Source organism: Lagopus muta, chromosome 1 (genome assembly GCF_023343835.1).
Source record: "Lagopus muta isolate bLagMut1 chromosome 1, bLagMut1 primary, whole genome shotgun sequence".
Lineage (NCBI taxonomy): Eukaryota > Metazoa > Chordata > Aves > Galliformes > Phasianidae > Lagopus > Lagopus muta.
Window position 1 is genome coordinate 129,753,137 of NC_064433.1, and position 495,100 is coordinate 130,248,236.

Consider the following 495,100-nt stretch of genomic DNA (forward strand, 5'->3'; position numbering starts at 1 on the left):
CGTGCGAGCTGCAGCACCTCCACCAGTTGAGTACGCAGAGCCAGCCCACAGGGTAACAGCAAGGTGCTGTTCACGACAAAGACTATCTGCAGAAATAACTTCAGATGCTCCAAAAATTGCTCAGTATTTATAAATCTAAAGATATGATACTTTTAGCGTAGAGATATACAGATAATAATGCTGAAATTGGCACCCTAGCACTGCAGTTATGTTTCATGTGGAACGAGCTTGTGGTATAACACCATTCTCATTTCAAGATCTTCACAGTGCTTTTCAGTAGTTTAAAGATTAAATTTTAAATTAAAAATGCCAGCAACGTATGTCAAATAAATTTCAAGCAGCTTTTTCTTTAGAAGCCTATAATGTGATCAATGATTTACAGCTAGTTTCTGAGATATACTCACAGAAGAGGAAGTATTGGCTGAGCACTGATACACATGTATTGGTGAGTAATACTTATTAGATATATAAATAACTATTACACAAAATGTTTTTTATTAAGTCTTTTTTGCCTCTATTATAAGCCAAATTTTAAACAACAATGCATAGGAAAAAGCAGGGAAGAAGGGGTAATTGTCATGCCAGGGCAATCACTTACTATGAGAAACCTAACTGACACTGTCAGGCATGAGAAGGCATGAGAATTACAAGAATGACAGTAGGAGAACGACACAGAAGGAAAAAAAACAAACAAAACCTCACAGAAATATAGGCAAAAGATTACAGAGCAGTAAATGAAAGACAAACTGTAGGGTTGCAAATCTGTGTCTTTAGCATCACAAAAATTAAGGCACAGAGTGGCAGGGGGAACTTCAGGTATTTCATGGGACATGCATTGTTCCTCAAAGAGGGACAGACACGATCAGTAGAAAAACAAATAGACCACTTGTAATTTAACAAGGTTTTAAAGTTCCCTTAATCGCTCTGTTTCCTCCCTTTGCATCTTTCAGAGCAATAATAATTCCTGGCTCTATATACCAGTGACAAGAAGTCAGCTTGACAGCTTCACAGGAATTTGGATTTGAACTAAGAACTCTTCCAGAGGCAGCAAGGACTGCTGCAGGAAAGGGAGGAAATATTAGGAGTATGGCAAATATACCAACCACTGTTGTTGAAGGATGTGGAACTGTAGCCTTTGAGGATATTTAGAATCAAAATAATTATTTGCTTTTTAGGTCTTGCTGAGCCTGAGATAATTTCATGACCATTGTCTGCTGTCATGCAAACTGACACTGAGTGAGTATTCCAGCTGCTTGGTCAGCCAAAGTTCTAACTGTCAGGCCAGTCTTTGTGAAATCTCCAACATTTTGATCATCTGGGGGCACACTGAAGAAGGGAAGTATTGCCAGGAGAACTTAACAAGACAGAGCATCCTTGCTTAGCCTGTCCAAGTTTTATAAACTTTATCTCAAGAAAACTCTGCCTAATTACTTAAGAGTAACAGCTCTAAAGGATATTGAAGCCAAACATCTGGAAAGCTAAATAAGGTAGAGTGAAAGCTAACAAGCAATAAATGTTGCTACCTTGATAAAGAACAAGTGCCTGGGTGGGATTTCTAGCATAATGGGGACTTCCTGGTAAATATGGAAAGTTTCTCCTGGAGATCAAAACAATCCTCTTGGTGCACAGACTGTGGTGGCCACTGATAGGATGCTGTAGGTACTGGTGGATTGTTCAGGCTCAGGTGATTTAAATGACATTGTTGATACTTCTTTTTTTGTAAATATTTTCAAGTTATAGGTGTTCTGCTACTACAAACTGATAGCGGGCAATTTTGTTTAAGAGTAGTAATTCAAAAACTGCAATCAACTATGTTTACAGTGCCTAAAACCATGATGCTACTCTTGGTTTCATGGTTCAGTGCTCAAAGTTTATCAAAAGGAGAGTGGTTCTACACTGAAAACCCTTGAGAAATGCTAGTCTCAATTGTCTGTTTATGAACGTCATTAATTACTGAATGCCCAGGCATAGTAACCACATGGAAAACTGTCAGTGACAATAGCATGATTTCTCCTAAGGGTTTTCTTCTTTGCAAAACTTGCATGCTTTTGCATCAATTCAAATTAATTAATAAGATGATAGATTAAAATGTTCTTTATTCTAAAATTCCAAAAAAAAGCATTGTTGCAATTCTCAAATCTATACTCCTGTTACAGCACTCTTTGGGCCATTTGTACTGGCTTTTTTAGCCATTTACAGAGACCCTGAAAGCAGGTTGTACAGAGTTTTAAAGAGTATGAAAATTACATCTTGACCAATACATGCAAAATATAGCCTATATTTAATATGCTACAAAACTTATTATACTTCAAACACCAGTAAGATATTGAAAGAGCAGTCTGGGCAGACATTATTTGGAAGGATGATGACTGAACTACTATGTTGTATGGTATAGAAGATGTTTCTGAGTTGTAATTCTCTAACAGCTCTGTTATTCTTTTTTCCCATAGAACTTTATCCACTTCTTTCCTTCCTGAATTATGGAGCTACTAGGGATACTGTCTCAGCCGTCATCCCTGCCTTCAATTTTATCATCCTTCTCAGTTCTACAGACTTTTAATCGTTCTTTTCCAAAACTCAGCAATTTCCTCAGCAGTCTGAGTCAAAGTTATACATCTGGGCCATGTTCGTGGCTACTCATTACTGGCACCCAGGTAACCAAATACTGGGACAGTTTACAGAAGTGTAAAAAAAGAGAGACCTACATTGTCTACCATTTCACGTTCCCCATCAGAATAATGTAAGTGAAACAAGGAACAGAAACTACAGCACAAACTTTCCTATATTTTGAAATTTCACTTCAGAAAATCTTTTAAATGATATTTGAAAGAACTTCTGAGGTAAATAGTTTAAGTTTTTCTTGACTCCTGCCAAATGGGATAAAATCTTTAAGCAAGATGTTCCAGGACTTGGCACTCATCACTGTGAATATTTTTTTCTTTACATTCAATCAGAACTTTTGTGTCAACTTGTGCCTGTTGCCTGTTTTTTCTTTGTAGTGCACATCTGAGAAGAGTCTGACGTCAAATCCTCTGCAATCCTTCTTGTGAAAGATAGTAGTTAATTTCCCATTTTGTATCCTTTCTTCAGGCTAAGTCCAACTTCTTTAATTTAATATCTTATGCAGTGTGCTCCAGCTCCATGCATACCAGCATTTCTTGTACTAGGGAGCCCAGGCTGGAGACAGTACTCTAGAAGTGTCCCACATGTGATCAGAAAGGGGAACAACTACTTCCTTTGACCCTCTGACTGTGATACTGCACATACCGCCCAAGATACAGTTCATCTGTGGTCAAACTGGTGCCCTATGCTCAGTGTGATATCCACTGGGACAACTGGACTTTCCTGTTAGCTACTAGCATGTTTTCAAATGCAGTTGCAGGATTTTGTATTTGTCTTTTCTGAACTTCCCACCTGACGCTCTCACTCTGTAGAGGTTGTTCTGGATGGTAGATCTGCACTCCATTTTATCAGTTGTAATTTATAATTACAAAAAACAGTTTATAAACTTGCACAATTTGCAAATATTTTGCATTGTATTCTTTCCTAAAATTATGTCAGTAGGAATACAGTAGTATTTCCTAGTTACAACCTAGAAAAAGCAGATTAGAAACTTGGGACAAACTTTATATTGTGTTCATTCAGTTGTGTATTGGGCCTGATTTCCAGTTGTTATGTGTTGCCATTATTCACCACATTGCCTTTAATTTTCTTATTGTTTTTCTCCCCTTTCTTTTGGTTAAAAAGGAGAGAAGTAAATGAAATCCAAAGTTCTCCCAGCACAGTGAGAAAATCACCCTTTACATCAGTAGATCAGCATCCTCTTCAGTATTTCAGCTTGCCTGCTGTAAAAATAATGACTTCAGCTGAAAGAATATAGTGAATGAAGAACACACCAGAATATTTTATAGTTTACATTGCTAAACATAACAAAACCATAAAAAGCTTCAAAAGTTATATGAATACACAAGACCTTTGCAATAGAATAGCACATTTTGCACTTTATATTCATTTTGACTTCTAATTTGCCTAAAGTCCTGCAGAGGGAAGCATTTATGTTTTGATAAAAATGGTCAGCATACATGTTTAGTGCACTTAGGTGGCCATGTTTGCATAGGCAATAAGAATTTTAGTCTAATTTTATCTAATCTAGATGAGAGAGCTTCAGAGCAAGAGATGCCACGTCTGTGCAGTGAAGGAGGCATTATCTAACAGAATTCTTAAAAGCAACATTATTTCCAGATGCCTTATGCTTATACTGTGTCCTCATTTAAACTCAAATATCAGAAAGCAATTAACCATTTTTATCCTTGCTTCTGGCTGACTGCAGTCAGAATGAAGCTGTCTCATTTTCAGAACATTTGAGATAAAGGGCTAAATTTCCACTTCAATGCGTGGGCTTCATCCCTCCTCCTCCTATTAACATTAGTGGGGATCCCTTCTCTAAATCCCCTGTAGTACACTGAAAATCTCTTTCTGTTTATAACTCGAGGTCATGTTCTTGTTTCTCCCTGGATTGTATCCTGAGGGGATTATTTCCATTTTTATGCCCATGCTTTCATATAAAATAGAAGGACATGGTTTTAACATTTCTAGGCAGTATAATTTACTTTTCATGAGTCTAGGAGCTTCATGATTATTATGTTTCAGTTTTTATTTCCTTTTTAACCTGCTCACACCAAGAAACACTTCTTCTGGCTCTGAAACAACAACAACAACAAAAATAAAGTACACCCTCTTCGACTGTTTATTCACTTTTATTGCTAATTATTTCTATACTTGCCTCTTCAAGACCTGAAATAACAATCTGCAGATTATCTTGACTGACACCTAGAAAGAATACATGGCATTGGACACGTACTCAGGTCTTGTTTTGGTATACTGCTGGGAGTGTCAAGGAAACACTGGGAAGAACTCTCAAATTTCACAGCACACAAGTACTCCTTCCTTGGAAAAGCGTCCTGCTGGGTGTGCATAAGATGTGTTACTGACTTGTCTACTCAGTATGTAATAGCGATTACATGGACAGATCTGCTGATCACAGCTGCCTTTTCAGGTGGAGGAAAGCTGCAGCAAGAGAAAGATGAGAAGCTTTAAGGTTTTAAGAAATACCCGAAATGTCTAGCATGCCTGGAGAGCAAAACAAACATGCCGTGCTCAAAGGCTGTTTACAGCAGTCCATAAAACATGCCTGGCAACTATCCTGGGCATTGATGTCAATTGGATGCTGAATGGAAAGAGGCTATCTTACTCTCCTAAGCTGTTTGCCTACACACCAACTGCATGCATGGTGGGGATGGCTGGCACGTGCTCACTGTTGAATCACGCCTGGGAATCAATTATATGGCACAGACTGATTTGGGCCTGAACTACTCCAGAGAAAGTCCACCTGCCTACTAGTAGAGAAGGCTAAACTGGTATAAACTATCCATACAATTTTCACAGAGACATTTGCTATTCTAGAAGCATGAGAAGAGCAGTGAAGAATGATGGGTCAGTTCAGGCTTTACCTCAGCTGGCAGCTGAGGTACAAAGCTTTTACACAGGGACCCCACTTCGCATATGTGTCCATCCAACAGCATATGTTAATAAGTAAGCTCTCCTACCCTTGTTGCTGTTGTTGTCACTCCTATCTAGCTTAAATCATCCATTTTATGATGAGGACAGACCGTATGTTCCTTAGATTTCAGTCTTCTTTTTAAAAACCGTTTGGGTGTTCAACTGCCTCAAACTTCCAGAAAATTAGCAGAGTTTAGGTCACAAACTACTCAGTTTCATCTGCTCTGTGACTCCCAAACACAGCTGCATCCAGGGGCTGTGCCACAGCTCAGCTGCACAGGACCACACCTGGACCTGTCCCTGGAGGCACTTAAGGACAGGATGGAGGGGGTCTGGCCAGCCTGAGCAGGTAGGTGGCAGCCCTGCTCACAACAGGGGGTTGGAGACAGAGGATCTTTGGGGTTCCTTTTAACCCAAGCCATTCTATGATTCTATGACCCACCCTGCTCCAGAGCAGACTCTCTCTATGCAGACCTTCAGCTTAGCAGCAGTATGCCTTGGTACATCAAGCACCTCTCAGAATACTCACTTCAAAAACTAGTTCAGGGAAAGCGATGAAAAGTATTACTTGAAGTAACAGCTTTATAGAAATATTTAGGATGTTGAAAGAGCTCACTTCATATTACTCATGAATGCAACTCTAATACTGATAAATGGCTAGGGAACCTGTTTGTGATTTTCCACTGGAAAACGGCAACACCACCTTCATACACTAGATTTTAGTTCACTGAACTATCAAAAGTGTTAAGAGCTTGAGTCAGAAGGAAGAGTCCTGATTGATGAATGACTCACACCACGCAGAAAAGTCTTAAATACAGTGATTTTGCCTACCAGCAGTTCTATTTGTTTAAGTAATAACTGCTGGAGCTGGTTGCAAAACAAACATGAACTTTTAAATAGATTAAAAATATTTAATAAGAGAAAGATTTGTTGTATGTATGCCTGAAAGCCACATCCACCATATTTTACCTTGAAGAACAAAAAGATGCTCCTACTTTTCTTCTACTTGCTTCCAAGTAAACACTTGAATTTTTGAAAAAGTGAAGGATTGAAAAAGTGAGGATCACGTGCAGGTAACTTTTAGCCCCAGTTTGAAGCTAAGAGATGTAGTAGCAAACAGTGTTTGTGTTACAATAGTTACCTTATTTCTTTCAGGGAGCTCTGAACCAGATTCATTAGATGATGGAAAAGACTGAAGTGCAAGCCCCTAAAAATCAGGAAAAAGTCACTCATTTTTTGAGGACTGTCGAGAATCACATTTTTGAGACTGAGTATGTTGCTGCTGGCTATTAAAAGTCGCTGGTAGCTGCAGTTACATCGTTCATTTATCATTGTCTTCCCGCACTTCAGAGCATAATTGTTTTTTTTTGCCACATGTTTCAAAGGTTTTGAAGCCAAGTTTCAAGAAAAACCTAGAGGTGCAGGCTTATGACAGCTGTATCCTGATAACGGAACATGTTAAATCCTCAGAGAATGCTGGGAGCTCTTCTTAATTATCTGTACAATGAAAGTCCAACTGATCGCACTTTTCTTCTCCCTTCACATTTTTCATTCATATTATATTATTTTGGGGCATATTCACTGCACTTTAATAAATTATATTCATCAGTCTATTGCAAGTGACATTTTAACTCCTGACTACCTGTAGCACCTGTGGCTGTGTTAAGAGTAACTGCTGTGGTGCTGAAGATGCCACCTTCTATAGCATTCAGGTCAGTTGTGTTGAGCTTGAATTGACAGACCTTGGTTAGCTTTAAAATCAGTGAGGAAACCTGAGAGTTATATCCAGACTGTGAGAGCTTGTACGTGTAACACTCATTTTCTTTCAGTTCTACCCCTATTTTGTCCTTTAAAAGAATACAGCTTAAACAGAGAGCTTGTTATTCCTATTTATTCTTTTCCCGTTATTTCTTGTGCTGTGCTGAAGTAAAGAAAACAAAGCAAAGATACAGAAAAGGCCGGTTAGAAAGTATTCGTATTCCACCTGCTTTCGGTTTTCTTTCTAATACATTCTTTATTACCTGAGATTTTAAAACTTCCTTGTGATAAAAATAGTAAGGTCATTTTTTCAGGATGTCCGCCTACCACTTATAAGTCATCTTTTTAAGGGACTAAACTCACTGCTGAGTATTTTTTGCTTGTAATCACTGAAGGAGATTGCTTAGGGGGATACCAAAATCTCCTTAATTTCAGAGCCTCCACTGGAAACATCCACAGGTTTAATAAGTTCAACAGTGGGTAGAAATGAATGAACTGAATGACCTATTGTGATCCTCTGTATATCAGTTTTCTTAAAATAAAATCAGAATTTTCTGAATTAAATCAGAAAGGTGAAGCAAAAAGGAAGAAAATTTGTCAAGAAAAGAGAGGACAAAAACGAGCACTTCTTTTCTCTTGAGTTTTAAAATGTAGAATGAAAGTCTGAAAAAAAAAAGGCACTGGTTATCCTACAACTTCTATGTGTTATAAACAAGCTCTGAACAAGCTGACCAAATAAAATACTGCCCCTGGAAATCTGCACAGATATTCAACGAAATAACATTATAGATTTGGTTACTTCCTTCCTAGTGGCTTTATTTACAGTGGATTAAAGATGCTTAGAAACCATGTGAAATATCTCAGGTTTGTCATCTTCCTTGTAGAGAGAAGCTCCCACTTGTTTTTCTTCAGATATTCGAGTACTGACATTAAAAAGAGATATAATTCAAAGTAAGTGAGTCAGATTTTTAAGTTTCCTTATCTCCTACAAAAGTAATGTAGCTTTCTACAATATTAACAGTGTGCAGTATCCACATAAGGACAATTGATTCAGCATCTTGCAGGAAAGGGACTTTCCTTTACAAGATTGAACACAGATTTTTAAAGATGCATCATTGCCTCTGTTACTCTTGCTTCACCTTTTTCAGAATTATTTTATGACTAAGTTCTACTTGCTTTACTTCATTAAAATTCTGGAAATCAGGGCAGCAAGCTCAGAGGAGTGCTGCCAGGACTCACTGCTTGTGATTCTAAGACCTTTCTCTGCACACTTGAGCAAGTTCTGCTTCTTCCCTTTGTTTGCTATCAGTGTTTGCACTGTGTTTTGGTGAACATCTGGTCCAGAAAAAAAAAAAAAAAAAAAAAAAGAAAAGAAAAGAAAAAGAAAGAAAAAAAGGGAAGAAGGATAGAGTGAAGGAAAATAGGTCAGAGCTGAACTATGGTGACTTTTTTTGCTATCCCTGAAGAAGGCAGCCAGTTGGATTAGGTGATTTCTGAAGGTCCTTTTCATCTAACCTATTCTAGTCTAGTCTAGACTATAAAGTAAATGTGTGAAGCAATAGCATATGAAATAAATGTGAATTAGATGCTCTTTAAATAGCCTTGTATGTTTTAGTTTTATAGCCTACCATTTATTATAACACCTGTCTCTGTATATTGTCCCATCACTATAATAGTAATAGACCTTACACACATTTTTAAAAAATGAATAATTATAAACAGTTTTCAGTGAAGACATGCTCAGTGGAGACCTGGAAAACAGTAAATAATTCAGGCTGTAAAGCTCATCTCTGAAAAAGAAAGCTATAGTACCAGCAGCATTACAACGGCATTCTAGAAGGTCAAGTGTTCCCATGGACTGCTAAATGAATTCTAGCTCATCTTTTCAGAGAAAGCCTAGTCTTGACATAGACAGGCATGTAATTAACATCTTTGCTACTTAATTTCTGGTTTGTGACATGAGAATGATCAGAAGGTTAGAGCACCTCTCCTACGAAGACAGGCTGAGGGAGCTTGGCTTGTTCAGCCTGGAGAAGGCTTTTGGGTGACTTCACTGCAGCCTTCCATTACCTAAAGGGAGCCTACAAACAGGAGGGGAGCCAACTCTTTGAAAGGGTAGATAATAGCAGCACAAGGGGAAATGGTTTTGAGTTAAAGGAGGGAAGATTTAGGTTGAATATCAGGGGGAAGTTCTTTACAGAGAAAGCGGTGAGGTGTTGGAACAGGCTGCCCAGAGAGGTTGTGGTGCCCTATCCCTGGAAGTGTTCAATGCCAGATTGTATGAGGCCCTGGGCAGCCTGGGCTAGCGTTAAATGTGGAGGTTGGCAGCCCTGCCTGTGGCGGGGAGGTTGGAACTTGATCTTTGAGGTCTCTTCCAACCCAAGCCATTCTGTGATTCTGTGATTCTTAACATGGCTTTTGATGATAGAGTTTTATCAAGTAAAGGTAGGCAAAGCCATCTATCCATTTCATATCTAATGCTGGGAAATGACTTAATAGTTCAAGTTTGTTTAGACTGTACAAGTATGTAAGGGTAATTATTATCCAAGCACTGTATCTAGATGAGAACTGTACTTCAAACTGGATTTAAAATAAACATAATAAATAAATAAATATTGTGAATATAATCTATAGTATATACATAGTGTATGTTATCTATACGTGTATGCTTCATGTCAGTGCAGCACACATGTATATATGCTGTTTCTAAGACATGTAACAGTTTGTCACCCTCACAGGGAGTTTTTGTAATTACATTAGCATTTTGAGTAGGTTTGAATATGTCCAAGACCCTGCAAACAGCTGCGCTGATATCTGTGTGCAATACTCATTTTTTTGTATACTTCTATTATATTCATATCTGTAACCATAAAAAACCTTTTCTGTATTTAAATAACTCTTTGATTCTTGTGGCTGAACTTACCACTTGAGTGAGGTCAGCTGAAGAGGAATAATCTTTCTTCTTTTTAAGATGATAATAATATACTTACTGCTTTATATAAACACACTTTACACAGCCCAGTGAAGCCAAAGAAAATATATTATTGTCTGACCTTTTTTATTTGCAGAAAATTTCAAATCAATTTAATTTTGTATTTAAAAGATTGTTCTTTTTTGGGTGATGAAAAACTAACCCTCCTAGTTGGTTCCTGTTGCAGGAGCCCTAACCCATACAGCCCTCATATTACTTTACTTCTTGCTATGATCCTCAGAAGTGGCACCTTCTGTGTGTTTCCCCACCTCTTCCTCCTGTTTTTTACCTGTGGTCCTCCTCAGATTTTACTTCAGAGTACACTGTTCAGTTATGTAGGATCATTATCCTAACTCACATCCTCACACTCCTCATGGTCAGTAAAACCCATTAACTCCTTGTGCCGGTGTTGTCCTTCAGTCTTCCTTTCACGTTCTTCTGTCTCTCTGGTACTATTTCTTCATAATATCTCCTGGCCTAGACTGCTTCAGGTCAGACCTGTTGTCTGACTCTTGTTCTATATGAGCTTTTCTCTCCCACTATTTTAGCATATCTTTCTACACTTTTTCAAAATTCAATTGATCTTTTCTGATCACAGCTGACAAAAAATATATGCATTCCTTGTACTGTGTAACCTGTAATTCTGCAATAATGCTCGTATTTCCCTGTCTCCTAAACATCTTAAGATATAATTTCTCTTTTTTAAAATGTAACCTTGTGTTGATTTCACATAATTATGGTGTCATTGACTAGTCTTCCCAGACCTCTGCCCCTGGCTCCTTTGCTCCTCCAGAGTCCATCTCTTATGAAGAGAGGTGAAACTGTCCAACATCTTGCAATATTTGTCTAGTCAAATAAAGGAGTAAATGATTAAAGAGAACTGTGCTTATAATTTTCCTAGCAAACACAGTTGAAAAGTAATGGCAATAAAAATAATGAAAATTCTAGTAGGAAAAAATGCAAACTAATAGCTTCTAAAAATCAGAAAAACACTTTAAAGAAACTTGAATACTAATTGCAGGGAAAAGAAGTGGGAAAAAGAAGATGCATTAAAATGGCATAATGATCACTTACTAATTCCGGTTACTCGTCCCACTGGTTAATTGACCCTGTGTATATTCCTCTGTGTTAATCATCACTCATTGTGTATCATAATAGCTAAGAAGACCAGCATTTTCTTTTATTGCTATTTTTAGTAGGGTTTAACATTAGCAATGTTTGAATTCTTTGGTATCTATTAAAATGTCTTTCTGTTAGAAGAGTTTTATACATTTTATTTCTTATCTAATTAGTGGATAGTCGTGTGTAGTACAGTGAAAACTGTGCCACTAGCTACCTATAAATAGATAATGCCAACTTAACTAGTTTTATTGTGACCTACACTCATGAGTAATATTACGGTTGAGTTCCATGGGCTCCAAGTGAAATAGATGAGCAGTAGAAAAAGTAGAGCTGTTTTTGAATGAGATGATAAATATGATATTTTATTCAAAACTGTGCAGAATAAATGCAGCCTGTAGCCACATTAAGAATATTTTTACAGATCCTGATGCAAATCGGATATTTAAATCCAGCCTCATCTTTAGAACGATATTCTATTGTACTCAGAGTACCCAGAGTTTCCAACTGTGTGTGGTTTGTATGCTGGAGAATGCATTACTGCAACTATATTCAGCAGAAGGGATTTCATAATGGAGTTTTAAAATGATCTTAGTCAAGTAAATATATTCCTTTCTGAGTGGTAAATCAATACACAAACAAAACTTTGTGCTAGGAATGGAGCTGTTTCTTTTTGTTTCAGAGATATGAGAAGACTAGGAAAACCTCAGTGAGAACAAAGCACATGACGTTTTTCTAGGCTCAGTTTATCTTCTGCAAGAGAGGTGGGAACCCATATGTGGTCTTGTTGTGAAAGGGATGAACTGAAATATAGAATCAACAAGAGGATGCACAACAAGAAGAAAGTAAAATTTCAGGCTATAAACCTTGTGAAAATACCTCTAAACTTTGACCAGTTTTCTGCTTAACTCCCTGCTAACTTCCTCAGACACATATGACCTGATGGCAGGGATTCTTGATAGGCTAAGGCAAGTCTCAGTAAGGCAAAATCATTATCCAGTTAGTCTTAAGAAGATAGAAGATAGCTTAAGATAGAAGGACTCACCTACTTCAACTGATTAAATGTAAAATGTCTTCGATATTTGCAGAAGAAAACACCTTCCTGTTAACACTTTTCCCAAAAGCTTTTCTCTAAAGCCCCAGACTATCTACTCTCTATTATCTTTCACAGCTTGAGCTATTCTGTAAGGTTAATAATTTAAAAATTACCCCACAAAATTCCTGTCTGAAATTCACATACAATTAATATCAGTTTAATATAAACTGAATGTGTTGATTTTTTTCTCAGACATCACCTAGGCCAGTTTCCTTTTTTAACAGATTGTCAAACAATGAAATATTCTGTTATCAGTGGAGATCCTCTTTAGAGGGGTCTGTTGTGATAAAACAAGGGGAAATAGCTTCAAACTAAAACAAGGTATGTTTAGACTGGTTATAAGGAAGGAGCATTCACAATTTGTGTGTGAGGGACTGGAATAGGTTGCCTGGATAGGTGGTGGATCCTTTGTTTTGTAGAGAAAATAATACAGTTTTGGTAATTAGTAGTAATATGTGAAAAATACATGTAAAATACATAAAGTACACATTTAGAAGTCTTAGAAGAATGGTGCAAAGCCTCCTGGCTGGGGAAACTTTCTGTGCTGTGATGACTGTGCTAATATCTGTACACTGGGGAGTTATTAAGAATTTTTTTCCATTTGTTTTTATGTGAAGTATGAACAACTCTACTTCCTAAAAATAAAAGAAAAAGATTCCTCTAATCATGTTGTTTTTGAGAGAACGCTTATGCAATTAAATGGCCAGAGGAAAAAAAAAAAATCTCAATAACCTTGGTAATAAAGGGATATATCTACATAAAGTGTTTCTGAAGAGGCGAGCTCCAGGCCAGACAGCAACCAGCTATTAACTGTGGTGTTGCCAAGCAACACCATCCTGCTTTCTTAAAATTAAAATGAGTTCCTCTCACATTTCGTAGAGCAATGGGGTTGGAATGGAGGGAACACACAGGCCCTAGAAATGAAAAAAACTGGATCTTTTCAGAGTTACTTATTCCTTGTGTATTTGAATAATTTATGAAATTTCTTATTCAATAACACAAAAATTTATCTATTGTGGACACCACAGTAACATTTGAGCAAGTATGTGAATTAGGTGTAGTACACTAGAATTTCTGTATAGATTTATCGAAATCAAATTACAAATCTTTTCTTGCAGTTACTACACTGCTCTATGTGAGCACTCTTCTCTTTCTGTCATCTATCTCACATTGGTCTGGGATGAAGGTGGTGATAATGGTAGGCTCACAAAGAAAAGACAAATGCAGATGATGAACCTCATGAAACATAAAACATGTAATCATAAAACAACAGCCACGTTGCAGACAAATTTTTTCTTCACAGTATTACCCAAAGAAAATGACTAGTGAAGTCTCTGGATGAAGAATGTGAATTTATAAACTAGAGAGAAGCCTCATAATACACAGGAAAATTAGACTATAAGGAGAAGGCTCTTTCATTCTTGGCTTAATCAAAGAGAATGTAGAACTCTACAGAATGAAAACTCGGATGTGGAGCTGAGCAATGCAGTAGGAATCTCTCTTAGGGATTCCCAGAAAAGGGGGGCTACAGTATACTCCTTTGCTACCTTTCTATAATATCTTTCCATGAATGAGAGCCATTGACTTGCAGGTTTCCCCCAAAAGGTTATACGACATATTTACTCCTCTAGGTCTTGAAGAGAGAAATAAGGTATTCAAAATTGCTTGGCTTCTTATTTCTGGAATACTGGGAATGCACTGGGAGAAATCTGAGACACAGGAGTTTGATTTTTGCTTCATTCTTTGAGACATGAAACTAAAAAGAGACCTCAGAAAACCAAAAAAGTCATAGGGCTAGATTCAGCTATGAATTGATGGTGTCCATGAGTGAGATAGATAGCTAAGCTCTTGGGATGGAGCCAATAGAGGAGATGCACTTTAATGAGTTATCCATCTCTTACTCAAAGGATGGATTAGATGCCAACGTTTGGTCGACTGAACACATGTCTTTAGGCTCCCCGGTCCTTACAGTTCAATTGTCTAAAAATAGATGGCTAGATCTAGATCACCTTTGATGACAAATAGCACCTAGACAGTAGTTCACAGACTAAGTCACACAGACTTGATGATACCTGAATGTTAGGATTAATGCTCCCCATGGCACAGAATTCAGCTGTATGAACAATAGTAACTACTCCCATTCCATGTCTTTGCAGATATCCATCTGACTGCTAGATATCATTCTTTAAGGATACAGTCCTCCATTCTCCTGCCCCTTCATTTTACCCTCACGTCTTGCACCTTGCATGACATCTAAAATGGTCCTGGATGTTTTTGTTCAGGTGGAAGACCCTCTGGCATCCAAAATATTTCTCCACTTGCAAAGAAGCCTGCCAGTTTTCTGAGGATCTGACTAGTGCAACTGTAAAGCAAAAAGTGAGATTCATCTTATTAAACATCAGAAGCTAGAAATGTAGCAGCAGGTTTCTGTTGCTAAGCATACCTGTCTAGGGCCAATTCAAACACAAAGTATTATCTGAACATTCTATGTAGGCCAGGTATGTGTTATAAAGGACCTATAGGAGGACTGGTCTGGAAATGAGGTAGGCTAACTTGATAGGTTTAAAATAGCAAAAAGCACCAGTATTTAGGTAACTGAATTCCATTCTAAGAGTCTAACATTACAATTGTCTACAGTTAAGCAAGATAAACATGGAAGGAGTTTCCCAATTAATTATATCTTAATTGTATTTTTTCTTTAATTTTGAGCTTCTTAAGAAAAGTAAATACATATGTATGGAGAGTATATTCTTTTGATTCTATCAATACCTGAAACTTGTTCAAGATGAGTAGAATTCCATGCGAAGATTTTGTAAACAGCTTTGGTTCATGCAAATTATAGGCTAAAAGCTTGCATTTTGAATGCAGTTGTAAAGGTATTTACTTCAGTAAAAAGGAAAAAAGATGTGCGAAGAGGTGATAGCACAAGATTCACCTATAGTTTTCATAACTATGTAAGCATTACTGTTGTGCTGAATATTCTTTGGAGAGGTTAACAACCTCCAAATCCGTAAGCTAATGAAATTTAATAGTCTAAGATAGAGTGACATTTCTTATGCTGACACTATGTCATGCTCTCTGATCTACTGTGCTGCTTGCACTGCTTGGTAAAGGTGAAAATTATTTCTGATTTAATTCATCTAAAGTTTGCTCCTGTGACGATGTTTAAGGAAGGTTAATTAGTGAGGTGTCAATTACTGTGCAAGCACTATGCAGCAAATGGCAGGATTTCCAGAAGTGAAAAGATACTCAATTTTTGTGCGGCTTGTGATCACAAGTTCTCAGCCGTGTTTTAAAATTGAAAAAACCTAAATAAACAAGCAACAAAACGCTGTAAATGAAAAATAATTGCTCTTTCCCATAAGCAAAACAAAGAAACATTCTTCAGGTGCAGACAACACAGTCATAACTGTATGAGTGGAAGTGACATTCTGCAGTAATTTTTCATTTCATCTGTCAGTTTTCTCCAGAAAACTCTTTCTCTTTTTCTCTTTCTACAGAGTCATCTGAAGTTAACCCCTTTCTTAATGTGCAAAACTAAATAGAATATCTCTGCCTTGACAAAAGTGATTAAAGTATGCATGGGACTTCCATGGCTTTTTTTGATTATAAACTGAAGATCATCATCATATTCTGTTTCCTGTACTGTTATCTAAAAGGGAAAGAGCAGAGGCATCCCAGATGGAAATAGGGTCCTAAAACAAAACAAAACAAACAAAAGAAAAAAAGGTGGGAAAAGAGTATTAGTGTCCCAAAAATTGAAAGGTTCTATTGCAGTGTAGTTAATGTAGGATACATTCATAATGATATTTATGCGAAAGATTCTATCCAACATAAAAATCTCTTGGTTGTTTTTTTTTGTTTGTTTGTTTTTCCTTGGGTGTGTCTGTGTTTGTTTGTGTGAGATGTGAAAAAAATGAGAATGTTTTCAGTCATCACTCTTGACTGATTTCTGTCTTTAACGGTCTATTTTCTTCTGGAAGGAACCAGTAAGTTTTTACAGGAGAGTTACTCTCTTTGGAAACCACAAGATCACAGGGTGGCTGAAGCTGGAAGGCACCTCTGGGGATCATCCCATTGAACTCCCTACTCAAAAGAGGGTCAGCTACAGCCAGCTGCTCAGGATTGTGCTCAAATACAGATCTGACTTGTGCTGATTCCCAGGGTTGGCATTTGAAAGCAACTGTAATACTTCTGTCATGCTGTTCGGGCTTGAACAGGAGCGTAATAGAGAAAATGCTATTAAAAAAGCCTTCAGAAAGTTAGAATGATTCAAATAATGGTTATAATTATCTACACACATATACTGTAAAAAAAAAAAAAAAAAAAAAAAGAGTACGGATGCATATGATTGATTCTCTTAAAACTTATTTGAAACGTCTTCTGAGCCTGATTTATGAAATGCACTACATTCCTTGAATTAGGATAGGACCCTGAATCTTAATTAATGCCACTGCATCTTATTTAGAACTGTCCAGGGGAGGACAGCTCCCTTATATCTTATTTATGTGTTCCTATTTTTAATTATTGTCCTATCCTGACTTCATGGCTTTAATGAAACATTTGGTTGCCCAGTAGAGACAATAAGAGTGCCTGACATTTGCAAATGCCACCTTAATAAACAGCTCAGGTATAATAATAAACAGTCTAAGTATTGTCACTGTCTTTACTAAACATTAGAAGCATGAAAAGTAACTGCGCCTTTCCAGATAGAGCTTATGAACTGTTTTAACCTATAAACAGTGGATACACTGTTCTGCTGACTATTAGGAAACACAGTGTACCCAAAGCTCCCCTTTTCACCGTAACTCCCGTTGATTAATCTTACAGATACATGAAGCTTAAAGATCGCTTGTCTTCTCCAATTACTTCTTCCAAGTACTGTAGCCTTTTCTGTTTGTTTGTTCTTTGTTTTTCTTTTGGCTTTCATAAGTCTTTTAAATATGGGGATCTTTTTGACAGTCGTTTTGTTTATTTTTATTAAAAAAGAAACTTGCAGTTTTCTTCTGTTACCTTATTCTATTTTGTATCTCTCTGACGAAAGTCAGCACCAGTCCAAGACTTATCTTCTCCACTTTAAATTGTTCAGTAATAGGTGTAAATATGGCAGTCACTTCTGCAGGCTATGAGAAGGAGACACAAATTCTCTGGCCTTATGAATGCCATCCCTTGGTTTTCAAAGGTGATTTTGACTTCTTAGTGTAAAGTTGAAAAGCCAAAGCTGTGAATCAGGATAAACACTACTCTGTAGTTTTTTTAAAAGACAGTACCACAGAACTTAAACCTCTTATGGGACAGTTGCTTTTGAATACTTAGAGGAAAAAGAGGTTATTGTAGATGTGCTGAGGGAAAAGGAATTTCTGTGTTCTTTCTTGTGGACATACTACAGTGATGCTGTCAACACAAACTTGCTGGAAGAGGACCAGGAGCTGTAGCATAGCTTTACGCAGTTTAGCATACAGGGATCTCTGCCAGGTGGTGGAGACATCAATATGAATGAAACACACTGGAGAGCAGGCAGCATGAAAGAGCACACAGGAACCTGTTGTTTGCCACTACATAGTAGGAAAAATCATAATACATATAACTAATGTTGAAAACAAAGCAAGTAGACTTAGGGAAATAATATGTAACTAAAATACTAACAAGACTAAAGAGGATTTCCTTTGTTTGATACCATTCCACTTTATGCTGCTGTAAAAACATTGTTCTAATCACACCCTTGGTATCTTTTTGAGGTATAAAAAAAGTAAATATTATTACCCATAATTCACAGAGAGATGAAGCAGGGAGGTTAAGCTACCCACAGCAGCAGCATAGGATATTGGCAGGGGGGACAGGATTATAACAAGGAATTATTGTATTCCCAACAGATCACACCTTGCTTGAAAAACAAATGAAAAGAAGATTTAAAAAGATTGCTGGGGTTAGTGAGGGGAAGTGTGGGCAAAAAATGAAGAGGTCAGTGGCAGTATCAGGAGTTGAAGGTTCTGTGAAGGTAAGAAAAGAAGACAAGATCGCCTTGAAAAATGAAAACACACAGAGTGGTAAACTTACAAGAAGTGAAATATCTCATGGATGTTGATGTCTGCTGATGTCCTTTGACTCACTGCAACAAATCTGTTCCATCCCAAAATCTATTCTGTCCCTTGGTTGTGCCTAACCCAAAAATCACACCCCAGTTCTTTCTCAAACTGCAAAGAGTGGAAAAAAGGATATTTCAGACAAGACTACCAGTAGCAAAAACAAAAGAAAATTTGATCAGAAAATGTATACCTTCTCTTATTAGTGGAAGTGTTTTTTTTATCAGCAGAAATAGACACTCTACATGGCACTGGAGCTTAGTTTGTCCTATCAGAGTATTGGTCAATTAAGTTAATTATAGAACTTTTAACAGCTTCATCAGCTGAGCTATTCTAACTGTTCATCTATATGCTTTAGGCCTGCTCAGACATAAGGTGAAATGCTTTAAACAGAAGAGGAAAAAGCTACAGATTTTTTTTTTCCTAGCTGTATATGATTAAGTCAAAATCAAATTGCATTTACACTCTAAGCTTTTCTGGAGAAAAAATGCACAAGTGTTCATAGAGATATTAAAATTTGTATGTTTACCTCAAGGAATGCTGGGCAATGCTTCTGTATATAACCAAGTGACATTTTCCTGAAATTAAAGCTCTGTCTGGTTAAAGGAAATCTGAAGACATTTCTAACACTTGTCTGCCTCTTTCAGGAGATGTACTGATGTTCTTTTAGCATAGTTTCGTATCACCAGCTGTGTTTCTGTTCAGCCTAATGCTCTTTTTGAGAACATACCAGTTTTCAAAAGTGGAAAATAAAGAAGCAAGGGCAGAAAGACACAGAAAGACCTTGGTTTTGCTGTTAAGACATTAACCACAGTCTGTTAGCTACATTGCACGTCATGTAACTTCCTGCCGCTGACTTAAAAAGGCTTACATTGAAAATACAAGTATTTTGGGATATTTTCCCACATATAAAGATGATCATTTATTAAAATATGTGTAGGTGGAAATGGGGACAATTTTCACTAAGACTATACTGGGTCTGGTATTGCTAGGTCCAGAAAAAGAATTTGCTAAAAGAGTATTATACCATTAATTATATCTTATGTTCTGTTTTTGAAAAATCTAGCATTCCACTGTTGTGGTGTAGAGAAAATTTTGGGAAAAAAACTTTTCCCAGGTACTTGTTGTGAGTATACTTGGTCTAAATATTAAATTCAGGGAAAGAATGCAAAAATGTGTTTCAGACTTCTGCCATCTATACATTGCTACCAACCCAAGAGCCCTTCAGACTTTTACCAATCGTTCAAGATAGCTGATAGAATTTCTATTAAATTTGATTAACCGGCTACTTTCTGTCTGTTAAATTGAATGGTCTGTTTCTATGCTATTGCAAGCTTTGAAATTCCTTTGTGATAGCCATTAATGAAAAAGAAAAACAAGAACCCAGAACTCACTATCTTTTCATCTGTTTGTGGAGAGTAAGCAGAACTGTCTAGAATATATCAAATCTAAGGAAGGTAATTTATATGTATATTTTGAAGCATTTTGCAGCATTTCTCTGTAGAAAAGCAAACAGCTTTCTTTTTCCACTGGAAAGAATGTAATGATTGTGCTCAAGAGCTGAAAACCCTGTGTAATTAAATTGCATCGAATTTGAATGGTTTCTTATGTGAAGTGCTGCCTCCTACAGAGATGAGATGAAGAAGCTGTCACCAAAGCAGGTTCTGCTGCTTTCTTCTGGAGACAAAATTTCTGTTAAATTCAGAGAGAAATCTGTGTGTCCAGTACCCTTCCTAGAAGAAAACTATCTGTACACACGTAACTCTTCAGGGCAGAAGAATAAGCTGCAAACTAAAGTAAAAACATGGCTAGTAAGAATAACTATTCAAGGTTTAAAAACAGCAAAAGCCTTTGATGCATTTGAAGGTTTGGCCTCTGGGAAAATTAACTGTGGAGGAGTGATACAGATTTTGGAAACAGCAGGAAACACGAAAGCGTTTTGGGTAGAAGATAAGCAGCCTGGTTGGAAATGCTGCAGCTGCTTACTAAGTGCTGATCATGACAATGGTTCTCTTGGAATTTTGGAGATGTGTCGCACAACCTCCAACAATAGTGAATCAGAAGACAATAAAATATATCCTACAGAAGCACTGGAAATCTCACTCCTCTAAAATAGCTCTGTACATATGCTCCAGTGTCCATAAACAGACAAGGAAAATGGAGAAAACTGCAAATAATGAGTAAGAATTCAAAGTTTGTTCTTACTTGACTGTAAATAAAGAAACTATGTAAAGTAAGGAGACAATTCTTCAGCTCAAAAACTAAGAAAGATTGTTCTTTTGTTAATAAAACACATATTGAGCAACTTAAAAAAGAAGGGAATTTCAGACTGGATACAAGGAAAATGTTTTTTATGATAAGGATGGTGAGGCACTGGAACAGGTTGCCCAGAGAGGTGGTGGATCCCCCATACCTGGAGACATTCAAGGTCAGGATGGATGGCTTCAAGCACCCTGATTTAGCTGTAGGTGTCCCTGCTCATCGTAGGGGAGTTGGACTGGATGGTCTCTAAAACTCTCTTTCAACTCATATGATTCTATGATTCTATGATGACAGCACTAATGGATTGTGAATAGTTAACACCAGGGCAAGGGTAGGGAATATTTCTACAAGTCAAAGGATCAGTTCAGCACTGCAGTGTTAATCAGTATTGATGCACACTATGTGTAGCTTTGACAAAGTTTGCTTAGAATATCACAAATTGCAGTCTGTAGCATGCATTGATTTGTATTTCAAGCTTTCCTACCAAATCAAATGAACTGTAATTAGGAAGCTGTTTTAGCTGATCACTGTTCATACTTCGTCTTCTAGGATGAAAGTTAAAACGATTTTGTACTTTTGTGTGAAACTACAGCTTGTGTACTCTCAAGAACTAAGATGTGGACTCGTGCTGGGAATGACAAGTTACTCCCAACCATGAGGGTGCTGTTCATTTTGGCTTAAGGTTTGGCTTGTTTAAAATTTTGAAACAGCTGTTTCATTCTTATCTTTGCCTATCACCCCTGAAACATAGTTGTAAAATGAATTCAAATTAAACTGGTAAGAACCAATGGATCTGTTGTCAGCAACTGCGAGACTGAGAGACCCCCCCACGGGATGTGACGCGATAGGCCCTCTCCCTGCTCTATGATTGATGTGTGGCACGTGCCTTAGGGGCGTACACGAAGCACATAGGTTATATAAGCTAGAGTTCACGTGTAATAAACGCCATTTTGCTGTTCATCATATTGGTGTGTGCGTGCAGTCATTTGGTCCTGGCTTGGTTTTAGGTCAGTACCGCAGGAGGCAATGCAACATTGGTGCCCCGTGTGAGGAACCAGTGCGGAACCCACTTGTGAGGATCCCCCTTGCATGAGAAGCCAACTTGCGTTAAAGTCTCCTGCGTGCCTGCGGAATTTCCAATGCCGTAATGAGGTAATTACGGGTTGGCCGTGGAAGACCGTGGTGTTGCGGTATTTCGCCTAAGGGCGTGCCTGCAGCAGCTGGCTGCTGTGGAAGTTCGGGGGTGGTGATAGCCTGTGGTTGGTGGCAGGTCGCTCTCGAATTCGGGACATCAGTGCCGCGCTGGTGATGGATCAAGTTACTAAGTTGGTCCTTCAGTTCTGTAAGGACTATCACAGCAGGAATGCCCCTTCTAAGAAGGACATTTCAGTTGTACTTATTCGCCTGGAAAAGGAGTGGAATCTTCCCTCCTCTCAGGACATTTTAGATCCTGATAAATGGGATCAGTTTACATCCACGCTTGCGCAGCGTGCGATAGAGGAGCAAAAAGCAGCGGAGCTAAAAATCTGGGGATTAATTCTTGGGGCTCTTAAAGCCGCTAGAGAAGAAGATAGAATTCCTGAGACTGCACGCGTTATGATGGGTTTGGAATTTACTAATGCCGAGAGAAGTGGCGCGGGAAGCGTACTTTCTTGCAGGTCCCCTGAGGAAGAGAACACCGCAAATATGCCCTCAGCTATGGCGACTAACATCTCATCCGCACCTTCGGCACCCCCCTTCGCTCCCCCCTCGGCTTCAGCTTCGCATAAACAAGTAGAAGAAGACTGCGCTGAACTGTCTGCACTTTTATCATGCAACACCGGCCAAGTGCAGGAATCCAAGGTCGTTGAAACTCCCCAGCCGTATCCACGACAACCGCTGTATCCTTCTCTGTGTAATCTAATACCACCTGCGGGGGCAGGGAAAGAAGTGAGCTGGGATGGGACACTTGCTGTCTCTTCTCTGGAGGTGGAATGCAGTAACACCCAGGGGGGTGGGGACTGCGGGCAAGGCTCGGGTACGGATTGGTCAAAAGTTAGAGAGGCGGTAGAAGAAAAAACAGCAGAGAGAAAGGGAAGCGATGTAACTTACAGGCACTCGGATGATAACGTCCGGCCAGCACTGTCCACCCTGATCGCGCCTGAAGGAGTAGGTGGCGTGTGGGCAGCGCTGTTTGCTCAGGTTGCACCCGTAGGAGAAAGACAAAATGACGAGAGTTTCTGGACCCACTCCCTACCACAGCATTCAGACCCACTGATTCGACCCACACATCCCTTTACAAGATTGAGTGTGTATGCAACCAATCAGAAGCCTCTACAACAGCCAGTGCATAATCAAAGAGAGATGGGTCTGAGGGGAGGGGTGCGGAACCCGCAGCTTCCAGCTGTGACTGAAAAGGATAGTGAAAGGAGAGAGGTGAATTTGCATTTAGGAGTTAAGAGAGATGCACTAACAGATTGTGGAAAGTTTAGATCTAGCCTGATAGAGGAAGGAAAAGTACTGGAGATCTTCCTGGTAGTAGGGAACGGTAACAGAATCCCAGAAGGGGTACCCCTCAATCGGAAAGACATCACACACCTGATAGATTGTGTAGAGAAACAGGGATTGAAATCACTCCTTGCTTTAAATGCATTAGAAGTCCTGACAGCATCAGGTCTTCTCTTTCCTCGTGATGTAATGAATCTGATGCGCATGGTTTTTAAGCCAGTGCAGTATACAATGTGGGCATCAGAATGGGTTCCCTTCAGGGACAGGTGGCCAGATTGAGGCCTGGAGAACAAGCAACAAGAATTTGCTTGTGAGAGCAATGCTCTCAAGGCTTGAGACATCTGCCTTGATATTGAATAGAATGTTTGTCATTTTTGAGGTACATTCCAACAGGTACCTGAGACAATGTTGGTATATATTGGGAAAGGTTATGTTTGTATAAGGATCTTTGTAATTTCATACTCATAGATAGTGCCACTAGAGCTATCAGCAATCACTCTAATCAGTAATCTCTAATCTCTCTCTATGATTTTACCAGTAATGTAGAATGTGGCTTTAATTGTTTAGCATTGATAACATCACATCAGTTATTGCAGCCCCTTGTTATTTAGGCTTGTATATGTTAGAAGATCGAGTGACAGAAGCCTTGACTGCGGCCGGTTTTGTTATCTCCGAGCAAAAAACTCAGAGGGGACCAGGAATTGAATAGGTCAGGTATAAGTTTGGCCCGGAGATGGTATGACCGATCGGCCTTGATATTCGGCCCCATATTACCAGCTCCATATTATCAGCTCGAAAGGCAAATGGGATCCTGGGCTCCATCAGGAGAGGGGTGGCCAGCAGGGACAGGGAGGTGATTGTCCCTCTCTACTCGGCTCTTGTGAGGCCCCACCTGGAGTACTGTGTCCAGGTGTGGAGCCCTCAGTACAAGAAAGACATAGAGATTTTGGAAAGGGTCCAGAGGAGGGCGACCAAGATGATCAAGGGGCTGGAGCACCTCCCCTATGAGGACAGGCTGAGGGAGTTGGGCTTGTTCAGCCTGGAGAAGAGAAGGCTGCGGGGTGACCTCATTGCAGCCTATCAATACCTGAAGGGAACCTACACCCAGGAGGGGAGTAAACTCTTCAAAAGGGCTGACAACAGCAGGACTAGGGGAAATGGTTTTAAGTTGAACGAGGGAAGATTTAGGTTAGATGTTAGGGGGAAGTTCTTTACTAGGAGAGTGGTTAGGCCCTGGAACGGGCTGCCCAGGGAGGTTGTGGATGCCCCGTCCTTGGACGTGTTTAAGGCCAGGTTGGACGGGGTCCTGGGCAACCTGATCTGAATGTGGATGTTTGGTGGCCCTGCTAGGCAGGGGGGTTGGAACTACATGATCCTTGGGGTCCCTTCCAACCCGGGTGATTCTATGATTCTATGATTCTATGATTCTATGATTACCACACTGTGGGATGTGCAGAAGTTAGTAGGGGCAATCCAGTGGATTCGAGGGGCTTTGGGAATCCCACCTCAGCTTATGAAACCCTTTCATGATCAGCTTAAGGGATCAAACCCGAGGGAGCCTAGGGAACTTACTCCAGAGATGACTGCCGCATGGCATGAAATCCTACAGAATTGTATGAGAGCATTCCTAACGAGATGGGACCCTGATCGGGCTCTCGAGGTAGCAGTAACGAGATGTGAGGCGGGTGCAACGGCAGTGATAGGTCATTCCCTTGATGCTAAGCCCCGACCTCTATGGTGGCTGTTTTCCATACAGCCCACATGAGCCTATACTTCCTGGCTTGAGATTCTAGCAATGTTGCTTAAGAAATCTCGATTGCTGTCACTGCGAGCCTTTGCAAAAGAACCTGATGCAATATATCTACAGAGCTCATTTCGTGATACACAACCACTTCCAGATATCCTTCTTACAGCTTTACAGGGATATGGAGGTGCAATTGAATATATTGACTCTCTGCCTATCTTTGAGCTAGCAGAACCCCTACATGTTTCCCTCCGATGCCACGTTCAAACTTCCCCTCTGGAAGGGCCTACCTTGTTCACAGATGCCTCCTCATCTACTGGACAAGGAGCTGTAGTGTGGCAAAACTCAGACAATAAGTGGAGCTCAGCTATTTTTTGTGACCGGACAGTTAGCGTACAAATATTGGAAGTTATGGCTGTAACAATAGCACTTCGTCTATGGCAAGAAATTCCATGCAATGTAGTTACTGACTCTGCTTTTGCAGCTAAGCTGCTTGCATGCATGGGTCAAGAAGGACATCCGAGTACTACAGCAGCCGGATTGTTAGAAGAAGTGTTGGCCTCTCGCTCAGCTCCCGTGGCTATACTACATGTCCGCAGTCATTCAGAGGTTCCAGGGTTTTTTACAATGGGTAATGCAGTTGCTGACAAGATTGCAGGTACGTCATGCTTCACTGTCAGAACTGCGCATGATCTTCATGCATCTCTTCATATAGGTGCCAAGGCTTTGGCACGAACCTGTTCTATTCCCTTGCCAACAGCTCGTAATGTAGTTCAGGCATGTCCATATTGCAATTCTGCCCCAACTATTGGTGCAGGTGTTAACCCCCGTGGCTTAAAGCCATTGCAAATCTGGCAGACGGACTTCACATGGGAACCCCGTATGGCCCCTCGTCCATGGCTCGCCGTTACTGTAGATACAGCTTCTTCTATGATATCAGTCACTCAACATACAAGGTGCAATTCGACTGCAGCACAAAGTCATTGGGCCACTGCAATAGCTGCTATGGGGTTGCCCAGCCAGATAAAAACAGATAATGGGTCTTGCTTTATCTCAAAATCGACCCAGGAATGGCTGACAGCTTGGGGGATATCTCATTCCACAGGAATCCCTGGCAACTCTCAGGGACAAGCAATTGTAGAACGTGCCAATCGCCTCCTCAAGGAAAAGTTACGCGTCCTGGGTGAGGGAGAAGGGTATCAGAGTGCGATTCCTGTTAAAAGGCAAGCAGAGATTCTATCTAAAGCCATTTACTCATTGAATCACTTTGAACGTGGAGATTGCAGTAGAAGCCCTGTACAGAAACATTGGCAGCCCAAAGTTTTGAGCGAAGGGCCTCCAGTAAAAATAAAAGCAGATAATGGGGAATGGGAGGCGGGCTGGATGATTCTGGTATGGGGAAGAGGCTATGCAGCAGTAAAACATTGTGAAACGGGAAAAATAGTATGGATACCGTCGCGAAAAATTAAGCCAGACATCAGCAAGGAACTAACTGGAATATAAGTCTTCCCTTTACAGCATTGACTCCTGGGAAGGCCCAGACAACAGACGAGATCGGCGAAAGAACAAGAGAAGGAGTCGCTCCTGAACAGCTTACCCACAAAAGAAAGGTGTTCGTGCTAACGAGGTACCAACTGCTAAAACACATCAGAGGCAGTGGACAGAAAGCCTTCATCGCTGTTCACCACGACACAAGAGAGAGAGACATCACATCTTAGAGAGAGCAAAGAAGGACGGAGAACACCACTGATGGGAAGTGCTTCTGGGATGGTTCATCACTGCGACGGGAATGTTTAACTCTGTTTAGCTTTATTCTATATTCAGTTATAGTCGCATTAGGTCTAACATTAATACGCTTAGTGCTTATAGTCATATTATACATATAGGCATATAGGTATATAAGTATATAGTCATACTAGGTATATAGGTATATTACACATATGTAAGTATAGTGTATGCTGAGACAAATGACTCGTATGGCAAATGCTAAGACGAACAAATCAGCATCATCTAAGAATGCAATATATAGTTTTATGTAGAACTCACGTTTAAGATTAAATCATTAGGATTATTAAGTTAATAGGTTGTCATTAGGTTAATAGGTTATAGGGTTATTAGGGTAGGATTATTCTGCGAATCGGGATGTAACGGGGCAAGGCTTAACCGAGAGGACAATGGCATGTATAGGCGCAATGCGGGAATTTCGGGGTGTACGTGGTTAGGGTCCTCTCGAGTTGTAGTAGACTTTCTTGAGCTTGGAGAGGGGGAGATGTTGTCAGCAACTGCGAGACTGAGAGACCCCCCCACGGGATGTGACGCGATAGGCCCTCTCCCTGCTCTATGATTGATGTGTGGCACGTGCCTTAGGGGCGTACACGAAGCACATAGGTTATATAAGCTAGAGTTCACGTGTAATAAACGCCATTTTGCTGTTCATCATATTGGTGTGTGCGTGCAGTCATTTGGTCCTGGCTTGGTTTTAGGTCAGTACCGCAGGAGGCAATGCAACATGGATCAGCTAAAGGGACTGTATAATTTAATCAGTGTGGAATCCAGGAGAATCTCCACCTTCACATAATTTCTTACATTTTTTCTAACTTTTACTTCTTCTCAATGGCTGTGTTCTAATAGGAGCTCAAGGCCACTTCAAAATTGACATCCCAGAAGAGCAGCTCAAACATACGTTGCCTATCCAATTGGTTCATCTTACTTAATGCACCTTGCACTGCAGTACCCTTTATCAGCTGTTTCATAAGTAAAATTTACTTTTCTCCTGTTTGACCATACAATAATGCATCCAGAAAAACTTCTGTCTAAAATTCTGCTTCTCTGCAGTACTCTTATTCAAAACAAAACAAATTCACCAAAAGAAATAATGTGATGAGAAGGACATGTATAATGACTTCATTATCTTAGTGTGTTATGATCTTGTCAGGAGAAAGTTACTAAAACATGCTCTACTAGATGTTGTTCACTTGCAAATTTCAGCAATGTTGTTATAATTACTCGGTTAACTCCTGGAAAGAAAAAGAACAAGAGATGAAAATGACATGATACTCTTTATGTTTAAGTTGCTCAGAAAGGAAAAAAACTCAATGGGTTTGGCCATTGTATCTCTTTAGAGGGCAAAAGCTGTAAGAAGCATTCATGTTAGTGATATTTGTTAAATAAGATCATGCTTTACAAGAAAATCTCTAGATTGTCCATTTACCTCAGTTTGATTAAAAAAAAATACATGTGTGCAAATTGGATTCTTTTCAAGTGAAACTTCAAGTAGTGGTTGCCTAAATGATAATTGTTAAGGTGTCTTCAGCTCAAAGGAACAGTGTGGCTGAAGGAATCCCTTCTGAAAGGGATATAACAGAGATATCAAATACCTGGTATCAACTGCTGCTCTACAGGTCTCCTACTGGAGCACATCACCTGCTGATGAAGTCAGTCACAGACGGAATGGTCAAGGCTGAGAAAGGAGAAAAATAAGCAACTATAGAAAGTTTTGCAGATATAGCAAAAGATCTGTCAGATAGCATTTGTTCGACCTAAGAAAAATTACATCATCTTTAGCAAACATAGAGTCAAAAGTTGCCAGGAAATAAAAATGGGTATAGGTATGGATGTTACAGTAGGATTCCTGTCCTTGGGTTTCTTTAAAAATCAGCAAAAACTTTTACAATGCTGTTTAAAGGGTGAAGCAGTGAGAGCTTGAGGTGAATTGAGCTTAAGGCAGTGGCAGTACCTGGTCCTGAGCTGTGCCTGATGTTTAGGAAAAATATAAGTACTTTTCATCCTTACAAGCCCAAAATATTTCAAAGTGCTTGAATTAAAGACAAGACTAATCAGAAGTCTGCTTTCATATGGGACTTTATGGGCTCAAAAAAATACCTTTATAATTTGGCAAAGCGAGAGCTATGTCAGAGGTAGGTCAGACAAATGCTGGCAAGACTGTTTACTCATGATGTTTACACTGAATTTTAGCAATCTGGAAGAACTGCAAATGACAAATAACATATGGGGTCTGCGTTGGGAAATCAGTTTAGCAGTTTGTTTATTGCTAGCTAAGTGTAGAGAAAAGTGAGTTTCTTCTCACATTTACTTATGACCTTGTTATCCCAGATTTTCTCTGTAGCTTGTTAGAAGAACGGACAATTTCAGCATATTATTTTAGGCTTCTACTTTAAAAACTGAATTCTCTTTAAGGTTTGCTACTGCAAGATATTGCAGGCACTCCAATAGGCTTTGGGGAGTACGGTGCATAAGCACTCAAGTTGTCTGCTCACAGCCAACTTGTTTTTAGCATTTTGTGAATATAAATGCAATGCTTAATTTTGGACCTGAATTAAGAATTAACTATATGCCCTCTCTGCAGGCTACTACCTCAGTACTGCATTAACACTACCAGAATCAGCATCATATTTTATCTATCTCCTTGAAAGACTCATCTTGCAAAAAGCAGTCTGTAGCTGGATGTTGGTCATTTAGATTCTCTACTGTTTCCCCAGGGCGAAGTTTGAACCATTACTAGAATACAGATTTTCTATGGAAAGAGGTAGATATCTCTACCCCATAGGACTTATGTTTCCCTTCAGTAGTGTCAGACTACAATAAACATAAACATAAATCAGTGTTTCTTTCCTTTTCCTATTTGCTCAGCCTCTCTGCTTACCTCCCACATCATTTCTGTTCATGTCCTTGTACCCCATCACTCCTGGTTGTTTGATATGCCTTCCCATTTAATAAAAAAGAGGTTTTGGGAGGAAGACAAAATGGCTGTGGACTTAGATGTATTAGGTAATTTAATACTTTGAGAGTATAATTTGGTGACAAAGTTTCTTCAGTCCATTAGACTAGCAACCCATTGTGCTTAAAGTCATGAAATAATATTACTAAAAACACACACAGATATTCCTATAACAAACATTTACGTACACAAAACATTTTATGTGCATATGCACTCAAATATTTTCTGGAATGTAACTTCATGTATTCAAATATTTTCCCAACTGAAGGCAAGAAAATGTGCTGTTAAAAAGACAAACCAAGTGTAGACATGAGCATTTCATTTCAAACCAAGTGTAGACATGAGCATGCTCACTATTGTAAAAATGATCATAAGATTTTGAAATCTAGCAGTGTAGCTGAAGTATTGAACAAATATAACCACTTGTTTGGTTTTTTGCCATTTTTTGGGGGGAGGAGGAGAAAAGTGAACATAATTGAAATAGATCACAGATTTAAGATGGAGAGAAATTTCTTACTGATGTATAAAACCCAGGACTGTTTCTCTGTGCCTTGTGTACGTCCTGAACACACACCTTGAATATGAAATGACCACTGCTCCAGCTGTCATATTAATGCGACACACAAATAGAGTATTTCCTAGCAACATGGCAACACATCTGTACTATCTCATATAAAGGTTAAAAATATTTTTCCTATGAAAGGGACTTTGATGTTTGCATGCTATTTTTATAGCTATTCATCAGCTTCTCTTCATACTGATTACACTTTTTAGTTAATATATACAAAAATTGTTTCCAGGCAAGTACTAATTAAAGCTATCTTTATGGACAAATAGGAGAACAGAAAGAAAAACAGCTTGAGCCTACAGTTTTCCTTTAACCCTTTCATACACAATTGGGAAATATCTTAAGGATTTTGTAAGGAAAATTTAATAATTCTTGCCTGAAACACATTAACATAATTATTCTTCAAAAATTCCAGTTCCCCAATATTTTAAGTAAATCGGAATTAATATCCTTATGCAAGAGGAGGAGAAACAGATAGATGATAGAACATCAGGGAAGTGTTAAAACTTGAGAAATTCTGGGTTCAGCCAGACACTGAGTCCCACTTGAGTAAGCTGCCAGGGGACTTATCAAGACAAAAACTATGGTTTTTGGGGTTTTTTTAGACAAATGTTTTGCTCTTCATTCAGGAGCAAATGACATTGTGAAATCTATTTCTAAACCACAAACATTGCATATATTTTTCTGACTTCAGTGGAATTGTAACACAAATTTGAAATACTTAATATGTTTCCACCACTTCTTTCAGAGCAGAAATGGGTCTAAAATGAGATTTTCAGTGCTGTTCAAAGCAGAAATTCTGCTTGTTTTAGCTAATTCTGTAATTCTCAAATTCTAGTCTCATTTTGTAAAGAAGCAGAGATAAAATTATAGTGAATATCTATCTATGTGTGATCTGAACAACAGAAAAATTTCAATCAAACTGATAGAGCAGGAGAGTATCTAAGTTACAAAAAAAGGAAGTCAAGTGGAGAATAGAGAGACCATCGGGTTTTTTGCTTGTTTTTGCTTTTTTTTCTTAATGGAAGAAAGGCTAAAAAAAGCCCTCACATCCTTGATTTACCTCATTAGATAATGAATACATGCTTTGCTGTATTTACTCGTGTGGTTTTTTGTTTTGTGACACTTGTTTTTTAGTCCTTGCATAAGTATATACGAGTTGGATTCTCAACACTATCTTCATCAATGAGGACATCTTTATGTCTCTGTGCTTGCTAGAATTCACTCCTAGGGTGTGTTGAATTAGGCTGGAATAAAAGGTATAAAAAAGAATAGGGCTATTTGCCTCATCTTTGTGCTGCTGGGTGACATGAAATTCAGTTTGGTAATGTCTTTGCTGCCCACTTACACAGGAAGATGTCTTGTTTGGGCAAGTTTGCCAGACTTGCATTCTAGGAGCTAATCTGGGTACTGCAGCAACCAGATTTAGAATCATAGAATCATAGATTTACCCTGCATGTGTGTGACTTCTTGATGCCACATCTGTATTGCTTTGGACAAATTCGTTTGGACTATCAAATTTGCCTGGAACTATGTAGTCCTGCATGATCTAGGCTGCCTGTTTGCTTTGGACACATTGTTTTAGTTGTCTGCAAATTTGCTTTCTTTAGGCTGTTGCTTATACTGTGTTCAGAACTGTAAATAACCCACAGTGGGCAGTTTTTTACTACAAGTTAAAAGAGAATCTTGAAATAAAACATTTGAATTTAAATGTTGCCGTTGTTTCAAGGCTTGTGGATATTAATTAGAGATAAAACAAACAAACAAACAAGCAAACAAACAAACAAAGAACAACAGCAACAACAACAAAAACCTTTGAAATTCCAAGACTTGTTTGGTAAAAAGTACTTAGAGTGATGGGTTTGGCCTTTAATTCAATCATATAGCTAGACTAGAAGTCAAGAAAAACCCTAAAAGAACTTAGCCTTGTTCTAGACTATTTGAATTACATGAAGGCTACATGTATGTTTAATAATGTTATAATGGAATGACAGCATTGAGCAGAATTGGGCCAATATTTCTGCAAATTACAAGTGCAAAACTCCTTTTGGCAATGTCATGAGGTAAAAATGCAAGCCCAGATGGCTTCACTTACCATATGAGATGAAACTACTAAATAGAAACCAGCCATATTCTACGTGTGTTAGTAGGTTATAATTCCATGAGAAACACAGCTGCATGCTAAGACTATGCACAACAACATAGGCCAGACACTTTGAAAAAGTTCTTCAGTTTACAAAAAGCCAGTGAAATGATAGATGCGTGTGACTGAGTAAACTGATTGCTTGAGTGTCCAGAATATATAAAATGCAAAATATTTGTATTTCATGTGTTGATTGAATTATTGAAGAAAAAACTCAATCTATTGAAAGTCTTTAACATATTCCACATTATTTCTCCCATATCTGCTTTCTCTACTTTTTCCTCTGCTATGGAAAATGAATCTTTTTACCTTCACTTGTCACACTAGCTAAATAAATTTAATAATTTTTTCATTTTCAGCCTTAAGATTGTGTTCTCCTTTCTCCAAGATTCAGCTCTCTGAAGATACATATCATTTACCTTGCACATGGAGCATAGGCATGTCTTTAAATGCTTTTCTTCCTCATCCAATACGTTTTTTTTTGTTTTGATCTGGGTGAAAAACTCTTACTAGCAGTACATGCAGTCAATATATGTTTGGGTTGATACAACTATCCCGAGGAAAAAAAAAGTAGATATAATGCCTATAATAACAATAATCAATATTCACAGTTCTGGCAACGGGTTAAATCCTTAGAGATATACAGAAATCCTAAATAATCACACTCTGTCCATACTCTCTTATTCTGAGTTAAATTCATCCTAAATTGACCAAAGAGTCAATACTTTTGAAATTTATCAGCTCAAAACAGGGCTTTGTTGAAATAGAAGTTATATGAAGAGCTTCTTTTCTCTGTGTACTTAAAAGCAAATAAACAAACAAACAAACAAACAAAAAACACTACTAAAAATAGCCTGTGTTATTTTGATGTTTTACTACTTGGAGTTCACAAGGTCATGAGGACATGTACCTAAACACCCATACAGTAAGTCAAACTATTTGCTTTTTAGCCAAATCTTCAACTAAAGCATCAAATACTGTGATGTAGCCAATGAAATCACAGCAGGAGATTCCTAAGATTCCCTGCTTTTTTATTATGTTTCTTCATATAGTCTGTCAATTTTTCAGTGGCAAAACAAATAATTTGCATTATTTCAGATGCAAATGTCTTCATTTGGCTGTGTGATTGTAAATCTAGAGGCAGTCTATTTGCATGTTGACAGTTAATCCCATCTTTAAACACTCTACTGAACTGAAATTTCCATGAACCTAAAATTTGTCAGTATTTTCCACTCCCTTGAATATGTAGCTGTCTTATTCATATTCTTTACTTACTAAATGGACTGACAGTGAATAATGAAAATGTGTTATATGGAATTGTATAACATTAGTACACACAGCCCATTTAAAACGGAAAGGTCATTTAATGTTGGTCACTTAATGATAATCATTTGTTCATGTGAGTGTGGAGTATTGTAGGGCTCCTATTTGCCCCCACAATGAGCTGCAATGACTATGACTCAGTATACATTTTTGCTGGTAGCTTTTCATTTCCTTTTTGTATTTTTTGAAAATAAACATTAACTAACAGTTATCTAAGAAAATGCTCTTTTGCTACACTTCTATTAAAACACTGCACTGAGAGAATTCTGACGGCATGTTGTCTTTGTTAATTATGTTTACTAGCATTGTACATTCCAACTTTTTAATGGGCATTTTTCCACATGTCTACAAGACCATGCAAGTCAGTAACTATCAGTGAGTAGCTGAGGTGGTGGAAGAAAATAATTTAGCCCTTTTAATAGTCATAGGTGGCTATATAATAAACATACTATGAATTGAAGTCAAAGGGAAGGTGCAGACAGTGTCTCATTTCTTTCCTGTAATGTGTGGCTTATCTTGTCTAGGCGTATGGGGCCAGGCTCTTTTCAGTGGTGTGCAGCAATAGGACAAGGGGAATGAGTACAAACTGGAACACAGGACATTCCATCTGAACATGAGGAGCAATTTATTTACTATGAGGTTGACATAGCAGGCTGCCCAGAGAGGTTATGGAGTCTCCTTCTCTTGAGAAATTCAAAACCTACCTAGATGCTTTCCTGTGTGACTTGCTGTAGGGAAGCTGCTTTAATAGGGGGTTGGACTCAATGATCTACAGAGGTCTCTTCCAAATCCTACAATTCTGTGATTCTGTGATATTCAGTTAAGATATAAAGATGAGCAATAATGACTGTGGAGAAAAAACGGATTTAGTTTGTAGAGGATATTAACTTTTTTTTTTCGCTCATTTTTCTGCAATTTTTTTTTCTCTGAAGTATGATAAAGTACAATAGATTGTTTTTTAAAGTTTACATTATACTTTGTTTCATTAGGGTCAGTGAAAAGATCATGGCAGTTTATCCCCTAACACTTCCTATTTCAAACTTTCATGCTTTTCAAGTATTTGCAGCACTGCACAGTTAGCTAGTAAAGAAAATATCCTTTGACACCAGTCACTGGTGGGTTTATGTAAATGTATTCCAAAGCTGCAGTGGAAGTGTGATTCAAAGCTAAGTTGAACACATGATTATTTGAATAAATAGGCAAGAATCTTAGCAAATACCAAATACCAATGTAAAGTTAATTCTAAGATAAAGTTAAATATTATAAAGTTGGTTATATCTAATTTGTAAAATATATCTTTATTAGCTTAAGTCTAAGACTTTAATGTATGAGGGTTGCACCAAAAGTAATGCCTCCTATTTTATTATGTTGGCCTGTGATGTCAGATGAAGATGTTGGTGGTACAGCAGTAGAGGCTGAACCTTCCAACCAATACTCTGTTACATCCTGTTGTAATGTAACACATAGCAGCAGAGGGGCAGTCTGACAAAACAGAGCCTGACATTACAGTACGCATGAAGCAAAGGTGTGTCACTGTATTTCTCCATATGGATAAACTGGCACCCCGTGACATTCATTTATGCTTGCTGAACATTTATGGAGACCAAAAAGTGGGTGCGAGCACAATGGTGTTGGTGGGTGGTGTATTTCAGCAGTGCTGGTAGCCACATTTTGGACGTCCATGCAGATTTTTTACAAACGTGAAATGAAGACTCTTTCATCTCTGTTGAAAATGCCTATGGTGGTGACTGCATTGAAAACTAGTGTTTTGTAACTGAAAACTTGTTCTATCTAATAGTGTTACTGCACTCCTTGCATCTGTTGTAGTTTCCACAGAAATAAATAGGAGGCATTGCTTTCAGAACAAGTTATGACTTTTGTCTTCACATTATATCCATGTAAGTAAATTTGAATTCAATATATTACTTTCTTTAAAGTATCTGCCTGCCACCAACTTGAAGGCTGGTTGTATTTTTATATTGATGCTGCTATGGTAATGAAAGATCAAATGGCCCTTCCAGATGCACAACATTTAATGGAAACAGATGCCATTCAAGCTAGTGAAAATGCTGAGGGTCCACAGTGAGCCTGAAAGCTGGACCATTTATCTTTGCAAGAGAAAGAAGGCTATTGCTGTGAGGAATTATCTCCCTCCTTTCACTCTCCGTACTGATCCAGTTCATATTGGAATCAAAGGAAAGCTCCTGTTGTCAAGCTGCAGTTTATAATACAAGTGAGCCTCTGAAATAGAATAAATCTTCCTCTCTTGTTACTTTAGAGCTGGCTGATTCATAAGTGCTGAGTTTTGCTGTCATCTTCCATGCTGTGCAATCCAAAGTCTCACCAAAGCAATTGTACTCATTCCTCCATGCTCAGCCTCTCAACGGAAGTAGGTACCGTGGTGAGATGCCAGAGAGAAAAAAAATAATAATTCAATGGAACAAAATCTATGGTTCTTCTTAGTGTAATTCAAAACACAAGTACTGAAGGGAGAAGACAGAGCACTGAGTGTAGGCTAAGAAGTAAGTTCTTTTTTTCCCTGAAATTAAGGAGATGCATCGAAATCAAAGTAAGAATTACAGATATATTATTGCTAGAGGTTAGGGAAATAAAAAGAAAAATGGATAATATATGCTCATCTTTAAATAATGAACCTACTGAGTGCAAGTTCCAATACAACACTTAAAATGTATGTTTGTCATCTAATGAGTTCCAGATGGAATCAGTGGCTTTATTCTCAGGTTTGCAAACCTAGCTTGATGCTTAGTGCTTTGTTGAATCAGGTACTAAAAAGAAAATGTTTTCAGGACAATAAGATTCAAAGACTGCATAGAAGGAAGAGAGAACATTGCAAATTATCATCTAAAATATATAAAGAACAGCAGTGTGAATCACCATGACAGAAGCAGTGATTACAACCTTCTATCCTACCACAATTATGCAATATTAATTCAGCTATGAATTTTAATTCATTGCAAAAGTATATGTGGCTTGGGAATTACAACTTATCCACTAGAATTTTGTGTGCATATTATTTCATCATTTCATTGTTGGCTAACTCATCGTGCTTACTCAAAAAGTGGGCTCAATTACTTCCTTGTAAGTGTTCCTCAAAACACATACACACTGATTTCTTTTAAAAAATTACCCATTTTGTTTGAAAGATATTTCTACCATCCAGACAGCATTCTGAATATGTCCATCCAAGGAGTAAATTCTAATTTATTCTCTCTCACTCCCTCTTTTTTTTTGTCCCCTCCCCTCCATTTTCTTACACTTTTCCCCATCTTTGGCTCTTCTCCTACATATCAGATAATAAATTGTACAAGTTCCCAAATCTCCTTCAGATAACCTGTACTAATTTTGTTTTTTCTCCACAACACCCATGATAATTTTCTTTTTCCCTTTCTCATTTGTCAAAGTCAACCTGAAATTCTTCGAGTAAGCCAGATTTTCTTAAAAATTGCTCCCTTAACTCAAATTTATTGTAGATGCACCTTATCTACTTGATTACAGTTTGATTGAATTCTTCATTTTTTGAACCATTTTATGAGAATTAAAGGAAAGCAGATTTTTTTTTTTTTTTTTTTCCCAAAGTCACTGACTTTGGAAATGTCATTGACATTCATTATTTGAGGCTCTGGAGAGATTTAAAATCAGGATCCCTTGTAAGAATAAGGGCCCCTTGGGCTTGGAACATGAGACTTAACTGCTTCCTGGATGAATCTATTCGTTTTTTTAGTTTTTTTTTTACAATGTGACATGGACATCTGAGGAGATGGCTCTTCTGGTACTGTCTAGAGAGTGTGAGCTTCTAATCTTGGAACTTAGGTTTCCACAAGTGTAAGGGTCAAACACTGGCTCACTCAGTTTTCACTTTTATATAAGACCTTCTGTGAATGTAGCCCTTTGTACTGTAATGCGGTTATTCATACGATTCATGTTAAGACCATACATAGCATCCTTAGAAGACAGAACTCATGAGTCATTACATCTGTTTTCTGATCTTTATATTCATTTTATGAAGTTTCTCAGTCTATAAATTGGAAATAATCCCAGAAAATGAATAAATGGATTACTCTGATTGCATTTTCAATTAAACTGAGAGAAAGAGAATACGTAGTGTAGTCAATCAGGAAATATTATGCTAATTACTGTAGAGATAACAGCTGTTCATACTCTTCAGATTATTAACACCTTCTACACTCCAGCAGGGAAGCTTCCCATGCAACACTAATCTTCTATGTGCAAACAACTGCTGTTCCTTCAGAAGCAAGTGGGTAATACATTCTTCTCTCTGACAGAACAATAGACAAGCAACAGCAGGCAGAACAGAAGTTTTATGACTTTTAAGATTTTGTTAATGTTATTGGTGCTACAAACTGTACAATACATATGCTACTAGTAGAAAACAAATGTAGTTTTTATAAAGAAGAAATCACATTCAGACTTTTATATATAAGTAAATTACTGGATTGTGTTAGGTGTTATTTTTTTTGTCTCTTTTGAGTTTTCCCTCTTTTCTTTTCAATCCAATTTAAAAGTGATGAATATCCAGCATTAGTTCTAAACTACTTCTCTTAAAATCTAAGATTTTGATTTGGAAAATCAGTTTTGTAGCCAGATTACTATTTTTTCTCTTTTCATTGTCTGAATTATTGAAATAGATTCCAGCATAAAATGTCCAGTCCATGTTACATAGAGGATTCAAAATTAAAAAAAACACACACACATACACATTTATTTGTTGAAAAATCTTTTCCTACCAAGGAATATTTGCAGTGATGTTTTTTTCTGCAAAGTATATGATCTGAATGCTAACAATGTCTGTTCTATATCTCTCTGAATAGTAGTGATTTCTGTGATTTCTCCAAGGCAAAAAAAAAAAAAAAAAAAAAAAAAAAAAAAAGCAACTAAGTTACGGAAATATCAAGTTGAAGAGCTCTCTAACCTGTTAGTTTCATTAAAGTTCATAGAGGAATTTAAAACTTATAAAATCTATCTCAAGAAAGAGGGGAGAAAAAACATCTAGCCTTCCAGCAATTGAGATAATTGTATGATAAAAAAATCCCTTAGTACTATGTACAGATTAGTGAATCACTCAGCAAAGCAGGTGATCTGTGTGCCTCCTTTGGCAAAGCTGTAGGCAGGTGCCTGTGTTCTGGCTGAACATCATCGAGATTAAAAGGTTATCATGCTCCACATCCCCACTCTTCTTCACCATTCCCAGTGGACAGAAAGTATAAAATCAAGATTTCCTGCATGTTTGTTGCGTAAGCAGTCCCCTCTAATGCAGTCCTGTCAAAGTGCTCCACTCCTGCTGTTCTTCCTCCGTGCTCCTCTTAGAGCACTGTTCAGGTGCATGAGCTGTTCTGAGTCATTTTGGTGGCAGCTGGATGCTCCAAGAGCAGATGTGCCAGCAGAAATGAGGGGCTGTGTCTCTTGACAAAATTAAAAGTTTCTAAGTTCTGAGCAGTTCAGTTTTCAGTTATTTGCATTGTTTATAAATATTTCAGTTTCAATGGTACTTCTGGTCAGCCTACAACTAAGGAAAATCATTTACAGTGTGAGTCACTCAGGGTGAATCAGTTTTGCAGCACTCTGAAGTGTTAAAGTGGGTTATCTACACACTCTATCTGAAGCTGAGCTCAAAAAACAGCCAAAAGCCAAATTACCAGTGCTCTTTACCCAGAATCCAGGTACAGAAGGACAGCAATGACGTATGCCTAACCTTTTTAGTTTATGCTCAGGCTTCATTATCTCAGAGATGCCTGATGCAGTAGGCTGTTTTTCTCTGTACATAATGAGAGGTTCCACAGCCCACCTCGAACATGAGGCCACCCTACCTCAGCATTCATAGGAGAGCAGAGAAAGTTTTATTGTTTCCTGAGAGCATATAGAAAAGAAAAAGGAAAATTAAAGGGAAAGAAAGTAAGAAAGAGAAAGAGAGAGAGAGAGAAAAAAAAAAAGAAACAAAAAAGGAAAAGTGAAAAGTGAAAAGTGAAAGAAAAAGAAAAAGAAAAAGAAAAAGAAAAAGAAAAAGAAAAAGAAAAAGAAAAAGAAAAAGAAAAAGAAAAAGAAAAAGAAAAAGAAAAAGAAAAAGAAAAAGAAAAAGAAAAAGAAAAAGAAAAAGAAAAAGGAAGACTTTTCACTCTCTGTGGTGGAATATAGGTATTAGATGTAGACAACCTGGTAGGAGGCTTTTACCAAAATGATAAGTTTTTGGGACAGACAAATCAACCTGAATGTTTTGCAGCTTATCTGACTGAGATTATCTTCACTGAATGTTAGGTGTTTTCAGTGTACACATCTCAGCTAACACGCTGTAAACTCCTTGAAAGGCAATGGTTACTTTTAGAGCAAATGTAATTTGAGTAAATGATAGAGCTAAATTTAGGATGAGGTGAAGTTAAAAACAGGAATGATTCCACAAACTATAAAGGGGGAATAGAGACATTCACTGGTATGCAATGTCAATATTAAAACAGATTAATCCATATTTTGTACTTAATTTACAATAAGCTTTGTTCTAATTTAGCTGAACATTATAATACAGTAGATACATCAGTGTGCAATTCTGTTATAGAAACATGCTGTGAAGTAAGAGCACTTTTAATGGAGAAAAACTTTCACAGAAGGTGACTTTTTGTTAAATATTACCTTAAAATGCCTAGGCTGTTCATTTCTTGAAATTTAAAGTGAAACAAGAAACCCTGTTCCCTCCTGGTTTTAATAAAGGATAGAGTTCTATTAAAAGATTCTGCAAGGCTTATATTCTTTTAGACAGCTGAAGCACTGTTAGAAACAGTTTGAAATGAATCTACTTTTAGAAGTTTGCTTGGATATCCAAAATCTCCAAAGAGTGACTTCCTAGCTTGTTTGCCAGGGATTATCTGGTGCTTGATTTTTGAGTCTAGCTCTTTCCTAGCAATTACTGCTTGAACCAGAGTGTAAAATTAGGCATCTGCAAAATGTGTATCTATTGATTATAATACTGAAGAGGAAAAGGAACTGATACTCTTGAAGAAGTGCTCATCTGTGAGTGCAATAGGAACATGTGACATGCTAATTAAATTATATTTATAGTGCAGAAGTCCTAAATAATGCAATGCTTCTCATATTTCATGTTTTGGATGCGATGTACAGGAAGAATTTAAAATAGAGGGTATTTCTCATAGGTACAGGCAACACCTTTAACTTATACTAAAGCTAGAAGTATGTGATGTTGATTTTCCTACATTTTTGACAGAAAAATACACTAGATATGCTATCAATGTCATTCAAGTCATTAAGGTAAAGACTTCATAATTTGTTGAGGGTTTTTTTTATTTGTTTGCTTCTTATGGGTACACAATCATATTAAAACGAACATACACACACTTCCAAAATTTGAAAGTGTATAAACTTGAACATTTCAGTGGAAAAATGTTACATGTTGTATTTAGGGAAAAGTTATGTGATGTACATCTTCCTCTTTTGTAACCTCTTCCTGTAAGAAAACAAATGCATCTCCTTTTAAGTGTTCCCATGATCACCCACAAATCAAATCAAGTATCCAATCCTCCCATCCTTCTTGATGAAGTTCTGTTCTCCGGGAAACTTATCACATATTATGTTCCATGGTTCAGACTGGTTATACTGGTAGATTTACTATGAGATGAAAACCTTGACAAGGAAGCCTGGAGAGTAAAGAGTCTGGGTAATGGTGTATATGTCAACATTTTACTGTTTCCTTATACCAGCAAGAGCAGGAGTAAGACTTCTTAGCTTTGTGAAGCTGTTTGTGTAGTGTTTGCAAGTCCATATTTGTTTTTTGGTTTTTTTTTGGGGGGGAGGTCAGCTTGTGTTTCCAGTTCATGTCTGAAGCTTCTCTTTATGATGTATGTACTAGCATTCTGTTATTCCATGTGAAATTGGCTGAATGTCTTGTGATGCCTGGGATGGTTTCCAATAGTTGTTTATAATTAGGAACATCTCAAGTGGTGGTGTTTTTTCACATCAGTGGAAAATAGGAAAAATATTTACTTTTATTGCTCATTTAATCATCGGCTTTGCTAAACTGAGTTTTTCGTATATTCCTTTTCATTCTGCTTATTGTGAATTGCTCTTTTTTTCTTTTTGTATTTCTTCTTCCTTCACAAGGATAATGCATAATTTTGTGACATGGCTGGCTTGAAAGTGTTTGTCATAAAATTCACCTACAAGTTTAGTTTGCAATTCCATGGGCTTTAAATTAGCCCTGGTGAAACTGATCATTGAGTTGGAAGTGGTGATTATTTCCACAGTACAATCACATATTGGTGCTGCACTTGCTTTGCTGATTAATGGGAAGGTGCTAAATTAACCAGAGCAACTGATTCATGATGTACAGCTGAGCAAATCTGTCCTCCATGGGAATCTCAACTGTCATGTTAGTAGCTGTCACTCCTGGAAAAAATGGATATCTCTCTGCAAACTAGAAGGATACTGGAGGAGATTATATGAAATAACTGTAAAGATCAGATCTTTTGCTCAAACTCCCACTTTCCAGTTTTTCTGTATGGCATCTGTATGGCATAAGTTTCAGCATCATCCCTTGACAAGGAAAAGTGAGGATATAAATAGTGATCAGTACAGGACAAGACATGACCTGCTCTAAATCCTCAGTGTAGCAAAATCCCCTCTGCTTTCTCAAGGCCTAAAGTTTGGGTCATCTGAGATCAGAAACTGGAAAGACTTTGTCTTCTTGAAGATGACTGCAGACAACAGCAACATTTGTTAGTGGGTTACATTCATATATATACCACACATGCATCTTATCTGTATTCCACCATCTGGGGAAATGTATAGAGACAGAAAGCCTGCAAAGGATTTTTTCCAGGCCTGCCCAGAGATGTATCTTGATTCTGGGAGTATGGAACCTCTTTGTAAATCTAGAGGTGAAGTCCTGACAACTAAAGTTGGAAGAGCAGCTTTGGAAATAATAGTGCACAGATCCACAGAAAGTTTGCTAAAAGCATGCTTCCCTTTGATTTCCTCTGCCACTGCCACCTTCCCTTTCATACAAAGCAAGCAATTATATGGTATTTGGACCACAGATTCAGAGGAAGGTTCGATTCAAACTTCACATCTAGTGAGGGTAGAGTGCTGATGACAGGTCACCCAAATGGGACACTCTGGGATGAGGCTGTTTCTTTTCCAACTGGTCAGATAATGTGTCAGTAGCTAAAAACATGAAGGAGCAAATGTGCATCCAGTTAGGACTTAATGATCTGGATGGGTGGGAATATGCATGTGCCTGTCATGAGTACTGCAATTTTATCAGTGACTTTGAAGTGGTGGTAGAGTGGACTCTAGTCAAGTTTGCAGATGACACCAAATTGGAGAGCTGCCAATATGCTTAACGCCATCCTGATGAACCCAGATAGGCTGGAGGAGTGGGCCAACAGAAACCTCATAAAATTTAACATGACCACAAAAATCCTATCTAGATTCTGTGTCCTATTTTGGGTCCAAAATATAGGAAAGACATGGGCAAACTAGAAAGAACTTAGTGAAGGGCTCAAAAGATGATAGGGTTGCAGTACTTGTACCATAAATGGAAACTTGTACCATGAATGGGGGATAGGCCTTGTTCAGACTGGAGAAGGAATGGCAACAGTTCTTCTATCCAATGCCTATGGGGTATGTGGAGATGGAAGTAGGCTTCTCTCACTAAGTAAGTGACAAACAGGCACATGTTGAGATAACTGAGGAGAAGCTACTCCTTCTGCTCACAGAAGTATCAGGAGCTCTTTCACCTCTCTAATGAAGATAGGCTGAATAAACTAGGCTTGTTCAGCCTGGAAAAGACTAAAGGAAGGGAGATCTAGATGAAATATCAGGCAGAACTTTTTCACTGAGAAAGTGGTGAGTAGCTGGAACAAGTTGCCCAGAGAAATGTGGTTGCCCCATCCCTGGAGGTGTTTAAGGTTGGATGGGGTCCTGTGCAATCTGATCCAGTACTTTACTTGATCTAGTGGCTGGCACCCCTGCCTGTGGCAAGGGGGCTGTGACTTTATGATCTTCAAGGTGCCTTCCAACCCAACACATTTCATGATTCTAGATTTTATTCATTAGGTTTGTGCGCTGTACAAACCCTTTAGGTTTATGAAGGAACTGTATGCCAGTTAGTCTGACTGTAGCTGAAAATTTTCAGGAGGAGAAGAGGAATGCAATTTTGAGACTGAGATCTGAATGGTATTTTAAATCTCTTATATGGAGATATACAAACAAGGCTGCAAGATACCTGGGTTGTGGGAAATTAATCATGCTATCCCCAGCTGACAGTTACAGTGATTAATGTGCAGAGACCTTTCATATCTCAAAGCACCAGCATATTAATCTGATTAATTTAGGCAAGTGACATTGGTTATATACAGTCATATTGTAGCAGAAGTCTCAACTTTGTAATGATAGTGCTGTGTTAATTTACTTCATCAGAAGAGAAAGGGCTTAGAAGAAACCTCACTTTTGACTTTGCTAAAAAACTTACAACTTCCATTTTCTACATTGGAGCTTTTCATAAATAGATTTGATTCTGTGAGTCAAAGCGAAAAATTTAATACTTTTGGTCCTGTTCCCATTAAGTCAATGGCTAAAAAGTTTTGCTCTTTGTGTTCTTTTCAGCAAGTAATTTGTGACTCATAAATTTACTTTGTATTACATGGCAATATTTTCCTGTCACCATGTCACCACCTCAACTCTCCCCACTGTGTGATTTTCTGTGAATGGTTTGTGGCAGATAATGAAGCCACTGAATTTGAAAGTAGATTTATTCTGGCCAAAGCTGTTTGGAATTCTTTCTACTTTCTGATAGGATGATGATGTGAAAGTCAGAATGAAGTGCACCTGAGAGAAAAGATCTCTGAAGATATCACTGTGTAAGCAAGACATATGCCTGAAACAAGTAGAAATTTAGAGATGATAAGGAGGACCTGGAAGAATTTTTGTGATTTAAAACTTTTTTTTTTTTTCTCCATGCAAATGAAGGAATATAACCTTACATCAAGGTTTCTGGCTTGATACTGGTATAATTGAAATGTGGTTTTTCATTGCATTCAATGCAAATTAATTGTACATACAGAGAATAGAAGGAGGAGATGTTTCTGCATCAAATTTACACAAACTAACTGCACACAAATATAATAAAAATAGGAGGTATATATATTTTTGGTTCTGATTCTCTTGATTAGGAATATGTTTGTCATTGATCTCACTGAAATATTTTCACGTGAGTTCTTTAAAACTTTCCAGTCAAATGAAATATAGACATAGCACACATGAGAGTCCTGTAAGTTTGAACTCCTTTTTTGTCAGTGTGCGCAAATGTGCTGTATTGCAAATGTCAATGATTTCTGCAGTCTTCAGTTTTGTGCATGTAGAAGTGCATTATGAAAGAACATTTGAAATTGTGGTTTATAAAGTTAAGGTTGTGGATTACTAAACAGAACTGAATTCAATAATTCTAATGAAAGAGACAAATTTTAATGAATTTGTAACAACAGCAGCAAAAAAAGGAAGAATGTTAGAAACTGAAAGGTAATTAAATCAGAAGAGCAAGAGGTGTAAAATGCAGTAATTTTCTACCTGCACACAAGTGGGTTTATGTGTGCAGTTCTATGGACTGCAAACCTGAAACTGACACCTGCAATGATTGCAGTGGTGAGTTTCAGAGAGACTCTTACGCTTCTGTTTACATCGCAGGATGTTGAAAAGCCCTCAGACATGACTTGTAACTATTGAAAATAGTTGACTCGGGTTTTCTGGCTTAAGAATATTTGAAAGAAAAAGAAAGGAAAAGGTTTATTCTGGGGAGAGGTTGTTAGAAAAAAGAGGATTTGTGGCAGAATAAAGGTTCCTTCCATATAGTATTATTTTAACTAAAATTTAGAGAGAATACGCAAGGTTAGAACAGGCAAAAAGTCATTCTTTTCATGATACTCATTTATAAACTACTGAGGAACATCTTGCCTCAGAAAACTGGGTTCAGAATTGTAGGTGGATTCAAAAATCTCGGTAGATCTGACGAAATGAGTAGAAGGGTGCACTGAGATTAACTCTACCTCAGTACATTCCTGAGCTACAAATAACTTGTGATGATATGGCCGTTCAGGGGAGATGTCTTTGTTCTTATAAAGGTTTATTATTCCCTTTTACTCTTCACTAGGTGCTTGATACTGGGATAGATGGAACTTCAGTCTGACTCCACATAGCTCCTCCAATTGTATATTTGCATGTGTCCCATGTAATTATCCTTTTTTCTGCTTTTGGATGACAAAAGATCAGCTGGTGTACCCTGTGGATATTCAAGGTACACCTGAAGTATGATATCCTCCATGGAATTCTCAGTGTATTTACTCAAGTTCCATAGGAATTTCTACAGAAGTAATGTTGACTGGGGCTCTGAATGGCATTGTTTTATAGAGCATATAATGACAGTAGTTCAAAAACACATGGTTGCAAACTACTGATTTGGTACAGAGGAATAGAAGGATCTTTACTTTTTATTGATATGTGCATAAGTTTGTCCTGGTTTTGTCTGGGATAGCGTTATTTTCCTTGCAGAAGATCTTATGTTATAGTGTTTTGAATTTGTGATGAACACAGTGGTGATAACAAACCAGTTCTAAATGTTGTGGAGCAGCACTGCGTGGGGTCAAGGACTTTTCAGCTTCTTGTGCTACCCTTGCCAGCAAACAGCTGGAGGTGGGAGGAGACACAGGCAGGCAGTTGACCTAATAGACCAAGGAGATATCCCATACCATACGTCATCATGCTTAGCAATAAAAGCTGAGAAAAGAATGAGGAAGTGAGGCATTTAACATGATGGTATTTGCATTTCCAAGAAACCTTCTTTCTTAGAACTGGATGAACACCTGCCTGCAGATGGGAAATAGTGAATTAATTCCTCTTTTTGCTTTACTTCTGTGCATGGCTTTTGCCATAGTAACCTCAACCTACAAATTCTTGCACTTCAGCTTTTCCTGTTCTCTCCCCCATCCCAGCTGGGGAGAGTGATCTAGTGGCTGTGTGGTACGGAGCTGCCTTCTGCAGATTAAACCACAACAAAGCAAGTGTTTCATACTACTAAGAACTTACCAGTTCTGTACATTCAGAGAAGAGTTGTTGATTTGGGTAGTAAATTGGCACTCAAGAGATCAGTGGAGGGGACAGGAATTTCAGTTTGTCCTCCCATTCAAACAGCCACTCCTAAAAAATGAAATAATTGACTTTACCCGAAACAAACTTCTGACCTCTGTAAGTAAATTTAAAGCTGAATTAAAAAATTATTTTCATTTAAATCTGAGAGTAAGTTAAACCAAGAATTTTCTTAAGCAGAAGACCTGGTTCTCAGTTTACATCCCTTCTCTTTTTTTTTTTTTTAAAAAAAAGTTCTTGATGTTTTTATCCTGTAAAGTGATACATTCCTCAAAGATTTTTTCTATCTCTGGCTCTACCCATATCAGATACCTCTGTACAGACCAATATCATCATAACATACTATTTTGCGCTTAATAACACAAGAAATAATGTTGTTCTCTTTAAGACAGAGAAAAGTAGATTAATCATCAACAGGTGTAAACATCAAAGATCACAGAAATTATTGTGCTTTGATGCCACGTATTTTCCTCTGTACTATTCATTCTATTGTTCATTTTCCTTGTAGTTGATGAATTGGAACAAGCATGTCTAAGACATGATTAGGCTACTATGTTAGATAACTCTTCAGCCAAGTGCAAATATCCAAAAGCATTATCTTTTTACCATTTCTAAGCAGTGGCAGTAAAGGAAAAATCTAGTCCTTAAACCAATAAGCATGACATACATGTTAGCAATGTTGACAATAATAATTCCAACAGACTTCTTATCTAACAAACCTGCAGTAGTAGCTGTGCAAATTTGTTAAAATATTAATGTCTGTGGAAGTTATATCACAAAATCACAGAACTGAATGTGTTGTAGTGTTTTGAATTTGTGGAACGGACATCCGGAGATCATAGAGTCCAGAATCCTTACTAGAACAGGTATCCTACAGAAGGTTGCAGAGACAGATGTCCAGGTGAATCTTGAGTATCCCCATAGACAGAGACTCCACAACATCTCTGTGCATCCTGATTCAGTGTTCCATCACCCTTAGCGTACAGAGGTTTTTCTGTGTGTTTGTACAGAACTTCCTATCATTTCTAATGAGATAAATGATACTTTTTAATTAACAGTTCTGTGTATTTTCTTTCTTTCTTTTTTTAAAAATTTTTCTCTAGCCATAATGACTCATTTTTTAAACAAAATGTGAATTTTCAGATAACAGTGCTGTGGTGTTATCACATCAAGACAGTCCTGTACATACACACACACACAAAGAAAATTACAGTAATTGTTAGAAGTCTCCCTTTCAAGGGAAATAGAAAGATTAATATGGATAGGAAGCCCATTAATTTGTTAGTTTTAAAAAGTCCTTTCCTGTAGTCTCCTGATAAATTTAGTCCATAGTGCTCTGGACTCCCTGGAGTAAGAACCAAAGTATCAATGACTACTGGGGGTACAAGTGACTTCTATGTCTTTGAGTTCACAAAATCCATCCTTAGAAATGTACTGTCTATCAAACATAACGATCTAGCAGTGCCAAGCTCCCTTCTCCCATCCCACGCTCCCCAGGCCAGAGCTTGCTGTGCAGGGCTTCTAGAAGCTGTTGGATATTTCCAAAACCTGCTGTGCACAGTGACAACTACTCATGCTGATAGAAAAGAAGAAATAAAATTGCCTCTGGATAAACACCTATTCATGGAAACTGCAAAGAATAAACTTAATTAGTGTTCTGTGCTTAAAGGACCCATTGTTCTACCTGGAATAAAGACTCTTTGACCATAATCTCCCTAGCAACCATGGCACTGAATGCCACAGCTCCCCATGAAAGGTCTCAGGGTACATCCTGTTTTGTCCAATCTTTTTAATCACTAATCCTTCCCAGCAGCATGGCAAAGAGCAGGTTCAACATCCCTTTAAAACAGACCACTGCTATGCTAAAATTAACTGCTGATGTTGTCTCTGCCAAGTGCAGGTAAAGAGTTGAAAGGCTGAGGAGAGCAAGATGAGATGGAGCTGAGGCTTTGATCTTTATGCATTCACATCAATTGCATGTGGACTGAGTGCTCCACCATAACTGCACTGACACATCCTACTTGCTTACTGTAGCGTGCCAGGATACAGGATGCAGCCAACCTTTTCTGACAGCAGGTCAGCCAGAGGCACCTAGATGTGTCAAAGCAGTGCCCTGGAAGTTTGAATCAGAGTAATACACTAGAAGAGACAGAACTACTCCGACAGTCCTGTCCCCATAAGTGAGAAGCACAGACTGTTGAGAAATCTTGAATTGTGTGCAGCCACTGGCAAATACATGTTTCCTTACAATGTCAAAGAAAGTAAATGGAGTATGGTGAACACGTCAGTAAAGGCACGGTGCAGCAGTTTGCAGACAGGATATGCAGGAAGATCACTGTCACCATGGTTTTCAGTGGTAGTTGTAAGATCATGAGGAGCTCCACTGTAGAATCCAGACAGCAGAAAGTCATGTCTACTGTGTCCCATGTGGCCTCTCCAGCCAAAGGAAGCGATGCAGTCACCCAGATGGGGCTTCTGAGGAAACATGCAGCCACTGAGGTCTCACTGGTGCCTGAGCCTTTAGTCAAATCCTAATGGCAGCAGTGAATACATCTGTGGGAGCTTGAGCCCAGGTTGAAGATCTGCTCAGGCAGGTAATGGAGCTTCAGAAGGAGGTGAGCAGGATGAGAAGCATTATGAAGTTGTAGAAGGAGATTGATAGTGGAATCACAGTCTACCATGCTGGAGACAGACTTGTCAGCCACCCACAGCACAAGAAATATGGGTTCCTCTACCCTGTCACAAGAGAAAAGGCAAAGATCAAAGAGTCCAGCAGGAATAGAAGCAAGTTTCTTCTCGAGGCAGCAGACAAGCCCTCTCTCTGTCTATCTTACTTTCCAAGGTGTTTCTTACATCAGAGGTATGAGACTCTGGAACTCGAGCAGGCAAATGACAGTGTGGATGAAGGTCCATTGAAGTTGGAAGGGTCACCTAGGACAAGTCATCCCACTTCTCATATCAGAACAACCTCCATGAAGAAAAAGTCTGTTGTCATAGGGAATGCTCTTCTGAGAGGAACGGAACACTGAATATCCACCCAGACACAACCCGTAAGGAAATCTGCTGCTTCCATGGGGCCTAGATATGAGATATCACTAGAAAAGTCACTCACTTGATATAGACCTTTTATTATTATCCCAGATCATATGCACAGATGATTTTTTCCTCTATCTTTCCAGTACCAAGGTCCAAGATTGGAAGGCACAGACATACCCAATAGATTAATACGTAGCTCCAGGGCTGGTACCAGGGCTGGTACTGATGCATTTGTGGATTTCTTGACCATGGGAAAGTCTACATAGCATAGGACCTGCCAGAATCTGATGGAATGCACCTTTCTCAAATGAAGAAAGGGATTTTTGTGCAGGGGGCAGCAGGTCTGATTGATAGGCTGTTAAATTAGATTTGAAGGGGGAATGGGGGGAAAAAAGAAACAAAGAAAAAAAAAAGGTCTGCTGGTTGTAAACCATGCAGAAAAAATGCATAAAAAATGGCATGCCACAATCAGAGGAATTGCATATTAACGGATTTTGGTGAACCAAACAAGGTTCAACAAAGCAAAGTGCAACGTTTTTGCACTCGGGTCAGAGTAATCTCTGATATGTATACAAAATGGAATAAGAACTCCTTAGAAGCAGCAGTGTATATTCATGCAGCCCTACTGAAGATAATTTTTTTACTCTCTCTCCATTGTCATCTAACACAAGCAACATTTACTCTCAGTTTCGGCCATAATACATGCACACACACAGAAATTATCTGCAGAATTATATTTGTATAGCTGCAGCTTTTCTGTGAGCTGATAAAAATCAAGAATGACGTAACTTATTTGGAAATAGCAAAAAATGTGTCTCTTTTAGATACTCAAATATCTGAATCTGAAGTACTTTGCATGGGAAAGGTTAAATTTTAATAATTTTTTAAATAATTTTTTAAAGCTCTTATGTATTCAGTTTTGGTTGCATTAATTCATATTTACACTTTTTTCTCTTTTTTGTGTGTGGAAATTATTTTTGTTAAAAGCAAAAACATGTAAAGCATTACTGTAAATGGGAGTACAGTAAAAAGATTGCTTTATAAACTTGTTTGTGCATTAGATTTCATTGTTGTCTTTGCAGAAATAGACCTGAAGTCAATTTTCATTGTCAGTTTTATATTTCACATGAGATTAGAGAAAACACATATTTCCTAAGTTAGAAAATATGTTTGCAACACCACAGAAATGGTCACAGACAATCAAAGGTATGAAAACAACTGAAGCTATTTTTTTATAGTACTTTTGTCAAAGATGGACTAGAATCCACAAAGAGAATGCTTCTTGGAACAGCAAAATGTAATAACGTATTTTCATTCTTTAGATAAAATAGAATCACTCAGGCTGGAAAAGACCTTAAAAATCATCAAGTCCATAATACCATACTAACCACACTACCCTAACAACCCTCTGCTAAATCATGTCCCTGAGCATCCAAACAGTTTTTAAACACATCCAGGGAAGGTGACTCAACCACCTCCGTGGGGAGTCTATTCCAGTGCTTAACAACCTTTTCTGTAAAGAAGTACTTCCTGATATCCAACCTAAACTTACCCTAGCACAACATGAGGCCATTTCCCCTCATCCTGTCACCTGTTAACAGTGAGACCAATCCCACTCTCGCTGTAAGTACCTCTCAGATACTGGAAGAGAGCAATAACCCCTCAGCCTCCTTTTCCCTAGAGTGAACATCCCCAGAGTCTTCAATCTCTCCTCAAAGGGCATATTCTCCAAGCCCTTCAGAAGCCTTGTTGCCCTTCTTTGAACCTACTCCAGTACCTCAATATCCCTTCTGTACTGAGATGCCCAAAACTGAACACAGTGCTCGAGATGAGGACTCACCAATGCCAAGTACAGGGGCAGGACTACTTCCTTAGTCCTGCTCACCACCCTCCCTAGTCCTGCTCACCACACCATTCCAAGCCAGGATGCCATTGGCCTTCTTGGCCACCTGGGCACACTGCTGGCTCATATTCAGCCGATTGTCTATCAGTACATCAAGGCCCCTTTCCATCAGGCAGCTTTCCAGCCACTCCTCTCCAAGCCTGTAGGGTTGCCTGGGGTTGTGAACAAAATGCAGGACCCAACACTTGGCCCTATTGAAACTCATGCAGTTTGCCTTGGCCTGTCAATCCAGTTTATCCAGGTTCATCTGTAGCACCCTTCTCCCCTCAGGCAGATCAACACTCCCTCCCAACTTGGTGTCATCCACTCAATCCCCTCATCAAGATCATTAATAAAGATGTTAAGTAGAAGTGGCCGCAGTACCAAGCCCTGGGAAATTCCGCTCGTGAACGGCAGCCAACTGGATTTAACTCCACTGACCACAACACTTTGGGCCCTGCCATCCACCAGGTGTTTCACGCAGTGGAGTGTGCACCCATCCAAACCATGGACAGCCAGGTTCTCTATGAGCATGTTGTGGGGGACAGTGTCAAAGGCTTTACTGAAGTCCAGGTAGACCACATCGACAGCCTTACCCTCATCCACTAAGTGGGTCACCTTGTCATAGAATGAAATCAGGTTTGTCAGACAGGATTTACCATTCGTAAGCCCATGCAGACTGGGTTGACCTTTAATTTAAAATATGCAAAGTATCTTGCAGCATTGCATGAAACAGAGAAGAATCCAGTAAGCCTTTGGTAGTAACACCTATGCATCTTTTAGCAACTTCACCAGACAAATGCAGTTGTGTGAGGTTGACTTCTCTACAGCCTTACTCTATGAAGGCAATATGTACTGTGAGCATATGATGTAAACTGGACAGCATCTGAACCAGGTGTGAGAATCCTTCTTTGTTTTTCTGGCTCAAAGTTTGCTTCCTTAGGTATTTTGTTGAGGAGGCAAGTGATGGATGTTGTGTGGCAATCAACATTGCTGTGCGGACAATTTTACATCTTTGGAACTGTTTGCCTTCGGAAGATAGTGCTCAGGACTGTTTACTGGCAGAAGATCTAGCCTGTTACCAAATAACTCCTGTTTGCTATGGAAGACTGAGGGACAATGCCATTGTATCCTGAGAAGGCAAGATACAAGTTGGTGCCTCCCTGCTCCCCCTTATCTGCTGGCAAGGCCAAGAAGATAAGAACAAAGGAGTTTTCTGCTGAGATCCCAGAGCCAGGAGCTGCCACTCAAAGGAGAGCTGACTCAACCACTTTGGATTTGAGCTGTCACTGCAAAGACAGCTGACTCAACCACTTTGAAACTATTGAAAAAGGGCCATCATCATCATGGTCGTGCTTCGTCGTCGTAGTCCTTCGTCGTCGTTGTCAACAGGACAACTCTGCCTGACAACCCACCGCTACTGAAGATCAAAGACTGAACTACGAACCTCGCTGGATCCATAGTGGTGACTATCTCCTTCTTGCTGCCTATAAAGACCCCTTGCTTCTTCTTTTCTATCTTTTCTATTGCCCTCCTTCCCTTCCCTCATTAGCCTAATCCATAATAGTGTCCGTTCTCCCCTTCCCCATTTCCCCTGATTAAGATTTGTAATAAACTGGTTGGACCAACATTTGAACCGTTGCTTCTTAATCTCACGCCGGGTATATAGATAATAAAAGAACCTCCTCTCCCTCCTATAAATTGGAGCGAGACACCAGGAGTTCATGTAGAACTGAAATTGTGAAGGATTACATATACTACAGTATGGACAACTCAGCTCCTAAGAGAAAACACGACCAGATTTGTCCATGATAACATAAAATTAGACTAAATCAATTATCAGTAAGTTACTACTGAATCTTACACTGTGATCCCTATCGTCATCAGATCCTCTTTTGCAGAACTGCTGCTTGCTCAGTCATCCTTCAGTCGTTGTGGAATACTTTAGACTTGACTCTATTGTATTTCATAGTGTAGTTTTTTGACTTTTAGTTTAATTTTTGTGATCTTTATTGGTCACAGTATACTGGGCCAGTTTTGACTTTTAAAGTTTGGTTCAATACTCCTTTTGGGGAAGGGAAATAGTTCAGTTATCTACAGAATCACCAGTGTTATTCTGGAGAACATTGGTATAGTTTACCTACATTAGGAAAATTGTCATTTTGTTCTACAAAATACAGCTTGGAAAAATGGCATTATCTGTACAGGGAAAGGTTTTTCATTAGAACGCTCCTCCCAGAATCAATCCCTGTTTCCTATTACCTATACCTATTACTATTATTGTTGTATGCTAAATTGATTCCTCTAGGTGTTTTCAGACATTGTATAAATTTGCCTTTATAATTTATTGTTATTATTTAATTATTAATATTATTTAATGTAATTTATATATTATCATCAATAATTCACGAAATCATTGAAGTTACACATCAGTGTAATAACATATATAGCAAAGAAATGAAAATTAAATGTTAATATCATTTACATCTATGACTATGGCTGGGGATGTGGATCAGCTGACTCAAGCTTTTGTTTCTGTACATATGTGAGCTTACTCCAGCAGAATGTGGCATTATTACCAGCTTATTTTAATATTTCTATTCCATGTACATTAGGAATGTATAAAGCTTTCAATACAAGTAGGTATTTGAATATGTCTTTGCTCTTTGCAGGTAGGTGGGACATTTGTCTTTTCACAGTGGGAAGCCCTCGGGCAGTTCTGATGAAATTCCAATACTGAATGAAATAATCAACCTTCAAAGCTAACATCAAATCATGACCTCAGTGTAATAGAAAAGTTTTAAGGGATGGAATTTCAAGGTAAATGCACTGCTGTCCTGGAATGCTTTCTCTACATTTTTTTCTTTTTTGTTTTGCTTTGTTTTTATTTAATTTTTTCTTTTATATGAGGAGAAGTTAGACTAACCTCAAAATCTCAAGCTATTTTTTAAAAAGAAATTACAATTTTTGTAACTACTTCTGTTACTTTTGATCTTTTTGTTTTGTCAATAATGCAGAGGAAAAATTTCCCATGAGAAATTCTACTTCTGTCAAACAAATTTGTTGATTTTTTAAATTTAACTTAAAGTCAGTAATTATTAACATTCTGAGAAGAAAATCATTACCTTTAGAGATGGAAAATTTCTCCTATGATTTTTACTTCTGAAGCATTGTTCATTATTTCAGATATACTGTGGTTTATATCTTACTTAAAACATGCTAAGTGCTAAAGTTTCCACTGCTCCTAATTAGAGAGTTTTTTCCCCTGCCCATTTTTCACACCATAAATGACACTGAGGAAAGAGGAACTCTCTTCTTGCACAATTTGGAGAAATTTTTGAAAAATTCCTGCTTAAAAGAAGAAGACTGGAAGTGGTATTTTCACCTCAATGGGCAACTGAAATCCATCACAACCACTCTGTCTTCAAAGGAACTGGGGAGGGAGAAAACATGATGGAAAAAAAGGCTTACATGTTGAATTAAGGATAGTTAAATTAAAAGATAAAGGGAGAAAAAAATAAATGTGTGAATGACACATGGAAGCAAAGAGAAAGAAGAAAACAAATTTTCTCTACTCCCATTAGAACATGATGGTTGTCCACGTCTTGGGCATCCAGGCCTCAATACATGTAGTGGTTGTTCAGGACAAAGGATGTTTTCACAATGAGAGCCCCTCCCTTCTCCTTCCCATTTCCTAGCTCTTATTGCTGAGTGTGATTTCATATGGCATGCAATATCCCTTTGGCCAATTTAGGTCATCTAAATTGGCACTCGATTGGCTGCTGTGGGGATAGTTAACACCTTCCCATGCTCAGGCTCAAAGAGATCAACCCACTGTATAGATACCCTTCTCTCATGGAAGGTTCATTTTAATTAGTTAAAACCATACAAGTCCTGCAGTACAAATGTATTTTCTTTCTCTGCAGTGTCCTTCTGGTCTCTTTCTGTGTGATGACTGATGGCTAGATAAGAGTAGGACACAATGCATCCAGGGATGACTTCTTCCGGGACAATTATTTTTAGCTGCCAAGGAAAGACATCCAGGACTCTGCAAGTAAATGTTTCTATTTATAATCAGCATCCCTTTCTCCAGCCGAGCACTCTAGTTTAAAAGTCAAGTGATGCTTGATGCTACGTTCAGATTTAAAAAAAAAATAAAAAATTACAAAATCATTAAAATCCTAAATGCCTGCAGAATTTACATTTAATGAAATGCAGATGCTTTTTCCTTAATGTCCTTCTCCAATCCAAGTTGGATCTGGTGAGTTCTAAAATATCATCCAGTTACCACAAGAGGACATTAATGATTTATAAGAAATTGTCTACTGTCTGTACGTTTTGCATATATTGTACGTAAATATCTTGCCTTTTTTTTTTGCACATAATTTTTTTCCAGGCATCAACAGTGAAAAGGAAGGCATACTGGGGCTGGTTTTTTTTTTTTTCCCCATACATGTGGGAAGACCTCCCAAGAACTCTTTGATTTTAACACAAGAGCCAACGCTTATATTTCACTGGACCAGGAAAAAAGCAAGGTCAAACAGTCTGACAACATATTTATCAATTTAAGAATTCAAATTTACTATTGATAGCAGTGAGAAGTAGCAGAACATTGTATTGTCCTCTGCTTTCCACATTCCTACAGAACTGAAGAAGCTTTTATTTCATTATGCTACTTGACAAACTGCTTTGGAATCCACTGGCTTCCTTTGAAATCTGTCAAACCCTCCTACCTTTTAATTAATTTCTGTGTTCCTTTCCTCTTGGGAGAGAGAATAAAACTTCATATATTCTTGAGCAAACTATAAAATGCTGCTGTTTAATCCTCTGGACATCTGTAAAACTAATTTACTTTGATAGCTTCTTTTTCTTTCCCTTACTCCTCCCATGTATAATTATATAATTAGATGCTTAGAAAAACATAATATTTATTTGATATTAATTACTTTCAAGTAAAGATCAATGAGCTTTGGGAAATGTTCAATGCTGCACATGCAAGAATGTCTAAGAAACCAATGGTGCATGGCCCTTCAGTATAGTGGAAATTCAAGTAATGACAACGTGAATGTGTCCTGTGAGTCACTGAGGAAAAAAACAAAACAAAACAAAACAAAACAAAGCAGAAAACAACAAAACATTTCAGAGATAAATAAGGAGCAGTTTGGTATGCAAAATGATGTGCAAACTGTTTTTGTAGATTAAATCTTTGATCTTTGTAATATTAACAGAGAGTGTGGGTTACTTCACTGGTGTTTTCACTTTGAACTAGAAAAAGTAGATGTGCATCGGAGAGTGGTTACCACCACTGGTAACCTCTCTGGGTTTCTATAGTTACAGTGGAAAAGCACAAGTAAAGAGATAAGAAAATTCATTAGTTTTGAAGATTATATGCTTTCTTCCTTGCAAGAAATATGTGTGTGACTGTTTCTTCATTGGAGAAAATCCCACTGGAGTTAACTATTTTCTCATTAGCAAATGAAGGAGAACTTTAGAAGTACTAGGATATTACATGGAAGTTCTCCCAAAGGAAAAAAAGTATGACATGGCAGCCAGACTACCTATAAGAAGAGAAATGATGAAATTCCTCTCTCACGTTCCAGTTTGACACATTTACATGGCATGTGTAACATGTTATTGTTACACATGTACATGTGTACTATGTTATTTCAACCAATTCCAAACATTTTCATAGTCTCTGTATAGTTCATTAAATGTGAATTTCTATAAGGACAATGAAAATAAAGTCAATAGAATTATTCCCACAAAATTATTAATATTCTTACAAGTTCTGCAGGAACAAGGCACGTTAAAAAAAAAAAAAAAAAAAAAAAACAAACCAAAAAACTGTATTTAAAACTCTGTGGAAATACAAGAAAAACTGTTCAGAGCAAAAGCTAGACAAACAGCATGAGAACCAAGGACACCTCTAGAAGAAGAAAGAATGTCTCACGGTTGCAGCATCTGATGGATGGACTCAGATGTGAATGATCCAAATCGTTTATTACAAGTTCTCATGTCACTTATATACCTTGACAAGTTTTCTTTTTCTGGCTTTCCCATCTACCCCTATAACTTTCCCATCCACCTGTACATGTCAACAGAGCATTCTACAAAATACTCTTCAACCGTTCACGCAGGTGCTTATCCAATCAGAGCCATGAGACTTTCCTTCTTCTTCTAGAGGTGTCCATGGTTCTCATGTTGTTTATCTTGTTCCACAGCTTCTGCTCTGAACAGTTTTTCTTGTATTCCCATAACTCTCCATGACTATAATTGAGACAAGGGTTATTTCACAGAAGTATATTACAAATGTTAAGGCTCTTCTCTTAAATTATGTTGTGCAGTAAAATTAAATCAAGTTTTGAAGACTATTATCATTGAAGGATAAATTTAAGAAGGCTAGAATTAAGTCACTTTCTAATTAATAGATTCCTATATTAGTTACTTTTAAAATGCATTTCAGTTTTTACTGCTGTAAGTAGCTATTTCATGGTCTTTATTTGGCCACAGCAATCTTACGTACAGAGGAAAGTCACAAGAAAATTGGCGGCAAAGGCAGGATAGGAATTTAAGCCCAAATCTTATACAGACAATCAACCTTGTAACAAAACTGTTTTCTTCCTAAACTCATATGGAGAAAAAGCGTAGGGGCTTAACTGTATGTGAATAAATGTGCATACTGAATTCCATGGGCTTAAGTGGTATGCTTGCTAATGGCTATGGGCATAAGTCTTTTTAAGACTAAACACTTAAAATGCTGTGAACCCCTTTCAAATACTAGCTCACCACATCTGTACTATCCTTCCTACTCCCATGAGAGACTTCACTGCTTGTATATTTTTGCTTAACTGCACCATACTTCTGTACATCATATTTAATTGTTTATATTTTTGAAGTTGTTACTCACTTTGCATGATTAATTTTATAATTTTTGCAGAGAAAATGCTCAGGAAAATTATGCTGAACTTAAAATTATTAGGTTGAATTGTATGGCTTGTTTAGCTCTATAGGTCAAGTGCACAAATGTGATCTCTGAAAGTGCAGATGAGTCACTATTTGCTACCCTATTACTCATCATTCTCATCATTTATTCTGGAATAATACTGGTTCTCTGTTGAGAGAAGGAAAAAAAATCTGAACTATCTTGTGCACGGGTGCAACTCCAATCTCGATAGTATACATGCTGTAGCAAGGGTTAATGCTAATCATGTGTAGAAGAATTTGCAAGATCAGTAATCACATCTTCCCTCAAAGCATAAAACTACTACTTTTTCTTAGTGGGTAGAAGAGTATATAGTTCAAGATCTCTAAAATGTTAAGTAACTCATTTTGTAAGAGCCAGTTAGAGATATTTCAAAGAAATTGCTTTATATGTGTTGTGCAAGGAATGCCACTTTGAAAATATTAACCAGGCTCAATTTAGATGTTTCACACTGGATAGATCCCCATATGACTTCTAAATCTTAAAAAAAAATGTATAGACATGTTCTTTAATTGGTTCAGCATTAAAGAAAGAATGGAAAATCATATACAATTTTAGAGAATAAAACAAAATATACTAGCTTTTTACTATATATTCTTTTTCCTCACTAGAATTAAAATGATTACAGAGGTAAAGAATTTCCCCAACTGAACTAAAAACTTTATGTAGACTATTTAAAAATCCCATTTTCAGAAAGAAAATTGTCACTTTACAGACTTGCTTCTTCTAGGGAATCAGTAATCACTATCTAGCAAATAACATACTAAACACACTCATCTGCAAAACTATCAGTGTAAAAAGAATAACTTACTATACGGAAGACATTGCAATAAAAGCAGTTATAGTCTTTACAGAATAACTCAATTCATTCAAAATTCAAACCTTACAGCCTAGAAACATGAATTATGACAACATCTCCACACAGTGATTTCTCTAATATACACTGAAGCAAAAAATGCAGTGTGGGAAACCAGCTCCTGGGAAACCAGCTCCTTAAATGTAGCATCACAGAATCATAGAATCATGGAACTACTGAGGTTGAAAGGAACCTCTGGAGATCACCGAGTCCAACCCCCTGCTAAACCAGGTTTCCAACAGCAGATAAGATGTAGAATTACAAGCAGTCATGGTAGAATAAGAATATTAATAATGTAAAAGGAAAATATTTCAGGAGACAATCCCTTTCTATTTATTGTTTTCCACTGAAGAATTTTTTCCTTAGATGTATCAGAAATTAAAATTAAATTTGCTTCACAAATCTTGAGTGTTTAGGTTACATACCAGCAACAGGCAATGGAAAGACTTAAGTGTGAAAGCATAGGCTTCCCTCAATAGTAGCTGTAGTTAGAAAAGGGCATATTCTTAACCTATGGACTGTTGGTGTAGTTTAGGTATCCGTGATTTCCTTCAGAATTCCAACCTTTTGTTAACTGAGATTTATGTCATTTGGGGCATGTTTTATTAACAAATAATGTACTTAATGAGTAATGAGAACATATAGAGTACATTTTGAAAAGAAAATAACTTTCATGGCTTTTTGCTGTCAGATAATTTTGTGTTCTGTGCTTTTAAAGATGGCTATTTAATAATTGTCCTGTGTTAAATAAAATAGGCATCATGATTTGAAATTCATGACAGTACAGGACGCAACAGAGTGTCAGTACTATGTGATACTGATTTTTTTCCCCTAAATTTAAAGCCACAAGAATTCTCAGGTCACCTCTTCTGACCTGTAGTGTATAACGGGAGGAGCCTCAATTACAGATTGGCCTTCCAGTTACCATTATTTAAACAGTGCAGGTAATTCACAGATATTATAAGTGAATGTATTGGGCAGGTGTTCTTTCTGTCCTGCATCTGTCACAGAATGTCTGTCTTAGCATGGTAAAGCAGGCAAGTGTATATTATGTAGGTAGTACAGGTGCAGATGGAAGAGGGATGAGAACAGCAAGCCACTGAGAAGCTGGAAGAGGTTGCACAAATTTTCTTAGGTATATACTCGCAAATCTCTGAATAACCAAATCTCTGTAAGAAACCTCAGACCTCTCATAGCCTATTTGCCTGTATCCACTATTATTGAACTCTAGTCTTAAAGTAAATTTTATTTATGATTAATACTGTAACAAACAGTGATGGGGAAGAAATTTCTGAGATTAAAATAACAATGAAACTTATCTGATATAACCAGTGAATCCTGGCTGATCCACTATTAATTCAGCTATGATAAGGGTGAAAATTATACACCATGATCAACATTTTTTTTTTCTCAATAATTTTCATTCTTATTGTGTTTATTCAAAATAATTAAATAGCTGTATGAGGCCATGGAACTGTGTCTTCATGTTCAAAAAAACAAATAGAAGCAACAATTGTTTTGCTTGGCAACTATTGTATGGCAATGATGAATGTAAAAACAAAGCTGTTAGAAACAAGAATCAAAACTGAAGCCCTCTTCCCATCTGTTTGCCTCTGTTTGGAAGAGGTTAATATGGGGGCACCAACAAAAGCTAAATGTATTATTACGAATAGAAACAGTACTGCTGCTATTAATTTATCTAGTATCTGCACCATTACTGTTTGTGCAAAGTGAAGAATATTAGGAATCCACTCTTGCAAAATGAGATTCCAGGAGGCTGTGAATTTGCTGGATACCAGTGTGTGAGGCTTTGCTGCTTGTGCCAGGTTACCCATACAGCTAAGGCTGGCATCGACATGAAGAAATCCTGCACTACTGAAATTGCACCCATTGGTGTCCAAATACAGGATAACATACAGTTCAGTCTAACCTGAGGGTAGCTATCCCTGCCAGTTTCTGAGCTATCTAGGAATGAGTCAGCTCCAATCAAGATGTTTTTAGGCCAAGTTGATGTGTCTTGCTGACACAGATCTTGCATGACACCATACGCAGCAGCCCTTACTTCTGTGTCAGAGTTGATTTACATCTGACCGTCTCAAAACAAACATAGGTGGAGAAGCATTTGTCTACTCCGTCCACATGTATATACTGTCATCTTTCTATAAATACAAAAAAAAAACCAACAAAACATGTGGAGGCATAGACCATTTACGGTAAAATGCACTCCGAATAGTCACAGTTAATCAGGAAAGATGTACTGAGTAGATTCACTCTGATGGAGTCTCCCTTGGGACAGATTCTTCTTAGCTGTTCTCATTAATGCCTTTGCAATGTGTCTGACAGCTAAGGAGTGTGGACATGCTGGGGTGCACTGCTCAATATCACTTGTAAACCTTTTATCTTCCCAGACAACTTTGCTTAGCAAAGAAGCCTCTTGGCTTGCAGATAGTTTTGGAGATAGTTTTGGACCTTGTCAAACTTATACAGAAGGTGTCCATAAAATGACAAAATAAAAACACTATCAGGTATAGACTAATATTGAAAATCTGCTTGCTTTCTAGACTTAAATGCAAATCTGCAGTACTTGCAGAGAGAAACAGCTCTTTATGTTTTTGTTTCATTGATACTCCATTCATGGTCTGCTATCCCCATGAGCATACTCAAGAATTCAAGCCTTGTGGGAACCTAGCTCTTGTTTTATCTGCAAAGGAAGTATTTCTGGATGAATTTTGTCATAGTTACAGAGCACTTCTTGTTCAAGCACGGTTTTTAGCTTTACAACTTTCAAGGCTTTAATAACATCTTCTACAGTTTCTATGTGCCAATATTCAGCCAGGCAGGGCAGGGAGGGAGAAGTCAAAGAGGGGGATAGGGTCTGGAATTCAAACAACGTTTTAGAAGATTGTAGTCAATTTGGATGACATTATTCTCACTGGGTTTTAGCAGTGGATTTTGTGCAACTTGGCACTTGCTTGGATATCTCAGGCTAGTCATCCATTTCACTTGTGCTGTTTGTAATAGCATCCCTTCCTTGTACTTGCTGTTTTTTATTCCTCTGTGTCATTTTATCCCATAGATAATCTCGGTGCAGGTTTTGGTTGCACACACACTGTGTTGGAGAATTGTTCTTTAGTCTAGCGATAAAGGGAAAATGTTATGCAGCAGGGTGTACCTTTTCTCCCTCGCTCTCCCATCATCTGCCAAACAAATGAAACTTAATGAAGTCTGAATAGATGAGCACGAGATAAAGGGGAAAATGCAAAATGTTAGCAAAGAATAGCATCAGATAGTTTCTGAAGGTCAGTTACCTGAGGAGAAAAAATGCAAGAAAAGCACCAGACTATTGCTCAATAGAAATGGAAAGCTATTACCAGATGGCTAGTAGGGTGGTTAGAAAGAAGGTCAGAGTCTTCACTGTCTATTTTGGCACCAGTGTTCTCTAAAAAGGTCAATAGTAATCAGGTAGCAAGCTTAAAAAGTACAAGTTAGAGAATGTGAAAAGTTATCCCACATCATCTGAGTGACTGAAGAACTTTAAAAACTGCCATTTAGTTCTTGTAGTTACTTTTAAAAGCGTGAAGGAGATGGAGTTGAATTAAACATAAATGATACTGGAAAAAGACAATTAAAATGCCTGTCTTTTTCAAATGGAAAGCCAAGAGAAAAAGAAAAAAGAATGAAAAAAAAAAAGGAATTACAGGATTAGATACTTTCAATTTACAGAAAATGTATTGAAATATCACAGAAACACAGAATAATAGGTGTTGGAAGGGATCTCTGAATATCATCAAGTCCAACCCCTCTGCAAAAGCAGTTTCCTACAGCAGGCTGCACAGGAAAACATCTGGATGGGTTTTGAATAACTCCAAGCTCTCCAGTGAATATCTCCACAACCTCTCCAGGCAACCTGTTCCAGTGTTATGTCACCCTCATAGTAAGGAAGATCTTCCTTATTTTTTATATGGAACTTCCTGTGTTACAGTTTCTGCCCATTGTTCACTGTTCTATTGTTGCACACCATCAAAAAGAGTTTGCCTCCAAGTCTGAGCCCTTGTTTCTGGCTCAAAACTTGCTTTCTGAGGAGTTTCATGTGATAAGACTCTGACTTATCCTGGAGAGGAGAGGTGGGTGTTGTCATGTGGCAGTCGGCATCACTTCGTGAACAGTTTTACATTTGAAAGCATTTCATTGGAGCTGTTTGCCTTCGGAAGAGAGTGCTGAGAAGTGTTTACTGGCAGAAGACCTGTCCTGTGACAAAAACTCCAGCTTGGAGAGTTTGGGGAGACTGGGGAATGATACCATCATATCCTGCGAAAAACAGGATGCAGGTGGGCACCTCTCTGCTCCCTCTTATCTGCTGGAAAGACCCAGAAGATTGGAACAAAGGAATTTCTGCTGAGATCCCAAAGTCAGAAGCTGCCACTCCAAAGAGAGGTGCCTCAACCATTTTGCACTTATTATAAATAAGTTTGTAAGGTTTTCAACAGCACAACAACCCCTGACAACTCATCATTACTGAAGATCATTGTCTGAATTATGAACCACGCTGGACCCATGGTGGTGACTATCTCCTTCTTGCTTCCCACAGAGACTCCTTGCTTTTATTTCCTATCTCTTTTCTCTCCCCATCTCCTTAAGCAACTAGGATTTGTAATAAACTGGTTGAGCTAACATTTGACACTTTGTGTCTTAATCTTACTGTTGGGTATATATATATTAAAAGAATGTCCTCTCCTTCCTATGAACTGGAACAAGACACCCCATTAACTTGTCTTCTATGCATTAGATATTTATGAATAGTAATGAGGTCACTTCTCAACTTTCTCCAGGCTGAACAGTTTCAGGCCTCGAGCCTTTCCTCAAATTGGAGATATTCGAGGCCCTGATTACCTTTGTGGCCTTCTGCTGGACTCTTTCTAGGACATCCCTGTCTTTTTTGAACTAGGGAGTCCAGAACTGAACACAGCTGTGTCCACAGCTGTGTGGACACAGTACTCCAGCTGTGACCTAACGAGAGCAGAGTAGAAGGGAAGGATTACCTTGCTTGGCTGTTGGCCTTCTTGGCTACAAGGGCACACTGCTGGCTCATGGCCAACCTGTTGCCCACCAGGACATCCAGGTCCTTCTCCAAAGAGCTCCTCACCAGCAGGTTGACCCCTAACCTCTACTGATCATGTGGTAAATATAATAAAGGAAATCTTATGTAAACACCTAGAAGATGAGAAAACTATCAGGAAATATTTTTTGAAGGCAAGTTAGAAGAATGTTTAACAACAAATAAATGAGTGGACCTACGAAAGTAAAATCAGACCTCCAGATATTCCAGGCCAGTTGGCCAGTTGAAGAAATAGCGCACCTCACATAGCATTTCCACAAGAACAAGGACCAAGTGCAACCTGAAGGCAAAAGCTGTGGTTTGCACAAAGGCAGAGTGGAGAACAATTGGCCAGGCATCAACACTGAATGAAGGTATGCCCTTGCATGTGTAAACAAGGCTGTTATGTGCAAGAAACTTGAATTAACTTCCTGTTTGTTCCTGGTAATATGTGAGTGGATCTTGGAGGACTGTTTATTACATAGTTTAAAAAAACCCACACATTAAGAGAAGTGAATTGCAAGTATAATTTAGAAAATATTTTGAATGGGGAAAAGGTAAATAAAGGCTTGGTGTCCTTTGTTTTAGAACAGAAATATCTTAAAACAAAGATGACGTGGAGTTTCAAAAAGTTAAGTATAAAGACAAAAGGAATATAATTTCACTTTTTATGTGAAAATAAAAAATGAAATTGAAAGTCTTTAGTGAACATATGCCAAGACTGACATAATTATAGCTGAGCCTGCCTTGGAAGGGGCAAAGGTTGGGTAATCTTAGTGCTTTCTAGTTCCGTCGTTCACAAACTCTATCCCTGCATGTATATCAAGTAAAAATGAGATATTAATTTATTATTGATGGTGCAATTTTAAAATTGTTTTGTTTAAAAGCAAGATTTTCCAGCATAAATAATCTGCAGCATGCATGCCTTTTTAGAGCTAACTTAGAGAATAACTATATAAATTGAATAAGTCATCATTTCCATGTCTGATCTCAGCAGGACATGACCAGAATCAATGTAAGAACCTGACTCAGATCTTTAGAAAAGCTTCAATTATTTTGGATTGATTTCATTTTAAGGCGTTACAGTCACACTGTGATTAATGGCTCTAATAATGGTACGGTTTTTCAGTAGAACTGTCACAGTCAGTCCATTTTTAAAGAGGCCCTTTGGGCTTTATTTCTGAGAACAAATGGGCAGCGCTGACCCACCAAGAAAGAAATTAGTAGTAACTCTTAACATTTCCACATGTATTTCCCTCCCAAAGCTTCCCACTGACACATATCTGTATTATCATCCATTTTGAGTGCTTTTGTCTAGATTCTCACCACTACACAGTGTCCCAGCTTGAGGGTGCAAAATTTCTCTATTTTTTGAGTCAAAGTGGGGACACGAATTCACAGTGCTTCTATGTTTGGGTATTGAATATTTGGAGTGGGGCTTCTTCAGGAGCTGCTATTTTAGGAATGCAACTCTCTGCATCAGGAATGCAATATTTGCTTGGTCATGAAGAGAGAGGGGCACCTGTGCAGGAACACGAAGCCTTTCCACTGAGTCAAAAAAGCAAAGTTTTAAATGGATTGAACTAATTTTGAAGCCTCTCACGACGTAGAGAAGAGATATATTTATTTTATCTATCTGCTAACTTACCAGTTAGGCATTTATTTTGCTTTTCTGCTCTTTGCATGGACACAGAGCTGTCTTTCTCACTGTGGGTAGAATATCCCTGACTGAGGCATGCTCTGAGCATTCTCTGTAGCAATACAGGCTGAGGAAGGTTTAATAATATTTCCAAAGAATTTAGGAGCTGTGACTGTGCTTTGTTTCCAAAAACTTTGTGTATTTAAGTCTTGGCCAGTGTTTGCCTTCTGGCAGCTCTGTACACGCCACATGGCAGTAACTGAAGAATTTGCTGTGTAAGATAACTGCCAAACATTGTTCTTAGATGCATAGCAATGGTTTGAGATGATTAGTTATGGCTTGTTCCGCTGGTGAAGCAGGGAATTTGAGTCCTTAGGCATTCCAGGCATTCCTGGTGTCTCTCTGAAATTGGCTGTGCATCACCAAAGCAGGGGACTGGGAGCTTGGCAGCCCTTGGAGGACTTGGGCTTGGGTTGTTCATTTATGATGTTACTGGTAGTGGTTCCAGCTGTGACTGTCCTGGTCCTCCCATTTGGGGTCTATGGGAGAAGAAAAGGGCAACAGAGCAGGTGTATTATTCGTGCATGGTTTCTGAACATTCAAGAAAGCCTTTGCTAGAAATTGGATATGACCTACATCTTTGCTCTTTCCATTTTGAGTTAGTTTGAGTGGGGTTTCATGTGCTGTACTTTTGACTCCTGAAAATGTAACTAGTTGCTGAGACTCACTTAATTGCAGAAAGAGACAAAAAGGGTATCTCAAGAGGGCATCTTTTTCTTACTTATTCTGGACTCCTGTCATGAGGTTGCAATAATTCTCTCCGTAAAGATTAATATAGTGAGACCCCCAGTGACTGCCTTTGTTGGCTAAAGTGCTGTACATACACCACCTGTTCATTTACACCTTTTTGTCTTTTTTTAGATAATACCCTTCACCTTCACAGGTCACTATTTTCCACCTTTTTTTTTCTTCTCATGCTTTCACATATTTCCTATTCTAGGGATCTCCCAAGATCTGCAGTATTCTAAAATATCAGTTGGTTAAGTGCTGTGTGATAGAAGTGGCATCCAAGATGAATCATTTTTGACATACATTAAAATTATACAGGAATGTATAAGTAAATCGTGACTAATACAGGAATGACACACTGTCAGCTGCTCCTCATATGATCTGTGCTCCAGACCCACCCCAGTTTCATTGCTCTTCTCTGGACACATTCCAGGGTCTCAATGCCTTTTTTGCAGTGAGGGGTCCAAAACTGAACACAGTACTCGAGGTGTGGCCTCACCAATGCTGAATACAGGGGGATGATCACCTCCCTGCTCCTGCTGGCCACGCTATTTCTAATGCAGGCCAGGATGCCGTTGGCCCTCTTGGCCACCTGGGCACACTGTCGGCTCATGTTCAGCTGAGCATCAACCAACACCCCCAGGTCCCTTTCCTCTTCAAAGTCATCCAGCCTCTCATTCCCAAGCCTACAGCACTGCATGGGGTTATTGTGGCCAAAGTGCAGGACCCAGTACTTGGCCTTGTTGAACCTCATCCCGTTCACCTCAGCCCTGTGATCCAGCTTATCTACATCCCTCTGAAGGATCTCCCTACCCTCAGGCAGATCAGCACCACCTCCCAACTTTGTGTCATCTGCAAACTTATTGGGGGTACACTCAGCCCCTCATCTAGGTCATCAATAAAGATACTAAGCCAGATGGGCCCCAGTACCAATCCCTGGGGGACAACACTTGTAATGGGTTGCCAGCTGGACTTAACTCCATTAACAGTGGTACCTATTGGGCACAGCCCTCTAGCCAGTTCCTTACCCAAAGAAGGGTACATCTGTCCAGGCCATGGGCAGCCCCGGAAAATATTGTGGGACCCCGTGTCAAAGTCTTTGCTGAAGTCTAGGTAGACTACATCGACAGCTTTCCCTCATCTACTAGGCTGGTCACCCAGTCGTAGAAGGAGATGAGGTTGGTCAAGCACGACCTGTCTTTCATGAACCTGTGCTGGCTGGGCCTGATCCCTTGGGTGCCATGCACATGCCATGTGATCTCACCCAAGATGATTTGCTCCATAACTTTCCTTGGTAGCAAGGTCAGGCTGACAGGCCTGTAGTTCCTCGGATCTTCCTTATGGCCCCTCTTGTAGATAGGAGTCACATTGGCAAGCCTCCAATCCTCTGGGGCCTCTCCAGATAACCAGGAGCACTGGTAGATGGTGGAGAGCAGCTTGGCAACCACTCCCTCCAACTCCCTCAGCACCCTAGGATGAAGCCTGTCTGGTCCCAAGGACTTGTGATAGTCCAGATGGAGGAGGAGTTCTCTAACCATCTCCACCTGAATCACTGGGGGTGTATTCTGTGTAGCATCCCAGACTTCTGGATCAGCGTGTAAAATGCCCTGAGGATTTGCTTATTAAAAGCAGATGTATAAAAGGCATCGAGGACATCAGCCTTCTCCTTATCCTCCTCAGTGGTCACATTCCCCATTGCATCAAGTAAAGGATGGAAATTCTTGGTTCTTCTCTTACTGTTGATATATTTGTAAAAGGATTACTTGTTCACTTTTACTGCAGTGGCCAATCTGAGTTCAAGTTGGGCTTTTACCTTCCTAGTTTCCTCCCTGCATACCTTAGCAAATTCCTTGTAGACTCCCCAAGTAGCCTGTCCCTTCTTCCAGAGGGCATAGACTCTCCTTTTCTTCCAGAGTCTCAACAAAAATTCCCAGTTCATCCACATTGGTCTTATTCCCCTTCAGCTCACCTTACAGCACTCAGGAACAGCCTTTTCCTGTACCCCTTTACCCTTCAGAAGCAACTCCCAAGGGACCCCTGCAAGAAGTATCCTGAACAGGTCAAAGTCCACCCTCTGGAAGTTCAAGATAGCAGTTTTGCTAGTCACCCTTCTGACATAACCAAGTATAGAGAATTCTACAATTTCATGGTTGCAAGAGGCAAGCTGGATGTAACATACATTGGATGTGTCTGAGGTGGATTCAGGAAAGGGTCTCAGCGGCCTCTGCCAAGCAGGGAGAGAACTTCAAGCTTCACTGTGGAGCTCTAGTGTGAGAGTACCATGGGGTTTGAGGCTGAAAAAAACCAAAACTTACAGGCACTGCAATGGCATGGCCATAGCAGTGTCGTGCTGTTCTGATTAGCCTCATGTGAGTTAATTAACAAAACTATAAACTGGATGCTAGACAGGTGGTGCCTCCGGTCCTGGTAGAAACTTATTCAGAGACTGTTTGGGGGTTATCTGCATCAAGCACCATTATATCCTTCAAAAGATAGTAACCTAATGCCTTTCTCTGACCTTCTTCAGTGCCACCAGATCAATGAGGACTCAGTCAGCATAGTCCTACAGAGCAGCAAGGTCATGGGCAGCGGTGAATGGAAGTCATCAGTGTATCAAGAAAAGTCAGGGAGCGCGGCCCTGTGCTGAGCTGGTGTTGGTGTAGGGGCAGCACTACTATGGGAGCAGGGACTGGGGAGCTGCTCAGAGCATGGGCTGTCTCCAGCAATAGCTTTTATACAGCAGGCTTCACTGCGGATGGAACTGGTGCCCTCACCAGAGGCAAGCACTACAGCTCTGCTGTTCTCTCTTATGCCCTGTATTGATCTTGCTTGTCTCCAAAGAAGTTAGGATTAGCAGCAGCAACTGGAGCCCTGCTCTGTCTCGGATACTTTTTCCCCTGGAAGAATGGAATTAGTCTTTTGAGTACAGTCTAAAATATAATCATATGGGAGTTTTTCTTATAAAACTTTCTAGTGAAAAAGAAAAAGGTTGAAGACATCATTAAAGTAAAAGCCTTCCTTAATACCTTATATCAACATGGCCTTTACAGTTTTCATTTTCTTCCTTCCCTGCTTATACAACTTCTCAAGAATTTTTAATGGCAGTCATTACTGTGGAACAGAGACCAAAACCACAGTTCAAAACCCTGAACCATTTTTACCTTGCTGCTATGTCTAGTTATCTTGTAAACTTTGTTACGATGTTGGTTCCAATAGGTTCTGCTGAAAGTAAAATACTACAACACAAACAATTCCAATTGCTGGAGCTGAGCCTTTGCCTGCAGCTATCAAAGTGCTCTGCAGTTGCATACAACAAAGCTTGCTGAAGCCAGGGGCAGAGCATCATAAGCACATGGTGGATTTTCCCAGTGTTACTCAACATATCCATCACAGAAACAAGGACAGACTTCCACATTTCCCCAGTGCCAGTTCAGAATCTTAATTCTGGATCATGATGCCTACTTATGAATTGCTTGCAGACATTCACAGAAATTTTTAAATGGATGTAAATGTAATATATGTATTTAGCATATTTATAGTATTATTGTCCCTATTTCTATGTTTTGCAAAGTTTTGACTCTGGTCCAGACGCTGTTGAGATTATTCTGAATTGTTTCTGGTCAAAACGTAAGAGAGGACAACTTTGGGTCCAATTTTATGAAATCAGAGAGCGCTTATTTAGACATATGAACAATTATCAGCCAGCTTACTTCAGTTATCACCAAACTTTGAAATACGATAGCTGAAGCACCACTGTGGTTCAACAGTGCATGTGACCTCTGAAATTTACCCTTTCTCTTTTTATTTTATTTTATTAAAAAAAAAAAAAGCACCAAAAAACCTAGGACAAAATATGAAGTTTCTTTGGCCAGTGATTTTCTTTGTTTTCTGAAAATCAATGTTCATACCACCTCTCAGGGGGCACATTTTCACAGGGCAAGGATAGATTATGTTTTTAATGGGTTCTGTGCAGCAAGTGTGGCAGAGCTTATTATTATTCTCTCATAGGGTGCATTGAAAAGTAACACTTAATAAAAAGGACCACAGGAAGCCAACATCAAGTGGTACCTTTTATTAAATGCAAAGCATCTGTGGCTTACACAATTTGGGAAAAGTGAAACTCAGTCTCATCTTTTGTCTATTCTTTTAAATACATCAGGGAAGGAATTACAAAGCTACTTAGAGCCCTAAAAGCATAAAGACGTTCAAAACCACCGTAGGCACTAGAGCATCATCGTAGAGCCCTTTTCAGATGCCGGTTATCCTAGAACCAGCCACATCCTTCTGGAGTATCCAGGACTGTGCAAGACAGGAGGACCGAGTGTCCCTGGACAAAACAGTCCTATTTGAGATTATAGGAGAAAGAGATATTAGGTTCAGCAGATGTGACTTTAACTTTAGAATAGGTTGGACAGATCTCTATACTTCAGTGAATTCAGATTTACTTCCCAGTTCAAACTGGGTGCTTGGTTCTAGGTGTCCAGAGCCATTTGGACTACTCTGAGGCATCTGGCCTGGTATTCAGAAGTCCTTGCAGGGGTCCTGTGTGATACCAGCTCCTGCCTTGCAAGAGTCTCAAGTCTCCACGTTTTTTACTCCAGAGCACCTCGGATGGCACCAAATGTGGGCAAATGACTCAAATTCTCCATTGACCATCACAGAAGCTTAAACAATCAGGGTGTAAATCAGTTGTCTAATACTGGAAAGTTCATGGAACTCCTTTTTACAAACAAAGAAATCTCACTAAGCCTCCAATCTGCCACAAAGGCTTGAGCCCTTTGTCACACTTATCACCCGCATACAGATATTTCCAGTGCTCCAAGGCATGCCATATAGCTCTATGTTTTAGCAGCTGAACTGTGATCATTGTTCATATGCTGTAGGCTAATATGACTGAAACTTAAATGTAATGGTCTGAATTTTAACTTCAATCCCATATTTTTATCTAATGATGAGAGCACTGGTGTTGATAATTTTTCAGGGAGGGTGATCCTCCCTGTGTGGGTTATTGGTATGGAAGCCAAGTGCTGTTTTCTCTATTTCTCTGTTCTCGGTCCTCCACAGACACAGAGGGTTAACTGCAGAGTGCAGCAGGAAGCAAGAGGTAGTTTTCATTGCTTTGGATTTGGGTGGGTAGATTGCAACATATACTGAGCCTTCACATAGGAAGTAGTATCTGGAAGTGTGTTTTTTTCCCAAGGTACCAAGACAGCTACAACCAAAGGGTCAAGTTGGTCCTGCTGCTTTTTTTTTTTTCTATTCTTGCAGGAAGTTCTCTACTGAAATTATGAGGGGGTACATTGAACACTTGGCTTGGTGAACATCATTCTCTTCCAGTTAACCCTGTTAAAAGGACTAGAAGGGTAACTTCGGTTCCAAAAGGTGTAATTCCAGTGTCTTCACAAGCTTGAATGAAGAAAAGTAAAAGATCTTTGAAGGAATTTAGGGAACATTTAAAAACTTTTTCTGAATGAAGGATAGGCTGCAATGCAATCAGGTGATCCCAGGGGTGAGACATGCAACTGAGAGTTATTAAAAACGGTGCTGCTTCAGTTCATTGCAAGACAGATCAGGACATTTTAGCAACTCAAAACTGTTTTCAGGAGTTTCAGAAATTTTGTGAAAAAAAAAAAAACTTCTGCTTGTAACCACTAAATCAGTGAGCCTGAAACACTTCATTCAAGCATTTCAGATTTAGCATAGTTCCTCGGGAGGATTTGTGCCTATCTCAGAGCTATAGATCTTAGAAGCCTTGGCATCCCACGATCTTATCAGATGTGGGCAGGAGAATATTGAAACACCCTGAAACTCCTTTCATAAATCAGTGTAACTGCTATTTTTAGTCAAACTGACAAGAATGTCATATTCACAGAGCCATTACTGGTTCTGGTGAGTCTCTGCTTCATTGGATATTTTTATAAAATTTGGGCTTAATCTGATTTGAATTAAGATCATGTGTCAAAAACTTCTTTGTTCACCGGAACTTTAGTTTTATTAGCCACTCTGAGATAGAAAATCATGCTGGAAAAAGGAGGTCTGATTGTAATTGAAATTAATAATCTCTCTGCTTTTACTAAGCTGTGTCTGCAGTCATCAAGCACTTAGGAGCAGTATGCATTCACTTGTGGGTAAAACCCTCCTGTTCATCTTATTAAATCACCCAAAGCCAGCCTAAGGTATATGAAAATAATTGGTTCAGTCTCAGTATCTCATGTAAAGCCACACATCGAAGGAAGAGTGACTGAATATGCTTCACATTTATTTCATTAGAAGTAGCAAATAAACAGGAATCAACTCAAAAAGGACACAACAGTTAACTAATCCTACTACAAAGTCTTCCACATCAGTTAGGATTTAATCCATGCAAATATCAAATTACAGTTGAAATAAAATCATGTAACAATTTATCAGCATCACTAGCAGTAAATCCTCAGATTAGTCAAAACCATCAAATGAATGCTGCACATAATCACTCCTAAGTCCTAAAGTTCAAGGAGGCAAACACTCATTTAGTTCCAAAACACAGTCGACAACAGCCACGGCTTAAATCTTTTTCTAGGTAAATATTTCAGCATAAAAAGCAAATGAGCATGACTCTACTACAATTTCAGAAGCTAATTAATATTTTCTTCTTGGAAGTTCACCATCAAGTACAGATGCTGATCAGCCTGTTTTTTCTCCCTTCCCTCTCAGGGAATATTGCAAGGTATTTTGATGAGCAAATATATTAGCAGTTCTCTCACTGATCCACCACTTACAAAAATCTAGGAAACTGACAGTATTTGACTGTAAAGAAACACATTTGGATTTATTGAAGAAATATTCTCTGGTGACTTCATATATAATTATAATTCTATTTTAGAGAATGCTATAATGATTTCAAAGATCATCCTGATTTCCCTCCTGCTCCCTTCCTCCCTTCCCCATCATTAAAAAAAAAAAAAAAAGTTAAATAGATATTATAGATAGGTATTCAAACATTTCAGCTCATCTTTGTTTAGTCTTTGGCACAGGAAACTGCCACTACAGATGAACTTAATTGGTGGTGGATGGGTGGATCATCCTTTCACCATCTTGTAATAACTTCCTTGGTCTTCTTTGCAATAGGGATGTCACGTATATTAGACAGCAGGATCTGATGTCAATATAGTGACTGCATTGCACTCTGTTTCTAGTTGCAAAACTGTCCTTTGAAACCATCCCATCTCTTTCACATCTCCTGACTTTCTTTCAGAAACAAAATAAAAACATCAGGTACATTTTGGAGAAAGGAATCAAGTTTCACTTCAGCAGACTCTTCACGTGGTTGTCCAGCATAGCACTCAAGGAGCCCTCCAGAGAGCAGTCCAATAAACCCATTCACTAACTTCACCTCTGTCAAACATCTGCATACACATCAGAATAAATCTGAATACACCTATTGACATCTGTCAAAAATATCTTCCTTAATAAGAAAAAATTAGAGCAGACTGACTAGATGTTAAGAAAACATCTCTTACTTTAAAGGGCACAACCTTTTCTGCCCTCTAGAATCACAGAACAATTTAAAAATGATAATTAAACTAAAGTCATTGAAAATTATGTCTACATTTGTCTAAGGACCATTATTTTCATTTATCCTAAACAGTTTGTTACATGCTATCATAGAATCACAGAATCATGAAACGGCCTGAGTTGTATTCCTTTCTCTTTCTTCTTTTGTCTCTCTTATTTTTTTTATACAATATGTTTCATCATGTCCTGAAGGGAATCTTGGGTATTCAAAATTCATTTGGTTTTTATATTTAAAATCTATATGCTTAGTGCTTGCTTTGTGAAATTCCACAGCTTTGAAGCTGTGCTACTGTGGCCTGCAAAGAAATTGCAGTGCTATAAATAAGTGTTGCTAACAGAATTGAAATGATGTGCCAGAAGCAGGAATTCATGTCCAGATTCATACTTTTCACTGATATTGCATGATTTCTGAAAGCACAGCTGGTCTAGATTGGGTTTAGCTACCCTGACTTTACAGTACATAATTTCTAATTAAGGAATGAATAATACAGGAATACAAGCAAGCTCTGCAGTTTGAGTTCAGCATTTTCTGTTCTCTTTCCATTGCTGTGTGCTCTATCCACAGCTCCTTTGTGTTTACTATCCTCTAAGTTCTATCATTGTTAGGGAATCCCACTATAAGTAGGGAATCTTAATATTTTTAATTGTATGAAGGCCATCTAACATCAGATGAGGTCAGCGTGGTTTCTTCATCAAACCTTCTTTTACTTCTTTCCATTTTGATAGTGGAGGTGAGTGGATGTGGGTCCCTTTGCAGGTGAAAGGTGTGGAAATTTTAGACTTTAAGAGGTGAACTACTATGGACAAGGGGAAAAAAACACCTGCTCATCTTGCGCATTCAGGAGTGGGTTCTCAGTTCTGGGTTTTGAAAGACACAAAGACAGTGCCTAGCAAACCCAATTCTCATATCTAAGCTCCAGAGATGAGGTCAGAAATCTTACTCTACTTACTTTTCTTCTATACCAGAATTTAACACTAGGTATTTTCCTGATTGCGATCTTTGGATCACATCTACCCTACTGTACTCTTCAAGCACTTACTAGGAGCTCTAGAGACTTTGTGCTACAGCTCAGACTCAGACATGTGAAAACATAAATGCCATAATGCAAAAGCACCAAAATTTTCTACTGGATCTGGTCCAAGGTATGAATTGGAATAAAATTTTACCAAAGTATCACTACTGAAAAGACCACTCACACAATATAGGAAACTCAGTTGTATCCAGACATTTGCATGAGAATATATTTTACATTTTAAAGGAACTAAGTCAAAATTAAAGTGAAATTTTCTCTCTGTAACATTTCAGTCAAGCTTTCCCTCACCAAGTTTCAGCTGAAACTGCCAAGAGTCTCAGTCCTCGACAGAAATTACTTGAACTGAGAACAGAATGAATGGGTTCAGGTGCAAAATTTATACTGCAGTGCAGTAAAGAAAATAGAGTGCTATAAATTCAATGTTTCCCATCCCTGTGAATAACACAGACAAAGGAAAAAATGTAGCTCTGTCATATCGGCCTGCATGAATGATGGGACAGTTGCACTGATCAGATGTTCAATTAGACATGTTTGTTTGTTCCTGACTTTTTAAAAAACACCAGTAGTCGTAAGGTAAAGAAAAACACCTATCATTTACTTTAAAGGTTAAGATTTGTCTTAACCATGAACAGTGAGTACTTACCTGGAAAAGATTTCTAGTGGAAACTGACAAGAAAAATAAACGGTTCTGGTAGTGATAGGCAGATCTTTTGGACCATAAAGCCTTCTCTGTTTAGCTGGATCTTCATTAGAGGCCTGACTTCTTCTACTTACCCAATCACAACTATCGGTCCTCAATGACAGAGTGCTACTCTCAAATAACAGTGATTTGAAGCAGAAGAAAGAAAAGACAGATATCTCTGCTGCACTGACAGAAAAAATGGAAATGCTCTGATGCAGATAAGACGCTTCCCCATCACATGAGCTTAAGAATGTGCTTGCACAGATAGGCAGAGGCAACTGCATTGCTTTTGGCTTTCCAAGTAAATGCTCTTCAGCTATAGGTGTTGTTTAACAGCTTCTAGTTTTTGGCTCACAGAGCGGTGTGCCAGGACCTGACACAACCCCACACCTGTGCTGCTGCAAGTTACCTTTCCTCTGTACACACAAATCCTTGGTCTGTTGTCAAGGTGAAGCCCCAGCTTGGGACATTTAAGAGTCACCAGAGGAGCTGCAGTGTTCACTGGCAGACACTTGCCAAGGTACTATTCTTTATTCTTCAGCCAAATTGGGCCACATCAAGGTGTTCCTGCTGTTTGGATAGCTCTAAATGACAAAGAAGTGCAATATATCCCTGTGAGTGACATTTGATGCTTATGAGGCAAGTCTCCCAAAGGCTAATGGCCTTTGCATTTACCAGCTGAACCAAGAAGGTGATTCAAAAGTTCTCAAAAGATTACCAAAATCTTGAAAATAAACATTTATTTTTTGCCAACTATGGCAAAGCAATTTACATTTGTCAGATTTAATAGAGAGACTAGGAAAACTTAGCACAGTGATTATAGGTATGGCCTGAATAGAAGGCATGCATTCTGATCAGTTTTACTTCCATGTTTAATGAACTGATGGTCCTAGGATTTAAAATTTTATTAATTAAAAACTACAATTACTGGTAAGCAATTTTTTTCTTGTTATTATAACCATTGCCCCTAAATGGAGTCATTGCTGAGAGTCATGTTCCGTGCTGTACTCAGTCACAGGGTTTGGGTATGCAAATAAAACTAAATAGTGCTATCTCTTTCCTAGGTTAGAAAGAAAACACAGTTACTGCATCAATGACAGCAATAAGTAAGGACTACCAGTTAAGTTCATTTTGAAAGTATTACTCCTACAGGACAAGATATTATAATATGGAGGAATGAATAGCTTCTATACGCTGCCACTGATATTTCAATCAGCGTTAAAGAAACACTTGGAAATAGTTTTCTGCGGAAAGGTAGAAAATGTTCAGTTAGTATTGCTCAGTCATTTTAAGGCACAGTTCTCTTTCAACAGTATATAGCTCTCAGCTACAGAAGTATAAGGAAGCCTCTAGCCTTTAAATTGTCTTTAAGTGAGTTTCCTGTGGAGATAAAACAGAAAAGTAGCTATAAAATCCAATCTTGATAATGGATTGCTGGATTAGTAGCTCCCCAATGAATTTTGCAGCCACCATGATGTTAGTTATCATTTTGACAGTTACTATCCAATTGCTATTTAGAGATATAAGTATTATAACATATTGATACAGAAATTAATGACTGAGCTAGATTAGCCCTTAACCTTTGTACTGAAGTGGGAAACTTTTAAAATTTAGGAACATATTCTGAGTTGACATATGTACCTTTATATCTGTCAAAGACAAGAATAGGTTTTGATATAATTGAGGAAGTAGGTTTTAGCTACTGTGGAAACCAAAGTATTTCTATTTTATTTGTACTGTATGGAGATTCATATTAAAAAACATCTGTTGGCCAGGAGGCACATGTAGACTACATACACGTCTGGGCTGCAGACCTGGCTTCATGGAGCTCTTGTATGTCATTCTTGTGACAGTTGTGCTCTCCTCATACACTTGTAAACTAATGGCTGTGACAATCAGAAGAAAAAAAAAAAAAAAAAGAAAAAAAAAGAATTAATTTTTTATGCTTGCATTGAATTGAATTAATTTGGGAAGGCTCCTAAACCAGAACTATTTGGGAAACAAAGTGAAGGCTCTGAATAAAGCCTCGGTAGAAGAGATAAAGGAACAAGCAAAAAAATTAGTTTTTATAAATTTCACTGCTTTTTCTTGCAATTCATCCAATGCTTTATTGGATGGCTTTTGGCTTTAGATTACAATTGATTTTATAATACAGTACGAGCCTACTGTGGCACAATTTTTTTTTTGGAAAGGATTTCAGGTTAGGTTCAATTAAATACTATGCAATAGGCCTATATGAAAAAGCAGAAATACACTGATAAATACTTATTACTGAGGAAGATTCAACACAGATATTCTAAAGGGAAGAGACATCTCACAGAGTTACTACATTACATTGAAGACATCGCTATGGACAACAAGAGAATTAGATGGCCTCTAGCTGTTATTAGATCTTAGGAAAAGCATTCAAAATGGTGAAAAAGATAGAACTCTTCAGTCATTACGTGGCTAAACTAAAGATTACAAAAAAGTATTGTGGATAATAGTTCATAGGTTTTCAAAGACATCTTCAATGAAGATATGGGAAAAGATTGCACAATGAGGTTTGAAATGTAAAGGGGACAGCTCTTCTTTGGATCCTTCTTAGGTCAAAGACTGCTGCTGAACGAAAAGATTCATCATGCAAGTCTCTTGACTTGAGATGACTTGTCCTATGCTTGGCCAAAGTGTCCCTATGTCAGCCACTTTTTTTCTTCAGTGTGAAAAATCAAGACTGGGAGAAAAGGGCGAAGTGTCAATAAGGAGGTCTGGAGTTGGGGCTGTGCTATTCCCCCAGTCTGGCAACGACCTCCTTCTGGGCAAGACAATGGGAAGCACAGAGGTGTAGTACTTCCCAGAGGTCTGTTGCTTAGGACAGTGATGAGCAGGCTGCAGCAAACTTTGCAGTGTGAAGCAGTACTTAATGATTTGAAGCTGTACATAATACTGATAAATCAAGATGCAGATAAGTAATGACAACGATATATTAATATGTTAAATAATTTCAGAATTGCAAGCTATTATTCTGTTGAGACAACATTTGGCATATTAACATTTTGTTGAGCTCTGAATTTGTCACCAGTAAGTCCAATATGTTAAATCTCCTTTTGTTTCTCAGACTGTTTTGCAATTAAAAATATGATGTTGTTTTGTGTCTAATTGCTGGCATGAACTGAAATGAAGAGGGATATTTTCATTTGAAATGAATAGAAATCAAGATTTGTAGATAGCAACCACTTTCAGAAAGCCCTTGGTAACGGTATGGCGAAGATTAAAAGTGTTTACTGTGGAATAGTTTAAAAATTGTATTATTGTTCTAGATAATTTTAGTCTTCAAGCACAGACAAGCTGTGTCATGCGTTGGTTGTACCTCTTTTTAAACATCAATCTGGAAAGTATATACTAGAGAACCTTTTTCAATTATTCCAATCTGGAAGAAAGTGGACAAGATAAGTTATTTTGATTATCTATTAAAATCTTTGGTCCTTAGTAGTTTATCTTCTACTATTTTTTCTGATTTAGTTTCCAGTTATGGCAAGAATTAAAGAATTACTTTTTCCTTATTTTTTAAATTTTTGTTTGATTGTTTGTGTGTGTGTGTAAAACCAGACTAAATAGTAAGAGATTTTAAGGGTTATACTTTCAGAGTAAGACCGAAACTTCTGGCACTGCGGCTTGAAATGAAAGCAATTCTTTTCACAGACACACTTTTATATGTTCTTTCATTAAGCTCGGTAGAACCACTCAGTAGCTGTTTCAAACATGTCTTCTGCTTGCTTCAGCATACAGTTTTTCTTGGTGTTAGTACCCAGTATTTTTTCATCTGAATTACACTAATTCTTTCTCTGAATCACTGAAGAATAGGTAAATTATGATGTCCTAATAGTATAAGTCAGTGTATTGCATGTAAATACAAAATTAGGACTTCAATCCTGATGTGAAATGATGGCACAACAAGAAGAAGAGGAAGTGCTAGAATTACAAATAAACATGACAGTATTTAATTAGTTAATGTACTAATCAGTTCCTTAGGATTTTGAAAAATCTAAAACAGTCTGGTACTGACAGATGTTCAATTGCTGCACCCAGGCTTTGAAAATATTACAGCTGCATCATGAAAAAATAAAATAAAATAAAATAAAATAAAATAAAATAAAATAAAATAAAATAAAATAAAATAAAATAAAAAAGATGTAAATGCAAATGTGTGCAGTCAGAGGCTATGTGTAAACCTCCACATGCAATATTATTTGCTGCAGTTCCAATCAGAGTGATTCTGTTGGACGAAAATCATGAACACTGGGCCATTAATCTTACAGAAAAAAGGGTCACCAGCAAATCTGACCTCCACAGTGCCAGCAAATGAAATGTGGATGCAGTAATTCTGGATGCCTCAGGACTGCTGATTGCAGAACCTTCATGCCTCATAGTAATCCTGAGATATGCCATTTATTCTATCCTATCTGATACGACCTCTGGGACCTGGTTTTGACTTGTTTCCCTTCCCCCATCTGACTTCCATCTGATCAGATCTGTTATTGAAGATTCTCATAACAAGTAGTGATTAAATTCTACACCTATCAAAATTTTCTGATTTCCCAGATTCCTACTGATTAAGGGAGCTGTTAGCTTTTTCAGCTACATTGCATAGATCTGTGATCTGTGTAATTGTGATCAAATTTTTATCAGGACATGAAATACTTCTCAAGATGTACAGATAAACTCCCATTTGGAAGGTACTTGAATTCAAACAGCACTGATAAAATGAGATTGAATGATTTGCTGTTGACTTCTTTATTGATCATTTCTGCTCTAGTGATTTAGTTATGCAGTGTATTAGAAGCTAATTATTTTCTTGTAGCACTTAAAATGCTAATGAAATATGGACCAGTTGCAAGGCAATTTCTTTCATGCACTGAAATGACAGATTGACAGGCACCAAAAAATCTATCTAAACCTCAGCCCTGCAGAACAGCAAGTGAAATTTAGTAAAAGCCTTTTTTTCTCCCTGTAAGCTGCTTTATGCTAAGAAATATGCTTGAAGTGTGACTGATATGCTGAAGGCTGACATGCTGAGTACTGATGACAGAGAAGTTGACCCTGATTTTGATTCTTGCCATGATATTCCTCTTTTTTAATGTTTCATGTCCTTGTAAAGTAGATTTTTCTGGGAAGCTCCCTAGAGAAATACTCTTTGGAAAAAAATATCCATTTTCAAATACAACCATATTGTTATTGTAATTTAACTAAAAGTTACATGGCTAAAACAGTGTACACTCCTCTAGTTTACCTATGTCTGTTTTCTACTGAATGTTTCACTGCTTGGACTTCTCATGTCTTTTAAGGAATCATTGAGGAGATTGCTCATTGAAAATTAAATTTGAAGTAACTAAGTCACCCCAAAAGCCCAACCGAGTAGTGCATGGTCTTTTTCTTTCCTATAGCGCTTGCAGTCAGTGCTAACCAGAACTGAGAAAGGAATTGGGTATCACAGCAAGTATACACTGAAGTTTGTTTTTTGCGGATATATCTTTTCAGAAGGTTTGAGGAATATGAAATTGTCTCATTGTTAACAAAAAGTCATTTTTTTCTCCCAAGGTATTTCTTAATTTCAGTTTCAAAACACAAGATTTTTTAAAACAACAATCTGACAATCTTTCTGAGCTTGAGAAAGTGCCAAGCATCACCTTTCAAAAAACAGAACTTCCCCAAGATTTCTCAGTCTGGGTTAAGAATTCTGGTAATCAATCCCTGCTAAGAGAAATTTGTTCTGGATGGGAACCAACAGAAAGGATGTCTGCATTGTTTCATTTTCTTCTAGATAAAAGAAATAGAATTTGTCCACAGACTTACTCAACATGCCTGGTCTGTTGTGGCAGGAGGAGTGTTAACAATACAAGCAAGCCTCAAAAACAGTCAATGATTTGAGAAAGAAAACATTAACTGCACAATAACCAAAATATTGCTTTGAGCCTTTGGGCCTGAGAAGTGACTCTCTTAATCATTTAGCCTAGAAACATCAAAAGAGAAGGCATAATATGTATTTGAAGAGAATAAAAATGTCAGTGGGCAGTTTAAGATCATCTGGGCCATCGTAAGAGCATCTGTGGCACTTTGTGCAGACTTCCTTTACATGCAAAGGATATTGTACAATATTACATAATTTTAGAAGGATTTAAATTATCTCTTGCTAAGAGGAAACAAAAAAAAAAATCTAAGATTTCTGCTGTTGGCAAAAAAAGGGATGGTGGGGAGGTCTAAAACAGGAATGGCATCACCCAAATATTCCTAGCAGCTTCAAGCAACAGAGTCAAAACAGCAAAACGATATTATTCTATCCCAAGTCCATTTGACTGCTGCACATCCTAAAAATTTTGTTATTCGTGGTAATGGTCCGTTCATTCTGCGTTGTTTTTTTTTTTTAAGAGTTTCTTTTTAACTAGTTAACAGGGCCTCACACTTTGAATCTGTTTGCAGATAACACCAGTGTTGATGAAATGTATGGTCCTGTACATACCACACCTGCACAAAGCAGTGGAAGTAAGTCACTAGTGGGAGCTGTATAGCCCTGGCAACTTCATGGGGCAAGAGAATGAGGCAGACCTCCTGTTTTGTCTTTCTTTATGTGTGCTGAGGAAATTACCTCTTTGAATTTGTGTTTTTTTTTTGTCAAATAAAGGTTTTTTTGTTGTTGTTTTTTTGTTTTTGTTTTTGTTTTTGTTTTTCCCCAAACATCTCATATACTGGTTCTTTAATCTGTAACATAACTTTTGGTAGAAAAAGTCAAAATATTAAGATGGAGAGAGATTTGATTTAAGTAGATCATTTTGTTAGAAAGAAAAAATATTACGTCTGGGTAGACTCTTTTTTTTCCCTGTTTCCTCATTAGGAAGGTGTTGGATTATTGTGTAACAGAAAATAGCTTTCCTCTCTGATACCTCAGACCCACAAGTTGTTAAAATACTATTTGCAATTGTGTATGATGCATTAAACGGGTTAGGAAAAAAATCTTACAGACTGAGCTACATCACATCTCCAGCACATCTATGTTTTTTTCCATCTGTGAAAGACAACATAGGCCTCCCATAAAGTTCATCTTTGGGAACCACAGATTTCATTACTCATGTAAGATTAGATCACTAAAGTTGTAGATATGGGCATTTAAATGAACATTAACATCTTGTATGCCTATCAGAAATTAAAAACCAGACACTTTATTTATAAGCCCTTGTATGACTTATATTAAATGACAGAGGAAAACTTATATGTTGCCTAGAGCACCTATTTCGTTGGCAAAGAGGTAAACATTGAAATCAATATTTCAGACTGCAGGCTTTTCCCAAGAAGACACTCATTTCCATTATTATTGAGCTAGAAAGCTGTACTGCCTCAAGTTTTCTTTGACTGGCAGCTTCAGTGGCTTGATCAAAAACAAAGTGATGTGAGAAATTCTGGAGGGAAAACAAAAGGATTCGTCTTCTTTTTCTTTAAGTGTTCTGATGCTTTGAATACATTTTGCCTTGTTCTTCTCTTAAGCACAAACGTTATGAGTTGGGGACATCTACAACCTAAAACCGCAGAATAAATTACATTTGCATTTTGTTGGGTCAGTGCTGAGTAGTAATGGAACTGAGAAGAACTGCATGAATTGTACTTGATGCTGGTATGTCTTGTTTTGTCCCAGCTTGGTTCCCAGCCCCAGCACACGTAGAGAGCAGCAGGGGCTCTATGCCCTTGGACCAGAAAATCCACTCTGGGAATAGCTTTTCACATTTGGCTTTTTCTCTTTTTCTGCCCAACACATGCCTTTGGAAAATCAATTGGAATCAATAACAATAACGGCAACAGCAATAATAATAAGAAATGGGGAAAAAATGCAACTAGTTTGTTGTTAACTTTGATTTTATCAAGCCCTTGATTTTTTGTTCAGTCATACCCAGTCATAACTTGCATACATTATTTGAATGGATAATTAATTAATTCTTCTATACCTCAGAGAATTTCTGCCATTGTCCTTGCATTTTTACGAACTCACTGTTCACACCCTTTTTGGAATAAATGAATTGCCCATTGAATTCAAATTGTGCTTTGTAGCATACCTATTATTTAGTCTTAAACAAATATCAATAAATGCTTTCTTGGAAGCTTGATTTTGTTCCTCCAGCCTCTGGCAAAAGATTAGACTGCTGTAAGCTTAGACTCTTATCACTAAAGTGGATTATACTATGCAAATTTCACCATCTGACCATCTGCTGGCTATTAACATTTTGCACCACTTCAGTATTAAGCAGTTAAGTGGTGAATTTCAGCAAATAATTCCCATATACACACCAGGTAAGCGTAATTTACACTAAAAACAAACTTGGAATAGGGAATCATGTTACATGCTGTCAGTTATCTATAACAAGAGAACTTCCATCTCTCTATTCTTGATTTTCAGACACTGTTATTAGCACTTACGTTTCTTGCAATTAAGGACATGACCAGAGGTGTACGTATGCACTGCATCATTAGTGAGAAATCTGGCACAAAAAGTGCTCATTCATTCAAGCCGCAAGTATAAACATTTTGCATTCAAGAGCTGCAGTTAATAAACTCTAGTAAGTATTACAGACACAGCTCCACAAGAGTAAAAAGAAACAAATAACTTCCACTTTTGTAATTGCTTTCCTTACTAAATAAAAACTTGTTTTTTTTTTTTAATTATTATTATTTATTTATTTTGTGGATGTGAAAGCAGCAGGCTGCTAATCATATTGCTGTTGGCAAAAGATAATTTGCATTAGTGAATTTGTTACATAGTTGATGGAATGCCAGGATAGGACAGGTCGTAATTCTCAGAAACAACAGAAGATAAGAATTACAAAGCTCCAGAGGCGTATTAGGAAATATAATGCAAGCATTAACAACTCCGTGTGGACCAGATTTTTATAGGTATATGTGCTGCATATGGAATACATAAAATCAGTATTTGCTTTCATTTCAGTATCTTAAATCAGAAGCAAGAATACTGGTTGGAATTATCAGTATTTGCATAGTATAATTAAGTGAAGAATTTAGAACAAATCTTGGGGAAAAAAAAAAGGAATATATTTTTTTCTCATTTACTACCTCATCATGTCATTACTGCTTTTTCCTTCTGTAGTACTATCATATTATATATACACTGTTAAAATGAAAGTCTCTTTATTATGAAATTCTAGCTGATATAGAATCACTTGTTTTTCCTTTGAATTAAGGGAGTACTTCATTGTGCTCAGGTGTTCATACTCATGATTTCTTTTGCCCAATAAAATACTGTTTATTTCCCCCCCTCCTCAAAGGTGAGGAGGAAGAAGAGCTAGGGTAGGTAATGCACTTTGTCACTGAAGAGAATTCATAGAATCATAGAATCACAGAATGTCCTGGGTTGAAAAGGACCACAATGATCATCCAGTTTTAACTCCCCTGCAATGTGCAGGATCGCTAACCACCAGACCAGGCTGCCCAGAGCCACATTCAGCCTGGCCTTGAATGCCTCCAGGGATGGGACATCCACAGCCTCCTTGGGCAACCTGTTCCAGTGTGTCACCACTCTCTGTGTGAAAAACTTCCTCCTAATATCTAACCTAAACCTGGATTCTGGGGCACTGACAATATTTATGGCTCCAAATTGACAAGGGCTCTCAGTGTCAGTTACAGATATTTAAAGTCACACAGTATAATCAGATCACTAGTCTGACTTCTGAAAAACACCAGCATTATGCTTCATCTATTTGCCTGTGTTCTCAAGCTAATAGCTTGCATTTAGCTAACTGGAAATATCACCAGCCTCACTGTGAAGACTTCAAAACTGCTATCTCTGTTTTTTTTCTCCCAGCTGCTAATTCTATGAGCTTTCAAAAGTTTGTGCTGTATCTTGAAGTTATACGTGTTTACAGATTTTTCTTTCTGTTTCAACTTATTTCTGTCCTTACCACCTGGGATTCACCAGTGCATCAAACAAAGGCTCTCCCTTTTGTGGTAGGACTAGGGATCCACTAATCCCTTCTGTATGGGCAACTGTGGGACTAGATCATCACCAAGGTTCCCTTCCAAATCATACATCCTATAGTTTTGTGAAATACCTTCACGAGGTAGAGACCAGGCAAGGAGCACAAAGTAAAGTCCCCTCAGCTCAGAAACAGATGCACAGGTACAAAACCAGGTCTGTGAACCTGTAAGACATAAGAAATTGTTCAGGTGAATATTTTAGCAGATTGCGAGCCCATGAATTAAAAACTTTAAACAGCAAAACAGATGTGTGGCTGGATTGAGACTATTTGCCACCTATGTAACGTTTCATTCATCATAGCTGCAGGTCTGCTGAGCAATCAGCTACCAGACAGGCAAGGGTCACGCTGCTTCTGGAAATGCAGCTGTGAATGTGAGGTCAAATGCAAAGGGCCCTAAATTTAGTTGCAGATTGTTTGCAAGCTCACAGTATGGGGTGAGGTTCTGGGAAATAAGATATTCTTAAATCATGATGACACTGACCTGTAATTTCCTTTTTCCTAAACAGAAGAAATCCAGAAAGTCAATAATAATATATTTTTAATCAAAATTGACATAGATTCAGGAAAGTGCAGAAAAAACTAGCATGTCATCTCTGGTTAAGCTGTAAAATTTCTCTTTCATTCCAAACAAACAAACAAAAAAAACCCCAAACCAAACTCCACCAAGATAAAATTAAAGCATATAACAAAAAATATAAAGTGGTCTAAATAAAAATAAATAAAAATTCCATCTTCCTCCATACTGATCTATATGATAAGAGAGTAAGTGTATTTTTTCTTAATATAAATTAATGTTTCTTTTTTAAATTCTCATCAGATTATTACTCACACACTAAGTCACCAAAATCTAGTGTGCAGAATATATTCAAGTATTAGTTGCTACTTGTTTACATTATTTCTAGTTTATTTCCTGGATTCTTTTGTCAGGAAAAATTAAAAGTTTATTAAAATTGAAAGAAGCTCCTTATAAGCTTAAAGTTGGAGTATGCTTCAAGTATGCAACAGGAAAAATGTGCATGTGAAATTAATTCAGATATACGAGAAAGTTCAAAGAATTAATAGGAAAAAAACCATGATTTTCAGAGCATGTACACTCTAATTGGCTTGAAGCTTTTTTGAGAATCTGAAATTCTTTCAACCTTATCAGAAACCACCTCCACAATATATTAAAATTGTCTTCCCTTTGTGATGTGCCTGCTTACAATACTTCTTTAATCAAACACTGCAAACCACTTTAGCGAAGTGAATAGATCTGTACGATGCTTTAAATTTATGCAGGTCATGAGGGCCCATAAATTCTTTATGCATACCACTCTCCCTCTGTGCTGCTCATCCTGCTTGGGAGAGAGTCAAACTACAGATAGCTGAATCGTAACTCATACACTTTGTCTTGCTGATGTGAAAGTTTGGGGAGAAACAAACTAAATCCTAGGACCTAAATACGAAATAGCTGAATACAGAATAGCATTTGGGGCACTGCCAGTGCTTGTGAAAATGTTCAAGAGTAGACCAAGGCCATGCATCACACCAAAAGACAGACAAAAATCACCATGATCCAGCTGAGCTGTTATTTCAAGTGGTTCTTGTAAATGAAATGGGGGAAAGCAAAATAGGAACCATGAGCATATAACCAATGCTTGATCGCTCTTCAGCACACACACTGTTGCCAAAGTGATAAATCTGAGCAGCGAGCAGTTGAGCAGTCAGCAGCTGAGACAAAGACAGTCTGCCCTCTAATAGGAAAGCTCCACTGTATATGTATATGTCTGTGTGGAACAGAGCAGTGATTTGTAGCCCTCACAGACAACATCTCACCAGATAGCCTGGGGCTCCCACCTACTTGATGTACATAAAGGCTCCAGCAGATTCTGCTTCTCTAAGTTCGAAGTGTGCAAAAGTCCAGTGTGGCCATGGGCATTTTGCTCTTGACCACTCTCAGAAATTTCCCTATTCTTTCTCCGAGTCTGATCATGCATCTTTTAACCTCAGCAGTTGCTTCATCCTCATCCATCTTCAGGTTTTTCTCTTCAGTTCTATGCATTTTCAGTCTTGGGCTGGCAAACATTGCTTTCTGAGTCCACTCATGCTTATGTATGGTAACTGTTCCTTAAGCCAACTACTGTTAGACAATTACAAAACCATCCTCAAATGGGAACAGAAATCAATGTTTATTAATAGGGCAACCCGAGCTCTCTGCAGTGCACTTGTTGACTGGAGTCAACAGCAAGTGCAACTGCTCTGGGCTCCAGGTAGTGAGAAGGCTCCTAGGAAACACTGTGACTGCAGGGAACGCCATAGGCAAATGGGAAAGAGAGAGCACACTGATGAGTACATCACCAACTCTGTTTTTCTTTCTGCTTTTCCTAGTGAAGTAAAGCAAAAAGTTAACAAGGATTACTACTTCGGATTAATGATTGCTGTGGACAGTACTGGTCTTGCAGACGTGGAATAACAAATATTCTAGTTGAGAACAGATTACTGTGAAAAATAGCACCCAGAAATGTGGTTAGAACTATCCTGAACCACTTCATTGTAAATTAATGAAACTCCACATCAGTGGAGTAGCTTAATATATATACATATATTTTTACTACAGAAAATTGGATGCAATGCAAATGGGTGATAATCAGAGACATGGGTCATCTTGGAGTCCTGGAAGCTTGCTCTTGTGTCCACATCTTTCAGAATAGATATGCCCAGTAGGGAATTGAAAAAGAGATATTAGTGGATCAAAAAATATTCCATATGCTTGTTTTTGCTCTCATTCACCACTCTATCTTGCTTTAAATTGGCAGTGATCTCCAATGTGGGTTCTAATGCGCTGCTTTCCAGTCATTGGAGACACCTTCAGGAGGTATGCTTCACAGACTGAAACAGATATTTAGGATATCCTGGGGACACTCAGTCCTGAGGGAACCAGTTCCCCCCATTGATCACAAAAAGGCTCTGAGAAAATAGTACAAGTGGACAACCAGCCCTTGGATGATTAATGTTAGGTGAAGTGAATATTCTCTGTGGAGACAAGAGGCAAGATCAGTTTTTCATATCACATGAAAGCATAGAAAATGACAGGATCTGCTAGCAAAAGTTTGCAGCTTTAAAGACGTGAATGATTAAAACAAATGTTCCTGGGAAGACACTAAAAAAATTTGTGATTACAAAGGTCCTGATCTATTTAAGATCTGTTTAAGATTATATATTATCTTCATTATAAGTAATATGCTGAAGGTATATTTTCTTAACAGATGCATATACTTATTCTATCTGACATTTAAATCAAATGTATTCTAGTCACCAGGTGTCTGGTATCACACACTTATAGAAGCCAACTGTTCCATAACTACAAAGGCTGAAGGTAATCACATTTAATGACATCTACTGGCTTTGCAATTTCTGCAAAAAAAAAAAAAAAAAAAAAAAAAAGAAAACATCCAAGCACAAAAAGCACCTTTTCTCATACATCCCTGTCGTATTACTGGAATACCACAGGTGGGTATGTTTTACAAACCAGCTAAGAAGCCACTGCACTACAGATGTTCAGAAATAATTAATGGTGTATCTAGAAAGAAATAATTATTTCTTTATTATTTTGTCATATTTTTCAGCAGATTTTTCTGCATAGCAAAATGGGACGTAGATTGACAATGTGAAAATCTGACCAATTTAGATTTAAGCCAGAAACTCCTGAGGAACTCAGCTGACTCCTATATAACCAGCTACAATGGGAAGTCAGTTACCTTGTCATTAAAATATTGCTTTCATCATTCTATATTGCAAAAAGGAAATACCAGTGGATGCAGCACAGTTTTGTTGGTTTTTGATAAAACAGCCAGAGTTTCTGAAGTATCAAAATCTAAGTGATCAGATTGAAATACCAGTTTGCTGTTTTATGTGTTACTTTCAAAGTGGAACTTGGACTCATCCATAAAAGAAATAACTGGTAGATACTCAAATTAGCAAGAAGAGAATTACACTGCAAAAAACAATCTTACAGATGTGAAATGCTTAATGATGAAACTTTAACAAGTAGTTGAGTATAAGATCAAAAATAAAATTGACGATTTCCCTGTGCAGTTTATAAGGCCTCCTTCTCTACACTTCTTCCTTTCGAGCATGATCATATTCCTTCAGTGAGAATTCTCTGACATAAAGGAAAGAGGTATGTTTTTCACTCATAAAATTATTTAGTTGATGTATAACGTTTTACCTTCTGGAACCTATAGATACAGGAAAGGATTTGCTCATGGCAGTTCTGCTGTGGTCTGCAAAAATACTGCTATCTGAGAAAATGGGAAAATTTAAAAATCAATCTCTGATCAGATAATATATCCACTACATTCTAAAAGGGAATGAACACTGAATATACTGTTCCAGAGAGGATATAAAATAGAAGAGGAAAGCAGAAGAAATAAAACATACGTTTTAATTTTAGTAGTTGACATACGGCATTGTTAAAGTAGTTCTGCAAGTTCTTTTTAACAAAGAGTAAATTCACACAATCACAAGTCTTGAGTCATTGCAGATTAGCAGCTTATCGTTTTTCATCTGATATGGGTGTTCTGCTGCCACTGAAAATGACTTCCCCTACATTGAATGGCATAACTCAGTTCTTTGGAGCCATGTGAGTAAACCCTAAGTGCATATTCTCTCAGGAAAAACAAAATATTGTTTTTCGTCTGAGCCTCAATTTATAAATCATCAGTCATGCATTTGTATTTGTATCTGTACAAAGTATCCAGCACTGTGCAGTGAAATATGATTCATCTAATATATATGCCTCCAGGGAAGCTAGGCATCTAGGCTCATGTTAAAGGGGACCATGATACCAGAGGAGGTTTAGGTTGGACGTTAGGAGAAACTTTTTCTCTCAAAGGGTGGTCAGGCACTGGAATGGCTGCCCAGGGAGGTGGTGGAGTCGCCATCCCTGGCAGTGTTCAAGAGGCGCCTGGATGAGGAGCTACGAGAGATGGTTTAGTAGCTTCTGGTAATAATAGGAATGGGAGGGTGGTTGGACTAGATGATCTTGCAGGTCGTTTCCAACCTTGTGATTCTGTGATTCTGTGGGACCATGGTAAAGGGAGAATCAGGTGTTTCTGGACCACCATTCTATTCCTTTCAAAGTAGCCATGTAGAACAAGGTAGGTAAATCATGCACTGACTATAAAGGGACATGAGAGCAACCACCTCAGATGTGGGTATCACTGCAGATTGGGTATCTGTAATCAGCTCATTCCTGACATTACAACTATAGCAAGCATGAGCACAGATAAGAAAAGAAAGTAGTTTAAAATGATGTTTTGGAAGCAGCACCTCTAAAAGAAAAAAAGTAGCAAAGATACATTAACAATGATGGTTATTTTTCCTGCGGGCCTGCATCTTCATGGGCAATTTAATTGCTTTGGCATTACGCACTATAGTGCCTCAATGTGGATTTATTGGCACCGAGAATGAAAATTGAAGCCTAAAACAAGATGACAATAGCCTACTCACCAAGGGCGAAGTGTGCAAAAGGCATATACCTCAAAAAGACTGAAATGCCCTCACAATGAATAACTGAGACACATTTGAACTTTCTGGAGTTCAAATGCACTTGATGGTTGAGACCTTGTACAAAAGTGCTTTTTTATATCTACTTGTAGTCAGACCTCCGCACCTTGCTTAAAACATTGCCTGCACTTCTGAAGCCATTGAGCTGAGATCATCAACCTCTTTGGTATCTTGTTATCAAGAGTATTGTGCTTTTGCTTACTTATGTGTATCCAAAAACAAAACAAAACTGCTACAAATGTTTGCAAGGAAGGTGAGAAACAATCTTTGTTCAGATGGATGCAATGTGCAGCAGAGAATAGAAGATGCACAAGAGATGAGAGAATATCTGAACTTGTAGTATGAAAACCCTCACTGGACAAAGAGTTCATGGTACTCTCTTGCTTTTTCCAAATGTCACTGCAATCCGATTGTGTTAAAAAAATTTAATGAGAACAGAGCTCAGACACTGGAAAAAAATAGAAGCTCAAACTTAAGATATCATAGAGGAGTAAATTTGTGATTTCATGTATTAAATAATAGTAGAAAATGATTAACACTGGTTGGAAAATTAAGTGACCTTAGAGGTGATGGATTTGCGATGGCTATCATAGTCGCATTAACTCTGAATTAATACTTCATCCCTTTATGAAGGTGCGCTATATAATCAAATTATGTTTAGAAAATCAATTATTCTATGTCTGTTTTACTTTATTGAATAGATTATTTTTTTTTTGGAGAACTGATACGATATGTTGTACATAAATCATTCAGAAATATGTATATTTCAACAATAATGGGACAAATACTATTCAATATATTTCATGCCCTGTCTGTTAAGCTTCACAATTCATCTGCTCTACATGTAAAGTGTCTCCACCTCCAGATACTGACTGAGTCAACTACAGCTTAGAAATTATGTTTTCAGAGGTAAAACCAGTGGGATGGGGTGAAGGCATGAAGTTATCTAGGGCCACTTATACCATATGCTTCTTTCTTCTTAAAGATGTCTTTCTCCAAAATGCTCAGGTTTTAGAGTGTTTGATATAGTTAATACAGCTTTTGGAAAGCCCTTTGGAGAGGATTCCACTGTCACTGCTTTCAGAGAGTAGAAAGTCTCTCACACAGGTTGTAATAGTCAAAGATGGCATCTGGCCTATTTTGAGAGGAGAAAGTTGTGAGTAGAATGACTTGAATCATTATGTGAGCACTTGAGACTAGAGAATAAAAGCATTCAAAACCTGGTGAATTAAACCTGGCCTGAACACCTATGTTCAGTTGGATATGGTGGATCTAGTCTATGCCAATGCATAGTTTTGTATTTTTTTTAATGAATTTGTGCTTTTCTGACATTGACTTTTGAATGGCCCTCCCCACTGGTGTTTATAAATGTGTGAAACAGTCATGCTGATTCATGTACTGGCAGTACTACCATTCCCATATTTATGATACACAACCTGACAGAGCTCCACTGTGCACTGCATACCTCCCTCTTTCCTCTCTTCTCCCCATTCTCATTTCTTAAATTGGTGCTTCCAACATGAGCTCTTTCCTTAAAAAAGGGAGGAAAAGTAGAGTTTTCACTTTTCTCCTTCCCATGGTGATATTGTTCTTCTCCCTTTCACGTAACACATCAGTGATGAGCAGCTGTGTGTAAAGAACCCAGGAAAAGGCCAATACTGGGGATGGCAGTACTCTTCTTCAGGGCGAAGAGGGTCTTCCTTGAAAACAAATCCCCCAAGAATAGATCCCAAACACTTCTGAAGATCAGACTGGCTAGGGAGGAAAATACAGAGAGAAGAGAGTATGAGCCCCCATGCACAGAAGTCTGCACTTTCACTGATCCCCTTCCAAGGTCTAACAGTTTGTGACAGTTGTAGTTTTTTGATATCCATCCAAAAAATATTTTTTGGCAGGACTATGCATCATGATTATGAAGAAGATTGTCAGTCCTATCTTACATCCCACACTGAAGGCATGAAATCTCAGCAGCTCACTGTCATTATCTATCTTTTCTGTATCATAACTGGGTAGTTGTGAAGAGCAATATGTTTTTTGAACCATGTCTTTGATTGACTTATTCCATTCAGTTTGTCTGGACACTGAAACAGGACTGTTAGATAAAGCCTAACATTACTAGTTTCTTGTCTGTGTTTCAGGTTTTTGTGTTAAATAAGAATATAGTCTACTGGTTATGGTTGAATGTATGCAGAAAAGAAATATCCCTGTCCCTCAAAATTAGTTTGTTGCACAAAATTGAATGTCACTTTAGACAATATAAATGTCACTTAAGAAGTAGTTGCCATTCTAACAGTGTCTTTATTTTCCTGTCATATTAAGGTTATATACATGTATAAAAATATAAGTATATATATGACAGTAATCGCTCTTTAAAAAAACACGATAGTATCATTTGTTTATATTCTACACTCCAGGGCTTGATAAATACATAAAGTAAATCTATATTATAAGTAGCTTCCAGTCAGAGACAGACAGCAGAATTTTGATTAGCTCTTTTGTCTTAGGAGGAATCCTTTTCACTTATTTGCAGCACAGATTGGCATTTATTTACACTGAGATGGAAATTCACTTTGAGTTCCTTTTTAATACATTTATTATAGCTCTTGGGTTTTTTTCTGTATTACTTCTTCTCTAAAAAGCAAATTCCAGTTTTCTATCTCTGCCAATTATTTTTTTTCTTCTTAAATATACTACTTCACATTTATCTATTTTAAATTTCATTTATTTTTATCTGCCTCTGCTGTCTTGCCAACAACTTTGCAGCACTGCTATGTGTTCTTTAGGACAGACATCAGCAATTCACAGCCACTATGATTAGGCAAACTCCTTATGCCTTTTGTCTTTTTATCTTCTTTTCACCTCTTTATTCCTGTTGCATGATTTACTTGGACTATAAATCCTCATATCCATTTGGTGATTACTGACTACATGGCACTGGCCCGTTTCACTGCCAAGGCTGACAAAGGCCAACATTGTAATGCACCTGAATGCCACTGATAACAGCCCTGAAATAGACATGGGATGCCAATCTGGATTTGGATCTCAACCTCCTCAAAGTCTAACACTGATCAGAACTAATGCTTGATTGCAACATCCACTTCTTTTGACAGTTTAAACATATGAATCAAAATAAAATAAAAAGCAAGCAAAAAGGTAACCTTCCTTTCATAAAGAATCTTTGAATTGCAAGGGAAAATAGCTTTTTCCTTTACTATTTTTCACTTTCCTACGTTTTGTTATTTTGAGATCTCAAGCAGGAAACTGTTAGACAAACTGTTTTGACCCAAAAGAAAAAAAAGCACATTTAGATTCAGTCAATTTAAATCTTTTCTTGGCTGATTTTCAAGATGTGGTACTGACAGGGAAGCAATGTGCATGCCTCATATCACAGGTTGTGTACAAACTGAAAGATGATTGCACCCTTCATGAAGTATACAACATACTGTCAGTTTGGAACTGTCTCGATCCTACAGTTGTTCTTACTATTCTCTAGCACGTGAATATCAGATCTGTCAAATCATTAAACAGTCATCACAGAAATGTTCTAGACATTCAGTACATGATTCATTCCCAGATTTCTGCTCTGCAGTTGCCTCATCATTCCATGTGCAAGGCTTATGCTGGTCTAAGCCACTTTTCCCTTCACAAGCAACAGCTCCAGCACATAGCAGAAAGCTGCACAGTAACAAACAGAAACTGGAACATAATGCCATCTTCAGAAAAAAAGTGTACACATCAACAGTAAGAAAAATCCCCATGCAGGGAAAACACCAGAAAACACCACATGAACCAGAAGAATTGGTTGATGGGCCCATGTATCTCATATGCCCTTATGCTTGAGACAATGATGGTCTTCTGGAAATTTTCAAAAATCTCTGTTTGACTAAGGATGGAGAAGACAGAAAGGGTGCCAAAATCTCTTCCCATACCCAACCAGGCTTGAAGGAAGGCAAAATGAGTGCAGTGAGTACAGAAGAGTTAGAGGGAAAAAATACATCTTGTGTTCCTCCTCTCTCCGGTTGTGTCTCCTTCTGTGTCTCATCTCTGCCACTGCTTAGGATCTGAAACAGGTATGCTTTCTCCACCTGTGTAGAAAGCAAGTGTAAAAATTCTGAGAATAATTAACCACAGGATCAGCTGATAGTCATTCTGTTGAACTGCATAATTCATTACATTTCTAAACAAACATCTTGTGTTAATCTACTAGATAGTGATGGTGTGCTGAGAATCCATCACTGTAAACGTGAAACCAAGATTCACTTGTTCCTTTTGCAGTAATGTTAATTTGCATAGATTCAGTTTTATTTGCATTGCTTCCTCATGCCCCCCACTGTGTATTTGGTCTCCAGGTCTTCCAGCAACTTCTTACTATCAGACTTTGACTTTACTACCCTGTATTAGTCACCGCAGTAAATTCTGTCACTCAAGTACGGACCTCCCTGGAAATCTCACAAACCAGGTTAGTCATGCATTTTGGGGAATTTAAATATGTTATTTTTCTTCCCACAATTTAAAAAAACACCACAAAACAGTGTTGACATTTTTCTCTCATTTTAAATAAGAGCTTTCCTTCTTGGTGGAAATTAAATACTTGTTTAAGGAGAGAGAAAGGTCTATTCTACATCTGGCTTTACAGGGAGGGATTCTATTAATTACAGACCTTTGTGACCAGTTTCTGCTGCCTTCCCTCATTCCAGTCCCAGTTACACAAAGCACTCTCTTGGCAAAAGTTTGCATTTAAGTAACTTCAGTGTGTCAGCTTGGGGAGGATATTGTACTGTCATAGGATGCTTCACATCGTTCCTGATAACAAACAAAATTTACAGACACATTTAATTTGAATGACAATATGGTAATACACTTGCTATATGGCTACGTGGCTACACCTTCTTACCTTCTTCAGCAGCACTAATTGTCACCAGTTTCTAGAGTTCTCCATGTCTAGAAGCATGCCTTGTACAGAGACAAGTGTTTGAAAAAATTGGATAGGAGAGGAGCTAAGAGCAAGGACTTGAAACAATGCAACATTTACGTAATGTATGCCAGAAACTTATCCTTTATTAAAAAATGCTTTCCAGATAAATAACAGGCACTCAAGACAGCCATTATTTTCCTCTGCAATCATCCTTTCATGTAATCTATACAAGCGTTCTCACAGGAATAATTACGAAGTGTTTTGATGACTACTATTAACAATCATCTGAATTGCATTTCAGAATAGTTCCTCTCAGATTGTGACCACTTAAAAAGTATTGTTAACATATGCCCAGAAGTTTGGAGAGAAAATAGACTGAGTCTGCAAGGGAGGCAGAAAAAAAGGAAAGATTGAGCCAGATAAAGACACAGATGCAGAAGCTACATGTATGAAAAGAGGATGAATATAATTATAGAATTTAAACTCATGAGTAAGAATTTAATTTTCCAAGTTTCACAAAAATAATCCTGTGAAATCTTCTTAGAAAGTAAAAGAAAGGGTGCTCTCTTTTGAAACTCTTCAAAATTGTGGGGAAAAAAAAGAATAGGACGATAGTTCAAATGGCCACATCTGAGGTTAACAGTAACACTTCAGTTAACCTTACCAAACACAGTACTAGACAGTTTTAGACTTTGAAGAGAGCGGGCACAGGAAATAGCAATGCCAGCAACATGAGTTTTTTCCTCTCAATCTGTAATTTCAGAACTATTTTGATACTTGGAGAACAGTAGCAAGTAGAAGTAAAACTGTAGGAATGAAGTACACTATTCAAGGAAGTATACATGTTACTTGACATCAGTATTTTATAAAATCCTGGAAAACATTGAAAAAAAAAAAAGGCACAGATGCAGAGATGGTGTCTAATGAGAAGCTGAATAGTGGGGATGCCAAAAGGGTGGTTGTGGCAAGTTGGCACCAATAAGTAGCAATGTGTCCAGGGAGCACAGGCAACACTGTCTGTGAGAATGGAAAACTGGAAAAAAAATGCTAGCTTCAGAAAAAAAACTGTGTGTGGGACAGTAAAGAAAGGCCCCAGAGGGTTTCCCAGAGAAGACTACCAGATGGACAGGCTAATGGGTCCACGAATCAGGTGAACTGGATACTGCTGCTTGTTACTGAGTATGCTGAATGGGTCTGGGAAGGACCACTTAGCTTGATGCAGACATGCCACCACATAGGGCACACTGTTTTCTGATAGTGTGTTTTTATCTCCAAGGTCCCAGGGAAGCAACACACAAGATTTCCCTGTCCTGTACTCTCTGCACTACCTGAGGTTGGCATGCTCTCAGCAGGTGATGACAGAATAGTTGGGAAGGCTAGGAAATGCTGAGTCCTTTCACCGTTCTGGACAAGTCAAAGGCTGACTGCTTCCCAGGCAGCGTGTGAAATCCTCTTACCACTTCACAGATCTCACCCAAAGGATTTGGATGAGGCATGGCTGTTGTCCCTCCAGATGAGTTTTGGTGCTCTCATGCCCATCTTGGGACCATTACTGCAGGGGGAAGGCCTGACAAATGCAGGTGTTTCCTGACCTGAGTCAGGAATGCATCATAAGCTCCTCAAAGGCCAAGAACATGGGATTCCAAAGGTTTTACTGTTCATTTAGCACCTGGATATTGTCCAGTACCCATGAAAGGGAAAAGATGGCATAAATGAGCCTTCCATGTCCTGGTTCTAGAAGGTCACTTAAAGAAGTCACTGCAGCGAAGAGCACACCGGTTCCTCATCCTCTTTAACAGTACTGGAAGGAGGAGAACACTGGAAAAAGCACAGTAGCCCCCCACTTTCAGAGACGTGATCAACATACCCAAGACTACTCCACATCTTCAGAAAGGAGACAGGTACCAGGGCATTTCTGGCCCAGGTGTTACAGATCCACCTCTGTGGTTGAGGATCCTGCTTATGCCAGAGCATCTATGGAGCCTCAGAGGAAATGTTGTCTGGAACCAGTAGAAAAACTTAGAAATTTTTTACCATTTTGGCCCACAAACACCTGTGTTTGAGTCTGGCTGGCTGGGGCAGGGGAGCAAATATCACGACTACTCAGCATCTCTTTGGGAAAGCATCCCTCCCACGGGCTTGCTATATCTCTGTCTTGCTGGGTGAAAGGTAGGATGAGCAGGGTAGAATATACAAACTTCTTGAGAGCAGCTCGGCAGAGAAGGACCTGGGAGTCCTGATGGACGAGAGACTGAACATGAGCCAGCAGTGCGCTCTGGCAGCTCGAAAGGCAAATGGGATCCTGGGCTCCATCAGGAGAGGGGTGGCCAGCAGGGACAGGGAGGTGATTGTCCCTCTCTACTCGGCTCTTGTGAGGCCCCATCTGGAGTACTGTGTCCAGGTGTGGAGCCCTCAGTACAAGAAAGACATTGAGATTTTGGAAAGGGTCCAGAGGAGGGCGACTAAGATGATCAGGGGGCTGGAGCACCTCCCCTATGAGGACAGGCTGAGGGAGTTGGGCTTGTTCAGCCTGGAGAAGAGAAGGCTGCGGGGTGACCTCATTGCAGCCTATCAATACCTGAAGGGAACCTACACCCAGGAGGGGAGTAAACTCTTCAAAAGGGCTGACAACAGCAGGACTAGGGGAAATGGTTTTAAGTTGAAGGAGGGAAGATTTAGGTTGGATGTTAGGGGGAAGTTCTTTACTAGGAGAGTGGTTAGGCCCTGGAACGAGCTGCCCAGGGAGGTTGTGGATGCCCCGTCCTTGGACGTGTTTAAGGCCAGGTTGGACGGGGTCCTGGGCAACCTGATCTGAATGTGTATGTTTGGTGGCCCTGCTAGGCAGGGGGGTTGGAACTACATGATCCTTGAGGTCCCTTCCAACCCGGGTGATTCTGTGATTCCATTCCTAAACCGTCCTCTCTTCATTTCTCATTGGCCCCTTAAATAGACTCTTGTCTATTATTCATCTAGTGAAACTTGAGTCTCTTTGAAATTGTTGACCACAGGCAATCTGGACAAACAGCATCTTTTACAGTCAGTTCCATCCTGGCACTCCAAAGAATATTTCAGTTCTTTGGCTAACCACTTTTTTTCTTGCCCTGCAATTTTTATGTTTTCTCTTGAATTGTGAATAATAGAATTTTGAACAAGCTGTGAAGTGGTCTTAAGTGGAGAGGATACTGCAAGAAAATATCCAGTTAGAGATATCCTGGAAACATCTTCCAACACTACAGAGGAAAAAATGCATATCTATTTTTTAAGATGGATCATGGCTGGCTTCTGAGATGGATGAGAATGACATGACGGCGTGTAATAAATTCGATCATGATCAAGAAGATCACTCTCTCTCTTGAGTTTTATTTCAGTAACATCTTTCCTCTGACACATGTAACACTGCTATATCTTCTCCACCCATTGCTCCCCTACTGAGACATCCCAAGATTTCATTAGCCTTCTGACCACATTTCAGTAGATAAGTAAGTAGTTTTGATCCCTGAGCCACTGAGTAAAAAGGTTGCACAATTATGCAACAATTATGGGCAATTATGGAAAATTAAAAGAGTATGAAAAATGAAATGCATAAATAGATGAATGTTCATTAGTAAACAGATATTGTACACTAAGGATGACATTTCTAAGAACAACTACTGACACCATTACTCAAATTTACATCACAATAAATGCTCACAGTTCATCTTGTCTAAGAAGCTGGATTGACATTCTTATAGGCATTTCTCTGGTATTAATCTCCATGGTACCCAAACTCTTCAAAGGAATAAGTGCTGAGAGATTATTTGAAGTGTGTCTCAGGATTACTCACAGTGCATTTATTCATTCCCCATACAGTATAGGACATTTTCTGTTTAAATGAATGACGGTGCAAAACCCACACAACTCCAGTCTGAAATTCATTTATGTTTAAATTGCTGTCTGCCAGTTCCCATATATAAATTGCTTTTTGCAAATAACAATATTGTGTTCACAGATTCTTCAGGTCTGAAGAAATAATGCTACATTTAACTCTTTACTCCCTTCTTTTTGTTTTTTCCTTTTTTTTTTTTTTTTCTTTGATCATTAATAGTAGTCATCAAAATACTTTGTAATTATTCTTGTGAGAATGCTTGCATGGTGGCATCGACATCTTTTGGACCCAGAAGGAACAAAAGACGATTTCATCTGTGCTACTTAAAAGGGCCTTGCTACCATATTTCTTTGCCCCTTTTACTGCGGTTTCTTACAGTGCTCCTGAGTTAAGGAAATGTTACTATTTTCTTTTTGCAAAGAAAGAGCTAAGGCAGTTGGTTAAATACATAGATTTACAAACCATAGATGCAGTTGAGCAAATAATTGAATGACAGATTTAAAAGCTTGATTCTGGAAGTATTATTCACACAGTGACTTGGGTGACAGAAGTCCTTATCTAATAAATAGGAAAGGATTTTGCACCTGAACTGTTCTGTGTGATGGTATAGGTTGGTCTATAAGAAATGTTAAAGAAAATTCTTCCCTGTGTCCAAGTGCCCAACTCACTGTTTTCTCTTGCTGGTCTCAGTCAAGTGGCCTAAACAAATCTTTCACAGAATCACGGAATGGCCTGGGTTGGAAGGGACATCAAGGATCATGAATCTCCAACCCCCTGCCTCAGGCAGGGCCACCAACCTCCCCATTTAATACTAGACAAGGCTGCCCAGGTCCCCATCCAACCTGGCCTTGAACACCTCCAGGGACGGGGCATCCACAACCTCTCTGGACAGCCTGTTCCAGCACCTCATCACTCTCATAGTGAAGAACTTCCCCCCCCCCCCCCCCCGACATCCAACCTAAATCTTCCCTCCCTCAACTTAAAACCATTTCCCCTTGTCCTGCTGTTATCTACCCTTTCAAAGAGTTGATTCCCTTCCTATTTGTAGGCTCCCTTTAGGTACTGAAAGGCTGCAATGAGGTCACCCCGCAGCCTTCTTTTCTCGAAGCTGAACAAGCCCAGCTCCCTAATGCTGTCGTTGTAGGGTTGGTGCTCCAGTCCCCTGATCACCTTTGTGGCTCTCCTCTGGACCTGCTCCAACAGCTCTCTTTCAAGCAGTCTTTCTTGTACTGGAGGCTCCACACCTGAACACAGTACTCCAGATGGGGCCTCACAAGAGCAGAGTAGAGAGGGATGAGAACAGATCTCACACTGAAGCTTTGTCATATCTACCAGAACCCAGAAGACTCTAGATAACAACTTTTGAAAATGTTTCCTGTGCCAAGAATACCAAAGAGAAAATTTACTTCACAAGTCAAGATCAGTATTTAGTACTAGGAAAAAGGAAATGCTTAAAATGAACAGAAACCTGTAGAAGTTTACCAATAAGCTTTACATGCATTGTTGCTGTCATTAGCTGTGATGTACTATTGGAGGTAATACACATCATGTTAAACATTCTTTTATTTCTTTGTTTACATATTAAAGTAACATGGTTATGAAGCATATGACTAAATCTGTAATAACGTTTATAGTATCAGAAACCTTCTGTAGTACTTGTTAATATGCAAAATGCATACATAATATAATGTTATAGGGGATTAATGTCAAGGCTAGAATAAATGTTTCTGGTTGCAATGCATCAATTAAAAATAGCCTAGTCTTAGGACAAGGCTGTTACAGTGGGAATAAGAAACAATTTTTAATACAGCAATTCATGCAAAACTTGGTCCCATACTTTACAGAATGATGAAATTACACTATTGTCTGACAAATATGAAATTTCCAAAGAGAGTGGAGAAGCAGTTTCAACATGTTTACAAAACATCCATGAACATTCTCATTGAAACATGTGTGTGTTGCTTTGGAAAATGTTTCTAAGCGCTTGGAATTTTTGTAAGGCTTGTGTGGAAAGTATCTACTGTGTTTTTGACTATATTCTTTCAAAATCAATTACCAGAAGTGTTGGACTGCTTACTCAACCATTAATAGGATCTGAGCTGCAGAGCAACAATGCAAATGCTCCATGTGGCTCTAAGTATGTGCTTCAAGTATTTCTTGAAGCACTTAAGCTGATGGGTAGGATCCCTGGTTATCTCTGTTGATTCAGTTAAGACACAGTGCTGCTATCTGTCACCTTGCAGAAACAAGTGCTTACCTGTCACCTTTGTCCATCAGGTAATTTCATGAGAAGAGTGGGAAAAAAACTGGTGAGGAAAAGGGTTTACAGGGAAGTTCTTGTAAGCTGTTTTCCATTTTTCTGGGAGGAATTCTACTTAAACAGTGCCGCTGTTTTCCAAAAGAGAGGGACATACTATGTATATACTATGTAAATTCCCACAGATTCCTATGCTATGAACAGCAGGGGACTCTCAGGCTAACTGCTGTGGTCTCCACACATTACGAAAAGGAGGAGAACAGAAGCAAAGCACAGCCCTGCTGCAGCTGGATGGCAATAGAATGAAGGGAAGCAGTTGCATTGGAGCTGGAGAGCAGGCTCAGCAGGGCCACTCTTTTGTCAGGCAGGCTTTCATGGGATAAATTGAAACAGCCTGTGGTGAGTCAGACTGAAATAGCATTTAGTCAGCAATGGCCATTGCCTGTCTCATACAATATCTGCAGCAATTATGGCCAGACAGAAGTGCGGCCCTACTCCCTGTTACGCCGATAACAATGGCCACATCCCTGTTTGTGAACAGAGACCAATCTCTGTCAAAAGACTGTTGGATGATATATAAGAAAAGTATGAAATATTACTGCAGCCAGGATTCACATTCATGAGGTTCTGCCAGCTCTGAGCTATTCTTCACATTGTGCCAAGTACAGGATGAAATGCAAGTCAAAAAAGAGAGGACTGCTTACCTCTTGCACCAAATCATACGGATGTGAGAATCTGCATGCTCTGTAGTTGTGCATGCTGATCATTTTACTGCCATACTTCCCTGGCAAGAATTTTGTTGTATACAGTGGTATACTTAAAGCAGAAAGATATACCCTGCTATCCACTGCAAAATGTAATGTGAGGGGGAACCTGTGTACATGGATTGGAGAAATTGACAGGGAATACTGAAAACTGCAAAATATCTGTGGCACGAGTAAAGAACAAAGTCAAGGGGTATGTTTCTGCATAGCTGCATACCAAGTTCTCAGCGCAATTCTGCCAGCGTTCATCAGATAAAACAAATAGTAAATATTTTAAATACCCCACTGCAGACTGCTGTATCTGTATTCTCAGCAGTAACTTTAACACAAGCAGGTGTTTTGCAGGTCCAGTTTCAAATGACTGGATTGCTCAGGGCAGTTTTGTTGGAAGAAAGAACAGCTACGGCAGTACGTAGCACACACATTGTGAAATGATTCATGATGGGCCTCCAAAATGAACACAGAAAAGTGACAGGCACTATGAAGTCATTCACCTGAGGTCTGACACATGACTCGGGAGCTATGCAACAGGCAGTACCTCACCCCACTTGAGTCTTCCTTATACAAAAGAGTTCATTGTACGTCTGATAGCTCTAACATTAAAATCATGGGACTCTGCATTTTCTCCAGAAGAAAATAATTTCCTATTTCATCATGTTTTCCTAGTTCTTACTGTCTTTTCATTCTCACACTGATTAGAAAAGCTCATTCAGAACCTAACCAGAAAGTTAGTTGGGACACTTGGTTGCTGCGCTGCCGAGAGCTGACCATGACTTGCTGAGATTACTGTCCCATCTACTTCTTAATATAGGCACATTTGCATGAGAAATTGCTGCATATTGTGGTGAAATACAGAAATGTCTGAGATGATTTTGTTCAGATGACTTGACATGGAGATGTCCAGTTCCTTTAGCCCAGAGCTCCTGGTGCAGCAGAGTGACTGATCTCACACAGCTGCAAGTTATAACAGACTCCTCGTATCTTTCTAATGAGAGCAGCCTGATACTGCAGGCACACAATGTACACAGGATAATATTGTGGGTATTGTAGGCATATTCATGTTAGTATCTTCCTTCCTTCCTCGTCCTACAAAGATCAGAGAAAATCTTACATCCACCCCTTTTCCTCGTGACTGCATTATTGCTTTTAGATCTTAGAGTGTTATTGTGCTGCATTCCTTAGTATAGCATCTCTGATTTAGCTCATTATAGATAATGTGGGTGGGAATCATCTTCCATAACTGTAAATGTTTATGGTAGAACTAGACTTCCTTTAAGATTCTTTTATAGTTGCTGAAAAATAAAATAATTCTTTTAGAGTACATTTGGTTTGACTCCAATTTCAGATGTCTGCTTTAAGATCTGTATTCCAGAAGTGTCTGTGCCTCTCTGTCAGCTGTAAAGGGAATTTGGATGGTTATCTCCAGTGAGAACATCTACAAGTGTCTACAAGATTGATATCTATATTTACTCAGATGAACTTTGCTTTGTGTCTATTACTGCTTTTCTTTTTTCTTTGCTTCTTTGAAATTTGATCTGACTGGACTTTTGCAGTATAGAGATTTATGCTTATAGCCCCCTCAAGCAATAGATTCCTTGGAAGGGCCCTATTTTCATGGATCTCATGGATATGTTATTCTCACACCATGGAAATAGCTGTGGGTTGTCAGTTCTGGGAGATGGGGGAAGGCAGAAGTAGTGGCAATACCTGTGATCCTATAGCTTCTGAATATTCAGATTACTTCTAGGATTATTAATGCCACAGACATTCAACACTCTTAAAACCTGAAGGCTCCATTTTCTGTCTCAGGTGTATTTCTTTCTATCACCCAGCATCCTGGGTCATGGGAGAATTGCACTCCGTGTTTCTTACACAGACATGTCATAGGCAGCTCCCTGCTATGCTACATGCTGACAGGAGTAGGCTGGTACCTTCGTAAGTTACCTGAGAGCCAAAGAGTTTAAGGTCTTCCTGGCTTTTGCAATTTTTGGGGTAGTTGTCTCTATGTAAGTGCTGTAATCCTCTCTGTGACCGTTCACTACATTTCAGTAGTTTTCAGAGATGCTGTGTAAATGAGCTTAAGCGGTGAACTCAGCTCACCTTAGGATATATCCTACACCAGCTAATTTGGTAGATGCCGCTTGTCACTGCGTCATCTGAGACTTAGTGCCATGTGATGAGGGCATTGACAAAAGCCCTCCACTCTGATACTTCCTGGAATACCAGGTTTTCTTTTCCCTTGAATGAACTCTAAATCACCCACTTCCTAGAAATAGCTGCTTACCAAATGCTACTTGATTTGATTTACACAAAGCTTAAATTCTCTGTTATGGTAATTTTCTCCATTGATGTGTAAAGTTAACTCCAGTACTGGAAAGATCTTAATGTTATAGTCAGTTTTAGCTTAGTTTTGTTTCACACATGCAGAACTAATGTATTCCATGCTTCCATTAAGCAAATGGATGTAGGGACATAACACAGATACAGTAGCTACCCTTGGGCCAAAACTGCTAGATGCTTAACTATCTTAGTTGCTTAGCCTTCCTATCCATACAGTCTCCATTTGTGAACCTGCACTGTACAAGGCCAAAAAGGAACAACTTATAAGAAGAATCTTGAAGGGAACCCATTTTTTTCACTCTTTTGGAGATAACTGTCCACTGCACAGTAGATACAAAACACAAACAGATAGAATTTATTTTATTTGTACATGTAACAGATAAGAAGAGTAAAAAAAAATATAAAAAACTGATATCCACTAGTTATTGAAATGATTGTGGTTAGGCATTTGGAACATCTAGTACACATTAAGTTACAGTAAGAGCTAGAAATGGAAATTTGTTAAAAGGTTTTCTTGTGTTTGCTTATTTTTTTTTTCTTACTCCGAATTGTCTTCCTATATTTACACACACAGCTGAAACACAACATAACTGCTCTCTAATAGCAAACCTATTACACAATCACACACTTCATTATTCAAAATTAATACTTCTGCTTATTGCAGCCTGCATTTATGTAGAAATGTAGAATATATGGTGTCCACTAAAGCAGCTAGGGATTTTCCTTCATTTACTATAGTATGTAGATGTTATAATTTACCAATTTGCAACGGGAAAATAAGATTGGGAAGGTATCAAATGGTTATTTTAAGAAGTTGTATAATAAACAAATTAATTTAAAAGAACTGGGGCAGCAATACACATTAAAAAAAAAAAGTCACTGACATAAATGGCATGTTCAGACTGGGACGTTGCATAATCTTAAAAAAATACATTTCTCCAGATGGCATTGAGAGGTCTCACCAGGAAAGCATAATGTGATTCTTGACATGGCTTATGTGCTACATAAAAACAGAAATTGCTCAGAGAATGAACAGCAGCTTGTTTGTTGGTTTTAGTTGCATCATTTTTTTCCCTATATATCTGGTGAAATATTTATGGCTCCAATGTTGTTGGGTTGTTTTTTTTTTTTTTTTTGTTTTGTTTTGTTTTGTTTTGTTTTTTAACTGCCATTCAAGTAGTTTTAGCTTGTGAATACCACATCCCTTAACCTGTTTTTTATCTGTCCAAATGAACACATTTCCTCACCATTCACTCGTCTTGAGTCTCTGACCATTCTAGCAGTTACCTAACAGGTCCCTCTATTTTCTCAGTATCCCTCACTATGTGACGGAGAAGGACATGTCAGAACTCAGTATATTATTTCATACATGGCCTCAGCACTGCTGCATACAAGGCAATGATAGATTCATTTGATCTGCCGGACACAGTCATAGTATACTCAGCCTTCCAATTGAAGTAATCTGCACCAGTTTTTCATACTGCTCAGCTTGCTGGTTACAAACCAGTATTGATGCTTAGACTTTATCATCCCTGGCACAGAATATTACCCCTGCCCTTACTGAACTCCATGAGCATCAGATTAAGGCCCAGGAATGGGCCATTGAACGATCCAGTGGTTTTCAAAGATGACAAGTTACAGAGATATGTTGTTAACTGAAATGTCAATTTATAATGGGGACAGCACATGTGTTATGCATGCTATGAAGTTTGGGAAAATTCCGAATCAAATGCTGTGAAAAGTCATACAAGAAGTATTACATCTTTCATTAATATTTCAACTAGCATAAATACTAGGAAGTGGGTGAGCCAATGGGAGTTTTGCTTTTAATTTCTATAGCTGTCATTGTAGAGAATTCTATTGGTCAAAACACTGGACCTGACAAGTAACACCTGTCAAGTGTCATGAAAACGCATGAGTAACTTTAAATCAATAGTATTTCATAGTCAAAAATATACGAAAACAGAACGTCTCAGAGCTTTGAAGAACTCTGAATATGATCTTTGCCAATTTAGTTTCTACTTAAAGTAGAAGTGGATCTGTACTGCTCTGATCAACATTAAGATGTACAAGATCTAACCTTTTCTGATAAAATGCAACCTTTTATTAATATATTAATGGTGGCTGGAATTGAAGATGCCTTATGGATGTGATATAACAGCTTCTATTTTTGTGTAAGATTTATTACTTCCTGAATTTCAGGTAACCATAGCACTGTAGGATCCAGCACTGTTTTCCCCGGCCATTATATCACTCTGACTGTGATGTCTGGGCTGGCACAGGCTGCGTTACCCTCACTGCTGTGGAGACACTCATCAGCAGTGCTTTGTCCTATAAGACTCAGCAGGGATATTGAGCTGTGGGGAAGCTGAGGGAAATAAAATTGATTCTAGAGGCAGAAAATTGCACAGGATAGCAAGGATTTCAGCATTTTTCTAGGAAGGAAAGTTTGCTTTTTTCTTGATTGGAGTTCTTATTTTTGTGGCATTGGAGGACCTTTGGCTGACAATTAAAAGACCCAAGACTGCACCTTAGTAAAGGGTACCTTTCCACCTCTACTATGATTTTTAATGTTGTTACACTTAGACTCGATCTATAAAAATAATCCGATTTCACATAATGTAGAAACTAAAGCTGACTTAGAATCTCTCCATGAGTATGTGAAAATGTGTATCTATGATGAGCATTGATTATACAATGCTAGAGGATGGCCTACTGGCCCATATTTCACCTACATGAACTGCTCTTGCAGTTTGGAGGAACATACAATAAATTGTAGTAAGAATAAGCAAACATCCAAATTAATAAATAAAAGACTTCACTGGCACAAGTTGCTACTATGTGAAACTTTAGCACATGCCTCTTATTTTGCATTGCTAATGCCTTCCATTTATAATCCAACTTTAAAAATCTAAGTTATGTGACTATAGCTATTAACTGACAATGGTCTCCTAAATGTCAGTCAGGAGGAAAATGTCTATTCTGTTTGTTTCCGACTTTCTGGATAGCTCTCTGATATTCAGCTTTGATCATTTTCCATTTCACAGACTGGGTTTACTTTAACTCAAAGTGCCAAGCAGTAATTCAGGTCTTAACTAGATTTGTGGTGGTGAGACAGAGGGTAATATAAAAAGGCAGAACTTATTGGCATGATTCATCATACTAGTTTATTGCACACTCAAGCCTACTGGGCAGGAAATGTTATTAAATTGGAAGATGTATCAGATTCTTCTGAATTTGGCATGATGAGCACCTTAAATCTTCAGAAGGGCTGATGTGTTCAACTTATGTTTTGTCAGCCTTCCTGTCTGACTGCAAGAATGCAGGTTGTGGTTCAGGTAATGCTCTGCTAAGGGTAACAGCTGGTATTATGCTCACACTCCTACCACAGTATGCTTTAAGGGCTAATGTGTAGGAGGCATATAATCATGATAACAATTATACCTACCTGTTATTCAGGGAGTTTGGCCATAACCATATGTACTTGGTTACTGCATGTCAAACACTGTTAGAATAAGTGCTGGTCTTCATTCGAGAAGCACAGAATCTGTGTTTGTTTCTGAGTAGGTAGATCAGTTCTAGCAACTAGTCATAATGAAACACAAAACGTGATTTGCATAGCAAACTAATATCTGAAAACAGTGTAGTTAATAAAGGGAAAAGAGAGATATCTTACTGAAAGTTCAGTGAAAGATGATGGAAGAATTAAGTACACACTTTCTTTGTGAAATAAAATGTCTTGTGGAATAAACTGTCTTTGTGTTAGGACCATAAATAAAATACAAGAAGCTCTGACAGGGAAATCCCTGGTGCACTTCCACAGAAATCCAGGTAGTTTCTGCTTTATCTGTGGCTCAGCTGTTCAACTTCAGTTTTACTGTGGACTCGAGTCCTGAAAAGTGATAAGGATTTCACAGTCTGAGTTGGTTGAGAACTGGCACTTCTGTTGCAATGGATTTTCAGAGACAGAAATTAAGTTGCATTCCAAGAGGATAAGCCACAAGCACATTCATGTTTAATAAGTGCAATAAGTGACTGGCAAAGAAATTATATTTGTAAAAACACATAGTATAATTTTGTCAGTAAATTTAATTGTGTAAGCAAATCCATAGAACTAGCTTTCAACTTAATGAAAAAGTTGGATGGGGAAGTTTTGAAAACAAGTTTACTCACAACTTTTAAATAATGAAATATTTATATTTAAGCAGTCTGTGTTACAGACACAGCTTATTTATGATTTTCTCTTTAAATTTTATAGGATATTCTTCCCACTTTACATGAGCCCCCTGAGTAGACCTTGGTTTCAAACCTTAGTTTACTGGCTGCTCATACTGATTGTAGAAAATATTTATAAACAATCTTCTGATATTCATTTCAGTAAAACCCCATAAGAAGTCTACAATTACTGTGTGTGTCTACTCTTACAAAGATTTTCAGATGTCTGTTTCTATTGCTTTGTGTTCTCAACTCTCATAAGAAAATACAGTCACCAATATATGCACACAATACTTGCATTTTCTGACAATGTGTATTTATTTGTATCCAGAAATACAAATATTGGGATCAAAATACGAATATAAATAGTATTCTAGACGCACAGCCCTACTCCTTAACACAAAGAAAAGTGGAATGGATGTGATAGGGCAAAGTCATTGAGAACTTGATATGAAGCACACAGGTGTTTGAGTTTTCTGGTTGAGTCAGTCTGAGGGATCAACTGGGATGGCTGTCTAACTTATAATGACAAACTGGTACTAGTGCTACCTGTATTATTCAAGGCACATTGGGCACAGAATCGTACTTTCATTTCACTATGACATCACAAGCTGCACTGCTAGCAAAGAAATCACACACCCCTAAGAAAAACTTAGGTAGGAAGATTAGAAATCTAAAATTTTATTTTTGTTCTGTAAGAAAGTTCAATTTGGCACATAGTTGGTAGAGTTTATGTGATTCGTAAAATTGAACTCACCTGAAAATGAAAAATATCCATATGTAGTCAAGTTGGAAAAAATGTTTTGAAGAATAATTGAGAGTTCAAAGTTGGACGGAATGAAGTGGTTGGTGATTACCTGTGATAGCAGCAGACTGGACTCATTCTTTCCAGTCTTGTGTTTCTACTTAGACAACCACGTTGGCTGCACATAAGCATGGATAACAATAGAATCAGGACTCTTTAAAAACTGCAGAAAAGAGTATGGGGGACTGATACTGCAATCCCTCTGCACAAAATTTGCACTCTTGTTCAGAGGAATGTTGCTTTGTGAAGTTATTGTTCCCTTTGAAGCACTCTGACAGTGTCCTACTTCCCTAGTCTGCCTATGTAACTCTACTGCATGCAACTATTTTATCAGTTTTCCACGAATTTCACAGGAGCTCACATTCTAAAGATTCCATATGGTCTGTCCATATGGAATGGAAGGATCACTCTAGCATGCTCTTTCACATTCCTTTGTCAGCAATACTTTTCCCATATGTTGTCAATATGAGCCTTTTTATCCATTTAAAATTTAGAAATTTTGGCCTCTCATTTTAAGTACATATGTTAAAAATCTGCTCTCCCTAAGCTTTTATACCAATCAATGGGTTGTCAATCCATCCAGAACATGATTCAAAGCTTTTCTTGTTTGCTTCAAAGAATATTTTAACTTAAAGCCTTCTTCTGGTCAAGTAGCTTGATTGATGAGGAATTTTTTTACTTAGGCCTAGAAGCACTCTCTTTTATATTATCAATAACAAGCAGTGACCAGACTTACTGTGGGTATTTTATCTTTTTGTATTGTGTCAGTACAGCTTCATCCCTCCCAAGCAGTACCATAAGCTGCAAGGAGGTAAAGCAACATTAATAGAATATTAAGTGCCATTAGGGGAGTTCCCCTGTAAGAAGACCTACAGGCTGGCTTAGGCCTCCAAGTAAAGTTAAGTGTTTTGATGACACCAAGGAAGCTGTTGTGGCTCATCTGGCTAGTGCTTTCATTACTTGGATAAAAGAATATCTGGGAAATAGCTGACTGTGTCACTGCCTGGTTTGCCTGTCGCAGTCTTTGAGAAAAACTGTTCCAGATGTATGGATAAACGTAAGCACAGCTCTTCTGCTGTCTTACTTTGTCCTTCAAGCAGCAAATGATTAGAAGATCAGAATACTTGCCTTGACAGAAAGTAGAGTATTCTCATGTGTCCAACTCTGAAGCACAGAGTTGAATGAATGTTACTGTCTAATTTCACATATATTCTGGGAAAACCCTTGAGGACTCCAGATGCATTCATACACAGACTTAAGGACTCACAACAACAACAAAAAAGAAAAAAACTAAAGAAAGTAAAGTTTGTTGAAAGGAATGTATGATCACAGAACTTGAATAACTATCTTGAGGAGTGTGAACAAACACTAGCCAAGCGCTGCAAGTCAGTCACAATCCAAAGCCATTTAAAGGGACAGCTGCTAGGTAAATTGGACTGATTAGAACAATGTTTATCCCTTATTTAGGTCTTAGTCTTAGACTGTATTAAAGAGAAGCATGTTTCTTTCAGTACACCAACACAGGTATAGAGTACAAAAATTCACTATTAAATTTGTCAAAGTCAAGTGGAGACTTTATTTCTGCTAAAGCATCATTTTGTTTTAGATAATTAAAAAAAAAACAACCACAAAAGCATTGCTTTGTTTTTAGCATCTAAAACAGTTGCCAATAAGTAGAATCTCTGTTTGCTCTCTAGAAAAACAAACAAACAAACATGAATCCCAAGAGAAAAGGCAAAAGTATTAAGGTCACTGAGTTTTGAAGGAAGGCCTTTATTTTTGTCTTATGTACTAGAATCCCTGAAGAAGACTAATAGGCTAAAAATGTTATAGATATAGAAATATGCCATAAGACTGATGGCACTATGCTTTTTCATTTGAAAGTAAAAGTTTCAACACCCCCCCCCCCTCAGAATAAGATAGAAATCAGAATGCTTCTGCAGTGATGTGATAGATTCTGTTGGTGAATCAGTGTCTCTATTTCCCATTGCTTTCAGCAGACCGTGCATGAAAACAAATGACAAAGGCTCTACTCAGATTGTTTTCTTTTGTGTTCCTTTGTGTTTTCTCTTGTGGTGAGCCACCACAGCAATGTGTTAAGTCATTAATGAAGGAGCATCATAGGGATGACCACTGTGCATGAATCAATGTTTCACTCTGCTGGCTCCTCCTCAAATACCTTCTAGAAATCCACAGTAAATATTTTATAGAAGTTGATAATCAATGCTTTGCGAAAACACTCTGTTCTTTGTGCCCTGCTCTGAGTAATTAGATGAGAATGCTGTTAGCGGCACTACTACTAGCAGTGAAGAAAAATAAGAGTTAGACATTAAAAGAAAATAAAAGAGGATGAGAAAGTGTTGGCATTAGTCATATTTTTACAGTGTTGTCCTTGAAATTTACTAAATTTATCAGAATAAAATTCTAAATTAGTACAATATCGGTCTTCTGGGAAGTGGTAATTGAACTAGCAATTAGATGTTAATTGGAGAGCTGGAGTAGGATAGCATCACCAAGTATAGTTATATGTTCTGTCCTAAGAGTGACCAGTGAAGAGTGACCATCCAACCAGTGTCGTAGACCATGGCTATAGCTTCTTAAAAACACTTCAGTTTGATGATTGTTTTTCTTCAGCAGCATTAAATCTAGAAATGCATAATAATTATTTCATTAATTGGTAGAAAAGTACTGAAGTTTACAAAGAGAAGGTTAGCACTAGAATCGTGCTGAGTCTCACAGCTATTGACAAATACCGCTACATTTGCATAGCAGTAGCTGGAGGAAGGTTTGTGTCTTAGGCAGCTGGTTCTCTCCTCACATCTTCCATGCCCTCCGTTATTGGTACACAAGGATACCCAAAAGCAAAGTATGGAGATGCCTGAAACAATAGTTTGCAGCTTCTGGACTCAATAGCAAAGGAATTTAGCCAATTTTGATCTTGTTGATGGTGAAGAAGTGGAGAGAAGGAGAGGGAGAGAGGAAGGAAGGAAGAATTGAAAATGAACCAATAAAGAAAAGAAACAAAGAAAGAATAAAAGAGAAAAAAAAAGAGAGAAAAAAAAACCCACCAACATCCTCACCTTTAGCCAGGGAATACCTCTCCAGTGGATGCTTTGGTTTTGCCTGTTTTAGATAGTCATCTAGAAAGTGACCAAGATGAGCTGAACATGAACCCTGAACTTATGCTCAGCACCTCTCAGGTGGATTGAAGCTGTTGAGTGAAGAATGAAGGATTCTGTTAAACTGCTGCATCCCAATGCAGTTTTCTTGCTACTTAGGAATTAAGAAACCTACAGATTGCTTAAGAAATATAAAAAAAAATATCAGCCAAATGCTTAGTGTGTAAGTTGATGGCATCTAGAACAATGGTCATACCACTTTATGGTTGTCAGGTAGAACTTCACTAAGGTCACTGGCTCTCTTTCTGTTTCACAGGCCAGGGATAGTATATACTTCAAAACTGCGAAATGCTAAAGGCACTGATGTGAGAGGCACAAAGATTACACTGTAAGCAAAGAGAACAATATACCTTGAAAAAAGCACTTGAGTAAGCAGCTATGATCATCAGACACAGATTGCCTTTTCTGTAGGGAGATCCCACAAAGAGCAGCCAGTGGGAAAACCACTGTGAATTATGGACAGCCTCTATGAATTGCAGTGAGTGCTTTATTTTACAGTTTAGAAGGTGAAAGCAACTGTCCAGACCATGAAGCCAAAAAAAATATTAAAACATTTACAATCTTAATTTCTCCCAGTAAGCAGTACAGCAACTACATTCTTTCCAGTACCATCTTGCATTTGAAGAATGGGTGGAATTGGGTGTACAAAAAAGGCAGTGAACATCCCTCCCTAGATCATGAAGGGATTGGGAAATTCGAGATACAATAAATTCTTGCAGCAAGACGAGGCTTTAGGCTTTGAGTCACATTAGAATTAGAGCTGTAGGAGTGTTTGAGATAGTTATCTTAGATGTGTGGTAACATGCTCCACTACCATAAATATAATCAGCTATAGTCTCAATGTGTCACTACTGTTCTAATTGATGAATATGCAATCCATCAGGTGGATGATGTGGAGTTAGTTGGTGGCAGATGGTGTAAAGGACTGAATAAGAGGAGAGGGATAGATAACTGCACAGCAATGAAAAACAATCTCTTCCTTCTGTTTTTGCTTTGCTATTTGTCACTGTCTCTGTGGACATTCCCGGACTTTTGGATTCCTGCAGCTGTAGTTTTAATCATTTTTATTGACCCAACATACAAGTGAGTGTTGACGATGGAGGGAAGAAGCATCTGAAAGAGAACAAAAGGTTGATAAAGTGCTTAATGTGTTTAATCTACAGTGTAGTTCTTGATTGGAAAGTTACGCTAAAATTGTATACAGTACTTCAGTTCCAGTAGTACTTGTGTACTGTAGTACTTGTATGCTGGACAGAGATAGCATAAACTGGCTGCAAGTTGTTAGATGCTTATTCTTGTCAGAATGTCTGTAAAAGAAAGTGATTTCAGCATGATAGACATCCTGGCCAGAAGAAATGATAAAACTGAGTTAAGCAGAACACTAATTTTATACACTCTCAATTACCTTGAAAATGCAGCTTTTAATGCAGGAAATGAATGTCCATCAACTTTTGATTGAAGGAAGAGAAATAAGAAGCTTGATTTTACTTCTACTCACCTTCCTGGGAAAAGTGGGTTTTCACCCAGTGAGACAAGATTAAAAAACCCTCACAATCTTTTCTGTAACTTGGAAAGAATGTAGGGTGGTTTTACATACTATCCAAACAAGTTTCCTTCGTCACTGTGGAAGTGTAAAAAGAACTAAATAACAAAAAAGAAGCATCTGAATAAATGCAAGTCTTGAATATGAAATCATCTGATAAGAAAACATTCTAAAAGGCTAAAAGGTATTTTGTATATTTCCCATGGGACAGTGCACAGAAGCATTAACCTTTTTCAATCTGCAAAGGAAGCAAAAGAATATGTGGAGGTTAATGAGGGTATTCCATACTATTACAGAAGGGCATGGCACACAGATGTATGCAGACTACATTATCTAGATGTCTAGAATAATTGTCTTTTGAATGATGCAGAACCTAGAAAACTTATCTTTTCTCAGTGGCTGCCAAAGCACAAAGCAGTGAAGCAGAGAGAGTAAATCAAGCAAGAAGAAGTAAGCAGACATATGTATTCTGGAACACAGAGGAAAAGATATTGCAAAGTAGAAGATGTCCTTTGCTGCCAGTGTAGCAGTGGAAATCAAAAGTGGTTGCAGATTCTTTCTTGGGATGGCGTATGGAAAGGAATGGAGTGATAAGCTTCCAAGTTCCAAGTTATGAAAGCGGTCAGAGAGTGCAGGCAGTATAAATGGACTAAGTCTTACTCCTTCAAGTAAGGCTTTGACAGGACTGTGTGCTTTTAGCTGGTGTAGGCAGCTATGAGCAGAAGTACAAACAAAATTTAGTACAAAAAAAGCACAAGTACAAAAACCACTTCTACACTTACTCCTGGGACAGTAACTCAGATATACAACTGCTAAATAAACCTCACTTTACCTATCCAAGACTTAATGGTAGAACCTACCTTCATGCAACTCATTCATCTAAACACTCCCACCAAAATGAAATGACTGTGGAGAGGTTTTGCAGGATCTGGCCCCCAAAGCATAACTGTTTCCAAACTCTTATTTAGGTTTGAGGTACTCCTGGTATTCTTGTAAAATACAGCCAAAGGTGGCTGTCATTGATTACATTGTAATTAAAGACCAGGATATTCAAATTCAATTTAATTTCCTCCTAGCACTACTGAAAATGGAACTCTGCTTCAATGAAAGCCACACTTACAATGCAGGACACAGAGTTTTGCAGGATAATAGGTTCACAGAGTAATTTGCTACTGACAGTTATCAAAAGCTTCAAGATGTATTTTGAAATCAGGTCATCAGAGGTTTTGTAAAGAGTAAGGTTTTGATATTGCCCACAAACATTTCTTCTCTTTGCTTCTTTTACTTTCAGTCTTTGGACAAGTGGTTTCCTTCCCCCATCTAAATGTATCCCTAGTTTCTTATATTTTGGACAAGTGAAAAACAGAAGATAAACTGCATTTATATTTCTTATTAGTGATTTTTCTCCACTAAAATTCACTGGAAACATAGGGAAACAGCATTGACATGCAGCGATGTTCCAAAGAACATGACAGCATTTCTGTTTTCCTTTGAAGTATAAAAGGAACTGCTTTTCAATCGAATCTACTTCTTTTCTTTTTTTTTCTTTTGAGGTGAGAAAAAAAATAATAAAGTCTTTCAGAAGAGAAAAAAATACAGTGTAGTTTTTAGGTATGGTTTATCATTAACGATTTGTAACTATTCGCTATTCAAGGTCCTTTTTACTGATTTTTGAATATTTTCTTTGCTTAAATACAATTATTGAGACAGTCTGTAAAAGAAGCAATTCAGTTTTACAACAAAAAGCAAATTGTTTGTAAAAAATGTGTATTTTAAGAATTTAATGGTTAAAAGATTGAAAAATACAAAATAAATTTCTAGACTAAAATATAGTTGGTAGTTCAGGAAAAATCCTTTCAACCTTTGCTACATGTGGCAACTACTCCACCTTTAATCCAAGGGTAACAGTTTAATTTTAAAAAATGTATTCAATCTTCAGGTCAGATCTGGGGAACGTAGATAAGGTCTGCAACATTTAACTTTATGGAAGAAATAAAAATGTCCTTTGGCAACATTTTTTTTTTTTTTAATTTTGTAAAATAACATTGAGAGAAAAAAATAAGAATGCATAAAAATGAGGGCACTTTTTAGTACACTTCAATCTGAAGAAAGTCACATATTACGAGTGCTATTATAGTGATTTTTACTAATGGCCTGTGATCTGCTACAATGACACAAGGATCTTGTTTTGCTTCAAGTAGAAGTACTTTAGAAATCAATGACCATCCTGTGTTTAACCACTCATAAAAAAGACAGTTAAAATCTTGAAAAACTGTAGAAGTTATGCCTACAGCTGCCTGTGTGCAGAGATAGGCAAGTCATTTATTTTTATCAAAATATTAGTGTTATTTCTACCCCAAATTAAAACAAATACATGTAGGTAAGCATCAAATTCCATGATTCCCAGACCTGTGCAGAAAGTAACTTCTCTATTTTGATCTCACCAGAGACATAGATTACCGTCTTTTGATGGTTTCTCTACAGCAAGGAGATCATCAGGAAAATATTTCCCAGAACCTATGGGACATAGCTCAAGTAAGTTTAAATACAAATGAATAGTTTCATGGGCTTTAGCTTATTTGCTAATGCGAGTGTGTTGTGTCTTTTTCTGAGCCTCAGGGATATGGCAGGATTTTGAAGAAACTATGGGAATGAAGAACAAAATGACATACTTAACCTTTGACTGAACTGTGTATAGCTTCTATGTCAAGGGAGAATAGTAAGAATTCTAATATACAATAATTATTCATAAACATCGCTTACACTACAAATTCAGCTGAATTTTTAGGAATCTTTCCCTTAAAATGAATAGCAGTAAGGAGATAATTCTTCCATGTTTTTCTTTTTAGGCAATTAAAATTCTTCATCACACTCTGTGACGGTGAAGGTTAATGCGGCCTTTATAATTTGAGATGAAACTGACCATGTCCTTCACTTTTGCTGCACTTTCACCATCTCTCCTCAGTGTGAAAACACAGCAGTCTTCACCACTACAGGCAACTTTTAAAGATAGAGGTATCCAACCCAGTAGACCAGGTTAAAGAGCAGGAAGGATGTAGGAAAAAAGACCCTAGAGTAAGAGTCCAATTCTAAGATGTCTATGTGAATCCGTCCTCTCCTCCATGAGCCTGATTTACATTCTTCATAACAACAGAAAAAACTCTGGCAGTCTTTCCCATCCAGACATTCATAGACACATGCCTCTTCAAATTCTTGCCAATACATGGCATTGTTCAATGTGATGACTGTAGTTGGTGGTCTCATATCAAGTACAGAATAATTCTGAGGAGAGAAAAAGAAACAAACAATGTGATGAACTCTTACGGATGATGCACAATTAATAATCATATGAGAAGTCACATGAGACATGAAATCTGAGCTGGGAGTAAGAGGTCAATACCACAGGAATTCTAGATTCAGGGACCAGCTTTTTTTCCATCAAAGGATGCCTTATCAGATGAATTTCCAGAAAGGTGGTGGAGTGCTAAGTTAAATAAGCTGCATTCACTACCTCTTAAACTTACCATACAAACAGATACAATTTTGCACCAAATAGCCATGATTTAAGTACAGGATTTTAAAACACTGTTTGACAGCTGTCTGAACACGAGCCAGCAGTGTGCCCAGGTGGCCAACAAGGCCAACAGCATTCTGGCCTGCAGCACAAATAGTCTTGTCAGCAGGATGTTCCTCTGTACTCAGCCCTGGTGAGATTGGATCCTGATGTTGTATTTAGCATTGAGTTCCTCATTACCAGAAAGATATTAAGCTGCTCAAACACATACAGAGAAAAGCAGCAAAGCTGCTAAAGAGACTGAATAAAAAAAACAAACACATGAGGAGTAGCTGAGGGAACTAAGGTTGTTAAGTCTGGCAAAGAGAAGGCTGAAGGGGAACTGCATCAGTCTCAACACGTACCTCAACTGAGGCTGTAGTGAGGTGGTGTTAGTCTCTTTTCTCAGGTGACAAAACATAAAGAAATGGCCTCAAGTTATACAGATGAGCTTTCAGTTGGATATCAGGAAAAAGAATTTATTCACAGAAAGGGTGGGTCAGACATTGGAATTGGCTGCCAAGGGAAGTGGTGGTACCTCTGTCAATTATGTTCTAAGAGATGTGTGCATGTGGCAGTTAGGGATATGGTTCAGTGTTGAATTTGATGGTGTCAGGCTGATGGTTGGATCTGATGATCTTAAGGACTTTTTCCAACCTAAATGATTCTATGATTCTATGCTCTTCTTGGTGTCCACCAGGAGTCCAAGGTCCTTTTCTGCAAAGTTACTTTCTAACTGAGTGGACCCCACAGTGTACTAATGCCTGGAGTTGTTCTTCCCTGGGAGTTTGTGCTTCTCCTTGTTGAATTTCACAAGCCTTTTTCTCCAGCTTGCTGAGATGGGGCTGGGAGGAGAGCAGTACTCATACAACAGACACCATCTCAGTACCACCTGAGAGATATGCCAAGGTAAGGCACTTCTCAGGTGCCTTGTGCAAAACATTTCAGATGCTGTGATGAAACAAGCTTAATAAAATTATTTCAGATATAGCATATGCATGTTCTCCATGAGGAAAAAAAATGAGGGGTAGGATTACCTGAACATAGATTGACTAAGATTACTGAAATTTAACCTTTTAAGTTGCATCACTTCAAGGTTGACAAAAACTCAAGGTATCCTGGGAGCAATTGACTTACGTTGTTCAGCTTCCGCAGCATTTTGCATGCAGATTTGTGACACTTTTAGAGTAAGCCCCACTTCAATATTAGGAAATGTTCTCATGTCTTAACATTAGGAAGGGTGGGTAAAAAACTTAAAAAATCTGCAGGTAAACTTCCAAGCAGATGAGACTGACTACCAACCTTAATATTTTAATTGCATTTCTTTTTTCTTCTTCAATTGCAAAAAAAGGAAATTGCCACTAACCATTCATTGTGCCTTATTGATCAAAGCTTTCAGAAAATTCTTTCCAAGGAATGACAGCAGTACTAAGTGTATAAATGCAAATCCATTCATAAGGTTATTCATTGTCAATATGCAGACTTTCAGTGCTATGAGCTCTTTAAATGGAACAGAAAACCTTTTAAAAAACTTATTTTAAATTAAGTTTATAATTTGTGAAAGGTAAACTAGCATCGTGGAGCTAGGAATTGTAAACAATACACTTTAGCATATAAAAATCAAGAAATATGAAAGAGGTAGTTAAGTTCAATCCTTCTTTGTGTTTGCCCTGGATATCTGGAAGTGGACCATTCATCTGGCTGCTACACTGACCTTCTGTATCCTTTATATACATGTATATTTTAGTATGTATTACAGTTTTAGATTTCAACTGGGTGCTCAACTTAAACTTTATTGCAGCTGAACTTAACCAAACAGTTATCTGGAAATTTGAAGAATATAATTAATTCTATTTTTAGATATGTTTCTAATACATTCCTAATTATGTTAAACTCTTAAACCCAAAATATTTGAAAATCCATCTGAAAGTTTGTGAAAGATTTTACAGATGTACACAAATTATTTTCTACAAAACTCATTAACTAAAACTCCACATACATTTCTGTCATACTTGTTGTTAATAATTTTTACTAATATGTAATGTAGAAGTGCAGCATTACATACAGCAGAAGAACAGAATTCTTGGCTAAGAAAAGCACAAAATATTTACACTTGACCCTTCTCTCTCCCAAATCATTTGATAAGTCTTTACAGAAAGAGGCAGGTATGTTCCTCTACCACAGTCAAAAACAAACTGACCTTTTAACAACAAAGCAAAAGCAGTATTTATAGTGAAGTCAGGGTGAAGTATAACACAGCATTATGACTTTCTCAGGAATTATTGCAAATAAATGTCAACCATACATTCGAGCCGCCATTGCTGTCATAGGACTAAACAGGATACTTACCATCACATGACCAAAACTGACATCAGGTAGCTTAAATAAAGATAAGAAAAGAACTATTCAGAGGAAAATATAAGTATTGCTTCATATGTACCTAATACTAAATACCATTTCTTAAAACAAATCTTTAAATGCATTTCTCCCTAAAACTCTTCATACTGAACCTTCAAATTATTTTATGTAATATTCTGCACACTTTGAAACTTCATGGAATCTGGAGGATGTGCACCCTGTTTCCATCCACTTTAAGAATTTATTCAACCTTTTTTATTTTTATTTTTAATTTAGTAAACAATAGCTAAGGATTTCCTCACAAGTTAACTTATATACTATCAATGTTGCATGTCTTCCCTCATCTTCTTTTATGTCTGGAAATACATCTTGCCCACAAGGATACTAAAGACACTTTCATCCAATTTCTCTATAGGATAGCAATTTTAGTTTGATCATTAGCAAGTTCACTTTGATTGTCCCATAAATTTCTTTTGGTAACACTCTTCTGCCTTTCCCATGTAATGCATTTTTACAAATAGCTATTAGAGGTTTAATGGAGTTTTCATTAACCAAGTTTATTGGTTTTCACGTTTTCTCTAATTCCGTATTATTTTAATCTTTTCCTCTGTTATTTCTTCATTGAATCACTTTCTATAGCTTGTTTCAACCCACTTCTACTTCCTGACCGATTATTCCCAGTATTTACCTTTCTTTCTTTAGTTCCTCCTTCATAGTTTTCCTATTTGACTTTGTATTGCTGTTTTAAATAATTATATGTAAAGAGCTGGTGTATTGTTATTGCAACGGTCTTTTTGTCTAAAAATGCATCTTTTTTCAAAGACTTTGCAAGTGCCCTCCTTTGTTCTTGTATGTAGGAACATTTGAACACAGGGCTAAAAAATAAGTGCTGGTGCCCAATATGAAAAACAAAATCCCATTTTTAAAATTCATAAATATTCCTAGACCTGTTAAGACACAAGATAGCAGATGCATTTGATTGTACACTGATGTACATACAATTTCATAACGAGCTGTGATACCTGCTTCAGTGAAGCCCTTTATGACTACTAGAAGAGTAATGAGGGGGAAAAGGACACATGGGCAGAGTTGCTGCTTCATGGTCAGCAGGTTCCTTTTGTTAAGAACAGAACTCTAGGTAATTACTTTCCACCAGCTTTCAGGGTAAATAATACCTTGAAGTGGGAAAAGGCTAGGAGGAGTGGAGTGTAATGAGATTACAGGATGTTACTGAATGATTCTCAAACCTCTGAGCAACAGTATTGAAAAGAAAACACTCCTGTCTTACCGACTTTTTCTTCTTAGTACAGTTTGGTTTCCTGCAACTGGAGTAGTAGTTGAGTGTTGCGTACTCCATCAGAGCAGCAAATACAAATAGAAAGCATACAGTCACAAACAAATCCATAGCGGTGACATAGGAGACACGGGGTAATGACTTTCTTGCAATGGTGCTCAAAGTTGTCATGGTCAATACTGTAGTAATCCCTAAAGAGAAAAACTGGATTTACTTTTATGTAATATAATTTCTGCAGGCTTAAAAGAATCTTTGGAAAACTCTACACACAACAGAATACCAAAGCATACACAAATTTTCAGAAGGAAGTCATTAGTTTTGTCTGGCAGTATAAAAATAATGAAAAACAACTGTAGAGGGAGAAGTATTTAGTAAACAAAACTTTCCTCAGTTGTTCATATTTGTCTTTGCAACACAGAAGTTCCCATGCCCCTCAGTATACTTTTCCTCATCTCCTTATATTTTTTTAAGAAAAGTAAAAGAAAGCCCAACAGAAACCCAGAACCATTAGTACAAAGAAACAAAGCAAAATCCCTAGAAAACATAAATGAAAACATGCTGTTTTGTTTTTTTTTTTCACAGCAATACTCCTCTCGTGAAAAATCTTGCGCTCAAAATAAAAAAAAAACAAAAACAAAAAAATAGAGAGAGAGAAAAAAGAAAATAAAATAACTTTTGCTGCGAATTATGAATTTTGAAAATACATTTTCACAATCCTGCTTCCTTGGGAGTGCTCCACTGCTGTTTTCTTTCTGGGTAAGAAAAAACAGATTCTCATACAAGCTTCAGATGCAACCTTAATGGAAATAGCTTTTTCAATTTGTACAAAGCATCACAGCTTAGATTGATATAGTAATAATGAATATAATCGGGATTACTTAGAGTGAAATATCCTGAAACAATAAAACCAGTATTAGAATGAAGTCTATGGGGTGTCAGTTATTTGGCTGTTAGGTAATTCACATCACTTGTGTTAATTCCTCAGCAGAAGATGGCTTCTCATTCCTATTTTGGACTGATGTTTTTAATCATTCATTATGAACCACAAGTCTTCATATAGGAAAAACTAAAACTCCTCAATGATTTGGAAAGAAAAATAAAGCACTCACTCAAGTAATTCCCAAAAGAGAGCCTGCTCTAAAAACATAACTGTAAGGTAATCTTTCTTTTTATAGTTAAAGTGGTATTTTGCAATGGTACATAGTGTTTGAAATGGCAGGGGATAATTTAAATTACGCCTTATAGTAAAATTACTTTCCACAAATGGAACGGCGGAGAGCAAAAAGTATCAGTGGATTACTTGTGACTACTTTCTCTTTGCTAAAGTATGCCCACCTCTGATTTTCAGCACTTGAAACTACAGCAATTCACAAGAATAACCTGCCTCATTCAAACTGTGAAAAAGTCTCTGGAAGAGCCAAAATGACGATTAATGCATGCGCCTGGATTTTCTCTTACAACAAATAACGAATAGAAACAGAAAAAAATATATATATTGCTGAAAAGAAGAAAATAACAAATAACAACCCAATAATCAAGATCAAAGCAATGCTGGTAGAAAGCGGGAAATGTGGAAAATTTTCCTTCCATGGGAAACAGCCTTATTCTGTGTATGTCATCTCAATATTTGCACTGTCTTGCACTGGAACCCAGAGCAGCCACTTTAGTTCATTTAAACTTTAAGCTAGCTGATTCATCTAATCGTATATATTCAACAACACAAATAGTACAAAAGAGTTATGCCAGTATGACTGAATGCTTTGCAGGTTTTTTCAGGTTTTGTGGTTTTCACTAATTTTCTACTGCTGCTGTTAGTCTACATACGAATTGCAATTACATTTTTAAATCTCAGCATAGACATGCTTTTAGACTTTGTATGTATCTTCAACATCTAAAAGGTACTACAAAAATATTTGTTTCTTCTCAATTGTATCACAGTGTAGGTGGCTGCCATGGTCCAGCAACACCTACAGACCCCTCAACAACAGCTCTGTAGCTAATGAACAGCTTTTAACAGCTCCAGACACAAACCCTATGCATTCATCAGAGTGGTCAACTGCAAAAATTTCCAGTTGCAACAAATGCTGCCTTGATTTGGTCCTTGTTAGGTATAAATACATTTTTCTTCCTGTATGACCATGTTTCAGATCTTGGGAGGAACTTTTTTTTTTTTTTTTTTTTTTTTAAAAAGAAACTGTTAGCATTCAACCTCAACTGTTTTGACAACGAATCATGTTTTGCTATCAAAATATAAAACCTTAGAGAACAGAAAGTTTGAGAATATCACAAACCATCACAATTTCCAGATTATATGTCATATTTCAAATTATGTCAAGGCCATGACATATGAATGCCATGTGCAGAGCTGGAAACATTCAAAGGTAGAACAATCAGATTGTTACTTCCATTATTTATATACAATATTTTCACAATATGACAACAATTATAGAAGAATCATTCTTCGTTTATGCTGAGGATTAGACTTGGATTCCAGCTCAGACAAAGAATGAGATTTTACAATAACAAAAATTCACTCTAGTGTATCAACTTTACCTGACACATTGACACAAGCGAAATATTAAAATGAGTCCTATGAGGACACATGCAGAGAGCAAAGAGAAAGAAGTGTACAAGATGATATTGTTTTACATTCCTATGCAATTGTAAGTCAGAATACGCCAATATGCACATAAGAATAAAATAAAAAAACCACCACTGCCGAATACAATATCTAGATTCCTTACCCTTAGTTCATTTTATCTATCATGTTAAGAAAACTCAGTTTGGTGAGTGGTTTTAAATGCAATAAACTTTGACAGATTAAATTGTTAAGTCTCTCGCCTAGGAAACATCAATACTGTGAAGTGAGCTTTGAATCTGTTATTGAAATTTGCAGTGCTTTGGAACTATTTCAGCAGAAATCTAACATCAGCCAGGAACAGCTTTGAAGTAAGCTAGCTTCAAAAATTTCTGGTAGGTAGGTGTGAGAAGAAGCACATGCTTGTGCATAAATTCCACTTTTGTGACATTTATATTCTCCGAGATACCAAAGATAGAATGAATATTTGATAAATCAAAAACGGTTTTCCAGTACATCAGTGTAGGTATACAAAATGCATGAGAATACTTTAACCTTTAGATCATTGGCATAAATAGTTATTTAACATAACAGTTGTCAGAAAGCTGCTTACTGTGCAGTGGCATGTCAAGTGAAGTAACAGTATTAGAAACTATTTGGTCAGGGAGGCTCAATTTTTCTTATTTTCCCGTAGGAAAAAGTATATTGGTTTACCCAAGTTTATAAATTTATAAATTTATCCAAGTTTATTGTTTATAAACTTCATTTCTTCACCTTTCTGGTCTGGCATCTGTTTTGAGCATTTGCTTTATTTTTCCATGGAATGAACTTAAGGCAAAATGACAAGGACAGCAATGTTCACTTTTTCTTAAACATCATCTCTAACTTCTTTTATACCAAAGCATCGCTGCCCTTTATACCTACTACGTTTTTTAAGCTTCCACCTGAAGTTGCTGTACAGTAACTGTCTCTTCATATTATACATTATAGCCATTTTTTAAGAAGCAGGGGGGAGCTCAGATGAAAGCTTTGGTTTAACTTAATTCCCTTCATCCTCAAGAAAAACAGCCCTCTATTTTTCAGATCATAACTTTTCTTCAGACACTTGCTGGCTCTTCTTGACTGTGAACATCGGGAGAAGATCATTTTGATTACCAGAGACAGGTAAATACAGCAGAAAGCTATTTTTTCCCCTCTGAATGGAGAAGAGTATAGCTAGAGATCACAAAACACAGTTCTCATCCAACAGCTGAATTCTATTTCCATTTTCCCACTGACTCTTCAGGTGTCCTGGAGTGAATCACACTAACATTCTTGGCCTCAGCCCCTCAAAGAGTGTGTTAAAAAGGGGCTGTGATGCCAAGTTTTTAGAAACCACTTAGATGCCTTTAGACAGTGCTGCTGAAAGCATTATTATGGTCCCATTTTTTCCCTCAGCAAAATACCCCTGACTGCATTTAGTTTTCCAGAACAAAAATTACTTATTACTTAGAGTTATTCAGAAAGGGGTAAAACCCGTCCTTCATATAACCCTGAGTAGTTGCCAATAGCTTAGAAAATTACTCATTAATTTCAGAGAGTGAAATGTTTCCCTGATGCTAGTCCTTCACATTAATGCAGTTACACTCAGGGCAGTTTTGGTGCACCGAGTATGCAATTCATTTCAACTAATTAGCAGGATAATTTCAGTGGTTTGCCTCTGGCTGTATTACTCAGATTTTACCATGTCCCACTCTCAAAATGTGGAAGTGTGTTGCTCAGATAGATTTATAGCTTCTGTTATACAGGCAGACCTACCGTAAGTTGGGAACATTTGCATCTGGCATCCCAAGAGTCAAGAGGCCATTTGCAATTTGGGAGTAATGGGTTTCTGATCATGTACAAAAAGAGGTGACCCACATACATATTATTTTCTAGTCACTTGACTTTATTTATAAGAAAGTTTTATTTTATTTTAATTTTCTATCAGAGTTTTTATGAGTTAGCAATCACAGCCACTGGATACAGCCTTGTAATATCTCACTTTCAAGGTCTTACTTCAAATTCACAACCTTAATATAAAAATACATTTTTTCTCTGAACTTCATGCTGGTAACAGGGGGGAGGCAAGGAGAGACACACTCTTATGATCAGTATCCTACTTTTGATTCTAATTAATTTAAAACTGAGTTGTGTGGTGTGGAGAACTACTCTCAGAGACAGGGTATGAAGTCTGCCTCCATAAAATTAGTAATGCAAACTGTTAGACACCTTTTATCCCTTTTTACTTTTCTGGTAAAAATAAGCATTAAGGAAGATAAGTCAAATGGATGCTCTGCACACACATGGGGCTTTGTACTACTAGTTGAAAACAACAGAGCACGGTCAATCTTTTCTTCTCCACTGAGCCATTCAATTTCAGAAGAAAGTTGTTCCACAGGAAAGTATGCTAAAGGCCTATTCAATTTTCTGGCCACCAGAGGAAACAGAGCCAGGAATAGATAATCACGCAGGTGCTCTGTCCTCACTGTTAGTCTATCTTCACATTGACTTGGAGGTAGAAGGGGTCACAGATTAGACCCTTAAGGTCTTCCATATTGCCAGAGCACTCTGGTACTCAGAAAATGTTAGTTGGACACGCAAGATGCTGCATGGCTATGTTTGTCAGTTTTACAAACTCCTGTAGCAAATCTTGCAGATTTCAATTTTGAGCTCACCTCATGCAAAAAGGGTTTTAATACAGAATTATCTGTAAAATATGAACTAGTGTTGTCTGCTTGTACTTGCCCTATTAAAGGTTCTTTTAGGTTTTCCTTACTATTGATCCTGCTATCATCCACTGAGCTGCTCTTGGCTTGAAAGATGTCCCTTGTCATTCACTAAGATTTAAAGCTGATACAACCTCTACCTAGAAAGATGTCTAAGGATTGAGAGTGGCATGGTTGCCATATAGGTTTTTTTCCTTAAATAGGCTAGTGAGGGACTCATTCTTAGAGAGTATTTTCGATAATATAATTCTTCTGTCATTCAGCAGAAGGTTAATGAACTATGGGAACATAGATGATTTAGAAAGATGGCTTTCATACCAGGTGTTAGTATACTTTGAACAGATGACAATATGCTTTTCGTGTAAGTTAAGGACTTAGAAAGCGGGATTAGAATTCTGGAAGAGTTCAAGTGACTTTGCAGCTAAAATCTCATTCAAAGTCAGTGGGCTTCAAAATCTCTTTAGCACCTCCTTTTTATTTTTCCCTTCAGATCCGTCAGGGGGCGTAGGCTGGAAACTAGAACACTTAAAACTGGTCGCTTCTCAGAATTATTAGTTCAAGAGAGGGACGGCGAGAAACAGGATAAGTCATTTTAAAGTAATATATAAAGGCAGCACCGTTGAACAAGTTGTCCTCCTGAGATCAAGTACAGCACCTGTGTTTTGGTGTTTGGAAGAGAGCAGACAGAAATGAATTTGCACAAAAATTAACAACCATTTCTGGTAAATGCTTACTTATTTGGGTGGAATAGGATGAGAAATACTTGATCAGAAGTTTAGGAGAGTAAAAGTTCATGCAAATGGACTTTCGTATCATGTGGTTTGAATAAAGGTCCACTGTCTCACAGAAGGCCTCGAGAATCCCATGCCTGCCTTATTCATGCAGTCTCAGGATAAACAGCCCATCTGTATCCTTTGTCCTAGCACTTCCTTGCAGCAGTGCCTCCACCTCAAACGAGGGGATTCAGTTGCTTTTACAAATGTTTTCTGTCCAAAAAATGTTTTCTGTTCAAAAAATCAAGTGAGTTGGTCTTCAATAATCTGTTGTTTTGTGTTGGAATGATTTAGAGGGCACAGTTGGTTAAACAGAGATGTGAGAAGCTCCAGCAGGAGGAAGCAATGAATAGCTGAGAATGGTAACACCTACTTTTGAAAATAGATATGTAAAACATGACACACCTCCCCTTTTTCCTATACTGGTGTAAATTTTTCCTGACTGAATAAATTAGTGATCTGCAGTGCTGGCAACCTCAGTCTGAACCAAAATGTTTTTCCTTCAGTTCTGATGTACACCTATAAGGCTGTTGTTATACGGCCTTATGCCCTTGACACTTGCAAAAAGCTGCAGGTTTTCATATAGACATAAGAAAAAATGGTCAGAGTTTCTTGGTATATCCTAAAGCACAGTGCCAAATAGCAAACAGTGGTCCTGAAATAAATGACCTGCTGAAAAATCTTTTTCAGCACAACCTATGAAAAATATCTACACACCTAGAATGGGGCTTAACTTCAAGCTCACAAACATAAAACATTTTGAATGAACTAATATTATTATATCCCACAGTTTTTTAGTATACATACGAAATCATATCCTGTAGGGAAAGAGTTTCAGAAGAAAAAGAAGCCAGTAGTGCAATTAATTTATTCTTTAAAAATGTCACTGAAATATCATAGTGAGAACAAGGGGAGAGCCATTAGTTCTAGAATATTATGCAAAATATGTGGCAGTGTCATTCCAAAGGACCAGGGTAGTTTACTTTTAATTACCCTTTAAAAGGCAGAAAACAAAAGGCTTCATTGATAAATAGATAGGAGTCTTAATATAAAGCATATATCTTGTGGTCTTTTTGAAAGGAAGCTGACATTTTCAAATGACAGTATAGAAACTACATGAAGAGAGCAGAGAAAGAAATTATTAACAACTTACCTAATGCTGTTCTTGCTGGTGTGGCATCTTTTTTAATCCAAAAGGACACCCAGGAAAGTACAACAGTTAATATACAGGGAATGTATGTTTGAATAGTGAAGTATCCCATTCTTCTACTTAAGTCGAAGTATATAGTCATGACTACATAATCACCTGCAATAATAGCAGAGAAAATAAATTGACATTGTGGTGAGATACAGGTAGTTCTTCATTGTGCCATGTTTTTAAGCTCCATAAAATACAGCATGTGAAATGTTTCTCAATGTTTCGGGAGAATCTGAGCAATAATGTTCACATAAAGACAAGAATTGAAATAAACTTGTCCATTCTAATTTCCTATAGTTTAGGTCTCTGAAAATGTTGACCTATTTGAACAGGCAGAGGCTCTCGGGAATCCTTCATGATGAGTAATCTTTTGAAAGGCATCTTGGCTTTCCAGACTTGGTATTTCTGGATGGGTGAGTGGTCACAAACATGAATCTACCTTCATTCACTAGATGTGGAAGCAGCCCCCACAAAATCTCTCCTTCAGCAGACTGTGCTGTCCTTCTTGCAGATTTGAATGACTTCTGTTGCCCTTTCCTAACATGTGAATCAGGTGGTAGGGTTTTGTATGACAAAGTGTAGCATGCACACCAGTATGCCTTTATATAATAAGTTATTTATAGACACTAGAGCCTTGATGCTGGTGAAAGAGGTCAGAATACATACTTTTAAAGGTCACATCACTATAAATCAAGAGTCTGCTTTTATCATAATTCCTCCATCTAAAAGTAGTAATGGTCACTTGTGGTACTGTAAACTTCCAGAAGATGAGCCTGGACATAATGCTTATTATTCTGCAGGATACTAAAAATCATAAGATCAAGAGCTCAGTAAGAAGCCTGTTTTATCTCACATTATATGATTTTCTTCGCACTATCTCTTCTGCTAATCTTCACAACTCCATAGGGGATAACAATCTGTCCCTCTCTCTCTACATAGTAGAGACCTTATCACCTCTATCCTCAGTAGCAGCTCCCTCAGTTTCACAGCTGTTAACTATCCTTTTCTCTCAGACAGCCACAGTGATTAACAATAATGAAATTGAACTGAGACCAATTTCTGTACTTTGCTTGGAGTATGTTGATTCAATTTTAGATGTGAAGACGAGCTTATAAGCCAGAGAACTTTTGTGGGTTTTTTTGTTTTTTTCTTTTTGTCTATGTCACTTGAATAATAAATTATATTGCTTCTTGTTACAAGCCTTGCTTTTTTAGAATCAGATATTTGCAAAAGACGTAATTTACTATAGATAGGTAAATCTGTCCTGTTACAGCAAAATTCCAAAACAAATTGATAGCACAGAGGAATTAGTTCCCAACAGATTGGTAACTGAGAATGTATAAACAAAATCACTGAATACAGTGGATATTTTGACAATAGCAAAATATGACACAGAAAATAAATTAATTCAGTAAAAATAACTTCCACCCAAAGAAACTCTTAAGGCCACTATAAAATGAGTGAACTTCCATAAGTTAAAAAGTCAAAGGTAAATAAAAATCTGAGGGTGGCATTTAGGAAGAGAAACTTAGAACAATGAGTCAATAAGAAATGCTCTATGTGTTAGGACATTATTTTAAGATAGCTCCAAATTGGAAGAGGTTTAATATGCTCATGGGTACTTCCACCATGCCTAAGTTAGATGAATGGATGGATTTTCATGAGTGCTGTGCAAGTACAAACCTTATGACCCCAAGAACTTGGACATTCATTCCAAAATTCCTCATGCATTTAACATAGAAAAACAAAGGTTTAATACTAGAGCCCAGTGCTGTTACAAGCACAGAGCACTGTAATACATCATAATGTAGTGAGCCTTGTAGGTTTTCATAGACTGGTTACTTTCATTCCACTAATCCCCAGCACTTTTCTCCCTACAGGGAATGGCAGCAGGGAAGTGGGTAAGTATCCACTGGTCCTTCTGGCTTATTATTAAACTTTATCAGCATTCTAATCTTCGACTGAGAAGAACAAAACCAACTACCCAATGTGGCTCCTCTGAATTTTACAAAGAACTGCGAATTCCCAAGTATCCAACAAAGACCCATAAAAGCACTTAAGGAATATGAAATCCTAGGATAATGATTGGTTCAATTCATTTAACCACCAACTTCTTTTCTTGCCTGAAATTCACACAAAAAATTCTCACATGAAGAAGGGAGACACAGTCATATAAGCAGCAGCTGTGCATATGAACTTATATACTGTACCCTCTGTGATGTTCTCTAACTTACATACTGATAGGCAATATAGAAAAAAACATTGGGAGAATAATTTTGATCAGTAGAATTACCGGCACACAGTGGAGTAAGATAAGAATTATCTGGTTTTCCTACAAGAATTTTGCAGAACGTGGAGAGGACACAGCTTGGAGAATAACAATATTGATGGTAATGCATAGGAAAAGGAGAAGGAAATCACCACTGCTGAAATGGCGACCAAACGTAAAAATGTTGGGGGTGCTGTTAAAGATAAACCCTTTTCTGTACTACATGTACTGAATGCATTTTTTAATAGTTCTTGTAAATTTTGGTTTACATCAGTTCTATCTTCAGCTAGTGTTGGGACAGTTGAATAGTTTCTGCATACGGAAGAGCAGACCTGTGTATGCTGTGGCTACTTTCCTTGATGTACTGCTTCAGGATGCATTATTGTTATCAAAGTCTAAATTACTCCTTCCAGAAACATGCACTATTCTCTCCATATCGAAAAGCACTTGGCTGCAGCTTAAAGAAAACTAACTGTGCAACATACATTTCAGAATTTATATATGCAAAATAACTTGACAGGTACTTAACACTCATGACAAACGAACTTTCATAACAAAGAAACATTCCCCTCTTCTAAAAGACCTGACCTAAAACCCATTCTGTATGTCGTGCAGGCATGAACAACCCAAAGGACAGAGAAAGCTTTCAAAGACACTGCAATCTTTCTCCTTGCTTCATTACCAGCCTTAACAACCCCACCAGCCATTACTGCGACTGTTCGGACAGAAGCTGGGGCTTATTATGTGACAAAACCCTGCAGACAAGACGGGAAAACACTCCAAACTGCATATCATTAAATCAGTGTTCTTGATTTAAAAGCAATCACAGAATGATTGCCTGCCTAGGAACCACTGTGATAGCAAGTATTAGGAAACTTTGAAATTCAGAGAGGAATTCTACTTTTTAACAGCTTAAGGAATTTCTCAGGAAGGCAAACTAACTTTTAACCGAACTATCAGACCAATTCACTGTAGTAATGAAAAGTACCCTACGGCAAAATATTCCATGACAGTTTTCTATAACAAGAACAAAAGATGCATCTTGAGGCAGGAGAAACACAGCAAGGCTTCCCGTGAAACCAAAATGACCACTGTCTGACCCATAGAACTTGTATTAGTTGAACATTTTAGTATGAAAATAGGACACCATTTGGAACAATAATGATTTTATAAGGAATAATCACTGTGGATTTTAAAGAACAGTGCTAAACTGTAGTCTATTTCCATTTTTTTATTGAACATTAAGGACATGCTTGACAGAATTGCCAGAATTTTATCTGCATTGTACGAAGGACAGTTCCCTTTAAGGGTAGAATATTTTAAGAAAATATTCTAAAAATATGTATTTACCCAAACCACATTGTACTATCTTATCGCATGCTTTCAGTTATCCTCCCATTATACTCTGAAGTTAATGATTACTGCAATCCCAATTATCTCAGAAAAAAAAAAAATTAAAAGATGAATGACTTTACAAAAACTGCAATATGAAACTACAGTGTATACATAGAACAATTTCAGCAGGTAAGTGGAAGCTCACAATCTAATTGTCCATCACTAGAATTGGAGAATAATGAGGAGTGGCAGAGTTTGCCCATGTTGTCACAAGAGTTAATTACAGGAAAAAAAAAGAAGCATAGTCACTAGAAAGACTCACACAGTATGTCACAAGTATTTCTTTAGCAATGAAAGCACAGTCTACATTGAGGCACCTTCCCTATTATTTTAACAAATCACATTTATCTAATAGCGAGCAACTTAATTTTCTAAGATTTAGTGCTTCATCTTTTCTTCATTTTGTTTTTATTTGAAAGCAAGAGAAGACAATATTTAATCCTGTTATTTAATATGCACATCCTTCCAATTCACTTTTTGATTTTTACTTCCCCAAGCCCCCTAGTTTTGTTTCAGGAGCTAGGTTTACGTGATTTCTTAACCAGCTGGAAATTTTCAAATTGTTTGGCCACTGCCTATCATGCTTACAGTATAGCGTCCTTGAGTTACACATACAGTTAATTTCTCTGTAATATAGGTGATTTGAAAACTATTAGCTAAAGCTAAGGAACAATTTCTGTTGTAGAACACATTGGTCAGACAGATGACAAGTAAAAGCAGTGGAAAACAAATTTTAATCTAAATCAGCGGTTAAATTTTGTCAAATGTTCACTATAGAGTTTTTGTTTTTGTAAAAGACTCATGCTCTTGTGTTAGTGCAGGTGTCAGCTGGGGCTGTGTAGATTGTAGATATATGTGTTTCAGGTTCAAGGGCTGGTTTTGGGCTGCAGACCTTGCACATTCTGGAAATAATATTTCAGTACAGAGTAAGAATGAAACAGAGACTGTCGTAAAAAACGCAGTGCTGCCTAATTCACAATTAGGCAATTCCTAATTCCTCCAAATCAGACAAAACAGTCATGCAAACTAGGCTTTTTAATATCCCAGGCCATCAAGCCAAACGCTCAGAAGCAGACCCACTTGAAGTACAAATACCTTTGTGGTTTAACCCAAAAAGCACTGGTTTGCTCACTTCCCACCCTCCCCAGTAAGATAAAGGAGAGAACTGTAAACAAAATAGAAAATACAGTTTCAGAAAAAAACAATTTACTAAGACAGAAGAGGAAAATAGAAAAGAGAAAAAAAAACAAGCAATTATAGCAAGATATGAGCGCTGTCCAGAAAGTAATGCTTGCTATTTTATTATGTTAAAGCATGGTGTCAGAGACAGATGTTGTATGGCAGAAAATCTATATCTATATCTATCTACATCTATATCTATCTATATATCCATATCCATATCTATATCTATATCTATCTATATATCTATATCTATATATCTATATCTATATCTATCTGTATCAACTATATCTAACTATATCATCTATATCTATATCTACACCTACCTCTATCTCTATCCACAATGCAACTACTGGGCATCTGACACCCTGCTCACTGACTGATGAACCAAAAGTGATGAAACAAACCAACCAACACCCAGCCAATCCCTGAGCAGCAGTCTTCTTGCTAGCATTGTTCAAATGAAAAGAGATGGATCAGGATTTCTTGAAGTACACTGTCTAACACTAACAGTTCAGCAGCTGGTCTGCCTACCAGTAGGCAGAGTCAGTATCTCATTCTAAGCTGATTTTCTCAGATCTCTCAAGTCCAGGTTTGGAGTAGGTTTAAAATTTGAAGTTCCAAAGATCTAGTAAAATTGCAGAGGAAACAAGAGGACTGCCTCACCAAAAAGGATTTATATTCTTACAAGAGAAAACACAAAAAGTGAAAATTCAATATTGTGGTTCTCTTAGAGTGAAAAAAAAAAAAAAAAAAAAAAAAGAGTAATAAGAAAAGTCATGAAACTGTCATTAAAAGTGTCTATCTTTTTGAGCAACAGTGTAAGCAATTGAGAAACACTGAGGAATTCTTGTATGCTTTTTTGTGACTTCTTAAAAATGTGTCAGTCAGTGCACATCAAATGTCTCCACCATCACGTACAATCTTTGATCCAGAGCACTCTAGAACAAATGCTTCCAAGCAAAAACGAAGAATAAAATGACCTAGGTAATTCTGTTATTTAAGGTCTTGTCTTCCTGGTGATGTCATGCACTTGGATGGGAGCATAATACAGCAAAAAAAAAAACACCTTTGCTTCCTAAATACTGAATGTTCTTGTAGTGGTAGCAAGCTCCCACTACACACACATTTTCTTTATAAGCTGTATAGTTAAATACACAAGAAAAGTATACAGGTCTTCAGATTTGGTATTTGTTGCATTCTCATGGCTGTTATGAGATGCCCTGTCACTGCTAAAAACCTTATATAATAGCCATTGTACCAATAGAGGAAAAAAAAAATCTTTCCATCCAAAGATCTTTATGAATTTATAATTGCCTTTGGCCTCATCAGTATGCGCATGTGTGCAATCGTAACTCAGAGGTGGTTTTCATCACTTATAATTGAAATGTAGACTTTCCAGAAATACGTGCACGTCACAAGTGCTAATTCATTACTTCTGTTATCATGGATGAATTATTATACCAGAAAAATAAAAAGAAACCTAATACTAACTATATTGTATCTGCTTGTAGACATCATATGCAGTTATATATAGATATATTTTTATAAGTAGGCATAATAATCAAATGGTGACAAATTACTCTTTGGTGTGAAGAGCAAAGTCCAGATCCCAGACAGTACGAAGATGGCAGGTTTTTCTAACTCAGGGAAGACTATGTCTTAAATTATCAGAACTGAAGGAAATCATGGCCTGATTTAGTTTGGTTTTGTATGTGCCTATAATATAACAATATAATATTGAGGAACATATTTCTACTTGAGGCTATGTTTTTTAAATAGATATATATCACTATCAAAAATTGCATTTCTGATATTTGTTCTTCCTTACATGATGACGTTTCAGTTTCTTTGATTCAAGTAGAATTTTCAAAAGATTTTTTGCAAAATGTGCTATTAAATAAACTATTGTCTGCTTTTAAAAGTTATGCCTATATTTCCAGTTCCTTCATCCTCTAATTCTGGCATTTATTATTAAATCCGGAGAACAAATTAAATCATTTAAAGCTCTAATTTCTTCATAGTGTTATTCTTTTCATAGTTATTAGCATGGATAGGTAGTAAAATTGAACTCCTAATGAAGAACTGAACTGAAAAGTAAATGAAAGATCCTTTTATTTCTTGTGCCCTAACCAATTCATTATATGTTGTAACAGTGCTTTCAAAAGCAGCCACTTTTGATTGAGCTGTTATATTTCACTGTATTTAACTGTGGCCCATATCCTCTGTTAAGTGCATGGAATGCTCTGAAGGTAAGTGGGAGATGAATTAACTTCCATTATTATAACTGACTTCCAAAATGAATTCTGAGATTATGAACTTTGCAGCAAAAAGTATGAATGATTACAGTGTTTGCATGATTAATAATGTTTTGCTTATATGTAATACTTACATATTTATGTGCTTTTATACGTACATACCCTGTTATAACAAATTCATCTATTAATTCATCTCAGTCCTACTACTGCACATAATACTCTTCAAAGAAGGCTATGTGAAGTTAAAGCAACTTATTTGTCTGTGTGATATTACAACAGCATTACAAGCATCAGAATTGTGTTCAGAATGTTCATTCCTATTATCTTCGGATATAACAATATTTTTATTTTAGAACAAAAAATATCATTTTATATGTTCTTTTAAATAGAGTATTAATAAAAACGATATATCTTTAATTTGACTAAAGTTACAAATAATATCGGAAAACCCTTAAAAAATGCAATTACATCAAGTCATATAACGAGAATGAAAATGTACCACCACAATCATTTCATCCATGATTACAAGTCCAGTCTGATTCCTTGCTTAACAGTAGTAAAAGCTACACACATAACCTCTATTTTCATTCATGCATCAAGCTGAGAGAAAATCAGGACACAACTATGGTGTAGCATGCATGAACCCTTAATCATTATTCATAAGAAGATATTGCTGTTTACCATATCTAGGTTCCCTTTTCTAAGAGACTAAAGGCAAAGAAAAGCAGAAAGCAGATGAAATAAAAACAATAATGAATTACCATAGCTATCCATGTCAGTAAATGCAGACATAGAATTGGAATGAAAATGAGTATCATTTACATAGGAATCATTATTGAAGAGGGTTTACAGACTGGGAATTGTACCGTTCTTTCAGATCAAAACATTTTTCATGCTTTGCAGAGTATCAAATACTGTAGGAAGTCTGAGAAAATACAACATTAAGAACTTTTGCATTCATTTTGCTGTAAAAAAAAAAAAATAATGACGGGAAACTAGAAGCTTTATGTCATCTATCAATGCTGACTACTTCTTTATTTTTAGGACTGAATTTCTCATGAGAGCTGTTGTTTGTGGAAAGAAGCCCCTTTGTACTGAAGGTTCCTGTAAAGTCCCACAAGACTGGGTTTTGTGAGCCTGTACTTCCAAGACCAGTTACAATAGTTTTCATTTTACCAAAAAAAACTAATTTCAACTTTTCCAAATAAAATTACCTATTTTTCTTCTACAGAATCTAATTTTATATTCCTTTTTTTTTTTTTTTAATGATGAAAATGCAACACTGCACCTGAATCACTAGAAGACTAACCCAGTTCTGCAAATGGCACTCTGGAAAAGAATACAGAATCATGGAAGCTTTGAATCTTTAAGCTTGGAAAAGATATTTAAGACCATCCAGTCCAACCATCAACACATCACCAACATTGTATCAGATTTCTCTGAACTAATCACTGTTGTAAACACAGTAATTATAGATGAAATAGAACAACTTCTAGAAAAGCATACTGTGTCCATATAAAAAGTATCTACTAATAGGAGCTGTACTGCAGCCCTTTAAGTCCTTTCAATGCTTAGTTATTTCCACTGTAAAAACCACATGCTTTTTTCTTTATCTGCAGTTGTTTAACATCATTTCAGACCTTGGACTTTAATGCATCTTTGCTAGATTGAAGGACTCTCTTTCATAAGTCATCTTTTTCTCATGCAGGTATTTAGAGATGGTAATCAACTACTGTTTATCCTTCAAGATTAATACTTATGGTCTCTTAAGACCGGGAAGGATTTCCAGTCTCTAATAAATCTGCTTGCTCTTTCACACACTCTGCAAATTCTCAGAATAACTCCTGAATTACGGCCATCAGAGTTAGGCCTGTAATAGCAGCTACACAATTACATAATATAGATTATGAATCCAATATCTGTGCTCAGTATTTTGGCCATACCTTCACACAAGGGGTGTATTTTAAATTGATTTTTAATTGATGAGAAAGATCCCAATATCTTTAGATCCACAGGACCCAGAATGACAGCTCTAATTTCAGGAAAGCAAAACCCCTAGGCTTCACTCCCAAGTAGATCTACTGAAGTACTGAAATGCCCATTGGACTTAAATCCAGGCTACAAAGTTATCTGAACTACTTTCCAAACTCACCTATCCTTGTCATTATTGACCGCTCCCCAAGTCTTTGTATTCAGTATAAAGTTAATGAGTTTAAATGCTATATTCGCTCCCCCATCATTACTAAGAAGTATTAAATAACACAAACCCAGAAGACAGCATCTCAACAAAGGGTCCTGAATAATGACAATTTTTCTAGCTATGGCTTGAATCCTATCAGGTAGTCAAAATGCAATCCTTTCATATATGCCACAATGATTTTCTTATCACTGTTACACCTTAATCAAAATGTCATCTTGCATCGAGTGAGATGTCTTACAAATGTACATTGTATCAGCATAAATGTATAAACTCAGAAAATTATACTGAGTTAGTCTGTCATGAGCTAGTTTCTATAAATTGATGTTTATTGTTGTTAATTATATTCTTTCTTATATCGGTGTTAATTACGTTATTCTTTATGTTTGTATTAATCCATTCCTGTACCAGCTATTGCTTTATTTTGCTTGAGATCAATGCTAGGATGAAAGGCATGTAATTACTTTGGTAAAATAAAACTTAGCCTGTTTTATTTCTTTTAACTCCACCAAAACTTCCATGAAGACTTACTGCAATGGGCAGCAGTGATCTCTTGTCAAACCTTTAAACAGTTGTTAACAAGTTATCAAAATTAACATATGTTAATCAAAGGAGTTGTGCTGGAGAAGTGGCTGGTAACAAGTATTCTCTGTTTTCCACACACAAAAATAATTAAGGGATTATTTGCACTCCAAAAAAATCTATGCTTGGTTTATCACATACATCCTAGCTGTCTATTTCACACAGAATCCATGCATGCTAGGGGCAGTGATTTTTGTTAAGAAAATGCAAAAGAAAATGTCAAGAAATTCCAGGGGACACATTTGCAGAAGAGATTTTCTGACTGATGTTGTCATATATAGCTATTTTTCACCTAACATTATAGGTAGATGCGTTATGTTTCTCTACAGAGCTATTTGGTATTCTGTAGCACATGCAAGTTTGCATTCTGTTTCCTATTTTATCAGCTAGAATAAAGAAAAGTATTGATCCATGCACATTCCCAATTACTTGTTTCCAAGATACTTGACAGCTGGAAAAAGGTAATGCAACTTCTGTTTGAGTGTCATTTTAGCTCTTTCTTCGTCAACTCAAGCATTTCTTACTAGATTACTATCAGTCTTTCTTATATTCCTAACAGTAACTGTTCTGTCTCTTCAAATTTCAACAATACCACTTTTTAAATTGTATATTCATACCTTTATTAATTTCCCTGGCTTGTATCTCTGGTATTTATGTAGTATTTTCTCCTTCATATCCCCTAATGCCTTCACTGTGACATGCTGTTAACAAATTAATTTTGTGCTAATAGATCTCTTTTTTTCCTGTTGCTAATAAGGTTTTGTTTAGTATACTGCCTTCCCTGATTAGTCAGTTTGCTACTTCCTAGTTCCACTGTGAGGCAGGGAAAAGCCAGCCTAAATCTATTCTAAACCCAACTACTTCTCATCTGTCTCTATTTATGAGTAATATTTTTCATGCCTGTACTCCAAATTCACAAACTTTCACTGGTTTTCATCAGAATAATTTTCTTTTTTTAATTCAATTGGCAATAAACTCACATTTAACATACCAATCATGTTAGCTTAGAATTGTTAAAGACATAAAACCAGAGATTTAGTCCATCTGTTGATATTAATTTCCTTGCTCTCTCTAGCAGACTTCTTTTGCTTATCAATGAATTCTCTTTATGTGATATTCTGCAATGTGAAATATTTAACTTACAGTAGCATAACATGCACTGACTTTTTAAAGCACTCATCTTACACGTTCACACTGTCAGAAAGACTACCAGTGCTTATCCCTATTGCAAACGAAAAACTAGGGCTGTTTTCCCCAAGTACTTTTCAGCAACACCTTATAATAATTCTCCTTACTCTTGGGCAATAGCCTACAATTCTTTCTGCATCTTCACTGTATGATCCAGAAAAGGAAGCATGACCATAAACAACCACAGAGAATAATGTTACTCATAACATTCTGAAGAAAGGGATGAGCAGCATAAGTGGTTCAAGGACATTAGAGTAATGTTTCATTCACAATTCACAGTTGATTGTAGAGTGAAGAAACTGTACTGGAGGAACATGTCTACATCCATCAATGCCAGAAATTAATTAGTTTTTGGCAAACAAAGGAACCCAGTTCTGTGTAAGGAAGCCAGATTGAACTATGGATTTGTATTTTAACTGTGACAAATTTTGAACAGCAAGAGTAACATCTTTGATTGTTGCTTTATAGATTCTGGTTTTCCTCAATCACAAATACTAATGCAATTACCTAACACTGTGTGAGTTCCCTGGGAGGGGGTAAGTGGAATGGCCTGCCATGCTTTGATCCATGAATCACCATGAATTGTCCTTTCAAAGGAATCTGTGGAGAGGGTTGTATGTCAGGTATGTGAACTTAAAAGCACACAAGATGAATTCTAATTGTAACATTGCAAAGTCATTGAAAATTCAGAAACTTGTCGGACAATTAGAGAATGGCTAAATATGGGATAATCCTCTTTTTCTTTTTTTTTTTTTTTAAACTATTTAAAGACTGTGCTGCTATTGGAGTTGGCACTCCAGTCTGTACCACAGAAATAAATAGTAGAGTGTAATTCAAAGCTTTTTCCCAAATGACTGTAAAGCATTAAATTTTCATGTATAGTCAATTGAAAGGGCCAAGTCTGTTTCATTCATGAAAAAAAGACTCATATATTTGAAAAGCTAAACTGGTGAAACAGAATACTGGAAAAGCCAGAAGTTGATAGCTAGTACTTGTTGTGTACCTCTGGTCGCATCACTTGTTTTCTGCATAACAGTCTTTGTTTCTGGTCTTTGCATGACTGGGAATTGTCACCATGCCCTACTTTCATTAAAAAAAAACTAGGTGCAAACTCAAGCACAGGCGTGTCTTCTGCAGACTGCAGACTAAAAATTAGTGGTATTGCTTTCAATAGCATTTCACTCTATAGAAAACTGATGAGGTAGAGGCTTCTAAGTCACTAATATCAAAGAGAAATAGCTTCAAGCTCAAGGAAGGCAGATTTAGATTAAATATAGGGAAAACATCTTTTACAGTGAGGGTGGCGAAGCATTGGAACAGGTGCCCCATTCCTGGAGACTTCCAAGACAATGCTGGATAAGGCCCTAGGCAACCTGATCTAGCTGTGGGGAGCAGACACCAAAGAGCAGGAGAGTTGGATTAGATGGCCTTCAGAGGTCCCTTCCAACTCTAAAGATTCTATGATTCCATGACTCTATGAATATCATTTCTTTACAGTGTAACTGGATGAACATGAGAGAGGCTCTATGCACAGTACCATCTGGACCAGACCAGCTGCTTGAAGGCCTTACTGGTGAACAACCTCTCTCAGTGGGGTCATTTGAGACAATCACAACATACAAGGTCTCCTGTGACTACATGCACACCGCAGATTGATCAAGAGGCACTTTAGAGAGTTTTCTTCTAAGCACTAGTTTTATATCTGCACATAGAATCTGTTAGAACTGGTGGTCTAATGACAAGTGTAGAGGCCCTACATGTTCCACAGTTCACTCAAACTAATCTTCCAAAGAATAAAAACTAGCACCGTTTCCATATCTGAGAAACTTAGGAACTCAAACATTAAGTGTTTAATGAGGCACCAGTGGGACAGCCAAAAAATTTCACTGGCAATGTTAATTTAATCCTCAAGCAATACTGTTTCTTTTTTACAGCCAGCCAGCACTCTCTTTACCCTGTGCTTTGCTTCCACAGACAAATCTGCATATGCATATGCAATATGCAAACTGCATGCACAAAACAGTAAGAATTTAGAAATAACCAGCTAGGGAAATTTGATTTAGCCCTGCATGCAGGAAACTTGGGAAATATATACACAGGGTTTCTTTGCAACCTGACCAAATACAGCTACCATATTTGGGTCTGGCTTTGTTTAAGAGCTACTTGAGGAAGAGTCAACTCTGAGATAGAAGCATAAGCAAGTTTTCTGTATTTCTCCCCTGTAATGGAACTATTGTTAGAAACCCTGAGATAGACATGGAAACAAAGTATCTTATGTACATAGGTTGGTCACAGGTCTTAGGAGAACAATTAATAGTCATGATGCTTAGTGGGCATCGATCTGACTGGAAGAGCTGGCTTAAGGAAGAAGACTAGTTCTAGGGTTCAGTCCCTGGAATCTTCTATGAAGGATGCCGTAAAAAAGCATCGTGCCTTGGTCTGCACTGGCAGCACCTGTTTGCTGAACACTGAACACCTTGAAAATTCAATGATGAACAATTTATGCATTTTAAGAGTGGCATTAGATTAGCCCGTAGTACATGTTGGCATTGTTTAAATAGGTATTCCAAGAATTTCTGTCAACAACAAATAAAGATTGCAGTGTACTTTTATTTCAATAAAAAGTGCGTTAGAAAATAAGCTGGGGAAGGACCAAGGCATTGTGCCTACATTTCTTTTTTTCCCTGTTATTGCTTTTAACAAAGGAAGTAAATTATTGTGTCTGAGAATAGCTTAAAAATGAAAATTGCCTTCTGGAACTGAGTTACTGCAAATCAGTTAGTCTTGCAGTTATAGATGAGTTTGATTATGTCAAGATGCTCCACATGACACTCAATAATTCAAGCAAACAGTTTGAGTTCTTTGATACCAAGTTAGTTTTCCCTCATGTTTTTTTCTTTATTAGGCTACATAATTAAAGCCTTGAATACAAAACATTTTGTGTTTAAACAGTAATTTTATGACAGGAATAATGGGAATAAATACACTTGTGCACTGCTTAGGTAAAAGGCAACTGTGCTAAGCAATGGTTTAGCCCCTGTCTGGTTTCTATGGCCCTATCAATCAGTTGCTGATTGAAAACATCCAAGAAAACTTTGGATGATTGTACATATATAAAATATTAATGAGATGCTAATATGAGGCGTAGCCTCCTTACGCTCTCAGAAAATGAATAGGAGAGACTGTTAAAACTAAAGTGTGTGGAAGGGGCTGAAGAATTACTTGTGATGCAAGTAGGTTGCTTTTCCATTAATATTCAAATGTATTTTTAGGACAAAGACAACTATACTGATAAATACCAAACTGAAAATGACAGATCACCTATGAGCACCTATTGTTTTGTTTTTCCTATGCATAGCTACATTTGGTCGGCACTTCCCTGAGTTTTTAAGAATACATGGGTCACCTGTAAAAATGCATTCAGAACTGAAATTTAGTAAGTAATACTGCATTCTTGGAGCTTTTTAGTTTCAGAGCTTACAGAAAGATAACTCTAAAGAAGAATGTTAAATCTTTAGAATTCTTCGTTGAATTAGTACCATTCATAAGCTGTTTTGATTTAAACTGTTATTTTTGGCAAATGTTGTAAGTGATGATAGGATAATTGCTTTGGCTGTTCTGAAAATAGCACATTTGAATAACCACAATACTGAAAAAAAAAAGGTAATAATAATAATAAAAATAAAAAACAACAAAAACAAAACCCCAAACAAAATAAAACCTCTTTTTATTCTGTGAAATTTTTCAAATCAATTTCATTATGAAATTTCTACCCACTTCCTCTCTGCATTTCTTTTTGAATCAACCTTCTACCTAATTTATTTCAGCTGAAGGCACCAATCCTCAGGCTGTCTTCATTTCTGTTTCACTGTTTCCTTCGTATGACTCCTTTTCTGCTTTAAGCAAAGAGATATATAACTTAACTGAATTTCAAGAGATTTTTTGTTCCCTCTAGCATACTCCCTTTGACTCTGTGAATTAGTTGGAGATTATTATTATAAGAGTTTCCTATACGTTGAATTTCAATGTCAGAAAATGCAATTTTAAATGATCATTAAATAGGTTTTTGTTGAATAACCGATGAATAATGCTATCTTCTAAATACTAGACAAAGTGACCTGTACTCTTGCAAGAGAACATACATCTCCATCAGAAACAGCAAATGTAAGTAGTTCCCATGAGTACTCAGAAGTATTTTTCTATTCTTGCAGTATTTTTTATACTACTACTCATGAATTATTAATTTTAAGTGGTTTTAATCAAGACCTGGAGGACTTAATGTAGTAAACAGCATTATAAAAACTCTTCTGATAGAATCCTATAGCTATGAAAATATACAAACATGAAAAAAACTCTTAGGACTGAAAAGAATAGATTTTGGCTAAAGTTGATTTGTATGTTGCTACTTGCCATTCCACCCCATTAGTATTACAATAGCAAACTTCAGCAATAACTGGTATTCCTGTTGATATTCACAGCTATATATCTATTCCATCCTTGAAAATCTACACAGATGAACAATAATTCAAATTGAAAAAGAAAACAAGAGCTGGAGGTCAAGTCAGTCAGGATTATTCCTTGCCGTGAAGAGGTTGTCCAGGATCTGAAGCTTTTAATTTGTCTACAATATTTCTAGTATCTACAATAAGACTTGGATGGATATAAACAAGAAGAATTCTAATTCTAAATCTAGATCTGTAGCTCTAAATCAGGTATGTTCTGTTTTCAGTTGTCAATTGTACGTATTTTCCCTTGTCAGACTTTTCTGGAAGAGAACTGCCATTCTTTTTAGGCTGGCCTGCTAAATGAGGCTCTCTCAGTGATTGTCTAGGGTAATTCTTTAAACAAGTTCATATTGAAATCAGTAGAATGCAATGTTAAGAGCAGAAACTTTTCTTTTTGTTCTCTGTGTTGAGTAAGGAGTCTTTCAGTACAGAGTGGTGCACTGTTAATGCAGATTGCCTTGATTTTCCCTGCAGGAGCCTATCAAGTCTCACAATGCCTGAAGCTCTGCCAACACAGAATAACACACTTTTGGCAGTTCCCTTCAGATAGCAGTGAATGACAAAAGTTGAAATGGTAAAACCTTTGTGGTTGTTGCATTTAGGAGGTTGTTTGTTTGTATGTGATAAAACAAGAATCCTCCTTTCTTGATTTTCATCCAAAGTTTTGCTCGACTCAGTGGCCTTTACTGAGTTTATCCACTTCTTGATTTAGAAAAAAGGTTCCCCAGGGCATTTTTTTCCCCTATATTTTATTTGCAGATGATAGAATCATAGAATCATTAAGGTTGGAAAACAACACTAAGATCATCTAGTCCAACCATCAACCGCTCACCACCATGACCACTAAATCATGCCATTTAGTGCGACATCTAACCTTTTCTTGACCACCTCCACGGACGGTAACTCCACACCTCCATGGGCAGTCTGTTCCAATATTTCACCACGTTTTCTGAGGAGAAAGTTTTCCTAATATCCAGCCTGAACCTCCCCACGAACCACTTAAAGCGATTTCTTCTTGTTCTATCTCTAGTTACATTGGAAAAGAAACTCATCCTGACTGTCATGGTTTTGTGTTTTGTTGTTTTTCAGTATTCCACATCACAACATGTAGTACACTGGGAGTTAAAGTGTTAATGCTCAATTTCCAGTTACCTATTTGTATACATCATGGAAGTCATGGCATCTGGCCCTTCCGGATAGGGAGGTCTCTTACTGCCTTGCAGTGGGTGCTGGACGGTGCTTTCCTAGCTGTACCAAGCTTTTCAGATTTGACTCAGTCTCAGGAACTCTCCCTCTCACCTATTTTATTTGATTTATTAGTCTCAATTTCAATTAGATTGTATTATCTTGTGTTATCTTGCATTCCAGTATCATAGTGGGTAAAATAAGTTTTCCTCCATAGATTGTTGCTGCTGTTGTTTTTTCCTTCCTTGAGCCCAGCTCCCCTCTCCCTATCTCTTTTCCCTTTTCCTTCCCATTTTGTTGGGCTGGAGGGGGGGGGGGGAGGGGGGGGGGGGAGGGGGCAGAGGCCTATTGCCCCCCTGTCACAGGCATAGATTGATCTAGTTAACTCCATGACACCTTACCACAATCTCCTTTCATTCCTACCATCCTACAATCCTATTGGTATTTGAGCTCAGTGATCAGTACTCAGTATGATCACTTAGCACCAAATGCTATGAAAAAATAAGAAACTTTTCCGTGGGGCTCACAGGTATTTTCTTGACAGCAGAGAATTATTGATATCTGAGTGTCTTGGACTCCCTTCTAGGCTTTCAACAGAACTGTAGTGTTTCCACCAAGCTTATTGTATTTTGCCTCTTTCCAAAGCCTTTTCTCAGAGCTGACTTCCTAGTTGTTCTACACAAAGAGGTCCTACATCAGGTCACCAGCTTCTCAGCCCCTCCAAGCCTCCTCATTATTGCGCTACACCCTAGTCATTCAAATATGGCACTGATGCAATGGCTTTAGTGCCCAACTACCCACAGCTTTCTGATCTTTTAAGATTGTTTAATTAATTTATTAATGAACTGTGAACAGCAATGAGGCAAAATCACCATATGAGACATTCTTTCTGGCTAATTACTGTTAGAGAAAACTGGAAAATATTCACTTCTTCCTGGACATACAGGGCATTATTATGTTTCTTTTTCTGTGATCTCTTGACACTTGACACACTTGTGGACTGGGCCCACAGATTCCCCAAACACAGAAGAAAGTGAGGGATTTTCCCTGTAGAGCCAAACCTCCGGATTTATTAACTCTAAGGTACAAGTTCTTCCCTGCATGCCTCAGTTCACAGGGTGACCTCACACAGGCAGAGTGAACACATTTAAAACTTTACTAGCTTTCTTTCTCAAAATGGTTTATTTCAATATACATTTATTTTCACTATTTTGTAATGTTTCAATTCATTCCTTCTTCTTTAATATTTTGGAAGCATGATTTCTTTGGTTGCTCATGTGCTTTGAATAAGAAACTAAGCATTAAACAGAATTCCCCACCAACCAAAACTTTTAAAATCTTAGATATTTAACAGAGAGGCAGAAGATGAAACCATAGTGTTAGAAACACTGGAGTATGTCTGTTTATGATTGACATCTTTGGATTACTAGTTTCAGGAAAAAGTGAGAAGAGGTCTAAACATTTCCAGGTGCTTAAGTATTCACTGAATAAAATTATATCAGACTTTAATGATGTTTGGGTGGTTGAATATGTTTGATTAATAGCACTGCCATTTTTCATTATTAATGCTAAGGTTGTCAACTTAGCGAAAATCTGAACTGGAAAATCAAAGCTAGAAATCATCAGAGATCCTGTGATACTAATGCTTGAGGCTGCATTTACATGGAACTGCAGAGGGAGAAAATTTTGCTCTTTCATCAATAAAAACAGTACGTGTTTAATTCCACAGACACTGTTATAAAAAGACATTCCAGTTTTGGTTTATCTCTGGTTGATTCTTCCATAACTTTAATTTTTTATTATTTTCCTTAAGTATATTTAACTGCTACTAGATGCAAATCTCAAAATTTCTACATTGCAGCAGAACAAAATAATTTTTCTTTCTTCCATTTTATTCCTTCAGCCTCCAATTCTTTAAACCATTTTATATTTTTTTAGTGAAAAAAAAGACATAAATACACCTACAGAGGAAAATAAGTACATTTTAACTACATATAGTAAAAATGCTGAGGCTGAAAATATGTTTCCATGTCTTTTTATGAAGTAGATGAACTTAAGTAAAATGTTTTTAGATACTACATTGTGATTGACTGTTACTTTTACATTTGCCTCAGCCTGGTGTAAGTTACTGCACTGGATTCAAGGTTGAGAGAACCCAGTACCTTACTTCCTTTATTTCTCCATGTTTTCCTGATTTTAGAGGTCTTCTTATAATATATACCTACTTGTAAATCACATTCCCGAAGGGTCCCTAGAAGTAGGATGAAAACAAAAGCAAGTCTACATCTTTAAGCTTACTGAATTGATTTTGTAGCACGAAAATCTGGAGACGCCAAAAGATTAATTATTTTCTAAAGAGAGAAAGGAGTAGAGGCAGGAAAGTCTTTAAAAGTTCACTTTCTCATTTAACCATTTAAAAATAAGTTTGGTTTTCTCTTATTGATAGTGATATAATTTTCCAATGTTGATAACTGGACACCTGATGACATGAAGCGGTGAGTAATGGGAAAAACGATGAAGAAGTGGAAAGGAGAGAAAAAAAGAAAGAGGCCTAAAGGGTAGGTGTGGAAAGCAGAGTTGCCTTTGATATGTCAGAGTGGAACCAGCAGAAAACTGATCTATGCAGAGATAACCTTGCATTTCTGATCACATCCGAACAGGCACAGTGAGGTTATTAGTGATCTCCACTATTTACAATGCGTCTTCGCTGATTTGACCCAATATCAGGAGCCATAAACTACTTTTGATGAAACACATCCCATCCCATGTTTAAAATTTTAAGATCGTAATTAAGAAATAAGATAGGCTAAATATTTCATCCCCTTTGTGGTTAGCATCTCATTCTCAAATTCACCTTGACTATTGCGAAATGGATGTACTGTTATTTGTTTAGTATTTGCTAAATAGCTTCAATGAATAATTTAACTACACCATTATTAAGAAGTCCTTTATGATTTGTAGACCAAAACTTCATTATCTGTGCCTTAACCGGATGACAGCTTTCCTAAATGGGAAGTAACAAATGACTTTAAGAACAAAGCAAACATGAAGCAACAACAATGGCAAACCCATGTGATAATGTGCACAAAGATTTATGAACTACATGAATCAAAATGACAAGTTCTATAAAAAATATTTAACATTATTTTTTTCTTTTTTCTTATTCCATTCTACCCCGGAATGACTTATGCCTTCTTTACTTAGAGAAATTCAAATTAAAAAATTTCTGAAGAGCATAACTCTAAAATTACATCATTTCATATAGCTGAGGATTACTAAAAGTGATAACAGCATCTCTCAATGATCTTCTGAGATCAGCATTGAGCTTACAATAGCCAGACAATCAATTCAATATTTTTTTGAGTCATTACCAACTATAAAAATACATTAAATACTAATTATAGGGTTTTACAGAAATCTTATTGTCAAAGACATATTGGCTCAAGAAAAGCTGAACTGTAGGTTTCAAAAATATTTTTTTTTTTGTTTGCTTGTTTTGTTTTTTTTTCCAGCACTGGAAAGAAGGGCTTTTGGATGCCAATGAGTTTGCAATGCCAGTATCCTTCAAGAAATTATTACTTCCATAAATTGCAGCACTTGAGAACTGGCTTGTTTCTTGTCAGTTAGTTCAATACTTCAGGAAGCAGTAGAGAAAATGCACTTTTACTCATGAATTTGGAGACTCACAAAAGAGGTTCATCTTCAGGAATTCAGTTATGCAGAATTTAACTTACAATGCAATGCTTAATAAGGTATCAGCATGCTTCAAACAGTCTTAGGAAATTTTATTCTTTTAATCTCATATGAATATATAGGAGTAATTTTCTCTTTCCTCAGAAGGACTGAGAACCAGGTTTAGACTAATCACTCACATTTCAGAAATTGTTTGAGTAAAGGGCATAAAAAGGATGTTATGGAAAACAGGAGCAACGGAAAATATATTTTTTGCTATGTTTTCTGAACTTCTTAAAATTTTTCCTGTTTTAAGATGTTTGTTGTGGTTTGTCTGCTGTTTTGCACAGAAGGATTAAACCTACATGAAATGCAGTTTTATTTTAAGTTTGATGACAACAGAAAAACATTTCACAATTTCACATTTCATTATATTGTAAGAAATCCTCCATCCAGAAATGATAGAATATTTATTGGCATCATATAATCTTTTCTCTGCAAATTCCACAATGGATCTGATTTTTGAATGCATGATATTAAAGAATGGGATTAAGTCTGTGCTCTGATGTGAGTCATAAGAATACATTTGTGCAAAAGGAGCTACTGCTTTCTCTAGTGACATGTCTGAAACCAAAGCTACACCTGTAAAGTGTAGTGTAGAGTGGCAAGACCAAATCAGCTGTCAGCTACTTTAAGTGCTGCTAGAGGAAGCTTAAGGTCAGCTCTACATCCTTGCTAAAGTTCTCTGGGGGAGATGGAGGGAAATGTCATCAACTCAGTATTGACAGCACTCTTCAGGGATACACTTCATGCAGAAAGCGTAGTCCTGCTGCACAACATAGCTTCCCTGCTTCAATGTCTCTGGTGGCTTCAAACAGAAAAATAGCTCAGGATTGCTCCTTGAAGGTTTCTGATGAGGCCTGGCCCAAGAGCAAACACAACTTGGAGGCAACGTGAATAGCAAATAATTAAATAAATTCCAAGTGTGTAAAACATGAAGTCCAGAGCCTGATGAGGATATGCTTTAAGCACTGTGGAGAACTATTCAAGGACTCAGTTTTTCCAGAAGGGCTCTTAAAGATGTGGCTTTAAGAATTAACCTTTCTATTCACATAAATAAAAAGAAGCTACAAAAAAGTTTTCTTCACATTTGAACACGCTTTTCTTTTCATACCTTTTTGTGTTAACACAGGTAACATTTAGCAAGGTTTCATCTTTTTGAAGGAAGTAGTTAGGAAAATCAATTGACGCTTTTTGTCTCAGAAGAACTGAAGAATAAGGATAAAACAAAAGAACATGGGCTGGGAGTTGATAAGGTGAAATTACTTGAAATTACTACAAAAGACATTTGAACTAATGTTTTGTGCTAAGAGATGTGCCGTATTAATTGATATAATATTAACAGTGTTTATTTCCTAGGAGTTATCCTCACTTTAAAAAAACATGACAAGATGGTAAGAATTTCAAATCAGAGTGGACCAAGGCAAAGATTAAAACTATGATCAACAAATTTGACTTCAGCTTTGCCTGAAGTTTTTCATAATTCTGAGAAGTGAACAACTACTATATGAAGATGGATAGGAAATTAAGAACATTTTTAACATTCTTATGTGTTTCATAGCTGCATGGAACTAGTGAATGATGCATATTTTTTTTTTTCTCTTCAAGCTGCTTTATAATTCTTCTGTGATTCTCCTACTTCATTACTCTTATAAAACTTAGGTTTTGAACCAATAGTACTGAAGGAATAATTTGGCACAGTGTTTACAGTATGCAAAAGACATGCCTGAAGCTGTGAACATGAAGAGCAGGAAACTCTTTAGATGCTTTTTCCACTCTAACTGCTTCTATATGTAGGAGCCTGCAATTAAGTGCAATACTGAATTGAATTAGAATGTGGGTGGTGGTTCTGTACTTCTCAGATGAAAATCTTTAACTCAACTAAAAATACGTTGTTTTCCTTATATACAGAACTATACATGATTTTGTTCAGGGCAGGAGATTGCAAGGCCCAAGAATATACTTGAAAAAATTGAACAAGCAGTTACAGACACTTATACAACTAAAAAAAAACATAGCTGAGGATTGTTTCTGTTAAAGAAAGATAAGGTAGATGAGACCGCATAACATTTGCTCTGTGGATGAACATAGCTGAAACCAGTTTTCCAAATGCCAGTCTTTGGACATCATATCAGAATGATAATTTTAATCTTCCCCTCAACTGGGTATAAGTGCAAGATTATAATTTTATGAAAAACGGGGAAAGATTTTCTAAGCGAGGCTGACAAAAATCTACCCCATTATCATGCAGAATTTTTCTACATAAGGATATTGTCTACTATTATAGTTCCACCAATGGTTAGTATGACAAAATGTAGTAAGACCAAACAGACTTAATTGGAAGGCTCATTCAAGTAGGCAACATATTCAGGAAGATTCATCTGCTCAGAAGCATAGGGACGCTGGCAGAACTCTGTAGAAGTCACTGGCTTTTCTGAGATCTTTGCCTACTTTCTGATACACTTGAGATCATGTGTTTCCCCCCCTGGAAATAATGAAACTCTAGCCCTCACCTTCAGTTTTTCTCAAGCTGACTATAATTACTTTCTCTGATGTAATGAGTGATAGTCTATTTTAGTATCTTCTGACAAGTTTATTTTATAAACACCACAATGAATTATGACTGATGCCAGCCCAGATTTCTGTCACTGCCAAATGTGATGCAAGTGGCAAGGGTTCACCTCTCGTTTGCTGTGATATGCTGTGGTAGCCCTGGTTATGATAGGCTTCCTCACATTTCAGAAGTGCTTCAGGTAATCCTATATCAATATTTTGATTGTATTCGCTAGAAGGAACTTTGGAAACTTCCTAAGCACTTTTTTCCTAGTGTGTACTATTCCCTTAGTTACCTGATAGCATAGCTCTTACCTGCCAACCTGCGGCAGGTAATGTAACAATGCACATTGCCTTCAATAGACGTTAGATAAATCCAGAATTGGGCAATTAATCATTGAGGGGATTTTGGTTCTGACGGTGTAATTAGGAAGAAAGAGGTGTTGACTGAAATGAAGTTGAAATGAACGAGGCTTGAATGTTGTGAATACTACCTGCAGAAAAGGATCCTAGAAGTAAAAAGGGTATCACCATCATCATAGGGTAGGAATCAGGAAATACGACTCTGATATGAAAGAGTAAATGCTAATTTTAGGGAAAACTTGCCAAAATGTAACCAGTATGTGCTACAGTTCTTCAAGGCATGGCAAACTAAAATCTAAAAAGTCACCTAGCATCTTTCTGCTACATGTGAATAATCATCCCACTTTGTATCTTAAAACTCTCATTATGATTGTAGATTAAGCAGTGAATAAAACAGACAATATCCTGCGCAATACTATGGGTTCTAAATTAAATGCAATTGCTTCTGAAAGACTTTTAGATAACATTGTAGCAACCTTGGGAAAAGGCCAAACCTTCACAGTTTGAGTTAATACAAAACTTTTGATTGCGTTAATCCTAAATCATCAATACAGCACTCTAATGGCACTGAAGTAGGAATAAAAGCCAGAAGAGCAACAGATAAAACATTTTCAATAGAGGAGTGAATGAGAATATTAATTCAAGAACATTATAAAGTTAGACACATATGAAACTTCCAAAATAAGGAGCTATCAGGTAAAAACCCTGCTGAAGAAAAAGCTAATGGGAAAATGAAAACATTACATAATTTTCCACATAAGTGAAAATCTTTAAGAAGGACAACTTGAAATCCATATCAAGAGCAATGGGGAATTTTTTTATTTTTTAGGGAAAAATCACTTCCTACTGAAATTTTCCCTGAAAAAATAGGTGGGCAAAGACCTGCCTCAGATGTTTCCACTGTCTACCTTTTTTCCTTTTGCTTTCACCAAAAAATAAAGATCCTTTATTTCTAATCTCTCTCTCCACTTGCCTATACATGAAACACTGCAATATTGTCTCCACAAGACAAAGAATAAAAATGAAGCCAGTTATGTATGCAGTCCTGCCATTCATAAAATATGAAAAGGAATAAAACCCACCCAACCAGCTTTGATAATCATTTGTATTGTTCCTAAACAGAAGATGGAAAGTGTTTCTAGAGCATGATGTACTTACCCTGATGTCACCTTACTGTTAAGCTGAGTTTTCTTAGTGAGTGACCGAAGAATTACTTAAAGCAGTGCATTAAACACCCAATTTCAGACTTCTGCATGGCAAAGCCTGATCTAATGCCAACAACAGTGGAAAGTTGCATTAACTATGAATAGTTAATACATATACAAAACAATACAATAGGTAATAGTCTACAATAGGCTATGGATCAAATTATCAACCACTCTCTTCAAAATCTACCTTACTATGAGCTTTGGGAGATATTTTTGTAATGAGACAGGCAAGTGCTGGATTTTCAGGGCAATATAAAAGTTTTGATTCTTATAAGCATCAGTTACACTTTATTAGAATAGAAGTATTATTAATAATCATCCATTTCATTACTGTATTTCCAACCTGAGAAGGTGATGGCAAACTTACCAGAATTGTACACAAACAAAGTGTACAATATCAGAGCAAGATGAAGTGCTGTAAAACAAATAGAAGTTCAAATTTCACTTAGAAAAACTACAGCTTATCCAAAATATTTGTTCTGATTTACTATCGTTCGATGTGTCAATATATTTTAAAAGTCAATACAGACACAGTTGATTTTCTCTGCTAAACTGGGATTTGATGTACCACAAATATTGTATCAGAGATAAAAAGTCAGTGAACAGATTATTGCTAAATCTTCTTACAAACAGACTAGTTTTCTGTTTTCTCATAAATAGATGTTAACTGTCAGAAAAAAAATCTTATGGCATTCAGTCATTCCAGAGAGTATGACTAAACTAGGGGTCTACACAGTGAGCCCCTCCCTGACCAGGATGGGTGCAGGTGTGGTCCTGTGTGGCTGAGCTGAAGCACTGCCCTGGCTGCAGCTGAGCATGGAAGGCACAGAGCAGCCTTTGCAGATGAGGCTCAGTGCTTCGTGACCTAAACTCTGCTGACTTTTTGAATGTTTTAGGCAGCTGAGCACCAAAATTGTTTTTAAAACAGAAATTGAAATCTAAGGAACTTACGGTCTGTCCACATCATAAAATAAATGTGACAGATTTAAGTGGGGTCTCTGAGTCAAAGCTTTGTACTTGGCTTCCAGGTGAGGTAAAGTCTGAGCTGAACCATCGTCTTCACTGATCTTCTCATGCATCTAACATGGCAAATGTCTTTGTGAAAAATAGGACAGTTCAGGCCCAAATCAGTCTGTGTCTTATAACTGATTCCCAGGCATGGTTCAGGAGTGAGCATGTGCCAGGGACCATCCCCACCACACATGCAGTTGGTGTGTAGGCAAACTGCTTGGAAAGTAAGATAGCTCCTTTGCGTTCAGCATACAGTTGACATCAATGCCCAGGATAGTTGCCATGCATGTTCCATTTATTGCTGTAAACACAACATTTGAGCACAGCACATCCATTTTGCTCTCCAGGCAGGGTAGACATTTTGCATATTTCTTAAAGCCTTAAAGTTTGCACATATTTCTCACTTCATCTCTCTCTGCTTTCTCAAGAAGCTATGAATCTAGACATAAATTCAGACCCCAGTGTTCAAGAGCCTAAGGACAGCTACAGTAACAATCACACCTATCAGATATAAAAGAAGACCCTGCAATTGTGACAGTGGGTTATACTTGAAGCCTAAATAGGCCAAGGGAGGTAGGTATGTCAGGACCAAAGAATGAAGAGCAGAGGAACAGAGAATTCTTCCACCAAAAGCATTTTTGGTTCTATCACTTCATAGAGCGTGAGACTAACTTCAGATTGATTCTTTCCACACACAGATGGGTGACATACAGAGGCACTGGGTGAAAGCAAGTTCTGAGCTGCTAGAATCCAGCTGTACCTGCACTCATGCATTCAGATTTAAAAACAAAACCAAAAACCCCAATCATCTTTCTCTCTCCTTCAGTGCTCACATCAGTCAGGAAGGAAGGAACTCTACCTGGAATAATGCCAACACAGAGTAGATGCCTGATGAGGTCTTGAAAATATAGCCTAACAATTAAAGCATTTGAGTTTATGTGATACCCTAGCAGAAAGAGGCCAGGTCCTTGCAATGCGATGTAGGTAAAGATCTGCATTGTTTTCAAATTACTTGAGGCATCTGTCTGCTTCAGAATGTTATCTGATTAACAGCAGTCTGCGCTGAATGGCCAACTGAAGCAAATCCCAATAAATTGGGTGTTTGAGAAAGAAAACAAACAAACAAACATTTGTCTTGAGAACACACAAATGACTCTGGGAATGTGACAGTCTTCAGAAAAACCTGGAGAGTGTCAGCTAATGTTTGTTTCCACATAACCCACCCCTTAACCTGACGGGAGCTCCCACAGTGAAATTTGGCTTTGCTTCAAAAATGTATATATTCCTTTTCTCTCCAACCAGAAGCTGTTTATGTAGGCACTTTAATCTTCTTAAAATACAAGCACTGTTTGCTTTCTTATTTTTATTCCAGGATAGCATTTTACTTGCCATTTAACGTCTCCTTAAACAGACTGTGCACTTTAAATTGTTTTGTTACTAGCATTTTCCCACACAGCTTCACATAAATGTGTGAAAACAGATACTGACCTTGCTTTTTGGCACTGTGACATAGGGTTGAGAAAATCATCTAAGCGGAGATCCATGCTGAAACAACTTCAAAATATTTCAAAATATACAACGCAATTTAGAAGTTATATGACAAGAAGACTCCATTCATCATCATTCATCTGCTATTTGCAAAGGTATACCTGTTTATGGCAGCAATTATGGCTATTTACAGTGCCTGGATTTTGATGGGGATTGTTCAGGAGGTGCAGTAATACTGTCTATCTGTTCTCTGCATTTATTTTCTAATGATCTGCTACTAGCGATTTTAAATTGAGCACAGTGTTGTTTTCTATTTCTGTTGTATTAGCTTGAACATATTTATGCAAAGGTTCCTTTGGACTGCAAAAATCTCTCAGGCTACAGGCATCTGAAGAACATAAATAGAACTTGTATGGTGCAAAGAAGTTTTCAAGTAAATGAAAGTGAGATTCAGTAGCTACAAGGTCTTTGTGTTTATCTAGGAGTGTAAAAAATTGAGTGGCTTAAAGAGAATGACTAGGCTTTCCCTGGAGGAGATTATAGCAGAAAAGCACAAGCAACACTACAGCTCACTCCATTACATTTACCTGTAGATTCCTTCACAATTCTGAGAATGTTGTGGGGGTTTTTTTGTTTGTTTGTTTTGTTTTTTGTTTTTTGTTTTTTGGTTTGGTTTGCTTTCCTTCGCCCAAATTCTATGATTCTAAGATATACTGCAAATACACAGTGTGCTTTTAAGCACGATGCTCTCCTTCTGACTCCTATTTTTCTGATCACCCTTCCAATAGCTGATCAGCAATTTTAAAATTTCAGGTTTTTTTCTTTATTTACATTTCCTCCCCCACCCTTTTTTTTTTTTTTCTCCCTCTCACAGCTCAGTGCCAGGTAGCTTAATATTCCTCCTACTTTAATTATCTTTGTCAACCTTATTTGACATTGTAGTAAGAGAAGTGCTCTTGTTACGGTATTTGAGTACCTTGCCAGATGGCAGCAGTGTGGGAATTCTCCCGTAACTGTGAATTAGTTTGATAGGACCTGAGAGTGAGAGCTTACTTAGAGTGGAGGACAAAGGTGCTTGGCCACAGCACCAGCAGAGTGAGCTCAGTTGTGTAGATTATGTTTGTACCTTAGCATGAAATGCAGTAATCATCCTCAAGAAAAAAGTTTTGAGTATCTCTTCTAGATGGCAGTGAGGACTTTCCCTGGTTGTCAGGTTATTGTAAGAGAGAACAGCCCCCTTGCAAAAGCAAAACACGCCACTGTGTTAATGCTTTGCCTTGCTGGCACACAGCAAGAGGTGATAGAGCTTCTTATCTTGCTCAAACATCAGAAACAGTCTTTGCTATGGCTGATTTCCTACTTGCATAATTCCTAATTTGCCCAGGATTAACATAAAGGTTATACAGATATTTGGAGGGAAAAAAAAAGTTTGGAAAGACTGAAAGAACATCAATTAGCAGAACTCTGCTGAGTACAGAATCTAGTCATTTTGTGGCCAAAATGAACTGGCTTACAGAAAAAAAAAAAAAAAAAAAAAAAAAAAAAAACAGAAGAAAATCAGCATGTTGCTGTGTGGTCAATGTGGTCCGTCTTCATTATCACTGTAACTGCTGAAAAGTAGCTAAAAAAGGCATATCTGAACTAGATACAGGCAGGTAACACTGTGGTAGTTCCCATACTGTAGATGAACAAACACTTTAGTGAGAAATAATAGTGTCATAAAACAGCAGAAGGGTGTAAGTTAGATGTGAAAAAAAAAGATGTTAGGCTTTTGAATCCATCTCCTGCTACTGCAGGACCATTCCCTGCAGTACATTTTCTCATATTTTGTCTAGTCTGCTTGTTAATGCCCTGCATAATAGTAAATTTCATAATTTCCCTTAGGAGGAACAGATGACACTTTAGTACCTCTCCCTGTCAGGAAGCTGTTGTTGGTATCTTGCCTGCTTTCATTTTCCCAGCTCCATCTTGTTACTCCTAACAATTACCTGAATAACACTATAAATAATGCTGCTCTTTTTATCCCAGCTCTGCAGTGAGATGGCAGCTGGTGGAACATCTATAGGTTCCCAGAGGGTAATCCATGGGAACTAGTTTTTCTGGGAAGCAGCCCAAAATCAAGGGTGTTCTATACTTGCAGTGTTGCAAGGTCAGCCCCAATGCAGCCTCCTTTTCATACATTTACTTCTGTGCTCAGAATAGATAGTTGTAGAGTTATTTTAAATTTTGCCTCTGGGACATATTCCATAGGTCCAGGTGGACTTTGTGTCCCACCCTCCATTTTGAGAATCATGCTGTAGCACAAGGCACACTCAAGTTTTTCCAATGTACCATTTAGTTTTCCCTAGTCCTGGTTCTGGGTTGCTCCTAATAGTAAATAACGGTAATATTCAGTAAATCTGGCATTGAAAATACCTTGGAAAGCAATGAAAATACCCCTGGAGAGTTTATTATAAAAAATAATTTAAAATAATCAAGTCCATGTGCAAACTCAACATCCTGTTTTTCATATATTTATTGACTGAGAGCCCCTTTTCAGTCACCTGCTGGCCATATGAGCAAATATTTTTTCTACCTAATAGTACCAGTAGGTTATCTGACCCATGTATTTTACATAGTTTCTCCCAGCGTGCTTTCCACAGCCTCCTGACAAGTTTCATTTAGTTTTGTTTACAGTGTTTGAATAAACACCAGTTTGCCAAAAAATTTCAGCCACTATTCTCCTGTTCTGCTCTCCTAATAACTTTAGGAGAACAGAAGTGTCATGATGGCTCCAGTAGGTACAATTCAACACTGCACTCATAAAAATGAGTGAATATAGGCAGCAATAGCAATAATAGGAGAAACACACTGTCAGTTCATTCATCTTAAAGGAACTAGATGCATACGAAAAAGAGCGTGGGAAAAACTTTTTTTTGTTTTTATTCCAAGTTAACAATTTACTCTCTTGAAAGAAACCTAAAAATGGTTTTGTCCTGTGCAAATTAAGAGGTTGGTAGGTCTATTTACTTACCAAGACACTATCAACATCTTAATATAGCCAGCTGTGTAATTCCTCCTGCAAGTGAATTTAGCAGTTCTTCATTCAAACTGAAGATAGCATCACTCCAGATATGAGCAAAGCAGGAATAGTAGATCTTTCCTATTCCTTCTGATGACCAGCAGTGCCTGCATACTTTGGCACCAAGTACATGCTTGACTTTGTATCACTAACGGACATAGGTTTAGTGACTCAGTCAGTCAGGTTGGTGAGTGGATTTGATAATCTTGAAAGATTTCTCCAACCTATATGCTTCTATATACAGATATTTTAATGATTCACCGACTCCCGGTCCAACTTATGGCTCATTCACCTGAATTAGCATTCCTGAGAAAAATGCAGGCTACAGAGATTTATAATAATAGAAGAAAATGCTGATGTTTGCTACATTGTGCTCTGCTAAATAACAAAACCCAAATACTCACTAAAGCTTTAGTGATGCTTCATTACAGAAAGTATCCAGTCCTGAGAATAAATTACTAATGTTAGTTGGTAGGACATGACCTACCAGCAGTGATTTCAGAGACTAATCATTTTTTTATTGGTCACAGTGTTTCCCAAACAGTAACAGAGTACTGCCTAAATTAGAATAGTTAATAATAATAACAATAGGATTTTAAAAAATTTGCCATCAGTTAAGCAGATGTTTACTTTCAGCAGGTTCCTCCTATGGCTCAAAGAAGACTTCACCAACTGATGATTATGGAGCTTACTGCAGAGTCTGAGAACCACAAAGCTTACTTCAATCATAGATAAAGTATACACTCTTTGAATTTTATAAGTTTTATAAGTTTTGCTATTCTTACCTGCAGAGGTGTTCACAATTTCTGAAGTATTTCTGAGACCCATGAAGTCAAACTGATAGAGTCTCCAAGACTTCTGGTCAGCAGCTTCCACTGAGTTTTTTCTCCATCTGTAAATCATTTCTTCTTTAGGATAGCCATCTGAAAATAATTAAATAAGTATCATTTCATTAAAAAAAAAAAAAAAAAAAAAAAAAAAAAAAGGTGACGCACAACAGTATCTGTTCACTGATTCAGAGATACTTGAGAATAACTAAATTTCTAATCTGACACCTAGTGATTTTGTCAGCATAGTTCAACTGAAGAGTAGTAAGGCACACAAAAATAGAGATGTAATTCCAGGAAAACTATGAATTTCCACGATTTTTTTTTTTTTCCCTCAATGGAGAAAAAGTATGATTGGTTCTATCAGAAGTAGATCTCTTCAGAGATGTCACTGATTATACTAATTAGCGGTCTGGACACAGTACATTTACTGCTTTACATATGCACTGAAAAAGTAGGGCAAATTATATTATTTAAAAAAAAGTTGAGGAAAGCTGAAAGTTTAAAAAGTGAAGATAGACATAATGCAGTGTGTGCTACTATACTTTTGAAATTAACTCAAAACAGTGCAAAAACAAAACAAAACAAAACAAAACAAAACACATTTTTAATTAGCTTGAGATTTTTAAAGTGATTATGTTATCTTCTTATTCTAAAGGCCATAATAATTAATGAGGCCTCACCTGACCTGCACAGCTGAAATAGCTTCAAAATGTCTTTATCAATTTAGTACTCAGAAGCCACAGTTAATTCTCATGCCAATATTTAATTTCCTTTTTTGTTAGACTGGCGTTTTTCAGTAGAAGTCCAAAAACAATTTGTCAACTAGTACTAATCATAATAGAAGACAATCTAGAAAACAACGGTATGCCCATGCCAGTTAAGACTAGACTGTTCTCTAATGCATAATCCAATATACTTCTATTCATCTAATAATTAATGTAGTAGATGTAGATTACAAAGCAAATTAAAAGCCTAACAATAACAAAGACAGTTAATATAAATATCTCATCAGTATTTTGAATGCTAATACACTTGGTTTTTGTGTTGCAAAACTGCTTCTCTGGTCATGGTGCTCTTTCTTGACATTTTCTCATATGTGTCTTCTTTGTCTTGTTTAAAATTCCACCCTGCTAGGCACTGTTGTAAGGTGTGCATGACTTCATTTATTCTTCTTTACACAGCAAGAAAAATACCCACAAGTCCCTCAATTCTAACCTGCAGAAAATAACTATGTGTTAATTCAAATGTAATATCCACATATTTTCCATGAATGTGAATAAAGAAACGACGCATGAAGAACCTAAGTGGACAACAAAAACAAGCTCTGCCATTCTCCACAAGAACTCTTGTTGCCAAGCAATTTTCACTGCCAATTTTGTTGTGCCAGGCTGTGAGACTGATTCAAAGGTTAATTTTTTTTTGGCTGGCATAAGATGCAGACGCACAGTGAAAGAACAGAAAACTTTGCAGGATCTCCAAGCTTTAACCGTGAATCCCCTAAATTTGTTTTAATCATAGAATCATAGAATGTCCTGGATTGAAAAGGACCACAACGATCATCTAGTTTCAACCCCCTGCTATGTGCAGAGTTGCCAACCACCAGACCAGGCTGCCCAGAGCCACATCCAGCCTGGCCTTGAATGCCTCCAGGGATGGGGCATCCACAGCCTCCTTGGGCAACCTGTTCCAGTGTGTCACCACCCTCTGTGTGAAAAACTTCCTCCTGATATCTAACCTAAACCTCCCCTGCCTTAGTTTAAAACTGATCCCCCTTGCATTATCACTATCCATCCATATAAACAGTTGTTCCACCTCTTGATTATATACTCCAAGTACTGGAAGGCCACAATGAGGTCTTCCAAGAGCCTTCTCTTCTTCAAGCTAAACAATCCCAGTTCCCTCAACCTTTACTTATAGGAGAGGTGCTCCAGCCCTCTGATCATCTTACTGGCCCTCCTTTGGACCTGCTCCAAGAGCTCCATATGTTTCTTTTGCCGGAGGCCCCAGGCCTGGACACAGCACTCCAGATGGGGCCTCACAAGAGCTGAGTAAAGGGGGACAACCACCTCCATCTTCCTGCTGGACAACTTTTTTTAATGCAGACCATTAAGCCTGGCTGCTATTTGAGAAAGCCTCTGATCACCTGCTAAACAAACAATGTGTAACTGAAAGACTCAGGAGCCTTCCCAAATTGGCTTTATTTGGAAACTTTTGTTTCTACATTTCAGGAAGAAAGAGGTATCAAATCCCCCCTGGTTATGTTGCGGCAGCTATGCCCTCATGCTAAGAGGCTGAGGCAGAATTGCCCCTTCCCTGTAAAGCTGTTATGGAACCACAAGGGTGTATGTGCTGGGTCCTAATCCTACCTCTTAGCATGGATTTATGTCCTGATACAGAGGAAAGGAAATCACTGCTCTCTTGCAATCAATACACCAGCTTGATGCAGAACTTGTTGCCCAAATTGCGAATGCACAGATTTTGTAGTAGGCAGTTGATGGGGTCCCTCTTCTCAAATGAATTCTAAAATATTCCTTCATTAAAATCACATTGACTACATGAAAATACTAGGGTCTTTAAAACTGAGATTGCATTTGCAATACGTCAGGATAAATTTGATCAGCAAGATAGAACATCAGAGAAGATGAGATTTTATTTGGCCACACACTGACTTCAGTAATATTTTGAGAGGAAAGAACAGTATAGGGAGATTTTTGACCTTTCTTTTTCATCTTATGGCCAGCCCACCAAAAATCAATTACAGTAATATGGGAAACTGTTACATAGCTGTTTGTTCCTGTATGAGTAGCACGTAGTGAAGTGCAAGTTCCTTCAGTACTGTAGTTCTACTAAAACTCTATTCCTACTGTAGTTCTGACTAAACAGAGACAGCTTTAACTTGGGAATGACTACTTTAAGTATTACTTATGGTCACTAAATAGTAAGGAACTGACTCCAGAAGATGAGCATGCCCTTTAATCCACAGATACTGACATCTGCTCTTACAATAGCTATATTATGGCTATATTACATCAAAAGAGAGAGTTATTACTGATGCAATGAGAGTTGTTTCAGCCTGTAACTGTTATTGTGTTCTGCTCCTGCGCTCAATGACTTCACTTCTGCACTCATTTCAAGGGTATAATATTTCCTATGGAATAATGACACATCTGCTTGGACAATATATCACAACTAAGATTCATCTAACATACAGAATGGGCTACGGAGAACAGCTGTTGGTATGGTGATGATGGTATGCAGTATTTCTTGTAGATAGCCTAATTGCTTCTAGCCCTCTAAATGCTTCATTTTACAACATTATAAGACCTGGAGACCTCGGTGCTTCTAGAAGAAAACATAACTTCTTCTATTCAGCCTGCAACACAACTAAGAGCATATTATCTATAGAAATATCTGTTTTCTTGCACTTCACCAGCTTGATAAATGACAGTAAATTACCTTAAATTTTTGACCTTATGGCATCAAGCCATCCATGCTGAACAAATTGCTACCAAGTGCATTTAACCTGGGAGATTGCTTCATGATATGCCACCACCATACTGTGGTGGAGCAATGCTTCAGGAGGGCAAGACGGCTTTTCAGTGGTTGCAGTCAGTCAGCAAGGGTAACAGCTGGGGAAGATGACGCTAACAACAAATTGACACTGTGTTACAGCTGTTAAGCTTCTGATAATATGCAACTCTGGAACTTCTCAACCCACGACCTTCAATTTCTCAGACATTAATTTATTTGAGTGTCTCTGTTCTCTCTTTTTTTTTTTTTTTTTTTTGTCTGATTGTTGTTCTGTATGTTCTGTTGCAGCTGTTCTTCCAAAGCTTTTAGTTTTATATGCCACTATGTAAGAATTTCAGAAAGCACCTTGACCATTTGGATTTTTTTAAGATTGGCATTACATGCATGTTGAGTAAATTAAAATGGAGTGAAGAACATATTTTGCTACAGTTAATTTTTAAGAACACTCTGGGAAATATCCATATAATTGCTATTCATGAATACAAATGATTGGTACCTTGAAGCTTTACTTAAAGGCTTAAACATACACATTTTCAAAATGTACCACCAATTTTAACCCCAGTAAAACAAACATTGATAAGTAATAAATGCACTTTCTGCTGTTTTGGAGGTGAACCTGCAATAACAGAATGCCAAATTGTTATGACAACCTGCGAGATTCTGTGAATTTCATTTTATTTCCCTTCTGTTATTGGAATAATTGAACAAATGTTACCATAGCTTCTCACATCACCACATCATTTATAATGGATAGGTTAAAAACAATGGACAGTTAAAAATAGTCATTCTCCCTGCTCATATGAATTCACTTCCTATGGAGATTAGGTTTTGCAGAACTCTTGATCCAACCACTGGAAAAACGGTCAAGGCCAGAAACATGTCCAGGCTGGATGCAAGGCTTATGCAGTCACAAGGTAGTAGAGAAAAATGGTGTGAAGTGGCACTTGAAGCACATCTGCTGTAGGAGTCAGCCCTGATGGAAAATCAGCAACTTCCGTAATAGAAGCATTGACGTATCCATGCTATGCCTCTAAACCTTGATTTCCTCAGTGCTGTTTCTGCTCTGGGCATCTCAGAACAGCAGATGATTTCTACATGTCACTTCTCTTTCTGTTTTAATGGTCCTATTTCAGTAAGATTGTAGAGATGGGAGGAAGGTACTGGAAAGGGGGTCGTACCGACAAGAGACTGGGACAACTAGAAGTTTTACATACCACTAGAAACATACTACTTGACATTATTTTTACTAAAAATAGTAAAAATGAGAGAGAAGGAGAAGAATGTCTCCCAGCTTTTCAGACATAACTTTACTGCTGGTTCCTCAAACTTTGTATTCAAATATTACACAGGCAGAACATGCTTGTAGCAGGAAGAATAATGCAAAAATGAAACTCATCTCTCCTTCCTAGCCCAGAGCATGTAATGATGAGCTAATGAAAGCAGCAGCAAAGCTGAAAATATGGGGAAGCACAAAAGGAAGGATCAGTTCAGTTAAGTATCTGCCAAGAGGCTGATGCTTGTGACTGGAGTATACATCTGAAATACATAGCTGGATTCTAGGAAGGTTCTGCTTTTCCACAAATGTTTGATATATTCAAAATCAGAAAAGAGCGTGAGCTGGCAGATAAGCTGTCACCATCTGCTTTTGCTCAGCTTACATCATAGACATGCAGAGAGGATGGCAGATTCAAATGCTGCTGATGAACATGCTTCAGACAGAGAGGATGTCCTGACACAATTAGAGGCAGGCCACTAGAAGCAGCCCTTTATACCTGGCAGCCAGCTGCTTCCAGTCACACTTTGCTTCCTCTGAGCTAACCAGTAAACTCTTCTTCTGGCTAACTGGGAGACCTCAGTCAGTATAGCCTCAACCAAAGAGGATTATGAAGTCCAGGAATGCACTTTTCTCTGATACCAAGGATGACAAATCAGAAGCATTCACAAAAGCTGCCTGAGCTCTCTCTCTTGCTAGCATCTTTATAAATACACCATTGGCAAGCAAAATTGCATTTTTAAATCCAAAATTCTCACCGTTTTGGGGGAAGAGGCTTCTCAGTAATCTAATCCTGTACCTGTCTGATGTTTGTTCTTAAAAGGTGGGCATGCTTTAAACTAAGAGAATCCTGGAAGTTTCCCTGAAGGTTCTGCTCACTTAGATCTCATGATTGCATACACGTAATAGATATAATAAGATGGAAGAAAGAGCAATGGTCTAGTTCAACTTGTTTAAAATAGAACAAAATAAAAAAGAGGTGATACAGAAACTTTGTTGTGCTTTTTCAGGAGGAACCCATTGGGGAAGATTGAAGCAGAAGTAATAGAGTACTGAGACATTTCACTGTGTATACTGAAGACCTACATTTAAAAAAAAAAAAAAAAAAAAACTCTTAATTTAATGCAGATTGTGTTTTCTCCGCTCACAAATGAAGGTGATTACCTTTTTTTCTTGCTCACTGATTTAGAAAGAAAAAAGAAAAAGCAGAGATATTTTAAAAGACAGCTATAATAATAAAGATAGATGAGAATGCTGTGAAGATAGCTTTAAAATCTGAAGTGATTTATTTCAGCAGTTGTAGATAATTACACTTAGGTGATAACTACGGCAATCACAGATGTTATTCTTTTGCCCTGTTTGCTTGAATTAGCAACTGACACCTTATTAGCTGTACATTAGCCCATGAAAGATATCAACCAACATATCAACCAACATAACCATAACTGCAGAATAATGGAACTGCCCCAAATGTAAAGGATGCATCTTCTAATGAAGAATTTTTCTACCTAAGAGTGTATTTTAATATTATTGTAATACTACTTTGGCTACGAACAAGAGAATGCAGAACCTGTCACCAACATGGTTAATTATCTTAACTATTAATGCTTAATTATCTTTTTTACTCTGCACTAATCTTGATTTTTGAGAGGAGTGCTAGATACAGGTACAATTTACTGGTACATTATGAGGCAGCTTAGCTTTTGAAAGGAACGGGTGGCATCAATGCATTTTTTGGGCATTCAAAATAGAAGAGGAAAAGAAGAGTGCTGCTATCAGCTAGAGAATAAGGATTTTCTGATAAGCAGATCTTGCAGGAGATAAACATTTTCCTTTCTTTCTTTCTTTCTTTTTTTTTTTTTTTTTGGCTACTCATAGACCAATTTTAATCTTGCCTCAGAGAAAACAACAAAGCTAATAAAAAGGTGCAAATTAGAAGAGAATGAAGAAAAAAGAACAAACAAGACTGGACTGAGAAGACAGACAAGCTTTTCACTGAAAACATTTAGAGATGTGGCTTTTCTGCTGGCTCACTTTCTGAAATAATTTGTTTTGTTGTATTGTTGAGATTGTTTTTAATCTAACAGCTACTTCTCATGTATGGGTGCTAAGATTTGATCACAAACAGCCCAAGTAGAGCAAAGCCCCTACTCCAAGTATAATTTCCTAAAATATAAGTGGAATGGCTTGAAATCTTATTCAGAAACTAAGGCAGTTTTGTTGCACAATCATACCTTTGCTCTCTGTCCTTATGCCCATCGATCAATTTTCCTTTTGATTCATTTGCAATTGGTAACAACGGGGACTTGTTTTTAGAAAATTGTTGTTTTTATCACATACTGATATAATTACAATTTTCTACTGTATTGCAAATGACTTCACCTTTTCTGAAAAAAAAACCAAACCCAAGCCACCAAAACAACAAAAGTTTTGTCATTTATCTTATCTTAATGTTTTGCTATGCACTTTTATTAATGTACTTATTTTTACCGCTTGCTTTTATTTGGGAGACAATATTCAGAAGCCTTGCATACAGCAATTGCTTTTGCCTACCTCCTTGCATTACTCTGGCTAGCAAACTATCTCACAAATTATTCCACTGGTAATTAGAACACCTGCTAAATGTTCAGATTTCTCTGATTTAGCTATATTGCATCCTCATTCTCAGCATCATTAATGGCAAATAGGCTCATCTTGCTCCTAGCCTACTGGATATAAATTGTACCTTCTCTAAGGAGCATTCCTGCATAGATCAGTGTTCTAAGGACACATATTGAAACCTTGCTTAGTCATATGCAGTCTTGTTCATGGATTTTACAGAACAGATGCTTCACCCCAACCTAATGTACTGTTGCTTACAGAACAATGTGAAGATTTTACCTTGGTTTTCTTCAGTGACACTGCCTTGCAGAGAAAAACAATAGTACTGATTTTTTTTTTAATTTTTTTTCCTAGTTCAGTTTTCCTCTGGATCTGGATGTTTCTGGAATATGTGCATTTTCTATGCTCCATGTAATTTAAATATTTCATGCTTTTAAAAGAAGGTGCCAGCAAGAGACAGAATTTCATTTTCTAATTCCTTGCTCTGCTTTTTCTTGCTAACATGGCTATTTCATAGTCTTTGATTCTTCTACCCTCCCTCACTTAGACTTAACATGGCCTACAGAATTGACTAAGCGATGCTGAGAACTCAAGAACTGTATGCTAACACTGAGAGATCAGCCTCATTATCATACTGCTAAATATACACTGAGTTCCCTAATAGAAAACAAACAGTGCAAAATGAATATTTTAATAGCTAAAATTTTGAGTTTGGGTGAATACATGAACTAAATCAAGTAGAAAAGAAATCACTGATCTGTACAGTTCGTGACTATCTAAGAATATTATGCTGTATTCAGGATGTTCATATTTTTCCAGGGCAGGTTCAGACTAACTATTAGTAAATATTTATTTACTGTGGCAGTGGTCAAAAAATTGAACAGGCTTCCTATGTGGTTAATGTCCCATGCCTGTCAATGTTTTGAGGGGTATGTGGATAAGATGTTCTATTTTTTGGTTTGACCTGAAGTGTTCAGGCTCTTCTACTTCTACTTCTACTTCTACTTCTACTTCTACTTCTACTTCTACTTCTACTTCTACTTCTACTTCTACTTCTACTTCTACTTCTACTTCTACTTCTACTTCTACTTCTACTTCTACTTCTACTCCTACTTCTACTTCTACTCCTACTTCTACTTCCACTTCTTACTTCTACTTATTACTTCTACTTCTGCTTCTTACTTCTACTCCTACTCCTACTTCTACTATTTCTATCAAGTGCCTAAATTCCTTAAGACTACGATAGACAGAAGTGCCGCAGAAAGATACTTTCCAGTGAGTTCAAGTAAAGTACAATCTTCTAGATAATTTTATAAATATCTTGTTTTCTAAATTTGAGGTGTAGGATCAGAATAAAAGTATAAATCAAATGGAGTAAATTCCATCAATGATTTTTAACATAAGAATTTGTGCATTACACATTGACATTAAAAGCTCATTTTCATCTTCAACTGCTTTGGGTATTATAAGGTTAATTTTACCTTCTCTTGTACTCTTTTCAGTACAGTACTACTAAGATTTCCCAAAGAATTTATCCATATGTTTGATAGAAAAAGTGCTGAGAAAATGTATTTGGGCTCATCTGAAATCATATAATGAATAAGAAAATATTCTGATGAGGTCTCAAAGCTTCAGTAATGTAAACAGCATGGTCATAAACAGCTCATAAAATGAAAGGAAATACACTGTAAAGTTTCTCATTGCACATAAAAGGGGAGGGAATAAGAGAATTTACAAGTTTCTTCCTTGCACTGACAAGTAAACTACCCCAGGTTTTTAATTCAAACTATGATATAGGGATTTCTTAATGCTATGCACTCATTTCATGCTTCTCACATGGAGTGTTTAAAGATTACACAAACATGCTTTATCTTTACATTCAACTACTACTCAATAATTAGTATGTTTATGTCAAGCATGAGAGTAGCTAGAAGAGGGGTATCCATTAGCAGTACACTAATGCAATATGATTAGAAACATGCTTTATCAATGTGTAAATATAATCATCATACAAATTATACCAGGAAGAACAAGCAATATCTTATGTTTCCAAGGAAAGGCAATAAGACTGCATTCTTGTACAAAATAATAGTAATAGATGGGTACAGTTAAAAAACAGATGACATTCACTGTTTGAAGATTGCTGTTAGAATGAAATAGCAATAGTGTCCACAGTCACCTATATACCATTTAGTTTTTAAGCTAGAAATGCACTGCAACCTATGCACATTTTCCACTGTACATAATTTTTCTACCCAATTTCAATTACAAAAGTCATTGCAGTTACATTTTAAATTTACATAGTCCATAGGTTTTTTTACTAGCCTGAACAGTATATTTTTACACCCAGGAAAACTTCCTCTGAATTGCTATTAAACAAATTTCAAGCTTCTTAAGAGATATACCAGCAAAGTCCATGGGCATCCAGAAGCCTTCAAAAACGTGCTCTGCTCAGTCAACATAATATTAATGGAAGAAGATTTCCAGGCAAGATTATTATGAGTTTTTTATAAATATTCTCAGTATGCATTGTGAATGGTTAATAAAAGGTAAAACACTAGAATACTCAAAACTGAAAACACAGCGTCTTTTTCCAGTACTGTCATTTCATAGAGCAAAATAACAATTTGCAGTATAAACTGAAAATAAAATAAAAATGCATTTAGCCTAAGATCAAGCAAGGTTATGTCTTAAAAGATTTCTGAAATACTTTTGGTGCTGTTGGAAAAAGAAAACAAAATTACAAATATTTATATAGCTCTCTCTCTATATATATTATCATTTACATACAAGCCAACATTCATACAAAAACAGCTTTTATTGCAGTCTTAATTAAGGCAACAAAATGATTTTTATTATTATTGTTATTACTTTGTTGGTTTTCAATTTTAACTTGGTGGGACTTGTCTTCACCTTACTGGCACAGCACACAAGTCTAGGCAACTGATTATGAGTGTTAACACACTTGAATCCTGAAATACTTACAAAACCAGAAATTCCTGAAAAGACTACAGTTCAGATGTAATCTCTCTGTTCTTAATAAAAATAGCTCAGTAGAAATTATCTCATGAAATGAAGTTTCACACCAACAGGACAGTTTGTTGAGTCTGATATATTTATAGTCACACTCAATTAAATTAGGAAGAGCATTACACCATTATTCTTTAGACAACAGCAACAGTGTTACAATAAACTGATAAATACATTAATTTTAAAAGCACTAAATTTGGTCTATGTCTTCTCCGGAAGTATTTATGAGTGTCTTGGTTTGGAAATTTACTTTCCAAATGGCTCAGGGTTGTTGCTTCTATATCTAATGCCTCTTCTCCCCCCAGAATTTAATATTTATATCTCATTCACTCTCAGGATAGTAATGACAGAAATTGTAGGATGTATCTACATAGCAAGCTATTCCAAGTATTCTTCATGAACTTGTCTCACACTTCAGGTACACTTATTGATCACACGGACTTTACAGTGTCATGCCTTGTGTCTCAGTACCTTAATCTCCTGTCAGGTATGTTATTTCAAGCACATGTGTATTGAGCTTACACGGCAAGGTTTTGGTAAAGAGGGGCTGCAGCAGTGTCCTCAGTGAGCAGAGCTCAGTAGAGCCCCATGTCAGAGCAGAGCAGCTCTAGCTGCTCCAAAGGGACCCACCACTATCAGAACAGAGCCTTGAGCAATGCTGAGTGTACTATGGGAGAGCGGATTTAAGGAAGGGACAACTGACTCCCGTAGCTCTGAATCCTTCGGATGGTGAGGTCCTCCAAGTCTTTCCAGAGCACCAGACACTGGGATCAGCTCATAAAACTCAAAATGTTGTGGCTACAAGGATGCCCCGAGAGAGTGGTGAGGTGCTGACATGGGCTGCTCAGAGAGGACGTGGATGCCCCATTCCTGGAGGTGTTTAAGGCCAGGTTGGATGGGGCCCTGGGCAGCCCAGTCTAGTATTAAATGTGGAAGTTGGCAGCCCTGCCTGTGACAGGGGGTTGGAGCTTGATGATTCTTTAGGTCCTTTCCAACCCAAGCCTCTCTATGATTTTATGATTCTATGCCAGAGCTCCCCACCTTGCACACTGCAGCACTGAGAGCTGCCCTGTTTCAGAAAAAGATGCTTACTGACCCCTGGAAAATTCACAGTGAAATTGCTCTTCTTGCAGCAGCTAAAATGGCAATTAATGCTGGTTTCACAGAGCACTGGCCAGGTTCTGTCAATCATTTGTTTTAGGAAAATATGTGCCCATGTTTCTGAAAGGAATTACCTGTACTTCCAGTTTATGGGAAACCTTTTCATGAGAAATGTAGGTTTTGTGTATTTATATTTAGGAAAAACAAAACAAAAATCTCATCATAGAATTGTAAATTCTATGTGTACAATCATGTATGTGAAAATCCCTTTCTTTTTGGGAATTTTCGGGATAGGCTGAATCTCAGTTTCTCTGCAAGCTCACCACTGTTCTTCATTCTTGTTAACCCTCGTATCCTGACACCAATCTGAACACCATTCTCTGGAAAAGTGCACAGCTGTCATTTCATGGCTATTTCAGACCCAATATAAATCATACTGACAACTATTAAAAGACAAAAAAAAAACAACCAAAAAACAACCAACCCTGTCAGAAAATCAGAACCTCAGCAGTTTTTGCTTCATGTGTCTCTGGGCCAAGTTACAGTAATTAAATCTTTTTTAGCCTGGTTTGCTTAGGAAATGAGGCTTATGTAATTATATTCCTCGTATATGTTTATGTGAATGTCATCTGTCCTTGCTTCAATAATTTTGGCACCCGTTGACCAATGTTACTGAAGATGAAGGAGGTAAGCCTTGGAGTTGATATATTCTGTAAGAAGATCACAGAGGAGACATTTCTTAATAATGCCCCCAAAGGAGGAAAAGGATGCAGCCTTATTAAGGATCAAAGATAGGCCACAAGTACTCATCCTCAACCTGGAAGTCCCTGAGATAACCAGCCTTCATTATCTTCACTGCTGCCTCAGTCTCAGTACCGATGCTGGAACACTGTGTTACTCCAATGGGTTGAGAGGACTGTCCTGCAAAGAAGGGGAGAGGAACAGAGTGCCTGCTCCTATAGATTCACATGTGAACTCATCCAGCCCTAATGCCACATAGATTGCAGAACTCAAAGTCTCAACACATCTCTACACATCTCTTGACAGTGTCTGTAGTATATCAGTTCCTTTGTGTTGCCTCCACCACAAATTCCTCCAGCAGCTCTACATTTTTCAACATCCCCCCCACAAATCTTCCCTTATTTTTAACTCAGTGATTGGGCAAATGCTGTATTATTCAACCTTAGCTTGCTCTAATGGCTTTGCCTGAGGATACTGAATAAGTAGTAGGGGATCACATCCTTCAGCGTATTAGCAGGGCAAAATCAAGGCAGCTTCTTGGACACTGCCTTCTGCAGCTCAGCACTAGTAAGTTTTCTGCTTTAACTGTTGACTTTGCCATAAAGTATTATTGCTCCATGGCACATACAATTATTTGTGTCCTATTTAAAATGTGTCCTATTCAGATCACTGCTGACATAAAGTCTTCTCCTTTTGCATTAACTTCACTCCTTTCACCTTCTGTCTTTATCTCAAATTTTAGTCCTGGATTTTTTTTTCCCAGTCTATTGCATTGCCTTTCAAAGAATGATAGAATGGCTTGGGTTGGAAGGGACCTCAAAGATCATCAAATTCCAATCCCCCTGCCACAGGCAGCATTGCCAACCACTAGATCAAATACCGGATCATGCCTTTCCTTGAAAGTGTTCTGGAAGAAGCATATGTTTTAATTATCTCCTTTTTTTTCCCCAGCTGTCTACTATTTTTTCTGGTTATTTAAAATCCAGAGCAAGCAATCTTCACTCTGTTGGTCTGTTCACTGAGGACAGATTGCTGGAGATGCTAAAGGCAGGAATTGTTTGAAATGTTGCCAGGATGGGAAACTCAGTTCTGAATAACACAGCATGTCCTGCAGGGGAAAGGCTTCACAGAAACATGAGGTAAAGCAGTTTGGATGCAATGGGCTCAGGTGGATGGTGTAAGCCTTTAAATCTTGTACAAGCTTTCCAAGGCTCTGTCATGGGCAGAAGTCAGCAGAAACATGCACACTGCTGCCCCAGAGAGCAGACGGCTGCTGACTTTGCCTGTGCTCGTGCTGCCTCTTCTCACTCGCCAGGAACAGGCTTCTAAAGCAAGGAAATCACAATGTCAAGAATTAATGCACGAGTGGAGAGTAGTTAGAGCCCTGCAGCCCCAAATATGCTCCTTGTACTTGTGTGCCAGGAAAAAAAAAAAAAAAAAAAAAAAGAAAACAAAAGAATTTTTGATGAGACAGGCACTGGAGACAGGATTTGTTTTTTCTCTGGAACTGAATCGCACCGAGAAATGAAATGGATAAAGTTTAAAGTGCAGTCTGAATATCTTCAGATAATCTGTTACAAGATTCCCAGATAAAGAAAGGATAAAATTTTGTAAACATAAGAGCTCTATTTCTTGAATGATAGGACAAAAGCTGTTATTCAGGCTCAACCCTAGTAACAACGAAAACTACATTTCTCAGTTAAAGGAAGGAGAACCACCCACTCATTACAACAGCACTGCTAGCTATACAACACTCCATCTCTTAATTGTCAACGGTTTCCTATTTCCTTTGAAAGGGGTCACAAAAGCCCAGCGGTGCTCACAGAGTCATGCACTCCTCGCACCTTTTGCAGAAATTAGATCATCTGTAATGAAACCATCTGTCTGTACATGACAAATCCTGCTCTTTTCTGCAAAAAGTCTCCCATGTCTGCAAACTTGGCAACCTAAGTAAACTCATGCACCGAATAATAAGTGTCCTGGCTTTTCAGCTGGATAGCCTCAAGAAATTTTCAAAGGGAACAGCAGTAACCATAATGTTATCACACTGCAAGGCAGTGCAGCAGCCCTCCCAGCATTCAAGGAACATAATTGATGAGCAATAACGAAAACCGTCCAGTGGACTTCCACAACCTTGTGTTAGGCAAGGAGTGAAAATGTAGTTGAACGCAGCCCATCATCTGCAGCACAATTCAGCAAATTGACCAGCATATAAAACCAGGGGCTGTGCCTCAGGAGGACACGTTTTTTTTCCTAGAGTAGACTAAGATAAAAGCTTGACCTTTAGTTCTCCACCCACATAACTGGGTGCAAAGAATCAAAGAAATGGCATAGTGACCAGCTAGACGAGAGAGAGAAATCACCTGTTACTTCTGCTTTCCAGTGGCAGAGAGATGAGCTGCTCTCTGTGCTTCATTTGCCTTGGTGCTAACAGGAAATTGGCTCCCAACGTTTACTCACAACTCAGTAACACTTCAGTATCTTTCTCTCCTCCTGATGACATACACTGCCACTTGCTCCCCAGTGCTTCCTATTGTGATACTCAACTACATGAGAGGCCAGTGTGCAAATGTCCTCTATCTGAAAAGTCAGGCACAGCTTTTTTCTTGGTAGTGCAGAGTCTTATGGTGCATGAAAACCCCTTGGCCTGCTTCTCTTTAAAAAACATCATCCGGTTTCTAAGCAATTACTCTAAGATTATATTTCTCCTTACTTTTTGATGAGATTAAGATATGGGTGAAAGTTATTTATAGGAGGTTATTATGTCTGCAGATGCTTTGAAGAGATCATTTCATGAGACGTTTCCTCTACAAATGCACAGAATTCAGGAGAATTTCAGACTGAAAAGTTACTTTTTCAGACTCAGCATCTCATAATGAGATGGCATCTGCTGCTCATCTATACTATTATGAAGCCAAGCCAAACCCTTTAAAAATGGCTACATTTTGAAACCAAGTGATGTCCTATGTAGAGGTAGATGTTGATGCTGCCTAGCAGATTCCTTCCAAAAGATGCTACTGTAACATGAAATACATTTTAATGACCAAAGGGACCTCAAAGTCTAACCACTAATGCAGGGTTTGTATAAACCACAATGAGATACGGGCGGAAGGGAGAAATTCCTTCTAGTCAGTCACCTACTGCCAGCTGTTGTTTTTTGTTGTTGTTGTTTGTTTTTTAATTAAAAATGTACATAGCTTTTACTAAAAACATACAAAACAACAAAAGAAACATAAACACAAAAGCAAACAAACAGAACAAAAACCTGCTAATTTAAAAGCAATGGCTGACTTTACTGCCTGTTTTTAAATATCACAGGAAATGCATCCCTTGTGCTTTCTTGCATTCTTTTTAAACCCAAGAGTATAATCAGAACTAATTCAGTACAGTGCATCTGCAGAGCCAGAACAGTCCTGTGGCTGGAGTGCAGGGTAATTAATAGCAGAATCAGGATTCTGGCAGTGATGACTGAGTTCATCCTTCAGAGATTTTTAAGACTGACCTATGGATTTGCCGTGAGGTGCAAGGAAGGAAGCACCAGGTTCTGCTATTCCAGAGCAAGAACCAAGAAACCATAATGATCCTGTTCCCAGGTTGTTTTAGTTGAGGAGGCACACGTTTCTGATTGAGAGTGCTGTTTCTGCCACATTAGCTCTATTGGTGAATGAGAAGGCAAAGCCCTCACATGCTCTGTGTCCCTGGGACGAAATGCAGAAATGTGGTGGCTGTACTGAGTTTGCTTTCTCCTTTCTTTCCTGCTTGTACTGTCAACTCACCCAAGGGCATGGGGAGCCTGAATTCAATCTCATTTTGAATTACCATGCAAATCAGATGCTCAGCCTCCTTTTCCAGAGGCTACAGTAGGTCCTACACATACACACAGATGCATGATGTGCAGGAAATGTGAAATTGGACCATTCTGATCCCTGCAATTGCTGAAATACGAAAAATGCAGCTGAAACTGGATGCTATGGTAGCTGCTATTCATAACATCCACAGCATGAGTTCAGACCTACAAGGTTCCTTCCATGGGATTTTAAGACAAACATTAGTAGAGCAGTGGCACTGAAATAAGCATACAAGCAAATCAGTATATCAACAAGGAAGTGCAAAGACTGCACATGACAGGCTGCTTTCATATTTTTATATGTCCTTATATCCTTCCACTATGCATAATTCTTTAATCTGGATATCACTATGTGTCATTCTGGACTGCTGTGTTTTAAATAATAATAATAATAATAATAATAATAATAATAATAATAATAATAATAATAATGAAGCTCTTCTGTAAACCTCCAAAAATTTGTGCTTTACTCAAACAGATGGGAACTTAAAGATTAATATTATGGATCAAAAAGGTCTTCTTTTCTGTATTTTTTTTTCAATCTTTACTTTCGAGAAGAAAAAAAAAATATATGAGAGGTCAGTGCAGAAGCATGGTACTAAATCCAGAAACTAAATGTGAAAGGATTATCACTGCTTGCATAACAGCTTGTTTCAATTGGATGTCGCTGTTTTAAATGCATAGCCCGGCATTACAGCAAGGTATGACTCCAAGACACGCACATTTCTATGTCATCTTAGAGAGATTTCTTGTATTTCCCTTGCAGTATACTGCCGAGTTAACCACTTTTTAAGATGAAAGCAGGTTTCTGTAATGGAAAAGCAGATATTTTATATCAGTGTGGCTCAAGGCCTGTTTTCTCATGTTTGACAGGACATTAAGATACATCTGAGCCTGGGAGTGTCATAGCAGAATGCCTTTCAAGGCAGGCTGATGACAGTTGTCCTTGGGACAGAACAGCTTTTCTGCAAAGGCACTACCAATCCCATTCAGCTGCAGTGCATCTCTCCAAATTTTCATAAAGGTTTACATTCTTACATCCATCCCCGGAAGGACAGATCTCTCCAGTGTGAGTGGTGTTGTTTTGCCACAGGGAACTATGCAGATATTGAAGACCTTCTCCCATAGGAGATTCAGTTTGTGCAGCCGAACTACAAGGTGTTGAAATCCCTGTTGCTAGGCATCATTATTCCTTTATCCATCTCACACCTACTCTGCTATTCAAGGGCAACAACCAAAACATTTCAACATGAGTTTATTTGGTATCTGTGATTGCCTGCAACAACTCTAATAAAAGGCTTGTGGATCCCTTTCAATTCTTTGGTGTGGACTAGCACAATATACACTGGGTGGAAAACATTAAGTTGCCTAGACAGCTTCAAGAGGCCTAAAATAAAGCTGTAACAACAAACCGACCCTGGGGGTGTTCAAGGAAAGGCTGGATGTTGTGTTGAGGGACATGGTTTAGTGGGAGCTTTTGGGAATAGGTGAATGGTTGGACTGGATGATCTTTTAGGTCTTTTCCAACCTTGGTGATTCTATGATTCTATGAAACTCTTGGAAAAGACCAGAAAACCTTCTCAGAAAATAAACACAGATGAAATATAAAAACCAAGAAGAATAAGAAAATCAAACTGAAAATATAACAATTCCATTACAAAGTACTGTCACCTGGAACACGGTGCTTATCTCCAGCTGTCCTATTTATAAAAACTGAGAACAGATTGGCTGAGAGAATAATGTGGGAATGGCTAGATTGAGAAGCCACCTCTGTGTGAAAAGAGATTAGAAAGTTTGGGGGAATTAATTAAAATAAATTAAAAAAAAAAAAAAAGACCTAAGAAGTATTGAGAACAGCTTTCAAAATAATGGATGACATTGAGAAGGTGGCACGAGTGCTTCTAGACATTTCCCCATGGAACACAGAAAGGAGAGAGCATGCTATTAAATTCACAGTGCAGAAAATTAAAAATAAATTTATAATTATTTTCCAATGAAGTACACAATCAACCAATGAAGTTTATTGTCCATTGATGGTTATTATCAAAGCCATCATTAAAAATCTCCAAAGACTCTAAACAAGTATACAGTTAATGAAGAGATCAGGATGTATGTGTTCATATTAAAAAATGAAATGAAAGAGAGAAATCTTTTCAGGGCACATCTCAGACTGTAGAGCAGCAGGAAAACTTCCCTCTTGAGGGAGGTGATGGGTTCCCCCATGGGGAGAGGAAGGGCTAAGATAGCTTCTGCCCAAATACCTACGAGCACTGATAGATGCAATATCTTTCCTTCCTCATCTGATTGACTGCTTTGGCAGTGACTTCCAGCCTGACTTGTGTAAAATAGTATAGTAGTGGACAAAGTCCTTTTGTCACCTGTTGCCTGTGACATGTTTCTGGCTGCTGGCTGACTTGACATGTTTCTGGCTGCTGGCTGACTGATAAATCTGTTGGAGGCACAGATATTCACTGTAGGCCTGACTCAGATCTATGCAGAATCCGCCAACTTAACATGGGCAGATTCTCAAATTAACAAAATAGTTTGATTTTCTTCTGCAGTTTCTCAAAAATTTCAGGTATTATTTGCAGCTAGAACACAATGTTGGAATATATGTAAATGTTTGTTTTGATGTAGCAGTTTTTGTGTTTTTAACAACAGAGCACTTACGTTAATAAAATGCTCAGATTCTGCTGTCCTTGCACACTCATGAGATGTGAGCCAAGATAATTTTCTTCCTTGCAATACTGAGCAGAGCAAAAAGGATGTCCTTTTCCAAAATAGCTTGGAGACACACTCATTATTTTAGTGTTCTTCACACTTTGCTGATAATGCATTTATTGTTTATGTCTGGGAAGCAAATATATTCCCTTTTGTCATCAGTCTTGGATCCTGATACACTTCTGCTGAGCTCTCCACCCTGGACACCATTCCAGCAGTTATGTCGTAAATCATTTCTTTGCCTCAGGACCTTATATTTGCAAGGTCAATTGCTGTTGAAATGATGATTACTATGAAGATGCAGTGTACAAAGAGGCTGACAATCACAGTGCCCTTGAACACTGACTGTAGGAGGTGACTACCATCCCATTTTCTGCACCAGACAAACAAGTATAATACTCACCCTATGTATGGTCTCGAAGAGGAAAAACTGAACAATTGTCCTGTGATTTTGTCACTGGTATTAAAAATAAACAAAAATGTATCCAGAAAAACCTTCAAAATTAAAGCTTTTACAGACATCCTGGCATACAAATTTACTTGTTCTTATACAATCTAAATAAAAGTTAACTTTCTGCACATTTTCATGTACATAGCTAAAATTCCTTATCTGCTGAAGAAGAATGGAGTCTGATTTTTACTCTGTGAATAACAACTTTTCACAAAGTAGAGGAATAAGACTTCCTCATAATAAAATGTCATAAGGTATAATCTCTTTCTCAACTGACACCTGCTCCCATTCTGGTAATGCCTACCATTATTTTAAGTTCTGGAGAGCAGGGAAGCAGAGCAGATGAGCATCAGTGAAAGTGGCATGGGAAACATGCTTATAACCGCTTCCCCATTTTGACCAGGAACCAGCAGGGAAGCAATGCAGAGAAGTGTCAGACATGGATAATTCTGGAAGACAAATAATAGACAGGAAAAGACTCTGTTGTCTCTAGCCACAATACACTTTGCACTGCTTGCCCCTATGTGTCACTGGTTTCCCAGTGTCCTGCTGCATGTTAGAGATGATCCTGCAAAATGTTCCAAAGCCCTGCTGTTAGGATGAGTGTATTTTAAGATCATACACTGCACTGGTTTCTTGACTTACCAATTCTTAGCTTTGGATTTGTCAGTTTGATTGCCTATCATCACACTTTCTAACAGTTCACTTGATTATTTAAGAAATTATCAACCAAAACTGAAAGTCCCATTCCACTAGTCCTTGAGGTGAGCATTTCACATTCTCCTCCTAGCTCGTGCTGGGAGCACAACAGGACAACAACACTGGAGCAGATACAAACACCTCCAGCCTCCATTGAAGGTGCTGTTTCTGGACACCCAGCAAAATGGCTTAATTTACTCCGGAGCAGGTGAATATCTTAGGACACAGCCCTTAGGTTCCACCACAGACTGCTGGTAGCACTGGTGTTTCTTACCAACTGGGAATTGGTAGTTTACAGTTCATTTCCTCCTACAGTAGTTTAAGAGAACAGTCATTACTGCTGATGCCTTATTTGCAGGGTAAACAATAGATCCTTCACCCTCTGTTTTCTGGGAAAGCAAAGCAAATTCTACATTTCAGTTGAGAAGGAACTACAGGAGTTTTGGTAAGATCTGCTCAGAAAATTTCATGAGACTTCTGGATGCAATGGACAGTGAAAGCAAAATGGCTTCTCTCTGTGATAATTTCAGATCAAAAGAATTCTGTAATAATGAAAAAGTATTGATGGCCTTTCTTTGGTAATGAATTCAAAGTTTACAGAACACAGCAGGGACTCTGGCATAGCAATGTTGCATTTCTTAAGAAACAGGGTTATTACAAGGCTATTAAGTTATTTTTCAATAAAATATTTCATATGCACAAACACATAAAGCAGCTGGAAAGAAAAAAAATCAAATTCTATTTCTGTTTTTAAACCCTGGTGATAAATAGCTTCCTTCAGATTCCAGGAGACACATAAATTTAAAGACAGGCTTGCACGCAGTCATGCTTTCTGCTAGCCTCTTGACTGGGGCTCAGAAATGCCATCTTGAAGATAAAATTTAATTTTCACAAGAGGACTGGATGACTCTGAGAGCTGATAGTGGCACGTAGAGCTTTTCGCCTTTGTAAGTTGCTGGTTCAAGTAAAGGTCAAACTGTGACCAATCTTGGCTCCCCTTTGATGGCAGTTTGGGTACATGGTCTACGACGTGAATTACTTCTCCCCATCTACTTTCTGTGTCCTCACATTTGACACAGTTTGAATTATTTTATCTTCCAATTACTGCTGGGCTATGGGGGCAGTGGTAGTGGTGTGGAGGTCAATGACTTCTTTGTCACTGCTGAATTTCTGGCCTTCTTTCTTCTGATCAAGGTGGAAATTTTTTATTTGACAGCATGATAAAGATTAACTGTTCATCTTGGACTATTTTTATTTCTGGCAGAGAATTTAATTCTCATGTGTTTTAATCCCAAGAGCTTTCAGGAAGACTTAAAATTAATTTTAAATCAATTTCCCCTTCCCCCTCACACAATACAATGTATATTCACATAAGTGACTAAAAGAACCTCCACCTCCCTATATGTGAGCTGGTCTTTGAATGACTGTCAATCATTTCATTGTATTGTAGACTATAGAGTAACAACCATGTGTGGGTGGGGAAAAATAAATCTATTCTTTTAAAATCAAAAGGCACTTATCATTCTGGCATGCAATCTGTGTGACAGAAGGAAAGAAAAGGCACTGAAATTGTGTATTTCCCAGAAATTAAATGAAACTTAGTGACAGTTCTTCCACGGAAGCTATTGCTACCTTCCCATGCTGGTATGGAACTCAAATATTATCTGGAATGATATTTATATATGCCCATGGAGAAGACAGGAGAGCAGCTAATGTCTTTCCTAAGGAGAGCAGAGTCTGTTAATGCTTTTATAGTACTTTCTGCGCGAAACCTTCAAAAGGAGGATATGATATTAAGAACACTGTCTTAGCTGTGCTGCTATCAGTATGAAACACCCTGACCTTTGTGAAGGCGATAGGTTTATGTTTTTATACAGTGGAACGAAGCCACATTAAAGGCACAAGAACTGCAGAGAGGGTCTGCACATGATCTGGTATTCATGAAGGGAAAATAAAAAGGTATTTAAGTCTTTGAGTTTTTTTCTGTGCATCTCCTAAAGGAGGCAAAATGAGATTCAACTCTACAAGAAAAGGCAAAAGTAGAGGAAAGATGACTTCTCACACCTTTAGCTGAATCTGCCATCCCTCAGAGCCTGCAGCACACATCTGCCAAATCACAGAATGTATGAAAAACGTATCGGTGTGGGAGATTTTTAGTATTTCATACATTTTTCAAGTCCTACCTACAAGAACACCAAACTATAGCCCTCAGTGGTATTACAGCTTTGCATAGATCAACATGAAGTCAAAATCACATTGCTGTAATCTAAACTTACAGTTGCCAGAAACACTGGCTAAATCAGTAATTAGCTTTCTGCTGCTTTTGGATCACATCAGCATTTCAGCCTGCTTTCGTTATCTTACTGGCAAGATACATCAGCTACAACATTAAAACTAGCTTTGGCAAGTGGAATTGCTTGAAACACAGAAACGTTACAATTTTCTACATCATTTACCATATCTGAATATGAAATCTTCACTGTTTAGGCAGAAAAAGTTTCAAAGACCATTTAGTATCTCTCTGGATAAGCTCAGTTTTATGTGGGAAACTATGCCACAACATTTAACAAGAATATTTGTCACCAATGTTACAGATATTGTTATACAGTTATAAAGTTCACGTTATAGAGATCAAGTATCCTATCTAGTTCCAGTAGGAAAAGATTGGTTAATGAGGAATACTTGGACACCTATTACAGTCTACAGATAATTGCTTATTTTTTTATAGGAAATAAAGTAAAAATGAATTTCTCAAGAACTACGTATAGCTTTAGGGCATTTGTCTGTCTCAATGCAAAGGAAACAGTAAAAACACCCGTTAAAAGATTTCTGGAAATGAACACATTTGTCTTAGTCAAAAAGCAAAATTCAAATGGAGGAGATCTGCAAACATACAGCTGTGGAATAAATAAAGCTGGAACTTTTCCTTGGACAGGGAAAGACCAGCAGGATGTTGTCTTTTCCCAACCACGCAGACCACAATGGAATCAGTGATCCCACTCGCACTGCTTCCTCCATAGCACTAACTGCAAATTCACTTATATATGAATAAATAATGATTATGCAAATCAATAGAACTCCTCAAAAATACCTTTAAATGTTTTTATGTGTTACGATTAATAAATTATTCTTGCTTATCAGCACATTTTCATTTCCCAATGACAAGAACCAGTACATTTAACTGGGACTTCAAAATAACACATAGAACAGGTTTGGAGATTTACTTTATATTTTGCTTCTGTGATTGTTCTAACCAAATCTGTTTTGTTCCCATAGATACCAACACCAGTTACTTCTTTATATTCAAACACTGTTTATATGTAAATAAAAGCTTAATGTGGATCCACATGCAAAATGGAAGGGCTGCAGCTAAGACATTCAATCTCTTGCTTATTTGATTTTCAGGAATCCAGTCAGAAGTAAAAAGTAATGCTGTGACTGCTTTGCACAAATATATGTATATACTATATACGTGTGTGCAGTTAATCCTTCCCAAGCCAAAGTTTGCTTTTATGTATATTAGCACAAAGGATTAATTATATATTGCAAGCAGCATTCTGATGAAAACGAAAAAATATGCATTAATTATTTCTAAAAGCAAAAGCTATATTTAAATGGCTTTTACATTAGTCATCATTCATGCAGTTCTTTTTTCATGCAGTCAAAAATTAAAAAAAAAATCTCACTTAATAACTTCAAAAGTTCAACAATTTAGAATTTATGTTTACCCTGTGTCTCCTATCAAATGCTTTCAGATGACTTTGTTGAGGAACATCCATTTTACTGGTCTGCTGCCCGAACAGCAAACAGCACTACTGATATTTTTCCTACTATCCTATGAAAAAAGAATGAATGCAAATAGATATTCCATTACTGACCCAAGCTCTGTGGCAAATTTGCTGTGTAAATTCAAGGTACATAGACATCAGCAGAAACAGATACCAACTGATATCAGTTGTGTACCATGTGTGCTAATACTGAATTAGTCTGAATAATGTCTTTAGGTTATCACTGAATATTACTGGGTAAATATATGCCTTTCTTCACTGAATGGCTAAATTTGCTCCTGAACTCCAAACAGATTTGAATCAAGACAAATTTGGCTCCTACTACTCCAGGAACACTGACTATTTAAAATGCATTTCCAGTTTCCATCACCTAGAACTGATCCTGGTGAATTCCCCTTGATACTGAACGTTGTTCCCTTGGTTAGGACCAAGAACACATTGAGAATATATACCCTGTAGTGTCCTGACAGTCTCAATTGTGGTATTCATTTTTCATTTTTCAGTATTGTGGGTTCATTTTTCGGTATTGGAGGGTTTGGCACTACACATTTCCTTCTTTGTGAGTTTCAACCACAAGCACTATAGAGTGACAGCAGCACTCTCCAAGAGGTCTGTTACAGCCCATAAGGGACCAGCAACTCCGTCCACTACACGTAACAGATTAAAAATGTTCACTATATTTCTAGTCGGTCCTACAGTTAACTATATTGATGTACTGTTCCATGAATTGCACAAGGATGTGTTGAACTTTTAGATTAAACAACAAATAATTAATTATTCATTGGATAAATTAATGGAATAAATAATTGCATTAATTGAATTAATTAACTGAATTAATAAACTTGTGTTTAACATGTATATTTGTCTTCAGAAGTATCTGGGCTCATGCAAGTGCTTCTTACTGCAGAAGAGTTTAATAGAATTACATTTTGATTGAAGAGAAAACACATCTATTCTTTCCTGTTTTTTGTTGGGGATTATATAACAGATTGTTTTTTGACTAAAAAAGAAACCACACAACGTTAAGAAATAATTTTAAAACATAAATAATAGGACATACTTGCCCTCCTCCCTGTTTTATTTGTTTGTCTGTCTGTTTTCCTTTTTTTTTTTTTTTTTTTTTTAATGTGGTCAAACCCAGAAACAACCCACTTGTTCTTTTTCACCATTAGGGAGCAGTTAATAGTGTATACTCCAAATCGGAAAGAATATTTTTTTCTATTGGAAGAGAGCCTCCAAGAATATTTCATGTTTGGAATTTTTCTAAATCAGACAGGATACAGTTAAATTTTTACCTCCCATTAATTTCTTGGCATTGTTTAGGAATGCGTTAGCAACGCTATTTATTACAGACATCCGTAAGAAAGCATCACTCAGTCCAACAAGACATTAATTATAAACATATCTTCTGCCAGATCTAAGTATTGGATGTTTATGGAATTTATTTGCGCACGTAGGGCAAAGACTGTAAAGCATAAAACTAGTTATTAACGTGAAGAGTATGTGCTTTTCACACGTATATTTCCTAACATTTTTCAATTACTTAGAGTTTGATTTTATCAGATGAATAATCTCTGTAGAAGCTCTTCCTTCAGCAATCATCTTCCTTCCCTCACTCCTCAGGGTTTACATAATTCTTTTGCAAATTAAAATCCATTTTTTTCTTCCAAATATTTTTTTGCTTGTATAGACACACCCATATAGTTATTCCATAAAATTTAAATTATATAACAGTCTGAATGAATATTATGATTTGAAAATGAGGTTTTCTACAGCAGAGCCACCTGGAAGTTTGTGTTTCAGTACAGACAAATAAAAAAAACTGTGACTGAGATGGAGAACCAAACCAGTTGGCTACAACACGATTCCCCATAACTACTGCTCAAAAGTTGAAATAAAATTGAACCCTCGGGGAGCAAGTAAATATGGTTATCTCTACTTCCTTCTTTTATACTTTCATGGTTTTTCCACCTTCTGGTCTCTAACCAGGATCACAAACACAAAAAAAGGCAATGAAAGAGCCTATTCTAATGCCACCTGCTCAGAAGCAGAAACTAACAATGCTCACAGCTGTGCTGTAGGATTTTCAGCACAGGTTCACGTGTTGATAAGCATGACGTTTTGAGGACTCTAGTTTTATTACATCTTAAAAAGTTCCAGTAAAGCTCTCCAGTTGCTCTGTCAGAGAATATAATCTATAGCTGGAGTCAGCCACATGCTGTCAAGGATAATGCATCATGTACCTAAGTTCTCAAATCAGGAATAATATGGGTCTGATTAAATCTGCTCATTAAGTAAGCTGGACATAAGTCCAAGGAACTGCCAAAGGAAGAGAGGTAACAAATATGTCCAAGTTTCAGTGCTCTTATTTATATCTATATGTATCTCCAGCTAGGAAGAGTGATTGCTTCTGTAATTCCTCTGAAGCCTGTGTCTGTCTGAATGAACTAGCGTCAAGGTTGAAACTATAGGAAAAAAAGGAAGGAAGGAAGGAAGGAAGGAAGGAAGGAAGGAAGGAAGGAAGGAAGGAAGGAAGGAAGGAAGGAAGGAAGGAAGGAAGGAAGGAAGGAAGGAAGGAAGGAAGGAAGGAAGGAAGGAAGGAAGGAAGGAAGGAAGGAAGGAAGGAAGGAAGGAAGGAAGGAAGGAAGGAAGGAAGGAAGGAAGGAAGGAAGGAAGAGAGAAAAAGAGAGCTCAGAGATTTAGAAAGTTTTTAAGCAGTAGAACTGTTGGGGATGGGAGTGCAGCAGTCACCAGAGTCTTTCTTCTCTTCAGGAACTGCAGTGAGACAGCCTGTTCCCAGAACCTGTATCTACTGAGATCAAAGAAAATTCTAAAAGTGGCTAAGGGCAATGTGGTTTGACTAAAATATAGGTGTTTGGAAGGTGTTCAAGTGGTTATGTTCCTGCAGACTTCTGTGGCATAGGATTAAATCAGGTTGAACGTTTTTCACTAATGAAATGTTTCTAATGACAAAGTCGCCTCATATTAACTTATCTTCTTTACCTATCCCCCACCCTAAACATATACTGGTTCACAGGTGTCCGTTCCGGCTCCCAGCTGCTCCCATACACAGACGCAAGGTGCTGGAAGTCCTTGAGTGCTACCCCAACTAGTGGCGTTGCAGGACGCTTCCCAGGCAGTGCTGCGAGGAAGTTCAGGGAGCTGTAGTGTTCCAATACAGGTATGTCCTTGCAAAGCTCTGTTTGAAAGACTACAACTCCCAGAATATTCCACTTTTTTTTCACAAACTGCTGCAGAGGCTTTTGTAAGATGACACCTGCTACAGGAGAAAAAATGTGGGGAATCAACAGTTAGCACAAAATAAGTAATTATGAAAGGGCTCTTCTAAATTGACACTCCGGAATCCATATCAAGTAGCTTTCTAGGCGGGTTGAGAAACTCAGGCACAGAGGACATTATACCAAGAGAAAAGCAGCAACACAAAAATGATTACTCAAACTTCATGGAATCTCTTCTTCAAGTTTCAGCTTAGCACTGAAAAGGGGATTCTCTAGATCCCAGGTGAACTCCAAAACGAAATCAGATGGCAATATTTGGAGCAGACATAACAGCTTGAATAGGAGAGCTGAGCAGTTGCATGTACTTCGGTACACACTTCTCAGCCTGGCAGGCTTTCGGTGATAGGACCATAACCCTATGCCATTAAGAGACATATACCATTTCTTTTTATTTAAATATATATATAATTTGGTCCCACCAAATCACAAAAATCAGTTATGTAGCACAATGAACAATGCAATTTAAAGGAAGCTGAGGACTTCTGTAAATTTCCAGTCCAATGTTCTGCAAATCTTCCGAGTCCTGATCCCCAAATATTCCGACAAGATTAATTTTGCAACTATAAACTTTTCTTTTTTTTTTATGCAAAAACCATCTATAGAGTATTAGATTCAAAAGTATGCTAGAAGTTTATGTATCTTTCCATTTTTCACCTAAAACTAAATGTTCCCAGGGACGTATCTAGAATATTTCTTGCTTTGAATTGCTTCAAGTCATTTCCTAGGCTAAATATCCTGAAGACTGATAATAACCCATACCACAACAGAAAGAATTACCCAAGGATTTACACTCTAATACTTTTCTGACATGCAATGACATCCCTAAAAGAAGCCTGAAAACAGCAAGAAAAAAAATGAGCTGTCACTCATTGTAAGGCTATGAAACCGCTTCCTTCAAACTACGAGCACCTTTAGCTTCATATTTTATTCAGTATTTAACAAAGGACAGAGGTACTTCATCAAATGCATGCCAGGCACACAAAGTTTCCAAGTTTTCTACAGCTTTTAGTTTCACCAGTTCTTGGGACTGACCCCAGTTTCTATATGTGCATCTTGGACATTAACACTCTTGTGCAGATGAAGTTCCTTTTTCATTGTTATTACAGAGCAACAGTTTCTTCCTTCCAGAATGTTGTAAGCTACAAAAACTACATCAGTGGTACTGTGATAATGATAGCGCTCAACTGATGAATTGTTTGTTGTACTGGAGTTCCAGTGACCATGAAAGATACACACACCACTAGACAGCAAGATTATCATGACTATAGACTATTTAGAGAATAATGTTTCATGTACTCTATTTGCATTTGCAACTTGAAAGAACAACTGAAAAGACAGGATTATAGATGAACATATACATTAACTATAGATTAACATGCTTCATATGTAAGCCTGAAGTTTATTGTATTGCAGGGTATGTACTAGGTGAGTCAATTATACCATAGAGGCCTGGCCCATATTAAGGGGCCCCTCTAACTGCAGAGAGTGTCTTCCAAGCATCTGTAGATATAAGCTTTCCATATCACTGAAAGATGCAGTCTGCTTGTCTCACTAGTATCAGACAACCTCTTCTTATTCTTCAGAGTTCTGCTCTTCTCTCCTCTTTGAGTTCAGTACTTGCACATTGTGGCATATGGCAGTTAGCCCATTGAGAAGTGAGAGCTTCTTTACCTTGCCCTGACATGGTCTGCTCTAATATGGTAGGCTCTTTCACTCACAGAAGGACTGATAAGATCTAGCCTTCAGGATCTACCAAAGCTTTCTGATCTTTCATTTGGCTAACTTCAGTTTTTTTTTCTGGAACTTATCTGGAATTGGTCTGGGTGAAAACTGAAAAGAAATCTCATTAAAAAAAAAGAAAACTCATTAAAAAAAAAAAAAAAAAAAAACTCATTAAAAGTGCTAATCTTTTAAAGCTAAGTATCAGTCAAAATAAAAAGAAAGGAGTATTAAATTTCATATTCAAGGATTATGGATTTCACCTTCTAATCTCATTGGAGAGCAGGAGAAACGAGCATGTTTTAATCTAAGAAAATATGTGTTTTCATAATATGCTGCAGAATATAATGAGAATATCATGGATGGTTCAGAGTACATGGATGCATTTCTTTTTGGGAAGCCCTAGGAAGATATTTAGAATCTCTAACTAAAAGCAAGTAACATAGCTATTTTAATGTAGATACTGAACTTTTTTATATCATAGAAAAATATTTTTTAATAACACAATGATTGTACATGTAACCTGAAACCTGCCTATGCTAAAAGTCCTCAATGATACAGAGTTTACCAAAGTGTCAATAGCCAAAGGCATCAACAGCTTCCTCCAGCCCAAAGCAGGGTAAAGTATGAGGGGCAGGTCCTTACACTGCCAGCTTTGGTAATCTCATGTAGCTGGTAGTGTCAGACAATATGGGAGTTAGTTATAACAGTCATTTGTTATAACCAGAATGTTTTTCAATTTTATTAAAATGAGATTTCAAACCAGACTTTAAAATAATATTTTCAAGCAAAACTTGATTTTTTGCATAGTTTTACTACATTGTAGGGAAAAAAAAGTCACCAAAAGCATTTTCTATTTTTTTGTGTTTACACAGTTTTACTAAAACTGGAGACATCTTAGCCTCTCTGCTGGTGCCCATTTATTGCAAGTTCATCTTTTCAGAAAGAAATAGAAATGTACACTACATAGGTCATGTTTAGACCATACATACATCACAGAGGAGAGAAAATAATTTCGATGTTGGTTGATGGGTCTGCTATCAGAATACGATCTTCAGAAAGAAATTTGCACTAGCTTATACTGAATTAGCTACTCCTGACTTTAAAAAAATGGGTAAGAAAACATGACAGTGTGAATTCTAGGATCACCCAATATGATATTATTTAGATTAATCTTCCCCTGTTTAGGTATCCAAAACATGAGAAATTTTTTTAGCTAGTCAGCTGAGACAGTCCTTGTGGTGATTCAGCACATCCTTAGTTTTCTTACGTGCATCAAGTGAATCACATTCTGGAGGTGCACTTCCTCCACTTATGAGACATCATGGGAATGCCTGTGAGTAGGTGTAATGGATTCTCAGAGTCCAAAAATTCAGTGATGGTAAAAAAATTGCATGTTTAAATTACATTAGTCATTTTATTTTCATGCTAGATCTAACTGTGCCTTGAACTCCTGTAATGGGACATGGCTCTGAATATGAAGCAATTCAGAACATTTACATACATCAATGCTGGTAAAAAGATCTTGTTTTGGTGTCAGGGAGTGGAGTCTGCTCTACAGGTGTGAACTCGCTGATGTTCAGTATTGCTGGCAGTGATAAAAGACTCTAGAACAAATAATCACCTAGGACTTTTGTTGGATTTCTTGCACCTCTATAGCAACTTTGTCTACTCCAGACAGAATCCCAAAGGCAAGACTGATGTTTGCAAATATAGGCTGGCAGAAAAATCAGGGCTATGGAGCTAAACAAGCCAACAGTATGTATACACATACTAGTTCAGTTTTGCATTGCCAGACAGTCCAATAGCAACGGGATGAAAGACCTAAAGTCCCATCAGATGTTAACCATCATATGTATTTATTTTTTGCCTTTTCTAGTTCTGAGAATTCCACATACAAGAGTGGAATTCTAATGGTACATTTAATGTGTTTCCTGTTTCTGTTTTTAATTAGCAGGAAAACAGAAGGTACAGAAGGTGCACGTTCTTTTTCACCTTTGCAGTTGATTTTCTGTTATCTCTTTGTTTTCCTGCTGTCCTTATTCCCTCACTGTTTATTTTATTAACAATCTGCCTGCAACTACTTTTTTTAGTTACCACTATGTCTGATTTTAATAGAAAAGCCAAAGAAGAACGATCTGTATATAGCACAAATCCTTTCAGCTCTGCAATATATCATTTAATGCTCTATTTCAGTAATCCTGCTTACAATCACTTGTCTTTACATATCACAGCCATTATAAAGAGAGTAGCAGTATTACTGTGCAATGGTTAGGAATAAATGACATTTGCAGTGTGGAGGGTATTATTTCATTTAGGTCACCCAATGAAGTCCATCCTATTCTGCCATCTATCCTTCCAACCATCCATCCATCTACTACTATATAGGTGTAGTATTATATACAGTTTCAGTACTGCATTATATTTCTTTCTTTAAGACAATTAGCCTAACTTTTGATCAGAAATACCTGTAATTTCTCTCAAAACTAACTAACTGATGTTTGTATAATATCCAATCTGTTATGGTTAAATACTCTGTTACAGTGTGCAGAACTGGAATGTTAAACTAGAGAAACATTCATCACCTTTACTGCCAGGAAGCAGAATATCATGCTTTAGTCTGCAGAGAATAAAAAAGAGAAAGAAGAGTTAGGAAAAGAAAAATGTGGTTGGAAGTTCACACTGATGAAAGACAATTTGATTTTAAATTAGAGTTATATTACAGATAGTACAATAGAGCATTGCTTGGTGGAGTAGAGGATGGTTTCTTGTTCACTGAGTTAATTTTTTCTGCTCTATGTCGGTTCAAGCAGTCAATCTGGCTTTCATTCGTACTACAGATACACTGCATTCGTAGAAGGTAACTGTGGAGAACCACTGATATATCTGCCTGTGGCGAATGCTACAGAATCTGTAAACCCATCTATAGGCCAGATGTAGTTTTTGACGCTTCAAATTATTGAGTACTATCAGGCATCTAGAGCTTAGAAGTATCATGTATCACATTTTATTGGGACATAGCAATGAACTGACATCCAGGGAAGTTAAACTGATCAGAATAATTGCTCTTTGATCAGTATAAACATTCATCCAAATTTAGCACTGGAATCAACTGAGCTTATGCTAAGCTACTAATCAGTCGCAGTTCTAAATGTCCCTATTTTGGTAAACAAGCTGTCAAAGGAAGATTAAAAGTAGTAATTTCCTGCTTGCATTGCCATTCTTGGTGAACATGACCTAGGTTGACAAAATATTAAGCAAAGTGCTACCTGATAACGTGCAATCATTTTTGTTATAAGCCCAAATGATAGAGAACAGGAAATTCACATACAAAACATAAATACATGCTAAGTTAAATGTGTTCATGCTAAATCATCTTACATCAACATCCAAGCTAAACCTGAGCTGAAATTTATGAAATCTACCAATAAGTTACACAAAATGTCTTGTAAGATCTATGACTGCATCTATTACTTCATTAATTTAGACTGTTATACTGAGAGAAATAAAAACCTCAGATGAAGTGTCTTACAGATAACAGTTAACTACAGCCCAAACTTCCTTCACAAAATTTATAAAAGGCTTTGGGTTTTTTTGCTTCTGCGGAATTTTTGGGTCAGTCCACTCAACCAATTTCAAGCAGTTTTCAGATATTGTCTGCCATCTCTCTCTCAGCAAGTGTTTCAGGTGACAAGCCACCTCCATTAAAGACTTACATACTCGCTAAGAGTTTTCTTTAAGAACACTCAGGTATTCATTGAAAAGTGCATGCTTTGCAAGAGAAGGGAAAGTCATGGTGCAGAAATGTTGTCATGGCAGTGTTTTTCGTAGCAGTCAGATGGAAAACATGCTCTTTCAGCTGTGCTTTGAAAAGGGAATATATGAGTTGAAAGAAAGCTTGCTCTTTCACATGAACTGAGCTTCTTCAGTGAAAATGTGAGTTCAAAATGAAAACGGAAGCTTGAACAGTCACTCCAAAGACTGTGGAGGTTTGGATGTGGGTCAATACATTGATTTTAAGAAGCAATAGTCTTCAAAGTATCCGGACTCATTATATAACGAGCTGCAGATTCCTTTGCTCGTAAATGAACTTCATCTAAGGCTAAATCTGAATTTCCACCTGCATGGGTTATGCGGTAACCTCTGACAATACTATCGTATGTTAAAAAGGGACAAGAAGCACTTTTCACTAGTTTCAGTGTCTGATGCTATTGTGTAAAAAGATCAGATGAGGAAAGCCCTGTATTGCTTTAACAGGTATGGTCCTCATGAGAATTCAAACTCATTTCTATTGGCTTTGCTGAAAAATAACTTTTTAATAATTCATGTTCTGTGCAAGAATAGAAAAGCTCACACAGAAAGAAAAGACAGAGCTGGATTTTCTACCATGAGCAGCAGAATAATGTTGCAGTTTCCAGCTCCATTTCTCAGTCATACTGAAAAACAGAATTATTGGAGAATAAGCATTTATGAAGAGAATAGGAAGGCAGGAAAGAAATATTTTTGCTCTGATGCCAAAATGAAATTGCAAGCTCTGAAAGAGAAAGAAAATATATCTTAATTTGAAAGTTGCGTGCTATTTCCATTGTAGTATGTCTGACAGCCTCTTGCACTGTATTTATTTGAACATTTCTCAAGCCAAAATCCTGCTATAAGTCCATTACATTAATGGTATGAAGAATCCAGTAAATTGCTAATCTAGCGATCCTGCCAGAGATTGGTCAACAGTTTCAGGGCACTCATACCTGTACGTTAATAACACTTTTAACATGAACTACAAACAAGAAACTGGGTTTTTCTTTGAGCTTTCTACCTTAGGGGAGCTATACCATACTCCCAACATTTATTTGACAACAGAGATGTCATTTTTGTTATGGATTCCTGTATCTCTTCACATAATTGAAAGCCAAAGTGAAGGCACACTGCTTGTAAAGAGACCTTATTTTCTCTCACACTTGTATTCAAAATGGTTGCCAAGAAAAAAAAGTAAAACTTCTTGAGATAGTAGGACTTTATTTCAGATGAAGACACAGAGAAAGTGAGTATGCTACTTGCTTTTCACTTCATGAGCTCTACTTGCAACTGCTTTTCTCCTTTGTCATATCATTATAGAATACTGGAAGCCAATTAATAAAAAGCCATCACTACCACCAAATAAAAACCAAACCAATGAACAAACAAACACAAAACGTTTACTAAAAGGAGTACCATATTTATATTGAAAAGTCTTCCACATTGTTGGTGCGATTCATTACCCAGGATATCCTGAGATTTTCCCTCAGCTCACATTAACTGCAGTAGGATACTTAAAGATTACTTCTCTTTTAACTTTAAATATTAATAGAGCAACCTGTCCGCGGGCCATACAATGGTGAGAAGAAATGGTGACTTCAAAGAAGTGACATTCATAGGAACATACAAAAAATAATATTAAAGGGACCTCTGGAAGTCTTTCAGTTCAAGCTCCCATTCAAAGCTGGGATAACTTCAAAGCCAGATCAGGCTACATCCAGCTGAGTTTTTAAAATCTTCAAGGATGGTGATTCCACATCCTCTCTGGGCACTTGTTCCCAAATTTAGCTACTCTGATGTATTTTATTTTTTAACTTACGCCTACCCAGGATTTCCTCTGCTGTAACCTGTAACCATTGCTTTCCGTCCTTCTGCTGCATTCCCACTTACTCTTCCCTTTTCCCTGATGAATGAACATGGCTCTCTCAGTCTCTCTCCAACCACTTGAATGGCCCTCAGCTAGACTGTTCCAGTTTGGTGACATCTGCCTTGTACTGAGGCACTCAGAACTGGCCTCAGCAGTATGAGGGAATAATCTGTTGTCTGTGCTTTTCTTAAATAGGCCAGTGTGAAGTTAACGTAAGAGTGCAATGAGAACTTGTTCAATTTGCTGTCCACAAAGATACCCAGGCCCTTCTCTGCAGAGCTGTAACTGAATCAGTCTGTATCCAACCTATGGATCTAATCCCTTAAACTTGCAATGTAGTGTCAGATTCAGAATAGGTTTAAATAATGTGCTCCCTGCATTTGAATGTGTCTTCCCACATTCCCTTAAGCTATGGGGAAGACCAATGAAGCCTCTGTCAGGGGAAACTGCTGTCTGTGCCTACCAGTGCAAGGCACTGAACTGGAATTAAACTGCAACCAAGTCCTGTAAGATGTGCTGTTGGGCCTTATCATGGTTTAACTCAGAAGACAGCTCAGCACTACACAGCCATTCGCTCATTCTCTCACTGCAGGACAGGGGAGAAAACTGGAAAAATGGTAGGGTACATTGGCTGAGATAAAGACAGTATAATAGGAAAGAAAAGGAAGGGATAAATAATAACTATTATTATAATAAAATAATAAAGAAAACAAATGATACGCAATACAATTGATTACACCTGCTGACCGATGCTCAGTCGGTCCCTGAGGAGCAACTGCCCCCCTCAGTTTTATAGTTCCACACAATGTCATATGCTATGGAATATCCCACTGGATAAAGTCCTTGACTTTGTTGCTGAGCAACAACTGAAACATCAATGTATTACCAAAATTATATTCTCCTAAATCCACACATGGCACCACTCCAGCCACTGTCAAGAAAATCAGGTCTCTTTCAGACAAAACGGGAACAGCCCTGAATCTCACAGAGCCAGTGATTAGCAAGACCATGGGAATGGGGATATAGGTTGAGTAACATTCTTCATGAAATCTTTTGTCAACTTGTAACTCCAATCTCCAAAGATACTAAAAGATATCTAATGGAGAATCACACCGAGGGAGCTGAAGGCATTCCTACACACATCTGCCCATGTCTCTCTCTCCTGTTTATTACCAGACCTGAAACAGGGAAGCATAAGGAAGTAGGATTTAATAGCTTAAATATGTAGTGTATTCACTTCAATTGCAATTAGAAGGACAGACACTCAGATTGAAAAAATCTCAACAATATTCACAAGAGAATATTTGTCTAAACTGTTGTATTTCTGGATTGTCTGAATGCAGTTATCTTCAGCAGTTAACTGTCTGAGCTGTCTTACCCTTCTAATAGTTCTGTTTCAGGAAGAACCAGGGCTGCATTGCTTTTGCATCATGACTCATTTTTCCCTAAGTGATAGGTAAAGGCTCCTTTACACGTGTTGACAGAATCAAGATGCCCTTTTTCAACAGCATCTTCAAGCACTCAGTCATCAGTGAGATTCAGCAAGGTCTCAAAGTATTTTCTAAGAGCAGCTGGAGTGACTGCTGACTGTTTATCTGATTGCCATCCCACACATAGATCTTACACACGTATATAAGGAGCTCTTAAACTGAACTAGTAATCGACAGTTCAAAAAAAAAAAGAAACACCCCAAACAACAGAAGGTGGTATTTGTTCCACAAAATATAGTATTACGATGAAATCCATTGGCATGGGATGTTGTAGATTCTAAAAGGTTACATAGAGTTTAAAAAGCAACAAAAAAAAAAAAGTATGGAAGAAAAATATATTGGAGCTATTAAATACAAAGATATCATTTTTAGCTCAAGATGTCCTAGTGCAGAAGACAGAGAACAGGAGAATGCACAGAGGGAGGAATATTATAAAATTTCCTTTTTTTGGTGCTCTTTTCTGAGTATTTGCACTTGGCTACTGCTAGAAGTGGGCTGCAGAGCTAGAACAGTAGACTATGTACATTGTTATGTTTGTCCACATATGAGTTGCTAAATACAGCACAGAACTGGAAACAGGGAAAACAAAACTGTAATTCTAGAGCACAAACTCTTCAGAAAGATAGTCCAAAGCCTTTGTACATCATATTTTATGGCCAATCCTATATAATATCATTTATATGTCATGAACAGTAAATCTGTGAGACTTAAGATTCTGCATGGAATATTCTGCTCTGATTCTTCTTCCACCTTCAGAGAGTCAATTGCCTACTTTAAACAGCCATTCATACTACTGGAGAGAGCACTGTAGTAACTTTTCTGTATTGAGCAGGGTGCAATTACCATTTATTTATTTTAGTATATGCTTATTTCTGTCATGAAGCTTATGAAGAAAAGATTCTTAAGGAAAAATTCTGACAAAAATGTAGTATCTACTATTACAGAGTCAGAAAAGAAATAAATACTCAGTGTTGAAAAATGAATTGATTTGTTTGGTTATAGGAAGTGCAAGCTGGAAGTAGCAAAGATTTCCTGAAAAAAAAAACTTAAGTTGATTTATGTTTGCAAATGTTTAGAGGATTACATGACAGTCCTTTCTGGTATTATACGTGCACTAAGGAATCAAAAATTCCTTAAGTCTTCATCAATTTTACATTTAAAATTAGCCTTATTTTACAAGAATAACAGAACTTTAGTTCTGCTCCTGGGGATTATATCTTTGATATTGTGTAACCTTTTCTCAGGTCAGATTTGTTATTTTATCTGCTTCATTCAAAACTTCGCTTTTAAAAAGCCTCCTACTGACTTCAGAAAAGCCTATTTAATACATAACTGCTGATAGACTAACAATGTATGTATTATTTATTATGTAAACCCTTATTGCATACTAGCCTTAACATCCTATCTTTGTGGGTGTGTGTAGGTACTTCATAAAGCATTAGCATTCCCTCTGTATTTTATTTTATTTATAACAAATAAGAGTGCTTTCTAAACAAAAATATCCCATGGTTTACTGATGTGAGCACCCAAATTATGCAGGATTAAGAATCTCAATCCAATGGATTCAACAGTAGCCTGCCAAAGTTCTGAACTTTTCACTCACGCTGGGATTTAACTGCTCTTTGCTTCCATTCTGTAAAGGAGGTTGACATGGCTAGATGTAATTTAGGAACTTCTTGTATAAGCCAATCCTTTTGTCAGGCAATTCAGGGAAAAAAAAATAAAATCATAACCTGCTAGAATATCCTACTCTATTTTTTCTGCATCTGTCTGTTCTGACAATGCAGTTTGCTGCAGATAGACGTGAAACACAGCATCTCTCTTCTGCCAGCAAATCTTGGGGATTTGTACCAGCTTCATTACTGAGGTTAAGCAAACATCTCTCTGCCTTTCATAAGCACCCAGACCACTGCCTTTTTGTTTTTAATATCTTTTTCTGCTCCTGGGAGGCGTTCATTGCTTGAGTACTAAAATGACAAAAATTTTCAATGGGCAAAGCTCAGGAAAGTCATGACTTTTTAAAGAAGTATTTTTTTTCCTCTCTATCCCTTGCAGTGAAACCTTTCTATCATGAAGAAAACATCTTGGGGATAATTCCAGCTTTGTAAGAGATGTGATATAATTGCAGCAAAGGCAAGGACTGCTGGTTTGTGCCACTCCAGTGGCTAATTCCTGGAGGGATGTTCAGGCTGTGCCACTCAATGGAGTGCCCTGGTGTGCCAGCCGCCATGCCACCAGCTGACCAGATTCTGTGTTTGCTGAAGTAACAATTCCTTATACTGCTCTCACAGTTGGGCACTGTTGCCATAGTAACAGAAAAACATGGTGGCAAAACATCAGCTACATAAACAAAAGCTCTAATAATAACTCAGGAACTATTTACCTTGTTATCTTCAGTATTTAGTGGTACAGTGGTCTCATTTGTTAAATATTTCATGTCTTGTAAACATGTTGATATTACTGTCTGTGAGGTGTCTAGCTGAGCTTTAGTGTCATTATTAAGCAGACTTAGGCTGTACAATTTCAGAAAAGAATATGTATAAATACAGAAATTTTACTCCCAGAAATCTATTTGGAGCCACAATCATACAGCTATTCTGATGTTTCAACTTTAAGGCCAATTTACACCTGCTAATTTTAATTACCTTACAGCAACACAAAACTGGAATAAGACAGAGCAGAGAGGCCTCAGTTGGGTATGATCCACTAATCCAGGATTTTGCTGATTCTTGTAAATAACAGTCTTAATTTGCTTGTCAATTTAACTTTGCAGGGTGGCAATCGAGATGACAAAATGCACCTTTATGCCTTGTAACTGTTTTGTTAAGTACCAGATTCATTTGTTATCTTGTGTATTTGAATTTGTGGGGTACATTTATTTTGAAACATATCTAGTACATAACATCAGGGAAGTAATTCATGGAAATGCACCCACTACAACTGCATACACTCTTTGAAGAGGAGCTTCCAACTCTGTGGACTAGCCCTACCTATGAATGACAGGTTTTCCTCCTTCCCAAGAAAAGATCCTAATTGAAAGTCTTGCAAAAACCACTGCGGTTGTCTGACAGCATCCTATAAATGCAATTGTATGATGTTATTATGCTAAGTACTCCCTTTGAAAGTTCTTCACATACTGCACATTCTGGTTTTATCTTCAAGAGCTCTGTAACCCTTTTATTAAAAAGAGACCTCAGAGACACTCTTTAAACAGAACAGAGAATATTACTCCAGTAAATCAGGTCTGAAACTATTTTGCAAAGCAGTTAGTCATTAATGAAATTGTTCCAAAGGTCACTAAGTTTAGCTCAGTTTCCTTATAGGTAAGGATGAGAACTCAGTGAATAATTAATAGCAAATTAGTGAATGAATTTCACCTTCCCACTGTAGTTATAAGATCTTGCAGCAAGTCACCATACTCTCAAGGATGTTCTGAAAGCATTGTCATGGTTGCACCTCATTATTTCTACTCTTGCAGTGTTTGAACTGGTCTGTCTCTCTGCTCCATTCCCTCATCTCTCCAAGCTACACTCCCTCAGCTGTCCTTGCAATGGAAATTCAAGACAGCAGGATTATACATACTTTATCGATGATAAAGTGTCACTGGTGATCAAACGTATTGGAAAGATGAGAATTAACTGTAAAAAAGGCTAACAATTCACAGGAAAGCTTTTGAAAGTTTTGAAGTCTAGGACCTACGTGTGCAATGCATGTTTTAGCAAGAAAAGTTTAAAGAGTAACCCAGATATTGGAGGGGAAGTAATCTGCAGTTTGAAAGACAAAAAGAATGTTCTGTCACTGCATGCAGATGAAACTAGTAATCACTGTAATCATTTTTTTTTTTAAAGCTAACAGAGCAATTAAGCTGAAAGATAAAAGTGCTTACCACACTGATTAAACACAAAAGATGCAGCATCTTAACAGCAGCAGACCACCAAAATCAATAACTCCAGTCCTCAAAAGGGGTCACAAAAGTCATACAATAAATTGGATAAAAATACATACAATAAAAAAGCTTCTTGTGAAAAAAAAAACGGGGAGCAGTCTGTCTCTAGCCACTTGCTGCAAGTCAGAAGGAACTTTTACCACAGCGAGTCTGAGGGATGTCATTGCAATGCCAAAAGAGCACAGATCTTGTTGATTACACAGTTCATTTACAACTGAAACTTTGTGTACTATTTAACTGGATTTCCTCCTATAACACTAAACTCAGAAACTGACTTTAGTGTTGAATCACACTTCTGCTGCAGGTTACCAAAAATGAACAGAATTCAGTGAGTGCAAACAGTAATACCAATATTTCTGATAAAGCTTATCATCAGAATGTATTATATGCTCTACTTCCATATTATATTGAACAAATTTATATTTAATGCTTAACAAGATACTGTGTGTTCAGCTCTCTACCCGGCCTTTTCAACTTCACTTCTATAGGCTGCCCTTTGTATTTAAAGTGTATCCTAGAATAAAATCCTAGAATAAAATCCTAGAAAAAAACAGATGTAGGCATATTTTTGGAAATGCTTTGGTTTCTCTACTGAACTCTAATAAGCCTCTTAACTACATCAATATCTAAATATGCCTATTTTAGTTAAAAGTAAGCCTTCAAGGTCCTCCATCTAAAAAAAAAATATATATTATTGTCTTTCTGTTTTGGATGCAAATAATATTTATAAAGCTAACACTTTCGCTGTACATAAGCAATAAAGTCTGTACGTTGATCTTTCAGACACTGTGACTTCACAAGCACATTAGTATGAAGACTTTCAAATAACAATTACCTCGTGAGTTTCAAAACGCTCCTGGATTTTATAATAATTCTCTGCCGCAAGTCTCTAATGGCTGTGTTTTGTTTTGGTTCACTTAGAGCCATGGGATAAGAGAAAATACTTTTCCTCAATGTCTCAAACTCTTTCCACTGAGAGGAAAAAAAAGGCCCTGAGTTGACAAAGAAATGTTTGTCGATGTTATAAGAACCATATTCCATGAGGAGCTCTTGGGATTTAGCTCTAGCTCCTGTTGCAGAGTGACAGAACTATCAAGTAAGAGAGAGTGGAGAATCACAGAGGTCAAACAGTAAGAGAACCTGCAAAGAAGACAAGCATTTACATTCTAGTCCTTTTGAAACAAGGTGGCTTTCTCCAGTATAAGAGAAACACTTTGTTTGAGGGCTGTGGTCTTATCAAAATGAGGAGAAGCAACCCTGGGAGCAAAGATGTTTCTCTAGACTTAGAAAGACTATGACAGTGACCTCTTCCACAAGTTTTAGGTATTTGAGAGATTAAAGAAATGCTTTTGTCCTTCAAACACAAGAATGTTAATAAATTGTACTTCCCAAACATTGAGTATGGGCGGCTTCATTCAGTATGGCAAATTCTGTATTCAGAATAAGCAGTTCACTACATCTAGCAATTTTTCTATGTTTATTTTGATGTTTAATAACTTCTGATGTGGTTTTTTTTTTTTTTTTTTTTTTTTTTTTTCTCCTCAGTGTTTAGAAGCATGGCTAAGTATCTTTTGAACCATTTATATTTTCTGTCTCCTGAGCCCCTGTGAAAGGGACTTTAATTAAATTGCATGTAAGGAAAAGTAAGGGTATTTGTTTATTGAAAACTTCCAATCACTTTACCTGATGTCCCTCAATTCTCATGTTATAAGCAACACAAAGAAATCATTATTTTTCTCCTCCTCTGGGTAACAGATACTTTAATACACACTACATTATCCACCCAAGACTGTTATGCTATCTTTCCAGAACTCTTCATACTATATTTTTTCCTTCAAGCTTAAATAATTTAGTAGCACACACAATTTTTTCACCTCATTTCATCTCCTTTTCTAGGACATTTATGAATATGTTGAACAGTGGAGCTGCTTGTGAGACCCTGTCTCACTTGTTGTGAGGCCTCACAGAATATTTTTCTTTACTTTCTACTTCTTAGCCTTCAGTAATAGCCACATTTCTGTCTGCATCTAGCTTCTCCTCCATACTTTAACCCTGGAATAATTTCCAGAAAACACTACTGGATTCTTTTATCTAAAAATATCCGTGAAGTTTTCTTCTAACATATACTACAAATAGAAGAGAAAATGGCAGTGGGAACTTGAAATAAGAGTACTATTTTATTTTTCATTTACTTAACTCTCTTTTTTCCTCCTCTAATTTTAGATGTGCAAGTGTTGCAATAGGATGGTCCACAAGGACCAACATATTTGAAAGCAGTGAGATGGTTTGGGGTCCAGGTGTACTTGTGCCTTTGTTTGCATTTGGAAAATATTGAAAGGAATCAGAGCAGCAGCTGGGAGGCAGATGATTAATCACAGAGGGAGCTAAGTTTAACTCCCTTGTAGGATCAGCTTTCCCTTAATGCTCAACCTTGTTCATGCTGAGTAGTGTTTTGCTCCGTGAATCATTCCTCTGAGATTAATGTTGCTGTTAGTTTCAAAAAGGAAGACCCACTGAATACAGCTAGGCTTTCAAGGCACTTAAACTAAAGGCGGTGGAATACACGTTTAGCAGTGAAAGTGCAGTCTATCATAGTCTAAGAGTGGCAGTCATCAGTTATAAAACGGAAAATAAAACTCATAGCTCTGAATCATTCTGATGTTCCTGTTGCTGCACCTGTCTCTGATTTACATTAATCTTAGCGTATGTGGCTGAAAAGTTCAGTGGTGCATGAGCCAATTCACAAGTGGATCAGGTCTCCCTAAGTTGAGCATCAAAGGAGCAAGGTGGCTGGTGAGGGGCAAAATCAGTGTGGAAAGCCAGTTATAACTTTTAACTGTCATACTTTGACAAAACCCACAGAATTCATCCGAGATCAGGTAAGAAGCTAACATGCAAGTGATTATTCCCTGCCGCCTTCACTCCAAAACTCCTCTTTTCATCGCACGTCAGTCTTTTTTTCCTTTTCTATGTTTTCATTTTCTATAATTTTCAGTTCATCCCTTCTTTCACTTTGGGGAAGTACAAGGTCTTTATCCACATATTCTGAAACTTCCTCAACAAGGTCCTTCTCGAAAGGCTCCTAAAGTATCTGCAACTGGAGTTGGCAGGGCTACTCAGTTGTTTAATAAAAGCATACACTTAATCACCTTGATGAAGTTTCCAAATTTGTGGATAAACAATCTATATCAGGTCAGAACTTCAACTAAGCTGGAATGAGAATCAGCAGAAGAACAGTGTTCATGTCTGTACTGTAATGAAAAACAGATGCAGCACAAAACATGACAAAATGCATTGGAGAACTCAGTTTTTCTACTTAAAAATTATGGATGAGGAGTATGGCATCACTGAGAAATAAAATATGTAAGACCTTTATGGGGCTTCTTTTAGTTTGAATTCCAAAGAAATCAGCTATTTTACTGCCTGTTTGCGTGTCATTTCCTTCCCTGCTGATAAATGAACCAATGGGCCAGTCTCAATCAAATATAAAAAACCAAGAAGAAATCTCAAAGATAGGAAGTTTTCAGGGGTTTCTTGACGCAGCAGCAGCTACAGTTATCTGGTTGGCTGAGCCCTGTGCACACAGACAAAATAAGACTGTGTTCCCTGTTGTCTGATAAGCATGACCTAGGATTTGGAGCATCAGCTGGGGAAAAGTGAGTTGGAAATGGGATTTTATTAGCTCTATGTCTCATTGGAACAATTTGTTATCATAGCTGTCAGAACAGGCTGCGCTTCAACAGCATGGGCACTTGCTTAAATATAACTAGCAACCCAAGTACATTTGTTAAGGGGAATGATAGATTGGTACTTGTTTTTTTTTTCTAATTTCCCCTTAACTTCAGGATAGGACTTAATGGAGCACAATACAATTTCTCTAAGAGTAGAAGCACCTTTAGGGATTTAGATACACATTTTCTGTGCCAGCTAAAAGTAACTTGGCATAAAAAAAATGGCAGTCAGTCATGTTTGTCAGTGAATTAGTCATACTGAAAGACTGGCTTACAGGAGACATGCTCATTTGATACTGCAAGATCCCATTGCCCGCCTGATTAACTGTAATTCTTTCTGGAGGAAGTCTGTGCAGGCCTATTATATGATCTTGTCCATGCAGGTAGTGAATCAGTGGTTTTTAATGCTTTACCTAATCTAGTAATAAACGCTCTCTGCTTCTAGTGCAGTCATCCACAGCTATTTTATATCACAAATATACGTACTACCTTGCTTTTCAAAAGTGCAAAATGGTACAGCTTATAGTTCTAGCTCAGAGGAAAAAAAAAAATAAACAACAAACAAAAACCCTACGACATAACAATAACATAAAACCTTAGATCAGTTTAACATAGCTATTTGGTGAATTCTATGGCTCTTGTTACTTTGGTTGCTCAGCAGGAATATATTACTTGGAAATCACCTCTTGTGGTATTACCCTGCGGAACACTAATATCAGACATTAAAAAATATTTGCTCATTATCACACTGCAGATTAACATCCTTGAGGAATTCTATAGAGACAAACAGCAATCAAGCAATTGCCTTTCATTAAATTATACCTAAAAGATTAATGTATTATGAAGGAGACAGAGACTACATGTATTCAAAAGCTCTAGAATCAGCTAGTAGATGCCTTTACAGCTGGGGTGTGTACATAATGATAGATATTATTTTAATTCCCATAAAAAGCTACCTAGCAAGTGTATGCCCTGGGCAGATGGTACCCCCCAGAACAGACACACATATAGACATATGGTATTATATCTGTATTTACAAATGGTCTTAGTGTTAAAAAAAAAAATCCAAGATAATTGCTCTAATCTGCAAATTCTACCCCTGCACAACGTCTACATCAGATTGTGTGATTACCAAGTACTTCTAAATGAAGCAAACCCTACAGAGAAAGCTTTACTATTTATACTTTCAGTTCTATGGAATGGAAAAAATGAGGAGTTCCTTTGACAGTCCATTTAAGCACTTGATATCTTTTAGGCAGCTCCTCTTGCGACTCTGAATTTGTGACCAGTCAGGCTGTCAGGGCTGTATTGAAAAATTTGTGCTAGCCAGCAGTGGCAGCCCTGCCACTGAAATTCTGGCAGTGAGAAGGCAGAACACACAACTCCGTAAAATGGAATCCAAAAGTCTAATTATGTAAAAGTTATCCATTCATAATTACCTAGCAGCCATTAGAAGAAATATGGAGAAAGTGTCAAAAAAAGAAAGAAAAAAAAAAAAGAGGCCCCATTTAAAAGCCAGTGATCTCTTTCCTGGTAGGTTACCTTCTTATTTTTCTTTTTTGAATAAAACATTAACACATTCAAATGCATACAGAGACGAAAGTGGTAAAAATAGAAGGTGGAACTGAACAAGAAGGGAAGGGTCTCATCCACTGCAACAGCTAGGCACAGCCTGCTCTAAAGCCTTCATGTGAAATGTCATTTGAGAACAATACGAATAAGACTGCAAAATATCCCTATGCACATATATGCCATGGTGATAAATTGACGAATGGATACCTACCCTGGAAAGCAACAGTTCAGTATATAATTACATCAAACTACTGTATAAAGTACGTAAAGTCCAGGAAAATGAAAACAAACAAAAAAACACATTATGTAAATTTGCAAAAATGATGGGAATTACCTTTCTAACTTACTTTTGTCTCAAAGTGACTCAAGTACTCCATGTTTCCTTCACTATACAGATTAACCAATAAGCAACAATATATTCACCAGTCTGATGCAGCTATCACATAATATCTCATTATTTGACTGGTAGTACTTCCAATAATGAAATGTGGATGATAAAATCTTACATAAATTCAGATAACCTTTCTTACACAGCCAGTATGAGAATGAAGATTGGATTTAGTCTGATATTTTTAGAGCAAGAATGGGAAACAGGGCGCAGCAGGTTTTTGTGCCTTTGTTTTCTGCATTAACTTTCTATAAGAGTTGTTGCTTCCAATTTCAGGAGAAAACAACTGATTCCATTTTGATTTCTGCTGAATTCTGAAATAATAATAATAAAAAACCTTCTCTCCCTTACATCTGTTAAAAATAACTCAAAGTCTTCAATATAGCAGGAAGACCAGTACATTAGTTTTCCATGGCAATCTCTACATCAAGTCAGCAAGAACCATCATCAGCCAATAAATGATCCAAGGATGGTAACCATAACCTTCAGCTGAAGGATAAATACCCAAATAGAGCTTTCCTTTGGAAGGTAACAGAAAATAATTGAAAATAGAACATCTCTACTTAAAATAAATTAAACCATAATTCTTAGCTGATTTCAAGTAACAGCGCATAAATAACTGTACCCATTTATTCTGTCTAACAAATAAAGAATACATAGCTTTTCGTACATAAGACATCACACAAAGGATGCTGATGTTGGTGCAGCAGGAGGGTAGGAGGTGCTCCAGGCCAGAGCAGCTCCCTGCAGCCCAGGAGAAACCTACAGAGGAGCAGGCCATCCCCCTGCAGCCCATGGGGATCAGATCTCCCCATGTGGCCATTGAGGAGCCCACAGGGCAGCAGCGGATGATGCCTGGAGGAGGCACAGCCCGTGTGTACCTCAGCCTGGACCTGCAGTCTTTGGAGAGGGGCTCATGGTAGGGCAGAAGGGCTGGGAGAGCTGCCACCGGTGAAACATGTTTAGTTCTTATTTTTCAAATCTGTTATTAATTGGCAATAAATTATATTAATGTCTCTACATTAAGTCTGTTTTTCTTGTGAAAGTAATTGGTGAGCAATCTCCTCATTATCTCAATCACTGAGCCTTTCCCATCGTATTCTCTCCCATTTCCCTTGAAGAGGAGGAGTGAGAAAGAGTGTGGGACAGATCATCTGCCCAGCAGGGTGAAACCATCACAGGAAGACTGCATGCAATTTCCGTGTTGCAAAAGAACATAAATAAAAGGAAATTTTAAAGGAATCCATATCTAATTTCTGCATTGAGATTTCTAAGAAATCTTCCTGAAATCTAATTGACGAGCTCCTTAGGCATGTCTCTACATGGCCTTGGTGATGAACAAAGCCTTCAGCTGAAAATTCAGAGTCGATCTAGGAAGAAGCACAAGACAAAAGTCCCAAATACACACCTGAAATTATCTGATCCTTCTGTGGTGGCACTGATTGGGTGGTTATGCTCTTTGCTGTCTCTTTGTCTCCCTCACCTCCAACAGCAAGCAAATGAGGATGCTCCTAGAAGCCACTTGTTATCCTTTCTGTCCATGTGAAAGAGAAAAACCTTACCTATATCTTGTCCTTACATTGCAGCTGGTATCATTGGCTGTTCACCTCAAAGCACAATTGACCTTAAAGGCTGAGAGACAGAAAACATTCTCTCTGACTGTAAACAGAAGGGAATAAAATGTGTTTTCCGTGGTTTAGCTGTTTCTCTGCAAGTAAAGATATTCCTGAATCTGCATTTGTGTTTATTCTCATTGTCCATCAAGTTCGGACATGCACTGTAATGGAAAAGTTCTTGTTCTAATTTGGTTCCTGTCACTACTGTGACTCTTAATGAATGCTTTGTGCATGGGGTTCCTACAAATCCCTTTCAGAAGGAAGTTCTGCATTTGTTTGGGATGCAAATAATCCAAGAAAAGCTGAGCAGTATATCAGTGGCACTGTTCATTTATTTCCCTAAGGATTCAGGATAAGAAATCCTTTTGCTATTTAGAAAAGAAACAAAACACTATAATCAATAGTATTAACTGAAACAGTGGCTTTATGCTTACAGGGTTGTAAATATAAACTTCAAGTCATTATAAATTAACTGAAAGACCAATTTAATTAATCTAAGTTACTTTTTCCTTTGTTCAAAAACAAGCTAGGTGTAATGAACAAACAAAGCAGGGTATTTTTAGTATTCACACCTACACTATTCAAAGCATAAAATTCCTCTGGGAGTATTTTCCCCTTGAGAGAAATTCAGGTTTTGAGCATTCAGTTTCTTCACATTATTTATTCAGCTGTATCTTCACAACAAGTAACGGAGTAAGAGAATCTACTGAGAAAACTACAGTTTTCTGAAATAACCCCCAATTCCTTCAGGCAGCTGTTTTTCCCCTCAGAAACTTCTGAAAAAATATGGCAGTATTTAAAACTTTGTGAAATTCTAGAAAAAAAGATAATTTCCTATGGAAGCTAATTATTTCTTTCTACTGGACATAATCTTTGTTTTATAGGAACAAAAGAGAAAAATAATGGCCTTGCCTTCTGAAGCCCATCAGCTGAAGAATTCATAATTGAGTCTTAGAGAAAAATGAGTCAAAGGATAGCTTATCCATTTATTACAAAAAACACAAAGATGTATGCTTTCATCTTTGCCCAAGCTCCATGTACAGATGAGTCTCATAGTGTTTCTGGAGATTCAACAGGGGAGATGAGCATTGTGACAGTATAGGTGTAGCAGTAAAGTGGCATACTTCCACAGATGCTGGAGCATGGAAGTTGCAAATATATTCACATATTTCACCGAGAAGAGGTGTTATACAGGTGGTTCTGTTTATGCACAAAGCAGATGCTGCAGTTAGATAGACTGTTCTAGCAAGGCAAACACGTGAAATAGCCATCTCTAAAAATCAAACCACACAGTTTTAAGAATACAAATGGTGTCACAAAGAAAGTTATCTGAGAGACAAATTAAAGAAGCAAATCTCAAGAATCAAAGTTCCCTAAGCAGTATATCCAAGCCCTCAAATTCACAATGAGTGAATGTCTTTTGTACTGCCTTCAGTACTGTGCAGCTGCATTATTTGCAAGCTGGCTGCACAGGGAGACACACCTGAGAAACTGAACACATATCCAGTAAGAAGTTGTCTGAAACTTCTGCTAATCACAGCAATTTCTGGGTGTATCTGCTGGTAGTTAACTAAGCTCTCTGGTTAGCCCCCATTCCCTGGACCCACGATTGTCCTTATCATAGAACCATGGAATCACAGAGTTATTTACCTCAAAACACTCCTCTGAAGTAAAGCTACTAATATCCTCTGAGGTGAAGATGCAGGAGTCTTCTATAATTTATTCATTTCAGAGACTTCTCCTAACAGACAGTATGGATACATGTAAACCAGATCTGTCCCCTTCCACATTTCAGACTTCTAGCTCCATCCTGGCAATCCTCCGATAATCCTATGCATAGCCAGGTAAAGGAACATAAATCCTCTACTATAATCTCTACAAATATGACTGTGATGGTCTGCAACACAGACCTATTCAGTGCTGACATGGAAGGAAAGGATCCAGGATCCTTCGGAAAATATTATTTGTACTTAAACAGCACATTATGGAAAATGAGAGATCAAAAAAAGGAATGCAAGAGATTGTGCATTACTGAAGTGACTGAAATTTGAAGAGCACCTTTCTTGTGTACAATACCCTGCTCTCGAGTACTTAATTCTCACTCTCTACTTCTGGGAAAGGCATGTAGCTGCTTTGAATTCCAACAGTGAAATCGTCATAGCTGAGTGAACTTATAATTCACAAACAAGAGAGCCAGAGGTACGAAGCATTACAAGTCTTAAATAACAGCAGTTAAATCCTCAGGTCACCCTCCAAGAACAACTCTGCTTCATATGGGAGGAAGAATATGGCAGTTCCATGTGTAACAGCAGATTGTCTCTGGGAGATTGGTAGGGAGAGATGGCTTTCCATCTAGAGCAATATAGCTTATTCATAACTAATGTTATCTTAATTAGACATAGTAATTAATTAAACAATGATTAGATGCAGTAATTAAACCCATTAATTAAATACTGTAGCTTACCCCCCCTTTTGGCAGTGAGTTTCATCTCTTTATGCATCCTTATAATTGAGATGATTTGTTTCACTTTTGTGATAAATAAAAAAATCCAAAGTGCTAAGAGGAAATGGAACAGCAACCAGTTCCAATTCTAAACCCAACAAAGCTTTCACTTATCCCTCTGTATTACAAGAAGCAACTGAATTCACCATGTACTTCTTGACTTGACTTTCATCTATGTTTGAGGCAGTATGTGACCAAAAGGTGGCTCAGACTGAGAAGACCTAACCCTAATTAGAGCTCATAAACCTCTACAGGGGAACACCTCCATTCTCCGAGCTCATTTCAGTGGACATTTTCAGATTGCACCTAGAAGAGACCAGCTGAAACAATCAAATTCATACTGCACTTACGTGAGACTGCAAAGAGGTGATATTCACTAAAAATTAGCCTAAAATAAGACATTTTAAAAAATTCCTCCCTCAGTCGCCAGTGATCCAAATCTACACGATCCATTAATTTACAGGAGTGTCTCATGCTGTAGACAGGGATGGATGAAGTAGGATTTCATGCCATCTGGTAAGAGCAGGCCAAATATAATCCAAGATTCACTGGATCGATCAATATCATGACCTATTGTTAGCACAGTCTTGGTCTTCATTCCTGCATCTATTTTTGTATTTTTCCACTGTCAGCATTATATGTATGGGGTGGGGAGATTTAAAGCCCTTGCCAATGACAAAGGCACTGAACAGTTCTCTCAGGTATAGTGCAAAAGCTGTTACACAATAGGGATGAAAACAATGTTCTATACAATTTTCACAAACCCTATATTAAACACTTTAGACCCAAAAGAGACTCAAGAGCAGGTCTCAGTAACAGTTTTCTGAAGGCCTTGCTAAGATGCCTAAAGGCTGGAGAAAGAAACAGTCAATAAACAGCCCTGTCCTTACTTTGTCTAGCATCTACCTCTGAACAGCTTCAATCCCTGAGTACCCATCTTTGGGGATCCCAGCATCCTGTGCTGAACTTCCCCCTCCAAGGGGGACCAGACTCTGCTTGCCTGTGCTTTGAATTCCTCTGCAAAGATAAAGTGCCTCATTTTAAACTTGTGAGCACACCACTGAATCTAATGCAGACTTCTTGATTTGAGATGAGATGTTAACTAATGGGTAGATGATCACATAACAGAGCACAGCATCAATACCAGGACAAGGAATGCTCCTTTGTCCTAAACAAAAATGTTCGCAAAGCAAAAGAAAATTAATGAAACTGTCCCTGAATCTCACCCACCTTGAACTCTGCAAACATAGTATCTTTGTCTTCCTTAAAGACTTCTGTTCACAGGCAGAGATTCCCTAATTACTTCCCAATGGACAAACTATGTTCCTTTTCCTTAAAATATGAAGCTATTATTTCAAAGCCACCAATCAATCTCCATCCATCAAACAAGGGCATTCCTGGCTGAATGAGGGTTACCTCCATGCAGGGAGAAATTGATGGCCAATTTATTTCTTTTTGGCTAATACTTTTAAAACCATCAGAAGCAAAGTAGTAACAGAAGCTCTACATTCCACAAAACTCCACAAACTTAGTAAAATAGAGATTCTCCTTATTCTGGAATGGTTCCACATAATACCATCATCTATGGCAAATAGGATACCAACTGTGAAACAAGAACTAGGGTGTAATTACAGTGGTAATGAAGGAAAAAGGAACAACGATCAGAGAAGCAAATAGCCTTATGAAGAATATAGGAACTCCTGAGAAAAATACAAATATCAAATGAAAGAAATACATATCACTACCTCAAAGCATCTTTTCTCCCATTGCCCACACTTCCTCAAAAAGATCCAGCAGCTATCTGGGACCATAAGATAAAGCCAAAATAAAGATACAGCATTGAGCCATATGTTCATTGCACTTAAGCATATGTATAAACACAACCAATATCTTATCTGGTATAAGATGTTAAAAAATGTAATTATGTCTAAATAAAGTTAATGGGCTAGAAAAATGGCACAACAGTTTAAAATATCTAATGGCTTTGAGAGTAGCTTAATTGTGAGTACATTAATTCTAGTCTTAGCTCATGCGTGTTTTCATCTATCATAGCAGTCATGAAAAAAATCAAGTCTTAGCTCAGTATTTTTCTTGTTAAAAAAAACTGCACAGTAGTATCCTCTGATTTCTTTCTTATCTACTTTCAATAAAAAAAATCCTGTGTCTGAACACTCTAAACAAACAGGAGTTTGAGCTGGTGCTGTAGTTTAACCTGACAGGTAGCTAAGCACCACATATCTGTTCACTGACTACTCCCTGGTACCCTCCCTGCCCAGTGGAATGGGGAAGAGAATTAGGAAAAAAATGTAAAACTCATTTGTTGAGATAAAAAGAGTTTAATAGAACAAGAAAGAGGAACCAAACAACCACCAACAACAAAACGAAACGAGTGATGAACAATGTAATTACTTATAACCAGTTGACTGGGATGTATTCATGGGGACCACAAACCTCAGCAGTCTTTGCTTTGGACCCTGCAGACTCCCTCCACCTCCATTTTCTATGGTAACTGCGTGTTGGGATAGGTTTTCACCTCTTATTTTGTTTCTTATCTAGAAGGAAGCGTGGCCGTTGCAGATGTGGAGAAGTGGAGGTTCTTGGGAGATGGCAGCTTCCTACAGCCATGGTGTCACTTACCAGAAATGGGTTGCTCCTTTATCTGTTCTATAAGTTTAAGCAATTGAAAAAAAAGTCACAACTTTCGAAAGAAACAAAAAAGAAAAGCCAAACTTGTTATAATAAAAAGGAGGAGAAGAAGAAACTGATGGATAGTTCTTGTCATTTCTTTGCTGAAAGGCACAAGTTTAAGACAGAAACAGTAACAGAAAATGAATTGGTACTTCACACTCCAGTATACTGTGAAGCCTCCACAGTGCTGTTCTTGTGATCCTTCAGATGTTACCAGTGATTCCTCACACATCAGAGAGAAATTCCCCCCTTTCTGAGGCCTACATGTGGGCTGAGTCCTGGAGAAGGCAATGAAGACGACAGCAGGATCTGAGTGTTGGATATGAGACACCCAGGTATCACCCATCTGGAAGTGCCAATCTGCTAAGGCATGACACAGCCCCAAGGCCTTGTTTTCCTTCCATCAAAACTAGGGATAAAAAAAAAAAACTTTTTTTCTTCCCTTCTGCCTCAAAGAATGGGGTACTTCTGGGGATCATACCCAGCTCCTTCACTATTGATGACTTACTTCTAAATTTGGACTCTGCATGGAGCAACACACAAGCATTTAAAGTATAAATACTATCACCTTATGAGCCTCATCTTCACAGAACACCCAGGAGACTTAAATGCAAAACAACCCATCTAGAGACATCAGAAGCATCCTTGAAGTCAAGACATAATACTCTTCCTACACGGTGAAAACAAGAAGTCATAAGAGCTTACACACCACTCATGATTTAGTGCTAACATCCCTTTCAGATCAATACTTGGGAGACTGAACATTGCTTTTCAAACAAATACTAAAGCTAATGACTTAAAACATAAAAAGCAAAAGTACTGAAAGCTTAAGTTTCCTTCTTTTTAATGTTTGATGATAGTATTTAACTATAGGATAACCATCCACACTGTTTCTATGGAAATGTGATTTGCAAAGTGCCCTCATGTTCTGTGAATGAAATGCCTTATTGCTGTTCGACTCCAAAAGACTGCAATTCAAAGATGAAGACTCTCCAGAGATTAGTAAAACCAAAAGTCAAATGAATCTCATAAGGACAGCTTCTTTGCATCCACACCAAGAGAAGCTGTCCCTGCTGCTTACAGCCAGAGGCACTACAGCTTTTACCAAAGCCATTACAGCAGTGTGCCTGGGTGGCTGAAAACAAAGTACTTCAGACTGGCTGAGACCAACCACCAGTCATTCTTCACCATGTAAGATGTCAAGATCTGGATGGCATTTTTTTGTTCAGCAGACAAATAAAAAAAAAAAAATCCTTCCTTATTCTGTTCTCTGCTCACTGTTTGCAGGAGCCAGTCTGAATTTGACCTAATGACTTAAAGGGTCTGAATACATTGGCAGGGATTCCCTTTTGCTGTATGCTATGATTTCACGTACTAAACACAAAGCTCATGCAAACAGTTTACTAGGATCACTTCATATTTTACTTGTTGTTTGTATCAAACTGCATTTAAAGGGAAATTTAGTTCAATTGTAAGTAAACATAATTGGCATTTACAATTGTTTCAATAAAAAACTCAAATAGAAGAAAAATATCAAAACATATTCTAAATCTGAACATTTCATTGAAGAAATATTATTTGTACTTGGTTAATTGAAAATTTTGTGTCACATTACCTCCGCCAAGATTTTAGGGCAACTAATTCTGATCTGCTTGCATCTCAAAATAAAGTATTGTATTACTATACGAAAATAAACAGTCCTCTATTTTTAATTCTCCCCCCTCCACAGCTTCTATTCAGTTTGACTAGAAAAAGAGCATGTATTGAATAAAACATGATGGATAACTGAAGAGAAGAGAATCTTCTTTCTGAAGTTACGGGAGTAATTTGACAGAGGTTCAGTTATGCACTTCTGCAAAACTTCAACAAAGTCCAAAGTAACTAGTGAATGAAACCAGTAACAGAACAATTTGGCCTTCTATCAGAGTCCTCTGCTTAACTGCCAAAGCATTCTTCTTCCTTTCAGTACACATAATATTGCTCAACACAAATATAATTTAAATATCCTCAGAATCGGAAATAAATAGAATACTACTTCAAAACAACAACAGAAACATTTAAATCAAGCATACACTATGTTTTGAAGCTGTTTCCTTAGAATAAACTACAGTGGAATACTAGAGGTACAGTCACAGAAAATGTCAGTGGGCCTTCTTTGACTTCTACATCACAAAGACTGTTTCTTGCCTCCATTCTAACTTCATCTTTGCCATTTACTGCTGTGGCGCAAGAGAAAGTGACAAGCACCATACAAGTGAAAGATGGTGGGAATTTTTACCCTGGTTGTTTCTTCAAGGTCTTACAAAGTTTTGCCTAATTTGTCAACAAGATAGGTGAGGGCATGTGGTCTGGGTGGCACTGACATGCATCACACAGGCACCATTGTACTGTGGAAAAACTCAACACCAGAGTTGCTCTTACACACACAGGCACACACATGTACATTTCCAGTGTGCGATACCCACTTCAAAGGGCTTATTGTTTGCTCTATATGAGAAGAGGAACCTTCCACTGAGTTACAGACCCAGGGGATGTCCCACCCCTGGAGGTGTACAAGGCCAGACTGCATGGGCCCTTGGGCAACTTGATCACGTGGGTGGCAGCCCTGCCTATGTCAGGGGGTTGGAACAAGGTATTCCTATATATAGGAGGTCTATTCCAGCCCAAACCATTCTGTGATTCTATGGCTCTCTGTGATAACAGGACTTTTACTGAGGTCAAGAAGAGCCACGTGTAAGCTGATAGGCAGAATTTGAGCCAACTGATTCTTAATTTTCTTAGGAGGTAAGGAGAACAGAAATGCCATCACTGTAGAAAGAGGCTATACAGTATTGTATTTTTTAGTATCTCAGCTTTTTATTTGGTGCTCCTTCAGTCTTCCTGTAGCTTTTCTTTTGACAATGTTCTCTGAGAGAAGTACCCTAGAAACCAGGATAGAGGACAATGCCCTTTCACAATATTCCTATATAAACGCATGAATAAAGCACAAGTCAGCTAGAGGGTCATGTGCTACTTCATGGTGAAGTCATGTGCGTGCTTTTCATTATTTGCTGTGAATAAAGGCCCTTTGATGAGATGCCATCTTTCACTCTTCCTCAACCAGCAGTTAGTCATTCTGATTGTACTGTGAAAGCTGGATTCAGAAATTCTTCATTTATGTCATCTCCAAAATTCACAGTAAAAAAAAAAAATCTTAGGCTAGGATCTACACCTCTCTCATGCACTGCAGTTATTCAGAAATAATAACATTTCTGGCTGTCAAATATTTTTAATATTATTTTTTAACAGCTTTATTTCCCAGCCTCTGAAATGTAGTCTTTTCAAATCCATCATTTTGAGCAGATGATTTTGCAGAGAACACTTTCATGTAGCTTTAGGAATACAATCCCTGTCCATGAGCAAACTAACATTTAAGTAAGGAGCCAAACTGAAAGAGAAGGGAATTCTTGGTTACTGTTACAAAACAGCATTGTATTAGTATCATTATTGTTACTGGACACCACAAAATAAATTCTGTACATGTAATTATAATCATCTGAAGTACCAGGATAAAATACTGTATAAAAAAAGAGCTATACAATGATCAGCTACTTTTTTAGGAGTTCCAAACAGTCTTATATCACAAGAGGATACACTAAGCAGAATACAAATGCCCTGCAACCAGTACTTACATTATTGAATTCTCAGCCCACATACAGAGACACTTCCACTTTAGAACACATGATAAACGAAGGCAGCAGAAATTAATCCAACACTTTTTCTTGTTCTACCACCTTGTCACAGTGATGACATACTTTTAGACTACTGTTATTAATTCAACAATCTTACACTGAGTTTTAATTGCTTAAGGCTCAGCTTCATGAAAAGTTGATCTTTTCCATTTAATATTTACTTAAGGCTTATTTAGTTCATCTTTTTGCAAAGGAATTGAAATTAGTTGTCTAATTGTCTTTCTACTAATTTGTATACTAAGCATGGATTGATGATTAGAATACTCGAAGATCTGATTAAAGTATTATGCAGTAACAATGTGTACTTCAGAAACTTACAGTTTGTCTAGCAATAAGATATAAATTCAAAAGTCTCCTTTTACAAACACACATTAGAATTGATATTTGACTTTTGTGAAAACTGAGTCAGCTGATAAAATATCAAAGGATGTTTGGATTGCACCGATACTGTACTCTGTAATCCACTAAGTAGGATATTAAATACCACTAAGTAGGATATTAAATACCTATCAGATATTCAAAATACATTAAAAAAGACAAATATAGGGACACATTCCATGCAATTAGGAACAAAAGAGCTTTACCCTTACAACCAGAAATACATTTATTTAAATAAGTGCTTAACTCAACCAAGAAATTTTTTTTTTTTGCCTTTCTAAATAAAACTTCATGGGAAAATAAAAGTGACGGTCAGATTGATCTATTCTTTTTTTCTCTTCCTATTCCTTTAGTTCACTACTAAATGGAAGTGTTTGAACTGAGCTTAGACTAACATTAGCCAAAGCAACATATGGCTAAATACAAGATTCTACTCTACATGGAAAAATTATAAATCTTTTTTTTTTTTTTGTCTAAGACTTTATATGTTTAGAATAGTTTCACAACAGGTCTGATCACGAGCTCATTGGTGATATAATTCTGCAGCCTAAGAAATCTACTGACAGCTCTAGTTAATACTTTGTAATTACAGGATCATGTTATTGAATTAAAAACAGAAGTTTTTAAAGGTTACCTAAAAATAATTTGGCTGAAACATATTTTTGAAATTTCTGTTTGAATGAGGAACAAATAATACAGTGCCCCTTTATCAAAACTTCCAAACTGCTGCTGTGGAGAAATTTGCATATTTTTTTTAAAATCTATTTAAATATTGCAGAAACCCTTACCAGTGCATTTCAATTGCATTTCATTGCCAGCTTAAAATAATGCTAGGAGTAACCCTGCTCGTTTCTCAAATTTTATAAAATTATGCAGGAATGAAATGTTTTACACAAAACTAATATGGCCAATAGTAATATGGCTAGTGCACATTTGTTGTAAGTTTTATATTTAAGAATAACAAACGTGTCCCAAGTTACATTACCTTTGTCTACAAAATACTCAGTTACAAATAAAGCCAGATAGATTTATCCGTGGTTATTATATATAGTTATGCTTACAGTGCTTTTTCTAATCTTCAATATATTAGGTTGTGAGTAGGCAAGTTGCAAGGAAATTTTACAGTTTAGGGAATATACTTATTTGCCTATTTATAAATATGCATGCCTTAATTTCCTCTTAATTAACTTACTAGCTTGTAATATATGCTTGAATTGGTGGGCAACGTTCCAGTTTTTTTTCTTATGAAATATTTTGCTTTACTCACAAAAGAATATCTTAATCTGATTATGACAAAATTTGCCATCAGCCTTACTGTAAGAAAACATTCTGTTTTGAAGATGCTGAAAGTTTAATGCATCTAACCAGACCACCTCTAACTCCTGGCAAAAAATGTCCACAGCTCTAAAATACAGCAATGAGTATTAAAAATATTTGTACAACATAAGAACATCTTGAATTTTTTTTTTTTGCTATTTTATTTTAGAATGAGCTAAAAATGATTGTATACTATTGTATACTACAAGTAATTCAGTTTAATTTTCACTGTTAACAAGTGTTGCACATACTTTCAGGTAGTAGTTCAGCCAAGATGATCCAAAGTCAGAAATCAAAACTTGAAATGCAATATAGCATCTGTACCTGATTTATTTTAGCTTATCTAGTCATTCTTGTTAAGAACCTCTCAGTATAAAAATTGCCTTTCATTGCAATGAAGTTAATCCAAAAGAGTAGGTACTCGTAGAATCATCTCCATTGGAAAGACTTTCAAGATCATCAGACCTACCCATCAACCTGGCCTATAAAGTGCCACTGCTAAACCATATCCCTGAACACCACATCCACACAACTCTTAAATACCACTAGTGACAGACACGCCGCCATTTCCCTTGGTAAGCTTTTTCCAGTACCTGACCACCGTCTCCATGAAGAAGCTCTTCCTAAGGTTTAATTGAAACATCCCCCATTTCCTTATATTCTATCACTTGTCATCTGAGTAAAAGAGCAGCTTCTATCACTAGATATAGTTCTGTGGTTGATTTCTCTAAAGAAATCTATATAAACAAGTTTTGACTTTCATTTTGCTTGAAAACACTGGAAAATGTTTTCCTTGTGTGTAATCAATGAATATATGGATGTTATAATTAAGAAATATACAGGAAAGTTATACAGGAAAGTTTGGCTAAACAGACTATTACACACACCCCCTGGCCCTGGCCCTGGCCCTGGCCCTGGCCCTGGCCCTGGCCCTGGCCCTGGCCCTGGCCCTGGCCCTGGCCCTGGCCCTGGCCCTGGCCCTGGCCCTGGCCCTGGCCCTGGCCCTGGCCCTGGCCCTGGCCCTGGCCCTGGCCCTGGCCCTGGCCCTGGCCCTGGCCCTGGCCCTGGCCCTGGCCCTGGCCCTGGCCCTGGCCCTGGCCCTGGCTCACTAAAAAGACTCCAAGAGGAACAATCTTCTCTAGTGGTAGTCAGCTCTTAAATGGGGTCTAGGAGAGGTGGAGCCAGGCTCCACTCCTTCATGTAGCACAGGAGAATTGTCTTCACCTGTGCTCCCAGGGCTGACTCATTGCTCACCTCAGGTGGTCAATCAAAGGATCAAGCCATGGTTCAGCAGTTCCCATACACCTTGGATCCTTTTTATTGACATTTAGCTTGTCAAAATAATATTTTATCACTTTTATTAGATAATTGCTTAGTATATGATGTCAATGCACATAATTATCTTCTCTAGAACGCTCAGTGAAATTTCCATCTACATTTCCATGCATCTTCTTGCTCTGGCCTTTGTCTTTCTTTTAAACAGTGTCAGGAACACTACTTATTATACCTGAAATTTCTTCAGAAACTTTTAAGGACCCATTCTATCCTCCCTTGGACATAATATGTATTAAAAAAAAAAAAACAACCAACAATGTAAAACTGAAGCACAATGTCAGACTAAAATACTGGCAATATTCCAAGCAAGATTTACTATAGATTGCTCTAAGTTAAGATCATTTAGCAACAACTCCAAGATCCTCAGGGCTCTGGGGACTGGAGGATACACAGACTTTGATCCACAGCCCAAATGAGTAAAGGCTGACAAAATGAACAAAATGTTGAATTAATCCTCCATGACTTGCAGGACTACAACATTTGAGGTCTTTATAGCAACAAGGTATGCTAAAGCAATAACAATTATTACCATCTGAATTAATAATAAACTCATCAGAATGTATGAAATGTCCATAGAAGCATTTGTCTTCCAAGACAACCACTTTCTCATGTAGACAAGAACTTCAGGGAAAGATAGAATATTTACCTTTCTCATATATATATAACAAATTATGTCCCAAATTTGATTATTATAGATTTTTTTTAATAAGCATAGTATGCTGACATTTCTGTTTTTAAAACATTTCTAATTCATTATTCAAGTAGCAAATTTTGTATCTAATTTTGTTTGCAAAACTGTGTACTTCATTTTCTTTTGAAAGTGGTATCTTGAGACTCCAATAATTCAGAAGATTTCTCATTTTTTTCCTTTTCTTACAAAATATCATAGCAAATGAACAGAAAATAACATTCAAATATTTAAGACTGTATAAGACATATTTATCCAACTTAAACTTATCTTTTGGATAAACATAGTGTAATGTAGCACACACATTATGAGATGGAAGAGTGTTGCAGAAAAAATCCTTTAAGCCATGTATTTTGACGTTCAAATAAGCAGAAAAATAGAAATTTCAGGCTACCAATATACATCAAAAATTAGCAGCAATTTTGTGACCTCTCACTGCTATTATGTGTTCAAATTAGCCAAGCTAACAAGATCATCTGAACAGTATTTGAATCTCTACAATTATTTTACTCAGTGTGTTCTGTCATTTGCTAATATTTTCCATATACCTGTAGTAGCCTTATATATATTGAATGCAATATTATCTTATCTATTACGCTCCACTGCATTAGTCTAAATGAAATTATTCTGTAACAGAGACAGTCTTTGAATTCATTTAACACGGGCTTTACACTGCAAATTATTTAACAGGCAGCCCAGTACTTTCTGTTTTCTTACTGAATACTTTGAATAGAAAGAATTTCACAGCACAATTGTCTCTACAGCAACATGTACATGCTTAGTCTTCAGTTCTTCAGTTAGTTGAGACTACACTGAGCAATATGAAGCTTAAACCAACAAAACCGCTCACTTAGGTTAAAGTTAGAAGGCAACAAAAGTCATTTAGTTGGCCCAGAGTATTATAGAGGCACATATACTTTTGTTTGAAAACAAAGTCAAGGTCCTGATGAATGCAGAGGCACTTCTTTCTGCTTTTGCAGTGGGAGACTATTTGCTCCATCACTCTCAAGAACTGTAGAAGAGAAATGAAGTTTCTTCCTTTTCAGCACATTTTTGACTGTTCATAAAGAATTATAATGAAAAGGAGTCAAAAACAACTATCACTAAAAGTATCATGACTGAATTATATTGAAGATTTTGCACTGAAAACATTATCAGAGAGATACAAAGCTGGAATATACAGCAGAACAGCCTAGAAGATATTTTCTTGAAGAAAAAAAGCATAAAAAATTGGATGAGAAATTTTGTAGGATTAGAAATTGACATTTCTTTTTGATCTTACAAAGATTCCTACAAATTAACCTCTAACTTGAGAGCATCAATTTCTATATTGCTTTTATTGTACCATTTCAGTGTCTATCATTGGAAAAAGGTCTTTTCTTCAGAGCCCTACAAATCAAGAATCTAGTCTTTAAATTAGTGCGGAAGATGACAGCACTTGTGACTGCCAAAGAATCCCTTCTTATAATTCCTCTGTTTAATCAATCTTTGCAAAGAATTCACTTTGTATGTCTACAGTGACTGAACTTGATTGCTAACTTCCCAAAGAAGTCAAGCCACCAATGCCTTCACATATTCAGTGTCATTGCTTTAAGTACCAATTTCCACAGGCAATTTCAGCACTTCAAACATACCAGTAAATGAGACTGAAAATATCCAGCTATAAAATGTGCGTCAGAGCTCTGTTATACATAAAATAGTTTCAAATTTCAAACATAATTCATACTTCTTCACACGATGGTTCTACTTCCAGTAAACAACGCGTTCTTTCTTTAAGAAGAAACTGAAAAAAATGGGCTCAATACCTGTCAGATTGCCTGGTTATACTTGGTAGAGGTTAAAATGCAGTAAGATCATTCAAGTACAGGTAAATCTGAAATGTTAACTAGGTAAACTAGGCACTTACACTTTTCCCTTCTCTCATGCTGCTGCACAGCCTAGCCAAGATGACAACACCTCTGTCTGTGCCTATTAGACGGAAGAAGTATGCCTGTGTGCACAGAGAATGAAATAATAAGTACCCTCAGACTGGATGCAATTAGAAGTCAAATTACAGAAAGCACCTACCCTGAAATCCAGACACAGCTAAAGTATTGATTTCAGACTAAAATAAGATTTGTCTTGCTCGTAAAGACACTCTCTGTGAGTGGTAACACATGAATTCGCTAAAAATTTTCTACCTGAATCTTTCTCTGTCAGGAAAGACTGTGTAAGGGAACTGAACTTCTGCAGAAACAACAATTTCCAGCTACAAAAACTGAAAATAGGTAATAAATTTTGTTCAAAGGAGAAGTTGGCTCCTGTGCAGTTCTACCAAAGGTTGCAACTGATCTGTTATATATATATTTGGATTCAGATGGATATCATAAAATTGTATTTTCTTCATTCATTACATGGTATAGTGCATTTAGGCCTTTACAACTTCCATATTTGAACACAACTAGCATTTTATGTTACCGAAATAATGGACAAAAGATGAAGCTACAATGTTTTTTCTTTCTCCATCATCACTGAATGTCAGAGAACTTCAGGAAAGAGAATCTTCTTTTATCCTGTTGAAGTCAAAGGGCATTTTGCCTTCAGAAAAGCAACTATTTTTCTTCAGATTCTTCATGAGTAAGAAGTCCCTTTGCTTCCTCTACTAGGGCCACTAGTACTCCTTAAAACAGTTAGTTGCTCTCTGCTTCACAGGGTGTATCTTCATATGTACTGATGTGATTCCTACACACCTGTTCTAACCACATGGTTCTCTAATTTGAGAGATGAAAAAAATTATTTTCACAGAATCACAGAATGGCCAGGGTTGGAAGGGATATCAAGGATCATGAATCTCCAACCCCCCTGCCACATGCAGGGCCACCAACCTCCACGTTTAATGCTAAACCAGGCTGCCCAGGGCCCCATCCAACCTGGCATCCACAGCCTCTGTGGGCAGCGTGTTCCAGCACCTCACCACTCTCTCTGCAAAGAACTTCTCCCTGACATCCAACCTAAATCTTCCCTCCCTCAACTTCAAACCAGTTCCCCTTGTCCTGCTGTTATCTACCCTTTCAAAGAGTTGATTCCCCTCCTGTCTGTAGGCTCCCTTTAGGTACTGAAAGGCTGCAGTGAGGTCACCCCGCAGCCTTCTTTTCTCCAGGCTGAACAAGCCCAGCTCCCTCAGCCTGTCTTCACAGGGGAGGTGCTCCAGTCCCCTGACCATCTTTGTGGCTCTCCTCTGGACTCTCTCCAACAGCTCTCTGTATTTTAAACATCTACTCTTATTAACATATACATTAGAGAGAATGGTTAATGAAGGAAGCAAATTATGTGACTGAACGTTTTCATGGATTCTGTTTCTATGTTTTATCAAACTCAGTCCTTGTTCCAAGTAAATATAGATAGGAATGAAGAGCTAAGCATGTGTGATACAGACAAGTGGTAGTCTTAGTCACGTCCATACCATAAAATGATGGACATTACATGATCTGGAAGGAGGCTTTCCTGCAACATATTTCCTTCCTTCTCCTCAATTTGTTACTGCGTTGTTGAAATACTGAATGGTAATATCCACTTCCAAATTACATGTGAGGCTACAAAAGCATGTTAGTTCCAAGTTTTAACAGAGAGCACATTTGTAATAAAGGCATTCTGGAGGTACACTGGACATTCAGAGATGTTCTCCTGTAGCATTCTGCACCCACAAAATATATGCCATTGCAATGACAGGGATCCAAAATTACAAAGGAGGATTCATTCTACTGTCAGCATCGGCTGGCCAAAGGGTAACAAAGAAATCCATCTGTTTCTCTGCGTCAGTCACCGTGACGTCAGTATATCAGGCCTTCAGATGAGTAGAGTGTACAGCTCTTGTGAAAAGTGGAAATTGCAAATTCTTGTGTCTCTCATACATGATCCTTTTGGAGGAACTACTGTATAGCAGCATAGATGAACTAATTTTGAAATTATCCTCATGACACGGATTCTAATTGGGTGAAAGAAATGACTTTGCATTAGACAAGTGGGATCTGTCATAGTTTTGCCCAGAAAAGGTAAAAAACGCCAGTTCCGGAAGGGGAAAAGCGAGAAGACAAATTCAGGTTCAAGAATCTCAGACTCAGTGGATGAGTAGTTATCTCTGCAGTGATGCATTTACCTTGAAGGCATTGAGACATACTGTTTCCAACCCAATGATTCAAAGAATCCCAGAATATCTGAGGTGGGCAGGGACCTCAGGGTCCCTCAGGCCCAGCGCCTGCTCCAACATGGCCATAAAGAGCAGGGTGCCCAGGGCCTCATCCAGGCATCTGCTGGAGATCCCCAAGGAGGAGACCCCACAGCCTATGGGCAGCCTGTGCCACTGCTCCATCACCTGCCCAGCACAGCAGTGCTCATGGTGTTCAGAGGGAGCTCCTGTGTGCCAGTGCTCAAGGCCCTTGTTCTGGCACTGGGCATCACTAAAAGAGCCTGGCTCCAACTTCTTTGCACCCTCCCTTCATGTATTTAAGGACATTAATTCATTTCTGTCCACACAAGCTACCAACTTTCTAGCATTTTCAACTTCTAAGAAGCTGAGAAAGCTTCTTTTAATATTGCAGAAGAGTAGGTTCAGGGGAGCCTTACCATTATATTCTGAAGGGAAGAGTAAATAAAGTGTACTTCAGGCTTCACTTAGTGGTGCCTAGTGAATAGACAAGAAGTGACCAACACATGTTGAAATACAGGAAGTTCAATTTAAATTTAAGAAAGCACTTTTTTCACTGCGGGCATCATTGAGTAAGTTGTCCAGAAAAACTATGGAGCATCCATCCATGGATATTCATGACCCAACTGGACATAGAGTGGAGTAATTTGCTGCAGTTAACCCCCTGAGCAGGGAGTGGGACTGGACAGTCCCCAGAGGCACTTTCCAGCCTCAGCCATCCTGTGAACCTATAGTTCCTCCTGACCATTTTGAGTAAACAGCATAATCAGAGAAATAAAATGCCACAGTAGTAATTGATATGTTTGTGGATGTTGGAATGAAAGTAAATAAAACTGAAATGTCATCTTAGAGATTTGAGAACAGGAACAGTTTGGTTTCACTTCTAGTAGATGATCTTCTGTTACTGGTGGCAATACTGGTCACAAGTACTCATGCGCTGCTGAATGTAATTTATTTTTCTCATGTACATATGGTCAACGTTTTCATTTCACCACACACACCGTGGTCTATCATGCAGTGGGAATTTATTAATTCAACCTCATGTTGCCTTCACCTATTTCATTCCTCCTAATAAGTGAAAAATATTCTCCATTTATTTTTTAACTTAGAAATAAACTCAGAGACTCTGAGTTGTCATTTGTACAAATAGTGAAAATGTCACACCTTGAATGAATTAGACCATCTTTAATTCAGGCAGCCAATGAGCATACCACTGTCCCCTTTCACTCTAGGTGTCACCAAATGGCTAGACACAATATTAGACACCAAACACAGCACACTGATACACAGGAAAGAAAGCTATAATTTAATGAAAGGATTGCTGTGGGATTTTAATAGACATAAAATTGTTCCCTCATGCTTGTGATTTGAATCAGTCTGTCGACCATTGGTCTCTCTATAGCTAAGCTTTAAAAAAAGAAATAGCTAGCTGTACTTACATTATTATAATTGGTTTAATAGTAAGTATAAGAGCTATTGAAAAAAAGGAAATAATCATTGAAAAGAACTGAAACACTTATTTGAAAGTTTAGGCTTAATATAGCTTTTAATGGCTTTTTCCATTCTCACTAAATTGTAACAATATTAATCTTTGCTCCTTGTTTCCAGTTAAAATCATCATTTATGCAACTAGTAAAGCAGATAGTGTAGACTCTATTTGTTTAAGACAAGCTCTGTATTGGGAAGAGGAATGAGGAAGGTGATCTATAATCCACCTCAGAGATAATGCAGGGGGGAACAATCAGTGGACTGCTATGCTAACCCGTGAGTTAAGAAAGGGGAGTCTTGAACTCTGGATTTTCATGAAAATGAAACTACAGATCACTTTCCTACCTCAAATGTTTTACCTATATGCCAGGCTAGCCAAAGCTGCTCTTTCAGTTTGCGCCCAGGTAAACAATTCCCTACAAGTTTACACTACACTGCAGTCGCACTTCCACAAACTCTTTCAGTCTGAATACCTCTGAGAGTTATAATAAAAATCTTTATAAAGCTAAAAAGCTTTAGTATTGGTAGATTTGGATTAAAATGTTCTGTTGTCCAAAATCTGGAAAATACCTGTTCTTTTTTCCAGTATTCTTTGCCCACAGTCTTCATAGTTGACAACTTTCATATCCTTTGCCCCCACCTCTCTCTCTCTCTTTCAAAATTAAAAAGCTTACAATATAGCAATCTGGGAATATCCCTATGACATGTTTTAACTAAACACTTGGTTTTTTTTTTCCCTAGGAATTCAAATTGTGACTTGAGTTCAACAAAAAACTCCCTCTATTCAAAACACAGAGGTAATGTCATCAATAGTGAAGTCATCAAAGGACATGCATGCTCTTGCCTATGGTTAAGGCACAGCATGGTATGACAGGTATCCATGAATAGCAAATGAAGAGTTGGCCTTATTTCTTTTGCATGGTATTGCATATCTTTTTGAGCTATGTGGATCATCTGAAGAATCACTACAACTGTGAACTTGCCATGGATTGTTCCTGACCTGAGAACAAAGACAACATCACTACATATGCAGGACATAAACTGAGCAAAATAAAGTTAGGAGGGTAGCATCATAAGAAAATGCATGCCTTGCAAATAACATCAGTAGCATGCAACAACCTTAAGATACTACTTTAAAAGAAACTAAAAGCAGTAAGCAGCCTTGGAAGAGAAAAGAGAATGTTTTAGAAGATAGAGCATGACTGGAGAAAAGCTTTAAAATATTACCATCTGGCAGAGTTTGAAAATCAGGCAACGTTCTCCCAAAGACAGTTCACAAAATGTTGTAGGTTTTTTTATTTTTCTTCAAATTCAAAAATCCAATCATAAATACTTAAATGACAAGTGGTCTCATCTGAATAACTGGAAGTTAAAGCACCAGCATGGGAAAAAATAATCTTAAGATTCAGATTATAAAAATCTGCTCAAGGCATATAAAATACCATTTTAATTTATCTCCAATACTAAGGTGATACCAAACAGAGCCACAGACAGAAAAACAAAAAAAAACAAAAACAAAAACAAAAACCAACCCACTACACTGAAAAATGGCTAAAGGGGAACAGACTGACAGTGTTTTGATTTGTAGCAGGACCACTTTTCTCCTATCTACTAGGTTTTCAAAATCCACATGCTGATGTATTGAAATAACCTTTTAAAGAAGTGAGTGTCTTTGTGCCTGGCAAAGTTTGACTTTACTCAGACAGTTTCAGAAGGTTGATAGTTCACAGACACAGCACTGAGGACACAAAAGAGCTTGAAATCCCTTTCCATTCTATTTTTTCCATTCTGAAAATTTGCCTGATCTTTGTATCAAACACAGACAGTGCCATTCAGAATACCTACGGACATTAAAAGGTATGCAGCTCTCAGACAAAAATTGAAGTTCCCTGTCTAAAGCGTGTACGTATAGTTTAGATGTGGAAGGGGAAAAATTTCCAGTTCACTCCAGAAAATTCAACAGTCAAACTGAGCAGAAGAAAGTTTTAACAGCCATGCTTGCTCCAAAGCTTTTTTCATCTTGTTTAAGAAGGTCAGGAATTCTCCAGTCCTTCTATGAATGCAGAATATAGAAAATCTTACATCTCACTGATAGAAAGGGAGGACGATGCAGTGAGAGACTAAGGAAAGGTTAAAAATAATTTAAAAGAACCCTGTTATTTAAGTTGCTAAATCTGTAAAATATAGACTTCAGAAAATAAGCAAAGCCACAGGAGAAAAAAACCCTGATGGTATATAATTTTCTGTACGTTAAGTAAAGTAGAAGCATGTTCATTACCTGATAAATTCACTTTATTTTAATTAGAACACAGCAAGACCAAAATTTTTCTGATTTCTCCCCATGCTGAAATCTTAATAGATCAGTGCTGCGTAGGGTGACACTGTATAGCTTAAGAACATCCTTTGGCCACCACCATATTTAAAAAATACATTTTTTATACAAATTTCACCTGGTTTTAGAGAGTTATCCTACCCTCCATGTCCAGGATGCAGGCATTTTAAGGCTGCAATCAGCTAGCTGATATCTAACAAATATGTAACTGGAATCCTTATTTAATTTTAATAGAAAAAAGAAAAAACAGAATTTTTTGAGATAGTTTTATTAATGAACACTTGAATACTGGTCAAATACCTCTAATATAATCTACATACATTAGTTCTTGTCATTGTTTTTTAATAAAAAGTGCTATTTTATAGGGAAAGTTTTTTCTATTACTCACCTAGATGTACAGTTTCCTGATACTCTTATAGCCTTATTAAAGTAAGGCTGCCTTATTTTAGTTTATCTGCCCACAAACTGCCATAAAATGAGGTTTATGAGACTTAGACTGACTTGTCCCTCTTTGTCTCAAGTGGTTATCACCAAATCACAGCTAGATGTAGCCAAATAAGTATTATCTTTCACTCCTCACAGCTTTCTGAAGAGAAAGACAGCTACTTCATACTTTCAGGTGTGTGTGGGGAAGGTGATCTTCTAAAAGCAACACCTTTACAGCAGGTGAGGACAAAGTAATCTCCAAAGTTAGCTTAGTCTACCACATATGTTTTACACAAAACATGTGCACGAAGTTCTACTGCTCAAGTCTTCTTTCCGAGAAGCTCATTTTAACAATTTTAAGGCACATAAAAAGAGCACGTCAGTACACGTGTGCATATTTTATGCAAATATGTAACATATAGCAATGTAACATATATTAAAGAAATATAAATTGTAAGTGTACACTCAGTGAAAAAAAATCTACATCCATGAAGAAGAAAGGAAAGCAGATTTCTGTTACTAATCTGTCTGATGATTCTGCCAGGAGAAAACAGACATTTCTTCATCCTGCTTTTTTTCTCACCACAGCAAGGGTGATTTCACTCAAGTTAGGGCCATCCCATGTATGCTGCTTATCAGTTGATGGTAAAGTTAACTTTCTCAAAAAACTGCAACTAAGAAGCTAAGAAGCATATTGGTACTCCAAGATTTTGTAAATACAGTGAATGTGAAAATTACAGATTGATACTTCAGACATTGTAAGTTCAGTAAGTCTTTTTGAGCAGGGCGGACCAGAGGAGATGACCTCCAGGGGTTCCTTCCAGCTGCAACCATTCTGTGATTCAGTGACTCTGATCAAAATAGAATTTTCCTCTTCTAAATCCTCAGCCAGTGCAATGAATTGTGATTGCCCTTGGAGTTCAGAAACTACAGATACCCATGGATTGAAACTACTCTAAAATCCTAAAAAGTTTCTATGTTAAGAATGGTGTAGACACATTGAGTCCTCGTAAATATCAGGCCAATTCAGTTAATCAACTGGCTGATTAATCTTAGCAAGTCCCCTTCAGAGCAGCCATCCATTTCACTATGGGCTTGTTGACTCTAAGAATTGAAGGGTAACTGAAACACTGACATCGAACACTAGCTTAATGGCATTTGTCCAGATTGTAGTTCCTTCTAAAAGTCAAAGAAACTAACAGTTTTATTTTTTTAACACGGTAAGCATTCATTTTGTACATTAAATAATGTATTTCATAGAAAATATTCATGGAAAATGGCAATTCTTTAGAGATAAATATAACAAAGGTGGAATTCCAGGTGAGTGCTTAGGAAGATTATCTTGGTCTTGTGAAACTTCTTACTTCCTTTAGGTTTGTTTAAGGAAGGAAAAGAAACTTCCTGAGCACACATGAATACAAAACTCTTGTTCTGTTTTGTGTCCTCCAGCCTATATATATATATTTTTTTAAGAGATTTGCCTCTAATTGCTATTCAGAAGAGTGCTCTACCAATGGGAGTATATATATGCCAAGAACTGTTCCCTATGTCATCCTCTTTGAGTGAAGAGAGGCTACATCAAAGACTGTACCTGTCATTAGTTCTAACTTAGGGTTCTTCATTAAGGCAAATAGAGAAAACATAACTAAAAAAAAAATCATACTAAAAATATTTTTTCCACCACTCAAGAAAGGAGACGAGTGACAGAAAGTGATACTGAGTAGTGACATGCCAGAAGTCAAGGATTACATTAGGCAATACAGTGTTTGAGTGACTTGTATTACCTGGCCATCTGTTTTGTGATATGTTGACTTTTGGCTTAGAGAAGATTAAATAACCTTTACTGTTATTTGTCTGAAACACTGACAGAGGCAAGAACAGTACACTAGGAATTTCTGAGATCTCTTTCTAAAATTAACTCAGGCACACAATGTTTTGAAAAATGCTCTGGGAAAAACAAAACAAAACAAAACAAAACAAAACAAAACAAAACAAAACAGTGACAAATAACTACAGTCTATGGCAAGAACCTGTGCAAGATACCTAAGAATTTTGTTATAGAAAGACAAGTAGCACTGTAAGCCTGTATTTATCACACAAATAGACAGTCCTAAGTCTCCAGTATGTGCCTTATCACAGAAAAGTTCTGACACTATATTCAGTGTGTGACACCATATTCAGTAGGAAGGCAATAGATGCTTCCCTCCATGGTAACAGGTGGCAATTACTATGGAGACCAATGAGACAATGAATCCAAATTTGCTTCCTATGCTGACTTTGATTTTGTATACAGAGGGTTTTATGGAGGGAAAAAGACCAGAGGTGGCATAGCAAAACAATATCTAGGCAGCAGCCTGAAGGCAATATCTTACAATATGAAACTGACCATGGGGTAACTCAGAAAGTAAAAAGGAAAAGTAGAAAAGCAACATTAATAATCAAAGAGGGTGAGAAATGCATTATGAAGGACAAATGGAAAATGAGAAAGAGGAAAAAATAGGTGTTGCTGTGGTCCTAATCAGTAAATAATAAGGCTGTGACAGCAAAAGTATGTCCCCACTGACAGAACTGGGGAGAAATTTCCACCTTACTTTTCCAGAGACATCAAATTTTTGTCAAGTTTTTCTTGGGTTTTGTTTCCTAAAATTCCTATCTTTTTATCTACTTGATAATTATCTGTGTTGTATGCCATCATGGAATGCTCTTTTTAGAAAAGAGGGTAAAAAATACATTATACAAAATCTATATTAAACTCAAAGCAAAAACTTCTCCATTTGTGAGAAGCTGGAATAATTTTTGGCTCAAGGCTCATTCAGCAGCACCCATCCAAGATAAAACATGCTCAGCGAGCTTTTGGAATTAATAGCTACCATGATCACAGCAGTAAGAGAAACATATGCTGCTGGGCAACCACAGTAAACCCTTTTTGGCTTTTGCCCTTTTTGGGCATTCCAGCTGACTTATGGAGGTTGTCTCAGAGGAGAGGACCAGCATGCTTTCAGTGTGCCCACTGTATGACAATCGCTTGATCAACTGACCATTACCCAACAGGAGGGGCATGTGCTATGGACGTGCTGTTGCCTCTGATGAACAAAACATAAGTACCCCTGACAACTAAAGCAAGACCTGACGAACCAAACTGAAGTGCCCCTGACAACCAACTGCTGGTCTGGTAACCAAAACAACACTGTGAAGAGGATAAAAACCTGAAGAGTTTCGAGGCAGAACAGGTACCCCTCTCCACCGAACTGCAGGCATGATGGTCTTCACTGACCTACTTGTTGCCCCCTCTATGGACCAAAGAAACATTGCTGGATCCCTGGTGATAATTATCCCCATTTTATAAAGCTTTTGCTAGGATTTCTCTCATTACTACCTCTAACTTCCCTATCTTCCCCACATTTTTAGCTGCTAAGAATTTATAACAAATCAACTGGACAGCATTTGGCCTCTTCTGCTACCGTAGACTCTCTCCAGGCTTACATCTGTTAAACCATCTTCTCCAATAATTGGAGTGACACACCAGTATATCTGCTGACCATGAGGTATTTGCTCAATGTTTCTTTAGATACTATCATCACTGAAATTGTGAAAAAATAATTTTTTTTTGCTGTAGAAATCACAAAAGAACTTTTAAAGATATACTTTCCTACTTGCTCCTTTACTCTTGTTTGGTTAATGAAGTGGAAGATAACACAACTGATGAAGACTGCATAGTTGAATGAATTTGTTGAATAGATATAGGGAATCTAATTTCAATACAGACCACACAAATAATAGTTGATGTAACCTTTTGATGTACTTTATTCAAGCTAGCCAAAGAGAAATCAAGAAGTAATTTCTGGAATTCAACTCTTCTTTTGAATATAGAGTGCTTTCATGAAGAGTATTTGATTTGCAAATGAACATAAATCTGGACACTTATTTACACTTACTTTTGCCACTTAGAAAAGAATAAAATCTTGCATTCTCCACTCCTTCCTGTTTCACTGGTATCACTTGTCAAACATTTCATTCATATGCTGGCACTTTCAATATCATTGCTTGATTTTAGTTTATTAATAAATTCTTCCTTAGAAGAAGATAAATCTGAGACCTACGTTCTTCCTCTCCCCACTATGTTTTGTCAATTATTTCATCCCTGTGTTCTCACTGAGAAGTGGCATTTTTACAGAGCTGTTCCTCCTCTGCAGATAGCACCCTAGGATACCTAGGTACTTTTCTATAAGGCTGCTTTTTAATTAGTCAACCTGCAGACAGTAATCCCCTGTCACAAGGGGTTAGTACATACCAGATACAAAAATGTGTATTTCTCTGTATTAAACCTCATAAGGTTTCTGTCATTCAATTTCTCTAAATTGTCTAAGGTTCCTCTGTGTACTGCTATCCACTCCTCTTAGTCCCACCAGTTTGGAATGAGGAACACCAGCTTGAGGATGACCTCAGGCTTGCTGAGAGGTCATGCTGTTCTAGCTTCCAGATTATTAATAAAGTATAAATAAAGAAAGCAATACTGATTCTCGAGGATTGTCACTGGTAACTGAAAATCAGTTTTGTACAACTGATCAGTTGAGCTGGCAGTCCAGATAATATTCTAACTAATTTACTTCAATTTTTTTTATCCAATCCAAATTCCACTAGTTTGGCTACAAGAATAATATGGGAGACCATGCCAAGGTTTCATACAACATCCAATATTCTCTCCTTACCCATAAAGCCAATCATCTCATTGCAGCAGAAATCTATCAGTTCAGTCAGGTGTGGTTTGCCCTTGATAAATCCATGCTGAATACGGCCAATCATCTTGTCCTTCCTGAGCTTGAAACTTCTTCAAGGAGAATCTGCAACCTTCCAAGAGACTGAGGCTATGCTTAATGGCCTATAGTTACCTGGATTATTCTTCTTGAAAATATGCATGATGCCTTTTAATAATCATCAGTTAATTATCATATCTTTAAAAGGTGACATAAAGTTTCTTTGCAGTTATATTGGCAAGCTCCCTCAGCTCTTTTGATCATAGAATCATAAAATGGATTGGGTTGGAAGGGACCTTAAAGACCACCAGGTTCCAATTCCTTTCCATGGGCAGGGTTGCCTCCCACCAGCTCAGGCTGCTCAGGACCCCATCAATCTGGTCTTGAGTGCCTCCAGGGATGGGGCACCACACCTTTTCTGGGCAGTCTGCTCTAATGTTTCACCACCTTCTGAGTAAAGAACTTCTTCCTAACATCAAACATAAACGTCTTCTCTTTTAGTTTAAAACCATTCCCCCTTGTCCTATCTGATCACGTGAAAAGTTGGCCTCTGTCTCTTGTTTGTAAGCTTCCTTTAAGTACTGGAAGGCTGCAATTAAGTCCTCCTCACTCCACCTTCTCAAAGAATTATATACATCCAGCAAGTGTAAGTGCTTTCTAGTGCTATCTTTCACAGTTCAGACTCTACCAATAGCCCTGGGGATCTGGGAACAGTCCTTACTAGCAACAAATGTGGAAAAAAATGCACTGAGTACCTCAATTCTTTCAACATCCTTTTGTCACTAGGTAACATTGCCCTGTTGAGCAGGAGACTCGCATTTTTCTTAGCCTTTATTTTGCTACCAGTGTACTTGTAGAAACTTCTCCTGTCACTGTTGTATCATTTCCTCATTTCATGTTTATTTGCTCTTTGGCTTTCCTTACTCAATTTCTGCATTCTTCAGCAGTACCTCTATACTCCTTCCAGGTACCTTTTTTTAAATTTTTTTGCATTTTTTCTCAGTTGGGAGTTTCCTGTTCATACATAATGGCTTTCTGCCCCATTTTTTGACTTCCTGGAGATTGTTCTTTTGCACTTATTAAGAGTCCACTATCTCTGATAAGATTCTTTTTGATACTACATATGATGAAGGTTTAACATTTAATATCAAATTTACTTATTTGTATTTGATTTTATGCAGGCTTTTTATTATTAGGATTACTACAAGAATGTACTGAAATGACAATGCAAACACAAGATAGCAGATGCGATATACAGTTAAGTCAGTATGCAACTGTGATTCCTGTTATCAGTCTGTCTATGCTCATAATGGTCCTGAGCTTCCCCAGCCACCAAGAAAGAATGAATGGGTTAAAATCAGCTCATGCCCTTTCCTTTATTAAATGTACATTTTGTTAGTTGTTCAGTGTTTATGTTGAGCTGAGTCACATATGTACTTCTCCACCCCCTGAGCTGGTCTGACTAACTCCAAAAAACATTGTTCTCCACTAATAATCTTTAGGAAGGCTGTTTACAAAACTACATCCCGCTGACCCAGTTGTACAGCCATGCATACAAAACAAAGGTCATTCTCTAATCCTCTTTATGTCAATATAACTTCACCTTTCTCTGAGATAATTGGTTCTCATTCCTTACATCCTAACCTGAGCTCATCACTCATCTCCTCTGAGCCCGCTTCCATTCTAGGGGTATACTGACTGACGACCTCCGCAGAGGCTATCCTTGGGGGTCACTAAACTTCCTTAAGCCCATTTGACATCCATGACAGCCTTTCATGGGATCATGCCAAGCAGTTCTATGTAAAAGTTGAAATCTGCTTTCCTAAATGCCAGAGTAGTGATTTGTCTTGCCCACTTCTCTTAGGATTCTAACAGCCACTTCAACCTCACTGTCTTTAACTCTCTCATTCCAAGCAGACTTTAATATGTTTTAATCTTTTCCTTTATATGAAGTACAACCTCTCCTTCTCACCTTCCTAGATTCTTTCCTGAAAGACCTGTATCTATCCATTGCAGAGCTACACTCATGCAAGATACTTCATCCTGTCCCTGTAATCCCAATAAAATTACAGTGACCAAGATCATTAGTTTTACTCTCAGAAGGTATTTATTCTGGTACTTAAATTATTCTACCTTAGCAATTCACAAATAGTTTGATCTACAGTCAGGACCCCAGATTTATTTCAAGCTAGCACCAGCCTTCAAATGTTTAATAGCAAGTTTATAAATGTTGTTCCCATTGTGGTTTAACTTGAGCAGGGAGCTCAGCATCAGACAGTTGCTCTCCAGGTGAGATGGGAGAGGGAATCAGAATGGCAAAAGTATCTCATGGGTTGAGATAAACACAATTTACCAGGTAAAGCAAAAAAGCTGCTGACACAAGCAAAGCAAATGAAAGCAGAACAAGGAATACATTTGCTACTTCCCACTAGCAGGCAATTGTTCAGCTACTCCCAGAACAGCAGGGTCCATCACACATAATGGTTTCTTGAGAAGACAAATGTCGTTATTCCAAATGTCCCCCATTCCTCCTTCCTTCTCACAGGTTTTACTGCTGATCATGACACCATATGATATGGGATATCTTTTCGGTCAGTCTAGGTCAGCTGATTTGTGTCCCCTTCAACTGCCTGCACAATCTTATTTCCTACTGGCAGAGCAGTATAAGAAGTGGAAAAGTGCTTGACCCTATGCAAACACTGCTTTACGACAACTACAACATTGGTCTGTTATCACCACCACCTTCATCAAAAACCGAAAATATAGTACCATATAAGCCTCTACCAAAAAAACGAGCTATATCCCAGCCAAGCCCATGATAGTTCTTTAATGAATAGGCCAGTAATTCATATGAAGTTACACAGTTATAAAAAGGCTGCTCTGAAGGTAATGCCTCCTACTTGTTTATGTTGGCCCATGATATCAGAGGCTGATGTTGATGATCAGATGTTGATGGTACAGCATTAGAGTTTGAACCTTCCTGATGATTTTACACTGCATTTTGTTTTTGTGTGACAGATGGCTGCAGAAGGGCAGTCTAACAGAACTGTGTCTGATATGGAAGTGTATATGAAGCAAAGATGTGTCACTGAATTCCTCCATGTGGAAAAATGGCATCCATTGACACTTTCTGAATGCTGATGGAGATCAGTCAGTGGATGTGAGCACAGTGAAGCAGTGGGTAATATGTTTCAGCAGTAGTGACAGTGACACAAAAGACAAGACACATTCTGGGCAGCCATGCTGTCACACAATGAAATGAAGAGCATCTTGATCAGCTCATTTGTGAGAATCTGCGTATTAAGACCAGGAGACTGTATAGTACTGAACATCATCTTCAATGTATTAGAAACGATGGTGGTGATGTTTCAATACCACAAAGTTTGCACAAAGTGGGTCCCCACAAATGTTCACACAGGAACAGAAAGAACATCATATGCAAGTTTGTCAGGAGCTATTGAACCGGTACAAGGCTCAAGGATACAATTTCCTGGATTGCATCATTCATTATCTGTAACAAGATGTGGTGTCATCACAATGACCTAGAGTCAAAATGGCAGTCCACGGACATATGAATTCCCCATTGAAGAAAAAGTTTAAGATGTAGCCCTCAGAGGATAAAGTGATCGGCAAAGTCTTTTGGGATAGGAAAGGGGTGATCCTTCTGAATTTCCTGGAATCTAGACAAACCATCAACTCTGACTTCTATGTAGAGATGTTGACTAGCCTGAAGGCTTGAACTTCCCGAGTCAGACAAGAGAAGAAGACAACCTTTCCCTTGCAGCATGCTAATGTCAGGCCCACGCCAGTTTGAAGACTATGGAGTGCATTGCCAATCTTGTCTGGACTTTCCTACACAGTTACCATACAATTTGGATTTGGAGCCTTCTGATTTCCATGTTTGTACTGATGGAAGTTGGACAATCCATCAGTGGGCAATATTTTCCTAGCAATAGTGCTGTTGTAGCAGCTGTGTATCAGGCACTTGTTCATCATTGGTGAAAGTACCTAATGGTGGTGACTGTGTTGAAACATGGTGTTTTGTAGTCCAGAATTTGCTCTATCAAGTAGTGTTCTTGTGTTCTTTGTATCTGTTGTAGTTTCCATGGGAATAAATAAGAGGCATTATTTTCGGAGCAACATACATATGTGGGAATGACTTGATAGTTTAGATATCATGTGGAAAGAAGAGAAAATGAGCGGAGTCCTAGGCTGGGACAACACAGAAACATTAATTGTGTGAGATGTTTTTCTTCTGACTAAATTGCAGCATCCCTTTCCTAATAAAAAAAAAACTCAATATACTAAGGAAATTAAAATACCAAAGTCAATGATGTAAGAAGTCCTGTCCTTTATCTTTACTATCCAGTTACATGCTATATATACAGTTGCTTGGTACATCTGCTATTCTAATTAAAGACTACTGTAAACAACAAAAATGTACACATTTCTAGACTAGTATTTTAAAATGAAATTTCCAAGTCTCACAGTTGCAGATAACTGAAAATAAGACTTACTGAGAACAGAAATCCTTTAGAATGTCCCCTCTCATCTGATAATTTGAGCACTCTGGTTAACTTAATTGCATTTGGTGTTGGCAATGCACAACAAAATAATCAGTCAGTGTCTACAGCATTGAGCATTATGAGCACTAGGTATTTGGTGACACTCCTGCATATATTAATGAATCAAGCAGCTTGGCATTCAAAGACCTTTAGATTTCCTATGCCATACCACTAAAATGATATCCACAGATCTAACCTTCCTCAGATCCATCTCTACGTCATCCCAGAATTTGGGGTTGGTTTGCAACATACTATGATATGTAAGTCTTACCTCCTCCAAGTCAATAGTCTGAAGTGTTGCTGGCATCAGTGTGTTAACAGATACTTGTAGATGTTTTACACTATCAGAGCGCAACACAGCTGCCCAAGCTAAAACACTGATGTGTTATAACACCAGCAAAGACATCAGGTGTTTATTTACTTCAGCACAAACTCTGAGAATATAAAGTCTTCATTAACACTAAATGTACCTGAGGTTAATGCTCATGTAGTTACTTTTAGTAAAAATAAAAATGCAGATAATAACATATATAAAAGCTCAATTCATTCATATGCATTTTGTTAGATTTCTGCTCAGTGTTTTTAAATAGATCTGTGCACTTTTAACACTACATGCCATTCAAAGTAGTATAAGAACAGAAAACATCTAAGACAGTAGAAAAAAAGAAAAGACTCAAAAAGTGATACCAAACTCTGGTCTATGTCAAAACTTATATCTCACATCACTTGAAAAATTTAACGTCTATGTGTGGAAAGTCACAACGACTGTTCAATTTCTAGTTTTACACACAAAATAAATGTCTCTCTTTACACTAAAATTAAATACAAGAATTTGTGAGAAACAACTTGATTGCGACATATCAGCAATACTCATTTCCTATGTTACTGCACAAATATGACTGCAGTGTATCCTATGGACTCAATGATGCAGCTATGGTATAAATTTGTTCTTGCAACTGTACCAAGTTTGACTGTTGCAAAATGGCTGTAAGTATGATACTGACTGCCTTAAGATCCACCAGGGCTGGAAATGAAAGTCATACTTTAAGGAGAGAATGCTTCTTGAAAAAAAAAAAAAAAAAAAAAAAAAACCCTTGCAAATAATGGCACTTAATGGATTAAACAAATACTTTAAGAGGAAAATGATACAACTGATTTGGAAATACAGTCATTCCTGTATTTTGTCACCTGTATTATGAGTTCTTTCCAGAATTTCAAAAGGTTTTGTCTTGATAATCACTGAGAAGTGTATGTCTATCTGAACAATATTTCTGTCTTACATTCAGTTATCACCATTGTCCAGAAATCGTATAGGTGTAAAAGCGTCACTGATAAATTTCTGATGTCCTCTGTCTTCTTTATCTAAGTAATACCAGGAGAATGCTTTTAGTGTATTTTAGACTTCCTCTCCAAATTCCAATGAAAATGAAGAAAAAACAGTCAAAAGTATATGATAAGAAAATAACAGGGAAGATAAGTGCTGAGGTTTTTTACTGAACTGCAAAAGCTTGTCAGTTTGTTTCAGTAACTGTTTTGAACTGTTTCTTATGAAATAGAATTTAGAAAAAAGTTTAAACAAAATATGAATTCTGTGATAGATGCTTTTTCTGTTTATGTTTAATCCCTGAAATCCCTTAGGAAATTTGAAAGAAACTCTATAACCTGCTTGACTTTTAACATTATTTGATTATATTAAGTCTATGGAAGAATTCCTGTCTCTGATCAACAAAAGTTTGCCATTTACAAATAATATACCAGTGATTGCTGGTGGTGACAACCATCACACAGTTAAAATATACAGAAACAACCTTACCATATCTAAAAGGACACACACTCCATCATCCAGAAAAACTGATCATAGCAAGTTGCAACAATTTGCAATTTGCAATATTTTTTCCCCTCTTATTTGATTCCCTAAGAAAGCCAACACTGAAAATTGTTCTCTTTAAAATCTGACAGGGAAAGATGGTTTTCACAAATGTAGATTTATAACTTTGAATATGAAAAAAAAAAAAAACGCTTTATAAAGAAGATTTAATATTTTAAAATAAATCTAGTTCTGAACATGAAAAAGATGTATCATAAAGGATCACAGGTTGAACACGTTGGGAAGTCTCTTGTTCAATCTCCTGCTCAAGACAGGGTTGACACTGAATTCAGATCCGGTGTTGTTTAGGTATATGCCATTAAGGAAGACACACATTTGTGAGTGTAATGAATCACAGTGAACAGGATTATAAATAAACGTGCAACTGTCATTTGAATCACAGAAACACCTGAGTTTTCCTTCTGAAACTCCTATAAAGTAATGAATAGTCTTAGCTTGCTTAACTTCTTAAATCTGATAGTGCCACAGACCAGGATTTTGGCTGCCAATTCTGCTGAGCTTTGACATAATAGATACTGCTGTATTTTGCACATAAATCAATGTAAAACTACAGTATAAATCCCTCAAACAACTTGAAGGTTTGCAAGTTGCTGGGAACAGCCTTTTATCTTCCTTTCTGCAGTTTTGTATAGGTTGGACAAGCAAAGCTTTAAAGATTTCAAGTCCGGATGCTGGGGGAATGTGCTGAGAACAAAAATAAAGGAAAAACTATGTTATGAAATTGTTGGGTATCTCCTTTTCCTTTTAGCCATAACACTTTTATCCAAGAGTCTGTGGCTGCCTTCTCCAGCTGCCAGAGGCAAGTAACATTGTTTTATTGTAATGTTGATTTTTAGACAACTGCTGTGAACAAATACACCGTTCAGATCACAAAGTTATCTTATGTTTAAAATCACTGCTATCAGACAAACTTCTCCATGCTCATGTGGTCCAGCAGCTTCACTTGAAGTCAATCAATACATGCATTTCTTGCTACTTTCTTTTCTTTTTAACTTGAAAAGGTCAAGCTTACTGAATCAAAAAGTGGATGGCACTGACTATTTGCCCCTAAATGGTTCCCATTCTTTTTTTCCTAAATGAGGTGGCATTTCTGTTTCATTTCAGACCAATGCATAAGAAGCACTGTAAGTGCAAAGTAGCTACTTTTGCACTATTACCCTTAGTTCTTATATTTTGAAACAAATCACACATATATATTTTACATAAAACATCCTGCAGTGAAAAAAATCAGAATTAGAAATGATTAAAAAATGTAAAATAGCCAGTATGTGATCAGGTCACTTATAAGCAAAATTTAAAAAGTAAATTGAGAATCTTTCCACTGTTCTTTCCAGAAAAGATCCAAAACTAAGCATCACTCATTCAGGTATTAGGGTGCCTCAGGATGTCACAGAGTAGATATTTCCTTCTGCTGAGGACTGAGAGTTCCTAAAATAATTCAAAAAGGTAAAATATAGTGTTCTTACAAAGAGAAGTTTGTATTTCACAATAACAACTTTTTCCCAAAGGAAAAAAAAACATACTCTTCTATGAAAATTCCTCCTAAGCTCTGACATTCAGTCTTCATCAATTCAAATGGCAGTAAGAATTCAGATTATACCATGGCAACCCATCAAGACTGCATTCCCAGATTTTTTTTTAAGGTTTCATTATATGAAATGTGCTTTCAAATGTTACATCAGTTAATATAAAGGAAGGAACATCTAAGTGTCTCAAGTCCACAAGTGAATATTTACTTTATATTACCTTAAGAAAAGCTAAAGTGCTGTCAGTTTCTGTGCCAAAAGATTTGCAATAGGATTTTTTCCTTATTTTGCTACATTTCATTTTATTCTAAGCAGAGTAGCTGAGTACCTGCCAGTAATGAAAAGATTGAAAGCTATCACACATCTGTTTTCTCATCCTCTCTCATTCATACCTGTGAGAGAAATTAAGAGATTCTTTCTATAAGTTCTTGTTCTTATGTTGCTTACTTTTTACTGAAGACTAAGCTGAAGCAGACAGTGAGATCAGGATGAATGTTCTTTTATAAGATGTTCATCCACAAATCAAGGACTACTTTCACACATATATGATTTTCTTCTGTTTCAGTGAAGTCATACCTTTAATTGGGAACTTAGAAGACTTCAATGTATCATGAGACATGGTGTAAAATGCCTTAACTTAGGCAGAAACTTTGCTCAACTTTTCTTTGTATGAAAGGTGTGTAAGGTGAAGAACAGCTCTGATGCAGTTTTGTAGTAACCTGTATTGCTAACAGTGGAAAAAGAAATATATTAATGAGGGCACCTAAATACTGTGAATTTCAATTCATTCCACTTTTTGATAATCACATTTATTTTAATGAGGCTCTTGGTTTTTTCCTGATGGTGTATCTCCATAGAAAAGAATCAGAAATGTCCCATCAGGCTGCCAGAGTGAAAAGAACAGACATTAACTGGAATGTTCCCAAACTGATGCTCTCTGAAATGAGTAGGAAGAGCTGCAGCTAACCCAGATCACCTGTGCTCATCAAAAGCCAATGATGCAAGTGCAACAAAAGCAAAAGTTGAAAAGAAACAGTCTGTTTGCAGTTACATAGCAGCTGGTAGAACTGGGAGAATTTCTGAGCTCCTAGATGTAAATGCACACCCTAGACACCTCTTAACTCCCATCAGACCTTAAAAAATGTCTGCGAACAAACCAGCCTTCTCCACAAATACTTGGTTTCCCTAGGAAAGAAAATAATGTAGAAGACAATGGAATGGAGCTTCAGTGCTTTCTGCAAACTCTCTGATCTGGCCAGTTGGCTCAGGAACTTTTAGTTCCACCAACATGCCTCCATATGCATTCTTTCTTATGACTAGAGCAAATGTTTTGTAGAGAAAGTCAACAGTCCCTGAGCTATAACAGACTACTGGTAAAACTGCCAAATCTCAGTATGAAAAAATAATAATTTTATACTATTCATGGCAAATTCACAAATTAAATCATAACAATTCCCATTACACAGAAGTAATCTCTGCACTTAGACATACGAAAGTACAGCATTTCATGAAAAATTAGAAGAATCAATCAAAAATCTAAATCATATGGGAGAACATAAAAATATTTTAAAATGAAGTTAACATTAAATGTGATGTCTCAAGTGGTGTTACTTCCTCCTCCCATCTAAATCTCATTTATTGTTTTCCCATCTGCAGAGTTCTTTCTTGGTAAGAAACATAATCCCAGTGTATTACCCAACTTATGAAAAAAGACTGAAGTTTTATTATCTGGTCTGTAGCATGCCCATTACATAAAGATAATTACTTTCTAAGGAGACAGACCTGCCCCTCATAGCATCCAGACAGATAGACAGCATCCTTCTAATGGGAGCAGATACAAATGACATTTCCCATTTTGTCCTCTAGCACTAATAACAAAACCACTTTCAAAGCTGCACTATTGCATTAATTCCTCCTCTTTCTTAGCTCTGTGGATCCTGGTGATAGATTTTTCTTTTTCTGTTAATTCTGAAGAAGTAGAAGCAATAAACAAGAAAAGGGAGGGTTTTTTAATACTTCGATGTTTCCAGGCTGCTTTGTTTGGCCAGGCTGTGTTAAAGGTAAACAACCGACAAGAACTACTGCAATGAGGACCTGATGTTTTCATCCTGTTTATTGAATCCACTATAGACTCTATAACCCCATTATCATTAGTTCATCAAACCTAGCAAAAGTAAAACCACTGCCTGGATTCTGGCTAAGCGAATCTAATCAGAGAGTCAATAGTCCCCACTTTTTTTTAAACCACAGTGATGTAGGTGAAAGTTATCTGGCTGAGCCCATTCTGTTCTCTCCTTGTTCTTTCTCACCCTCTCAATGATTTTGCTAGATATCTGTCCTCCTCCTGACACTTGTGCAGTACTTCTTGCCTCTCAAAGTGCCAAATGGCTTCCGCTGGAAATAATTCTGTGATAGTTCTTTATTTCCCTTAAGATACCAGTGAACTCAAGCAGACAGTTCTCACCGTTTGGGGATGCATCACTAAGACCTTCAGTATGGACCCTGAAGTGCCCCCAGAAGATAACAATGCAACCAATTAACAAAAAAAAATCCATTCATTACAATAATTAAATAGAAAATTTATGCTATATGTTCTTTCACTTCTTCAAAAATACACTGTGCATTCTAGTGGAGACCCCAGATAACTTCAGATTTCTGGGTGTGCTTCTAAGCCCATCTCTTGCCTTTGGAAATGCGCAAGAGAGGGGAGAAGGGAAATGTTGCAGACAGGTATGATTTGGGTTTTTATTAAGTTGCCTTTTGGCGGGTTACCTTCATCTGTATTTTCATGTTTTATTTTTCAAAATATATTTCACCACATGTAGCTGTATCAGCATTTGTAAAAGTCTAACACTACAGAATGAAAGAATTTCAAATAAGCATATAAGGTAATACCTGTGCATACAGAAAGGTGCATGCGTCTTGGAAGGTGCCTTGGGAAGTTTCTTCAAGGAACAAGTTAAACACTAATGATCAAAATTTGTCCATAACCCAAACAAGAAGGAACTAGGCACAGCATTGTTGGGAGTTTGGGCTCTTTTCACTGTTGATCCACTTCGGAATATTGACTATACAAGCAAATCCACGCTAGCCACTCAGTCTGCATCCTCATGTTGAAACAAAACCCCCTACAAAGGGGGAATTCTATCTTGCTTACAGAAATTTTTTTTTTATTTACAGAATGTATTGTTATGACTTTGTAACTGAGACAGATCAGACCGCTGTTCCAGAATGTTCCCACATTGTTCTCATTGTCCTGTGATGCAACTGTTTCTTACAAACTGTCATTCTTTCTTATGTAAAAAATGTGATGCAAGAGAGTGTGACTGTTTCCTGATGCTGTATATATTACAGAGATGATCTCTCTGTGACTAAAGTTACAAATGTAGGGTTGCTAAGTTTACAAATGGTGGATCAGCCTCTCCCTACAGATCAGATTCATTCAGACTACATACCACAATCCTAAACAAGTAAATAACAATAATATAAACATGTAGAATGTAATAGGTGCTGTATTACATTTCCAGATGAAACATATTTTCTTCATTCTTGTGCAACTTTTTCTGCATTTGTATCACACTATTTGTATCACTTGTTTTGTGCATTTGTATCACACTATCAAATTTTTCCTGAAACAGAAAGGAAGAAAGACCACGCTGGCACATAAAAAGATGCCTAAAAGGATTTTGGCTTCAAGTAAATAATGAATATAATAACAAAAATCATTGGAATTAATAATGTCTCCCACATGACAGAGACTCCAGTGCCTCAGTTGATGCATTCAGCTGTCAGACATGCAAACAGCCACCTGGCCTTGCTTCAGATTTTTTATCTTATTTTCTCCTGACACTGTAAATATGACATAAATCAGCTATCTCTATTTTGCAAAAATTGCTCATTGGCAGTTTTTTTTTTTTTTTTTTAATAAACTTGCTTCAGTACTGATTTAAAATAAAAACAAACAAAACACACACACACAAAAAAAAGACCAACAATGAAAACAAGCAAAAAAAAAAAAAAAAATCCACTATTTCTTATTCATAAAAAAAATTAGAGAAAGAAGATTGGATGCTTTGGGAAGATACACTGCAACTGGGATTTTTGGGACTTGCAGTTTCCTTTTTTAAAGGTGACTTAGAGCTGGGCCTCCCAGAAGAGCAAGGGACAATATATATGAATTACCACTTGCCACCAACTCTCCCTCATCTATGAGGCATTGTCATCCCTCAAGTTCAGGGAAGTTGCACTGCCTTTCCAGTTAAGTAGAAGTTGTGTGTATTGGTGACTAAATACAGAGTTAATATCAGATTGTTTTAAGTCCGATACGTTTGTGCTAAAATGTTTTGTATAAATTTGGAGTCAGAAGCATGCAGATGTAAATGTTTATAAAGGTGTCTCTGATGTACCTCATACACTGAGACAGAAAGCTAAAAGAAAGATTAGCATCACTGATATGATACACACTACACACTAGACATGAATATACCATAAATTAGATTTAGAAAGTGTAACTTTACAGTGAATGTACTTATAACAAGAATAATTTGGCCAATTTCATTGACATAGAGTACAACCAATTGGAGTAATCAGATGCAAATTAGCAGAACCTCCAATTCAAATATCATGCAAACTTTTATGAGTCTTGGCTTGACTAGGAAATAGGCTCATAAAAAGCAAGAAGATTCTAGTTTAGTGTCTATTATGCCTTAAGAAATGTACTGAGTCGTTCTAGAAGATAAAAAACTGCAACAGCTAAAATGTGCTTGTCACAGAACCTGAATCAAGAATTCCATTGATTCCCCACAACCTGGTTTAGCCCATTTTAGAGAGCACAGATGGGAAGTTTACATTTGGATTAAAGCTCCTTCTGCACATCGCAAGTCCTTCCCAGAATCTTTAATGCTACTACCCCTGAGACGTGAACATTAAGCTGTGTTCCTTCTGGCCTGTTCTTCATCAGGAAGAAAATTCTGCCTTCAGACTGTATTAATGATTCTACTGATGATACATGAGATGAAACAAAGCACAGCTTATACCACAAAACCAGCATTTGATTTTCTAGGCTAGGAGGAATAATAAAGAAACATATTAAAAGCAGTGATGACAGCCAGTTCTTCTGGCAGATTAATAACATGAGGTTCAAAGTACTTCCTGATCATCTAAATTGCATATCCATAAGAGGTTTCACGTTCAAAGGGGTAACGTTTGATTGAACCATGTTTATATTTAGAAAATAAGGACCATTTTTTTCGTGTTAGATTTTTTTGTAATACTTTTCATATTTTCCTACCTTTTTGCTGCAATATTTTACATGTTTTTGTAAGTCACTTAAAAAAATTCTTGAACTTTCAGGACACTGAAGGTACTGAAGGCTTTAAGGAAGGCCTGACTGAGCACGCAACCCATCTGCAGCTGGCAAATTTGCTTCCCTTTATTTTCAACTGAACTGAAAACATTTGGATTGTTCACGAACAATTGTGTGCATGTTCAAGTGTTCATAGTAGAAATGGCCTTCCAGGGATGCCCACATTTTTCTGCCTGGCCCCAATCCTTCAATAATGTCAACTTAGGAGCTGCGGATCTTCTCACTTAGGAAAAGATAAAATTTGCTACAATGGTTCCAATTCTACTGCCTAAATAAGAGGTGCTTTTTAGAACAAAGAGTGGTATCAGAACAGCAGCAAGAAAAAGAAAGCAACAAAACCCAATTAACTAACTCAGTATGATTATTTCTATTCTTGCATCTTGCAATGCAGCTCAGTACAACTGCATCTGGTATGGCTCTCATATTCTGTATTCTTGAAGGGTTGTCAAGAATCTAGGACAATCTTGAGCACATGGATGGGGATAAGAGGCAAAGGTTTGTTGCTGGGCTGAAAAATTACCAGCTCAAACAATTGTTGAGCACATGTAGGTGTAAATATGCTCATGATATTCTGCAATGGGCCTAATAAAAGGAAGAAGTTCAAGAAAATCCAACAGTCCCAGAAATTGCTGATAAATCAAAACCATAGATGCCAACTATGCACCAGCTGCATTGCAACCCTAATGGAAAAGATGTCCTTTGAATAGCTTGACCATACAGTCAGGGAGGCATTTGTGAACTTGGAGTTGGTAATGAATAGACAGTGGGCCGCTTTGCAATCAACTCCTCAGCTTTTCTTCTGCCTGGTATTTAATCTGAAATTCTCTAATTCCCTCAGAACAACAATAACAACAAAATAGAAGCCACTAATATGCTAATACTCTTTATGCTCAATAGCTACCAGTGTTCCCAATGATTTGCCCAAACAGTTTTGAATCTTTATAAAATTTTAGTATCTCTGCTATCCTATGGCAGGAGTTCCACAATGAATTACAATTCTCATTTCAGCCTGCATTTTGCTTCTTGTGTCTTATTCGTTTATTCTTGTGCTTTGTCCTTCAGACAGAACACCTCTTCTCCCTTATCAACGTTCATGTGAATCCTACTTACCTTAATTAACTACCTTTTCTGGCAGAATACTAAAATTAGGTTATTTACACAATGCCCAATCAGTGCTGAATATAGATAACCAACACAGTTTAACAAGGTAGTTGAGTATCCAAAGTAGCACAGCAGTCTCCCTCAGCTCAAAAAGATAAATTAACCAGAATGGAGAACCACTCTGATGGAACATTTTTAAGCAGTAGTAGCTGGAGCACCTAGAGCCAATGGTACCATGTTTGCTACATTGGTATCAAGTCATATAATTGATTTTTAATTCCTATTCGCAAGGACGCACGTTAATACCACACATTGACATTTATGTCAATGTCACAGCATCTCTGTACTAAGAAAACCTGCCTGTCATGTGGCTGTTCAGATCAGTCCGGCACACAGACTGTGAAAGAGCTGTCACGCTGCACAGTAAGTCTGCTGTGTAACACTGCTGCACACATCTACATAAGGATTGCAATAACACATCCTCACCTAACATATATCTGAATAGGCCATATTATTCATCTCATAGTCTGACCTGAAATGTACAAAACTGTAATGACAGAAAGTCTTCAGACTATTTCAGTACTTTCTAATTACTGTAAGCAAAGAGATTGGAGTGCTCCAGGAATGGCTCTTGAGCAAGATCGGCTGATCAGGCCAGCTGTTACTGCAGAGATGCGCTCCAAATTATTATTGCTTGTCCCTGAGGTGTTCCTTCTAAGGTGGTGTTTCTTAGTTGTAGCCAAAAACACACACCCAAAAATCACTTCAGAGTAGGATAGCAAGTATGTTCCAAACCACCCTCTTTCACAAGATTTTCAATAGGAAGGGGGTAGATAGGTTTTGGTAAGCCCTCTCAGCACATTGAGATGGTCTCTTGTTGATAAACTGCTGTTTTCTTCTTATTCATCCTGGTAAATGGACCACGTAGAACTCTGTATTCCCACCCAAGGAATACCAGCTGTTCCCAGAGCAATGTAAGGGTTAAGAAGTGAATTATTTGGCACTAGAAGAAAATTCTCTAGAAACAATCTGGGTTTAGCTTTTCACATTTCTGAACCATCAAGGGAAATTCATATAAAAGGTAAAAAAAATCAGATGTTAACTTTTGCTTTTGTTTGTGTAGACACACAGGAAACATTTTCCAAAATGTTTTTTGTGCTTACCTACTGTGGAAGCTGCAAATCTTTGCCTGTGTGAAGGAGAAAGAACAAAAGGGATGTAGGGGAAAGGAGTGCTATGCACCATTTCTATCTCATCCAAGGACATATGTCTTGGAATCCATAATAAACTTCTCTGCTCAGAAACTTGTCAGAGCAGGCAGTAATAAATCATTCAGGCACTCACTCAGTCATACGCTTCATAAGCCCCACTGCATACCATGTATCTTGAGACTGCTATGAATGTACATAACTCTGAAAATACAACAGATTTAGGGAAAGAAAAAAAAAGCTCAGACTGGAGATGCCCTACAACCATAGTAGTGCTAAACTTATTCAAGGAAAGGAACAAAACTTAGTATAAACTTAAAAAAATAAACTCTTGTTATTAACATGACCAAAAGATTGAGAAAACTATAAGTTACTATTTTTATATACTTCCATATGTTATTCCATCTGACAAGAAACTAAGGAATGCACATCGAACTGGGACACATTCAGATTCTGCTTGATCCCATGTAATCTCCATCTCCTAGACGGCAACACGTATTCAGGGGTAGAAGGGCTCTGATCTGTAGGAGGAATCTCTTCAAATCAGGATGTAATTTGAAACTACCAAGGAGTTAAGCCTTCTGAAGTTGGCACTGATACTCCATCTCTTTAAATGAAAAGCATGAAGCAGAGCTTACTAGCATTCAGCACTGCCTAGCGATTAATGGAGGTCTGAAGTGGCTTCCTTCACTATTAGTGTCCACCTTCCTTGGATATTGCTAACACAGGACCTATCAATTTTATGTGGTAGATTTAATTAGTATCTCTGGAATGGGACTCCTCTGCAAGTACTGCAACAAATCAGCAGTAGTTTGCCACAAGGCAAGAGCAACTTCATGCAGTAACTAGGCATAGTTGGGGCATGCATAGATCAGTGACAAATATTTATTAGCAGGATGGCTCATTCAGGAGGTATTTGCCTCCTGCCCAGTTGAGTATGCATTCCACACATCCAAACTAAGCACACAACTGTGTATTTTTACCCAGGCTCACTTATCAGTGTAGAACACAAACCAGCAAAACAGTGATAATGGGTTTGGGGAAGGATGATGTTTACACTGCCAGATTTTCTGTAAGTGCTTTCCTGAGGAAAAACAAGAACAAGAATACATCCTGGATCAGTGAAATCCAGATCCAGCTGCTAACTAAGGGGCACTGTTTGCATATTATTCATAAAAGGAAATTGATGCACTTCTATCAAGTGTATTTATCATAAAGACACTAGGCAGTGCTAGCCTTCTACTGCTGTTTAAGAGATGGCAAAGAAAATTCCTTTTTTTCTAAATAGAAAGACAATACATTTCCATTTATTTCCAGAGAACACAGATCCTGAAACCTGGAGTTTATCTAAGGAAAAAACTTTACTGGAGACCCTTTAAAAAGTGTTTATAAAACATTTCTATTGTATAACTTTGGATTACAAAACTGTGCAGGTGTATCTTTGAGCTCTTGAACTTTTTCAAATGAATTGGCATGGAAAGAACTTTCTCTGACAGAAATATGAGATCTCAGGATAAACTCACTTGACTTCTGTTTTCCATCCATTTCAATAATGTATTTGTTTTGTTCATTGCTTGAGTTTAAAATATACCAATGCTATATACAGTACAATAGTGGGACTGAAGGACATGCTAAGCAACAAAAGTGAAATGGGATTTACACTATCTACACCTCTTAATTTAGATTATGGAAAAGATGCATTACCACGCTACTTGCTATAAACTCAGATGTTCATGACTAACTGAGCTGGTCCCCAGGCTTCCATTTGTCTTCTCATTTACATGTCACATGATTTTGTAGCTTAACATAGCAATGACTGGAATGAATATCTGCTCTTGTTAAAATGTGACTGTAGGATCAACTGATTAAGGCTGTTTCTGGCAAAGAATAATAGAGTAAATCCATAGATATCTTCATGGCATAAATCTCTCTACCAGGAATGCTAGGGAGGAAAAGAAATCCCCTGAGTGTTTAAGCAAACCTATGCTTCCTGGACCTGTTGCAGAATGGTAGAAAAAGCTGTCAGAAATAAAGAATAATCTCATACCTCTACATGCTGCTCACAAACTACAATGAAATGAAGTGTAAAAACAGTACTTACAGCTTGAGAATATCAGTGGACATGAGTGTTCATCCATTGGGAAATTGTGTAGCTGCAGCTGGCACTCAGCATTGATGGTAAGCCTGTAGAGAAACCAGGTGTCTGTCACTGCACCTCAGCAGCATGAACAGAGGAGGAGGCTGAGCAGCTTTAGGTGGTCATGCAAGAGCTTTGATACCTATAAGGCCTGAAAAGCTAAAATGCAGATCATCCAAAGGCTCCTTATGCTGAATCCAAAACAACAGCAACTATCGGGAAACATAAATAATTTCAAAAATGTGATTAAGAGTTTTCTGATCTAAAGAAATCTGTGCACATGTTTTTCTTGAGACAATCATTAAACAAAATGGGATGGAATCAGCTGGCAGCAAAACAGATGATGTGTGTGTATGTAATTCCACAAAATTAAAATTTAATAAAGAATCTTATAGGGAATCCTCTCTTCATTTGCTTACAGTGTGAAGTTAAAATCTGTTCAGTTGTTTTGGAATACTTCTCAAAAACCTACAAGATACCTCTACAGTCCCACTTGAAAGCTTCTTTTATGAGATATCCTAGCACAAAGGACACTATGTGTGGACTTGATTTAAAACTGACTGTTGGATGATCTTCAATCTTAAACACTGCGAAGTGAATCTACTTACACAAGCATTTCGCTTTAAGGGCTAGTTTATTGTTGAGTGCTTTTCAGGAAAAAGACGTTACATGCATGCCAGAAATTATGCGTGTGTGAGAGACAGGTCTTTTCAGTTCTTGGTGCTTTGTTTTCATTTTCTATTTTTATTTAATATTCAAAAGCTAACAAACTGGATTGGGAAAAATTGCATATGAGATTTAGTGTGGCTCAGAGAAAACTTCTGTGCTGCAAAAGGTCACTTAAATGGAACTTCTGTTTTTAAACTGATTGTAGAATAAAATTCAGAGTGTTACAGAAAGATTAACACCTGAAAGTAGGCAGGCAAGAGGAGGAAAAGGAAATAAGCCTGTCTGAGCCTTATACACAGAATGGCATCTTCTCTTGAATGCAGAATATTTATCAAACCTGCATAGAACCTAGGCATGCAGTTACTGGTTCCATGCCATGCTGATTCTGTGTGGTCACCAAAGTCAGACAAATTACTTGTTTCTTAATTACAGAATGATCAATGATCTTTCTAGCAGTTTCTCACTTAAAAAAATACCCAATCTGACAACCCATTTGGTCAAACATTATTCATTTATTTTACCTGATTTAGGGAAATTTTGCAGCTCGTATGACAAACAGTTTTTTACATAAGTATGTAAGTCTAACAAATATTAAGGAGACACAACTTGCTCTGAAGAACTGAAATAAAACTACAGAAAAGAAAAAAAAAAAAAAAAGACAAGAGGTGATTAAAGCTGTCAACAGAAATAAGCAAGAGCTCTGTCACCATGGAGCAAGCCTATGAAGGGAAAGGCAATAAAATTTCAGTAGTATTTCCAATTGTTCAACTTACTCACTACTGTTTCTGAAGGACTTGCTACTGGAGCCCAACTGCAATCAGAAGAGCAACCACAATGCTGAGAACAATCAGTGCAGAAAATGTAGCGTCAAAGCCATGTTTCTGAAAAACTGCCCTGTGGAGTTTGGCTTATGGTAGAACTCCCTTCTGAGTAATTCATCTCTTCAATAAATAAACACATTTTGATTTCCACAGGCTCTTTTTATGCAAATTTATACATTATTTCTAATGCCATGTAGTTGATGATATTATGAAGATAAGAAAAATTCTAAAAGCTTTTCCTCCAGCGATTCACACTTTGATGAGATGTGACAGACTATCTTTCAGTGTGACTTATTTGAAGAATCAAGTACTGACACTATCATGAATCTGGAAATATTTTATCTGGTTCTGCAGCTAACTCTGATCAGAAAGGTTTCTGGCAGGTTTTATGGAACTACATGGCTCCAGTTTTATTAAAATTCCTAATATAAGAACCTGAGTTCCACAATTTAGATAGACTTGTTTCCTAGATTCACAGTTTCTTTTTCAGAAAGATGAGACTTTGCTTAAACTCTGCAGTGTTTATACTGGAATATTTCACTCTTTATCAAGCAATGTCAGGTAAACATCAGGAATCAAGCAGCAGAGGAGAACAAGGAAATTACTCCAGATCCAAAAATGCAAGAAGCATGCTGAATGCTCACCTGAGGGTGTACAGGATCTTGCCATCATTCCATATCCGGAGGAGCTGGTTTGGGGTGGTGATCCAGTGTGCTTCTGCTGTCTTGGAGTTCCGAAATATTGTGTCTGGGATCCAGATCAAACCAACCATATTGCTGTTTAGAGTCAGAATTTTCATGGTGCTGTTGAAGCGAAGACGACTGTCTGTCCACGTCTGAGCAAAAAATATATCAATTTGATATTCCTGCAATGAAAGCATGATATGCAAATTGAAATCAGTTCTATACATCTCACTACATTTGGTCTTTGATAAAGTCTATCCAGATGTGGAACAGGATACATTCAGGCCAATGGAGCTATGTTTTCTTTCTTTCTTTTTTTTTTTTTTCCCCTGATACAATTGATTTATTCTTACTATTTATTTATTTATTTTTCAGGTTACTTCTGAAGACAGGCTAAACACCTCCCTTACTTTGAGCCTGTGCAGTAATAATTTTGGCACTAGCACATTCTTTTCCATTGTATCTGAAAAGACAACTACAAGATACAATTTGTAGAGACATCTCTGTCATAGGTCAGAACGATGAAAGGTGTGAAAAATGAACAACACAAGTAAGTTGAGGAATGGCAAATTCCCCTGATTTTTGCAACACATTTTTTTGTTGGTTTGTTTTGTGGGCAAATTCAATAAACTAACAATTCTCTTTCTTCCCAACTATTCAACCACACTTTTACAGCAGAATTCAAAATTGTTTTTATCATTAAAGGCACCTCATGTACTTCAAGTGCTAAGAGCTGTGCAATCACTAACTTTCTGCCCTGAGTATACTAATTGCATTACATTAATCTCATCCTTTCTTTCACTCCATGTTTCCTGTTTTGTTACTAAGTAAGCACACCAGGCATAATAATGCAGAAATTAAAATACAGATAGATGTACATACAAAGCTATGTAGGTGAACATAGAAACACACTGGTATATGCATTTAATAACCCATAGAATAAGCTGTGTTAAAAACAGCTTTCGGACCATGATCTCTGGTGATCTGAAGCCAGGAAAGCTCACATTTGCATTTGCCTGCCTTATGTTTCCTGTCCTGCTTCCAGATTGCTCTACCTGTGAATCCTGTGCAAACGCCTGGTCATGCCACAAAAGACCCTCTCAGTGTTGCAGGGGGCCTGCATCCACCACAGGGATGGCATTTGCTCATAGGACACAAAATGTGTGCTCTGCCATGCAGGTGAATGCAGGGCTGAGTAGATCGGGGGAAGTAAACTCCTTAGGTCACCTGGTACGTGCACTCTTGGTAGATTTAAACAGTGCGGAATTTAGGCTCTCTAGAATGTCTTTACTTTTGATCACTCTGAACTTGTTTTTATTGCTTTTTCATTTTTCACTTCCCAGGTTTCTCATTTAATAGATTCCCTATTGTAAAAATAAATGCTACTAAACCAATGGCATTCTACATTATTTATAGAGAGAAGAACCTATAGTATGAACTGAGGAGAGCATTTTTGCTAAAAGCATCTGGTTCCCCTGCTCTATTAAATTATTGGCAGGCCATTCTTCCAGAGCTAATGCTGTAACACCAGGAAACCTAATTCACAGACACTGTAATCCTGGTTCTAAACATGCTCGGGGCCTCTCATCTCTAAATGGCAAATGATCAATAGGTGAAGAAGTGGTGCTAGCATTTATCCATCGATCACCTTAGGAATTAAAGCCAAGGCATCAAAGGAATTAAGGACCAGTTTTCTTCATAGCCTATCTCACTGCTATTTTTCATTGTATTAGCTTTATTTTCTCTGTGAAGCTGACAGATTTAAATCTGAAGAGACTCTTCTTTCATCTCAATGAGATGAGATATCGTCACACACCTAACGGATGCAATATACTACACAGAGCACATCTTTATTGGTACCCAGAATTCTGATCTTGTTTTATTACACTGAACTCTCTATCATTTTATCCTTGAAAGACCAGTGACAGGAGTTACTTTGACACGCTCAGCTTGTACAGTAAGGAATACGCCAGACATGTCTGTGGGTTTCTCCAAATGCTGAGTGAATAGAACAGCTTTTCTTAGCTCACATGTGGGAATCAACATTTATAGAATCAAAGATCATTTGTATACAGCTGGCTAATGATGGTGCTGTCTTTTCACAGGACAAGCTTTTGCATAATATTCATATTTGAGGTTATTTTATATGAATGCTTTATTTTGACTGTCAAATGTTTACTAAATATAGAAGAAGTCATAATTCCCTTCCGGTAAATTGTACATATTTAATGGAATTTTGAATTTTAGGATTTAGGATATTCAGGATTTTACTCTCTCTGAAGGAAAGAAAGCCCTTGGGAAGTGTCCTGAGAAGGTACTGCAGGTAGATCTGATCTGAGCACATTGGGCACCAGAAGCAGTGCAAGTACCACTCTGTGGATTCCTTCGAAGTACAGTACTCAGTCTGAGAAACAGATTACATTAGCCTAGAAGCAGGGCTGCTCTAACACCACTGTTTAGCTTCCACTTTGCTTTTCCATCATTTATTATCACAGTTAGAACACCTCAGAAATGACCGTTAGTCCAAATATCTCCTCAAAGAGCTACTGTAGGTTTGTTCACTCTAATAAAAATGTTACAGCTCAAATTAAAAGATTCACAGATCTTCTGAGTGAGTTAGTCTGTTAAAAATATGCTTTTCTTTTTAAAAACATAGGTCATGAAAAGCAAAGTGATACTTTAAATAGGAAAACCAATGAAAGTTTGAAAGTAAAGCATTTACTTTTTCAACGCTTTACCTCTATTTTTTTAAGTACTTACAACATTGAATGAGAATGAACAAAAATTTTGCCCCTACAAAACAATTTTTTTCAGTAAAAATAAGCACGTTTCCATTTAGTATCTGAATTTCAATTTCATTGTTTATATTCTCTCCATTAATTCTTTTTAGGAGATCTTGGATCAGTACATCCTTTATACCAGTCTTTGCAGTTGCTTCAGTTTTCAACTGAGCAAACAGTGGGGTACAATATTATATATTCACTCTACAAGGAAGAGACTGAGGTTAGTTTCTAAGTTGAAACTCAGTTCTTCACTTCTAGTGGAGCTAGCTCTATGCACACTACAGCAAAATTACCTTTATCTTCACTGAAAACAGACACTCAATTCTCAGTGAAGTCAAAAGTTTCTATATGCTGCTTTGCACAAAGCTAGCACAGTGATCTCAAACACCGTGACCAACAGAAACTGACAGAACAAAGGTTCCTTTGTTGGTCTCACACACAACTTAAAAATAAAACAGGATAGGATAGGATAGAATGTACAAAATAATGCTTTTCCTTTGCTATATAATACCTATCATTTAGATGAATGCCTGTGTTCAATGAAAGTTCGTGCAAGTCAGTGGTTGCGCTGGAGCATCCAGGCAAGACACCAAGGTTTCAATGAAAAGAGGCCTCAGTTGAAGCTACATCCTAAAGCTCTAATAATGTTCCTTATGTCCTACCAAGACACCAGGACTAGTGCTAATATCCGATTCTTTCTTTACCTGTTTTTTTGTTTATTTTTTTTAGCCATCTCCGATTATTACAACGTACACAAGAAGAATTTAAAATAAACATTTTCAGCCTCTCAGTTGCAGAAAGGTGAAATTGCATTCTTTAAAAAATGATGCCAGGAAAGTGTTCTGCCACCATGTTTTCTTGTCTTGCAGGCACTTTGTCATGCCACCAGAACAGACTCAAGATTTTTCCTGTTGTATTCACATTTATCTGGATATACTAACTGTAGCTATGCTCCCTAGCAGCCACACTTCTGAACAGACATCCTCCTTGAAAAGAAGTAAGAGGCAACTCTATAGTGAAAAATGGACCTACATGTTCACATGAAGGAAAATTTTATGGAAATCTTATTATTTATTTTTGAAATAAAATTTCTCTGATGCAAAATTCAGTTATAAACTTAAAAGCATTGACAGAAAAAAACATTATCAGCTTTAATAGATTTCATTATGTTTGGCTTATCAAAAGTAGATTTGTAGAGCACATTACATGTGTAATTTAAATTTCTTACACTTATAGAAATGGAATATGTTTGAAGCAGAGTTTCTCAAACTGTCCAAAACTGTCTAAAAAACATTTTCTTTTCGGTGCTGTGTTCACAACGGTACATTAGAGAAATTGGAAGAGCAAGAAGGTGAGACTAGAATATAACAATATTTCCCAATAGAAAACTAGTGATACACAGAAACACTCAGCCAAATAGCTACGTACACAACTTCAGACCTTTTAAGAATATTTAAATTTTCAAGAAATTTTTAAGAAATTTCAAATTTTCCTCTTTGTACGTTCAGCACAATCTAAAAGCAATGTATGTTGGCATGAAAATCTCTATCACCCAACAAGATTATCTTTGAAAATGGGATTTGAACATAGGTGTTTGACAACACTCACTTAACTTCCGTAAGTAACTTCTAAAACCAAGAAAACACGATCCTTTCACCTTTGTTGCATACAAGCAATCATTTCATGGAGAACATTTCTGTCCTTTCAAGTGCTCCTTCTGTGCTCCTTCTGTCCTTTGCAAGCTCTCTTCTCAGTCCGAAACTTTTGTTGAGAAAGACGACTTAATGAGATAATTAGAAAGAGAGTCTGAGTTTTTTTCCAAATCACATGATGATTTAATTAAAGTACGTTTTTCTTGCCTTGTGGTGAACAGAGCAGTAAGCTAGAAACAACTTTTCTTTCTTTCTTTCTACAGATTTGTCTACACAGTGTGACATAACCCAAAAGCAACAGCAGTATTACCAGCCACAAATAGTGACACACAGTCAGGGTTCAATCTATTTGTTTTTATCATTTTTTTTCACATTTTCAAATATTTTTAGCATGGTTTAATTAGTCCCTTAAAAATCAAGCCAGCACTAAATGATTTGCCCTCCAACTGTGCCGGAATGATTAATGATTGGAAACATCTTGAAAGTGTTATGGTTTGAGGTACCTGTAGTCACAGAGAAAAATACTTTGTTTTCCACCAAGTTGTCAATTTTTTCTCAGTCAAAAGAGGAGATAACATATGTTGGCATTAAATGAAGCTTTTCTCCTACCAAAACGTGGGTTAATCCTGGAAAATACCATTTAATTGGTTGTCACAATAAGATATCTCTTTGGATGGCTATAGATAATAGTATGGTATGCCTTTGTTGCTTCTGCTGCAGCCTTCTCATTTTCTGTATTTTCACAATTCTATCAGTAACACGAACAGTGTCAAGAGCCTTGTTCTTGGAAGACATATTAAAATTTCCTGCATGATGCTTTCCAGGTCTTACTACTGCCTGTCAGAAAATGCACCAGCACCACAAGCCTAAATTTGCTTATTATTTCATTTGCTTCTGGCTTCATAGCTATTGATGTTTTTTTCCGGATCCATTCTAATACTTTCTCTAATTCCTCCAAAAATTTTTTGTTGCTTTGTTTGTTTTTTATTGTTGAGGCTATATTTTGTTTGTTGAAGGATTACCTCTGATTAAAACTATTACTGAGATTTCTACAAGGCTGGTATGCAATCAGCTAAAAAAACCCTAAATAATTATAGTCTAATTTAGATTATGATCATTTTGTACCCTCCATCCCCCTTGTGTAATGTATCAAAACACTGCACACACTATTCCATTGGCTTGAAATTAGTCCAATAAACTGTATAAAAGATAAAATCACCTTTAGTTACCAAAAAGGTTGACTTGTGGCTGATCCTATTTGTTAGCCTTAAATTGTTCTGTAAATTACTGAGCTTTTTTTTTTTACATTTAATTTCAAACTATTCTGTATGAAGTATGCTTAAAAAAAACACCTCAAGTGGTAGAGCACTATGTTCAAGCAACAATACAGAAAATTACAGATAGGTTTATTCAGGGAAGCAGGAGAGAAATGAAACTTCATAGTTCAAACAAACAGAGCACTTTAAAAATACTCTACAGAAACAGCAGACAGAACAAACCAAATTCAGTCTTCTGTGACAGGGAGTGCTTGTAACTTTTGTCAGTCATTTCCACTTCTTTAGATCAGCCGGGTTGGATCATTCACAGCTGTAGCCTCAGTGTATAATTCGAGGTCATTTTTGCCTCAGTTCTCTGAACTCCTCACTGAGTCCTTGTCTTTTTCAGAAATCTGTTTCTTTTTCATTCAACAACATGGCTCTGCTGTCCTCCCAGCAGACAACACCAGCCTCAGAGCAGAGCAAAACCTTTGAAAGGTGGGAGCTTCCCTCTCTCTTTACTCAGACACAGCACACAACCAAACACTTTCAGAATTTTTTTTTAATATGCTCTTGCCAAAATTGACGCACTGAAACAGGTTGCCCAAGGAGGCTGTGGATGCCCCATCCCTGAAGGCATTCAAGGCCAGGCTGGATGTGGCTCTGGGCACCTGGTCTGGTGGTTGGTGACCCTGCACATAGCAGGGGGTTGAAACTAGATGATCATTGTGGTCCTTTTCAACCCAGGACATTCTGTGATTCTATGACTGAATTAGAAGTACAAAAACAAGGCTTTGAGATACTTTATTTTATAGGAAAAGTACCAGACATTCAAGTGACACCCAGGATGTCTGTTTATTTACTCTGCCATTTGTCTTCAAGTCCACTTGAAGAATGTTAGGAGAAGGCAGTCTTCCTATTTTAGTCCATTTTAAATTAAAGAATATTTTGTCCGGCCCATTTGATTGCTGATAGAGAAGTTTAAACTAATATTAATAAGCAAATATTATCCTGCAAAGGTTCATGTGACTAATTCAGCCTTCTTTTTAGTTGTGTGGCAAATGAGTGAAAGAAGAAATATTCCCTGAAGTAAAGAAAATGTATAAGGTAAAATTAATAGCATATTTTGTTGGTAGCATGTATTTAAAATTCTTTTTTATCTCTTCAATAAAACACAAGCCTCTGTGAAGACAACAATCCTCACACGTGCCCTTGAAGTTCACTTAGCTTTGTGTGCCACTTGGGATAGGTAAAGTATTAGTTTCACCAGCAATTTGTCCCAAAGTAGCTCTACCAGTGCAGGGCTGTCAAGTTTTTGGAGATTGCTCAGGAGCTGAATATGTACACAACCTGCAACAGTGGGTTTCAGGGGCTCAGGGACAGAACATCATGTTTCACCTTCCTACTCTTCACCATCCTATATTACATTTCTTTATTTTTACTCCACCCCCAACTCTTTGTCTTACCATTAACAGGCTCTGAGAGGTGGAAGAGCTCAGGAAATGCTTCTCTACTTCTAAGCTTTTCTCTTAACCTAAGTTTAGATCTAAGTACTAGATGCACCTTCTAAAGATGCCCAAAATAAACATATAAACAACAGAAACAAAAAATCCAAAATGATTAGTTTTACAGTGGCAGCAAAACATATGTACTTCTGAGAACTTTCCAAACTTTTTCTTTTTTTGTTTTGTTAGAAATACTTTGAATAAATTGCTCCTGTGGGAGAACTTGCTTTGACACTTTCATAAAGCAATAAGCATGACTGTTACATGGAGAATTTGCAGTGATAGGAGCAAAGTCAACATTCAGATTGTCACCAGGGATATAAGGACTATTCAGGGTAACATTGGAAAAATATTTCATAGCTGAACGCTTTGAGTACAAAAGAATAATAATAAAACCACAGCCTTAGCTGGCATCTTGGAGCAAGGAGGATGGAAGCTCACCTTTCTCACTCTAGTGTTGCCCTCTGGTTTAGAGCATTACTTCATTGATTTCTTGCTATTCTACAGGATGAAAGACAGCTAACCTCACACTAAAAACAAAAAAATACAATAAAGAAAAATCATGTAGCATTTTCTCTCCCTGAGGAAACACTTATCTGTGTCACTACACCTATTCTGGCTCATTGTAGCCTAGCTCCAATCCTCTGTATTATACGTAACTTCTGACACCCAACAGAAGGAAGACCCAGAGATGCTTGTCATGGCCCATTTCCATAAATTCCCCCATGCCTACTCCTCCTCACTCACTGATGGATTACCACTTCTTGTTCAACCAACCATGCAACAATCACAAACACAGCATGGCATTAGAACAAATACTACTTGTTTTAGAAAAACAGTTATAAGTCTATTCTTTTCACCTCACTTTTAGTGGAATAGTCAACACCCTTGCTGAATATTCTTGCTGATCATTTCATTCTGGGACTCTTCTGCTCATCTGTTTTTCTCATAGAGCATTTCCAAAGTATCCTGATTGCTATGATCTCGACAGTTGCACTTACTCAGAGGGTGTGAAGAGGGCTGGAGTTCATTACCTGTTGCAAGCAGGATCTGATGATAAGCCCTGTCTTTGATGACTCTGAACCATCTGTACTTAAACCTGGTTAATTTAGAATAAGAGCTATCCGAAAGATACAAGGAAGACAGAGAGGAAATAAAAGTGGGGTAACAGATGCAGAGAGAAGTCTTTTGGTCACTGTATGTGTGGTAAGTATAATTCAAATTGGTAATCAGTCACTCCTAAGGAAATTGCTGTAGGAAGAAACGGTATTATTGAATTTCACAAAGTACTATGCCCTCTCTGACTTGTAATTTAAGGCTTTACAAAGAGAGCAGACAGAAGGACAGAGATTCTGAAAGCTTAATTCTATGTGGAAAGAAACCAAGGTTTCTTTTGAACTAATGAGAATTTAGTAATGCAAATGCACATGGACTAAGTTGACTTCTGTGCAAACAGTAAAGAAATAAAAACCACTGAATAGAATAAACAAAGAAAAAAAAGATTAGTCTGTGAATAAACATTAATGACTGCACTTAAAATAATAAAGTACAGTATTAAAGTCTCCTGAGTATATTTGATATCCAAAAAATCATAAAGCAAATTATAAAGATACTCCATATTTTTCAAATATTACAACAACAGATGTATCAACATTACAGTCTTATAATTTGAAGTAGTAGTTTATTCAAAACAGAAGCTAAACATCCCTGTTCATGAAAATAAATGTACTCTCGGAGACTGTGAACAATACCTTATGCAAGTAGCCTCAGTTAAAATGTTTGTTTTAGTGATGGAGAGTGGGCCTTTTGACCAAGAAAGTGGGAGAGCATTTTGAAGTATCTTTTATTGCCATTGGCAACTAAGAAAAGCAGCATAATGTTTTTATGTGTACTGTCCCTCAGTACAAGAGCTGCTGTAAAGGAATGGGAGACAGGACAGTGATGTAAAGACATCTATCTTGGTGAAGCAGGTACAGAGAAGATCTCTTGCAGAATCACAAGCGAGAGAAGAACGTATAGGGAGCACTTTGTGAAGAGAGAGGTGTCAAAATCAGTTGTCATGTTCCAACCATCTCCTTCCAGAGTCATTTTTAGGGTATGTCCTGAGGCTGTGTCATATCTGAAGAACATATGTACTACTCTACTACAGTATCCAAGTGTCCACCTTACAGCTCAGCTATTCAGAAAGAAATAAAGGAGCCAAATGGCTTCAGGATTTGTCTAAGCTTCAAACACAAGCACAGAGAAAGTATTTTAAGGCCTATCCGCCCGCCTTAGTGTCTTTGTTTCTTGGGCAGTTTTTGTTGTTGTTGTTTGTTTGTTTGTTTGCTTGCTTGGTTTTGTGGGCTGTTCCAAGGTAAACCTTGTGTTTGGTGGTTTGATACTCAGAATATCTCTATTTCCATTTAAGCTCCTAATTTCAAGCAAAATTTGATCAAATTCCAACTCCCCCTACATTTCAGTACACTCTTTTCTGATACAAGACTCATATTAAACCAGTTATTGACATTGGTAATTCTTCACTGTTGCTAGTCTGGGGGAGAAAAGTGACACCAGATGAAATAGCAGATGGCTGATTGCCATTCACTGGGCCATTCAATGACAACAATTTCAGGAGTCCAGACTGTTCCTATCAGTTTTACACAAGCACATTCCCCTTACACTCACCAAATCTAACAATCCCCACTTGGAGAAATTCAAAAGAGGTTTACTAGAAATTTTCAATACCTGATATTATCAGGAAAAAAAAATGTGAAAAAATCTAAAAAAAAAAAAATTGTAAGATCCATCTCACAAATCTCATTAGGGAAAATGACACATAGTAATGTAATGATGTGTAAAATAAACTCACTCCCTTCCACAGTTCAAATCTGCTTCCCACCTGAGCATCTGTTCTTGCACTGCGGGATTAATAACTGGCACTAGAGTACAATTTTACAACATATTTGAAAGAACAATCAGTAATTCTGCTACTGCTTGTGAAGTAGTTATACTCTCACCAATAAAAGGAGATTAATAGTGGTGCATCTCTTATAGGAAAAACAACAACTTCATCTCAGTGTGATCTAACTAGAAATGAAGTTGGCAGCACACACAGGTGACAACAGAGGCATGCCTGATGCTCCGTGCCCAGCACTAGGTGGGTAACTAGAATTAAGGACAGCAGCATGCCACCAAAGTGGGGAACATGCTCCATCTGTTGCCATGGAAACCCTCCCACCTCTGCCCCCCCCCCACTTCCCCTAGGGCTGGTCCCCTCCCTGTTGCTACAGCAACTGCTTGTCACTGCCCTCCTTCTTCCAGGCCAGAATCTCCCCACACCCACCCAGGCTTCTGCACACCAGCACTGTGCACTGGAAGGTTAGAGCAGGCAGGCAGGCAGAAGAAGGGCACCCTCTCAGACAGAAGAGGCTGCAGAGGTGCTGCTTGCTCCATTTGGGTGTGATTATACTGAGATACCTTACAGGAGAAAGGCATGGAGTTGACAGCATGCTTCTGTGTCCCTTTCTGTGGTGGACAGACTCAGGATAATCTTTTGCCCATCAGCGAATGTGATCAGCAATTAATTCTAGCACAAACACTTTGCCTGTATTATTTTGTCTGTTTTACTTTAATGATGGAAGAGAAATAATAATACTGACACAGCCACATTTCTCTAAGTCTGTGTATTTTGGCTGTGATCTGCTAAAGTCAAAAGTACTTCATAGCTAAGCATTCTTTTTAAACTAATAAGGATTTTTCTTTCATTTGTAGTCTGGTTCTCTTTTTCCCAATTCTAACAAACAGAACATGAAAATAAAGCTCAGTGCCTTACCGCATTTGTTGCTGAATATTGCAAAAGGTTCTCCTGCCTCAAACATATTCCATTGCAACCATTCAGGCATAATGTTTTCTGAATTTTTCTAAGCAACTTTAAGTTTCCAGGTTATTAAATCTCCCTTCACTAGAGGAATACACTAAATCTTCGGTGACCTATCCCACAGCTGAGCCATAAGAAGCACAGAACTTAAGTACTGAAAGAAGGCAACTGGAAATTTAAGGTAATCACTGGGTCACACTGAATGAAGAGGAATTATCTAGGGTCTCGTATATGAAGGCTGCTCCAAAAGTAATGCCTCCTAATTATTTCCATGGAAAACTTATACAAAGAGCATAATAACACTTTTTGATAGAGCAACTTCTCAGCTACAAAACACTATTTTTCAACATAGTCACCACCATTTGATATTCATTTTTTCCAACAGTGAACAAGAGCCTGTATGCTGTGCTCATTGACATCTGCACCAGCAGCAGTGACCCACTGTTGCTGCTGCCACTGCTGAAGTGTACCAGCCACTGTCTTGTGCTCACATCCACTGTTTGGTCCCTATCAACACTGAGCAAGTATCGACGAATGTCAATGGGTGCCATTTTTTTCTGCAAGGATTCAATGATGCACCTTTGCTTCATACACACTTCCACATCAGTTACCACTGTATCAGACTGCCCCTCTGCTGTCATCTGTCACATGACAACAGAATTTAATGGAATATTGGTGGGAAGGTTCAACGTCTAATGCCATATCAACATCTGCCTCTGATGTCATAAGCCAAGATCATAAAACAGAAGGCATGACTTTCAGAGCAGCTCTCATAAAATACATGCTTAGTGTATATAAGTGACAAAACTTATTTTAATTTTTAATGCTTTTCAATTAAAACATATAAAAAAATAGAGCAACTAAACCATAACATTAGTGGGATATGTGACCTTGTTTTTGTGAAACTAACCCATTGGTCTTGTTTGATGGCAATGGTGGCAATCCATAGTGAGCTCTCAAAACTCAGAGATTTTTGATAAAGTTTTACTCTTTCTGTGCTTCATCCTTGAAAATATTTCTTCAAAAATGTATGTACTGCCAAAGAGCAATGACAAGAGTGAGGGGTGACTGTGAAGAACGAGATATTTCTCTCTGGTAAGATAGGGCTTATGAAAAGTCTTCTAGAGAGAGATGATCAGATTTTGGATTGCAACTCTACACATTCAATTTGGAAATTCTCAGGTAGTGTATTTGTGTCAACTGAGAATATAGTTGCAAATAAGCAAAAAAATTAAAAATTCTTCAGCAATCTTGGAATCTATTCTCACATTCCTTTATCAAAATGGAAAGCATGGCTGTATATCTTCTGCTGTTCACAGGATTGTGTTTAGATAACATATCAAAATACATAAACTTATTTGCCATAACACCACACAGTACTTCCTCCATGCCCATGTTTCAGCCCAGATAGAGTTAAATAGCTCACTGATGTTCAGTTGGTGCTGAGTGATGTTTGTGCACCCAGGGCCAGCCCTGCCCTGCGTGATGGTACAGAGCAGGAGTCAGACAAATTGCAAGCTGTCCTGGGCTGCATGTGGCCCCCAGGCTGCAGGTTGGGCATGTCTGGACTAAGGACTAACAAAGATTTCTACTTTTACCTGGTATCAACATACATCCACATAGTTTTCCTCACTTGAACAACCCCAAACTTGATGCTGACATATCAGGAGTTAAAAACTCAGCACTAATTCAACAACTTATCCCAGTACAGAAAAGTAGATCAGTTATATATGGCAATTTTCTATTTCACTGTTATTCTCTAAAACATATTTTATAATGCCCAGCTGTGAAGTATTTGCTTTAAAAGACGTTTCTCATGAAACAATTCATAATATATATTTCAATTGCCTATGAAAGGGATAAGTTATTCAGTACCAAGAACTAGTATATTGTGAACAACATGAAAGAAGTGGACATTCTTTTTGCTAATGGAACCGTGCATGAACCTTTACTTTTTAATTTACTTAGATAACAAGAAGAATAAAAACAAAGGGCCCAAAGCACAAAATGTTCTAAGTAGATACTTCTCATACTTAAGATGTAGAATGAAAGGAGTGAGAAAGATGGTTGAATTGTTCTGGGGGCAATAACTGTGTGAAAAATGAACTAACAAATGTAAAAATTCTTGAAAGGAGTTATTGAACTACTGAATATTTAACTATGTATTTCTTAAAAAGCAACCTTCTGGTCTAGATGATTAATACTTACATATAAGCCAGCTGTCATTAGAATGAACAAAGCTTAATGCAGTTTATCTCTTTCTGGAAATCTGTACAAACACTCATCAGAGTTGCAGAACAGCCACCTGCTGCAACTTTGCTCATTTCAATTTAGTGACCTGCATAATAAAAGTGGCATTACCAGATCGGGGTAAACGAGTGATCAAACATTAAATCAAAGAAATTTCTCATCTGGACCCTTGTTTCAGGTTCGTTTCATCTTATTCTTACTACAGCATAAAGGTTTAGGAGTATTTCAGAGATGAATGAGATTGAGCAATCACAACTGGAAAGTTGGGAATAGTCACACCTGATTTTACAGTCCTTTGAAAGTAAGCCAACACTAATTGTTAAGTTAGTGAGGAAAAAAAAGCTTAAAGTTGTACCAAACTAAAAGAGAAGTTATTACAAACATGGAAAAATTTTCATTGCAATAGTACGCAATGCATATAAAATTGAAGGCAATAGATGGGAAGGCTAATGATGGCATGGCAGCCATAGCAACAGGTAAAAACATAGGCTTCCTCTAAAGCATGACAATCTTTATCTAGGTGAGAGTCTACAAAGATGGGTGGACATTTACAAAAGCATTTAAGTACGTAAATCATGCTTCTAGCAGCTCTAGATCCAGAAGTTTAAGTTAAGAAGAACAACTCAAGGCAGTTCTTATCAGATTTGCTCAGATACTTCATGTATCTTAAATACCTAAAGATATGCTATGGGGCAAACTCAGCAGAGTCCTTGCTAGCTGGGATGATAGCGAAGTAGGCCATAGCCAAAGAGGTTTGAATACCAAGCCTCCAATCCCAGAGCAGAATATTTTGAGGGACAGGCTGAGGGAATTTCCTAGGTGGTAACACATTTCACTCTTGCCACTGAAGAATTCACTAGAAAGATAAGTTTCACAGAGGCAGGAAAACAAGAACAACAGCAGGTATGACCACAGGCTACTGCTTCACACAATGTCAACTGAAATGCAGGAAGTGAGCACTTCATATTAGACCATTGCTGGATGTAAAAGAAAAATAACATGCTAAAACTTTGTCTTCCTGTCTATCTGAGTTCTCCAACCCAGTTCAAAAATCTTCTTTCTGGCCCTTTCTTCAGTTTTGTGGAAGTGTTAAAGGTCAAACAAAAGTGAGTGAATCAAAGCATCCATTCCCCATTAAAGGTACATTTTTTTTCTGTACGTATATCAAAACACAGATTACTGCCCATTGTAAATGTTGAAATGAGAATGAATCTCAGAAATTACCCAGTGTCTGGGTGCACAGAGATGCAGTCAAGCACATGGACTACAGACCAAGGGACTGTGATGAATGCTTAAGACTGGGATGAATGCCACAGCCTTAAAGACCTCTCATTTTAATTTGACAGGCATTACAATAGACCAAGAAATGTAGTAAAAAAGGGTACATTTCCACCACTCATTCAAAGTTGCCATAATGTTTTAGAAATCAATTATTTTTCATAACAAAGATTGAAATACAAAAGCCATTCATGCCAGCTGAATAAAACTTGGCATTAGATACAGTTCAATCGCATTTCATACATAGAAAGTAAAGACATTAGAAATAAAGACACAAAGCTAATGTGACATTAGAATCCACCTATACGTGGGTGAGAAAATTCTTAAGTAGATCAAAAGATAATCAAATGGCAAAGAGCCTAAACTGATCAAGATGAATAGCTAGTAGATGGAAATAGATGATCAAGCATAACACCTGCTGCCACAAACAGTGTCTATGTTGGAAGTATATTAATACCCTGAAGCACCATCTCCATACCTGTTAGTGATTCAAATATTAAATCTATTAATCACAAACAAGCCCTCACTTCTGTCAAAAATATTTTCACTAAACTGATTTGAATCCACACATTGGTGGATAAGGCTTATAACAAACAGTAGGAATTTCATGGGCAACAGAGCACCGTGTTGGTCTAAATTATAATAACAGAATTATAATGCAAAAAAGCTCAAAATGTGGGAATTAAACAAGATTCAGTTTAGAGAAATGCATTAGGAAATAAATTGCTATTGTCTGACTAAGAGTTCGTACATCAAAATTGTTCTAGTATTGCATGTGAGGTTCATAATGTCACCAGTTATAAGGAGTATCTGACTTGTCACATTAAAGAAGTTTATTTTCAGTTTATATACCAAAAGCAGTCTCGATGTCAAGAAAATTGTCTCTGAATAATGGTCACGAGCAAGTTGAAATCCTATGGATGACAAGTGGTGTATCTCATGGGTCAGTACTGGGATGGGTGCTCTTTAGCATCTTCATCAATGACACTGACAGCAGGGTCAGGTTCTCTCTCAGCAAGTACGCAGATGATGCCAAGCTGTGTGGTGCAGTCAATATGTCTGAAGGACAGGATGCCATCCAGACAGACCTAAACAGGCTGAGCAGTGGGCCCAGGTGAACCTCATGAGGTTCAATAAATCCAATTGCAAGGTCTTGCACCTGGGTCGTGACAACTACTGCTATCAGTACAAGCTGGGGGATGTGAGGATGGAGCACAGCCCTGCTGAGAAGTTCTCGGGAGTATTGGCGGATGGCAAGCTGAACATAAGCCAGCAGTGTGCCTTCGCTGCCCAGAAAGCCAACTATATCCTGGGCTGCATCAAAATGAGTGTAGCCACAACAGTGAGGGAGGTGATCTTGCCCTTCTACTCTGTGCTGGGGAGACATCATCTGGACTACAGATGTAGAGTTCCAGTGCATGAGAGACATGGACCTGTTAAGAGCAAATCCAGAGGAGGGCTACAACAATGATCCAAGGGATGAAACACTACAATGACAGGCAGACTGAGCTGGGGCTGTTCAGCCTGAAGAGGAGAAGGCTCTGGGGAGACCAGAGAGTGGCCTTTAAGTATCTAAAGGGGGGCAATAAGAAGGAAGGGGATGGACTCTTTAGCAGTGTCTGCTGTGACAGGACAAGAGGAAATGGTTTCAAACTAAAAGAAGGGACATTTATATTGGATATAAGGAAGAAGTATTTTACAATAAAGGTAGTGAAGCACTGGATCAGATTGCCCAGATTTTTGGTGGATACCCTGTCCTTGGAGATACCCAAGGTCAGGCTGAACAGAGCTCTGAGCAAAGTGTTCTAGCTGCCTCTGTTCATTGCAGGGGATTTGGATTAGATGTCGTTAAATGGTCTGTTCCAACTCAAACAATTCTCAAGTAATTCTATGATTTGATGTTAAATTACTCAGAATGGCTTCATAATTATTGTTATTATTTCAATCAAAAAAGTATAGCCATTTCTGAGTATGAGGTTGTAACAGCAGCATCTTATTTAAAGTCACAAAAAAATCTTGAAAACTATTAAGACAAGTCCTTCTGACTTGGATTAAGAACACAGAATTAGCAAGAAGGGTAGCTTTGTGCTAGAAAATATCTTTTTTCTACTCTAAAAACATGACTAAAATGTGACCTAAATGAAATTAAATTAAAAAAAAAGAAAAAAGAAAAGAAAAAAGAAGAAAAGAAAAGAAACTAGCAAAAAACAAACAGAAAGTATACAATAATTTTTTACATTCTTGGTAAATGTTTGCCAGCTAAATTTCTTTATAATCATTGCTCTGAAGTGCTAATGCTTAAGCTACAGAGTGAAAAGCAGATCTTTTTAATGTATCAGTTGAAGACCAAGAAGTTGGTATGTTGTAGTAAGTTGTATATTTGATGGCTGTACCTCTTGTGCAAAGATCAAGCTTTGGCTCAGTGATAACTAAGTGTTCTTCTATGGGTCTGTCCATGAAAAGGGTTTGTGCAACTTTCAGCCTCACCAAATTCTAAGGGAGCACAGTACCTTCTGGTGCACTCAAAGTCTGTGAAAACTGAGCCCTACAATCTGTTATGAAGCCATGCAGACTGGTTTTCAATACTTGCTGTGGAGAGGTGTAGAAGAACAGAGATTGCCAGAGCAAGTATAACACAGAAAATCAGGATAGAGAGCCCTAGTGGATAGAAAAGGATGCTGACAGAGATATGAGAAGAAAGACTCAAAGATTATATTCTGAATCACGACAGTGATTAATGATTAACAGCACACTTTCATTAATATTAGTATTGCAAAAGTAAAAAAAAAAAAACAACAGATGATCAAATCACAGGAAGTCACGTAAAACTTCAGCAGCGGGGCCTTCACATGAGAAGTCACCTGAACCAAGCAGTGAGTCATGGAGTTTCTTTACTATCTGTTAAGCAGACATTTGTAGTAGGGCTGTGCAAAAACAAACAAACAAACAACAATCTTAACTACATTACATTTCTGATTTAAAGACATCCTGTGCATTCTCAGCACAACCCTCTACATCAAGATATGACCATATCAACTTAGTGAAACATTTCACATGATAGAATGCTGTAATTTACCCTAACAAACAAAAGTTGATAAGAAGGACTTAAACTGTCTGTTCTTCTTACATGGTATTTCAGTACAAGATAAGAGCAAAACACAATTTTTTTGACTTTTCTTTATATTGTATGTATTTTTGCTGCAGCGAGTAAAAAGATTTTGAAGAATTACTTCATAATGACTTCTGGCATTAAAATCTTCATCTCGCTTAGTACATTTGGAAAAAAAAATGAATTGCTTTGGTAGGCATTAAATAACATCTTAAAGTATAAAATAAATATCTCAGAATTGAACTGGACTGTCCTTTATTCACCCACAACTCAATTCTGAATTGATTCACCTTGTGAAAAATTCAACATGTTCTTGAAGCGGTGCCTACCACTGCATTTGCAAAAGCTCTTTTAGCTCTAAAGCAGTTCATGTTGGACACACTTTCTTGATGCCACTTGTCCAAGCATTCACTTCAGTGCCACAAATTGGAACTGCTCTGTTGCAGAAGTGCCAGCTCAGACAAAAAGACTGCTATCAGACCGATCAATTAATTACATAAAAGGCCTGCTTATCCTCTAGCCTCCAGAATGCCCTTCCAAAGTAGCAACTATGGGTCCTCTGTGGATTTAAAGAAGAGCACATTTTTTATTACAGACCTCTCCAGAATGATTTGGGAAAACATTGTAAGCACTCCCTTCACACCATAATTAACACAATGAATAAGACTGACAGTAGAAATTAGTTTTCCAGTTTTGAGTCCTTGAAATATCAGCTGGTATATGACTAACTTTTTCAACAGCACCACAAAGCTTGCAAAGTTTGCAGCTGAAGAGCACCTCACAGGATTGAGTACCTACCAGATGTTCAGGACAGATGATGCTGAGGCCCAGGCTGACCATTATGAGATGCTCAACAAAAGCATATTATTTTTACAACTGAATTATTTTTAAAAATATTTTTGCGATCCAAACCCCAATGTTTGTCTGTTGTTTTCTTTTTCCCCACATGCAGCAATATCCATGCTTTTAGGATCACAGGTTCTCATATGTTCAAAAACAAAGGCCTCCTTGTTTTGTTTCCCCTATTTTAATGACAATATATGAATTACACCTGTTAAGATATGATGCAAATTAATATTAAAGTATCACCACTGAAAATTTCCATGTGCACCATCAACCGAACTGCATATACAGGTGGCAATTAAATTATTACAAAATCACAGAATCACAGAATCAAAGAATTGTAGGGGTTGGAAGGGACCTCCAGAGATCATCGAGTCCAACCCCCCTGCCAAAGCAGGTTCCCTACAGCAGGTCGCACAGGTAGGCATCCAGGCAGGTCTTGAACATCTCCAGAGAAGGAGACTCCACCACCTCCCTGGGCAGCCTGTTCCAGTGCTCCGTTACCCCCACTGTAAAGAAGTTCTTGAGCACATTTGTGCGGAACTTCCAGAAGATTTGTTTCATACATATCCGTTTTCCCTAAAAGGATGTACTGTTTTGGAGAAATTTTTTAATACACATCGTCAGAGTGTTAAAATTCCCACAGAAGATTTATATATATACATATCTCCAATCATAAAGATTTAAAAATTCTGCTGATGTGGTAGGAATAGAAGAGTTACTAAAACTACTCATACTACAGAGCTATCTGATGTTTTATATTGGCAGGAAATAGATTGAAAGCTGCAGAAGATGATTATACTACACTGTTGAAATACAAGGTAGAATTATTACTGAAAATGCAATTCTAATATTTTCATTTCCTTACACAATTGCTTAACTAAATGCATGCATACATTCTCCCGTTATGTTTATAGAATAATACATTTGTTTGATGTAAGCAAACTGTTTGCCATAACCTTCCAGGAAAATGTTCAAGTATAAGTTTGTGCTCACTGTTACAGGATTTGTTGCCTGTCTGTATATCCTGTAGCAATTTCTATGCTCTGTGTAAGAAGGTGGATTGTCAGATTTGCAAAGCTGATATCTGGTGGGACAGGCAGTCACTGGTAACTGATAAGCAGGTGATGGAGACTTTTCAAGACCAGACCATGCATTTGCTTGCAAAAATATCGTAAGATCATAGCATCATCGAATTGTTTGAGTTGGAAGGCCTACATCCACATCCCCTACAATGAACAGGGACACATACAGGTCAATCAGATTGCTCAGAGCCCCATCCAACACTGCCAGAATCTGGGTGCCCAAGTTCACACCTTTTTTACTCTGTTTAATAATGAACTAACGTACTGACGTTTCAATTTTTATATGGAGTATGTATTTCAGGGTGTTTTTACTCCATTTGGATTATTGGCAGGTAAAGAAGTCTAGAAAACATCCAGCCATTTTATTACCTATATAACAGGTCTCAGCTGGACCAACAAATAGCAAAGAACTCTATACACTTTACAATTAGCAATATATTACATGAAAAAATGTCAGATAACAGAACACTAAACTTTTCCACAGAGAACTCCACAAAGGAAAATAAAACTGAACCAGAAAGTAGCTCCCCTGCTCTCTGAGGAACCGCAGGCTGTAGGGAAAGGCAGCAGCAAGCAGAAGAATCCCCAGACAGCTGCCACTGGCCCATGGCAGGAGAAATCCTGCTCACAGTCATGAATGCTATGACTCTTACCTAGATTCAATGTAAGAGCATTTACTGCAGAATGAAGACCATGGAAGCCTCCCTGTTGAAGGACAACAAGAGGGAGAAAAAAGATCATTCTTGTGTTGTCTAAGTCATCTGCTATAGAAGGATAGTACGGCTTGTGTAAAAAACATGTATTTAAACACGTGACAAGTTCCCAGTGTGTCCTTGAAACAAAAAAACATCAGCTGGAGACATCAGTCATATATTGTTGCTTAGTCTGACATTTTTCCAAGCTCACAGTGGTCCTCAAGGGAAAGGAATGGAGATCCTGCATGAAATCCTTAGAGCATAACACAGTATTTCACTCTGCTTGTTGGGACTGCAGCAATATGCAGCAATACAGGTCTGAAGTGCTGAGCTTTTATGCTACACTTTAAAAGTCACCAGCACCTTTCCAGAGCAATATCCTGGCAGTACATTTGCTTGGTCTAATATTCTTTCTTCATATTTCTTCTTCCTAGCCTACTTTTATATATATATAAGCAATTTCTGTTGATCTCTGATTAGCCTGAGGTAAGGATTTGCCAGACTCTGAGTTATTATTGAATATATTTTTAAGTACAGATCATCACTTCATGGAGCTAGTAAACTGAAGGGGATTTGTCCCCATGGGATAGTTTTATGGAAACTTCCATATTGGAACAGTTTCGTTCCATGAAGGAAACGCATTAAATTAGGAAATGAGGCTCAGAGTAGCCTCAGCTCTTTCATTCAGATTTATATTTGGTATGTGCTTATGTCAGTGGCTCTGCTATCAAATATCATTGCTTAATTGACTGGGCTAGGTCAAAATTGCTGTTCCTGTTTTTTAAAGCTCTAAGGTATTAAACTCTATATTCACTGTGAATCAGTAAGAAAAATGAAAATATCAGAATTCTTCAAAAAGTGAAATTCAAAACTACTTTTTCAGAAATAGTTTATCTGTTAACTCTGATACATTAAAAATCTAAAGAAAATATTGAAAATCTCAATGGTGTTCTGATGAAATCTCTTTAAAAAGTTATATTCCCTCCTGAGGTCTTGATTTAGTTGAATCAACATTTCCCAGTATATTTGTATCAGATTTATTTTTCCCTGACTGTGGAAGGCAATGCCATTAAATTATTTGTTCAATAAATGAAAACTAACAAGGTTACTCAAGGTGAAACTGGGAACAGAATAACACTGACATCTTCCATATATTAGAGCAAAATATCACCTCTCTACATATGGCCTAGTAAAATCACTATGTCAAATCTGACAGCCTTGATACTGATACAAGGTGATGCTAGTACTGGATAGCAGATAACATCTCTACTCATACTTGGTGGCTTAGGATTGAACAATCAGTTTTTTAATCCTATAGCAAAACATCAGTTATTACTTTCTACTATCCAGGGAAACTATTTTGCTTTATACTTACCCCTCTGAAAGTAGAGGAGCATGTTAAGGCACTTGCTGAACAAGTTTCTTAGACTGCACAAGACAGTTCCTTACAGTGTGAGACACTGCGTAAGCACTACATACTGCTTTTCCAGTTCTCCCTAATACTTTTTAAATTTAAAAAATAAGTAGAACAAATACATAACTTTTTCTTGTTAGGTTATAAAAACATTATAACATTTCAGAAATGCAATGTCAGCAATTACTAACCAGCAGTTAGCACTGGTTACTAAAGTAAACAACATTGTCAATTTATTTAATGCCTAAAAGATCTGGGCTTGGTCTCTTTCAGCAAACTCTCCCCATACATCCTCAATATGCTGTTTTTCTTTCCAGCTGAGATATCTGTGTAAGTACAGAGCAAGTCAGATCAACTTTTTAAGGAGAGAATATTATTTTCTGCTATCCTTCCAACTGAGTAACGGGGATCCATTGAGTTCAACTGTCTATCAGAGGAGTAGTTGCTGCTTCTGCAATGTAATGTGGAACAATACAGACCTTTTTCACTCTAAGCCAGCACACACTCATTGAGTCTCAGATACCATGCATGAATCTCACCTGGAACAGGGCAAGAGCAGGCCCTGGAAATGTTTGCCTAGTGAAGCTGTGCTGCCCATCTCTGGAGGTGCTCAGGGCCACGTTGGATGGGGCCCTGAGCAGCCTGAGCTAGTGAGGGGCAGCCCTGCCCATGGCAGGGGTTGGGGTTGTGGATGGGCTGTGAGGTCTCTTCCAAACCTTTTTATGATTCAGCTGAATCTTGTAAGGCCTGAACGTGGCAGAAAATGGAAGGAACAGCAGCAGTGTCAGATCCCTCTCAGGTAGCTGAAATTCTTTTATCTCTATCTCCATTGCTTCCCCTTCTCTTCCCCAGATAGGATTCTCTACAGTCATCTTGGGCACTTCTGAACAAAATAGTGAATCTCTCTCTATACAAATATAAATACACTATCCTTTCTCCATCGTTACAGCTTTATACACAATTTACTCATCCTGTGGTCATGCACAGGATGCCTCTCACAGCAGGCTTCTGGAGTTCAAAGACAAATTGACAGCGAGTCCATTTTACATGACTAGCTAATTTTAACATTCATTTACTTATAGTGGCTTTTGTAAGATGCTCAGTTATTAAAAATTCAAACCAAATTGTATCATTTGTGCTTTAAAGAATATCATGCTGACAAAATAGGTACACAAAGCAGTAATACGTAGCTGCACTTAATAGCCTATAACCAGAGATGGCCATCAAGAATAAAGAAAACCACGACTATATTTAATGAAAGCTACATGTTTGCCTATGTTCTCTGAAAAAAAACTTGAATGGCCTATGGCTTATGACCAATTAAGAATAATTTACCATCTAGATAGTCTGCACTGGAAAAATAAAAATCCCATTTGTTTAGATTTATTTTAACAGCAAGATAATCATAGACATATGCATCTTTTTCTCTATTGCATAATATATGTTTTCATTTAGGCAAAATTACAGAATTTTATATTCACTAGCCTTAGAAGAATAGAAAGGTAAAACCAATTATTTTAATGAATAAAAAAGCCTTTGGGTCATAGGTAATTCAGACCTCTAGAAGAGAAAAGGGAATCATTTTATATAAAAGAATACAATATCCAAAGCAAGAAAACAGTTTGGTTTATTTTTATCCCACTGACTTATCTCTGATTTTAAGATACACCAGTATCATGCTAGGCACTAGTTTAGGCTTTAAAGTTCAATGTTTCTGAAAAGATAAAAGAATCTGGCAAAGTTCAAAAGATACAACTTGAGCAGCCAGACTTAAACTGTCCCACCTGTTTTCAGACTAATACTAATACTATTTTAGACAAAGACTGTTTTAGACTTTAACAAATATTAACCCAAGATTTAGGTCCAGATGTTGGTGATTACATTTCATGCTAATTTGTGGAATTAACAGAGTTTATTAAATTGCTTCCCATAACTCGCAATGACTCCCTCAGCAAACACCAAGTGTTCAATAACACTGAAGGGCAAGAGAGTGGCAGCAGTTGTGAATGGCACACACTGCTGCTTCACGTGGAAAGAGAAGCCCAGGAGACTAGCACTTCACCAGCAGGTGAAGAGTTGCAGTAAAATGCAATGTTAACCTCCATGAAAACACAAGGAAGCCTCCTGCAGCTGCTCCACCAGAAGTAAAACAGTGCTTTTAGGACAAGCAAGGTATTTCATCACCAAGTTTGTTTGTTTTTTTTTTAAGCTTTAAGATGGGTGTTACACTCCTCAATGCAGACTACATACACAACTGCAATGCTGTTATAAGGGTGGGAAGCATAGACTCAGCAAGGACCTTGCTCTCCCCAGATGCAACCATCAACTCCAGCACTTTCAGCACTCCAGCACTGCTCACTGATTTTCTAGGAACAGAAGCACACTCTGATCATTTCTTCATCTCAGATCTTGAGGGTGATCTGTATTATTCCTAATTATTTCTTGACTTGCATGTTTGCAAAACAAATAACAGTAATCATGAAGAGTAATGAAACCTGAAATGCAGGACACCAGAACAGGCACACATGAAATATAATGCTGTCATTCTTTTTAATTAAACTTTGTGGGAAATGGGTGAACTATTCATCCAACAGTATCTTGCTCTCTGAGGATAAAATCAGTTAAGCAGCTAAATAAGCATGCTGTTGGAATGGTTACATCATGACAGATTTGTCCATAAAAACAGTCCTGGGAAGAAGCTGATTTTTTTTTTTTTTTTTTTTAGTGCTCCTTTTCATTAGTAACTGAAGCACATATATCAGCTGTGACTGTCTGAGGAACCTGCTTGCATGTAATTTAGGAATTCTGGTTAATTATGTAAAATTGCTCAATATTTAATGTCTCAGTGTATAATGAATCAGCCATGAACTAAGTCCTTTGCGAATTACTGCCCACTCTCTCTGGAAGATGAATAAGACAGAAGTTAACTGAAATATTTAGGGTTTGGATGAAGTGAAGTCAAACAAAAATAAATAGATAGATAGATAGATAGATAGACAGACAGATAGATAGATAGATAGATAGATAGATAGATAGATAGATAGATAGATAGATAAACAAACCCACTTTGGTCCTAGTCTGGAAATGGGATTGGGAAGCTTAAAATTCCCAAACAGTAAATTACAGAGTGGGAGTGGGAGCTGACAAAAAGAAACAGAAGGTATTTGGGGGCAAGATAGTGAGAAAAGAGGCATGCTTTCATTGCTGATTTGATTTTGAGAGCGGTTGAGCATACAGAAACCAAATGCAGCAAGGAGAAAGAAAGAAAGGGGTGCTGACTGGCAGGAGATGGTAGTGCTGAAGAGGCTTCAGGGTGTCCTGGAGTGTGTGATACAATCACAAAGAATGAGGGAATTCAGACACAAAAGAGCAACCGGACTAGTCAGTGTTTTGCTGAGATTTGGCTGTTTCTTAGGTTGTCAAGGACAGAAGAAAATTGTCAAATTTTGTGCTTCAGCTAGTGCCTGTCACTGAAGAAATCTTTCATCTAAACATTGACACAATTAACTTCTGGAACGAGGCTTCATCAGTTATTGCTGTTTCTCTATGGTCCATGCCAATCCTGAGGGCGTCTTCTGGAAATGGGGATGAAATGTTCAGGAACAGGGAAGCTAAGTCAGCTCCACTGACCTCAAGGAGAGAATTCAGCAGGGACAGGAGAAGAGATACTAGGACTGGACCTCCAGACACGTGCCATCCTGAGTGGGAGCATGAAGGTTGGTTTGAGCAGAAATGAGCAGAAGTGAGCTGTGCTGCTCCTAGTCCATCCCAGAATCAGGTTCACCTCCCTAATGTCTATACTGAGAAGGAATGCCATAGACCTCATGGACAACAACAAAAGTCAGTTACACCTGAAAAAATTAGTAAGTAGTAAATGTAGCCCTGTGGACTCAAACTCAAAAGCGCTGGGGACTCAACAGGTTATAAGGCTGGTTAGCACAGTGTTTTAACCTCTCACTTCATTAGCAGGAACAAACAAATGCTCAGTCACTAAACTAGAAGAATTTAATGTTCTATGCAATTTAAACTGTCATTTTAAATATCATTAACTGTTTTCTGCAGGATAGAAAACTCTGATTAAGCCCCATTTCTTTCTTGTACCATCAAATTATTTTCAATCGCATAGAGATGATTTTGAGGATACTGTCACTATAGAAACTGCTGTGAAAGGAAATTCTTTTGCTCTATTTTCCCATTAGATAAAGCAAGCAAAATACTCTCTTTATTAGATGGTAGAAATGGATATACTTGCATTTAAATATTTTTCTCTTACTCCTTTTTAACTACTTCTGTATTTGAGACTATTGCCTTTGTAAAAGCTTTCAATGCCTTCATTTAAGACTAGGGTTTCCTTTTTTTCCCTGCATGTTCTGTTTGTATGCGTGCACACCTCTACTTACATGTGTCACAAGCAGCTGTGTAACAGACACCATAAACAAAAAGCAACACAAAACCCTTTTAGATTGAAGCTGGTATTGACTTAACACGTTATTAAAACAACATACACTTCTGGACACGAGAAATCCAAGCTAACACTCTTTACATAAAATTTAAGTCTGTATTATTACTTAAGTCCATGCATAATACACAGGGCAGTCAAGATGAGTAATGGCTTAGGAGCAGAATAAAATTGAAGAAATTGTATTTTAAATTTTGATATTGCTATGCATAGTATAGTAATATCTAGATGCCCTGAGTCCCCCTCCTAACTTTGTAACCCCTTACTTTGTAACTGTGCAACAGCCTATAACACATCTTAACAGGTAAGATTATGGACCAGTTGCTACCAAAGTGGTTGCTATTTGCAAATACCTCTGCACTGAGTGAAAGACACTGACTGAACTTGAATGAACAAAAGGAAGAGAAGGTTGTGGATTTAGAACATTCAGTGCAATACAGAAAACTGCACTGCACCAGCTGAAACAAAGAGTTCTTTAAGTGTCTGCAGTGCTTTACAGGAGATCTGCACCCACCTATACAAGAAGTTAAATGGCCTACCAAAATTTGATAGAAATCCTTCCTTTATTCACTAATAACATTCTGTCAATTATGTATTTACAGTACGAAAATGCTACCCTGAGAGTTACAAGCAATGAAATATACTGAATAGTTCCTTATTGATTATATTTTTAATAATGTTTTGGAATAGTTCTTTTTTTATTAAATAAACTTCATAAGCTGAAAATATTGATTACTTCACTAAAATGCTTGTCAAAGAAAATTTAACCTACATCATCACAGACAATTCACCAAGCTTCCTGTGAACTTTGTCTATACTACTCCCTGAAGCTAACTTACTGAAGCTAAATGAATGTCTCATAGTTTGTATAAAATTTACACAGGTGCAAAAGGAAGGCAAAGGGAGGCTAAGTCAATAAAATAATGCATAACTATTTGCACTGGTATAAGTGACTTCAGAAGGCAGAAGACACTGAGATAAGTAGATGTGCATTCCATACAGTTAGCCAGAGTTGAAAAATTTATGGTTGTTAACACTAGGATAAATACATTTCATGATTATAGGATGTGGACTATTGAGCATTTTACCACTCAGAGACAAAGCTGCACTATTATAACCTGAATATGCACGGAATGAATAAAGGAGTTATGATGAAAAATAATAAGGAACGTTCATAAATTACTGGGAACTACACTCCTGAGGATAATGGGCGACTACCTGGGATTTTCTTCTTGTGTGTACCACAACTCCTGTAGATCATTTGTTCTCACACAAATGGGAATGTTAACAACCATTATATGGCTACCCAAGCCAATGACATTTTATCATGATTAACATTTGTACTAGGAAAAAAAAAAAAAAAAAAGTAACATAATAGTAATGCTGAGCTTTTAAACAAAACCTAAGGAAATCTGCTAGAAAAATGTTTGTTCTTGAGCAGTGCTATTTTTGATTACCTGTTCGTGCATGCTGACATTTTCTTTTTGCAAATTGTTTTAATAGAGACCAAAGTAGCAATTTAAAACTGCAATGCCTAAATCTAAATAGAAATGCAAATATCCCAAAGTGTTCACCAAGACGGAGGCTTTTCAAAATCAGATTATAAGCCTTCAGCAAACTGAACATCTACAGGTTGAACTCAGTGAGAAAGGACAATAGCAAATGATGGGCAGGGGATGGCAGAGCTCCTTCCAAGTGAAATCAAATTTGACTGAGAAGTGATGGAGTGATATAGCTGAAAACATACTTCCATCATAATCAGAGAGCGTAACAGGCAATCACATCAAACTGTAGTGCTGCACTTGGGAAGCACAATTACAGGTGTACCTGAAAATGAAAGCAATGTGTTGTTCTGTGTGAAAGAATACAGAGTGAAAATACTGATACCAAGTTTGTAGCTGAAAAGCAGAGCTATTTTGTTGAACAGCAAGAATGTTAACACCGATCCTTCTGTGGTCAAGTACTCAAAACATTTACTGGCTCTCAGATTTTGCATTGTAAAACAGCTCGACATCAAAAGTATGGGGAGTGATGAATCACCACTGCATTCATTCTTCTGCATCAAAATAAATACTAAGTCAAGACGAAAAAATGCATAAGGAATAACTTCCTACTACAATACTTTTACACCTCCAAGACTCATAATTTTTAGAAATATTCTGAAATAGCAAATATTCATAGAAAAAGTGAGCAGGAATCTTTTCTCCTCCCTCCCCCCTCACCCTTTCTTTTTCCTCTTTTTTTTTTTTAAATTAAAATATGTTTTAATGTGTTCAATGAATGGGATGGTATAGAGAAAATGGAGCCACATTCTCAGTGGAGTAAAACAGTAGGACAAAAAGAAACAGAAGTTGTAGCAAGGGAGTTTCTGATCATATGTTATGGAAAAAAACACCATGATAGTATTAAAAACTGGAATAGTTGATGGAGATCTTCAGTTTGCAAATGGACAGCTTGAGCAACCTGAATGGAGCCATCTGTGCTCTGAGTGGACCAAATGATGTCCTGACACCCCTTCCAATACATGTAATTTTGTGATTCTACAATATGGGGTTCTCAGATGTAATCTATAAGCAACTGCAACTGAAGCTGACTTCAGACCAAATGAATTAAAGATGTTTCCTTTAAAGCAAGCAATAGGAGAATAAAAGACATTACTTTATAGTGTAGAACTTGTTTCTTAGTTTCCATTTATACCAAATTCCAAGTAAATGTACCATTTTTTATTACAACAAAAACATGTAACTCCATGGCATACTGTTTCTTTAAAGCTCATTTAACTTGCTCTGCTGCTTTGATTGCTACTCATTTGAGGCAATAATTAATTTCATTTAAAAGCTACCGTTTTTCAAAGTAGTGATTTGTAGCACTTCCAGACTGCAGTTCTTATGATAATGCAGACTTTGATTTTCTGAAAAGATGAAAAATTAGCCCAGTTTTTTAAATAATAATCCTGGCCAAGCAGATTATGAAACATGGTTATCCTTCCACCTGCCTTGCAGTATGCCTTGACTCTGCTATTAAGTGTGTTATATGGAGTTCTAGTTGGAGAAATATTGACTGTAGTAATGAGTAATTTGTATAAATTAATCATTTCTTGTTTTGCTCCCTACAAGTTACGAAATCCAAACAATGTAATCAGATTTGACTGGCCCTCTTCAGGCTTTAGGTAAGAATTTATTCAAGCGTATCTGAACATCGAAGATAATGCAATGGGAATGAATAATCATGATTCTGGGATTCACTCTCAATTTGACCCAAAAACATAGGCTGATTTTTTTTTCTTTCTCCAAAGAAAAAATGTATGTAAAAATAAATAAAATACTGATTCTGATGTAATTTGTAATTCTGTGCTATAACAGCAAAAGGGGTATTTATGAATGTACTATATCAATTGTCCAGATTTCATAAACCTGAACTATAAATGGAATAAACCATACATCTTTGGCAAAGAACTTTTTTTCCTAGGAAGTTTGCCAGTTCTATAGAAGGCATTAGAAGAATTGAAACTAAAATTATCATTACATACTGTACAGATTACCTAAGAGCATGAAATCACAGAATAGCTGGAATGAGAAGAGGCACGTAGAGATGCCATTGATTTTAATGTGTTTTTCCTCCAATGACATAATTCTTCTTACTCCATTCAACAAACTATGAAATACTTTGCTCATTTCTGATGAAAGAAAGTTTTATGCAAGGGGATTTAGTGATGGGTAATAAAATCTTGGATGCTTGTGTTTTGGCTAAACTACAACAGTATCCAGACTGTGGTAAGATCAGATATAACCACGTTAACATACAAACCTACATTAAGAAAGTCCCACAGCTTGAAAGACTAGGTCTTAACATAAATGCAGAACTCAAATACATACACAGTCAGAACCTTGTGTGGTTGTGCAGACCACAGAGCTTGATTACAGGTAAAACAAAACATGCTCGCCTTAATTTTTTGAGAAAGTCTAATGATCACTTAGAAGGTCAGATATCCATTGCAGAAATAACTGAAGGATTTTGAATTTCAACAAATCACGCAGTATTGGAGGTTGGCGGGGAACTCCTGGGATCGCTGGTTTAACCCTCTGCTCAATGCAGCTGCAGGTAGATTAGGTAGATAAGGATATGGAGCTTTGAATATCTCTAAGGACAATTTCATAGCCTCTCTGGGAAGCCTGATCCAATGGTTGATAATGCACATAGTATTGTGCATTCAGGCATAGCAGAGCTTGAAGGAAGAGATCTCCTTGAAGAACACAAAAATTACCACAAAAATACCACAAAAATTTCAGCAGAGAGACTAAATTTGTTGCAGATAGCTATTTGTAGGAAAAAGATAGGAGTGTATGCAAACCAATAGCACCAAAGTACAGACTAACTATAAAATGGAGTTTATAGAAAAGTTCTTGTGAACCTAATAAACTCCAGGCCTGAGAAGTTGAAAAAGATCTAGCAAGAAATGAGTTACTTGCAGCTAAAGGACAAGTGGATAGCGTATCTCTAAGTAAAATGAAAATTGTGCTGTGAGACTGTTGTAGGCGAAACAAAACAAACAATAGAATAAAAGCATCATAAATTGTGAATGCTTATTAGTGGCAGATAATTGGATGTATGAGGGAAAGTAATAATCCAAAATTGAACTTTTGAACTCTCATGTACAAGTGTTCAACTTTCTACTTGAAACTTATATGGGCTGTTTGTAAATTTTGATAACACTGGGTCTGAATTGTTATCAAACCTGAATGTTCCACTTAATAAAAAGAAATTAAACACTACCACTAGTTAGGTGGCTGATCATGTCTTGTGATCCTGGGAAAACTGGGGGCTGGCAGTTTGAAGAAAGAGGACTCAAAAGGTGAAAATACTTAATGAAAGAAAGATCCCTGAAGTGTGGGAAGAGTCTAGAGAGAAAAGAGGTGCATAGGAGCAAGTAACAGGGACACCTGGAGTCCTTGCCCACTAACAGCTGAGACAGATAAATGAAAGCAGCTGCACAGCTTAAACTCACACAACCTTCTATCCCACCTATCTAGACTGGCAGCAATCTCCCTGCTGTGGAGGCTAAGCTGAGAATTATTGAATGCAGTGTTGAGAGGGGAACAAGTGATTGTCTGAGACAATCAGATATAATCCTCTCTGGTCAACCTGTTCCAGTGTCTCACCACCTTCACTGTGAAGAATTCCTTCTTTATATCTGGTCTAAATCTACCCTCTTCCAGTTTAAAACCATTACCCCTCATCCTGTCAATACATGCCCTTATAAAAAGTCCCTCTCCAGCTTTCTTGTAGGTCATCTTCAGATACTGGAGGGCCGCTATAAGATCCTCCTGGAGCTTTCTCTTCTTCAAGCTGAACAATCCCAACACTCTCAGCTTGTCTAGGGGAGGTACTACAGCCCCCTGGTCATCTTCTTCCACACACCCCTGCCATGGCAGGCCTGCCAGCCACTAGATCAGGCTGCCCAGGATCCCATCCAACATGGCTTTGAATGCCTCCAGAGATGGCACATTCACAACTTCTCTGAATAGTACCAGAGCTGCTATGCTTGTTCACTCTATCTCATCCATGGCAGAAACCAAATATAAGAATAGGTATAGTCAGCTAGCAACACTATCTACCAAATGGAATGTCTCTATCTTATTCTCATCCTGCTTGTCCTTCACATCATTATAACCTCAGGTCATCTAGGTATGGATCAGTTGCGAGACACAATGCTGCATAAATGCACATGACACAGACCACACTGCCTTGTGTGCAATATAATGTGCAAAGCAATTCCCCCTTTTTTTTTCAGTTGATCTGCACTCAACAGCAAGGATATTTCTAGGTTTCCAAGGACAGCTGCATACTTTACTTGAGATACATAGCTGACATCAATTTCAGGTAACAGTTCTCTTACAAAAGGAAAGCAATTGACATGCTCAGCAGTGGCACTGCTTTAAGACATGCAGAAAAACAGCAACACAAAGAAAAAGTGGATAGAAAAAATTACAAAGAAAAGGAGAAAAGAAAAATGTAAGTCGCCAGGGAACTAATGGAAGATGGCATGTACTAAGTCTGTCCTACCATTTTCATAAATGGAAGTTATTCAAATACACTTGTCCAACTATTACCTTATCCAGAAAGAAAGTAAGCAACTTTTGTTATAAAGAGCAAAAAGGGCAGGTGAAGGCTAGCAATGCAGAACAATGAGACTAGTACATAGTAAAGAAAGAACTTGAAAAGATCTAGAATTAATTAAATCTGATTTCTCTATGAAGACTTTGTGATTTTTCAAATACTAAGACCAAATAATTTTTATCACAATATATAGAGGAGAGAAGGGCATTTACTCATGCAAACATCATCACTTACCATTTACATTAATTAATGTGACTGTGACTTAGAAATGGGGTTGTATTGGTTTTTTTTGTTTGTTTGTTTCTTTTTCCGTCATTTGTCACAAAGTTTAGACAGTACATGAATAAATCCACAGGAAAATCAAACTGAATGGCTACTGCTAACCTTTCTGAATAATTGCAGAGAACGAGCCAATTAGATATGTTACAATTTCACCTGTAAACTTACCCCAGCAAACACAGGCTACGCTCCTGCAGCTATAGTTCTGGCAGTTGCCACTAAGTGGCACTGTTCTCATAGCCTCAAAACCCGTATTAGCGTGCAAATAAAAGCTGGGCTTGGGGAGGGCGCTGCGTGGTTGGATGGGTTTAGCTTCTTGGGTGGCATCCTCATGTCACCATACTCAGTTACTAGCTGACTGCTAGGCTACTTCACCTCCCAGGTCATAGACTGGGATCTGCTGGGAGGCAATAGCGAGAAGGGATCAAAATTACTGGGAGCAAGCACAGACACAAGCCAGAAAGTAGCGAGCTAGAACAGTAACTTGCAAAGCAAGAAACTTCAGGTTCAGTGGGAACTGCTCCTCACACCATCCCTCTGTTGTAGCCTTGCTATCCTAGAGCAAAATCAAACACGTTAACTGAAAACATCAGTCTCCACCATTCTGCTAAATAGCAGAGCCTAACTGTGCACTAACATGTATACAAAAACCAGTAGCTTGTAGAGGCAAATGTGGAACACAGGCTGAGCTTTTCTTATGAATAGAGTTAATAAGCATCAGCAGATTCTGTTCCAGGAGTTGAATTACTTCCTAGAAACCAGACATAAACCTTAAAAAATTACATTAATGGTATTTGACCATCTATTTTCAGAACCCGTATGTACGTGAATACAGATCGCATTTACGGTATACCAGAACCAGATACCACCACCATCTCTACTATGGAGTCATTCAGTACATCTTTCCTCATTTTGAAAAAGCACTAGTACCTAGGTTACCAAAAGAGTAACAATAACAATAGTATAGAAGATAATACTATTTCTAGCATAGTCAAAGGTATAGATGCCATTTGTAGACCATTTTCCAATACATCTTGGACTAACAACATATATAAAAATACACAATCTACCTATCTTACTTATAAGGCATTTCCACTGAACTTTCTTTATGTCAGTACCTTTTGATTTGCTTTCAGACTCTTCAGATCTGACCTTTCTTTCCACTTGTTTACACCAGGACAACATCTGTCACTGACAAGCAATATGCAAAAATGACAAGTCATACTGGGGTAACAACACTAAATTTGTTGAGCTTGAGATATCTAAATGTCTTTTCTTCTTTATATATTAGTAAAGTAATAAAACATTAAAAACTAAACAAACAAAAAAACCTATAAATGAACAAACAAAAAATGCAATTTTAGCTGCCAGAAGCTAGGATACAGTGATAGTCTCTATGACCAATACAGAAATATCTATGAAAGAGCACAAACACTCACAATCTCTTTCAGCTTCCTCATTTCTCACATTTCAATCATTATATCAATATTTATGGAAGACTTACATTTGGTAGATAATGAAGTCCCACTTTACGGTATGAAACCAAGTAATTCTGAGTTGTTTTATGCACATATTGCCAATGAAATACAACAGTAGGCACTTTATAACACTTCCCAAATCTTAGCTCAGCTTTTAGATAGCATGTTCCTAGTCTGAAATATTTTTTAATCCCGTATCTCTATTATTTAGATCATGTGTGCCATGTCTTGTTAAGAATTCCCAGTATCATCTGCCCTACTCAGATGCTCTTCTGCTCCAGACTTACTCTGAGGTTTCAGAGAACATTACCCACATTTATTGTGAAAAACCACAGAATCACAGAATGGCCCAGCTTGGAAGGAACCCCAAGGATCATGAATCTTCAACCAGCCCACCACAGGCAGGGCCACCAACCTCCATATCTAATATGAGACCAGGCTGCCCAGGGCCCCATCCAACCTGGTCTTGAACACCTCCAGGGATGGGGCATCCACAACCTCTCTGGGCAGCCTGTTCCAGCACCTCACCACTCTCTCTGTAAAGAACTTCCCCCTGACATCCAATCTAAATCTTCCCTCCCTCAACTTCAAACCATTTCCCCTTATTCTGCTGTTATCTACCCTTTCACAGAGTTGACTCCCCTCGTGCTTATATAGTTTTAGCTACTAAAAGGAGAATGAAGAAAATGATAAAATATGATAGGGTATGAAGAAGCTCCTATGGAGGAAGAACATGACATTACATCACAGACTTCCATCTAGAAAGCCTAGGTATCACCTGGTTGACACAAAGAGAGATGCTCTCTTTGGGTATATTTACCTTGGTCATTAATTTCCTCAACCCCATTTAATAGAAGTCTTTCTGCAGTGTATTTCCTCATCATGTCTTTGGTACTCTATTCCTCGTGTTTCACTGCAGTCCATTAGCTTTCAATAAAATAATCAGATATATTCATTGCCTGGATAAACTACAGGAACACAAGTCTCTTCGCCTAGCAGTCACATCTGAAAGCAGCTTTGCATGGCACTTTCAATTAACCTCTCCTGTTCATCAGCTCCTCCCATTTCCTTCTTTCCAGTCTCTTGATAGCATCATTAACAAGCAGTATTTACATAAAATCTATTATTCGTTTATCTGTCTTGTCTTAAACCACTTACAGAACTCATCACAAAATAATGAAGGTGGCTGAAGATAATTCTGGTTCACTTGCTTAGTTAATAAAAACGGGGAAAAAAGATGATGGAGGCGGATTTTTAAAATGCTTTTTTCTTTCAACTGTTGTGGTAAGCCTACTGAAGATGACTGTGGACATCTTTCTAGTCAAGTGCTCTTTTGATGTTTCTCTCACCTTTAAACGAGAAGAGAAAATACGATTTTTAATTTGTTGTGTTCTCCTGCTACTTTGCTTCTAGTGAGTAATTCTTTGATTGCTCATCTCTTTTTCTATAATATGGCAAATTTCTGCTTTGTTGTTGTTGTTCTTAATGCGTTATTCTCTTACAAGGCTCTCTGGGTAAAGAAATAATCAGACCCTTGCAATTCTGTCCTGTAACTTTTGAACTTTCCCATCAGCAGGAATTTGACAGACAGACATTTGAGAAATAAAACCTACAGCCTGGGAAAGGAACACTGCAAAGTAGTTTGTTCTGTTGAATGTATACACCTATTTCTTTACCACTGCCTTCATAATTATTATGGATCATAGAACATCAGAGGAATTTCTAAAGGCCTCTGGACAACACAGTAAGAGGATAACTGAGCTATGAGATTCAAGGTTAAACAGATAAGAATTCAGCCTCCTCCAATAATGAACAGCAAAAAGGGGAACAGTGTATTTATTTAATTTAGTGAATCCTATTCTATGTTCTTCTATGCCTCCAAGAAACATCAGGTGCTCCACAAATGCCTGCAAGGCAAAGGCTCAAATTGGAGCAAGTCTCTTTGCCTGTGAGAGAGAGTGGGCTGCCAACAGATTCAATTCAGGCATAAGAAGAAGTGCATAAGCCAAGATAGAGTCAAGGCTTAATCCAAACATAGAAGTTAGGTGAAGAGTCAGCCTGAACCCCAAATTAACACACAGTCTTTGAAGGCAGACAAAGAACTTCTATTATTTCTACCCATTCAAACTTTGAAAGCTAACAACAGTTTGTGCTTTGTTAGAATTGCCCTCACATACATATGTGTGGAGGACAACTTGGGAATCATAAAACCTGGGACCACGCTGCTCGGAATACTTCCCAACTTGGATCCTAAAGGCAATGCTTTGATATCCGCATCTGTCTCTCACTCAAACAATGCATGACATCTCAGAAAATGGCAACTCTTGGTCCTTCTAACTCCTTTCCTTTGTACATGTTCCCTGATCAATTTAGGAAGCTCCACATCAGCTTGAGACATCTCTTCCTGTGCATAGTGTAAGGAGCATGACCACCCAACTTGGAGACTAGGATTCCAGCGGTGGCAAGGTGTGAAAGCTTCACTGCTGAACAGGACAACAGCTTTGCTGTTGGTGACACTGCCAGGGACAGTGTGGTATAACACATGGTAATTTAGTGATTTCATTTTTACATTAAAAAGGCATATGTTCCTGCTAAATGAACAAAACAAACAAACAAAAAACCACAGTCCCTCTCTTGAAATTGTTTTTTTCAGAGGGTCTGAATGATGCTATGTTTTGGCTCTAGGAGAAAAACAATGTTGATAACACATCAATGTTTATAGTTTCTGCTAAGCAGAGTTGTACAGAGCCAAGACCATTTTCAGAGAAGAGCCCAATGAGCTGGGAGGGGACAGAATTAGGACAGCAGACATAAACTAACCAAAGGGGTATTCCATATCATACGACATCATGTGGAAGAATTTTGGAAGGAGGTGGGAATTCACCTCTCTCTCTGCTCCTGCTGGAGGGAGCCATCTAGGCATTGGTCGGGGTGTGTTGAGCATATGGTTGTGCATCACTTGTTATATACATTCATATATATATAATCATATATAAGAAAATATAATGATAATATGACTATATCATTATTTTCCTTTTCTCTATCTTCATAAATAGTTTTATCTCAACCCATGAGTTCAATGATTTGTCTGACTCTCTTCCCCATCCCATTGGGAATGGGAGAAGTGAGCAAACAACTGTGTGATGCTCAGCCTCCTGCCAGGTTAAACCACAACAGTATGGTGAGAAAAAAAATCCGATTAAATGTAAAAGCACACATTTGCCATTTGCTTAGCAAATAGATTTATTTTCATTACATATACTGGAGAATAAGATAAGCAAAGCATCTAATGACCTTCCAGACTCCTGTCTTATCTGAGCAAGAATTTCAAAAATAGTCTATACCTATCTTTGTGTTAAGGGAATTTATAGAATGTTCTCCAGCTTACACAATTGGAGATACAGGCAAAAATGTTATTCTGCAGTCAGACAGATCCCTCAAAAGAAGATTTGAATGTCTCTCAAGTCATTTCCTTCTGTTCTGTGAACAAGACAACTTTGATTTATAGACTTGTCAGATCTGCACTAGCTATCGCTATCACTATTGAAAGTAGTAATAAGGGTACATCAGACTTTGTGCACAGAGGTAACCTTATTGTGGAATATGCAAGAATGTTGTGTTCAGAAACCAACATGGTCCCAGAAAAGCATTCATCCCTACAGCTATTATTATTATCTCCCAAAAAGGTGAGATCTCATCTCTGCACATTCAGACATCCCTTCAGAGCAACAATCACTTCAGAACAATCTTTCTAACTCTAAATGCAAGTAAGCATCAGAATTTCAGAAGAATTTTAGATCCAAATTCTCACTTATTTTGGTGGTTGGCTGCCTTGGCAGCTTCATGGCAGTGCTGAACCGCTAGACAGGTACAGTGTCACGTTTACACCAACAGGCTCATCATTCTGATGAAAGGGGTAATTATTCTTGTCTTTGGGTCCACTGCTTGTTGAGTTTTTAAGTTGTATGCTCTTTGTAGGTTTTTTTTCCTCCTAACCTTGTCTTTTTTCTTTCTCTCTTTGTCTCTGAGGTGTTTCCATTCACTTATTTAAAGCCTTACTTCTCCTATTCTGTCACAGTGTTAGCGGAGTTCTTTGTCTTCATTCTGTTAGATTTTCTTTCCTGGACTTTTCAGATTTTACAGCTCAAGGTTTCTCTCTAGAAATTAATGTCTTGTCTTTAATAGATCATCTCTTTATCTGCATCATTAAAGTTGGTCACTAGCAGCTTTAAAGTTTTCTTTGTAGTTTGAATTGAGCATAGGTATGTGGATAAGAAACTCACCCCTTCAGAATCCTGCACCTTGAGTCCACAACTATCTTGTTATCCTATCTCAGTTTAACAGATTTCAGAGTCCTAGGAAAGATTCCACTAGCTAAGGAAACAAGATGAAATATTAGATAATGATTATGAGCTAAAATGCATCTGGTAGTAGAACTATCATTACTTCATAAGTTAAGTGAAATAATATCTGTTAAGCCTACATGGACAATCAAATACACAGACTTGGAAAATACTTAAAATACTATGTGAATGATTTGTTTCATCACAATATAGATAATGTTACCCCTGCCATTACAAAATCAGTTGGGTTTACAGGCATATTAGCTAGACTCACTAAATCTAGTTTGTTTCACTCAAAATAGTGATTCACAGTCATGCTTTTCATTCTTTAAATATTTTTAGTAGTGTCAGTGATAATACTCAGAACAGCTTGCTGGAGCCACTAAATTCTACAGGCTCTCTAGAACTGTGATCACAGAATCACTAAATAGCTTGGGTTGAAAAGAACATTAAGGATTAGCTACTTTCGACCCCCTGCCATGGGCAGGGCTGCCCCCTACCAGCTCAGGCTGCCCTAAGCCCCATTCAACCTGGCCCTGAGAGCTTCCAGGGATGGGGCACCACAGCTTCTCTGGGCAGCTGTGCCAGCACTTCACCACCACCTAAGTGAAGAATTTCTTCCTGTCTAAACTGTCTCTTTTTTAGTTTAAAACCACCACCTGTTGTCCTATCGCTATCAGACCATGTAAGAAAGGTGGTCTTCCTCCTGTTTCTAAGCTCTCTATAAGTACTAAAAGGCCACAATGAGGTCTCCCCAGAGCCTTCTCTTCTTCAAGCTGAATTAGCCAAGCTCCCTGAACTTTTTTCCTTCATAGGAGAGTTGCTGCAGCTCTCTGATCATCTTCAAGATCTCCTCTGAATCCACTCCAACTTCTCATTAGTTATGGTCTCTATAAATCTGCTAAAGTTTTTAATTTCTCTAAGACTCCTTGGTTTTATTCTTATACACATAGTTATATTTGTAGTGCTCTTGTGTATTTTTTTGTGTGTCACCATGTGTTTTTGTTTAGTATTAAAAATGGATAGCAATGAGATGCTAAGAGCAGTGCTTCTCTTACCACAGAGAATATAACAAAGGGAAATAAAAAAAAAAGGAATAGATTTTATCATACAAAAAAAAAAAAAACTGTGGAAATTGGTGGAGATTTCTAAGACATGCTTCCTAGGCAGCTGAATTTCAGTTATTTCACAGTGAATATGGAAAGCAAAAAAACCTCTTGAGAACGGGATGATTTTGTTGACTAAAGAATACAGGGTAATGTGCAACTCAGAGAGGTTTGAAAGTGGAGCTGTATCAGATACACAATGCGCAGTATTCCTGGTCAACAAGAGTGTGGGGTAGAGCTGAGCTTTGCTCTTCGGTGACAGTGACAGGACTTAAGGGAATGGGACAGAGTTGCATCAGGGAAGGGTCAGGCTGGGTGTTAGAAAAAGGTTCTTCACCAGATGATGGTGGGCATGGAATAGGTTCCCCAGGGAGTGGGCACAGCCCCAAGTGCCCGAGTTCAAGGAGTGTTTGGACATCGCTCTGAGACATAGGGTCTGAATGTTGCATGGTCCTAAGTGGAATCAGGAATTGGACTCGATGATCCTTGTGGGTCTCTTCCAACTCAAGATATTCTATGATTCTATACCTCCACCCCATAGGTGTCTTTCAAATATTATGACATGTGTTCTCTGATTACCTTTGTGGTTTCCTATGGACCTGCTCCAACTGCTCCACATCCTTCTTGTGTTAGGGACCCCAAGCCTGGACACAGTACTTCAGATAGTGCCTTGTGAGGTCAGAGTAGAGAGGGACAATCACCTCGCTCTGCCTGCTGGCCACGGCTCTGTTGATGCAGCCTCGAAAATAGTTGGCCTCCCAGGCTGCAAGCATACGCTGTTGGCTCATGTTCAGCTTTTCATTCACCAGAACCCCCAAGCCCTTTTCTGAAAGGCTGCTTGCAAGGAGCACTTCTCCCAGTCTGCACTTCTATCTGGGATTGCCTTGATTCAAGTGGAACACGTTGCACTTGGCCTTGTTGAACCTCATTAGGTTCCTGTGGTCTCACATCTGAAGCCTGTCCAGATCCCTCTATATGGCATTACTTCCTCCTGGTTTATCAACTACAGCACTCAAGTTGGTGGTGTCAGCAAATTTGCTGAGGCTGCACTCAATCCTGTTGTCTATGTCATTGATAAAGATATTGAAGAGCACTAGCCTCTGGGGACACCACTCATCTCCAGCTTCCACCTAGACATAGAGCATTGACCACAATCCTCTGGCTATGACTATCCAACCAATTCTTTATCCATCAAATAATTCAACCATCAAATCCATATCTCTCCAATTTAGAGATAAGAATGTGGTCAGGGACCACATCAAAGATCCAATGCAAGCAGATGACATCAGTTGACTTTCCTTTCTCATCTGATGCCATCACTCCAACAGAGAAAACCACCAGACTGGTCAGGCACATTCTGCCCTTGGTTAGGCCATGCTGATTCACCTCAAACATACCTTAACATAGCTTCCAGGATGATTTGCTCAATAATTTTCAAATATGACGGAGAATGGGTTGGCAACCACAACAACCAGTTCCTTCAGGATCCTGGGATGCATATCATCTGGTCCCATAGACCTGTACACATTCTACCTCATAAGGTGGTCTCTGACATGTCCTTCTCTTACACAGGGAGGAATTTTTCTCCCCTGACCCATGCTTAGAAGTACAGGGATGTGAAAGGCACAAGAGACCTGTCTGTTAATGAAGGCTGAGGCAAAGAACTTGTTGAGTACCATCTATGTTGAAGCCAGTTCTTCCTTCTCATTTATCAAATAGAGATGTATCTTCCTTGATCCCTCTTCTCTGACAAATGTACCTATACAATCCCTTCTTGTTATTTTTTACATCCCTTGCCAAGTTCAGTTCTATCTGCACTTTGGTTTTCCTGATTTTATCTGTACACGTCCAGAGCTAAAGAGGAGCCAAGAGAGTGGCTGAGAAAAGAAAGTACACAAATTATTTACTGCGCATCTTATGTTGCCTTTTTTTTTTTTTTTAGAAAATGCGAAATCAGAGATAGAAATGAGATGGCTGAAAGGAAAAAAAAAGTTAAAATCTTTCTATGCATTTAATGACTGCCTTTCCTTTGGATGATGTGTCACTGATCTCTGTGACCAAGAAACAGATGAAGGACCCATTTAGGAAACCAAAGGAAAGCTCAACAGGAGGTGAATTAATGTTTTTCACCAGAATGGTCCCCACCATGAGCAACTGAAAGATTAAAGGACAAATTTAAACAAAACAACAAAGCAGCTCTGTCTAGTCCCTTTCATCCAAAAGACAACACTCACTGTACCTTAAAAATCTATTTTGTGTTTCCTGCAGAAAGTCTGCTGTGAAAGAAATGGAGTTTTTAATGATTATTTGGAGCCTCAGGGGTTAAGAGGATCCTCTGGTTCACATTACTGCTGCCTTCCTACCCCAATGCATTTTCATATATATCCTAATCAGTTTATTTACTGTTCGAATGCTGTTTTTGATACCAGAAAGAACGCTACAATGCTATAAAATCTCTTTCAATAGTGAATGATAAAAATGCTTGAAAATACCCTTCAGACTGCTTTATAAATTGTATCTGATAATGTGAAAGCTCCGTCTTCAAGGAGTGCCTTGGACAAATTAGTTTTAAGCTCTAAATTCTCAACATGGATTTAATACGTGGTTTTGTTGTTTAAATCTGACAAGTCAAAAGAGACATAACAAGTAATGCAAGGCTGCCCCTCAGAAATGAGGCACAAGGAGAGTTCTCCATAGCAGGCAACTGAAAGAAACAACATCAGGAAGCGAAAAGGAGGGAAGGAAGAAATAGGTAAAAACAGTCTCAAGAATGTATCATGGTTAGAAGCATCTGAAGCAAGAAAGGGAATTGAGGTAGATGTCAGATGTGAAAAAGGGAATATTCTTCTTACCAAGCCATTTGATCATGAGTACAGTCAGCGTAAGAGCAACTGGGTAATGTTCAAACACTATGGTGACATTTTGTAGTCAATCATGAAAAATACTTGGTATCAGTTCTTTGTGATAAAGTTTAATTTCGGGTATGTAAAAGTTTTGGACTAAGTACAGGTAGTTTTCTTTTGGAGGTCTCAGTTTCTTTTGCTGAAGGTGTACTGGCAACTAGCAATGTCCTCAGAGTCTCTGTTCTTCTGGTGCTAAGCTCAAAAAAATGCAAATTGATTTTATTTCTAAGCAAGGTCATATACTGTTCTCTGTAAGAGAAGAAACTGATGTATCATCTCATATTTTTCTTATAAGCCAATACATACTTCTTCACCTTCATTTGGAACCACATCTTTTAATGCTGACTCAGGACACCCTTACGATGCTATGCTTAAAGGCTTCCTGAATCTTTGCTTCAAAGCTTCAGACCCAAGAAACACAAAGGGCACTCTACAAACTCATGAGAGCAGTAATGCAAATCATAACATGATGCTATTAAACCAAGAACTCAAAAGACTCAATTATAGGAAGACATCCATCTTCAAAATGGTGACACCCCGTCCAAATGAACCCAAAGAACAACAGTGGACATTTTTCATAGAAGGTGTAAAAAATAGTCTACCACAACAGCTGGATAAACTTCTATCTAGGTAGCACATTGTTAACCTATAATTATTTTGAAAAGGTATCTATTACATCTGCTAATTTCTATGTTTAATATAACTTTAGATTCATTCATGTATGCAAAAGGCATTTCCATATGTCAATCGATGGTAAATCTAATGTGGGATAACTTCCCATATAGCTTCATACAAAAGTCATACCAAAATTTCACACTAAACTTGAATGGGGCTAAAGTACCTGAGAAAATGAACACATTTCAGGTTTGTGAACTATGAATGCAAAAAACAGAATGGTTCTAGTATTAAAGTATTCATTTTGGCAGTGTGCGCGTGCAGCCCAGAAACCCAACGGTATCCTAGGTTCCAGCAGAAGAGGGGTGACCTGCAGGGACAGGGAGGTAATTATCCCCATCTATTCTGCTCTCGTGAGGCCCCATCTGGAGTACTGCATCCAAGCCTGGGGCCCCCAACACAGGAAAGAAGTGAAGCTTTTGGAGAAGGTCCAGAGGAGGGCCACAAAGATTATCCAAGGGCCGGAACAAATCTCCTAAGAAAATACACTGAAGGAACTGGGCTTGTTCAGCCTGGAAAAGAGAAGGCTAAGGGGAGACCTCATTGCAGCCCTCCAATATTTAAAGGGATTTTACAAACTTGAGGGAAATCAACATTTTACAAGGGTAGATAGGATAGGTAGTGATAGGACAAGGGGCAATGGTTTTAAACTAAAGGAAGAGATGATTTTAAACTAGAAGAAAGGAAGATTTTTACTGAGAGAGTCATGAGGTGCTGGAACAGGTTGCCCAAAGAGGTTGTGGGTGCCCCTTTACCACCTCGAGGTCTTCAAAGCCAGGCTGGATGGGGTTCTGAGCAATCTTATCTACTACTTCATCCAGCAGCTGGCAACTCTGCCTGTGGCATGGAGGTTGGAACTTAATGATCCTTGAGGTCCCTTCCAGCCAAGACAATTCCATGATTCTATGATTTTTCAAGTCTCTGCTAGAAATGCACCACCTAGTCATGCTTGCATCTCTATTTTTCAAGAACAAAGATACTGCCAGAAGATAACTATCTGATAATTTACTGTGTTATTCAAGCTATTTTTAAACAACTTGCACTTTATTTTCTAAGCAAACACAAACCTGTCAAGGACTGGTTAATACTTCCCTGATGTAAAATTGCCTCCTAGAAAATACTGATGCCTTTTTTTTTCAGGAAAAAAAGAGGGAGGGGGGGGGATTTAATGTAGTATAAACATATTCAACATGGAATTTCATGTCATTTCATTGACAAATGAAACATAAATTTAGAACTTTTAATGTTTCGTATATGGAATTGTTAAGAGGGCCAGCTGGTATTGACTGTTACCTTTCCAAAGAAAACCAAGCACTCAGTAAAACACACAACCCCTGAAAAGGATCACTTTTTGTCTATTCTCTTTGCCCATTCCCACAAAACAAACAAATTTTTAGGTGGTAATGCTTGCAGAAAGAAAATATTAATGGACGTACTATGAAAGTCTAAATTTCAGTTCTCCTCCATGTCCTCCCCTGGGAACCTACAATATTCATTTGAATTTTACATATTAAATGTAGGGGGAAGATGCTGGGAGGGACATGTAATGCTCACCTGTTTTTCACACATATTAAAAAAGGAAAGTAACATAAATGTAGACACAGCAATGGACAAATGGATAAGTGGATATCAGTTGGTAGATCGTTCATCTTTACTTCTGGAAGAGGAAGTAAAGTACCAATCCGTAATACCCTGATTGTATCAGCAGACTGAAGTACAATACAGTTTGAATGAAAAACTGTGTGCCTAGCCTAAGCTAAGCACAAAGGCAACCTCTACAGCCACTGGACCTCATCATAACAATTAGCTAGGGAACTATATAAGTAAATCAATTCAAACTAATATAAGTGAAAGGATGTTACTTCAAGCTTCAAGACCTTGAAAAGCATAGACCCTGATAAACTTAAGGAATTTGATGCAGAGGCAGCCATAAGCCAAAGAGCTGATTACTGGTTCTTGACTGATATTAGCATTTGGCAATAATCAAGAATCTTAGGCTCATAACGTTTCTTGACAGGCCAATCTGCAAAATTTTCTTTGAGGAATATCATGGCACCAGTGTGGGTAAAAATAGGTCTAAAAATTCAAAGTTGTTCCTACTGCAAGAAGTCTGGAAAAACAGCTTTTCATCTACACTCTGCAGATTTTCTAAGCTGCAGCTCCTTTGAAGAAGAGAAAGGAGGCTTTGGCTTTTCTGCCTCATCTCATGGTAGAAGGAATGCTGATATAAATAAAAGACATGTAGTTGTCCTGAATGTTCAATCAAAACAGAATCGAAGCAGCATTTTTTTCTTAGGCATGGACAAGACCACAAAAAATGATCAGAACAAAAGGAAAGACTTCAATAAATTTTAGTAATGGAAAGGCAAATAACCAAAATAATAAAAGTTGTTTTGAAGAACAGAAATTCTAATACCTACTCCAATTGTTGAGCACGTGGACTAAGCCCTAAGTGTATCAGCTCAGTTTAATAGTAAGAGCTGAATCCGGTATTCAGAGTATCACAATACCACTTTGAAGGATAGCATTTATACAAAGTTTATCCATATATTTTGCAGATGTTTCAGCAATTACAAGACTGGTTGAATAACAAAGTGCATAGCTACAGCCCTAGTTAGTTGTATGATTTATCTATCGTTCATAATAATCAGGCTTGCAGTGCACACTTAATAAATTGACTTATTGTTCATATGATTTTGAAAATGCTTCCGTCTCCACAGACTTTACTGCCAGTAAGAGTTCTGAACAAGTACAAGTAGGAATTCCTGGAGAAAAACATTTAACTAATTTCAAGATTGAGCTATATATGAAATGTATTAAGCCACATGAAAAGATATCAGGACCTGCTTTTATTTCTTTCTCAATCATGACACAAGCCATAGGCATGTCAATAACATGAAAGAAAAAAGACGACCTAACCTTTAAATAAGCAGATTTAATCAACACAATTATTAATGTTTACTTTGTACCATCTTCTTATTTATCAAAGTTTGGATAAAATGAATCTTCAGCCAGGTTCAGCTAGGATTCTAAAAGATGCCAAAATTCAACTTACTTAAATAAATTTTAAGAAAAACATCTTGGAAAGAAACTTGCCAGGTAGCTTGAATGCGTTATCTTTTGAAGTAACCAGACATTGTAACTTAGCATAAAAATTTCATCTCTTCCGGACTCAAACTCTAAAGTTGTGAAGAATTTTTTTTGTTGGTTTTTTCCATTTACGCAGTGCACCCACTCATATTGTAAATTGGTACAAATTAATTTATATATTTTGAAAGCAAATGCATTCATTTTTGAAATACAGACATTTCAATGTCATTTTTGGTCCTTTTTTTTTTCCACAGCAATTGCTTAAAAAACATCTAAAATGACAGCCAAGTGCCCATCATAGCAGATATATATTATTTTATATGATGTATAATTTGCAAGGTAGTTTTGAAAGTAGATTGCGCAAATATACAAGAGAAATTCACATGATGCATGTGAATTAGCAACTACATTTCTCACAGATGGAATTCTCCAGTTTTTAAATTAAAAAAAAAAAGACATCTTTTTAAAAAATTACTTAATTTCTTTGAAGTTGCATTGGAAAACAAATAGGATTATGAAGAGAACAATATTATCATCAGGTACACTGTATCTCAAACTACACTATATCAGAACTGACATGAGCTTTAGGAATCTGAAGGCTGAATGGAAAGAAGGATTCTCCCTTAAAAGTAGTGTAATAATGCAGTAGGAGAAGGAGTATCCTTAATGTTCAATGGGATGACTCAGAACAGATTTAACAAGATGACAAAGCATTCTCCTCAACATCCACATTGCCTGGTATGCTACATCTTTCAGGAGAGATGACAAGCCATCCTCTGTTCCACCATACAGCTATCACTCAAGTCACATTCTGGCTGCATCCAAACTTTGATAAATCTCAAATATGCTCCCATACCATCTGCAGGCAGGGAGAGGTTTTATAAATATAGATCCTTTCAGTATCTGAATGGGTGCTATAAGAAAGAAGGGAACAGATTCTAGTGGGGTCTGTTGTATCAGGACACAGAAAAATGGTTTCAAACAGAAAGAGGGGTGGTGGTTGCCCCAACCCTACAGACTCTAAAGGCCAGGCTGGACAGGGCTCTGAATGACCTGATGTAGCTGTAAGTATCCTTGTTCATTGCTGGGGAGTTAGATCAGGTGGCCTTTAAGGGTCCCTTAAAACTCAATTCTGTGATTCAGGGAAAGTGCTAAATGGCTGTGAAGATTTAATACAATATTTAATATTCAGACAAAATTGTTCATATTGCTAAGTTAGAATCTCTCCACTGGTTTAGGAATCACACAGCTAGGAAACTGAACAACTTAGCAGAGCTATCCCAGCAAGGGTAACAAAAGCAGACACAGAAGTTTGAGAGTAAGCTATAAGGTGAAAAGGCTCTATACTAAAGGATTCAAAACAATCAACAATTCAATGGAAAAAATGAGTGGCTGACAGTAGACTATTCATACATAGAAAATAAAGCTAACTTCATCATTCAATACTATTTGCTGTAAGTAGATTGGTGTTTTGCTGCTCTGCTGTGTGAGGAAGAAATGCAGCACTGCCAAAAGCTGCTACAGAAACTCCCAGGGGACAAAACCAGCCTTATCAGTATATCTGAGCTGTTGCTTAATCTTAAAAGCCCCTTCGTTTTTTAGAAAGCACTTTTTGATATCCACAATTTAAAGCATTTTTGTTGAAGGAGCCCACCAAAACAAACTTTTTGTTCAGTGCATAAAAGGAATACATTCTTATATTGGTCTCATGACCTTCAGCTCTCCCTTCCAACCTGAATTATTTTATGACTATGATTTTTAATCTACAGATACACAGATAAATAGTTAAATATTAGAATACAGAAGCTACTCAAAATTAGGGATCATATGTTCTGTTTTGGAGCAGAGAAAAAGAAAAAGAAAGGAAGAGAGCAAGCTGGACGTTATTAAAGATATACATTGTGCCAAGCCACCATAAGAGTTTTCAGAGACACTGAAAATCACCAACACAAGCAAGAATTAAAAATGATTTTCAAAGAAGAGGAGAAACTCTAACTGTAACAGGCATTTTATAGTCATACTGCTCTTGGACAGTAAACAAACTTCTACAAAGACTATCAAGAAGATAGATAATGAGATTTGACAGATCTGCACTCTAAACATTTTGTTCATCTAACCCTGTTGCATGTGACAGATCGAAAAGGAAGAAATCAAAGTCACTTAAAATCACACTAGCAAGTTTGAGGATAGAAAACATTGTGGCTTGCCAGAAATTTCAGTGGCTAGCAATGGAATCTTTATTCATCATAGAAAAAAATAATACAAATCTCTCAAGTTCACAATGTGTAAATGATTTCAGTCACTTTACTCTTAAAATTACATGGATAGAGTAGACTTCATATACAATATGAGACAGCTAAAACTACCAAATTGAGAACTAAGTTTAATACTGACTGTCTTAGCAAGTGGAAATAAATCATGTGTTCCCATTTCCCCATCCAGTAAAATAGTATCTATCTACATCCTCTGTAATGTGAAGGAAATGAAAATACTCAAATAACATTGTAAGGAAAGGAAATGACTAAATTATAGTTTTGTTATTAGTAACAATAAAACCACCACCTGCTGTTCAGAGAAGTCAAAAATTAAGTTTAGTAAAGATTATTTCAAATGTCATAGTATTTAAATATAATTAAAATGAGATAAAAATATCAGATAAACAATATTATTTTGCATTTCTTTTATTTTGCCCGCTAAAAACAAAATAAATTCCCCAAGCAGCTGCTGTTGGACTGGAAATATTTTGGCAATTTTTACAATCCATGGATTAATATTTATAAGAAAATATTTTGTATTTTGAGGGAGAAGTCTCTTGGGCTGTCACTGTGCTTTTAGCACTGCAGATGTCTCTGAATGTTTCTTTACAGCTAGTTGCTGTGAAAATAAGTAAATACAGACAGAAGTATGGCAAGGCGATGCAGAGTTATAGTACCCCAGGCACTTATATTTTATGCACTTTTTAATGTTACATTAAAAAATTTATGAACATCTACTCCACTAAGTCAGTCCATCTCTATTCCTGGGGGATTAAACTGTAGCTTTCTATATGACCAGTATTCCAGGTGAGTTGGTTTGAGAATCTAGCAATGAAGGGAAGAAAGCTGTTTTCAGAATCCCAGTAGTGTGTCCATCATAGCTTTTAATTAGTATGCTCTGTATGAATTCCTTAAATTAAGTACTGGGAGAAGAAGAACTGATTCTGTGGTCACTGACACACCCGAGATCCTCTGAATGATCAAAAATTCTTACAGAATCACAGAATGGCTTGGGTTGGGTGGGACTTTAAAGATCATCTAGTTCTAAACTCCCTGGCCCTTGTAATCTATCAATGCAGACGTGACTATTTGATTGAGAATATCCAACCAGGGCAACAAGTAAACTATGCAAAACAAACAGAAAACAAAAGAAGCTCACTGATAAAAAAGCAGCTTTCAGATGTCAATGAAAAAAAAAATCTAAACAGACTAAAGACAGACTAATAGCATAACATAAAATAGCCTGTGAGTATTCTCTCTTATAAGTCTCATATTTGCCACTAGCCCTTTCCTTATTTACTTCTGAAATTGGGATTACTGAGCTACTTATACAGAATTTGCAAAGTGCGAAACTTGTTACACTGGTTTACTGGTATCTTGGAGATGGGAAAACTGAGTGCCATGCAGAAGAGTGTTGTGAAACTGTGCTATCATTGAAATATATTCTAATTCTCTATTTGTACCTAACCCATTCCTTCATCTTCATAAGAAGATTTCATAAACTGTTATGAGGTGTAATTATAAAATACCAGGGTTATGGCATGGGCAGAACAATTTCTGAACGTGATTCTCAAATCTTAATTCAACTTCCATAACCAATTGTGAAGTGGTTGATAGCTGCAATCCAATGAAAATTCTGATAGAAAAGAGTTTAAAAACATTAACAGTGGGTGATTTGCATTTGACATTTACTGTACAACTGAATCGCTACTATTACAGTTGAAGTTGTGGTGATACATCACAACACAATTAGCTGAAAAGCATGGCAATATAAATTAGTCCCACTTCAAGACAGTAAGAAAACTCAAACTCCTACTGAGATTTTTTAAAAAAAAATCTTGTAAAAGAAAAAATAAAAATCACACAACATCTGCTGACTCCATCTTTTTTAGGAAGGTAGCATAAATAAGAAATAAATGAGAAGCCCAGTCCAACATCCATCTCTTACAAAATCTGACATCCAAGCATGCATGGGTCAACAGTCAATCTAAACGAGATAAGTCATTTCAATACAATGTTTAGTACTTCTATGAAGAGGCAAATAATCTGTAGTATTTTTAATTACACTGTATCACATTTTATGGTGAATAAAATGTTTGGGACCTGTAAGGCAGGCTTGTGTACTTGATATTCCAAGGAATATCAAAAGCATGGTCAAGTACTTCCAAAGACTAAATTACTAGTTAAGTAAATGTCTTCATGAGACATTGAAATAAAAGTTTCGGTTGCTGAAACTGGAAAGAAAAATGGGAAATATATAAAGAATTGCAAATATATACATATTGGTTCTTTTTTTGTAGTGCATCATTTGATGCTGAAGAAGATGGTCTTGCTCTACACAAAAAACAATAGTCATATGCAAAAAAACTTCACTGGTCTTAGCATCTAACAGAAGCAAATGCCATTTTGAACTTCTCTAACTTGAGTGGGGATACCATACAAAAGCAAACTGAAGAGTTGATCCAGAGATGGCAGTGTTTCCTAGAACCTTAGAAAAAGAAACAAAAAAAGTCTATCCGGAACAACATTTGCTTAAAATTCACTGCAAAATAACGGGAAGTTCATGATATTCAACCCATTTTATTAATTTACAAGAAGTCCTGCAGACATAATTAGGCCCCATTACAAGACATGAGTATAAAAAGGAAAATGAAGATTCTATGGTTTTATAGTATTAAATAAGGACATGTAGCTGAAATCTAGGTATTCTGATTTGATAACAGTAACATAGAGAAATCATAAATCAGGGAAACTGCTGGCTGACACTGATGTTATTGTTATGCCGAAGACTTGCTCATAAAAAAGGAAGAGAACTTCCTAATTAAACTATGGAATTGTAAGTTTTACAGTGTTTTCATATTTGTCTACCAATCATCTTGAATTGCCAAAACCAACTAGATCACATTCAGATAATTTTAAAAAAAGATCTCTTAAGATATCATCATCCACTTCAAAAGAATGACCAAAAATCTCTGGATTCCTCCTCTTCCCTCCCAAAACTATTTGTGAAAGTAGGATACAATCTATGACAGACAATCTTTGCAGAACAAAGTCATGTCATTACTTCCATGTAACACTGACAAAATATATAATTATTAAGTATAAAGTTAAGCAAAACAAAAGAAAAGGCCCTGATTAAAATCGCTTTGCTGGAATATTATGAGACAGAACTATGAAGGTCTTGTCAATTGCTAACAAAAGTACTTGGCTGATTTATACACAAAGCAATAAAAATTGTACACTCAAAAAACCTCTTTAGGAGAGATATGCCTGTAAAAGACAATCTAGAAATTCTCAGAAGAGAATTTTATGCTGGGAAAGTATATATGATGTCACTCCAATGGCTGATAAGCTATTAACTGCCCACTTCAAAGTTTACCGAGCACCACACTCCTTTCACTTCTTAGCCATGAAAGCAGATATCGCTGATTGCAGTTTAGTGCACATTCACAGCCAAAGCAGCACTTAATCACAGATGACAGCTGAAGGCCACAATCAGTATGTAACCACAGAGAGGTTTAAAAGTGCCTCAGAACAAAACCTCTGGCACAAGTGGGACAGAATCTTACTCCAAACAAATACGTCTCATCAACGCATAGCACATTACTAAGTATCCATGTACTGCCAACCTTTTGAAAGAAGTTCCATGTATCAAACCTCTGCTCTGAGATAGTGCTCCTTGAAAATACTTCCCCAGGGTGTCTGATTTGGCCTCTGATTTATCAATATACGTCCCTATGCAAAATAGATAAACATCAAAACAGCACAAAGTTTGTTGCTTTGCAAGAGAATCCAAAGGGTGTGCAGAGGTATGTGTTGGGCAGGTTACTTCTCAGTTTACACTGCCAGGCCTACGATGGTGTTTGCCTTTACAAACTGGTCTGTTGCTCTTCCTTTGCTGTGGCTGACAGCAGTGCAGATGGCCACAGAAACAGAAGTTTAGATCAGAGAGTTCCTTGCAATGAAGGGAGGAGAACATGAACAGCCACTCTGCCACTAGAGAACAAATTAAACAGAAGTAATACAGAAGGAGGAAATGAGAGGGAAAGCACAAAGAAAACAAGGTTGATGAAAATCATAAAAGAAAAAAAGCACAGAGTGGCGATGCAGAGTAGAATGGCAGATCTAAAGCTGAAGGACAGTAAGAAGAACGATCCCTTGTTAAGGCAAAGATCTTAGGTGCAATTTATCTTCCTCAATATTCCACGTTCACAAAATATCTGTTCACGTGCCAACAATTCATCCTAGGATTCCTCAGAGAAAAACAGGTTATTACATTATATTCTGGGATAGGCATGCTGCATAACTTAGGGATGTCAAAATACCTACTTCAGTAGTTCCAGATAATGAAGCTACAGAGGCATTTGTATTAGTTCATTGATAATCACTTACAATAACCTTTAAACTTTGTTGCATCTGGCTTATAGACTCTTACAATTGGCTTGGGCACTTCCACATTCCAAACAAACCATTTTCTTAAACATGCTATGAGCTTTCTCAGGTATTTTACTGTTTTAGCCTTCAGAGAATAGGGTGGAATTTCAGGGCAACTTCTGCTACATTCAAGGTAAACTATATACACTCACAACATTAGTCAAGTGATCATCAAGCACTTGATTTACAGACATTTTATTTTTTTGAGGTCATTCTAAACTTGCAGAAATTTGATCTTCCGTCAATATAACTAGAGAAACAAGGAACAACTTGTGTCTAATGAGATGGTCCACCCTTGCAACATTTAACAACGATAAATATGGCCCTTAAAAAAAAAAAAAAAAAAAAAAAATCATAGAATGGCCTGAGTTGAAAAGGACCACAATGATCATCTAGTTTCAACCCCCTGCTATGTGCAGGGTCAGCACCCAGCAGACCAGGCTGCCCAGAGCCACATCCAGCCTGGCCTTGAATGCCTCCAGGGATGGGGCATCCACAGCCTCCTCGGGCAACCTGTTCCAGTGCCTCACCACTATTTGTATATAAAAAAATTCCTCCTAATATCTAACCTAAACCTTCCCTGGCTCAGTTTAAGACCATTTCCCCTTGTCCTATCAAGGTCATATTTCAGCCAATATGCTAAGGTCCAAATTTAATTTAAGTTTTCACTGAAAAAAGGTTTTGTCATGTCGAAGTGGAAAAGTAGGCCATTCCCCAGATAGCTGGTTGGCGAATGGGACAAGTATCAGCAGGAATACCTCAAGAGACTACGGATATCACATGAATCTGACAGGGAAATGAACAAAGAATCAGAAATGAATTTCTATCAGTAAGGAAGAGGGAAAAATATGCATATAGCTAATTTGTTAACATTACTGTTTCTGCATGAAAAAAAAAAAAAAAAGAGCATAGAATTTTTTGCAATATGAAGGATCCAGAACTCCAGCTGATAGTGAAAATGAGTCATCCCTATGGTACGAACAATGTCTGCGTCAGTTTGTCATTTTTCTACGATGCAGCCTTTGTATGTTAGCGTCTTGGTAATAAGCACTGTAATACATTGATCTGTTTTTCTCATCTCACGATAGTAACTATCAATTCTTAATGTTATAGATCTCATACAGTATGCATGTGCTCTGTTTTTCCAAATAATTTTTGTTCTATTGCTCTCACTACGATATGTTTCATAAATTCAGCTCTTTAAGTTGTATAGCATGTGTACAACTGGTGAATCCACTGGTGAATTTCTCCAGACAGTTTTAGTTTATAGAGCAGGCTCACTTTATTTCCTCTGAAAAGAAGTGCTAGGTGGTTTTGATTCCTCAATACTTTTTAATTAATGACACACCGTTTCACAACCCTTGCAGCATTTCTGGAAAAAGTTAAATTTCACATTGAGTGCCACTATGCAATCTCTTACAATTGCTTCAGGTATGTTCAAGTTAAAAAAAAAAAAAAAAAAAAAAAACAACAAAAAAAAAAACTAAGATCTTAAAGAGCGTTACATACTAATAACCTCAATCAGATTAAAACATTGTGCTGACAAGTTCCATTTGAAACCCTTGAAGAATATAAAAACTAAAACTGAACAGAGAAAAGGGCTTCTTCTAGTCTTTCATATTTACTTGTACACTTCATAGTTATGCCCCCTGTTTTCCACCTAGATTTGGCTAAGAGCACAGTCAGTAGGATCTTCTTTCATATTCTAAACAACCACTCTGGCAGTATCAGAGAATAGCAGCATTACATTTGCATTTATAAAAGTACCCAATAGTTTATAAAAGGTATACTAAAGGACTGAAGCAGAGAATGTTGTTTTATCCCCATTCAGAGGAGAAAATAGAGACTTATAATTCACCTATTTTTGATGTGAAATTTGTGTAGCAGCTAACTTTGCTGTCAGAATAACTACTAAGACAGAAACACCCTTTGATATTGTTGTTTTATTTCAAATGGTTTGAACAAATTGACCCTAAATGTGTGTGCAGCTGGCATTTGTTAAACGACATGACTGGTACAGCAAATAAAATAAAAGCATATTAAATGAAAATCAGAGTACCATTTTATATTAAGTGTTCGGGACAAATTCCCCTTTCTGGTTTACGTAATAAAACAAAAAACACTATTACGAACTGTTTGAGATTCTTTTTTTGTTTTGTCCTTGATCAGAAGCTAAAACAACAGGAAAAAAAGAACATTTTACTACACAAGAAAGTTGCTCTGGTATGAAAGAAAAGAAATTACTCTAGGACTAGGCAGGATAGATTTATAAAGTCATCTACAATGCTGAGAAAAGCAGCATGCAACTGTCATGGATCATTATAGCAAAGTGGTTTTGTGCTTTCAACAAGTCTTTGAAGGCATTCTCAAAAGAAAGCTGTGTGTGTGTGGAAAGAGGGAAAGGAGAAAAAAAAAAATACACCTGCATTAGCTTCCCAGGACTCCCATTTAACTGCTGAAGATATTCATTCACACAATAGGAAAAATTTCTACAGGAAAATAAAAGAATCCTAAACATAGACAGATACTTCACTGAAAGACTTATGGACATCAATCTAGTCATACCAAGCTACAAGGAAGTGTACAGCTCTAACATGATCCCAGCCCCAAAGCAGCTTGGCAATATTTTCTTTAAGCTTGTAAAAAGTGAAAAGCTCTCTTCTCCCGGTAAAATTATGCGAGGGAAGACAGACAGCAAGACGTATAGGTGCTCCTTCCACACCTTCACATTTACCTTTTTCCAGGCTTCAGAGCACATTAGATGCTGAAAATTTGACAAGAGCATCTCACACTCTGAAATTATACAGTATCGAAAAACAAAACCAAAATCCAATTATCGGGCAATGTCTTATGATGTGCCAAGGTGGACAGAGTGGCTGATAAAGAAAGGAGAAGAACAACAAAAAGTTCAGAAACATGCACATATCCATTCTTCAGGCTACAGACAAAATTGACAGAGGGGAAGAAAAGGAGACTCTCAGACCCTTCTTGCAATGAGTAATGAGCAAGAAGTAAGGAGTTTTTAAGAATGAATTGACAGTATCCTTAAGAACTTCAGTCTGAACAGGATTGTCAGAGTCATAACCGTCTATATGCTAGCCTCATAGACCTGATTTATTCATGACGCTTGTGTCTTAGAAAAGTAAGGTTGAACAGAACTCCTTGAGAGTCTTACGCCACTTAAATTTTTCTTCATTGTCAAAAAACATTAAACAACTCTGTGGGTCACATGTAGAGGTATGGAAAAATTAAACAGGAAAAAAAGACCCTCCAGTATCTAAAATATTGCAGCACTTCAATAAAAATTTTGTATTTTTCATAAGCACAAAGCCAGCAGAGCTCTGCTGCATCAGAAGCAGGTCTGATTTTTGCAACTACTTTGCGAACAAATCATATTAGAACTGCTGAATATACCTAATGTGAAGAACTTTGAAAGCTAAGTACACAATTAAAAAGTAATGTCAAGAAAAGCAACCTTTAAAAAAAACCTGCCACCAGTCTTGCTTTGTAATTATCCGAATCTAATACAGTTCATGTGTTTAATGTAGAACACTGAAGGCAGAAATATCATTTAAGACTATTCTGATTCTTTAAAATCCCAGCATAACTCTCTCAGCAGTTGTAGGGAACAATATGGCTAATTTCTATCATAGGAATGACAGTAATTGCCATTACTACTTCTGAAAACTTTTGCAGATCTCTAAAATAGAATCATAGACTCACAGACTCGTTTGAATTGGAAGGGACCATTGAAGGTTGTTTAGTTAACACCCCTGCAGTGAACAGGAGCACCTACAGCTCTATCACATTGCCCAGAGCCCTATCCAACCTGACCTTGAATGTCTCGAGGGATGAGGTGTCCACCATCTCTCTGGGCAACCTGTTCCAATGCTTCACTTCCTGGATTGCATTTAAGGAATATTTTTTGGGGGGTTGGACTCGATGATCTCTGGAGGTCCCTTCCAACCCCTACAATTCTGTGATTTACAATACAAATCTTCCCACTTCTAGTTTGAAATAATTTCCCTTTGTCCTGTCACAGTAGATCCTGTGAAAGAGTCCATTCCCTTCCTTCTTATTGCCCCCCTTTTGATACTGAACGGCCGCTCTCAGGTTTCCCCGGAGCCTTCTCCTCTTCAGGCTGAACAGCCCCAGCTCAGTCTGCCTGTCATTGTAGTGTTTCATCCCTTGGATCATTGTTGTAGCCTTCTTCTGAATTTGCTCTAACAGGTCCATGTCTCTCCTACACTGGGAACTCCACATCCATAGTCCAGATGATGTCTCCCCAGCACAGAGTAGAGGGGAACAATCACCTCCCTCACTCTGCTGGCCACACTTCTTTTGATGCAGCCCAGGATACAGTTGGCTTTCTGGGCTGTGAGAGCACACTGCTGACTCACATTCAGCTTGCCATCTGCCAGCACTCAAGTCATTCTCAGCAGGTCTGTGTTCTATCCTTATAAACCCCAGCTTGTACTGACAGAAGTAGTTGTCATGACTCAGATGAAAGACCTTGAATGGATTTATTGAACCTCATGAGGTTCACCTAGGCACACTTCACAGCATGTCTAGGTCTCTCTGGATGGCGCCCTGTCCCTCAGGCATGTCAACTGCACCACACAGCTTGGTGTCACCTGCAAACTTCCTGGGAGTGCACTTGATCCCACTGTTGATGTCAATGATGAAGATGCTAAGAGCATCAGTCCCAGCACTGACCACTGTGGGACACCCCTCGGCATCAGCCCCCATCTGGACATTGCGATACTGATCACCATTCTCTGGATACAATCTCATAACCAGTTCCTCATTCACTGAACAGTGAGCCCGTCAAATCCATATCTTTTTAATTAGAGAGGATGTTGTGGATGACCATGTCAAAGGCCTTACTGAAGTATAGATAGATGACGATTGGCTCTTCTCTCATTCACTGATGCAGTTAGGCCATCATAAAAAGCAACAAGTTCGGTCAGGCAGGACCTATCCTTTGTGAAGCCATGCTAGTTATCTTATATCACCCCCTATCTTCCATGTGCCTTAGCTTAGCTTTTAGGAGTACCTGCTCTATTGTCTTCCCCAGCACAGAGTTGAGGCTGACAGGTTGATAGTTCTCTGGGTCACACTTTCTATTCTTCTTCAAAAGAAGTGTAACGCTGCTTTATCATTGGGAGTGGCTTGGTAACTACATCAGCCAATTCCCTCCGGACTCTGGGATGCATCTCCACAAAACCCATAGACTTACAGATGTTCAGGTTCCTCAGGCAGTTGCAAACCTGATCTTCTCCGATATTCACACAGGAGTGGCATCACTCTGTAACTTCCCACCTTCCAATCCACCTGCTTGAGGGCTCTGTGTAGAGCAGTCACCAGTGAAGACTGAGGCAAAAAAGTTGTAGAGTCCCTCAGACTTCTCGGTTTCCGTCGTTACCAGCCTGCCTGTATTGCTCACTATGGAGGGTACGCCTCCAACTCTCATAAGTGGTGCTTAATATATTAGAAAGATCAAATTGCTTTGTTTGCATTCTTGACATTACTGTAAAACTTGTCATCAACATTCAGACATCTTTTCAGTCTAATCAGAAATGCGCTCAAGTCATCTTTCCTATCGCAGCATTGCCTTTGAAGTTTGTTAATTATTTCATAGTGTGAAATTTCCTGCAATTTGCCAAGAATCATTCATGATAAGGAGAAGTAAATATTCAATTTATTGATTCACTGGAAGAAAAATATTACATTAGGAGATGTTAATTCAAACTAAATTGCTTCCTGTACTATAAAATTCATCATAACTTAAATATTTTGGTGTTCCAGTCATATAATTAGATGTACACCAACTAAAATATACATAATTGAACCACGTATTCATTAGTTTCAAAGACTACATGATTATTCTACCCATACAAATTTAATTATTTCAGTAGGACCCAACGTAGCTACTACCTATAACAAACTGTATATATTCACGCAGATAGATATAAATCTACTTCTACCTTAAACATTTAATCAATCACATCCTATCTTCCTTATTAGGAAAGATTCATAAAAATCTAATAAATGATATTCATTAAACAATAATTTTGTAATTCAATAAAGATGAGTTTAGAAAGTATAAATTAGAGCTTGCATTTTAAAATCTATGCCTATTTGCCTCTAATTTTTTTGCTGGCTGTGACCTATTAGAGATGAAAGCCTAGATGTACAAAGGGACTTAAATAAAATACTAAATATTGAGGCTAAATTGACAGTACCTTAATAGTTATATATTTGATACCCACATTCCCTAAAACACAAGAAGAGGCTTGTTAGCTGTCTGACTATTGCCTGTGGAAAAGGTTAGAAGAAGGGCTAGCTTTTAAAACCTCACTCTTCACAAAACAACAACAAAAACATTTCATATAGTTGTAATGGCACATTCAATTATTCAGGACTTGAATTTCTCCCGAAAGCCCTTCATTTAAAAACAAACTAACAAAAGAGTTAGTGAGGAGGTTATGAATGTCACAATTTCTTTTCAAACATGGTAGAAAGGGAAGCAGAAATTACTCATAAAATGTATTCTATACATTTGCAATCAAAGCTTTGCTTTATTCAAGAGACTTGAGATAATTGCCTTATCTCCCTTGGACAGCTTCAATGCAGTCTTAGGAGAAAAAGCAATGATCTAGACAAGAGATATCAGTATTTTTGCTACTTAAGCCTATTAGATTTTATATAAAATATAAAATTAAAATTAAATATAAAGAAGGGAATTGTAGGGAAGGTAGAGACCTGCTAGCTTGAGAGTTAAGGCAGTCATTTGGATAAGGGAACTGGTCTCAAACCATGGAAAGCCATATATATTTTCAATGAAAGAATTGACTTTTAGAAAAAAAAAAAAAAAAAAAAAAAAGCACACACTCTCTCATTTTACCATAGTGACACACCGAATTTGCAGCAACTGAATATCAGCTTGGGGGTTCTAAGTTTACAGCTTACATAGCTAATACTCAGATGCCTTATATATTAATCATTTATTTAATCACAGAATCGTAGGGGTTGGAAGAGACCTCCAGAGATCGAGTCCAACCCCCTGCCAAAGCAGGTTCCCTACAGCAGGTCGCACAGGTAGGCATCCAGGCAGGTCTTGAACATCCCCAGAGAAGGAGACTCCACCACCTCCCTGGGCAGCCTGTTCCAGTGCTCCGTCACCTCACCGTAAAGAAGTTCTTGCGCACATTTGTGCAGAACTTCCTATGCTGCAGTTTCCAGCCGTTTCCCCTTGTCCTGTCTCCACTCACCACTGAAAAGAGTCCGGCCTCGCCATTCTGCCCCCCACACCTTAGATATTTATAGACCTGGATCAGGTCCCCTCTCAGTCTCCTTTTCTCAAGGCTGAACAGACCCAGTTCACTCAGCCTTTCCTCACAGGAGAGATGCTCCAGGCCCTTCACCATCTTTGTGGCCCTCTGCTGGACTCTTTCCAAGAGATCCCTGTCTTTTTTGTACTGGGGAGCCCAGAACTGGACGCAGTACTCCAGATGAGGCCTTGCCAGGTCAGAGTAGAGGGGGAGGATCACCTCCCTCGACCTGCTGGACACGCTCTTTTTAATGCATCCCAGGATGCCACTGGCCCTCTTGGCCACAAGGGCACACTGCTGGCTCATGGCCAAATAATAATAATAATAATAATACTGAAGGTAATCTCATCTTCATCTTATGTTTTAATAGAATGGCTTGGGTTGAAAGGGATATCAAAGATCATCCAAGTTCTAATACTTCGACAATGTGCAGTGCAACCAACCACTAGATCAGGCTGCCCAAGGCTCCATCCAACCTGGCCATGAACACTCTCAGTGATGAGGCTTCACAACTTATCTGGACAACCTACTTTCCTCTATGCAAGAGAGGAACATCTCCAGGAGAATTACTAGAACTGCAGAAGTGTAGAATTTAACTCAGAAGAAAATGCAGTTTCAGTTCAAAAAGACAGTGTTTAAAAAAGGCAATTAAGAATGCAAGTTACTGGACTTAATGTGAGTGGAGAATAGCAGTCCTCAGGGCAGGAGTATCAATATCACGTCCAATTCTGCTGGTCAGTACAATTAGTAGCATTCAACCATCTGTCTTCAGATCTCTTTTAAGAAGATTCTATTAGTCACTGACAAGTTATGGCAGATGGAACACGAAGGCAACAAATCTGAGTCTATGATTTCAACCTGTACAACTTGGTGCGGAAACAGTGGTTCAAACTTTGTCAATGTTCTCAAATTCAAAGGGCTCCTATATCTACTCTGAAACCACATGTTGAACCATTTAGCAGCACTGTCCCAGAACTTAACTAGTTCATCAGGCTGTCTGCCAAAAGAGACCAGGTAATATTAATCCCCATCTAAAGAGCAATTTGGAAATGTCATTTTTACCTGGAAGTAACCAAGAGCACCTTCTTAAGTGCACCAAGAGTCACAGAACAATTTACTTAGAGTAACAGAGTTATAGAATATCCAGAGTTGGAAGGGACTCACATGGATCATCAAGTTCAACTCCTGGCTCCACACAGCATCACCCCAAATCCAGACCCTGTGTTTCAGAGTGTAGTCCAAACGCTCCTCGAATTCCAGCACTCGTGGCTATGCCCACAGCCCTGTGGTGCAGCTCCTTTCCCTGACCCCCATCTGCCCTCCCCAACAGCTCCATGCCGTTCCCTCGGGCCCTGTCACTGTCACACAGAGCAGAGCTCAGCACTGCCCCTCTGCTCCCTGCAGCGGCCATCAGGCCTCCCCTCAGCTCCCCTGCTCTGAGCACAACGAGGAGTCCGAGCCCTTCTCATATCTCTTGTTCTCTAGACCTTTCACCATCCTTGTACCCCTTCTTTGGGTGCTAATAGTTTTATGTAGATAAGCAACATTAGCTGACTATGCACAGCCAACTTCACAGATAAGTCTTGAAAAGTAGCCACACATAAGATGCATGTAAATTACATACGGAGCAGGGAAAAAAAGGGTGCACACAGAAAAATACCTTTCTGATCTCTCTCCCTGGAATGCAGCACAGTGTTCCGGATTTCATGATGAGAGGCACACCGCTACTGTGTTATTCTATATGAAAACAGCCACAAAATCTCAGCAGGCACAAGATTCCAAACTCTACTGAGGTTGTAATCAGAGCATCTGAAGATTATTCATCTTCTAAATCATATATTCCTAGGAAAATGATTGAAGTGATAGACCGGAGATGGCAGAATTAATTACTGACAAAAGCCTTCCACAAACAACTCAGAACTTTTAAACAGTTAAAACACACTGTGTGTATTTCCAGGAGAGCTGGAAAAGAACAATACAATTCTATGGACTTGAGCTACTTCATGGCTTGCAGATCCACTGGCTTTTGAAGACTGTTTGCTAATGACAGTTTGCAACACTGTGGCAAACCAAAGCCTGTAATTTGCACATTTTATTTTTAGAAATAGTTACTGGAGCACTGTGGTTATTGATGGCTGTGAAAGAAGAAATAAAAGAAAGCAGGAAAAAAGAGCCCATGCAGAATTAAAAGCCTTTCAAGTTTCCTGAAGAGAGTTTTTCAGAACAAGAGGTGGGTTGCAGGATTTTTGTTGTTCTTTGTTTTCTGTTTTTATTATTCCTTAGGGGAAGGATAGGATCTTAAGTTCAAGTGCATAGCATATGCAGAGTACATTTAGTGTGAGATGCCTGACAGGGTATCACATTCATAAAATGCTACCACCAACAAAATATGTAGTTGAATAGTACACATCCCATTTCTAAAAAAAAAAAAAAAAAAAAAAAAAAAAAAAAAAAAAAGGAAAGAAAATGTTGGCTAGAAAAAAATACGTCAAGATGAAAAGTAGGCTTTATTTCAGTTCCTACTCAGAGCTGTAGTCAGAATCAGAGCACAAAACCAGACATCCTAGTCACAATTAACTTAGAATGGGGTCATTAAACACAGAAAATACTCCTTCATGGTTTAATTTAATTATCACTTCAAGCAACTGGAAAGTCTTTTGACTTTGTTAGAACACAGACTAGTTTTGAATAGTTTAGTTCAAATGCCCAAGCAGTTATTTCTGAATCAGTTTCTTTCCAGAGCTAAGTTCTGCCACAGCTGCTTTTGTTAAGAGGCTCTGAAATCTGATTATAGAATTTAAATATTTTGTATTTCTGAACTAGATGTTCACCATTTTACTTTGAATTTCCAGACTGTGCAAATCAGCACTCTGCCACCAGCCCTACTTGCCAGCTATCTTCAGCCTGCTTCCTCACACTTTTTTTGACCTTAAGACTGCAGAACAGGCAACTCGTTCATCTCTTGTTGGATTGGGATCTGAGATGGCATAGTGTGTGACTTCAAAGGCAAGGCAAGTCAGTCATTTTTGCAGTACTCTCACCGTGGTTGAAAGTTCAAGAACATGCACTAATCTTCATAGAATCAGGTTGTGAGTCACCCACTCATCTTCAGTCTTATTTGTTCAGGCGTTATGTGATGTGAACTATGGATTCCTGTGCAGTTCATAGGTAGACAACAACATTACTTTCAAAAGAGCATGGAGAAACCATTTATTCAGACAGCTGCCTAGAGACTTCAGGGGACTCTGTAACTGATAGCATCCAGCAGCTAAAGGATCAGAATTGTTGGCTGCTTAATTCTTTTCAAATTACAACCTCTTCTAAAAACAATTTCAAAAGATACAGCACAGCAGAGCTCATTACAACTCTCACGAGTGACTGGAATAAAATATAAAAATGGAAAGTTCTTTCAGGATCAAGTCTTTTTATTTCTCACTACAACTACTGCCTTTAAACAGTCTTTTTAATACTAGTGTCTTAACAGTTACACAAAAATTTCCATTTCTATGGCAGGGAACATTCAGCAACGTTGGGTTTTCCTCTTATTCTGTATACAGAGGTTAGTGATAAAAGCAGTTCTGCAATCCCTCTTCTCAGCCAAATTCTACCTATACCTGTCGTACAGTTTCCGGCATTATGCAGCAAGGCAACATTTAATTGAGAATAACAAGGAAACAAAACATACTTTGAAAAATTGTGTTGCACAGTGTGTAGTGTAATTTGTCCTAGCTGGATGTGCATCCTCTTCCTAATTCCTAAGTAATATGTGCATAGCTATAAACATAATATGCATGTATTATTTTCTTCCACAAGGTCCTAAGAAATTGATTGTTTCCCTCTTACTCTTCTAAATGGAATTGAAATTGGGATAACTTTGAAATTCCTTCCTTACATAAAATAGCAATAAGACTCCAAACCAACAGTGAGCTTTGTGCAAAAAACCTCCTTAGTTTTCCTGAAATCCTTTAACTTGGAAGCTTTGTACAGAGGTCAAAGCACAGATACACTAAAGCTCTGGAGAGCAAGATGAGTTACAAATCTGTTCCTGGAGTTAAGCCTGGTTTATTTGCCACAAACCTTGCTCATGGCATAGTTTATCAGGTTTTCATTGTTTCATTCTGCCCAGCCTGCATTTGCTGCATCATTCAACACTAATGGAATGCCTTCTTTGAGAGCTAAAATATCGTTAAATCTTAAAAAAAAAAAAAAAAAAAAAAAAAAAAAAAAAGTTAAGTAAATTTGCCAGAACTGTGCTTGCCAAGCTAAACAGCAAACTATATTGCCTGTGCTATCAAGCTATTATTTCCTTCCTTACCTACCTGTATCTCAGGTCTATTTACAAAATACCTTTGTGTTCAAACGGTATTCATATAGCATCAATTTTATATTCTATTACAGTTGTTTTGAAATATGACTAGTTCACTTCTTTTCTCTTTAATATCCATTAGACTTTTAGACTTTGTAGAACTCATTTTTAAAGCAAGTTTCTGTGACTTTGTAAACTGTCTCACTCAGTTGAAAAAGAATTGCAGACTGGATTTTCATTTGCTGTAAAGAGATAATGTAATGGTGACTAATCATTTAAATTAGTCTGAATTCTAACATGATGTAAACACACAGTATTTTCCATTGGGGATCTTTCTCCCCTCTTTTTCTTTACTTATTCATCTTTTTCTTTTACTTTTTCATTCCTTTTTTTTTTTTTTTTAATTGTTATGACTTACATATATCTATAATGTAAATTATTTTCAGAGAATAAGGAAGCTATGCAGTGCTTCTGGCTGAATAGTGTCTTCACACTGAATCTGTACAGTTCAAAAGAGTAGAGCAACTAGAAAGCATATATGGAAGCTGTGTTAGTAATACTGTCCATACATCAGCTAGCAATACCATCTTCTAAAGTAATTCTTTAGTTTTGGATGCAAGAGACTTTTGAACTGGAAAATAACAGGATCTAAATTAGCACACCTGACAGTCAAGCCAACAACTTGCTTCTGGCTTCCCAGTTGACCCTAAACTGATAGAGAGCAGCCCAGATAGGCAGTGCTTCATGCCTTCTTAGTGGCACATAATCCTTGCTAGTATATTTTTAACCTTAACATTGACCAGTATTAACACCTCATGTTCTTCCCAGCCTGCAGCTAATACAGAACACTTCATTGTATTTCTCCAGCAATGGCTATGGGAAGTACATCTGTTTTTTTTACAGTGACCTAGCAAGAAAATCAGTAGCAATGCACACAGTGCTCTGGCCATATTATCCAGCAATGCTTTTCAGTATTTGCTGGATGATGCTTTACCAAGTAGCTCACTGTATTTTGAAAAGGCAACCCCTGCATTTCTCTCACTTTTCTTTAACTTCACATTAGACTGAAGCGTCACATGGCAGCCACACTCATAACAGGGAAGAATTATTAAGTGAGCCTAGTCCCCTCCACAAACAAGACATCTTAGATAATAAGTAGATTTTTTCAACATTGAAAGCAGAACACCACATCCAAATACCACAGAACTAATCAGGCTCTAGGCTGAAGAGAAGGGCTATTCTAGGGCAAGTTGTGGGTGCTCCATCTCACTAAACCACTTGCCAAGAATATTTGCTCTTTCTCAGGTAGTGATATCCTGCCTCTGCAGTGACTTAAGACAAAAGGTAAGCTAGGCTGTAGGAAATCAAGACAGCACTAAGAGCATTCCTTCCTCATCCGCCTGTCCTCAAGGATGCAGGGACCTTCCACACTGGTCCCATAACCTTCTACAAGAGCTTTGGAGCTGAAGGAGCATCTCTCAGCAGGGGAGAGTGGAGAAGCTTGGCCTTGTTCCTACTTCCTCCTGCAGGACAGAGAAGCTCAGGCAGGCTGGAAGCACATCAGAGAGAAATGCACAAAGTTAGCGCAGGAGACACAGAAACAGTCACTGGATCCAGAAAGATAGGTATTATTTAGTTTCTATGGCTGTATTACAAGTGATATTATCACTGCACTTCCTATGAAATCATTCAGTTACAAGGTCCAGCAGATGGGAAGTAGAAAGAAGAGCTCTTTGGACAGTAAAGCCAGTAGGGACCTGTGCTCCCCTTGATGGCCTATAGAGAGACAGAGTGAGAAGATCAAAAACAATAAATTCAGATAACACAGATCCCAGTTTCAAGGCAAGACATTTGTTTTAAAGTAAAAAAAACTCTACCCTTTCCTCTCTCAAATTGAGTTCATTCTTGATAACAACTCTTTCAATGATGTAGGAAGTTGAAGGAAAGAACTACTGTGTTGAAAATCTAGACCTACTTGCTTTTGTCTATCCTAGATTTGAACATTCCATTACAGTAAAACAGTTTATTCAGTCCAAACAATCATCACAGTAAAGAAGTTGTTCTTGTTTTCTTCTGTTTCTTCCCCATTGTAAATAAGAAAGATGAAGCAAAATTGCGATGCATTTATTAAGCAAATTCACTGCTGAAAAAGTTTGGGGAGGGATAGATGGAAATAAACAGTTTTTCACTATTTATCAACTTTTCTCACTGCTTTGACTGTTGTTGCTTTGAAATGCTGTCTTATTTCAATGATACACCAAAAAGAAAAAAAAAAAAAAAAAACAAACAAAGAACAAAACAAAAACCACATTGATACAGGCCTACCTGCAAGAAAATTTCACATTCAGACTTTACACTGATTAGAACGCTATAGGAATTAATGTTTGTATAGTCAGTGAACATACAGATGTTATAACTAAGAAATACACAGGAAAGTTAGGCTAAGTAAGATTATCACAACAGGAAAATAATAAATGGAAAACACTTACCGATGTTGTAGGTTCACAATACTCTCCACAAGGAGTGATCTCCAGGAAGAGATCCTTCCTCAGTGGCAGTCAGCACTTAAAGGGGATCTAGGAGAGGTGCAGCCAGGCTCCACCCCTTCCAGCAGAACAGGTGAATTGCCTTCACCTGTGCTCCTGTGGCTGACTCATTGCTTGCCTCAGGTGGTCAATCAGAGGTTCAGGTTGTGATTCAGCAGTTCCCATACAACGTTATAATTCATTATTACATATCTCTAATGATTATAATTGAAAAATGAGATCTTTAAAGAGAACTCTGGTGAAAACTTTCAGACAAAAATAATCCTTAGGCCTTTCCAAAGATAAACTAGTTAAGTTTTGAAGGATAAATGCAGCAATTCACCTGTGACACACAGCTTTCTATGTATTATGCTATGGAACAATCAGATGAGAAACAGACAGATTTAGCAGCAGAGGTTAACAACTTGAGACAACATCACATTCAAGACAGCCTTATTTCTACATGCCGCAACAATAGATAGCTTGAATGGTGCAAAGATAAAAGTTAGGTATTCTATAACTGTGTTTTTAAGTGCAAAGTATACAACTTAAAAGCATACCCATCATACAGATTCAAAACAATCCTTTGAAAGCAAAGAAAGAGCTTTTATGAATTGCTTCTTAATGTATTCAGCAAAACAGAAGAAGGAAATTAAGCAGATTGGGGACTGGCAGGAAAGGGAGTAATTAATATAACCAGACAGGAGGCAAACTTCAAATATGACTGTTACAGCACACTGACACTAGCAATAAGGGATGAACTCGTGTACTTAAACATAAGACTGTGACTGAATCTCTGGTTTGACAGAAAAACTGAAAACTGCAGAGTGCTTTATATTCCTAGAAGTGCCTCTTTTTCTCCATTAGCTACAAAGGGATTGCCTCACATGCAAATGGTCTGCACCATTATCTGCATCCAGTTCAAGTGGGAGTTTCTGGTAAAGCCAGACCAAGCTCATGCCATTCACTTGCAATTCATCCCCAACGTCAGTAATAATATTATGGCGGTGTTAATACACAGAACCCAAATAAAGGATGAAGCAACCAGTAATCTTATGGAAATAATCCCAAATCCTTGTCAAATCACAAAGCTATCATGTCACCTTGTCCTCTGCCCCATTTCTGTCCATATCCTTCTTGCTCTCTAAGTGCCAGCATGGCTATTAGCAATCTCAGGAAGTACTGTGTTAGCAAGCATTCAGGTCCCAGCAGCATAGGAACACACATTAAATGTAGTCTGATGCTCCAAAGGCATCATCGTGTTTATTGCCTGATGATGACTGAAAGCTTTAGGTCACAAAGTAAAATCATAGACTGTCCGTCCATGTTTTGTACTTAAAAATCATCCTCACAACTGCATGATTTTGATGCTTACATATAATAATGGCTTTGTACAGCATTAAGAACAGATTACATCTGTTTCTAGCTGACAAAAAGAAGGTACAAGAAGTGTAACAGCACAGCCCCTGTGATTCTTATGCTCCATTCAAAGAGCACTAGAACAAGTATTACCTGGTTTGGGTTAAGTATTTCTTACAGCAAGAGGCATGTTTGAATGAAGGAATTACTGAGGTTTAGAAATCTGTCTTATCTTGTCTGTGATTTTTTCCACCATCACAAAAGCAATGAAGATATTTTGTGTGAATGTCGAAAGGAAATGGTTGGAAGGGACTTTATTGCTTCTTGAATCCTTGCTTTCCTCCCCCCAGGTACACTTCTTTTATTAAAAAGTTATTGAAAGTTGGAGTATGTATATTAAATATTTTCCAGAGACTATCAAACGACATTGAGGTTTTCACAAGACTAGAGTCTGGGTACAAAACTCCTTGGGTTCAATCCCTTTTTAATATCTGGCTGATTGAAAGTGAGCTGAGATTACAGTGAGAACCGACAGCACAATTACCTTAGTTTGCCAGTAATCTTTATTCCTTTTCAAGCAAGAAATCCTACTTCATACTCATTTAAATGGAATCTCCCTCTTTTCTTCAAGACTACCAATCCACTATCATTGCTGTGCATACCTTGAGTTGTCATGAAAAGAAAACTTCCTTCTAGTTTCATAACTTGTATTTTCTTAAGGGTTTATGAAGATGTGACTTCAGTAATTTGAATTTGATGAACAGTAACCATTTTTCACAGCTGCCCGACTAAGATGGTTTTAATACTTGTTTGATAAAGCCTGTAGAAACATAAATGATACTCTCTTTCAGTCTGCTTAGCTGCTTTGTTAGAGGTTTTGTTATCTCTTTCAGAATTTTACACATTTACCAATAGTATTTCCCTATTTCACAGAAATTACAGTGCATGCTAATCTTTTAAGGAAATCCTCCTCTTCATTCTAGCACGCATTATAAACAGCCTTCCTGGGCGTTAAGACTTTTAATCTCATTACAATGATTTATTTTTATCTACTTTGTCATGCATTGAAATTAGGTATTTAGAAGTGGTGTTTACAGATTTACATAGGTATTCATGTATTGAAAATTTTACAGTTAGATATACAAATATTTCTTTTAAACATCAAATGCTGTTCAAAAAAACTTCATAAAAACCTTGAATTTATGGAGTATTGAAATAAATATTATACTGAAATATGTTTGGAGGACTGTCTTTCAATCATTAGCTTCTTTTTCCCCCTTCTTTTCTTTAGACTAGAATGGAATCTAGTTATATTGCATTTGTGTTAACCAGGAGTTGCATTTATACAAACCAGTTATTATGTGATATTTCCTTTTTAATCCTCTTGGTTACAACATTTGTGTTATTGGTCATTACACTGAATATTACAGTATTTTATACAAACAGATATTTTGATTTAAACATTCATTTGAGCTGTCTGAGGGTAAAGTTTTGTCCTTCATAAAAATGGGCTTTCTCCAGGGTTGGTTTAAGTCCAAGCAGACATCTTTCAAAGGGCAAAAGAAACAATATTTTGAGCTCTCAAATTTAAAGAAAATTTCTTTGGCCTTGCTTCATATAACATATTTACAGTACATATGTACAATATAGATTAAAAAAAAAATAAAGCAAAATATTTCACTGTACACATTTCTTCCCATGGAGCATAGAGAAAGAATGAATATGGGACAGATGTTAGTCATTGCTAACGGCAGTTGAATAGCATGGTGAGGAGAACAGCCTGAGAACCAATACACACTGCAACTTCTATATGGTAGTTATTCAGTGTATGTTTTTACTGACATCTGTGGCTCATTTTAAAAACAATTTGGGGTTGGGCTTGATTTTTGTTTGAGTATGCTTCTTCATTTAGCTTTCATGTCCTCTCTTGGGGGTGGAGAGTGGGGAAAGTGGGGGAAATATTCTTTTAAAGCAATACTAATAGGGCATCTTCCCTAGGAGCTTCAAAAAACAGCTACAGCCCATCCTTCCACTGTCCTCTCTCAGTTCCTATGAAAGTTTTAGTGTAAACCCTCATGATGCAAAGAGCAAACCTTTCTGTCAAGAATGATCCTACAGTACTTAATGGATTCAAGAGGCTTTGAAGGCAGACTGTTTTTTTTTATAGTTATTATTTTAGAGCTAGAGGTTTAGTTGTGAAAATCTCCTGTGTTTGATCTATATTGCATTCATATGCTAGCTTGGAATCTCATAAAATAAATTTTCATAGGAAGAATAAATAATACAAGATTATACCTTCACAGCTGAGAAAGCAAAGGATTCTTACAAACCATTGTTGTGAAAAAAAACTTTTTCTTCTCTTGAACACACACCCTTTCTTTCTGTTACTTCTGTTAAAAGTCCCCATCAGAGTAACAACGTCCTCTGAGACAACGTAAAAAAAACCCTGTGTTCAAAGTGTGAACCAAATCTGTAACATCAAACCTTTGCAGAGCTATTAAAATTCATGTTCTAGAAGATGTAGCTTGATCTTCTTTATTACATCATTTGGAAAAGGAACCAGTTTTTAAATGTTACTGAAAATTGCATTAGAAAAGTTTGCTTTGAAAGTCAGGAGGCGTGTTTATTACATAATAATTCTAAAGGAATCTTACTTAACAATAAAAGTAAGACCTTCACTCCTTGCAGTCTTTGTATGCAGAAGTATTATATTTCAGATTGTATATACTTGTACTCCTTGACAAGGAAAAAACACTCACATAAAATATGATAATGAAAAAACAGCATAATGCTTAATCTTCTTAACTTCAGTTGTTCCAGGAGCCTTCCAGTTGAGAGTGTGTTATGGAAGGGTTAATATTTTATAGATAATTTTTAACAATAAGAACTACTAAAATATCTAAATAATGTCTACTGATTTCTCTAGAGAGATCATTTTCTCCTTGGAAAAGTTTTGAGAGGCTTTATACCCAGCAAAAAGTAAAACACTTTTCTAGAAGAGTGAATTGACAAATTCCTTCTCCATCCAGATGGTGTGGGGGTTCGGTGTTCTCTTTAAGTAAGTCTACCTTTTATTTCATAGTTTGAAAACCTCGGTCAACACTAAATAAATTAGTAAACAAGCTGTTATGAGGCCCCATGCAAAGGCCTTGTACAAGGAGTTGTAGCAACAGTTTACAGGACTGATTAGGAAGAATAATAAGTAAAAAATACATTCAAGGATAATAATCATAATGTTCAAAGCCTTCAGTCACACTGGTTATTTTCTGTAACAGTCAAAATAGACACAACTGCTGGTAGTTACGTTTTAAAGAGTGCTAAGAACACAGAAAAGAAATGTGATCATTCTGACATTCAGATTTCATTCAGATATAGGATTTTCAGATGTAATCTTTCCCTTGACATTGATATTAAGTAGATTTATCATTATATCTCACCCTCTCCTAACCATCACTGATTAGCTGCTGGTTTTGAAACACCTTGTTAATACTTGTAGTGTAACTATTTCTTGAAATGCATGCAAACATAACAAATACTGAGATCTCATGCTTAAAGTACATGCTATGTAACCACAGTACCATTGTCTTCACTATTATCTAGTGTCCTATCTTTATCTTTAAACTATTTTACAATGTCAAAACATCAATAATATCACATACAATCAATAATATCATACATTCTACAGGAGATCATATTTCTCTCTGTACACAAGCCTAAGGTATAGTTTTAATATGAGCCTGATTTAAAAACTGATCAAGAAAAAAATTGCAGTGTAGAGTTCTTTCCTTTTTCTAATCTACTCTGTTCTTCCTCAAAACCAGCAGTCCATAAAGAAATTACAAACTTTTCATTATTGTGTACAGGGTTTTCTTGTTTTCACTGTTTTCCACTGCGATGACTCTCACAGTCTGATGGACAGAAGTCTGAATTCCAACTCTTCTTAAGAATAAGATTGTAAAGTTAAGCATTTGTTACATTTGTCTTCAACAGAAGTTGCATAAGTCTCACCTTTCAATCTTGAATTATCAAACTAAATATTTGCAACTTATTTGTGTAATAATCTACATAGCAATGCAGTGTAAGACTTCCTCCATGAGAAAATACCATGTTTTCTATTAGTCTGTTTCTCTGTCAGAAAGCAGAGCTCCTAACATGGCTGCCTACTCCAAAATGCAGATCTCCCTATATGCAGAAATTTATCTTTTCTAACTTTGTCTTCCCTCTCTACAAACCCCCTTAAAGGTCTCCCTTTCCTTTTAAAATTCAAAAGATTTGGAGATTGCAAGTTTAGCTGTAGCTAATTTCTCATTCATTGGGACCAGAGCATACGCCTTGGGCTCAGCTATGAACCACTTTCATTTCTTGTCTCTTTGGCAAATAGATTTTGACCTGCAGCACACAGTTGCTACTTTTCCTCCAAAGTAACATTTTTGTAGTGAATGAAGCCATTTCTGACTAATCGGTAAATTAGCTGATAGAGCACACTGGGATACTTCTGGATGACAGGTGTTACATGAACAGAAATCATTACTACCAAATCATTTGTGACAAAGTCGTCAAAGTGTGGCGGGCTGATATTCAAAGTAAAATGAATGCTATTCACTTCAGTAACTTCTTTTAATTTGTCACTGCTTAATCCACTAGATGAGAAAGGTAGATCTAGCTATAGTTTGGAAGCTCCCCATAACTTGGAGCAGATATGCAGATCACCTGCAACACAGCATCAGTGAAAGGATACCATGTCTAGAGCCGCACAAGCAAAGCAGCCATCCTGCACTTGGCAGTCATGAGATGAGTCCTGCATGATGCAAGGGGAAAGAGGACAAGCTGCAGTGAGCAACAGGAATTCAAAACTACACTGGCATACACACAAAAAAGCGTCTCATTTGGTCAATGCTGTACTTTGATTGTGTTGTCACACACTCATTCTCCAGTTAAAGTGCTATTGAAAGATAAACTAATAAAAATTTTTTTTGAAGATGACATATCACTGCATCTGCAAGTGTGGAATCTGCAGACAGAACCTGTGCTTCTCGCAGATACAATTAAGCTAGGAATCTAATAAATCTTACCACTAATATCTCTGTTATATGAAATCAGTTATTATAGTAAAGAGGCAAATTAAATTTAAATTAAAAAAGCGCACTGTTTTAAAGACCCAGCAACTAATTTAACAGCTGTCACTTTAAACATAAAGGATGAAAATAAAATATTCGTGATTGCTGTGTTATTTACTTCTAACAACCCTTACCATTAGAAATCACAAATACATCTTTCAGGAGGCTCCATCTGACATATTTAATTGTTGCTATCCCATCTGAGCATCTGGAGAGTATTGGGTATGAAAGTCACTGTGGCAGAAAATGCATAATATAGCCAGTTAACAGTACACAATTTGCCATCTCAGATTTATTACTTCAATTAAATAAAAACAATCACTTGATTTAGCTGATTAAAAATTGCAGAAGCAACCTTTTATAGTCTCCCATCACGCCATGTGAATCAGAGCAGTTTTGCTTTCATGTTTACAGTAACCTATCCTTCAGATTTCAAGATTACAGTTAAAACCGATAACTAATGATTGCAAGAATCATTACCAAGCAGTATGATCATTCAAACACATTTCCACACAACCAAATGCAAAGTCATACATTCACACATTATAGGATATCTATGATGAGGTTGTACATTATCCCAGGAAATAGTGTCTCTGACAAGAATGTTGGATCATGGTGGGCAAGCAATAGACAAGCATCCAGGATGCCTGAAGGGACTGACATAACCATTGTTTAATTGCAAAACAAAAAAATGGGATATTACTCTACCTATGCCTTTGCAGAGATTCTGGACCCCACGTTTTAAATATGATATTGAAAGAGCAAAGATATGAACAAGATCTGTTGAAATTAGGGACTGTATGGACATGCGCCGACATATCTATTTTCTTTCTCATTGGTACAAGAAAGGCTAATTTGTAAAAGCAGTGATTGCTGACGAAGTCAGTGACAGTCATTTGATTTTGAAAGAGAATCTTCATGTGCACACAAATACAAATAATTTAATTTGAACAAAAATGATCTTAAAGGTCCAGGTCTGAATGTTATGACATTCAGACTAACAGGCATAGCTCTATTTCTTCTATGCAAGGACTCTTCTCCAATTCGCCTATCCAAAGTATTTAAGATTAAAATCAAACAACAACAACAAAACAAAACAAAACAAAACAAAAAGGGTGTGAGCCAATTAAACATAAAGACAGGAAAAAAGAACAGAAAGACAGAAAGGATATGATTAGGGTGTAAAAGGAGCAAGTATCCTGTGCTAAGTGTTCTACATCAAAGTTGTGAAGGAACTACAAATATATTTTTAATTCCCCAAGTCTTCCTGAAATAGAAAGTGTTAGACCAGAAACAATGTGGAATGCGTATTCCTCAGACTACAAAAATCTTCTACCTGGCATGCTTTCTGTGTCGTAGATATATTTATGGTAGCCTATTATCCAAACAGGCTGTTTGAACTTCACTCTGTTACAATGTATGACACATTCAATTTTCTGCCTTTGCTGCTTTCCACATCAATGGATTTTATATTGTCGACACGAAGCTGAGGCACTTTTCTACTGCTCTTTTAGAAGATACAGACAAAAGCACGTCCTCACTTCAAACTAATTTTCAAACACTTCTCTCATAATGCAGACTATTTTCATGACTTTTATTTGCGTTTCCAGTCTACTGTAAGATTTAAACAATCTTTCTCAGTTTTACTGGACTACATGAGAAGTATTGGTAAGCACACAGTTCAGAGATCAAAAGTGTCTTAAAAGTCCCTAGACTATGTTTATAAGTTGTAAGGGAGAACTCCAAAATTAATTTGATTTTCTAGATCAGGTAAGACAAAGAATTATCATACTGGAGATGGAAATTTCAGCTTTTACCAAAGTTTAAATCTGCATGAGAAGTGTGTACATAAATAAGTAATGTATTTGGGGGGCATTTTGGACACTTTAATTTTGCTTGTTACAACAAAAGTCAGCCTCTTCCTCTTGCTTTCATGATTCTTTGCCTCGCAAATGTTTCCCCAAGGTTGTCACTGTGTTTTGATTTTGTAGATTCAGATAATTATATGCAAATAGTTTCTTTCTGCTTCACTAGCAAAATACGACAGAACATGTTTGTATTTCACTGGAAATAAAGTGAAAAAATACATAATATATCATCAACACACGAATAACCAGTTGTCATAAATCTAACTTTGAAAACAACTTTTTTATATAACTAGTTCCAGAGTTTATACTTTTTAATAACCCCAGTTACTTTATAACTAAGAGCCCTTCTAAAAAGATTTTGAGAATACTCATTATATCTGATAGATGAATTCCTGAGATATTAGGGTCAAAAGGAATGGCTGCAGCCAGTATTTCAGATTGGTCTGCAGAAAAAAATAAGAAAGACATAATTAAATATCTTGAATATAACCTACATTTTGGAAACTGTGAAAGTTACTTTATTTTTTAAAATTTGTCTTTATCAGAGCACTGGATATACTGACATTTTTTAATATTAGCCACAGGAATATAAACTAGTGTTTTCCATAAAACTTATTAGTTCACAGTGCCATGCTCTAGATAGTCTTTCATGGCGTGTCTTTATTACTGCAGCTCAGCCCTTGTTCTTTTATTGGAGCTAACTGTTTTCAACAAAAACCTAAGTGATGACAGTGAGCAAAGAGGTATCTGCAGAATATAGACCTAGATTAATGTACTATCCCAGTAAGCTCAGTCATTATGTCATTCACTATCCTCTCTCAATTTTAGATCATTCTATTAGCCTTGTTTTAACTGAGATCTGTAGACAAGACTAAGCCCTAAAGAACTTTGCATTGTCATTTATCTGTTGAAGAGAATTCTCCATTAAAACAAAAGTAAACTGTAACAGAACCAATAAAACATAAGTTAGACAGAAAGAACAGTTACAGAGTTCACTCCTACTCCAGCAACTCCAACAATATGGGATGTAAAAAATTTTACCTTGCTCAAGAATTTTTTCTTTCTTTACTTTCCAGAAGAAAAAATAAATCATTTCCAGACTTCTTTTTAGCTTTTCCTGTTGATGTTTCATTCCCAAGAAACATTATTGTTGTTGATGTCCCATGCCAGAAGCTTTCAAGACAAGGCTGAACAACTTGATCTGTGTCTCTGCTCATTGCAGAGGGCTGGACCCAGATGATGTTTAAGGTCTCTTCCAACCCAAACCATCCTATGTTTCTGTTATAACTTCCTAGAATCACATCTGCATTGACAATATTTCTACTATGAGTATAGAGGGAAGGCTAGCTGTTGGTAGGTGATTGTCTAGAAATGAAAGAAAGTCTTGGCTGTCATCCATGGTTTACTCCCATCAACGCCTCTCTCATTCCAAGCAGAAAATCAATGTAAAGTAGAACCGAAATAATACCACGTAATACATCATGTTAATTGTTGATTCTTACAGATTTCCCAACTTACTGAATGGTCCTAAAATCAGTTCAGAATTTTTTCAAAACAGTATTTGCAGACATTTCTCACTCTGGGTCCTTCTTTGTTTTACCTGAGAATGGAATATTCTACTCCAGAACAGCAGACCTGACTGGCTGAAGACAAAACCCTTTTTCTTCTTTCATTTTCTCTGACTCTGTGTCAATCTACTGAAGAAAGAAGCTGGGAAGCTTCCAATTATCCACCCCAGCTTGGATCTCTGGAACAGCAGTAGTGGAGACTTTGTACTGATGAGAGTCTGTTACTACTTCAGAAAACATAGAGTACTAGCAATTCACAGGATAAACACTGCTGTGATTGGTTGTTACAAACACATGTATGGAAGAAGTGAGGAATGGGAAATGAATAATCTTATAGAAAGGACCTCAAGATGCCTCTTCCAGCACAGATGTTTTGATCAAGCACACCCACTTTACTGCATTCAATTTCTGGTCTAATATTCAAAATTACTGCTCATAATTACCCCACTACCTCCCCAGAGAGTTGCTTTCAGAATTTCGCTGCGCTTTGAATTACAAAGTTCTCTCTAATATTCAAGCCTCCCTTTCAGGAAAGGGAACTAAAGTTTCTAGGCCAGTTTGAAAGCCAATTACAAAATTATAAAACCTTTTCATCTTCTGGCTCAAGTGAAAACTATGATTTTTCAAATGCCTTTCATGATGTCAAGTGTCACAATGACTTCATGAACCTTCTAAAACTGAAATGAGCTAAGTTGAGACAATAAAATACATTTTATAACTCTCCTCTATAATCTTAATCATCAGTCTTTGATGTTGAATAGAGAAAAATGTTGTTTTTCAAGATTCTTATTTCCTAGGACAATTCTTAAACTAATCAGAGCATATGGAATTCAGACTGATCTTTTGTATATTTTACCAAGACTGTATCTGTGAGCTCAAATAACTGCTAACACCTAAACTTATGAATTATCCCTGGAGACTTGCTTTCAGAATTATTAATGAAGAAAACAATTGCATAACAACCTTTTCCTACCATTTTTCATGTGCTACTGTAATCTTATTTATTCAATTAGTTTAGCTTTTTCCCCCTCTAAGAACAGCTTTATTTCAATTGTTTTTCTTATTTGAAGATATTTGCCAAACACTAAGATTTCTACATCAAGTCTTCCTAAAATATTGACTTCAAGTCTGCCTCTGCACCAAAGAGAAGACACTGGAAGCTTTAATCAAGAGAATAATGCTTCCTGGCTATCTGTGGGGTGTAATCATCTGCATCACATTAGTTTTTCTCTCTAATTAGTTATATTAACTTCTGCAACTAAGAGGAAGTGGGAAAAATTAAATGCTTTTCAGAAAAGATATTATTGTCATTCTCTCAGCAAATACACTGAAAAAAATTGGAGATCTTTGCTTTTCTGAAGCCTCCTTGGGGGCAAATTATTCCCGAGAATGTTTGTATACAACTAATTTAAAGGGTGATGACTGGTACTGAAAGACTATAAGGGCTTTTACTAAAGAAAATATTCACCCCATGAAGAGTATTTCCAACAAAGGGCTCCATATATAGTTATAATTAATGAAGGCTGGTTTTCTGTACAACTGTTTGTGCTATGGATGGATTCTTATGTCAGATCATCATGTTATGAAGTTTTTGATGATTTGCATTATGGACTCCTTTGTGTCTAATAATGTAGCTAAGTTCTTGTCTTACAGTTACCCTGTTAACAGTGACTCTCTCATCTCCATACCTCATTATATTGTATTTATAAGAGTTTATAAATATATAGAGGAATTTATAAGAGCTAACGACCCCTTAAAGCTTTTACATCATTGCAATTATCTGGTATTGGTATATGCATTGATTCGAAAGTCATTCTGTTATAGAATGAATACATCAGAGACATTGCTTCTTCAAGAGAACCACCTAATTACTATAACACCTCTTCCCAGCACTGCAGAAGAATGCATTTTATAAAATACAGGTTTACTAGAAAGTATTCTTAAACTGAAGTTTAACACTGTTCTTAAGGAAGAAAAAAATATGGTTGGTCAAAGTGTGATCTACATTTATGCTTACTCCCCACTCAGCCTTAACAAGGCATACATGTAACAGGTCAGCCATAAAAAGACTTAAGTCCTAGCATTTGTTTGTGGGACCCAGGATTCTCTGATGAAGTATTATGCCAGACACGTTTTATTTGCTTAAACAAGTTTCTCATTTCTTCAGTCTCACACTTCTCTTCCTGCTGTATTTCAACCAAGCACACTTTGTTTGCACAATCAAAGGAAGAATTTGTTTCCAGCAGAAGCCTACATCAAACAGAGCACTAGAAAGCACAGTCTTGATTTAAGAAAAAGCTACAAATGGTTTTGACAGAGAAAAAAAAAGAGAAGGAACAGAATTTTGGGGCTCTCTCCTCAGAATGCTACTGAACAAAGTATTAGATCCTTGTTGTTCTGGCAAACTTCCATATTAGTATCAGTTCTCCAAATACACAAAAGGCCTGGATGGAGAATTGTGGACAAGTTGCAGGAAACAGAATGATTGATTCTTTCATTCGTTTGACAACCCCAGATTACAACATCAACTTATTAGAAATACAGGGGCAGATGTGAAAATTTGGAAAAGGCAAATATTGTTATTCATTTTCAAAAAAGGCCGCTTCAGAAAATTATGGTCACATCTTGTTTACTTTGGTTCTTGGAAAAATGATGGAGCAAGTACTCTTGGAGTACATTTCCCTTCTGGGTACAAGAAAGAGAAGGTGACTGGAAACAGTGAGCATGGATTTATTGTGAATAGACCATGCCTAACAAATCTGCTTTCCTTTTATTATTAAATGATGATGGGACATCTGGGTGAGGAATGAACAGTGGAATATTATTCACCTTGACTTTAGCAAGGACTTTACCATCGTCTTCCACAATATTCTTGTATCTAAGTTAAATGTTATGAACTGATTCAGTGAGCAATTATATTAATAAAAAGTTGGCTGGATGATTAGGCTCAGAATGTGAGTGTCAATGAGACATACTCTACCTGGAGATGAGCAACAAGAATACCACATCCTAAACCTCTTTAACATCTTTATCAAGGATCCTGGTCATGTGACAAGCTTAATTCTCACCAGATTTCCAGATGTATTCAAACTAAGAGGAACGTTTGATATTTCCAAGAGAAGGACTGTAATCCAGAGGGAGCTGGATGAGTGGGCAAACAGGAACCACACAAAATTCAGCAAAAATAAATGCTGAACATGGTAAGGAAAAGCCCTTGGCAGTGGTGCAGGCTGGGGGCTGACTGACTGAGGGACAAGTCTGGGAAAGGACTTGGAAGTCTTGGTAGACAAGGTGAACATTAGTCAACAGGACACTAGCAGTATAGAAAGCCAACAATAACCTAGACTGTACTAACAGAAGCACAGACAATACATACACTGAGGAAAGTAATTACCTTCCTTCAGTTTGCATTTATTAAACTGCATCTAGAATACTGTGTTCAGTTTGGGATCTCCAAACACAGAAATCATAGTTTGACAACAGACCACCAAGACTCTTGGGAGTCTGAAGCACTTAACTTCTGAGAAAAGGCTGAAAAGAACAGGGCTTATTCAGAAATTACGTCTTCAGGGGAACCTAACAGCAGCCTAACACAGGATCTATGAGAAATTATCTGCATTACAGATCCATCCATATTCCTTTCAGCAGTGGGTAGTAGGAGGATGAGAGACAATAAGTGTAAGCTGAAAGAGAAGAGGTTCCAACCAGATATAAGGAGCAATGAGGACAGTTAATCCATGAAGTAAACTGCCTACACAAGTTGTTTCATCTCCATCCTTGGATGTTTCAGGAGGTGACTGGAAAGCCCTGAGCAATACAGTCAGCTCCCATAGCTAACACTAGGTTGGACTAGAGAACTCCTACTTAAATGCTTCCAGAAAACAAAGAAAGCAAAACACAGCTTCATTAAATAATACAACTTCTGTCCTTTCAAAAGATCCTTGGAAAGTTTTGAGTTAGTTTCAAAAAGAATTTAGCACTGTAAACTTGCAAATTTAAGAGCATGCATATTTGATAGTGGTAGAAAGTGGGAAAGTCCATCAAACTTGAATACAACAGATTACTATAGCTTTGCAATTGAAAATGACAGTGGACCCAGAAGGTACACATACATGTTTAAACTAAAAAGTATAATAATAATGAAGAAGATCTTGTATTTGTCCACATTGATACAAATAAACAGGACTGAAATAAGATAATTATGTATGTACATTTACTTGTCTTATACTGAAACTGTGCTAAATCCATGGCAAAGTTTGGGGAAATACTGGAGTCAGACATTCATTTCTCCTTAAATATATGCAGCAGAAAAGACCTTGCTCCCAAAGGCATATTTTACAAAGGTACAGGAGAAGATGACAGGATACTACCATTATACTGAGGTGAATGGGTGAATGTGACTTAGCAATCATCACACAAGCAGTTCAAAAGAACCAGGCAGAACAAACATGATGCTATGGAAACATGAGGTCCCTACAGAACTAAAAAGACTACCTCTACACAAAAAAAAACTTTCCAAATGTTTGTTGGAAGAGATCTCCAGATACAACAAATATACATTCATGCATTTACTTAAGACCCTAAAAATTAGATTAAACATTAACTTTACTTCAGTGGAATACTGGGAGAAGAGCAGAAGCAGCTCCCCAGACACTGAAAGTATTTCTGAGGACACAAAAATCAGAACTAAACAGGAATTTGAATGACAAAAGAAATAGCAAATTTTATAATCAGAACCACTGCTGCTGTTTCACAGGATACGTATAGGAACTTAGAAGTACTCCTGCCAAAATTCTTCCCATGTATGAATGAACATACAGTTTTGAACTTTAATATCACCATCTGAATTCTGCATCTTAGCTCCCTGTCTTTTGTGAACAAATGACATTACCAAAACTATCTGACTGCTACTTAAAAGCCTCAGGATAGATTTGGTTGAGTGAAATTTACAGATTATATTAAAATAGAGTCCAAAAGCAGTATTACAGATTTCTAATCAGCACATATTCTCTAGAAATGATCACATTATGAAAATCTCTTGCTAGATAAAGTAATTCTAAAAATGAACTGCCTAAGATAAAGGTGAAGATACTCCTACTGAGATGACTGAATGCATTTGAAAAGAAAGAGGCAGTATTTCATGGGATGCATTTACTTGTAGAGAACATTAGCATTAAGTTTCAATTCTGTACATGTTTAAGTATAGATCTAATTTTAGTTCAATGTGGCTATTCTTCCTGAAGTCATAGAGTTGAGGAAAATAGTTCCAGAGAGGACTAGATATTTCACTGTGGCACCCTGAAGTACAAACATACTGACTGAATCCTGAGTTTCTCTGCACTGGTCTCTGCTCTGCAGGAATATCCCAAGTTTTCACAGTTCAGGTCTAGTGTAAACTAAGAAAAAAAATATCTCTGGACTAAAAAAAACAAAACGAAACAAAAACCCTAACAGAAGTATTCTTAGCAACACTAAAAGCTATACAGATGATTTGTTGATCTACCAATCTGTAGAAAAAGGCTTTTACCAGCTCCCTGCAAAATAATACTATTACAGGAAAAGCTTGCTTTTTGTCAGCATTGCTACATCTACATCAAGGCCAGGCTGGATGTGGCTCTGGGCAGCCTGGTCTGGTGGTTGGAGACCCTGCACATAGCAGGGGGGTTGAAACCAGATGATCATTGTGGTCCTTTTCAACCCAGGCCATTCTATAATCTCTGCCAGGGTGGTGTCTTAGTTTCAGCTGGGATGGAATTGTTTTCTTCAGAGTGCCTGGTATGGTGTAATGTCTTGGTTCTAAGAGAAAAATAATGTTGATAACACACTGACATTTATAGTTGCTGCTAAGCATTGTGGTACAGAGCCAAGGCCACACTCAGCAAAGGGCCCAAGGAGCTGGGAGGGGACAGAATTAGGACAGTTGACTTGGGGATATCCAAGGGGATATTCCATATCATATGACCTCATGTGGAAGGAGTTCTGAAGGAGGTGGGAGTTCATCTCTCTATTTTGCTGTTTGGGGGTGGGGGGTGCAGCTAGGGATCAGTCAGGGAGTGGTGAGCAATTGCTTGTGCATCACTTGTTATATGCATACATATATACATATATTCATAACTATTCTCTTTTTTCCTTTCTCTATCTTAGTAAATATTTTTATCTCAATCCACAAGTTCTACTTTTTTCCCCAATTCTGCCATCCATCCCGCTGGGAAGAAGGGGAGCGAGCCAACTCTGTGTGGTGCTCAGCCATCTGCAGAGTTAAAGCACAACAGGCAGGCACTACGTGACAGTATCATCAAAACCAATTTGCCTGGCTTTTAACGCTTGTGTTTTTTTAATATAGAAATCTGGCCAGTGTCATATTGTAACTATGTGCATCAGGAACAATAAATAACTTCACTTTTCTGTTTTGCTACATGTCTTTCTAGAAGGTTATGCATGAACATTTCTACTGGGAGTGAAACAAAACTGATGTTTCCAATGAACACTGTTGTTACATGTGACATTTTTTACAGTAAGACTCATCTAGAAATGATCCTTGAGGAGTATGTACAAATTCATTTCTACTTAACCTGTCACACTTATGATGCCAATCACACCTTTGATGAGGCACTGCATCTCCGAGGTGCCTATGCTTCTCTTCTCACTAGGAAGAAATTTCAGAATCTTTTCTCATTCTATTAACAGTTATCTTCTGAGTTAGTAGTTGGTTAGAAATACTGACAGGGACTGGAGTTGAAAGAAAAAGAAAGAAAAAAAAAGAAAAAATTGCATTTTAACTTGTGCCAAAATTGCAAGATTAGGAGAAGACATGGAAAATATACCAGGTAAATAGAGGAGATACAGCTCATGTTAGCAGCGCTTAGAACCAAACTACAACAGAAGCAAATTTTGACAGTACCCTCATCTCCCTTGCATGCAAACAGCTGATGTTCATTCATAAAGCAACTGGCAATGTTTGAAACTAGATCTTCCACAGCCTGAACCACAAATCACTGGAGCTTGCCAAACCAAGAAGTAGAGGGGAGTATTAAGATGCTGATTTTTGAATGGTCTACTGGATTCACTTTACAATAACTTTTTCCACCTGTTATTAATTTCACTGCTGAAAACCTCTTTTGTCTGGAAAAGCAGAAGTATGCAAAAGGAAAGAACTCATGCTGGGGCAATACCAGGCTTACAAGCTGGATTTGGAATTGTCTTTGTAGCTTCACTTATGTACAGATCTCTGATGAGTATCTGAGTCAAGACACACTGTCTTCTGGCTTATATCTTCATCTATTCAAAGCACTGTGAATACTATATATGATACAACTAATAAGGAAATTGTAGTCTGGTGCTCTTTTGCAGCACCATCATCATATTCATAGCTTTTTCTAAAGCTTTGAGATATGTTGTTATATGAACATAGGGTAGTTTTGGTAACACACACACTGAATTAAATGTGATCACAAAAGTAATCCTGATCTAGTGTCTCTCTATTGCTGTTGGTCTGATCTTGAAAAATGAAAGTAGATTCCTACTAAGATTTTCAGAAGCTATGTCTTTCCTAACTGTCAATGAAACACTAGGAACTGGAAATCTGTTGGCATTTTCAATCATTTACTTTGGTGCTTCTCTACATTTCTGAACTCATAGACCTTTAAAATTTGGCCCTAAATCAGTGTCTATTTTCCACCAGACAATGTGCATAAAAAATAAAACCATTTGCACGTCCCAACTGATTTCCATTTAGTCTGGAAGCACAGCTCATTTGAACCTGCAAGCCTCAGTAAAATTTGTTGCTTCAGTTCAGCTTTACTTTTGCTTTTATTTCCATAGATACAGTCAACCACTGTTCATCTCCTGCCTGACCATTCAGTAACAAAATTTGTCAGCTTTATACTTATGTCATTACTTCCAATTTATTTGACCAGTTAATTCTAATTGCCCTCCCAGTAGAAGCCGTTTATAATTCACTTCTCTGAAAAATTCATCCAAAGTGAAAACAAAAACAGAGCATTTGAACTTCCTACTCAGCCTCAGAGACTGGAACTGTTTCAGCTGCCATTTCAGTACTTCTAAACTCTTAAGTGTAATTGCTTTTATTACATCAGTATGGACCTTACTGGCTGCCACTTTTTAACCTATTTCTTTCAACAATCACATTTAACCTCTGTCAGTAAGTATAGATTATTACTTGGAAGCAAGAGTAAAGGCATCACATTATGATGATAAATATAATGGGGAGAACAAGAATAATCAGTTGCAGTGGGCGTTTTGAAAGTATTTTTCATCCTTTGCCTTGGAATGCAGCAGACACATATGGCAGTGCTTGATTCCCTTCAGGCAAACAGCAACTCCTGGATTTTAAGAAAGGAGCTTTAGTTCTCATTCCATTCTAAATCAAGCTGCTAAGAACTGACTCTTAAATCATCTCATCACCTGTGTGAGGAGGATCTACCCAAAGTGTCAAGACTCTGACCTTACCAAGAAAGTACAGAGGGAGATGACTGCTACCACAGATGGCTCAAGGTCTGTTTACAGGCAAGAATGCAACAAGTGTGAACAACAGCAACAAGAAACAGGAACCTGCTATATGCACATTTTGCTGGTTCAGACTCACTGTGGAGGCTTTACTTCATAAATGTAGTGTAAGCTATTCTCCAAACCAATCTTGGCTTTTCAGCAGATACAAAACTCTTAGCCATCTATAGATTCTGACACCACTCATTAAAAATGACTGTTCATACCAATAGCAAGCCTCCTACAGGCAAAATACCCTTGGTAATGAAGTAGTACAAGAACTGCCTGCCTTGTCTTAAGTTGTCTTCTCACTGTCACAAAGATGTGGAAAAATCTCCAGCACTCCAGAACATAGCAACCCCAGAGACAGTTCAAGTGAGCTGCTTGGAAATGATGGATAAGTGATAAAAAATAACAGGCCTACTTCAGTTTAAGAACAGTTTATATCGATAACATATAGAAACAACTTTAAGCCAACTTTCACACGCTCATACTAGTCTATATCAGTCCTGAACTAAAATGTACTCAGTACAGGCAGCAATCCTGCTTTAACCATAACAGCTTGAAATAAACACATCCTATTTTGAGTTGCATGATGCAGTAACTTCAAGCAGGTTTCAGTGGTGGGGATGAAATCTTTATCAAGAGTGTAGCAGTAGGACAATAGGTAATGGTTTTAAACTGAAAGAGGATAGATGTAGATTAGATTTTAAGAATAAATTCCTCACTGTAAGAGTGGCTGCCCAGAAAAGCAATGCATGCCCCTGAAAGTGTTCAAGACCAGGCAGGATGGGGTTTTGGGCAACCTAGTCTAGTGAAGATGCCTTCTCATGGCAGGGGAGGTTGGATGATACTAGATGATCTTTGAGGTCCCTTACAACTCAAACTATTCTGCTATTCTATGATTTTGAGGCAGATATTAAGCCATGCCAGCAGAAGACTGCTATTGTCATCTACTTGAACATATTTCCCCAAAACCAGAAAGGAAAACTGTAAAAATCTGCTCCTATGTTAACAAACAGCCTACAAGCTGAGAGGACATTGAGAACTTTCTCTTTGGCATCACTAGTGCTGAAAGAGATTGATAAATTGCTGAATATTTCTCTCTAACAGATCTAAGGTCAGCAGAGATATCATGATTTTATTTCCATTTTAAAGACAAGGTTATAATTTGGTAGTGTGTTCAGAGTCTGAGGGCAGATTGCATGTCTTTTTTTAATTTAAATCTCACTGTCCCATAAATCTGAGCAGAACCATTATCACAACACTCAGCCTAAAGAAACTAAACAAAGGCTTCAAAAATAGATTATGGTGAGCTTGCAATTCACATTGTTTCCTAGCAAATGAGTGGGAGAAGAATGAGTCTTGGTTAAAATCTTTCTACAGAAGCTTTAGGAAAAACTATTTGTTACATCTGTGTTTTTGAGGTTTAGCTTAACTGGTTTATCATATTGTGCTATTAGAAGACTGATTGTCTCAGGTACACTGTTAATGGAAAGCATATTCAATACATTACTTCCCTCTATGAACAGAGAGCAGCTAGAATTGGAAACTTCAGATAGAAATAACTAGTTAAGACTAACTGAAGAAGCATGTTGAAAGATGAGCTAAACAGATTTTATGGCTGCAAGAGATAAATGAATTACAAGTAGATTTTTACAATAAGCTGAGTGTTGGAAATACCAAGGGGCTAGCTTGGCAACAAAATTTCTTTCTGAGATTCTTCTCCAAGACTGATTTTGGTTATGGCACCTGAGAAGCATGTATGAAATTAACATTAAGTAAAAAGGAATTTTTTACAGTTAAATTTGAAGGTTCCATGTCAAACTCTGTTCATTCCAAACACCATACTTCTGATAAACTAATACTGAACACTGACCTAACACAATAACGTACAGACTTACACCAAGATGTGCTAGGTAGTAACTGCATTAGACTCCATTAGCATTCCCTGTTGAGGACACAAAGCTTTCACTTAGCACACCATACATTTTCTTTTTTCCTTAGAAGTATCTCACATGCAAGCTTCTCTTTGTGAATTAAAGAAAGAGAACAAAAAAGTCATCATATGGTAGATCATATTGCTGTCACTTTCCTGGAAGGAGCTCAGACTTTCTGGCAATAAGCATGCTATAGTGACATGAATAGAAATTATTCAAGCACAGTTCAGAGGATTATACAAGCAGCATGTTTGCTGATAGGGAGAACTCTTACAGTCATGTTCATTAGCAACAGTTAATGAGTTGAGTTAGGAATTCAAATCTCTTTGCCCAAACTGGATTGACTTTTCCACTTAAGTGGAAGTGTTAGCCAACTGAAAATCCTTTTCAAAGAAAAGAAATTGCACTGAAATGTTTTAGCTGCACAGCTTCCTTTCAGTAAATCTCAAAACAAATTTACACATTTATTTTTTAAATTCTATAAAATTCATTCATAGGAAAAAAAATTCCCAGACAGATTTAACATGTTGAAAAGAGCAAAAAATATTTTCCTTGGTTTACTTCTCTAGTCTTTTAAAAGACTGTGCAAATGTGCTGTGCTTTGCTGTTAAACATCTTCCATTAGATACAGGAGACTGGAAAAAAGGGCAATAATGAAGGTTTTAATTAAGAAGAAAATAGACTGCCTATCAAGTGTACCCATTCCTCCTTCCCTCAAACACCTACAGTTCCTCTACTAAGATGGATTATGAGGTATACAAATATGGAAAAAAAAAAATACTGTAATGAAAAACTTCTTCATTGCAGATTGTGAATAAAATAAACTGGAAAGCCGAATCAAGTAAGGTTGCAGTAAAGACTAATGGTGGTCCAGAATTAACTAACAGTTTTATTAACCATACAAAAAAGAGACACTACCACAATAAATAAATAAATAAATATATACATACATACTAAGGTCACATGGAAGTGGCTTTAAGCAGCTATAGGACAGAATGAGAATTCAAAATAAAAATAAAAATAAAAACTGAAGAATGTGCAGAAGGAAAATCTAATGAAATTTGATAGAACATATGTAAATTTACATGTGTAGATAATGGATACCACAGCTACACAGAAGAAAAAAATCCTGCTCTGTATGATAGGTCACAAATATAAAACGAGTCTGAGATCTACTTTCAAGCAGGAAACCAAGACTGGCACAGGCTGTCATAAAGTTCAAAGTTCTTCACTGATGACCTGAGTGAGAGTATTGAGTGCATCCTCACTAAGTTTGCAGATGACACCAAGCTGGAAGGAAGTGTCAATCCGCCTAGGGGTAGGAAGGCCGTACAGAGAGATCTGGATTGGCTGGAGAGCTGGGCTGAAGCCAATGGGATGAAGTTCAACAAGGCCAATTGTTGGGTCCTGCACTTTGGCCACAACAACCCCTGGGCAATGCTACAGGCTTGGAGCAAAGTGACAGGAAAACTGTGAAGGAGAAATGGACATGGGGGTGTTAGGTGATGCTCAGCGAACCACGAGCCAGCAGCGAGCCCAGGTGGCCAAGAAGGCCAATGGCACCCTTGCTTGTACCAGAAATAGTGATGCCAGCAGGAGCAGGGAAGCGAACGTCCCTCTGTATTCAGTTCTGGCAGCTCCTTGACTACTGTGTACAGTTTTGGACTCCTCACTACAAAAAAGACATTGAGGCCCTGGAGCATGCCCAGAGGGAGGCAAAAATGCAGTCCTTGGCACAAGTGTTATGTGAAGTGGCTGAGGGAACTGGCAATGTTTAGTCTAGAGAAGAGGAGGCTCAGGGGAGACTTTACCCCTCTCCACAAATACTTGAAAAGAGGTTGTAGCAAGGTGGAGGTTTGGCTCTTCCAGCAATTAATTAGTAATAGGACTGGAAGGAATGGCCACAAGTTGTGCCAGGAGAGATTCAGATTGGACATTAGGAAAAATTCATTCCCCAAGAGTGTCCAGGCACCAGAATGGGTTGCCCAGGGAGGAGGGGAATAGTCATCTCTGAAGGTGTACAAGAAACATTTAGATGTTGTACTGAGGGACATGGTTTAGTGGGAAAATATTGGTGGTAGGTGGATGGTTGTACAGGATGATCTTTGAGATTTTTTTCTAACCTTGGGTGATTTTATGATTCTAAGAAAGGCAACAAAGACTACAACCACTGAAACCAAAGATCTATAATTTCTAATAATGATTGAATTCTGAAATGGGAAAAGTTAATTTGAAAGAGACACAACAAAAATTCATAATTTTTAAATACATAAAAGGTTAATATAGTCATTTTTTCCATATTTACAGCACCCAAAGCAGCAAGAGGTATTTCGGTTCCTAATAGCATGAAGTATGAAGCAGTGGAATGTGAAGTCTGGGGGATCTCCATTCTTATAGATTTAAAACTAATAGAACAAGTACTGATATCGTTAGCAGGAATATGGACTTGATCTCTGATGTCCATTCTTACAATTCTCTAATTTGCTGCTGCATGGATGAGTGCTGAAGGGGAGGTTTACCAGCCTCCTGAACACAGAATATAAGAGTAAAGACAAAGGAAATCTGTAGAGAAATGAACGATTTTCACCATGGGCTTCCTCTGTCATACCACTGTCTTCACAGGCTCAAGTAGTACTGACACTTTCTTCTTGCATGCCGTTCACAATCCCAGGCATCAAAAGACAACTCTCAAAACCTTTCTGGTCACCATTTGCTCCTTAGGCTATGCAGATATGCATCACATTTTCTAGATGCATTTGATTTGTTGAAGTGAAAGACAAGATCTATTACCAAAGTATCTTTAAGGCAAAATTTCCTCCCCCATGGAAACAACTGTTCCCATCTTCATTTTCTGAACCCCTACAGCTGCTTCGCTATTCATTTTCCAGTCCAAAAACTGCTTTTTAAATTGAGACAGCAAGAGAGTGGAACAAATACAATCTAGGAAAGTCATGGTAGTATTTTATTTCTTAATCCACTTTTACTATAAAGCTTGTACACAGCGTAAATAGATCTTTGAAGCCATGTGAGTCGGATGAGGAAGCACTATCAGACTGGAGGAACTTCAGTGGAAAATAGCTTGTCCTCAGATATGGAGACAGTATCAGGGATGGGATTAACATAAAGAAAACAACTCCAGCTGTGATTCAAGATCACTAACCATTACCACACATTAAAGACAGTTTCTGTACTGAAATTTCCCATTTCTGTCTGCTCACTACTTAGTTTTGCCTGTATGCTAAAGGATTCAAAGCATGCAAATTTAAATAATTTAATTATAATTACCTGTCAAACCAGATCTGCTATCCCACTTGGTCTGATGTAGCTGCACTGTTCCAACATCGCATAAAGAAGTGGGAATGTAAAGGACAGAAATAATAACTACATTAATCAGCCAGTGGTTGTTTCCTGGTTTTGCTACTTATTATTATTATTGTTATTAATAATAAAATTTCTAATAAAATTTCCCAGCACATTTATTAAAAGGTGTTAAGACCTACATTTTTCTCTAGAAGTGATTTGGACTATTTCGTTTTTAGAGGATTTCAAAAAAAGCTGCTGATACTGCTCAGGACTACATTTATCTACTGCTTGTAGAAAATACTAAAATACTATTTGTTTGTTTTTTTTAATGTTTTGACTTCATAACAATTTACTCACTTCAGTAATTGAACTAAAGGATAGCATCTTAAAAAAATAAAGTAATGACAGCAATAGAATTGAAGAGCCAATGAGCATGAATGGCAGCAGCACTTTAGAAAAGTAGAAAGGTGCTAAAATGTACATAAAAGTGAAGCATTCAAGAACTGGCTTGCAAGACAGAGGCGATTTTCACTCAGCAGATCATTAAGACTCTTCAACCAGGAGAGAAAGCATTTTCCTGGGGCCTCTTGCTGTTTGTTTTTTCTTGACCAAGTAATTCCACAGCAGTAGAACTTTTACACTTCCAAGCTCAGAAAATTTGGGACTGGCCAAAGACCAATGAAGTCTCTTTTCCTTGTTTTGTTCAAGTAACACAATCATGGGTGCTTGGGCAAAAAATTTTAAACCTTCTTACAGTTCATCCCATATACATGCTTGTAAGAGCACTATCTTTTTTTTTCTTTCTTTCTTTCTTTTTTTTTCTTTTTTTTTTTTTCCCCATGGATTTAAATGTTACTAAATACTGGGAGATTTTTCTCAACAACATATGCTTCATATGCCCATCAAAAACATTATGCACATTCAATACTGGCAAAACCTTCAGACTCTTTTCCCCTCTGTTTTCCCATTCTGCTACAAAAAAAAAAAAAACAAGCAGAAAACCCAGAAGCTAGCTGCCATTTGTAAATATTTAATAAATACTGTAGGAGAAGGTTCCAAGAATAATTACTTGAGATTATATTTTGCTACACCACAGCTATTTTCATTTGCAGAGATAAATGACAAACCATTATAAAAGCAAGCCTACAGCAGTGAATATTTATTCTTACATGTAATTTGCATGAAGAACAAAGACAACTTATAAGCGATGCAAAGAAACTTCTCTGCAGCAAGATGAGCTACCAACAGAAGAATCTGAGGATCAGCTAGCAGCACAAATGACTTTGGGTTACAACTTTTTAGGCTCCTGCTAAACATTATACTGAAAATAATTATTGCTCTTAAAACACCTTTCTAAATTGTAAAAGCCTCTTTCTACTGATTTCAATTAGAATAAAGTCAGTATTGCAAAAGCAAAGCAACAATTTTAAAAGTATATATCTCTTGGAAAAATCTATCGGGACCTAAAAATGTGAACTTAAAACATCTTTCACTTAAGAATCCTATCACACTAAAAAAAGTTCTGGGACCCTTTTATTCCCACAAGATCCTGTTCTTAAACTATGAGCTCCCTCCTAGTAGGTAAACTCCATGCAATCCCTAAGGAAAGCAATTTTTGTAGATTCAAGAACTTCAAAAAAGTTGAGAAGATTTGAAGGAAGAACAAAAAAGTTCTCAAGAAACCAATAATTATACCTTAGCTGATATAAAGAATTCCAGTCTGGGATCTGCTAGAATTACATACACTGCTAATAAATAACTAAATAAATAAGTAATCACTGTTTTCTGGTAATAGAACTATAGATATCCACTCATCCGTATTTATCCATAGTTAGAAGGAACAAGCACAAACGTAAATCTTTTTTTTTCCACTGAAAAGATGGAACACAACTTTGTTTTTGTCTGTTGGAAACCACTATTCTAAATCCTCTGAGAGAGGTTCAGAGACCAGAGTTCTCTTTATCTCATCAGTTGGTTGATCTTTCCACTTACCCCTGCAAAAAAAAGTCAAATCTTGGAAGGGTTTTGCCGTAAGCCTTGCTTCCACCCTCTTTGTTATTAGACAAATCTAACAACAAAGCAGTAAACTTAGACCCTTGCTTCCCATTAGTTTAGTTTTTAAGTGAATAGCAGAAATTAAAGGATGGGACTAAATAGAGGGGTTTTTTTTTGTTTTGTTTTTTTTGGTTGTTGTTTTTTCTTCAGGACAGCAAGATACTCTGAGGGGTCTCATTTTCTTAGAAAGAAAAATTATAGAATTTTGTTAAACTGAACTGATTCTTCCACTTCCCCCCAATTCAACTGATTGGGAAGCTAAACTTAGTCAATTAGTCACAATCTCAAAGGGCAAATGCAGCCAAGTTATCAATGTTTTTTAAAAAGCTGACAGACTACCTCTACTAATTAATTAGCACACAGTTCCCATTAAAATGGGTGGACTTGTCATTAAGTCATTAAATTTCTTGGCTACTCACAGTGATTAAAAACCATATCCCCAAAGCCTTGCAGGATATTGCCTGAGTAAATCAAGGTGCTACTGCATGAAAGATGAGCAATAAAAATAATTTACAGAAATCTGAATTTAATCACTATGCTGCCAGCTTCTTTTTCAAGGGATCGGAGGGACGTTACCAATTCAAATTACAATCCCCTGTAACATTACCGGAACAACAGAAATTGATGCAACATCTCTTGATTATAATCCAGGGAGGATTAGAAACTCTTCAAGTTTCATAATTAAAGAATAGCACGTCTACACATTTGTCAGTCTACCACAATAGCAGAACTCCTACTAGGAATCTACAAAGGATTTTTCTTAACAGGAACATATGGCTAAATCCAGAAGGAGAATGTTTTGATTAAAAAAAAAAAAAAAAGCTAAGGAAATTTTAATGGTATTTTTAAAACAAAACCAAATTAAACTTTTTTTTTTTTAAGCACAAGAAAGAATATTAACATTTTTTCTATGACCAGTTTTTAACAAGTGGTGTTAGAAGACACACTTTTATTTTCATAACATAATTGAAGTCCATTTTTAATAACATCAATACTTTTTTCAGTACCGTGTTTTATTATTTTTTTTCATGCCCTGGCTGAACAAATCCCTTTGTCCTATGCAAAGGATTGTGATAAAAGTTGATGAATAAACACCTACTGAGCAGAGCTGATTACTAGCATTGCCAGCTCACAGTAAGAGACCTTTGAGAAAGGAAAAAGACTTTATTTGTCTCTCCTTGCTAAAAAGCAGTAGTAACACACTGCAAGTCATCATATGCCTCTGCAAGCAGGTTGGTGGAACAAAATTTGAAAGAGCTTAACTCTCCTCCAACATGAATAAAGCGAAGCTCAGGCATCTTGACAATCACAGCAATTAATAGAGGTATTCATTTGCATTAGGCATTTTGAACCCACTTCACACTTCCATGGGAAGAAAGCAAAAACCATCCCTAAAATTTTTATGCATCAGAAACAGGATCTACACATATGTGAAAAAGCCCCATGGGTCAGTAACATACAGGATTTCACAGATTTTCCCCTCATGTAGGAAGGGGCCTACTGCTGGGTCATGTTTGACACCCAGACCAGTTTTCAACAGCATTAACAAGCATAGTTCATAACCTGAAGACCATAGCCATGCTTCTGTGACAGACTCACTCTTTCCTACCAAATATCAGATAAACGATCTGTGACTTAAAAGGTAATGTTACCTTATAGAAGTAGTGTGCTATAGTATAGCGTAGACACCATCTTTTTTCAAGATACTATTGGCCTTCTTGGTCACATGGGCACACTGTTGATTCATGGTCAACTGTTGTCCACCAGGACACTGAGGCCCTTCTCCATAAAGCTCCTTTCAAGCATGTCAGTCCCTAACCTGTACTGATGGGTGTGGTAATTCCTTCGCATGTGTAGAACTCCACATTTGCCCTAGCTGAACCACATATGGATCCTCTCCAACCAACTCTACGGGTAAGGACCTCACCTGACAGCTAAGACTTTTCCAAATATGATGGAGAGTGGCTTAATAACTACATAAGCATTTCATTCAGGATACTGGGATGCATATTGTCCAGCCCCATAAACTTGTACATATTCACTCTCTCCAAGTAGTCTCAAATTTGCCCTTTGCTTGGGATAATAGGATAGAGGTTCAGGGAAGCCAGACTCTGAAGACTTGCTTTCCCAGCAGACATTGTAGGTGGTTGAAATCCCTCATCGGAATCAGAGCCTGTAAATACGATGCTCCTTGTAGCTGAAACAGAAAGGCTTTGTCAACAGGCTCCCTTTGATCAAAGCCTGTAGTGGATCACAACCACCAGATGTAGCCCCCAACCACCATTACTAGCCCAGTTTCTTTTACCCACAAGCACTCAACCTGTTTGGTTGCCTTTTATAGACAGGTCTTTGCAATTTATTCACTTCTTAACATAGTAAGCAAGTTTCATACCCCTGCTGATTCGCTTAGGTCTTCTAAAAAGCTTGTAGCCTTCAACCCATAGTATTCCATTTGTGTGATTCATCCCACCCTGTTTCCATGACAGCAATTATGTCATAGTTTTGTTATTGTGCTGTGGCTTCCAACTCCTTCTGCTTATTTCCCATGCTGCATGCATTAGTGCAGAGGTGCTACAGATGGGCTGTCAGTCACATTATCTTCTTGGAAGAGCCCTCCAAAATTCCTTAGGGAAAAACCTGAGGTTTTCCCTGGATTCCTCCCATAGTGACAGTGTTCCCTGGCTCTTCTCCATTAATGGAGAATTCCCCTCCCCCCATCAAATTTAGTTTAAAGCTCTGCTAATCAGTACAGACAATTTGCTGTCCAGAACATTATTGCCCCACCTGGTTGGTTGCATCCCATCTAACATCAACATACCTGGTTGTCTTGGTTTCAACTGGAACGTTTTGGCTTTTGGAAAAAAGCAGCATTGATAGCACACCCATGTTTCCAGTTTTTGCTGAGCAGTGCCATACAGAGCCAAGGATATTTTAGTTCCTCAGCTTCTCATGCTGTTCTGCCAGTGTGGGAGGCTAACAGGGCACAAGGAGTTGTGTAGGGACAGAACTAGGACAGCTGGCCTAAACTGACCACAGGGATATTCCATACCATATGACATCATGTGAGATGACATCATGTGGGAGAAAAGCTTAGAAACAGCAGGAGTTGGCCAGGCAGCCTGCTGCTGCTTGGGGACTACCTAGGCATCAGTCAGCGTGTGGTGAGAAATTGCCTGTGCATCACTTGTGTACACACACACACACACACACACACACACACACAAAGTTATCATAACCATTTATTCTTTCTTCCTGTCCTCCCTTCCTCTCTCATAGTAAGTAGTTTTTATCTCAAACCATGAGTTCCACTTTGTTTTTGTTTTTCCCTCTCTTCCCCCGTGTTGTTTTTTCTTTTTTTTTTTTTTTTCTCCCCCTCTTTCTCCCCATCCTCCTGAGAAGGGAGGAAGCAAGCAAATAACTGTGTGGTGCTTAGCTACCTGCAACAACACTAATCTCTGAGAGGTACATCCAAGATCACAGAACCCAAAACCCAAGTGTGACCCATCCACACAGCCAATTAGTCTTATCAACCCATTCTTTTCCTCCTACCCAGATCCTAGTCAGATAGAGCTATCATTCTGTTTGTGTCACTGCACTAGATCATGCATTAACCTCTCTCCTGTTCTTGACTACTATGCTGCCTGGTAATTTCCTCAAGCAATCCGGCCACTTGCTTTAAAAAATTCTTCAAGCCAGGCACATTCAAATCCATGACAACTTTCTCTGTCCTCAGGTCCATGGAACAGTTTCTGATTCGGGAAAATTTAGATTCCTTTGAAATGATCAGAAAAAGGTGGAGGACATGAAACAAAAATGATAGCACGAAATCCTTTCCAAGAGTGCTACTTAAATACTAAATTGGAAATGGGCAGGTGTGGTAAGAGTTTTCATTTTGCTGTTTTAAATATTGTTTCATTTGTTGCAGTGTTTTGTTTTTTTTTTCCTTTTCTTTAACACATTGGCAGGTAGACTCTGAAAGAAACAGGTTCTTTAAGTCAGATGTTTAATAAACCATTTGTAGAGCCTAATGGATGCTTTTATAAACACTTTTCAAACCTCTCTTTGAGCTTCTTTTCAGCCATTTAGGTTCTGAATGAGAAGTATTTGAAACTTGTATTCTGAGAACAGAAAGACGTAATTGCTACAAATACCATCAATTACCTCTGATTTTTTATTGCAGCAATATTGCATATTGCTGTCAGCTAGAAAATCAAAAGTAATTAATATTCAGTGAAAGTTATCTGCTAGCTGAACATTGTATTTCAGATATTATTTGGGTTTGTTTAGTTACTATGTCCTGTCCACCTTAATTTCTGCATCTACAAAAAGAAACATATCAATTTTTACACATGAAGAGACATAGTCTAACTTTTATGCAAAGAAAATAAATGCAAAGATGTTTCTTTTCATATTTCTGCCTGTTGCCTCTTGTCCTCTCTCTGGATGTCAGTGAGGAGAACCTGGCTTTATCTTCTTTAAACCCTCCATTCTGACATTTAGAAATGTTGATAAATTTTCTCCAGACTGAAAATCCCAGCTCCGTCAGACTTTTCCGTGATGCTACAGGAAAAGTTATCTCTGTACTGGAATTGTTAATATTCATTTATTTAAGTTATGCTACAAGAAAATGTGAGCCTTCTGGAGGACTAAAAACAGTGATGAAGAAATAAGAAATAACACATTAATTTAATCAATTTCCTCACTCATAGTCGGGAAGACTCCTTAACATCTCCTTCACACAAGAAAAATTTTGCTTACATATTCATAGCCTATATAAAGTCTCCACTGAGTATGGCAATCCTGCAGCAACTAGTCTTAAAATAAATAAATACAACTTTAAAAGCATATTTTCTGGAAAAGCCAAGAGAAAATTTAAAAAACTCCAATATTTCCACATACCTAAACTGAAGAAACTGTGTGGAACCCACCCCCTAGTCATCATGGGGTTGGATGATCTCTCCTTTTAACCAGACTCTCCAGCTTCTACATAGAAGATTTGCTGTTGGCTGCAGAATTTTCTTCTCCCAAGCATGTAATCACAGCTGGATACTGTCTAGAAATCACTACCAGACCATGAAAAGTTGTGGACTAACCCTTCCTATGATGCAGTTTGTATTAGGAAAAGCATTAACAATTGTTGAATTAGAGATTCTCCAGTGGTTTCACTGTGACATTCTATATTCAAACATTGCTAGGATTCCTAAGTTTTTAGGTGGTTTTTTTTTTTTTTGAACGTAATTTTGTTTTAAGTTTCTCTTCCTCCCATCTTCATACTCGTTCTAGTTTGAATGTCTATTTTTACTTGCTGGTGAGAACTAGGCTGATCAGAACCATTCTCCTCTTCTGCATTAGACTTTCCCAGTATGCATCACTGCTGCCCTAGAAAGCTATAAGACATTGATTGCTACAGGCATTATTCAAGAAAGACATCTGTGTAGGGAAGGGGGTTGGGGAGCAGGGGGACAGACTTAGGGGGGAACAAAATACAATTAATTTCACAAAATTATGACTAAATGTGGCCTATAAATCATGCTAAATGGTAAGATCTTTGGCTAGGAACTGTTCCTACTTTTAAATATTCTATCTCATTATTTAAACAAAGTTTTAAAAAGTTATCCTGAAATTTGTGGTTAAAGGAGAAACATGTTCAGGAGATGCCTGGAGGCAGTCACTAGAAATCTGTTTTGAAGAGTTAATCTGAAACAGAAGTATAATTCTATCAACCATTTGTTGAATGAGTTTCATTCAGTGAAGGAAGCAATATAAGAAAAACAATAATCTTTAAGTTTGATGTTTTCCCTTCTATAAATTGCTCAAATAGTTTTCGCAGTGCCATTATTTCTTATATCACATTCCTATCAGACATATTTTATTTTCCACTAGAAAAAAGAATACAGCAAACATTTGCTAAAATTGTAAGTCTTTTTATGGGAATTATCCCTAACATTGCTTCATTTATCTATAGCCTGTCAGTTGAGAATTTAACCACTCTGAGTTCCAAGTCTGAAAACTGATCAATAAGTGATATCCTTTGTGCATCAGCAAGAAATACAATCCTACACTATTTTAACTTATGTGCTTTTTTATTGCTCATTCTTTCCTTCTTATATCCCCTCACTACTAATATTAAATCTGAAAAGTGCTATTAAGCCGTGTGGTATTGGAATCAGAAAAGTGAAAGCCTCGAATCCTCACAGACTTTGAAGAATACATAACTAGATTCTTCTCCGCACATTCACATGCATCTTGGTAGTCCAATCAAAAAGTCAGACCCACCTAACATGTAGGCTACTCCAAAAGTAATTTAGGAGTAGTAGTAAAATAGTAGGAGTAAAATAGGAGGCCTATTCATTTCCATGGAAAATACAACAGACACAGAGAGCACAAAAACCCTACTTGGTAGAGAAACCCACTGCTGATATGCACCACTCACTACCTCACTGTGCTCATGTCCTCCATAAAAATTCAGCAAAGAGTGACACATCTTTGCTTCATAGGCACTTCCTTGTCAGAGACCATTTCACCAGACTGCCTCTCTGCTGCCATCTGTCACGTAACAACAAATGCAAGGGAATGTTGTCAGGAAGGTTCAACCTCTACCACCACACCATCAATATCCACCTCTGACATTGTGGGCCAACATAACAAAACAGGAAGCATTAGTTTCAGAATATCCCTTATTTGATGTAAAAGAATAATAATTTAAATTATTAAAAACAACATCAGCTCTATTCTAACCTAATAATAATTTTCTGAGAACTATTATGAGCTAAAGAAAAACAGTAGTGCTCGAGAAAATAATTTGAAAACAGCACTGTGTATTATATTCTACATTTGCGTTTCTGACATAGTTGAATGAACTGACAGAATTTTATTTTGATCATGCAATCCTTTTCAATGTTTTGATTTTGAAATCAAAAATAAAACAGCTTACGTAGTACATCAATATTTAATTAAAATCCAGTGTGCTTGCACATTTTGTTTTTAAAGGGAAAGAAAGCAGAGCTATTTGTTTCAGTCTTTCAAGGCACCTCTAGCTTTTATCAATGAAGTTGTGGGCTTTTTGATCTCACAACTGCAAGCTACACATTTCAGAGCCAAATTAGGGCTATTGGTCATTTTTGCAAGAGAATATTTTGGTCACAATGTGTCAATAATGACCAGTACTCAACCCTTCATACCAAATATGAGGTAACTAGTCCATTGGCAGACTAATAGTCTATGGCATAGACTTTCATTTCAGTGAAGATCACTTACATTTATTTATCCCTTTCAATATCAAGAAAAGCCAAAACAAAAAGCCAACATCTTTCTCCAGTCTTCTCAGAATTTCAGACTCACAGAACTCCTTTGATTTTCCTGAGCACTGAGGATGCTGGCTAGGAATGCTACAAATAAAATGGTTACAGACCCTGGAAATAACACTATCAACTGCTACTATTTAGTACTGGCAATATTCCAAAATGAGTTGTCAATCATTTTCCTACTACTAGTTTCTCTGAGGCTTTAAGATTACCCAAAGGGACTTTGGGAACTGTTACAGGAGATGATAAATAATTGACAACTAACTGCATGTATGGGCATATTCCAAGGGATTTATACTTCATAATTAACTCCCAGTGAATTCTGGGAAGATGGAAACAAACAAGAGAATGCCTGATTAGTCAAAGATCTGCCCACAACTTCAAGAACTGGGGAAATTCAAATTGGAGAAACCTGAACAAAAAGCTGAAGACAAAAAATAATATTGAAAAACTTGACTGACAAAATAAGAGCGAGATAATCTGGTTTTACCCTTGCAATCAATACAGAAGTTTACAGGCTATATTTTTAGACAGTTTTTCATAGGCGTCACTTCAAATAAAGTGAAGAATGTACAGTGACTCAAGGTATAACAAATCCAGGCTTGATGAGATTTAGAATCTGAAAAGAAAAAATACAAGACACTTAGTAACAGTGTCTTGCAAAACTAGAATCCTGGGTAGTCAAAGACCCTAACAGAAAATAGGCCATTACGTGGAAGCTACAAACTGAAACTAGGTTTAACTAATACAAACTGTAATTAGTATTTCCCACTACACTGCTTTGAGAAAGAAACATAACACCACTTTCACACATTAAAGTGCAGTACGGATACATAAACATGGTCAGATTGAAAGCTTGCTGGTGTCAATGGAAAATAGCTTTGATTCACTTGATTTCACCATTAGAGACTTCGACAGAGTGAAGATTTCCGGACAAAGCAAAGGCAGTATGAAATATGAAGAGTAAAGAGAATATAGTCTTAGATCATAATTACTCAGTACCAATTATAAGGTTTAAAAGTTTCATCTAATGCTTTTTTTTTCTTCTTTTATTAGCAATAAACCTTTTCTCTCTTACACGGTCATGGTAAAGTGACCTGCGCTGCTTAATTAAAATGTAAAGACGTGACCAAAGGAGGAATGCTCCTGGCAAGCACAGAACAAAACTACCTCCAAACAAAACAGATGCCTGACCCTCAGCAACAGAGTACTATATCTCTGCAAAGCTCTTATTTACCACGATTTCCTCTCCTCAAACTGTGATTCTGCATCTTTTCAGAGGAAAAGAAGATGGTGAAAGGAATACTTTTAGCCTTATGGATAACTTACAATGCAAGCAGTAATAGACATCTCGGTAAAGAACCTGAGTCCTCACTCTAATTGTAATCTACAGCACTTTCCCAGCAGGTCCAAAAGGCAGCGTAGCCTTGAGTTTTCATGATGTTTCCTAAAGCAGCTCAATAATGCCTAAAAATAAGACTGTGAATTTGCAAACTTCAGCAAGACAAAACTTCTCTGACAATCTAGTTATCATGGTGCAAGTAGTAATTAGGATCTCTTTGTGAGGACTTTCCAGGCATTTTATTGACATCACAAGAAAACATACCGTGAATATTGTCAGAGTCCAGATCTTCTCTTAGTAGTGATGTCATATGCACAGGAGATAAGGAGATGAAGATTACATTTCTAATTTTGTAACCTTAGAATGACTGCGATAGCAAACAGGAAGTGAAATGAATCAAGCCACACCATTTGTATTCTTCAAGCAATCTTCAGCTCTGACACTGTCATCTCACTATTGACTGCTAAAACTACAAAATAAACAAAATCCTCTATTTATTCTACTTAATCAAGTCCCCAGTGGCAAAATACTTACATTCTCTAAATATTTGAACTGCAAGACAGCAGTAAAACATAATATCTTGAATGGTGCCATTACCAATCCATGCCCTAAACAGATAACAATACAGTGACCATGAATACAGTTGAAAACCTCAGAAGGTACAAAGGCAAAAAACAAACAAACAAAAAAACAACAACAACAACAAAAAAAAACAACAACAAAAAAAACCATGCCTGGAACACTGGTTTATGATAGTGCTGAGAAAAAATAAGTGAGCAGCAAGAGAATTGTTGTAAAAGTGAAATACTACAGATGAGCAAATATCCTCATTATAGATAGTAATGGGGAAAATGTAGGAACAGCATACATCACTTAAAACTGAGGAGTTTTAAGATTTCACATGGTAAAATGCTTCTCTAGCTGGCAGCAGTGTAACAGAAAGAGGTCAGTAACTTCTGAGCAGAATGTAATATTTTCAAGGTTCTTTAAGGAGAGGCCAATGAAAAAGGAAAAAAGTGAAAAGCAAATTTCTGTTTGTGGAGGAAACCATCCATCATGAGCAGAGCAGATTTCTTCGGTAACCTTTTTAGAAAGACCTACGCACATCTGTTTTTGCTTTCAGATGTATACTTACATTCACCTGTATGTAACAGCAATTTACAAGTAAATTAATTGTGTTTTATAGGAGTTTCCTGTCTCATTACATATTTTTATATCCTTGGTACTAGGAAAATAGTACAAATATTAGTATAGAACCTTGCTTATTATTAATACTTTCATACAGAATATACTTTCTTTGGATGCATAGATAACAAGAACAAAAACGCATCAGAAGCATCCCAGTGAAAAGAATTCCTAATGCATCCTCAGTCTAAACATTACCATCATTTTGAGATGTATCTTCAAGTATCAGACAGAAAATTACATTTGATGTCAAGCCAAAGCATCCCAGTGTGGAAGTATAACTTTAAGCTATTAATAGAACAGTCTATTTTAAGGAAGAAATGCTACTCTGATTCTGCACGTTCTTCCTTGGAGTTTCAGAAATTCAACTCGACTCTCATATTGACACTTTCAATCTAGCTCATTTAGATTTACCGGTTTCCAATGACCATAGAGCTCACTGTTGATATCAGTTAGACTAACTCTACCATTTACTGATTTTCCATTCATGATCTAAATGCTTAAGATTAAGCAAATTTCTATCTCTTATCTTATAATTAAACATCCATTCAAATGTAAAGATCTAATTGTTGATCTCAAACCGCAGCATCATTGCTTCTGGCTAACTCGAACCGGTATGTACAAGTTAAAACACCTACTGGCCAAGCTTTTAGAGACAGATGAGCATGACACTAAATATATTGCTATGCATCTTTTAACTTCAAAAAACATCCAGAACTTTTCATGGCTTACACCTTAAAATGTTTAGGCAATCTCTTTTTTTGTTTCCCTCACTTAAACAGTCAGTCACTAGAGCAATGCAAGACCTATATATTTTCATGCAGCCTCAATCACAACCCCAGCCATCCCTGTCCTGTGCTCATTTTTCCCAAGTTCTTTATGTTGCAGTAATGGAGGCTGAGATGTTTTTGTAACTTACGCATCTTTACATCAACTGCTTAAAGAAACTATTTAAGTGATTTGCTAACAGATTTTTCGAAGAGTTGTTTAATAATCTGCTTTATTATGACCTTCTTGCTTTAGGAATATGTCAAGGAATTCTTTGTTATTTATTTGACCCATTATAACTTTAAATAATTATGCATACATCTCCTCTGAAAGCCACTCAGATTTGTATTGCTGAATTTATTTTTCGAGGACTCTCTCTTTAAGGACATGCAAGATTTTGCTCTAAAGCAGCTTAATGCTGATAATCTTTCTAATAGCAGTAAATTCAAAATTTTACATGACCTTTGGAAATTCCTATTTGTTGTGTTTGAGTATCACTCCATATGATCAATAGAAAAATACCGTGAATGTTCAGAAAGTAGATAAGCTTTTTTTCAAAGATTTTTCTTTAAAAAAAAAAAAAACTAGAATAAATACACACATTTACTTCCCTAGCTTCTTTGTTCCCTGTTCATAAGTTCTATTTCTTTGGCAGAATTATTGCAGCCAGCAGCTTTCCCCTTGATAGGAGGATGAAAGAAATTCTCTCCCAAGAAAATCTTAGCTTCATTAGTCCCAAAAGTATCTTACAGACTGCAAAAATAAAATTATCAATCAAGCTATCTGGGAGAAATTAAGATTCATCTGTAGCTGAAACCTTGGAGCACATCTGTGTACAAAATCTCTTTTTCTGTGACTAAATATTACCATGTTTTATCCTATCCCCTGTGATGCAATAAGAGTTAGCTAAATATAGTACATGTGTAATGAATGCTTAATGCTGTGCTACTCTGCTCTCTGGAAATCAGCTGACCACGCACATGTTGTAAATCTTTAACAAGATTTCTCTGCTAGACAAAGTAGTGCAGACCATGGCATTCTCCATAGCCCTAGTCATTTGTTGTACAGACCTCAGACCTGACTGGAGCATGCTATTACTCATCATAATTTATCCTTCCATTGAAAGGAAAGCGTGCATGAGGAGGGCACCATGCATTAGGCTTTTACCTCACTATGGTATAAGAATACGGCTAGGACTATACCCAGACCTGGCAAGCTCAGAAGTGTTTCCAGGTCCAACAGTTTAACACACTCATGAATGTCACCTGATAAACTCAATGGTTTAGCGACTCAAGCAGTGATATTTCACTACATGAGAGAGATGTCCAAGAACAGACCCAGCAGAACAAGCAGTGCCTGCTGCATCTCTTTACACGGCTCCTGCCATGTTTCCTTAAATTCAATTAACCATATACAATGAAAGTCAAAGTTAATGTTTCAAAGGTTCATCAGACCTCTATTTACCCCAAGCTTCCTCCTGCAGGAAGAACGTCCAGAGCCATTGGTATTTGAATGGTCTTCTACAGGTAATAAGAAGAGAATCCAAAATAGTACAAGGTTTTAGAGTGCCTATTAGAATATAGTCAAGACAAAATGTTCTATAAAGCTGCTGGCCAATACCTATGACAGGATTGTGCCAAATGGAGAAAGATAGATCTGCAGGAGAAGATCAAGTGCGATCTACAGAATCATAAGGTTGGGAAGGACCTACGAGATCATCTAGTCCAACCATCCTACCATCACCAACTACAATCCACTGAACTGTATCTCGTAGCTCCTCATCCAGATGCCTCTTGAACACTGCCAAGGACAGCAACTCCACCACCTCCCTGGGCACACCATTCCAGTGCCTGATTAAATCTCATATAAATCTCCCCTGGTGCAACTTGGCGCCATTTCCTCAGGTCCCTTTTTGTCACCTTGGAGAAGAGGCCAAATCCCTCCTCATCACAACCTCCCTTCAGGAAGTTGTACAGTGCAATGAGGTCTCCCCTGAGCCTCCTCTTCTCCAGACTAAACAATCCCAGTTCCCTCAGCCACTCCTCATAAGACTTGTGCTCCAGACCCCTCACCAGTTTCACTGCCCTTCTCAGGGCACGCTCCAGGGTGCCAGTGCAGCCCAGGATGGCATTGGCCATGTTGGCCATCTGAGTACACTGTTGGCTCATGTTCAGCCAAGCATCAACCAACATCCCCAGGTCCCTTTCCTCTTCACAGTCACCCAGCCACTCATCCCCAAGCCTATAACGCTGCATGGGGTTATTGTGGCCAAAGTGCAGGATGCGGCATGTGGCCTTGTTAAACCTCATCCCATTCACCTCAGCCCAGCAATCCAGCTTATCCAGATCCCTCTGAAGGGCCTCCCAACCCTCAGGCAGATCAACACTACCTCCCAACTTGGTGCTGCCTGCAAACTTATTGAGAGTACACTTAATCCCCTCATCTAGGTCATCAATAAAGATACTAAACAAGATGGGCCCCAGTATCAACCTCTGGGGGACACCACTTGAAACAGTTTGCCAGCTGGACTTAAATCCATTCACCACTACCCACTGGGCACATCCCTCTAGCCAGTTCCTTACCCAAAGAAGGGTACACCAGTCCAGGCCACAGGCAGCCAGTGTTCCAGTAAAATACTCTGGGAGACTGTGTCAAAGGCTTTGCTGAAGTCTAGGTAGACTGCATCAACAGCCTTTCCTTTTCTTTTTTTATTTTCTTTGGGAAGCAATTACTGCTGACTTGGACCTAGTTGAAACCCTTCCTCCTGTGTCATCTCAGGCTCCTGTTTGTTTGTGGGCTATCAGCTGTAGTTGCAAGATTGCTGAACTTTACTGCTTGGTGACCACTCAGTTACTATGAATAATTCAAGAGGTCAATAAATTGTCATGCTCTGCAAACCATATGAGAGTCCTATGATCACTTTGAGACCTCCAAAATGTTATACAGTGTTCTACAAAGGAAAAGCAGTTGTCACTGATTAATTGTTATGAATTAAGTTACCTGACCATGATCTCAGGATTAGTACACTGAGAATAAGCCAAACATGCCATCCTTATTGGCATTATCTCCTGACCTCCACCATATCCACAAGTTCATTAGCCTTGACGTTTTGTTGTTGTTGTGCTTTTTGTTTTTTAAAAAAGCTTTTTTGAATATCTTTTCATTCTCTGAAAGATTCAGTTGCCCTGGAACGGAGGACACTTGTTTGTGTACTACTTAAACAGAAGAAACCTCTTGCACTTATTCATTTATTATAAAAGCTTATTACAGTTACTTTTGAGCTTCTGCTGCCTGTTTATGCCATGGCTATACCTGCAGAGCACTGTTACAGTGATAAGTGTTTCAATCATAAAGGTCTTATAGTTGTTTCTTTTCAACATTCCTTTGCTGTATTTACATTCTTGTTCTCAGCTAAGGAGTCTGACTTTCTCCTACTCAACTAGATTTTAAATCAGCAATTCAGTTTTTCCTTCGATGAGTCTCTCATTTGGCTCAGTAGGATCTGTTAAATAATAGCCCTGGCCTCAGTGTAGTCATTATGGAATGTCAAATTTGCTTGCAAAGAACCTACAAATAATCATTTTGGGAAACCATTTATACCACCTTGTGTTCTAAAAGCTTGTAACACTTGAAATACGTACTAGAAAGTTAAGAAAGAACAACAGAATGAACAATGTTTATCCAACAAGTTATAGTAAATAAAGTTTTGCTAAAATATTACAGAGGGTTTCTATTCTGGCTTGAGGAAAAAATAAATAAAGGACATTTGCAATTTATCTCTTTTAAGATCATTGTGTTCACTGACTCACCCAGTTAACCATTCAAATCACTGTGACTAAGAGCATCTCTGAACCCCACATCCTGGTGCACTTCCTGAGTCGATATTTGAGCAGGATTCAAATGCAAACCAATTCTCAACCCCTTGGTCTTCTGCAAGAAGAGACCAACATGACTGAACTGGAAAAGAGCCACAAATTGATCTGAAAAAAAATCCTTGGCTTGGACAGTCAGGTATGCAGGGCATCAGGCCTTTAGAAGAGGGCATAAACGTTTGTAATATGCCTGGCAGATTTCTCCTCTTCTAGAAACATGTGCACATGGGTGCACACACATGAATTTAAAATGTGAACCTGAGAAAAGAAATGCATCTGCTCACATATTTTCCTTGGTTCCATCAAGCCAAGCTAAAGTTGATATACTTTCAGGGCACAGTCAAGTTCTATTGTCAACTAATGAAAATGAGTTTGTGGAACCATAAGGTCTTTAAATCAGCAGGACAACTGCTAGTTTCTTTCATTTCTCAGTACCTCCTCTCCCTTTACACTGGTCAGTAGTTTTTCCCCTACTATCCTTACTCTGGATTTACAGTTCACTCTTCACAGATGGACATACAATTGCTAAAAAGTGACAGATTCACAGAACTGGAAGTATGTCTTTCTTGAAAGCCAGACAAGAAAAATATTTTTTGTAGGGTGCAACTCACCTCATTCTCAAATAAACAGTAATGTCTGGTCAAATGACATAATTCTAGAAAGACTGTTCAAAACTGCTATTAAATCTGAGGTAGATGTAATAAGTAAGGTGAAATTTAACTGGAGTTTTCCACACAAATTACTGTTCATTTTTATTGCTGTAGCTTAAAGAACTCTAGACAAAGTGAAAACAATACATACATTTCCCAAATAATTCTTGACCATAGAGTCATCCAAAAACTTTGTTGTTACTATTTTTTCCTCTCCAAAGAGGCATTTAACTATTATTGCTGAAAATTCGGCCATTTATTGTTCAGTCAGTTTCCTTTCTCCTTACACAGTCACCATGTGACACTGGATTTTTCTTCAACGTAAGTTCCTCTCTTCTATCCAGCTCCCGTGATCATTATCTCTATCATTTCATGACTTCTGCATTTTTATAATCTTTTGTCGTCTTTTTCTAGGAAATGCCACCTCAGTCTTCCTTATTCTCCATTCCCACATCTCTAATCTATCCTCATAAAAACAGAAACTCCCTTTGTTAAAAGGCTTCCATTAGCAAGATCATTTCAATTTAAAGTAATTAAGTGGTAGGTATGCTTACTTCTTTTGTTTCTCACAGTTGCTGATTGACACTATTTAATATGTCACACTGAAGATCTTTCACATAATCTATGACCACTGTAGTGCTGAACACACTACACATTTTTACACCCCAATGATACAAATTACTTGGGTTGGAAGGGACCTTGAAGATTATCTAATTCTAATCCCTCTGCTGCAGGCAGGGTTGCCAACCACTAGGTAAACCACTAGACCAAGCTGCCCAAGGTCCACATCCAACCTAGCCTTGAACACTTCTAAGGATGGGGCATCCACAACCTCTCTGGGAAACCTGTTCCAGCACCTTACCATCTACTCAGTGAAAAACTTCCCCCTGACCAAATGTTAACAGATGGTTCACATAAGAATTGCCATTGCAGGATTCAAGTCTACAATGAAATGTTTTTGATCCCTCATTCCTTCGCATTAAACTCAGATGTCATTATTTTATTAACTGGAAGTGATTTGCAGATATATATGCATTCCTGCAAACAGCATTTTGAGTGAAAGAGCTGAAAATGGTTTCTTCCCTAGAAAGAGAAAATTTGATCAATACCATTTCAAAAGAACAGACAGCAGCACATTTGTAGTCGATTGAAATTATTCACCTGAGAATGACCTGAAGAAGACTTCTAAACAAAAGAACCAAGTTCCCAACTAGAAAGCAGAGTGTTGTTCTGTGCAGAAAAAAGAAAAAAAAACAAAACAAGAGCTGAAATAAGACATTCTATTCACAACTCTATCTCACAATTTCCAACTCTGAACACACTCTGGGAAAAAAATGACTGTGGGCCAAACTACTATTCCAATTTTTATTACAAGTTTTGTTTAACACTGAATGCTACAGCAAGGTTGTAATAAATCATTTGAAAGAAATGAAGTCCCCAGAGACATCATGATGAAGCTATAAAGTTTGATATGCACTATTGATCAGCTTATTCTGTTATTACATTCTTAGTTCTGGTTTCTTGGAAGCAAACTGTGGGCGAGAATACAAGTTTCTTTTTATATAATCTTGAAACAACATGCAGTGTATTTGCTATAGAAAAAAAATCCTTAAGTACTGGGGATTTCTCCAACTCAACTCCAACTGCAAATCCAGAAATAAATTGGAACTTCAGATTCACTTCACTGCTGGAGGTAAACCCTAACACCATGATGGTTCTCCAGCTAGCTAGACTCCTTCAGTTCCCGCTTTGAAGTTTAGGCACAACAATAGGGAAATACATATATATTTATTACTTCTTTTAACCCAGGACACCACACCACTGGTGCCCTCAGAAAAAATGTCTTAGGCAGAACTGCATACTGGGCAGCAGGCATATGTCACGCTATAACACAAAGTGGTTTATACTTAACACAGCATCAGATCACACAACATAGATTTTATTAGAAACAACACAGATTGTTGAAATAAAACCAGTTGCTCACTAAGAAAAAAAACTGAAAAAAAAAAACCAATTCACAGTAAAACCATATTTTTATAAATATGTAAAGAACCTATCCAGTCATCAACCTAAGTGCTATCGGACTAGTCTCTCAGCTAAATATCAGTCAATGTGTATCATTGATCAATGTATTATTGTCAAACTCTAGATATATTCTAAATTTCATCTGGTTCTCTTTGTCACTGTTGAGCTAAATAGATGGAGGGTACATAAAAAGCATAAGTAAGCATCACATAAGGATAAAGAGCAACCAAATAGCTCCTCCATGAAAACATATAACTCATTATCTACAAGTACTGTTGCTCGTTTCTCCATTACTTACAAATGACAATGATCTGCAGCTTAAATAGACTTGATTTGAGTAGCCTCATCATAAATATACCTATCCTTCAACTGCTGTGTCAAAAGTCTTCTTACTCTTCTTACTACAAAGCATATGATATGTTCTAAATAATGTCAGAAGAAACTAAATCAGATAAATGTTCTAAGCTAAACACATAACATACAAGATGCTGTATTTTAAGATTAAAATCTTGGTGTAAGTCAAACATCATAAAAACTCTTGCAATAATAGAAGGTCATAAATCAGTCAAACAAGAATGGAAAATAAACTCAATACATTATTGAAAAAAAGAATAATAGCAACTGCTTGAAGTTCTTTCTAGGAATGATATTACCCTATGTTTAACAGAACAAGAGTAATAAAGGTTTAACAGTGTGCTAACAACACCTTCTCGCTTCAGCTACAAGAACCATTGCACTTATAGGCTCAAATCCTGATGAGGGATTTCAACCACCTACAATCACTGCTGGGAAAGCAACACAGCAGGCTCCAAACAATCCCATGGATTCCTGGAGCACACTACTTGATCTAGTACTCACCTGTGAAGACAAGTTCATTACAGAGGTTGAGACTGGAGGCAGTCTGGGCTGCAGCAATCAAATCCTGGTAGAGTTCATGATCTTGAGGAAGATGGGCCTCTCAAAGAGCAAAGTCAGGACCCTGAACTTCAAAAGAGCAGACCTTCGGCTACTTAAGGAATCATTGGATGGGACCTGGTAAACCGTCTTTAGAGACATAGAAACAGAATAGAGCTGGCAGTACTTTAAGGACATCTTTTTGGGAGCATAAAACTTTCAAGTTTATTAGCTGTATATAATTTTCAATAAATTTTATTTTTCAGAGTAAATTTTATGTTAGCATTTGGTTTAAGATTGTGTATTCGGGAATACATTTTAATAGAAGTATTAACTGTTCAGGCATTTTCTATTTATAACAGAATTAATGCTTTCAAATAGCTTTTGTCATGAAGAAAAAAGAAATGAAGTGATATTTTGTAAGCCCACAAGCTGCAGGCAGTTAGTTCTTAACATATGCTGTTCCTTTGGGAATCTGAGGGCTGAGAAAGAGAGGTGGAAAATCTAACAGTTTTAGGTCTTTTGTCTGAAGAGAGCCTGAGCAAGGAGGTCACTACTTGCCATTGAGTGTTTAAGATCCATTAGCATCCTATTCTGTTGTTGGAATTATTATAAAATATGGGATTTCCCATTTCAGCTCACATTATTACCATTTATATGGTCATACTACACCGCTTAACTGAATAATACGTATGCATGCTTTGACAGAATATGTTTAGAATTACTGCAGTTCATGCATAGTCTGCAATATCTGGCAATACAGAAAAGAACACATTCTGGTAAAAGAGTGCTCTCTTCCAGCTACATTTTTATTAGCAAAGATCATAAAACATCCTGCTCATTAAAACCTGAATAACTTCCACTGGGAGTGCACTTTTCTGAAAATGTTTTCTACAGCTGGCTTCAAGCTAGATCTGCTGGCTAACCAGAGCTCTAATAGGACATTATGCAATCTACAATGCATCATGAAGGCAGTTGCATAATCAGAATAACTATTAACAGCTCCACTAAAAATGGTAAGTGCTTAAGCACAACTGAGTAACATGGAACAAACAGAAGAAGCTAAGATTGTCAGTCTGAAGTCCTGAATTCAACTTTCACAGGTTATTTTATTGCTTCCATTGGAGCAACATTGATTTATATACACACAGCACTGAAACACTTCTGTATATTCACTGATCTGCTACATTGCACTCTCCTCTACTTCTAGATAATTCACATAAATTGTATGAAAGTGGAATTCAAGTAAGGTTTCTGTCCTGTTACCAAGGTATATAACACAGAAGTACACACGACCCACTTCTGTTCACCACCCCACACACTCCTGATTGCAGCAAGACGTTAGATTACCTCCTGCTCCTGAGCATCTTAACCCAAACAAAATAAATACATTTCAGTGATTGCATAAGATTGTGTGACAAGTCTCCATAATTTCAACCTAAAAATAGCAGTGGGAAGTTCAAAGTTCTGTTTATACAAAGAGAGTCAATAAGATATAGCATACATTCTTGAATTACTTATTTGCAGTCAAAGGAACGCTACTGGCTTCAGATGTAAAGGAAATATGTTATTTTGATACTATTTTGAAATATTTTACACTGCAAATTCATATAGATCAACATGAAACTGAAAGCCTTTTTCCATTTTTATCATGTCAATTTAGACTTATCTATACTCCCAAAAGTATATAACTGAATCCCAAAGTGCTAAAGAACACTGTGTTATCTAAAGCCTTAGTGAAGGCCTCTGAATGTTCTAAAGAATCTGTAAAGCATCTAACAAAATTCAGGTTTTCCTGAAAGCAGATTAAAGATCCTGTTCAAAACACTTCTATAACCAGATGACTGTAGACCCTACTTTAATAAAACACATAGGCTGAGGGATTTAGGAAAAGTGCTGTATCTTTCGACTGGAAACAGCCAAAAGTTAAAAGACTCCTTCTGCATTATATTGAACATATTACCACATTGTAGATCTAGAAATAAACACTGAAACTGTACAGGCAAGCAAATGAAAAAATGAAGTGAAACACCAAATGGATTAAATGCATTATTACTTATTTTGTCAATTCTATGTTTGTGTTTTGTCAACTGGCATATTGATGTAATGTGATGGAAAGAGCAGCAATGACAGCACAGTAACAAAGTCCTAAGTTGCAGCAAATAAGAATACCCTCAAATACAGTAGTCATCAACACAGAAACAAAGGAAAATACCTGCTTAGCTTCAGAAGGCGTCAAATAGGCAGGGATCTCCAGCAAAACACCCTTACTTCACTGCCAACCCTTAAATGAGATCTGGGAAGGGGTGAATCCTGTCTCCATCTCCTTCCAGTCAATCAGGCACTGCATGCACCTGAGCTTCCTGGGGTTGGCCCTGCCTTTCCACCAGGTGCTCAATAATTGGTTCAAGCCCTGACATTTCTGCTACAACTGGAATGATGGAATTAAATAATCAAATGCAGTCCTATCCTGTCACTAGTGATAATATAAATTTTATAAAATATTTTAACACACTCGAAAAACTTCATCCCTCATGTCCAGCCTTATGAAAAACCAGCAAACAAACATCATTTTACTAAACAAGTCAAACTATTGATTGATCTGTATTATTCTGTTGGAGCTGAGCTAAGTTAAACCATCAGAATATAAACTTTCAGATAATCTTTCTCAGATCTACCTCTTCAATTGAAGTAGCATAACCATATATCAGTTCTCAGTTCTGTCAAAGTTATCTTAAAGCAGTTTTCCACAGCAGGGTTTTTGACAGAAACAGATTAGATAACACAAACACGATACAAACCCCACTCAACTGCACCTAAAATGGCTAGTCTAAGACAAGATTTGGTATTTTTTTTTTCCCCTAGAAAGTAAAATTTGAGTAGCTCTTTGCCATACCTCTTCCATCTTGAAATCATCTTAGAGTTTCAGCTGAAGTGTCCTCCTAACTCCTATCACTAGTTCTGTGCTGGTGGGAGCAGCCAGTTCCCTGATCTGATTGCACCCACTATCTTTACTTCTTCATTCCTTTCTGCTATTCTTCCTTTGCACAACATCTTAATTAAATTTAGCAAGTATTCATTTAATTTGGGGATCACAGCACATCCTCAGTGTGTAATAGGAGTTTTCCATATTCTGTTCGTACCTGGCAGCTAAAGTACCAGGTGTTTTAACGTTCTTTACAGTGGGTTTTATCTTTTGAATTCCATACTTTATGTGTTTTTTTTTTATAAAGGTGCTGGATTTCACTGATTAATCCACTTTCCATTCTTAATAGGCTCTCTGCTGACTCCCAGTTCCATTTTACATATTTCTGGAGCCCTCTCCTCCATTATCCCTTCCGCCTCCATCCTACTCCTCCTTTTGCTTGAGATAAAAGTCAATTTTAGAACTTCGAACTAACTGCAAGCCTCTTTAACGTTAAATTTCTGGAGTTGTGCAATCAATCCAATTTCATTAAAAAATTCACCTTAAGTTCTCAAAATATTATTTTTAAGATAAATCAGCTGTAAGAAAAATCTGCTGTGTGACTCCATAATCCAACAGTTTTATTAAAAAAAATAAGAAATTGACACTTAAAAAACCCAACATCACTGGGTTTTGTCCCAGGAGTTACATAGCAAAGAAGTCAGACTGCTATCATATCTAAGAGTAAGTGAACTTTGTCTTGACCCTCACACATTAGCTGAGAAAATTACAAGACCTGAATTGACCAGGCTTTCTCAGTAAAAAAGTAAAATTCTTTTAAACTAACATTTTAATTACACAGTAAGTCAGCAAGGATGTGACATGCCACACTGATAAGAAAGTGGTGCAAAAGATGGTCAACTGCAGATAGAACAAGTCAGAAAATAAATACTTAAAACCAAGAGTAACTCTGATTTCTAACATCAGTGGTAATATTTCTTCTACAGACAAAAATTCTTAATTTATTGAGATTGGCAACTAGCTTCCAGAAAGAAATCACATGATTGTAATTTCTTCTCTTTACATAAATGAAAAATATTATTAAACATCAATTACGTGGTCAAATTGTTTCTTCAACTTATTGTTTATGTTACATTACACTATATATAAACCTACTGAGATTTCTTGTTAAGTTTCTCCCCAAACCAATTATTTGCAAAAAATACCATGGAATTCAAAACAAGCCTGTTCCATCCCTAAGACAGTTTTGTTATGGAGATAACCCATAGCCAGTCAAGAACAGTACTGCAACTTGACCTACCTTTCCTTAGTAGGTGTACTACCAGTGAGCGTACAGATATCATAATTATGAAATATACCAGAGAGCTTGGCTAAGCAGTTATTATACCAAAAGATAATAAATAGAATGCTTATCCATACCCTGGGCTCGCTATGAAACTCCAGAGAAAAGGATCTCCAGAAGAAATCCTTTCCCACTGCTAGTCAGCTCTTAAATGGGGCTAGGAGAGGTGCAGCCAGGCTCCACCTCTTCCAGCAGAACAGGGGAATTGCCTTCATCTGTGCTCCTGTGGCTGACTCATTGCTTGCCTCAGGTGATCAATCAGGCCATGATTCAGCAGTTCCCATAGAGTAGGACATAGCAATCAGGTAATTATCATCTCTTCATCTGTAAAACATCTGTTTCCAGAAGCTCTGAATAATATGGGTGCTGTTGCAGAAAGACGTGGATGCCAGTCAGCATGCTTCTCGCATGAAAGGCAGTAAGGTTTTGACGTAAAAGGCCTGGAACAAGAATCTTTCAGTCATGCAATCCATTGCCAACTTTAGGACTCACAGATTCCATGTATGCCTCAAGTTTCTTAACAATCAGAACAGTTTACTGTGAAAACTATATAACAGTTACGTTTGTCACAGAAGGAAAAGTCCTTCACGCATCTTCTTTTACCTTTATTTCTCACCTCAGCTTCTGTTTTGACAGCTTATCCTCCTGTTTCCAATATATTCATATCTTCCTCCACTCTGTTTATACTTCAACATTGTCCTTGCGGTCGTGTATTTCCCCACATTAAACTCTCAGTCCAAAATTCTGTCTTTCACGTTGTTTCTGTTTTGTTTTGTTTTGGAGGGAGGAAGAGAGACAACTGCATATATTTGTGTTGTATCCAAAACTTTTTCAGTTGCATTTTAGGTCTTGATTCTCTCTTCAGTCAAGAAGAAAAAAAGGACAAGAAAAATGTTTTCATCAGGTACAAATGCAATGTCCTACAGCTTGGGCATCCAAATACTTAAGACAACACTTCTTCAAAAAAAAAGCATCCAAAACAAATTCCTTTATCTGCCAATTTCTTCCCTTTTTTCTTCTCAGTTTAAGTCATTTTTTCCCCACTAACAAAAGTAGCTAGCACTATAATATTCCAAAGAATATACACACGTTCATGCTGGCATATGGAACATCAAAATGGACAATTTATTTAAGATTAGGGTTACTATACTATTTGTTATTATTATACATTGGAAATACTGTTGATCAGATCAAGTTAGGGAGAAGAAAGGTTTTTCCACCAGTGGATGAATCTTTTTAACTGCCATAGCATACGTATCCTAACATTTTGTCATGCGGTGTATTAAAATACATGCAAATGTTCTATTTTTCTGCAAAATATCTTCTGGATTTTCCAGACAGTAATATGGCAAGATGCATTAGCATGTAGATTACAATGTGTTGTTGACTGCATGGCAGGATTTCATGACTATTTAATAACGTGATAGACTTGGCATTTGGGTAAATGTACAGGAAACTAGTTTGCCAGCTGCACTCTGCTGTCTCCACTTATCTGTAAGAAAGATAAATACATATATATATAACAGCAGAGAGATGACAGTTAATTTGCCAGAATTTGGTAACAAGCCTGGAAAAGAATCAAGATGGTCCAGACCCCTTCCCAGCATTCTATGCCCTTCTCCACATCACAATTTGGTGTGATAAAATTTGAACTAAATTTAACATTCTCTAGTTTCCCTAAATCATTTCAAGATTACAATCAAAAAATTTCAGAAATCAATACTCTGGTTTGCAAATGGTTTGCAAAGGAAAAGTATAAATACTATAGCACTAGCAAGTCTATTTTGTCTGTTTCATGCTTTACAAAGTACCTTTTTTTTTTTTTTTTAATTCTTGTGAAGAAGACCCAACATTACTACATTAAAGAATGCTTAATTAACTTCCTAAAACATTACAGTTATGCTTGCAAGCTAATCTGCAAACTTTAGACTCTGTTTAAATTACAGCCGGCTCAAAAATCCACTTTCAAAAATAAAAATAGTTTAGCTTTTAGTATCTTGTGGCTTGTTAGCTGATCAATTTATTTCTGTTCTGGTAACTTAAAGAAATTTCTCTTGTAGACATCACAGCAATATTTACTAGAATTGCAGATTTTTCTAAAGCTGCAAGACCAATTTTTCCACAAAGATGGATAAAGCAACTGTAGAATAAGTTGCTTTAAGAAAAGCAAGATAATATTAAGCAAGAAAAGACTCAAGCATTGGAAACTACAAAAATGGAATGCAGCCCAGAAAATTCTACATAAATTAGCTGAACATATCTTTAAAATAACAACAGTAGATTTCCTGCAACTTTAAAAAGCCTTTCTTTCAGCTACTCTCAAGAATTTTAGACAAAATCCAGAAGCCCTTGTCAGCCTTTCATGCCACTCTTGTACATTCAAAACTTCCTTTGTTATGCCCTACTCTGAAAATAATCTTTCAAAAAATTATTTCTATCACTGCATGGTAATGAGAGTCAGATCTTCATGAACTATCAGAAGTTACTAAATTCAAGACGTGTTTGCCAAATTCAAGCATTTTTATTTGATTAATACTTTATTCAATATTTCTCATTAACAAGTAGTAGTTTGGTATGGCATTGGCTTGAACGTCACTGCTGACATTATAAAAATACATTTGTTGTTCTAGGCTTGACCCCAAGATCTTTAGAAAGTTGTTGATATTTGGCAGTTAAACTTCAAGGACTATCTAAATTCAGTCCTTCTTGCCACTGCCTTTCTGAGACTGAAGTACTGTTAAAAAATATATATATATATATATAATTCAACCAGGAATTGAGCTTACCCAGTAAGAATCACAAAAAACGTCTTACATGATCCAACAGGTAACAGGATGCAGTGGCATAACTCCAGACAAAAGCCAACAAACAAACAATAAACAAATAAATGCATATAGATAAATAAAAATGATAGTTGGTACAAAAGATAACAGGATGATTATTAAACATTATTTTTATTACTAATTCATGAAATTAAATCCGTAGTACTTGTGAATAAACTACCTCAAGAATCCAGAGGAGGCATCAGAACACTGATACGCTACACACCACTGTTTTTCCTACGGATTCAGCACAAGAGAAACGTAATTAATGGGATTTGTTTCATATTTTCTTCACTAAACTATCATTAATGGTAAAAAAAAAAAAAAAAGGAAATGCCAGATGGATGCTTTCTTTCTGCAGAAGTGCAAAAAAAAAATGATTTGATTTCCTGAAAGAGAAAGCAAAATAAGAATCAACTTCAACAACTTGTTAGGTGAATAAAAAAAAATGCAGAACAGGCTGATCACATCAGAGGTGATCACATCACCTCTTGACCTTTTATTTCCTCTGTTTACAGAATTAATTTGCCCAATCTTTCCACGTTAACAACTCACTTTCTTCCAAAGAGGTTTCCAACACTTCCAGAATAGCTCTGAATCCACAGAAAGAGGTAAAGGTCCATCACCATTTTGGAAACCACTATGAATATCTGCGAAGCAGTTTAGCAATGCAAAAAGTAACAGAGGGAATATTTTTGTTGTTGTTGTTGTTTTCTTTTTCATCCCGACATGTGGTGACTTTGCACTGTTCTTCTGAATACAAGAGAAAAACTGCATGACTATTTCTGCAATTACATCTCTCATCATTTATCTCCTGATATATTAATTACAACATACAGTCACAGCTTTAACCTAAAGCAAGTCTTTACAAGTAAGAATACATGTAACAGTAAGAATTAGCTGTTTGCTTTAAGTAAGGTACAGTTTGATCTTTTTCTTCATCTCCTTAGCATTTTCGAGCAACTGGTAAGAGAAAGAAAATGAGAAATGGGAGATTACCTACTACCTGCAAAGATTAGTGGAAAGAAATGTTAGTCTATATCCTAGGTGTTCCTGTTTTGATTTGGGAAGGACAGTCTTGTACCCTGCTGTCATGGAGGTTTTTTTCTGTGACCTTGCATTCACATCTCTAAAACATGAAGAATAATCTTATAATCTCATGAAAAACTGCTGCTCACCTATTTAACAAATATATAGCTGCACTTTTTTTTTTTTTTTTTAAGTAAAGTAGGAAAAAAATGCAGGAATAAGTAGCTACACTGTCTTGCCTGAAAATCACTTGCCATACTCACAGCATACGCTTCACAGTACTCTTAATGAGTTTGTCAAATAGTTCATGGAGTGCATCTTGCCCTAATTTTCTGGTATCAAAATGCCTTCAGGACACTTTACTGACATCTTATCATGATCACGAAAACGTGATTATCAGAAATGAAGAACTGATTTACCTAATTAGACCAAACACATGCATAAGCATTTACAGTTTGCTCAATAATGCTTTGTGAAAGCTTGGAATAGTGCTGTGATTAATATGGCTAATCTATTAATAAAAACTAAACCCCAGGAAACAAAAAAACAATTCCTTTTTTAAGGAAGTGAAAAATGATTGCAAAATGAAAGAGCAGCTCTCTGTGTTTAAACATCTGCAGTTATTAAATTCCCCATAACTGTTGTGAGCTTTAGTCCCATGGAGACAAACCAATGATATCTGCATTGCCATATATTTGTGTTGACAAACTGTCAGCCTGCAAGAGACAGCCTACTGTTGCAGGACTCATGCATACGTGGAGAGAAGGTTCTGTAGATACCAGGATTTCCCGAGCCTCAAACGGTTGCCTTGGACACAAAGTGACCCAGACTTTTAAAAATAGAGCAACTTCTACATGTGGATTAGATAGTCAACATTCTTTGAGTCAGCCAAATGAAGATAAATCAAAGCTCAGAAGGGCTGGGTAGAAGGTTCCTTGCTGTTCTGTCTGATTGCTAAATTAAATCAACTGGGGTTGAGAGAATATTGCAATTACAGGTAGCTACACCATTATTTCCTCAATGGGAAAGGGTTCTTTCATCTATGTATTAGTTCAACCAATATAGGCTTTGCACAGTTAACATTTCACTTTTGCTACAGTCAATTTATCAAGCAGAATCAGTTACTGCATTAGGAGCCCACTGAAAAGAAAACTGAATAATCTCTAGTAAGAGAGATTTTGACAGCCTGATGTGCAGCCCTTTCCCAGTCCTCTTTCCCACCCTCATATTAACTTCTAGGACATTGATTATAACATGTATCTTTCTATGACAGCAACCAGCCACTGTCCTAAATATCAAGAAAGAAAGAGATACCCATCAATTTGTTTGCCTCTGTATATGCAGCCTGAGAATAATCAGTCATGAAGCTCCCTAACTCTTCTTTATCATTTTATGGTCAGTCTGGCCCTGTAATAAGTAACACATTGCTACATTAAAACTGTACCATCTAATTCATCTCCTGTTTGCCTGACCCATGCATAGTCAACTATCATATTAAAAATGCATCCTTCCTAAACAATGTCAATCTTGCTTAGATCAGAAGGAATAGTTAAACTCTGATTAAGAGTAATTTGAAAAACCTAGAATGGAAAAACAAAACTCAGACATGCATCATGAGATACAAATGGTATGTGAATGGGCTTTCCAAACTATGCCTGTAGATGAGTTGGCGAGAGGAGAATTAAATAAACAGAGTATCAGTTGGACAGAAAATTGCTGGATCGTTGTGATCATGTGCATGTCATCAGTCTACAAAGGGATCAACACATTTCAATCCAGTATTCTTTCATGTCATTAAGAATGACTTGAGTGATGGGACATGCTGTTATCTCAAAAAGTGTGGATCAAACTGGGGGAAGTGAGCAACATGCAGGAGGACTGTGTTGCTACTCAGAAATACTTCAATAGGCTGGAGAAGTGGGCTGACAGAAACTTCATGAAATTCAACATAGACAAATGCAAACTTTTGCATCTGGGATGAAATAACTCCATGAAAAAGGACAGGCTGGCTGCTGACAGGCTAGGAAATAACTCTGCTTGAAAGGACTCAAGGAAACAGGTGGACAAGTTAGCCACATATCATCAGGATGTTGTTGCAGAGATAAAAGCCAATCACACAGGGAGCTGCACTGATAACAGAACAGATAGTGGGACTTGAAGGACAGAAACATTTTGCCCTGTCCAGCATTCATGAAACTGCAGGGGGAACATTGTGCCAGCTTGGAGCTCCGTAGTACAAGACACTGACATACTAGAGCAAATCCTGCAGAGGACCATCAAGAGCACTGGGAGACTGGAAAGCACAACATATGAAAAAAAGATTAAGAGAACTAAATATGTCCAGCTTAAGGAAAAGGCTAAGGAGAATTCATTGCTTGTCTAGTGAGGAGATAAAGAACACAGAGACAGGACAAGAGGCAATGAACACAGAATACAGGAATTTCCAGTTATATCTAAGTTCACTTTTTTTAATCCGCTGAAGTGGTTAACCACACTGAAACAGACTGTACAGAGAAGCTGGGGAATACAGACCACAGAGACACAAAACTGCACTAGCTGAGTCCCTGAGCAACCTGATCTAATGGCACCTGTTCTGAGTATGGATTAGACTAGATGACCAGATGACAAGCCTTCCAGAATTCCCTTCTAACATAAATTATTCCATTATTCTGAGTGTGAACACAATGACTGTTTCCTACTTTTTTTTTCTTTTCAGATTGATGGCTCCGTATGAATTTAAAAAAGCAAAACACCAATAATGTATGCATTTTATTTTTCTTATATTTTGTTTATCACTTGAGAAGCCCAACATTAAAAACTGAAAATCACTGCCTGTGGAAAGGATCACTCCCTGCTCTTGCAATCACCATTTAAAGGTTTCCATTTAAGAAGAAAGAAGCTGAGCAGGTTAATAGGAGAAACTTGAATTTCTTCAGTTTTTTTTCAGCTGGCCCACTGATTACTGACCTCTTTCCCATGCCATTTTTGCAACTGCATGTTTAATGAATGAGAGGCCTCTGCTGCTAATATTTCTTTCCAAGATCAGGAATATCTAAAATGATGAGAATTTTCAACCATACACCTTCAGCAATGCTTTACCACTCAAATTCGTTGTGGCTCGCATTTTCATTCTGAATGCTTCCATATCTTCTTAGTTATCTTGATCCACTTTGATTTGTAATTGAAAAATAGCAGTAGTTTTTAAAAGCATCTAAATTTTGCATTGAAAAAGTTGTGTGAACTTTAAGACATTTTAAGATTCATCCATCGGTGATTATAATGTACTTCACAAACAGGCAAATACCATTACATAGCATACATTGACATTTGCAATCTTAAAATGTTACAACTGCAAGAGCTGACATTTATTCAAGTATCCCTCATATTTTTCATTTCAATGCAGACTGCATATTAGGCAAGAAGTACGCATTTAAGGTTATTCATATTTATTAGATGGCAATTATACGAAGGGTAAAATCTACTACAATCCTGCTATCCACTGTTGTTGTGTTTAACGTGGAAGGCAGCTCAGCATGATACAGCCGGTCTTCTCCCTCCCCTCACTGTGGGATACTTGAGAGAATTAGAAAAAAGGTAGAACTCATGGGCTGAGGTAAAAAAAAAGGACAGAAAAGGAAGCAATAATGGTAAAAGAATAAAAAAATAAAACAAGTTATGCTTACACAATCACTGGTTATATTCAGCAATTGCTACTGCCAGCCAACGCCCAGCCAGTCCAAAGAAGTATTATCAATATTATTCCCATCCCAAATCCAAAATACAGGGCCATGACAGCTACCAGGAAGAAAATTAACTCCATCGCAGACAAAATCAGGACATGCCATTGTATGTTTCATATCCTGAAGAAATGTTAGGCAGGACAGAACAAGGACAGAAAGAAGAAACAAAATCTTGCATAGTTATAGAAGCATAGCCAGCTGGGCCACGCTTGTGCTGGAGGAGGTAAGGTAAATAAGGACCAGAAAAACTATATAAAAATGGAAGAAAAGACAGAAAGAGGAGTTTTCAAAAGAAATTGAGTAAAATTAAGAAATAAATGGAACAAAGGTGAATTAAATTGCCTAGGGAGAAGAAATCAGAGAAACAGAGAGCAGACTCCTTTCTAACGTGCTACAATTAACAGATTTCAGTAGCTCTTCCATTCACTTACCACATGATATTCTCATTATATGTTTCTCTTATGTTGAGTATAATCGTATTTCCATTTAGCCACATAGTGTCAACACCTTGCAGTAGTAACCCTCAACAGAAAATACAACTGGCCAGACAGTGGCTTTTTTTCCACCTCTACCAGTGGCAGACTGTGTAAGTGGAAGTTCAGTAAAGTGATCAATTCTCTCTCCAGCTTCCCTTCACCTCTTGTTTTGTGCCAAGATAATCTCTTTCTCTGTTCATTTATTGTATCCAGCACAAAGTATTTGGCAGCCTAGACTTCACGCTCTCCTATAATGTAAGAAATGTAAGAAATATGGAAAAGCAGTTGTACATTCAATACTGCGTATGATGTGATTCTCCCCTAGACCTGCAAAAGAACAAGCTATTCACTTCATCTTACTGATCTAAACTGAAAAATCTAGTCAACTAATCCACAAAACTGGAAAACGAGTTTAGGTGAAAAAAGAAGAATAAATGAACAGCACTAGCTTACATGGCTTGCTGCACAACCATGGAATCAGTTCAATGACATAGAAGATAACTTTTGCTTTTATTACTCTAGATAAAGAAAGTGTATTTAAGCATAGCTTTAAGGTTTGTATAAAACCCATTCATTTGTGTGGTCTACAATTTAGTTCTCTAAGAAAATTTTCAAGATTAGTAATTATTGAGGTAACTTTTTTCCCCCTTTGCTAACTTTGCTTCAGCTGCTGCCATTACATACTCACCATTCCCTCTTAGGCACTAAATTATTCTTTGCCCATAACAGAGTATTTTTATTCTTTTTGTACAAAGAACCCTCAGCCAGGGACTGTATTCCCTGTGTAGCTAGCACTGCATAAAAACACAGACATTTTCAACTCAGTGTTCACTAACAAAGACCAAGCCAATCAATATACAGCCATAACAAACAACTATGGAATTTTTGCAGCCTGAAAAACAACTGCCAGGACAGCTTCTGTGAGCTATAAATTAAAGTAAATACAACTTTAAAGTGTTTGTAAGAACATGGTGTAGAAACATTCTTCTGTCACAAAGCCAGCTGAGAGTATCAGAGTAAGTAAGGCAAGCAAACACCTCCTTAACGTGAAGGCATATCTAGCAAAACCACAAAAATGGAAACACTTCCCTTTGCAGTACATCTTTCATTCTCTCCATTATGAAGCACTACCTGTATAACATGTAGGACAACAGCAGATATCCCTCCTCGTTTGAATGACTTAAAAAGATTGCACTGTGTCTTGCATACCTGACAAAAGAACGGTCTAAATGTGCCCACTGATTCTTTGCTGAAGAAAAGGTCTGACAAAATTTTATGGCCACAGCCCGTAAAGGGAATAACTGACAACACTAAATTGCTTATTACAACACAAGAGATGGAAGATTGCAGGTGCAAAGTGATTCTGTCATTTCCTTCCAGAATCTGCAGGCAAATCTACAAATCTTTTCAGCAGGGCTCTCTTGGAGTCTGTGTTCTTTATGGAATTACAGCATAAAAAGGGTAGAAAGGGCTGTGCTGCCATGCATTTAATGCATTAATATATGGAGCTAAGCCACTCACCTGCATAGCACAGTTGAAACATATCAGAAAAAAAATCAAACACATTCAAGATGCAAAAGAACCTGTGGACTTCAGAAAATATTTCAACTTCAGAAAATATTTCCAATTCTACATCAAGAGCAAAGGAGGAGCTATTCCTCTGAGTGATCAGATCCCTCTTCCTGCTTTCAGCAGTTAACCTGTTTAGCAAGCTTAGCATGACATGCAATTATAATAGCCTGATCAAATAGCATTGTTTTTGTTAAGGAGTGACACCTTAGAAATTAGTTCTTTCACTACCCTCCCCAGCCAAGGATCAAATCTAAAAACATTTATTCTCATTTTGAATTTGGGTTCCTCACTAAAGAAGTAGGTTGATTTATCACATGAAGTTGTAATTTGGAAACTGATCGGTGTTTTTGCTGTTAACAAATTTTGTCTGTGGGCAAGTTTTATGAAGAGAAATCACTGGCTTGAAAACTTAGGACAGTTGTCATATCTAAAAACTTTAACAATAATTTATTTGCATCAAGCTTTTCTGTGTATTTAGAGCCAAATATGCCTTCAAAGCCATTAGCAGAGACTAGTAAGAAAACACAACAAAACCTGCCATCAGTGCACAGGAGGAAATAAACAGTTGCTTACATGTAATAGCTCAAAAAATGTAATGACTAACACTAGACTGAAACAAGACATGCTAAAAAAAGAAATATAAAAAAAAAAAAGAAGAAGAAGAAAAAAAAAGGGAACCATGAGTGAAGGAGACTGCAAATTTACCACATAGATGTCCTCTAAAGAAAACAAAACCCAAGACCCCAAAATATCAACATTGTCATATTTACTTCAGAGGCTTTCTAAAAATACACAAATTTTTTTGAGAGGAAAAAAAAAAAATAGGTTGGGTAAAATTGAGATGCGGGGAAAAAAAACACTGATCTGCTGAGAATCTTTATAGAGTATAATCAGAAAAGCAGCAGACTGTGTTCCAGGTCCTGCTTTTCAGCTACAGGTTGAGTAAGCAACCTATTTTGGATAGAAATCTGTTTGTTCCACTCAAAGTGGAACAAGAAATAATGGCTAGTATTAGAATCAATAATTGTTACAATCCTTTTTACAGGATTTCTCATACTGAAAATAGTTGAAGACTGCATCTGTAGGCTGTGTTTGACCATTTACAAGGGTAACATTAAAGAGCACAAGCTGATGCCATAATGCACTAGTTTTAAGTAAATATGTGAGCAGGAAATAAATTTACCCATAAAAATCTGTGAAGCTTTTACATTTGTATTCTAACAAGATGTAGAATATACCGTATGACTTCAAGCAAAATACACTGAATCTAAACTGGTAGCCTTTCTATTAAATCAGTGTTCCTTGGCTAACTATAACAGAATATTTACAGAGAAAGAAAGTAGAAAGATTTCTGTTACTCTTTGCCTCTCCACAACCACAGCATATCACATGTTACCTGGAAACATATCATGGAGTATTATATGCTGTCTGTAAGCTTCTCCCTTCAAAACACAGATTGTATTACTTTCCTCATCCAATTTACTGATCACTGTGATTTTCTTATACCATGCCTATTCAGTAGATGTATTTTCCATTATCTATGAGAATATGAAACAAACACCGTAAGAAGGGTACCAAGAACTTATGGAAATGACTGTGGAATAGAAAGCAATAATAATTTAAAACTTGCTAATTACTCAGCTTCAGTAGCCTTCCAGCCAGGAGGTGTAAACTCCTGCAATCAAATCCTGTCTCTATCAGGAAGAACAAGAATCCTCTTAGACACCTGAAGGCTCTTCTGATGGATTTTCCCATCCATTCTCCCTACTGTATCCCTCTTCACACCCCCAGCCCTGCCCCGCTCTTTTTATCCTCAGTCTTGATTTCTCCATACTCTTCGGTCCACTCCTACTCATTATGCTCAGCCAGTCTCTCATTCTAGCTTCTACCTCGTTCAAAATAGCCACATCTAAGCAGTTCTAGTTACATTTACTTTGTGCATTTCAGCACCTGACTCTATCTCCAATCCCACGTCCACTGCCATCAGGGAATTCCCTCCTCCATGTTGCCTTGGTGCAGCAGGATCACTAGCAGCACAGAATGCCATTCTTTCCAAACAAATGTAGTAGCTCAAATGTAAGCTCTCCAGGCCCACTTTCAGAATGAAACATATGCAACACAGGTGGAATCAAGGGATTTAAGATACTAAAATAGTTTTTTCTCTGCAGTGCATGTGCAAACAGACTTGAAGGCAGATTTTCACAGTGACAGCAGAAGGCATCCCTGACATACAGGAAACATCTTTCTCTCCCTCCTCCTCTCCAAAGCCTTGACATTTTATGTCCTTTCTAAGGAGTGTGAGATAGTACAGCTCAGGGAGAGGGTTGCTCATTTTTGAATGGGAAAAAACAAATGTTTCTTCCTGGTTTCCTTTCAGATGTGGCCAAACTACTCTGTCTCAACCACTCTTGACAACTGCAAGCTTTGTGATAATTATCTACTATCAAGGGATGTACATCGAATCATCAAAATATTCACCTGAAAACTGCTATTTAGAGAGAAAAATACCACATAGACGTTCAATGAAGTTCTAGCGTAATCCTTATCTATTTTACAAATATAATTATAAATTTTCTTGTAATTTTATAATTCAGGATAGATCAACTGAAACAAATTACTAGCTACTGTAATATTGCCTATAGTTTTTTAAATAAAAATGTCTTTGTTTTGGTCACATCCTGAAAAATACAAAACAAAAGCAATTGGTGAATTAACCCATGGAAGGTTTGCAGAGTGTGAATGAAAATGGAAATCAGTATGCAAAGTTCATTTAGACACAAAAATAACAAAGGAGCACTTTCAAACCAAGTTACTGACTTCGGCTTCCATGCAATATTCAGTTTAAGTCAGATCATTTATTTAGAGGCTGACACATTTTTTACATGTGTCACATTTTTATTTAATGAAGGTTCTGATCACTGAATTGTATGTCATTTTATTTAAAGAGTTTTCTGAAGACTCTTAATAACTCTATACCTATGGAGTGTTTGAAATTTCAGAGATGCTTATCGATGCTGTCAGAACCTCCATATATATACAGAGCAAGGCATATTAGCAGAAAAGGCATTTCCAGGTTTGGATTGGAAACTAAGCAAATAAGGAGGTTTTTTTGTCTGAAAAGTAAATCAAAGGTGTGTTTTTTTTGTTTGTTTTTTCCTACTTGATAACTTGATAAGGTTCACAGAATAGTAGAATATCCTGAGTTGCAAGAATCAAGTCTGACTCCTGACTTCACATGGGGCAAACCAAGCATCTAAGAGCAGTAAGTCCAAACACATCTTGAACTGACAGGACTGGGGCTCAGATCACTTCCTTGAGGACCCTGTTCCAATGCCTCACCACCCTCTCAGATAGCCTCTCAAGTTTTTTATTAAAGTTTATTAAAGATGAAACAGAGCAATGCTAGCAAATGTGACTGCCAGTAACGGTACTTCTACCCAACAATTGGACCCCCATTGCTGACTCTCCAATCACAGAGGCCTTTATTAACAGATCACACTGATTCCATATTTTAGCTGCTGACTTTCCTGGTGATGTATTTTGAAAGAAGTCACAGTCCCAAGCATGTCAGCAAAAGTTCTGAGCATAAATTTGGGCTAAACTGAAAAATATTCCCAAGCTGACCAGTCAGTGCATCACCTTCTTTGTCCTCACTAGCTAGAATATTCTAATACTACCAGTTCAGGCAGACATTTTTGAAATCCAGAGGAACTCCTAAGTAACTCCTTAATCACCTTCCCTTTGCAATTTATTAATCTAGCTGTGCCACAATCCAGTTAGGTGAGTTCCAAAATACAGGTCTACCTTTATGTTTGTAATAAGTTCTCCTGGGTTTCCTACATTTCTTCTCACTTTCACTTTCTTTATATCACTTTTACAGTATCATCCAGACCGCAAAGAAATACTCAGACGTATTTGCATAGATACAATTTCAGATACAAGAGAATTAGAGAACACATTGAGGGGAAAATAATGAAGGCAAACTTAGTAGCTTTCAGGTGACTGCAACTGGACAATTTCCTCATTATTATTTTTGTTTCGCTTTTTATTAAATAAGCTCTACAAAAGAATTTTATTAAAGACTTCAGTGTTACGCATGAAAAACTAAGTCACTGCCTAATGGATTAATTGGAATTAAAAGTAATTAGACAAATAAAACCTCTAGAAGCTTCAGCCTGTGGACTAGCATATATGGACCCATTTCCATTTGTGTTGATGCAGTCTGCCATTTACATCAGGTGAGAATCTGTGTCCCTGTGGAATTAAGCATACGGCTTCAGGCACCAGGCAGATCCTTCTCTGCAGCGTATGTCATGTTTACTCAGCCCATCCAACAGAGTAGAAATTCCCTGTAGAAATATATTGGTGTTTGTCTTTGCCTTTTCCAATAGTGCAAATTAAGTGAAAAGACAGAAGTCAATGAGGATCCAACGTGTTCTACCACCAAAATAAACTTGGGTTTACTTTGGACCTCATTATTATGAGCCTTTCCATGTGGAATATTTTAGAACTTGGACTAAATTTATGTTTGGCATAGTTCCTGAGAGACTAATTTAGCTCTTTTACTGTTAATTCCATTTCAAACATTATGTATAGGTATCAGCATAAGTCAAGAACAGAGACAAAATCATTAACTGTGTTTACCTAGATCTTTACATATACCTTAATTGAATCACAAGCAAAAATGATTGCATGAACTGAATTTATCCAAAATTGTTTGTCTGATTTCAAGCCAACATCAAGATGAGAAGCCTACATTATTTTGACCAAACAATGTAGCTTGATAGCTCATCTCAATGTCTAATGAAGTAATGCTTGCATAATGCATGAAGCATAATTTAGGAAAATTGGAACTGCTTTGCCTTAAAGATCGCCAGATGTTTAGTGAGCATGTGATCAAGTGACAATTTCGCCCAGAGAAATGAAGATCACGACTGAAGCAGAAAAGTAATACAGGAGGAAATTTTTTATTTCCATTTACAGTGGGAAAGACCAAACAATGCCTGGGTGATCTCAATTTGTCAACCACCAGAAGCAGGAAAATTAAGTAACTGACATCATTAGAGAAAAAGTTGCCTTATTACTGTACAATAACCTCTGTAAATCATAATGATGAGGTCATACCTTTCTACAGTTCACACTCTTGATTACCTCGCGATTCAACCTCAGACTACAGAATTCATTCCATATTCAACAGAATTAATGAAATTTCATTTCCAAACTTCTTCTTCTGAAGATATTTAGAAATCTCTCTCAAGGATAAGGATCAGGAAGTCTGAAATTACATGACTGTCTTCTCAAAATACTTTCCAAACATTTTTTTCTTTCCTCATGTTACAGTTTACTGTGATGCATCACATTTGTTTTGATTCTCCCAAACAGTCTTCACAAGAGGCTTTGGCTTCATAGAGGGATATTAATTCAGAAGTGGTTTAGATGGCATCTTGATATTCACTGCACTTATGTCAAACATGATAAAGCACCTGCATGACCAAGAGCTTTTCCGTTTTACTAAATATATTTTCTCTGTAACAGCTGACCTAATTTCCTTCCTTTAAATCATGTTTTACTAAACCTCAAATCACAACAGGTGCAACATCCCTATTATTACAATATCATTTTTATGACTAGCATTTCCATGGAAGAATTCTTACACGAAATATGAAGTATTCTCCAGATTTCATCCAAATTTCTATTCCTACCTATATTGAGTATGCATTATCTATGTATGGAAAGTATCAGTGGAACTCAGGCTAATATAAGTATTTAAGAACCATCAAAATTTTTGGTATTTGGCCACTGGAGGGAAGAGTTTGATACCTTCCTACCTTTGTGATCATAGTCCTTCACAAGTCACATGTATGAGAATTACAATGGATTATTGTAGCTATGTATTTAACGCCTCCCAGGTAAAGATACATAACTAAGTTCCTAAAGCATTATTTAAAATCCTACTATCCTTGCAAAACAAGCCAAATGCAACTCAGAAGTAGCAAGGATCTGTTTCCAAGTCTTCCAAGGAACGCAGTTTCCTAGGAAAGTTCAAAACACACAGCTTCGCAGTAAGCACAAGAAACAGTCAGAAAGGGAGGCAGTAGTTTCTTCGTTTTAAAAATCTCACAATTCCTTGAGGAAAAAACTATGAAAACAGGTAAAGAACCTTGTAACTGTCACCAGTTTTGGCCACATTAAAGTCTCTTCCCCAGGTCAAGAAAGTAATGAATGAAGATTACAGTGATTTATAAGGAGAAAAATGTCTGATGTTAGCAAAAGTGTTTGTATCCCAAGATCTCCCCCTTGTACGCTTCTGATTGCAGAAACTTTTTTTTTTTTTTTTTTAATTTTTATGTTCTGTCTAGTCAGTCACTCAGCAGAAATACCTTGTTTGTACTAGAAAAGGCATGTCTTTGAGTACTCAAGAGTCAGTGGACTTGGAAGGAAATGATATACAATTCTCTAAGCCTTATTCCTCAGAGCAATGAGGCAAAAAAGGAAATTATATTTAATTAGATAACAAGCTCACATACAGGAGGAAAAAATGTAGGCTCTTCTGAGTTTTATTCACTGTAACAAGTATGTGGAAAGAATCCTAGAACAGCTTAAATTGGCAAGGCCCTCTGGGTCCATCTGGTCCAACCCATGCTCCAGTAGGGCCACTCCCCTATGAGGAAATAGTAGGCCACCATGAAGTCTCCCCTCAGCCTTCTCTTCTGCAGCATGACTAATGGGAATATAAACAGTGCCACATGGAGCTCTAAATCTCTAAGTCTCCAAGCTAGTTTTCTCCATCACGAGAAGGCAAATGCAGTGTATTACCAAGTATCCGTGTACACTGGTTTTCTTGGTGCTGGACAACGATGAGAAACTTCCTAGGTTTTGAGACTTTACTCTCTGCAGGATCTTCCAAGCAGTGATATTTTATTATTGAGGGAGAGCAGTGTGTCTGTGCCTAAACTTAAGCACAGTTTCTTCATGAAACTGGACAGCTAACAGGTGAGAGGAGCTTGTGGCATTGTCTCAGGACATAGAATCATAGAATGCCTTAAGTTAGGGGAACCTTAAAGATCATCTGGTGTCCTGATATCACAGGTTGTATTGCCCCAGGTGCAGGACTTTGCACTTCTTGTTGAACTGGTATTTTACTGAAAACTGCTGTTAGCTGTTACTGAAAGAACTAAGAAAGACCAGATTCTCAAAACTATGGTTCAAACTATGTCAATAGCAGGCAAAAGTTCAATAAACAGGATGTCAGAACAGTACCCTTTCATAGGTGTCTTCCTGGAAGACTCGAGTTCTTAGACAAAATTATATGCTCGACCACTTAAAAACTAAACCCATCTAAGCAAAGAGATTCTCAAAATAGCCTCAAATAATCCAATATCCTTCGCAACGATTTTGCCATTGTGTTTCTAAATTAGCTATTTCCCAAAAGCTGGAAGTAAAGGAAGGGAAGCTATGAAATATGGAATAGACAAGGATGGTAACCTCTACTTTTTAAAGGAACTGTCATCATGTGTACACATATATAAAGCCTAGCACAAACAGGCCCAAGAAACAGACTACGTAAGTGAGAGAAATCAAGTGTAAGAACTCGCAGGAGTCTGGAAAGTAGGTTCTTTAAATCCATTTTACCAAGTCTAGTTCATACACTCAGATGAGGCTCTTTTTAGATATTGCAGCATTTATCAGCTACGAAAAAGATATTCAGTCCAGCTGTTCTTCAGTTCCTTTAGTAAAATGCATTATGAGCAGATGAGACACTTCAGTCTCTTGTATTACAAGAAGATGATCAATTTGTTATACAGCCTTTAAGATAACACTCAGATAACACTAAGGCCGATCCATCTGTATTTTGTGTTTCTGCTTCAAATCTGCTAAGACAGACCAGCAAAGAGAAGACCAGGTCATTACCAAAGACTCAGGCCATCATTCCTCCAATATGCAAATTGAACTTCCTGCTAACATAGTAAAGCGTAACAAGAAGTAATTCACTGCTACACATCACAGCATACAGGCTTCATTACAAGAATATGAACATTGTACTAGACCTTCCCATTGTACTTCAAACAAAGGCAGCCGGAGACCTTTATCCAAGTGTTCATTTGCAAGCATGTATTTTTTAAATACACAAATTAGGGCATTAGAGAAGACCAAAAGTAGAAGCTAACAAGGTGATAGATAAAAATACAGAACACACACACACATATGTACGTGTGTGCTTCCTCCTAAGTATTATTTTTGAGACTGGATTAGCCTCACACAAACTCCATGATGGAAGGTAAGGAATAAGCAGATTTGTTTCAGTTTACTGTACCTATCTCCCAGATCTGTTTCCATATCCATGCATTGACTGAGCTTAAATCAACAAAAATCAGTCTGTGATTTTGATTTATCAGCAAAAATTCATGCAGCTTTATAGTCTTCTGTAATTCATATCCTTTTATCTTGAGTGCCCCAAGCTTGATGATAGTATATGAATATGCTCAAGAAATAAGAATAGTAACCTGATTATAATCTCGCAAAATGCTTAAGTTTACCATTAGTACTGTAGTTCTCCTAAGTGAACAAAACTATTAAAACTAAACTTTAAACTAGAACTTTAGTTCTACTTTAAAAACCAGGCTTGTTAAATCTTCAGGGAGAGATACAAACATCTTGAGGCATTCCATTACTCTAGAGATTATGTGAACTCACTAGCTAGGAAACTTACCTTTTAAAGTAACAGAAATTTTCTCCATACACAAGTGCTGTACAAACAGATTAGCCAAGACAGAGAGATACAGTTAGAAAATGACACCCTAGGTTAATAATGAACACCAGGATATCATGTCTGCACTCAAATACCATTTAGCATGATCTTTGAGAGGCAAGAAGAATAACATTATGTAGAAGGAGATACACAAGGAAGTGAAGAACTGATTAAATTTTGGTTAAATTAGCTTTGCTTTAGTTTGGAAAGATTCACCAGGTTAAGTTTCTATAGTTGTAGATGCTCCAATAATTAGTTTTAATTCTCTTATAAATAGAGTCTAAAAATATGCAAGAAATTCAGACTTCATTATAAGCTCTGGAAATTGTTTTAGACTAGTCTCCATTTCAATAACGTTCTTTTAAATACCTGTCATGCCTAGTGGAGAAATAAAATGAGCATGTAAGAACTCTGATGTTCAAAGAATTCTATCAACACATTAGGGGGCAAAAGAGAGTAAGGACTGCCTTTATTCTACAGCACTTAACAAAACTACCCCTCCCCCCCCCCCCTTTTTTTTTTTTTTTTTTTTTTTTTTTTTTTTTACAGCACTGAACAGAAGGAAGCATCCATAAAGATATCTGACACAGTAAGAGGGCAGACACAAAAGAATGAAATGATGAAACAGAGGAAAGAAAAACTCTAAGAATTACATTTTCAGATTACCTGAGACCAAAGAGATGGGCATATATCCAGCAGATAAGCAATTAACAGTTTTACCAACAGCTAAGTACAGTTGCTAAGTTTGTTTCTCATGCTGTTTCTTCAACATTCTTTCTCTACAGCAGCATTAAAATGAGGTTCCATTTGCTAAAACTCAAGTTTCTTCCCTCACCACCAGTTTGCACTTCAGTTTCAGGTTCCCATAGCTACTCATTTAGAAACATAAAACAAAATACAGGTATGTACACACACATTTTCATCCTATTGAGATTGAATAGTCTGTGTAATCTGAGCATGTTTACATTTCTGTTCAACAAAACTGCTCATGAGGGACTACTTTTCCCCATCATTTGCATTCGATTCCCGCTTTGTATACTGACATGGTCTCTCTCCTTTTTCTTTTACACACAGTTTCAACTTCTGTAGGAAAAAAAAAAAAAAAAAGAGGTTGCAGGGAGCAATGCTAATATCTTGTTTTACGAAACAACTTCCAAAACACTTCCTGTTGTTGACAAAAATTGGATTGTTGACAAGAACTGGAGCATGAATTCTAATCTAACAGCATATGCTTCCTGGACATAATTTTGAATTGTGTCAAATAATACTGTGTTAAATAAAATGATATTAAGTTTAAAAATAGAGTGACCTCGAATTCATACACTTATTTCAAAATATAAAGCATAGAGTAAAAACAAAACCAAGATTTCAGATGAATTTTCAAATTTAAAAACATGATTTAGGAAATCCATACTAGCAGTGGAAGTATGTTCATTATATTTATAGATGTATTTTTAAATACCAAAAAGTGTAAATGATTGCAGTAGATATGAATACAGTATCCTACAAATCTGTGTCTCTAGCAACATTATAATGTTTGACAAATGACACAAAATGGGATATTTAAACAGTGGATGGCTTTTATCTGTTAGAAACCCACCTTGAAAATTATAATGGACATTCAAAAATCTCAGAGAAATCTTTCATGCCACAGGCAAAATAAGAGTGTCCACTATCTGTTCAGAAAAACAGTTTCTTTTGTCATCATAAAGATGCTATAAACTATGAATTTCTAGTAGAAGAGCACTCGTATTAACTTGCTACAATCAGCAATCAGTTGGTTTTTTGTGTGTGGGTGGGTTTTTTTTCTTTTTCTTTTTCTTTCTCCCCTGGTGAACTTGAGATTCCAAAAAGCTATTTTTTAAAGCAACTGGAGAATTGCTCACTGTTGAGGCCTTTGTGAAACAGCATAAATCCTCAGCAAATACTCTTTTGAGTCCCCAGAAAGCAGAGTCAGCTGTATATTCCTGTGGACCATGTCATCATTGGCACAGAGAACGTTACCTTGATTGCAAGCCTTTTTAAAGTGATCCCCAACATTTATTCCCCTTGTGGCACTTCTGATCTCACTCTAAGATTTCTTTTATGTCAGGGACACAAGTATTCAGATACAATTTATCTGTGACATTGCTGTAGTTGAGTGTCTGGGATCAACTATCCTTTTCCTGACAATTAAAGTAACAGTGATATATTAATAATCGATACCCAAGTCTAATTGTTATTACAGCAAAATAACTGGCAACTTTAAAGGTCTACTCTACAAAACTGACTTGAACATTCAATCGAACACACACTGAATGAACACACTTAAGGAAAATGATTTTACTTTCTAGGTTTCACCCACAGGATTAAAAGTACTGATGAAAATTGATAAGAAAATACACCTGCAGAGTTAGACCTCTGGAGAAGCGCCCTATGATTCCTTCAGAAGTACAGCAGATTAACAAAAAAGTGATAGAGCCAAGGGCTAAGTTTGGAAGTACATACACAGCAGGGAAGTCCTCCTTGTACATGTTGATGATCTCACTCTCAAAATAGAGGAGATGGAAACCAATGTAATCATCTTTTTTCTTTTTCTTTTTTTTTTTTTGCTCAATCAGCCACAACGTGCTGAGTTACTCTGACAAAATAGCTCAACTTTTAATAACAATTTAGGGAAGAAAAGCAAAAAGTTCCTGTCCTGCTGAGAAATATAGAGGGAAGTCTATACATAGTTTCTTTTTTTGTTTTTGTTTTTTTTCCCCAATTCCCAGAATACTGTTCTAAATTCTGTATAGAATTCCTCTCCCTTTGAGAGTTCAGTTACGTGACAAGAATCAGGCTGAAGATGGTCACTGCCTTCCTCTTCTGCTGATACAGGTAACTATCAGCTACTGTTTCTGTTCAACTGTTTGCGCATCCATGATCCACTGTTTCACAGGTTATATGAAACACAGCTTTAGATAAAAATAAATGAAAACTTGAATTTTTAGTTCCAAATACCATGTGGATTATTTTTTCTTTTTTTTTTTTTTCTCCTCCAGTATAGATTACAGAGCATACTGTAGCTAAGCAGTTAAAATTGGTAAGTAAGGATGAGAGCAGCTCCTCAGAGCAGTTCTGTCACCGAAGAGACAAGTCATCATTCAGCACCATAACTTTACATTTGTGAACACAATTTCCCATATTCATGATAAGTTTGAGACCAAAAGCTCATTTCTCTCATGTAAGTTTCAATAAACTCTGTGGAAAAAGAGTACAAACTGAGCCTTTGGACAAAAGTTTGCTATATTTATGTGCCTAACATAAAGCTCCTTCATCAATAATCAGATTTGACAACAGATTTGAAGTGAAGTTCAAAAGTGCTTAGCTAGTTCATGTTCATTTCCAGTGACATATACTGTCCACAAACTAGGACCACTTCTACAGTTCAGTACATTTCCATGCAATTTAAATACAAGCTTTAAGCAGATTTGAATTCTTAAAACTATGAAATGTTTTTTTTATTTTCATTCATCATTATTCTATTTACTCTCTTTCCCTTACAGCTATTCTAACATTTTTCAGCTTTAACCAATAAATATTCCAACATTAAAGTGTTATTGACTATCCCATTAAGAACACTGACTACCAAAAAGATAAAATCTGCATTCCTTTCATTGACATTTCATTGCATTTTTTCATCTTGGTGCCAATCAATAAAATCTACTCATGTTTTGACTGCACCATCATAATCATCTTCCAAGAACAACTGGTTGTTTCTATTACTTTTTCCATCTTCCTACCTGAAGCAATTCCTATCAAATGCCATTTTAATTAGCATTTCACATTCATTTCTTGCATCACAAAATACTAGGTAAAAGGTAGTTCAAATAAACAAAAGAGGAACTGTAAGCATCTTCGCCATTGTCCCTATTGCTTTTGAACTGAGTACCCACGCAAATAGAAGCCACAAACACAATAGTTCTTCACATAAGTCTTTCTTTGGTACACAGCTGGAGAAAAGCAAGATAGTTACCTATTTATCAATTCAAGAATGAAGCAGGTACTGCCACTGCTTGGCATTTAGTGCTTCACATAAAGAAATATGGCTAATATATTTCTTACTCTTTGCATGCATGCCCAGGTTGTTCCTTGCACATGGTTTGTTCTGCCTTTACTTGCCAGAATTCCCATGTCCAGAGGCAAGAGGAGTCTTTCCTCAGCCAGTGTTTGATACGCTGCAAAAAATTTGCATTCTTCTATATACATAGGCAATAACAATCAGCCTGAGTGGTCAAACTTCAAATTCAGAAACATTTTTTCCAAAAATACAAGATGCACATGCAGCACAAGTATTGGATCCATCTATCACCATTTTACCCACCGGTCTTTGGCTATCAACACAGACATCACTAAGCCACTGCTTTGATGAGTTGGTATAAGAGCTTTACTAATAAATAAAGACATTAACAAGCATATTTTCAGATTCTCCATTTCCAAATTCTATCAAAATAAAGACCAAACTAGTTTACAAAGCATACTGCACTGAATTCTGAGCAGAAATTGCATTGAGGACTCACAGTAACTCACATCCCTACAGCTAGATAAATATTCAGCCTTCTTTCTAAATCTGAATGTGTTGCTGCAGAACTAGGAATGTCTTGGAGTTAATAAGACCACAATAATTGATCAACCATCATCACAGTATTAAGCAAACTTTTCAGTTTTTCCAGTCTCTACACATGCAGTACAGCTATGGATAATCCCTTCAAAATTATAGTGTAAGGTTAAATATTGTTGATAATTTTGTGAACAGAAAGTGACAACTGAAGAAGTGATGGATTTAAAATCAATACACTGATAACACATGGTGGCTCTTTTAATGCTGTACTGTGATGCTCTGTATATTTGACTGACTCTTGAAAAAGCAACTCAAGAATTTTCTTGACAGTAGCTTTCTTTTACACTTATTTTTCCCTGTGACTACTACTTCACCAATCAAGATCTACCAGCATTTTATGGTAGACAACACAGAGCACAATATTACTTGAGGATTTGTCCCTTGAATCATAGAATCATAGAATCATAGAATCACCAAGGTTGGAAAAGACCTAAAAGATCACCCAGTCCAACCGTTCACCTACCCCCAATAGCTCCCACTAAACCATGTCCCTCAACACAACATCCAGCCTTTCCTTGAACACCCCCAGGCTCGGTGACTCCACCACCTCCCTGGGCAGTCCATTCCAGTGCCTGACCACCCTTTCTGAAAAGTAATACTTCCTCATGTCCAGCCTGAATCTCCCCTGCCGTAGCTTGAAACCATTCCCTCTGGTCCTATCACTAATGACACGAGAGAAGAGGCCGTGAAAGAAGAAGTATTGAAGAAATACAGAAGAGTCATCTGAAAAAACAGTGCTAAAAGCTGAAAACAGAACTAAATCGGCAATTAATGTAACTTATCCCAGTAGTATTTATTATCTTTTTCAAAAGCTAGCATTGATGCCAAGACAAACAGTCCAGATAAAAACCTTTGTTAGCAAGGCACTTACCATATTTATTGATGATACAGGACCAATGCTGTTGACATAAATGTCAACATCAATAACTGTTGGTTTTACTGTGGAGAAAAAAAAAGTCATTTAGTATTCTTTTTATTTATCAGAAAACATAAGTAATCACTTAAACATTTTCTCCCACAATTATCATAAGGTTTATTCTGCAGCTAAAATCAGGAACTACTGAGAAGCAAGGTTATGTATTTTTAATGAAGACAACATTCTTTCCTTCCTCCCCAGTAAAAACTGCCACAAGTTACAGCTCGCAGCACATCATCATCATGATCACAATTCACCTCAGTGGCAATTTGTTAAAGAAAATTTTAATTGCCAAACACAGAGGCTCAAACTCAAAATTTGAGATACTGCACTATTTCTAGTTTCACATCAGTCATACATCTTCTTCCATTTCCTCAATATTCTCGTATGGCATGCTTGTTCCATAACAGAAAAATCTTCCTAGATTTTCTCATCTTATTAGCTCTGAATAAAATCCATTTCACTAAACCTTAGCAACTTTCCTCCTTTCAGTTTAGACTCTTTCCCTCCAGCTCACATTGCCTTTGCACTCATTCATCTAATGCTCTTTGAATTTCATTTGCTTAAATCAACTCATGTTTTTCACAAGGCATTCCATGTTTTCAGACTTCCAGAGTTTAATTCAAAGACATCGAGTAGGTCAGGACAAGATCTCTTTACTTTAGGCCTTGAGAATTTAGATTCCTTTTCGCATCTTTAGTGTCAAAATACCTACAGAACAGTTGCTTTGTCTAAAGCTTATGAAGCCATTGGACACAAAACTGAAGATGGGAATCTCCACATATAAAGATGAATAATTTTTGCCTCTATTCTCAAATTTCAGACTAACAATGAGATGCTGAGTAGTTTCAAGTATCCAGAAAGCTCCACGATTCTAAAAAAAACTATATATGGGGAAACTGGCTTGTCATTTAAGACTTGGGGATATATTCCCCTCCTCACGAAGACTACATCTAATGTTTTAAAAATAAATAAATTTAAAGAAACTTAAAATGGGCACAAATAGTCATCACAGATAATAACCATTCTCTGTAATTCATGAAGCACCGCACAAGTTGTGGACTGCATATTGACAGGATATTAGGGACCTGTTTTAAGGTCATGGTTTAAAATTGTCTGCAGTACTGGCTTATAAACTCAGATCTTCCCTTCAGCAAAAGAAAATCTGAACTCAGCCACTCAGCTGAACAAGCACAACTGATTAATGCAATTCTAATTGTACCCAGTTAATAACTAAATAGGAGTCTAGCAGCTTCTGGTAATGAGACGCCTCAAAATGCAGCAATAAATGTTGCTACATAGGAACTGCTAATGGCAGGGAACTGCAGCTCGCTCTTTTACCAAGATAACATACACTGAATAAAAGGCTCTGATCTTGTTAGGACTTAGGAATGCATCCAGATAGAAGTTCAACACCAAGAAGTTCTGGTAAACACTAATGAGACTAGATGCAGTGATGCACACAAGCATGCAACTGGATCTTGGTAGGATCAGGGACAAAGGTCAGGACCAGAACACAATGCTTAAAACCCATCTTTGTTCAATCACTAGGGTTAAATATATAAATAGATTATGAAATGATTATTCCTCCTGAATATGCTGGGCCAAGTTGACCTTGTGGTGAGAAAAAAAAATAAAAATAAAAAATCCCATTGATGCTAAAGAGAATTTGGTCTTACATATAGTAAAAGTCCAACCTCTGAGCAAAAGAAAACTAAACTGCAGCCACTTCCTATCCCAAACAAAATCAGCATCTAATCTCAAAAATTCCCAGAAAAAAAAAATAAAAAAAAAATAATAAAAAAAATTCATGTAAGCTATTATATTCCTACAACAAGAAAAAAATGCAAGTTTCCTTGAATGATGTTTTGTTTTCCTGGTCAGTCAGAAAAATAAAATTGTAGTACAACTGCATGTCAAGTACATCTCCAGATTCTGGAACAGAAAGAAAAGTACAGTTCTTGTTGCACACAGACTCTCATGGATATAAACACATAGTTGAAGAACCATCAGGTGCAAGCATTACACTTAGATGGGATTTTAATTCAAAATACAAACAGTAATGAGGCAAAGATTTTAAGGATTACTTCACTCAAAACGTACTAAGAAAACAACTGAGTCTAAAAGTAATCATACTTATGCTTAGAAGTTACTCTTCCTGTACTTGCCTTCAAAAATAAATGGAATTGTATGAGAATAAAGAAATAATTACATGATCAGTTGTTTTGAGGCCTATTTTTCTATATTCTACATATAGTTCTGAATGCTCAATTCAGGGGCTGATTAAGCCCTGCACTGTGCAGTGTAGCAAGAGCTGCAGATGGAGCCTTTTTTCTTGCACTGAACCAGCCCTCTTGGTCTTAGTTGATAAACCATAGCGTTAATACCTCACTAAAATCAACAGCAAGATTGCAGATGGAGCCCATGCTCTAGGACCATTTTGATATTGGCTTCAGTCCAGAATAGTTCTGGAGAACTGTCTCAGGAGCTCAGAAAAATTACTAATAGAACCATATGTATATCACATGCTGGAGAGCAATTAAAGGTTGTCAACAAATATATCGGCATTCTCAAAGTTCTTTCAATTGGTTTTTGATATATGGTAGCTAACTTTCCCTGAAAGACAATGAAAGTACATACAAATGATTGCACTGTGAGGCTGCTAAACAGTGCTATTTAAGGTTAGCTAACTGCTCATCACAATCATTCCATTTTCAAACACGCTGATTTTAACTGAGAAGGGGATTTTTCTAGCCAATCAAAATATCTGCAAACAAAACTAAGGTCTTGCCAATATTTAGCTAGTAGTCCCCATCTGATCCAAATGCCATGTCTTTGAGGCAGATGTGTTTATATTCCAGTCAACCTTGTGACGATCACATTGCAATGACATCCAAGTGAAATTTGTCTTCAAATGTCAAACAGTTCAAGAGATGCCAAGCCGCAGGAGTGGTGAGCTCAGTGCTGTCTGCAAAGCTCACTTAAGCAGCCAGGTGAACACTTAACCAGTTAGCCTAAAGCTAGGTCAGGCATGTCTGTGCAACTATGAAGTACAGCAACAAACAGGCTCCGTGTAGTCCTGACTTGGATTTACACATCTGAAGTCTGTCCAAATAGCACTCATGCTCCTGCACAAATCATAAATATTTTGAATTGTTTTTAAAAGTTTAATGCCTGTAAGTATTTTCATAGTAAGTTCACTTAAGAATGAATTGGACTAGCTTAGCTCTCATAAATTCTAAAATAAAGTTAAAATTAGTATTTGTTGAGAGCTAACCTTTCTTACATTGTTCAAGCAACTCTTAACTCTGAATTGTTCTGCTCTTGCCAAAACACTGGTAGAAAAAAGGTTATGGATAGATATACACTTATTTCTTGAAGCAAAGCAATTTAAGGAATAGGACCACCTAACAAATACAAGACTTCTGAATGCAAAAAAAAATAAGATTGGCTCTACGGTAATGAGATATTTCTTGAAAATACAGTGATATTTTATATTATCTCATTTGTACATAAACTGCTATTTTTATAATGGGATAAGCAGCAATAAATAATTACACAGTTATTGGTAACAGTGGTTAGTAGTGATTACAGCGTTAATGCTTGCTTTGCATTAGTGATGATAAGAATATTTTTCTACATGATATAACAGGTGACATCTAATTACTTGTTTGTTTCTGTAAGGGAATTTATTTCTCATCGATAGTAGTGGTCAGCTAAAACCTTTGTGTTTTAGGAAAATCTACCACACTTCAAGAACAATATAGTAATGGGAAAGTACCAATGAGGGGGAGAACACAATAAAATAAAGAAAAAAAAAAAAAAGAACATTCTCTCTGCATGTAGAAAACGGAATTGAACAACAAATACAACTCAAAGACCTTCACGTTACAGTCAGTGAAATTCTGATACAACTGTAATCCCTATGATTTAAGATCTAACTACCTGAAGAGGAACGCAAATAAAAACCAAAAGGAATATTAAAAATTAGACTTCAAAGAAAGCATGCATGAGTGCAGTATCAGGATGGGAACCCTCTTGTGAGAAGTACTATATTCACATGTAAGGTGCCTTTCTGACCAGAAGTGTGAATGACAGCATGCATTAGAAAGAATCTCTCCATCAGTAAGAAATAACTTTTATTCTTCATATCTTAGCATTACCATCTATCAATCACTACCTCTTTCATCTTCTACCCATCCTTCCCTAATACACAGCTTGTGATTCCTCTAGTATTGTGGTGTTTAGGAATCAAAACTGTAGATCTTAGATAATTAGCTTGGTTTTGCAGTCAGTCCCTGAATCTTCCATTATGGTTTTATTTATATCCATAGGAAATAGTTCCTATGTGAAACCAGAAGACCACTCAAGAATGGAATTTGTTCCTGCAAAATCTAGAAAGCAAGGTTTGGATAAACAGCAGCAGTCACTGGAACACTACACAGTTGCAAAAGAGCAACAGTGTTTTGAAATAACATAAGCATAAAGTTTTCCTTGTTTAAAGATGACAGAATAATTTATTGCTTGGCGCTACAACACTGAAGCAGGAACTACAGCCCTGTACATCTGCCAAATTTACAAATGCTCCCTTAGAAAGGCTCTTTGATAAGCTAAAATAAACAAACAGAAATCCACTTCAAACTGCACTTCTGCACCTAGAAGAGCTAGGAGATTACCTGTCAAGGTAATCACAGAAGTAAGGAGAGATTGAAAATGGACTTTCTCATCTGACAATTCCCAGATTTTTCCTGACCCTTACTTTTCAACTGATGCTTTCCTGAGACTGTATACCACTCTCCCAATCTCATCTCAGATTTCTTAGATGAATTTAAGTTAAAAGAATTAGAACAAGCAGCTGCTATAAATAGTTTTTGGTCTGACAGTTAGATGAAGAATTTGGCAAACATTAACTGTCAACCAAACTTTCCTACTCACAGTGCCTCTTAAGAAAAATACTCGGTATGAGTTTGTTAGTTTGCTTCAAACCATTTCAGTAAGTAATCTGCCAGAAAACCAAAACAACACTTTCCAATAACAAACGTAAGTAAATAAATAAGGACACATTCCTTTTTCTTTTTAAGTAGAAACACTACATTTGAGGGCCTCAGGGTCACCACAATAAATAAAACTTCTCTAGATATCTTTTAGTATGTTTCACAAGAGTTTTACCCAAGAGGAGATGTGAAATGCACAGTTTTTCCCCCACCAGCAGAGAAGCTATAAGCCACATAAGGTGAGCAACTAATCTCTGAAATTCTCTTCTACTCATCTCAATAACTAAGAAATTAGAAAAGCAGAACATCAAGAAAAAAGTTCATTGTCAACAGCATATCCTAATCAGAAATGTTCCTGTGCAAGATTTTATAAGAACCTATGTTTGATGACTATATTGGCACCAGATGAGGACTATGTGTTAAAGATGCATCTAACCTATTTTTATGTCATCTTTTAAAACTCATATACAGATTTTAGACTTCAAAGTCCAAAACTTGGGCTTTGGAGTTACAGTAAAGCAGTTTACGCATCATTTATAAGCCTTGCTATTAATATTCAAAGAAATATCAATGGTAAAATTTGCAGAAGAAAGTATCAATTACTAGAGATGCTAGAGAACTAAAACTGCTGCAGGCAAGTGAGAAATCCCTTCTACCCTCCCACACAGAATAGAGATTGCTCTTGTCTGCATCGAATAGCAACACTTTTCTCAGGAACATTCCTCTCCTCAGATAGGTGTGCTTTTACATAATGCATGGGCACTAAAATAGTTTTCCTGTTTACTCCATACCCATGGAAATGGGCCGCTAATGGATTTCCAGACTGGTGACTGAACCAAGTTTCCTGAATAAAGATAACACACTTTCCCAAGAGAAAAGAAAGCATCAATAGGAATTAAGACATTCCCAATTTCTGTTTATGCTCTTTTTCACTTCATGAGCTCTCACTGGATACAGCAGTCTTACTACTACCTAAGTCCTGATCAAAGCACTCCCATCTAACTGTTTATTCAAGATTTCTTTCAACATAAGCTTAAATTAGACTAGCCTCCACAACCCTCTGCAATGATCAAAAGTAGAGAACTTGAAGCCAGGACTATAGCTTTTCCTTTCTGAGAGGTAACATAATACAAGCATAAGTTACTCTCACCTTCATTCTGTAGTACCTTTACACACTGTTTAGCCCTGCAGGCATAACTGTCTGAAACAACTATCTCACTCACTACTTCCTAAAAACTCTTATAGGCTAACATAAAGAAGAATTGCACCAGAAAGTAGCAATTTTACCTTGCATGACAATTCACAGCTTTCTCTGCACTATGATCTAGAAAATATTTTGATCCAGGAAGCAATAAGCAACCCTCTGTCACCACATATGGGGAAACCCTGCTGGAGCTAATTTTAAAAGTATCAGGTGCAGCAATCAGCAGCTAGCAAAAACAGCTTGACAGTCACGGTGGTAATAGCCTGTGGTGCTCTTTAGGGTGCATTTCTGCAAGACCTAGGAAGACAGGTCAGAAAGAAAAAAAAAAAAGTTCTCAGAGCTTCAGAACTTAAAGTTGTCACTTAGGGTGCACTTGAAAATGCATCTTTATATAGCAACAGAATAAAAGATGTGTTCACTTGCTCAACAGATCTGCTCCTTGCATGCTTTTAACTGCTTGGGATCTGCTATTAAAGTCTGCCCAGCTACCACAGTAAAACTTTCTGTGTTTGCCAACATAAATGAGCCTACATATTTCTGCTAGCTGCACTTGTACAAAACTATTCAAGGTATTGAGAGTTGCACAGCTGTTTGTGAGAGAACACTCTTGTCTTGAAGAACTTGGGTAAGAGTTATAGAGGCAGTTTGGGAGCAAATAAAACCATTCTGGCCCTCAATACGGCTAGAACCTGTGAAGTTAGAAGACACGGGTATTAAATTAGGAGGGGTATGTCAGTGTGCAAAATATATACTTATACACTGTAAAGTGAATTTATTTGGATTTGTGAATAGACAATAAATACAGTAGAGATTGTAGGGTTGAAATAGGTCACTCCAAAAGTAATGCCTCCTATTTATTTCCATAGAAACTACAACAGATTCAAAGAGTATAATAACACTGTTTGATAGAGGAAATTCTCAGCTACAAAACACTATTTTTCAACTGTTTTTCAACAGTCACCACCATTAGTTACACACTTTTTGCCAGCTATGAACAAAAGCCTGCATGCTGCACTCATAAAAATCTGCAACAGAGGAGGTGACCCACTCTTGCCATCACCTCTGCTGATACACACCACCCACTGCACCTCACTGATCTCACATCTACTGCTTGGTCTCCATAAACATTCAGCAAGCATTAATGCATGTCAGTGAGTGTCATTTTTTCCACACGGAGGAAGTCAGTGATATGCTTTTGCTTCATGTGCACTGCCCTATCAGACGCCACTTTGACAGAATGCCTCTCTGCTGCCATCTGTCATGGAATGGAATAATGGCAGGAAGGTTCTAATGTTGTGGGCCAATATAATAGAACAGGAGGCATTACTTTTGGAGCAGCCTTTGTACATGAAGAATTCCAGAGGAATCTTAGTTACTGCAGCATAACCAAAAAAAAAAAAAAAAAAAAAAAAAAAAAAAAAAAAAGGAAGGAAAAGCAAGCTTCTCTTTTCTGCCCTCTGATTGAATATCAGTAAAATCAGTATCATTCATTACTGTTTTGTCTCCCATTTGTTTTTCTGCCTCATGTCTGACCAGATGTCATCTAAGTGACTCAGAGGGACGGGAAGTTCTGTCTTTCAACTTTATATTCCTTGATTTGCGGTTTTTGTCTTATTTCAGCTTTATTACCAATACTTGTGATAACACTCTACTTTCAGTTGCCCTGAACAGTTTGAGTACGCTTGACAGTATTCCCCTCTGGTTGGCCTTTTTCTCAGCAGCATTATTTTACCTCACTCTCTGATACAGAAGCTAATTGAAAGTATTTAACTTTCCTTGGCAGAGCATAAGTAAAAGTAAAGACCATTGGGGCAGCCTAAAACTCAGTGGAAATAACATCTGTACTGATTTTTTAGGCTTTTTAAGCGCTAAAAGAGAAATTACAGATTTCCCAACAATGCTTCTCTCAATAGGAACACCATGGGGAGAGGCAATGGACAGCAGTTCTAGCTGTTTGTACCTGGCAACTGTGTAACACGTTCTAGTCTTGTGCTCTGGGAAAGTGCTGTAGTGTATTATTACCTCTTGTGAGCACTTGGCGTTTGCCATGGCAAGTCTGTGGGACTGTGGTATAATCCACATGCCAGGCCTCCTCGTATTTATATTTCAGCCATCCTCTATACCAAAGAGGTTTTATCAGGTTGGCTTGCAGAATGTGCAACAGCAAGTTTCACATTGACGAATAACCTGTGCAATAGCATCCATAGCAAAGCCCACCCCCTCGATCCCAAGCCCATCCATAGGTTACATCTCTTCCTTGGTGACTTGAAGTGTCACAGGCCCATTAAGCTACAAATAGTTCATCCTTTTGTTGCCAGTACAGATCTACCTGAGTCACTTCAATTCCAGTGGCCTGATCCACCTGCTGGTTGTTCTGATGTTCTTCAGTGGCACAACTCTTGGGTACATGAAAATCTACGTGATGATCCTTTACAACCATGTCCTCTATCCAGGCAACAATATCTTTCCACAATGCAGTGGCCCACATGGGTTTGCCTCTATGCTGCCATTTGATCTGCTTCCATTGCTGTAACTACCATAGGACATTTGCCATCATCCAGGAGTCAGTGTAGAAATAGAGCACTGGCCACTTCTCTCAGCAGCAATGCCTGAAGTCAGCTAGATGTCTTTCACTTCTGCAAATTGGCTCAATTTACATTTTTCTTCAATAGCCTCTGCAACTTGTCATCTAGGACTCCACACAGCAACCTTCCACCTCCATAGCTTTCCCACAACTCATCATTGAACAAGGCATATTTCTTCTCATTTACTGGCATTTTATTACACAGTGGAGTCTCTTCAGCATGTGTCACCTTCTCTTCTGGAGATTTTTCAAAATCTTTGCCTTTGGGCCAGTCCATATCACAGGAGTTGGAGGGTCCATTGCACTGTCATCAGATCCAAAAGTATTCTCTTCCCCTTGAGGATGCTGAATAGTTTTGAACAGAGCTGGGTAGGCAGAGGCCAGGCCCCAGCACGCTGCAGTGATTTGTGCCTCTCTAGAAAGTCTAGAAGGTTTGCTACCTCAGACCTTTTCCACCTATTCCACTAGTTTTTCAGCATTCTGCAGTTATTCAGAGGTAAAATTTCAAATCAGTAGGAGAGCACATTGCTGTAGGCACCTGCCTGTACCATCCCATACCCCCTGCCATTCGTTACTCTCCTGCCTCGAGACAGATCTCTGGGTGATATTCTTGAATAATTGTTTAATCTTAAACGTAACCTGGAATACATTCATGATACATAACAATAAAAGCACACTGGCTTGAATATCCCAAGGATATTCAAAATTCTCAAGACCTACTGTAACTAGTCTAGAGAAAGACATAAATGTAAAAGAAAAAGGGAGGCTGAGGATCTGCTGGACTATGTCCTTCCCTGTCTCAAAAAGCTTTATTAATAGTGAAAAAAATTAGCATAATGACCAGCAATTATCAAACCATCTTAACACCCCATGTTAACACACTCCAGTCAGATCTGCTGTTATCTCAACCCTTTGTGACCCACATAGTGCACCAAAATGACTGTTGTGGTTTAACCCTTTCCCAGCAGGATGGGGGAGAGAATTAAAAAAAGAACAAAACTTTTGGGTTGAGATAAAACTATTTACTAAGACAGAGAAAAGGAAAAGAATAATTATCTCTCTATATATAAGTGAAAGTATATAGCAAGTGATGCACAAGCAATTGATCACTACCGACCAATGCCCAACTAGTCCCCAGCAAGCAGAAGAGAGTGAGATGAACTCCCACCCACTTCAAAATTCTCCTTCCACATGATGTCAAATGGTATGGAATATCCTCTTGGCCAGTCTAAGTCAGCCATCCTAATTCTGTCCCTTCCCAGTCCTTTGTTAGTATGAGTCAAGACTCTGAAATGGCCTTGTCTCTATACAACACTGCTTAGCAGCAACTATAAATATCAGTGTGTTATCAACCTTGTTTTTCTCCTAGAACCAAAACATAGCATCATATCAGACACTTTAAAGAAAAAAAATCCATCTCAGCTGAAACTAAGACAGAAAGGTATTTCAGAAGCTGGGGAAAAGTGCAGGTAATTGCCAGAAGGCTGAAGAGCACTTGATCAGACTGCAGGGTTAGTTTAAGAATATCCTTTTCACTGAAATCAAATGTGCTGAAGTAAGTGACTCCTTGCTAAAGATGCTTATGGAAAGGTTGTGTTCTTTGGAAATTAGCAGGTTGAGTTTAAGATGGGAACTCAAAGTTTAGTTCAGGTTATGAATGACTATTAATATTACTATTGACTTGTCACAACATAAATTTTGTACAACATTAGTTATTGCTTCTGAGCGAACAAAATGAAATAAGATCATTCTCCAGAGCTAAGCAAAGTAGCCACTGAAAGGCAGCTCCTCAGACATAATGTTCTTCATGCTCCAATTGAACACTGCATCTTAAGTCTGGTTTGGAGAGAGGGTTTTTTTCCTACTAGTATCACTAGCAGAATCTCTTATCTGCTAACTCTTTTGATAGGTTGTTTGTATAGTTTCACAATAAATGAAGGAAAAAGAAAAGAAGGTTGCATATTATCTTCCACATAAGGAAGCGATGGTAATGCCTTCACAGTTCAGAATGGATTACCTGCTATGCTGGTCTGGCTCCTTTTATACCATGCAACAAAGCCACAACTGTCAGCCCTATAATTCTAACTGGTAAAAAGTGGCTGAGAATCATGCTAAGATAATTTGTCTCCATAAAACATTCTTCTTTTTAATCAGTATACCAGTGTAATCTCTTCAGTGTGAAGTATTTTCCCTTTCCTTCCCCTCAGTTCCAAAAGGCACATACATTCTGTGTTTTATTGGTATACCACCAGATGCTATTCTTATAATGAAAACTTTCCTATGTTCTGATAGTTATGAAGATGAGAACTCTGACAAGTGTGTTCCCAAGGTGGATGCAGTTAGACATTCCCCTGCTGGTGGAAAACTAATTTCATGTCTGAAGACTGAAGGCTCCTTTTACCTAGATGTGTTTAATGTGTCAGATAGCTGATATCCTTCACAGTGAAACTACTTCACCTAATACTTGGGCTGTTCAATCTCTCCTTCAAAATCCAGTCCTGAAAGTTTGAAGATGATGCATGTACTGCCCAGTGCTACCAGCTGAACATAAATCTCTGCATATATTCTGACCAACACTCATTGATATGAAAACCAAGTCCAAGCACATTGGAAGATATTCCTTTTCTGAAGAGAGCAAGCTCTATTCTGGCTTCTCAGCATTGACCTACACACTCTTTACAGTGGTTTAAATGGGCTGGGCTGGGCAGGAGGAAGAAGAATGGCTGAGGGTCTGTTCACAGGACTCCATTCACTAATGGCCTGGAGATAATATAACACTGATATACTCTGTGCTCATGGTAGGCCAAGTGGGCACTCATAATAGTCCTGTACAGTGATAGATAGTGCCTGGACTTAACCGAGCTAGCCAGAGCATTTGTTTCCCTGGGAAGGATGTAAGACTGCAGAGAAGTCACTGCCAGGGCCAGCATGCATTTTCATTTGTCAAAGTTTTTCTCTACCCATGGCCTTTGGCTCACAAAAGCACATTCCCAAGTCACTTAAAAATTGCAATCCTAAACTGTGAAAGTCCAGAGAAGTACATAATTTTTTCAGGTTTTTCTGACTACGTTCAGAAAGAAGGCCTGCTAAACTTAACCGATATCAGAAACAGTGCACTCAGGTAACTGAGGGAAGAGTAATGTGGCGTGAAATGGTGAGTTCTCTATCCTGTGGGACAGCAGATTTGTTTATGGATTTAAATTGCAATGCAAGTGCTGCCTGTAATGAGTAGCTGATTGCATGTTAGACCAAGATTTAGCCCCCACTGTCCTTTACAGGCTGCATTTCTGTTTCATTCTGAAAGTTACTTCTCTCTTCCTCCACTGGTCCATTCCATGCTTTTTATAAATTAAAAAAACATGCATTTTCTTACTACATGCTCTGTGCCTATTGCTTCTGTTAATATCCCTTTAACTGATAACATATTGATACTGGGATCTTTGCGGCATGGACACTGTTCTGTTGCCAAGACAAGACCATCATCTAACCTGGAGGATAACTTCTCTCAGACAGAAAGGAAGGTCTGATTGTGTGTGAGTAACCAGCTGGCAATTCAGGGAATAACGCCTGATTCTCTAACATTCCCATGGTGTTCTCCTTGACAAATGAGGCAGCTCCTTAGCTTCAAAAGGGCAATGTTGTTTATCTACATCAAAGGTAGGAGGAGGGAAAAGGGACCAGGGAAGGAAGACAGGAGGTGAAGTAACTTCTCTAGCATCTGAACAATGCTCAGCACAAGTTCAGAAATAACCAGATTCCTGTCAAAGAGAAAAATGGCATTGGACTGATACCTTAATTGAAACAGATAGGAAGTAGTCAAGATCTGTAAAGTCTGTTTGGTACTATATATGAAGAACTATGTAATTTAACTCTCTTCACTACAACAGAATTTATGAAATTTTGTGGAGAGACAAAAGGAATTATTTCAGTGACAACGATTTTCCAGTGCTGCAGGATACGTCTGACCTCTATAATTTCATGGCAACTGACATGGGGACTTTGAATGATTACTTTGTCCCACGTAGGCATAACATAATTTACTCTGCCTGAAGACAGTGATATGAGGACACAGTGTACAAAATAAAATAAAATAAAATAAAATAAAATAATTATCTGAGAACGTCTTCCAGTTGTTGATATGGGTGGGGGAACTGCATTAAAGCACTTCTCCACCAGATATTCAAGATCCAGTATGAAAAACATACATGTCAGTCTGCATTGGAAATAAAGACACCAGTCAAATACGATCTTTTTAAATACTACAGGAAAATAAAGTAATAGCTATGAAATAAAATTTAAGCTCCTTTCTTTCACAGTGTGGTATAGTTTTGGGTTTTGTTTTTTTTTTCTTTGTCTGGAATTCTTGTGCAAAAATAATTCAAATGAGGAATATCTACAGAAGGCTCTTACTTCCATCTACACTCACCCAAAGGGATGACTTACAAAGTATATCAATATGCGTGCAATCACCAAATAGTGGTTTCAGTTTTAATCAGTGGCAGAAATTCTCTCTAATCTGTTAAAAATTAGCAATGGCAAGTTATCTGAGGTGGCTGTTTTTAGCATTCTCTGATCCCTGTTTATTCTGAAATGTATGCAAGAAGGTGCAATTAGCGTAAATTATAAATTACCTCTGGTTTCTGTCATACAAACTGTATGTGATCAAACGGAACGGCAGTTGTGCTAAAGCCACTCTGATCTACACAGATATCTACTACCTCATATCTAAATATATCCCTGTATGTATTAGTGTTGCACATGAGGCGCTTCATTCTGTCAGGTTTATTTGGAGATGGAGTGTTTTCTGGATTGGGAGGGTAAAAAAAAATCTAGAGTTGCCTTATTTACAAAAACAAGTCTAAGTGCCTTTCTATAAGCACTGAGGAACGTAACTTTTGTGATCACACTTTACAGGGAGTAGATGCACATTCTTCTCTTGCCATGTCCTACTTTTTGGTTTTTAATACACTCAGTTTTTTCTATCACTCCTCAGAACCTGTGGCTTGAGTTTTCCATACTCCTGTATTGGATGACAGAAGAGCAAAGTATGTTTGCAGTCCTGCCAAAGACCTCGAACTAGTCTTTCCATATCGCTGCACAAACTATGCATGCAAAATAGAGTTTAGCATGCCAAATTACCTCCACATCTTCCCATGAGAGCTAGCATTTAGAAAATGCTGACCTGGAAATGAACTTGAGCCAAAGATAATTAATCTCCACTTTCCCAAATATATAACCAAACTGTAATACAGTGTCTTCTCTATAGATACTTTTCCTCCGTGTGCAGAAGGGAGTACTTACATCCAATATCTGGCCGTAGTTTTTTGTCATACTCTCTCAACAGCTTGTTTAGTATCAAGGTCACATCTGTGTCTTGTGTTTTTGGAGCTAGAACCCATTTTTGGTTGGTTGTTCCATCTTCATATTCATCCTCTTCAACCTTTCTGGAACTGCAATAATAAATCAAATAAACGGATGTTATTTTACATAACTAAAAATCTAAATTTACATTCTGAGTAAATCTGCACAGTCTTCTTAAGTTTTTGATCTTTCCCTCAACTGTGTCTATATACTCAGCCTTAAGCTGTTTTTACAACAGGACATTCCAATTAACATCTGCTAGGTATCTGAGAATGGGTCAGAACTGACAATTATTTGGATGTGGTCTTCTGCCAGACTCTGAAGAAGTTGTTACCTGTGAGTTACTGCAGCTGTCAGAATAGTTTTTTACTCTCTAGTATTTTGTACCTTAGCATTTTACACCAACCTATCCTGACTGCATATTTACCCAGTACATTTACAATATATTCTCTCAAAGAGCAAACATTCACAGTATTACTTCATGAATCCATCAAGAAAACGGATCCATCTCTTGCACATAGGCTAATAAGAGTATTAAAAATTCAGATCTTTTAATACGTCCTGATCATTTTATCCTATTAATAAATTATTATATTCTCAGTGCTCGACTCTCAGTTTAATGTATTACAAGGCTTAGAATTAAGAGCTTTCTCCTTGCATATAAGATGGATTATCACAAGTGCACAAATACATTTTGTAAATTAATTGGAATTCCAGAGTCTCCTTGTGATTTCAATGACATTTTAAAAACAAAAAACAAAAAACAAAAAACAAAAAACAAAACAGCACTACACCAAACACTGAGATTCTCCTTCACAGGTGGCATTATTTTTATTTTCAAAGTACGGCAGTGCAAACGTGGTAAAAGTACAGTTGCCCAGAAATTACAGCTGAAGCTATTTTCACATGAGACTAATTTCATTGAGCAGCTCTTTGTGCATGAACAGTAAAATGTTGATTTGGAGATGTATCTTTTGGTATCTTAGGAACCAAATCTGTTTGATCTGTCTCTTGCTGGAGGAAATCCATGACAGTTAAACTGAGATGAAGTTATCAGGAGAAAAGATAACCTCTGTGGTGGAACCCACAGCAGTAATCATCCACTGCTTGGACCTGCAATTGCCCTGGCAATGTGATATCATTTTGCAGCATTTTCACACCAATGTCAGTAATTATGCAAGGTGCAAAGCAGCACAGAATCAGAGGTATCAGCACTGTCTATTAATGGGATGTGCTATGTCCATCAAAGCAACCTCTTTTATCTCTCTCTCTCTCTCAGTCTCTCCCCTTAATAACATCACTGTCTCTTACAATACCTCAGGTGTCAAGAATATTTGATAGACATCCTATAGCAATAGAAAAAAGGCCAACAAATGCACCACAGAGCATCATCAACCTGCAACATTGCCACTATAGACCCACTATATTTGAGCCTTTAACAAAACTTTTAATTGAAACTGCTCTACAGCCAACATGCCTTGCAGGATTAGCCATGAATCACCTAATATGACTTCATAAATTGCAGGTGGTCTAAGTATAATTTCTATATGAAAATAATTTTTGAAATCTAGATTCTACTGACTTTCCACAGAGAGAGCTCGTATAATCAAGTGCCAGAAGTACAGAAAACTTGAGGACATTTTTAAGTAGATGAGCACTCCTTTATTTGTTCACCCAATGGACATTAAGGACCCTAAAGGACCCTTTGTTTTGTTTTTTCCTTTCTCCCCCAGGTTCAAGGCAAACCATATGTTTTAACATTGCAATTACAGAACCGTTCTCAGAGGAGGCATCATCTCCTAGCACACATGGTTGATATTCTTCAGCTGAAACACCGCAACGGTGCTGAATTACTGATGGAAAAGGAGCTCAGGATCATCTCTTTTTGCCTGCTGCACCCATCACAACTTTGCTGGAGGCATTCAGGCTGTATGTGAAAATGAGAACTGAGTTCACATCGGATCACAATTCCCATTTGCGGGAGCAGCTCCATTAAAACCTGTCACCAGTACAGCCGAGTTCTAACAGAGCTTTTAAACCCCTAGCGCTGGCACTTCCTAGAGAGCACCTCCAAATGATGCAAATTCCTACCTGCCTCCTCTATAGATCAAGGCTGCAGGTGGGAGAGCACAGTGAATCAGACTAAGACCTCAAACAGGCTTTTTTCACGGTGTTTGGTGCTCCTGCTTAAGAGCTCCACTTCCCTTGCTTTTGCCTCCACACCACGAGGCTCCTTGGAAGGCATCTGGGGCTGACAAGTCCCCTGTAGCCATACGGGCACCGTGAAACTCCCCGCACATTCCCATTGCCCACAGCAAGAAGCGCGGGATGATGGGGGACCAATTCCCAGCTGGGAAGGGAGAAGAGCTGCACTCTCCTCTTCAGGGACCACTAATTCTGATGCTGCGAGGAGACACCAGCGGCAAAGTGCAAGCCGCAGAGATGTACAGCTGGAAAATCCCGAGATCGGCGGGTAACGGACACCTAGTAGCGGGGCTCGCCCGCCTCAGCCCGGCCCCGGGGTTGAGAAGCGGGGGAGCGGCGGCTCGAGGAGGGAAAACTTTGTGCCGGGCCGGATCGGGACGGAGCGCTGGCGAGCGGCCCGCGGTGGAGGGGAGAGCGGAGCGAGGAGAGCCCGGAGAACTCCGGACAGCCGCGGGCGCGGAGAGGAAAGGAGCCAGAGGGGTGCGGGAGGAAAAGGGAGCGGACTTACCGGGCGTGGAACACTGAGAGGAGGAAGAAAACCAGCAGGAGCTTAGCGGACATGATCTGGGCAGAGGCGGCCAGGTGAGAGGAGCAGGAGGAAGGAGATGTTGCAGGAGGTTCGCATGCGAGAGGGGATGAGGAAACGAGGTGAAGCTCTGAGGCTCTCCTCCCGTCTATTCTCAGCTTTATTCCCAGAAGAAAATACCCCCGTTCGCAATGCTCCGGGAAAGGGAGGGGGGAAGTAGGGAGAGGGAAAAAAAAAAAAAAAAAAAAAAAAGGCAAAAAAATAAAAAGGCAAAGAAGCGGGCTGAGGGGAAACCCCGGCGGGGACCCTCCGGGCCAGGTGCAGCTCTGCGCTCCGCCAAGAGCCGCTTCCCGCAGCCGGCAGCGGGGCGGCCCCTCGCGATGCCCGGCTGCCGCTGGCCGTACCCCCCAGGCTGCCGAGCCCGGGCCCCGCCGGGCCGCGGGGCTGGGGCGGGGAAGGGGCGCAGCCACCCCGTCACCGAGCGGCGGCCGCAGCCCGCCCCGCCCTGCCCAACAGGTACCTGCCTCCTCGGCAGCGGGGCCGCCTCCCGCCCCGGCCCCGGCAATGTGCGGTGCCCCCGCTCTCCCTCGGTCCCCAGGGTGCCGGGGAAGCCGTGGGGAGATGGGCCGGCCCCGCGGGCATCCCGCTGTGCCGGGCGGGGCGGGGACGAGCGGGTGGTGCTGTTCCCGCACAGCCTTCCCCAGGCAGAGCCGCAGCGCAGCGCGTTGGTGTAAGGCTCCGTGTGGACGTGTGTATGGAGAAGTTTGCGCGCACCGTGAGATGCAGAGATACAGATGCACGCAGACGTGTATTTTTAAGATAGAACGTACACTCGGACTTGCGGGCGATCGGACTGCGCGGATTTATATTGGGATCGTTGGGATAAATTAGGATTTTTTGCTGTGATTGCAGCGAAGTGTGTTCAGGGCAAAAAATAGTTTGGTTCTGGACATGTTGTGTCTTTCCGCTCTGCTTCGAACAACGAGGATGTGATTTTTGGCGGCTTGAGCTCTCTGGGTGCGGGGTAATACGAGAGATTCCCCTTCACTGTCAGACTGGGAGATGACAAAGTGCCACCGGGGTTCACAGAATCATAGAATCATAGAATGGCCTGGGTTGAAAAGGACTACAGTGATTATCTAGTTTCAACCCCCCTGCTATGTGCAGGGTCGCCAACCACCAGACCAGGCTGCCCAGAGCCACATCCAGCCTGGTTACAGCAATCTGGGAACAGCCCTGCTACGGCGCTGTGGGCGGGCGGCTCACTGGGACTCGAAATCTCAGGGGCATCAGTCTTTGCTTCCTATCCCGCTAGGCATCATTTCCAAGTTCCGGGGGATTTGCTTTTAATTATGATATTACATTAAACAAAAAGTTCTGCTGGATGGAGGCGATTTGCTTTTAGCACAGCTTCCGCACGATGCCTAGAAATGCTCGCTGGGGAGCGATCTCTGTTCCCGCAGTTATTTATTGAAGGACCGAGATAGCTTAGGGAAAATCCGCTGCGAGCCAGGCAATTCCCAGACCTACACCCCAGGGCGTTTTTCAGCTAAAACTTCTTTTTATCAGATGATACAGCAGCTATTCCCTCTGCCCGGGGTTAACCGGGGGTACCCGCAGCCCCGTTACACACACCCCGGGCTTGCCGATGCGAGCGGCCCGCAGAAACAGCGGTGTTGCGGGAGGAAGAGGTGAGGAACAAGCACCGCACCCCGGCTTCAACAGAACCTCCCGGGCCGGGCCGAGCCCCCGCAGCGCTCTGCCGGGGGCGGCTTCCCCGGTGCTGCTCCGCCTCTGCCCACGCCCCCGCCGCGTCCCCCGGCGGCAGCGGGGTCCTCTGGTGGCGGCGCTGGGAAGAGCGGCGGCGGGAAGCGGCTGCCTGCTGGGCTTCCCCGGCCTCCACCCGCTGTGGAGCGGCGGCGGTGCTTAAGATTTCCTTTCTCTTGTCCTCGGTGCACCGTATTGCTGACCATGGTTTCCTTCCTACTCGCATTCTTTTATCTTTAAACCTTGCTCTTGCCTTTCCAACTTACGTATTCAAGGATTACAATTACCCAGCACGCATTTTAATAAAAGAACACTTTATTACACACTGTAATGAGACTAAAATGTTTATATTCTCCGGCACAATGAAGTAGATCCGCTTTTTAATTTACTTTTCGTTGTGTGACTGCATTTTCACCCCGAGGGATGCTGGGGTGAAAAAACCTCTAAACCCTTTGTGGTACTTCTTGTCGCAACAGCAACCATGCAGGGAGCTGGTTCCCATAATCAAGGGGGAAATGCAAAGAGAGGGAATAGGGCTCACAGATTGAGTACTCCCTGGCCAGAGCTGGGCTTTAGCAGCCTGTGCTGAGCGAGAAGCTAAGTGAGGGTCCTGTGAGACCAAAGCTGTTGTGAACAGCTGGAGTTCCGCTTTGTTACAGACTGGGAGAAGAACACCTTGAGAGCAGCCCTGTGCAGAAGGACTTGGGGATCCTGCTGGACGAGAAGCTAGACATGAGCAAGCAGTGCATGCTTGCAGCCCAGAAGGCCACCTGTGTTCTGGGCTGCATTAAAGAAGGGGTGGCCAGCAGGGAGAGGGAGGTGATTGTCCCCCTCTACTCAGCTCCTGTGAGGCGCCATCTGGAGTGCTGCATCCAGGTCTGGGGCCCCCAGTACAGGAAGGATGTGGAGATCTTGGAGCGGGTCCAGAGGAGGGCCACTAAGATGATCGGAGGGCTGGAGCACTTCTCCTATGAGGAAAGGTTGAGGAAACTGAGATGGCTTAGCTTGGAGAAGAGAAGGCTCCAGGAAAACCTCATTGTTGCTTTCCAGTACTTGAAGGGAGCATGTGGACAGGAGTGAGAATGGCTGTTTACAAAGGTAGATAGTGACAGGACAAAGGGGAATGGTTTTAAACTGAGACAGGGGAGGTTTAGGTTAGGTATTAGGAGGAGGTTTTTCACACAAAGGATGGTGACACACTGGAACAGGTTGCCCAAGGAGGCTGTGGATGCCCCATCCCTGGAGGCATTCAAGGCCAGGCTGGATGTGGCTCTGGGCACTTGGTCTGGTGGTTGGTGACCCTGCACATAGCAAAGGGTTGAAACCAGATGATCATTGTGGTTCTTTTCAACCCAGGCCATTCTATGAATCTAAGTTGTTTGGACTTTGTAACATCTAACCTCTTTTCGTTCTTTTTCACTTAGAATTGAAGAAACGTCCATATAGAGAAGAATGTCCAAATAGCAGAAGATGCAAAAATAGTGAGGTGAGGATGCCGTCTGAGACACCATTACACCTCAGTGGCCATATTTCAGTGATGTAGTGAAACAAAATTTCACAAAAAGCCAGAAAGAATTCAAGCAATTTGATCAAGCGCTGCTTTCAAGCCATATAAGTTCCTCTGAACTGCCAGTTCCAATCTGAGGAGCAAGGGTGTTAGGGGAAACATATCCTTATTGCAAAAGCCATTATCTCCAAATTTAAAAAACAAATAGCTGTTCAAATGCTGCCTTCATCTTGCCTGAGTAACAGAGCACTTTCATTCAGTTTCCTTGAAGGTTTAATTTATATGTTAAGCAAGAATTTTTGAGAGGGAGGATTATTTCATAAAATCATTTCTTTCTTAGCTTTGTACAAATTCATTTAGTTATCCCACAGAGGGCATATTCCGTTTACAAAAACCAGAAAGCAATTCAAGGTAACTGAGGAGGGTTACGATTTGAAAACACATTGTTGCCTGAATTCATCCTCAGAATCAGCTTGCACAGCTCAAATATTTGAAATAGAAACCTCTTCCGTTGTATTTGACTTGTTCTTTCACTCTTCATAGGTACAAGTGAGGAAATTTGGCAATAGGATTGCATGCACTTACATTCCAGTGCTGGATTGTTGTGACAAATCACTTTTCAACTCTTTCTCATGAACTCATTACAGGAAAATCCCTTCGACAAAGCAATCCCTGCTCATTAATCCCTTTGGCTGTGACTGAGCTGGGAGGGAGCTGTGCCCGAAGCACTGGGCTCCATGCAGGGGCAGCCCAGCAGGCCAGTGCAATTCCTGACACTGCTGAGCCCACCCTGGTGTTCCATTGCAGTTGTGGGGTGTTAGGCAACATAAGGCTGTGGTTTTTCAGCATTCCAGCCTGGAATTGATGGGCTCAGTGGAACACCTCCCAAGCTGTGGGATATCTCCTACTGCTCAGGCAGCAGCACTCGCTGGGAGACCATTGCTGCTTCTTCTGTCACTTCAGTTCTCAGCAAGGACTAGAATGCGTATGATTATCTGGGAAATGAAAGGCAGACAGCTTCTTCAGGAATTTTCAACATGGTTTGGCATATCCACAATAACAGAACAAGCCCTGACCGCTATTCTCTGCTTTTACCTTCAAATGCAGAAAGCAATAGTTAACATAAATGGAAGTGATATTTATCCCTGGAAGTGACAAAATGTTGTGTGGTGTCATAACTTTGGCAGTCAACTGTCAGTCCCGTTACACATCAGGAAAATTTCAATACACTGCTTACCAAAGTAAAGGGCCTGATCCTGCAACCATGCAGCTTCACTGTCCGCAGGTCATTCCATAGTCAGTGGAGGCAAGGAGACTCCACACGGACATGAAAGTGGCTGGATTCAGAGCTTCAGCAAAGGAAACCGGAAAGTGATGCTGAGACATGTAGGGTCAGAGTCAGAGTTGGGTGTGAGCAAAAACAACAAGCATCAAGAAACCTCCAGGGCAGACAAAATGGCTCTGGAAAAAGTGTCCTCTATAGATTCACAGGTTGCATATAGCTTTCAACCACACAGTAAGTACAGCCCTGTATTGTCCCAGAAGCACTTGGGTGCCACTGCCACAAGTACCGTGTGACCTAAAGGGCTGCTTGGGTGTCCCTGCACAGCAGCCTGCTTTTGCAGAAAGACGCATGCAGAGTAGCTGCCCAGGGCTGGGACAAGAGTCTGGCCAGGGCAGTAACTTTCTGTGAAAGCAGCCAAGAGGAGGTTGTTCATGATAAGTAAGAGGCACAGGGCATCTATAAATGACACTGCTCGCGAGTATAGAAACTCAGAAACCCAACCCTTAAGAAGAGACCTCGTGTGAGTCTGAGGAGAGCTGTGACATGCAAAGGGAATGTTGCAGAGCACCAAGTTCTACTCTCTGTCCCAAACAGAACACAAGGCTGATGTTCCATGGCAAAATAGCATCTAGTTCTGAAACATCCTGTTTCACTGTCCTCACTCAGCATGTGCCTTTCCAAGTAACAGTGAGGATGTACTGTGCACACACATTGCTTCACTACATATACATGTGCTTTCCTTCTTCTAGCTTCAGTGGTGATTTTTTTTTTTGGTCTCTAAAATGATAATCGGTAAAAGAATGACATTTTGCAATTAAGTGTTGAACGCCTTTTTTATTTAAACATTAAGATTAAATTACAAAAGCTTCTGGAACAAAGAAAGATGCCAAGGAGGAAAGAGCTGAAAATTCAGGTTGCATTTTCTCATTCATTGTGAAAGCAGAACACATTGGCAGCAGCAAGGCATTTTATAGAAAATTTTCAGATGGACAGTACAAACACCTTCCTGTCAGAATTGCCACTGAAATACCTTGCTGTCATGAAGCACATCCTTTCTTTCCTTTTTTTGTTTTGTTTTTTTTTCCCTGATCACACACCTTAGTATCGTCTGATTGGTTTTCACTGTGGGAACCAATTAATTATTTCAGAATTACTGTAATTCTTTACTGTTTGTCTCTGCTAATATAACACAATCTTTCTGGGAAAACCTCCACACATGAGTTACTTTACCTTAATAAAACTGTCTACTGCCATTGTCAAAAGTTTTATTTGCACAAATATGTTCCTAATCTATGTTAATTTCATGCAATATATCTCTATTTTTTGGAATAAATACTGAAAACCACTTGAGAAGATTCCCTTGGAATGCAAAAACCAAACGTTATTTTATTTTAAGGGCAAGATTCCACCACCTTTATTTACAAGAGTAGCATCTTGCTCCCTCACTGCAAGCTAGAGGCTCAAAAGCAGTGAAAATCAGCATAGCCCCATTAGGATTTAATGCATCATATCAACTTTTATTAATGAAAACAGGGCTGAGTGGGTTTTTGTTTTGTTTTATTTTGTTTTCCTGTGGAGTAATGCACTACCTATCACCAGTAAAGGTGCTCAAACATAGCCCTACATTTAATAATTTGGCACATTCACAACTGGCATTATTCATAGTAACCTATCAGATGACAACAGTGGAGCTCTTCTGTAAAATAGAGGTTAAGCCTACAATTGTATGACTGTACATCTGAAGTATAAAAACCACGATATGTAGTACACTTGAACAGTTAAAAAATATAACTTATTTTATTTGTAAACTATCAATGCAAGATACTTAGCAGCAAAGAAGCCATGTTCAATGTCTTCTGATCTTTTATAAAGATCCATTGCTGTAAGTAATATAATCGTCTCCAAAACATCTGAGGTTACATGTAGAAACAATCAAGGCAATATTATTTGTACATATTATTAAACATGCAAAAAACTTCCTGAAGAATATTGCCCAAATGTAGAAAGTGGTCTGGATCTCAAATTTTCCTTGGTAGCATCTGCTTTGTAAGTATGGCTCACGTGTGGCTTTACAGTCCTTCAGTTTATTTTGGAGAGTTGGCACCTTTAATAACAGGCTCCCTATTCAAATATGTGGCCCAGTAGACTAAGTTAAAAGTTCCAAACAGCACTGGAAAAATTATCCGGGACATTTTGTCAATCTTACTGATGCTGTTGTAAGTCTTTTTGCTTTCGGCAGGCTTTTCTTCCACAGACTTCACTGGAGCAGGAGCAGCGTTTGAGATGACGGAAGGGGCCGAGTCCTTTGGCATGTTTGGGGCAGGGGTCATCTTCCCAGTGCTGTACGTATTCGTTGATTTATTTCCCAGCAACTGGCGCTCTTTTTTCTTCTGTGAAAAGACCAAAATGTTAGATCGCAGGAACAGAAAGTGGAAACATGTTCTCATGATGCAAACTTCCACACCTAAGCACTGTAATCCATCATGCTAAAACAAATTTCTGTGGGCTGCTCTGCCTTTGAGTTCCAAACAGCTGATTCTGTCTCAATGTCATAGCCCTTACTTAAGCTAAACTTTCCTGACTTCGGAGGTAATGAAGGGAGGCCAGCTGGACCTGAACCCATGGGGCACATTAGCAGCTGCTTTTGTCAGGGCCACTGGCCCTGCTGCTGGGGAGGTTGTGGCCTAGTGCCAGCCAAAATGCCTTTGTCACAGAGAAGGTGACAACCATGCTAGAGGTTATGTGAACAACACTGTGCAACTGCTTTTTCTTTTAGGTACTTAAGACACGTGAGATAAGCACCTTGATTTTAGCAGCTTCCAGGGCTTTTTTGCCATCCCATGCCCAACTCCTCTTGGTGAAATAGTTGACCGTTGCAAACTCAATCAATGCAGAAAATACAAAGGCATAGCAGACAGCTATAAACCAGTCCATGGCAGTAGCATAGGCCACTTTTGGCAAAGAGTTGCGGGCACTGATACTTAAGGTGGTCATGGTGAGGACTGTTGTCACTCCTGTAAAGAAAAAAATAAGGAGGCAGAGATCAGCTTGGTAGATATCACAGAATCATAGAATGGCCTGGGTTGAAAAGAACCACAATGATCATCCAGTTTCAACCCCCCTGCTATGTGCAGGGTCGCCAACCACCAGACCAGCTGCCCAGAGCCACATCCAGCCTGGCCTTGAATGCCTCCAGGGATGGGGCATCCACAGCCTCCTTGGGCAACCTGTTCCAGTGCATCACCATTTCTGTGTGAAAAACTTTCTCCTAATATCTAACCTAAACCTCCCCTGTCTCAGTTTAAAACCATTCCCCCTTGTCTTGTCACTATCCACCCTTGTAAACAGTCTTTCCCCCTTCTATTTATACGCTTACAGCCCTTACAAGATTCCTAATAAGTTATGAGAGGGCTGCAATTCAGCAGGAGAATTAGGAAGGCCATGTGAAGGAAATCAGTGCTTGCATACTTTGGTCAGAAAGAATGATATACTTTGCTGGTGAAATAAAAATAAAAGCGTTGGTCCTCAGCTGTTTACTTATGTGATGTTCTGGTTAGCTCTAGTTACAGTGTACTTAAAAGTATAATTTTAAGGATAACACAAATACAAATGTTATGCAACCCAAAATCTCACTGGTATTTTGTCAATGCATGGTATGTATGTTTAGCATTACTTGTTAACTGGTACATTATAAAATCAGTGATCGACCCATTCAGCAGTAACTGCCACCACAAAGTAGGATTATGGCTTTTGTTTTCCCACGTGGAGATTGTATGGATGTAATTGTCAGTTGTTATTTATTCCCTTGACTGCGGCTCCCTCTTCCACAGAAGTCAGCAGACAACAGAGCTGCCACTGCTTCCACATGGGGAGGGGTGTCTCAGCAGGATGAGAATGAGCACTCGGTTACACCTTTGTGAAGGTAAGTAAAATCAGCACTGCTAGCCTGCAGTGAGCTGCTGGCACCAGTATTCCCCCCACACAGGTTGCTGAACTGATTTCTGATCAAAGGTGCTGACTGATTTCAGTAGGCTCCTACAGATGAATGGCTCTTTTAGGAACACTTGATCAAAGTTCCACATACATTGTAGCTCCCACTCCCCTCGTTTCTCATCTAGTGGGAATCCTGTATGTCAAAAACCTTCTGCTAGGATTCTGTTCATTTTTTGCAACCTTCTAGTGGTAAGTAAGAGACCCCAAAGGATTTTTCCATGATACTGTCTGTAGTAAATATACATTTTCTAAATGCAAAATCATTAATTTGTTTGATGGTAATATAGATAATTGTCACTAATTAACCTCTACATGCTTTTCCCGGATAAACATCTTGAAACACAGATAAACACAATGTTTTGAAGTGAAATTTGTTTAGACTAGAGTATGCACTATCATAATGTGTATGGCTTTTTGTTCTAAACCATCACATATTTTATCTGAGTAGGACAGAAGAACCCACAAATCACAACAATCTGTTCCTTCAGTCTTCCATCCTCAACCTTCACAGAACTGATTACAGTGCGATTTCTGTCACAATTTTACCAAAAGGCCCACACTTTTTTGAAATTGATTTTGAGTTTAAACTGGAAGAGAACACAGGAACACCTACAACACTGCAAGCAAAAATAAGCACTGTGGGTTTGTTACAGAAGATCACTTCCACAAACAAGCCCCTTCCTTACCCATGCTGCAAGAGGGCGAGGTACTCACCAAAGACGGTCCGAGCAGGGACAGATTCTCTGTTCAGCCAAAACGACACTTGTGATAAGATCACAGTCATAATGCAGGGAAGGTATGTCTGGATGACAAAATAACCGATTTTTCTTTTCAGATGAAAATGTGCTGTCATTATGGTGTATTCGCCTAGGGGAAGAAAAATGCATATATGCTAAAGTAAAGCAGGCTTACTGATCTGAGGTTTTCAGCAGCTCCCCCTTTCTCCCATTGTGAGGCTACCATTCAGCCAGTCTTAACTGCATGAAAAATGCCTGGATGTCAGTCCTGTGCCATACCAAGAGACAGAGGTGCTGCTACATACTGCTGCTCTTCACATTCAGTCCCCAAAAGCAGAAGACAGCAACTAATGACTACTGCACCAAAAACCTGCCATACTTTCATGTACCTGTCATGCCCTGGTGTTGATAGGCATGACAAATCTGGATTGCTGACAGTGCCTCACTCTTGCCTTGCTCTGACGTGGTCCCACAAACTGTCCTGTCAGAACGATTAAGGCCTCCTACACTTAGAAACCTGATTTAGCAGCAGGACTTAACCTCATTAGGGAACTGTTAATGCCGACCCATCGCTTGGGTCCCGACACTCCCCATGCCCCATACTTTAGTGACTGTGTGACTGTCCTAATGTTGGTGCTGCAAGATGCTTTGCCCATTGATACTGATATTGTCGCTTGGAATTTTCAAAGCCATTAAACCGTTCCTCTAGAAACACAAACAAAAACAAAACCAACCCTCTGGTGCATGGAGTTTTCCTGGAATTTGTTATGCTTTAGCTCTTGGAAAGATAATCTCTTTCTGGACAGATGTTGTGCCATGTCTTGTTCTCTTGTGCAATTAATATTATACTGACTGCAGGGGGGAATTCGCTAAAAGCTGCTACAGCAGCGCTAAATTCCATGTCTTTTTTATATGCCAAATTCACAGCATTGCCTTAATCAGGCTTTTGTCAGGCCCTTTGAATTTCAATACAATCCTCAAAAAATGCACTCTGAAGCAGATAGACCAGCTGTCACCTTCCCTTACGGTTCAGAAAAAAAAAACCAACTCAAGCAGTTCTTTCAGACTGTTCCTGTGAAACCATATATTTGTTACTGAAGGCTTTTCATTGATGGTAACAGCTCCCCAAAGCCAAAATCTTGCTATCTGAGAGCAGCATACTGTTTCTTTTTCTTTTTTTTTTTTTTTTTTTTCTGGGAAAAATGGGAGTTAAAATCAAATATAAGAATAAAAGCCAATCAAAAAAGCCAATCAAACTCCTCCAGGCCATAGCAGATCTCCACTCATACTGACATCAAATTAATCTAAAAGCATGCATTTTTCAGCTGGATACTGACAAATCAGAGGAATGTCCACACCAAAATGTATATTGCACTGTGAGAGTAAAACAAAACAAAACAAAACAACCTTTTGACTTACCAATTTTTCAGATCCTGGAAATTCTGGGGTGTGTATTTCATATTTTCTAAAGAATGAGCTGAATGCAGACCTTAACTACTTAAGCTAAATGATTGGCTATAACCTCTTGTTGCAAGAATGGGCTGTTATCCTCCATAGATCAGCCCCTACAGGAAAATACATAACAGACTGATTCTACAGAGTGAACTGCAGTGAGTTGCAGCCAGCACTGCTAAGTGGTTAGATTTGGCAGATTACTGCTAAGTGACAATACGGCTAATTAATGGACAATAGGTCTACAGTGAGAGGTTTTCTGCAGGTATAGCTGCCTGAGATGCTCAGATCTGTTCTGCATGAAGTTTACAGACTGATTTATGCTGAGGATTTTAGGCTGAAAGACCGGGATAGCACAGGCTGCCTTACCTGCCAGCCTATCTCTGTCTTATGGCTTTCTTCTGAAGTCTGATTTTCTGGTGAAACGTTTCCCTGATGAGGGATGTGGAGATGGACAGGGGATGCTGTGAAACTGAGGAGAAAATCCTCATGAAGTGATGTCTAATTCCCTTTCATTTAGTGTAATTTTGAACCGGGGACGCTGAACATACCTCAGACTCAGGAGAAACCCCACTTGTTCTTTATTTAGGAGCATTCAGTTTATGGATTACCAAAAAAATATACCAGGAGCAACAGGATCTACGTGCCGTAATCTGCTTCTGAGCTGCTGCTGCGCTGTGATGTGTGTGAGTCCCATTCTCCCTGCTCACTAAGGAGTGACGATGTGCATTATTGATTTTGACAGCATGCTTTCCGAGCTGGAATAAAGTAAATCTACACAGCTTCAGCAGAGCAACAGGATTCATATTTTCCTTTTTAAAAATGCAGAAAATAAGCACTTGCATTTTGACCATCTTCTGTGGCTGATTCTCACCTTATCATTTTCTTTAACCTATCAGAGCTCTTGTCTCCACTGAAATAATGATATCACCTGATTTTGTGTTTCCTCTTCTCCCAACTGCCATCTTCTATTTTCCATGCTGTCTCTAAAATGTCTCCATGAAGGATGAAGGATGTTTCCCCCAGCAGACCTGGGGCTGGCAAAAACCCCACAGCTGTTTTTTTAAGTCCTGGGACCACTGCTTAAAGCAATTCTAGAAGTTGCCTAAGTTCGCCTTTTGTTTATGGAGAATAAAATCCTGGCTCTGTTGGAGTGGCAAAGCTCCCTCCTACTTCTGTAAGGCCGCAGTTTATTCTTAGACCATAAGCTTTCTTGAGCAAGAGCTAATTTTTTATTATAGGTTTGTGCAGCACGTTTAGATGAAAATACTGCACCTGATAGAGTCCATTCACCACTGCCAAAACAACTCTAATAACAAATCTAGCACTGATGAAAAGCTCAAGAATGGAGCATTTCTTCACAGAGCTCTGCTACTGTGCTGCCTTTAAAAGCTGCTGCAATGGTTTTTCAGTATCCAGGCGATGGAGTTCTGGAGATGGTGCTTACAAACGTTCAGGATCTTTCATGCATTCTTCCAACATCACTGTGCTGCAATTCAATGTTTGTTTTTTTTTTTTAACAAAAATAGCCCAGCCCCTCGGTTTGTTTGTTTACCTTATCTGCCTAGGCTCAGGTGTACCAACAACTGTTCTGGCATGACCCCAACACCAGGTCTGTGACATAGCAGTCCCTGTCCACACTGACATCCAGAACATTTTGGTCCTCAAGAGATGCCTGTGCTGTTTTGATAGTGCTGCACATGAAACCTTCATCTCAAGGAAAAATCAAACTGTTCAGCGCAGAATGAAGGGCTGAATGCTTCTTTTATTGTTTAGGCTTTGGATATTTCATAGCCTGGGCTCCAGCTGGCAGAAAAGAAAGGAGTGGGTTTTTGTTTTGTTTTATGGCACTGCAGAACCTAAGTGAGTGATGAGAAATTCTGGATCTGGGGAACAGAACTGGGCAATCATTTGCAGACACCAGCAGGATCCACATGGACCCAAAGTGTTTTCAGCACTGCAACAGCAGGACACAGCAGATGTTGGGACTGCTGGAAGCAGTGTGAGATGACAAATATCGTCTCAGGGGGAATAATATTTGGGGATGTTAGCTCAACAAACCACCACACAGGTGGAATATATCAGAGCCATTTTCTGTGGCATGGCTAACGTGGTCATGATTTCCAAACTGGTTGGTGAATTGGGAGTGCAAAGGTATTTTCCTGAGGAGACAGCTAAACTTAACAGCTTGGGTACAAAATCAGCACAATCCCAACTGACTTGTGTAGGGCCAGCATTTCCATTTTAAAAAGAAATCTTTTAGACAGAGAAGCATAAACATCTTGTGACATATGCAAATATTTCACCTATGCAACTGCTAAGGCCATGCAGTTTGACTTGGGTGTCAAAAAACAAACAAACAAACAAACAAACAAAACCATAAAAGATCCCAGCAGTGAGATTTATGCAGCAACTATTTTGTTTTTTAAGTTCAACAATGCAATAGAAGGAAGAAATGTCTCAGATAGCCCTTCACAAGTAACCCTGATTACTGGCCTACCATGAGCTTGATGAAGTCCAGAAAATCCACTGCTGACTGATGCTTTCCCTGTGCAAAATCGGATTTTTGTATTTTGCTAATCCCCAGTTACAATCTGTGTCCTGCTCTTTGTGATCCACCCTGCAATCAGAATCCAGTCAGCCCAGATGCAACCCAGGACATTAATATAAAATCTTGACGTCGGAAAACAAGCATTTATTAGCCTAAATCTTAGGATACAGGAGGGAAGAGGCTACCAGGCAGAAACTTCGGGCTTTGTCTGAAGAGTGCCCCATACCCGTGGGCTGTGGAGTACTGGGAGCTCCCACAGGCAAAGCTGCGCGCTGGCGGGGTCCTGGAGCTGACACACTGGAGCAGGCACTGCCAGGGCTGGGTTGTTTTCTTGCTCTGAGGAGCAGGACAAGCTTGTAGGAGATGCCTCGCTACGTCCTCTGGATCTTTTTCTTGGCCATGATGAAGGCAAGAGGGGAGCTGCCATTCATTCCAGAGAACAACGCGGCCATGATGGTAAACTGGTAAGGAAAAATGTGTCTTTCTTTGCTTTTTAACTGGAGAGAGCATTATTTATTTGTCCTTTTTCTATATGGTGCCTGCCCTGACTCTTTCTACACATGTCTGTTGTCTTTAGGAATCTGTTTTAGCAATAGCTCTGTGACTTCTGAATAAGGAAAAAGGAAGGAATAAGCTCTGAAAGATGGAGGTGATGGTTCTGTTTCATGGTAGTTCTGTTTCAAGCTGCCTGAGAGAAGCTTTCCTCAGCTTTGTTTTATGCTCAAAAAGCAAGCTGCAAACTTGGCTGCTCTCTCTTTATTGGGCACATTGGGACAGTTTGAGCAGAAAGTGTTATGCACCTTGATGCTTCAATTCCACTAACTTTGTGTGTGAGTGTAGTCCTGCCTGTTTTCACAACTAAATTTCCCATGGACAGTAACGGGTTCTTAATCTAATTTACACTTCATCCTCTACAGTCCTGCCCTCACTCAGAGCTCACCATTTTCGACCAGAGATGAGATGCATCTCCAGAAGACAGCAGGCAATTTGACTGGCTTTCCCAGTGCTAACTGCACTTCTCTTGGCTGCAGGGTGCCCCCCGCTCCACCCAGATCTTGCAGTAGACTAATGCATTGTGTAACTTGTTTAAGCCTCCGTCTTATGAGGTCCACGTGATGCCTGTTCCAGCCTCGACTCCCCCAGGCCCAGGGCTGCCCTTGCTTGGGAGCCTTACGAAGCAGGGGGGCAGCTCACGTGGGTGCCCAGGCCAGGATTAAGCCTTCTTTGCCTCTCTAATGCTGCCACATCTGGCGCCTCTACATCCAGCTGGGCAGGGAACGGGAATCCTCAGGGTTGGCTCTCCCCTCCTGCTGCCGCGGGGTCCTCAGACACGCAGCATGGCCACGCCACCGTCACCACCTGCCCTCCATTTCCCCCCCCCCCCCCCCCCGCATTGGCCTCATCAGGCAAATCTCTCTAAAGCGATGATTGAAACGGATCAAGTGCGTAGGTGGTGTTTGCCTGTGGGTGGTTCCTCCCCCAGGGAAGCACTCCAGCGATAGTGCTGGCAAGACTGGGCAAAGGCAGCTGCCAACTGGCTGCTTACAGCATTCCCAGTATTCCTCATAAACAGCGGGGGCTGCAGGGCTCTCCAACCTGGTGAAGGGCCTCACAGTCAGCATGCAGCCCTCTCCATTGTAACACCACTGCCAGGAAGCCAGGAACCCATCCTACTCTCCCCAGGATCCTATGTTCTACAAACACATCCCCATTGTCCTCGGAAATATCTTGCCCACCTGTACTGGTACTGATGTTCTCAGTTCCCACAGTTTGTCCCATCAGGTGGTATTGGTTAAGTCGGGAACCGTCTTCAGCCACAACCACAGAGGTTGTGGTGCTGTTGGTCCACACATAGATCACTTCAGAATTGGGGTAAGCGTCTGTTGACACAGGGGAAAAATAGACAGTGATGAGTAAAGCCCATCATGTAATGTTTTAGTGGATCTTTAAATGATAGATGGTGGGGAGAGGGAAGAATGGAGGAGTGAGACTGAATGGATAAAAACAAATAAAGATGACATAATCATGTTTCCATATGCCAAGCTCAAAAAATATTAGATTGAAGCCTTCTAATATAACAGATGCATAGGATGGTTTGTCAAAGGCTGAACCAGTAGAAGTATAAATATAATCCATCACAAACACTCCAGCAGCTCAGAGCAGCTCAGACATTCTCAGCTAGCTGTCTGCTCCTAAACCCCAGCAAAAGGCATCTGCTGAAGCTCCCCCTCAAAAGCACTCATGCACCTACAGGGTCTGGAAAAGGGGGAATTTCAGAGCCTCATCTTCAGGACAAGATGCGCTTTGTGACAGGACAAGCACAGGGTCTGCTGCGTGTGCTGGCTTGGGATAAGGACATACAGAGGAGGAGCTACGTCCTGTGTTTAGGGTCTGGCTGTGAATGAAAAATGCTAGGATGTCTGCTTGTGCCGCTGTGTGTGTGCGTGCATGTCTGCAGTCCAGAGAAAGTACGTAGGAGTGGGACAGCATGGAGAAATAGATTGGTGATGGGGGGGGAGCACACCTGCATCCCTGGAGATGCAAACATGACAAGATTTCACTCACTTGGAAGTCCTTGGAAATAAAGGCAGCCTTAGGACTGCCAACTCATTCCTTCCTCAGTAGTAGTGCTGTTATTTTTAAAGCCCTAACACCTGGAGTAATTATGCTGTTATGAAAGAATTTCAGCTTTCTTTCAGAAATATTGTCAACAATGTTTTTTGTTTTATTTTCCTTTTCAAGATGATGGTGTTTCAAAAAAAAAAAAAAAAAAAAAAAATCCAGGAGCTGACTGCATACTTATATTTAATCAAGTAGATCTGGCACTTTTCAGAACACCATGATCACTGAAAGCTCTTGGGTAACTTTGCTGCAGACGTATTATAGAAGGCTGGAGCCCACTGCATGGACCTCTCTGGAAAGCAAGGATTACTTTCCCAGCGGGAGTTGAAATGCAGACAGGGTTGGAAGGAGTCCAACACAAATATCTCACCTTCTGCAACTCTAACTAGCAAGTTGGGAGTGCAGAATGTTTCTTCTAGAAAAACTCGTGTTCAACACAACCTGTGTGGGAGATAATATGTAGTGCTTTTCCAGATAAGAACCTGAAAGGCATGGGCAAGTGGCTAGTTTGAAGGGTCTTGTGTACTAAGCACTATCTCCAGCACTGTTGCCAGAGTCAGTAAGCTGTCATAGAAAGCTGTGATTCCCTTAAGGACTTAAAAATTTTCCCAGAGAGCAGTTTAATGTAAGTTACTGATGCACTGTAATGGGAAAAAAAAAAACAAACATGCTAAGGCAGTCCCTGGATTCATACAATCTTCCAGTACTTAAAGGGAGCTTATAAACAGGAGGGAAATCAACTCTGTACATGGTCTGACAGTGATAGGACAAGGGCGAACAGTTTTAAACTAAAAGCGCGAAGATTTAGATTAGATGTTGGGGAAATTTTCCACTGAGAGGGCAGTGAGGCCCCAGCACAGGCTGCCCAGAGAGCCTGTAGATGTACCACCCATGGAAACATTCAAGTCCAGGTTGGATGGGGCCCTGTGCAGCCTGATCTGGTGGTGGCAGCCCTACCCACGATAGGGAGTTTATCTCCCTAGATGATCTCTGAGGTCCCTTCCAATCCAAGTCACTCTATGATGCTATGAACATGAAATAGAAAATAGGAAGTGATCCTGAATCAAGCTAAGAGCATTCGCAGCACAATGAGCTGCAGATCACTTGGATACTTGAGTAGGTATCAGGGAGGAAAGCATTTTTTCCATTTGGTAATTTTTTTTCCATTCAGTAATCTTCCCTAGCAATCTTTAGGAAGTGCTAGCAGAGGAAGGACTCTAGTCTGGATACATCTTTGGTCTGACCTTTTACACCTAATCTCACGTTCTCATTCACACCTCCAAAAGATATGGAAATAATAAGGACAGCAAGAAAAAGAGTTCAAAAGAGGGTTACAAGTACCTCCAGGGCCTGGGAACAGGTCTTAAGATTTGAAGCTTAAGGAGCTCAACTTATTTAGCTCACTGACAAGAGGCTGAGATGTGACTCAATCGCCAAGTATAAATACTTGTACACATAAAAGAAACCAAGAACAGGGAAAACTCATACTACTGACAAAAGGAAAAGAAAAATTCAGGCACTGAAAGAATAGGACACAATTTCCTGGTGGGGGAGGGGTGGGGGAATTAAACAGAGGATAACCTTCCAAGATTATAGATTACTGTCACTAGAAATATAAAGATGGGATGAGATCTTTTTCATCATATCTCTGACAGTAGCTTGTTGCTGCTGTGTTCGTGACTGGAGTCGATCCAACCTTTGGTAGCTGAGCATCTATGAATCCTCCATCCTTATTAGCCATGCAGCCATACAGGACTGCCCACACGCCTTTCATGTGCTTGTATTTGTAGCTGTGCAGTAAAATTACTGTAATTATATCTCATGATCTGTTTTGAAAGGCTACAAAGGAATTTCTTCCCTACTGCAAAATATTTGCATAACAAATAGTGATGGAACTTCACCTTTCCCTTAAGACATGAGATACCCTCCCCATCTCAGAGATGATTACAAGTTCATAGCATTCTGTAAATAATTCCAAAGATTGCTTTGGAGATGTACAAGTGGATGGGTCACTTCAAGAAACTGCTGCAGAATACTCTATTTTTAAGTGCTTGTCTAGTATATGTTGGTCATATGTTGAAAGCCCCTGTGAATGTTGGATTTGTGTAGACAGACAGGGATTCCCAGAGAATTTTATTTTTACCTATATCACTTCCCATGCTAAAAAGGATGCTGGACTTTTTGCTGGTATCATCCATATGTATTTCACATCAGGAGTTCACTGCTACTGCGAGCGTCTCAGGGAAAATTTGTCCAGTTTTCTGCCAATGACACACAAGCTCAATGAGACACTTCCTGGTGAAAGCCCTGTAACCAAATTCCATCGAAAGTAAGACCACGTTGGGACATGTGCTTGTGAGGCTTAAAAAGTATTCAGACGCTTTATTTTTTAGCTCTGCCTATCTTTGACTGTCCTAAAACAGCGTCTGCTTCAAACTGCAGCCTTTACTGGGTGCTTCACACGTCTGAGTGCAAGCCTGGAGGCTCCTGCCCTGGAGTAGCTTAGCACCTCCTCCTTTTAAAAAAAAAATATATATATATCTGTAATTCAGAAGCCAGGAAGCACCCAAATGCATGCAGACAGGCCTGACCCCACACACAATGCTTTGTGAGGCTGGCTTCTTCTGAAATCACAGCAGGAAAGGGAAGCTGTCTATAGATAATCTGTTAGACAGGATCATGCGCATGACCTCTCCATCTATCTTCTTTGCAACTGTAAAGAAAACAAAGTCTGTGTTTTAAAAGGCTGTAGTATAGGATTTTTGGCTTAACGCCTCCTTTCCTCACTCTGGGCCAGGCTATGAGAATCTGAGCTTCCTTGTGAGAAAGAGAAGAATTGAGAAAATGCCAAAAGAAGAATGTGAATGTAAAAGATGCAGCCACCCCCTCAGTCCATAAGTACCCTTGTGAGAAAGTTATAGCTCTGACAGGAATAGGCTACCCTAAATCCCTTGGTGTGGCAGCTGAACCTTGATCATATCTTTTCTGGTCGTGTATATAAATCTTTGGTAGCTGTGTCCTTGTACTAGGTATGTGTCTTCCTACCTCAAACCTTCTGCTACACTTTCCCATCAAACTCTAGTTACCCTAAACTTGCCTACCAGAAGCTCCAACCCTGCTTCTGGTTACCCATGCAGTATAATTAGGCACAGTCATATTGAAAGCTGAATGTGTGGGAGTAGTCTCCAATAATGTCATGTGGCTTTTGGGATAGAGCTGTTGCTAATGGAGAGATGGCATTATTCCTTGTCATACCAAACTGTGTAAAAACCTCCCTCTGTTTAAGTAAAGCTCTGGTAGGTTTTCAATCTCTAAATGACAAATCTCAGCTCCTGATTTCTAGGGTTACAGGAAAGGTTTACTGCTGAGCAGGGAATAAGGTCCTCACCACCTTTACATGGTGCGCACAGGGGAGCAAGGAGACACCCAGAGAGTGACAGAAAAGTGTAGTAAATGCTTTGGGTTAGAAAACTGGAAGAACACTGCTGGTATTGTCGTAAAAGCAAACCCAAATTCAAAGCCACTGAACATACAAGTGAGGCTGTTTGACTTTCACTCTAATTTGAGAAAGTGAGCTTCTTCTGTTATTATAAAGCCAATAATTAATTTAGTGTTCTTTACCATTATTTTGCTGGCTTGCCAAAGAAAGTCAGATGCCTCATTCAATTTTTTTTTCTTGCCTAAGCTCACTCTTTCAAAAGACAAAAAGGAACCAGTTTAGATGAACAAGTGAAAATGTACAGAGGTGTGATATAATTAGAAGCAAGAAAATGGCAGGAGACATTTATTTCTAGTGGGCATTTGATAAATGGCTGCAGACTTATCACCTAACAGAATGATGAAATGAAGTCATTTCTTCTCATATCTGTTTACTCACGAGTGGATCTATTTTTCTCCACTCTAACGCCCAACAGAAATATAAAACCCATAAAGCCCTACTTTCCTGTTCTCTCACACACTCTGCTATCTTCCTACTCTCATATGCCTGGCAAGGCAAACAGCAATTGGTCCTTCTTACACCTGTGAACAGAGGGCAGGTGAGCAACCACAACCACAGGGAGGAACCAGCCTAACAAAGCAAAGCAGCCAATTGATAAGAACTAAAAGAATCCTGCCGTTCATCTTGGCAATGCAGGCTGCCTTGTTTTCACTTGGATTAATTATATACGAACTGGAACAGCCACTTTGAGACAACTGCTCATGTTGATTCATTGTTTCCTTTCAAGGTCTTTCTGCTACAGTTTTGGTAAAACATTACAGAAAGGATTCTAAGAGGATAAAAAGGAAATACTCAGATGCTCATTCTTATGAATGAAGCAGCGTGAGGTGCACAGAACCCCCCCATACATTAAATGAGCAACCCATGAACAGGGAGAGGAGACTTCTCTTGCATCAGCTTTCTACATAGGACACCATTTCTTAGGTTCCAGGGAGACCTCACTGTGGCCTTCCAATACTTCAAGGGAGCATACAATCAGGAGGGGGAACAGCTGTTTATGAGGGTGGATAGTGATAGGACAAGGGGCAATGGTTTTAAACTGAGACAGGGGAGGTTTAGGTTAGTCATTAGGAGGAAGTTTTTCACACAGAGGGTGGTGACGCACTGGAACAGGTTGCCCAAGGAGGCTGTGGATGCCCCATCCCTGGAGGCATTCAAGGCCAGGCTGGATGTGGCTCTGGGCAGCCTGGTCTGGTGGTTGGTGACCTCACACATAGCAGGGGGTTGAAACTAGATGATCATTGTGGTCTTTTTCAACCCAGGCCATTCTGTGATTCTATGATCTGTCTATGTGCTTGACTCTTTTAGAGACTCTTAGATAACTTGGTAGAGATTCAGATTTACAGTCTGACAATGACTTCTGCAGGGAGTATAACAGTACTGCTGATAAGCCATAATGTATCAGCTTGAATTCTAAGATTCAGGCTGGGTTTCTTCTGGCTTGAGCATGAACACTTTTTACTTTATTATACAGCATCTGTCAGTGCTTGTGTCTATACAACTGAGGCTAGATTTGAACTCTGTAATTGGAATTTCCATTTACATTAAGTTGGTAAGAATGAATTGATGTACAAATGAGGACTCCATGCACTCTATAGGAAGAAACCTAGTTAAAATGTAATTTTTATATAAAAACAGCAAGACAGTGCTAAATAAGCATTGGTCTGGATCTGGGGGAAATAGGTTTTTTTATAAAAGTAAGCTATTGAGATAAATTTAATACTAAAATACTAAGATATGTGTATTCACATATTCAATGATTAAGAGCCTAAAATCAAGAATTTTTCATAGCGTAGTGATAAATTCCACTATTCTCAAAGGAATTTGAGGGTCACAGAAATTAAGTTAGAGACCTGAAATCATCAAAATTAAGACTGACTATTTAAACTACCATGAGCATCTTAACAGCACAAATGATCTGAATCTGTGTCACAGACTTGAAGCATAACATATATAAATACAAAGGATTATAAATTGGAATCACGTAGAACCCTAGAATGTTTGAGGTTGGAAGGAACTTCAAGATCATCCAGTCCAGCCTCTGCTCAAGTAAGGCCACCTCCAGCCAGCTGTCCAGGACCATGTTCACACAGCTTTTGACTGTCTTCAAGGATGGAGACTTAACAACCATCCTGAGCAGCTTGTTCTACTGTTTGACCATGATTACAGTAAAAATGAGTTTTCTTGTGTTCTGACAGAATTCCACCTTTTCAAATTAGTGCTTGTTGTCTCGTCTTGTCTCTGGGCACCACCGAGAAGAGCCCTGCTCCTTCATTTTCATTTCCTCTCATCATGTATTTACACAGATGGAATAAGCCCCCTGAGCCTTCTCCCCTCTAAGTTTTCCCAGCTTTCTCACTTCCATCTTTCTCAGTCTTTCACCATATGAAAGATGCTCTAGCCTTTAAATCATATTTGTGGTCCTGCACCTGAACTCATTCCACTAAGATCAGGAGCTTGGAACAGCTGTTCCAAATGTAAGAAAAACTGAAGAATTCAGAATGAAATATTTTTTGGAATGACACAGTATCACCTAGATGAAACAAAAGAGGACCTCCAAGGAGAAAATTACTATCATGGACTTAAAGCAATTCTTGTGTGAAGCCAGTGAGAAAAGATAATAGGACACTATCCTCTGTAAAACAGTCAGTAAGAAGTTCAGCCTTACTAAAATGATCACTGTTTCTGTCATTCCTGAATTTACAATAAAGACATAATTTGATAATATGAGCAGTATTTTATATGTTTTCCCAATGCAAAGTTTTATTTAGTTTTCTTTTCACATTCCACAGGGAATAGAATAGGATGTCTTCAGAAATGTGCTAGACAGGTCTCAAGGGACTTCATTACTGAGAAACAGTAACATACCTTTACTGATCATTACTAAAAAAAATAAGGCCCTAAGATAGATAGAAATGACTTTGTTTCAGAATGCAATTTATAAGTCACCTCTGGAAAAGGTGGGAATAGGAATGTGACAGAAATATCTGTGGCTTGGAAATTAAATGGAAACACTGACTGTACCCACAAGGTGGTGAGAAATACACAACTGAAGACGACTGTGAAATTCATTTTGAGACAGCGGGTTTTATGATGTTCCTCCAGCTTTTCAAAGCAAGTACTGTTTAATTCTAGAACTTTCAGTTCAGAGGGGAAAACTCTAAATGTGACCCTATTTAGAGCTCCAAATCATAATGCAAAGGAAAAAAAAATTCCTCATGACTTTGACTGAAAGAAACTTTGTAATTTTGAAGGTGTGATTCATGATTAGCAGAGGCAAGGCTAGTGACTGCTTTAATACAATGAATTAGCTATTTGCAAGCTGGTACACTAAATCACAGGCATACCAATTATGAATGTAATATGAATACTAACAAACAGTTGCAGTGATAATTCACTCAGGCACAGTACCCTCACAGGATGCTATTACACAGCTTAAGAATAGCTCTGAGCTAGCAGCTGTGCAGAGCAGCACACAATTTCCCTCCCGGATCATTGTGGAGGCACAGTTTGGCCATTGGAGCACTGCCCCTCTGAGAGGTGTGCACATTTGCCACCACCGCTGGCAACTCTGATGATTCACTGCCCATCCTGCGTGCCCACACAGCAACGGGGCAGCAGTCTGAGTGGTGCAGATGTTCCCTAAGCAGAGATTGCAACAGCGAATTGATGCCTTGTAGTGAAATCTGACAATGCATGTACCTGGGTTAAAAACCATGCACAGCATAACAACCAGAGCTGTGTGCCCTGGGAGAACTGGCCCTCCGGCTCCAATCAGAGAAAGAAAGGAGCAAACAGAGAAACATCACACTGGGATGCCCTGGAGCATCTCAAAAGGCAGCAGACAGGCAGGTCAGGACAATGGAATTGTGCCACACTTTGCTGTGGGATGCTGCCATAGGTGGGCTGAAAGGGGTGACTACACAGGAGCTGCTGTGGGGCTGCTGTACGCCCAGTTGCTCTGAGGCACCAGGTTATCTTCCCAAAGTGGCTGCTCTCATCTGGAGCGGGTGATGTCTTCCTTCTTTTGCCTACTGCCTTCCAACCCGTTTCTTCCTCTCACTGCCCTCAGTACTTACAATATCTTCCTTTATTTTTGAATTTATTGGCAGCTGTCTCAGTCTAGAACTAGCACCACAAGTAATGGTGACTACACAACTGTCTTTCATATAGAAGGGGTCAAAAGAAGGCCCTGATGCCTTCTTTTATTTTTCTCCTGGCTGGTATAAAAACCTATTGCAAGAGGACTACAGCAACAGAGCAGCAACATGCGCTGGGATGACAATTAAACATTTAAAATATCCTGGGACCTCCCTGACCCTACGCAGGTATTTGTATGCCAGGCATATGGTAATTCCAAATTAACCAACTACTCTGAGTGCTGTAGTAACACTTAATGAACTCTGAATTTGCAGTCGTGGTATCAGGCAGGTGTATTAACTGCTTCATTAGATAAAACAGCACAGTCATGAGGACGATGCTAGAGATTTAATTTATTTTTTGCTAAGCAAATAAAAGTATTCTCCAAAGTGTAACTGACACCATTACTCACACTGCACAGTACCTTACTCTGTAAGCAATCTCTATCGCAGTGGTCTGCTCATTTTGCAAGCTGACACTTAATATCAGCAAACATAATGCAGTCAGCTCTCCAGGAACATCACCAAGGTTTCCTTTGAGAAAAACGGAGTGAATTTTAGAGAAGATTCAGTTTGATCTTGTTTTGAAGGGTGCTTTCAAAAACATGGTGGTTTTGGCCAAATCTAACTTCACCGAGTGAAACCATGACTTCATCACAATGAATGACAGTTCTTCCCACTGCCATCAGTGGTACCAAGGACCCCTCCCATCATAAGTAGCACATCTACTGATCTACTATTGAGAACATCACCATTTATGAACCAGTACGATCTGAGATCAACCATGAAAAATTGGAACTACCTGCAGAACTAAATATACACCCTTTCTTTCTGAAGCCAATCCCTTAATGAAGACATTTACATCTCTCAGAAGTACTGCTACACTAATAACACTGTGTGCATGTATAATCAGTAGGCAGGCGGAGGCAGTAGGTTGAAATATTATTATTCAGTCACTTTAACACTGCTCAGAGATCAGAGTCACCAGAACTTATTCCCTATACCAATGCTGCAGTTATGTAAATTTCAGAAGTGGGAAAACTCCCAAGTCCCTGACATCAGAAAAAAGATCCTCCCATTTCCATCCTCTGCTGATAGCCTGAAGACTCAAACTTAGCTGGGTTTTCCTGAGTTCTGAGAGTCGACCCTTTAGAAAGTGTATTGCTATTCTATATACCATCCCATGCTGCAGTATGATTGAAAACATCAGGCATGTGAGGCTACTCGTAACTCTGAAAAGCAGAGTTTGCTCCAGGGCTTTTCAGGTCAGTAGTACAGAATACATGATATCTGCAGTCCCAAAAATGAATGCTGGTGCGCAGAGAGAGCAGTACACCTTCCATTTTTGTGCCCAACACTAAGACGGAGGTTGACCTTCAGTAAGAGACTTTAGCCTTTTCAGCCTGTGAATACAGGCTGCTATGGGGGGTGTCACAGAGTAGCCTCGAAGGGGGTTGCTGCAGGCTTTCTCTTCCTTCCCCGTCCCTGCACCTCTCACTTGTGTATCACCAAGGCTTTTTCATTTCCCTTCTTATGGAGTACAAAAGGAGCATTTTGTTAATGAGCACAGAACTGCTTGAGGCCACCGGTTCAAGCTGCCTCACTGGTAGAAAGGGTAAAAAAGCCCTTTCCATCAGGAGCCTGTCCTTATCAGAGGAACTGCCATTTTGTGTTTTGTTTGTCACCGCACTAAAATGTCCCTTCTTTGGGAACCTTTTCCTCCTGCCCACAGAGACCTGGGCCCAAAGGCACTTAGCTATTTGTCTTCCCTGTACACAAGTGCACATTTCTTTATCTACAGCCATCAGCTGACCTATTTTAGTCATCTGCTTTAGGAGGAGATTAACCTGAGCTTAAAAATATCTGCTCCTCTCCCCCTGACCATAAGAGGGTGAGAGTGGTTAGCTCAGCTGTAAATACAAATTTAGAAGAGAAGTATCCCATCTCTGCTGACAGATTTAATACTGGATGCCTTCAGCAAAGCAGCTAGCTGGTAGCACAGGCCGGACGTGAGCGGACTTTCAGTGGACATGGTGTGGGAACGGGCAAAAAGAGCCAACCCTTCAGGCATTTCCTTTTTAATTTCTTCACCAAGTGCAGCACAAACAACTTCTTTTGAAGAAACTTGCTGAGCTTAAACTGCAGCTTGCACTACACTGCAGTCTGGGCTAACCTAGCTTTCGGTACAGGGGATGAGGCTGAAATGGACTCGGTAATTTGGAGGGAGGACTGATGGTTGATGAGAGACCAAGATGTCAGAAAAGAGCTGCCAGAAACCAAATTTTCAGCAGTGTCTTGCAGCTTTTTCTCTTTCTTTCCCCAAAACCGTATGCAAGTCATTTTGTCATCAGTGTAGTGCACTAGCACTGGGAGACTCTAATTGAACCCAGGGACCCATAACGACAGAGGCAATAAAAGCAGGTAATGAACCACTCTATCTTTGCTCAGAAGAGACTGTAATTGCTCTTTGCCTACTCCATCCCCACCTGCAAAACGCAGGCAGTGGAGACCAACCTGCCTCACATCAGTACCGTGAGAATGACTTCGGAAGCATTTATGAAATATTTACAAGCCATGGAAATGGCCACCTTGGAAAGTAACAGCCATTAAAAACCTGCCTTGTAAAGCAGTAGTGTAGTATTTATCCATTTGTTCCATTTACAGATAATATCCCACTTGCCAGTGGCATAAACCCGTGATCCATAGTCAGCAACTGTAAGTCCTCAGTGTGCTTTCTAGGGCATTAAGGGCCACGTAATATCTTAGCAGGTTTGCACCCAAGGATCATTTGTGAGCTACAGATGCCTTAAGCCAATGAAGCAGAGAGTATCTGCATGTTATTTTCCACTGCTGACAACTCAATTTGAATCACAGCTTTCCCGTAATCAGGCAGTTGCACAGCCTTTAAATATAGCCTGAAATCTCCAGAGTGGGAAGTACATGCTGATGTTCGTACCAACAGCAAAGCACCTGAATCTCCATGCTGCTCCGCCACAACAGTGTCTAGACCTCTTTCAGGCAAGATAAAAACGCTGCTGTGTATCTCCACACCAGCTGCTTCCCTGCCTGAACTTTTTATTCCTTGAGCTCAAAGCCAATGCCGGTAAAGCTTTTTCCTTCTAAAAAGGAGCCCCAGGGAAGCACACCTTACCAATACAAAAACCAGTTTTATTAACCATGATCCTAGTGGCCCTCTGGGCTGGAAGGGAGCCGAGTCCACGGATGCTGCAGCTCAGTATTTGTGGGAAGACCGCAGGTTTTTCAGAATATTGTTCTTTCTGACCTCTCTTTTCAACTCTATTATGAACCTAAGGGGAAAAGCTACCGGCTTCTGAACAGATGATCACAAAGAATAGGAAGTCACTGATCCAAAACCAGGCAGTATTTCACAGGAAAGCAAGCGCACCCAGAGGATGGGATGGTAGCAAATGCTGAATTTTTAATGTATTTTTAAAATTCTCGCAGTGCAGGCCTTAGAATGTAAGACAAAGGCTCTGAAAAATAAATTAATGACGATGATTGCAATTGCTTAGGAGGAAACTAGCATAGTCTCTCCAGCATTTTCTGCAAAGTCCCAATCCTACAGGTGGAGGAAAGCTGACTGACCTGATAATTTTAGGGAGCTTTTAGAAAGGGCCTTTTTCACTTTTGTCACTCTAAAAGATATGACTTTGATGACTTAGAACCGCTAAAATGATCAGAGGGCTGGAGCACCTCTCCTATGAAGAAAGGTTGAGGGAACTGGGCTTGTTTAGCTTGGAGAAGAGAAGGCTCCAGGGAGATCTCATTGTAGCCTTCCAATACTTCAAGGGAGTATATAATCAGGAGGGGGAACGGCTATTTATGAGGGTGGACAGTGATAGGACAAGGGGGAATGGTTTTAAACTGAGACAGGGGAGGTTTAGGTTAGTCATTAGGAGGAAGTTTTTCACACAGAGGGTGGTGACGCACTGAACAGGTTGCCCAAGGAGGCTGTGGATGCCACATCCCTGGAGGCATTCAAGGCCAGGCTGGATGTGGCTCTGCGCAGCCTGGTCTGGTGGTTTGTGACCCTGCACATAGCAGGGGGTTGAAACTAGATGATCATTGTGGTACTTTTCAACCCAGGACAAGTAAGTAGTAAGTAGTAAGAAGTAAGAAAGAAGTTAGAGACCTCTTTATTGGTTAAGTTGTGCTTCATGATAGTGTCCCATAATAATAACTGCCACAGAAACATGAATCTCACAGCCCAGGCCCAGCTTTTTAAATCTCCACAGATTTCTCTTGAGAAAAGCTTCTTAGATTTCTGAAATACACAGATATTACAGTGTTTCCTTTTAAGCACCATGCTCCCTCAGTCTCCTGCCCTTTGGGAGCTTCAGGCTGCACTGCTTCACACAGTTTGGGACAGAACACAAGGGTGAAGCTGCTGGCAGCACGGACTGCTCAAAATGCCAACTGAGGATGTGACTGTATTGCTACAGATGCACATTTAAATTGAGTACAGGCTGTGCTGCGGCACCTGTGAGGATACAGAAGTAATTGCTGGTATAACCTACCCCCTCAACGTAGGAGAAATACAAAGCTCAAATAAGATACTTGCAGAAATAGTGAAGTTACCTTCATACAGAAGAGCTTTTAGTTTCGAATTTTGATTTTTAACTCCCTTGAAAGAATGGGAATAAAATGCTATCCCATACCTAGAGAGAACAGCTCACCACGAACATATGCAACACCTAACTAATCTCTAGGAACTAGTTCTTGGGAACAATGTGCAACAGATGTATCTAATTCTGAGCTAGCTATGCAGAGAAAAATGGATTTCTAAGTCTCTTATCTATATCTGAGATAGTATTGCAGAGAAATAGGAAATTCTAAAATCTGATTCATCTCACCCTTAGGGAGTCATCAAAAATGGTTCTAATGAGCTGCGCTACCAAAGTACTTACTTCCTTTCAGTGGCCATAAAAGGAGTCTAGACAACTAACTGCCATGTCACTGTCTAACTAAAATCGTCTCAGACCCACCCCACCCATTTTACAAGGCTCTGCTATCAATGCACAGCTTTCAATACAAGACCAACTATTCTGCTCATTCTGGAGCAGTGCATTTCTATGTCCTGCAACAGATAAGAGCCACAGCAGATTTGGGGAAGCCTGGCAGCTCTTGTGGTACCCTATGATTTTGTGAGTATGCTTCAGCCATGAGTTTACATATCAAAACCTTCTGATTTTTTGAAACAGCCCCCACAAGAGTCACGTGTCCACAGTTTCAAGGAATCTAGAAGCAAATAATAGCAATTTCTATTAGGTGGTCTCCAAGTTCTCCATCAATTCTACGGGATGTATGAAAAATCAGTTTAGGCTTGATTATTGTGATTTATTAGCTTAAAAAGCAAAATTAAATCTCTTTACCTGAGATTTTACTGAGCAAGCTGCATTTAATTATTCACATATTTTGTGAAGCTGAAAACAATGCTATCATGTTTTACTAAAATGGAATCTGAGTCTGTTTCCTGCAATCTGTTTTGGAGTTGTCCCTCCACATATGCAGTTCTCCTGCCGTCTCACAGATTCAATCTGGGGAAGCATAAAATCAAGAAACACCCTGCAGGTGCTTTCACCTCAGAGCTATTATGAGCATCATGGAGAAACTTCAACACTGGTGGAAGTTCCTTAAAAAACTTTTTTGGAGAAATTTCTCCATGTCTGTAGGTACATGGACTGTCTGTGAACAGAAAGAATCTTACTAGCTCTAGTTCACTGCTACAGTAAAATCCTGGGGTAATGGTGAAGCTTCTGTCTGTTCATTACTCCAAGTTCAGCCACCTCAGAGAAAAACAATCTGAGTGTTTTCTGCCACAGAAATAGCCGGTGCCCCTTCCCCTACCAAAAGCTGCAGAAGTCAACATGACTCAGTTTGAGCTGTTAGAAGAGAAGATGTACATAAACCGCGTTAATGTCTTTCTTCAGAAGCCATAAATTTTACTTAGCACTGTTTTCTCACAGTCTGCAAACTCTCAGTGCAATCTACAGTGATCAATCTTCTCCATCTGCATAGCCAAATGAAATTCATCAGGAATAAAAGCCAGGCCTGTTTTTCCACAGCACTACTTGCGAGCTAGGGGGAATCTCATTATTTTCAGAATATTCATTAGAATTTCCACTTACTCTAAAAAGAGTATGATTTTTACTTTTTTTCCCCACTAAGTGGTTAGTGGACAGTAGATTCATGCAAATATCCATTCCTCAGTACAAGATCTATGTATTCCGACAGGGTGCCTTCAATATACCGTTGCCATACATAGATTATCCTTTCCAATATCTGACATTGTCAAATCACCAGTTCACTAATAGCAAATAACTAATTCATCTTCAGGGGAACCCTGAAAGCTAGGTAAAACTGATATAATTAACACATGAGTAAAATGAGATTTAGGAGTTAAGTCAGTTGCCTGGGCAGAGGCCTTCATGGTCTAGTGGATTAGACATCTGTCCCTCCAACCAAAGAAGTTGAGTCTAATCCTTTTTCTGACATTGATTTGCTGTGTGGCCTTACGAAAAGTCAATTAACTTCTCTGCCTCAGCTGCCCTGGAGATAATGATGCTTACCTCCCCAGTGACACATGGGCATTCAGAGACCACACTCAACCATACTTTTAATGTACTCTTAAGGCCTCTCAGTGGAAGAGGTGAAACATTAAAGCTTCCTAGCTTTAATGCCCTTTCTGTCTTATCTAATTCCTCCTTCCCACACCAAAAATAGCTTGGGGGTAAGGAGGAACTTCTCCAGTCTAAGATGCAGCTTGTGAAAACATGGTGGTTGCCAGGAAGTGCCACTAGATCCTGTTTGGCCTGCAAATTTACTCAGAGTGCAGGTCAGTGCTAAAATTACCATGGGAAGTTTATTTTGAAGAAACTAACACCCATGCCAAGCTGCTGTGATGCAGAGAACAGACTGCCACGGCCATCCCATCAGCACCCTGACTGAGGGACAGAGGGGCTTCCTTGAAAAGCTCTGGCCCTCACACATCATGCCCAGCTCACCAGCTCTAAATGAGATCCTTACAGGGTGGCTTTACGGGTAGCCTTAGCTCCAGCAGGGGCACAAGCCTGGAGGAATAGCAATCATGTACCACACTGCAGGCTTGGGCTGGCCACCTTCAAGCACTGGGGAACTCTACAGAAAGCAGAAGACATCTAAAATTTTCTCCATTCAGTTCATTAGTAGTTGTCCTTAACTTCTGGCCTCTGGCAAGGATATCATTTCACGACATTCCACAGGGAATAGAATCATAGAATGATCTAGGTTGGAAAGACCTTCAGGATCATCAAGTTGAAACAGCACGTAGAGGTATTACTTCTGTAGTTGGTATGTGAACTGCCCAGCAGCCATCTAGGTTGGGAGTATGTGCACATACATACCATTATATCTCCTTTTCTGTATTTGACCTTGCTTTAAGTTATTTCTGCAAAATATTCTCATCACATATAATGCTGCTTCAGACCATAAAATCTCCTATATTTTAATATAGCAAACCCCAGTGAAATGGGATATAAGAAATCAACATTTACCTTTATTTCTGTGAGGAAGATTATCACTCCTACTCTTTAATATTGAAGGAAATGTCAGGACTTTTTTCTTTTTGCTTGAAGAATTATAGCAACTTGTTCCCACCTGTGCTGATGCACTGACACTCCCCTAAACCCCTTTCCCTGTGTAGCCATCCTATGTTGGTCACTTTATTCTGCTGCCCTGAACTCCCACCCACTGACCAGTGAGCACTCCTCTCCACTTCACCCTACTGGCTAGCCATTTGATGCTAGCCATTGAAGCTTTTCAAAATCCTTCTTGGAAAGAAAACCATTGAAAATCAATCCTTTGGGGAAAAATAAGGAGAAAAGCTGAAGAAGGGCCTGTGCTTGTGTATAATACATCCCTGCATTTTTATCTTGTAGATGACTTAATGCAAACCTGCAATGATGGAAATAGGAAATTAGTACTGTACTCTCCTCAAATACAGCTGGGCTAATTCAATAAACCCCGACTTCTTGGCTGATACTTGTGCAAACATCTGCATATTACATTACAATAAAGTCTTGAGCTGTCAGATCAATAACAGATATTCCCAAGGCTGAAAGACTATTGATAGCCTGTTCCTATGTATTTACTTACTGCAGAGACCATCAGTGTGGACCAGCAAAGGCTCCATGTCCAGACACTGCAAAAGACCTTAAAGATAACTTCCAGTAGCTTATAAAATAAACTTGGATTGTATACTGAGTGCAGAACATAGCACAAACTCAAATCAGTCAACCTTCATGTGTCTAATAAAAAAAATTTTAATCTTTCCAATGAGATAATATTGCTAGTACAATACATAACATGTAACAGCAGGAAGGAGATCTTCTTCTTCTCTTTTTTTTTTTTTTTTCCCCAGTAGCTTTGGTTTAACCCTATATACAAATAATCACACTTTTCTGTGAGAATCTTTCCCATTTTCAAGTTTGGAATGCAATGCATGGTTTGCGTGTAATTTTTTTTTTTTAAGTTGAATGCAAAGGAGTATTATACCTCCAGATCTGTATTGGCCTTTCAATAAATTAACATTGCCAAGGTAAAAGACACACTAAACTGACAGTAACCTTGCAAAATATTGGTGGCTGTTTAGACAGCACTGAGTTTATCTGGATTGCAAGAAGGAGGGGAAAGCAGTTCATCCTAAGTTAGGTAATTTGGTAATCATTACTGTAAGCAGTGTTTTTACTTCTTAGTATGATCAAAAGAAGACAATGCATAGCCAGTATTAAACCAGTGCAGATACAGAAGATAAAGGCAAAGCTTAATCTTGGTAGGATTAGTGGCTCTAAATTGGTATGACTGAAAAAACACTGAAAAATGCTGAAGCTAGGTGGCTTCAGGGACAAGCAAAACGCCTTGCTGGGTAATTTTCAAAAGTCTTTAGAGACACTGATTGCACCTGGAACCTCTCATTTGATTACTGAAATAAAAAATGCCTATTCTAGTAGCCTCATCCGTACTTTAATTAAGAGCTTTGTATTTAAATATAACCATCTGATCCTCTGAGGTTATTTTTAAAGTAAGCTTCTGGCAAGGAACCAGCATGGTGGATTAGAGGCTTGGAACTGAAGAAAAATCATTGTTCCGCATACAATTTAGAATAATGTGTACATATACACAAATATAAGTGTACACTAAATCATGAAACAAGATACAGGATTGGATTTATTAAAACCAAATGGAGAGATATTTCCTCTTTCAGTGTTCTAGCTCTCTGTTAATATACACAATGCACATACTGCACTGCAGTCTGATTCATGTGAGTACCGTAACAGCACAATCTGATCTTTTCCAATGAAAGCTCCATTTTTCTACAAAAGCAAAACTGCAGTCATCAACTTATCTGTCCACATCCAGTACTGGATGTATAGGCTGGCTTCTGCCCTTGGTATGGGTGCACACCACCCATCTGCTCTCAGCTGACCAGGAAGGACACAGAATACATGTGGTATTAAAAGGAGAGGAGTAAGAGAAGTGCAAAGGACTTGTACAAAGTACCACTGAACACAAAAAGCCAGATGGGGAATTTTCTGGATCTCACTTGAGAAGATAACTTACAGCTTCCAAATTTTAATGGGCAGGCGTGTGCGTCCATGGGGAAATCTTCAAGTTGCATGGGACACTCAGCAGAGATGGTCAGTCTGTGGGGGAGTAAAAAGAAAACCCATCAGTTTCTGTCAACGCCTTCCTATTTAGGCCTGTCACAGTAATACATGAGCACCAACACAAGCGAGCTTTTCCTGGCAGCTCCTGGCTCTTGCTGAAGCATAGCAGCCCCTGCCCGAGTGGGAGATAAAACAGCTGGAGTGCTGTGCTTGTGTCTGGGGCCTTATCTACTGCTCAGCCACACCAATGGCTTTTACAACGGCAAGCAGTTTCAGCAACATCATTCTTTCTTATTTGTATGTGCAGGAAGGCCTGTGCTGGGGCTCCTGCTGCAATCCTTATTCTTATCTGCTTTCTGTGGATACTGCAACCAAACCTGGGATCTGACTTCTGATTAAAGGAGTGTCACAGATGCAAAGAAGCACTGATTTCTCCTATCTTAGCTACTGAGAAGGGTCTAACAGGCTCATTCATCCTTTTTTCCCCAAACTCCCTGCATACTAAAGGGGGAACAATGCTTGCCTTCTGCAAATAACTTTTGAACAAATGAAAAGTATGTGAATTAAGTAATGCTACATTTGCAGGACAGACTATGACAGCATCTCCAAATAGGCATTTTTTTAAATGAAAAAGAACAGCCTGCCTCCATGCTTACTGCCTTGTATTGCCACAACAAAATGAATATTCTGGGAACTCCACCCAGCTAAGCATATAGTACTACAGTTAGTTTCTGAACAAATGAGGCAGACCAATTTGGTCCTACGTATTGTGAATTACTATCAGGAAAAGAGGGCTGGGACACTGTGCCTGGCATATCGTTTAGGGAAACAGTGCTGCCCTACTGTTGGGGAATTCCTGAGCCAGAAAAAGCCTTAGAAAAGGCAGACATCCTATGGAGGTTCTGTATGATTGGCAGATCAAGATGAATGCAAATAAAAGCCTGAGGCACATTTCTGAGCACCGTGATATATTAGTTTTTATTGATGTAAAATACATCAACAGAGCCAAAGCTGACTTTACTAGCTGCATGCAGTACATAGCACAATGAAAATCTATTTTTAATTGGGACATTTTGCTACCTGCATGTCTCAAATGGTTTGCTTGGGATGGTGAGGATGCAATTCTCATTTTATATGAAGAATACACATATGCCTTTCCCACTTTACTGTCTCAGAGGCAACTGAGCAGAGACACACAAAGCACCAAAGGCTGCCCTGTGCTGGGGTAGTACAGGACACTGCAGGAGAGGAGGTCTGGTTCCTCACTACTTCCCTTGAGGGACAAAATTCTGCAAGTAAAGCCTCAACACCCTGCCACCAGGATGCCAAAGCATCCTCTCTTACTGCAGCAGCCTTGTGTACCCAGACTGCCCACTTTTGATACTCCATGCTTCGTACTACCACATCAAAGTCAGTATTCTTGCTATGAGAACTCCTATCCAAAAGGATCATAAAGTGTAACAATCTGTCCGGGTACAGATGGCACAGCATTCAGCAATTCAATACAACACAATGATGCCTTACTGGGGCATTGAAGCTACATGGACAATAAACTGGGGGAAAGAGCTCCACTTGCTGCCAACATACAGAAATTCTGGAGCTCTATCAATATGTGGAAATGGCAAAATAAGGACACAGAAATGCAATAACAATGCTGGCTAGAAATGGCATTATGAGGATGATCTAGGAAGCAGGAAGGGAGGAAGGGAAAAAGGCAAACAGTAATCAGCAATATAAGATATAATGATAAGAAACCGTAAAAAGAAAAAAAAGAAGTCCAATTCAGAACAGAGATAATGTATCATTTTGTGAGAATAGACAGAAAATCTACAATACAGAAAATAAATGACTAAAGACTGAGATATCTCCCCTTAGGCAAAACTGCTCTTGGACTTTATTTTTGTAAAAGAAATTTCAAAATCACTAAAATATGGAGTTGTCTGCAGAGGAGACTGCCCTTGGGCACCAGAGCCAGCGAAGCCACAGCCACAGAGAGTGCTACATGGATGAATTTAACAATCTGGTGCTAGCAGCATCCTGTCCAGAACCTGCATCCTTTTCATAAAAATCACTCTAATGGGCACTTGAAAGTCAGCCTGCCATCCTTATAGTGCATTGTTATATCTCCTGTGCTAAGTACTGCAAATTTAATTTTCTTGAGTTAAGAAATTTTGCTCGAAGTGCCATCATAAAGCTGACGTTATACTGCAGTCCATTTCCTGTTTGTATACCAGTGGTTCAAATATTTTGTTTGAAAGGCTGCAGCTCTACAACACTTTAATACTCTACATGGGTCATCTGTAAATCTCAAGGAAGGGATCCTCATGTTCCTTCTCATATCCCAAAACAGCTGGGAAGCTAAGTGAAGGAAGATTCAATGCAGAATCACGAGTAAGACCTGGTTCACTTGAATGCCTTATGAATTGTAACATACCTCTGGAAAAATTTCTTATGTGTAATGAGGGACGCTGTTGACATTCCTGAGCTGACACTGGGGAGAAATGAAGACAATATACACAGAGAATGTGACCTAATGGAATTAAGTCCACCCCCAGAACTATTTTTGCCTGCAATAAATGGAAGGGTAACATACACAGCTGCAGGGTACTGTGCAGCCAAGACCTGCCTCAGAAGCTGCAGTTTGTCTCAGGTACCAAGGCAACTCCTGTGCCCTCCCTCAATTCACCAGCCTGCAATAGGCAGTGTGTCCCTTAGCATGCTGCAGGTGCTATCTCCTGGGTCTAGCCCAGTGCAAAGAGAACAGAGTTTAGCAGCTGCAAGTGCACCTGGATTGCAGCCTTCCTCTTCACTGCAAGGGTTCTCTGAAAGAAGTTCCTTTTGCAAGGAACCTCTTTCTTTACCTCTTCATACTGGTATGTTTATTTTCTTCTCACCTTTCCAATCTTAAGGCCACTTCTAACCTGGCCATCTTGAGCAAGTGAGCTGCCTATGCCTTTTTGTTATACTTTAATTTTAGAAGCACACAGTTGAGGCCCTTGTGTGTTTTTAAAATGCTCAGTGAACATTCTCCTGGCTACCTCTCACCAGGTGTGCATTTCCTGATATGGGTACAACATGTAGCGCACAACACAGCCATGAATCTTGATAGACTGCATAGAGGTTATCACCCTGAATTTCTGCAGAGAGCTCTGCACCCCACAGCAGTTGTTTTTCATTAATATGTACAAACCTGAAAAACAGCACCACAAAACTGACTCTTGGTTCATAGAGACTGGATTTCCTACAACATAAGGGAGAAAAAGCAGACAGCAGCCACCCCTTATGATTGCGAGGCTGGAAGTATGGGTTGTTGCATACAGATTTCTCTCTGGTGTATTGCTCAAGGTACTTAATCAGATCATAGGTCCAGGAGTCACAGAGAACCTGATATCTGGGTCTGCTCATGCAAACATCAGCTGGGGTGGTATTTGCACACATTGGTTTTAAGCACCATGTCAGAGCTTGCATACTCCATTTTTTACAGCTGATTACAACACAGCTTCTCCCGGATTGCTGTTAATGCAGGATGAGAAAGGAGGCCTGGGCATGTAAATATAAACCAGCCTTTTAATACAGTCGCTCCAGAATAATCTGACTGTGCTCACTGTAGCAGTCACCTGAGCTACAGTCCATCTCCACATCAAGGTTATACTGTCAGAACACCAGCACCGTTCACACTACAGCTCTTTCAAGTAGAAATATTTAAAAGCTTCCCTCCTCCACTATCATTCTGTCTTAATAAAAGCCTTATGGGATCAGTTTCACTCAAACAGAGTTTTTGACAAGATTATAAGTAGTTGTTAAAGGTCTGTTACAATGAGAGGATGAAACTCTGATTTTACTGAAGTTAAAGGTAAAATTCTCCCTGACTTCAACGGGCCAAGTTTCATCCATAGTAAGAAATCTTGGTTCCAGCCACTGATTTCTTAATAACTACAAAATTCCACTTTCATAAAGCTCTGAACGCTTACACCATCCAAAAGTTGTTCAACCAGCTAAAACCTACAGCACACCTTAACTACTTGAGAAAAAAGCTGTCTACAAATTATTTCACATATCACCCATAACTGCACATCAAAGTTTCATCAAACTTATGTCTAGCCTTTTCTTTAAGAACATAAAGTGATTATCAATGTTCTGTTTCAACGAGGTGCACTTTAGATGCATGAAATGAATATCCATATAAGAAATAAAGCAAGACTTCATGGCAAGGCTTCCTCAGTTTGTAAAAGTCACCTTCAAACATTTCTGCTGGAGAACTGAGCGTGCCAATTCTTCCACTAGGCCATTCCTTTTAACACAGTTGTTACAGTCTAGGATGTAGCAAGGGAATAAAATTGAGACATTTGAGACCCAGTCATATATAATGGAAGTACTGCAAGGAGAGACAGGAGCTCATTGGCAGTCCCCCAAGACCCTTTTGCAGGGCTGTGCAAGGAGCTTCTCACTGTTCCCCTGGTTGCCCAAGAGGGGCTGAAAGCACAGATATTTAAGGAATAAGGAGGAGAAAGACAGGGAATGTTCAGGGATGCCACCATGTACTTCTCTCAATGCAAGGAGTATCATCTACTACTGCTCTTGGGAAAAGTGCTGAGAGACTGAACAAAGTTATCACCTCTCTGGTGCATTGGAAGTGCAAAAAACACTTTCTGGAGTATTATCTACAGCTGCCAGATGGAAGGTGAGGGCAGTCACCTGTCTGGAGAGCGAGCAGACAGCCACAGCAACCTGCTTTTTCTTATCAGATATTAGTTCCAGTATGCAAACAAAGGAAAGAAAAAGGAGAAAGCTTTAGAAGGAGAAAGCAAAAATGAAAAGTCACCAGAGGCTTTTAGGAGAGGTTAACTCAAGTGCTGAGTAACTGAGGAGGTACTGATGAAGCTGATGCATGGGAGGTTTTGTTGGCTCTAAGGTACTGGGATTAGTACCTCAGTTATGAAGCTCTCCTGCCTGCCCTAGACCACAGAACAGCTGAGCCTTTTGAGTTCCTGTTTCTGTGCCATTGGCCTGATTAAAGGAGCATTTTAACAGTGTGCTCTGGCCCTGTCTGTGCTGGCAGCTTATGACTACTGTGGGGCTCGGGCCAGAATGGGTGTGAAGATTCAAAGTCCCCATTCCAGTATGAGGCCAGCTACCACCATTTTCCTTAGAAAAGGCAAAACGTTAACTTGAAACTCATCTCCAACCTATCTCAACATATCCCAGTCATGACAAAAAGAGCTAGGTTTATTGAGCCTCAACCAAGACATACCCAAACTGAGAAACTTCACTGCTGCATCAGACCAGGTATTTGCTCCAAGAGAACCTCAGCAGAACAATTCATACTGCACCAGCACTTCCAGTATAAGCCCTCGTGCACTCACATGGATAGCAGAATAATGGAGTCCTTTGTACTTTTTCAAACTGCAAATGCTAGGTTTGTGAAATTACTCATTTAGCCTTGACTCAGGATGCAGCTACTCACTCCATTCACCTATCGTGATGGGAACACTTTCATAACCAAACCATAACCAGTCATTATTCCTATAACCAAACCATAACTCCTACAGGGTTTTAAGGAACAATTTGTTTCACATCTCTGCAGAAAAAGTGTGTGTAACTAGTGCCTCGTTATTTTCCTTAAGTGTATACATATGCTAATATGAATATCTATATGCATATATGTAAAGGCCTGCCATGATTCTGAAGGACTTTCCACACAGTCCTATGGAATACTGTGGATGTGGATGTGCTGGGTTACCTAACGCAGTAAAGAAGCATTAGGACATGGATACACATTCAGTTCTGGTACTGATGACTGTAGAAGTCATCCTGAGTTTCACCCCTCACTAGATGATCTATCTGCAACATAGATCAGAGGGAGAAAATTGGTGATTCAAAGGAATTCAAACACTTGGAGCTGGAGTGAGACAAAATTTCAGTCCTTACCTATTTCTCTTTCTTAGCCAAGATACTACCCTTTTTCAATTTTTCTGTGATGCTTGAATGTATTATCTTTACATCACATTGAAATGTACTTTGAAAATGCCACAGAGAAGGGTTTGTGGAATAATAAGTACTCCAGTCACTGAAGTTTTTGTGAACTGTCTGTAAGTAATTCAGAGGCATGGTGAGACTGCCAGAATTCTCATTTCAACTGTACCAAATTCTTAGCATAGCTTACGTGGAAGTGAGGGAACAAGTCTTTAATTGTCTAGATTAAATACGTGGAAGACTAGGTCATCCTGAGATGATCAGAGGTGGATGGAATTGATCTCAAAAGCTCTACCACTCCCTGCGGATTACCTTTGTAAGCCCAGAGCACACTTTCTAGACAGCTGCAGAGTTAGATGTTCACCCTCTATGTATAAGAGATACTTAGAAAGTCAATGAAACAACCAACAGAGTGCTTAAGGGCACCTACAGCTAGATCAGGTTGCTCAGTTCCTGGTCCAGCCAAGCTTTCTTTCCCTTCTGGTTCCTTATATATGATGAATACTCCTTTAAACACCATGAAGAAGAACTTCAAATCTCTCCACTACTGCAGTAGTTTCTACTTAATTCTTGAATTAAAACCAAAAATTCTAATTAGTACTAGCAATGTCAATAAAGCTGACGCAATTGTTGATGTGGATAGAGTAGGAAACAACACCTCAATGAACTCATACTTCATTTTGATGTGCCACTCATTGCCCCATGTCTACATTACACATTTCAGTCACGATCATCTAAGCAGCATGGCCCTTTAGTGGCATGTTTGGCCCAGTACTAACTGAGAGAAATACAACTGTTTTTGTAGTGTTGTGTACTGGCTTCTCACTACCTCTCAAGGAAAAATCATCCCATTTGGTGACAGAACAAGCAAAGGACAGCAGTGCCTGGTTTGCACATGGGATTGTCTGGCCCCTCCTTCAGTAGAAGATCCAAGTAGGAAGGGAGCACAAAAACTGTGGCACATGCCAGAGGAGACGGAAGCTAAGGACTAAGATGGACATGGCACAGTGCACCCACCCTCCGATTTTGATACTGGCCATTAAACATTTTGATCAGTGCAGATTTTCTAACTGGCCAAAGGGGCTTTATTTCTTCTATTTCTGTCTGTAAGTATGGCACACATTCCTCCCTTGGATCTGGGTCATCTGGATGCACAACCATTATGTTCTTTCCTCCCAGATCACACAGCACTTGTATTTATACAGACAGGTACTAAAATACAGGCACTGTTTTCTATATAGACAAATGAGCCAGATTTAGAAAGTAATAAGGGATGAGGTAGACCAGGTGGGCAGTACCAACGTGTTTGGACTCTCTTACATCTAGACTGATATGCACATGGTAAGATAGGTAGGAGGGATTATGATTTGGCAGCCCTGAACACAAAGCCGAAATATTTGATTACCTTCCATGGTTCAGACAAACCATCTAGAGCTCCGAAACATTACACAAGGAAACCAGCCTACTGCATTACTTTATTCTGATATACGTGTTAGTAATTTGATGAAGTCTTCAGAGAAGGGCAAATTACTATCAATTTCCTACATGTTAGTTGTGTTGCTTCGGGAATCATCCTTTCCTCCACCCTAATACGTTCATCTGCTAAAATATTCTGAAGCATGTTAGACCTAAGAAGCTTCCATCTCAACTTGCAATACTTCCCATTTATTTCTGAGTGACTATCAATACCAAACACCCTCATTCTCAAAATCCTTCAACCCTTATTTTCTCCAAAACCATACAATATGCAAAATCTCAAATGCATCTTCCTGATCACCAGCTCTTAGCTAAGGCAAGACCTCTGGCATCCCTAGCTAGATAGCCTTCTCCTCACCCGTTCTCCTTTTATCATACATACAACTCTTTTCCCTTCATCTAAACTACCAAAGGCAGGATTGCAATTTATGGGGATTTCTTTTATTCTTCCTAAGGTATAATATATTCCCTCCTACACCCACCTAGACAAAAGTGGAGGAGTGAACCCAATTTAAGTGTGCTCACATGTTCTGTACTTGCACAGCCTTCGGCTTTATGTTGCATGAAGAGGAAACCGCAAGTTCTTCACAACACAGCTAGAGGATCAGCTGCTGCCCAGAACATTCCATAGCTTTTCTCAGCTTACACAGTGCCAACCTCCAGACTACATGAGCATGAGGGTGGAAAACACCAGTGGAAACAAGCAGATAAGATGGGATTCATGTGACTAATCATAGATACCAACAGTAGCATTCCCAGGATCCTTTTTTTTTGAAGCTATGAAAAAAATAGAAACCCCCTCAAAGAGTGGAGAGAAATAAGCATCTTTCATACTGAAGGAAATATCTACAACAGTGGAGACAACCAACTTCTTTCAAATTTCCCTTCTTTGTGCTGGGAGCAATTCTGAGCCAAGAGACTCAGCTGCAGCCATCAACATTACAGACGAATGAAATTAGCTGAGGAGGATCCCAACCGTGCACTGCCACTCTGTGTTACAGATCGCTCACTGGCAGCTTCAGTGCAAACATAACTGTACTTCAGGGGATGGTATTTCCACTTTGGCAGATGAAGATTTTAATTTCAGCTTAAGTGAAATGATGAGAGAGTTCACTGCAATGTTTTGCTCTCTTGGTGATAAAAAAGACAAGAGTAACCAAAGCAATTCTTCCACACCTACCAGGTACTCCCAAAGCTCTGCTCACAGAACCTGTGACCTGTCCAACGATTTGGGCAAAGACAGGGTCACCAATGAAGCTGTGAATACTTGGAGGATAGCCATAAGGGCATGATTCCACTCCTTCCTCTGTTATGTCATCCCCTCTTTTCCACACACAGACATAGTTTCAGGTCACCCTGTCTGCAGAAACAACTGATATTTGTCCTGATTCCTTGTTAAAAATTAGAAATTGGACAGAAACTGTACCTGCTGCCCCCAACAGAAAGATAGAACGGCTCCTGTGCTCAATACAGAGCTAAAACTGAAGCTAGATCTTTTGTAACCCCTCAAAGTCCAGCCACACATCTCCCTTATCCAAAGATGGACTGGGTCCAGTTTGGGTTTTGTCTTTTAATCAATGTTACCCTTGCTGTGAGAGTTTGTGTCTCTGATGAAGGCCTCAGAAGGGCTCTGCCCACCTCTGTTACCAGCAGAATAGGCTACTGTCCTACACTCTTCATAGGGACTATATTTGAGCAGATAATAATATCTCATTTTTAACATGTTACATCACAGCCTCCTCCTGTGCCCTTCCCTCCCTGCGGGTAATTTCACCTCTGGATTTTTGAAGCAACAAAAAATCTCAGTTCCTTGAAGAACAACTTTTGAGAAATGGGGCAATGTGCATTAAAAACAGAGAAACTAGAATTGATATACGTGCTCTTAAAACAAGAATCCTGCTGATACACTGTCCTCAGGGGAGGGCCTTTCACTTTGTATATCCCGATTTTCTCTTCCTCTGTCAAAATCTGAATTGATGATAAGCAGCTGAGAGTCCGTGGCATCATAGTTGTTTTTCACCACTCTGCAAGCTTCAGCCCAAAGTGAAGAAATTATTTTTGTTTTCTTCGAGCTTCAGGCTTTTTGAAGTTTGAATAGGAAAGCAGAGGCAGCAGGTCTTTAATACACTGAAAGGAAATGTACATTTGTAATAGCTCTCAATTAGTTTAGTAATATTTATACAATGCCCAAAGCATTGCCAGACCCTTTTCTGTAAATATAAATGGATGCAAAAATGAGACCTTCCTTCTGAAGTAAGAACAACACGCACAATTTGAACAGAAATGTTCTCATCTAGAAGGCTGACTGAAGATTAACATCTCTTTTTAAAGTATAGATTTTTTGGTCACTCCTCACTCAGGGCCATGCAAGCAAATCTCCATCTGGGAAAGGGCACTTTCTGGCACCACCAGTGCTTGCAAACCCACATATTTCTCACATAACTATTTTTCCCTAAAAATAAAAAATCAAAACAAGCAAACAAAACCTGACTTTCCCAATGGAAGCCTTGAAAACAGCACTGCATCTTCCCGTTAGTTGATGTTATAGTCAAGAGATCTACAGTATGAAATTACCAGCTTGCTATGGAAATGTTTCATAGAAGAGCAGACTGTGTGCTAACACGCATCCAGAACACGTGTAAACTTGCACATGCAATTTTAATGCTGAGTGCTAACACAGGAACTAGCAATTCCAGCTAGGCAAACTATGCATCCACTCAGAATGCCCAGCAGCATGCTGATGCTGCCATCAAGCGGATGGCCCATCTACACAACACTGAATTTTAAATGACTTCCACAAACAGTAAAGATAAATGAATTTTGGAGCCATACAAAAGATTTTGGTAGTTTCTTAACCGTACAGACAAATGTCTGCAGTCTCAAGCCAGTAAATTATGCAGATGCAGCTTAATGCAACATATTCCTGGAAGCACTCAAGGCCAGGCTGACCTGGGCAGCCTGAGTTGGGTGGGACCAACCCCAGCCCAGGGCAGGGGTTGGAGCCAAGTGGATTTTAAAGTCCCCCTCAATCCAAGCTATTCTGTGATTCCATAATTCCATGATATAAATGTAACCACAGCTAGAATCTCTGGCAGCCTTCAATTGTTGTAATAATAAAGAGGAAATCTATTTGCACATACATCACACACACGACCATGTGACAGTTAAAATTCCAAATTATGGCAGATGTTTAGATACCTAGAGGTAGCAAAGGTGGCCTGGTTCCATTCAAACTGAAGGTAAGAATTGGACTCCAAGGAGCTTAGCCCTTATCATGAGATTAAAAGAGTGTTCAGCATCTAAAAGCTGAAAAAAAATCAAGTTCAGTTGTCTATCAACTGCTGGCCAAAAGCTCAGTTATGTTCCAAAGGCAAACATCATCTGCTCCACACAATTTCTGGCCAAAAAAAAAAAAGGCATTCTTCCAGTGTTCTACAGCAAAGTTTATCAAAGCTGAAATTTTTACAGTCATCCCCCATTGAGTACAGAAAAGCTGCTCACTGAGACAGTTGAATTCTCTTAGCTTGAAAGGTCTGTTTAAACCGCTGTCCTTGAAACAGAGTAGTTTTAAGGAACAAATGAGCTTTATGCTTTCAATAGCATTTATTTCCCGACTCAGATAATCTAAATATTTTTCAAGCATTTGAAGGGACAGAAGAATAAAATTTTTGCCTGCCTTCACAAAGCCATTTTCTATACAGATGAGTGAAATACGGACCCTTTACCACAGCGCTCTTACGGAATAGATGATTGAAAACGGAGCTGCAGACAACACTCCCCTCTAGGGGCAGAGAAAGAATTTGCAACACTCAATTCAGTGGCATATCATTTGTAAACCAACAAAATAGAAGAGATAAGGCCTACCAAAATCAAAAACAATCAGAACTATTAAGCTATTCCCCGCAGATAATATTGCTGTTTATGAAATCTATCTAAAGAGCACATTGTGTTCTTATGTTCAGGCAGAAAAGTTTTAAAACTGTACGTTACAGAAGCATATTTATTGCGGTTCTACAGCAAAATATATCCTACCAATTCCTGACCTAGACTACAAATCATGGAATGAAACATGCAAAAAAATCAGTTCTCTTTATAAGTAAACACATTTATCATGAAAATATATGTACTGCCAAGGGCTAGAGCTGGAAGTTTGCTCAGCTGATCAAACTCGTATATTTGGAAGTCAAATAAGAGGAGGGTCAACGTTGGCTCAGCTGCTCTCCTCCTCTTCATTCAGGCAGCCAGATGCGAGGTTGCAAAAGCAATTCAGGCATCTTTGTCAATGACAGAGGGTCCAATCCTCCCGGCACAGATTACTCCTACGTACAGTCTGGGAAGCTCACAATTCCTCCTTGGAAATGAGGGGGATGAAGAGCTAAGGGAGGGCTGTCTCCACATCTCCAGATCCTGTGAGCCAAGTGAGTGGGGTGGGACCTGCAGAACACAAGGCTCATGCCCCAGCTGAGGTCCAGCATCCTTCACCAGCGCACTGCTGCTAAGACAAGAAGCCCTGCGCCCCGCATTCTAATTTCTCAAGAAATGCCATTCTGGCAGCACTGAGCAGCCATATCTCTGTCAAGATCTGCTTGAGGGGCTAAGCACAGGTCACAGCCATGCTGCACAGTCAGGTCAGGCTCTTCCACTGCCTCCTGGCACAGCACCACTACTGCTGATGAACTGCCCACCAAGACAGACCATGATCCTGAAGGCAGCACAGCTCCCCACATCTTATCACAGCAGCCTCTCAGCGTGAGTTTGAACAGAATAGGATGTAAACTCTTTTATTTTTAAAAAGTTATTACTTGCAATAGTGGAAGGGAAGCTATTTAAAAAGCTTTGCGCTCCATTTCTTATCACATACAGCATGGTTAGTTGGAATTTATTTCCATACACATGCACACCCACACTGAATACTCTACACAAAAAGAAAAAAAATAAAATTGTCTCATGTTTTTTAGGCTACAGAAGTATTCTGCATCTTCCTGTAGCCTACAAAAAACACAAATCCCAAGAAGCCCTAACCTAACATTTTGAGAGTGTCAGCGACACAAATCCCCAGGCTCTTCATAGAAGGGGGGGTAAGGCTGCCTGAGGCCTCCTCATCTCTTTTGCTGCCTCCTGGGTTATGAGCCAATAAAACGAGGTTGCTTGGTAAAGACATGTAGCAGGACAACAAAAACATCTGAACCAAGTCCAAATGTTGCTGGAGCAGGGCAGCCTTCTCTCTGGTACACACACAGCCTATGGCCCTGGTTTTACCACTCCCTGACAGAGCTACTTCCACAGAGCAGCTGAGAGGCAACGGCAGCTTGCTCAGGTCTTGTTCTGTTTCTTTAGGTGTCTCTGTTACTTGCTTAAAAATCATCAGGAAACACATCAGTGGCAGTCTTTGGGGGTGCACAAAGGGAGCCCTGGCTGCAGTGGGGCTGCTTTTAAGGCAAGAGTTACCAACTTTTTTTTTGAAACAGGTTTCTCTTATAGTAATTTTGACTTTCATTAATCTAAACATGTATGCATATTCTCATGTAGATTCAGGAGTTTATTGCTCTCAACAGTGACCTGAAAGGAGGTTGTGGCAAGGTGGGGATTGGTTCTTCTCCCAGGTAACAGTGATAGGAAAAGAAGTAATGGCCTCAACTTGTGCCAGGGGAGGTTCAGGTTTGATATTAGGGAGAATTTCTTCTCAGAAAGAGCAGTGAGGCAGTGGCACAGGCTGCACAGGGAGGTGGTGCAGTCACCGTCCCTGGAGGTGTTGAAGAACTGTGTGGATGTGGCACTGAGGGACATGGTCAGTGGGCATGGTGGGGGTGGGCTGATGGTTGGACTAGATGATCTGAAAGGCCTTTTCCAACCTTAGTGGTCCTATGATTCTATTGCAGCGATCACTAATTCAGCAAAAACCATGAGAAAAAACAGCAATATGTATAGCAGAAGAGAAAGTGAGCTCTTTTTTCCTTCTTTTTAACGTGACCTGTATCACCTCTTAGCTTTTTCAGCAGTTGAGCAGTTACAAATGTGATTATCTAAAGCTGTAAGGATGTACTTAAGGATACCTTACATCTCCTGTATCTCTTTTCCTCTGTTCCATTCAAGGGAAGGGATTTAACAATAGGGTCAAATAACAAATAAGTAAATAATCAGGACCAGAACATCTGTAATAAACCTTAAGAACATTTAGGTGCCTCCATACAGAAATGTAATTCCTGAACCAAACAAACATTAACCACTTAAAACCCCCCAAAACTCTACTAGCCCTAAACAGCCAGCCCCACAGCCAGGATAGGAGTGCTTACCTTCACTGGGGGGCAAGTTCTCAAAATTCTCATTTCTAGGCACCCCAGGACCTAATGCCAGCTCCCCAGACACTCTGACGGGACTCGTGCTCCTATCAGACTAAAGGGCTCCTATCAGACAAGCTTAGAGTAGTAGGTTTTTTCTTTCATCTCTTTTCAAGTGTTCTCTATACGACTACACTCTCAGAGAAGACTTTGCTGAAGATACATGGAAGTCTTAATTACTACAGCCTAATTACTTTTAATGAGCAAATCGCCATATACTGACATGGGATTTGGCCTGAGAAGAACTTCAGACAATCCTCTAATGTCACTGATATTATATATAATATCTAGGTTATGCAATGATGAAGCCTGACAGTATCCTCTAGTCAACCTGAAGAACCCTGAAGAACTCAGATGCAAATTTGTCCTCTGACAGTGTACTGCCAGCTTTGTTTTCAGGAAAATACTTGCTAAAACAGCTCCTCAGCGCTTCTAGCATACTTCATTTATCCCTGTGATGATTTGCCTTTTAGAACAATTAGTGAAATAGAGAAAGTAATAACAAAAGCTTCAAGGGTTCAAACTGTAGTGCCCCAGAACAAGATGCCAGTCTGTGTGGCCTTTGGGACAGTTCTGCAATTAGCACTGCAGCTACAAACACAAACAGTAAGAGGGAACAGATCTGCACTAAAAAAGATGAACAGAATCATCGAATCTGTTGAGAGTATGTTTTTCACTTAATCAAAGGAAATATCTAAGCACCAGCAGTATTCAGAAGCTACAAATTAATTGGTACTTGTAGGCAGTGATTACGTTTTCCTCTTTTCTTGCTATTCATATTAATATCTGTGAATGACTGGTTGCATGGCTCTGCTGTGGGTGGGGCAAGTGCCATGCTTCCCTCCTGAATTTGCAGATCTACCTGGGAAACTGCATAAGAATAAGTGAATCCAGGGTGTTACCTCATTGTGTACAGCAGAGTGCCATCATCCTCAAGGCGCAGAAGTTTGTTTGGTGTCGTCATGTTGTGAGCAATAGACTTCTTGCCGTTGTGGAAAAAAGTGTCTGGCGTCCAGATTTTGCTGGCAAGCAGGTTGTTGAGAGGGAGACGCTGCATAGGTCCTTTGAATCGAAGCCTTTCGTCCTTCCAGCTTTGTCGGAAAAACACATCTATGGTGTATTCCTTGCACAAAGAAACAAGCAGGTTACCATAGGGTCAGTAAACACAAGTGAGTCGGAAGCCATGTGCTAGAACTTACCATCTCTGTGTCTGACACCGGGCCAAAACTGGTAACATAGATGTCTGTTTTCACCTGAGTTATTCTCTCTGCAACAAATATAGACTCTGAGTCAGTAATTGCTTTAAGATGCAGTTCGTGCTTCTGATGCATTTCTCTTTTAACAACTTCTGAATCACTCCAAAATCCCCAAACGCTTGAAATTAAGAAAATGTTTAAAGAGACATTTCATCCCTGATCAAATGCAAATATCAACCGTTGAGAGCCCAGGCTCTTTCCCTATGATCACTGGAATGAAACGGGCCCTTCAAGGTTGCAGTTCCCCTGACCTCACTTTCAACATTGGCCATAGGGTAAGTATACCTTGGAAAGGCCTGTTTCCCTCCAGTTACCGGGTTGGTTTGCTTGATGGCAGACATCTGTACTACAGTTGTTCAAAGTTAGGTGGAATTAGTTCTACTGCCCAGATTTTCAAGACTCAAGCCTGAAGCCCAGAGGAGCGCCTTGAGGCTTCGAGGCCAAGACACCTAGAGGCTGGTATAGAGCCTCAGAGATCTAGAGGGAGGCCTGAACTAAAGGCCAAAAGGCATACTGGTCACAAAGCTGACAAAGAAATCTTTAGACTCCGAGGCCAAGCATGCTGCTAGAGGAATGCCAAGAGACAGCCTAAGAGTCCCCAGGGCAGAGGCCCAAAGGGAGACCTAGAGAACTATAGGCATAGCTTCCTAGAAATTTCAGAAGTTCATTACATAAGATGGGAGCACTGAGCCCTATTTTCAAGCATCTCCGTGTAAAGTGAGAGGAAAAGGAGAGAAAGGAATGAAAGCAATGTGTTGGTCTCATAAGAGGAAGGGGTGGGGGTAGTTGGATTAAAAAAGGGCGAGGAAGAAACATAACAGATGGTTTACACATGAGTAGAAGATGAGAGAAATCTGGAGGAAAGAGAGCTGAGAGAGGGCTCAACAGGGTTAGGATGGCAAGTAACTACTCACATGTTACAGCTTTAAAATAGCTGCTGTAGAGGTTATTGAAATGATGTATCAATAGAGCTTTGCTGTAGCTGTCTAAATACAGGAGGTCTGGGGTTCTGTTTTTAACAGAGGTTCTTGTCACTGGCATAATTTTATACATGCTGACCAGCTAGGGAACCCTGCAGCAACCTGATAGCACCCTGTCTCGCTCACCTTAAAAGAGAGAGAAAAGAAATCCAAACTGTATTCAGTCGCAGAAAGCAGGCATCATACATGCTCTCCTCACTCAAATGATTCACACGACCAACAGAAAAAGCCTTCAGTTATTCTTGCACAGAGCTCTGCCTGTCCAAAGACAAGTCTACTTTCTGGGCCCTGTTTGGTTAATGAAACCCATCCCTCTTATCAAGGCTCTGCTGATAGCAGGTGCCCTGCTTAGAGACATAGTTTTGTGGGCAATACGGTTGGCACCGGGATAGTTGACTAGATTATTTAAGAGGTCTTTTCCAACCTCAATGATTCCATGATTCTGTGATTCTGTGGGAGGGTGGCAAGGGGTCAATGACCACCGCTTGCACGTTCACTGCCACAGCCACCCAGCTCTGCTACCTCCTAGTCCTGGGCGCAGCCGGTTGTCGTAGCCATCCAACAGGCCATCCAAGATCCTGGTGAAGATGGTAATGTTATCATTGGTGTCCTCTTTTCCTGGTGCTGTCGGCGTTTGAGATAAGCTGTTTCATGCGAAAGAAAAGAGACTCATCAAAAGCTGTTAGCATCATGGGGCGTCAGACTTGTGGAAACTGCATAAGAGCCTGCCTCCCCTCTCATTTCACCTGCTCCTTGTTTTTTCCTGAAAGGAATACTGCAGAATGAAACCCACAGTTCTTCATTCCTCATCTCTCCTCTGCATTATTTAGTTTCCCTCCTTGTAGTACGCAAATAATAACAGCATGTAGTGGGCCTCATTCCATAAGGTTTCGGCCAGGTTTGTTTTCTTCTGCTCTTGATCTGAATTCTTTATTTCAGTGAGTTACAGAAAGAAGTGTTTCAGATATTGACCTTCAAGCCAGAAAAATATTACCATGTTTAATTCATAACTTGTCTGCTCAGGTCTCCATGGCTCAGATCTGAAGCTGGCTTACAGAAAAGCACCTACAAGGATTCCCACAGCACAGCTGGAACTTGCACTTCTAGCACCATTTTATTTTCATTCAAGAGAATCCTGTGGTTACTAATGGTTTTGCTTACCTCAAGTTTATCAATAAAAATACTTCACCTGCAGCAAGCAATGAGTGCTTCAGATGGAAAGCTTGCTCAGACTCAGTGTTTGATTCAAGTTTAAGTCTCTACTGAAATTGCCAACAAATGTTTCATCTGCTACAAAGGGCACATCACTCTGCTGATAACCACACACCATCTTAAGCACCCTGTCAAGGGACAGAGATCACTTACACTCAATCTGAACTCATTGTGACCGAGTGACCCAGAGTTTACAAAATAAATAAAATCTGTGTTTATTTACTAATAGTCAGCAGGGAAATAAGTCTATAATTAAGTAGAGAGTCTCAAAGCACTCCTCTGAATACATTGCCTTGCAGAACATTTGTAAAATATGCATTATACTTACCTAGCAAAACTGGATTTATAAGAAGAAAAATAAAGGACTTCAACCTGGTTTTCCCTTCACAAGGCTTACACTAACAGGACCTTGCTGACACCCATGTACGTCACTCTTGGTGCAGACTGTTTGGGGACACAAGGTCTGCCTCATGCTGGTGGTCACATAGCCCCTCCCAGTCAGACCCAGTCGTGCATCTGTCCCCCAATACATCTTGTGTGCTTCTGCTGAAAAAAGAAAGGATTGCAAAGCCTCTCAGGAAAGGGGAGCAAGGAGCTAGTATGATTTCTAAAAACACCAAATCATGAGGAAGCACTTGACCAGAAGTGATCCTCACAGCACAGGGGATGTTGGCACTGAGGTAATGGCTTTAAGTTGCAGCAGGGGAAGTTCAGGCTGGCTATTAAGGAAAAATTTATTCTCAGAAAGAGCGGTGAGGCAGTGGCACAGGGAGGTGATGGTCACTGTTCCTGGAGGTGTTCAAGAACCGTGTGGATGTGGCACTGAGGGACTTGGTCAGTGGGAATGGTAGGGATGTTGATGGTTGGAGTAGATGATCTTAATGGTCTTTCTCAACCTTAATGATTCTATGATTAAAGAGACATTAGACATCCTGCCTGATATGCCAAGCCATTCAAGACAAATACTATACTGTTTGTCAATCATAATCGAATGAGCTCACTACTGAGTGTTACAAGCGACAGTCTAACAAAAAAGGACAGGAGATGAAACAATCACAGATTCTTCAGCTATCATAATTAATGCTTTGGTAAAAGCACTATTTAAAACTTTTCTCATTTCTTTTTAGCCTTTTTCTCAAGAGAAAGAGACATGCATCATGCTGTCTGCCTGTTCCACCGCATCAACATAGGAATCCATTCCCACTTTCCAATGCACGTGACAGAGAGGCAGAGAGATCAAACTTCATTTCATTTCCACAAGTTTCACGAGAAGCAGTGACTAGACAAGGGGAGAGCGATCTAAATTAATGCCTCATTAAGTAAAAATGGGAGGTCAGCAGCCATCTATTCCCTCTGGCTTGCTGACTGGGCCAGTCAGCACGTATGTAGCTCAAAAACAGCCTCAGCAAAATCAGCCCACCTCCTCTCTGCTAATTAAGAGATACAGAGGAGATTTGCAGGCAATTAGGAAAGATACAGGGAGAAATGGACTGCAGAGGTAAAAGACAGGTGGTGCAATGGGCGATGGGAACAAGGGATGGCAAATATGGAGCAGGGATTATTGTAAAGGTACAGTGCCAGGCACGCAGCATACAAAGCTTCACTAGTTTCTCTGCTCTTGAAAAAGCTTGTTATTTTTAGTGCTCACATCTGAATTCAACACCAATTCAGCTCAGAGAGAAGATTTCCATTGAACTATTTTCATAGGGATGGGACAAAATACAACTAGTTCTCATAACCTCTCCAATAATACAAGTAATTGATGGTGCTTTGTTCTGTCTTGGCTATAGACATTTCACCACAACACTATACACACCCTAAGTACTGAAATATGTGTATAGTTTTGTACAGTTCACAGAAAGATCTAATTAATAGATAAAAAAAGCTGGGGAAGTGACTAGGATGAAGACTCATAAAAAGTCAGCACTTCATCTGCAAAACAGCAATCCAATTTAGATTTGGCAGATCACTTTACCCGAAAAAGACGGCATCTGATGCTGACTTTCAGAGAAATGTCAGTATTGTGTGAAGTTCTGTCTGTAGATGGATTACTGTTTGCCATTAATGCAAATGTTGCTTTTTATTTCACAGAAAAGTTAGCATTTTGTGTGTATTCCTGAGATTGCTTATAAAATAGCAATTCTCATTTTGGTGTAAATGCTGAAGTTGCCTTTTACAACGTAAGAGCTTTAAGACTGCACTGGCAAAGTTACATACGTTGTTTTATATTAGATACTGTAGCTCTACGAGTAGTGAGAACACAGGTGATATCTTAAACCAATTATTTCCACATGCATGAAGACTAGGTTTTATCATAAAAATTGGTAGCTAAGCACATTATCTTCTTGTTGCAACCAAAAATGTTTTTAAGGGAATGTTTGCAGTTACGGAGTAAAAATAAACCTAGGAAAGAACCTTCGAAGATGCTAAGAAAATTCAAAGATAATTAAATTTAAAGCTCGGTATTGAACATAAACTAAACCAACCAGGAATACTTCTCATTACATTTATTTAATATTGCAGTTTCAGGGTGACTGAAAAAATCATACGCTACAGAAAGAGCCATCAGAGCTACAGAAAGAGCCATCAGAGTAAAATCCACTAACTCTAAAAACGCTCAGCTACCTCTTCTGATGAGTTCATCGCTTACCATTTTAATCATTGCCTTTTTTGCCATCTAGTCAAAATCGTGTCATGTTCTATTCATAGTTCTGTTGTAATAAGAGGAAAACAGACTACAGACACTTCACAATTTTCCCAAAACATTTTTTTTTTAAGTGAGAGACACTAAAGAAATAACTGAGGAGTACTTTGCGATTGAAAGCTGCATTTTTTCTCTCTAAGAATGAAGTTTACAAGAACTTGCTTCAATAGGATTAGGAATTATACCAGGCCTCAAGACAAATCAGCAGTTTATGTAGAAGATGGTGGAGAATCCATTTGCACACTTCTGGATACTGTCAGCTGGCCAGATATCAAAGGAAATAGATTCATTTCTCTAAGTGAGCATCTCACCATCCCTTTGTCACCGATTCTTGAGATCTGAAAATGCCAATATTGTTTTGTTAATTTGTGCACCAAAACCTCAATTCTTCCACAAAAGATCAGAATATGGGAGAGGACTGACTGAAAATAATGAAACTTCAATGGTCCCTAGAGATTCTTTAAGAATAATGACGTTTTTTTATTCACCAAGAGCTGTACTTCACAGCCTTCTAAGTACAAGCCTTCTGTGAGTATTGTGATGAAAGCCTGTTTCCCATGGGGTAACATTTTATCACCTTCACCCCCTGGCACCTTAACATCCATTTCAGCATCTCCCAACACCCCCTGTGCTTCCAGGCTGCCAAAATGCAGGCTCACGGGCAGCTTTCTGCTGGGCAGAAGGGTGAACCTCCACCTGCCTCCTCTCAGCATTTCTAGCAAACCCGTTTTTCCATTTGTTGAATTGGGCTGATGGGTTCATAAAGTTATCTGGAGCCACTGAAGAAAGAAAAAACAGGATACAAAACATAAATGGATGAGCACAACCATGTAAGCATATGATAATTTACAGAAAATTAGTCTTAAAAATATGAGGAAGAGCTCCCTAGCATCTGTGACTACTCAGCAAGTGTAAACCAGCAGAACTAGCTGCTCAGTGCTGCAGAGACCAATGTGAAGTAAATGCCACGAGCTGAAGGGGAGGTATGCTTAGCCTAAATAGTAGGATTATGTTCTCAGTGATAAGGGCAGTGAGCTAATGGGAAAGTATGTGAAACCACCAAGCTGCCACAGCAAGAGTCTCACCACGAGCAGAGACGTGTTGCGTTGGCTACAGCTACGTTTAATTGCAATCTTCTGCTTCCCATGTTTCTACAATTGGAAATATTATTAGCAGATGGTAGCTGATCTGTGGTTACACCAACAACATCCGTCCCTGCTGGTTCAGCTCTCGGACAGATTCCTGAAACTGCATGACAAAATGCAAGCATGCGCAGGGAGCGCGTGCTGCCAGTACGTCAAGAGGGATGTCCATGGGCAGCCTGGGGCTGGCAACGAAGAGCCAGTGTGCAGCAGGGAGGGCGGGCACAGCGCCAGGCATGTGGGACATCTTCCTGCTCATCCACAGCAGTCACCCATCCTGACAGCCCACACAGGGCAGGGTGCTCAGCAGTGTCACTGCACCCCTCTGCCAGGACAGGATCCTACCCATGGGGTGCTCAACCCAAGGTGCTCTGCCTCACCACGGATCACCACATCACCACGGTAATCTTGCAGAAACTCAAATCCAAATATTCTGTTTTTCCTCCGACCTGATGGCAGGAGAGCACCCACCTCCTGCGTGCTATTGGCAGTATTATCCTACCTTGCAGACATGAAACACGACTGAATTCAATGCAACCCTTCATGTCAAACAGATGGAAGAAATCAGATTCTCATCTCATCTGAAAACATTTTTCACAATTATGATTTATTTCTAATGATTCAAATTACTGCCTAAGTGCTATATGCTTTAACTTTTGGTTAGCCCTGGTCAGGCAGTGGGACTTGATGATCTTTGTAGGTCCTTTCCATCTGAGCTATTCTATTGTATTCTAGTTTAGTCTGGTCTACTCTATTCCAAATATTCACCTTCAAGACAACTATCTTGAAATACTTCAGTAGCATATCTTAGCTCCTCACAACATTATGCAACTCCAGGCTGAAATCACAGAAGCCTGAAAAAGCCTCAACCTGTGCTGGACTCGTTACGCAGAGTGTGGTCATAAAATTGTTAGGCAACAAGAATACTCTTCTCCTTTAACCTATGTCTTGAAAGTTTGATTCAGTGACTTTTCTTTAAATAACTTTTACAACAATGCCTACAGTCTTTCTTTCTCTACAGCCTACTGATGGGGATAGCACTCAGTAGTCATTCCACATTTATGTTAACCGTTAATCACAGACTTTTGCTGAGATTTCTGAAGTAGCCTAGGAGACTGAGATACATAATTTCTATTTATTTTACCAGGCATCGTGCATCAGAATCCCCAAAGGTGGCTTTGGCTATGTCAGCAAACACTGTATTTATGATTTAATATAATCATGGAATGACTACAGAGAACTGTAAACAAATCTCTGCCCTCATCTGTAATGCCCTACTGTATTTTGTGTCTAATTTGTGGCCACTTGACCAATCACTTTTGTTTAGCACACTGCTAAAAGCACTGAAATGTAGCAGGGCAATTCAAACGTGGATGAAGCTAATAAAAAATAATCTGATAGCAACAGCAAGTATTATCAGTATTAGATTCTGGATCGTAGCAGTTAATAAAGCAGCCTACATGCAAATTGTACCGCTCTGTCCTGAAGAGTCAGTCCCAAAGCACTTAGCAAATTACACTCTGAAACTGCTTCTGCCTCCGAAACAGAAGCGCTGGAGCATCCTCTGTCTTTTGAGCAGGGTCAAAATTCAGCCCTAAGGCAGCGTGTGAGTGGTGCAGTGAATTGGAGCTGCTTATCTCTGCAGGCCCCGACTAAAATTACGAGATCAGAAATTGGGGGGTGGGAGGGCAGTTACGCGATGATCTCATTTTAGTGCACAGCAGCTTTTGGATAACTCACAAAAACAAATGTCCTAGATTCCTCTAGCTGTCCTCTGGCAGGTTATGGGCCGTGAGGATACCTACTTAGGACTGGGATTCAGTGTTTACCTGAAGTTGAAAGGGAGAGTTAGGCCCTCTGTTCTGCAGTACTGCATATCTGTTCTTCTCTTAGAGGAGTAATGCAGTTACAAGGTAGACAAACCCCGCACCAAAAATGTCTTGCCAAACTACTGCAGTTGAAACCTTCAGCTGGGATGAAGGAAGGTCAGGAAGGGTTACAGCCCGTACAGTTTTCTCAATGTGAGAATACTTTGTTAAATCCCTGCCATGCCAAGACAAGGGACAACCAGTCCCACACCATCTTAGTCCTCTCCATTTCTGCTAGAAAGCCCAGTGGGAGTTTTGCCCTAGGCTGCAGTGAAAGCAGACTCCAGCTATTCCAAGATGCCCACAGTGGACTGCAGCTCTTTGCCCTCCCTGCGGTGTGCAGGTCTGCAGCTGCTCAGACACGGCACCGTGCTCTCTGTAGGACTGCACAAGGCATACACTGAAGAGAGGGCTCAGTCCTGTTTACAGTACAGACAGACATCTTTCAAATTCTGGTCTTTCTTCCAGTTCCAATCTGGAAAAAAAACATTTTAATTGAAACCAGAAGCTGATTTGCATCTCCATTTTGTACCTTCTTCTAGCAAGGCACTGATGGGCATGCTTGTGAATCAGCACACGGGGAGGATTCATTTCTTTCTTCTAGTGAAATCATAAATAATTGTTCTCCTCCACAAAAAAAAAAAAAAGAACCAACCTACGTTTCCAGGGCACTTGCTAAATGCTTCTCAGTGGCACATTCTTATTTTGAAAAGTCCATAGGATCTCTAGGTTTTGGGGAAATGGATAGCTAGGGGGTTTCTGCTTTTCTGTTTATCGAAGAACAATCGTAGGAGTATTTCACAATAGTATTTCTGAATGTCACCGTCAAGACAGCATCTACAGCAAAATCAGGAAACGGAATTCCTTGTTACATGCTTCTGAGAAGTGCAATTTCTGGTTATCTCAGCAAGTTTCCAACTCAGCTGTCCCTCCGAGCTGTCCCAGTGCTGGAGTCTGACCCAGCCGAGAGCACACCCTGTGTCCTGCTGTGCAGCACTGCCTGTGCTGTGCCCTGCTCAGATCACCCAGGCCCCGTCCAAGCTCTCCACGTCCCCCCCTACAGAAGCCCTCCTACAGAAGCAGTATGAGATGCTGAGGTGGAGCAGGAAAGCAACCCACCCCTCTTCTCGCAACACCGCAATGTTCAGATCAAACGCAAAGCTGGCTTGTTTTGTTCTGCTGCTCCACACCGCATGGAGCCAAAGCTTTTCATTTCCTTCCAAAAGCCACAGCAAAAATCCAAACGTAATTGGCAACTTACCCGAAGCGGCCGGCTAAACTCATGGAGACGCAGAAGAGGAAGAAGTTTTTGATCATGATAAAGCCAGAGACCGTTCCATTGTCCATTCCAGAGGAGATGTGTAACGCAGGTGGTTGCTTGGGGGAAGGTGCAGCTGCTCACTTTGGTCTCACTCTGCAACAATGCAAGAAGGAGAAATTATCACAGGTCGGAGCAGCAGGACGGCCGGGCTCAGCCAACACCATGTCTTCTGCTCCCTGTGTTTCTCACAAACTTATGGAGGCTTATGTAAACATCAGCTGTTTATGTAAAATTCTATACTGGCAAGGACATGCTTTACCTTCTGCTGACAGCAAACTGCAAAACAGGGAAAATTCTTGGTGGCCCACTTTTGCTTTCCATTCGTTCGTCACAGAAGGCATAGTCACCATTTTCCATGTGCCGCTTCCGACCCTTTCCCCATCTCGACAACTTCCCCACGTCTGCAAACCCAGGGCTGTATGCAGCCTCCGCATCCCCGTGCTCCGTCGCAATCTTTTCCCATTAACTACCCGGCTTCCCTTTCCAAAATCCCAGTGAAAATGCCAAGAAACACCTACTGCTTCTTGGAATCCACGCTGCTGATGCACGGCTTCGCAAAAAAATGGGGGGGGGGGGGGGGGGTTGGGGGGTAGGGGGTGTCAAAAGTGACCTTCCTCGCAAAGGCACGGGAACCTCCTGCTATCACCGAAGCTGCTCCAGTGCCTGCTGCTCCTCGGGTACCTGCCTCAGCCACCACACCACCGATCTCAGCATCGTGTGCTACCGTTTTCCTCTGTGCCCTATTATTATTAAAAAAAAAAAAAAGGCAAAAATAAAAACCAAACCCAAAGACCCCCCCACTCCCCACTAAATCCCGGAAGGAACCGCATGCCATTGCCACCCGCTCCCCATACCACACCATAGCCCCGCTCCACAACTTGCTCCCCCGGCCCGAACGCACAGCCACCCCCGCGCCGCTGCCCCGCGCCGCGTCCTGCTGCCTCCGCACCGCACCGCACCGCACCGCACCGGGGTCCTGGATAGCTGCTCCCCGCAGTCGCTTCAGCCCCGGCCCGCCCGCACCTGCCCGCACGACGCGCCCCTTCCCCGCGTTCCCAAAGTTTGCGGCCGCCCTGTGAGGGTCCGTCCGCTTCTCCCGGGCCGGACTCGGGTCCCGCCGCTTACCCGCGAGGTTCGAGGGCGAGGGGGTGGCGTCGGCCCGAAAGTTGCGGCGCGGAGCGGGAGCGGCGCCGCTGCCTCTCCCGCCGCTGCCAGGCGCGGCCCCGCCGCAGCGCCGCGCCCGCGCCGCCCCCGCGCGCAGCCCGGCAGCGGGAGCGCGGTGGGTGCACGGGGCGCGCCCGACCCCGGGGGTCTCGGCACGGCACGGCACGGCACGGCCCGGGGCTGCGGACAGTGAAGGCGTGGGCGGGGCGGGACTCCTCGTCCGCCCGCACACACCTGGATGCGGGCTTATGGGCGTGTGGATGGGCATAGACACCGTGAGCTTAGTCGTCTTCTGTAGGCAGAGCACCTGGGCTACGCCGTTCTAGGCCTGTTGACAGCACCAGTGTTACGGCACCGTTGGGTTGGGTTTCAGGATGCATGCGGGGACGCGGTGGTGGCTGAACGGGGCAAGGAGGGGTTCACTGCTCCACTGCTTTGTGCAGGGGGCTCTGCAGCAAGTGCGGCACCAGGCACACGTGTGGTGTGGGTAGGAGGTGTGATTTGGGTTATCTGAATGTTGAGCTGTCCAAGCAATACAAGCACAGAGGATGGTGATGCACTGGAACAGGTTGTCCAAGGAGGCTGTGGATGCCCCATCCCTGGAGGCATTCAAGGCCAGGCTGGATGTGGCTCTGCGCAGCCTGGTCTGGTGGTTGGCGACCCTGCACATAGCAGGGGGTTGAAACTAGATGATCATTGTGGTCCTTTTCAACCCAGGCCACTCTATGGTTATATGATTTTATGATGATGGGCTGGGTACCATGGCTACAGCACAGTCCTGACTCCTCTAGGTTACCTGAGGTGCACTCAGCATTTTGCATTACCTGTGATAAATATCACAGAATCATTGAATCATTAAGATTGGAAAAGATCACCCAGTCCAACCGTCAGCCCATCCCCACCATGCCCACTGACTACGACCCTCAGTGCTATATCCACACGGTTCTGGAACACCTCCAGGGATGGTGACTGCACCACCCCCCTGGGCAGCCTGTGCCACTGCCTCACCACCGTGGCTGTACTTGGAAATAACACTTCAGTGAGGCGATGTCCCTCCTTCAGGTAGCCCTGCAGCTCACTGTACCATCTGTCTTCTTAGATCTATCAAAAACCTCCAAGGAATGGATCCCACCGCTGAAGGCAGGAGGGGATGAGCAGCTCCCTGCCCTGCAGGATGCCCCCTGGGGTTCAAATCCTCTATTTGTGGCTTGATGCTGTTCTTAGGCAATGATGTGTGGATGTTCTGAGGTGCAGAGCCACACTTTGGTCCCCTCCTCTTTCCTTGGTGACCACAGCATCACAGAACTGTCAGGGATTGGAGGGGACCTCTGGAGATCATTGAGTCCAACCCCTGTGCTAAAACAGGATCCTTACAGCAAGCTTCACGGGTGGATACAGAGTCGTGAATGAACCCTGTCAGAGCCCAAAAACAGCTGGAAGAGGCAGCACAAATCGACAGGAGCTTTTCCCCTATATTACTACCTGGGAGTGTTTAAATATCAGATTTCTTACAGTGAGTCGCTTTCTGTCACCGAGTATTCACATCTCCATATAAGTAACGTGAGAACAGTGTTCTCTCTCCATAACCTGACGAACGAGCCTTAGGAACTCCTGCCCTGGGTCTCCCTGCCGCTATGGGAGCCGTGCCCCGTCCCGAGCTCTCGCAGCTCCTCGGAGCCTCACGCATAACAAAAACAGAAAAAGTGCCTGACAGGATTTGCCCGACAGGTAGCAGGTTTGCTACACGCGTGTTTAACGCGCGGCAGTGCTCCAGCCCCGCCCGGCCCGGGTCGCCCCAGCGCCGTTCTCTCCCCGCGCCGCCGGGGGGCAGCGCGGCTCCACCCAGCTACATGTGCGCCGCTGGAAGACGACCGCGAGGGGGCGCCCGCGCGTTGCTGCCCGGGCCCGTCTTCGCACGGGTTGCTCCGCCGTGTACTCTGGGGCTCTGCTGGGAACGGCAAAGCTCTCTCGTACATCTGTGAGGACGCAGTTTGATTTTTATACGGTAAATTTCTTGAGTAAGAGCTACTTTGGGTTAGAGGTTTGTGCAGCACTTTTAGATGAGAGTAGTGCTCACAGACGGTTTGCCGTGGATGTGAAACGTGAACAAGGCTCAGGTGAAGGATGGGTGGCGCTGCGCTGCGAGCGGAGGCAGTGTGGGAGAAGGGTTACCCTGAGTACTGCTTAGCTCTGATGCCCAGACCTGGGCAGATTGACAGATCATAGACTCACAGAATTGTGCAGGTCGGAAAAGACCTTCAAGATCATTGAGTCCAACCACAACCTCACCATACTACCCTGACTCTAACAACCCTCCACTAAATCACGTCCCTGAGCACCACATCCAAACGGATTTTAAACACATCCAGGGATGGTGACTCACCCACCTTCCTGGGGAGCCTATTCCAGTGCTTCACAACCCTTTCTGTACAGAAGTGTTTCCTGATATCCAACCTAAACTTACCCTGGTGCAACTTGAGGCCATTTCCCCTCGTCCTGTCACCAGTGAGAAGAGACCAGCCCTGCTCTTGCTGTAAGGTATTGCCTTTCAGGTATTGGAAGAGAGCAATAAGGTTTCCCCTCAGCCTCCTTTTCTCCAGGCTAAATAGCCCCAGTTCCTTCAGTGGCTCTTTGGATAGATCCTATCCAAAAGAGATAGATGAAAGTCACATTTTGCTCAACCTTGAGCTGGACCAGTTACAGGTTCCCTGCTTTGTAACCATAGGTGTTATGCAAACAGCATGGGCATGGCTGTACTTAAGAAGTACTTAAGCTTCTGTGCAGGCACTGTGAGAGTCAGGTGTATTCGAAAGCCAAAAGTAAGTGCATAGAGAGCAGACACAAATGAATTTTGTATTCTCTTGGTGTGGCTGCTTACTGAGCAGTGGCAGTTCATGTATCCTGAAGTTCCCAGGCAATTTTCTGTGGATCTCCCACTGCTCTAAAATCTAACTTTTAGTCATGAAATATGTGAACCATTTTGCATTACAGAGCAACAATAATGCAAAAGTGTTCTTCTAAACAGGTAAAATGCTTCTAGCTAACGTGTTCAACTTAGAGGTGCTCAGCTGCCCTTAGGCAGCCTGATCTGGTGAGCGGCAGCTCTGTCTGCAGCAGTGGGTTGGAACTAGGTGATCTGTAAGGACCCTTCCAACCCAAGCCATTCTGTGATTCGATGATTATGCTAAACACTGGTAACATATGCTTACATCTAAAATGTTATAGCTTTCTGTGTACACTTAGCATATTTTTTATTGCACACAAGTGGGCATCAAATAAGAAAACTTCTGAGCTGAGGCTTTACGATGCAATAATATATAAAATATGTTTAGTTAATTTCTTCAGAATGGCTAAATTTGCTACTAAGTGTTTCAGCTGGCTGGAGCGGCAGTTATACCTGTTCTTGAGAAATAATGTGGCATTAGGGCAGCACTACATATGACCATTAAAGCCTCTTATCTGGTGGTTCAAAGCCAGCTTTTCAGCATCACACTGCCTCTTGCATTTCTTGAAAGGACGGAGTACACCTTTAATTGTATTGAGCAAAAAACAACTCACTATTCTTAAGCATCTAAGAAAGCAATTGATGGAGAATAACCACAATGATTTGCTCTCATACATATGATTCATAAAGAAAGATTAATGAAGCTTAAACCAGAGGATACAAGTTGTACATCAGTATTCCTGGGTTTATGCATATGATACTATACATGTAATTCCTTCACAGCAGGAAGGAGAGAGCAAATCTTAGAAGTAACAACATAAAAATCATTGAACTAAGATGGACAGATTGATGTTGATAAATTTTTCATTAAGCATATATATTCAAATGTCTAATAGACGGGAGTGTTCTCATGGACGACATAGGACTGATGTAGGCTAGTGTACTTAGTGATGTTAAGGACTGAGTATGTGAAGTTTAGAAACTGGTTACATACAGCCAATGTTATTATACATACATATGTATGTACATCTCTCCTATTTAGGTTATAAGCTATAAATATTTATGCCTATTGATACCTATTTGTACATAACAAGTCTACCTGTCATCTGGGTTTTGGCTATGTAAATGCTCAGATAAGATTGGATTAGCATGTTTTAAGTTGTTTTGATGAACTCGCATCTCTTTTGGCTGCTGTAGTTACCATATTTACTGTATTTCTCTGGGTTGCTTAAAAGTGTGCTGGGCAAATTGACAGAACTCATTATCTCTGTTTGTGATCAACACAGGTATCTGTCAATGGTGCCAGCAAGCATTAGTTTGCACACTTGTAAAATTGTACAAATGCTTTCAAGTTACCCTTTAATGACTCACAGTAATAATTAGCTGCCGTTACAGAAAAAATACATTAATGCATACCATTTGGAAAGACGTAGACACAACTTACATTTATTTTAGGATTTGCTGTATACTGCTTTCCAGGCTGAAATTGCTGGCAGGGGTTTGGTGGGAATAAATGTTCTCAGCAGTTCCAAATCCCATTAAAGCTGACTTCTGTTATATAGATTCAAGTGCTCTAATTAATAAAATTTCAAGAAAAAAATAGCTTTTAAATGGTTCGATCTAGAATTAACATTTACAGAAAATGGAAAGAGCTAGCTGCTAAAAAAAAAAAAAAAAAGACAAATTAACCTCCAAATGCCTTGTTTTGGAAAAGTTTTGGTGGGGATTTCACAGTGATATACATATAAGGAATCAAGAAGATAAATATTAATGATTGACCTACATCAAGCATATAACATATCATGTCAGTTGTAGAACTTCATATGAAAACCCTTCCTCAGTTCCAGTGCACTAGAATTCAGAAAGATGCAATTAATAGCACATATTATATATATCAGTCAATAAGCTGGACCTTCATGTACTATAAATTGGCATAAGTGAAGGGCAGTGGAACTATGCCCATGCATCAGCAAAGGTTATGCCACGAGTGTGACCCCGTTATTATGAGTCAGTCAGTGAGTGTTTGTTGGAGTCTGAAGAATGAGATTTGCATGAATATTAAGTAGGGACTTTTTTTTTCTCCTGGCAAACAGTGTATTCAATTAAAAATGTAGGTGGCTTGCTCACAAAACAACAGAAACAACTGCAGAGCTGGCTAGAATTTGGCAATGGAGTTAGCCAAAAGAAAAGTAGAGTAAAACACTGGAACTATTTGCATTTGGGGTTTGATATTTCTAAAAAAGTCAATAGATGTTTGGGATGGAAAAGGAGGATGTTGTCACAAAAGCAGTTATGAATAGCTGTGAGGAACTGTCATACACCCCATGCTTAAATACATATTAACCCTTTGATTTGGGGAACCATTATCTCGTTGGACATAGGAAGCGTTGCATGGATTTCCTTGGTCTTTCCTGGCAAACTGTTCCACTTCTATACAAGTAGTGAAGTGTTCAGGGTTCATCTGTCTGGTGAAAATGCAGACCTGCCATACCAGCCCTTGCCAAGGACAGTTTGACCTGGAGGAAAAGGAAGCACCTGACCTCCAAATTGTATAGAGAGGGCATAGAAGATCCACGCACAGTCCCCGATGCAAAGTGTTTGCCTTGACCACCTCTGCTGTAGTTTTTGAAAGAAGCAAAGAGGCATGGGGACTGGAGGGACGGCATGGCTCAGGGACAGGGCTGCACAAATAGGCATAAAGAAGTACATCCCACCAGCCCTGCATTGAGATATATATGTAAGTCTGGTCCTGCTTTGAAGCCCACACCAACTCCACTGACTGCAAATTTCAAAGGAACAGGACTACTTGCATAAGCAAGATAAGCTGGATTCATCATCATGCTTTTCACACCTTCACCAACTGAAAATTAGGGGATTAGTTTCAAATTTCCAACTACCTATTTGAATGGCTGGCAGACTGTGGGTCAGTTGTTCACAAGGAACTCAACCTACATGTCTAAACAGCGTCACTTGTTGGTTCAGAGAGCTAACGCCCACATTAATTTTAACAGCTGTATGTACATACAACAGCAGCCAAAACGTGGGAATGATCAATGAGCAAATCATCTCAAGTGCACAGGAGAGGATCAAAAAAATAGCTTCAAAGGTTAAAAAAAAAAAAAGTGAATTAAATAAAATAATAAAATACAACTGCTGGAATGACTGCAGTTTGATCTATTGGTGCTTTCCCAGTTAGCTAAAAATACACAAAACAAGAACTATCAAAAATGAATCAATGATTTTGATGTAGAGAGTACTGGGGCAGAATTCTGGGCATGCTCAAGACAGCAGGAGGGAATGAATTTCAGGTGAATGATCCAAGAAAAGAGATCTCAAGCCTGTCAGTGTGTTTTCCACTCTAAATGTATTTAACCGAAAAGTGCCATTTTGTTAAAATCAAATTATGGTGTTTTTATCACAGCTTTTTGAGGTCCAACATCTATGCTAAGAGAAGGTGAATCATCAACTCTGCCACTGTCAGAACCCCAGTAGCTAATGCCTTCACTCAGACACGGCTGACATGGTTTCCAAGAGTCTTCCGTTAACACTGCACTGAAGCACTTGCTTACTAATGTGATGATTGACACAGTCCCCCACAACATCCTTCTCTCCAAATTGGAAAGACGTGGATTTGATGTATAGACTGCTTGATGGTTGATGAACTGGTTGTGAGATTGTATCCAGAGGGTGGTGGTCGATGGCTCAGTGTCCAGGTGAACATCAGTAATGAGTGGTGTCCCAAAGGGGTCACTAGTGGAACCAATGCTTTTTAGTATCTTCATCAGCAACACTGACAGTGGGATCAAGTGTACCCTCAGCAAGTTTTGGATGACACCAGGCTGTGTAAAGCAGTTGACACACCCACAGGATGGGATGCCATCCAGACAGACCTAGACAGGCTGCCCAGAGGGCCCACGTGAACCTCAGGAGGTTCAACAAAGCCAAGTGCAGGGTCTTGCACTTGGGTCACGACAACCCCTGCTATCAGTACAAGGTGGGGGATGTAAGGATGGAATACAGCCCTGCTGAAAAGCGCTTGGAGGTACTGGTGGATGGCAAGCTGGACATGAGCCAGCAATGTGTCCTCATAGCCCTGAACTGCATCAAAAGAAGCATGGCCAGCCAGTAGGGTGAGGAATGTGATTCTGCCCCTCTGCTTTGCACTGGTGTCATGGTTTTATGATTTTTGTTATCGGTATTCTACATCATAACATCATGCATGCGCTGGGAGTCTCAGAAGAGATGTACTACAGCTCCCAGAAGGCTTTGCTGTTGCATTTCCATTTTCCATTCAGAGAGAAAGATAAAACTGTTTAGGAATCACGAGGCTGCTATCCCTTTCTTTTTCTGCTCATCTCTGAGTTGTGTGCTCCCTAACTATCCTGCCTTCAGCATTAGAGTAAGGCCTTTTGGCTTGGACTCCCTCTCGCTCATTTTATTTGATTTATTAGCCTCAATTCCAATTATATTGTATTATAATGTGTTATCTCGCATCCTGTTATCATATTTAGTAAATTAGTTTTCTCCCTTAGCTTGTTGCTGCTGTTGTTTTCCTCCTCTGGGCCCATCTCCCTATACATTTTCCCTACCCCCTTCCCCTTTCTAGGGGGTGAGTCTGTGAGTCCCCCCACCCCAGCAGTCACGGAACCAGGCTGAACTGGGCCAGAACCATGACAACTGATCAGAGCTCACCTAGAGAGAGTACTGTTTCCAGATGTGGGACTCCTCAGAATACGAGAGACATAGAGCTGTTGGAGCATGTCCAGAGGAGGACCACAAAAATGATCCACAGAATGGAACACCTCTGCTATGAGGACAAACTGAGAGAGCTGGGGGTGTTCAGGCTGGAGAAGAAAAGGCTGCAAGGTCACCTGAGAACAGCCTTTCAGCATCTAAAGGAAGGCTATGAGAATGAAGGGGACAGACTTCTTAGCAATGTTGTGCCAGGACAAGAGGAAATGGTTTCAAACTAAATGAGGGGAGATGTAGCTTGGACATAACAAATTTTTTTACAGTGATGATGCTGAGGCTCTGGAACAGGTTACCCAGAGATGTGGTGAAAGCACTGTCCTTGAAGATATTCAAGGCCTGGCTGGACGGGGCTCTGAGCAACTTGATCTTTCTGTGGGTGCCCTGTTCACTGCAGGGGAGTTGGACTAGACTGACCCTTAAGGGTTCCTTGCAACTCAAACAATTCTATGATTGTATGATAAGCCAGTTGTACTGACAGCTGACTATTAACTGTGTGTCCTATTTCATGGGTGACCAGCTTGGGCTGCCCAAGGCTTATAGAGCAAAGCTAAGCACTTGCTGTGGTAGACGAAGTCAGTGAGAGCTGCAGTTTCTCAGCACCTCCTGCAAAAAGGCAGTGCAGTTTCCAGCAATGTGCACAGGGTTGCAAGCCATGGATTTTAATCCTTGCTCTGCCGCTCATTCACCACGTAGCTTCAGGCGAGTCCCTATCTCTTCAGCTGTAAAATGGGAATAATAGTGGTCTCCTATCTTTCAATAAACTCATCTGTGTTCTTGAGGCATGCAAATACTACAGTGATGAGTGGCCCAGAAAAGAACAGGAAATTATGAATAATTCTGTATTTATTGCAGGCTTTGGGTATGCAGCAAATAAGGCACTACTAACTGGCTGGTGAAGATTACTTTTCTAAGTAGCTGCTTATTCAGTAGGTGCTGTGTAATCGGTGTTTACTTATCCTGTGTAATGAATGATAAAGCCTTCTCTGGAAAAAAGAAAAAGAAAAAAGGAAAAAAAAAACCAACTAAACAGGAGACAAAACATTTGGAAAAAAAGTCTGAATACTGATGTACAGGCAAGTGCAATTAGAATTTCATCGTCCATTCAGATTACAGTGTTCTCTGACATTAAAACACTTGATTTTGGCAGCCATCACAACATACTTCTAAGGCAAATGTCTGCTCTACAGGCATATGATTTAGGTCTGTAACTTGCACCTTGCCATAAGAGCTTTGCTCAGAAGTAGCTTTGCAGCTATGCAGATGTATCCATTCTTCATGTGCAATTATTTTTGTCTAAAAAACAGGAAAAACAAATTTGCCTTTTTTTCCCCTTCTTCTTAATGTCTGTTCTGATAACACAATCACACTTCTGTTCTGATATTGCATTTTCCTGGGTTCTCAGATCTCTTGCAGGATAGGCCACCTATTAAATTTCACAGTGGCTCTGTCTTTGAATACAAAGGGCTCCTCTTCTGACAAACGGATTTTTTTTCCTATTAAAAATGGCAAGGAAAGCAGTGAAATCTACTGTACCCAATGCCTTGCTTACACTTCGAGTCAAACTTTGTTAGAGTAGTCTCAGCATGTTTATCCTTCAATTTAACTGCTTATTAGACCATTGCTATCGCATCTGTGAAAAGCATGTGCAATACACAAAACAAGCTGCCAAATGTCCCTTCACAATCACATCGTTCAGAGATCTGAATTGTCATTCTCTGTTTTGTGTTTGTGTATACGATGTGTCACTGCAGCATTCCCCTGACAGGGCTCATTTGAGCATAGTCAGAGTTGTGCTTACTTTTCTGTACATGAGGCGATCCGAGCTATGCCAAGACAGAGCTCACACAGATTTGTTGGGCTTATCTCTGCCCCATTTGGTGATGCTAGATTTAAAATTTAGTCTTATCAAATTAGAACTGTGTTATCTGAAATAGTCTTGACATAAAGGGGAATCATCTGCTGCATAATACCTACAGCCTTTCAATGCGTCAAATAAAGGAGCATGTTTTATTGAATTCTAACTCCATATATTTCTAGACATTCACTTGATATTCTTATCTGCAATATCTGAGAGCTATTTGAGATAATAGGAATATGCTACATAAAATAAAACAATATATGACCTCAAAGAACGCTTTAAAAGGATATCTTTAAAGCATTTTCTCTTTCTTACTTACACTGAGAGTCTTCATGAGCAAATATTCTGGAGCAAATATTTTCCATAAATGTTTCTTTTAGTGCCCTGATCTTATGGACTGTGCACACATTCTGGGCATGTCAATTTGTTGCATCTGATCCCATATGCAAAGTTAGTGCTATGATTAACTTGCTAGAAAGATGTTTGCAACACTGCCCTTCAGGTTCCTACTTTCCACTTTACAAATGGTGCTACCAGCGATGTGCAGGATACAAACAACAGGCACAAAATTATTGTCAAGGATGGCTGTTACCTCTTGTCACTTATGAATTAAACATCTGCAGTCTCAAACTGAAAACGTTTTAAGAATAGTTTGCATATGAAAAGATTGACTGTAGAAGAGACTTCAATGAAGAAATCTCTAGCTTGCTCTGAACCAGCAGCCTTGACATTCATTGAAAGACTGCCAGAGGTACACATGCCTTTGCTTTGCTGTCTGACAGAACCTGATGGCCTACATTTCTTTTAATATCTTCCGTTTAGTGTTTTCTGTTGGCTAAGATTGCATCTTCAGCAACACTTAGATATTAGAAAACAGAGGAACGTAAGGAGAGAAGGAATCATCCACATTTTAATTTTCATGTGGGTTCTGACATGACAGAGAAGTCAGCAGAAAATGTCCATTCCTTTTAGCCACTGATGATGCTATGGAAAAAGTCTTACCATGATCTTCCAGGAAAAAACAGAGCTACTGGAATACTGCTGCTGTTGTGAAGTAAGGGACAAAGATGATTGCAATAAGCAAAATTTCAGCAAGAGCCATGCTAAGCAAAAGGAATTCAGAGCTAGGATATATCAAAATGATTGCAACCTGGCTGTAGTTGGAATTAAATGTAAAACTCATGTCTTCCTGGAACACCACCCTGATACTTGCAATCAAAAACAATTTGAAACACTGATGTCTGTTTCTTGGTGTCAGGGAAAGAGATTAAGCGGAAAGAAGGATCACTGCCATCTTTCATATTGCAGAATGTACTTTGGAAAGGTCACAGTGAGACCAGAGAAACACCTGAATGGGGCGATGATGGACCATAAGTCACCACTCCAGATCTGGTTGCAGTGTCAAGCTGTGAGCAAGTACTGCAAGCATGCTCATAATAAAAACGGTCTCTAAACCCAGCTTAATCTGCAGTGGCAAGCACTGGCTATGCAATAGTGGCATTTTCATTTAACCCAGCTGTAACTGCACACGTTACAATTAAGGTTAGGATGTTATGGTGGCAAGGAGCTGAAGCTGTATATCTTGTGTTTTGGCTGAGATACATGAGAGAGTTGAGGTTGACTGGACGCACTCAGGTGCCAGTGTAGAAAGCTGAGCAAAGTGCCTACTGTAGAAGGTTGAACCGCTCATATTTCCTGTACAGGTATAGGTGCTGTAGCATGGCTTCTAGGCCTTGAGATGCCTGCATTAATAATAGAAGTCTTCCCCGTCACTCTCTGATGTTGGTCACTTTGGCTTGGGCACTTGCCAACGTGGGTCATTTCAGTTCAATCTTTTATTTTATTTTCCATTTTCCTCTCAGTCTTTCCTTACATGTATTTCCCCGGTGGCTGAAAGATTAATGATTAACCTCCAATTAGAGAGGAACAAGAAGATGGCTGCAGCATTTTTTATTTATTATTATTTTTCTTAGCTGAAAATTGAATTATCGAACCCCTATTTAAGACTCTTCTAATAAAAATGTCAGTTATCATGAACAAAATGTTTCTTAATATGACCAGTACAAAGATAACAGATACAGCAGAATAGCAAAAGAAGGAAAAAAGCAAACTCAAGTACAGAATTGTGCATATCTGCACATGGAAATACTTAAGTACATTACAAAAATGAATGGATTAATCCTCAGTGCACTCAATGATACAATAAATTCTTCTTATGTGATGGAAGATAAATATTAGCAAAGTGCTTTGATGGGGTCAAAAATTTAAGTTGCCCCAGGTGTTAAATAAGTGCTTCTTTTTCTAAAATCTTTTGACTTCTGCTAATGAAGATATGAAATAGAAACCCTAAAATATCTCTTGCTGACCACGTTACAAAGTTTTCTTGTTCTTTAGTTCTAAGGAAAATGACTCAGTCCCCTAGTTGATGGTGCATCAAGGTCTCAAAGGTCATTGGGGTTCCCCACAGTTCATACTAACCAACTCCAGATTGTGAATGCTGTTATCCAGTACCACAGTATGGTGGGGTCCTTTCCAGGGGAGAAACATGGTAAATCTTTCCACATTGAATTTGTTAGCAGAATAGCCCTTGTCAAACCACAGTATCCATCTTAAGCCAGCTCTGCACTCTCCTCCCATGATGACCCTCATGAAGTCTGGGCCTGTGCAGATTTTTTTGTCCCATTCTGCTCCTTTGAGCTTCACAGATGAGACCCAGATTCTCTTCTCTTGGGATATCACTAATTCCCAGTCCTGTCTCACTGCAGTTCCCAATACAAGAATGGCCAGAGTGCTCAATCACTCCACCCTTCTGATCACTGAAATATCAGGCAGCAATTCAGGGCTCAGTGCCAGATCTGAGTCATGATTCAGCAGGGAAGCCATGCCATAGTTCCAACAGGAACATGTGTGTCCTCTCACTTTCTTCCAAGGCTGAGTCGTGTGTTTTGCTGAGGGCTGTGTCTGTTTGTATCACCTTTGCACTCCTGACCTACTCTCCAGGATGGGAAACAAGGCCAGGACAGTGCAGCATCTGGCACATGTCTGCTGGGAGAGACAGAGCTCCAGAGTTCCCATGGGCTGCACAGCCTACCACAACATTCGGAGCAGGCATGTTCACTCAAGGCCACACAATATGGCCTATAGTTCCACTTAACCATCTTAGCAGAAAAATAGAGAGAAGGTTGTTACTCATAACAGTGTTTTGTTTTTCTTGGAGTTATTGCTTTGTAATTATTGCTCTAAGTGAATTGTATGCGAAAGCAGATTAGGAAGAAAATATGACTAAAAAATATTGATTTATATTGCTAGCTAAATTAATCTTTCCAGAAAGGAAACTGGAAAAGACACCATGGCACAATGGAATGTAGAAACTGTCAGCTCTGCAGGCTCCTCTTTCAGTCTAGCATCAATTGCAGTGGACCTGTAGCAATTTCACTTAATATTGAAGGAATCATATTAAGGAAGGAATAAACGTTGACGTTTTGTTCAATTTGCTACCATTTTGAAGAATGAGATTTTAAACTTTCTGAAAGTTATTAAATTGTATGCACTGAATGAAAATCAAGAAAATTTATAAAGCGTAATATGACACTGATTTCTAAAGCAAAAAAGAAATTGGATCTAAAGTTCAGTGAACTATGTCTTATTTTCATTATGGACATTCCTACCGAGAGGTTTGGCTAAGATAAAAGCTGCTGCTAAATGTACAGACACCCAGTGAAATGGCAAATCTCTGAACAGCTATAATCAAGTAAGAGAGGAACACTCTGTATCCTATCCAGTGACTTCCCTGCGGTGCCAGGGATTCACATGCCAAAAGGGCTCAGGGTGTGGTGGAAGGGAGAAAGGAGGTGGGCAGTTTGGGAGTAATAAGAGCCTCTCTGGGGGCAGAGAAATTAGTGTCTTATTTGCCTGATGACCACTTCATGGTCACCCAGCTATCAGTAGAGAGTCAGTTCCTTCATAGCTCCTAAATCTCAGCTCAAAGTTCATCTATATTTAATCGTGTATAATGCACCTATAAAAAAGAGTTATGTGTGCCAAAAGGAAGAGCATCAGAATGTCTGAAGTACTCTGAAATGGATGTCTGATTGATTTATTTTGGTGAAAGCATTCTTGAACACGGAGCTGCTTTCATGGGGGGTATATATACCACCAATGTCTACTGGATGATAGAATGAAGTAGTGGGTTTGAGGAGACTCCTGTTCTCCACCTTATCTGCCAGGGAAATCTTACAACCTGGATTCATGGCATGGCATCAACAAATGGTTTAATTCCAAGGTGCTTGCCTCTTATTCCTTAAGTGAGGTTTTTGAATGGAGACAAATACCTACTTTCTTCTTTGAGGTTTCACACACCTCAGTATTATTCTAACATATGTATATCAACATTTGAGAACTTTGAAAGAAAAATGAACTGCTAAATGTAGTTTAAAACTGCATTAAATCCTTTTAGCCATTTTGGGTGCATAGTACAATTTCTAAAGATGATGGACAAAGCAAGGCAATTGGAGACTCCTGTGAATTAACACTGAATGAATATGACTAAGTAAAGGAGTATTAATGGATTTTTATTTTTATTATTAAAAATTATTTTATTATTGTCATTTCTTTACTGGCTATAAATGTATTTCAGACTTAAACTGTTTATAAAATTCTTGATTAGCTGAGGTATTGAAAAAAAATGTGTTTTGGATATCAGCAGACTTTTTTTCATACTAAGGCACCACTTCACTATGTTCTAAAATACAGATAGAAGGAATTTTGAAACATCACTCGCATAAAAATATCTCAACCTTTTAATTCTTAAAAAGTTAATGTTTTCCTATCAAAGACAAGAGGACATTGAGAGTATTCCATTATCACTGGAGGCTCATTTGGCATTTTCAACAAAAGTTTTAGCTGCTGAAGTTTTACTGAGCCCTATTAAAAATGCTAAATTAGCACTCCTGCAACAGATGGTGGGATGACCCTGTATAATCAGAACAGTTTAAGTGTATTTAGGTACACCTGAAAAATCTGTAAAATAAAAATGGTGTTAGTTCTTTTCATTAATTTTAAAGCAAAGCCCATTTCCATGTTTTTCAGTTCATGGAACATTTGCAGGTTTTTGTAGACTGCCACGGTTATTTAACCAAGCTTTACAGTTATCTCACCCTCACTCTTTACGTGAAGCAGGGAAGAGATGCATACACTCTGTTACCAACTTGTTTCTCTTTTAAATCAAAACTTCTGATGTTTAAAGAAGATCTGTGGATAAAAGAAAGTATAGCTTGAGGCTATGATACAATGCACTTAAAGGTCCCAAAGGAAATGTTCTTAACAGCTACAACCAGCTCTGAAAGATAACCTAGGAATGTAAATGTTAAGGCTGGGTTCTTAAATTCAAGTTTCCTGACACACTGTGGGCTGAAAGCCTTTGAATTTATAAAGACTTCTTACTTAAATAACCAAAAGAACTAACGATCACTTGGAGTCCTTATTTTGATCTGTACTTATCAAACAGCAGCAATTTGTTAGGGAGTATCCTCACTCATATATCCAACTGATTATGTCATCTGATTCAATCTCTTTTATTCTATTTTATTTATTTTTTTTTTCCCATGCACAATTTGGAGTTTAGTTTTGTTTGCAAATGTTTGTGTGTCAGGGTGCTCTTAACTCTGTTACAGGTATTTCTGTAAAACAGTATGTACATTCACAATGCAGTTTAGAATGGACTGAGAAATTATTCTTCCTCGTGATAGTATTTCAAATAAATAAAATACTTTGGTACTTCATGGAAATTCATTTTTTAAAAGAAAAGAAAAAAAAAAAAGAAAGAATGTTTTGTTTCCCATAGCTAAGCAAAAATCCAACAAATGATCAATGAAGGCCCTATCTTCTAAGGAGACTAAGGACACCTTACATTCTGTTACTAAAAGTACTTGAGGGATACCTGATGGGCCCAGTGAAGAAAATGTACTCACTGGCATGGCTGTTATGCAGCAGCACTGAGTTCAGCACAGAGCATGTTACCAACACCTACTTTCATACAAAAATGTCAGTGTTGGATCAGGATGACCTCTGCATTGAGTAAGACAGGTCAGTGAATAACGAATGTAAACCACAGTGGGATGAAAGGATGAGACTTGGAACTCCCTTCCATCTCCCATATCAACAGGCATGGAAAACCTGAGGTCCCTTTGTGGGCAGCTGACCTTTACAGGCATGAGTAGCTCTGAAGTAGCATCAACCATTCTTCATTAATTAATTCTTTTTTACTCAGATTACAAACGTGCACTCTGAAGACACGAAAAAAATGCTGAAAAGAATAAGAAGAAATTGAAGAGGCTGAGAGAGTGGATTTCTAAGTCAGAATTCCTCCTGTCTCTGAAGTTAAAATGCACTTCAATGCACATCAAAGGTGCACAATCCTTGTACCAAGAAGTAGATCTCATGTCTCTTGTAATAAGAATACACTTGCCAGATACATATTCTGGCTTGTGAAGGTGTATAGAGATATATTTATTTATTTACTTACTTACTTACTTACTACCGAATTTTATGAGCACTAACTGCATCCAAAATCTTCTTCTTTATTAAAATAATGTATCTTACAACAGCACTTTAGTAACTCAGGAGGGTTAGAAAGGACACCATCAAACTTCTGATCATCCTGACATGTATGCAACTGCTTCAGGAGATGGGAGAAGAAAGATCTGAAATATGTATCTGAATGAATTTCTGAGGTGAAGGATCACTAACAGAAAGAAACAAAAACAAGTGGTTGATTTGTGGAGATTGTAGCAATGCCAACAGCAGAACAGTCAAAGATCTGAAAATTATTTTAGGGCTAAGTCACAGTAAACCAAGAACATGTATTTCTAATCACGCTGGACATAAAAAAATTCCTATACTGAATCAAGCAGAGCTGCCTCTAGTTGAGACTCCTGCATGTGAAAATAGGCTGTAGCTTTGGAAAAACCAGTAAGAAGTAGGACAGATAGAAGGTAATTCTTTCTTATGTGTAACCTTCCAGTTTCAAGCAGTCCAAGGTTTACGGACTTCCTCAGCCAGAGGGTGCACTCAGAATGTTGATTTTAATAGCCATTGATGGAGCTCCCTTTCATGCATTTGTCTAATGGATTTTTGAGCCCATTTATAACTTTGGCCTCCACAGCTTCCTCTGGCAACAAGCTCCACAATTTAATTATGCACTGTGTGAAAAGGACTTTGTACTGCTTGCTTTAAACCCACTTCTTGGTCATTGGAGTGCTTCTTTGTTTTTTATAGTATGAGCAATAATAAATAATCATTTATGCAGTCTATGACTTCAAATACATCTATCATGTCTCCCCTCCCTCATTTGCTTTCAGATCCCAGACTCAGCCTAAGTCTCGTTCTTCCTACTAATGCCATTTCACACAACTAATCATTCCTGTTGCTCATTCCTGTACCCTTATGTATCTCTCAATCTCTTTGAAGAGTGCTGCACAAAGCTTACAGGATGTGGGTAGACCACAGATGTATAAAATACTGAACCAGTCCTGTTTTGTTCTATTAATTCTCTGATTTCTCTTAGCACTTGTTTACATTTTTTACATCTGCTGAACATTGAGCTGGGACTTTGAGGCATCTGCAGTGACTCTGGGATCTTTACTGTAAGCATAAGGGCAAATTTGTGCACTGCTGTTGCCTGAAGTTTGATAGTTGTCCCTGTATTTATCATTTCTATAATTGGAAGTAGAATACATTAAAAAGAAAGAAAGGAAAAAAAAAAAAAAGAAAGAAAGAAAGAAAGAAATGATGGACTAACTTACAGAACCTACTGGAATAGAACTAGAAATATACACCTTCATGAACATTAGTGATTTAAAATGTGAGTAAATAGGAGTATACATTTTGGTGTGTTCTCACTTCACCTCTCCTACCTTACTCTTAAATACCAATGAACAGGTTTGTAGGCTTGCTAATTCATTGACATGTTTCTAAACAATGCCAAGCTTCCCAGCTCTGGCTGATATCAAAGGGAACAAGAGTTCCCTCACAGAACTGGACCTGAAAAGCATTGTTCTGGTAACTGTTTATATTATGTGACATTGTCACTTCCATAGTATTTGTGAAGCTTGATGCTGGGAAAAATGAATTTCTAGAGAGGTTATGAAAGATCAGGGATGCTGTAGTGTCACCATAATTACATGTAACTTGGGCATCAGCATTACATAAAAGCATATTGAATGCTTACTTAACATAACATTTGAATAAATCATGTTTTAAATCATCATGTTCACTGAAACATTTATTTCAGCTAGAGCCACATAGTTTAAGCTTCTCATACATAAACATTTTTGGCATTATTTATGAAAACTTGGCTTGCATCCACTTAATTTATACTTTAAAAAAATAAGAGATAGCTATGTGAATCTTATATTTATAGCAGAAACCTCCATATTCTGAGGCTTCAGCAGATCTGCAATGGTAATTTAATAAATATGTCTATAATATCCTGGGATTCTTAAACATGGTTTCCCATTTTGCATTTGGCATTTCAGTCTGTACTTACTTACTTTTCTTGATGTGCTCCTAGACAGTGAAAATAATTTACTAGTGCCTATCACGTTTGGTGGCAGTGATGCCTTGAAATACTCAGCCCAGTTAGCATGGGCTGAAAAGAGAAATTGAATTTTGATGACTCATTGGAGTGAGTGCCTCACTGCTTCTGGACATCTGGAGAGAGGGCTGGCATGGTGAGCTGGGCAGTCTTGGGTGAGAAGTCCAGAAGTAGCTGTTCTCAGGAGGATTCACCTTGAAGCTTTGCACCTGGCTGTTACAATTGGTAGTTATTGTACCACAGCCATGTAGTACAGGCTTAATTTGGACTCTATTGTGTACGCTGCGCCAATTAACAAAATTAAAGTGTTTTCTTCGTTTCAGAATGATGAAAACTTAAATATAATGAAGTGTGCATTCTACAAGTCTGTGGAGAGGGAGTTCAGCATCCCTTTTGTTTTCCTTTCTTGAGACTTGTGGAAGGTGTGCAGGGTTTTTTTGGAGTAGAAAAATATTGTTCTTAATAGTGGTGTCCATGTTCAGATGCTTTCAGAATCTGAAGCTGAAATAGCTCTTTCTTATTGTTAATGTTACCTATTATTAGCCTTTGTACCTATATTTTTATGCTGACTCATTTTGTTAGATACGTAACATTAAGACTACTTGTTAAGCATTCTGTGATTCACCAGCGTTGCTTTGTGTCCTGGCCTCAATCCAGAAGGGGCTATTACATTTCACTTTCCTAAAGATTATTTTCAAATGAATATGATATTTAACTTAATTTCTGCTTTCACAGGACCTCGTAGGATTTAAAGGTGTGACACAAAGTGACTATTTATGTGTAAAACTTAACTTACATTTAGTTAAAGCGTGCTAGCAATTCCAGAATAGGATACTAACGTAACAGCTTTCCTGTTGGCTGTCTTCCTTCCATTAGCAGAGATCTTCCTCCTGGAGCTCCAACATAAACATGTAAAACTTGTTCTGATAAGCTACTGGGGGGCAGTGTGCTCAGTGTAATGGAACAGATCTGTCGTTCCTTCCCATCACGTATGGAATTTGTCTCATGCAATTTCACATACCCAGAAGTTATACATCTAGCTATGCATAGGCTCCGATCAAAGTTACTGTGTTCTTATGGTACACTTACTTATACTTATCTACCCTTTAGTTTTTTTTTTCAGCCTTATTATTTGCCCCATTGATTATTATTACTGTAACCTATCAAACTGGCTTAAAGACATTCAATTTTTGATGTTTACATCTGTAAGCAGGGATCCCAATAAGAGACATTCTGAATTGAGGTATCATCCAGAAGTTGTGCAGGCTTTAAGAAAAGAACACTAAGTTGTTGATTTGTAGTTTAGGAGACTCTGAACTTTCCTTTATGGTTGCTCATGGTATCTTTCTCTGTAATATAATGGGTGAAACTTCAAGGGAGCTGGAGGAAAAAGGAGAGAAAGATGAGTTACTATTTTTGTTAGTTTAATAATCCTAAATGCAAAGCATTAGTTCTTTCTAGCAACAAATACTCCACCAGCAGCAACACTAAAACCATATGTCCTCCATTTGATTTACCATCAACGACTGCCTGGCTGCACACAGAACCTCTCTGCTAATAGTGGCTCTAGGCAAGAGCATGTATAATATTCAAAGCAGTTTTTTTCTTTTGTTAAAGTTGTGATAAGGATGCAAAGCATTTTAATGGGAATAATCAATTATGTAACGATATTCATATACAACAAAGTGCTTTTAATATAAGTACTTTTAATGTGGTGCTTTTGTGATGGGGGAATTACTTCTGTAATACTTTCAGAAGCACATCTTCTATTGGTACCAGGCAGGCAGCAGTAGGAAACTTCTGTAAGAGATGAACTCAATTTACACATCATTCACAACAAGGCATTTTTCGATGCAGAGACCAAAGGATTTTACCACTCTGCTGAATAAGAGAATTTCAACATCAAGATGTGCCTACATTTTTGTACAAGGAGAAAAAAAAATGAAGTGCATTATCAGTCTGAATAAAAGCCCATTGTGAAACTTCAACATTTAAAATATGACATTTGATTTTTTTCCTGTTACATTTGCCTAATCGTTTTCCTGATCTCCTTTGCTGTTATCATTTTTCTTCCAAAAAAAGAGACTAAGTTAATTCTGTCCTGTACTTTTGCTGATGGATGCCAGAAGTCATAAATGCAAGGTGGCCACAGAAAATACTTCACATGTGTAGGAGAATTGTAATTTGGTTATGTTGGGGAGTATAGTCCTAAAAGAAGACTAAGGCTGACCATGCTCCATGACTCTTTCATGCTCCAGCCTGTTCAAATGTAAGAGTATTTATTCCAATACCTCGCAGCAAGGTGGACAGGCTGGCTGATTGAGCTGAGGCCAGCAGGACACAGTTCAACAAGACCAAGTGCTGGGTCCTGCACTTTGGCTACAACAAACTCCTAGGCAACTCTACCGGCTTGGTCTAGAGTGGCTGGGAGACTATGTGGAAGAAACTGACCTGAGGCTATTGGTTGAAGCTTGGCTGAACATGAGCCAGCAGCGTGCCCAGGTAGTCAAGAAGGACAGTGGCATCCTGGCTTGTATCAGAAATTATGCAGCCAGCAGGAGCAGGGAAGTGGGATGCATTAAAAAGAGCGTGGCCAGCAGGTCGAGGGAGGTGATCCTCCCCCTCTACTCTGCCCTGGTAAGACCTCATCTGGAGTACTGCGTCCAGTTCTGGGCTCCCCAGTACAAAAAAGACAGGGATCTCTTGGAAAGAGTCCAGCGGAGGGCCACGAAGATGGTGAAGGGCCTGGAGCATCTCCCCTATGAGGAAAGGCTGAGTGAACTGGGTCTGTTCAGCCTTGAGAAAAGGAGACTGAGAGGGGACCTGATCCAGGTCTATAAATATCTAAGGTGTGGGGGGCAGAATGGCGAGGCCAGACTCTTTTCAGTGATGAGTGGAGACAGGACAAGGGGAAACGGCTGGAAACTGCAGCATAGGAAGTTCCGCACAAATGTGCGCAAGAACTTCTTTACAGTGAGGGTGACGGAGCACTGGAACAGGCTGCCCAGGGAGGTGGTGGAGTCTCCTTCTCTGGAGATGTTCAACACCTGCCCAGATGCCTACCTGTGCGACCTGCTGTAGGGAACCTGCTTTGGCAGGGGAGTTGGACTCGATGATCTCTGGAGGTCCCTTCCAACCCCTACAGTTCTGTGATTCTGTGATTCTGTGAAGTGATTGTCACCCTGTAGTCAGCACTGGTGAGGCCGCAGCTTGAGTACTGCGTTCAGTTTTGGGCCCCCCACTATAAGAAAGATACTGATGCTCTGGACTATGTCCAGAGAAGGGCAAAAAAGCTGGTGGGGGATCTGGAGCACAAAGTCTTGTGGGGAATGGCTGAGGGAACTGGCACTGTTCAGTCTGGAGAAGAGGAGGCTCAAGGGAGACCTCACTGCCCTCTACAACTACCTGAAAGGAGGTTGTGATGAAGTGGGGTTTGGCCTCTACTGCCACGTAACTAGCAATAGAAGTAGAGGGAATGGCCTCAAGTTGCACCAGGGGAGGTTCGCATTGGATGTTAGGAAACATTTATTCTCTTAAAGGGTGGCTGAAACGGGCTGCCCAGGGAGGTGGTGGAGTCACCATCTCTGGAGGTGTTCAAGAAATGTTCAGATATTGTACTAAGGGACGTGATTTAGTGGGGAAATACTAGTGGTAGGTGGATGGTTGGACTGAGTGATTCGTGGAGGTCTCTTTCAGCCTTAATAATTCTAGGTGCACACATCAGGAAAGAGCTTAGACATTGTCTCAGCACTGACCATATGACTGCTGGTATGAGATACCTACTGACAACTGTCATGTATATTTGGGTCAGTGTTAGAGCTTGAGATGCTCTGTTCTCCCTCTCCCTCTGTCCTTTGCTGTACTCAAGGCTCAGCTCAGTTCCCTTACACAAGAATCATGTACCACTGAGATGTTCCTAGGTATTGCCTTTGGACTTCAATTATCTCTTCAGCAGAGTGTAAGTCTCATATAGGCCCTGTGCTGTGTTTTGACTGCTGCTATGCAGTGTCTCAAGTAACACAGGGCATCCTGAATGGACTAGATGGTGGCATCCAACCAGACACCTACCTGGTTTTACCAGTTCAGTTTTAGATGGCTGGCTACTACAGTGGGACCCATGACATGAGACAGGCCTCATGTCTCTGCTCAGCGTACAAGGGAATTGTGTGCCCACAGCATTCCCTCGTTAACATTCCTTATCCAGTGCACACTTAATGTGAAATGCCTAATCACTCCAGGAACAGGGACCAAACCCAAGAGTTACCCTTAATGCATTCAGCTTCAGGATCATTTACGCCATGCTTTTAGTTTCTTCTCTTTAACATCTAAGTAGACAGGTAAAGTAATGCACAGAGACATAAATCAGATTGTAAGATACAAATCAATACTTATTATGGAGTGCTCCTTACATTCATCACGCCTTCTCAGAAACTACTTAGCTAAAACTTATATTTTATTGCTGATTCCAGCAAGGCCAACGCATTCTATATAACATCTCCTTGTGTTCCCCCTTAAACCAGTGGTGCTATTTGTTTGACCATTTCAGAATAAGTGGTAACAAAAACTGAGAAAGGAAAATCTTTGCTGTAGTCAAAAAATACCAAATTTGTTCCACAGAGTCAAATGTATTTTAATTGAAAAAAGCTCAGAAGTATAGAAGTAAGCTTCAAGTCTTCAGTTTTCCCTTATTCTAGCTGAACCATGTGTGTTTAAACGTATATTCAAATATCCAAAAACTCAGAGGTAAACCATTTCACATTACATTGCAATTGACTTCCATGTGCTTTTTTAGTTCAGCTAAGCAAAATAAAAAAATAATGGAATTGGATAATGTTCATTTGAATCAAGTACAATTTTTTTTCCTGAAAATTATTCATATATCTCTATCAGAATCATATTGTTGTATTGTGTTTTGCACAAAAAACCAATGACTATTTCTTTCTGTTTTTATATCTCTGCAAAAAAGTCACAGATCTATATTCTCTTTTTTTTAGGAATGCGGTTGAAGAAAACAAAAAACTGTATGCAATTTACGATACAAGGTGAGTAACAAAAAGTGCTTTTAAAATGTTGTTATTACTTGAAAATGGAATGTTAACCCTTTAAAAGCATTACCAAACATTATTAACATGTATTTTAAAATGTCTTTTTTTTTTTTAGCCACAATAAAATCTTTATAACAAATAGCTTTAAAATAGTAAATATTTTCTTGGGCACAAAATTCTATTTCTACTTCATTTCTACCTGCATTCAGGTCTGGGGCCCCCAGTACAAGAAAGACAGAGAGCTGTTAGAGAGGATCCAGAGGAGGGCCACTAAGATCAGAGGCCTGGAGCACCTCCCCTACAAAGGCAGACTGAGAGAGCTGGGTTTGTTCAGCCTGGAGAATAGAAGGCTGCGGGGTGACCTCACTGCAGCCTTCTAGTACCTAAGGGGAGCCTATAAACTGGAGGAGAGCCAACTCTTTACAAGGGTAGATAATGGCAGGACAAGGGAAATGATTTTAAGTTGAAGGAGGGAAGATTTAGGTTGGAAATCAGGGGGAAATATTTTACCAAGAGAGTGATGAGGTGCTGGCACAGGCTGCCCACAGAGGTTGTGGCTGTCCTGTCCGTACAGGTGTTCAAGGCCAGGTTGGATGGGGCCCTGGGCAGCCTGGTCTAGTATTAAATGGGGAGGTCAGCAGCCCTGCCTTTGTGTGGGGTGGTGGAAGCTTGATGATCCTTGAAGAAGAACAACCCAGGCCATTCTATGATTCTGTGATTCTATGATTCTAATAATGCTTCCCTTCTGTATAGAGAGGTTAACCTTGGTAATCAGAGAATATGATGGAGAAATGTACTTACACCACCAGCTTAATTTCCATGTTATTCCACAGATGGAATGTGGCCCATGATCCTGCTCTGTGCACTATGAACTTAACTGAGGCTGCTTCTGATCCCAGTGCTTTGGGACTGAGAGAGGGCTCACTGGCTCATATTTCTTACTCTTTTAGCCAGTCCTAAGTCTTTTAACAAGTCCTTATACAGATGCATCAGCTTGAATCTTGGCTTGATCTTCCTTTTAAATATACATAATACTAGATATAAGCAATATATAATAAGCAGCTCACACTGATCTCCCTTACTCTGAACAAGAAGGCTTGGGTTTTGACTTGGAAATTTGGCCACTGTCGTGTAAAAATAAATAAAGAAATGCATGAGCAATACTTACAGCAAATCAAACATGTAAACACAAAGAACTGGGCTATAACATTCTCTTGAATCCAGTGTTAAAGAAAAAAAGATAACTGCTGCATATACATTTGTTTTAAGAGTAATATGCATCTGACAAAGGGATTTAGTTGAAAGCATGCAAGAAGAAACACTTAAGGAAGACCTATATAACATAAAATAACTCACAGAAAAAAAAAAAAAAAACCTCAAACTCAGTTACTGCTGTTTTCCTAAACCGTGTTTTCATCAGGGCAGAGACTTAAAGAATAGTACTTCTAAAACATCAAGGCTTCTCTAATGTATGCGTGTTATTTTGGTGCAAAATCATTAATCTTTATGATGAAACAATCTGAGTTTTAAAGAGCCTTGATTATTTCTTCCTCTGCCAAAGTGTCAATGGATTTTTATTTTGATGTGTCTGATTCATAATGTGCATAATCCAGAGAATTTGCCTCAAAAGGAATAGAACAGATTACTATTCCTTCAGATTACTTTTTCAGATTATGCAAATTTTCATTCTATTTTCTTGAATATGAAGAAAAATAACCATTTGAAAATTAAACGGTGTCTCAAAACAGTGTGGGTCAAGCCTCTTATTAAGGGCAGATTTTGGTCCCCATTACTCATATTGATTAATATCTCACTCTTCTGTGGCCCACTGAAACACTAAGATCTCTACTACCTCAGAAATGTTGAGATAGCAACATAAATATTTCAGTATAATTAAATGAAACCAGCAAATTATGCAGCCAAAGGAAATTCATTCATGCAACACTGCGGTCTGCCTGACAGGAAAGGGTACAGTGAGTATAATCTTGGTGTAAAATCAACGTCACCAAATATTATATACACTTTCTGATAAATACAGAGATAAATATAATACTGTTTTCTTCATGCAGTGTACCCAATGATCATGCATCATTGCTCCAACAGGCAGAGTACAGCATATGAAACTGTCCAAGCGCAGAGCATTCCCTTAGTCCTGATGCTGAGCATCCACTGCCCAGCATCCTGCTGTCACTCCAGTCTTCTGCTTCTGCTGCGATACTGTTGAGAGGAAAATAAGAAAGTTGAGCTTTTTGCAAAGAAAAAAACAAACAAACAAGCAAAAAAAAACCAACCCACTATGTTTCTGTTGAAGATTGTTTTGGCAAAAATAGCCATCAACTTTTGATTAAATAAAGAAGTCAGGCCTGGGGAAAAAATAAAAAATAAAATAAAATAAAATAAAAAAGACTTGAAAATTTTCATGTGGATTTTTTTTTTTTTCCAGCCTGTTTTATTAATTACACCTTCTCAGCAGGTTAAACCAGCAGGCTATTAAAATTGCTGCAAGGCAGAATAGGTAAGCAGCAGCATGAGTCTCAGTCTAGTAAGATTAATGTCCTGTTTTCCTCAAAAGACACCGCTTCAGCTGTAGCGACAATTCTTCCTACATTTTTTTAGTTTCTGCCTGTCTCTGTTTTGTGTCTCTGAACCCTCAGTGACTGCAGTTTGCTTCAGGATAAGACTGGATCTTTGTCAACATCAGTTAAATGACAGAGGAGCCAGGGAGGAAAATGAAAAAGAAAATGTTCTGATAAGTGATTCTGACCTCAGTGTGTACGTTGGGTTATGTTCATTTTGTCAGGTAAAGCCTCAGTACCACTTTCCAGTGTAAGAACTCGGTGATGTATTGTGTGCTGTGATCAAATC

At 38.4% G+C, this 495,100-nt stretch overlaps 2 protein-coding genes across 5 annotated transcripts; both read right to left on the reverse strand.

Annotated features, from left to right (window-relative positions):
* Positions 1–109,828: 109,828 nt before the first annotated feature.
* On the reverse strand, positions 109,829–410,957 carry GABRG3 (gamma-aminobutyric acid type A receptor subunit gamma3). Of its 3 annotated transcripts, XM_048963988.1 has the most exons (11): positions 410,913–410,957; positions 410,375–410,430; positions 407,602–407,750; positions 393,474–393,541; positions 254,478–254,698; positions 252,308–252,390; positions 161,483–161,620; positions 130,479–130,631; positions 123,222–123,418; positions 121,925–121,954; positions 109,829–119,304 (listed from the first exon to the last, which is right to left on the reverse strand). In XM_048963988.1, exons 2-11 carry the CDS (start codon positions 410,425–410,427, stop codon positions 119,026–119,028), a joined length of 1,371 nt encoding a protein of 456 aa, XP_048819945.1. In that variant the 5' UTR covers positions 410,428–410,430; positions 410,913–410,957; the 3' UTR covers positions 109,829–119,025. The 3 variants fall into 3 exon arrangements, with proteins under 3 accessions (XP_048819945.1, XP_048819936.1, XP_048819954.1); XM_048963979.1 differs by lacking the exon at positions 410,913–410,957 and having other exon boundaries at positions 410,375–410,595; XM_048963997.1 differs by lacking the exons at positions 121,925–121,954; positions 410,913–410,957 and having other exon boundaries at positions 410,375–410,595.
* Positions 410,958–415,771: 4,814 nt separating this feature from the next.
* On the reverse strand, positions 415,772–469,110 carry GABRA5 (gamma-aminobutyric acid type A receptor subunit alpha5). 2 transcript variants are annotated; one of them, XM_048965019.1, is made up of 11 exons: positions 469,005–469,110; positions 468,490–468,619; positions 467,820–467,972; positions 460,155–460,276; positions 458,596–458,663; positions 458,299–458,519; positions 443,563–443,645; positions 425,421–425,564; positions 419,659–419,811; positions 417,754–417,965; positions 415,772–417,341 (listed from the first exon to the last, which is right to left on the reverse strand). In XM_048965019.1, the coding sequence occupies exons 3-11, from the start codon at positions 467,903–467,905 to the stop codon at positions 417,036–417,038; spliced, it is 1,395 nt and encodes a 464-aa protein (XP_048820976.1). In that variant the 5' UTR covers positions 467,906–467,972; positions 468,490–468,619; positions 469,005–469,110; the 3' UTR covers positions 415,772–417,035. The 2 variants fall into 2 exon arrangements, with proteins under 2 accessions (XP_048820976.1, XP_048820983.1); XM_048965026.1 differs by lacking the exons at positions 467,820–467,972; positions 468,490–468,619; positions 469,005–469,110 and adding an exon at positions 459,567–459,758 and having other exon boundaries at positions 460,155–460,247.
* Positions 469,111–495,100: the final 25,990 nt, after the last annotated feature.

Coding starts and splice junctions, on each gene's coding strand:
- GABRG3 (XM_048963988.1), bottom strand. CDS start 410,427: ATGTCCGCTAAGCTCCTGCTGGTTTTCTTCCTCCTCTCAGTGTTCCAC. Junction 254,699..393,473: donor CTGTATCATCAATAAATATG/GTAAGTGCCTTG, acceptor CTTTCATTGCAG/GAATATCAAATTGATATATT. Junction 161,621..252,307: donor TCCACTGATATTCTCAAGCT/GTAAGTACTGTT, acceptor AATTATTTTCAG/ATGGCTATCCTAAAGAAGAA.
- GABRA5 (XM_048965019.1), bottom strand. CDS start 467,905: ATGGACAATGGAACGGTCTCTGGCTTTATCATGATCAAAAACTTCTTC. Junction 460,277..467,819: donor AGTTTAGCCGGCCGCTTCGG/GTAAGTTGCCAA, acceptor CGCATGAAACAG/CTTATCTCAAACGCCGACAG. Junction 419,812..425,420: donor GAACATCAGTACCAGTACAG/GTGGGCAAGATA, acceptor TTCTTCCCCTAG/GCGAATACACCATAATGACA.